Source organism: Zalophus californianus, chromosome 6, assembly GCF_009762305.2.
Source record: "Zalophus californianus isolate mZalCal1 chromosome 6, mZalCal1.pri.v2, whole genome shotgun sequence".
Taxonomy (NCBI): Eukaryota; Metazoa; Chordata; class Mammalia; order Carnivora; family Otariidae; genus Zalophus; species Zalophus californianus.
The window spans coordinates 12,784,713-13,361,428 of record NC_045600.1 but is presented as its reverse complement, the minus strand read 5'-3'; the positions used below and the strand labels follow the sequence as shown (position 1 = coordinate 13,361,428).

Below are 576,716 nucleotides of genomic sequence, written 5' to 3'. Positions count from 1 at the left end.
TGACATTCCCATATTTCAGTGTGTCAAACTAGCCAAAAAACTAAAGCATGACCTCACTACAAACCCAGTAGACTTGAAAGGTGAGATGTGCTTTGATAAATTAAAGAATTACCAAAAGAAAACTTAAGCTAGTAAAACCATATAAAGAATCGGAATAATGAATTTTACTATAATGAGTAAAATGATTCTAAAACGTACAGTTTTTAGCAAGTAAAGTCATGAAGAAGTTTCCAAGTTTTTTATTTGGGTGAAATTGGTTAAATGACAGGGGGAGAAATATTATTTTCAAAATCATGGATTATAGCAATTTAACCAAAATAATTATAAGGAATGGAAGGCAGAAGCTAATGAGTCCTTAATAATTAAACACATTTCATTTCCAGGACATTATTTCCCCTTACTTATACAATGTGTACGGTATTTTAAAATGTATTTCACTAGGTACTATATGAAAAACCTGACAAAAGAATACAAATTCCTTTAGAAATGAATTAGTTTTAAGATGTATTTGGCCATTTAGACTTGTAACTCACCAAATTATTGAATATTCTTTAAATTGATTTCTAATTAGTCCCTTTCCCTCTATTTCCCTGTTTCCAACTCCCCCACTCAGGTTTCCTGCCTTGAGCAAGCACAAGATGAAGAAGAAGAGGAAGAGGAGGAGGAGGAGGAAGATGATGATGATGACTGGGGATTTGTGAAATAAATGTCTTTTTCATCTGCAGAGAGAAGGCAACACCATTCCCTGGCTTGCTGCTGCAGCCTCTCTTTAAACTGAATAGCAGGTTCACCCTTTCTGCTGCATTTCAGAAGGAACGGCAGTAAGAACAGTTCCACAGAGGTTATTCCAGAAGTCTTGTGGCATCTGCAATGTGCCTGAACATTTTTCCTTTTTAAAAAAACATCTTTCTGCAAATTTTGTGAAAGCCAGAAACAAACGTAACCAAGGGAAGCCCTTTCTAGCAGAGTTTGTCAATTACACACTTTGCACATTCTCTGAAAGAGTAAACAAATGATAAATTGCAACTGTTGCCCAGGCCCTGTAAACAAAAGATCAAATTCTGTGGGCTGCCTTGGCAAGAAAACCAACTGCAGTATTTTGTCAAGATTTTTACAAGTTCTGATTTCAAATTAATAACTGAAATTGCCCTTTTCCTTGTTCACAGAAAAGCTGAAAACGGTAAATTTAAAGATAAAATATTTTAAAGAAAGGAACAGAATCAAGATTGTACGTTAAAATATAATCTAGCTCCACTGTAGAGACAACTTGCTGTTTGTTTCAGCTCTAATCTAGAAAATTCTAAGTGCCTATTTGTTCCTTCTTTGTTTTTCTGAATAAAGACCTGATCCCTCTCAGGACCGGGAAAATTAAGAAAAAATAAAAATCAAAGCATGGGTTTTAAGGTCTATGGAAGAGTCACACAGGTACATTAATTTCAGTTAAACCCAGAGCCAGGGTGAATAGTATTTTTCCGTAGGAAACAAAACAGTTAAGGGAGAAATATTATTCAGGCATACAAAAAATATTCAGTGGAAACGTGAAAACATTAAAAGAAGACTGGCTAAGCATATGAGCATGACACAGATTTAGCAACTCAGCATATATAATGTGTCAGAAATTGCTTCAAATTTTTAAGAGAAAAAAACATATGACCAATTTCTCTCGCGAGGAAAACTGCCATGCCCCTTCCAGACCCTCTCCAAGACAGGGGAAGGTGTGCAGTCAATTCCTCTGTCCCCAGCTCCCCGCGGCCGCCCCCTGCCCCAGGACCTCCTGAAACACCCCGAACGGAAGGCGGCCAGCTGGAGACCCCGGGGCGCGGGGCCTGGGGGACCCGGCTGCCCCAGGAGAAGGTGTACAAGATGTGAGGTGAGGGGGGTGTCCCACAGGTGCAGGTGGGGCTGGCGTGAGAGGCGGACAGCTTCTCACGTCCAGGGCCACCCCAGGTCGGGGCTGTGGACGCACTCTGCCCTAGTCCAGGCCCAGATGGGACCGGGGATTCCTCGCCCCACCTGCTCCTGCCTCTGCCCCAGCCCCACGACCTCTCCCCTCTCTCCAAACCGTTCGCGTCCCGGGCCCCCAGCTTGGTTGGGCCCGCGGCGGGCGCGCCGGGGCGGCGGGAGGCGGGGCGCGCCGGGGGCGGGGCCAACCGGCCGAGGCCCGGCCCTCACAGCGCCGCTCCGAGCGAGCCGGCAGCGGCCGTGGCGGAGGGATACGGAGTGCCCTATATATACCGCGGGGCGCAGGCTCGCACTTCGGCAGTGGTGCTGGGAGCCTCGCGGGCGCGGCGCCGTTACTCGCAGTCGGGCGGCGGCAGTGGCACAGCGCTGAGCGCAGATCGCGCCTTAGCAGTAGCAGCGGCAGCAGCAGCGGAGGCGCCCCCGCCGTCACAGCCCCTGCGCTGGTGCAGCCACCCTCGCTCCCTCTGCTCTTCTTCCCTTCGCTCGCACCATGGTAGGTCGGGAGTGGTAAACGGCGGCGTAGCAGCTGCCTGCCCATGTTTTCTTCCCAGATTTTTAGTTCAGCGCCCCCCTTTTTTCGGGGGGTTTCCTCTTTTCCGGGTGTTACGCAGCAGCTGCAGTTAAGAAGGACGCGTTTTGGATTTGCATTTCGCTTTTCTCGGCCAGGGTTTCTTACTTAAATTCCGGTCCCTCTTGGAGCTGGACTTGGCCGTGGGCTGTCCGCGGGCAGGGGCTCCGGCCGCAGCTGCACTGGGGCCTTCACATCCACCCCCTCCCCCAGCCCCGCACCACTGCATCCAGCGCGCCGCACCCGGGCTTCCCGCAGCGTTGCGCCTGGGCCGGGGCCCCGGGGGGCGGGGGAGCCGGGCGGGGCCGGGCACACGATCCCCTCCCAACCCCCCCCCACCCTAGGCACGGTGGCGGCGGGTCGGGCTGACTGCGGAGAATGAATGGGCCCGACCTAGCCGGTGGCGCACATTGCTCGGGCCGGGGCTTGGGGGGCGCAGCCCCCGTCCACCTCCCCCACCCGGCGACCCCGCTGGGCGCCCTGGCTCGGCAGCTCTCCCTCCTTCCTCCCGGGGGGCGCGGCGCGGGCGTGGGCTGGGAAGGAAGGAGCCGGGGAAGGGTGGGGTGGGGGCAGGAAGGCGAGGGGTGGGGGGCGGAGAGGGCGGAAGCGGCGGGCCGGCCGCCCTGCGGCCGGGCGGGGCCCTGCGGTGTGGCCGGGGCTCGTGTCCGCCTGTTTCGCACCCCTGCAGCCCCCCGCCCAGTGCGGCAGTGAAGGCGTGCGTGATCTTCTGTACACCGGGAGGTCCCTTCCCGCGGGAGGCACTCGGCTCACGCTAATTGGGGCGGGGGGGGGGGCGGGGGAGGAGGGAGCTGGCGCGCGGCTCGGTTTCCATTAGAGACGCAAAGTTTCTGCTCCGGGAGGAGGCGGCGGTGCGGCTCGCCGCCTGGGGGAGCAGAAGCGGGTGGGAGGCGCGGGGCGGGCTTGGCCCCCTCTAGCCGCGCGGTCCCGGAGCGGGGGTGGGAGTGGGGGGTGGTCCTGGCCAGGGAAGGGCGGTGCCCCCGCCCTGGGGCTGCCTCGTTCCTCCGCACCCCTCCTGCTCTCGGGGCACGCACGCCTGCCTGGCCCTTCGCCACTTTGCAGTCCGCAGGGAGATGCCCTCCACGTTTCCGCTTTCTCTGCAGCCTCTAGATTGCCAGATGCGCCTGTGCGCCTCGTTGGGTGTGTTTTCTACAGTCCCCTTCCTCCCTGGGCGGGCTGGGCTGACATCACCCACAGCGCTTTCTGGCTTGGCGGGATGGGGAGATGGCTCCCGACAGGTTCAGAGCACCTTTACCCTCTAGGCCAGAGCGATGTGGGGCCGGGTATTTCTTTATGGAGGAAGGCTGATGCTCTCGAAAAGCTCGCTAACCAACAGAGTTTTGCGGTGAGCTGGGACTGTTCTCCCCGGTAAGGTGACAGCTCCTCGTGCGAGGTGTGGTAGGGCTTCCTGTTGTACAAAGACAGATGTTGTCCTGGCGTTACGTAAATCATCGTGTCTCCTTCATTCGATATAAAGAAAACCGCCTTCCGGTGACTGGGGTAGAAAGGAAGGAAGACCCAATTCTAATTTGAAAAAATAAGTTTTCCTCCAAATCAGTATATCAGAACACCACACCTATTGGGAAAGTTTTCATTTTGAGAGCGTAAACATAACGTGGTTAGCTTTCTATTGGGACTGACTTTGTAACTGGGTTCATTAGGTGTACTTCAATAAAATAAAAATACAGGCTAGCTCTCCTTGCATTCTCCAAGTCCCCCGGCTGGATGCACAGGTCACAGGTTCCGTGTTGCAGAGACCAGACATACAAGTGCGAATTACCTTCATGGCCATCACCACCTGAGTAAAGTGTGTTTATTACAAGCAGCTCTTATGTCATACTGAAAATTGGTAGAGTGAATATTCTCTAGCAAAGTTGGTAGTTGCTCTTTTTCCAGAAAAGACGAGGTATAGTCTCATAATTATTATGTACTTTTGTGTGTATTTAAGGTTTGCAGTTTTGTAACAGTTCAGTCGTAGAGTGGTTGCATTTTTTCCTGGTTGCTTTATCAAAGATAATTTGAGGACATCAGCCATTATAAGTGGGAGGCTTTTAATAAATAACTGCCCAATTTAAGTGGAAAGCATTTATTACTTGGAAATGAAGTTGGTGGGGGTAATCCATTGCTGTGTATTTATTTTTTCCACTTAATTGTATCTCATAAAATAGATATGAAAGGCAGTTAATCCAACCCAATGCCATTATGTAATGCCTATTTGGAGGTTTTGGAGCGCCTGCAGCACTGCGCAAGGTGTGCTCAAAGCCTGCCCCTGGCCGGGATCCTGGCTGTGGTGACAGCAGCGTCAGGCTGGGATTCTCGGATGGAAGGGGGGACTGCGGTGTCCCTGGCGCAGTAGGTGGCGCTCTTCTTTCTCCGAGCTTGCCGCTGCATCTGATGTGGTGTGGCCTTTTGCCACTAGAGGTGCCATTTTTCAAATTATGAACTGACCCTTGTTAGACCTGGGAGCACACAGCCAGAGGCCCAGCAAAGAAAACCTGAAGTGAAATGTTGTCACTTCTTTGTCATCCTTTGTTTTTTAAAATCCCATAAAGTGTTCCCTTTATTCTTATTGTTTTTATTTAATGGCTAACAATTTCACATGGTTGGCTTTTTTCTTTTAAAGAGTGATTTTTTTTCGAAAGGTCAGTATCAAAAGTATAATTGGGAAAACTCTGTTGCTCTCAATCAGAGCTTGTGCACTGAGTTATAACCTCTTCTTTCTTTATGTAGGCTGATCAGCTGACCGAAGAACAGATTGCTGGTAAGTTGTGATGACATCAGGGAGGCCCCGTAGTCCAGAACTAGGCACGACTCCGTTCCGGCTGACTTCTCTGACCCTTCCCCCGACTAAAATTTGAGCAGTTTTCTAAGAACTTCCTTAAATAGAAGCAAGAAGCAGAAATATTTAGGTCAGGTGTTAATTCCTTGCCAGTATTTCAGAGGCGGTGTGAAAGGAAGTGGGACTAGCCTCCTTGCTCCGCTCTGCAGTGTTGGCTTCACGGTGGTCACTGCATGAAGTGACCCTGCCTGCCTACCACGAGAGTGCCCGGAGCCTGCTGCTCCCAAATGGCATTGAGAATTCTTAGGCCACAGGCCTTTTTGTAATTCACCACGAAGGCTTGTGTTTGCCGTTTGGAAATACGTGGGGTTGGGTGGAGATGAGGGTTAGGACTACTATAATAATTGGGTAGGGAGTTAGTTTAGATACTAGCTTTTAGTATTACTTGGAGGACTTTTTTTTGAGATGATTTCTCTTTAGGAAACCAGGGATGCCTTTGAAATGCCTTAAGTGCCAGCTAGAGAGAACACGCTGGTTACCTGGGAGTGTACGTTTCTAGTAACCCCTTCCTGTTGTGTGAAAAGCGTTCCTGTGGCTGTAGCAGTTTATCAGGAAGGGGCCTTAAAAGGGATCCCGCGGACCAATCTTCACTTGTCAGATTGGATTGAGGACTAATTTAAGTGTGTTTAAGCTTAGTTTTCTTTAAAAATATGGGAATACTGTGGTTTTATGGAACCGGTAACCAGGAGCAGTGTTTGCTTTATGGACTGTTGAATGAAGGCCGGTCCGATAGGACTATTGTGGTCTTTATTTCAGGAGATAAAGCCTGGGCAGTTTCTGATAATTTGCAGACTTGGCGTAAGAATTCTCAATGCCATTTGGTTTGCTTTGGCAAGCCCCCCAAGGGAAGTGTGTGCTGTGGCCGGTTGGGGTAAAGATCTTCATTCTAAAGGGTAAACTTTTGTTTTCAGAGTTCAAGGAAGCTTTCTCCCTATTTGACAAAGATGGCGATGGAACCATCACAACAAAGGAACTTGGAACTGTCATGAGGTCACTGGGTCAGAACCCAACAGAAGCCGAGTTGCAGGATATGATCAACGAGGTGGATGCTGACGGTGAGGGCTCAGACCTATGAATGAGTGCCAGTGTTGTGTAATTCAAGTTCAGACATGTCACAAGATTGTCTTTCAGGTCCCCAGAGCAAAGCAAATACGCAGCGCTCCTTTTGGTGGTTGCCTGACGGGCCGTTGACAATGAAAATAGAAGATTATGGGCCTGCCTTTGGCTGTGCTCACTGTCTAGAACATTTCCTGGATCAGATTGGCGTATTGTTCTTTTCTACTTGCCGTGACCTACAGCTCAATCTTTTTTATCAACTAGCCCATGAGTCTGCACTGAGTCTTTTGGGGAAGTAAAAATAAATAGCCATAGACCGTTTCAAAAAGCTGACTGTCTCCAGGAGGAGTGGGAAGTGAAGTGGGAGAAGAGCACTCTTAGACATTAATGTAGAATTGACTATAGCGTGAGCTGCAGATGTGTTTATTACAGAGAATTTTGAGGATCATGTAAGGATTGGACATGGAGTGCTTGATGACTGGAGGGAGTAGATTATGAACCTAACAGAAGGGGAAGATGAATAAAGTACAGAGCAAGAAGGAACAAGCAGTACCCCCTGTAACGGGGTCACCAACTGGTCACTGATTCCTCTGGACTCTAGAACAGTGGACAGTAGATCTTTTATTGCCCACTTTTTCTCAGTAAGCAATTCTTGAGTATTCCCCTCTCAAAAAACTGTTTTTTTGGAAACCATTTATATGCAGCTAATACATGACATTGTAGAACATGGTAAATTTTTTAAAAATGAGCTAAGAATAAGCAGTTTGGATCTAGACTACTTTCTAACATTTAAACATATGTATCATAAGGGGATAAAGTAGAATTAAATTTGGTCATGTATATTTAGAAGCAGGGGTTTTGGGTGAGCTCTTTAACAAGTGGTTTCAGCTTATTCAAGCTACTCTGGAGAGAGTGTTCATCCATGTTAATGTTCTGGAAAAGGGGTAGTTCATAATTCCCTCTTGTTTGACTGCTAAGATGATTGGCCATCTGGGAACATGGGGTGGCCACCCCCCATCTTATGTGAGCCCTGAGAAACGGTGCTTAGGGACTGGCAAATGGATTAGGCTCTTAGATTGTATGGAACAAGGAAGGAGTGAGTCGTCCCAGGCCACAAAATCTAGTATTTGTATTGAATAAATGTAATGCCTAAGGGTGTCTTCTCTGCATGACTATGAGATAGCACTTCAAATAATTTACTTCATCTTGCATGAATACCATAATGCTTTAAAATTTTGGAGGCCAAAGGAATTTCTGAATTATTATTTTGATTTAAAGGTACTGGTGAAAATGAATAACTTAACCTGAGGCTTTTTTCTTCTAATTTAATTTTGTTTCCCTTTAATTCAAGTTACATTGTTAATCTGCTGGCTTGTCTTTGGGGGGTGCTCGCCTAACTCTTAGCTCTGGAGGGGGAAGTTATTTGGAATACTGGCTGTAGAACAGACTCTTCTGACCCAGTTTCCTAAGTGGTAATGGTCTGAGCTATGAAAACACTTCTCCGAGCCTTGCCCTTAGTGGGGAAACAAAGACCCTGAGTTGGAAAAAAAATGATTAGGTGATTTATCATCAGAATGTGGCCGGGAAACACCTTCTGGAGAAGACTGTGTGATACTTTATGGTCCGTGGCATAAGAAAGTCCATTTTCTCCCCTCCTGTAATCCTTTTCTTCTGTAAAAACATTTTGTTGTGCTGGTGGGCCAGTTCTGGGCCTTGACCAGCATCATGAGCCAAGGCAGAGGTAGGACCGAGGGCTCACCCCTCACTTGGGCGGGGGGAGACAGTCTTGAGTGCTTCCGTCAGGAATGAAGGGTGCTGTGGGCTTTCTCCTCTTGAACTGCATAACCGCCTTTAGCAGTCAAGAATCTACACGTGCAGTTTCCTTTGCATCATGAAGTGCTCTCCTGGACCTTGATTACTAGTTTGAATTATGTGAATATGTGAAATTGCCCTGCAAAGTATTTGAACAATTGAGACTTAGAAATGGTTTAACCTCATAGAATAACCGATCAGTTTGTCCAAGTGAGTCTTAACCGTTCTCTAAAGTGCTTTGAAGATTATCACTGCTGGGGAGGGAGCATCACTGGAGCATTTATTTTATGTGAGCTTTTGTTTTTTAATTTGAGGAAATGGCACCATCGACTTCCCAGAATTTTTGACCATGATGGCTAGAAAAATGAAAGATACAGACAGTGAAGAAGAAATTCGCGAGGCATTCCGAGTCTTTGACAAGGTAAATCTGCGTCCGTGTTGCAGACCGTCCCTATGGACAGCTTCTTTGCTCCCATTTCTGAAATACTTAGAACACTTAAACCGAATTGCCTGGGCCTCTGTGGTGATCTCACTTTGAAATAAGCCGACTTAACTGCAGCGACCTTAAATTGGGTGAGGGTGAGCATAAGTAGTGGGGAATTCTGAACCAAGCTTCTTGATTGCTGCCTTCACTTTGTTAGCGCTTGTCAATCCCCTGCATTTTCGGTGCTCACTGAGGGCTCGCACTTGGTGGGTTGGGTGGGGACTGGAGCTGGGTGACCTGTCCCTGTGTGCAGAGTTGGCAGTGCCGGGTGAGGGCACGAGTAAGTCCCAGACCTGCGTGCCCGTTCAGAAGCCCTCTCCGCCACCCCTCAGTAGCCCCTGCTTAATGTTCACAGGATGGCAATGGTTACATCAGCGCGGCGGAGCTACGTCATGTCATGACCAACTTAGGAGAAAAACTAACAGATGAGGAAGTAGATGAAATGATCAGAGAAGCAGATATTGATGGAGATGGGCAAGTCAACTATGAAGGTAAAAACACTGCAGAATCTCTTTAGCTTAGTTTTTAATAGTCTTCCCTTACATATCTATAAACAAGTTAACTGCTTCATGAGACACTGATTTTTATTTATTTTCTTTATGCAGAGTAGAGATGTTGTGTTCATTCAAGCTGCTTTTGAAGATAACCAAAAGTTATGATTATTTGTCTTTACAGAATTCGTACAGATGATGACTGCAAAATGAAGGCCTACTTTCAACTCCTTTCTCCCCTTCTAGAAGAATCAAATTGAATCTTTTACTTACCTCTTGCAAAAAAAAAAAAAAAAAGTTCATTTACTCATTCTGTTTCTATATAGCAAAACTGAATGTCAAAAGTACCTTCTGTCCACACACACAAAATCTGCATGTATTGGTTGGTGGTCCTGTCCCCTAAAGATCAAGCTACACATCAGTTTTACGATATAAATACTTGTACTACCTTAATGATAAGGAAGCACCTAGTGGACTCCTTGCAGTTCCATTTGCTCATGATTAATACACTGTTTGGGCTGGCCAGTTTTTCATGCATGCAGCTTGACAATTGAGCACAGTCAGGCATTTGTATTAAAAACAAAAAATGAAAAAAACAAATTTAAAACTTCTTCAAATGGGTTCTAGTTCAATTTGTTAGTATAAATTGTCATAGCTGGTTTACTGAAAACAAAACATTTAAAATTGGTTTACCTCAGGATGCTGTGCAGAAAAATGGGTGAAGGTTAAACTGTCTAGACGCAGCCCCACTTAGCAGGACGGCCCTCTCGTACTACCGGGTGCCCCCACCCATGGTGACCATGACACTCATCCTGGTGGCATGCCGCGTGTGTTGGTTTAGCGTTGTCCCGTGTTGTCCTAGAACGAAATGGGTGTCAGGCTGTCACCATTCACACAATTTTTTTTTTTTTTTTTTAAAAAGAAACCTTTACCAAGGGAGCATCTTGGGACTCTCTGTTTTTAAAACCTCCTGAACCATGACTTGGAGCCAGCAGAGTAGGCTGTGGCTGTGGACTTCAGCACAAGCATCAACATTGCTGATCAAGAAATTACAATTTATGTCCATTCCAAGTTGTAAATGCTAGTCTTTTTTTTTTTTTTATTCCAATAAAAAAAGACCATTAACTTAAAGTGGTGTTACATGCTTTGTAAAGCTGAGACCTCAACGGGGACAAGGCAGTTGGAGGAGAGGGCAGTACCTTTAAAAGCCCAAAGCCCAGCATTGGGCTTGCCCTCCCGCCCTCCCCTCCCTCCTGACGGCCCAGCACCAACCTCTGAGCCTGAGACCTTGCCTAAAACAGGGCAGATAGCAGTTGCTTCATCCTATCTATGGACATGTAGGTCTACTTGTATTTTCACTGGGGGGGGGGGGGGGCGGGGGTAGGGTGGGGGGAGTGAACCCTAGTAACTTAATGATTTATTCAGGCAGTGGCGCTCTTCGTAATGAAGGAAAAAAACCACTTTTTTTCAAGCATGTACTTAGGGGTTCTTCTCAGTCGTGCTGCTGATTACCTGTTTTATGTAACTACTTGAGACCATCTGTGCAAGAGACATGATTTAGTGTGTCTGTCTGTAATTCGATCCTTGCTGTGTGGTAGAAGCAGTAGTCCCTTCTAAGCCAGTCTTTATGCCTAAAAGACTCTACCGGTCACCTTTGATTCATGATTTTTAATTTATGATGCTACTTTTCCTTAGCCTCCTTTTCCTTCCCCCCGCCAAAGTTGAATTGACTTTGCTCTCCTCCTCCCTGCCCCCAAGTAGAACTAATGCTAGCCCCCAGCTTGAAAGTAAACTCCAGCCTGGAGGGGATTTTGTGTCTAATGATAAACCTGTAACCAAAACTGAGATAGATGCTGGTACTGGTCTTCGCAGTGGGATTGGTGTGCTTTAAAAACCCCTTCAAAGGAATATTGCAACCAGTGCAGAACTCTTTGAAATGCAGGCTGGATGTGCATTTGGTTTCTCACCAGGAAGGAGCGTTGGGTTTTTGAGTGTTTCTGTGGGAGGTTTTAATTTGCCAGGGAACCGCGGCAGGCTGCTAGTGAGGCAGCAAGAAGCTCTTGGCAGCCAAATGGGTGCGTTCAGGGCTGATTTATAGAGACCCTTGGCTTCTCCCTCTCCTACTCCCTGTCTTTCTGGCATTTTTGCAGCTTGCTAGATTTCCTGCCAGAGGGATAGGTCAGAGCAGTGGAGAGGAGCCTGCCCATTTACTTCTGCCGTTGGTCCTTAGACTGGGTGGTTGTCAAAGAGACAATGGAGCTGGAGGGGACTTTCACAATTCCCTGAATCTGGAAGGCACACCTGAGAACACCTTGGAGGTTCTTCAGGTGAAAGGGAGGACCGAGGGCTCCTGGATGTTTCTTGCAAGGGAGGCCAAGTGTTGACCCATTCAGGCCTGTGTCTGATGGCTTCTTGGTGGTTTGAAAGAGAGTTGGGGGTAATTTAACTTGTTTTTAAAACTTTGCCTTCTGTCTTAACTCTTCCGTCAAGTCTTTTTCTAGAAGCTGGGTGGGCTCCATTTTAGCGGTCCCACAGTCCTTCTGAAAAGACTGCTTTTGAAACCAGATTCTTAACATGGCTAGCATCCTGTTTGGGAAGCAAGCCTTTCCCCCCGGGGAGTGCTGAGTCCCCAGCTTGGTGCAGAGGGCGGCCCTGTCCACCGGAGCCTTTTCCCTCTGGCTTTTGAGGGGAAGACCAGCCCAGGTGGGGTCTTTGCAGGCTGCATGCGTTTGTGAGAGGAAATAGCTGGGTGTTGGGTCAGTACCCTGAAAGTTGGTTAGCACCTCCCTGTAAACTCCTGCCCCTTACTTCTAACTGCTCTATAAATATATACATATATTTATATATATAAAGTGACTAACTGGCATCCCGCTTGAGCCTGAGACTTGCCATAAGAAACTGCTGAGTCCTTGGCAAACACTTTCATAGTTTTGTTCTCCATCTGTTGGGGGTAGGTGTTGAGCAAGGCAAATTCATCTCGATGTTTCAGATGGGCTTTTGACGCACTGTTGCCAAGGAAGGCTTTTTCTGATTTTTAGACAAACGAATTTTTGCACACTTTAATTGGTGTCTTTCGGCAACTTAAACACACTGAAAATTAGCTACTGTACATATTTTTATATTCTCTTTATAAATGCATGTCTGACTCTACCTGTAACCCGTGTTGTGACGAGTGGCCGTCCAGTAGGCCTTCCCGAGTGCCGCTGTGGCCTGTCAAGAGTGGCAGCATATTATATTAGCCCCTCAGCATACTGGGAACTTCTTCCTAAACAAAGAATGTAAATTTGGTCAAAAGTCTGCTCTTTGGTTCATTCAAGTGATTTTAAACATTTGAATTATTATATATCCGAAGTATACTATCCTTTCAGCAGTGACGAGATTTCCATGAATGTGTCTTAACCTATCCCCTTCAGCTGGAAGTTAGTATTTTCCTTTTTTTTTTGATCCCTCGAAGTTGTCTTGTAGGAGACAAATTCTTTGCTGTCCGTATCCCTTGGAGTAAGAAGGTAGCGGCATGGGTGGAGCGTGTGTTCTTTCTCCAGCTCTTGTAATGTTCCTAAAATACGTCTGTAGCAAAGATGGCGGGAGTTCTGATAACAGAAGGTACCCTTCACCGTGGCAATTTTAAAAGGAGATGTACTTGAACGTTTCTGTAAATCTTGAGATAAAACTGTTTGGAGATTTAACCACCTCTCTGATGGGGGACCAACTCTATGGAAATTGTAAATAAGTTTTATTTATAAACCTGGCACTGTATTCAATAAACATTTCTGCAGCCTTTCATCTCTAACTGCGAACTGTGTAGGTTTTTAGCTTGTATAGCCTCCAGTCCCTTCTGCTTAATGAACAAGGTACTCCTGCCCCCAGATGTAATTCCACCCAGGCTCTAGGACGGTAGGTGAGCAGGAGGGCCCCGAAACACCACGGACACATCCCACGACAGCTCCACTCTAGTTTTCAGTTCAGGGATTAATAGCTGACATTTGAACACTATCTCGTGGCGTATTACCGTATTCGTGCTTGCTTTACGTGGGAAAAGGCACACCAGAAAAAGATTCACCTCCGTGTTAGTCCCAAGTGCCTTTAGGAATGGCATGAAGAAATACACTTTAAAAATTGGACGGGAATTTTGAATTGCATAAGCACTTAGCTCTGCCCATGGCAAGAGCAGGGCAGTGGAGGAAAGGGGATGGGAGGCAACTTTCCAGCCCTGGAGTTGAAACCTACCCCTTAATCAGTCCTGTTCCAGACCCTGATCCTGGGCAAAGTTCTGTAGCAGGAAAGGCCACCTCTGTCTCCAGAAGGATCTTTTCCAGGCTGCCTTGCCTGTTTCCTTCTACACAAAAGCAGCAAAGGGGGCTGAAAAGAAGGGGAAAGATGACAGGGAATGCCGCTGCTTTGGTCAGAAGGCTCGAGCCCCACTTGCAGGGAGCATTGGGCTCCTCCTGTATACAGGAGCTGACCAAGGATGTGGATGCTGCTGTGGGGACAGAACCCTCTGCCCTGACGTTTTTGGCCTGGGTCTTAGCTTGGGTTTTGTCCCTCTGTAGCTCTGGGCAGGCACTTTGCTTCTCTGGGCCTCATTTTCCCCCTTGGTTAAAATAAGAGTATTGGACTAAGTGGCTTTCTGGGATTCTGACCAACCCAGCTTGGCATCACTTGTTTAAATTGAAATTGCAGCCTAGGGCGCCTGGGTGGCAGCCGGTTAAGTGTCTGCCCTCAGCTCAGTCATGATCCCGGGGTCCTGGGTTGGAGACCCGCATCAGCTCCCTGCTCATCGGGGAGTCTGCTTCTCCCTCTGACCCTCCCCCTGCTCGTGTTCTCTCTCTCTCCCTCTCTCTCTCTCTCTCTCTCTCTCTCTCACATGCGTGCTTTCTCAAATAAATGAAAATTAAACCGAAAAAAAAAATTGCGGCCTCAAGGGTGGGAGGCAAAATATGTGGGCGTGCTGTATGCCTTGAGGTGACAAATGGGGTTTTTAGTGTCAGCAGCTCCGTGTTGGGGTGGAGTGGAGGTTAAGCTTGCTGTTAGACTGTGATGTAATATTGGAACGTGGGTCAGAGAAACTGATCATTAAGTGACTTCCATCCTCCTCCCAGGACGGAAATAGGAAGCTCCCACTCTGCCTGCAAGAGAGTCAGTCCAAGTGGCAACGTCATCTGGATTTTCAGCAGCTTTGGTTCAGGAAACACACACACATGCACACAAACACACACACACACACACAATTTCCGATTTAAGCTGAACTTCCCTGGGCACTGGGGGCTGGAGCACCCAGTGACTCAGGATGCCTTAGAAGGAAATAAAACTTGAAAGTTTTTTTATAGCTTGGAGCTTCTCTCCCACTGCCCTCAACCCTCTGCCAGGGAACGGGAGGAGTTAGCTCATGATCCAGAACCCTTCTGGAGAGCAGATGAGGGCAGCGGAGCTGGCCTGCTTTCCCGCCTCGCCCATTGACAATCCCTGAACGTGGGTTTAAAAAAAAGGGTGTTCGCTTTCTTCACAAGAATCGTGTTCTGCCTGTGTGTCAGCAACCTTTGGAGCGAGTATTTACACAGGCAGATAGTACTTGCAATGTCTCATTTTAAAGTTTTATTTTCACTTTTACAAAGATGAAAGGGAGAATCTGGAGGTTCTTCCACTAGTAAGACAATTTCTTAAATTTTGTTACATCATCTATCTTGGCTGCATATAAAGATGGACGGTTCGCTTTTAAAACTAATTTCCTTCCCCTTGTTGGGTCTTAGTATGCCCTTCAAGTTGTGACTTTCTTTTTAATTACTGTGTTTTATAGTAAAAGAATTTTTTTTTTCCCCACAGAGATTGGTACCAGAGGCAAGATTTGAGATAATGGGTTATAAAAAGAAAATAGAAAATAAATGAAAAAGTAATTATAAAATAATTTTTTAGTTAAAAGGACTGGATCAGGGGCGCCTGGGTGGCTCAGTCAGTTAAGCGTCTGACTCTTGATCTCAGCTCAGGTCTTGATCTCAGGGTTGTGAGTTCAAGCCCCACACTGGGCTCCATGCTGGGCGTGGAGCCGATTAAAAAAAAAGAAAAAAGGACTATATCATAACATTGTAGGTCAAACTCTCAGTGCAAATATCCATATCTGGTGATTCTCAAATTTCTGGGAATACCTACCATGACAAGAAGCTTGTTACCTCAACAGGTGCCCAGTCCCACTTTTACAAAAGCATGTTTCTGATTCTAAAAGAAATGTTTATTGTATAAAATCTGTGATATCAAATGACCCCACTACCCTGTAAAACATAGTTAACTCTTAGTATTTCCTTCCAGAATTTTTTCTCACCATATGGATGCAGAGATACAACTCACAAAATTGGGATCTCTAGGTATGGTTTTTAAAAATTAAGCATGATATTATTTATTATATACAATTACATATTCTGTATACTATATACATATATAATATGATCTTTTTGTTCCTTAGCTTTTTTCTTGAGATAAAATTCATGTTCCATAAAATTCACCCTTTTAATAAATGGTTTTTAATACATTCACAACATCGAATTTTAGAGCATTTTCATCACCCCAAAAAGTACTCATTAGCAATCACTTCCCATTCCCCCTTTCCCCTACCCGTGGCAAACATGAATCCACTTTGTGTGTCTCTAGATTTACCTATTCTGGACATTTCATATAAATTGAATCATGTACTCATAATTTTTTTCCCTCTCGTTTTCACTTTTTATACTGGACATTCCTCCATATACTTAAATTCTTGGATATAATTTTTAGGAGCTGGCTATATCAATATGGCATACTTTCGTTAACCAATCCCCTAATAAAGGCCATTTGGCCCATCCCCTTTTGAGCAGTTCTAAGTGTGAGAACATTCTTAATAGGTTGCGTTCTTCCTTTTAGCTTCTACTCATTGGTTCCTTGTCAGCCTGGTGGAGCTAACACCGGACGTCTAATCCTATTTCCACACTGCAGACCTTTGGTCTTTTCCACTTCCACACACCCCTCCTTAAATATTCAGGCTTAATATTTACTTCTTGTTTTTTGTTGTTGTTGTTGTTGTTTTTAAGACTGCTCTGAGAGGAATCAACACAATATAGTGAACTTTGCCTAGATTCTGGATTCAAACAGATTTCTGCATTTAAATCTTGCTTTCCCAAGTGGTACAACTTGACAGGTGACAACTCTGTCCTTCAGTGTCCTCAAGGTGGTTGTAAGAGTGAATGAGACGACAGAAATCCTCTAGCACGGTGGCTAGCCCGTGGAAGGTGCTTACACTCTCTCTCCTATGCGTTGTGAACTCCGTTACCACCAGAGAAAATGAGGTCAGGTTTACAGTTTCCTTCGTTGGATCCAGCTCATGATGGCTTTTGGGAATTGCCACTTCCTCTCTTTGTTAAAATCACACAAACCTTCTGTTTAGGCTTTGACTCCTCTTCCTTTTGGAAGTCCTGATGAGAGTTGCCAGTGTCTAGTCTTCTGGGGAGTTCTGCTCCCCAGAGCTCATGGGCAGGCCGACTGGACCCTCAGTGGGGCTGGGCCTAAAACCTTCTGTCGGTGTTCTCCCTTGGTGTGCCCACATGGGAAGATTTGTGGCTTCTTTGGGCACTCGCAGACTGGGTCTTCTCTGGAGAATGATGGAGGTCCCATTCTTGTTAAAGGTCAGTCTTAATAGAGGCGGTTGACCACAGGCGGGAGAGGTCAGTGGTTAGGCCCTCTCTTTGTTCTCTGGAACATCTCATTACCTTCCATCCCTGGCAGAGGCCTGCCTCTTCATGCTCCTTCTCTTCCGGGACCCCCGTCGTTCTTTCAGAATTCCAATGAGTCCTTGAAAAATGCTCACTGCCCCCAGCTGGGAGCCCTTCTCTCTAGGATGGCTGGACCTGGCCCAAATTTGTCTAACACCATGGAAAGTAAAGCTACCTGGTCACATCCTGCCTCCCCTCTTCTCTGCCAAACTCCACCTCCACCTGGAACATGTCATCCGACTGGGCTCCCAGGATCTGATTCCAACTCCAGGTCAGAGACCCCTCCCCAAGTCCCAGAAGTAGGCAATGACCCAATGGTTGGCTAAATCTTAAGCAAGCTCATCTTTTTTGAAGGGTTCCGGAAGGAAATGCAGGGTCTGGATGCAGCTGTTCAAACAGGGCAAATCCTTTAACTCAGCCTCACATGTAACTGCTGGGCCTTCCCGTTCAGGCTGCTCACCTGTAACCAGGGAGGAATTCAGAACATAGTTTTTTTGTTGTTGTTGTTGTTTGTTTTTTGCTGTTTCTTCCTGGGAGAGCCAGCCGATTAAGGGAAAGTGTAAGAGGGTTGTATTCTAATTATTCATTCTCAGGTTTGATGCCTACAATGTTCAGAGCTCAGTCTCTACCTTTTGAGGAGCTTCTGCAGGCTTTTCGAAGAAATATTAGTAACTACAACTGCCAGACAGCATGCCGATGAATAAATATACCAACTTGAATACAGAAGAACTGATGCAGACATAGCAGAACAACGTGTAAAACAAAAACTGACAACAAGAATAACAACTCCAGCATCATAGAGATTTTAATAGTCTTCTTCCAGTAATTAGGAAATCAAGCAGACAATAGTACATTTGAACTACACAATTCACAAATTTGATCTCACGGATATGTAGAACATTTTATTCAGCAAGTAGAGATTTCAGATTACAAATACTAATTAGTTCTTAATAATATTAATAAATTAATAAACATCATATTTTCTAATGTATAATCAGAAATACAAATATATAAATAACTAATAATACAATGAAATTAATAAAAAGATATTAGAGAATTAAAATTGACTATATATTAGATCATAAAGTAAATCTCAACAAACATTTAAAAATATTTCATACTGACCGTGTTATCTCATAACAATGCAATGGATGAAAAATAATTAAAAAACCACAACTTTAATTTTTTATTTTTAAAGATTTTTATTTATTTATTTGACACAGAGAGAGAGAGGGAGATCACAAGCAGGGGGAGGGGCAGGCAGAAGGAGAAGGAAAAGCAGGCTTCCTGCCGAGCAGGGAGCCCGATGTGGGCCTTCTTCCCAGGACCCAGAGATTGTGACCTGAGCTGAAGGCAGACGCTTAATCGAATGAGGCACCTAGGTGCCCCTAAAAAAAAAAAGCTTTTAAAATACCCATTTGTTTTGAAAATTAAAGTCCATTTCTAATGACGCCTGGGTCTTAAATCATAATGACAATCTAGAAAATGTTTAGGACTGAATGAAAACAAAATTCTACATTTCAAAACTGTAGGATACAGCTTGGAAATGCATAAGCAAAAAGAAGAAAAGCCAAAAATAATAAATAAGGTAAATTTCCAACTTGAGTTAGAAAAAGAATACAATAAACCCAAAGAGAGCACAGGTACAAAATACAAAATGAAACGCAAAACAAAGTTACCAAAAAGAAGATCAACAGAGTGGCTCAGTCGTTAAGCGTCTGCTTCGGCTCAGGTCGTGATCCCGGGGTCCTGGGATCAAGCCCCTCATTGGGCTCCCTGCTCCGCGGGAAGCCTGCTTCGCCCTCTCCCGCTCCCCCTGCTTGTGTTGCCTCTCTGGCTGTGTCTCTCCCTGTCAAATAAATAAATAAAATCTTTAAAAAACAACAACAACAAAAAAAACCAAAGACATACAGTTGGCTCTCCGAAAAGATTATTAGAAAGGTATGGCAGTGCGTAAGAACTTAAAAATATAATTACCCTATGATCTCGCAATCCCACTTATGGGTATATACCCCAAAGAATTGAAAGCAGGGACTCTAACAGATATCTGTACACTCATGTCCATAGCAGTATTCTTGACAACAGCTAACAGGTGGAAGTGACCCCAGTGTCCCTCAGTGGGTGAGTGGGTAAACAAAATGTGTACACACACAATGGAATATTACTCTGTCTTAAAAAGGAAGGAAGTGCTGACCCATGCCAAAACATAAATGAACCTTGAAGACATTGTGCTAAGTGAAAGAAGCCACTCACAAAAGGACAAATACCACATGATTCCACTCTAGGTCCCTAGAGTAATCAAATTCATAGAGAAGGTAGAATTTCTAGGTGGATGACAGAGAGGGGAGGAGGGGGAGTCCTTGTGAAGTGGATAAATCTTCAGTTTTGCAGGATAAAAAAGTTCCTTGGAGACGGATGGGGGTGATGGTTGCAAAGCAACATGAATGTACTTAATGCCACCGAACTGCACACTTAAATTTGGTTAAAATGTTAACTTTATGTTATGCATATTTTACCACAATTTTTTTTTTTTTTAAGTCCAGGAATTAGAGAGAACATTACAGAAAGATAATGTCATCCTGGAAGTTGCTCATATTGCAGATGATGTATTCTCTTCTGTTGCGTTGATTTTTTCCCCCATTACTTCACCATTACTGTAATGTGTAATTATTACAGTGTTATAATCGAAGTTAATTTCTGGCATTTCAAGTAAAAAAAAAGTTACTATAAATCTCAGGCAGGGCTGATGAAAAAAAATGTTAGGAACGAAAAGGGAGACATAGCCACAAATAAACCAGAGATTTTTTTAAAAAGCATACTATAAAACTTTGATGCCAGAAATATGAAAACCTAGGTAAAAGGGACAATTTTGTAGAGAGGAGAACTGACTGAGGAAGAAGTAGAAAATTTAAAACAAACTATAACCATTAAGGAAATCTAATCAGGAGTTAAAAATATATCTACCAGTAGTGAAGGTCCGTCAAATTATTCCATTCCTCCCTCTGGGTGATGAGGTCTTTGTCTCGTCCCCTTGAATCTAAGTGGGCACTGTGACTACCCTGATCAATGGAATACGGTAGAAAGGATGTGCTAGTTTCTGGGTTCATGCCTTAAGAACCTGGGTTTTTCCAATTCTGTCCTGGGAATATTCCGGAAGCCCTGAGATCTTCATGCGGAAGAGGCCACATGTAGGTGCTGGGCCAAGGCTTCCTGCTGCTGCCCCTACCAAGGTGCTCGAGGTGTGAGGCCATCTTGGACCCTCCAGACAGTGTCATTGGCCCCTGAGTAACCTCAGTTGACCTCTGGCCACAATACTTGTCCCTTCACTGTAGGATGACTGGCTCCTTCTCAGCCGGTGGGTCTCAGCTTTGATGTTTCCTCTTCAAGAATCCTTCCCCAACCATCCTCTATAAGACTCTATAAAACCCTGTCTCCGTGAAGCTTCCCACTCCCTCTTCCTCCAGCCCCTGGCAACCACTAATCCGTTCTCATTTATTGATTCAGGATCTTTCAGGTAGTGGTATCACAGAGTATGGGACCTATCCTGTCTGGCTTCTTTCACTCAGGATGTTTTAAAGTTTCATCCACACGATCGTGTGTATCAGTGCCTTGTTCCTTTTCATGGCTGAATAATACTCCACCATATAGACAGACCACCATTTGAGCCAAGCTGGGCTGGGAACTGGGTTCTCTGGCCCCAAACTTCAGATTCCTTCCTCCAAAATAACGAGAAGGGACATCTGGTATCAAACTGCTGCAAGAAGGTGAGGGTCAGGCCCTCTGTGGAACCAACTCACTCACAGAGCTTACAGATACAGCCACGCACAGACACGCAGGGCAACCGCCAAGATACGGGAACAGGGAGGGCCCTCCTCTTCCTCCACCAACTAGAACACTCTCTTTCCTTCGCTGGAGCAGGGCTGGGAGTTAACCCTTCCGTTGGAGGCTCACCTGTGCCGGGGGGGCCGGGGAGGGTCTGAGGCAACAAGAAGGCACCTGAGTGTTTGGTCCAGTGGTTTTTTTTACCAACAGGTAAGGATGTTTTTAAAGTATTTTAGGACCGTGAAGGCCGTGATGGTGCTTCTCAGGTATGTGTGAGATGAACGTCAATGTCTCCTAGCTGTGAACACTGGCTCACCCCCAGGCACACACTCAGGGCACACAGCTTCACACCCATGCCTGCACCCTGCCCAACACCAGGCTTCCTGACCTCCTGCAGTTAGTTTTCCTCAAATGAGGCCAGAGCTGGACGGACTCAGGCAGCGCACTGCCAACGTGCTGGTATTTCCCTCGGCTCTGGCCCGAGAGGCTTCAGGGAAAAACCTGCTCACGTCCTGAACTCTCACCTGCTCTGGGTGGGCCTGCAAGGGTCTGGCCTGGGTGTCCTGGCAAGGGGCCGTGGTTCTACCCCGCTCTTCCCTCCGCCAAACACGTTTGCAGGGAGAAAAACCCACCCCTACACAGGGTTTCTCCAGAGTCCTCCTTGGAGAGAGGCCTGCGGGATGGGCTGAGTCTGGTTTTCCTACCTTTTAGAACGGGGATAACACTGGGATAACTGGTCCAGGCTCTTCACTTACCAGGTGAAGAATAGGTCCCAAATGTTGGAGGAGAACCAACCAAAGTCACACAGGCAGAAGGTGGCGAGACCTGGCCGGAACCCAGGCCTTCTGATGGCCCAGCCGTCACCTCGCACCCCAGCAAGTCACAGATGAGGATTCCCTGCCTGGGAGCCCTGGTTACCTCCTGGACAGGGAGGGCCCCCTCAGGCAAAATGGCCCGACCAGCCTGCTTTCTCCTTGAGCCCTGCGCCATGACCATCCTAAAGACCTGCCTTGGACCAGCTCCCCCCAGGACTCCCCATCCTGTGGCCTGCTCCCCAGCTTCTGTTGGGGAGTGTGTGGCCTTAGCCTGGTTAGAACTCAACTCTCCCCAGGCGCACCTTACGCCCTCCCTGAGCCCACCCAGCGCCCTAGGCTGAGAGCCCGTGGAGGCCAGCCCTGGTCTGCCCATGGTCTTCCCCTCTCGGAGGCCAGTGCAGGAGGAGGCTCCGAGCATGAGCAGGTGAGCTCGGGTGGAAGGAGACAGAAAAGAGGGCCACGGCTGTGCCTGGACCGGAGGGGACCCGGAGGGCCGGCCAGCGGCGGGTGCGGCCAGGCAGAGCAGCGCTCCTTCGGGAGGCCTTGGAATCCGGAGGCCGCCGTCCTCAGCCCGCCCGGAGTGCACGCACCGGGCACCCACCCTGCGCAGGGCACCGGTCACGCTGGCTCAAGGTGCGCCGGCTGGTGGCCTCGGAGGCGGCCAGGCCTCAGGGCGCGGGCGTCCTGATCCTGGCACCTTAGAGAGGTTCATGGACAGCCAGGCAGTCCCGCAGGCGCCCCGAGGGGTTTCCCGGGAGGAGCCAGGGAGCCTCTTAAGGGGGCTGTTCCCAACTTCCCCCCAGACTCATTTCTGCCCCTTCTCTGCCCAGCCCGGTGCCTGGGTGGAGGCTGACCTGTCCCCACTGCGTGAACGGCCCCCTTGCCCGGGGCTTCTGGTTGGGGTCTGCCAGACAAGGGCAGCACAGAGACTGAGGGCGGAGGGGTGTGGGTCCCTGCCGGGCGGTGAGTCAGCCGGGGCTGTGGCCCGGGGGCTGGGAGGCTTGGCAGGGGGACCCGACCTTGTGGACACAGCTGCTTCTGCAGCTCCGGTCGCTTATCCCCCTGGCCCGGGGGCTGGTGCTGTGTCTAGCCCCGGGGTGCTTCAACATCCCTCCCGGGGTTCCTTAACCCTGTCGGCACCTGTGAGCAGTCCCAATCCCCCTATTTGAGGGGGCCCTCTGCCTCCTGCCGGGACCCTGGCTGGGTTCACAACCCTGTGTGTCAGGAGCAACGGTTGAAAAACACTGGTCTAGAAGATGAGGGGAACACAGCAATGCCAGTAACAGGGACTCGAGGGACTCAGGCTGGGACATGGTGAGCAACGAGGAGGTTCACCCCCAGAATAGGCTCCACTGGGCAGCCAGACTTCTGAGCACAGCCACTGCCCAGGCTCTTTTGGGGGCCCTGGGGGCTGAGGCTGGAGAAGGAGCTGAGCCCAGGGACACAGGGAAGGTGACTGTCCTGGCTCCCAGGAGCAAAAGCCCAAGATAGCCCTCCCTCAAGCCCAGGCAGTGGTGGTGGTGGTGGTGCTGGGGGGGTTGGTGTCTAAGCATGCAGACGGGCTCCCCAGGGGCGGGGGGCTAGGAAGGCCCAGGCAGGCCAATGCCCCATTCTCCACCCCCACTCTCATGCCTGCTGCACCCCTCCGGGAATTGACCTGGGCTTCCAGTGCCAGGGTGGACTTCCCGGACCTTGAGGGAGTAGACCCACGCCCTAGGGAGATGTGGGAAGGCGAGCGGGGTCAACATGAGCGCTCGCTCCCGCTCTAGCCATCCTACTAATGGGTGACCAGATCCCAGGGGGCCGCTCCTTGCCCCCTCCCACGCCTGGACTCTGGGACTTTGATCCAAATCTACTTGAGAAGCTGCTGAGAGCTGCCTTGGCTTCTCTAGAAAATTGGAGAGAACAAAGAAGCAAACTTACCAGTTACCATGGAAACCGTCCAAAATTTAAAAGACTAAAAAAAAAAAAAAAACTAGTTTAATATCTCAAAAACCCTTTTGTTATTTTTTTTTCATTTTAAAAAATGCACTCACATACAAATCCCGTTGTACCCCATTAGTCTGATGAGACAGGGGATGGGGACCAAAAAAGGATTCAGGATCTCAGGGGGCCATGTGGCACACGGAGTCCCCAGAATTAGTTTTAGGGGTTTAAATTAAAACGCGAACAAACATTTGAAATGCAAAAGATCTAAATCCTTAGTCTCCACTGCAGATTGAAAAAAAAAAAAAAAGGTAAAAGCTTTTTGCTGGATTAAAAGGGAGAGATGATGTGAAGATGGGGGAGGGGGGCTGGTGGAGCCCACTGGCCTCTGGGGTCCCAGGGAAGGCCAGGAACTGCCTCCTTCCTGGGCTCGGCTGTCATTCCAGTTCCACCCTGTCCCATCCCCCCTCTCTCTGCACGGGGCCTTAGAAGTGAGGACCCAAGTAGTGAAGAGAAGTGAGGCATCCCCAGTACTGCGTGGGGTTGGTGTGGGGGAGTGGGGACTGAGCTAACTGTCTACTTTGGGGAGGCCACTGAGCCCCTGCCTAAATGCTGGGTCCACTCCTGTGAGTACAGGTCTCACCCCACCATGTGTCATGCTGGCCCTAGGGACGCTGCCCTGGTGGGTCCCTTGCTATGTCGTTCCCCATTGCTGGCAGGATGAGTGCGTGGGGCATGCTTGCCGCCCTCGCCTGGGAACAGCTCCCTGAGTGCCCGCAGTAGCCACCAGCCTTGAGTCTTAGGCATGTGGCCTGTTGAGAGAGTGGTGCTGAGCCAAGACAATCCAGGATTAAGCTTTACCTGAAGCCCCTTCCCCCCAGCCCCCCAACATTTCACTTGTATGAATTGATACATTCATTCCCTTCTGTGCTTAAGCTAGTTTGAGTTGGTTTTTCCATCATCTGTTCCTAAAAAAGTTTTAGTTGGTACAGACTCTCAACCCCTCATCCTGTCATTAAGGCTCCTTGACATCTGTTTCTCTCCTCTTCTTCCCCCCCCCCCACCTCACTGCTCTGTACTCCTCCACTCAGCGCACTGATCCAGTGGGCCCTTTCCAAACACATTGCCGACAATCCGCCCTCCAGGCTGCTCATAACACTCTCCCTACCTGGAGAGCCTGCCCTACTTATCTAAGTACTAAGTATGTAGCACTTAGTACAATCTAAGCACTCAGCCCTATCTAAATAGTACTTAGATACATAGGCAGATTAGATTTCTACTAATTGCTAAGTACTACTTGTCGAAGTATCTACTTATCTTCCAAAGCCCTACCCTCTCTTCCAGGAAGCCTTCCTTGGAAGCCTCCTGTGTGTTGCCCTGACTGCCCAAGGTTTCTCCTCTGGTCTCCAGGAAATACACTTGGCTCCCCAGGTGTTCCATGAATTCCAAGTATCAGCCCTTGGCTTAGTTTGGTAGCTTTTCTAGAACCTATTCTTATCCCACAGAACCAATCCAGCAAGGGACTTGTGCCTATGGATGCCTGTCCCCAGGCTGCAGCCCTGCCCTGCTCAGGAAGGAGTATGAAATGATCATTTCATACTCCTTTCCTCATTTGGTCTTCACAATAGCCCTGTGAGGGGGGAGATTTTTCACCCACTTTCAGAACAGGACCTTGAGGTTTACAGCAGTTCAGTGACTTGTCCAGGGTCACACGTCCTTGCACTAGCAGCCCTGGGCCATCAAACCCAGGTCTTTTGATGCCACCCACTGTGTTCCCTTGCTCGTTCCTCTGATGAGAGACAGATCTGAATTTTACTGAGGGGTCCCAGGGGATGTGTGTGCATCTCTCCTTGGCTCTGCTGAGCCGAGGGTGACACGGCCAGTGTCCTTCCATCGTGGATCCAGCAGGCAGCCTCCCATGTAGTTGTGGATTCCAGACGCAGGCCAGCCTCATCCTGACCACGTGAAATCCCAGAGGTGTCGCTGAAGGATTGTGCCTCTCTAGATGAACGGCATAAATTCGTGGAAATGTTTTCAGAAGGGCGTTTTTCCTCTGCTGGTCTCCATTTCCTTGAAAAACACAGACTGGGAGGTAAACAGTCTTTGCGGCTGCAAGTGAGTAGAAACAGATTTCCTTCCACATCCCTAGATCTGACAGTTCTGTGTCCTCTGCCCTTCCTCCCAGCGCTGCCCGCCAGGGAGGCCCGAGAGGACCAAACTCCAAGGACGGAGGGTGTCTCTCCGAGACGAGGTGCAGGGACTCCTGGGATTCCCGCTGCTTCTCTCTCCCCATCAGTCCGTGTTCTTGGCCTCCTGCCCTCTTGATTCTCTCCGCAACCTTTGGACTGGGCCCAGTGCTCTTCCAGAAGCAAAGATGGAACATTTCTGAAAGGAGGGGTGTTGTCAGGTAAAAATGGAGGCTCGATCCTAACTGGAAAAATAATCCGTGGGCTTCAGCTATCCTTTCTTCTTACTTCCAGACCCTGAAATTTGCTCGTAAACAACACATTGTCAGATCCATTTTCAGCTTCTTGAAATTAAGCGCTCTGTTAGGAAGGGTTTGCACGAACATCCCTAACTGCAGAGGGCAAAATGAGAGGAATTCCTGCCTGTTTGTTTATGCTTTACACCTTATACTTGCAAACTGCTTCGAAATACATTTCGTTTTCTGTCTGAGATTTTTTTCCCCCCAAGATCCTGATGGGGGGGAGATGGGAATGCATCCTTCTGGTGATTCGTCCATGCGGACTGGAGAAAAACAGCTGTAGAGGGACCTGCCCTCAGACAGCTGCAAGTTAGAGGTGGACTTGATGGGTCCGTGGCAGGATGACTGATGACGATCCCTCCCTCCCTCCCCTGTGCTTGTCTAACACACCCACACCCTCGCTCTAGCCTCACAGAAGCAGAGGAGTTTTCTCCACCCCACTGGCTGTGAGGCTGACCTTGTGACTTTTTTTGCCCAGTGGCAAGTGGACAAAAATGCCAGGGAGCCAATTCTCAGCTCAGGCCAGAAGACACTGTGTGTGTTTCCACTTGGCCTTCTGCCATCTCGGTGAGGAGTTCCCCTGGTAGCTTCTGCCCCCTTGTCCTGGGCCCCAGACTGAACACATGGGGGGCAGAGTTGCTCCTGTCAACCTGCAGATACCTGAGTGAGAACAAATGATGGCCGTTTCAATTCCTTGAATTCGGGGATAGTTTGTTACACAGCATTTCATGCCCATCGCTGACCGATACAAGTGCTTATTAGAAATTCTATAGATGGTAGGCGCATTTATTCCCTACAAAGTTCCTGAGCATCTATGTTTTTGCTGGTCGCTGTGATATGTTCAGGGCTAGGGATACAGATAATGACAAAAATCAATAGCATAATATGTAATAGTAGCATGTATTAAGCTTTTACTAGGTTCCAGATACTGCACTTCGCTCTTCATGTCTATGCTCTTATTTAATTTTCCCAACATTCCTGTGAAGAAAGAGAGGAAGCAGAGACTGTGAGCCGTAAGGACCCTGCCTCAGACCAGACAGATGGAGAGACCCAGCCCCTGCCCTCAGGAAGTTCACAGTCTGGCAGAGAAGGGTGCCTTAATGGCAAACACACGTGTTTCCCTGTCTGCATGGCTGGACTGATGACTATTACGGTTCACGTGTGGAGTTGGTGGTGAGGCAGCAAAAGGCAAACTGGCCACTTTGGGGAGGAGAGTCTGCCTTGCTCCTCTCTGAGGAAGAGCCTTTGTGCTGGAGGCTGTTAGGAAGTCAGGGGACAGTGAGCTTAAGACCAGCGTGAAGGGGAACATATCAGGAAACCCATGGATGCTTAGGAAAGCCACCCCGCCTTTGGAGTTGTCAATGCTTGAGACTGGGCTCCTGTGGTTCTGGTCCCAGCTCTTCCACAGGCATATTGTGTGACCTTGGCTCTACCCCTGCCCTCTTTTGCCTCAGTCTTCTCGCCTGTAAAATGGGCTGAAGGTTGCAGTTGGGTGCTCTCTATGGTGGCTTCTGTTTCAGAGACTCAGGGAGCCCTGGATCCCTGCTTTGGAAGGGAAGTTCTTTCTTTTTGTTCTTATCATCGGCAAGGGGGTAGGGGAGTGGTATCATCTGCAAGGGGGAGAGGGAGGGAGGAGTAGACACATCCTTTCAGCTGTATGTTAAAAACAGTACAAGCGGTCTCACTGTGATATTTATTTGATTAGAGACCATGATTTCTGTGTCCCTTTTTCTTGGAAACTGAACTGTAGAGTGGGATTTTAGCACCAGCATATGCTGTGTGTGTCTATCTTGCAGGAGTGGTGGTGGTGTTTGCAGGTTCTGTGGGTTTAGTTTTTTTTTTTTTAAAGATTTATTTATTTTAGAGAGAGAGAGAGAGAGAGAGCTAGTGTGTGTGTGTGTGGGGGGGGTGCATGAGGAGAGGGAAAGAGAGAATCCCAAGTAGACTCCCCACTAAGCTGGGAGCCCAACTGTGTGGGGCTCCATCCCATGAGCCTGGGATCATGACCTAAGCCGAAACCAAGAGTTGGATGCTCAATCAACTGAGTCACTCAGGCACCCCTGTGGGTTTAGCTTTTCATAAAAAGAGCTTCCATTTGTTGAGCAACTATTAGGAGTCAGGCACTTGCATCATCACAATCAATCCTCATAATCACCCTGAGAGGTAGGATTTCTCTATCTTCTAAAGGTGACAACTGAGCCCTCTTAGGGGTGGGTCTACCATGGTATTTTCTGTTGCCCAGGAGCACTTCCTCTTAGCTTCTCCTTTTGGGAGAGCAAGATGTTCTTCATGGCTGTGTGATCTTGGGCAAGTTCTGAGTGTTTCTGAGCCTCAGTTACCTTATCTATAAAATGCGCATAAGAAGCCCTTCCTCACAAGTCTGTGGTGAGGATCACATTGAGTAATGTAAACATCTGGGACATAGAAGTTGATGTGGGAAACAAAGAAGAAAAATTATTAAATTTCCTTACTACCTACGGCCCATTGACAAGTCCTTGAAACAGGCAGAGGGACATTCCTCTCGGGACTCAACTGCCTTGATGTTGACACTTTGCCAAGGGCAAAAGGCAATCCTAGCCCGAAACCCCCCCTCCCTGCCCCCCAGGATCCTGTAAGTCTACTTTAACATATAAAAATTCTTTTGGAAACTTCCTTTATCTCTAAAGCCCCCAAAATACATGTTGGCAATCATCCCCCAAGCATATGGCCCACGGATATGCATCTGAAGGGTCTCATGACTCGGGTTTTATTAGACAGTAATAAATGACATTTTCCCAACAATAGCTAGCCCCCTCGAGGTCCTGGAAACCTTGCTTCCAAAATTCCTTAGAAACTTAGGCTCTCCTTAATGCCCTTCCAACTTGAAAGTCTATGATGGGCCACTCGTCATGACCCCGGTGTCGCTCTTTCTGCCCATGGGTCTTGTCCCTGGGCTTTCATAAAATCACCTGTTTGCACCAAAGACGTCTCAAGGTTCGAAGCCACCGGCTTTATACCCTAACGTCTTTTCCTACATCAGAAGTCTGTAATTACAGACTAAAGGTAATTATTTTATTTAATGCATAGCAATTATGTGTTTACTTGAAATACATTAGTAAGTCCTTCTCTCCAGATGAAATAATTCTAACTCCATTTTTCCCTCCCAGAATTTTTTATTCTGTTTTCACAATTACTCACTTTATCCAATTCATTTCAAACCACCGAATCACGGGACATCAAAGCTTGAAATCACCCAATGGCTACCAGTCCAGTTGGTTTCAATCTTTTCTTAATTTTTGAGTCTAACCAGAGAACATTATTCCCTAACTAAGCCTTGTGGGGAAGGCCAGTGAATAAAACACAGAAGAGTGGAGTTGTTCTGAGTGAGGCGAGGATGGTGGGTGGCGAAGGCCCAAGGTCCTGTCAGATGGGGGTCCCTCCTCCCTCAAGAGGGAGCCTCTTGGTGCCTCTGAGACCCCTTGCTTGGTGCTTTTCCACTGCAGTCGTGACTCACCAGTCACCATGAAATCAACATAGCGGTGGCCACTTACACAGGATAGAGCAGGAAACGTCTGAGTGCCCAGCACATGGTCAGGGTGAGTGTCGGCTTATGCCAGTTGTGTCTCGGTTCCATAAACACCTATGTGCACCGCGATGTCAAATGCCATTTCTTGCTGTGATTTGCCACCCAAAAGTTTGGAAAGGCACTGCTATCCAGTCTAGTCTTTTCATTCCCTGTTTGGGGGAAAAAGAGCCCAAAAGAGGGAAGTAACCTGCTTACTCAAGTCAGACAGTAACACAGGGGTCTGGATCCTCTGCCCTGGGTCTTTTTAAGGCGCCGCGCCCTGGGCTAGTTCAGAGTTCCCGAGCGCTCGCTGTGTGCTGGTACCTCGCTCACTGCCTCAGACAGGAAGTCATTGCATCCCCGCCGCGGGCGGGGGGGGGGGGGGGGGACAATAATGCTGTTTCCATCACCAGAAACAGGTGAGGAGCCCGGGGCACACAGAGAGGGTGCACAGGCAGGAGAGAGAGCCTGATTCAGCCCAGGGGTGTGGCCCCTGAGCCTGCTGTCTGGGAGTAAGGAGGGCTCATTGGGAAGCCCAGGCTGGCTGGGGAGGTCAGACCCAGGAGCAGGGAACCCTGCCCTTTACCCCATGGAGGCCCCTGCCACATGCCCTGCAGTGTGTTGGTGGAGCTTGGAGAAAGTGGGATTCCATGGGCACAGCAACTCCCAGCCGGCTTCTGTTGCGCCCAGTGGGCTGGCGTCCTCAGGCTGGAGCTGGGGGTCACCCACGGCTGCACCCCGGCACCGTCAGTCCCGCTCCATAAACCTTCGGAAAGGCAAGAGAGCGAGGGTGACCCTGTTAGAAGGACAATCTCGAACTTCTTTTAAGTTATATTGTACTTAATATATACCTAATATATACTTAGTACCTTTGCCCAAACAAATGACCTATCCTAGACCTCACAAGTGATCGTGCCTGAGACACTGAAGCAGAAGGCAATAGGCCTGACATAAAGCAAATTTTGATTTTTGTTTCTCTTTTTTTTAATATTCATTTACGAGACACACTCCTACAGCTCTACTGCCCTCTGTCCCCATCATCCAAGCGTTCCAGTCCCTCTCTGTGTCTCTTTTGGACTCAGTGTGTGTCTCCCTGGGTGCCCCAGTCTTTCTCTCTGGACTTCTTTCTCTCTGTCTCTCTGTCTCTGGGTCACTGTCTCTTCCTTTTTCTCTCCGATGCCCTCCCTCCTTTTTTACTAACGGGGAAGGGCTGGCTGCTCTGAATTCGCAGCTGTTACCCCTTAGCCAACTGCACCACTGGGACCAGTAGACTGATCATCACCGCGGCGGGGGGGGGGGGGGGGGGGGGGGGGGGGGTTGGCGGCGGAGAAGGGAGAGGCTTTCTTGTGCAAATTTCAGCGCAAGGTCTTCTCCCCTCTCCATAGGGACAGGAGGGGAGCCATTCATAGCTGCTTTCTCCGGGAAGCATTAACAAAGTGCTGTTAACCACGGGTGGCCTTTTGAGCCTTATTCCGCCCTGCTGGGGGGCGGGAGGTGGGGAACCATCCAATTCCAAAGAGAACCAAAACTAAAATATCCACACTGGACAGGGCAGGGTAATGCAGTGACCTTAACACTAAGATATGAAATATTTCCCCCTAGCATTCCCAAGATCTTCCCAGCAGCAAGGTGAGGGAGGCCAATACTGTCCCCACTTTATGGATGGAGAAACTGAGGGCCGGCATGGTAAGTGAAGTGACCACCAAAGGTCACACAGCTGGGTCACAGCGGTCAAGATTCGAATCCCCCAATCGGGGGGGGGCCCAATCTGAGGGGGCCCCAATCTGAGGTCTCTCTCTTTTACGATTTTATTTATTTTATTTGACAGAGAGCAAGCAAGAGGGGAGCAGCACCCCACTCCCCAGAGCTGCATGTGGGAGCACGGTGATCAATGAAAACACCCCAAGGAGGGTCAGAGAGCCCCTCAACAATTGGAGGGACTGGGTACCACCCCTCGCTCCCTCCCCCGCCCCCCATGGAAACTCTCCCTTCGCTGCTAGCTTTGAAGGGTCAGGGTGAGATTTTATTTAAGGAGCTGAAGCTGGTGGGCTTGGCAGGTTATAGTAGGGGGGTGGAGGCACTAGTCCATTGCTCTCCATTCTGGGGATCTACCAGTGGTTCAGGGAAGCAAGTCTGTCTCATCCAGCCTCCCTGGAAGGATGCACAGTGCACAGCTTTGGGGAACACCATTCCCATTGTTCAGTGCACAACCTACACTCCGGTATGTGGCAGCCTAGACTGGGAAGGGACCCTGATTTTGATTGCGCTCTGGGCCCTGTAAATGATGTCGCTGGTACTGCCTCTTCATATCACCCCGTGGAACATGCCTACTATGCATTGTCACACCTACTCTACACATGCACAAACTGAGGCACGGAGAGGTGAAATGACTTGCGCACGCTTAACCGGCCTGTAAGCCGCAGAGCAGAGCTCCTCTCGCATGGACCTCCATTAGGTAGAGTGCATTTCACTGGGGTGGTGACCCTGTTGCTGTGGCCGCACCCCTGCTGGGCCCAGCAGTGGACAGGTGACAAGGCCCCAGACTTGAGTGGCCTTTCCCTCTAGCTCTTAGAGGATAGGGATTTGGAGGATCTCCCCAGTCTCTGGAAAAACTTCCAGTCTTTGACAAAGCAGTGAAAACGGCAGTCCACCCACTCTGTTTCTTTCTTGTTCTGGAAGATGAGTGAGAGGGAAATGGGGGAGAAGCAAAGATGAACAAATGTCATGGAAAGTCAACAGTACCTCCCTCATCAGTCTGAGCAAGGCAAGGAGGACACAGGAAAATGTCAGGAAGGAACAGCCCCCAACCCAGGCGTGGGGGCCTCTGGAGGGCTCTGTCCACAGCTATCTGAGCAACGCTGAGAACGAAAAATGCAGGACAAGCTGGCCCCCACCGCCTAGAACAAAGGGAGCATATCTTAGTCACTGCTAATTTCTGGAATAACCGGCCTTGGGAGCAGGGCGGCTTGTCAAGTTCCCAACTCCTCCAAGCTGGAGGGGAAATAAGGACCACATCTGTCGAGATGATGAGGAGACCTGGGAGCCTCTTGCAAGCTCATAATGTCTGAGCTGGAAGCTTAGATGCACCTGCCGCGGGCTCGGTGCTCTCCCCAGCACGGTTTTTATTCCTTTGGAGTGATTCGTAGAAGGATGCTCAGAAGGATTTATGTGGGCTCGGGAAGGTGTGTATGGGTTCTTAAAAAACTAATAAAGTCCTCTACTACTCCCAAGGCTGAGCGCATCTAGGGGGAGTCATGGGCGGGAGGAAATTGCACATAGTTTTTTCAGCCCGAGAGGGAGGCCGTTGGAAACAGGTTCCCAAGGAGAGGCAATGCTCTGTCAGCGCTGCATTCTGAGGTGGCGGCTGGATTCCCACAAAACACACCAGCAGCTGAAGGCAAGGAGGGAGCTTCCAGTTCCAGCCAAGCAAGGACACGTCTCACGGCTGGAAACCCTTCTAGGGCAGGAGGAGAGAAGCATGAGGAGATGACGTCCTTGCCTTCTCGACCTCAGCTTGGTCCTCTGTAAGACGAGGCGCAGGAGGCCAGACTAGAATTGTCCCTTCTAGCTTGGACATTCTCGATTATGAACCTAGAGAAAAGGGACAGGCAGGACACGCTGAACCAGCCTGTAAGCCGCAGAGCAGAGCTCCGCAGTTATTCACTAATATGTGTACATTACCATTTACGAGGCTCTTTAAGTACATCGCCCATTTCTTTGTCATCATAGCAGACATACAGAAAAGGATATAAATGTAAATGTCACGAATCATTGTAATTGTAGTAATTGTAAAGCAAACACCTATGTAACAGACAGCCCAGCTCAAGACAGAATGAATAATATGATGATGCCAGGATCCCCGAGTGGCCTTTCCCACTCACATCCCCTCCCACATCCTCCAGGCACTCACTGCTTTGCTTTTATGAAGATCATTTCCTTCTTCGTTTTAGTTGGCCACTATGTATGCATCCCTAAATAATAAAGTTGAGTCTTGTCTGGTTTTGAGCTGTCGTCTACAAATGGACTCACACAGTCTATGTCATTTGGTGTCGGCTTCTTTTACTCAAAATCATGATTGTAACATTTGTCTGTTCATCCAGATGAAGAAATGGAGCCCCAGAGAAGTTAAGGGACACACCGGAGGTCACATGACTGGTCATGGCAAAGCGGGACAGGAAGCCACACTGCCTGGCTACTCCGGTACTCAGAGCAGTCAGCGGGGGTTGGTGACTTCCGTTTCCAGCAAAATGGCAGAGTAAGTAACCTGAGGACAAGAGAGATGGCCCATATGGCCGAGCTGAGGGCACAAGCCCCGAGAAGGAGTGTGTGTCCCCTTTGCTTCTGAGGTGGGGTCCTGTGCCTGTGCCTGAATCATTCTCCTGTCAAGAGTATAAACAATGAGGGAGAGGAAATTCTTCTAAAGGAAGAGGGGGTGCTATTAGGCCGGACAGCCAACAAATGACATGTCTTCTCATTCATGCTTTCCTAAATGTAGGTCAGCCATTTTTAATTTCTCCTGCTTCACTTCTTAATATAGTCATAATAAAGTTAGGACAAGGTATCAAAATAAACCCCTGAGTACCCATGGCCCACCCTCATCTCTCATTTCAATAGTGAGCAAACTAAACCGACAGAAACATTGATTTTCTGAATTTCTTCTTCAAGAGAGCCTGCAATTTTCTCCTCGTAGGTTCTTGCTCCTGAGGCTGACACAGACATAACATAAAATCACAGCATTTTCCAGTAGCTCGATGCCCGAAGGACTAACTTTCCCAGCCCTCCGTCTGGGACTTTCATGTTACCCTTGCCTTCTCTCGGCCCCTCATGCCAGAGACTTCTAGAGTCTTGAAAAACACCCTCATTACAGTTTCCAGTGGTGGTGCAGAATGGTTTCCTCGTATTGTCTTCAGCGGGCTCCTGGCAAGTCAGTCATGTCCTAGTGTGTGGAGAGACTCTGGGTTTTTGGGGAAGGGGGATTCCTGGCTGGAGAGGAGAGACAGTGAGGGAGGAAAAAGGAACAGCTGAAGAAATTGGGCTGGTGGAGACCGGGCCATGGGATTGAGGGCAAGGCCCCACAGGACAGCTTAGGAGTCACAACGCAGGGGTCCAGGCACTTGGGGAGGAGGGGGTGGCGAGGACAAGTGCCTGGACAGCCCCTGTCCTGGGCCGGGTCCTCTGGGGTGCTCGTGACTGACTCCTTTGGCCCCTTCCAGGAGGGCACAGCGCTCCCCCGGGATCCCCTCGCCTTGGTCTGGGGAGCAAGCACTGGGCAGGACTTGGGAGCCCTTGAAACGCGCCCGGCACTGCTCCAAGGACGCCCGTGTGTTAACTCACTTGGGACTCACAGGACCTGACACTTATTGGCATTGTTACTTGACGACAATGATTTTTTTTTGACAAATGGGGAAACCGAGACACAGTGAGGTAAAATGACTATGCTTGAAGCCACCCAGTGGTGGAGACAGAATCTGAACCCTGCTGTCTGGCTTAATTTCTTTCTTTCTTCTTCTTTTTTAAAAAGATTTTATTTATTTATTTGAGGGAGACACACAGCGAGAGAGTGAACACAAGCAGGGGGAGTGGGGGAGGGAGAAGCAGGCTTCCCGCCAAGCAGGGAGCCCGATGCGGGGCTCGATCCCAGGACCCTGGGATCATGACCCGAGCCAAAGGCAGACGCTTAACGACTGAGCCACCAGGCACCCCTCTTTCTTTATTTTTTTTTAGGCTAAAAAGATGAAGGGAGGGGATTCCCAGGTCCTTCCCCTATGCTGTCATTGGAATGGATGATGGTCTCCTCTGCTAACTTAATTGCAGACACTCTGGGGTCACACAGGGCAACAGAACAAACCTTACGAAAAACAAGTGGCTTTGTAAAAAGATGAGCCTGTCAGGCTAACCCGATTTCCTTCCTTGAGATCATAAGATTATGAGCGAACGGCGGGGTCCGGGGGCACATCCTGCCCCATGGCTTGTGGAGAGCGGCTGTGAGCCCGGGGTCCCTTGGAGCTCCCCTGCACTTGGTGTCTCTGCACCAGTCACGCGCTGCCTGGGACAGCTGACGTCCAGTGAGCTGGCCCCATCTCTTCCGCTCTCCCACCCCACCTGCTACCTCCAGCTTTTCCTTCACCACTGCTCACTGTCCAGCTTCCTCCCAATAAATGGGTTTTCTCCCTGCTTGTTGGCCAGAATTGGGTTCTGGAATCCAACAGCCCCATGGATACACCATCCCAGAAATGATTTGCTCTTCATGTCATATACGTTTGGTGGGCACCAAACGTGTGCCCAAACAGACTTGGATTCAAATGTGGGCCCTACCACATATCAGCTGTTGTGATCCTGAGGAAGTGACCTCACTTCTCTATCTGATCTTCCCCTCACTCATCTAAAAAATGAGGATATTACCTTGTGGTGCAATTATAAGGATTATGCTCCAGGAAGAGGAGAGAGCAGGTGCAAAGAATTGGAAGTGACTGTTTGCCCTTGACCACAGTGGTGGGTTGCATTAATGGTCTCGATTCTTTTTTTTTTTTTTAAGATTTTTTATTTATTTATTTGACAGAGAAAGACACAGCGAGAGAGGGAACACAAGCAGGGGGAGTGGGAGAGGGAGAAGCAGGCCTCCCGCGGAGCGGGGAGCCCGATGCGGGGCTCGATCCCAGGACCCTGGGATCATGACCTGAGCCGAAGGCAGACGCTTAACGACTGAGCCACCCAGGCGCCCCAAGAATGATTGCTGTCTTAAGTCACAGAATTTTGAAGTGATTTTTTTTTTTATGCAACAGTAGCTAGTCTGATACAGCTACAAAATGGAGTTTTTCTCCATGGGAGGCTGCTAGTCATGCATGAAGACCAAATGAACCCTTTCTCTTATTGTGAGAATTCTTCTGATTCCAGTCACGACAGCAATGACAATGAAAGCCCCTACTTACTGAACCCTTATTGCCAGGCCTTGTGAGAAGAGCCACGCAGGTGTTACGGCATGGAATTGAATTCTTACAGCAACCCTAAGGGGTGCATGTGATTATTCCCGTTTTACAGATGAACGATAGTGAGGCTGAGAGAGCTTAAGAAACCAGATCTAGGTCACACAGCTAATTCGTAGTCGAGTTGGGATTCAACCCCAAGCCAGCCTAACTCCAAAACCTGCCTTCAGAGGGTTTTCTGACTCTTTATGGTGTGACCATATTCATTATAATCTCAAAGAGAAAAAAAATTACCTTGTAAACAGAACAAAAACAACAATGACCTTATTCCGAGTATTGCAGTAACTTTTTTTGTGTACGTACTTAGCTGTACTATAAGTAGTTGGTTCGTAGGAGATGGTTAAAAAGGGGCCGAAGATAAAAGGTTTCATTTTTTCCCCTTTTCCGGTGCATAAAGGTGTTGTTTGCTTGTTTTTTCGTGTTTGTTGTATGTGTGAAACAATGTTGTCCAACAACGAACAGGAATTTTATTTTGCTGGGTTGCTCTAACAACAACAACAACAAATGCTTCTTCCTTGGGAAGAAGTGACTCCATTCTTTAAGCTGCCCTGAGCCTCACACAGCGCTTGCTGGGTCTGTTTTCCCAAGAGAATGTAATAGAAGAAATTCTGTAAACAGGTGTTGGAGCACTGAAGTGAAAGGGGGACACTCGGATAACGTTGCAGTAGACACCGCAGGAGGCTGCCATCACCCCTAGGACCGGGAACAGAGGGAAGAGGTCAGAACCTCGTGGCTGGGAGTGGGGACCCGTTGAATCGGCACTCAGTCTTCTGGGAAGTGGCCCTGCCTGGCCCGTGCTGGTGCTTCTGAGGGGGCAGAGCGTATTTATGACTTGCCAAGGACATCAAGGAACACAGCTGGCTGCTTGGGGGATGGAAGTTCCTTTGTTCCATACATAAAGAGGATGCCCAAGGAGAAGGAACGACACCAGGGAGAAAATGGCGCTTGGGTTGGGCATCAGAAGATGGTCAGGATTTGGGTAATTTAAGAAGAAATCTAAAGGAAGGAGTCACTTAGCCGAAGTCCTGGCGTGAGGACGGGGCAGGGTAGGGACTGAACACAGATCCAAGTGTGTGCACTTCTCACTCCCCAGTACTGTCTTGGGGAACGACCCTCCCTTGGAAGGTGTGTCCAGCCACTGTCACAATGGCTGTGAGCACCTGCAGCCCTGGGTGGGAGCTGGGAGGGGCAGGTGACAGTGGCCTTCTGAGTGGCAGTCAGAAGAGTGTGGTGGTCATAGGCACGGAATCTGTAGCAGGAGGCTTGGGACCTAATCCTCACTCTGCCACTAATTAGCCATGTGACCTCAGGCAAGTCACTTAACCTCTTTTATTTTTAAACTTTTAATTTTGAGAGACTTAGATTTACAAAAGAGTTGCCAAGAGAGTTCCCGTATACCCTTTGCCCAGCTTCCCCTGATTTTGACATCTTACATCACTATGACACATTCATCCCAGGTAAGAAATTAACACTGGCACATTACAGTTTACTAGACCGAGACTTTATCTGCATTTCCAGTTTTTCCACCCATGTTCTTGTTCTGATCTGGGATCTAATGTGGGATACAACGCTGCATTCAGATTTTACCTCTTTCTGCTTCAGTCCCCTCAGTTGCAAAATGGGGATGATGGTGATGACAGCCTGTGTGAGGATCAAGGGATGCACCGCACATGTCCAGTCCTTAGATGGTGCCTGGCATGGGGAGGTGTCATGTACGTGGAGCTCACGATTATTTCCCTTAACCTAGCAACACTTTTCCACGCCCTCCGGATTATATCTTAGAAGACCAGCTGGGGCCTCTACCACTCACTGGGGACTCAGGTTCTTTTGTAACCCCTGGCAGCCTACGTTGGTGACAGCCAACCCCAGATATCATCCATGAGACCCAAGGGTCACTTTCTCTACCCTGCAAACTGGCCAGGGGCAGTGGCTAGGGACTCACTTTGGAATCAGGCAGGCCTGGGTTCAAATCATGACTTGAACGAGACGGGGGGTGGGGTAGTTCCATCCACCCTCCTGTCATCTAAGAAGTCCTCACTGAGGGCCTACTTATCATGCCCGGCTCTGTATGAGACACTTCCAGGCACCATCTCATTGAACCCTCCCAACAGTGCCCTGGATGGTGAATGTTTTCACCCCCATTTTACAGATAAGGGGACTGAGGCTCAGAGCGTTTGAATGACTGGCCAAAGTCATATAGCTAGGAAGTAAGGGAGTCAGGACACAGGCCCAGATCCTTTGCGTGTGCCTGAAACACAAACCTTTAGTTGTTCTTCTTTCTGAGCATCGGCCCTGTTCGTAACAGCTTCATCACCGGGTACCGGGCATGGTTCTGAGCACTTAACATGAACTCAGTTCATGTCAGTCAATACAAGCTTTTTGTTTTAATCCACTCACTCCTTATAATAGGTCTTTGAGGCAGGTACTATTATTATCCTTATTTTACGGATGAGGCACAGAGAGGTTAAGTGACTTGCCCAAGGTCACACAGCTGGAAAGTGACAGAGGCTTTGATTCCAGACTGTCCACCTCCAGCATTTGCACTCTTCAGCCCTGAGCCCCACTGCTGCATACTCATCATTTTTGGCTGTCAGGATTTCACAGGCTCAGGGCTTGAGGGGCCCCCCACATCCTGGGGGTGGTGGCGGACAGGACACGGAGCCGCCTCAGAAATAGCAGAGACAGGAGCAGAAATAGAGAGCAGAATAGGAGGAGAAATAGAAGCAGAAATAGGAACGCAGAGAGAGGGAGAGCAGCAGAGCATCGTCTGGGACAGCCTGAGACCCTCCTCTCCCAGTCACGATGCCACCTGGAAGGCCTGGCTGAGTGCTGGGCGCTGGCGAGGCTCTGGGAGGGGAGCGCGGTGGTGGGTACGTATGGCGGTACTGCCCGAGACCACCCTCGGGGAGCCTCCGGCTGCCTCCCCCAGGGAATGCCCCGATGGCCTGGTTGGGCATGTCTGCAGAAGCATCAGCTGGGGAGAAGAGGGTGCGCAGGGAGGGGGGCAGAGAGGAGACGGAACAATATGGCCAAGGCGGGGGGCAGCTGGGCAGAGCGCAGAGGAAGTTGACATATGTGATTCCGTTAGCCAGGCAGCATGCTCAAACGAGGGCAAACACGTATGCATGGGCACGGAGCCCATGCGAGCCCAGCAGAACAGTACAGAGAGGGCTCAGCCTGCCCAGGAAGTCATTGCATGGGTCTGCATCACGCTAGGAAAAGCAGGGAGTCAGGGTTTGCTGTGACCAGGGTGTGGGGTGGGGGTGGGGCGGAGAGGAGACCCGAAGCTGCCAAGTGTCATGCCTGCTGCGTGCCCTGAGGCCCAATCCACTGTCAGCCACCCTCTCTTCCAGTCACCCTGGGAGGTGGGGAGTATGGAGGCTCTGAGAAATGCACTGATTTGCCCCAGTTCACACGGGTACTAATTGCGAGGTAGGGTGTCTCAGATAGTATCACTGCTCTGAGGAGGGCGGGGTGTTCAAGACTCACAGAGCTTCCACACCAGGCTGGCCTCCCAGCTTGCAACCCCACCTGCTATCATTTTTGGCTTTGAGGTTTGGAGGGGATTCTAATGCAGCTCATGGGCTCTGGAGCTCATACCTAGCAGTGGAGGCAGCCAGAAAGGTCAACCCACAGCCGTGGGGGCAAAGACAGACTTGGGGGCTTTAATATATATATATATATATATATATATATATATATATATATATACGTTGGAAGGGCAAAGAATCCATCACTCCACTTAGTTTCAAGTGGATGAGGAGGGAGACGTTCAGGCAAAGCTTTAAAGAACTAGACCGAGGGGCACCTGGGTGGTTCAGTCAGTTAAGCCTCTGATTCTTGATTTTGGCTCAGGTCATGATCTCAGGGTCATGGGATTGAGCCTTATGTTGGACTCTGCACTGAGCGTGGAGCCTGCTTGAGAGTCTCTCTCCCTCTGCCCCTCCCCTCCACTTGCTCTTGCACACACTCTCTCTCCCTTTAAAAAAATAAAAAAATAATAAAGAATTAGACTGAGAAAGGTCTCAGTGAACAAGAAATAGGCCAACAGGTGGAGGGAAGAGGGGCAGAGTCCATGTTTGCTGCTGACTACGTGGATGGTCCCAGTGAATGGCCTCCCTGTACCCACAGCTTTTGTGCTTTTGTGATGAGACTTTGTAGCTCCTTCCCACCCCCCAACCTGGGATGCCCTTGGTACTTGCTTTGGCAGAGAGAATGCAGCAGGAGTGTGCCAGTCCTGAGCCCAGGCCCTAAGAGGCCTTGCATGCTGCCCCTCACTCTCTTGGACCCTGGCCTCCTCAGTGTGAAGAGCATGGCCCTAGCCTCCTGGAGGATGAGACACCACGTGGAGCCGAGCCAAGTTGCTTGTTGTCCCAGCTGAGGTCCTGGCATGTGAGAGAGCCCAGCCCACAGCTCCTCAGCCAGTTGAACACAGATGCAGACATGCATGAGAGAGCCAAGTTCAGAACTGCCCCCTCTGACCCACACGCTCAGAGGCTAAAGAGATGTATACTCTTAAGCCATGGGGTTTTGTGGTTTGTTACGCAGCATTATTGTGACAACGGAGAACCAATCCAGTGCTCAGTAAAGGCAGAGGGAATGCAAAGACAAAGACTTGGAGGTGGAACATGGTCAGGTGCTTGTGGATGGGGAGCAGCCAGAATTTCTTATTTAAAGGGAGAACTGAAGGTACCCCCAAAGTGCCCTCCAGCCAGCAGCCCTGAAACCTCTAAGGCAGGCTGACTTGGCTGGATGTTGAATGATGGATTAAGTGAGTGTCTGATCACCTGACTGTCTGATCACCAGCCTGATGCTGCCAGGTTCACTGACAAACAGGCCCAGTGGTGGGATGTTTCCTCTGCCCATTTTGTCCTATTTGCCAGTGGTCAGGCTTTTGAAACTCCTACCATCAGCCATAGCTGCTCTCACATTCTCAGTGGATCCTGGTGGAAGGTTTTCTCATAGATGAGGTTTTCCTGATGTTGAGCAAGAACTTCCAGAAACTCCTGGAACCTGCACTTCAGCTCTGCCTCTTGGTGACTTTAGGCACCACACTCATGCCTTCTGTTATGGACTGATGTTTGGGTGCTCCACCAAATTCATATGTTCGAATCCTAACCTTCCATGTGATGGTGTTAGGAGGAGGGCATTTGATGGTGTTGGGAAAACTGGACAGCTACCTGCAAAAGAATGAAACTGGACCATTTTCTTACACCATACACAAAAATAAACTCAAAATGGTTAAAGACCTAAATGTGAGACTTGAAACCATAAAAATCCTAGAAGAGAGCATAGATAGTGATTTCTCTGACATCAGCCATAGCAACATTTTTCTAGATAAGTCTCCTGAGGCAAGGGAAACAAAAGCAAAAATAAACTATTGGGATGACATCAAAATAAAAAGCTCCTGCACAATGAAGGAAACAATCAACAAAACTAAAGGACAATCTCTGGAATGGGAGAAGATATTAGCAAAGGACACATCCGATAAAGGGTTAGTATCCAAAATATGTAAAGAACTGATACAACTCAACACCAAAACCACAAAAAATCGAATTAAAGAATGGGCAGAAGACAGGAACAGATATTTCTCCAAAGAAGACATACAGATGGTCAATAGACAAAAAGATGCTCAACATCACTCATCACCAGGGAAATGCAAATCAAAACTACAATGAGATATCACCTCACATCTGTCAGAATGGCTAACATCAAAAAACACAAGAAACAACAAATGTTGGTGAGGATGTGGAGAAAAAGGAACCCTCGTGCACTGTGGGTGGGAATGCAAACTCATGCAGCCACTGTGGAAAACAGTATGGAGGTTCCTCAAAAAATTAAAAACAGAATTACCATATGATCCGGTAATTTCTCTACAACAACTAGATGAATGGATAAAGAAGATGTGATATATAGATGATGAAATATTACTCAGCCATAAAAAAAGAGTGAAATCTTTCCATTTGCAAGGACAGGGATGGAGCTAGAGAGAATAATACTAAGTGAAATAAGTCAGAAGAAGATAAGTATCATGATTTCACGGACATGTGAAATTTAAGAAACAAAACAAATGAACAAAGGGAAAAAAAAGAGAGAGAGAGAGACACAAACCAAGAATCAGCCTCTTAACTATAGAGAACAAACTGATGGTTACGGGGGGGGGGGCGGGGGGAGCTGCGTGGGGGCATGGGGGAACTAGGTGAGGGGGATGAAGAGCACACTTACCATGATGAGCACTGAGTAATGTATAGAATTGTTGAATCACTATATATTGTACACTTGAAACTAACATAACACCGTATGTTAACTATACTAGAATTAATTAAATTAAATTAAATTAAAAAGGGAGGGCATTTGGGAGGTGTTAGGTCATGAAGGTAGAGTCCTCATGAATGGGATTAGTGTCCTTATAAAAGAGACCCCACAGAGCTCTCTGCAACCCCGAAGAGGGCCCTCACCAGAAGTGGGCCAGACTGGCACTCCGACTTCAGACTTCCAGCCTCCAGAACTGTAAGAAATAGAAGTCTGGTGTTTATAAGCACCCAGTCTGTGGTATTTTCTTACAACAGCTCAGGTGGACAAAACATCTTCTGTGTGTCCATTGCTTGATGGCCATAAGAGGTTGGTCATTCTGCTGTTCTAGGTGTTTGGAGTCGGGGGGAAGGCCTTACCTGTGCCCAGATGACATAGGAAGCTGGAATCAGGATAGGTAATGTTGTGTGTGGGTGGATCTTAGACGTGTCTCCCCCTCTGCTGGAGTTACCAGTGCTGCTGGGGGTGGGGAGACCTGCAGGCGTGGAAGAAGCCCGAGCTGGGAGTCCAGAAGCCAGCCCCAGTCCTAGCACTGCCCCAACCACTGTGACTCTTGGGAAAGACCTTCCCCAGGGACTCCGGGGGATCTTTGTTTGTCAGGTGGAGGGTGGAGAGTCTAGGGAAGCTCTGCAATCCTGGCCTGGTCTCCTGCCTGCACCTTTGGTGCACTACCCCCTGAAGATTTGCATCTGAAAAGGCAAGGAGGCTACCTGTGCGTGCTGGGAGCCCTTTGCACCTGCTCCTGGGTGTGATTCCTCAGGAGTTTGAGGGAGGTCCAGAGGGGTTCGGGGACCGTGCCCACATTCCACAGCCAGTAAGTTGCCAAGGCTGAACCAGAATCTCAGTCTCAGGCCCTGCGAGGATGCTGTGTGCGACAGAGCCGGGACCCTAGAGCCGCTGCACGCCCACTCTGGCCAAAGCACAGGGAGGAAGTAGATGAGGCGAGCTAGTTCACTGGGAGCGGACCAAAGGGAGGCCTACTGCCTCTATACCAAAGAGTGAAACTGGAGAAGGGGGGCATCGGGGGGACCTAGGCCTCTGCTCTGTTGCGGAGCAGGGTGAGGAAATGCTCCCCGTGTCCTGACTCTGGGGGTCCAGCTGGAAATGGGGTTGCAAGGTAGGCTCTCCCTTCCCCATCCAGGCAGATCCCCCTGTCCCCAGGATGGCCACGGCTGCCCCTCCCACCCAGGCTGGAACCCTCCCCTCAGCCTGGGTCACTCTAAGGCTGGTTACCTGTGGGAGCTAAAGAGCACTGGCCTTGGAGTCAGGCAGCTCTGAGTCAGGTCCTGGCTTTCTAACACTTCCACCTCTCTGTGCCTCAGTTTCCCCATCTGTAAAATGGGGATAAGAAGAGCGATGACCTCCCAGGGTTGGGGGAACGACAGGGCCCTTGGGTGTCTGTGTTTGCGGTTTGGATTCATGGGGCAGAGGGTAGGAAGGAGGAGCCCTCAGGGGTCTCCCCACAGGTACCCCTAGTACTGGTGTCTCACTCCCCTCCTCAGAAAAGGGACCCTCCTTCGGTCCCTCTCCCTCAGGGCATTTTTGAAAAAGCACAGTGATTTCCAAGGACAGACCCAAGTCGTGAGCAGTTCCCACTGCAGGTGCCACATTTTGGACTCATCCCATGGTCATGCTTTATTTCTGCTGAACCCAGGCCCCCCGCACTCTGGGCCCAGCGCTCCTCCCTCGGGCACCGGCTGTGTCCGGGCGGCCGGGGCTGGTGCCTACTTCTCCTCCCAGCTCTCCCGGGATTTGCACGCCCGCAGACGCCAAGACGCTCGCGCTGCCCGGGGAGATGATGGGAGTGTGGGGTTTGGAACCCGCAGCCGCGTCCCCCAGGAGCTTTGAGCTCCGCGAAGGCCCCCGGCGGCGCCCGCCAGCGCCCCCCTCTTCCCCGCTCTCTCCCTCCCCCCCACCGACCTGCTCAGGGAAAGATCGGGCTCCGGGCTCAGTCCTCCGCCCCCCAACATCCCCCGCCCCTCCCGGGGCCAGTGACCGCCCCCCCTCTGCGGAAAAACCTGGGGCGGCGAAAGCACCGCCCCCGAGCGGGCTCAGGAGTGGCAGGAAGGGCAGCCAATGATGGTGGAGGCTGAGCATTACATCATCACCGTGGACTCCCATTGGTTGGGAACAGAGCCTCCCGGGCCCTGCATCCCAGCCGCGCCGTTGGGCCTCTGCGTCCCAGGCTCCCGGATCTTTGGTGCCCGGCTGGCAGAGAAGGCCCGCGATGGGGCAGAACTCTGGGCAGACGGAGGCCCAGGTCCTGCCACTGAGCAGGGCAGAGACATCATGTCGGCGGGCGTCACCCTCCTCACGTGCAGGAGGAGAGGGTTCCTATTCTAACGTCTTCCCCCCCGCCACCATTTTACAGAACCCCCCAGGACCAGGTTCTGCCCCAGTTCCTCCACCAACACCCATTCACCCACGTGGACGTCCTCCCTGCAGGGCTGTCAGCTTTGGGGGGACAGGGACCTTGTCTGGCTCGCTCTCCGCATCCCTAGAGCCTGGCAGGACGTGGATGTGTATGAAAATGGTTAGCGTTAGCTGAATGTTCCCTAAAAGGCGGACACTGCTAAGGTTTAAAAGTGATTTTATTCATATTATAAACATTCACTCTTGAGGCTGGGTGAGGATAACCGATGGTCCACGGTCATAGAACTGGTGAGTGAGAAAGTCAGCATTTGCACGCAGGCAGGCTGGCTCCAGAGCCCTTAATCCCGATGCCTGCCTGGATGAATGAGTAGCCACCCCTCACTGCTGTGTTTGGTTTAAGCTCCCCAGCCCGATGGGCAGTCTTTGGCAGGAGCCTTCCCTGGACTGGCTTGCCAGGGCCAGGCTGTTCTGCTGAGCTGTCCTAGCAAGCTTGCCTGGCGATGGGGAAAAGCTGTTGCTGGGATATGAGGAGGTCAGTCCTGAGATGTCAGGATTTCAGCTCTCCTACCACTCCAGGGATGGTGGCGCATAAATCACAGCGAGCTGGCTCATGTCAGGTCAACTGTGGCAGTCGATGTTGGCATGTTGCTGCCTCTCCTCTCCGTCTCCTCTCTCTCCCTCTCTCTCCCCATCTCTCTCCGGGCTCTAGTCCCAACTCTGCACGGATTCTCTAAGTGATCCTGAGAAAACTGTGCCTCCTATCTAGGCCTTGGTGCCCCCCTCACCTGCACCAGGAAAAGGTGGGTGGATACTCTCAGACCCAGAAAACCCTTGGAGTCCGCTCAAGCTCTCTGGCACTCAGGCCTGTGCCCTACTATTTTGAGCCCTGAGGGCTGCTGTCCAAGGGGCACCAGGGATGGTGTGCCAGGTTGCTGCCCGAGCATCAAGGCAGCATAGGACCAAGACCTCTGACCTCAGGGAAGCTTCTATGGAATCCAGCTTGGTGACTTAGAACATGAATGTCTGACTGTTTCCCACTACTCTTTGGTGGTTGCTGCGGAGGGGGATGGAGAGAGGTTCAACTCTGAAGGGTGGTCTTGTGAAAGAGGCATCTGGCCTGCTCACTGCGGGTCCCAGGTGGAAGTTTCCTGTAGGCAGACTTGTACATAAAGAAGAGCTTTGAAGCTGAGCAGAATGAGCGGCATTGTGATGGTGAGCTCTGTCTCCAGAGCCATGCAAGCCATCACTTTCACTCATGCATCCAAACTGATCTTCGCGAGGCACTGTGCAAAGAGCTTTGCCAGGCGTACAGAGGAGAAGGAGGCCCAGCAGGGCAACAGGTACTTTAGCAGATAGTTGCAAAGCTGTCTGTGAGTGTGAGCACAGGGAGAGAGTGTCTGAGTCTGCACGGGAGTCTGAAGGATGCTTTGGGGATGAGAATACAGCCTTTTGCTGAGCCTTAATGAGGACCAGAAGTTTGTCAGGCAGACAGGCTGCAGAGAGAGCCAGTATTCATTCATTCGTTCGTTCGTTCATTCATGCATTCATTCGTTCATTCATACATTCATGTTATATTTTCTGAATAACTATAGAAGGGCATATTGTGGAAGAAATGTATCAGGGGAAGATAGGACTGGACACTTTTAAAATCCAGAGTGGCCTTTACCGTGAGTGGTCAGAATTCATCTCCATGTAGAGTTCCAGGAGGGGCCTGGGCCTCTCCCTTTTTGGCAGGCCTATTGGGTGCTGTCTTTCTTTCCCCGCCCCCCACTGCACAGCCAGCCCATCCAGTGTCTGTGAGTTGCTCTAGAAGGATGTGACTCCAGGGAGGCTCTGGGAGCTGTGTATCCTAGCAACCACTGAGGTTGGCATCAGCAGGGCTAAGCCCAGACTCAAGGTTTGTTCTAATCCCCCAGCTTTCCATTAATGGTGCACCCCCCACAGGGGTGGGGTAGGGAGGAAGAGGGGAGAGATGGTCAGGAAGTGTAGCACCCAGCCCCATTATTGTCTCACAAACAACACAGTTAGTGTGGGAGAAGGGGGAGGACAAGGGGAGTCCCTTAACTGAACCAGTCCCTTAACTGAACTGTCACCAAGGCCAATTTGTCACCATTCAGAACACAAAGAATCCAGGCAGTGATCGTCAGTGACAGCTAACATCATAAAAGGATAGACAGTTGGAAATTAGGTTCCTTCTCATGGAAGACCATAACACCACCTATGAAGTGTTCCTGCCAAAAATCAAACCAGAATCTGAATAAGCCTCTAGAGCTGACTTCCGGTTCCAGAGATATAGTCAGATTTTGTCTGTAGGCAAAACGCTTACAGGTTACATCAATAAAAGATTACAAGGAAAAAGAATAAAAGGGGGAAAAAAACTCCACCAAACAAAACAGAAAGGGAACTTAAAATTAACAGAGAAGCTCCAGAGAAATATCAGCCAATTATCACAGATGGACTTTATTCGAATCTGGAGTCTTACTAACAAACTAAAAAACAGCAATGACAATAAAAACTGAGACATTCATGAGGCATTTGGGGGACATTTAAACACCGACTGGATATTTAATCATGTCAGTGAATGATTTTTAATTTTGAGGGGTGTTAGCATGGTATTGGGACTATAATTAAAAAGAGCCCTAATTGTTGGGGGAATACATACTGAAATATTTATGGATGAAATAATAAGATGTCCGGAGTGTGCTTTTACAGTCGTCCCTGCTGGAGAGAAGGACGTGGAGGGTTAGATACAACAGAACTGATCATTGTAGTGGGGTGATGATGAGGACCTGGGGGGTCATACCACTCTATTAATTCGTGTCATACAAAATTGCTGACATTTGACCGTTTTTGACCTTCAAAATGGCAATTTCATGTGGTGCAAGCTAATCTTTTGGTATATGTTTGATATTTTTCATAATAAAAAAATATGTTTTTAAGAGCAGTAGGAGAGGTCCACACCGGCGTTTCCAGAAGCCTCTGCACTAGGAAAGAGGTATCCTAGGCTGGTACTAAAGTCTATAGCACTGTCATGAGAAGAGCTGAAAACAGCTCTCAGAAGCTTCTGTAACCTGCATGAATTATTTTCTGTTGAACTAATAATAATAGTAATAATAATAATTTACCGGCCACTGACAGCAAATGCTCAGCGACTTTCCTGGGTATGTTTGAGCTGTAGAAGGTGGCTTCATTGATGTTTGCTCAATAAGTAGCAATAAAAAATTAAAGGAATTCGAACAAGCAGTACACTGGGCATCAAATGGACATGCTGGCTTGCTTAGGAAGACACCCTGGGTCATTCTTAGAGCACAGAATAGTCTTGTGGGACATTGGCTGGAAGACCCCACAATGGAGGCAAAGGCAAGCCTGGGACTTTCAGCCCTGCCGCATTCCGTGGTCCCTGCAAATCTCCTGATTTTTGTAGCGTCGAGTCCTGACTGTTTCTTGGACTTGAGGTTTCCTGTACTTGGAGAAAGCTCTGGTTTTCCATTAAGTCCCTGCTCTGGTTCCTGTTTCTATCTTGATGCTGAGTTGATCACTGGATCAACCAAGGTTTTATTTGTTGTTTGTTTTAAACATATTTATTTATTTATTCTTTTTAAGTAGGCTCTATGCCCAACGTAGGGTTCGAACTCACGACCCTATGGAGTCACATGCTCCACCGACTGAGTCAGCCAGATGCCCCCCACGCCCTGCATTTGTTTTTCATGTCTTCTCTTTGCTGACCACTGTGCTGAGTGCTGTAGGTGAGCGACATGGTTTCTTGTCCTAACAAGCTCATGGATCTAATCCTGACTCCACCTCTTAAAAGCTCTGTGGCCTCCAGCAAATATTGAATCTCCATTTGGACCTCAGTTTCCTTTCCTGCAAATTGGGGGTAATGACAGTTTATACCTGCATATAGGGATTTTATGAGGATAAGATAAGATAAGGCAGGTCAAGTACTTAGTGTCTGGCACATTGTAGGGCCCAATGAATGGTAACTGCTTCTACTACCATAAGTATTATTGCATAAAACCCTGAGTGTTTAACAGTGAACATAAACTGTGTAGTTCCAATGACGTGTGATATAAGATATCCTGGGGACTGGTGTCGCAGGGGCATCTTGTACCAACCTTAAAGGGTAAGAGAGTCAGAAAGTACTAACTGCCCCTTAATATTCATTCGGCCCCTTTTTCTTAATAACCAAATTAAGACTACATTTTCCAGCCTTCCTTGCTGCTAGGTTTGTCCGTGTGACTAAGTTCTGGCCAAGAACTTTTATGTAGGACTTTTATGTAGAACTGGCCACAAGTTTTATGTAGAACTTCCAGAAAGCCTGCTTAAATTAATCCGACTCAGATGGGAGGAGGGTCCGTTCATCCCTATTTCTTTTCTCTGTTGGACTGGAATGCTGATGTGAAGGCTGGAACTCCAGCATCCACTTTGAGGTGTGAGTTGACCTTGCAGACAGAAAATGTGCACTGAGGATGATGATGCATGATGGGAGCCTGGGTTTTTTATGACACCGTGGGGCCACTATGATGTCCCTGAACTGCCTATCTCTTTACTTTTCTGTGTGAGAGAAATGAACTTCTATCTTAAGTCCCCCACTTTTTCCCCTGTTATACACAGCTGAACCTAATTCTAGGGGTGCTATTCAAAATATTTAACAACCAGAATGGCATGGGCACTGATCAATCAGAACAAACTCTGGCCACAGTGCTAGAGCAGGTGAAGGGCTGGGAATAGCAGGGAGCTTGTAGCGACAGATATTTACCATATAGTATGGAAGCATTTTATTATTTTAGCCACCGGTCTGGCTATCTCAATACATACCAGCTGAAAACTAGCTGAATACCAGCCCTGCTGCTTCTTCTTTTTTTTTTTTAAGATTTATTTATTTATTTGAGGAGGTGGGAAGGGAGAGACGGAGAAGGGAAGAGAGAATCTCAAGCAGACTCCCCCGCCATGACCCTGAGATCATGACCTGAGCCAAAATCAAGAGTCAGATGCTCAACTGACTGAGCCGCCCAGGTGCCCCCAGCCCTGCTTACTCTTAACTGATACAATGAACAATGTTTGAGAATAGCTAAAAAAACAAGAAGACCTTCAGGCCAGGGGCACAGCTTGAGTACATGTTGAGTGGGAGAGTGAAGCCTGGTGAGTTATGAACACTGAGAATTCTGGTTCAACCTGACTTGATGGGAATGTTTTTTCTTTCTTTCTTTTTGTTAAAATACATACCCATAAAAGTTACCATTTTAACCATTTTTTAAAGTGTACAGTTTAGCAGTATCGAATACGTTTGTAATGTTATGCAATCATTACCACCATCCATCTCCATAACTCCTTCATCTCGTAAAACTGAAACTCGGTCCTCATGAAACGCTAACCCCTCACTCCCCCCCCGCCCCCATCACCTGGCAAATGCCATTCTACCTTCTGTTTCTATGATTTTGACTCTTCCAAGTACTTCATATAAGTGGAACCATAGAGTATTTGTCTTTTTGTGACTGGCTTATTTCACTTAGCATAATGTCCTCAAGTTTCATCCACGTTGTAGCCTGTGTCAGCATTTCCTTTCTCTGTAAGCTTGAATAATATTCCTTTATATGTATATGTCACACTTTGTTTATTTCTTCATCCATCAAAGGACACCTGGGTTTCTTCCATGTTTTAGCTATTGTGAACAATGCTGCTGTGAATATGGGTGTACAGATTATCTATTTGAGTCCCTGCTTTCAGTTTTTTTTTTTTTTTTTGGTATATACCCAGAAGTGGGATTACTGGATCATAGGGTAGTTCTATTTTTAATTTTTTGAGGACCCTTCATACTGTTTTCCACAGTGGCTGCACCAATTTGCATTCCCACCAACAGCGCCCGAGGCTTCCAATTATTCCACATCCTCACCAACACTAGCTGTTGTCTGTTTTTGTAAAGTAACCATCCTAATAGGTGTGTGTGGGGGGATCTCATTGTAGTTTTGATTTGCATTTCCTCGTGACCAGCAGTGCGGAGCATCTTTTCGCGTGCTTACTGGCTATTTGTATATCTTCTTCAAAGAGAGAATGTTCTCTCGATTGTACATGTGTGTGTCGGTTATAAAGAGGGGCTGGAAGATAATGTGAGAGGTCAAACGAATCAGGTTACAGAAGCCTGTGAGAGGTAAATTCATGAGTATTCTTGAATCTGAGCATTTGCGGGTTTTGGGGTGCGCGAGGGACTAGATGGGCACGGGAAGGGAGGAATCTTGGCTCTGCGGTGCCCGTGTGTGTGTGTGTGTGTGTGTGTGTGTGTGTGTGTGTGTGTGTGTGTGTGTGTGTGTGTGTGTGGTGTGTGTTTCGGTGACCATTGCAGTGAAACCAGCCATCCCTATGAGTCAAAGAAACACAAGCCCATCCGGATTCAAGGGGGAGCAGGCAAGGGTGCCGCCTCTCCCAGGAGGAGTGTCAAGGTCACTGTTGCTGAAACGTATGTGAGGTCGCACCTACTGTTGCAGACATCTTTGGAAATGACAACCTGGCACAGGAGGTGTCCTTCCTTTTCAACACCTGTCTTGTTAAGAAGCCCCTTTGCTCTCTTCCCAGTTCCAGCCTGTTCAGAACTATCAGGAGGTTCTCACTGTCTTCTAAATGGGATACACAGGGTGCACCTAAATTACTTCTGGAAACCAACTATATCTTTGGTGGAAAATGTCCAAGAAAAAGCTTCAGCAGTGAACTAATTAGCTAATGTAATTGAAACAAAGGGAACAGTGCAGGCTCTAAATGTGACTCGAAAATGAAGAGAAATGGATTTTTCAGTGGAAGGTGATATAGCTCCCATCACTATCCAAAACTACTGGCTTTATGAGTTACTCATTTACCAGAATTTCCTGAGTGCCTAGAGGTGCCAAGCTAGGCCCAGGCTGAAGATGCAGATGACCCAGCTCCTACCTACAAGATGCTTAAACCTTAGCAGCAGAGAAGACAACAACAACAACAAAAAATGGAGACTTTGATGTGCTCAGCGCTCTGAGGGGGGGGGGAGTGGGGGGGGCATGCAAAACGTGCCCTGGGGACACGGAGGGGTTGGGCTCTAGGATTACCCTTGGGCTGAGTTTTGGAGAAGGGGTGGAAGAGTACCAGGAATTCAGGAGTAAAGCAGACCCTGGAAGCTCCTGATGCTTGGTCTTCATAATCACGGCTGAATGTTGGTCTGTATCATAGGCCCAAAGGTTATAAATAAATAAAATGAATAAATAAATGGTTATAAAGGTAATAAATACATATTTTATTTATATATACATATATGTAAATATATACATACATATGTATATATTTGTATGTATATGTATATATGTATATATGGTTTCTGTCGCTCACCATAGCCTTAAGATAAGCAATAGCAAGTCAGAAATTCATCAGAGACAAATTATACAGCAATATGGGGTCCTTCAGTGAAAGGGCAAGCAGCCCCCAAATCTCTACAAGCTCAGAGGGAATGGCCCAGTCATACTTAGGACAATAATCAATGTCCAAACTTATGATTCTGGGCCATCTAAATTTCAAGTTATCTCTTAGATCTATTGTTTCAATGAGGTACACTGGATGATTACATTTTAAAATTTTGTGTCTTAAAGGAAAATCAATCAACCTTATATAAATTTACAAAGCACTTATACACACAGGCTTTGATCTAATTTTCTTGACAGCCACGTCTGGGGAGTTCATCCCCATTTTTTGGATAATGCTCGGAAAGATCAAGTAGCTTCTCAAGGTCATGCATTAAAATCAGAGATGAAAACTCCAGCCTAGTTCTTCTGACATGTTTTACTTTCTTTGTTGGATAATTAACTTCTGGGGACAACTGCTTCTTCAATGATGCCAGATAAATGACAGATGAATGGATTCGAGTTAAAATCACGGAGGGGAGAGAACCCTGATCTTTTATCATGTAGACCCCCCCAAGGTCACTCTGACTTTTGACACCCACGCTGGCTGGAGGAGGAAGAGAGGTTTCCTTGGCCAGGTCAGCATGTGGTGTACAACGTGTTCCCCACGTTCCATTGGCCAGAACGCAATCACGGGGCCACATCTCAAGCCCAGGGTGTCTGGGAAATATGGTCCCCAACTAGCCAGGTGCTCCCCAGCCCACGGACAAAGAGGAACATGATTGTTTGGTGTTCAGCTGGTCATCTCTGCTGTAAGCCAGCACTTACAGAGCACTTACAATCTACTGGGCAACATTGTAAGAGCTCTATCTGTATTAATACATTTAATCTTTGAAACCTATACCTCTATGTGGTTGTACTATGTTTAGTCCCGTTTTATGGATAAGGAACCTAAGGCACAGAAAGCGGGTAAGTAACTGAGATTCAAACTGAGATCCTTGCTCTGGACCCTGGAGCTTGGCTGTCCCCACCCCATGCATCCCTCATTGACTTCTCCTCCGAGATGTGACCTGCACGTGGCTTCACCACCCCATCCCTCTGTCACCATTCCAGCTCACGACCTCTTCATGTCTCATGTGTGTCCCCATCCCCCAACCTGTCCCCTTCCATCGACTCTCGTCTTTGGTGCCCGTGATCTTAAATGTCAAGTGTGGCCCTGTCTCTGCTCTTTCTTACCGGAGCGTGGGTGGTGTCTTCGGGATAAAGTCCAGACGCTCCTCATCTCTCACCAACCCGTGTGCTCCAAACACTCTAGGCTCCAGTCCCTCTGAGCTTCTCACCATTCCCCACACTCAGCGAGGAGCCCAGTTGTGAATCCCTGCTTTTGCAGTGTTGTTCCTTCTTTCTGGAATGTTCTTCTTTTCTTGCATTTGCTGAGTTCCCAGGCCCTCAAGATGAGGCTCTGGAGCCGCCCACCCCATATTTCCCTTCCGGGCTTCCCCAGATAGGTCCTTCACTCTCTCTTCTGTGCTCCCCGAGTTTGTGCCCAAACCCCAGCGCTTCCCACACTGCCTTGTTGTTGGCTCTTTACTCAACTCTCTCCCTCCCCAGAACAGGAACAACTTAGGGTCAGGACAGTATCTCATCCATGATCTTTCCCATGGGGTCCCGAACAGTGGCTGAGGTCTCACATGGTCACACTGTCACACCAGGAGGAAGGGAGCCTCTTTTCTCTGGCCTGTCCTGCCTCTGCCTAGATTTGACCCTGGTTGGCTTCTCTACTAGAGGAAAGCATTTGTCTAGTCACTGATTCTAAACTCTGGGAACCTCGTGAAAATTACTGATGGCCAAGTGCCACCCCAGTGGTTCTGACACCACTGCTCCGCAGTGGTGCTAATATGCAGTCAGGGTTGAGAACTACTCTGCCTCTCCGGCTCTGATGTGTCCGCGAACCCCCCGGGATCCTGCTGGAGGGCTGGTTGGAATCCAGTAGGTCTGGGATGGGGTTGCAGGGCTTGCATTCCTCACAAGCTCCCAGGTGAGGATCACGATGTGAGTAGAGAGTCCTTGGATGATCTGGCCATCCCTTGCCTGGTGTTCAATGCTGCTGAGATGGAAGGAGGAGGCCTGGAGGCCTGCATGTCAGGAAGGAGTGGAGGGGTGAGGGAAGGGGGTGAGGTCGGGAGGTGGCTCATACCTGAGAGCTGTCAAAGAGGACGCGCGGGCGGGACGGGGTGACCCGTGGCACAGGTGGTGGAAGTGCTTCTGTGCCTGCCATGAGCTGGGGCTCCGTGGTCCTGCTGAGCATAGCAGCTAGTGCTTACCGTCTGCAAGGCGCTTTTCTAGACTTCTCTTCTGGTTCTCCCTTAATCCCCCCTCCCATTTTATGGATGAGGAAACAGAGGCACATTAGGGAACATAGCCAAGGCCTGCAGCTGGGAAATGACAGAGCCCCGGCTCCAGACTGTGTGATTAACCCCTTTTGCCTTATTAGCCCTTCAGTTTCTGGGTCAGTGCATAGTCATTTATTTCAAATACTTGGTGAGCCCCTGTTCTGAGCCAGGCTCAGGGCTGGACCCTGGAAACACAGGGGTGTCACCACCCAGGACAGAGCCCAAAGACAGGTCCTGAAGATACCCCCTGGAAGGCTTAGAGTTAGACTCCACAGAGAACTTAGGCTCTAAAGGCTTAGAATCCACAGAGAACCCCCATCCCTCCTGCAAGAGCCATGCTGATGAGCAGCTTCTAACCCTGGGCCCCAGCCTGAGCGTGGGCCTGGCTGTGTGCACGGTCAGTGGACAGCCCCCCGCAGGGCTGTGGACGGGAGGCAGGCAGAGCAGCCTGGGGCTCCTACTCACAACCTTCTTCCCCTCCCTTCCCAGCTTCTTAGGATTTCTATCCTTTTTAGGCTCCTGCTGCTTTCTCCATCCTTTCATTCTCATTGTCACAGCCCACGGGCCACATAACTGCCTGTCTTTAACAGAATCAATTCCATTCTATTATTTACTAATTGCTTAGTTATTATTTTGATGGATGGAATAGGACACTCAGCCCTCTGGGCTCCTGTAAAACAAATTGACTGCCAGCCCACGCCACGTGGATAATAATAGATCTTCGTGTGGGGAAGCTCAGGCGGGTGCACTGGGAAACCAGTGCCCTGTTTCCCTTGCTCCTGGGGACTGACTGCCTTCCCCTGACTTCAGGTGGCTCTCACAGGGTGGATGACCTCCAAAGCTAAGGGCAGGGCTCTCCCTCAGGGTCCCTGGTTGCGATGGGGGCTGATGCTCTGAACTCCAGGTGAGGGAGAGGGCGAGGGAGACCGGGTCAGGAGGAGAGTTACCCAAACCAGAGGCCCTCCGTGGTCCCAGCTCCTGTTCCACTCACTGTCATGTCTGTTGGCATCACTGCCGCCACCATCAGGCTGGGAGCTGCAGCAGGATCTGAATTGTATTGCTCTCTCTCATCCCAGGAGCCAGTGTGGAGTTGGACAGACTAGATGATGTCATGTGCATCGCACTGAAGGCGAGGGCCCAAGGATTGTAATTCCTGTCCCAGCCTGGCAGCTGCCATTCATGTTCAGTTCTTTCCAACGGCTCCCATGTGTGACACATACTTCCTCTGCTAGGTTATGCTCTGGCATGCTGTTTATTCACGGTCAGTATTTCCACGTGATGAAATCCGGTGGGATTTTGCCACTTAGGTAACAAACCCTTAGGGAGCATTTACTAGGAGCCAACCCTGTTTTTGGTGTTAACTGACTCACTGATTCTTTATACTAGCCCTCTGAAGTAGGCACAGTCATTATCCACACTTTGCAGAAATCTGAAACATGGAGGGGTTAAGTCAACTTGCTAGGAAGTGCCCTTCAGCTAAGCCTCTCCTGGTCTCATTTCCCAAGTTCCCTGATGTTGTACGCCTGCCTTGATCTTCACGAAGTAGCTTTCAAACTTCTTTTTCTTATTATGTAAAATGCAAAGTTCCTCAGGTACTTCCTTTGCCTAAGCCAAATACCAGAATCCAGGAAAAGATATTATATCATTAACTATGAGTGTGCTAACCTCACCGTGTCAACCTTTTATTATAAGAATAATAGCTAACATTTGAAGAATACCTACAACTTTATCCCACAAACTTTCAAGGGTTTTATAAACGCAGAAACCAAACTTCAGATGTGTTAAGAAACTTCTGAAGGTCACACAGCTAATACTTTTTTGTGTGATTAAAAAATTTTTTTATTGTTGAAATTTAGTTGACATACAGTGTTCTATCAATTTCAGATTCAACCATTCTATACATTACTCAGTGCTCACCATGATGAGTGTAGTTACCACTTGCCACCATAACTTCCCCACTTTTTGATCATGCACTCCACCACCAAAAACTTCTGAGCATCCATCCCTCCAATATAATGTATGCTCAAGGGCCTACAAATCACGTTCAAGCACGGCTATTAGGATAGGGCAAGGGCCATCATTTAAAATGATGGAAACAACCCTACTTTTCCAATAAGTCTTCTTGGGAATTTCAGATTGGGGGTGAGGGATAGCTGCTTGTCAGATTTGTTGCTGGTTCCATCTCAATGCAACTGAAAGGAAGGGTTGTCCTTGCAAGAGAGGAGGGTCAGCTTCATCATTTGCTTGTTTTTCTCTTGCACTTATGTGATCAGTACTGTCTTTAGCCTCCCAGAGATCCCTCACAGGAGTCTCTTAAAGCCATCTGTCCACTTCGTGAGAGTTGACCTGATGAAAATTGGACAGTTGCAAGTCCAGGGACCTAGGCAAAGCCGAATTACCATACATTGAAACCCCAGTGGGAGAGGTACTGCCGTGAACCCCTCCACGCCGTGGCCACCTGACTCCAGACAACCTAGAGGTTAGTTCGTAAATTAAACATTCGTAAACCTTCATTTCTTTCCTAACTTTTGCATAAAGATCTGAATAAAAATTCTAATACTGTCTTCCTGCACTCAGATGAATCCGCTTTCCAACTCCCTGGGGTCTACCTCCGCCCCATTATAGTCTATGTTTTTGCTCCTTTAATGTGTAGTAGCATTTCTTCTTTGGCTTTCCAGAGTTCTTAACACATGATTCAGCCATTTTTAAGCAGATTAAATCTTTGGCTGAGCAAATAAATGTTTAAAAATATCCACAGATAATTATTTGATTAAATAAATACATGTTCAGAAACCACAAACAGTTCTCAAAAACACTTTTATGTGAGGTATTAAGTTCAAAATAGGTGATCTCTTTTGGTATTATACATGGCAGAAAATTCTAAGCTTGATTTTAAGAGATCAAATAAACAAATGCTCTGAAGAGCTTATAATTCTTTTAAACAGTTCTCCCTACCTGTCACTTGTTGGGGCAACATTTGTAAAGCAACCGGCATGGGTCTTAGGGGTTCACTGGCTGGAGAGATCATGGGATTAGTGGGCCCAGCTGACCACGTAGCTCCCAAATAAACAGAGATTTAATAGGGGAAGTGCCAGAGTTTTGTCGAGGTTAAAGGTCACACAGTTAATGGTGGAGCTGGATTACAAGCCAGGTCTTTTGATGCTGCAGCATACTGAGCAAGCTCTTTATTCTTTCATATGGGGTAGCTATTACCACAACAATGCTGTGTAACAAAACACTCCCTGGGGCACCTGGGTGGCTCAGTCTGTTGGGCATCTGACGCTTGATCTCAGCTCAGGTCTTGATCTCAGGAGTGTGAGTTCAGGCCCCACGTTGGGCTCTGCCCTGGGCATGGAGCTTACTTAAAAAAAAAATTTAAAAATAAAAAACCAAAACCCCAAAAACAACACTCCCAAACCCAGGGGCTAAAGATGGCCATTCATTATGATCGTGTTCACAGGTGTGCAAGTGCGGTGCACCTCCGCTAGGCGGGACTGGTTTCCAGATGCCAGGCCCCGGCTCCAGGTCCCGGCTACTGTTTGCATTCAAACCTGTTCTACATATTGTTCATCTTCCTTGGCCCCACAGGGGGCATGAGATCTGCTCCACCTGTCTCATTCTGGGGCTCAGCCTGAAGGAGCATGTTCTTCCATGGCGATCGCCAGAGCTCAACAGGGCGAGTCCAGCTGGGTGAATGCATTTGAAGCCTCTGCCCACTACATGGCCACGAATATTCCATTGTCACAGAGTTAACACGGTCCAGCCCAAGTCAAAGGGTGGGGAACTACCCTCCATGCACCACAAGGCTGTAGTCAGGGCAGATTTAGAACTCTATGATAGGAGAGGGAAAAATCGAGACCAGTAACTCACACCGTGCACCTGGTTTAAATTAGAGGCATGCAACATGGGCCCCAGGATCTTGAAAGCATCGTTACTGCCTTGGACTCATACCTGCTCAAGTGTTTTTGGATGATCTGAGGAAGAGGAACGCTTGAAGTGAAACTAAAGAAGGTTTGTCTCCTTACTCCATTTTTGCTGAGATATTTGAATAAGCGGGGTGATTTCCTCTGCCTCCCTGATGCCCTAAAGGGGTATCATTCAGTCGCTGAGTGTAAAAAATGGTGCTGGCTGGTAGTCCTGGGTTTCCCAGTGCAGGGCTGGGGAGCCTGTGTGGCATCTCTGTAGGGGCTCCTTGAGGAGTCCAGAGAAGGCCCTGGTTGGTACCCCAGCACTGTTAACACCCCTCCAATAGGCTGAGCTATGCAGAATGATGGACAGAGCATATGTGAAGTCACAAAAGTGGGATGCAACCCAGTCGCTCTCCAAATACCCACAGCGACAGAGGTAAGTCTAAGCTTCTCTCCATATGGCTCCCTGGAAACACCCCAGTCCCCTTCCCTGCCACCAGAAGCAGCAATGTGCGTTCACAGGGGCCAAATCCCCAGCTGCCTGAATGGACCTGGACTGTGAGGCCGCTGGCCCCGAGGATGGGGCTGGGGCTGGGAAGGATTACAGTTCTGCCCCTACTGGGGGCCTTTGGTTTTCTTTAACTTTTTATTCTGAAACATTCCCAAACATACAGAAAAGCAGAGATAGTAGAATATTAAACTCCCAAACACGCACCACTTAGACTTAACATTCTAACATTTGCTTCATCTATTGGTAACTAATATCACCACAATACTATTATCACGCCAACATTAGTATTTCATTGCTCAACATCTTCTAGTACCCTAATTTCACCCCAGTTTTCTCAAAAAAGCCTTTCTACGGTCGTTTGTTTGAATTAGAATTCTACACTTTGCATTTGGTTGGCATGTCTCTTTAGATTCTTTCAATCTGTAACACTTGCCCCTCCTTTTATTTTTTAAAAAGGAATTAATTAATTAATATGAGAGAGAGACATACGTGTGTGGGAGGAGGGGCAGAGGGGGAAGGAGAGGGAGACAAGCAGACTCTGCACTAAGGTCAGAGCCCGGAGCCTGGAGCACACGGGAGGCTTGCTCTCACATCCCCGAGATCATGACCTGAGCTGAAACCCAGAGTCTTAACCTAATGAGCCAACCAGGCACCCCTTGCCCCTCTTTTTAAAAAGTCATTCCTTTGTCAAAGAAACATGATCATTCGCCCTATAAAAAGTCCAGCATTCTGGCTTCGACTGATTGTATTCTTGTGGTATGTGTTTGGCACGTTCCTCTCTCCTCGATGTTTCTGTACACTGGACTGTCTAGAGGCTTAAGAAGATTCAGACTGAGCGTTTGAGGAAGAATGGCATCGTGAGTGATGCTGTGTACTGGTGGGCACCATGTCAGGAAGATGTTCTGTCCGTTTGTCTCATTTTGAGTGATGTTAAGACTGACCAATTGGTGCAGGTGCTGGAGTCTGGCTTATTCTAGGGTTCTCCATGAATCTTTTCAGTTTTAGCAGCCACTGAGGTGGTATTCTAATTTTTTCATTTCCCTTGCTTTTATTAGCTCTATAAAGAGGAAAGTTCTCACATCAACTATTTGATTATCTTGAAGATGATTTTTACAGGAAAGGCATGATAAGTGTTTGATTCTTTCTCTTCGATGATCAGTTTTCCAAGTTACACAGTCAACGTGATGGATAACCATCGTAATGTAGAGTTAGGTTTATTCTTTAAGTTTGGTGTGTAATTAAAAAAAATTTAGAGATACTTTGACTTTTTCTCATTTTTATTTACTTGATCTCAAGTCAAAACTATAAAACAGGGTATTCAGAAAGGTCCTTCCTAGCTGTGTCTGCCTCCCTTGTTTTTATTAGCTTTGGGGGAGTCCTTCCAGTATTTCTTTTTGAAAAGATAAACAAATACATACATATGTGTATATGTCTATTTCCCCCTGTTCTACACAAAAAGTAGCAAACGATGCGCTCTGTTCTGTATCCTCCCTTAGCAATATGTCTTGGAAATTGCTCATAACATCATTTAGAGATAATCCTCATTCTTTTATAGCTGCATGGTACTCCATTGTATGGATGAACATAATCTTTTCAACATATTCCCTATTGATCAATATTTGGGCTATTTCCAGTTTTCTTTTTGCTCTTACAAATAATACACCAGTGAATGGCCCGGTGCCCTATATCATTTTTTATTTCTTTCAGTGTGCTTTTGGGACAGATTCCTAAAAATGGGATTACTGGACCAAAAGGTAGATGCATATGCAATTTTGCTAGATACTGCCAAATTCTCAATAGAGATTGCGTATTTTTGCCTTTCTATCAGTATTATATGAGAGTGCCTGTCTCCCTAAGGCTTCTCCAACAGAGTATGTTGTTAAATATTAGAGTTTTGCCCATATGATAGGGCAAAGAAGTGGTGTCTTGTTTTAGTTTTAATTTTAGTTTTAGTTTTAATTTGCATTTTTCTGTTTTCATAGGTTCAGTAGCTGTTTGCATTTTTTCCCCCTGGGAACTGTCTATTCACATCTTTCACCCATTTTTCTACTTTGTTGTTGTTAGGGATATTATTAACTCTTTGTGATATAGGACAAAAAATGGTTCCCCAGTTTAGCATTTTCCCATGTTTATGGTTTTTTTATATGAACACATTTAAAAGCTTTTTTTTTAAAATAAAGATTTTATTTATTTGAGAGAGAGCAAGCTGGGAGGGAGAGAGAGAGAGAGAGAGAGCACAAGCAGGGGGAGGGGCAGAGGGAGAAGCTGACTCCCCGCTGAACAAGGAGCCCGACGAGGGCCTTGATCCCAGGACCCTGGATCACGACCTGAGCTGAATGCAGACGCTTAACCGACTGAGCCACCCAGGTGCCCCTAAAAGCTTTTTTTTTTTTTTTTTATAGTAAGTTTACCATTTCCCTCATTGCTTCTGGATTTCTAGTCATAATTAGGAAAATGTTTTTCCAGTCCCAGGCTATAAAGATTACTCATATTGTTTTCATTTTTACAATTAGATTTCTCATTTAAATTCAGTTTCTCCTGGTGTACAGTGTTTGTCTGGATCCAAATTTATCTTTTTCTGTATGGCTATCCAGTTGTTCCACATGACTTATGAAATATCCTTCTTTGCCTCCACTTACTTGAAATCCTGTCTTTATCACAAATTCATTTTCCGTAAGTACTTGGGTCTATTCCTGGATTTTCAATCCATACACCAGAAATAGCTATATCCATATGCACCAATACTACACTGTTATAATTATAGAGGCTTCAAAATATGTTTAATATCTTATAAGGCTAGGACTCCTTATTACTCTTTTTTTTTCTAGTTTTCTTTATTCCTGGCTATGTTTACTAGCTTTCTTCCATGTGAATTTTATAATCAAACTTTAATGCTCCAGGAAAAAAAAAAAAAGATGGTATTTTGGGAGGGGAGAATCGCATTAAATTTATAAATCAACTTATGGAGCATTGACATTTTTACAATGTTGAACTTCTCCACCAAGAACATGGTATACACATCAATTTGCTGAAGTGTACATATTTGCATTTCAGGAACTTTAAAAATTTTCCTCCTATAGATTTTACACATTTCTTGTTAAGTTTATGTCTAAATATTTTATTTCAAGTTTTGCTGTTATACATGGAGTCTGCTCTTCTGTTTCTTTTAACTTATGATTTTTTTATATTTATGAAGATGACTGGTTTATGTGTATTGATTTTTTTAAAGATTTTTATTTATTTGAGAGATAGCATGAGTGGGGGTAGGGGCAGAGGGAGAAGGAGAAGCAGACTCCCTGCTGAGCAGGGACCCCCCCAATGTGGGGCTCGATCCCAGGACTCTGGGATCATGACCTGAACTGAAGATAGATGCTTACCCGACTGAGCCACCCAGGTGCCCCATGCATGTCCGATTTTATTATCTTGCTACTTTACTAAATTCTCATTGTTTATAGCAGTTTCTCCATATTCTTTTTGGCTTTTTCAGATATACATACAGTCATATCAGCAAGCAGATAGATTTTCTTTCTTTTCTGATTATTATGCGTCTACTTGCATTCTCGTATCTAGTTGCATTGGCTAATACCTCCAACACATGTGAAATAGTCACTATGTGCTATTTTAAATATGCTGTTGGTTTTTATTTCTAGTATTTTATTTAGGATTTTTCTGTGTTCATAGGTTGAGATTGATGGGGCCTGTTTTTTTAAACCATTCTGTGGTACAGATGGCGTGTCACCTATGAACTACAAAGAGGCTCATGAACTTCCCTTTGCATCTTCCTCTCTCTTTTCTTCCACACTGGCTGGTTGGTTGTCGCCCTCTTTGCCTCCATTGTCCATTGCTTTTTCAGTCCTTTCCATTCACCCTCATGTTTGCTTTCCATTCTTTCTCCTTCCTGGAGATCAATGAAGTTTGGTGGTTTGGGGGGCAGTGAAAGTGCCTCAGACTCTCACGGAACAACCTGGCATTGGATCACAGTTCAGCCACTCACCAGTTCTCTGACTTTGGGCTGATCATGGAATCTTTTCAAGCCTCAGCTTTCTCCTCTGTAAAATGGGAAAGAAAATAATGCCTTACTTTACAGGATTGCTGATAAGAGTAACACAATTAAAGAGCACAATTAAAAGTGTTGTGATAGTTGTTCAACACACCCGTTCCTTCCTCCTGGGCATAGACTTATGTTTTCCACCCTTCTTTGCAGTTGTGTGTGGCCATGTGCCTGTGCACTAGCCAATGGAATGTGACCAGAATGATGTGTGCCGCATCTGTGTAAGGCCCCTTAAAAAAATCTCCACATGTAATTGTCCATGGTCCTCTTCCTTCTGCTAGTCTGATGCAGATGAACAAAGTGAGGATGGTGGAGCTGCAATGTGGAAGGGGGCTGGGCCCCTGAATCACCACATGGAGGAGGGTCACTTATTAGTCAGAAACACAGTTTTGGACCTAACGTGAACAAATAATAGATTTCCAACACATCTGACCCATTGTCCATTTTGGAGTTTGCTTGTTATGGCACCTAGCATTACCCTAATTAATACCATGCTCAACAGACACAACTTCTTCCTCTCACTCCCCCCTTCTCGTCCCTCATGATCCAGCTCGAAATGTCAGCTCCCTGGTGAGACTTTCTCCAACCTCCTCAGGCAAAATTAATGAGTCACTCTGTCTCCGTGCTCCCAGGGTACTTACAAGCCATGACCCAGTCACAAACTGGGTTGTGAATTCTTTGTTTACACGTCTTCTCGAGGGGCCTGGCCCAGAGCTGGTATTCAGCAAGGGTCAGTGGATTGGGTGAAGAATGAGTACATAGTATGCAGATGCCTCAGATACACTTTCCAAATAAAGACTGAAGGCTGGATAATGTCTGCAAAAGGGTGTGGCAATAACACATTGACCTTCTTATCTAACCTCAAGTCTCAGAGCAAACTGTTGGCCTGGTTCTACCTCTGGGTCACTGCCAAGGACAGCTCTCAGTAAAGGCTCCTGTTTTTGCACTGGTACAAATTACATAGGTTGCATGGGCCCTTCATTTCCTACCACATAAGGTTCAAGTCTCAGCTCTGTCTGGAACTGGCTCTGTGGCCTTGGATGTGTCACACACTCACGTGCACACACACAGATGTGTGCACACACACACACAGTGGCTCAGAGAGCTGTATCTGGGAGTGTGGAGACCACCCCTGACCTGTGGGTGGCCTAGGGCAGCTGAGATGCAGGGAACTGAGGCTGGGGGAGGCAGCTCTACAGCTTCTCTGAGGTCTCAGGTCAGCAGACTCCTGAAATGCCAGAAGCACGGGCCCAGTATTCAGCTCTCCCTGTCCTGGACAGCTTAGCCTGTCAGTCTTGCTGCCCCAAACTCCCCAGGGGAGGGCCACATGAAGACTTTCTGAGACCCTGTGTTTGGAGGAGATTCAGGGGCTGACCACCATTCACAAGTCATAATACTGAAAATACCATAGTCTAATTGAATTCTGATTTTTTCATGATTATTACTTTTATAATGTTTTTACAACATTACATATCAAAATCTTTTAACAATGTTTTATTTTTCCTCATTTATTTTTGGGGCCCCTGTTTGCTGTCATCTTTAGCACCTGCTGGGCCTCCTGTTGTAGGATCCAAGAGGTAAGTGACACTCATCTTGCAGCACCTTGAAAATTGTGTATCCCTGGTATCCATGGGAGTGGAGCCCAATTCCTGTCCATGTGGGTAGGTGCTAATACTTCCCCTCACACGTGACTGGAAAGGAGCCAGGTCTCAGAGCTGTAGCACCTCTCCTTAGTTTCTTTGGTGCCTGGAGGAGGCAGGAAGTCTTGCAAGCTGCTGAGTGTGGGGGTGAGGGCACGACAAAGGGCTCTGGGGATGGGGACAGGCGGGGAATGGAGAGGCTGAGCTGGGAGGAAAGCAAGCAGGGAGTGGCCTGTGGAAAATGCCACGTGTCATCCCTTGGCCTCTGGGTGTGGCAGAAAAATGTGGAATAAGCCCAGGTGCTTCCTGATGCAGGGACCTCAGAGCAGTTCCTTGGGAGAGCAGCCTGATGGGATGGGGGAAGGGGGCTTGGTACTGGGAGCAAGGAGCTCCTGGTTGGCCTTGGAACCTTTCTTCTGATGTCTCAATAGGAGCAGTAAAGCAGAATATTTGGAAAGCACGGACTTTAGAGTCAGATTGCCCAGATCCAAATCTGGGCTCCATCATGCACTAGCTCCATGATCTCGGGGAAATCATCTAACATTTCTGAGACAAGAGTTGATCCAAACTGGAAGGGATCAAAAAGCCAACTAGTCTAGCAGACTTGTTTTACATATGATGCTGCTGAGGTCCTGAGTGGGGAAGGAGCTCTCCAAGAGTCCTAGCTAGTAGGAGGTAGAGTTGGAGCCTGAACCAAGGACTTCTGACTCCCATCCAAGTACTTCATCTAGCATATCACTGTGAACATTGGGCACAAACAACATCCAGCCACCAATCTCCCCATTTAACCATTCATACTCTCGCTCATCCATCATCCATCCACAAACCCACTGGCTCCTTCACTTAACCATTCATATAATGTGCCATCTACCACCCATCTGCCATCCATCTATCCATCCACTCATCACCCATCTCTCCATCCATCACTCTATCCAACTATTCCTTATTCACCCATTTACCCACCATCCTTTCCATCATCCACCTATCCACTCATCTCTCCACCCATCTTTCCATCCAATGATCACAACATTCATCAACCCAAGTTGGTAGGGTGGGTGGAATGACTGTTGGGTATGTAACACCAACAGTGTTTGCCATAGGATGTGAGAAACTGCAATTGTTTCTTTTAAAATTTGTATTGCTAATTCAATTCAAAGTGGTTACTGAATTGCTATTAACGTCACAGCATTGTGTTAGCATTGCTGGCTAGAGGTAAGGGTTCCTAAAACACCCCATTAAATATAAAACATTTTCCTCCTAAAGAAAAATGACAACTAAAAGCAATTCAAGGCCCTGGATTGGATCTTGGACTGGGAAAATAAAATAACTACAAAGGACATTATTGAGACAGTTGATAAAATTCTAATATGAACTGCATAATAGATCATAGTATATTACTAGAATGTTGGATTTCCTGATTTTTATAACTGTACTGTAGTTACCTAAGAGAATGTCTTTTTTCTTAGCAAATTTATACAGAATTATTTAGGGGTAAAGGGGCACAATATCTTCAACTTACTTGTAGAAAAAATATTTTTTATACATGTAAAATGTATATATAAACATTGCAATAGATAATGTAAAATATTCATATATAAGATATATCAAAGATTATGTATCTATTTTATATATATTATATATAAATATATATTATAAATAAATATGCTTATAGGAAGAGAGAGAAAGCAAACAAATGGAGCAGTTGGTGAATTTTGGTGAAAATTGATGAATTTTGGTCAAGTATAGAAGGGAGAACCTTGTATTATTCTTGCAAATTTTCTGTCTGTTTGAAATGATATAAAATAATTAAAAGTCAGTCCCCAAATGCATAGTCCCTTTCTCTTGGAGCTTACTGTTAGATGAGGGAGAGACCATGGAAAACCCAAATACATATGAAGAGGACAAGACCTATTAATCCATGAGTGTTCATGTTCCCTTTTTGTCCCAAGCACTGTACGTAATGAAGAACCAGAGGGGAGAGAATGGAAGAAAAACCATAGCGGTGGGGCCAGGAAGAATCTGTAGAGAAGGCTTGTGAGAGCTGCAGCTCACCAAGGTACAGAGACCTTAGGAGGGCCAAAAGGAGCTACTGAGAAGTCTGCTATGGGTTATGAATTGATTGTCTTCCAAGAATCAAAAAACAAGGATTGAAGTGTCTTTTAAAGTTACTTTTGATTGCCAGACTTTCTTTGAGTACAACTTCATGAAAAGACTGATTCACATGGAGCCCTGCATTTTATCAGGTTGCCGATATATAATTCTTCCCCATCAATTAGTACTACAGCAAAGAGATCCCTGGGGAATGGGTTGGTTAGAGAAGCTCTACCTCCAGCAGTCACTGGAAGATGTTGGGGGTAGAGCTTGTGGTGTAAGTGGCAGTTGACTAGGCAGAAAGGAAGAGGAAGCCTTGGGAATCCGGGTGAGATAGGGGAAGCCCTGCGCTAGACTCATTTACCTACCTATATTTCACTTAATCTGTTCAACGTCCCTGCTAACTACTTGTCTTTTTACAGATAAGGAAATTGAGTCAAAGAGAGACTTGCCCACACCACTGGCAGAACCAGGAACTGCATGATTCCAAAGACCTATGATGCCACACTGCCTCAGGAAGGAGTACCGAGGAGATGGCAGAGACAGATGAGGTGGGGGTGGGCCTGATGGGAAAGGCCTTGAATGCCACGAGTATTAGCCCAGACTTTACCAACATAGATTTTCAGAAAACTACTTAGCAGGGAAGGAGCCTGGTGGATGAGGGATGTTAAGAATTGGGACCAGGGCTTTACAGTCTTATCCAGCCACAAGAACAGTGGTGACAAAGAAGGCCACCTCTTACAGGACCTGGCTGGCAGACCCCTTATGCTGATCGGGTCTCATCAGGGTAGGAACTGCTTCTTTCACCATGACGTCAGATACCTTTAAATTCAGAGAGGAGGATATGTGTGGGCAGACTCCAATTGTGAACTTACCAGCTGCCACTTCCTGTTCTCTCCTACCACAGGATGGGGGGGCAGGCCCCCTCACCTTCTTGCAGAATGGGTGATTATTGGACGCACACCAGCTGCTCATTCATCCAGCTTTCCTTCACACCAGCTGCTCATTCATCCAGCTTCCCTCTGCTTGGTGACATGGATGGCAGCCCTGTCTCCAGACCAAGCCCTTCCTAGATGGGCATAAGGGCTTGGCATGTGACACAAGGGGCCAAGAGAGGGCTGAGGTCTGGAGGAATGACTTAGGGCAGAATGAGGGGAGCAATGAAAGCCAGAAAAAAAATCATTTGGGGTTTCAGCAAAGTAGAAGAATTTTCTTGACTGGGCCAGATCTCTCTTCTGTCAGCTGGAGGAGGACTATAAGGAGGCCCTACAGTATGGCTGAGTCACAAGATGGAAGGAGCCTGGGTCTCTGAAGGACAGTGAGGAGGACAGCTAACCAACTACCCTGAATGCCTGCTCAGGGCTAGTGTGAGCAGAATAACTTCTGTTGTAGGGATCTGTTACATGTTTAGGCCTATTTGTTATAGCAGTTAGTCTACAATACTGTCTACAATACAACCTGTATTGTAGGCTGAATCACCAAGGTGTCATGCAAAGAGCACCCTATTCCTGGCTCTACCACCAATTTCCTCTGTCATCTTGGACCAGCCACTTTTCAAGGCCTTGATTCACCACCTGTGAGAAAAGAGGATCAGTTAGGTGATTTCCAAAGTCTCTGCTATCCTGTAATTCTCTTTTCTAAAAGGTGCGCAGCAGTTCTTGAGAACAAAAACCCAGCCAAATGTTTGACAAAATGCCTCACAATATCCTTACTGATAAGATGGTGTAAAATGGAACCTTGCAGGTTGTAGGTGGAGATAAGTCACAGCAGATAGATTAATGATGCCTAAGAGCATTGGTTAGTAGATCAATAACAACCTGGAAAGGAGGTCTCTAGTGATATTAATAATTTGGATGAATACAGAGAAAGGAAGCTGAACAAATATATGGAAAACACAAAGCTGGATGGCTTATAGATGGATGAGACTCAGGGTTCAAAACAGTTTTTATAAGGCAAGAGCTTGTGACAAAGGCAACAAAGGGAAACGAAGGAAGGTAATGCAAGCCCTGTAGAACTTAAGAGCTGGGGAAGGTTGTCTTGGCAACAGGCTTTAGCAGCAGGCTGTGCCAAAGTGACCTGGGCATTTTTGTTGACCGCAGGTTCTCTTGGAGACAATATTGGGCCACAGCTGCTGAAACTCCACTGCATCTGTGGATGCACCAAGCAGCCACACACTGGGTCTACATGGGGGCAAGGAAGGAGTCAATTCTGAAGATCAGGCCATACCTGGGGTCTCCTGTGCCAATTAGGGGACCACTGATGCTTTAGAATAGAGGTCAGAAAACTCTTTCTGTAAAGAGCCAGGTAGTAAATGTTTTCAGCTCTGTAGCACAAAAGCAGTCATAGCCAATAGTAAATGAATGTGGCTGTGTTCTAATAAAAGTTTATTTACAAACATAGGTGGCAGGCCAGATTTGGCCCCGGGGCCATAGTTTTGCCAGCCCCTACTTTAGAAAAAGGACAGACATAAATGACCAGTATGGTAAGAGTTCTGGAGGTTGAAGCATATATGGATTGGTAAAAGAAGCGGGTGGGATGAAGTGCGGAGAGGTAGACATGCCCTATCAGTGGTCCCAGAGGAAAAAGAAGAATGAAAGGAAGTAACAGAAGGCTGATTTTCATTCATGTCAAGGAAGAACCTATAAAACAACAAAAGGGTAATCCCATATCCTCAGAGGTGTGCAAGCAGAGGCTGAGGGGATGGAGGAATTGAGCTTGCTGCTCTTTAATGTCCAGTTTTGCTCTGGAGGGGAAGATTCTCAGCCTCCCATGATGGCCCTGTCTTCCCATCCTTCCCAGTACTCAGTGCTGAACTGGTACATCCTGCCCACACAGCGAGACATAAATGATACACTAGAGATACAACCACAGTCCCTTTGATCACAAGGCTCCCGGAGTCAGGGAGACATTTGTAGGGCTGGCTTGGTTGGAGACTTGTGGTGAGCCCCGTGGGTGTTGGAGAGGCCTCTGGCTGCAGATATGCTTCCCTACCTGCATGGGTGATAGAAAGCTGGCTCCTCAAATGGGGAGCCTGGCCTGGGACTGAACATTCAGAACTTAGTTTGTCTCTCCCCTGACAAAGTACAGATTGGGAAAGACCTGCTTCAGCTCTGGGGAGTGGTGGAGTGGATTGGGTGAGTTAATTTCTCTGGTCCTTCTGAGCATAAGGATCTTGGGGCAAGGACACAGCCACCAATGACTACAGATGGAAACACAAGCCTCCATATCAGTTTGGGCCAGCCCCTGGAAGGAGGCTCATGAATAAGACGGGGACCTCCAAGTTTCTTGAGGCAACATTCTGGACCCATTCCCTTCAGTTCTGTAAGGTTGTGACTGAGCTTGGAGAGGTCTAACCATTCGATCTCACCATAAACCTGTGCAATGGGGGTACCACCCAGGGGGTTGGGGTTACTAGCAACAGAAACCCCGACTCAAATGACCGTAGTAAAGTAGAGAAGTAACTGACTCACCACCAAGGGCATGAAGCTTCCAAATTAGTGAGGTGGCTGCTCAGGTAAAGGAACCCCCAATTCCAAGCGGCTTACGTCAACAAAGAAATGCATCCATTATCTCAGCAACGATATTCAGTAACATGGGACCCCACCTCCCTGGCCACAGCTGATTGGACCAGAGGGAAGCACAAGACTAAAAGCAATTAATCAGTAGCCTGGTCAGCAGCCAGTGGAATAGTCTGGAGGCGGAGCTCTGCCAAATTAGGGTGCCGGCAATTAGGAGATCCAGGGTGGATCTTGGGAATTTGATCTAGAGAGTTGGTTAGAGTGTGGGCCAGTCCGTGAGAGATGTGAAGACAAAAATCCAACCAAAGGTAGTGGTTAGAGGGAAATGAGCCAGAAGGATGCAGAAGCCAGGGGGAGCGAAGAGCCGGCAAGGTGAGCCTGGAGAGGAGTCGGCCATCTTTAAAGTCACGAATAGGAGATTCTTTTTCCCCAGAGCTGAAGCAGGTCTTTCCCAATCTGTACTTTGTTCTGGTCTTTTTTTTTTTTTTTTTAAAGATTTTATTCATTTATTTGAGAAAAAGAGAGAGAGAGAGCACATGAGCAGGGTGAGGGGCAGAAGGAGAGGGACGAGCAGACTCCCCATTGTGGGGTTTGATCCTAGGACTCTGAGATCACTACCTGAGCAGAAGTCAGATGCCTAACTGACTGAGTCACCCAGATGCCCCTGTTTTGGTGTTTATGAGCTTGGTTGAGTGGTTCATCATGGAGGTCATGCCAAGTGACTAGCTGGTTGAGTTGCTATATTTGCTGCTGCCACAGTATCTTTAGATATGACCTACCATCAGCCTCTCACTATGACGTGGGAGGTTTTGAGGAGAGAAGTGAATCCCCTGGAATTCTACATTATTCTTTTGCAGGGTGATGATGGGGTATAGGCCAGACTTCCTGGGTCAGGTTCTCTCTCTCCAGGGTACCCCAGGAGGAATTAGGGGGTGCTGGAGATGACACCCAGGTCTCTGGCTTCCTGGACCTCCCAAGGCCATCTCTGGGCCTGAGACAGTGAGCCATCAGCCAGGGCCAGGGAGCTCAACCAATAGTGCCAGGGAGGTGTGGTCAACCAGGAAAGTCAGTGTGGGGTGCAAACAGAGGGAAGGGGGAAGTGGGGGAAGGCCCTGGGGGGTCTCTGGAAGATAAACATACGCTCCTGTGTCTCCTGTCTTCCTCCCCCACCCCCGATTCCATTAGCAGCACCTGGTTTCTCAGACCAGGGAGACCATCCAGACACCATAGTGGCTGAGGATGTAGTCACTAGAGTCCAACCAAACTCCCGAATCTGCCATTTACTGTGTGAGCAGGGTAAGTCACCTGACTTCCCTGGGCCTCCACTTACCCATCTGTAAAATGGGGATGATGAGAGAACTACCACACGCTCCATAAATGTTAGCCACTGCTGCTAAGAGCAAGGGCTCAGGAAGAGGAGTGGGGCAAGAGGGATTTAGAGAAAGGAGAAAAAGATGCAGAGAGAAACATTGAAAGAGGAAGGGAACGAAGAAGGCAAAGAGGAAATGTGGGGCCCGTTTGGGTGCAGACCTTGCCCACTTGGGGCCCCCTCAGGGCTCCTTTTCTTGTTCTTCCCTCCCCCATATAATCTCCCTGGAATTCTGAGGAATTCTGCTTCCACCCCCTACCCCCCCCCCCCCCGGTAGTTGCCATGGTGATGGAAACCTGGACCCAGTGGAAAGTTCTCTGCTTGGCAACGAGGCTGCAGCACCCTGCCTTCCGCTTGCCTGCCTGTGCGTGGGCAGCCAGCTACAACTGCTTCCAGATTTGGGGCCAGCGTGGCCTCTCTGTGGAGACCCAGCCCTCCCTCCCGCAGAATCTAGGATGGGGGCCATGGTGTGACTGGCTCCAACAGCCCTCAGAGAATATCTAGCTTATCCCTTTTCTACAGCTGGGACACTGGGGCAGGGGGGTGGTTTGGATGATTTGTCCAAGGTTGTACAAGCCTCCTGACTTGCCCAGGTCCTCTCTCCTGGGCTTAGCTGCCAGTCCAGCAGTCCCGGTGCACCTGAGGACATGACAGATGGGAGTAGCTACGTGACAGTCCAGCCCCAGAGAACAGGCCAGCTGCTGAGAGTCAGAGGGCCACAGGAAAAGAATGGGAGGCTGGGGAGAGCACCACTGCCCCCACTTCCCCCACATATAGTGGTAGGTGGGGTTTATTGGAGTGCCATGTTTGTGTGCCTCTCAACAGCCCTGGTTTTCAACTGAAGTAAGAAGGTCACAAAGCCAGCCTTTAACAACCTCCTCTAGGCTTCCCCAACAGAGTCCCATTGCCCTCTTGGCTCCTCCCTCTGACCTTGCCCTTCCTCCTAGACTGAGCCTTGGTCCCCAGCAGGAGGCAAGCTGCCCCTATCAGGGTTGGTACATCTTGATTTAACAGGGAATCTCCTACCTTTCACCTCCCCAGGTACTTACGTGATTTTTCTTCTGTGGACCCCATGTTGTCAAAACCTTTGTCCCTTGAACAAACAGCCTTTATTGAGTAACTCTGCGTACCATAGCCCATTTCTGATCATCAAAGCCTCCTAGAACGCTGGCTTTGACTGCCCCAGAAGCAGAGACCTGGGGCTTGTGTGGTTGTGTTGTATATATGTGAGACAGTTCCAAGAGGTGGAAACTGACACTAGCTCTGGGCTTATGGTCCCCATCTCTCAGAACTTGGTAGGAGAAGGTTCCCAGTTTGGCAACAATAGAATTTCCCCCAGTTCCCATAAATACACCCCAGCAGGTAGGATGTGGACTGTCTTGGGAGCTCTGGCCACTGACCAGATTGAGACCAGGCTGGGTCATATCATGCCTATCCTCACTTCCCATGAGCCTTGACTGTGTCGACATCTAAGGTTACTGCTGAGAATCCAGCTCATGGAATACAGGGGCCCCACACCCTGTTTCTGGTAATGTGACTTGGAAGCATAACTATGTATTGGAGCAAAGGCCTTTCTCTGTGCAATCTTAGTGGCCCAAGAAGCTATTACCCAAAGAATAGGATAGGCTGGAAAATTCCCTTGGAGATAGACTTAGTCCAATGTCTTCATTACACAGAGGTTTGAGCTACACTCTAGAGCGGGCAGCGATGGCATAAGCAAGGGATGGATACCAGGTTCAGGTTTAGCCTCCATGACTCCTGAACTCTGTGGCTACAGAAGAATTGCGTCATCTCTCTGAGCCTCAGTCTTCCCACCCATAAAATGGGACCCAGATTATCAAACACTGTTAATTCCTCCACCAGGTCATGTGTTCTTTAGGGGAAGGACCATGCCAACCTCTTACTTCTCTCCACCATACTAGCACAGAGAGCCTGGCATAGTAGTCCTGGCTTAATCAAAGGGTAGGAACAAACATGAGAGCATTCCTTCCCCAGACTGTCCCCCACACGTTCATTTCATTCGTTAACTCATTTATTTGCTTAACCAAAATTTATTGTCATTGCTTATGTGTGAGAGAGAGACTAGGAGCTTAAAATTTGTTGATGGGGTTTGGACAGGCGGTCCCCACACACTGAAATATGGGAAATACAGGACATTATGTGAACACAAAGGAGGAGATCACCGTCAGTTTTGCAGAGCCCAAGACTTCCCTGAGGAGGTAAAAACTCAGCCAAGACCTCAAAGATAAGGTTTAATAAAAGCAAAAGAAGCAGAATTAGGTTCCAGGAAAGATAAGTGTAAACTGCATGGGGAGGGGTCCTGTGGGCCCACACAATTCCCCTCTCCCCATATCTGTTTCTCAAACAATCTCATCCAGAGCAGAGACTAGTGACATGGTTCAGGACCACGGAGAGCACCACAGCAACCTTCTAGCCACCATTTTGGTTTTGCTAATCCTAAAGGGGCACAGCTCAGGCTAAAACCTGAGATGAAGAAGGGCAGGGTTTATGGGGGTTTGGGAACCACCAGGCTGGGAGCAGAGGAAGGACAGTCTGGGGGACTCGCTGAGGTTCAGGGTACTGACTTAATTCTCCAGCTGGGTTGAGGCTGCACTCACAGACCGAGGGGAGCCTGGTGAGCAACTCCTAGGTCTGGGAACCCAGGAGCCCATTTGGCCACAAGGGAAACAGTAAGATGATTGAGACAAGTAGTTCTCAACTGTTTAGAATCAGAAATCTCCTTAAGAGTCTGATGAGTAATAAATTTAGAAACATAACATAATAAGTAAATTATATAGCATGTCAGAAGGTGGTAAATGCTGGGGGAAAAAGAAAAACCTTTCTCCCCACCCAAAAAAACCCCTCAAGTGAACCTAAAATTTTGGCACAATTTAGGAGGCTTTTTATTTAATATACCCCAGATCTTTGCAGATGTAGTTAAGAACCAGTCCCTCCCCAGTGTATAACCCACTCTGCATAAGAGTAGGGAAGGGGAGAGAAGGGGGTGGAGAAGGAAGCTGGGCCGAGTCTGCCTAGATCCCCAAGCCCAGTGTGAGAGGGGGCCCCATGGTCTCTGACCAGCTCCTAGGGGAATCCTCAGGCTCCCAACTCCCTGACCAGCTCCTAGAGGCTCCCAGCTCCCAGCTCCTGACTTGCTTGTAGCCTCACCATTCCATTATCATATTTATTAATCGAGCACCTATGTCAGATCCGTCACTGTTCTAGATGTTTAGGATATATTAATGAGCAGAACAAGTAAAGTCAATACCCCCATAAAGCTTATATCCAGTGGATGGAGACAGGTAAGAAAAAAATAAAATAATGAAAATATATAGTATGTTAAAAGTGGTAAATGCTATGGAAAAAGAAAAGGGAAAAAAAATCTGACAGAGTAAGAGGAATTGGGAGTGGCCATGATGGGCTGGGAAGTGGGGAGGCAGTTGCAATTTTAAATATGGAGGTTACAGTGGAGCTCACTGAGAAAGAGACCCTTAAGCAAAGATGTGAAGGGGTTGAGAGACTCAGCCATGCATACGTGAGGTTTGGGGACTGAGAGGGGCCCCAGGCAGAGGGAACAACCGGTGCAGAGGCTGTGCTGGAGAAATAGCAAGGAGTCGGGGAGGAGGTGAAAGGGACAATGGGGGTCCAGATGGCGGAGAAGCTTGCACCAGGGTAAAGCCAGAGCAATGGAGGGACCAGGTAGATTCTGGACTGATTCTGGAGGTAGAACCAACAAGATTTGCGGAAGGATCAAATGTAGGATGGAAGAGAAAGAGAAGAGTGAAAGATGACTGAAGTTTTAGCCTGAGCTGCTGGAAAGATGGAGTTGCCATCAACTGAGATGGGGGGAAAAGTGGGTGGGCAGAGCAGGTTTGGGAGGACAGAACAAGAGCTCGGTTTCAGCTATGTCCTGTTTGAGACGTTCATTGGACATCCCACTGGAAACACTGAGAAGGCATTTGGAAATACGATTTTGGATTTCATAGCCCAGGATGGCTGAAATGGAACGAGCCTATAAGAGGCTGCCTGAGCCCAGGTCCCCATCAGAGCTGGCACATCTCCTTCACACATTTCCTACCACTGATTCCATGTCTCTGCGGTGGGTCATCGCTGTCTGCCCGGGCAGCCCCTGTATGTCTGAATAGTCCTGACAGAGAGAAGTTCTTCCTACACTGAGAAGACTTCCATCCCAGGGTCTCAGGACCACAAGAGAAGCTCAGTTCAAAGACGCTGTGACCTCCAGGTGTAAGAGATATAGAGGACTTGTAAGGGTTCTTGATAGCTTCCCCGTGTCTGACTGCAATCTTTTGTAAGACCAATTTTCTCTAAGACACCTGGGGGGCTTTCTAATATGTGCTCTCTTTCTCTTAAGCTGGCTCTGGTGGTCTCTGCTCCTGCCACCAGAGACCTCTGTGCACCCAAGTCAAGTACTGACAGATGGGCTATGAAGATTCAGTGAAAGAAAAAATGTCAAATGCTTAGCTGGTGCCTGGCGCAAGAAGATGCTAGATGCAATGAAATAGCCACCTGTGACAGAGATAATCACCTGTACACCAGAAGCATCCAGAAAGACAGTGATAATGGAAGGAGAACCTTATGTGAAGTCCTAAGAGGTGGGTAGGAGTTAACCAGATAAAGAGGGGGATGAAGGGCTTCCCTGTCCCCAAGCCATCTCTTCTCCATACTGAGCATGTCCAGCTCCTGCCACACACCACTCCACCATGGCTAGTATGGTTCTGCTCTTTATTGGCAGCACCCAGGACAGAACCTTGAAAGAACATAGCACAGCATAGAAGTATGTGGGGACTAGAGCTAGATATTCAAATCCAGGCCTCATACTGGCTGTGTGACCTTGGACAAGTTACTTGACCTGTCTGTGTTTCTGCTTCCTCATCTGCAGACAAGGGGATAGTAAACAGGGCCTATTTTGTAGACTGGTTGTGAAGATAAAGTGGGATAATGCTGGGGTGCTTGGATGGCTCAGTCGGTTGAGTGACTGACTCTTGATTTCTGCTCAGGTCATGATCTTAGGGTCCTGGGATTAAAACCTGAGTTGGGCTCTGTGCTCAGCAGGGAGTCTGCTTCAGATTCTCTCTCTTTGTTCATGCATGTGCACACATGAGCGTGTTTTTTCTCTCTAAAATAAATAAAATCTTTTTAAAAAGTGGGATATGCCTGGTAAGAGTCTAGACATGGTGAGTCCTCAAGAAATGTATCTATTATCATGGCTGGGGTTTGACACTGCACTGGCCTCAGCTTCTGCTCAGCCCAGCATTTCCTGAACCTGCTTTGGTTCACAAAGCCTGCTCCAGTCTGTGAGTTCAGGTGGCCCTGTTCTACAGAGAAGGGAATGAAGGGAACTCAGAGAGGCCATATGACATTTCTGAAGCCCTACAACTGGTCTGGGGCAAACTCAGCTGAAGGAGAGAGACAGGCAGTTGCCAAGGGACCAAGTGAAGGTGTGTGTGTGTGGAGGGGGGCTCAGGGCTGGGAACAGGAAGCAGAGGAGACAGGCAGGGCTGAGTAGGTGGGGAGGCAGGTTCCAGCAGGAAGAGGGAGAGGAAACACAGCAGCCTCCTGAGGGGCAGTGGAAGCTCTGGCCACGGACACCTGGCTGTCCCATTAGGTCCCTGCAGATCTCTCCTGCCTCACTTCTGTGTCCTGAGCTGCAGCTGAAAAGCCCTTTGCTGAGTCACCCAGCAGCTGGAAGAGTCGTGGAGCTTCCTGAGTCTTCCCGGAGAGCTGGCCAGTTTAATTCTCCTGCTGAGCAGCTCCTCGGAGCCTCAGCTTCTGCTCCGGCCTGGCTTTCAGCTGCTTGTGTACCCTTGGGTAGGTTGCTTTACCTCTTAGACCCCTGACTGTCCAGCAGAGGTTCCCATCACCAGAATGCAGCCCCCAGGAAACCAGGGACTTTTCTGTGTATGCTAGGGCCAACAACGCAGTCAGGTCCATGATGTTCAGAGAAGTTTGTCAAGTAAGTGAATGCATGAATGCTCAGCCTTGGTCTGAGGGCAGTAGTGGAAACCAGATAAGCAAATAGGCAGCAAGGCCCAACTTGGTCCTGTGCTCTAGATCTGAACACACACTGGCAATGGGACCCCTGCTTCAGGATGCTTCCAGGCCTCAGATTCCCCCTAACTGAACCCAGACTCATCACCAGCCCTCCCATCCCTGCTGTTGCTCACACATTCCCAGCTCCAAAGTCTTTGCCCCTGACCACGGAGAAGGTCCCTTCAGTGTCATCACCCTCAACGCTCACCTCCTAAATAATTCTCTGTCCCACCCACTCTCTCCATCTCAGCTCCATCACCTTGCCAGACCATAGCCTCTCTCCCCTCCTGCCTTCCAGAATGACCTCCCAACTGGCCTATCTCCGGGCATGCCCTGACCCACCCCACCCCACCCCATTTCATTCTTCCCACTGCAGCCAGATGGGTCTTTCGCTTCCAGGGCTCCTCATGGTCCTCAGGACAGAGTCTGAATTCCTCAGCAGGGCCTGCATGGCCCTTGGAAACTGGACTCTTGCTTATGTCCAGCCCCCTCCCTCTCCATACTCCCCTCCTCTTCATAACACTCCCCTATGTTTCAGGAACGACCCTGCTGTTGCCATGCTTCTGCACCTTTGCACATTCCATTCCTTTGGCCTCCCTCGTCTGCATGATAAACACCCATCTCTCAAATCCCTCAAAAAGTCTCAGGAAACCCATCCTAACCGGCCCAGAGTTGCATAATTTCCCCTCAGATTTGCACAACTTATTGTGAACACATTTATATCCTATTTCTCATGTTGTACCTCAAGTATTTGGATGGCTCTGATCCCTAAGGAATATTTTCTAGAATAGGCACATGATTTGTTCAGATTGAACATGAATATATATATATGAATATTAAAATATAAACTGTATCTAGCTCAAGGAGGTGTTCATATATATGTAATCAATGAACGTATTGAAAGACAGAAAAATGGATGGACAAATGGAAGGATGGAAGAAAGAATGGTTGGATAGATGGATAGATGGAAGTAAGGAAAAAGGAAAGAGGGATGGGTGGATATATTGAAAGAACAAGGATGAAAGGAAGGATGGACAGCTGGATGGTAGGAAAGAAGGATAAAGACAAGGGATGGGTAGATGGAGGGAGGGAGGGAAAGACTCAAGTTTGGGTGGATGGAAGGAAGGGTGGGGAGGCGGAAGAAAGGAAGGAAGAGAAAAAGCATGAGTGGATAAAAGAGTAGTTGGATGGAATGAATGGATGGAAGTAAGAAAGGGTGAAATGATGGATGATGGGTGGATGGATGGATGGATGGATGGATGGTTGGATGGATGGATGGATGGTTGGATGGATGGATGGAAGGTTGGATGGATGGATGGATGGTTGAATGGATGAAGAGAGGGATAAAAAGACGGAAGAATGTAAGGGAAGATAGGAAGAATGGAAACGTGGTTGGGTGAATGGATCAATGCTTAGCTGTGATTCATGGATGGATGTAACAGTTTTTGTGTCACTTGAGCTGGTCAGCTTTCTCACAAGGCATTCTGGGGCTCCCAGTTGGTCCTGGCATGGTGCAATTACACTGCACATTTTGACCTTAGACAATAAACTAATCATCTACTTGTGGTTGTTAGGAAAAACTAGAATGCTAGAGATCAGTCAGTTCAATATGTTCAAGGGGGAAGTGGGGCTCAGGGGGTTTGAGCAGCCTGCCTAGGTCAGAGCCAGTTCGCAATGCATCTGAGTGGAACTCAGCTCTTCCAGCTCCTTCCAGGGCTCTGCATTCTACTCTTTGATTTGCTCAAGGCTTCTCCCCAGAGGCTCATTCTGAGCAGGCACTGCCTGTCCACTAACCTGGGAGAGATTTTTTTCATGGAACAAATGAGAAAAGGAAATGATCTCAACCCAGGGTTGAGGCTGGGGAGGCCTGAGCGAGGCAGCTGCTTTTCCACACTAAACGTGACCCTGGACACATTCCTGAGGGGCAGGAAGAGGATCTGGTTCAGTGCCAGCTTCCCGGCCTCCTGCCAGGGCCACGAAACAGAGAAGGTTTGGGTAGTAGCATAGAGCAGTCTGAGTGCCCAGAAAACCCTCAGGGAAGGTGAGCTTCGAGGTCAGAGTTACCCTCAATGAACCCAGGGCAGGGCTTGAGGCTGGAGGCATCCATGGTCCCCCTGCTCCTGCCCCTGCCTTGTGGTTAAGGTCCAAAGGCTGACCTTCTACCCGTGGCCTCAGCCTTGGGTCCTCGGTAGCACTCGCCTCTCTCTCTCTCTGAGTTCTTCACCCACAGATTTAATTAGTGAAGCTTCTAGAAGATGCGTGGAGCCCACACCTGTCCTGTATCCCTGCATCCCAGTGTGGGCGGCAGTGACCAAGGGGAGCCGTGCCTGGGAAGTCATTTGCCCCTTTCTCGGGTCTCCTTCCATGCAAAGCCCCACTCTGGGACGCCTGGTGGTCACTTGGGGTTTCTACTATACAGACATGGACCCAGAACCCAGTGCAAGCGGTCAAGGGAGTTCACACCGTTTAGTTACCTGGGGGTGCAGATTATGGAAGGTACCGTCAATGAGAGGTAAAGACTTCACTTTTTTAACCTGTCTAATTTTCTAAGTTCTGCTGCATGTTTGTTTTCTTTAGGGCAGCCGATGGACAAAGCACATATTTTTGAACCAGCAAAGTTTTTAGTGTTTTCTTTTTCTCCCTTTCTTCCTGGGTAAACAATTCAGGGTTTTCTTTTCATGCTTCATGACCATAGTGACTGAAAAAAAAAAAAAAAAAAAACCTCTGCTTTGGAAAATCCAGGGAGAGTCCAAGTTTCCTAGGGAGGCCAGCTTGGCTGGTGGGGTGTGGGCTTTCTTGCTTTCTTTGGTGCAGACGTGGTTGGCCAGTCCCTGCCGGTCAGCTTCAAACACTCAGCCCTTTGTGGGCCTCATGCCCGCTGTGGTTTTTAATGTTGTTATGTTTCAGAGTTAAGAATCTGTGGTTTTTAATTGCACCTCAGGATACCACCCGGCTCTGTTCTCAACAACTGCGCCCCCTACAGGCTGAGCAGAGAGATTCAAGGTAAAGTGTGAGGCTCTGTCATGCTGGAAATGCAGGAAAAAACACACAGAAATCTGTATTTATTCAACCGGAGATGTCCTAGAAACCTTTGCAGAGAACTAAATATGAATTCTAATTTTAAAATATTATGTTTGTGTAAATTAATATTTGAGTTGGACAATATATATAGAAAAGTTCAATAAATCTGTGCTTTGGGATGCTCTTTACTGCTTAAGAGTCCACCCTCCTTATGGGCTTCCTTGCGTCTGCTCTTGACCCTTATGATCTCTTTTCAGCATCACGGCCAGAGCAAAACTTAAGGCACACACATTTAAGACAGGGGTCCGAAGATTTTCTCTATAAAGGGCCAAATAATAAATATTTAAACTTCATGGGTGGTATGGTCTCTGGGACGGCAACTCAACTCTGCGCAAAGCAGCTATAGGCAATAGTAAACAAGTGGCTGTGGCTGTGTTCTGATAAAACTTTATTTACAAAGGCAGACTGAGGGCCTGATTTAGCCCTTGGGCTGTATTTTGCCAATCCCTCTTTAGAAAAAGGACAGACATAAATGACCTGTATGGTGAGGAGGTTGAGGTATATGTGGATTAGTGGAGGAACTGCATGGGGTTCAATGTGGAGAAGACTCGGAATGTTGGACATCCCCCCTTAAAAGATCAAGGGATGGGAGAGGGACCACTCAGTGGTCCCAGAGGCAGGCCATTATGAGGGGAAGCTACTGGAGGTTTATTTTCATTCATGAGAAGATAAACCCCATAAACAACAAAGGGGTGAGTTCCCCATCATTAAAGGCATACAAGCAAAAGCTGGAGCATGGGAGAATTTGGTTGGGTGTTCTTTAATGCCCAATCTTGCTCTTGGAGTCAGAAGTCCTCTGCTTCTGCTCAAAACTCTCCATGGTCTCACCATGGCCTCTGCTTTGCTCAGAGCAGAAGCCAAAGTCCCCACAGAGACGACCGACCGCTCTGCACATCCTGCTTCTGCTGCATCCCCCTCCTCTCCCTCTCTCTCCACTCCTGCCCTGCTGGCCTCCGGGCTGCTTCCTGAGCCCCAGACACACACTCACCCAAGTGCCTCTGCTCTGGCTGATCTGTTTCCCGGAATTCCGTCCCCAGACCTTCCCACAGCCAACATTAATATGGCCAGCTGACATCTATGTCAACCCCAACGCCCCACACTCCCTAATCCTCTACCCTACGTTGCAGTTTCCCTTAGCACTTACCCCTACCTGATATGCCTTTGAGTTTACCTATGTATTTGGCTGACCTGTTTAATTAGTTTACCAATTTGGCTGTGTTCTCCAACGAGAATGTCAGCCCCACGAGGCAGGGACCATTGTCTCTGGGTCACTACTGGTTCATAGTAGGCACTCAATAAAGTTACTGAAGATGGCAGGTTGTACTTTTCAAAGATGGCTGCCACCACTCCTCCCACCCCACTGGCTCTTCTTACAGCGTGATTCTGACACTCACCCCTGTGAGTAGTGAGGGTCTCTGCTCTCTCCCCTTGACTCTTGGTCAGCCTGTGACCATGTCAGAAGTGACGTTACATGACTTCACAGATTGGGTTCGAGAAAGTGACAGAGCTCTGTCCAGTTCTCTTGTGAGGTCTACCCTTGGAACCCAGCCACCATGGTGTGAGGAAGCCCAAGCCACATAGAGGCCACGTGCAGATGCTCCATCCAGCGGCCCCTGCTGAGGTTCCTGCTGGCAGGCAGCCTTGAACGCCAGACACAGGTGGCAGGAAGTCTTCGGAATGGCTCCAGTCCCAGCCTCTGTAACCACACGAGAAGCTCCACGTGAGAACTGGCCAACCCCCAGAACTGTGGGATGCCATCATAAAATGTTGTTTGAAGCCACTAAGTGTTGGGGGTGATTTGTTATCTAAAGAACATTCGGGAACAGCGTGCTGATGTGGTGTTTATAGCTCCCCTGTTCCCCACCTCAGTGCTCTGGGACCTCACGTGACCCTGACCCCTTACTGGAAATCAGCCCGCCTCCAAGGGGGTCCTGCTGTTTCTGCACGTCTTCCTGGACACTGCCTACCTCCTGCGCGCTCTGGAAGCCTGCCCTGGGGCGGGGGCGGGGCCTGCCCTCTTCTCTGGAGTCCGCTGAAACTCCTTTTTCTGGCCTGGCTCTCTGCTGAGGCCTCAGGAGGCGTGGGGACATGGCTCTCCCCGGGGTGTTCCCCCTCCCTAGAGTGGCCAGAAAGATGCCCCTGCATGGAGGTCATTGTTCTTGATGCTGGAGTCCCAGAAACTGTTTACCACTCTGGGCGCCTCTACCACCCGCATTGGGAAACAGAGGCACAAGCTTGTTTTTACCTCCCAGCTGCCTCCACGTGATCCAGGAAAGCTCACCCATCAGCAAGACCACTTTAGGCCCTGCAGCTACAAATGTGAGTCCAAGAAGAGGAGGAAATCCTTCCATCCTCCTTGCCCCCACTTCCGTGACACTCCCTTTCCATGAATGTTCTTTCCAAGATGATTGTCCATTCAGATTTTACCTGACAAATGTGCCAGTGCCCATCCAGGATGTGGTTCAGCATCATGGTCCCAGCCAGTGATCCCCAGAGAGCCTAGCATTGGTATTTTCCTGAAAGTCTGTTCTATCTATGCACACATGGTTCTACTTCTTTTCTTCTTCCAGAGTCCTCTGGCCCAGGTTGGGGCAGGCTACCCTGCACCTGCCCTGTGTCCAAGAGTTGCTGAAGGGGCTGAGAGCCTGGGCAGGACTGGGGCTAAGAGTACAGGCTCCAGAGTCAAGCAGACCCAGGTTTTCATCTGCTTTGTGGCTTTGGCCAAGTCACTTACCCTCTGTGATCTCGGAAAGCAGAAGTGGTCTTTCTGGGGCTACTGTGAGGATCAGTGAGGTAATATGTAAAACGTGCTTCTCATAGTGCTTGGCACATTGTAGGCTTGCAATCAACAGTAGTTGTCATTCTTGTTGTGTGACTTGCTAAGGTCATGCAGCCAGTCAAGCCACAGGCAGCCCTGTGTCCCTGTCTCCACGCTTCCCCTGGCTGACTGTACCCTGCCTCACATCATGCTTGCACACTCCCACTTCCTGGGGCTTCGTCCTCTCCTCACTGCCACCGCCTCTGGAGAGACAGCCCAGGGAGCTACCTCAGGGCCACAAAGCCAGCTCCCCCTGGGGCTTCCTTCCTGGGCTTGCAAATCAGAATAAGCTCTTTTTCTCTGCCTTTGCAGACATCCCCTTTCTTCTTGTTCCCCCCAGACAAGACAGAAAGAAGGTTCCAGGGAAGGAGGACATGTCACCATTTGGCCCTTGACTCAGAGTCAAATGGATCAAGGCTTGGCTGCTGGAAGCAACGTGAACCACCAGAGGGCTTGGGGTATGCAACTCTGCCCCTTACTAGCTGTGTGAGCTTAGGCAAGTCCTTTTACCTACTTGAGCCTCAGTTTTGTTATCTCTGAAATGGGCGTAGTAGTACCAACCCAGGGCATTTGGTGCTTCTGCCTTGCTCTGGGGCCACCTCTTCTCTGGAACCATAATCTCTTTTACCTCCTCCCCAAAATAAGTCTCATGGTGATGATGTGTTCAGGTTTGCTTGCCCTTCACTTTTAAGCACCTTGAGGCCTGGGACCTCTGCTGTGTCCCCTGTTAGTGGCTCCACACCCAGCACAGGACCATATACAAAGAAACCAACCTGTGTCAAAGGAGAGGATGTTGATGGATTTGTGACCTTGCAGCTCCAGCTGGGATTGAGAGCCCAGAAGAAAAAGTCCCCAACTAGTGCCCCAACAAGGCAGAGGTAGGGGCAGGGGCAGGCCAAGGAGGGCTGCTCTTAGCTCACCTGGCCTTTGGAGAATTCTTAGACAGTGGCCCAGGGGCCAGCCCAGCCCAGGCCGCTGCAGGTGGCACTAACTCAGAGGATGACTAACTGCCCCACTTCCCGGAATCCTAGAGCCCCAGAGGTACCTCAGCTAGAGAAATGTCTAGATTCTACAGACCTGAGATGTTTTACTTTCCCCAAGAGTTTCATCTTGTAATCTTTGTTATTCTCATTGTCATCATCCAATAAGCTTACATAATGCTTATGATACACTGTGGCTTTTCTAAGTGCTCAAAGCATGTGAATTAACCTACTGCACCAGCTCTAGAACATGGGTACTCTTCATTAACCTGGGGCCCAGAGAGGTTGGGTAACATGCCCATGTCTGTCATGTAGCTAATGGGCAGAGTGGGGCTCCTTGTTTCCTTCTGAGGGCAGCAGCTGAGAACAAGGCACAAAATGCTTCTAGGCCCATCCCCAGGCACAACTGTAAGTTCTCTCCTATGCCACCTGGGGCCTCGTGAGCTTTGGTTTCTTCATTTGTAAATGGGGACAATAATGGCCAGCTCTGTGGAGGCATGGGTCTGGGTACAGGAAGGAGCCCAATACTCAAAATCTGGCCTTCTCTCCTTCCTGTCCACCCTCTAGCCAAGGCTGGCTCAGAAGTCCTCGCTGATACAGTTCTGCTGGAACAACATTCTGGGGTGGAAGGGGGTAATAGCAGGGCCAGAGAGGAGCCTTTGACTCCAGGGTTGGTTGCACTGGGGGGCAGCCCAAGTGTGCTATCCTTGAGCCAGGGAGTATATGCCTAGACCTTCCCCTGTAAGGCAGAAAGCCTCGGCTGGCCCCTTTAAAGAACACTTGGCCAGGCTCACAGCAACCCCAGGGCCTGGCCCTGAGCTATGGGTTGTTTGCCAGGGTAGGGTGACCCTGGGTCAGAAGGCCTCCCCAGGATGGCCCACCCCCACCGTTGAGGAAATCCACTCTGTTCCCCAGAGGATTCCCTGTGTGAGTGTCCTGCTGGCCAAGGTACACAGGGCCTTTGTTTGTGGAGCCTGGGGTATGGGCAGGAGGGGAGGATGGGGCTTGGGCCAGGAGGAGCACCTGGCCTGGCGGAAGCCCATTGGGCACCTGCCCAGGAGTCATGGGTATCCCTGGAAATAAGTTTCTGGCCCCCAGAGCCCCACTCTTGGCCCTTCTGGGTCCTCTGGTGAGGTGAGGCCTAACAGGAACCTCAGGGCCGGAGAGGCAGAGCTCAGAGTACAATTTGCCCTTCTCCTGGAGGAAGGGAGCCAGGGAGGATGGCACTGGCTGAAGGTCACACAGGAGCCCTGGCTGCTGGCCACCATGGGCTGGACCTGTCATGGGAGGCCTCTCATGCACCGAGGGCTTCAAGGTAGCCCTTTGACATTCTCTGCAAAGGAGGTGACAGCCCTAGGCATGACTGAGATATCCACAGGGCTAAAGGAAGCTCATTTTATAGCCACCAGGGAGGGTTCCCTCACAGGATGCACCTCCTTGGCCCCTAAGCATGTATATGCAGGAAAGAAATCCTTTACTTAGCTGCTAGCCAGCCCTGGGATACTGTCTGGGCCGGGGCTTTAAAAGCTATTATTGATTAATTGCAAGCATTCAAAACAAGACCATGATTTTTTTAACCCTACCTTGATATGTCTTGGTTTGGTAAAGACATTAAGACCCTTAAAAATGACTGTGGTTTCGGTTGTTCTCCACCTCCACGGGCCTGGGCCTGGGCCTGGGGACTTCTGGGTGAGCGGCTGGGCAGCCTCCCCCCGATTCCCCACCCACCCTAGGGATGGCAGGAGGGTGGTGAGGAGTCTACATCTGAGCCAAGGGCTGACGACCACTGTGTGGGGGGCAGGAGGATGCCTCCCAAATCAGCTCGATGCTGAAGACAGACTCTCGGCTGCCAGGCCTGTCTCAAGCAGCCTCTCCTCTGTGACCTTGGGCCAGAGACCCCTACCCTCTCACCCCCACTCCTGCCGGGGCCTCAGGGTCTCCACCTGAGCCTCAAGGGGCTGAGCTGAGTGACCTCTCTGCTATCCTCCAGCCCTGCCTCTGCATGGCAAGGACACCCCAGCTTGGTGCTGGGGAAGCCCCTCCAATGTGGGGAACCACCTCGAACAGTCCAGGGCTTGAGCAGCCTCAGGAAGGAAAGAAAATGTTCTTTAAGTTGTCATAACAGAGCAGGCCTCCAGGCACCTCCTGTTTACCAAGGCTGAGTAAATACAGCCAGGCCCTTAGCAACAGGCACAAAGGGGCCCTTGTGCCTCCTGCTCGCCCTGCCTCGGCTCCCTCCCAGCTGGGAGCACTGAGAGAGGCAGGGTGGCCTGGCTCAGGGCCACCCAGTGGGTGACAGTGGTGGGTGCAAGGCCTGCTTTGGGGGGGCAGGCGGGGTGTGTCAGGGAGCCAGGTCCTCAGGGGTCCCTGTCTTCTGCAGGCAGGAAGTTCTGCCCTATTCCGATATGGCTTGTCAGTCAGAGATGGAGCAGATAAGCCTTACACCAAGGAAGCAGGGAGTTCAATGTCAGTCTTAACTGTGAAAGTCTAGGCGTGTGACGAAGCCGCTTTGAGCCTCAGTTTCCTCGTTTGTGATCAGGGATTACCATACCCTGCCTGCCTCACCTGGCCACCTGGGCACCAAACAAGATGGATATTCATTCTATAAAACCTACCCCGGCAGACAGAGGGAAATGCTTCAGGCCAAGGGGCAGATCAGGAGTCAAGAGTCAATGATAAGTGGGTGGTGCCCCCGTCGAGCCCTAGGAACTCCCAGAGCTCCCTTTGAACGATGAGGAGTCTCATTACTGGAGGTCTGCTCTGTGCCAGGCACTGGGGGGTAGGCGGAGAGGCCCGTACACCCTCTCCCCTTAGACCCTCACTGTCTACACAGGAGATAAGGCAGGTGATGACAAAGGGCTCATTTCTGTAGTATGTGAAGTGTTAACGCAAATCAATAAAAGGATGAATGGCCTGGTTGAAAAATGGGAAAGGATATGAAGAAGTAATTCATAAAAGAATGGCTGATAAACAACTGGGGGAAAAAAAAAACCAACGCTATCAGTAACAAAAATGAAAATAAAAGTCACAGTGAGATTTTCCTTTTTTCCCCCCCATCAAGTGATCAAAAGATTAGAAATGTTTCTCCGAGTATTCGCACAAGTGGGGGAAATGGGTGCCTTCATATATGAACACTCTGCCACTTACTAACTCTGGAATTTCCCCGGGGCCTCGCCTTTCTCATCTATAAAATGGGTGTGACAACACCCTCCTGGCAGGTTTGTGGGGGGAATTAAATAAGTCATAACGTATAAAGTGATCAGGACAGTGCCAGGCAAGAAAAAGTGCTTAATACACGGTAGTTAGTTATTTGTATTATTACTGTTGGTTCAAAGTATAAATTGGTACAACCTTTCTAAAGGCCAATTTGGAAACAACTATCCCCCTTTTAAATGTGCCCACTAATTCCAGCTCTAAGAAAATAATCAGACAAGCGAGCAAAGTACAATACACAAGGGTATTCATCAGAGCACGGTTTGTGAAAACAAAAAATTCGAAGTAACGTAAATGTCAGTGAATAGGGAACAGAATAATTAGATTATAATCCACCTCTCCAATGGAATACTGCCTAGCAATTAGATCAGATTGGGTAGACATGTTTGTATTGACATGGAAAGTTCTACACGTCACCCTGATGGAGGACAAAGCAGGTCATGTGACATCTGATACAAAGAGATCACATTTCTGTGCGAATGTAGACACAGATTTGCAGGGGTGTCCGCACGTGGAAGGATGTGTGTGAAGATACTCACCTGAGTGCTAGGGAAGTGTTCTCTTAAGGTAGCTTGTATTTTCTTCTTTATACCTTTTCGTATTATTGAAACCAAAATACACACAAATAAGTATACAGTTGTTTTTTAAAAGTTTATTAAAGATATTTTGTTGTTGTTCGTTAACATTCAAAGGCAGTTATGTGCTGAATATGGAAACATGGCCTGACATCCTGCATCTGGAAATGGCCCCGTGCGGTGGAGACTTCAATGGGGGTTCTCAGGGGGGACAGGAAAGGTGGGGTCAGTCCTGATGCGGGGAGGGGGGGGGCTCCGTTGAGGGCGGGCACAGAGGACAGGGAAGGGCACCAGGTCAGGGCCAGGGGACACTGCTCATGGTCAGGACTCTGGAGGAGCGCGGGCGGGGAGGGACGAGGAGCGGGAGTTCGAAAGGTAGATGAGGCCAGGTCGTGGGGGCCGGAAGGCCAGAGGCAGGGTGTGGATTTTATTCAGAAGGGACAGGCAGCTGGGGCAAGGCATGGGCCCTGACCTGGCGTCTCTGTCCTCTTGGTGGCTTACATTCGGGTCTCGCCGCTCTGGGCAGGAGAGCTTTGGAACAGAGGGACAGGCTTGAGGAGGTAGGGGGACCCTCACGCAGGAGCAAGTTCTTCCTGCTTGAAGCCTGCCGGGGCTGTGGCCATGACCGAGTCTCTCCCAGTCCAGTGGAGCCTGGGCCACCCCGTGATGCACAATGGGAGTTGGTCCCCATGCACCTGCTGGGACTTGGGGAGCCTGAGAGAAGGGCTGGATCCCTGTCGTCAGCGGGCTTTCCCACCCCGGAGCCTAACAAGGACCATGTGCCACTCCCCAGAGCCATCTGACGGCAGCCCAGTTAGGAACCACAGGGTTTCCACCAGGGCATCATATAACTCTGGGAGCTCCCAGGCTCCAGTCTCCGGGCTCCAGCCACTTTCCTGGTTGGCCAGAGTTGCACTATGGACATTTTGGGGTTCAGATGATTCCATGTGGTGGGACTTATCCTGGGTACAGCAAGATGTTTAGCAGCATCCTTGGCCTCCACCCACGGTTGTCAGACAGAACGACCCAAATGTCTCTCATCTCCCACTGGGTGGCACAACCCCCCCCTCCCCCCCGCCACTGCCAGCTGGGAACCGGGCTTCACTGGGACCTCTGTGGCCGTCAGCCCCTCTCCTGGACTGAACACGCCTCCAGGGCAGGGTGCCTCGTGCATGGAAGGTGCTTCAGTAGTTTGTGATGGCTGAAGGCGAGCTCCAGCATCCCCCCACCCCCCCAGTCCCTGAACCTCCTGGATGCTGGGTGCTTCTCCTGGCAACCAGCCGGGAGAAGCACTCCCTGCCCCTCCCCTGCAGTGGGCCTGCCTGGCCCAGGACACTGAAAGCCTCATTGTGCCTCCTACCTCTCCCAGCTCCGGTCTCAGGTCGCCATGGGGGAAAGAACCAAATCCTTTGAGTGCCACAGACTTTGGTGGCCTTTTCAGACAAGTGCCCCTCATCACACCCGCACGTGGGGAAGCCAGCTGCGGGCATGGCCTGCGGCGGCGGGGGGCTTGTCCTTGGATCACTACATAGGTGTCCTGCCTACGCAGCCTTCCCTGGCGCTGAGTCTCAGAGGGCAGGGCCACCCAGATGTAGCGCCCCATCCTTAACACCCCAAATCACTTACAGGGAGTTAAATTCTCAGAAGGGAAGCTGAAAGGGGGCCATAGACGATGTGTTTCATGAGGGGCAGGGAGGAGACAGCCCGGAGGGGTCCTGCACCGGGCACAGGCACAGCCCTGGTGAGAAGTGAGCCTCGTAAGGGGCTCCTGCAGCAAGCATCTGGGGGCCAGGATCCGTGCCTAGGAGGAGTTGTTTCCATCTCAGACTCGGATCTGGAAGGATTCTGTCACATGCAATGCTTGGGACAAGGGAGCTGTGGGGCCAAACATAAATCAAGAAGCCATTCTTGTTAGGCGGGTGGGCGGCAGGGCATGGAGTGCATCGAAGGAAGGAAGCCCATGACGGCAGCCAGGCTGGCGCTGGGCAGGTAGGGAGCTGAGAGCGCTCACACCTTCAGGGACCCCCCACCCCCAGGTTGTGCATGCGGTGACACGGCCTTGGGTCAGGAAGGGCTCCTTCCCAGGACCCATGGCCTGGACGAGAGCTCACAGGGCACGCAGGGCCTCAGCAGAACTCTGGAATTTGGGGTCCCTTTCCCTCCTCCCAAGGGACTTCAGACGCCTGTGGCTTCTGTGTCTTCTGTCCTCACATTGCCCCCTGGAGGAGGGATGGAGGATGGAGCTCACGGCCAAAGGGGCACGAATGCCAGGCATTTTAACTGGCCCTTCCCCTCTTCTTCTTGGCCATCAGAATCCTGATTTGGTTCAAAACAGCAGAGTGCTGGGGCCTGGGGGATGGATCTTGCCTCACCGATGGTCCTGCGCCCCTTTGCCAGATTCTCTGTTTCCTGGCCTCCCCTGTTGCTCTAGGTGGCCAGGGACCCAGTTCCAGGCAATAATATAAGGGAAAGTCTGTGGGGAGAGAGAGGGTGGGAACTGGGAGAGCTTTTGTTTCTTCAGAAAAGAGATGGATATGAAAGGAGAGTTCCCTTCGGCCACCTTTCCTCCTCTTTCATGCTGGAATGCAGGCATGATGGCCAGAGCTGCAGTAGCTATCCTGCAACTATGTGGCACCAGGTTAACACCGAGGATGATGGGCAGAGAAATGGAAAGAACCTGGGTCCTTGATGACCTCACTAAGCCGATGAACCACCCAGAAGTCCCCTATGCCCAGGGTCCTTGTTAACTAAGCAACTACTGTACTTGTGGTTTAGCTAGATCCTTATAACTGAACATGTTAGGAAGGCAGGGAGGTGTGACTTGCTCAGTGTGAGTGTGTGTAAAGGACCCAGCATGGTGGGCACTCTCACCACCGTGTGTATGTGCTTACACACACGGACATGTGCGGATGGGTGATGGATGTGTCATGCACATGTACACGTGACCTCTGGGGGCAGAGTGTGATTCAAGTCCAGGTCCTATGACTTGGCCCGTGTCCTTGGGGCTCTCCCTTACCCTTTCTGAGGTGCAGCTTCCCTCACTAACCGAGGAGAGTAGGGTGACTGACTACATTGGCAGTTAATAGGTCAAGCGTCAAGATAACCCAGAGGTAGGGCAAGAGTCCTGGCTCCACCTGGCAGATGGGGAAACTGAGGCTCAGAGAGGTTAAGTGATATCCCAGGGTCATGAGCCAAGCTGTGGCGAAGCTGGGACCTGAACCAGATCTTTTGCTCTCTCGTGTGGCCTAACACAGCCCTCTGGCTGCTGGAGGGCTGCACGTGTGCATGGTGTGTACAGGACGTGTGTGTAGGATGTGTACAAGGCATGTAGGTAGGGGTGTGTGTTTGTGCAGGGATGTGTGTGCAGAGGTGTGTGTGCAAGGGTATGTGCAGGGGTGTGTGTACAGGGGCACTTGTGCAGGGTGTGTGTACAGAGGTGTATGCATAGGGTATGTGTTGGGGTATGCATGCAGGAAGGGTGCAGGGGTGTGTGTACAGGCGCACGTGTGCAGGGGTGAGTGCACATGGTATGTGTTGGGGTACGCAAGCAGGAGGGGGTACAGGAGGGTGTGTACAGGGGCACGTGTGCAGGGGTGTGTGTACAAGAGCATGTGTCGAGGGTGTGTGTGCAGGGGCACATGTGCAGGGTATGTGTGCAGAGGTGTGTGCACAGGGTATGTGCTGGGATATGCATGCAGGGAGGGTGCAAGGGTGTGTGTACAGGAGCATGCGTGCAGGGGTGTGGGTGCAGAGGTGTGTGTGCAGGGGCACGTGTCAGTGTGTGTGTACAGAGGTGTATGCACAGGGTATGTGCTGGGGTATGTATGCAGGAAGGGTGCAGGGGTGTGTGTACAGGGGTATGTGTGCAAAGGTGTGAGTACAGGGTGTGTGCAGGGGTGTGTGTGCAGGGTATGTGCAGGGGTGTGTGCACGCAGTCACACAGGACAGTCAAATAGGCGCCCCAGACTCCCAGATTCCTGCAAGGCTGTCCCTATGTGACAGAGAGCTCCCTCCTGTTTCCTCCTCCCTCCTCTCTCCAGCTCCCTCCTGCTCCCTCCAGCTCCCTCCAGCTCCCTCCTGCTGCCTCCTGCTCCCTCCTGCTGCCTCCTGCTCCCTCCAGCTCCCTCCTGCTGCTTCCTGCTGCCTCCTGCTCCCTCCAGCTCCTCCAGCTCCTCCAGCTCCTCCAGCTCCCTCCTGCTCCCTCCAGCTCCCTCCTGCTCCCTCCAGCTCCCTCCTGCTGCCCCCAGCTCCTCCAGCTCCCTCCAGCTCCCTCTAGCTCCCTCCTGCTCCCTCCAGCTCCCTCCTGCTGCCTCCTGCTCCCTCCAGCTCCCTCCTGCTCCCTCCTGCTCCCTCCTGCTCCCTCCTGCTCCCTCCAGCTCCCTCCTGCTCCCTCCTGCTGCCCCCAGCTCCTCCAGCTCCCTCCTGCTCCCTCCAGCTCCCTCCTGCTCCCTCCAGCTCCCTCCAGCTCCCTCCTGCTCCCTCCAGCTCCCTCCTGCTCCCTCCAGCTCCCTCCTGCTCCCTCCAGCTCCCTCCTGCTGCCTCCAGCTCCCTCCTGCTGCCTCCTGCTCCCTCCAGCTCCCTCCTGCTGCCTCCAGCTCCTCCAGCTCCCTCCTGCTCCCTCCAGCTCCCTCCTGCTCCCTCCAGCTCCCTCCTGCTCCCTCCAGCTCCTTCCTGCTCCCTCCAGCTCCCTCCAGCTCCCTCCTGCTGCCTCCTGCTCCCTCCAGCTCCCTCCTGCTGCCTCCAGCTCCTCCAGCTCCTCCAGCTCCCTCCTGCTCCCTCCAGCTCCCTCCTGCTCCCTCCAGCTCCCTCCTGCTCCCTCCAGCTCCCTCCAGCTCCCTCCTGCTCCCTCCAGCTCCTCCAGCTCCCTCCTGCTCCCTGGGAGCCTTGGGGGGGGGGCTCCACAACAGCTGCCTCCTGCTTGCTTCTACAAAATAACTTCATTACTGGCCCGGGCAACAGCTCCCCAGGGATGGGCCACCTCCCTCCTGTTTACCACCTGCGTGCCCCCCCCCCGCCGGCGTGCTGCTCCAGGCTGCCACCAGCCAGCCTTCTCCAGGCCCCAAACCCTTTCCCTCCGTGCATCTTTAGGGCCAGCTTAGGTACAGCTGCTCCTGAGAAGAGCTTCCCTTTCCTTTGCTGCCAAGAGCCTGGCAAACAAGGCGGGTGGTGGCAGGGGCGGGGGGTGGGGAACGGGCTTCACAGCCTTCTCCAGCTGGGCAGCCTGTGGGGCAGCGGTGGGGACCTGTGTGAGAGAGAAGGAAGGCAAAGGAGGTCAGAAGCTATAGGGATGGTTCCAGGTTCCTCACCCCACCCGCATCCACGTCCTTGTCCAAGCAGATCTTTCAGGTTACCCTGAAGACAGAGGTCTACTGGGACCTCAAGCTCCAGTCCAGAGGTTGCCCCGTCATGGCAAACATACTGGAAACCGTCCTGTTCTCACCTTACCCTGAAGGGTGCCTTTCTCTTCCTCCCTACTCCTTGTCCTCACCTCCTCTTCTGCATCTTGCCCCCGTCTGGAGCTCAGGGCCATCCCCCTCCTGCGCCCACCTACCTCCTCCAGCTCCTGAGCCACAGGCTTCACCTCTATGATTTGCTCACGACAAACACACTGTCCTGGTGTCCTCCCCACCGGGGAGTCTTTGATCTGGCTGGAGCCCTGAGCCAAAAAGTCATTAGAAGAAAGCACAGCCAAGGAGATGAAAAAATTGTTCTTCTGACAGGACAAAGCCAAACACTGTCACATGCCAGGGCCACTGGCTTCCTCCCAGGAACGTGGCGAGAACTGCTGGGGGTAGGGGCAGGGCGGGGGCCAGGGAAGGAGGCAGGAGAGGGGTGGCTGTGGCCAGGGCCTTGCAGTGCAGCTGGGGTGCGGAGCCCAGCTGCGTTCCTGCCGCGGCCTTGAGCGGGCACCCAGCCCCTTGGGGAAGGCCACCTTGCAGGGGTGGGCGCCTTGGAGGCCTGGTGCAGAGCCGGCCCGAGTGAGGAGGGCCTCCTGAGGTCTCTGCTGCTTCCCACAGCTCACAGAACTGTTTGAGAGGGGACGGTCACCAGACAAGTGACCAACTGAGGCTTGGGAGGGGTAAGCTGCCTGATATCACGGTTGGGACACCCTTGGCTGTTCCCACATGCCCCCGCGGTCCCCATGCCTGTCCCCAGCCTGGCTTATGGAAGACAATACAGCAGAAAAAATAGCATCCTTCAAGAGCCTCACCTTCTCAAGTCCCCAGCTGGAGAAACCAAGGCCGGGGGCTGGAGCTCTGGTGGAACTGGGGCCAGAGTATAACCTGGCTCTCCTTGCAGTGTGCCTCGCTAAACACAGCTGATGCTTACTGGCCGCTTCCTGCACGTGGGGCTAGTGCTCCGAGCTTTCACTGTATGATCCTATGGTTACATTTTAGGTGCCTTTATCATCCACCCACTTACAGATGGGTGAGCTGGGAGGGCAAGAGACAGACGCAAGTTCACACAGCGGACGCATGGTGGAGTCAGGACTCGAACCCAGGGCAGCTGACTCCAGTGTCCATGGCCATGGCCTCCCATGAGGGCCTCTTGTTTTAAGTGTTCTGCGTGTATTGTCTCTGTCCCTCTGTTTCTTCTATGGGGTCTCGGCCCTAGCGCCCTGTCACTGTGACAGCTCAGCCTGTCGGGGTCTCAGTTCAGTGCCATGCCTGTTGGGTGCCTACAGTGCACCACAGAAGGGGCTCCTGTGCCCTTCCCCCCGGGTTTGGGGGTTCGGGAGGGGCAGAGAATGGCTGGTGACAGCTCTCCTCAGGGGAGGGGCGGGGAAAGGAGGGGGAGGGCGGAAAGGGCTAGGGAGAGAATGGGTGCCTTGGTCAACCCTCCAGACCACCCTGTGGGTCAGAGAGCATTGCCACCCATTTCGTAGATGAAACCAGGGGACATTACTTTGGCCAGAGGCACAGCAGCGAGGTAGAGTCCCTCCCGGACTCATCCCCGTGCCCCATGTTGTCATTCCTTCTGGCTGTGGGGGCAGGGCCCAAATTACACCCTTTTCTCTGTCCCGACAGCCCCTGCGCCTGGTGTTCTCAAGGAGAGCTCCTGGTTCCCCCGCGATCCATCCTCCTGGGGTGAGTTGGGAACAGCCGTGCAGGAGGCCCCATCCTATTGGGGTCCCGAAGCAGGAGCAGAGCGTAGACCACACAAGGCTGAGGACCGGGGAACCCCCGCAGGAGATGACAGGAGAAAGGGCCCTGGGTACCGGGCCTGGCCCCACGCTGGCTGGCAGAGCACCCACGGGCCGGCCAAGGGGCCCAGGCTCCTGCATTCATCACGCTGTCCCTCCTGCCCCTGACCTCTGGGGAGGCCCGGGGCTCTCTGTGGGGAGAGGCAGTGAGCAGTGCTCTGCTTTCCAGAGACCTCGGTGGGAAAAGCGTGGGGGACAGCAGGTCCTGGCTTCCCGTCCTGCCCCAGCCCCTCCGCAGCTGTGTGGCCCTGGATACGGTTCTGAAGTCTCTCCAAAGCTTCGGCCTTTTCACCTGTCAGGGGCCCGTACGAATCTGCTTATGGGGCCATGACAGAGTCCCACAGACCGGGACTTAATCATCAGACATTTCTTGTCTCACAGGTTGGAGGCTGGAAGGCCCAGGTCAAGGTGTCAGCAGGGCTGGGTGCTTCTGAGGCCTGGCCACCTGCCCAGGGTCTGATGCACGTCATCACCATGACCCTCACAGCTCAGGGGCTGCGACCTGATGCCTGCAGAGCCCTGTGCAGACGGAGGGTGCCTGGCCCAGGTGGGCCCTCGGTCGGGAAGTGGCTTTCCAGAGCCTGTCCTGTCCCCTCCCCCACCGGAAAGGGCAGGCACGCGCCGGTGTCGGGGCCCGTCCATGCCCATGGCCCGGCTGCCACAGCCCAGCTCTAGAGGGGGCAGGGCAAGGTAGCGGAGCGCTGTACTTCCCAGGTGGGGAAATCAAGGCACAGAGGAGCCACGTGGGGTATGCATGGCCACACCACAGCAAGGGGCTGGAATGCACCAGGGCGGGAGGCCCAGCCCAGGGGCAGCTGGGGATGAGGAGGTCACCCACTGGCTGCTCTCTCACATGCTCTTGGCAGCCCAGCCTTCGCACGGGGGCAGACACTGAGCACGGGCGGGGCCCCGGGGGCCCCGGTCCTTCCGTCCATGGCCCCTACCCGAGGCCCTGCTCTGCCAGGCCTCCACTTCCTGAGCCGGCCGCCAGGCCAGGCTGGGCTGCTGAAACCCTTCCTAAAAAGGAACTGGGCTGTGATGGCCCAGGCTATTTTTAGACAATTGTGTTGAAAAAGCCCCAAAGTACATGTAGCATCATGCGTTTTTGTTTTTGTTTTTTTTCCTTCAGGGAGTAAAGAGAGAGGGAGTAAGTGGGTCCCTCCTACCACTGGGAGGGACCCCACAGCGTCCCCTCCTCTGAGGGGCGGTGGCCAGGGCCCTGCAGCTGTCCCACCGTGAAGTCCAGGAGCTCAGGACTCTGGGCCAGGGCTGGGGCTCACACTGAACCCCCACCTCACCCTGGGTCCTCAGAGGGTGCGGGGCACATGGGATCACCCCCGCACTACAGGTGAGGAGACTGGAGCCACGCTGTCCTCGCCCCCATACTCAGGCTTCACATTTTTATTTATTTTTTTTATGTATTTATTTATTTATTTTTAATGTTTTTTTTATTTTTTAAAGATTTTATTTATTTATATGAGAGAGAGCGTGAGAGAGAGAGAAAGAGAGAGCGTGCTCAAGCAGGAGGAAGGGTAGAAGGAGAAGCAGACTCCCTGCCGAGCAGGGAGAACGATGTGGGCCTCGATCCCAGAACGCTGGAATCATGACCTGAGCCGAAGGCAGACACTTAACCGACTGAGCCACCCAGGCGCCCCCACATTTTTATTTTTAATTTTAATTTAATTTAATTTAATTTAATTTTAAGTTTATTTATTTACTTATTTAAGTAATCTCTAAACCCAACGTGGGGTTTGAACTCACGACGTGGAGATCAAGAGTCACAAGCTTCAACCGACTGAGCCAGCCAGGCGCACCCCAGGCTTCACTTTCTTAAAAAGCAGCTTTATTGAGGTATAATTGGCACAGAATACACTGCATATATTTAAAGTGTACAATTTGATATGTTTTGACACATGAATACACCCAGGAAGCCATCATTACCGCTGAGGTGGTGAATGCACCCATCATCCTCCGGCTTCCTCCCCCCTCCTTTGTGACCCCTCCCGCCTCACTCCCCACCTGCCCCCAGGCAACCACTGGTCTGCATTCTGTCACCATAGATGAGTTTTCTGTAAATGGAAGCACACAGTACCTTCTCCTTTGGCTTCTTTAGCTCATCATCATTATTTTGAAATCCACCCACGCTGCCCTACATCTCCACAGCTCCTTCCTTTTTCTTGCCACCAGCACCCCGTTGCCACCAGCTGTCCCACTCTGCTTAGCCATTCCTCTGCTGACGGCCATCTGAGCTCTTTCCAGTTTGGGGCTCTTAGGAGTGAAAGCAGCTCTGAGCATTCCTAGACACATCTTCGTATGGACAGATATTTCCCTTCTTTGGGTACACACCTAGGAGAGGAATCCCTGGGTAATTCTCTGTTTCACTTTTTAAGAAACTGCCAGCCTGCTTTCGAAAGTGGCTACACCGTTTTGCAGTCCCGCCAGCAGAATTGAAGGGCTCCAGTTTCTCCACATCTTAGCCAGCACTTGTTGTTGTCTGCCTTTTGATGATAGCTATTCTAGTGGGTGTGAAGTGGTGTCTCCTTGTGGGTTTGATTTGCATTTTCCTCATGACTAATGATGCGGAGCATCTTTTCCTGTGCTTGTTGGCCCAGATCTCACTTAGAAAAACCCACACGTTTAATTTTGGAATAATGTTAGCTGTACTGAAAAGTTGTAAAGATAACACGGATACCCATATACCCATATAATTTCCCCTAATATTAACTTCTTACATTACCTGGTACATGACACCACTACAGAACCAACACTGCTACGTTCCTGTGGGTTGAACTTCAGACTCTAGTCCAACCTCACTAATTGACAACACTAGCGTCCCTTTTCCTGTTCCAGGATCCCACCCTGGAACCATGCCACATCCCATTTGGTTGTCATGTCTCCATGGAAGACTCTGGTTCGTGTCAGTTTCTCAGAGTTTCCTTGTTTGTCTTGCTCTTGACAGTTTTGAGGAGCACTGGTCAGATAGTTTGTAGAAAGTTCTTCCATTTGGGTTTTTCTGATGTTTTCTCGAGAGTAGACTGGGGTTATGGGTGTGGGGGAAGCAGACCCTAGAGGTGAGGTGCCTTCTCATCCCATCCCATCAGAGGTACATGCCATGCACATGACTTACTGCTGGTGACATTGGTCTGGATCACGTGGCTCAGGTGGTGTCCCTATTTTTCCCCTTTCCAAACTCTGCTCTTTGGGTGCATGTCACTGAGTCCAGCCCACCCTCGAGTGTTCAAGCTCCTGAAGCCTCACTTTTCTTTGAGAATCTTCTATGCCTGGTACTTCACACTGACAGCTCACTTAATCTCCAACCCTACTGCTGTCGCTTCGGGAGAGGTCCCAAGAGTCCCTAAACCTGGTGATGTTTCAGGTTTCGTAAGAAGGATCAGGGGTCCTTTAGTGAAGCCCTTTTCTTGCCCTTTTTACAGATAAGGAAACTGAGGCCCAAAAGGAAGTGACTCTTCTGTGTTCACACTGCCATCAGAAGGAAAAGTATCTCAGGGCCCCAGACCAGGGCAGAGATCCGGAAGGACGTCCTGGCCCAGAGTAATGCTCAGTAGGTATTTACTGGTAGATGAAGTGAGTATGTTGAATGCATAATAAGGACATCCATAGGCAATAAGCTTTCTCTGTGGACAACACAGACACCTGCCACCTCCTAGTTGCTTGTACAAACCCAGGGAGCAAGAATGAGCAATGCTGAAGGGCAGACAACCCCACTCTCCCCGCTGGGAGACTTGAATGCCTCCCAGGCTGGCCATACAACTGAAAGGCTAGGGGAAGCCAGGCTTGGGGCTTTAGCTGGCTACAGATGACCCTCCGAGTGGTCAGTAAGGAACCGGAACCCCCAAAGTGAGCAGACACAGTCACATCTCAGAGGTGAGAGAGTCAAGTGGGAGGGCAGTTTATTAATACACATCAAGGGCATTCAAAATATTAATGGTTTTTGCCCTGGTTCCTGCAGGGAGGCAATGGAATCAGATGGATCCTGGATGGAATACAGGTTGTACTCTTCGGCAAGTCACTGGATCACTCTGCCTTGGTTTTCCATCTATTAGATGGGGATAATCACTGCATCTTTTTGTGTTATTTTTAATTACTTTAATATACTTCAGCAAGCTCAGTGCAACATATATATGTTAATTTTGATGTACACCTAGAGATGATTACTTAACACTTAACGAGGTCTAATCAGGAATACACACTCCAGGGCTGGTTGGTTAACACCTGAAAGACTCTTATCAGAAGCCCATAGTCTAAGAGGCAGCTATTACCTGCTTAGCATTATCTTATCTTCCATCAGGTCCAGAGGGTTTGGGGGTGTGCTAATCAGTACAATGGATATGAAAAATGCTCTTTTTTGGGGGGGGGGTGTTAACGTGTGGATTAATCCGTGATTAGTGTGGATTGGCTCTAGCGATAGTGTACGGGCACCTTTAAGTGTCCAGCCCTCCAGGGGTAGCCCAGGACCAAAGACTCGATCTAGTTCTATGTCCAGACGCCTTTGAAGATTTTGTTGCCCGATCTGGCCAGAAGGGAAGCCGACTTCTGAATCTCGCCACCAGAATCCTGTTGTGCCACCCCTTTCCTAGGAGTGCTTCTGGGCGCCTGAGATGCCCCGGGACTGGCACCGCACCCAACCCAGACCATGCACCTGCTCTGGCACCTACTTGCTGTGCTTTGCTTTCACTGGGGCTCAGCTGGTAAGGTGAGCTTGTGGGGCCGGAGCCCAGAGCCCTCACTGCCATGGACGACTGGCCCCCACAAAGAACTGCCAGCGAGTCCAACCGATCAGCTGGGCTTCATGACGGAAGTTTACCTGATTGGGTTGTTAGGGCTTAGAGGAGGTAATCCACAGAGAGTGTGTAGGGTGGTTCCCGTACAAACTAACATTCCCCCCGGAAGGCGGGGCAGAAGGAAAAAATGTGAGTCTGTGAGCGGCTAAGAGCGTGGCTTCTGGAGTCAGGTGATCTGGGTTGGACTCCTACCACAGCGTCACCCAACCTTAGGCAAGCTTCTTCACCTTCTGAAGAAGCTTCCATCCCTCAGCTGCACGAAGATCCACCTCATAGGGTTGTCATGAGTATTGGAGGGGTTAATCCGGGTGCAATGCTTAGATCAATGCCTGGTGCATAGTACCGGCTCAGTAAATGCGAGCTAGCATTAATCATTCCGCCATGTGCGATATGACAGTGCAAGACGGTGGCCGACCACAGGGACGGGTTGATAATTTACAGTGCATCCATGTGATGGGAGATTACGTGGTCTTTAAATTGTCTCCCGAGTTCAATGACAGGGGGATATTAAGTGAAAAGGTCTATAAGTATTGTATTTAGTAAAATTTCCACTTCATTAAAAAATACCCTCATAGGAAAATGCTGGAAGGCAGTAGGCCAAAATGCTGAGAGGACAAACACTAGATGGTGAAATGTAATGACTTTAGTCTTTACATTTCTGAGACTGTCCATGGGGGGGGGGTGCGGGTCAGCAGAATAACGGTCCCCAGAGATGTCCACACCCTAATCTTTGGAGCCTGCGAATAGGTCGCCCTCCCCGGCAGAAGGGACTTTGCAGATGGGACTAAATCAAGGATCTTGGTATGGGGAGATTATTCTGGATTATCCAGGTGGGTCCAAAGAAATTGCAGGTCCTCACCTGTGAAAGGAGACAGGAGTCGGGGCTGGAGAAGGAGATGGGGCAAAGAAGATCAGAGGTCACAGTGGCCCACAACAGTGGCTTTGAAGATGGAAGGAGGCCATGAACCAAGGAACATGGGCCGCCTCTAGAAGTTGGAAGCATTCCTCAGAAGGAACGTGGCCCGGCGGATACCTTGATTTTTGTTCCGTGAGACCTATGTCAGACTCCTGATTTCCAGAACTCTTAAGCTAATAAACGTGTTGTTTTAAGCCACGATGTGTCTGGCAATTTGCTACAGCAGCAGTAGGAAGTGAACTCAGATGGTATGTACATTACAACTTTAAGAGAAAAGAAAAAGGTGGGTTTTTGTTTTGTTTTGTTTTTGTTTTTTAATGTCGCGGGTGAACTAGTTTCATTTCCATGCGGGGCTGTGTGTATCCACCAGTGTAGACAGGGACTGCCCAGGTTCAAAATGTTACTACCATTAGCGAAGTTTGTAAAATATCGTCATAAAGTGAAAAGCCAGAGAATCTAAGATGCTTTGTACCGAAGAGTCCTGTTGTCTTGGAATTCTACCTGGTTTCTTATTTAATTTTATTGTTTTTAAGATCACTGTTGGCTAAATAAAAATATTTATGAAAGGTAACTTATTTACCTTTGAACAATGATATATACATATTTTAAACAACCGAGGTGAATTTAAAGCTGATCGCATATTTTCAGCTTAGAGAACGAATGCTTAATCCTCTTCAGGTGCTCAGCCCGGCAGCTCCTGGCTGCCAACTAGCAGGTGGGCCGCCCTTTTGCATGCCGCACGAGCCCGGCAACTAGCAGAAAGCACAGAACCACAAGCTTCTGGGTCATGGGAAGTCTGCACACAATCCTCTTTGAGGCAGAGAAGCCTGGGCTCCGACATCTCTCCAGGGTGGGCCCCTTCCTGTGGCTCAGTGTCACCAGCTCACAGAGTTGTCCCCTGAGCACCCAGTCTCAGGTAGCCCTCTGCCCATCCCTTAGAACTTGCTCTGGTGGGGCGGGGGAGAGGGGGCACCTAGGTGGCTCAGTTGGTGAAGCATCTGCCTTCGGCTCAAGTCATTCCCAGGGTCCTGGGATCGAGTCCTGAGTCGGGCTCCCTGCTCAGCGGGGAGTCTGTGTCTCCCTCTCCCTCTGCCCCTTCCCCTGCTCATGCTCTCTCTCTCTCTCACTCAAATAAATAAATAAAATCTAAAAAAAAAAAAAAAAAACCAAAAACAACAACAACTTGCTCTGGCAGGTCTAGGTATCTGGTAATTAACTATTTATATCTGTTTGCTGTCAGGCTCCCCCAATTCCCATCTAGATCAGGTCTCTCAAGGCAGGAGATGCTCGATACAGGGTAGCTAACAAAGGAAGGACGGCCTAGTTACTGCTGATATGGGGTTCCATGGGGTTCCATACTGGGGAGCCTCAGGGGCACTTGGGGGGTCTGCCTTCCCAACAGCTGTACCCTCCCAGATGCTGCTGAGGGGCTGTGGGGTTGGGGGTGGTGCTGAGGCTCAATCTGGGATCCTCCTTCCCGACATGATCTCGGGGAGCGGACCCACTGGGGTGGCGGCATGGGAGGGTGAGGCTTGGCTCTGGCCTGAGTAATTATAAACACACTGGGGAGACTGATGGAGCATGTCGGCTCTTGCTTGTTTTCCACACGCCCCGAATCTCTGCAGCAACCTTGTTCTGCCCATTTGAAGATGAGAAAACTGAGCCTCAGGGAGGACTGGTTACCCAGTAACCCTCCCCAGGGGTCCTGAGAGAATAGGCGTCCAGGTCCGGATTCAAACTCAGCAAACAGCACAGGAAGGCAGGGCTGCGTCTCACCTCCCTGCTCAGGCTGGATGAACCAGGGCCTCTGGATGACCCTGTGGGGCCGAGGAGGCAAAGTCAAGGGGAAGCCACCAGCTGGGACCCTGGGGACCCCAGCCCAGGCCCCTCACCTCCTCCTCCCCACAGAGAGGGACTCTGGACGTGCAGTGGGAGTCATGGCGTGCCTTCCAGCTCTGCTGTAAATAGCTGTGTGTGGGAGGGGGAGAAGGCGAGCCGGCCTGTGCCCTTCCTGCCTGCCCAGGGCCACTTGGCATGTCCCGGGGCCGCTCAGCTCTTGCCCCTTGCTAGGCAGGGAAGACAGAAGCATGTCCTTGCAGTGCACCTCTGGGACCATCGAGATTATGTTAACACCCCCCTAGCCCTGTGAGGGGAAGTGTCACCCCACTTTGAGACAGGAGTTCGAGACCTTTTTCCATGGGAGGCGCCGTGAACCGGCGGAGCTGGGATTCCAGCCGGATCTGTGTGACCCACAGCCCAGGGGTCACCAGGAAACCCTATTGTCCTCAGAGGGTCAGGGGCCAACCAGCAGAAGATGGAGGAGTTAGGGAGGGCTGTGGAGGCTGTAGGTGGCCCAGATGGCCAGCTAGAGCTCCTAGTTCCGGGCACACTTGCAGAAGGCACCCCATGACTGCCTGTTATCTGTCCGGAGCCAGCCCCACTCAGGGCCTGAACCCCCTGCTACAGCCTGGCCCCAAAGCCCCAAATGGTGGCCCCATGGGGCAGTGTGCCCTGCCTGGCACCCCACAACCCTGACAGCTGCCTGCTGACTCCCATTTCAGCCCAGAAGTTAGGCCGGACAGGGGAACCTGTCCCCCCTGTACCCTGAAGCCCAGAGGGGGCTCAGGGTCACCTCCAGGCAGGCACAGAGTGGGAATGGGTCTCCCAGGGCATGAGGGGGCCCTTGAGGAGGGGGCCCCAGCCTGGCTCCAAAAGACCTTCCGGAGGAGGCCATGCTTGCCCAAGACATTGGCAGGATGTCCTTTTCCGGGTCCCATCCAGCTGCAGCGGGGGTGGGGGCGGCAGGAAATGAGTGACCACGAGCGTGGGAGGGAGGCTGGTGACAGGGTGGCGGGAGAAGTAGCAGCTCTGAGGGTCAGCCTCCTGGGGCCCAGCCCCCCGGCCGTGTGTGCGCCAGGGACATGAGGACCTGCTGGCCCCCCGTGGCCAGCCCGCTGCCCATCTGCTCCCTGGCAGGACCGGCGCGGGGTCTCGGGGGCCGCAGTCAGTGTGTGGCTCTGAGGAGGCAGGAGGGAACAGGGAGAGGAAGGGAGAGAGGGACAGGGAGGGCAGGGAGGGCCCCGGGAAGGATAAGGGCAGAGGGGCCGGCCACCGCGCGCGAGGCCCGAGAGCGCTAGTCCCAGTTCTCCAGCTCCGCTGCTGCCCCTGAGCCCGACGACAACCACCCTGCTGGCCCTGAGAGGTGGCGGAGACAGAAGTGCACGAAGGACACAGGGGGAGACAAGGAAAGGGGGAGCTGAGTAGGGACCGCCCCCCCCGCCCCCCACAGGGGAGGCTGGGGGTGTGGATGGGAGAATGGACGGCGGGTGCCTTGGAATCCCCTTCTGCCGCCCCCACGTTTCATCCTGCGGCCCAGTCTAGGGGGTGCTGGCCGTGGAGGGTGTGTGTTGCAGGGGGGGGGGTGCCGGGGTGCGTGGGGCTGAGAGGTCCCTGAGGCGCTGCGCCGACGGGGTGCGGGGCACCTGGCAGAGGGCAGGGGCGGGGGGGCGCATCGGAGGATGACCGTGGGACCACAAGGGAGCTCTGCGCGACCATCTGGAGCGGTTCCACGTGGTCACAGACTCGGACACACGCATGCGCTCCCTTAGGCCATGGAGACAGGTAAGGGCACAGACAGGAAGCCTTGGTTCTCACCTGGGGACATCGGAGCTCACCTCCCTCCCAGCCCTGAGGCCGTGCAGAGCGCGGGCCACAGCCCACCACCCAGGCTTCCGAGACCCCCAAGACCTTTCTCTGCTGGCGGGGGCCGGCCTCCTCTCTTCCCTCACTTTCTTCGTCCTTCCCTCCCTGGGGCGCTTGCCCCCCTCAGTCCCCTCTAGTGGCCCACATGTTCCCTCACCCTCACCCCCAGCTTGCTCTCTAGCGCCCTGAGAAGTGGAGGCCACGGGAGGAGGACCGCCCAGGTTCCTTGGCCTCTGGGGTCAGGTGCTCCACCCAAGGAAACACCTGGGCTCCTAGCTGAAGTCGCCCGCTGCCTCTCGGCCGCTCGGGGAGGCCCCCTCAGCCCTTTCTGCCTCTGCCCCCCCAGTCCATCAGCGAGCCCCTCTGCACACTTCAGTGTGGGCCCATCTTAAAAACAGCCCAAGCCCACCGGCTCCTCCACCTTCTCTGTGCCCCTTGGCAGTGACATGCTTGAAAGAGATGTCTACACTCCAAACCTTTTCCCCACTCCTGAACCTACTCCAAACTGGCTCTACCCCACTACTCTGTCCAAACAGCTTATCTTAGTCATCTCAGGCTGCCATAACTCAAGTGCCACAGGCTGGGGGGCCGAAGCCACAGACATTTACTTTCTGACAGCTCTGGAGGCTGGAAGTCTAAGGTCAAGGTTCCAGGCCATCCAGGTGGGGGTGAGAACTCTCCTCCTGGCTTGTCAAGGGCTGCATGCTCACGTGGTGGAGAGAGAGAGCATGTGAGCTCTCTGCTGTCTCTTCTTATGGGGAGTCTAACCCTATCGGATTTAACCCTAATTACTTCCTTAGATTCTATACCCAAACACAGGCACAGTGGGGCTTCCGCTGTAAGTGGGGGGCACGACTCCATCCCTAGCACAGCTCTTGCCAGGATCTTCACCAACCTCCACGGTGGCAAACCGAAGGGTCACGTAGACGTGCCCTACTGGACCTGTGGGCACAGGGCACAGCCAACTACCCTCCTCCTCAGCCTCTGAGACACACCCTCTTGCTTCTCCCTCCCTCACCGCTGCTGCTTCTCTTTCTCTGTTGGTCCCTCTCCATTTTCCCACCCCATTACCCTCGCCCTGGCCTGGCGCTCAGCCCTGGCGTTTCCCCTTTCTGTCCACACTCGCTCCCGAGGTGGCCCCGTCACAGCCCCGCTCACGGAGGCCCCCACATTGACACCCTCATCTTGGAGCCTCGCCTGTCCTCAGCCCCGTCTAGCCAGTTGCTCTACACTCCGAGGCTTCCGGGGCGTCTTACCCTCCACTCGCCTCCAACAAGCGCCCGCAGTCCTCTCCACCGCGCCAGTCCGCTCCGCCGGCGGTCTTCCTGTCTCAGTGGCCGCCATACTCTCTCCTTTCCCTCTTTCCCTCACAGCCCGGGTTCGACATGTGAGCATATCCTTTTGGCTCCGTCCTCGGGACAGTCACGGTCCCACCACCCCTTACCACGTGGCCTGACCGCTGTCGTGCTCACCTAGAGGACCACGGCAGCCCCCTGTGGTCGGCTAGTCACGTCCCTCCTCCCCTACAGAGGTCCACGTCCTCATCTGTCCCCTGTGAATGTGTTACCTTATGGAGCAAAAGGGACTTCAAAGATGAGATTACACGAAGGGCTTGCAGAGGGAAGATCATCCTGGATGGTCCAGGCGGTTCCACTGCCCCTCCCTCCGAGAGGCAGGAAGAAGGACCGAAGGTAGAAGGTGATGTGACAATGTTAGCCGAGGGAGAAAAGGTGGTGTCCTGTGGGGCCGTGAGCCAAAGAATTCGGGCAGCCTCTAGGAGCAGACTCTCTTCTTGAGCCTCCAGGAAGAACACAGCCCTGCCAACACAGAGCTCTGAAACTGTAAAAGAGTAAGTGTGTGTTGTTTTAAGCCACTTAAGTTTGTGGTAACTTTTGAATTTTTTATAGCAGCCACAGGAGGCGAATGTACACCCTCAATGTGGACCACAGGACCCTACGTGTTCTGGCCCCCGTGAAGCTCTCTGGCTCATCTTCTTGTTCTCTCCTCCTTTACCACCCTGGCCCCCTCCTGCCTCTGAGCCTTTGCACTTGCTGTTCCTGCTTCCTGGGGCGCCTTTCCCTCACAGATCCACCTGGCTTGTTCTGGCCAAATGGTACCTTATCAGAGCCTTTTCGTTTTCCTTTCTTTCTTTCTTTTTTAAGATTTGCGAGAGCATGTTATGTGCATGGCAGGGAGGGGTAGAGGGAGAGGGACAGAGAGAATCCCAAGCAGACTCTCTGCTGAGCGTGGGGCCCCATGTGGGGCTCGATCCCCGGACCCTGAGATCATGACCTGAGCCGAAATCAAGCGTTGGACCCTTAACCAACTGAGCCACGCAGGCGTCCCTATGGGAGACTTTCCTAACCACGTCTGTAAAATCGTGACTCCGATGCCCCCTTGTGCCCCTGCATATGTGTATCACTGTGTATATACGGCACACACGCTGCGTTATGTATTTCTCTATTGTCTTCCACAAAAATGTAAGCCCCGTTTATATGTACCGCTGGCCCTCGGTGCCTACAGTAAGTGTCTGGTGTTGTAAGCACTCTTGGATGGATGGATGGATGAATGAATGAATACATTTTACAGATGGGGAGACTAAGACCAGGAAAGGGGAATAAATCAAACACGGCGTCTCCCACAACTCGCTGCCCCAAACCGCCTCTGCTGGGCAGCCTAGGGTACCTTTCAAAGGTTCATCCCTCAGGTCTGGGTCTCAATCCCTTTTCTTACCCACTCAGCTTCTGCTCCCTGGTCTCTTAATGAATGAATGAATGCCTCCATTCATTCATCGGGGCCCTTGGTTGGGAAAGCCCTGCAGGCTAGAGGACCCGGAGCAGGGCTGGAATGGGGAGAGGCTGCCTGGAGGAGGAGGGCCTAGCAGGGCCAGGCTCTGCAGATTCTGGGGAGCACGGAGCCTGGCTCCAGGAGCGAGCTGGGAGAGCCACAGAGCGGGTTGAGGGGGCAGAGGCCTGATCCAATCCTCACCTTACAAAGGACCCTCAGGGCTGCCCTGAGGATTGCAGGGGCCAAGGTAGAGGCAGAGAGGACCCTGTGGTGGTCCGGTCAGAGGCGGTGGGGCTGTTGGCTGCCGGGGCCGTGGGGAGATTGGAGATGTGATCGGGCAGAAATGACAAGACCCGCTGAGAGGTAAAATGTGGGGTGGGGAGCAGGTAGGGTTAAGGAAGAGGATCGAGGGGTTTGGGGAGAGTTCCCGAACGGGTGGGGTGACGGTGCCTCCCAGAAACCTGCTCTACTGTCGCAAACACAACAGGGAAAAGTCTGGGGCTCCAATGCTCCAGCTAGGACTCTGGGATCCGGTCTCTCTCCTCATGTTCTTTTCCTGAGTTGGCCTCATTCTCAGGCAGGCCGCCCTACACAGTGCCTGTAGCCAGCAGCAACCCCACGCTGCATCCTATCAGGACAGCAAACCCAACAGAAAGAGAGTTTTTTTTTCTAATATTTCCATAACACAAGACCCGGGGCAGGGGGTGGGGGTTCCCACTGGCCAAGCTTGAACCACATGCCCAAACCTGAACCACTGAAATTGGGGGCCGGCTGGCAAGGCTGGGCCCATGTGCTCATCTTTGAGCCATGTGGCTGGAGAGCTGGGGAGGGAGTGCGACACTGTGGAGGGGCTGGATGGTGGGCAGGGAGACAGGAGATATGACCAGTGCCCTGCACAGGCCGGTGTGCAGGGGATTTTCTGAGGGAAGGGCCTGGCACGGGACTGGCTTGGGAGAGAAGGGCTGGTATGGTGACTGGAGCGTGATTTGTGGGCCTTCCTGGTCCTGATCTGGGCAGGTCTCTCCCTGCACAGGATGGCAGGGCTGGGCTCTGACCCTCCAGCCAGGGTGAGCTGCTGCCCCACTGGACGCCTGCCCTTTCCTGCCAGTCTCTCATGTTGAAAATTCCATGATTTGTGTGCATCCACAGCCTCAGATGCCTCCTGATAACGTCAGTGCTGAGGCTGGGGTGCCTACCTGCTCTGCCCACGGCCTTTGCTAGCACTGTTACCTCCCCAGACCTCAGCTGCTCCCTTGCCTGCCTGCCCGGTGAGTCAGGAAGGTTGTGCTCAGCGGGGGTGGGGCGCCTCGAGATCGGAACTCAGGCTCCCCCACCGCCATTTCCTGGGGGTCCTGGCAAGGACTGGAGAGGTCTGCTCAGCTTCTCTCTGGTTCTTGTGCTTTACTATCCACTCTTTCGGTGTCAAAGTCTCTGGCTTCACATTTGGCCCCAACACATCTCTGCCGACCCCTCATGGTGGCAGAAGAGCTGCTGAAGTTCCAGCCTCAGCTCTCGGGTTTAAGTCCAGTGGGGGAATGAGAGCCTTTCCTTCCAGCTCCCCCCTTAACTGGGCCACTTCAGGTCGCATGCTCGGTCCCAATCCTCTGTGCCCATGAATGCAGGTATCAACTGCCGGGCCTGAGTGCCCCGCTCCCATCCAGACAACAGGGCAGCCATGGGAAGGGGACAGTCGGGGGCCTCCCAGTGCCAACGGCTGACCTGGTGCACACCGCTTCCCACCCCAGGAACCGAGCCTTAACCCCTCGGCTCTGTGGGCTTTCACCACCGACACAGGCCACGGGTCCATTTAAAAATCATTTTATTATTAACATCATCTTCCCATTTAGCCAAGTGTCTGTCATGTATAAGGAATGTCGGTAAATATTCCATTTGAAGCTTCTTTGTACATATTTCCATCGATAAATAAACTCTGAATTCACATAAAAAAGTTAAACTTAAATAGCTCCTATTTCCTTCTCTTGTAACAGGCATATATTGGTGAAATAGAAACATTCTCCAACTCAGGCTTTGCTCTAAGTGAGGACAGGAATTCACACGGTACAATTATTGACAACGAAACCAAGAAATCGTCAGCTGGTGTCCTGGCTTGGACTAGCACTGAGGTGGGAAACAGGAAATTCACATTTGGTTTCCGGGCCGAGGTTGGGGCAGGAGTGGTAGGGGAAGGAGAGTTTTCTTTACAGCTCTGATAAAAATAATCTGCTCTGCCACTGAATTTTAACTTTGGATATATTCTTCTACATTTGCTGATTAAGTCCATTATCATTTGACTTTAAAACGCAGATGTCGACTAACAAAATATGGCACATAATCCATTTTGAACAATGTTCAGTAGGTTCAAAAACTATCATCGGGCTGGCCAAAACAGTAACAGAAATGCGTGTGGGGAGAGCGATGAACTGGGGCTCGTTCCGTTAGTGCAGTGTGGTCAGTCACACGTCCATCCGTGGCCTCGGTGCGGCGGGGGGGGGGGGGGGGGGGGATGGGGGGGCGGGGCCCCAGGTGGGGCCCTGGGGGCCTGAGCAGCAGTGAGGCTGGCAGGCGCCTGCTCAGAGCACCCGGGGGATGATGGTGAAGGGCACGGCGGGGCTGCTGGCCTCCAGCTCCAGGGCCGTCAGGAAGCACTCGGTGGCTGCTGCGTCGTTGCCCTGGGCTTGCAGGACCTCGCCCAGCCCGTTCCACACCTCATGGGCTGTCGAGTTCACCTGCACCGCATCCCGGAGGATCTTCTCTGCTAGACTGTAGCGGCCCAGCTGATGAAGGATCAGGGCCTGCAGGCATCGGGGAGACGGACACACAGACAGACAGTCAGAGAGACTCTGCAGCTCTCGGCTCTTACCTGTCCTCGAGTTCCCGCAGGATTCTGGGAGGCGGGCATGGATCGCCAGTGGGCTGGGCACACAGAGTACGTTCAAATTCTTCCTGCTCTTGGGGGCGATCATCAAAAGAGTGACCCGTGTTGGGCCGTTTTGGAAAGATAAAAAACTGGCAATTTGACACGGTTCAGGTGAGTACTTAACGCCCAGGAGTGAACCAATCGGGATGGCCAGTCGGTACCGACCCAATGGGCCGCCCTGCGTGTGCTGGCTGGTATCTAACGGCTTTTCTAACCTAGAGAAATGTTATTTGTGGCATTACTGTCGGTCATGATTAGAACTGAATTTTTTTTCATTGGTCGCAGTTCCCCCTACCATAAAGAAGCCCCTGCCTTCACCGCCCCCTGCTCACCACAAGCAGAGCTGTCATTTTCCATAGTTTTATTTGTTTCAAAGATTGATTGATTTTAGAGAGAGTGAGAAAGAGAGAAAGAGTGTGAGCAGGGGGAGGGGCAGAGGGAGAGAGAAGCAGAGTCCCCGATGAGGATGGAGTCTGACGTGGGGCTGGATCTCACGACCCCAAGATCATGACCTGGGCCGAAATCAAGAATCAGACGCTTAACCGATTGAGCCACCCAGGTGCCCCCATTTTACACAGTTTTAATTAGGATGTAGGCGTTGGTCCCCAAATATTTTACCATAACCGTGTTTCCCAGTCGTGCCTCCCTATGACTGATGGGTTCGCACTCTTTCATCCAATGACAGACTCTTGTTTCCTCAATCTCTCCCTCACGGGGCAGAGATTGAGGTTGCACCCACTCTCTTCGCTATTATAAATCACACTGCGCTGAACATCCTTCCAGACAGTACCAATGCACCCTTATCGAACAGCGCATTGAAAAGCAGTGAGGGGGCGAGAGGGTCAGCTAGCTTGTGTCCAGCCCAGAAGAAGAAATCTGCGCAGGTTCCTGTCTGCTGAGATAGAGCAGACAACTACTTAACAAAGTGGAATTGAACATGTCGGTTCTTCGAAAGGATGACTTTCAGAGCTTTGAAGTGACAAAAAACAAAACAAAACCAAACAAACAAAAAAACAAACCAAAAAAACCCCCCAAAACCCAACACTTAAGTTCAATGAATTCAATTTAAAAAACTAAAAACTTTTGTTCAAAGAAAAAAAATCTCGAAAGTTAAAGAACAGTCTAGACAACTGTGATTGCAGATGAAGAGCAGTCCTCTAAAAGGTGTAAACAAAGACATGGAAAATATGTAACCTCAATTGTTAGTAAAGAAATGCAGGTCTCAGTAAGGAACATTCTGTGCTTATGAGCTCAGCGGCAGACTGCGCTGTCACACCGTCATGACGCGGGGGGCAGGGGACCGACCCCTGACACTCTGCTAGCGGCTCCAAGAGGGACACGACCCTGTGCGGATATAATGTGCAGAGTGTTTGGAGAACCCCAGTCAGGCCACTTTGGGGAAATCTGCTCTAAAGGAAGAATCTCCAAATGGTGGTCAAGCTGGTTCCACTGAGCCCCATCCAGGGCTTCTGCGAGGAGCCCCACAAAGGACGCTGCCCCACCTACAAGCACCCAGCACAGGAGCCGTGAGACGACCTGGGCAGAGCTCAAGGTCAGCGGGGCCACAGTCAAGGAGAACCACGAGCCCAGGGCAGTGCATGATCTGTGGAGGGTATGGAGAGATCTCCATACCGTAGCTCTGGCTCCCTGAGTGAGGAGGCAGAGGAGGAGGCCTCGGGCAGACAGAGGCTGTCCTCCCCTGGCCAGGGTGCAGCAGACCTTAGGGTCAGCTCTACTCTCTCTGGGGAGAAAATCGAAAGGAAACAGTATACATTCCCTCTCTTATTAACATCTATGCATGCCTTAAGCATGTTCACGCGGGAGCCCAGGTCCTAAATCGGATCCGTCAGGCAGAAGGGTGGCTCCCTCCCTGAGGCTTCAGGACACGGGCAGTGGCCCGGAGTCAGCCCTTGCCATGAGGACTTCCCCTTGCCTTCTGAGGTTTCCTCTCGTCAGACTACAGACCTTCCTGTTCTCCAGTGTGAACTGCTGGGTTTCAGCGGCCTTGCCCAGGCTGCTCAGGGTCAGCTGTGCAGAGACACCCCCGCCCCCGGGAGAGCCTCCCAGCTCTCTCCCCAGAGCTGCCGTCCCCCACCCACCGGTGAGCGGGCCAGGGAACTGTGTGCCGAGAGCGGGGACAGACGTCCAGCACGGACCTGGCTTCCTGGTGGGATGACGGATAGTGATAATAGAGGACATGTCCACACCTGTCTGCAAGGCCCGCTTCTGCTGCCGTGAAGTAAGATCCCGCAGTGGGGGAGCACCTATCCACGGTGGGGAGATCTCCCCACGCACTGCCCCGTTTGGGCTCCTACAGGCAGCATCCCCGGCCCTAGGTGCCCAGCCAGCTACTACGGAGCTGGGCTAGAACCTGCATATCCTAACTCTTAGGGTCTGCCTGAAATCCATTTGGGGGCAGAGTCTCGGGTGGGGCAGTAATAAGTAGGCACCTTTGTCTCCTGGCGGGGTGCTGTCCCCGCTCTGGCCCTCCTTCAGAGAAACTTGGGACAGCTCGATGCCCACACTTCTCAATCTTGGCAGTCAGGCGGAAAAGAATGGGAGGCCTTCCCTAGGTGGTGTGCAACAGGATGTGAGGGCCAACGAGCTCCTGCCTCCTTTCTTCCAGGGGAGGTTATCAGCTTGAGCTCACTCTAGAACATTTGATTTAACCAACAGAGAAGTAAGAGGAGGGAGAGGGTGTGGGCGGTGGCAGCAAGCAGGGGCCTGAGGTTGACAAAAATGGCCCCATTCTACTCCTTCAAGGTGTGACTTTCTCAGCGCATCACATTACCGAATACACACAACCCTTTTCTGAGGGGCTGTGCGTGCTGGGGAATGGCTGATGAGGGACAGGCGCCCTGGTGAGATGCAAAGAGGCGTCCCTGGTTTCTTGGCTGCAGGCCGAGAATATAATTTAGGTCCCGCTAGGCTCTGCTGCAGAGCCAGCCCCACGCTGTTTTCTTCCTCTACACGGAATGTTTTCGAATGTTTTCTCCCCATCAGGCGCGATGCTAGGCACGTGTACTTGGCTCAGCTCACATTACCACCGCTTTAGATACAAAGAGACAAGGTTCAGCAAGGCCAGGGATCTTGGCCAAGGTCACAGGGCCAATGAATACGGAGCTGCAGGCCAGCCCAGGTCTGCCTGCGGCGAAAACCCCCATGCTCCCCACTATACCTTCCTACCTGCTTCCCTGCTCACTGCTGCCTCTGTCGCTTTAAGAGACAAGCCTGGAGCCCCTCGGGCACTAACCCAGTTACATCTGAGCAAGAGCAAATGGACATCTGCCGGGTGGGTCTTCCCTTTCATTTCTCCAACCATGGATCACTGGCTCTGTCACTCCTCCCCGTGGTTATGACGTGGCTCCTCTCCAGCCTAGCTTTTCTCCCCCTCAGAAGGCTGCTTGGGAGCATCCTATATATTCACTCAAGGACTAGGAGGGCTCCTTGCTTCCCTTTGGTGGCCTACAGGCTGGCTGTAATCTTAAGGCTTGGGATGGATGTAGGTGCCAAAGGACTGGGGGTCTTGTTAGCCAGAAAGCGGGCCAATGAGAGGTGGAGACCCAGCAGGGCCAGGGCCTTGGCCTTGGCCCAGCAAGACCCAGAGGTCACTGCTCTCAGTAGCAATGATCTGCCCCCACCCTGCTGGAGTGGAGACAAGGACCCCAGCCTTTTTGCTGGGAATTTTGTTTAGAAGATGGCAGGCTGCTAAATCTGGCTGTAGCCTATCCTGTGGGCTCCAGCATATACAGCAGGGGGCAAGTTTACTCACCCCCAAATGCCTGCAGAGAACCAGCCAATGGGCTAATCTGACCTATCACCCTCTGTCCTGGGCAGCTGAGAGTCTTCATGTCCTCTAGGGTTCTGGGGTTCTTGTGGGCTTGGAAATTTTCAGCCCATATACCTGGACTTATATTCCTGATGTAGGAACAGGCTACCCTTTCCAGATGACCTTGAAGCTTCCAGAGCAATCTGTTTAGTGGAATTAATTCCTAAAGCTGGAGCTGCTCAGGGAGACATCAGACGCTTGCCAGGGGCTGGCAGCTCAGGCTTGGCAAGGGAGTGAAAAATCAGCCTCTGCCTAGTGCCCCAGCAAGCCAAGAGCAGCTCAGAAATCAGTCACATAATGGGATCAAGGACAAGCTCCGGCAGGACAAGCTCTGGCTGGGCTCTGAGCCGTTGCAGGCAGGTTGGCCAGAGGTGGGCTAGAACCTGGCTGTCAGGACTGACAGCTGCCCGTCCCCCCAAAAACCCCGGTGTGCTGGGAGGGGGCTTCCTTGGCTTTATTGTGCTCTTTTGCACTAGAACCCTGACACCTTTTCCAATTCTATAGGCCCTGCTTCCTCTCTTCTCCAGCCATCAAAGGCCTAACTCCTGAGGCTGGCATTAACTATTCTCACCACTGGCTGGATCCAACTTTCTCCTAGTATAGATCTCTGAAAGCCCATGCATTTCTGCAGGATGCATCCCCCAGGCCCCTTTCACCTCTCCAACATTAGCCGTTCCTGGTCTGGCCCCTCCTGCTGCAGCTCTAGTCCATCTGCTCAAAGCCCTGTTGATCACCATTCCCCCAAGAGCCCAGTCCACACTGCTCCCCGAGCCCCAACCTTCGGCAGTACTACCCAGAGGCATGGGTCCTGCTCCCAGCCCTCAGGCTGGCAGGAGACAGAGATTTCCAGGACAGACATATTTCATTACCAGAATAACCCACCTTCTCCCCCATATCAAAATCCCAAGCCCTGCTGAGTGACTGTCCAGACCCCAGCCATGTGCTGGGGATACGGAGGAGGCCAAGGAGCAAGGCTGCTCTCCAAGCTTGGGGCCCCGGTGCAAATCCTACTGAGACCGAGCGATGGCTGCACGCCGGGTGCTGGGCTGTGTCGAAGACCTAAGACACTTGCAGGCAGCGAGTGGCCCGAGCTGAGACGTGAACTCTCGCGGTTCGTGCCTGCTCCTCACACCAGACCCTCTTTCCTTCTCTGGGAGAGGTTGTGCAAACAGGTCCTCGCCCTTCTCAACCCTGCCGTTCCTGAGCCGTTGCAGGTGAGGAGCCACTGGGGCTGGCCTTCCTGGAGGCAGGGAACCACGCACAGGGATCTCATTTGTCCCCTTCTCTGGACACAAATGAAGACAGCCTCCCAAACTGGTGATTATTACAATCAGGTGTTCTGTACCAACAAGACCCTGGTGCTGTACCAAACCGGAAGTAAGGGAGGAAATTAAACCTGTTATTTCAAACGAGACAAAACGGACTTGGCTAATTTGAGGGCAATTAGTCTCTTCCTCACTCATGTCTTGAGAGAGAGAGAGAGAGAGAGAGAGAGAGAGAGAGAGAGAGAGTGTGTGTGTGTGTGTGTGTGTGTGTGTGTGATAACTGATGCCCGAGGACGGAAGACCTTGCCACATGCTGCAGGCAGGCTTCCTGCCCCAGCCCTGGGTCAGGTGACCGGCAGCGAAGGCTGCAGGACCCAAGCCCCTCTGGGAGACTTCAGACATCCCCGCGGTGCTCTGCGCAAGTGCCAAGTCAGCCCTTTGCTGGGCTCAAGGGCATGGCACGGGCCACTGCTTGTCCCTGGAGGCGTATGGGCACAGAGAGATAATGTCCCTGCAAGGAAGCGTCCTTCCCAATGCCGAGCCGCCGCTAAAAAGCAGCCGTGCAGCTCAGCTCTAGCTGGGGGTCAGACAGCGGTCTCCCCGTGGCTATCGCTTCTCCCCAGGCGGGAGGCCCTGGAAATCCCACACTCGGCAGCAGGGTGGGGACGGAGACTGCTTCGCGCTTGCCCTGCCCCCTGTGGGCACGGCTCTCGGCTTCTGGAGCAGAGATCAGCGGCTGCCCTTGCCGTGTCAGAGCTGTCCTGGGCTTTGCAGAGACCTCCCAAGGCCAGGGTGGGGGAGGTCGTCTGGTGTGAGGGGCGGCACTGGAGTATTTCAGAGTCTGGGTCAGAGGCTCCACCATTGCACCATTGCGGGGCTTGGGGCCGGAGCTTAGGGGAGCCTTGTCAGGAGGCTCCTCCAAAAATACAGATAAACCCGAGAGGACGAACGCATGGATCCACCAGGCTCGATTCATTTCTAACATGTAAAGTATTATAACCAATGCACTATGTGTGTTACCCGTCGCAAAATGCCTCCCTAACTGTCCTGTGGTACGAGGTGCTTTATGTCCATCCCAGCTCGCCCACTCGGCCTTGCTCCGAATGCCTGCAGGGCGGGGACTGGGCAGGCAGTGATCATCTCTGTACTGTCAGGCCTGGTGCCGAGCAAGCAGGCTACATTCAGTGCGGAATGAATAAATGAGGAGACCCCAAATATCTACGAGACGAGAATCGTGTGTAAAGCCACTGCTGACCAAGTCTAGGTCTGTCTAGCCCAGAGCCGGCGCCCCCGCCCACCCCAGCATGCCTCAAAGAGGGTGAAGGATTTTGCCAGTACCCATGAGCCAGGGGCCTCAGGGCAAGGGCTGTGCCCGGAGGAAGCAGACGGGGGCTCATGACCACATCTACAGCCTCTCTGGGGCCATTCAAGTCAAACCAGCACCTCCAAGGCTTTCGGACGAAGATACATAAGCCTCCCCCTGGCGGGACTTCTGTTGTCAGGACCCTGCGATTGTGATGGCAGCTAAAGGAAAGCCCATTTCCCCAGCCTGTCACCCTCCGGGACAATGACAGAGCTGCCGAGCTGGTTGCAGCCTGAGCTGCGGCGGTGCTTGCCACAGCTGGCTCGTTGTGGGGGTTCAGGACCCAGGCGAGGGGTTACAAAGATCTCTGCAGGCTCTGGCAACAGCCAGAGGACCCGCCCAGCACAGGGGAAAGGCCTGGCACTCTCTTCCAGAGTGCGGAGTGTAGGTTAAGAGCGTGGCCTGAGGCTCCCTGGGACAGGGTGTGAACCAGCTCCACCAGTGACTTGGCGACTTCTGGGTCCCAGATGCTTTGTCTGTATACCGGGGACAAGTACCAATTCACAGGAGAGTCGTGAGGCCCAAATGAGAGCAAGTTTTCATAAAGCGCTCGGTAAACCTTTGGTGAATGGTCACCCCGATCGATATGATTACCACCCTTATTGTTACTCTTACCAACCGAGGGGAGGGGAGGTCCTTCCCAGATGCCCACGGTTGCAGGACTCTTCACTGCCAACCGCGTGTCCCTCTGGACAGTTCTCTGTAAGAGCAAGGATCATCTGATTTGTTCTTGCATGTGCGGTCCCCGGGGTGGGACGGGCACAGAGGAGGTTCCTGGTGCATATCTGGTGAAGGGACGGAAGGATGGACGAGTGGATGGCGTGGGACACTGCGTGAGGGTGGGGAGGACGGAGCTGGGCATGACTTCCTGCCAATGCTCCAAACTCCTGGCCTCAGGTCACCCTGTCCACGCTGCCATCGGAGCCCATCCACTCGGAGCCTCCTCTGCCTTCCAGGGAAGGCCAGAATGGGGCTAGATCCCTGAAGGGGCTGGGAGGAGGGAGCCTGGTGTGGTGCCTGGCACGGGGCACAGGTCCCGAGTCTCTGACCCCAAGCTCCGTGCTCTGACTCGGCCCTCAGCCCCACCTGCTTGGAGCTGTCCTGCCCCGGGCTATTTGTGCGGCAGAAGGAGAGCTTCCTGGAAGCCCACGGCCCCCCTCCCCAGAGGAACAGGGACCCCCTGTGACCTCCCGCCCCACCCCAGACGTTGTAGACTGGCAGGGCAAGAGTCTGCATTAGCTGAAGCAGAAGCATCACCGAGGAAACCAGCACGCTAGCCCCCGATTCTCGTCAGGGATTTGCCTTTTCCTTCCTGAGGATGCAATCCATCAGACAGGAGCGGGGTGCTGGTGGCTGTGTTCTCAAACCAGAATCTAACAGTCTGCCTGCCAGGGCCACCCTGAGAAGGCCAGGCGAGACAAGGGCTCTGCAAAGACTTTCTTGGATCAGCCGTGGGAAGGCAAGGTGAGGGGCTGCCCCTGTCTCCTTTCCCCGGGAGTGGCCCTTTCTTCTCTGGTGAGGATCAAAGGCACGGACATTTCTGAGCACCCGGCATTTTGTGGGCGCAGCTGAGGGGCCAGCCGGAGCCCCGCCCTGCTTTGCCAACAATGCCTCGAAAAGGAGCTGAAAACACACTTGGATGGGGAGGGGGTGGGGCTCAGCTTCTCTACCTGGACTCCAGCGGCTCCGGGTGAGGTCTGGTCTACACCCGGCTCTGTTTTATGTTTCCTTTCTGTGTGTTTTGAGTGCTTAGAAATGCACGCTGCCTTGCCAGGGGGCTGAGTGTGTGTGTCCTGGCCAACTATGCTGGCCTTGGAAGGGCCTCCTAACCAGAAGAGGAGCTCCAAGGGGGCCGGATCCTAGGTGTCCTGGCCAATGCCAAGGTCATCAGTGCCCTGCAGCCCTGAGACATGTCTGCCCGCTGAACCTCCGGAGTCAGGTGGGGTTCACACGCTGCAACTCAGCCCCCTTTTGGCTAGGTCAGTCAAGCGTGAGTTGGGGGTGCCCCGGAGAAGGGCCTCCTGGAGGGTCAGATGGTGGGAATTTTGGGGTAAGGACTGGTATGGAGCTGGTCTTTTCATTTTGGCCATTTTACTTCGTTTTGGCCCAGTTTCTGCAAAGGCCAAGGCCAGCCATTCCTGGCAACCTCATGACCGTCCACAGACAGCAGGCTTGCGTGCGGCAGCCACGGCCACCAGCCAGGTTCTCCAGGTCCTGTCCACCCCACCTGGCCCTCATGCAGGGGCAGAACATTCATGAGACCACTTAACCTTCCGAGCAAAGGACCACGGACATCCTGTACCAGGGACTCAGACTGAAGAGCAGGAAGGAAGAGGCTGAGGGACAAAGGGGAGGAGGGAGACGTGGGCTAAGTGGCTCCTGGGGAAGGGCTAGTGACTGGACAGGCCGCACTGAGAAGGAGCTCCTTGTGATGAGGTGAGCCGAAGCCAGGCCCCTGAGGTAGCTGGCCCTGCTCCATCCATGACTGGGCCAGAGATGGACATTACAGGAAAATGTTCTCGTGTCCATGGCTGGCCAGGCCTGGGGGAGGGAGAGGAAGGGGTCTGAGCACTGAACAGACACCCTTGGAGGCTTTCCCTCAGGGTGTGCTGTGAATTGGACCTGAGTATTCCAGAAGTGGGGAGGCAAAGCCCCCAGCCCCTCCCTTCCCTCCACTCAGGGAACGACCAGACATGCCTGAGAGGCTGCCGGCCTCTTCGTTCACTCAGGATATTCGACGGCTGTGGGAGGCTGTGCTCAGAAAAGGGCCCCTTTTCCAGGTCAAATGTTTTATTTGAAGAGATGTGCCTTCTGGAGACCAGGCCTTTCTAGCATTGAACTCAACTCAGAAGGAAACAAAACTCAATTTTCCCCAAACCTCTTATTTTCTAAGCCAGCAGCCAACCATCCATGGAAGCAGAGCTCCTCGGGGTGAGGAGGGGGCTCTGGCCTCTGCTTCATGACGCACGAGCCCCTGCTGCAGTCCCTGACAGGCAGCCTCCCATTGTTGCTTACTCCCTCCAGTGATGGGGAGCTCACCACTACCCCGGGCAGCCCACACTGTTAGTGGGCAGTCGGAACTGTCAGTTAAAAATGTGGAGCCCTAATTAGGCTTTTTGTCTAATTCCCACTCCCTGATGTTCGTTGAGTCCCCTGGGGTCACGTGGGAAAAGCCCCCTCCCCTCCCCTCCCCTTTTTACCTGATAGCCCTTCAGATCTGAAGAAAGCTTCCAGAATCACACACACGCACACGCAGTCCAGGACATTAGAGGAACAGTAAACTCAGGCCTCCCTACTCCCCCCACCTCACCGAATTCTGCCGCTGAGCACAGCCCCCGAAGGAGACCACACGGGTGGGTTCAGAAGGACGAGCCGTTAGGCTCCAAGACGATGTGAGTGTGGCTTTTCCTTTACGTAAAGCATCTGACTGGCAGCATCTTTCAAAGCTTCTTTCCTCCAGAATGCTTTGGAATATTCTGGAGGAGCTGATTCTGCAAATAGCAGCGCGACAGGCTGTCAGGCAGGAAACATGCCAGCAGTGAGGATGGGGGCAGTCTGGCCATAAGCCAAAGGGCCTGCCCAGCCTCGCATGGATTTCACACAGAAATCCCAATTTGGCCCTGAATTTCCTCCAGCCTCATTTCTTTGAAACTGGGTACTTCAGTGTTGGTGCCAAAATATCCACATGCTGTGGTGGCTTTTAGAGAACAGTCTCTGGGGGTCATGGGGACACTGAGGGGAGGGACCACAGTCAGCCAGCCGGCCGGCAGCCTCCAAGCACCAAGCACACCCGGCCTGCCCCTGCTGCAGACAAATGGCCAGAGCGTGGTCAGGGAGCACAGAGAAGAGAACACGAGCATTCCCCAAAGGGCCAGCCTCCTAATTTCCTAAGCAGGAGACAGGGGCCCTGCGTGGGCAAGCACTCTACCCAGATCCCAGCACCCGGGTCCCAGGCTGGAGCTCTGTTCGGTCGACCATAACCACAGGCGCTTCTAGTTCTTTCCTCCCTTCTGAAAACTTCACTGAGCACCTGTGGATATTCTGGCCCCAATGTGCTGAGAGCTGGGAGCTCAGTGGCATCGACTGTCACTCTGGTCATGCGCCCTACCCTCTCTGAGCCAGGCAGGGCTGAGTGCCCATGTGGAGGCCCAGCATCTAGAACAGAATAAGGCCCGCTGCAAGGAGAAGGGAAGACATTCCAGAAGACATGACACACCCTTTTCTTAACTAATGAGAAAACTGAAGCTCAGAGTCGGGGTGACTGGCTCATGGCCACAGAGCTACTCCTGCCTCAAAAAGCTTCATGTGGACAGGCATGTGGGCAGCCACAGCTGGGAAGGGCCTTACCGATGACAGAGACACAAGAAAAGGGTCTTGGGCAGGCCAGCACCTGGCTCAGTCCCCCAGCCAGGTGGAGCCCAAGTTGGGTCTAAGAACCCAGGTTCCAGAGGACCAGCTCAGGGCTCCTTCTCCAGGTCAGGGGACCAGGGTCTCTGGAGGGTGTTGGGCATTGAGGGGACCAAGAGACACATTCTAAGAGGACTTCTCGGGGTTATCTGGCTCTGGACGGGCCTGTCCAGGGAGGAGTCCTCTTTGGGGGAGAAGTCCTGGGGACCTGACTTCCCTGTCCAGCTCTGTCAGCCGGCCTGGGCTCTGCGGGTCTTTCTCCCACATGGTGGCTGCCACGCTCCAGTGGGGCAAGACTGGGGGCTCTCCAGACCCAGGTGAGCACCACAGGACCTAGCGCAAGGGGGGCTGACGGGGCTGCTCACAACTGCATGACAGGAACAATGCCCACCCTACCCAGCACGCTGTGCTGGCAGCCCAGAGGGTCCCCCACCTAGATGTCCCTCCAAGTCTGGACCCTGTCGTGCAGAGCAGGACAGCCTAGCTCCCTCCCATTCGGCTGGCCCTGCTCATCCTACAACCACCCCCATCCATAATGTCTGCCGGCAGCTGAGATCATTTAGGAAACTGGTCACCCTCCAAATCAGAGATGGGGTACCCTGTGCCCTCAGCAGTCTCCCCTGCCCTAACTAGGACCCAGCTATCTAACACTCTGACTCCCTTTCTTTACCTGCCCTTTGGAATGAATGGTGTGGAGGTTCTGTTACTCAGGAAAAGAAAAGGTTGAGCCCCTCTCCGACTTCAGCATTGTAAAGGCTAACAAGGCATCTGCTTCCTCCCCGAAAACATCTCAAAAGCAGCCTTTGAGCTGCTCCCTTTGGGTCCCAAGCACAGCCCCCACCCCCAGCCCTGGGAGGTGAATCACTGATCTGTGTGGTAATGCCTGGGGGTCAGACACTGCTGCAGGCAGGTCCTGCGAGGCCAGGCCAAGGGCAATGGGGATCCCCGTATCTGGTGGGGTGAGCTCTCGTCCCCCTCCATTGCAACCCCCGGGGCAAGGCACGCACAGATCCCACACACACGCACACAGAAACACCGGCATCAACGCCTCTATGACTCGGCACAGCGCACTGACCTGAGGAAATGTCAGACCAGGCAAGTCCCATGCCCTGTCAAAGGACACCAGTGAGAACGTCCGCCTCTGTGCACCTCAGGCTGAGCACCCTGGCGAGGGGTGGAAAGGGGACAGGAGGCGGCCCTGGGGTCCCCAGAAACATACAGAGATGCTGGGCATCCTCCTTACCCTGACGCCTCTGACAGCTCTTGGTAAAATTCCAGATGATTCTCCACCTTCCCCTCCCCCAATTTGCCATTTAAATTGCACGCCCCGGCGTTGCAGTGAGTATTAGCTCAGAGGCTCCGTGTAGACACGAATATTAGCCACCACTTCTTAGGTGAGAGAAAGCCAGAGCTTGGCCCTGGTGCTGCGGGACCTGCACATCCCAGGCAGCATTTTCCGTGGGTGCTAACTCGGCTCCCCTGGCTCGTCCTTTTCCACTGCTAATGGGCAAGAGACTGCTGTTGACTTTCTTCTACATCTCCCTGCCTGACTTACTTATTTATTTTTATCTACCTTCCCCAACAAGTCAGGCAGGGCGGCCGGGAAGTCAGCGCTTCCCCGTGGCCCCACGGCCCGAGTTATCCACTCAGTGGAAAGTTTGGTGCTAATCACTCCCCGGAGGCGGAGGCCCAGGCTTCCACCCTCTGGGGAGGCTGCTGCCGCCCCAGGCGGGTTCGGGAAGATGGCGTTCCACCCCAGGCCTCTGCGGCCCAGCCAGTGAGGTGTGGGCCACCGGGAAGGTCTGAGCCAACTTCAGGCCCAGCCTTCCCCCGGGGTCCGGGGACCGTGGCTTCCACAGGTAAGAAGGGCAGTGCATGCAGATGCTTAGCTCCCCATGAGGTGACGGAGATGGGTGGGCATGGAGGCAGAGACGTGGCCCAGAGCTCTGGTGGGGCACGTGTCTGACAGGCCCCAGCTGGAGGTTCCCTAGCCTCTGGAGAATAGTCACACGTGACCCCCACAGAGCTGAGCTGAGGGCTTGCTGGGAGAGTCCTTGAAACCCCTGCCCCATTCCTGAGGTCCAGGGGAAGCATGTCACACCTTTCACTGGGGTGTCACTGACTTGCTTCTGACCATTTACCACCAAATGTGGCAAAAGCCTGTCTGAGTTATTCCCACGGACAAGTCCTGGTCTTCCCTGGGGCAGGAACACAGGGCTGGGGGGCATCTTGCCGGTCGGTCGGTCGGTCGGTGGAGGGCACACCGCCCCAGGCCAGCTCTGTGGCCCACCCCCAAGCACCCAACTTGGGCAGAAGCTTCTCTCTGCCTCACTTTTCCAGCCTAGAACACAAAGCACTGGAGTAGATGCTCAAGATGACAATTCTAGGGTCTGGTAAAATCTTCCACCAACAAGTATTTTTGGGGATCACCTATTGTACCTCCAGTTTCAGAACTTAAGCGTTAACTAGAGAAACAAGCAGAAAATGTTACAGGGCAGCGTCTCTTTCTGCAGTCTGGGGGAAAGACTGCCCACAGCATGCCAGGAAGGGACAGGGCGGGGGCCTTCCTGGAGGAGGAGAGGCGGACCCAGACCAGGCAGCGGCCCTGGAGCCCGGCTTCCCGCGGCGTTACGTTGGCCGGGCTGAGCACTGCGGGGTCGCTGGGCCGTGCCTTGTGCCTTTCTCTCTGACACTTGAAAGCTAGCCAGTGGCTGGAGACACTTTGGTGTGGACGAGTATCAGAAGACGGGCTCACTGGCGGTACCAGAAGACGACTGGATTTACAGGAAACCCTGAAAACTCAAGAAGCCAACAGTGCACAGGAAAAGGGCTCGGCTCCCAGCTGCTGGACTGTGTGCAAACTCAGGCACCTGGAGGCAGGGCCTCGGGAACTCATCTCTGTCACCCCAGGGACCCGTGTGGTCCTCGGGACCCAGTAGACACTCATCTCCCAGTCGTGAGCCAGTCACCCCCTCCTGTCCAGGCCTGGGTCCACCAGAAGGGCCTGGAAACCTCATCCAGCCACCGTGCCAGCTTGCACCTCTGGGCAAGGTACATCTCTGTCTGGGTGGTGGGGTGACAGGTGTGCTCCTCAGCCAGGCTGGCCAGCAAGGCTTCCAGACCCCAGCCCTGAAGGCCACCTGGGGACACAGGCTCATCGGGCTCCATGGAGCACATGGGCTCCACCAGCAGCCACCAGGACAACACAGAGCCAGGGTGCACCTCAGGTCTGAGCATTCAACAGGCCCTGCTGGGGGCCCCCGGACCGGGGCTCCCCCCCCGCCACCCTGGCCCCAGCAGCACCCTGCCGCCACTGGAGACAAACAGTTCTCTTGACAACGCCCTGAGACACAAACGCTGCTGATTCACCCCGGGGGACGTGGTCATCTTGGCAAGCGCCTTGCCCATCCCTGCCAGGGTCTGGCACCAGCTCTTCTTTCCACGTTTAAACAGAAACAAACAGAAATGATAAGATACTTCTGATGGAGAGAGGACTGGAATCAATACGCCTTGGAAAAAGTTTTTCCACAAATGACAAGAGAACTTAACAACATGGAACCCAGGCAGGCAGGGCACGGAGCTCGCTGGACAGTGCTCGGCTCTGGCCTGACTGCCCCTCCCCGCCCTCCAACCCCCCGGCATTCCTGGTGCAGCACAGCCCAGGAAAGCTCCCATCTGGTGAGAGAAGAAAACAGGCGGTGCGCTCAGAAACGGGGAGTTTTACTCCTGGTTTTTTGCCAAGACTTTCTCCCGGGGCCCCCCAGACTTGTCCCGAGGCCGGAACAGTGACAGTGGCAGACGGGCCGGGGACTCGCGGGGAACCGTTGCCATCAGGGAACCGCATGGCTGCTGCGGAAATGGGACAGGGACTCAGCCTGGCGCTTTCTTTTCCAACACAACTGAGCTCTTATCATTGGCCACTTTGATATGGAAAAGATCAGCATCAAGATCAGAGTCATTTCCTCAAAAATCCCCCATGAGCTCTAACGGGACGAGCACAGTGATGTGCCCAGCCCCCCAAACAGAGGCTGGCAGGGCTGAGCTAACATGCACCGGCCACCTGCTGTTGGGTGGGCCGTGGCTAACAAGGAGCATCGAGCCTCCTCCCAAGCCAGATGCCCATGCACAGAGCTCCGAGACAGATCTGAGAGGGGCTGAAACAATCGTTTGCAGGGAAATGGGAAACCGGCAGCAATAGCAAGTATGGCTCCCGAGGTTCAGCGCACGGGCCTTGCATGCCGCGTGGATTTAGGAAAGGTAATGCTGAATACTGCTCCCTGGGGTCCACGAAGTGGCTTCTCAGAGCTGTGGGTGACCTGCTCGGAGGCTGTGGCTGCCAAGGAGCTGAGGGGATGAGGTCCTGTAACCCACTTGGGCACCCCCAGCTCTCTGGTCGTGATGCTGAGCTGAGGAGTGAGCCCCTCTAACACAATGAGTGAGGGAGAGCGGGACCACGAGGGTGCCTGGTGTCCAGCCTCTACCGCCTCTGGGGGGCCTTTCCACTTCACACATGATTCTCACAGCCACACTGGTTTGGGAAAAGGAAGGCCTAGAAGACTAGCCGCTGCTGGGTAGATGTGATGTGCTGGGCAAGTGCTCAGAACCATGTTCAACCTTTACAACAGCTCTGTTAGGGTGGAATTTTCATTTCTGTATGACAGAATTTCATTTCTAAATAACATGTCCAAGGTCATACAAATTGCCAATGAGTGAACAGTAGAGCTAGAATTCAAATGTAGGTCTTTTTGCTCCAAACCACACCGCCCTTCCTGTCGCCTGTCCGGGCAATTCCGAGTCTCGTTCTTTCTCCCCTGAGCCTCCGCTGGGCTGTTCTGTCTCTGTCTAGAGCGGCAAGGTGAACTCCACTGTATCTGTGCCATGAGCACTCTCCACCCCGGAAGTCCTGAGTCAGGGACACTGTCCCTCTGCCCATATACCCTCTTGCTCCCCCTTTGCCTCCCTATCCCGCATTAAACCATCTAGATCTGAGTCCAGTGGCATTCTGGTAAACTGGCTCTCTGAAAGAAAAGGCCCTGATGTGTAGTGCTTGCCAATTTCCATGGTATAAATACCCCACCATGGCTGGTTTCAAGCTCCCCATGATGTCACTGCCGGCAGAGCTGGGGAAAGAGGAGCAGAGCGGGCTCACCGCCTGCATCTGCTAATGGGCGGGAGCTCCAGGAGGCCAAGGCACAGCAGCGGGGGGACCATGGAAGATGCAAGGGACACCGGTGCCATACAATCCACCCATCCTGTCGGCCAAAGCACACTGCTATCCTGATGGCTGGGGCTGGGGTGGGGGGTCAGCCAAAACACTCTTCAGGGTTAAAGGAGGCAGACAGGGAGAAAAGAGATATGTTTTCTTCTGTGATCAAGCAGCTTGACTGGGGGAAAGCTGAAGGCATCATGGAACCACCCTCAGAACACCTGGGAAAATGGGGCTGGGGGCTTTGTCTTCTCCCATTTAGTCTCCAAAAAAAAAAAAAAAAATTCAACAACACAGCACTTTGAGCCTGCTTTCTCTAAAGCCAATTTTCTTGTCAACTGGGTTGTGTCCCATGTCATACTTGCTGGTGGGTGTGTGGGCATCTGCGCCGTTGTAGGGGGTGGCTGGAGGGGGCTGCTGTCGGCAAGAAGGATGGGACTGTAGCCGGCTTTCTTTAATCATTCCAAAGGCAGAAGCAGATGTGTCACCTCTATGGAAGATGCCAGGCAGCAGGTAAAGAATTTAACAGCTTGTGGGAGTTCTAATTAGATTGCCAATTATAACTCGATTGACCTGCCTGGCTTTGAAAGGCCTGGAAAAATGCATGTTGTCCTCAGGAAGAAGTAGATTCTGCTTCTAGTTTGTTCTGGGAGATCCCTGCGGGGACTGCTTGCTTGCACTTTGGTTCTAGCCCCATGCCTCCGTCTGGACTCCCGCTGCCCTGATGCAGAGGATGAGAGAAAATCTGCGGGGACTCGGATCCCTACAGGGGGAGGGGCCGTTTTCTGCACTAGGCATGCTTTGCTCCTTTATTTATGAAAAAAGACTCAGCATCGTATACCACAGGCTTCCCTGCAGGGGTGGGCCAGCAGTTTCTGCTTCCTTTGGAAGGACATCAGCCAGCACTGCAATTATGGATCTAATCAAGACTGACCTCTTGGGGCGCGTGGGTGGCTCAGTCGGTTAAGGGGCTGCCTGCGGCTCAGGTCATGATCTCAGGGTCCTGAGATCGAGCCCCACATGGGGAGCCTGCTTCTCTCTCTCCTCCCCCCTTGTGATCTCTCTCGCTATCTCTCTCTCTCAAATAAATAAAATCTTAAAAAAAAAAAAAAAGCCTGACCCCTTGGCAAGGGCAGATCCCAGGCTGTGTGTGTGTGTGTGTGTGTGTGTGTGTGTGTGTGTGTGTGTGTCCAAGATTCCTTGCAGAAAAGGCCACTGTTGTTACCAGCCTAGGTCACCACCTTCCCCTGGGGGCTCTGGCACCTGGCAGGGGAATCAGGGCCCCAACAGACATGACAGGGGAGGTTTCACATTCCTCCGAGGAACCAAGGCATGCATTCACTGTTAGACACCATGACAGTCCTTCTGGCTCACACAGGGGCTCTCCTCTGATTCTCCCATCATCAGCCCTCTTCATGGAGGAAGACGCTGAGGTCCAGAGGAGCCCAAGGCCCTCAGCTCCTCCATGTGGGAGCTGTGTCTATAATTCAAATCACTCCCGTCTCCCACACTTATCACAGTGATCTTGCTGACCGGGACCCTTCCTCAGCATGGTGGCTTCATGGACATCCCCTAAACCAACTGCAGGGTGCAGGGCCGGCCACAGCCCCGAGCCGAGAGCAGAGCGGGCCCGTGGGAACAGGAGGGCTTGCGAATCTGGCAGGGTCAGGCCCAAATGCCAGCTATGGTTTGGATGAATCGGGTGGATGGGAAAACTGTAAATGACCAGAATGTGCATTTCCTCATTAGGCAAATTTCTCTCCTGCTCCTCAAATGTTGGTGCTCTTTGGGTTTCGCCCTTGGCCCTCTTTCTTTCTCTCTCTCTGATTCACAGCCCAGCTGGGAATGGGTCTCACGTACTCTCATTGCTTCAGTTGTTCCCTCCAGGCCACCACGGCTTCCTAACCATGGCCCCCGCCCTGGAAATGCCTCCAGACCCAGCCAGCCACACGCCAGGCTTGCATTCCTCTTCCCCAAATCGCCCCTCCTCCTGCGTCTCCTTGTGCCCGGGAGGCCGTCTTAGCCATCCAGGGACCTGAACCAGGTGCCTGAGAACCAGACAAGAAACTTCCCATTCCCTCACCAAACCTTACTGAATCTGCCTTCTCAAAATCTCCTATCCTGGACTGTCAAGATGTTACTAGCTGGGTCTAGTCCTCCGTGTCTCAAGGTCTAGTCCTCCGTGTCTCAGCTTCTGCCTAACTTAGCCTGCAGGGCTTTTAGAATGATCACTCCAAAATGCAAACCCGACCATGTTACTTTGTTTTAACCTGTCTTAATCTTGAAACATTTCAAGCATGTGGAAAATCAGAAAGGCTAATATAATGAACAACCATATACCTATCACCTAAATTTAACAACTGTTAACTTTTTTCACACTTGCTTTGTCTATTTTGGGGGCAAGAATTGGTTTTTTAATTATAGGCATTGTGATACTTCATCCCTAAATACTTCAGCATTTAAGACTTATTAAAAAATAAGGATGTGGAACCACCCTTACCAAAATTAACAGGACCTCCTCACCATCATCTACTACCTGGCCGCAACTGTCCCATACAGATCTCCAAGGGCTGGTTTGTTTATTATGTATTCAAGCTCCATCGGTCCCCAACTTGTGGCAGAGCCACATCTCTACTCAGCTGCTGACGCCTGGCCCTCGGGTCATACCTACGGTGGAGCCGTGTCTGGCCCCCCTCCTCCATGCGACCAGATAGCCTGTGACCTGCACCCTGGCCTACGGGAGCTCTTGTGGCTTTTCCTACACTTTCCTTCTAGACTCGAGGGTCTATCTAGTCCAGCATGTGGCACAGAACCAGGCTTCGCGCATCTTATACGCGCCGTGTCGTCTAATCGTTACGACGGCGACTGTGTGCTGTGCTGAACTCGTGGCGGGGGAGGCGAAGCCAGAGTGGTTCGTGGCACAGAGAAGGTGCCCAAGCACTGGGTCCCGCCCTGCGCACAAGCCTCCAGCTGAGGATGTTCTGAAAGGCTTGAGAAGAGACAAGTCCTGCAAAGGTTTTCAGAGACAGGTGTCCCATAAATACCAAGCAGACGAGGAAAGGGAGGGATGAGTGCTCACACGTCAGTCTGTGAGCCTGGTGGGAGGTGAGAGCGGCCAAGTAACCATGGGGAAGGGGGGTGGCTGCCGGGGCAGAGCGGCTGGAGGCCCAGGAAACCTGGGGGAGGAGCTCTCAAAAGGCTTTCCTGAAGCTCCTGGAGCTTTCTGAACACGGGGGCCCGGATCTAGGAGCTAGGGGTGGGCCCTCAGACGGTGGATCTGTCCTCTCCCCACCACAGGCTGTGGGGCCTCAGGGGGCACGTGAGGGGCAAGGCCGCCTCTGGACCCTGGGCGGTGCTCTCACCCAGTGCCCCTGGTTGGAGCCTCTGCACACCTGCACCCCATTCCTTGGTCAGCGGTGCTCGCTGGTTTCCAAGATCAGGAGGTCTCTGAGGACAAGGCCCAGAGCACACTTCTGTGACCTGTGTGGGGGAGGGGGCCTGCCTTGGCTCCAAGTCACCACCTTTCTAGAGCCCCAGGGATTGAGACTTGGTGAGATTTGGTTTTTTGTTACTGGTACGTTTGTCATTCCTTCCTCCTAAGCAACCCTGCACTCCTCCCTGCTTGGCAACAGGATGGGTGCCAAAGGCTACCCTGGAAACTTCCCTGTGCCCAAGTGGGCTCACAAATCAGTGCTGATGCTGGTGATCCAGGCAGACGGGGCAGGGGCAGCTGTGAGAAGGGGGTGCTACACAGTAGGGGTCACCTCGAGGCCAGGTGAAGAGGCAAGTGGGGAGACCAAGTCTGGACTCCAGTTAGGAGCAAAAGAGAGAGGATGCAAGCGCAGGGGGTGCTTTGTGACCCTCAAGACAAACTGGAGCCCTCCAACCCCCTCCTCCCCCACAGCAACGAGCGGAGTTCTGGGTGCTCATCTCTTCTCCACCCCCACCCCAAAGCGAGAAGGCACGTCTCAGACAGAGAAAGTGGGCATGAGGCCTTTGGGAGTGACGGTGTCAGGATTCCTGGGGGGTCTGCCGCTCCCTGCCCTGGGCTCTTGGCAAGTCCCCTCCCCTCTCTGGCCTCAGCCTCTCCATCTGTACCAGGCGGGTGCTTAGACCGGGGAGTTTTGTTGGGTGTTCTAAATCCCACAATGCCTTTGCTCTCTGTTGAGTGTCAGGTCCAAAGACTTCCCGGCCACTTTAGGCCCTCATCCCTGATACTGATGAAGAAAAGCTGGAAGCAGTACTTGCGAGGAACTTCTAGGGCATCCTCCCCAGGCTGGGGCAGCCAGCCCAGGGGGCCCCGAATGTCACTGCCTCGTGGTGACAGCCACACCCTCCTGTTGACTTCAGGAGCAGGCAGCAGAGGGAGGAGAGCGCCGAGGCAGGGCTAACATCCAGGGAGGCCCGCAATAAGGCAGCGCAATTAGCGACGGCTATCTGGCAACACAGAACAACGCAGATAAGTGAAACCTCGCATCAGATCGTCTGATCCAAGCCAGGGCGCAGTAACTGTGGCAGGGCAGGAACGCGACAGAAGTGAAATGTCAAATCATACCGGAATAATGGGGCAGAATTTCTAACAATAAGTGGTTTGGATAGAGTATGTCAGATCTTAAATAATTTTAGATCATAATTACTAATGAGACACTGAGCTGCACTGCCTGTAATTAGTCATCTAAGACTCCAAAACAGAAAATGGAAATAAACACAGAATTAATTTTTTCCGTAAGCTGCGGCAAAGGAAGGCCCAGTGACATGGCTCGTATTCAGAGCCTGCACCGGGCCTCTGTTGTTTCTGGGTCTGTGATTTCAGCCCTCGATGAAAGCACCGGTGGCCCGATGTCCTATCTCCCTGGCCAGCACGGAGAAAATGCTGCAGTGGGTAGGAGGGATCCAAAAACCAAGCAGAAAATGTCTGCAGAGTGTATCTCTGCACCCGCTAGCAGCGGGAGAGGGTGCGGGAGGGAGTGGCCAGAACGAGGGCCATAAGCCACGCAGGAGTCACGTGGATGCAGAAGCTCCACGTTGCCAGGGGACACTCCTTTCGTTCTCAGGACGACACACATACCCAACAAACAGAAAATGCTCTAAGCTAAAAATACGTATTTTCCAAAAGAATATGAGGACACAGCTTGAGTCATAAAAAAAAAAAAACCTTTCAAGTACCTGGTTCTTCCCCCAAATCATTTCCAATCCCTCCCCCTCCTCCCCATGTGGTTCTCGCCCCCCGACCAGGCTCTGGTGGGCTCACTGTTATTGCCACCAACGTCATCCTGCCCCAAACAGGTGCAGGCACGGCGCAAACCAAACCCAGTTAGAGCAACATGCTCCCCCCTTCCTCCCCAGAGAAGCCCACCCTCAAAGCTGGACGTGAAAGCAAGGGGCGTGTCTTGGTGCTGTGGAAACAAGAGAAGCTACTTGAATCCGGGTTTGGGGGTACAAGTAGAGACTCCCTCAGCCTGGGACCAAGATCAGAAGGTACGCCCCGAACGAGACACCAGGCTCACAGTCTACAGAGGGAACCATATAAGAAGGGCTAAGGATGTGTCCTGGGTCACCATCAAGGGATTAGGGAGTGTCCTTGGGAAGAGGTGACCAGGGGGTGGCTTGCCAGAAACGCCACAATAAGAGAATTCATCTTAACAGAGGGAGTAGGGTTTGGGTGTCTCAAATAAAAGATGGTATTTAATGATATTTGTATGGCACACTGGGGCGAGAGGACCGGGTTGCTCTAGGCAAAGGGTGACAAGCTCCCCACTCTCCTTGGCACTCCCAAGGGCAGAGGCTGTCCCCTTCTTGGCTCATCTGGAGCCATGGGACATTGGTGGGGACCTCTGGCCTAAAGGGAAAGTGAGAGTTGGAGAGTCCGGGGCCCAGGAAGGGGCTCTCTGTGTTGGAGGCAGGGCTACTATCTGGATCTGCACAGCCCCAATCCCTTGGCACCTGCCATGTCACCCTGTCTGCCTCCGTGTCCCAGGCTGGGTGGGGGTGGCCATTGCAGCCTCCCTGGCATCTGTCTCTGGGAACCTGGCATCTGGCTTAGAGGGTGAGCTCCTCTGGTGAGGAGGAGGGGGGGGGAGGGCAGGGGGTCTGCCCAGGAAAGGTACCATTCTTTATAAATTACCATTTCAGTTCCTAGTCTGAAACTAGGTCTCTCATGGGCATGGTTATTGTGGGTCAGCTTCTCAGAGGGGATCCTCTCCGACTGAGCTGAGAGAGACAGAGAGCAGACTGCCAGGGAACACACATGGGCCCGGGAAGACCACTGTGGACTCCAGCACAGCTGCCTACACACTGTTCCATGGCAGTCTCTGGTCTAAGGAAAGTGACCCCCACAATCCCCACATGGGGTACAGGGGCCAGCAAAGAAGAATGTGCTTGGGAGCAACAGGATGGAGCATCTGAACTTGAGTGGGGTGGCCACTGCTCCCAACCAGGGCCCCAGGGCTGCCCCCCTATTCAGCCGCCCAAGCAGCTGCTGCAGGTCAGCCTGGGGACCTGGCTGTGCCAGGCACACCTGACAGGAGCCCCACCTTCCAGCGCATCGCCTCCCTTTTGAGATTTGGCCTGTAATACACTCAGATCCCGTTGCACTGGAAGGTTCCATTAATGAGCTGACTTGGTCTCCATGGCCTCATGTGAAACCATGTGCTGCATCCCCCAGTCCCCCCTCAATGTCATTTCCTATACTCATGGTGGGAAGGGAGTGTGTAAAGGCCAAGCCAACAAACACCCAGGGGCCTCTGCACAAACAAACAGCCTGACTATTTAAAAATAGCATGTTCCAATGATATTTGCTCACAATCCATTCAAGGGAAACCACCCAGTGCTTTGAAGGGACTCGTTTTTTTGTTTTTTTGTTTTTAAGATTTTATTTATTTATTCATGAGAGACAGAGAGAGAGAGAGGCAGAGGCAGAGGGAGAAGCAGGCTCCCCGCGGAGCAGGGAGCCCGATGCGGGACTTGATCCCAGGACCCTGGGATCATGAGCCGAGCCAAAGGCAGATGCTTAACCAACTGAGCCACCCAGGCGTCCCTGAGGGGCCTTGTTTGTAAAAGGGGAATAATGACATCTGTCAAGGAAAACTTGGCTCTTGAACTTGTTGTTCTCCCTCTCACCCTGCCCCACCTCATCTACCCGCCACGCCTGGTCTAGACCCGCCATTGTGCCACCTCAGGCATGGAGCCTCCCCCAAGGAGCAGACGGATCCATGAAGAAGGAACTCTATGTTTGTTCAACAGGTGCTTCAAGGGAAGGAAGTCAAGGCGCTGAGAGCCCCTCTGCAGGGGTGAGTGGGTAGGGGTCAAGAAAGGCTTCTCAGAGGTGTGACACTTGAGCTGGGCTCCATGGCAGGCTCTGCTGCCCAGGCCAGTCTACAGAGCCTGCCCAGCCCCTCCGTCCAGGTCCAGGGCCTGCTCCCCCCCGCCCCCCACCCCCAGCCCCAGCCCAGGGGTGGGCCCAGTTGCCGGCAGCCCTGGTCCGGCCCCCCTGAGTCCAGCCAGAGAGATGCTTCCCGTCTCTGCCTGACAAGTCACACCCCCCTTCCTATTCCTTTCAACTCTAATAAGCTGGGCTACAGGCTCCAGAGAAACAGAAAGTAATACTTAAAGGCAAAAGCACATGGTTTTGGCCAACCACGTACCATGATATATTCTTATTTCGGCTCCTCCACCTGCTGAAATATGGTTCAGAAGGAAAGCCATGCCCATGGGAGGATCTTTTGGAAAGGAGACGCCCCGCCCCCCACTGTCAAGTAGATACAGAGGCTTCTACCATAGGTGCAACCCAAATTACAGAGAATGATAGTAATGTTCACAGCTAGTGTTGATAGAGTGCTTTGCAGCCTGTATTCATTTAAAAAAAATTTTATTTATTTATTTGAGAGAGAGCGCACAGAGGGAGAAGGGGAAGCAGACTCTCCGCTGAGCAGGGAGCCCGACTCGGGACCCTGAGATCATGACCTGAGCCGAAGGCAGATGCTTCACCGACTGGGCCATCCAGGCGCCCCTGTATTAACTCATTTAACCACACACAACCCAACACCATGGGGGGCACTATGGTTCTAGCTGCTTAACGGCTGATGGAATGGAAGGCTGACGGAATGGAAGTACAGATAGATTAAGGAACTTCCGTCAGGCTGTACTGTTTGTACGTGACAAAGCTGGGATTTGAACCCAGGCTCAGGCTGACTCCAGCACCAGGCTCGTAACCCCTGTGCTGAGTTATCACTCAAGCTGTAGACGCTTCAGTGATTTCACAAATGTCCGATCTTAGTGTCGCCCAGCCCAGCCCTGGTTCTGCTCCTAAGTTGCAATGTAGCCTGGGATGGGTCACCAAGAGCAGGTTCTCCAGCGGTGAAAAAGAAATTGTCCACCTTAGAGCCTACTGTGAGAACAAACACATCTGGCAGATGAAGTTTTACAGTTCTTTGTAGAGGTTATATTCATGCCAAATATTAATAGTTCTCTAAAGGGCCTTGAGCTACTTAAGGGGCTCAAATGTAGTGTGCACCATTATAAGAAGGGAGAGAAAGTAGAATAAGGAACAGAGTCCTAATCACCCAACAGAATGCACTACTTTTTCTTTTGCACTCTTAGTTTGAATCCCAGTTATAACGAGTAAAGATATTAGAGAAATTAAGTCTTGTACACTTAAGGGTTCTATCAACCAGCGCACAGATGTGTAGGGAAGGGAAGACATCTAAATATTTCATTAAGTTTTTCTTCAAAGGAAAAAATATTGTTCTTCTTAATTTTAAAAGCATTTTTTTTTTAAATCCAGGAAGTAAATAAAATGCAATTCATAGATAAAAGAGCCTTCTCACTTGGCCATGGCCAAGGTTTCGTTCCTGCCAATCATTCTAAGTGGAGGAAGAAAATGGATACTTTAGATGAAAGGGATCCATTTCCAAAGATCAGCATTTGAAAGGGGCAGGGTGTCTCCATTCTGTTTCATCCATTTCACTGTATTACCCAGAGTAACAGAAGGGATCAAGGACCGCTCTTCAAGACGGGGTTTGTTAGGGGAAAACCGGAGCCATGCCCGTGTGAAACCCTGCCCCATGTGTCTGAGCCCTTGGCCGCCCTCAACCCCAGCGCCCCCTGGCCAGACCGACGGATGGATCAGACAGATACACAGACACAGGCTGCCCATCTCTGGGGTAACACTGCAAGTTCATCACCTTCATGCTGCATCTCTCTTCCAACAGAGGCACACATCTGAAAACACGCTTCCAACTAGTAAAATGCGAGACACAAGCAAGGTCCCCCCAAAGCTCATGAAAGAGACGGACACTTGAAAAGACGCGAGGGAGAAAAACGCCCAGGTTCCATCATTTTGCAGTGCAAGCTGCCGGCGGCAAGCCAGAACTCCCCTCTTTCCCTGAATTCAGACCCTCCCTGCCATCCAGCCAGCTCATCATGCATCATGGGAGGAAGTCTTTTTCCCACAGTCAACAAGCTCGAAGACAGTTTAAAGGGAGCTCGGACGCCCAGCCCCGCTCTGAACTTCCGAAGAGCCTTCTTCCTGATCAATGCCGTTAGCCAGCCTCGTGGTGACGAATACTTCTGGGTCAAACCTTAGAGCTGGTAGAACAACTTAAACGCAGTAACAGTCCACAAGACACATCCCACCGCACGGCACACTGGCTGTCCTCCATCCAAACCCACCATCCACGTGACAAGCCTCTGCCACTTCTTCATCACATGCACTTTTCCAACAGCTCAGCCATTCTGCCAGTCTTGCCCACTAATGTATGCCCTGAAGTCCAATGCCACTTCTAACGGCTTTCACGTCACTCCAGATTTCTGGAGTTTGGGGAAACATAAGACCGTGGAGAAAACCCTCAAAGACAGCCTGTGTATGAGACCACCTGAAGCCATCGTGACTGACCTCAGGGGGGCTTTTCATGTCTTAACGATCCTTCCACAGAAGACAGGCCTCACCCCTACTCCTCGGGTGCAGTGCCGGGCCCACCCCATTGCCCCAACTGCCTCTCTTCTCAGGCATCTTCCCATCTCTTTGGGGAGCCCCACCAATGGTCTCTCACCGAGACTTCGTCTGGCCAAGGGGGTGCAATTTCCCACCTTCCCCAGCCTTCTGGTTACCCTCCTCTGAATGACTGCTGGCTTCTGTCCCTTTCTAGGCCTTGTCTTGGGAACGTCAACATTCGAGAGGCTGGCTCCTTAGTGCTTTTAGCCTTTATCTTCTCCTCTCTGAGCAACAGCTCTGGAATACCAGTGCCTCTGTCGTACCAGACTTGCTCTAGGGGGAGGCTGGCCCCTCAGGGTGACACACCAGCTCTCCTCCTGCCCCCCTGCGGGGGCGGGGTGGGCTCTGGCTCACCCCTGCCGTCTCCCGCTCCCCCTGCGCCCAGTCCCTCTCCAGCTCACAGCCCTCTTCAGCGCTCTGCCCCTTCTCTCTGGGAAGCCCTGGGAGGCCCCCACCACTTGCCTCTGCGCCCCACCTTTTCTCACCCTGTCACATGGTCTGGAGGAAGGCCTGAGTGTGTCTGCCAATACGGTCTAGGATAAATTTATTTCTCCCTCTTCGCTTTAATCAGCGCCTCTCCGCACCGCCTTCTTGGCTCCCTGCCATGCTCGTTCCTCTCCTGAAAGTTCTCCCTTTCTCACTCTCCAATCTCGCGCATTGCCCCCAAGAGCTCAGACTGACGCTATCAGATGTTAAGCAGATGTCCCTGTTTGCAAAGCCTGTCCCTGTCCTCCTGGTAATTCTGTCCTTGGCTGCCCTGAGTCTCTGTGCCTGTCCCTGGCCTGGGCAGCACTGCCCAAGGAGGCCGTTCCTCTGCCCCTCAGCCACCGGCAGCCCCGTTTTCCTCCTCTCTCCTTACTCCAGATCACAGGACGACTGGCGTGGAAAAGGTTGCTCTGGGTTTCATTAATTCGTTTGGGGTACTGGGAATGAAATATGGCATGCAAATGCATGTAAATGTATGCGCTTATGCAAAAATGATATGAAAATATGCCTTTAGATTCTCTGGAAGAAGTCTGATCACTCTCCGAATTCCTCCCCTTGTCAACAACGTTACTTTGTAATTCCTTATCCCTTCAGCTCCCTGGTCTTTTAATGTCTGCCCACACTCAGCTCTCTGTCTCCCTTGTCTGCTGCTAACTTATTATTAATATTAAACACATTATTTCTGCTCTCCCTTCTTTCTATATGTGAATTTAAACACACAAATGAAGGCTAAAACTATTAGAAAAGTGTTCATTTTCACTGGGGTGTAATTTACATTTCTTTTGTCAAGTCTGGCCTTCTGTTAACCTTAATGAATACCAACTGCCTCCAGGTCATTATTGCTTTTTTAGCAATATGAATGTGTCTGTGTTTCTGCTTAAGTGGTACCTCTCCTCCACGCTGGCTCGGGCGATCTGGCGCACGCTCCCACCCACAACCCCTAGAAGTTAACAAGCCGAGCTCCTGACCATATTCAGGTCTCTGCCCCTTGCCATTTGCCACCTGGGTTCCACCTGCAGTGGACATGGCTTCCTTCCTCCAAAACAGCTCCCTCTCACTGTCCCTCCACTTCCCCACTTTCCTCCCTGAGCAGTACGGCTGGTGTGGACACACTTTCCGTTGTCTGGTTTTTTCTACGACCCACAGTCGGCCTGCAATGGGTTCCTTCCCCGGAAACGCCCTGGGTTGGTTCTTGGGAAGTCTCCAGTGCTCATGTTCTTCAAACTCCTTCTAACTCGGATCTTCTGAGGCTTGCCCTGGCCTGGCCCAGCCCCTCGCGTGCACCCTCCTCACCCTGAGGGCAGGGCGACTGTCATGGCTCTTGGCCGTTTCCACCCCGCTCCACCACAGAAGTCTTGAGCCCCTGGCTCTTCCCTGGGCCTTGGTGGTAAAAGGCTTCTGATCTCTCTGCTGACCCCTGTCTCTCAACCTAGGGGCCTGCAAACCAGTCTGGTTTCCGCGAGGGCAGAGGCAGGACCTTTTGTGCCTTGATAAGAGATTTCAGTTCTGTGATTTAATTTGTGTCTGGCCCTAATATTATCCCCATTCATACATCTGAGGACGCTGAGGCACCAAGAGGGTGATTTGCTCGTGGTCCCAAAGCCAGTAAGTGACAGAGCTGGGATTCGAATCTCACACCTTTTCTGGCCTGGAGCCTCATCCTTAGCTTCTAGAGTGTATTGCAAAGGCCACCTTCTTCCCTTCTTAGGCCCCAAGCCATAGAAACACAGCTTTTCTGCACAGCCTGGGGATGGAGGCAGGAAAGAGGGCTGTGATGTGTCAGGGCTAGGGGACCTGAGGGCTCTGGTGGCCTCCCCTCCACAGACACCATGTGGGGGGCAGTCTGGGGAACATAGGCCAGGGCGTGTCATTTACAAGGTCACCAAGAAGGGGCCATCCAAGCTGCCCTTTGGGGGTCATCCCAATCACAGTCCCTGGGCAGTATTAGACTCCAAGGATCTAAACCCTTCGAAATTTGTAGGCCTGCTGGTCTCAATCTGCCTCCAGTCTGGACAGTTTCTGAATATATCAGGATGCACTGAGAAAAGTCTTAAGGGTTTATGATGACTATTTTCTACTGGCAAGAATGCCTCTGAGCCAGACAAGGCTCAGCTGTTGCCCCTGGTCCGGCAGGGAAGGTGAGGCCTCACCTGGGCCCCGCTCACCAGCTCCCCTGGCCGGGGCTAATCCTTTTGAAAGGAAAGCATCTGCCATTGGTTGGGGAGCTCGGGTGTCTCGAAAAGTTCCAAAGGTGAAACAGAAAACTTTCCCAGTACGATTTTCCTATTTGATCTTTTGTCTCATGTGTTACCCTTGGGGATGAACAAGAAATACTTGTCTGAATAATTCATAGGCCCCAGGGTAGAAACACGCTGCTTCTTTTCAATAAAAAGGCTGGGTACACAGCGTTGATTATACCTCTTCTGCGATGATCTAGCAAAAGCACAGAGATCTGAAAAGCTCTTTACAAATCCCTCGTACAATAGAGAGACAGAAAATTAAAAGCCATGTAATATTTTTAATCAAACAGACCAATGTTTGGATAATATGTAAAATTATTTATAAAGCTGTACTAAGCTACAAAATGCTCAATAAAGGGAAGGTGAAAAAATCAAGTAGCTGTAATTATGATAAGGTCTGATTTATTTTTAAAACTGAAAACCAGTAGTTAGTCACTTTTGAAAGTGCTGAGCCCCTATTACTATGAGAAATGGCAAGAGAGTGAAGGCTTTGGGATCCTTCCGAGAACATTTGACTTCTTAGGCACAAAACTGTACCCTCCTGGCGCTGGATGAGACTCACAGCCCCTCGAGCTGCTTGTTTTCATTTTACAGAAAGGAAACTGAGTGCAGACAGCTTAGGGTCTTTTTCCCCAAGGTTCAAGAGCCAGCGACTGACGGCGCAGGGTCTGTTCCCAGACTCCCTGTCCAGTACTCGCTCTTTGAATCCCACACTAACCCCTGATTACAGACACTGGGTTCCCAAGGGCTGCGGACACGAAGGCCACCTCAGCTCACTCTAAGGCTCCCTCTTCCTGTGGTTCATTAAATCAGAGATGCCCTACCCCTGAGTACGAAGCACAAATCCCAAACCTCAGCCTGGCACACAGGGGCAGAGAGGCAGAAGGGCATTTTAGCAGCAACTCAGACCTTGGTAACTTTTGAGTTTCGATTCAGACCCTCGCAAGAAGGTAACAGGAGACTGCCGGCTCAATACATGTGCCTAACACCGTCAGCGCAACGACGAGAAACCTGCAGGTGATCAGGCCAGGTGATCCCCGACGAGAAACCTGCAGGTGATCAGGCCAGGTGATCCCCACTGGACCGAAGCTGAGGCGGAGGGAGAGCTGACTCCAGGCCAGGCAGGGAGGGGAGCAGCACTGGCAGCCCCAGGCTTCTGGCCTGGGCATCTGGGAGGCCGCAGGTGCATTTCTGGGGAGCCACCACCCCCATACGCAGGGGGGAAACTAGATGACTTGCCTCCTCTAAGATGCCCCTACTAGCCGGCAGCCTCAGAGACAAGCTGGAGTCTCCCCGGGTGTGGACACCCCCCCCGAGGTGGCTGCTACAAGCAAGGCCCAGGGGACCAGTGAGTCCCACCACCCCTTGAGCAGAACAGGACCACTGGGTACTGCGCTTAAGGCTGAGCACGGCCAACTCCCACGGGCTCCATCTGCATAAACCACACGGGAATGGTGCTGCCGGCCCCATGCAACTCGACAGCCTGGCAGGCTAAGTGCATGGGCCTTCGAAGAGGAAGAGGGTTTAGGGGTCATGAGCTACCTGCTGGTTCCAAGGGGAGCCCCAATCCAGGAGTGGGGTCCCAGCCTGGCTCTGAGACTCACCAGTCGCTGCATGCTCTTCACGTGCGTGGGGCTGATGGATAAGGCTTCTTCGTACCACCGCCGGGCTTCATCTAGGTTCCCCCGGAGCTCAGCAACCTGGCCGCGCATGTACAGGACGTTGTGGGACATCGGGAAGAGGTTGGCAGCTTCCTGAGTACAGGCTGTGGCTTCTGCAGGCTTCCCGATGCCAATGTAGACTTCAGCTGTGGGGAGAGAGCAGAAGGCAGATGCTTTCCGGGTTCACTGCCCTTCAGAAGCCCTGCGAACTGCTGTGACTCTGGTTGGGGACATTTACAGCTCCCCCATGGGAGTCTGGCAGGGGCCCATCCGGAATACGCAGGGCCCAGAGCCAGCCAATTCCCCGGCCTGAGTGGACCCACCCACTGTGACACAGGGACTCCAGTCGCTCCTGCTGTAGGGCCTCAGAGGGCACACGTGTCACCACCCGCCAGAGGGGAGGTAGGCCTGCCTGGCTCTGTCCCCCTCTGAGGACCCCCACGCTCAGGGCCCACCCTGGTATCCGGGGCACCTGCCTTCGGCCCTGACAACCGTAAAACCGTAAAGAAAGGGCTGGGATGGGCCCAGGGACAACTAAGCCAGAGGCACACAGCCCTTCAAGGGCACCAGCCTGTTCTCCTGATGCCAGAAAGTATACACACGGAGCAGGCCGCGGCTTCCATGTTTACGGGCAGGAGATAAAATAGTTGCTCCATCACATCCTGCCCTCCAACCAGGGAGAGTTACTGCGCCCCGGAGACTATGAACCGTGCAACACCGACACAGCCCTCTGAAAACCAAGCTGTTGCTTTCCAAAAAAGCAGGAAAGCGACCTTTCCTCCACTCGCAGGCCTCCGCTCTCTCCCGTGGAGTCCTGAGGTGCGTGTGCCTCCAGAAGTGGAGGGATGCTCAGGTGTCACCAGCCTGGTGCTTCAGCCTGTGCTCCGAGCGCTGGGCCCGCGTCTTCAAGGACACTGGACCCCTCTCCTCTTTCCTTGGCCGGATCTGTCAAGACTACTGCCCGAGTCCTCCTCAGGTGGCTGCTGTGCTCTGGGCCCATCGACCCCTTCTCCTCTGTCCCGCGCAGCCCCTGGCTCGTCGGTTCCTGCCTGGACCACTGGCCCTCCCCCTCTGGCACCTACACCTCCAAGTTCCACACAGAGTAGTATTTTATGTATAATATAATGCACGCCAAAACAGAAACGGTAGGACAACACAATACAAAAGAAATAGAAAAGTTTTACTATTTTCCTTGGGCAGCACCTCACGAGTTGCCGTCTGGAGGCCGCTTTGCAACTGCCTTGACTAGGCCAGGGCCTCCTCGGGCCCCTCAGCTGCTGCCTGCCACATGGTATGTCCCACCCAGCCGCTGCCAGGTCAGCCTCCTGAGGTAGACGCGTCCTCCCGCCTGCAGAAAAGCGCCCGTTCCTTAAGGCCCCCTGCTTCAGTTCACCCCTCACGCCCTTCAGCCTTCCGTCCAGCGGCCTCCTGGGGAGGCCTGCCCTGACCATCCTACTCAAAGTGCTGTTCCCCACGTCCTCAGCAGGACCCTGTTTTGTTCTCTGCTTTCTTGTCCTCCCTAATTCCGACCAACAGGTTTATCTCGTTTGTCTCCCGTGCTGGCCGCGGGCCCCCTCTAGAAGGCAAGCCGTAGGCCACACAGGCGTAGGGGCCGCGTTTGTGCTGCTCACTGCTGTGTTCCCAGGGATGAGAACCGTGCCTGGCCTAGGCAGAGCTCAGGAACCAGTTGCTGAATGAATGAACGAACGAACGAACGAGAACAGTAACAACAGCAGTAGCTGACATTCATTCAACATGTGCTTCACCCCAGGAAGTGCTTTCATTTCTCCCTTCAGCTGCACAGGATCCGATGGTACCCAGGTGCACAGAACCACTGTACAGACGAGGAAACAGGTACAGGGAGCCTGAAGAGCTTGTCTCAGGGCCAGCTAGAGGCAGGGCCTGGCTGGAGGCCTGGGGATAGTGGCTCCCCTGTCCCCAAATAACAGCCAGCTCCCTCGGCCTGGCATTAGGAGCCCTCGGGGGTGACTGGCTCTCCTGCCTTCAAGAGCCTGTGTCCCTCCTGCTCCCCGACACCCGAGGCTCTGCCCTGGGGAGCCAGGGCTGTTTCCACACAGGCTTTCGGTCTCCTGCCTCTTCTGGTGGTGCCATGACACCCCAGCCTCCCTCCAGGCCTGCTCCGCAGCCGCCGTCCCCGGCAGCCATCTCTGACCAATGCTTCCCCTCAGAGGGGAGCCCAGCCTCGGCGCTCTCTGACGGCCATGGCCCTACATGTGTTTTCCTGAGGGATCTGGGGTCCGCGCCTGGACGGCAAACTTTCTATCTCCCCGCCTCCAGCTTTGAGTCCTGAGGCTGGGGCAAGGGCAGGTGTGTATCCCACGGCTGTGGAGTGTTAATGCTGTTCATTTTTTCACCTCAACCCTCCTGGGTGGCCCCTCTCCCGAAGCACCCTCCCTTTCCTGGTGCTCATGTTCTCCAACGACTGCCTCCTCAGGCTAGGAGAGAGCCCTGGAGAACTCGGGCCCCGTGCCTGCCGGCTGTCTTCCAGCCCGTGGGTTCCCTCCTCGACAGGGGGATCCAGCCTTGCCCAGAGATGACGGGCTGGCCCAGGGACCCATGGAGGGGAGCCCCCCAGAGCCCCCCGGACAGGGAAACAGGCCACTCAAATCCAGCCAAGCCCTGATGGCAGCAATGCTGGCTCGTCGTGCCTCCTGTCCTGCGAGGTCCTGCCCACCAGGTGTTTACTGGGCACCTGTGACACACAGGGACTCTGCAGGAAGAGGGGCGACACGGATCTGTCCTTCGGTTTGGGCCCTGGCAGAAGCCTGCCCCTCCCGGGAGATGAATACCCTCCTGACGCCACGGCGGGGCCGTCTGCTTCCGTCATTCAGCTCCTGGCCCGCTCTGGCCAGCCGGCAGCGCGCCCGCTGAGGTTTTGGGTTACCTGAGCGTGCCAGGGACTCGGGGAGAGCTGTACAGAACGTTCCTCCCACTGTACACTTGGCTCCTGACTTGCTCCCGTTTTGAGGGTGGGCTTATGGATTTCCATGGTCCCCAGGGCCTGCAGCTGATGGGGTGGGTGGGTGACCCCCTGGGCCTCTGCTGTCTAACTCACTATGGAAAAAGGACCAACTTGGGAGTGGGGACCGAATGCTTCTAGAATTTTTATAACAAGATCACGGGGGAGGGGGGGCTTAAGCACTGGCATGGCAATGTGCCCATCAGTCCTGCTCTAGGAGGGTCCTCCGTGGGACCACGCGTCTCAGCGAGCACCAGCCACGAGTCTGATACTACTGCTTCCTTCCTGAGGAATTGATCAGAAAAGACAGACACTCCGCTGAGTCATGATCATGCAAGTGGGAGAAAGAATCCAGGCCTCCAAGGACTTGTTTTCAGTGGCGCAGAAGTTATAGGAGGAGACCTGTATCGCTGGTGAAGCCGTGCTCCTGACACAGGGAGGGGGGCAGACAGGTTTGTGGCCTGGCTTCTCCTCAATATGTCCATTTGAAGCTCAAACACGGCACCATGTGATGTGGTGATTTTCAAACCACCTTCCCCGGTGGAGCCTCTACTTCCAAAGGCATCTTAGGAGTGGCAGCTTGCCTCCCTCTTGGTTTGGTCCCCTGTCCCGGGCCCTGGGGATCCCAGGGCTCTAGGGTACCCAGTTTGTAAGCCAGTGTCCTGAGAACATGGAGGGTTGGGTGCCTGCACCTGGGCCGTGTGTGCGGCCTTGGGCAAGGCAGGGCCTGTTCACCTGTCCGCCGGGGCCCGATGGCCCACAGCTCTCCCAGGACAGTGGTGAGGATCGACCGAGGTGGTGCAAGCCGAGCCCAGAGGTAGGTGAAACTGCCGAGGATGGCACCTAGTGGAGCCCCGCCACCTCCCAGATGGCAGGGATGAGACCGAGGTGCGGGGAGGTAAAACCACTTGGCAGAGCCTGCAGCTCTTTGGGCTGATGGGTGTATTTGGGGGTGCAGGGCCAGCCTCCCATTTTACCATGGCTCCTTTGAGATGAGGCTTAGAACAGTCACTCCCTCTTTACGAGGAAATCACATCTTCCCGGGGCACAGAGTCTTAGGCTCCAGGAATGAAACCTTAGTGGTGGGATTTCTGACATCAGTCGAATCATGTGGGGTGTGGCTGGAGAGGACGAGGGAAGGATTACAGAGGCCTCCCAGCAACCCTGAAATCCCCAGAGGGATCTTCTCGCCGAGGCGACACATCTGTCCCTCTAGAGTGCAACAAGTCCATGGAGATATTTACTCCAAGCTTATGCTGCATGGGAAGCCCTCCTTCTTGGGGCTGCACAGCCCAAACAAGGCTCAACACTTTCCCAGAGGAGGGGCTTACGAATGTCTATCCCTGATCCCACAGGGCTGCAGCTCCCGCCTTTGTGTTCCCATGGGCCTTCCATAAGCTCTGTCATCCTCTGGATCACATCACCTTTGTTAGGGGACCCCCCACCTTTGCTTCTTGTCTCTCTCAGGGGCTCATCTGCTACAGCCAGGCCCCTGGCCCCTCTCCAGCCCGCCGCCAGGTCCCACCTGATTGGTGCATTTGGGAGAGGGGCTGGGGCTGGCTGATGGAGGGTAGGGGGGAGCCCTTCAGAGCCCTCTCTGTCCCAGGCCTTGTCTCTTAGACGCCTGCATTCTTGGCTTGCTCTTGCAGGCACATCACTGGGTATTGCCTCTGCAATGGGGAGGCCAGCAGTCTGGGACGGGCGAATCTACCTTGGCCAAGCCACGTTCTCTGATTCAACCACCCTAGTAACGGAGCCTGTCAGTTTGAGCTCCGCTTTCCAGAACTCAGGAGCTAACGAGTATTGTTCATTCTTCCCGAAAGCCTCCAGAAGATGACCGGCATTGTTTTCTCCCTCTAAACTATGAGCAACTCCCAACCACAGCCATCTCTGCTTTCCTCAGCACAGGCTCTGGCCTTTAGCAGGTGTTTAAGCCCTGGGTCTGTAGATTAGCGAGTGAGGGCCACAAGAGGGCCATTTCCGCAGCGCAAGCCCATGAAGAAAGTCGAGGGCCAGGGAAGCAACAGCAGTTTCCCTGACCCTTCACCGGAGGCTAAATTCAACTTAAAAAAATAAGTGAACAAAGGGCCTTGTGAGCTTCTGAAGAGATGTAACAGCCTATACCAAAGAGAGAGCAAGACGGGGTGAGGCTGGCTCCGGGAACTTAGAGCCCATTGGCCCCCACAAGAACGCAACTGGGCGCTGCAGGGTGGGCTCCGAGAGGTCACTCTTTAAAGAGGTCACAGGAACAGATTCTGTGCTGGTTGCCGGGGCTGCCCGAGGCCATGGACACTTTCTACCTTTCTGAGAGCTCACACTAAGCTCTGTCTTCTTTGGAATCCCTTGGGTTGTCCTTGTCATTCTGTTGCTGTGATAAATGTTGGAAATAAAATGCCCCTCTCCTCTTGCAAACCTTCAATGGTTCCCAACTGCAGGGGAATGTAACCCAAATATTTTTGCTTAGCATTCAAAATTAGGGCCCTGCCACCTTCCCACCCCCCACGTTCAGTTCCTGATCTTCCTCCACACCTGTCAGTACTGTTCCTTTCGCCCCAAATGCCTCCCCTGAATGGCCATCCGCGAAGACCCTCACTCCTCGCTCTAGGCCCCAGCACACCCGCCCCTGCAGGTGTGCCCTCCCTAGACACCCCTGTCGCTCCCACTCCCGTCCTTCCAATGGCCTGCGTGCGCTCTGGGAAGCATTCACCCCAGTCCACCCTGTCCTGCGTGACCTCGTGTGTGGCAGCTTCCCTGCCAGAGGCCGTGCTCCTGGACGGCCCAGCTGTGTCTGCTCTGCCTTTTCCCTGCATCATGCCTTGTGCAGAGGGCCTTCTGAAATCATTTGCTGAGCCATCTCAGGATGCTATCTGAAAGGGCTAAGCTCTGCTGTGGAGGCCTGAGGACTGTTTCTTCCTCAAGGGGAAGAGGTGTTCCTGATCGGGGAACCTAGTACTGGATGCCCCACAGTCCCACCCAGGTCCGGTTTCCTCGTTCACTCATTCTTCTAACACTTGTCAAGCACCCACTCCATGCCAGCTGCAAGGTTGAGAGGCGGCTCCCAACGTGCCTGCCCTGGGCTCAGGACTGTGCACTGTGCAAAGGTGCTGGGCAGAGTGGGGCTGAAATTGAGTCTGGACTCTGCTGGCAGGCTGTGTGCCTGGTGCAGGGCTGCGCTTGCCCAGAGGGATGCAAAGGGGCCTCTCACACAGGTGCCTTCAGCTAGTTAAGCCTGCTCCCCCGGGGGTTGTCCCCAAAGGGGACACCTATTTTGAAGCTCATACAGAGGAGCGGCAGTAAATGCTAGAGGCAGCCTGAGGGCTGTACCCATACGGGAGCTGTCAGATCTTCCATTCCACCTGAGGTCTGGCAGACAGGGATGAAGGAAAAGACTCATGTGCTCCCCAGTCTTACAGGTGAGGCCTGCAGGCAGGCAGGGAGCGAGGCCAGCAGACTCCCTGAATCTTTAAAACCGTTCCCTTTACCCCAAACCCTGTTTTTCTGACTTGTGCTTGGAAAACAAAACCTTAGCAGGTTGGTTCTGGGATAGCCCCTGCCCATGGGGGTGCTGAGGAGTCCCCAGGGTGAGCACAGGGTACCTTCCAGAAGCAGCAGGTCCTCCCAGAGCACACCACCCATGTGCTTTCATGAATTCACTCTCATATAAAAATCAGCATGAGGGCCTGAATGAGCTGCCTTCATCCTTCTAAGTCAGGAAGGCCTAGGGGAGGGGGCTGCATCCTTAACAGCTCTCTCCAGAACTCCTGACTTTTTCTTTGTTTGGGGAAGGTCAGAAGTGACAGAAGGCAGTGGTTTTGTTCACATGTGAGCTTCTCTGGCCCAGGCCCCAAAGGGGGCCCTTCATCACAGGCCCGTTGTCCCTGTGATGAACACAGCCCAGGTCCTTTCCTCAATGAAGGCCTGGCCAAACGCCTCTGTCAGGACCTTGGCTGTGCGACCGACACTTATTTCTGAGTTTCCTGTGCAGAGGGACGCCGTCCCCAGGGGCTGGGTGGGGCGGTAGGGCTAGCTCCCTGTCCTCTAGCGGCATCTGGGAGACACCTGATCCCCTCCAGGCCCTGGCCCAGCTGTTCGCCTGATGCCTCAATCCTTCCCCATAAGCCCTCCACCCCTTTGGCTGACCTTGACTCTTCATTCAAAGGGAAGAGAGAAGCCAGCAGAACAGACCTTGAGCCTCTTCTTGCCGCCGAACTGACAAGCGAATTGTTGTCCTCTGTGCCCATCCATTCTGTCCTGTTTCTGCTGTAACTGAGGCCAATCCCTCTGCCTGTGCCCTGGACCCCAGCACTCTCCTGCTCTCCTCAGGGATTCAGACCTTCACACATCCTCTCTCTCTCTTTGGGACGAGGAGGATCTCAGCATGGATGTGATCGGCCCAGTGGCCATCCACGTGCTTCTGTGTCAGCCAGTGAAGCCCCAGCTGCCCCTCATTTCTCCCCTCTGCTGCACAGGGGTCCTTCCTGTGAGGACTACGCAGCCCCTGCCTTGTCGTCCTCACCTGCTGGCGCCCTGTAGCCACATCGGTACGCTCCATCCCCAGCACGCCCCCACAGCCTCGCTATCACGGCCACCGACAACTCCCAGGCGCCAGGTCCAACAAGTGCTTTTGTCTGCGCCCATTCGACCTCCCAGCAGCACTTCCTACCAGCCACGTCCTCCTTAATAACAGTGATTTTTACGAATTATCAAGTGCTTGCTACCTACTGAGCACTCTGCATGCCTGACCTGGGGTAGCCGTCACAACTGCCCTCATTTTGCACTGGGGAGCAAACCAGAGCTCAAAGGGAGGAGCGAGAACGTGCCCAGCTCACACTGCTGGGCCAAGGTGACACGGGGATTCGCACAAGTCTGACTGTGCCACACACAGGGGAAGGAAACCCCTCTGGTTCCCACAACGCCCCTCTCCTGTTTCCCTCCTGCCTATTTCCCTTTCCCTCACTTTGGCTTTTCCCCATCCTGCCCAAATTTTAGATGTGGGAGGGGCTCGGTCCTGGTCCTTTCCCTTCTCAGGGGACATTCTCCTCCTAGGCCTTCCCATCATACCCCTGGGCATTAAATCCTTAGTCCCCAGTGTCTGTTTCTAGCCCAAATCTGAAATGAGGCTGGACTATCCAGCTGCCTGCTTGCTGTCTTCACTCTCATGTCCGCGGGCACCGGACACTTCCAAGTTCAAACACGACTCTGGCTTCCCTTTCTCCCTGACTTCCAACACATCGGTCCCTCCCCACCTGCTTCCCATTGCAGCAAACGGAGTCACCAGCGGCTCACACTGACTCAGGCCCCAAACACAGGATTCTTCTCCGCGCCCCCAACATCACACCCACCGGGAGTCCTATGGTTCCAGCTCCACAGCGCATCTCAGAGCCCACTTCCCTCCGCCTCCCACACCGAGCTGCCCCCATACTCCGCTCTTTCTGTTCCCACTTTTGCTGCTTCCATTCCATTCTCTACGTTTAGCCAAAGTGGTCTTTTCAAAACCTGCCTGACCCTTTTACTCTCCTGCTGGAAGTTCATCAGTGGCTTTTTAATGCTTTTAGGATTAAGTTAAAGACCTGAGCAGGGGCCCTGCCATTTCTCCAACACTTTCTAGCACAGTCTGCAGGCCTCCCCACCATGGTCCCGACCACCGCCGATCCCTCCTCGGGCCTCCGCCCCCCATGCTCAGACCCCCACTGGCTCCGGGCCGGGGAGGAGGGGGAGGGCCTCTGCCACCAGTTCTCCCAGGGGACCACACTGCCCCTTCACGGCATGTGGCACCATGAGAACAAAGTGCTTCTTCTAATTGTTTTGTTTCACATCTGTAAACTCCATCAAGGCAGGGACCGTGTCATCTCCATGATCCCTGACTCTTGAGCCTTGCTCCCATGGTGGCTCATAAACAACGTGCTCGAAGACACTCTGCTGACTGCCCGAGTGCCCACCCTGGGTTACAGCTGGGGTGCCGGGGCCACACTGGCTGGCTCTGAGTCTGGCTCCTCCACTTATTAGCCGTGTCATATTAGGCAAGAGACTTGACAGCTATGTGTATCAGTTTCTTCATCTGTAAAGTTGGGTGGATAAGGTATTTACACCTCATGGGGCCAAAACAAATTAAGACATCTAAAGTCCTTGGAAAAAAGTCTGACATATGGACGGTGCTCGATAAAAGTGCAGACCATTAATCCAACCCCCCCCAGGGCAGGAGCAGGGGGGTTTTGCTTAATCTAGATCAGCCCTGAATGAGGCAGGCCTGGCCTCCGGGGAACCGAGTGTTCGCTCCTACAGGGTCTTCCTGTGCAGTGACCCACACATCACCTGTCTGGGTGTGGCCTTCATCTCTTCTGGGGGCCTGGCCACAGGATGACCCCTCCACCCTGCTGATGCAGCCTCTGGGAGGCTGGGAGGAGCCTGGGAGGGCGGGGGAGGGGGGAACGGGAGAGGCCGGGCCAGGGCCAGGGAATTCACGAGAGTATCATGGCTTTAAATTTGTAGCGGAAATCAGAAAATCTGATTTTGCACATCTAAGAATAGCCGTTGGTTTCAACTGTGAGAGTGCCAAAGTGAAAGCTATAATTATTAGTACGTAACAAGCAGAAATTAACCACCTACCGCAAAGTCATTTTGAGCTGCCATCCCAATGTGGAAATTAAAAGATGGGCACCAAAAAGCTGCCTGGCTTGGCAAAGGCTCTGGTTCAACCTGGAATATCTGTGAAGTCTGACTCTCCGATGCATCTTAAGGAAGTTGTATGGCTCCTAGGGAGATGAGTTTTGTACTACAATAAACATCAAATGCTCTAAAGCAGCCCCCTGACTCTGACTCCTTCCCCAGTAAGACCCCAGAGGCACTTATTTCTATCTGGCCTGGGTTCCCCTCCTGCAAAATGGAGGAGATAACCCCTTCTGACCTTCTTTATAAGACGGTGTATATACCAATGGCCCCAGAAGTTACTTGGAATTTCAGGAAAGGAGACCGTAAAAATAGGCAAATGTCATGTGAAGCCCAGATGCCATAAAGAAAAGATTGATAAATGCATTTTTTAAAGACTGGAAAAAAAAAGACAAACAAAAACACTAACAAAATAAAAACAGGAGAATATATTTATAGCTCATATCACAGACACAAGGCAAATTTCTTTGGCACATAATAAATGCTTACAAATAAAAAAAGAAAGCTCAGTGTCTAAGAAGATAAATGAGCAGAAGCCATGAACAGACAATTGAAATCCCATTTTTCACTGATCAGACTGGCAGAGATCTAGAAGTCTGTGAATCCGCTGTGTTGACAAGGTTGTAAGAAAATGGGCATTTGCACATTGTTGGCTGGGCTGTAAATTGGTACTATTCTATGGAAGCCAATGTGACAAAATTTATCACAATTAAAGAGAACACACCCTTTGATCCATCAATTCCATTTTTAGGAATTTATCTTATATGCAATATATAGAAGGATACTTACTGATGCATTGTCTGTAATGGCAAAATATTAGAAATAATCTAAATGTCAGTCAATGGAGTACTGGTTAAATTATGGTAAATTCATACAATGGATTTATACTATGCGGCTGGCAAAAACTCTGAGTCAGCGTTAGGTACGCTGACAAGCAATGATCTCCCGGTGTGTGTGCTAGCCCGGTGTGTGTGCTAGCTAGCAGGGGTGCTGGGGGTGACAGTGGCTGAGGCTCAGGGGCAGGATGGAGATTTTTCACTCTGATCCTTTGTACCCTTTCAATTGTGTACCATATGCAGGTATTACTATTTATTCAAAAATAATTTAAATAAAACTGTTACATAGGTCCCAACAAACTAAGGAACAAAACAGACACATCCTACGCCGGTCAGCCACGAGGTGTCCTGGTGAAGAGCCTGAGCCACTGGAGCCAGAAGCATCCAGGATAGGAGGAGGAGGGACAGGGACACAGAGGGAAGGGTGTGCCCAGGGAGGGCGGCCCACCGCTCAGGAATGGGGGGGCCTTGTGTGTCAAACATCATCTGTCTTCCCGGATCTATGCTCCCTGCTGGGCCACTGGCCCACTCCCTCACAGAGCGGCCGGAGGGTCAATGTCCAATTCATGATCTCTTTGCCATTCAAATGGACATACCAGTGGCCCAGGGGCCTGCTCATAAAACAGGCTGGAAGTCAAAGGTGGTCTCAGAGTGACCTCACCCGCAAGCCTCAAATCTGGGGCCACCTCACCATGGGCTCTTGTCATGAGCTCCCACTAGCCTCAGCTCACCAGAGAAAACAACCAAGAGAGAAGAGACCCACAAACGCCACAGAAACACCATGGCCTGGGGTGTTAGGCCTTGATCTTTGGAAGTTTCTTCCAAAGCTTGCAAAATTTACAGAATCTGGCCATACTGCCAGACCTAATGATGGACCCATAAATTGTCCAAAAGTCGGGGGGGGGGGTCACTGTTATTCTGCCTCTTGGAGCAGCAGAGCTCAAACCACAGGTGGTAAAACCTTATAGTCCAGTGGAAGCTGTCTGTTTTCTGAGTTCGTTCTGAATTTACCTCTTCAAAGACCACATGAATATGTGATAGGATTCTAAATCTTGACTTAAACCAAGTCATTGCTTTGAAGGAGTCCATATGGCACAAATCCTGTACAGATTCTAATTTACTCAATTCCTTCGTATAACAGAAGCACCCTGCATATTCTGTCCAGAGTTTATGAGGCAGGTTTGGTGTTCGTTTTCCATAGTTCAATCCCACCAACATATAGAAGGTTAAAAGCCACGCCCATTAACCAACAACAAGAGCTTTATTCTGTGCTACAGGCTATGCCAATGAGAAGTGGATATCACACGATTATGTCCAAATTCAAGGACAGCTCCAAACTGAATCCGAGCTATCCAGGTCTTCAATGTTCTAATCAGCGGCTACAAAATTTCCTCCCGAGAGTCATGGGGGAAACACACAAAGGAACAGAGTCTGGATAACTGAATAAGGGGCAGCAAGCCAGCAGGAGAAACTGTCCTGGAACTCAGTGACCCTCATTCAGATCACTGACTTTTCCAACAAACGGGGGAAGGAGCAATGCCTGTGAGGTCAAGGAAGTTCATTCCTTGAAGGACTGCCTTCAGCCCTGCTGGGTTTTTTTTTTTTTTTTTTTTTAAGACTTTGGCCCTTCAAAATCTCGATTTCAATTCCAACTGGAAAGACCCCTCGGCCCCCGACACTGGCCTTGCAGGGTCAGCGGGTCTCTCCTGGCCCAGATGCTGCAGCCTTCTCAGGCTTCTCTCTGTGTTCTCTGCAGTCACTGCTCGTGAGGGCGACCGAACAGGACAGGCGCCAGGCCCTCGAGTGGGGAATGATCTTGTCTGCGGCGGCACAGGGCATGGAGGGCAGGGCATTCCCGCTGTCCCTGTGCCCCGGCTCATCCAGGACCCAGCAAGAGGCCACATGCCGGCAAGCGTCTGTGCCGGAAGAACAATCAGCACATTCATGAATCATCCCTCTTTTGTGCTTCTGCTTAGAAGAATGTAATTTGCTAATTTATGGCTTCATTAAAGATGCCAACACAGAGGAGGCTGGCTGAGCGGGGCTCGGTGAGACGCCAAAGCCAGGTAAACCTGACCATGTTTTCATACACCAAGGTCTGCCAATCGTTCCAAATGAGGCTGAACATCACACAGTTAAGCTTTGGCAAAAAAAGGAGTAAAGAGATGGACAATGGTGGATAACAAGCACTTTCCCCAGCCCAACCTGGGCTTCTACTGTGCACCCTGAGGGTCCGGCCTGGGAAGGCCCAGGTGGCGTCTTGCAGACCCAGTGCTAAAGCTCGAGGAACAGGAGTTACCAATCGTACATAAACATGAACACGTCAGTAAATCAGCAGCCACCATTTGCCCGAGCCTCTCTGCAGTGGGGCGCTCACTGCCACACAGCCTGGGTGTGGGACGTATTGTGGGCATTTTTAGCCCGGCAGCAGCACTATGTGAAGCTGGGGGCGGGGGGCAGCCCTCTCTGCTCCTTGGGCTGGTTTCCAGTTCGGCGGTGCTCCCTGCTCTGTGGGAAGCAGGAGTGCTGGGGGCGGGGGCAGGGACATCAAAAGCGCTGCCCCTTCCCTGGGTTTGATGGAGACCTCTGAGTCATCGACACACACGTTCCCTCGCCCAGAGACTCTAGAGGTCACTGCCAGGACGCGCCAGGCACTGTGTTTGTCAACCCTAGGAGGTGGGTGCTACTACCCACCCCCACAGATGAGGAAGCCCAGGCTGAGGTGAAGCGATTAGCTCCTGTCTACACAGCTGGTAGAGTAGGGGACTTCCGGACTTCTGAGCCTGGGACACCCTGCCTTGCTGTGCCCTGCAAAGGAAGCCCAGGTGTCTGTTGCTCTCTGCCTCCTGCTGTGGCACAAAGCCTCCATCGCACCCAGCAACCTCCCCAGGCCCCTCAGATGCCCATCAGATCATCTCCACCTGATGGATGCCTGTTCCATACCAGGTTCTGGGGAGCGATGGGGAGACACAGAGAAACTAATGGTTCCTGAAAAGCAGTAGTGACATTTTGGCATGTAACTGCAAAGGCTTTTATTTTTCCAAACCCCTCCTGAAAGGGGCTGTAGGCTAAACAGGCAAGTGCCCATAGGACCCTCCGGTAACCGGCACAGCGGCGGGGGTGGGGGTGGGGCAGTACCTGCATGGAGCCAGATCTGCGCCAGCGTCATCCAGGGGTGTAGTGGGCCCTGCTTGGGGGCGCTGCTCTGCAGAGACGAAGCCACTTCTGACAGTGCCTGCTCCACTCTGGAGGCTGCCACGGACGTGGCGTGGACAGAGCCTGTGGGGGGGGGGGGGTTCGAGAAGACGGCATCAGAAGTAAAAGGACGGATCCACGCGACCAGCCATCCACCCACCCCCTCCCACACACAGACACAAGTTCAAGACGAACACACACTCCTTCCCCCATGATGCTTCCAAGTTGTATGTCCATAAAGAAATACAGACAATCATTACGGCCTTGAACGGGAATTTCCATCCTGCGCTCGAGCTTATGTTTTAGTCAACAACCAGAGCACATGCTATGGGAGGTGCTCCATCTGGGAGCTCAGTCTAGGACAGCGCGAGTGTTGGGGCAGGAGAGGGGTAGAGCTGGACACACGGCCGTGACGCTCATGCTGAAACGTGGCATAAATGAAGGGCTACAAAGGCAAGTGACACAGCACGCCCGGCTGGGCCTAAGTCTAGAAACCATCTGGGGGGCAGAGGGAGGAGTCATCCTCGCCTCCTGGGGATGGAGGAGACCATGCTCAAGACAAACCCAGCAACTTGCCATTCCTCTCCCTGGCCTTCGAGAGCTGGCCAACGCTCCTAGATCTGGAACTCTAGGACATGACCTAAGGATAGGAGGAGCACACGTTGGCCCTACGTACAAGCAGATGTCCACTGTCAAGGCTGCACTAAGGGAGGATGGCACCTGGGCTCAGGAGGGGTACCCGTCTGCCTTGGGGGCAAAGCCTGTTGTCCTAAACGGCTAAGGAGAGGAGCAGACCAAGCACATCCACTAGTCAAAGGAAGCTGGTAAAGGAACTTCTATTCAGAAATCAAATGACTCATTCCCCGCCCCGTTGCCCTTCCACGGGGTCCTGGCGGCTGGAGTGCACTCCCTCCACAGGGGACTGGCTTCTCACCTCTCCCCCCATACTCCCTCTTGGAGGGGTGGCCTCAGAGCTGAGAGCAGGTGTCTCAGTCATTTCCGACTGCAAACTGTTGATATTTATGTCACTGGCTGCATTCTTCATTTTTAATTCATCATAAAGTGTACTATGGAGAGAGACGTTCCGACATCGTGAGTGGTAACTCTCGACTTACTGTAAGGTTTCAAGTAGTGATCATCTATAAAGACAAATGCTGACCACTCCAATGAACCCAGCTGGTTATACTCTGGGTAAGACAAAATTGTGCACATAAAAATAATTTCTGTTGGGGCTTTGAGATGCGCCACAATTTATTCATTTTGAGAGTATTTGCAGCAAGAGGCTGGCCATCCATATTGTGCTTTGACTGTTCCAACATGAAGGAAACATGGGTACCTCTAAATACACTCAGATCCTTCAGCGGGGGTTTGGCGGAGGGGGCTCACGGGAGGCAGACGGAAACCAGACTGGGAATCCGCCTTCTGTGGATAATCCACACAGAGCACCCACGAGGACGAGTGAGGAGAGCGCCTCTGGGGATGGACAGTGAGTCCTGCAGAGGGAACCAGGACACACAGGAGGAGGAACCGGAGGCCGAGTTAAAAGACACCAGTCGATGCCCTTATGATCCAGAACTCACAGAGCTCAGCTAAGGACTGATCCTTGCTTAGACAAAGTGTGTCTGACTACTTAGGAAAAAAAAAAAAAAAAATCAAAACAGCAAAATGATTAGACTGCTGTCGATTATTTTGGTCTTGTTTTGTTTTGGACTTTCTATGGAAAAGAAATATTTTAACTTTGAGAACAAGGATTTGATACAGTTTTCCTGAGACTTTAGTAGCAACTGTCAGCTAAATAAACAAGGTTGCCGTATATTCTGATGTCACCACGCTGGCTCGCCTTCTCATCGCCTGCCTTGAACAGTGGTTCTCAACCTTGGCTTTGGATCAGAATTACTTGGGGACTTAAAAGACCATGATGCCATAGCTAGCCCCAGGTGAACCGAATCACTAACTCTAGGGGTGAGGGCAGGCCTCTTGCTAACTGCCTAGGTAATTCCGCTGTGTGGCTGGGAGACCCATCTACCTGGAGAGACAGAAAGCAGTTTTTACAAACATTTGGTCAAGAAAAGCCTGAAGGAATATTCTACACACCCCAGGCAGGGAGCATGAGCTCCCCAGATTCCCTGCAGGCCAAGACCCTGGGGAACAGAGTTCCAGGAAGATCTTGTTCTTTAGAACACTGATTCTCAATTCTCCTGGTCTCAGGATCCTTTTATAGACTCTGCAGAGTCCCTGAGACCCCTGCCAGAGATTTTGCTTCCATGGGTTATATCTATTGATGTTTTTGCCACATTGGAAATGAAAACTGAGAAATGCTTAAAATACCTAGTCACGAATTCATTTGCAACTAACAATAATAAATACTGAAGAAAAATTCAACCCGTTTTCTCCTAGGTTCTGTGGGTCCTTTGCTACGAGGACCTGTGACTTTTGGCAGAGCTAATTTTGGTTTTTGGATTCATTATTTGGTCTGCAAACAAATTAATGAGAACCATTGTTAAAGTCCCTTCTCTTCGTGATAGCTACACACAACTAAATTAACTAATTATTCACATAATAACATGGCTCCCTGTGAATAAGGTCTGGCAAACGATGACAGTAGTGATTATCAGTTTTAGTGAACATGGCATGGCAGGTTTCAGGCAGTCCAATTAGCACTTTACGTATATATTTCATTTAACCTTTAAACAATTCTGTGAGGCGGCTAACGATGTTACTGCATGCTTTAGACAACAAAACAGATTTAATGAGCTTATGAATTTGTCCAAAGTCATACAGCCAGTGGGTGGCAAAAGTAGGACTAGAACAGTAGTCTAACTCCGAATCCAGCCTCCACATCCAGCTCCCGTACCATCTCCTCCAGAAGGGCTGCCATGAGCCTTCCGTTTCTTCTCTCTGTCACTCCCCTGTAAAAAGGAGGTGGGCCTTGGGTCCTCAGTGCTCCTCCAGCTCCCTGTGGGTACGGCTATCCACTGCACAGACCACAGCGTTTTCTGTTAACGTCACTGTCTCTCCTCTTAGACTGTGGTTCTAGAAGACAGGAGGCAGGCCCCACATCGAGGTGCTTTCAGCGGCTGACCATGCCAGGCCCATGAGAGCTACCAGGTAAACGCTTGCAGAATGAATGAGTACTGTTGACAGACATGTCACTGTCTGAAATCTGGAAGAGAGTGGTCGGTCCCCTCTTTTGGAAGCATGTCGGTGTGCTCTACTCTCCTGGCCTAACAATGGCTCAGAGGCCAGAACCTTCATTGTCTCAAAGGGCTTCTCCGCGTGGCTGTCCTCACCTCCAACTGCCCGGACTGCAAATGACTGTGGCACATAGTAGCTTAAACACTGCTCCTCACTCCGTGACTTTCCCCCGTCTCTAATATAACTATGCCATTTAAATATGGAGGGGAATTGCTGTTTTCCCTCCTAGTCGATCCCTTTTAACACATGCTTCGCAAGGGCAGAGACCCTTCATGTTCTAAACTAGGGACAGATATTAGAGCATTCGGGTATTTGCTAACAATAGCAGGTGACTAACAACAAGGGCCACATTACTGAAGAGTTAACGTCTACTATTACTGGCAATAATACAATAAGTCAAATTCTTCCACAGGATTAGAATTTGGAGGAAAAAATAAACATCATTATGAATCAGAATGGATATATCTGATAAAAAACAAAACAAAACAAAAACAAAAACACCCTGTAAGTGACTGTCTCATAGGACTGAAATGGTAAGTGCCAAAATAGATACTTTACCAAAATAGATTTTGATTTATGGAGGTACACAACTAGAAATGCTAGTTTTAACCAACATTTGTTTTTTAAAGCAACCCTTGTCTTTCTCACCAAAGCAAATATATCCCCACAGTGTACATGGGGGTGGAAGGGATTATTACCCTAAGGGAAATGGACAAATTGAGGCTTAAAAAAGGAACCAGAGGGAGGAATATAAGATATATTTCTAATTTGAAATCCAAGACTCTGGAGGGATAAGCTTCCACATAATCAGGTTCAACAGGTAAGCGGGGGAGAGTGCCCGGCTGCTTGAGCATCTCTTATTTACCACATTAATTCGAGACGTGCTCATCACTGTCGTAATCCTGCAGGCCGAGCAGGGCTGTGCTCTCCCAGGGCCCTCAGCCACAGGGCACAGAGGCTCTGAAAAGCCACTGCAAAGCAACTGAACCAAGAGCTGGTGCAGGCAGCAGAGAGTGCGTCCGGCAATCTGGTCCAGGTTCTGCGACCTAATTGTCCAAATGGTCCAGGGGGCAGCAGATGCCCTGGCGCTGAGCAGATCCGCATCTCCCCAAGTCAACTGCTTTCTCTTCTCTGCTACCCAGATGCCCTAAGGAAAATGTTATCTTGGACACCTGATCCAAAGGCAAAGTGCTACCTGAAGAACTGTTCAGATTCCTACATCCAGGGTTTTCGTCTGGAGGGGTGGGGGAGGACGGGAAGGCAATGCAGAGGACCCAGGGACTGTGGTGGGCAGGCAGCTCCCCACGGCTGAGAGGACCCAGAACCAAGGCCACTGACCTCAGGAAGTCATGAGTCCAAGCTCTGAGCCCCTCCCAAGGTTTTCTGACCCAGGCTGTTGTCATGTGCTGAAGCCTGCTGAGAACCCCCGTGGCAAACGGGCCACCGGGAGCAGCCAGCTCAGATTGCTGGTACAGCCGGAGCCTTCCTGAAAATCCTCTCTCCAAAGCATGCTACCCCTGTGGCCGACCCCACACGGACCTTGGAGGGGGCAATCGCATGTGAACCCCATCTCACCATTCAAAGGGACCTCAGAGGCCACAACCTTGTTAGGCACAAGGCGTGAGACGTGGTCTGGCTACTTTCACAAGCATGGTCACTGGATGCATGGCCTCTATTTAGAGTCTAGCTGTCCTTCGAACTGTTCTGGTGGCACTGGGTAATCGGCTCTCATCTGAAGGCGGTGCACCTCCCTCTCCCCTCACAGCTTCCCAGTGTGTCGTAGCTACACTAGATCTCAGATGAATCTCTGCCCACCTGGTGCCTGGGCAGGTGTCAGCGTCCAGGCACAAGGGCAAGTGTTACATGATGTGCAACGAAAATCCTTCACTGCACATCTCACGTGAGTTTGCTTGGGATTTGGGCTGCTCTTGGCTTCCCAGCCCCAGCGTTAACTCAGATGCCTGGTGTGCACGAATATGGAATGATGGAGCACGTGGCCGTGCCCCAAGTCCCCTCTCTCTGCTGGGCACCCACCTTCTCCCTGGCTAACCCCACAGCAGCAGATACCTGTGCTCCCCACGTTCTTCGGAAAAGAAACAGAGCCGCTCCAGAAGCGGGCCCGCAGAAACCCCCCCCCCCCCCGACTGATGAACCTCTGGACTTCCTGCCCCTCAGTTCTGAAATGATTCCAGATTATCTGTCACTAGACTTTATTTGGCTCTCAGTTCTGAGAAGCTGTGCCCCCCAGACCATTCAAACAGGGAAGGAAGAGACAGCAGGTCCACCTCTTCAGGATCCCGAATACTGAACGGCAATCGGAATGACTAAGCATTCTTTAGAGAGCTCTGCTTACAGTTTTTCATTTTTAACAGGAAAAGAACGTCTGCTTCTCGAGACAGGGCTTGAAAGTACTATCAGTCCGACGCTGCAGACTGCAGGCAGCCCGGTGACCCTCTCTCACCTGCCACCTGCGTTCGAAGAACCAGAACGTCCCTGGGGCTGCAGAAGGCAGCCGCTCGGGAGCCAGCGAGGACGGTCCACTCCCACATCAAGCCCCAAGCTAGGCACATTGTCTCTATACCTTCTTTTTGGTTTTAACCGTTAAACATTTTGCCCCCCCCCCGCGACCCCCTGCGTGTATTAGGGCAATTCCCATCTTTGCTGGAGGCAGTCCTGCCTCTCTGAGGAGGCTGACTTGGGCTGGGGCGGGGGCGCTCCTCCCTGCTCTCTGAAGCACGTCTGCCAGTGTGACAGGGGCGCGGGACCCCAGCGCCTGGCAGGTGCCCGCTGTCCCCGCCCAGTCCCCACGGACAATGAGGCCTCTCCTGCCTGCGGGTTCCTCTAATGAATAACTTTGGTCCCCTTTCTAGGAGCTACTTCCCTTTTTCGCGGAGTGGGAAAGGGATTAAGACAGCCAAGTAAATCAGGACAGCCAAACCCACGGTCTCAAGACGAGATCACAATTTCCAAGTGACTTTAACAGACTATCAAGCACATGGAACCTGACAGGATGTGTCTTCTCCTGAAGGGGGAAAGCTTTAGGGAAGGAGCACCACTAAGGCGGTCGCGGGGGGCGGGGAGACTGGGGTTTAGGGCCACCAGTGGGCATGCGGGGGTGGCCTGGCATGCTACTGACGGGTGTTGGCAGGGCCAGGTGGGCACACGGGAAGCGCGGCGGGAAGCCGTTCACAAGCATGCGGGAAGATGCTAGCTGTCGGAGTGAGCCGAGCCCCGGCTCTGGGCTGGAGACAGTACCTTCTGGAGGGCTACACCAGGCAGATGCTTTCATCTCCATTAGAAACCCTCCCTGTTGCATATTCATGAGGCTGTGTGTTTGGACTCAAGTGCCTGGGGAAGGCTAAGTTTGTCTTTCAATGCAGCTTCTGGGAAAAGCCTCCCCAGGTTGGGTGACGGTCTCATTACTGGACACACACTCCTTAACTTCCATCTGCGTGCTATTTATTATTGACTCGTCAATCTCCTAAAGTTCTCTTCAATCCCGTTTAAAGAAAGACACCACAGAACTAATTGGGGAGAATTAATTTTAATTTCATTAAAATAGCAAGAAAAGGCTCATCCTCGAGTCATTAGGGCTGAATTTTTTTAACTGCCACCCCTCAAGAGCAGTGGGGTATCACTGGAGTAACGTTTTCATATACAAATTCTAAAAACCTGACTTTATTCTGTTAAGCAGGAGCAGAGGGTGAAATGTACACCCCCCTGACTAGTCATTTCCTGATCGTGAGATGCATTTTTAAATGTCAGAAAATGCAAAGTCAATAATGAAATGCTAGCCAAAAGAAGAGGGAAAAAAACGACGACCTTGAATTTGTTCCTCAACCCCGTATTTCATTTGAGAGGTGTGTTTTGTCATGAATCTGCTTATTCTCTTCCCCGGGGTTATACTCGCTCCTAAAGAGAGCAGCAGTTTTCCTATCACTGGAATCAGTGATAGGAGAAACCGAGCCAAGAACCCAAGTCAGCATTCCTGATTTTAGCACCTTCCTGGAGAGGCAAATAAAATGTCAACACGCGTTTTCCTCCAAGATAATGACTGTGAGAGCGCTCAAGAGTGGGGGCACCTGGGGTCCCCAGGTCTAAGGAGTGGAGAGGACACCCTAATAGGGCTCCTCCCACCCGGAGGCCACCTCCCTGTGGGGGCCACAGCTGCCCTCAGGCACTCAGGAGGGGGCACCTGACCCAGGCTCAGAAATCAGGATGAGCTCCTGGCATGCCATAAAGGTGTGCGTGAACAGAATTAGTAGACTGACGTCCTTACAGATAGGGAAGCTAAGGTGCAGGGAGAGTAACTGAGTTGCCTGGGTTCTTCTGCAGAACTGGTCCTTGAACCTAGCTTTCCTGACCGTGGAGAGCTGGGGTGGTTTCCATGGAAGATAACTAAGTCCCTTGTATAAATGCATCAAGCCTCACTGTAACTAATGAGGGCTGCCTGAGGATTTTAATGTAACCTGACTTTCTGAAAAATCAAATCTTTTAAATGTATCTGAGGAGCCGGATTTGAAAGAACCCTGGCAGTGAAACTTTTTTTTTTTCCCTAAAGAACCCTAATGTGATGAAAATACCAAACATATCTCTTCTACTACGGACTTTTATTCATGTAAAAATATTTTATTTGTATGGACACTTTTAAAAGCCAGAAATAAAGTCACATCTAAGCTAAGCTGTATTTCAGAGGGGGGAAGTCATCTCCCTGAGAGGAATATTTGCTGTAAGCAGTAAAGGTTCAGATCATTCCAATGTCCTGGATCACTATATACATTAGCATTTCTCAAAATGCAGTCCCTGGAACATGGATTCCACAGGGTGGGAAAATGATGAAATTAGCTAGAGAACAAGGGGTCAAACTTCAGAGCCTTGACTTTTTTAAGCTGTGGGACTTCTCAGAGGCTTTAATGCGCCAATATGCACTGTCAGTCTTTAAGAGGGAGATGCAATATCGCTCAAGAATATTTGACAGCAGAGAATCAGCAGTCAAGGAAAAATCCTTGGAAAAATAACTCACTCATGCTCCCTTAAAAGAACACCATAGAAAGTATTAGTCCTACGCCCGGGGAACTGCTTAGTCTCCTTTCAGTTTGGGTAGATGCAGGTTATATTTCATGATGTCTGTTTCGCCTTTTTAAAGGAAAATTAATTATTAGAGTTGCTTTTCTACATAGCAATAACGTTTGAACTGGAAAAAAAATTTAAGATTCATCTGGTTCCCTCTACCCCAAATTCACAGATGACCTGCACTGGGGAGGCTGAGTGTCTCACTTCCGATCAGCGCCAGTGGGGCTGTGGCCAATCCACCGCATGCCTGACTTGGACTTCTTTCCTGCACTGCCTCCTTCTGTAGTCCCTCCCAGAGAAGTACTGCCTCCCCAGTGCTTAAACCCAGGCTGCGGTGGTGGTGGTGGTGGTGGTGGTGGGGGAGATGAGGGGGTGGGAAGGGTAGAGTGTGGGGGGGGGGAACGCATTAGCATCTCAGGAGAGATGGGCCCCAGGTGGCAGAGTGAGCAAGCAGGTGGCAGCTTCACATCCACATCATCTCAGCATTCCCCACGATGGACAACTACAACACACGTTCCATGGTGGAGGGAAGCGTGATTCTGGAGACCCTCAGAAAGGTTAATAGATAGATTGGTAAACTACTTACTAACTGAAAAAAGGGAGGGAAAACCATGAAAGTATACTTCTGGAGAGTTGCCTTGGAATAACAAATCAAATCAAAAATTAAAACCAAGAAACAAAACATTTGAAAAATCAAAATTAAGGCTAAAAAAGCAAATAGAGTTCTAATAACCTTCCAACTGTAAGTCTGGCTGTCTCAGATTAGATTTCAGTTCAAGAGTGACACATGTTTTTCCACTAACAATTTTTTTTTTTCTTTTGGAAACCAAAGAAAGGCCAACTGGGCATTCCCCTCTACATTTAAATGCTCACCCAGCACACGAAAGCTGACAAATTCATGTAATGTGTTTTGTTTCCAGGGCAGGAAATTCCAAAGGAGAGGGAAAAATAATCAAACAAGCGGTTTTCAGATCTTTCCACCATTAACCCTAATCATGATTCCGATAGTTTGTAGACTTGGGCTAGTTTTCGCTCCTACGAAGTCAAAGGATTGCAGAGAGAAATTCAGAGAACTTCAGGCCTTGGCTATCTGTCCTCAGGAAAGGAGCCGGGATTCAAATTCATTACACTTTAAATCAAGAAATTTTACATTTATCGGTAATATATGGTATGCTTCTCTAACAAAATGTGGTAGCTATGGGGGAGAAATTCTCGGGCACATCACCTGGGTACTGGTAAGGCACTCCCTAAGGGCAGGAGATGACTCATAGTTTCACAAAGAATAAACAATTGAGCCCTGCTTGGGACACAGCACATTCAGCAGAAAACCCAGTGGGTGCTCATCGCCCCTAACAATTTACTAATGAATCGGGTATCAGGTGTCTCACGGAAGAGTCAGGACTTCAGCCTTCAAAGGTTTAAAGGAACGCAGGGCTCTCTGGGATGTGAGAAGATGAACACTGGCGGGGGTAGAGGCAGGTGGGTTTGTTGTGCAACAGAAGTGGCCAGGCCATGGGAATCTATCCCGCTATTCTAGAACGGGTAAGATCCCATTTGAAGACAGAAAACTGGGCAAAAGGCAACGTGCGCAACAACTTTTCTAGAAAAGCTGAAAGTGGCAATTGCCCGTGGGCATTGTATTAAAGGGAAAATGTCTATTTTAAGAAATGGATTAAAAACCACATAAGCAGTTTATAAACATTATCTTTGTCTTGCATTTCATAAAGCCGGGATTGCCATGAAAGCCAAGTTCAGAACACTTACAATGCAGCTCAGTAAAGCCAGAGTGTTTCTTGGTTTGGATGATTTTAGAGGATAGTCTCATTTCTGCCTGACTCTGTGTGTGTGTGTGTGTGTGTGTGTGTGTGTGTGTGTGTGTGTGTGTGTGTGTGTGTGTGTGTGTGTGTGTGTGTGTGTGTGTGTGTGTGTGTGTGTGTGTGTGTGTGTTTAACACAGCAGGGTAGCCATCAGAAAGATGAGCATATTAGAGAAAGTGGTTCTTTCTGACAGAGGCTCGCCTTAGGAGCTTTTGTTTGGCATTTAACCGAGCATTTAGGACAGAGATGAGCCCTTATAAATTGTGGATACAGAGATTAAATTTTCTGGCGGTGCTGCAGGACGAACATCAAACAAATGAGTGAAAGAAGGCAAGCCTGGCCCCTCCTGGTGAGACCCACATTTAAGTCCCATTTAAGGACTTGATCAACCAGTGTTTCATTTTAATACAGGAATCTGTTTGTTTTTTAAATGGACAGGTCCCCGAGCACCGTAAAACAGGCTTTCAAATTTCCGTATTATTTAAAAGCAAGATTAGATTAAAACACTGTCCAATTTCTCCGAATAGTTTCACAGGTTTTCCCACAAACCCTACATTTTCTTTCCTTGCAAATGGAAAACAATTTAGAGCATTGTTTCTCAAGATGTAGTACCTAACCCGTTGGCGGGGGGGGGGAGATGGGGGGAGGGGAGAGGAGGACCCTCAGTGGGGATTCTGTAAATCCACATGCCTGGGCTCCAGCTCAGGCTTTACTGAATCATAAACTCTAGGGGTGGGGCTCGGGGGATCTGCAGTTTTCAAAGCTGTTTGTGCGATTTTAATGTGCAGTAAAATTTGAGAACCACAAATCTAAAGGGCTTATGACCATTATCTTTATGATATCACCTTGATCACTGCATGCTTATTGAATTAATTTCTAAATAGAAAATCAGAAATATATAGAAATAAATTATGTGCAAAATGTTCTACTTTGCCTTTTTAAAACATGGGATTTTTATGCATGTATATTAACTCCAGGAAAGCATAAGAGTAGCTGAGAACCAGAGGCATTGTCTAGAAAAGCTTCTATTTATCCTGCTCAAAATAGGTCTCCTTCACTTTTCAAAGAAGGGGTTGGAACTTGGGTACCGATGTCTCCTTCTGACCCACCCAGCTTCGGGATTTTCAAATTGGCAAGATTTTTCTCTCAGATAAATTTGATGGAGTTTCCTATCCAGCTTATCAGTTAGGAAGATTATCAGAAAATGAAACATCAAGCAAATGCAGCAGGTCTAACAAGAAAGGAAAAACCATAAACCATGTTTACACAGAGAGGGTTCCTGGCGGGGACCTGGGTCATTGAATGAATGAGCCGCAGGGGGCCACACAAAGATGTCAGGTTTGGGATGAGAATGGAGATGAGGAGACACAAACAGGTGGAGAGGAGATTCGGTTCTTGAAAGAGAAGAGGAGGAGGAATCTGACACTAAAAAAGTGAAAGAGAAAAAGAAAAGGATAAAGGCAAAAAAAAAAAAGCTTCAGAGACACAAAGGAAAAAAATAAACTAGCTTTTAATATACTCACATAAGCTGCAAAGAAAATGAGGTCATGTAATACACAATCATTCCTCTACTGGACAATAGAATACAAGTGCTTTTCGAAGAAAACAAATTTGTTGTTTTTTCCACTGGTTATTTAATTGTTCTGCAACAACACCATGGAATAAAAATAACTCAGATTTACCTGGGCACAGACTCGGCAGCATGATCCGCTGAAAATAATACATCTTTAACCTACAATATCCAGGACATTCTAGAGGAGACCGCTTTTCAGTTGGAAAGGTGTAGACCTTGGCCACTCCTAGATTTGTTTTTTTATGAGAGGCATTTATATAAAGTTTACTTGCAAGTGAAGGTTTTCCTAGGTAGGGATACTGAGGTGTAACCATAGGTCATGGTCCCAGCATTGCGACAATGGAGGGCTAAGCTTTCTAAGCTGGTCTGTGGTCGGGTGCACAGGCTGGGCACTGTGGAAAGGAAGTTGTGACCGCCACCTTCATGCCTCACTACTGGGGACATACTCAGTAACAGGGAGACCACCGCGGCCACAATGAAAAATTGTCCCAGACACAATGGACCAAACTTTCAAGGCGAAAGAATAATTTTGCTTTAGATAGGTGTCTGGTAATATCTACCAATGATTAGAGATAAATCTCCTTACTCCACATCCTGTTTTGAAGGCAAAAGGAAGAAAAAAAAATTTTTTTCATCCTCTATTTAAGGAACTACCAACTTATTCCTAAGAAAAGACAATGATTCATAGCTTCAATGTTAAGACTGTCACTCTATCTGATTCCTCTTTTCCGTGGCTGGGACCTATTAGAGGTGGGGGGAGGGGAGCCAGAGGTGACAATGGAAGGGAAATCATGTTGTTTAGGGGGCTTTTTCAATTTGCCACATCCACTTAATGAAACCAATGCCTACTCTATTAGCCACAGTAGACTTGGCCAGTCCAAAGCTTCTAGACATGGGTTCCCCTTATGTTATTCCACAGATGTTCATGTGGGAGATTTCGGAGGTGGAGATTTAGGATAACCATATCCTAGTTAATTAACCACTTCCCACATCGATAATGCTGAGCCTGTACCTTATAATGGCCCAGATGTATAATAATGGCATTGTGCTTCTATTTTTTAAAAGCTCTTATCTCTTAAAAACAAAGTTCTTATCTCTTTGACGTATATACTGAAATTTTAGTATACAAAATATGATGTCTGGGATATGCCTTAAAATACTGTATAAAAATGAAGTGTGGGACAGAAGTGATGGATGGAAAAGGAATACTAATCGTTGAAAGCTGGTGGTAGGTACATGGGGATTCATTACATTGGTGCCTCTGTTTTGGTATATGTGAAAATTTCCACAATAGGAAATTAAAAAAAAAAAAAAACCAAAAGGAAAGAAATTTTAGTTCTGGAACACAAAAACAAGTGACCCAAGAGGGTCTGGGCCTTCGCAAAGGACTCTATCTGCACCCTGGGTAATTGAGAACGGACAGGGTCATGGCGGTAGAGGTTCACCATGGCCTTGGCCAAGTCCTTGTGGATGCCAGCACTGTGCAGCTTCACTCGTGTTGGATGCCTGGGCCCTTTAAATTAGGGAATTCAGGAAAGGAGAGAAGCACCAGGTGCGGCAGGGACCAATACTATCAGCGAGCTGTCACCTGCCAGGGCTGGGTCCTCTCACACCGTAGCTGACCTCGGTCACTTTGTTTTGATTCGGAACCATTTTTACCTTGGATAAGTTCCTTTTCACTTCTCCTCTAGAGCCCAGTTGCTTTCCTAAATGAGCAGTGCTATTCAAAATTGGCCAGCCTCCTCCCTCGCGTGCACTGAAGACTGTGGCAAAGAGAAGGAGGAAGATGGCCGAGGTCCCTTGGGACAGAGAAGCCCGGAGTGTGAATCTGCGCCACGGAACGCTACGTTGCTGTAAAAAACGTGGACATTCTCTGCAGGTGGATATGGAGGGGTCTTCAGGACATGCCGTGAAGTGAAAAGTGCCAGGTGCTGGACGGTATAACTACACAGCGTTATGCTATTTTTCATGTAGGGGGACATGGGAAATCATATCTATGATTATTTGCATGAAAAAAAACACCGGAAGGGCAAGCATAAAGTTAATAAAAGTGGTTGCCTTTAGGGAAAAACAAGATGGAGGCGCAGGGATGGGAGCAAAACTTCTTTATGGCACCTTCTGAATCAAAACTCAGAATCTGTGGGTCGTTCACAAGCCAGGCCATCCACAAAGGTGAATGAAAGAGAATGTGCTGGCCCTCTACCTGCCCCGGAGCTGAACTGTGGAAAACTGGGCTCTCTTAACCAAGGTGGGGGCACCCTTTCCATTTTTAGGTGAGTCTTCCTCATTTTTGTCTCTCTGATTTCAACTGTCATTTCAGAATGTTCTATCCTCATTTACAACCAGTCGGCATTGATAAGGCCTCCTAACATGGCCTTCCACAGTAAAACGGTCAGTGGCCAGGCCTGGAGGCTGTGCCATTCAACTCTCCTGTTGTTCGAGGGCATCTGTGTCAGCGACCCCACTCCGACCACCTGGGCTCCCAGGGTGAGGGACGGAGCAGACGCACAAACCCCAGTAGGGACAAGGGCGCAGCAACGGCCCGACTGCGCCACACACACACCTCCCCTGGGTACTACCGCAGCTCAGAAGGCCGAACCTGGCCAGGGACACTCTTGAAGTCTCTAGGGAAAATGTCCCATGGGGCAAAGGGAGAACAAATAAGGACCTCGCTTATGTTCTGCCACCATCTGCGTTCAGTGCGATGTGGCATTCAAGTCTTGGGACTTCAGGGGCAATTAAGGTCCAGGCCAGCTGGAAGGAAAGGGGGTCTGAATTTAGTAGGACTGTCCTCACGGGATCCTGAGGAGGGGGCAGAGGGGGGGCAGCCTCGGGCAGCCGCAGCAGCTGTTCTGAATCAGCTGAAATTGCTGCCGGTGCCACAGGGAGCTTCACCCCCTTCTCCCCGTGGTGCCCCAGCCTCGCCCTGCAGTGGCTAGAGCCGACAGCCTCATCCTCCCTTGCCAGCAATGAGGGGGTTCGATAGGGTCTCGAGGAGGACTTGCCATGCTACATTTAAAGTCAGAGGCTCCCCTCCCCAGGACTGCTGGTCCATGGGGGGTGGGGGTGGTGGATCAGGCCACTGCAGGGGGTGGGTTTCTTTGTGGCTTTGTCGGTCTGCATTTTGAGCATTTTGAGCAGCGGCCGCCAGCCCTGCTGAACTGCACTGATCTGCAATTCGCACTGCATCCAATACCCAACACTCTTTTAACCTGGGAGCCCTGGGGCCCTGGGATCAGACTTCTCAAGCTGACTTTAACTTTGGTACAAGGGAGCCTAGCCAAGGAAGGCAGTCTGCAGGCAGCTTGTGAGCATGGGCTTGGGCGAGTGGCACATCTGGCTTCTAGAGGTGGCATCTCTCCCATCCTGCCAGGGGCAAGATTTTTCAGGAGATGGCTGTGCATACCCCAGGGCTGCTCTCTGCCTTTCTCTGGAAGGGCTTGGGCAGGAGCTGGGACCTGTCACAAGGTCAGGAGAAGGACCTGGAGGCTCCTTTCATGAAGCCAGCCCAGAAAAGAGGAGGCATACCCAGAAGGGGATGAAGCCTCGTACACAGGCCCTCTGCGGGGCACCGTGGCGGTGGACGGGGTGGGGGTGAAGAAGCAACAGAACCAGCTTTCAAATGATGCTCTGGAACTACCTTTGAGGCTTGAAGCAGAGGGGAACTTCTTTATATCCTCCAAATCACCACCAAATAGTCGGTAGAACTATTAGAATTACTTGTTTGGAGTTTTGGAAATTACAGAGGCGTATTTACTCCTCTGTACTTGGGCGAATGTGGAAACGCAAATGACAAGGTATACACACTTGCTCAGGGGACAGGAGAATCAGAAGCTCAGAACCCACCTGTGTCCCTAAAGGGCCTTTTTGCTGGGGGCGGGGGGTGGGGTGGGGATGTTCCTATGTTCAACTGATTAAAAATCAAAACCTGCTTTCAGCAAGATCTGAAACTTAGAGAGGGAGAAACAGAAAAGCAGAGGGGAAGCTTCATGGGGATGTGAACAATCTAAATTTAGTTTTTGAATTTGAGGCTCTGAGAGCATGGGGAAAAATAGATCGCAAAGAGCTGTGCCAGGCAGGCACTACCGTGTCCCCCACTGTGAACACACACTTGAAAAGACACTGGAGAAAATGAGCCTCGACTGAGTTTAAGCTCTTATCGCGAGGAGCATTTCCGAGCCCCGTCCCTGGCAGTCTTCGTCCCCCGCCACTCGCCACTCAGGGCCAGGCCCCACGCGCTCTCCGACACCGCTCCGTCCCCTCTGGTCTATTATTCTCACCTGTCTCGGGATCGCTGAAGTCTGGCAAAGTAATTGTGTTAAGCTGTCGTCTGTCAGCAATGGTTCTATCTAAGAGGCTGCTCCCACGTCCAGAATCACTGCAAAACACAGCTGCAGAGGTCAGTCATTGGAAGGGGGACAGGGGGGAGAGACACAGAATCAACCATCGCCGACCCCTGACGTGCAGTAACACCTTTGTGCGTTTGGGACGCTCCTCAGCACCTCTCCGTCGCCTACAAGGCATTCTGCGTCCTGGCTCGGCCTGGGCTGGGATCCCTTTCATGCTCACTGTCACAAACACGCTTAAACCACACCCACAGACCCTTGCTAATTTTAGCCTCTTTGGTATCATTATAAGACACAAAACTGAAAACTTGAAGACAGGTTCTCTGTCCGCCTTAGAATGGGGAACTGATTGGCCTTCCGTGTTGGAAGTCTTGGAGCTCATCAAGCCCATAAACACACCACCCTCGAATTGTCTTACAAATCAACGGTCTACAGCTAAGCCCTCACTGCCCAGGGAAGGCACCTGGGCATTTCTAGAAGACCCTTATGCCTAGGTCCCTCTCCAGACCAAATGCATCAGTATTTCTGGGGTCGTCCACATTTTTCTGAGCTCCCCAGATTGTTCCAATGTGTAGAAAGATTTGAGAACCCCCGGCTCCTACTTTTCAAAGGGCAATCACGGCTGTGGCCTCCCTTGTGTCCCTATGTAATAGTCGTGGGATCACATAGGGAGCTGCTGGTCACTGGCACCCCCCCGACATCCAGCTTGTCCAGTGATGGGCCTTGTCCAAGGCTGGGCCTTGAGAACATACAGCAGGGTTCGGGCACCAGCCTCCAGGCCTGCATGTTACCAGCTTCCTGCACTGAATCCCCCTCCCCAGCACCCTCTACAGAGCAGGCTTGGCACCATGTGTTTGGCAAGTCACATGGGAGACCACCTGGGGCCTAAGTGGAAAGTAACACAGGTAGGGGACCTTAGCTCCTACAGACTCTTGTTTTGTTTTGTTCTAAGAAGCCTGTAAGCAAAAACAATTGCATTCTTCTTTTTTTCCTCTATCATGATATTCCACCCAAGAAGCTCCAAAAAACAGCCCATCCATCTCTTGAGGTTTGAGTTTATAATGCTTTTCTTTGAAGCTATTTTGTTTTGTTGATCTGGGGGCTCCAGGTGTGGTATTTGTTTTGTTAAGAAGCTCAAATTCTATAATAAAGGGACACAATTTCCTTCCTGTATGCAGCTGTTGCTAAAAGTGGTACAAACAAGATTTGGTATGAAACCTAATATGGTTTATAGGCTGTAATTTCCACGTCCAGTGATGTAGTTAGAGAAATCCACAGGAAACAGACGGAAACTTGCTTCAGTACAGACTATTTGTCAGCCTATAGTTATTACATCATTGGATACACGTTTTTTGGAAACTGTTCTATTAATTATTTCCACAACTGTGAAACAGTAACTGTCTCTGAGCAGAAGACAACATAAAAGTAGGTGCAAATGTTCATGAATCACATTACTGACTGCATATTTCTAACATCGGTCCGTTCATGCATGTATTTTTAATATAAATATTAGAAAAATATTACAAAGAGTTATGATCTGAATATTGCAATGGCTCCCCACCTCGGAGCTTTTCAGAAGATGTCATCTCAAAATATAGTGATTTTTTCATCGCCTTGGGGATTCTAGGACACACGGTAAGGTGCTAGGCATTGCAGAGAAAGGATTTGCCTGGGTATTTGATGGGTTTGCCTTGGCCATAAACCTCCACACTTTCCCAGCTCACCAAGTCTCATTGCCCGGGATTAGCTGCGACGTGTGCTGCTGGGTCCTGGAAGCCAGCCAGGGGTCTGGGATCTTACCTTCTATCTGTCCCTAACAAGTAGGTCACTCTGGTCCTACTCTCCCTGTGCCTCAGGGTCTTCCCTGTCAGGTGAAGATAAGGATTATTTTCCTGCATACAGCGGCGGAGGCGGAACTGAGGTCATGTGGACAGAGCATTCAGAAGATTTATAACTTTCAGGTATACTCCGTGAGTCATTCTAAATACATATACCCACAAACATGCACCCGAGGTGAATGTGGCTGGCTGATTTCTGAGGACCACTTTATTCCTAGCCTTCTACTACAATGGCAGGTGTGGGGAAGCTGAGTTAAGGGCCTCCTACTCTGAATGTTAGAAACGGCTGCTAAAACCCACATCTTAACTTGTGAGCCTTCCCCACTGTTGTAATGACACAGGATCAACTTCCCCTCCACCAGCTGAGAAACTATGGGCGGTCACATTCCTTCTTTCTTCCTCAGAGTTCCTTCTGAAAACCGTGCATAAGCAACAGTTCCCTCTTCAAAACGGAGACGCTCGGTTCCACTCTGAATGCTCTGACTGAGGATTGTGCTGGTTGCTTGAAGCAAGTTTTAGTTCTATGTTTATAGGGTGTGGGGTCTTAACCAATCAAGATTTGCCTTTGCAATGACCCCTGGGATATGGAGGAAGAGGCAAATGGAGGCTCTGGCCACCTCTTGAGTCTCCTTACCTCTCTCACTCTGGCCAGTCTCTCTCACGAAAGCCTTCCTCTCTCTCCCGGGGGGACCCCGCTTGAGCCCCTGCCGTGGACCACCCACTCCCGCCTCACCACCAGTGATCTCCCCTCCTGTGCTTGGCCCGGAGGCTGCCAGGGGCCCCCCTCAAGGAGGTCGGCAGGAAGGGAAGAACCATTCCTGGCCAATGGTGCTAGTGGAGGGTTTAGGGGGAGGGCACTGGCAGGAGCCCCAAATCCACGGTATGTAAGCTGTAGATATCCACACAGGTAGACGCCCGCATGCAAGTGACTTCTGTTCCCCGTCAGGACTGAACATTTAGAGTACATTCTAGTGATGGGTATAGCTATACCGGAAACTGGAAGCTTTCCTCGGAAATCCTCCACCTTCCACAGCCCGCAGAGGCTGTTAAACACAAGAGGCAAGCTGGTGGTGGGCTCCGAGTGAGAGCCCGGGGGTCTTTGCGGCGGCCCGGTCTCCTACCGGCTTCTGAACTAGCGCCTGGCACAGTATTTACTAGATGGAAGAGAGGGGCCTGGGATGGGAAGCCAGAGCGGGGCAGCTGGGAAAGGAGGAAACGCCTGTTCTTCTCCAGGCCCCTCACGGCTGGCTAACAAGAGTCAAGGCGAGCTCCCAATATCCCTGACCCTCAATTCTCGTCAGTAAAACGCGTATGAAAGAACATGACACTTGCCTGTTTTATGGGGCTGCTTGGAAGATGGAACGAGAGCACGTTCTGTAAAAAGAAAAGCTTCCCCAAAATGCTGGTGACTATTAATTGGTGCCGGATGGGGTTTCCAGCTTCCAACTGAGGCGAGAGGAAAGAAAACGTCTTTATTATTTTTTTTTTTAATAAAAACTTTAAGTGCGATTTGTAAGCGATTGAAATAGGACTGGGAAAGAAAATATTTTCTTCCAGTGACATGGCTCCCGCGATGGAGATGGTCCACGTGGCAGGGGCAAGGGGGATGGGAAAGAACTGGTTGACAATAAAAAAATAAAAATAAAGGAAAGGAAGTTGGTGGCGACTCGGAGAGGCGGTGTGCATGGTGCAGGGAGCACTGATGTCAGCACAGACCTGGGCCTGAATCAGAGCTCTAGTGCTTATTTAATTGGGAACATTTAGGCAACTTATTCAGCCTTGTTTATTTTCTATAAAATGGAAAGAAGAGTCTCGATCTTGTGAGGCTGATGTAGGGGCTGAAGATAAGGCACCCTAGGGAAGGGTGCTGCCATCATCAGCTGAAACGCTGACTGTCCATTCCAGGAGGCTGCCAGAACCTTCTGGTGAGGCCCTGGTCACAAGTCCCGCTGTTCTGAGCGGCTGAGCCAATGGGCACAAGGACTGAAGGAACTTGCTCCTTCACTGAGAGGAGGAGATGAAACAAGAGACAGCTTTCTCTCCTAAAGGCAAGTAAAACTGCAGACCCAGCAAATAAATCCAGGCTTCTGAAATGACACACACCTTTGCCAAACGTACACTCGAGAGAACGCCACCCACCATTTTGCTCACAGCAGAGATGCATTCTCAGCCTGCAGGTGGAACTCTCTTTGCAAGTTGTCTAAGGCTGGGTTCAGCAACTAGCTCAGTGTGATCCTCCTTCCAGCAAAGATCAAGAGGGAACGAGTCGCAGGGAACACGAAAGCTCGGTCTCTTCTCCACGTGGCCCGTTAGTCTTCCTATCTCCCTCCGTGCATCATCATCTCACCGCGGTAGGGGCCTGGGCCAGCCCCAGGGTGGAGCTGGGAGGGGGTGGGGGACGGTGGGGAGCCCTGGCAGGCAGAGCAGAAGCCCCTCCACGAGTGAGCACGCTCAGAAACAAGGGCGCCCCGACTCAGGGTGTCAGCGTGGACCTTCTCTGGGGAGAAACCAGCCACCTGCCAAGATGCTCTCTGCCCAGTTTTTATTGCACTTCTCTCTCTCTCTTTTTAAGCAGGGATGCTTCTCATGCACTTGTTTATGCGCTTCTACCCTCTTCTAGAACCTTGCGTGACCTGATCATGGACTCGAGGCTGCCGGACCCAGAACTGCCCTTATCTGGAGGACAAGGAAGGATGCCATCCCTTGTCAAGATGCAGCCCTCCCCTCTTTATGCTTCATTCTTCTGCTGGGGTCATGTCTAACCCAACCATACTGGGGAGGATGTCTAAGTTTGCACAATGGTAAGGCCTACAGGAGAAACATTTATTTATATCCCAGAGAAAATAAATAAAGTTAAAAAAAAATCAGGAAGCTCCTTACTAAGGGGCTGCTCAATTACCATCCCTCTCCTCCTCCCTCAAGGCTTTGGGAGTCGCTGGAGGGAGCAGTTTCGCAAACCCCTGATGGGTCCCTCCTCCACCCACCCCCACACCCCCTCCAGACGCTGTGCCTGGAGCCAGGGTTCCTCCCTGCTCTGGCCCTGCAAGATCCTTCAGGAAACGGAGGAAGTATGGACACAGCCCAGGCATTTGGTTAAGTATTTTTAAAAAGCTTTCCAATTCTGCTATTTTTTTCTCCTCACATTCAATATTCTTGGTTGCTAAGTGGGAGGAAATGTGGGGAGGTGGGAGAGGTGTGGAGAACGGAGGGAAAATTGGCAACATGAAGGCTGATGGGTTTATTTTCTCATTTCGAACGGGGGTACGGGCAAAGGAATGCTCCAGGACGGAAGCAACCAGCCTGGGGAGGATCTCCTGTTAGCGGTGCTCGTGGCCAAGACTCTTCCCTAAATCCTGCTGCTTCTGAGAGGCCGGGAGTGGGGGGCTTTTCGGGAACATAACATGGGCCTTTTCTATTTCTGCTCTAGACTTAGAAAAGTAGGATTCTTTAAAAATTAAAATGATCTTTATTTTCAGAACATATCCACAAAAGGGAAGAGGCCAGTTTCAGGATTATCTTTTCACGGAGAGGAAGATGGAGCATAGGGCAGTCACGTGCCACAGGTCGTGGCTGTGACAGGGATTCTTGGCTAATTCTCGTGACCCCAGCTTTGCAAGGGGCTTGGGGCTGGCCAGCGTGAGCCCCCTCCCTTCCAGCTGCACTGCCCACAAGGCCCTCTGGTCACAACTCCGCTGAATGTCAGTTCACAAGGACCTGTCCCCTAACACGGAGGGCCCTGATTTTGACTATTTTAACTACAGAAATAAAATCCCACATGGAATCTCTCCTGCCCTCTGCTGCTTCCCTAACGCCCACCCCACCTTTCCTCTCCCTTGGCCCGGGCCCTGCACATCACGGCCACCAGCCTGCTGCCTCCTGGGGGGCTGTACGGGGCAAGTGTCATCCTTCGTTAGTACACATTTACGACTTGACTTGAATATTTTTTAGGCTCCTGACTTTTAAGAGCCTTGTGTGAGCTGTCCGTACATCTTGCTATGAGCTTGAAAAATGTTCCAACTGTATGAGCAGTTGTGTGAATGCACTTGAATTATTAGGTCCCTTTTCGTTAAATGACTTCCTTCCAACGGCAGGACACACTTAGTAATTTAAACAGACGCCAGGAAAAATTGCCCAAGACTTGAAAATGGGCACAACAGGTTACCGAGTGTCTTTCAGTGGCGAGTTGGGGGTTAACGAGGGGGACTTCCCCAATTATCTGCCTCGGTTGGGTGGGTACCCCTGACTGACTCCGACTGATTAAGGTCATTTTACTGTTCTGCAGGCAAATGAGATACAACTGATTTCCACCCTGTAAAAAGACAACCCCAAACCATATATTTCATTGTCCTGTAGGATACTGTTTTTGCATTTCTCTGCAAATTCATTTCAGTTTATCTATCTTTCAAATTCTTCTCTGAACGAGGCTTAACATTTTACTGGTTTCCCCGTTAGTTAACGAGGTAAATAAAACCTCTGATACATGCTTATTTTATACCTGTTTGTGTCATGATTTTAACTCTTTGAAAAGTATACTTTATCATGCCCATAGAGATTTCTACTCTCCTTAGTGGGACATGGCCTGCTGTCTCTGCAGGTCTTTTAAATACTACTCTAAACACCCCCATCTGGAGTATGTAATTGACTACTCTATCCATAAATTACCAGAAAGATGGTAAGACTTGTCCAAGAACTTAAATGAATGGCTGGTTGAGAGAAATCAGGTGGTAATTAATTGGTCACTGGGCCTCGTGGGTCACGGTGGCAGCAACAGGAAAAGAAACTCCCGATCTGGGGGCTTCATCAGCCACTGGAAGAAAAGCCCCTGACAATGGAGTGTGGATGCCTCCACCACTATTCTCTGCTGCTCACGAGGACCTGGAAGTGCACAAGGCGGCAGGGGTCGTGCCTGCGTGCTAACCGCCCATCAGAGATGGCCCCGGGAGGCGGGGACCCATGCAAAAACCACGCAAAACAGGCCCTGCTGTCCTCTTACCTGGGATTGGTAAGGTTGTAGCAGGATTTCCATATTTGTAACATGTGCTTACAAGTGAGGAGCGCCTCATCCGGGCCCCGGCAGAGTGACTCCAACTTCACTTTGGAAAACAGTAGTCTATGATGGGGAGACAAAGAGAGAAAACAACACAGCTCAAGCCAGAGAGTCCCCACCAGAACCACCCATGGGGCTGGGCTTAGACCCGGAAGCGACGGCACTCATTCTAGAATGGGGTGGGCAAAGGCTTGATCCGAGGGAAGCGGGGGCAGCAAGGGCCAAGGGTTCCAGAACTCCCAGTTTAATATATGGCTTTGTAGATTGAAGGCAAATGCAGGTGCACCCAATGTGACCATTTGTGATTAGGTTAAATGCATCAGAATGGCTAATTTTGTTGAGAGCGCAGGGGTTTTATTAAGAGTCTGCTTTTTAAAACAAAACCAATTTATTTGCAAAACTTCAAAAATTCATTAAAAGCAAATCTTGACTTATTTACAGATTTACACAGGAGACGTGACTCAGTTGATATAAATGATCTACAAATCCCCTTCCACCAAGATCCTCATCATGTGAAGGTGAATAAGTCTTGTAAGCTTCGAAAAGGCACGTAAAGAAGAGGGCATCTGGCTCAGGCTCTCTCCTCAGATCTTCCCAGCCCTGCTACTGAAGGGCTAGGACTTCACCAGCTCACTCCATAGTCACCAACTACCTCTTTCCTATTTTTGTTACCACCAATGGATTCATCCTCTGTCCAGACCTTCTGTGAGCTGAGCTGAGACCCTTCTCTCTTTCCCGGCCTCTTGGTTATCTCACTCCCAAAGTCTCCTTATGCCTTTCTGAAGACATCAGCTTCCCTGGTCCCTGAGCTCATTAGTACTATCCTTGCGAAGCCCCAGCATGAGCCCAGATACCTTCCTGGTGGTCTTCCTGTTCCCCCAAGTTGCCCAGCTCTAAGAAATTGCCTGATGAAGATCTCTAAAAATCATTTTCAGTCCCAGCTCAAGAAACTACAGTGATTTCCCTACTGCTTATAATAATAAGTCAAAATTCCTTATTGAGTCCTCGAAGGCACCCTGCCCACCGGCCACTCCTGTTTCACCACCCCATTGTGTGCCATGCATCCCTCTGGACCCTTTACTGCTATCAATATAATTTATTGGCCAAAGGCTAGGTTTCTTTCCTGAGTCTATGAATATACATGCCGTGTCCTCAGTTTTATTTTTTTTTAAGATTTTATTTATTTATTTGACAGAGAGAGACAGAGAGAGAGAGAACACAAGCAGGGGGAACAGGAGAGGGAGAAGCAGGCTTCCCAGCGAGCACAGAGCCTGACATGGGGCTCGATCCCAGGACCCTGGGATCATGACCTGAGCCGAAGGCAGACACTTAACGACTGAGCCACCCAGGTGCCCCGTGTCCTCAGTTTTAATCTGTATGAATCTACTGCTCTCCTTACTTCTTCCTAAATTCTAAACCCAGCTACAACCCCATCTCCTCAAACAATACCATGCTTATACCTCTGTCTACTCTACTCTCTATCACATTAGCTGGTATTTGCTGTTAATGGTAATAAAGAGAAGAAAGAAATGGGGGAAGCTCCTGTCTATTAAAGACCTTCTCTGTGCCAGGCTCTGTGTTTGGCACTTCACAAACACAACCAAGGTGATCTTTGTAATAACCCTTCTTGGTGTGTGGTATTTATCCCCCTTCCATAAAAGAACATCAACCCCTCACTTCCACAGGGCCTAGGATTGTGCTCTGTGGCCCCACTGGCTCATTGACTAGTTTCTCTACAAACCACAGAAGACTAAGAAATGTATTTCCAGTAACAAGAGAATTCCTCAACCATGCATGATGTAATGGCTTCATTTGAAGGCATTTTGGAGGAAGAAAGTCTCTTTTTTCTCAGTGGGAGAGGGAAAGAGGGTGGTCCCAATGCATCACTGCCCAAGCTCTGCAATGGGTTAGTACCACCCCCTCCCTCCAAATGGAATACAAGACGCCCAAGGGGCTGCTGGGGGCTCTTGGAGGGTTCAGGGTTGCAGCCTCCTCGAGCCTGGGTCTGTGGACAGGGATGTAGCCTCTGATCTACAAGCAGGTGGGATAAAGGGTGAGGCCAAATGTGAGCACAGGGCTCCACATCTGCTCAAGAACATTTCAAGAAGTGGAAGTTCCCTGAGGGGTTTCTCAGGAGCCAGGTGCCAACTCCTGCTGATGTCTTCACCAGTCCAGAAAGTGATGGGAGCCTTTTTCCACCAGAATCTCCCACCAAACTTGGGTCAACTGGGAGATATGTTACAAAGGGTCACCTTTTAGCATTTGGTAGAGACCTATTCAGATGCCAGAGACCCTCCTGGGTCTGGCTGCCAAGCAATTTTGGCCAAGGGAGACCCCACCTAGGACTGTGGTGATGTTCTCCGGGAGGTGCACCGAGCTCTTCTGGCTTAGCCAAGCTTGGAGCATGCCCGCCCCAGGGAGGGGGTGAGGCCGTGGGGAAGGCTGCCCTGCCTGCGGTGGCAGTGTGGTTCCAACTGTCCAATTGTCCTTTAACCACACCCAAACTACAAAATGCCAGAGCTCGTCTCTAAGCCTCAACTTGGGGAACGGTTGCATGCAAGGCTTCTTGGCTGGAAAAAGAACTTCTAATTAACATGAAATAACAGCTTTCAAACACTTGACTCAGGATATGGAGTTGAAAAGGTGTGGGCTGAATTTAAGAGAACCAGACAGGAAGAACAATAGTAGAACTGCTGAGCACAAATGATGGGAAAGGCACCTGGAAGTGAAGCAGGAGGAACAGCATGAGAGAGACAAGCAGAGAGAAGAAGCTAGAAAACACGGCCAGGGGAGCAAAAGCAAAGCCTGGCTGCTGCTGTCGGGTATGTTCCAGATGATGGGCAGAACGTCCCAACACGCCAAACCCTGGTTTTCCCTTGGACACACAAATACAAGCAGGAGAAGAGGCCCCGCCTCCAGCAGACTGCTCCTTCTCACCACGTCCCCAATCCTCGGCTTGGTTACCGGCAGAGAACAATCCCGAAAACAGGACAAGTGATGTTTGTTATCATGTTTGCCGAACCCTGCTCACACATTTCAAGACTGTTCAAAAACATCTGGCTCGGCGTATGCTGCATTAGCACAGAAATGAAGAGAATGCAAACAATGACTGGCATTGGTTTGCTGCAGCGGATGGCCAAAGATTAATTTAGAGATTCAACCTACTGAGGAAACCCTGAGGACAAAATGAGAAGTCATGAAAAAGGGGGTGCCTGGGTGGCTCAGTCGGTGAAGCGTCTACCTTCGGCTCAGGTCCTGATCTCAGGGTCCTGGGATCGAGCCCCACATCGGGCTCCCAGCTCAGTGGGAGGTCAGCTTCTCCCTCTCCCGCTGCCCCTCCCTGCTGCTCCTGCTCTCTCTCAAATAAATAAATAAAATCTTTAAAAAAAAAAAGTCATGAAAAAGCCTGGGACAAACCAACATCGACTATATTCCTGCGTGCGGAACTGCCAACCTGGCAGAGCGGAAGGAAGGGACCACAGGCTGAGATGTCTGCCGGCCACATTAGCCGAGTCCCACTGTGAATTAAGTAAGGTGCTTTTCTTGGTAAGAAGTCACATGCTGGGAAAGTGGTCTATTCCTACCCCCTACATCTAGCTAATTACAACAATTTTGGTTCAGAGACTCACTGAAACTTACAGGAAATTAATGAAGAAGAGAAGCAGCTTGCTGATAGGCCAATCTGACTATGTTTACTGATAGCCCAAATCTAGCATCTCACACAATGCTGTTCCTGACCTGGCTCCTGCCCAAATGCTTAGCCTCTGTCTGCTCACTGCCATCGTGTACATCTCTCATTCTAGCCATGATCGACTTCCTCCATGTCACTCTCCTTCATGACCCCGGGCCTTTGCACGTGCTCTTATTCTTTCTGTCTGGAATGCCTTTTCCATCCATTTCTGCTTTTTTAGCATCTACTCATCTTTCTGGTCAAAGAGCTCCTCCTCCCCCCCACCCCCCACCTCAGTAAAGCCAACCTTAGGTACTAGGAGCTAAAGCTCCCAAATGGAAATGCAATTCCAGAAAATACGAAAATATGAGAGCTCTCAACTGCAGAATAGTAAGCAACAAGCCAGGAAACTTCTGCTTTCCAAGACAAGCAAAATAAGAACAAGAGCTGCTGCCAGATACGTTAAATATTTACCCGCTGATTCTTACACCAACCGTGCAGGTTAGGTTGAGAGTAATTTGCCCAAGTTCACAGTGCCAGTCATGGGTAGATCAGAACTGCAAACCCAGATCCACTGAACAACAAACACAGGAGAGTGACCTAAAATATTCTAACCGCACTCCTGACATTAATGAGGATAGACAGCATTTTCTAATCCATTGTCAAATACTTAAGACCCTATGATGTGCAAAGACCTGTGTTACTGTGTGGGTTAAAAGTGGGTATAAAATAGGGGGGTGGGGCAGGCGACCGGGTGGGCGGCAGAGGCACGGGGGCCTGCTCCCGCCGGCACCATGACCAAGACTGTGGCCTATTTCTACGACCCCGACGTGGGCAACTTCCACTACGCGGCAGGGCACCCTATGAAGCCCCATCGCTTGGCATTGACCCATAGTTTGGTCCTTCACTACGGTCTCTATAAGAAGATGATTGTCATCAAGCCCTACCAGGCCTCCCAGCATGACACATGCCACTTTCATTCTGAGGACATCGACTTCTTGCAGAGAGTCAGCCCCACCAATATGCAAGGCTTCACCAAGGGCCTTAATGCCTTCAACGTGGGCGATGACTGCCCAGTGTTTCCTGGGCTCTTTGAGTTCTGTTCCCGTTACACAGGCGCATCTCTGCAAGGAGCAATCCAGCTGAATAACAAGATCTGTGATATTGCCATTAACTGGGCTGGTGGTCTGTACCATGCCAAGAAGTTTGAGGCCTCTGGTTTCTGCTGTGTCAATGACACTGTGATTGGCATCCTGGAGCTGCTCAAGTACCACCCTCGGGTGCTCTACATTGATACTGACATCCACCGTGGTGATGGAGTTCAGGAAGCCTTCTACCTCACTGACTGGGTGATGACAGTCTCCTTCCACAAATATGGAAACTACTTCCTTCCTGGCACAGGTGATATGTATGAAGTTGGAGCAGAGAGTGGCCGCTACTACTGTCTCAATGTGCCCTTGTGGGATGGCACTGATGACCAGAGTTATAAGCACCTTTTCCAGCCGGTTATCAACCAGGTGGTGGACTTCTAACAAACCCACGGGCATTGTGCTCCAGTGTGGAGCTGACTCCCTGGGCTGTGATCGTTTGGGCTGCTTCAACCTCAGCATTCCAGGACACGGGGAATGTGTCGAATATGTCAAGAGCTTCAATATCCCTCTACTGGTGCTAGGTGGTGGTGGCTATACTGTTCGAAATGTTGCCTGCTGCTCGACATATGAAACATCACTGCTGGTAGAAGAAGCCATTAGTGAGGAGCTTCCCTATAGTGAATACTTTGAGTACTTTGCCCCGGACTTCACGCTCCATCCGGATGTCAGCACCCGCATCGAGAATCAGAACTCACGCCAGTATTTGGACCAGATCCGCCAGACAATCTCTGAAAACCTGAAGATGCTGAACCATGCACCCAGCGTCCAGATTCATGATGTGCCCGCAGACCTCCTGACCTATGACAGAACTGATGAGGCTGGTGCAGAGGAGAGGGGTCCTGAGGAGAACTATAGCAGGCCAGAGGCACCCAACGAGTTCTATGATGGAGACCATGACAATGACAAGGAAAGCGACGTGGAGATTTAAGAGCAGCTGGGCTTGCTCTGTTCCAAGGAATTCCTTTTTACCTCTTGTTTGGGCAGGAGGGAAAAGGTGTGGTGCCCCAAGGCCTAGACGGTCACTTTCCGGGCTTTTATCAATGCCGGAAGAAGGTGTGGAGACCACATCTGGTTTTTGAACCAACTATCCCCTTTCCTCTTCTTCCCAAGGCCTGACAATGGTACTTATTAGGGATTGGATGGGGACAAAGATAACTTCCTTTAGGACATCTTGGGCAGTGGGCCCTAGAGGCTGGTCCCAGCCACTTTGGCCCCCTTACTCCTTCCCTGCTTCCCTCCAACCCAGAGACTTTTAGGGATGAAGGTGTAGACAGGGCTGACTTTGGCTCTGACTTTCTCCTTTCCTGGGTTCTCCTACTGCAGGCCTTGTTTCTAGTGCAGGTGAAGAGTGAGGGATTTTGGGGGGCTCTGGCTCCCTAACACCTTAACCCCCGATGATGGGAAGTATGGTTTTGAGTCCGGGGAGGATGTCAAAATGTCCTGTTCTAACTTTTGGCTTTGTGTCCATTTTATCACTGTTTTTATCCAATAAACCAAGTTGGTATTTTTTGTAAAAAAAAAAAAAGTGGGTATAAAATATAGTCCCTTTCCCTCAAAGAACTTAAGAGTCCAAGCAGAAGAAAAGATCTGGCCATGAACATGAGGCAGGATTCCCGGTTTAGGGACAGATTATGGCCCTGGAACCCGAGTCGGGCCGCAGGAAGATGGGGGTTGCGCTTCTGGGGGATTGTTCCTAGGATACATCATAGGTACTTCTTCAAAAAATGATCCCATTGACCTGTGCCTTTTGTGACTTGCCTCTTTCACCCCAAAGTCCGGTGTGTGTAAAATTCTAGTCATTTGAAGGACTCAGTTAATCAAGGTTTTACTTTCCATTAAACCCAAGAGAAATACTTTACCCTATTTTTGGAAATTCTTATGACTCCCAAGATACCTCTTGAAATAACAGCTGCGTTTGGCTTGGTGTAGAATTTAGAAAGAAGGTACACCCCCTGGGGCATGTAGCATTGTGACTTGTCCTCAGCACCTTAGGGAAAGTCTCAAAGTGGCATTTTATCAAGGCCAGGTTTAATGTCTGATGATCATCCCCAGAAAGACTTTCCTGACTCCCTGGAAACCACCCTAACTGCTAGACCCTCACCTCTAGAGTACCACTCCAGTTGAACTTTATCCTGCCGGACCCCAGAGGCCACTCCTTGAGTTCACCGTAGACACTTACATCTCCCCGCTGAGCTCATGGTGCTGCATCTACCTCCCCGAAGTCCTCTCCTCGGGGCCCCTCCCATGCCCAACTGTGACAACCCCACTGTCTGACATCTTCCCTGACCCCCAGCCTCAGGCAGAAAGCTATTTCCCTCCTCACCTTGTATAAATGTATATAATGTTTTCTATGTATAAAATGTTTTTTATAATCTGTTAAATGTATATGTATAAAATGTATAAAATGTTTTTTATAATCTGTTAAAATGCTGTATTTGTATAGTTGACCACCTATATGTCAATGTACCTGATAATGAATTCAAAATTGTTCATCCTTTTGTCAATCATTTTATTATTTATTTATTTATTTTTGAAAAAAGATTTTATTTATTCATGTGAGACAGAGATACAGAGAGAGAGAGAGAGAGAGCATGAGCAGGCGGAGAGGGAGAGGCAGACTCCCCTCTGAGCTGGGAGCCTGACACGGGGCTCAATCCGGGGACCCTGGGATCATGACCTGAGCCGAAGACAGACGTTTAATCATCTGAGCCACCCAGGCGCCCCTTGTCAATCATTTTAAAAGTGCCTATTATGCCCCTGAGGCTACTAAGGGGAATCAGACATGGTATCTTCCCTCACGGTCTAGTGTTCTCTACACATGATATGTGATGAACGGACATATGGACAAAATTCCGGTAGCAGCACAAAAAGGAGGGCCTCTGCCTGGGGGTCATGGAAGACCACAGAGAAGAAGCAGGACCCTCACGGGGGGGCCGGAGGGGGCACTGGGGAGGGGCCTTTCAGGCAGGCAGATGGATATCTCAAGCATAGGCAGGCAGGTGTGAGCACCCACAATATGCTCTGGAGTGGTGTCTGGAATCTGAGATATAAGACTGGGGCCTGAGATAAAGATAAAAGGGCCCTTCTTTCTTCCTTCTTCTTTTTTTTTTTTTTCAGAGAGGGCAGTGGGAAGAGGCAGAGGGAGAGGGAGAAAGAGAGAATCTTAAGCAGGCTCCACGCCCAGCACAGAGCCCGACATGGAGGTCAATCTCACGACCCTGAGATCATGACCTGAGCCAAAATCAAGAGTCAGACGCTTAGGCCACTGAGCCACCCAGGCACCCCAAGGGTAGATATTTCTAAATTCTGAAATTTAATATGCTTTACAAAGCTTTCTGGTGAAGAACTCTCAATGACAGTAAATGAGAAAAGTTTAGAGAAATACTAAATTAATGATTCCCTCCAACCTTATCTGGCAGTATAAAAAAAATGCACTCATTAAGTGCATCAAGGAGGAAACATGCATATTAATACACAAAACCCACACTAATTAGCCGATCTGTAAATGCTGTATTCAAGGCAGCTGATTCAGAATGAAAATCATGGGAACCTTGAACATTTGGTATTTTGTGCTGGCCTCTGTTTGAACGCTCTTGGGCTCAGCATGCTCTTTGTTTATCTGCTGAATGTAGGCAGGGATGCAAAACAGCTGTGAAGAAAAAGCACGTGGTATCTGCCCAAGTGAGGCAATGGCCATGGGGGCCTTGAATACCATCCCCATCTCTCACTCCCAGGGAGCCTGACTGGGGAGCTGAGGTGGGTCTGGCTGCCAAACACCTGAAAGAAAGTGTGAATCTGTCACCAGGTCAAAGAAACAGGTCGGGCAGAGGGGGCCAGGGGATGCAGGTATATTGAAAGGAAATTTCGAATTGAGAAGATGGTTGAGAATTGAGAAGATGGTTGAGAATCTCGAATTGAGATCAGAATGGTAAGAGAAATCAAGAGAGATGTGCCAAAAGCATGTGGTGACGAGGGGAAGATAGATGGAAATTTGAAGCCAGATGAGTCAGCTGGGAACAAAGTCTGAAAGAATCCAGAAGGAAGCAGCCCGTCGCTGGTCAGGCAGAGGAAATGTTATCAAATAAATCGAACCAACCCCTCAGAGCCAAATGAGGGGTTTCTTCTGGGTTACAGTGTGGCTTTCCAGAAGGAAATCTAACTCAATGTCATTGTCACCAACATTTCTGATGGTCTACTGTGTGCTGGTCTTGGAGCCTCTCCTGGCTGGTCTTCAAAGCAATCCAATCCCAGATGGTGGTGTTCTCGGCAAAAAAGCAGCCTCTGATCCTGGGCTGAGTCACTGTCGCTGAAAATCCATACTGTGCCTGGTGTGTGAGCCGCTGGGGCTGACACAGTTCAGCAGGGCCCCTTTCCCACCAGAGGGGACAATGATGATGCTGGGTTTACAGCTATGCCAGCCCCAGAGCTGCGCCCTCAAACTGTGCTGAGGGTCCTCTGACTATCGCTGGAAGGCAGGGGCAAGAAGGAACCGGTTCACGTGACTGCTCCCACTTGACCTCAAATGCCGCTCGGGGACTCACTAATGGAGAGTGTTCAATAAACGTCACCTGAATGAATGGTCGATCTACTCAACTGTTACGCAGGAAACAGACAATTTCCTTGACCATTAGGCTTACCTCACGGCCGTATTGACACACTGTTCATTGGCTCATTAGAAAAAAATATAGATTTTTCCAATTAATCCAAAGCTGGACAAGGCCTTGAGCAGTCCCTATAATGTTTCACTACCCAAGAGTGTGGTCCAGGGCCGGCAGCCTCAGTGAGCCCCAGGAGCTTGTGAGAAATGCAGACTAGCCACCCACTCTAGATCCAGTATGCCTGAATCTTCATGAAACACGACTCCCGCACGATTTGTGTGCAAATTTAAGTTCAGGAACCCCCACTCTGGTTCATAACTCTCCATCCTAACCTTCAATGGGCTGATTTTTTAAAAGATCTCCAAAGGAAAGAGTTCCCATAGCCGCCCCTCCCCCCCTAGGAAATTCTACCTGTGTTTATTTCATTCCAGTAAGAATTTTGGGAGTATTTTATGCTTAGAATTCAGCGGGAATTCTGATCAACCACTTCCATTAAGCCCACAAACGAAGGGGGCCCCTACCCATTGAACAGAATGCTTCCATTCCTTCTGGAGGGATTCCCAGGATGGCTTTCTGATGGCTCCATTAGAACCCCGTCCAAGTCCTCCCTAAGAGTCTCTCCAGGGAGGGTCGGTGTACCAACCCAGGGGGCACATTCACATTGTCACCCATGTACAGGGCACCCCGAGTCTGCAGAGCACTGAGCAGTCATCCACTGCCATTGGGAGTCCTCTTTGGGATGGAAAACTCAAATGTCTTCCACAACCAGGCAAGTGAATAGGAGCTGGGCTCAAGATGTCAGGGAGTGTTTGGAGTCGTGCCTGCCTACCCAAGAGGTAATCAAATCCAAACATTTTTAAAATGTGCGCTGACCTAACGGGACTCTGCGAGCGAATGTCAATGCACAGGCTGCCAGACAGAAACCCCTAGTTTACAAGGTTTCCAGGAGTCAAGTCTGAATACCTAGTTGTCTTTACAAAACCCCAAGGCACACGCTGACTCCCCCATTGGTTTGCTAACACAAGCACCAAAGCGGGGGGGGGGGGGGGTTAGAAGAACATGGCTCTTCTCTAGGGATCAAGCCCTGTCCAGGAACTGACCCCCGTGGCTTACCAGCAAACTCCTGTCTGGGAGTTTTTAACCACTGAGGAAGTTCTAAAAATCTGATCACTTTTAAGGTCCCGAGGTGCTCAAAAAGAGATGCCGCCTAATGCGTCGGCCTGTGTGGGAGGCCATTCGGCATTTCCCCACACCGGCCTTGCTGTCACCTGAGTGTCGTCCCGGCCCAGGCTCCCAGGTCTGCTGGGTCCTGGGGAGATGAACACCACACTTATTTAACAAACCCAAGTGTCAGGAGCAGGAGTCTCACTCTCCAGAACTTTGCAGCCCTTCAGCCCCGACGGGGCCGTCTGTGAGGATTCAGCTGCACCTCCCGGTATCCTAATCCGGCCTCCTCTTTATGACAGGCAGGAACTCCTGTTAGATCCCCTATCAGTTACATTTCGCTTCGCATTTCAGTCAAAGTGTCAACAATCTGGAATACTCCCCCATCCTTCTAGCGGTATTTTTAGAACAAACAAACAACTGACATATTTAGCTAAAATAAATCACCTCAAGAAACCCCAGTTTGGCTCATTTTTTGCTCCCGGTTTGGCTATTTAAGCTCAAGTCGGGCTAGTGACCGGAACCAGCACCCAAGCTGGAAATGACACGGACAGGGTAAATGAAAAACACCCCCGGAATCACACTGCCGTGTCTTTGTCAAAGACCTCCTCCAGTGTCTGAGTTTGGCATTGTTTTTGAAGGGAGCCCTTTCACCTGGTGCCATCCACAAAGCAACAGAAAGCAGACACGGACGGTCCAGACTACTTCCTGAGCGCTGTCTCCCTGGGGGGTGTGAGGGGCCGAGGACCACCTGCCCTCTGTTCGCTAAGTAAGCTGGTGAGCAAGTGCCTTTGGCAAACGTAGCCAGCCAGTAAGTAAATGTGTGAACAGGAAATATTTGAAAGTAAGTCTTCCCATTAAACTCTCTGGCTTGAAAAAAAACCAATCTATTCTCTCTGAACCACAAAGCTCTTGGTCATTTCCAAAATGGGGCAGGGAGTAAGCCAGAAGCTTGAAACAAAACAATCTATTCTCTCCGAACTACAAAGCCCTTGGTCATTTCCAAAATGGGGCAGGGAGTGAGCCAGAAGCAATGCTACTGACCTGCCGCTCCCCAAAGGTCATCCCCCTGGAGCATTTCCCTGTCTTTATTTCTGACATAGCTCCCCCCATGGCCCCGATTTCCCCATATTCCCAAGTCTGAGGATGGGAGCTCAAGTGAAGAAAGGAGACACTTGGGTCTATTTCAGTGGATGATGGCAGATGCCAAAAGAATGGGAATCCTCCGATCACCTGGGCCTAGAAAGGGAAGAGCCCAGAGCCAGACGTGACAAAGACAGAGGAATCCAGGAGGCTCTGTAGGATCGAAATGGCACCCTCCACTCAAAGTCAGGATGGGAGCCAGAAAGGAGGAAACCGGCCAGGGTGCTGGGAAACTGAACCAGCTCTCTGGGACCAGAGGTGGACAATGCATCTCTCTGGGATTGGATGCCAAAGCGGCCCTCGAATCCTTGAGCCAGGAACCTGCTGCTGTGAATTCTGGCCTGTTTTACATTTCCCACATTCTCTGACTTGACGTCCTGCCTGTTCTCATTGAGTACAGCATGAAGGGTTTGGTTTGGTTTTGCTTGGCTTTGTTTCAGCGGTGTGAAGGAGACCAAAAGCAGGACCCTTGTCCCTGGGGGCTGGAGCTTTCACAGGGGGCCCTGCTCTCCAGGATGCAGGTGGCAGGGGCCACGGTGGCCATCTTTCTTTCCTCTGAGGCACTCGGTACATTCCAGAGTAACTCTTCACGTGTCACTGTGAGTGGTATGAAGGCGGGGACACCGCTCTCCTCATCCTTGGCAGAAAGTGGGCGCTCTGTGACCTTTCACTAGGGGGTGTTCGAAGGACAGTGAATCGGATCATCTGTAGGTGGGGTCATTGATTCCAACCAGCTGTTTCTGGCTCAGGGTTCCCATGGGAATACTCATGGGATAAATGTGCAGATTGTCTTCCTTATCTTCTTTCAGGTGTTTTTGTTTTGTTTTGTTTTTCAACAGATAGTAAATAGTTAAACTTTCATGGCCTTAAGATGCAAAAAGACCATTATGAATGCACGGACATTGAACTGTATTTGGACTATTGGATGTGTTTTGCACAGCTGGCTGGGTAACTCGCAGGTGCTTTCCATGACCCATATGCAGTAAGCAGAAATCATTATTTTATATAGCAAACTTGGCAGATTAAGACCAAAATGGACCATAGAAGAAACACAGGTAGACACATGCTTAGTTAGCTATGAACTAAGGCTCCCAGACTACTCAGCAGGGTCATTACTTTCAACCATTCATTGCACAAACATGTATTAACGTTTGCAGCATGCCAACCACTGGGGTAGGTGCTGGGGAGCCAGAGGTTTCAGGAAACACCTTGCATGAAGCCTGAAGATGATACTCCATATGTTGAATTGTTGAGTGAGATACTTAGAAGAACTTGAGATCTTGTAAAGAAAAGCACCAAAACAAATAAACCTGCATGTCACCAGTGGGGGTAGATGGCCTTGGTGTGGCCGCCCAAGCCTGGCTCTCCCGCTGCTGGGCCTCCTGAGGAGCTCTGTGCCCTGGCTGATGGGAGAGTGGCATGTCCTGCTTTCTCTCCAGCATACTCTGAAATAACCAGGAAAAGGGGAACTCTCTGGAAAGGAAGCAGGATACTCCCATGAAGACTTTAGACTGGCCACATGCATGTGGACTGGGGGAGCAGAGCTTGGGCCAGCACAACTCTCAATCTGAGGACAAGGCCATCCCTAGTCCTGCAGAAGTAAGGGTCTTCTCATAAACCAACTGGGCTTCAAATACATTTCTCTCCCATTTCTTCTTTTCCAGTTCTTCTTCTACCCTTACCTCATAAACCCAATTTTTCAGTTTCTAAGCCATTTCTTGTCGCCTTTTTGGTATTTTGTCTCTCTTAACAAGCATCTACATTCCCTGAAGGCAACACCAGAGACCCAGAATCTCATAGAAAGATTACATAAACGGGCCGACGCAGGGGGAGGCTGCTTCCCTGCTTCAGCCAGCCCCTCCCAGAAGAGCGGTGGCTTCAGGACCCAGAGCCAGAGAATCCCAGAGCAGAAGGACCCCCAGGTATCTCATCTCAACCTCCCAAGAACGCTGGAAACCCTCCCATCACTATACATGTCGAAAGGGAGAGGACGGAAAGCTGATTTTTTTTTAAAAAACCGTAATAAAATACACATAACATAAAATTTCCCATTTTAACGTGAAGAGTTCAGTGGCATTAAGTACTTTCACATTGCTGAGCCACCACCAACACCATCCGTCTCCAGAACGTTCTTCCTCTTGCAAAACTGGAGCTCCAAACCCATTAAATGATAACTCCTCATTCTCCCCTCCCCCCAGCCCCTGGCAACCCCTGGTCTACTTTCTGTCTCTGGGATTTTGGCTGCTTTTGGAGCCCCATATAAGAGTAACCACAAAGCATTTGTCTTTTTGTGACTGGCTTATTTCACGTAGCGTAATGTCCTCAAGGTTCATCCATGTGGTAGCTTGTGTCAGAATCTCCTTCCTGTTTAAGGCTGAATAATAGTCCATTGTACATATATATCACATCTCATGTATCCATTCCCTCATCAGTGGGCACCTGGGGCGCTCCTACCTTCTTAGCTATTATGAACAATGCCGCTGTGAACATGGGTGTGTGAGATCTGTTTGAGTTCCTGCCTTCAATTCTTTTGAGTACTTACCCAGATGTGGAATTGCTGGGTCATATGGTAATTCTATTTTTAATTTTTTGAGGAACTGTCATACTATTTTCCACAGTGGCTGTACCATTTTACATTCCTACCAGCAGAACACAAAGGTTCCAGTTTCTCTACATCCTCACCAACACTTGTGACTTTCTGTCCTGTGTGTGTGTGTGTGTGTGTGTGTGTGTGTGTGTTAATAACAAGCATCCGAAGGGGTATGAAGTGATATCTCACTGGGGTTTTGATTTGCATTTCTTAGTGATACTAAGAAATATTTCCATGTGCTTATTGGCCAGCTGAATATCTACTTTGGAGAAAAGTTCCTTTGCCCATCTTTTGTTTGGGTGTTTTTTTTGTTGTGGAAAGTTGATTTTAAAGAAGCTACTGCACCACTGAATTTGCTCCACTTTGATCCACGGTGTCTTTGAGGCTGCTACCCACCCTCCTTTGCCCAAAGATCCTCCTGTCCAACTTGTATCCGGGGGGTTGGCATCCCTGGGTTGGCAGCCTTGCGCTCATCCCTCCCAGACATCCTTCAGGTATCTACGGATTACTTCTCTCGACTTAATGAGAACAAACTTGCTTTGTGGCCCAACTTTCTATCAAGTGCAAATTTAATGGCCATGTCCGTGCCTCCATTACTCAGCTTCGGCCTAACGAGAGCCCACAGCACCAGGCCTCTCAGTAATCACTATGTCAAAACATTACTCAGTATCATATTTCAACTTAAATTGAGTGTAAGTAAGAAAGAGTGAGAAAGTGGCAATCTTACTTGCCAAGCAATGATTTTTTTTTTAAACCAGATACGTGCGCCACTTGAGTAAAGAATGATCCTGACCATGCTTTCCAGTTTATTGATAAGACTGACAGGGGAGATAGCATAAAAATCCTTTTCATGTGGATTGCTAGCTCTAAGAAAGCATAAACTGTCTTTCTCTTATTCGTGGCAGCATTCCTGATACCTAGCGCTGCATGGCATGTGGAATGTGGTAGGAACTCAGTGCTTCAAAAGCAGTGGTCAAGAGCACAGATGTTGAGGCCAGACCACCTGCATTCAAATCATGACTCCGCCACTGACAAGGTGGGTAATTCTGGACAAACTAGTTTACCTTTCTGTGCCTCAGTTTCCTCATCTGTAAAATGGGGATGATAATATTATCTACCGTGGTTCTCATGATGATTAAATTAGTTTAAAATGTGTTAATTGCGGGGGCGCCTGGGTGGCTCAGTCAGTTAAGCAACTAACTCTTGATCTCAGCTCAGGTCTTGATCTCAGAGTCATGAGTTCAAGCCCCGAACTGGGGCCAGCGTGGAACCCACTTAAAAAAAAATGTGTTAAGTGCTAACAAGAGTTGCCTCTACCAAGGTGGTATATAAATGCTAGTGATTATTACTGCTAAATGAGTGAATGAATAAATGTTATATATGTTCACTTCTTTCCATAGTTCCCGTTGGCGTAAAAAGAAATGTGATCACGTGACAGGATCTGCATGACAGGATCTGCTCTCGCAGGAACGAGAGTAGAAGATCATACACAGAAGTGTTTAGAGGAGATGGTGGTCTCCTGGCCAGGTGTCCAAGGACTTGTTTCAGTACCTCCTCATGTATCAAAAGTTAGGGGTCAGAAAACATATCTAAAAGAGTTGTCGAAAAACCTCAATGATGCCACTTGGATTTGTATCCTTGAGAGGCTCCAAAAATTACCTCCTTGTGCTTCATGTAACATTTGACGATATAAATAAGAAAGATTAAAATTCAAATCAATTAAAAATCTGTAATTAGCAAAGTTGTGCAACCACAGTTTGGCTCAGGGCAAGAGACTAAACCTGGCGGTTGCTGCCCTTCGTGGCCTCTGTAAGGCTTGCTGAATTAGAATAAAACATTCTAGTCACACTACCGTTCTCAGATGCCACTGTACATATGATACTCTCTGATATATTTTCCCAAGACAAAAAGCAACAAATTGTCAGCTCTCATCCCAATATTTTATCTAAAAATGAATCCCCATGGCAGAAACACAAAGTCTATGAGGGGTTGATCAAAGCACTGGCTGACAGACTGCCCCACTGTCCTCAGGAGAGACAACTGTTCCAAATATCACCTGGCACCTACTTCTACCTTCTTGGGCCAATGAGGAAAACACCAAGTAAAATGTAGTCATCAACTTGGAAATTTCTGCAAGGCTGTATTTCAAAAGAAGAAATATCAATGCTCCTCTACCAAGTACAGTAGATAGTGAATCTACCTGAATTTACAAACACTCTTCAATATAAAAATGCATTGTTAGATTTTATTTTGGGGAAAACTTGCAATGTGTTAAAGACATTTAATACATCATCAGCAAGTGATTTCTCACTCCTTTGTTTAGGTATTTAATAGTTAAAGGGTTTTCACAAAAATAATTTTTCAACAGAAAAAGAAGGCAGTTCAGAAGGAACAAAATAAGACACGGCACATAGAGAAATTGCAGACATAAATCCAACCATACCATTACTTACATTAAATGTGAAGGGACTAAACACTTAAGACAAAAGGCAGGAATTATCAGACTAAATAAAAAAATAAGACCTGGGTGGCTCAGTTGGTTAAGCGTTTGACTCTTGATCTCAGCTCAGGTCTTGATCTCAGGGTCGTGAGTTCAAGCCCTGCACTGGGCTCCACGCTGAGCGTAGAGCCTACTTAAAAAAAAAAAAAAAAAAAAGCAAGACCCAACTCTATGCTATCTGTTAAGAGAAGGAGGATGTGAAGAAATAATGGCTGAGAATTTTCTAGAAATGATAAACAGTACAAACAATACCAACCCGTAGTTTACGATAGCCCAGTGACTCTGACCGAGCCGGAGCCACTCTGAGCTGTTTCACGGTAAGAACGTATAGCACCCGCAATGACGTCAATTGGAAGCAGCCAGGGAGAAAAGACAGATGACATTAAAATGATCCAAAATTAAACAAACAGTTGACTTCTCAACAACTACAAGAGGAGTAAGATCATTTGCGCTGTGAGAAATGTGAGCTTAGAATTACATATCCAGTTGGAAAACCTCTTTTGAGAGTAAAGCCAATGTATTTTCAGACACAAACTGAGAAATTGTGCCAGCAACAGACCCTCACTAAAATTTCTAGGATAATCACTAAACAACAACCAAAACAGAACATTCCGTTTCCAAATCAGTAAGAAAAAAAATGTAACAAAAACATAACTAACCTAAAAGAAGGTAGGAAGAGAGAGAATAGCCTATGAAAGAAAGGGCAGGACAAAGAGAAAGCACAGAAGAAGTAGGAGATACTAACACAAATGTACCAGTATTTACAGTAAGTGGAAATGAACTAAATGTTCCAGATAAGACTGTCAGTTTGAGTTAAAAAAAAAAAAATCAGCTGTATATAATGAGCACAAGAGTGAATCTAAAACATAAGAATATAAAAAGTTCAAGGTAGGAGAATGAAGAAAGATACTCCAAGCATACACGCGCAAACACGTGCACACACACACACACTGCATATGTGTACCTGTATTTGGACACACAAATGTAGATGAGTGTTGTGGATGCGTGTGGATAGCATCTAAACTAGATTCTGAGGCAAAATGAATTATGTAACTTATTACATAATGATACAGGGTTGAATCTACCAGGAAGACATAGCAATTCTAAATTTATATGCACCTAAGAGCAGAGCTTTAAACTATATAAAGCAAACATTGCTATGACTATGTGGTGAAATAGGACAATCTACCATCCCAGTGGTAGATCTCCACATATCTCAGCTCAATAATTGACCAATTAAGCAAACAAAAACCATCAGTATGAATAAAGAAGATCTGAATAGCAGAACTAATAGCTTAATCTAACAAGATGTATAAAAATGTACCCCCAGTTGCAGAAAGCATTCTTTTCAAGCACACATGGAGGATTCATAACATGTGACCACATGGTGGGCCATAAAACAAGTCTCAACATTTCAAGTTCATAGAGATGACAGTCTCTCCGAGCACAGTTCAATGAAGTTTGTTAAAAGCCCATTAACAAAAGATAAGTGGAAAAAACCCATATATTTGACAATTAGAAAACACAGTTCTAAAATAACTAAGGAGTCAAAGAAGAAGAATGGAAATTTAAAATGATTTAGAACAAAATGATGATAAAAATTTCAGATGTTGAAACTGTGGTCTACAACTAAAGCAGCACTTGGTGGGGAATTATGTCTTAAATGTTTATGTCAGAAAATAAGAAAGACAAAAAAATTAATGAACTAAGCACCTACTTGAGAGATTAAGAAGGAAAACCAGGTAAAACAGAATGAACTCAAAGAAAATAGAAGAAAGGAAATGTTAGAAATAAGAACAGAAATTCATGAAAGAGAAAGTAAATACATAGTTGAGACCATAAAAAAGCTGGTTCTTTGAAAAGATCAATGTAACAGACAAACTTCTGGCAAAACTGTTCAAGAAAATCAAAAAGAAGGCACATTAAGCAATATTAGGAATGAAAAAGACTTAACTGCAGGTGCTGTATGACAATAAACAGATAATTAAAAAACATAAACAGCTCCATGCCAACAAAATTTAACATTTAGATGAAATGGACAAACACTTAAGATATATACATATATTATATATATTTCAGCTTCTATGTTATACATAGCTTAATAAAAGAAGCAGAAAACCTGAATATCCTATAATCATTTTTGTAAAAGCCTAAGAAGTCTTTCCATAGAAAAAAGACCAGTGCCAGATGGTTTTACAGGCAAATTCTACCGAAACTTATTATTCTAGAAACAAATAATTCCAATCTTACACAAATGATTCTAAAACACACACAAAAGAACTACTCCAACTCATTTTATGAGGCTGGCCCAATCTTGATGCCAAAACCTGACAAGTATACAATGAGAAAGGAAAATTGCAAGCTATTTCACACAGGAACAAATACAAATGTTCCTAAAAAATTAGTAAACTGAATCCACTAAAAAAAGCTAATATGTCATCGTCAAGTTGGGCTTATTCCAGGAATGCAAGGTTAATTTAACATTTAAAAATATCAATCAATATAACATTCACAGGTTAAAGGAGCAAAACCATAAAATTATCTCAACAAATATAGAAAAAGCATTTGATAAAATTCGGTATCAATTCATGATTTAAAAAGATCAACTCTTAGCAAACCAGGAAGAAGGAAATTTCCTTAACTTCTTAAATAGTATCTATAAGCAAACATAATTCTTAATGGTAAAACACTGAAAGAATTTTATTTAGCTATACTGAAGGTCCTAACCTAGTCCAGTAAGGCCAGTTTTAAAAAGTTGAAGGATTAGGGATAAAGAAACTAAATTTTAATTATTTCAGATAAAAGTCTTGTATAGAAAGTCCACAGTAATCTATATATAAATTGTTAGAATTACACAAGTTTAGCTGAGTTGTTGAGTCAAGAATGTACAAAATTCAGCTGCCTTTCTAAACACTAGCAACAAGTAGATAGTAAATTTGATAAAGATAAAAAGACTGTATACATATAGTGTATACAAATGGAAATTTTTTTCAGGTAACTAGGAATAAATCCAGTAAAAAATGGGCAAAATATTTAATAAGAAAAATTGTAAAACTTCATTAAAAAGTATTTTTTAAAGACCTAAATAATTAGATGTAATGGCCATGGATTAGAAGACTCACTGTCACAAATACAGAATTCTCCCCAAGCTGAGCTATTAGATCAAATGTCATTCCGATAGGTTTTTTTTGTTGTTGTTGAACTTGACAAACTTGATTCAAAAATTTATACGCAAGCTCAAAGGCCTGAAATAGCCACAACCCTCTTTAAGAGCAAGATACAGGGAGGGACCTACCTCACATATAATAAAGTTGTAGGAATGCAGAGAGTGGCAATCACACATAGATGGCACACTGACTGAAAGAACCAAGTAGAAAGGTCAGAAATCGTCCCCCTCCGGCCCCCCCCCCCACATATGGGCATCTGATTTATGACAAAAGTAGCACGAGGAGCAACGGGGAAGGGATCTTTCCAGTACACGATGCTGGGACAACCGGGTATCCACGTGGGGGAACGCTACACTGAATCCTTCCCACCAGACAGACATCAAACAATCATTTCCAGATGGACCCTTGTACGTGTGAAAGGTAACACAAAAGAGCTCTTAGACTATAACTTAGGAGACTGTCTTTATGACCCTGGAGAAGGGAAGGGAAGGTTTCTTAAACTAGATGCAGAAAGTACAATCCATGAAGGAAATGGTTGATAAATGCAACTACTTTAAAAATAAGAACTTCTGTTCATCAGAAAACAAGTCACAGGTGAGGAGATGATTTTTGCAACACATATAACCAACAAAGGGCCTTGTAACCAAAATATATAAAGAAATTTTACGAGTTGGCATGAAAAAGTCAACCGAATTGGCAAAGAGGAAAGACTTCTCCCTGTGCTTCACAGAACAGGAAAGCTGAAGGGCCAATATAGAGAGACAAAGGTGTTCAACCTCATCATGCCACTTAAACTCACAACCTAACTCCATTAACCAGCAATCACGTGGCCAAAAATAAGTCTGAAACATGGGGGCGGGGTGCGGGGGCGGGGTGTTGGTGCGTGCAAGCCCACGGGCTCTTGGGCACTGCCGCTGGGCATGCAAAGTGGCACAGCCCCTTTGGAAAACAGTTTGGAATTATGTGGCCAAACGGAAGAGGCACATATATGACCCAACAATCTCACTCCCAGGTAATACGCACAGAAGTACGTGCACCTGTATGCCAGGAGACCCGTACAAGAATATCTACAGCAGCTCTGCTCCTAACAGCTGAAGACTGCAAACAACCTGTATATCCATTTCCAACAGCCTGGAAAAACACACCGTGGTATATTTATATAATAAAATACTATGTATCAGTGTAAAGGAATACATTGCTGCTGCGTGCAATAAGGATGAACCTCCGGAACCTAGTAATGTTAAGCAACAAAAGCAAGCAGTGTAAGGATATATTCAGTACAATTCCATTAAAAATTTTTAAATAATCAAAACTAGAAATTTTTATTAGTTGGGAGTGCAAACATCTATGGTATAGAAACACAGGGGAATGCCCCGCCTAGAATTCACGATGTGGTTAATGTTCGGAGATGTTAGAGAGGTTAAGGGGATAGGAGACACGGGGGCACACGGGAAATTCATAGGCAATATTAATCTTCTTTTTCTTAAACTAAGAAGCGGGTGTATGTGTTAGTCGTATTATTATTTTAAATATATTTAATAAGTATCCTTTGGCTTTTGCTCAATATCTAATAACAACAATTTTAAAGGATTTAAAATATCGCATTTGAGAACACTGGAGAAGTACTAGTCATCCTGATAATATGAATTCCTACCAACTACTGAGTGATTACCATTATAAATGCCTTAGATGCTCTAGCTCAGACAGCTCAATGTCCTTGGAGGGGCAGCCGGTCTCTCAAGTATTATCCTCACTGTCACCAGGAAATGATAAAAGTTCCCTTGAGGGAACCTAACAGGAACCAATGGGTCTATGATTCTCGGCATCAGGCCAGCTAAATCAATTCTCTGTTCAACAGTTGAACTACCCAACAGTTAAACAGGCCTCAGCCCGACTGTGGCAAGGGCCCTCCCCTCCATCTGGCAGGTATGGAGGAAACATTAGCCATGTCCTCAATCTGCGTCTGGCTGATGGGACGCAAGAAACAGGCACTCCCAGGCTTCCGAGAGTCTCTGGTTCTGCGGGAGACAAGCCTGTCACAAACAAACAGATACTACTGCTCAACATTCGGGACAGGTGCCCACATCATCTTGTTTAGGTTGGTGTTGAAATGTTTTACCCCGGGTTTGGAAAGAAACCACGGGATCCACCAACTACATCTGGCCCCAACTTTTAATAAAGTATTCTTGGGAAGAAGTTTCCCATCACATAGGAAGAAATACAAATATTTAAAAAGCAAACAAGTCATCGGCTGCTCTCAGACCTGCTGCCATATGCTTTGCTTTTTTTGAGCTTACAGCTTAACATTAAAATAACAGGCTCGCATTCCTCAAATATCTCTACTGCTGTTCCTTACTTATTCTACTTGAAAAGACTGTCAGCTGCTGTCACTTGGAAGCATTACCATATTAGCCACCACTGTTTACTGCTCACTGCGTGGCGTGGCTATTAGTTTAATAAGCCCTCCTCTACGATGACACCCCGGGCTGTCTACACAGGAGACACATGCTGGAATCTAAGGTCTAATGAAGGTGTTGGGGGTAGGAGGCAGGGGATGCTGCTTTATAAATATTGATGAGAGAAACAGAATTCAATTGCATCAGGTACTTTGCTGATGGGTAAAGGACCGAGTCCTCTGTAAAGTGCTTTGACTGCTTGAAGATTCCATGGGCTAACCAGCTTTGGATGAAGCCCAGAAGTACACTCGGTGTGTAACAGAGCAAGTGTGAGGCTGCGCGAAGTAAAACATGCAGCAAAGCTCTTTAATGCACTTGGCACAAATAGCTGAACCGACAAAAGAAATCTCTAGTCAGAGGTTTCCTGGATGATAATGAGAATCTTCTCGATGGGGAGAACAGAAGTGCCCTTTTCATTTGAAGACAAAGAAATGTTTGTAATGGAAATGGGTGAACCAATTTTCTAAGGAGAGCTGCTGAAACACACTGATTAAAAACAGTGAGGTGATGAGGCAGAGAAATAAAGCCAAAGGCGCTGATTTCCCAAAGTGAAGAGAGCTGTTCTGAACCCCTGCCCACACTCCATCCTTCCCCTCCCCCCCCCGCCCCACACCGCCCCCGCGCCACCTCGGACCCTGCCACTTAGACAATTAGAAGCTGTCAGCCTGCACAGTGTTTACTGTTTCTGGCCACTGTGTCCTGGTTACCAGGCTACTCCACTGCGAATAAAATGGGAACTGAGACGCCCACACGACAATGTCCTTCTCCCAAAGCCTCCCCGACAGGCCTGGATTCAGGGATTTGGAGGAATGTTGGGAAGATAAGCTTTCATGCCTATGGCAGCTTATAAGGGCAATTCTTAGGTACAGAGATGAACTGATTTATTTAAGGAGTTCTAGTTCCTAGAGAACGAACCAAGGCACAAGGAGGTCAGGCACCTTGGTGGAAGTCGCCAACAAAATAGGAAAATGTTTTTCTTCGAATTGACTTTAAGACAACTCATTTAAAAACACCTGTCGTCTCCCTCTGACCAATAATTTCTGTCAAATCACACTTTGATACGCAGGTATATTTTTTTTCTAATGTACATTTAAAAATGTAAAACTATTACAGTAAAAATGTTCATCCACCATCCATCTAAATTCCATCTTTAGTGTGCACCAAGGGTACACATTGGGAAAGACGCGATAAGGTATTTTTAACTTAATAAGGGTGACCCGACAGGCTATGTTTGTTTCCAAATATCATGCAAAAACAAGAATAAGGCAAGTTTGTACTCTTTATCCTCAGGATATCTGTGAAGGACTTAAAGTAGAATGAAGGAAGGGGGAGGAGTAAAAGTGAGTAGCTTTCTGAGTAGGAGCACTTACATAAAATTCTCCGGATATTCACTGAGGGCCATGTCAATGATATTCAGAGCATCGTGGTAATGCTTTTGTGCAGAGAGTAAGAGGGCAAGAAGGTGCAGGGAGTTGGCGTCATCACCTTGAAGTTGAAGAGCTTGGCGGACGTACCCCAGAGCCTCTGGGATCTGGTTTAAAACAAAATCAAAAAGAATTTTAAAACGCGCATGTGCGTGTGTGTGTGTGTGTGTGTGTGTGTGTGTGTGCGCGCGCGCGCACACATGAGAGAAGCTACCACTTCAATAACTAACTGATTCTCTGTAAATATCAAAAGTCATTTCACCCTGTGCCACATTCAGATCCTAATCTTTGTGACAGCCCCAGGATATTAACCACAGACATGCAAACAGATGTCCTCTTCAAGCGATAGTGTGACCCACGGAGTGATGCAAGAGGCTCTGTTTCTCTCTGTAAGACTGCCAATACCAAATCTTTTGTTTCTCCCTAAAACACAATTTCTCTTTTCCACAAAACTGATGCACTCTTGATTGTGCCCAAGATACTTTCACTCTCAATGGAGACACATGCAACTTGCCAGAGGTTCTTAGTGGAATTAAACTGCCTGAGCTGAACTGTTCTCATTGTTTAAGGTACTACCGAACCAAAGTACACAGTAAGTTACAAAACCGTAAACAGAGCTTTCCAAACGATCAGACACCTGTGAGTCTCTCCAAAGTTCCTTCGTCCCGGACACTCCATTAGACATCAAGGAAATATGCAAACAAACAAACAAAACCCCACACCTTTCCAAACTACAACCCAAAATAATGCCATCCAAGAAACAAATTGCAATGCCACATACAAGACAGATGTATCCAAATTCAAACAGGAGCAGAGACAACCTTAACCTTTAAAATGCAAGAGCTGTTCAAGACTTTCTTCAAAATCATCCAGGCACCAGGGTTGATAAAATGCATACATGATGGATCCCGAGACGCCATGCAGGTTTAACAGTGACCAGGGAGAATTAGAACCTGACGCTGGATTTCGAAATAGAGCTCGGAGCATTCTTACACAGCCACCCCAGGGACTCCTTCCTGTCTCCAGCCCCCAAACCCAGTCCCCACGTTGGATCTTTCCTCCGCTCTCCTACCTCTTCTCAGCCGTCAGGAACCTCACTCTGTTAGCAAGAAGCCACGACTTCCCAAACCTATTCGTTTTCCTCTCTGAAATCCTATTTTTGACGGATTTAAGTTCTAACTGCTGGCTACGGAGGCTTTCTGCCACTGAGCCACAGCATCAGGGGGGTCACAGCCGGGAGAGGGTTCGTCCAGCCCAGCCCTTCCTTTATAGGGAGGAAGCCGAGTCCCGGGGGGTGACAGGCTTGAGCATGTCCATCTAGCTTTTGAGTGACTGGGACAAGAGTGGCCGCTAGATCTTCTGATTCCGCTCCTGTCCTCTCCTGCTCAAACGGCACTGGTTCTGAAGGTAAGAGGGCCCCGGCCCCGGCCCAGCAGGGACACAGTCCCACAGAGTGTGGGCCTTATGCTGTGGGCCCACCAAGATGGTGGCAGCACCCATAAGGCCCCATTCACTTATCCTCTCCTCGGGGCAACCACCCACTCTGTGAACGAACGGCACTCAGCCTGCTGCTACAAGGAGGGTGGAAAGGCAGGTATACTCATGGTGTTGATTTGCAGGGGTGACCAGCCCTCCTTAAGGGCTAGCTGACTTGAAGGAATTCCGAGCTAGTTCCTTCATTGAACGAGCATTACCCAATGCCTAACACCTGTCGAGCAGTGTTCCAGCTGCCGGGGTAAAGCGATGAGGATGATGGACAAGAGCCTCTGCCCTCGTGGAACCTAAAGTCTAGGGAGGAAGACAGATCCTGAACAGGAGAGCTGAGCAGGAGGAAGAAGGGCAGGCCGCCGCACGAAGAAGGCTTTGCGAAGAAGGTGAGAGAAGCTCCCGGGGAGGGGGGACCAGTGCAGAGCTGTTGCAGCAGCAGCTCCCCGTTGGTCCAGCTGTGAGCCCCACCATGCCAGGCCACAGGGCCTGTACAGAGGATGCATCTTGGTTTCCTCAGGCCCCGGGTCACCACTGGAAGTCACTCCTCCACGCCATTCCCAGGCCTGCGGGGAGTCAGAGACATACCTACAGCCCGGGCCTGCCCGGGGAATGGCATGTCTCAGGGGCTGATCTTTGCTTCATCCCCAGTCAGCACTCAGGACTGTGCTGGGGTTACCACCAGTGTCTTGCACCTGGTGGTCAGACAGGCATGCGGCCAGAGCCTCCGAGCAGCTGGAAGGGGATGAGAATGGCAAAGGCAGCTTCTGAAAGCTGCCATTGGGAAGATGAAGGCCAGCAGAGCTTGCCTCTCCAGCAAGGAGAACGCTGCTGAGTCCCGTATTTGAAGGAGAGATGGTCCCTATCTCCTACATGTTATAAAGGAAGCGGGTACCTCTCACCCCTGCCTGCTGGCATCTTCCTTATGACAACCAGGGGCTCATTCCCTACCACGTAGCTCAGCACTGGGCCCGCCAGTAAGGGACAAAGGCTCTTTGGGGACTCCTGGGCTCCGGGCATATGCCATGTGCTGCATCCCATGCTACCCTCTGAACCCTCCAGATCTGTGGACTTAATCTCCTAAAGCAGAACCTGGGACACCGGTATCTTCCCAGTAGAGGCTCAAACTGACCAAAACACCGGTGGCCGTGCTGGGAGGAGTCACCATCCCCTCAGAAGAGACCCCGGCTCCAGGTCCGTCTCAGGTGAATGAGAGAAGACAAGCTACTGCCGAAGGAATTGCATGGAGACAGAGCGTGCACCAAGTTTAGGGAACATGAGAGAAACTGACCTGTCTGGAGATGGCAAGCTGCAGAGCCAGGTAGAAAGCTGCTTGGTGATCTGTAGGTGACAGGCTGTGGGCCCTGAAAAAGTATTGGTGGCCATTAGTACACGAGAGAGGCCATTTTACCTTTCCTAGTCAACGAGTATTCACATTTGCAGTTTTACACCAAAGCCACATATTTGACTACGTAATGTCTCATTTAAACTCTTCTCTTTGGTCCACTAACAAGGGTAATGCATGTTCCCTCTTATGACTGTGTGCAGGTATGAAACAGGAGCATGCTCTGTGTTTTCTCTGGCATCTGAAATAGCAGCCCACGATCCTTGGCTCTGAGGAGGAGCCCGAGGTGAAGAATCCACAGGCGCCTCCCCTTGGGCTGAGCAGGAGAGGCCCACGTGTCATCCTGGGACACGGGGAGGTTATGAGTGTCCTTGGCAAGGCGACGGCTGCTTTGGTTAAGTTTTGGCTTGGCCTTAATGCTACTTCATCCAAATTTCTGGATTTCAGAGAAACTATATGAAAATCAAAGACCTGGCTTTGCTTGTAAAATGAGATTTTGGTTTTTGTTGAACCATGGGAAGAAAAGAAGGGTTCTCGTTCAGTCTTTTGAAGCTTTTACTAAGTTCCATGCAGTTTACTAATGTCGTCTGTGTAACTGGGACATGCAGGGCTCTGTGGCCGGATGCTAGGCTTGTTTTTATTAACTGGCCTCAGACAGTGGATGGGGAAAGGCTGTACTGGCCTCCTACTTGATGGCAAACATAGTCATTCTTGCTTTTATGTAGAAGTCAACTGTATTTCACCAAGAGTAACTCAAAATGTGACTATGTGCAAGACATAATTCTGTCTAACAATCGGGGAGGAAGAGAAAAACGAACTTTTGCTTTCTTTAAAAGGCACTTTGGGGCAGACTAATTACAAATGGGGGGGGCAGACGGTAAACAACCCTTCACGCTCTTCTGTCAACACTCGCTGATTAAAGGAGGATCTTCTACCAGCAGAAAACAAATCGAGATAACAAAGGAAGCCAAATCATTATGGATTCAACTGCATCAAACATGCCAACGATGGTTTTCTGTAGTAATAAGGCCTTTTCCTGAAACCATCCATCCTGCTGTGGAGAAAAAGGCTCAAAAGCCTTCCAGGTATTTGGCATCCAGAAAATATGCCAAGTCCAACAATTAGGGCCTTGTTTAGGCAAATGTGGTAGCTCCAGGGTGGGCGTGGGGAAAAGCTGGTGGTGGTAGTGGCGGGGGTGGGGGTGGGTGGGGGGGTGGGTGGGGAGGGTCTGTCCTTTTGTTAATCTCAATAGCAAAGCCCCTAAACTCCCATTCCTGGGGAGACTTCAGTAATGACCTTGCCTCAGGACACAGCCTTAGTTTAAGAGGTGGCAACTGAGTAGTTGCCTGTGTTGCCCTTTTAAATGTCTTATTCCTACCGGAGGTCTGCTCTGTGGCCTCCGGTTTTTATTATTTTACAAGTATTGGTTTTCCATGAATTTGTACATCAAAGAATTTTTTTTTCTTCCGTGTTCATAAAAAGTGAGATTGGAATGTCATGGTTTCTGTCTCTCCCAATACTCAGGGAAAATGAATACAAAATTAATTATGAAGAGACTCTGAATTATTTAGCATTATTTATCTTATCTTCTTTCACAATTGATAAAGCCAGGTTTCTACACCTCAAAAAAAAAAAAATATTCCTCAGAGCTATAATTTTCTCAGCCCAGTTTAGAGTTGTCATAAATGAAGTTAAATCAAATCATGGCTGCCTCTGCCCAACACCAACCAAGAGAGAAGCTGGCAATGGCCTGGAGAGTTCAGGAAGTAGGTGAAGGTAGTCCTGACCAAAGGGCCCACCCTGGCCTCCTCAAATAATGATTAACTGCTAGCCACAGCACTGACTGTGACAGGAACAAACCAGAAGTGATAGAAATCTCAGCATTTCTGGGGTGCGTCAGGACAAACTCTGAAGAATTGCCAACTGGATATCCAACTGTCCTGTTTCTAAGGAGACACAACTTAAACATACACATTTGAAAACTTTCACTTCAATAATTCGGCTAATGAATTAAACTGACCACTTTAGCCTATGAGAGCAACAAAGAGATAAGGAGAATGCCCAAGAAAGCAAGAAAAAGTGCACAGTGATGAGCTCATGTAGACTCCAGAAAACTTGCTTCAGTCAGGCAGAACAGCTTCAGGAGCCATGCTTCCTGTGGCAAAGCCATGCCCCAGAAAACCCGCTCAGCAGAAATCAGCAAGTTGATGCAGGCAAGAGGAAGGACATTAGTGATCTTGAAAACTGCAAGCCTGCTGGACTCTGCACATGGATTTTTTTTTTTTTTTAATGTAGGCTACACACCCAGCACGGAGCCCCACGTGGAACTTGAACTCATGACCCTGGGATCAAGACCTGAGCTGAGATCAAGAGTTGGACGTTTAACCAACTGAGGCACCCAGATGCCCCTCTGCACATGGATTTGAAGCAGCCTCATAAATCCCATTCCCACACAGTGAGTAGCTGGTGAGGCTGCTAAGAGAAACCCAGAGACCCAAAAATGTCACCACAGGGACACTCACAGAGCACTTCTCTTGTCAAAGCACCTCCATATCCATTAAGTCAATTTCTCTTCCATAAGGAAAGGAAGAAATATTAGACTGCTGACTCACTGATGTTGCCCATCTATCCATTCACCTACTCATCTATTCATCCATCTACCCAAGTCACCCATCCATCCATCTGTCCCTCCATCTATCTAACCATCTGTCCACTTATCTGTCATCTGTCACCTCCATCCATCTGCCCATCCATTCATGTATTCATCCATCCACTCATCCATCCATCTGCCCTAGTCACCCATCCATCCATCTACTCATCCACCTATCCATCCACTCATCCACCCATCTATCCATCCACTCATCCATCCATCCACTCATCCACCCATCCATCCACTCATCCATCCATCCATCCATCCACTCATCCACCTAACCATCCATCCACTCATCCATCCATCCATCCATCCACTCATCCACCCATCCATCCACTCATCCATCCATCCATCCATCCATCCACCCACCCATCCATCCACTCATCCATCCATCCATCCATCCATCCACTCATCCACCCACTCATCCATCCATCCATCCATCCACTCATCCACCTATCCATCCATCCATCCATCCATCCACTCATCCATCCATCCATCCATCCATCCATCCATCCATCCACCCATCCATCCACTCATCCACCCATCCATCCACTCATCCATCCATCCATCCATCCACCCATCCACCTATCCATCCATCCATCCATCCATCCATCCACTCATCCACCTATCCATCCACCCACCCATCCACTCATCCATCCATCCATCCACTCATCCACCTATCCATCCATCCATCCATCCACTCATCCACCCATCCATCCATCCATCCATCCACTCATCCACCCATCCATCCATCCATCCATCCATCCATCCATCCATCCATCCACTCATCCATCCATCCATCCACTCATCCACCTATCCATCCATCCATCCATCCACTCATCCACCCATCCATCCACTCATCCATCCATCCATCCACTCATCCATCCATCCATCCACCCATCCATCCACTCATCCATCCATCCATCCACTCATCCACCCATCCATCCACTCATCCACCCATCCATCCATCCACTCATCCATCCATCCATCCATCCATTCATCCATCCATCCATCCATCCACTCACTCATCCATCCATCCATCCATCCACCTATCCATCCACTCATCCATCCATCCACTTACCCATCTATCCACTCATCCACACCTCTTTATCCACTCATCCACCCATCCATCCATCCACCCATCCATCCACCCTAGTCACGCATTCACCCACCCATCCATCCAACCATCCACATTATACAGTACGTACTGTGAAGCCAGGACCTGTTCTAGCCACTCGGGAAGGCTGGAGATGAATAATACAAGTGTCCTTCCTTCAGGAGCTCCTCCCTACCTCACAGAGGGGGAGACCCAAAGTGATCATTACAGTGCAGTGGGAGCATGCCCTGAGAGAGGTATGCCAGGCTGTTACTGGAAAGCATGCATGGGCCTCCCAGACCACCTCCCATTCTGCAAAACTCAGAATGCACTGAGGTCACTCCAGTGCTTCCCTAGACTCTGGTTCCAACATCCTCTAGAGCTGAACCAAGAATATAGAGAAGGCTGGCCAATTTCAACCTGGTCCATAAGACACATACCTTGTAACAATAATAACTACAGTTTATAAAGCATCTACTATTAAACATCCTGTCTAAGAGCATCCAGCAAAAGAGGTAAAGCCAGAAATGAAATCTAGAGGCCTGGACTCCCTATCATATCACCCTGCTATCTTGTTTAGTCAGTTTTTGAGGTCCCTTTAGTCCTGATTCTAGTGGGCATGAGATCAGTGTGTTATTAAGAAAAAAAAATATACAAACCTGATGAAAGCTATTACTCAGGAGCCTCCCCTTAGTTACACACATAGGATGACCAACTTGTCCCAGTTTGCCTAGGATTGTCCTGGTTTTAGCATGGAAAGTCCCACATTCTGGGAAACTGCCCAGTTCCTGGCAAACCGGGATGGTTGGTCACTCTATGCCCACAAAACACACCACGTTAACTTAAACTCAAGCTCAGAAGAGGAGAGGAAAAAAGAGTGAGATTGGATACCCTGTGTCCACTTTGTATGGCAAACGAATGACACCATGTCACCTATTCCTTGTGGAGGAGCCCAGATTTCTGCACATGGGGGGTCAAGTTGCTGAAACATGCTCTTGACTCTTTTCAGGCTTGCTTTTCTCTGGAGGATGTGAGAGCCCCTAGAAGTAGGCACTCAGATCAGTTGTGCATCTTCAGAAAGCTCTGAAGACAGCATTGTTTTTCTTCATGATACTTCTGTACCAAGCAAATGAGTTGGTTCAGTTGCTTGGGCTGAGTGTATGAGTCAGCAAACAGCTGAGGGTCTCAGGATTAAGATGTAGTCATGCAACTGGGATGTCTTCAAAAATTGCCTCTTCGAATCCACTAGAGAGCAAATCTTTCTGAGTTCTGACTGTGGTTATAATTAAGAGTTAATTTTCACGTGCTATAACTATAACCCCATCCATTTCCTTTTTTAAAGTAGGCTCCATGCCCAATGTGGGGCTCCGAGATCAAGAGTCACATGTTCCACAGACTGAGCCAGCCAGGAGCCCCGACCCCATCTTTTTTGAGTTATACTGCGTTCTCTTTAAACAAAAAATTGTCAAACGATAGTAGCCTTAACAGTAGAACTGTGGGGAGAAGATTTACAACACACAGCAAATAAGTACTTCTCAGCCAAGTGGTTTTTAAATAGCCACTTACATTTAAGAAGTAATACAAATCATTCTTATTTACTTCAAATCATTCCCTTATAGATTTAAGTCTACAATGTACTAGAATAGTTCCAGTTAATGAATGTACTCAAAAACAAAATAATTTTATTCCTTTGAAAAATATTATTTATTTCACACAAATACTAATTTAGGTTAGCCTTCCCCAAGATAATCGTGTAGGTTAGCAGGGTTTTATTACTCTTTATTCCCATGAACTAATATTTTTAAAAAAATCTCTCTGAATTGAAACCTAAGTAAAAAAAGGAACAGAAAGGAATTTCAGGCCAATGGAATGGCTGTTATATAACATGAAGTTACGAATTCTGGCAGCTCAAGGCAGACCACCACCATGGCTGTTTTTAGAGAGCTGGTAAGATGTGCTGATTTAAGGAAAGTGAAACAGATGTGATGACCGCTTTCGGAGGCATCCATGTGTGGGTTTGACAAACTAGGACTAGAAGACATAAAACTCCAAATCATTTGAAATGGAAATGCTTCCACACTCCATGCTGAAGAACATTAACAGAAGCTTAGCACAGAGAGAGGAGGTCTGTTGGCTGATGTCAACTGGTACTTTGTGCCATTAGCTGGTCTGGGACTGGCAAAGTGAAGAAGCCATCAGCAAGTCTGCTAGGAAACAAAATGAAACGAGACAAGAGTCCCCCAGTCACTGAAGCCAAGTGATAATGATTTCATGAAAAAAGGGACGTGTGCACAGTGACAAATCTGCAGGCAACCCCAGGTGCCTTTTCGAAGGAAAGGAATTGAATGAAGTTTATTAGGTATTGAGAGGTCCTCATGAAATTTTCAGGTAAGTAACTAAGTTTTAATACAATTCCAAGAAGTCAATGTGACTCAAATGTATTCAAGGTGGCAGGATCAATACCGATTCAAGATTTGACATCATGGGGCTATGCTTTCAGGCAATGACTCGTTGGGGGTGCTTTATTACACCTGCGGTAAGAAACAAAATTAGAGTGACGTGGTATAGCAGGGACAAGGAAAGCTGAGTGGGAGTCAGGAGACTGTGATTCTGTCTTGACTTCAATAGCTTGGCGACTCTGGCAGCTCTTTTACCCTGCTGTGCATCTCGGTCCCTTACCTGCAGAAGACGCACGGCTTGTTCCGTCTGCGTTAACTGGCATGAGGATCAGGCTCAAGAAGGGATAGGAAAGAGCTCTCAAGCACTCTCTAATTATAAGGCATTCTCCTAATTTCATGAAAATCATAATGATGGAGACAATCACAAGGTTTATGGAGCGCGGCGAGGGTGCAGGGTCCCGAGACTTGCTGACCTGCCATTAACCAGTATTTTAGAAACCAGTAACATAGCATTTTGGAAACTGTCCTGAAGTCTGGCTTTTTTCATTTCGTCATATAAAAATCTGCAGCATGACATGTAAAAAAAAAAAAGGCTAGAAAAGAATGATCTCTCTTCTAGAGGATGACAATTGCTTTTAATAAAAGGAATCACCTCCCTAGACATCCAGAGTATCCACCTTCTTAGAGCTGAAATCATTTTATTAGGAATGAACAACACGTACCCAAATGGATAAACAGAGTAAGGGTGCCGATTACATGGCAACAAGTCAGGCAGCAAGTTTTGATACTCTATGTTCAGTGCACAAGATGAAAGACTCCCAGGGGGAAAACACTGTTTACATAATCTTTATAAATATCTCTTCTTTTTATACTTATCATACTTTGGTGTCATTATGCACAGCCGAGTGAAAAGATGAACTCCCACTCACCTCTGAAATGCAAGAAGCGCCTTTCTCTGTAGGACCTCCTGCATCCCTCGCAAAGAAGCTAAGAAAAGGGTTCAATTAGTCAGTGGCATGGAAGATCAGGGAGCTTTTGACAAATACAAAGCTCATCATAAAACCTATACATTCAACTGGATCAAAAGCAACATGTTTCTGGCGCCTGCGTGCCCAGTCTTCTCCAAGCACCGGGCAATGAAGCCCAGGCCAACCCCGGACACGCGCACTCAGTGGGCACCACTGCAGAGCCATGCCGGGGAGGAGAGTATGAGTTGGCCGGGCACCATGATGCCCGAGGCACCGGGGGCTGCTGTCAGAAGACCAGTTGGGAACTCCAGAGAGGAGCACACCTGCTCTCTCAAGCGCAGGCATGTGGCTTCTGGGTGAGGACTGCCTCTACTGGGTGGTACGGGAAGAGATTCCAGTACCAATGGTGTTGACTAGAGACAGCCCTCAGAGTTCCTTCTGGCACTGAGCAGCTAGGATACTGGGCCAAGGGAACTAGCTTGATGCCATAAAAGGCCTGTTCAGGTCACACTGGACAACGGCCAGGACCTTTAATACCTTGATGTAAACACAAGGGAGAGACCAGGCAAACCCTCAACACTGATACTAAAAAATCAGCTGAAAAGTGTGAGGCCATCTTGCTGTGAGCCCACAAGTCCCCTGTAGAGAGTATGTGAGAAATGGTGCCCTTCGGGTCTGTCAGGGGAACTACGAAGGTACTTTTTACTGGGGCAAGAGCAAAAGTCCTGGAAGAACTGCTTGCAGGTGGAACTGGAGAGGCCCTATCGAACATCCCCGTGGGGCCATTCCACTGGGAAAGGGGGAAGGCCGTCCCAGAGACAGATGTGGCTGTAACCACAGCGAACTCAGAACAACAGTGACTAAGCTAGAGGGAACCTCAGGTGACCCAACTGAACCATGAATGCAAGAGGAGGATCAACAAGGTCAAGCAACTGTCCCAAAGCTACAGGGCTCATGAGGGGTAGGACCCGAACTAGGAATCTGTATGGATAAATATATGGCATTACATTCACACTTCACTGAAAGTCTACTATAGTTAAAACAAGGTGCTGGGGGGTGTAGCTTATCATGTGTGCAGGAAAAATTAGCCAAAAAAGCCATTACTGAAAATCCAATTGATAATGCAAAACTTTTCTAAGGTCTCTGCTATTTTACGGCAGAGGAGAGAAGGCTTTGGGGTAATCTGTAAAATAAACTATAGCAAAACTATAAAAAAAGAAAAAGAAAGCGAATACTATAAAAGTCAGTGAGTGTTTTCTCTTCAGGGGGCCTGTGATGGGGAGGAGGCCCATGAAAAGTTCCCCAGGAGGCTGGCAAGGTTCTACCTCCTGAGCAGGGTCGTGATTACACAGATTAATAATTAATAATTCATTAATTATACGCTGGTTTTTGAAAAAATTTTTTTACATTTGTATTATATTTAACAATAAAATGTTAAAGAAATATTAAGAGTTCAGGAAAATAATTTATTAATTTATACTTCCTGCAAATATAATTGAAAACTTCATTAAGGATACAAAACATAATCAAGATTTTTAAAAAATAGCCAGAGTCCCCAAGTTCTACGTACATCCAAAATGCATGCGACCGCATGAGTGTTTGGTAAGCTGCCGCACTGCATGTGTATATATCTGTGAATTAAAATGTACTGACAGAGAAGGGGCATCCTAAGCAATCAAGGGAAGCTTCCTGGAGGAGGCTGGCCCTAAACTCATCCACATTCCTGTGCCTAAGATACAACATCTCCTCTCATAGGGACAGCCCAGCCAAGTGCTGGGGTGGACACAGGTACAGGCTGGGTTAGGGGAACCATCTCTCAAGGCCCTGCTCACCTTCACCTCCCAGCAGGTGCCCTGCGCCTGTCAGCTGGGCACTCTCTGCACCACCAGCACAATGCACCCGGCACCCAGGACCTTCGTCCCTGCTCTCCGATTTCTCCAACCAGTCCAAGCAAAAAGGGCAGCAGCAGCAGGTTCCCACATGATGGCACGCCCGGGTGACCCAAAGTATGTGGCCTCCTGCGACAGTCCTCTGTGGGGACTGTGGGAACCCTGCAGTGCAGACTTAGGCAGCCCAGCCCTGTGGCTCCCAGATCCCAGAGGGTGGGGCCTCTCTCACCGTCAGTGGCCTGCAGACTGTACGTGAGCCCCAGAGCTAAGTAGCCTTTGGCCTTGAACTCTGACGTTTTCTCTCCCGCATCCACGACGGTTTTGGCAAACTTCTCAGCCTCTTCCAACTGAAAAACCAGACAAGTTAAAAACAACAATGACCTGCAGAATTTCTAACATGAGTTCCCATAAGCATCTGCTGCCAAAAACAGATTTCTGATGAGTCACTGTGAAAATCACTCCCAAATCTTCCGACTCCACTGTGGTGATTCTGTTTTCTTTATTTGAGTCTCTCCAACAGTCCTCAGGGTTCCCACCTTGCCTTTTTTCTTTAACGTTTTCCCTACTGCTTTTTTACCTTCTTTTCCAAAGTCATTCTCATTCTTGTTGCGGGGGGGGAGTTCCATCTTTTTCATCTTTATTTTTTACTAATTGGTTGTATAATTAGGCTGTGTTAGGTATTCAGTGAATTTTATATATATATATATATATATATATATATATATATATATATAAAATAAACTCCTTGAAACTTTCTGTGTCTGGGTCCTTCTTTTTTTTTTTTTTATGACAAAAAGAATACATTTAGGTTTGGATTCTCTTTTCTACAAGCTGTTCAGAACTCCCGTTTATTTTACAACGCACAGCACAGGGACCCCGCATCAGCAGATTCCAGTGAGAAAATGTGCACCTGTAAACTACACCCACAATAAGACCTTTGGCACAATTCATTAGAAGCCAAAATAATAAGATTCCTTCCTTCAAAATATGGCCAATGTTGAGGTCCCTGAAGCTGGGTGAGAGTACCCGGGAGTTCATTATACTCTTTACTTTTGTGGAGTTTGGAAATTTTAATAATAAAAATGTAAAAAAGAAAAGATTTGTTAGGCTCATCTTTAAAAAAAACAAAAAAAGAGTCCGGTTTATTTTTGGCTTTAGAGAGACCTATGTGACAGTCATGAACAATGCCATAGCTGGAAGGGGCGCGACAGAGTCATGGCTGGGAACTGGCATTTTCAAAGCTGCAGGGTCTGGCCTGCTCCCCTGCCTGTGGCTGGAGCCTGCCTGCATTGTTCCCTCGCTGGTGGCGCCAAATGGTCGCATCTTGCACGGACCACACGACACCTTCACAGCTGTGAGCTTCAGGTGAGAGCCTGCTCTTTCAAAATGTCTTTTTCCTTCCATATTTCCCCCAGTCAAATTTAGCAGAAGTAGAACACTTTCTCACAAGGCTTACTTTTGTCCTGCTGGGTGAGGATAAATGGAAAAAAACAGGCAGCAAGGACCGTCATGGTGAAGACCCTTAGCAAGGCACCGTGGTCTTTTGAGCAAATTCTTTTTATAATTAATCTTGATAGGAAGTTAAAGAAAAGAAATTAAAACTGGATCGTACGTGGTAATTATCTGTACCACTACCTCGTAGGTTAGTCTGGGGTTTCCTATTTTCCACTCAAATGGTATATTTTTGAGGTATCAGACCTGTTACAAACCAGACTAGTCCCCAATTCAAATCTGTGCGAGAATATCTGAAGAGGAAAGTCTCTATGAAGGAAGAGGAATGAGCACGGTTGGTTTACACATGAGCTGGAGTAGAGGGTGACTCTTTGCTTTACAGAACAACTCAGCTCTGCTAAGAGTGAGTCATTCAGTGACATAAACCTTTTCAGTCCCGTACCGCCTGCATACACAGCAAGACTTACATGAGTATGAATTCCAATTCTATTTTACCAATTCAACTTTTGAAGCACATTCCCATGAAAAAGAAACACCTGGAGTATCCCAGGAACATGATTCTCCTCAGTCCTAGGATGGGTGGGTGAAGCCTGAGGGGGCCTGGGGGCCCGGGCTCTGAAGAGCCTTGTTTTTGTGTAGCTGATGGATTGCTACTCTCTCTTTTCTCTCAGTGCCTTGAGGTGGAAGAGGTTGGCAGTGCTGCCTGTGAGCACAGGGCCCCAGCCCTACTCACCCAGTGAAGAGACCCCATGCACAGCTTCGCGGCGAGGAGCGGGATGGTGGCGTCGTCGGGCTTCAGACGGATACACTCTTTCAGCACCTTCACGGCCCGTGCAGACTTGGCAAAAGGAGATTATTTCTGTGAAACTCAAAAGTTTTTGACGGAACCAAACACTAAGGCCTTCCCTGAGGGGTTCTGGTTAGGAAGCCTGTTAATGAGGTTTTTCAACCTGGAGGCCTGAAGATGGTGACAACCAGAGTGTGGGGCTCTTGAGTGACCAGGGAGTAACCTGTGGTTAGAACAAGCAGAGGTGCTTCCCTGGAATCACCCTCATTTTCTTCCTTACTTGTGTAGCCATTATAAAAATAAGAAAAAAAAAAAAAAAAAAGAAAGACAATGAAGGCTTATTAAATTATTATGAAAAATAAACTATATAATTTTAGAGCACACTATCCTAAATTTCTGCCTCCACTTGGCCCCAAAAATCTCCTATCTCAGACTTACTAAGTCACTAAATGGCCCGAGTTAACAAGAAGAACAATGGCTCCTCCCTTTATCGTGCGTGTACTGCGTGGGGGCTGCTGTCCACGCATCTCACGGGTGTTACCTCATTTACCTAGAACGGTTCTATGAGGGAGGTGCTGTGATGCTGCACTTTGCCCAGGGGGACATGGAGGTACTAAGTGACCTGGCCTGGGTCAAGGCCTCAAACCCAGCAGCTGGACTCCACAGCCCACGCTTTCAACCAGCATCATACGCTGCCTAATGTGATAGGTTGCTAACGACCACTAACGGTGTCCCCCTCCAGGAATACAGTTATGCTCTCAAATATGTGAAAGGGTCTGTGTGAAGAAGCAGGCTTGGTTTAAGCCCGTCTTCATAGGACAAAGTTACAAGGGCCAGTAGAAGGCAAACATGTCAGATTTTTTCTTCTCCATGGTGTGTCCATGCCGGCTCCCAAATCACTAAATTTGATTGCCCTCTTACAAATGACCACAGGACAGCTTCGAATAGCTGGTTTAGACTTCTCCAAGGTCTGATATCACCCCTTGGAATTCCGGGACATGAACACTAACAGCGAGGATGGCGCATCCCAAGGGGCGACTCACTTTTCCCGCGGCCATGAGAGACAGAGCAAACTGGTACCAGAGCTGGAACTCCTCGAAGGCAAACTTCATGGCTCTTTCCAAGCACTGGTCAGAGAGAAGAACAAATGCAGGCATCTGAGAACTGCCGGGGGCACAACTGGATGAGTGTGAGTTTGTGTCTACGCACATTCAGTCCTACAAAACCTAAGCATTCCCTTGAATGCTTAAAACAGAATCCTTCACCAAACCCCTCCTAAGGAGCCCCCCACGGGGGCTGTGCCAGAAGCCAGGACCGTCCACAGTTGACCAGAATACAATCCTTGATCTCAAGTGGTTTCTCATCCAGGACAAAGAAAGAGGCAGGGACACAAACAACTCAAACACAAGGCCCAGACAGACAAGTGCCCCAAGCGTGGGAAAGTAATCACAGGATTCAGAAATGGCATCCTGGAAAAACGCTCCTTGAGCTGGGCCTTGATTAATGAGAAAGAAAAAAAAAATGCAGCTATGACTTGGAAGAGGGGCACATGAACAGAGACGTGGAGGTGACAGGGTACGCTCCGCCTCGACAATGGCGGGTGGACCAATATAAACCTAGCTTTGGACACACGGGCAGGGATGGGTGGAATCAGGCAAGGCAGGTGTGGGCTGGGCCCAAGTCACAGAGTCTGATACGGCAGCTCCGTTTCAAGGATGTTCCATCTCCCTCTTCCATCCAAGCTTTGGTTCTCCTTCCTCTGTGTTCCTCAAGTTCGTCACTGTACACTAGTGTCGCTGTCTTCACGCCTCCTGCCCCAGCCTGGCCATATCCCACTATGAGAAACGATCAAGGGCAGAAATCCTGACTTCTCTGTCACCTCCGTACCTGCCCGGCGGGTAATCTACAGACACACTTCACTCTCTGTCAGTGAGGAGCCTCTGGTTTCTGCACCGAGTGATAATAATCACATCAGAGCTTAGGAAGGTCATTTGGGGGGCCGGGGGAAGGTTGTGCAATCAGAGTGGAGACAGACCAGGAATAAAGTGCATAGAATGGTCCAGGGACTTAAGAACCAAGAAATGTGTCTGAGTAGGAAGCAGCAAAGACAGGCCACCCAAGGAAGGGGGTGGGATGGCTGGTCAGGCGTAGGGACTGAAGGAGGCCTCCAAAGTCTCTGGGGGCAAACCCGTGGCAGAGAAGATCCTTGTGTATGCACATGTGTGCACACGTGTGTGTTTATGAAAGAGAAAGAGAAAATTTTTTGAATAAAAGGAGAATGTGGAAGAAAGGTTTTTTTTTTTTAATGAGCTTGGTAAGGAACATGGTGGGCTTGAGGTGTCATGTGGTGACTTACTAGAGGTAATTAGAGACAAACTGGGGCCTCAAGAGAAGATCTAACAAAAGACATACATTTGAGCTGAAAGAAATTAAAGGCGTAACAACATGGATGGACCTTGAGTATGCGATGCTCAGTGAAATAAGTCAGTCACAACAAGATAAATATCATGATTCCAGTTGTATGAGGTACTTAGAGCAGTCAAAATCATAGAGACAGAAAGTAGGATGGGGGTGCCAGGGGCAGGGGAGGGAGCGTTTCATGGGGACAGAGTTCCAGGTTTACAAGCTGAAAAGCATCCTGGAGATAGAGGGTGCTGATGACTGCACGACACTGAGGCTGTGTTTCACGCCACCCAACTGCACACTTTGAAATGGTTAAGGTGGTAAGATATGTATTTTGCCACAAGAAAGGTAACTGGGGAAAAAGTACATTTGAGAAAACAGCTAACACCATCAGGAGAGGTTGGAGAACATGAGAGGAGTGCTCGCAGGAAGGGCAGCTGGGGCAGGGCCTTGGGAAGCATCTCAGCTTCAGGGCCAGGAAAGGAGACGCGCACGGGGTCTCAGGGTGGAGACAATGAGAGGGTCAGGGCGCTGGAGGTCCAGAGGCCCCGGGCCAGGCAGCGGGCGGCCGAGCTCCGGGAACACGGTTCTGGGGCGCGCTGGAGGGCACCACCCGGGGAACAGAGAAAAGAAGGTGAGCAGTGAAGGACAGGATGTGTGAAGCACACGCCTGCGGGAGGAAGACCGGAGGCTTATCTAGCGCTATCTTTCCAAGGAGGCAACCTGAGCCCAACGAGCAGACAAGGCCCCTGGTATTAAGGCCTTCTCTTCAGAAGGCAGGCTCTAGAAGCTGAAGAGGAGAGCGCCTTCCTGGCTGTCCCACCCAGCCACTGTCTTCTCGGCAAAGGTGGGATGAAGTGGGCGTGGGAGCAGAGAAACGGAATAGGGCTGGGAGTTTTCGGAAAAGCTCTAAACAACTCCACCCTGTGGGGACAGAACGCTGACATCAGGGTCACCTTGCGGACTGGGGTGTCGGGCGCTGGCGTCTGCAGCACGGGGGCTGCCAGTTCTCCCTAGTGATGCTCTGTAGCCAGCCCGGGGCAGAGGGGGAGCGACAATGGAAGTCTCAGGACTAATGGATGGACACACAGGGAGGGGCAGGGGGCTGGGGGATGCAGGAGCCACAGAGAGGGCGACAGACTGCAGGAAATGACAAAGGCGGGGTGAGGAGGTGGGAGAGAATTTTGGGTGATATTTACATAGAAGTTCCCAGCGAACAGAATGCTAGCTGGTTGATTGTGAAAACCTGCCCAAACAGAAATATTTTAAAAAGTGAAGTAGTTAGCATTTAATAAGCACCACATATGTGCCTAGTGATGGTGGGATGGGCATCTGCAGATCCCAAGCAAGAAGAACACTTAGTCCCTCATTTTGATCACACTGGCAACGTGCTTAGCCAAAATCTGTGGACATGTGACTTCATTCTGGACGATGTGATGTCAGCAGAGGCCGCTGGGGGAGCCTCCAGCAGGGGTGTCTAAGAGGAGGGCTGTCCCAGCTGGCACACACTCTGCCCTCAGCCCTGGCAAGAGTATGAGAATGACAGCCATTCTCTAGAATGTCTAAGCAAAAAGAGAGAAAGCGCTGGGTCCCGGAGGCCGTGATGTGCTGTGGCTGTGACTGTAGCCTTTCCCCAGACTTGTTGTCATAGGGGGAGAAATTCACTCCTATTTGGCTAAGTCACTGTGAGCTGGTTTTGTTAATTACATCTGGTTACATCCCTCACTAACACAGACACTAAACGGCAGAGCTGGGATCTGAACCTGACCCCAGAGCCCTCTAAACAGCTCTACTATACTGACAAGAACAGGGAGCCCTTAAGAAGCACCTTGGAAATAAAAGCTAAGGCCTCTTGATGAAAAGATCAAGTAGGCAAGATGCACAGAGGGGAGACCTAATCCAGGTGTGAGGTGGAAGGGGCTGGCAAGGAGTGGGCGACGACGGGTGCTATGGAGAGAGCACCAAGTGACGAAAAGCCAACAGTACTTGGAAACTGAGTCGGGGGATGAGGGACGGTGGGAGAGGAGGGACCAGGAACCATGATCACGTAGGTGGAATTAGGCAAAGGAGCCAGTGTGTGGAAGACGTAGATGACGATCAAAAATGAGGTTTGTCCTAAAAGCTCTATGCAACCAGCTCATTGCAATATAACCACTAAGTACTTAAATATATACACAGAAACATTTAAATGTTTAAATGCTTTTCTTCCCCCTATTGCTAGGAGGAATGATAAATATCAACTGTTTTCCCAATAAACAAAAGGAGCTCAGCCGCTGACAGCCTGTTCTGAATCAGAAAGCTAGATGCTATAAATAAGTGTGCACCCTTATTTTCTTTTGTGCCAAAGGCTAACACACTCATTATACTCACTGATAAACACTTTCTGGAAGCCTAATTGGTATAGAGCTCCAATCCATGTTCTATCAGCCATGGTACCAGGAAACTCCAGAGACTCTTGGGGCTATGAGGGAACTTGAGAAACATCCAGTTGAGGTCCCAAAAGGAAAAGACATTTGTCACTTTGGCTTCCTCTCACCTCAAAACTCTTCTGATTTTTTTGTTTTGGGAGTTGGGGGTATACCCTAGGAGGAAAGCAGCTACTCCACCTGCCAGTAATAAAGCTTGAAGGAAGGAGCGTGTCACGTGACCCAGGCAGAGCCAGTCAGACGCTCCTGCCAGAGCCCCGCCTCTGGAGCAGGGAGGGAAGCGCTGGGATGTTTTTCCCGGTGGCCGGGCCTGGGGGCCACAAGGGCAGCAGGGTCGGTGGAGGCCCTTGAGCCAGGGGTGTCCTCCCAAACCTTGGGACCTTGCCTTCTTAATTTCTGCTCACGCCCATTCTTCAGTCTTCTCTGGATTCTGTTAGCAGTACACAGGGATGAATGCCTTTTCTGCTTGGGTGAACTAGTCGGTTTGACTACCTACAACCACGGCCCTGAAGGTACACCCAGTCACGTGCTTTAGGCTCTTGCAAACGACCCCTGCCTCCTAGCCCCCAAGTAGTTGTACAATTTCTGCCCGAGAAGCTTGCCAAAGAGGGAATTCAGAACCTGAACAGCAGCTAGAAGTCGGGCACCACCACAGACTGAGTGTGTGGATTTGGGCAAGCCGATTAACCTCTCTATATCCAGATTCCTCACTGTAAAGTGGGAAATATAATAGTAATTAATGGAGAGAGTTATCAGGAAGATTAAATTAGTTAATACATATAAGCAATAAGAACAGTACGTCAGATATGGGCTACTAAGTATTAGATAAAGGTTAGCTATTAGCTGTTTTTGAAAATTTAATATTCTTATAATTAAGAAAGAAACTGTAGAATACCTATCACTTTATCTAAATTTAATAAAAATTTTAATATGAAAGTTCAAATTTATAATATATCAGAAATCATTACTTACTTTACAAAGTGCTTCCTCATCTTAGAAAAGGATTCAATATGAGAACCTTGAAAATAGTACTCGATTTTACAGAACCACACTAGAATACATGTTAATTATTTATTTCTTTAACAAGTGGTATGGACTGAATGTCTGTGTCCCACATTCATGTTGCAACCTAATCCCCAGTATGATGGTGTTAAGAGGTGAGGCCTCTGGGAGGTGATAAGGTCGTGAAGGTGGAGCCGTCAGGAATGGGATTAACACCATCATAAAAGAGGAGAGATGCCTTGCCCCCTCCACCATGGGGGGACACAGCGAGAAGCCCACAGTCTGCAGCCTAGAAATGGGCCCTCACCAGATATCCAATCCGTTGGAGCCATGATCTTGAACTTTTGGCCTCCAGAACAGTAAGAAATAAATGCATCTTGTTTATAAGCCCCCCAGTCTGTGGTATTTTGTCAGAGCAGTTTGAATGGACTAAGACAATAAGCCTTTGGATAACACTGACTATGTAGCCCAGGAGCTATTCTTTTTTTCTTTTCTTCTTTTTTTAAGATTTCTTACTTACTCATTTGAGAGAGAGTGAGAGAGAGCACAAGCAGGGAGAAGAGTCAGAGAGAGAGGGAGAAGCCGACTCCCCGTTGAGCAGAGAGCCCGATGTGGGGCTTGATCTCAGGACCCTGGGATCATGACCTGAGCCAAAGGCAGATGCTCAACTGACCTCGCCAGGAGCCATTTCCAATTGCTTTACAAGAACTGCCCCGTTGCTTGTCCTAACAACCCTACAAGGATAAGCAGCTACTTTTATGGTCCTCCATTTACAGACGAGGGCACTGGAGCACAGACTCCAGTCTGGGGTCCCCCGCGTGACTATGTGGGGTGCCAGTGTGTTGGTGGAAGAGGCAGGACCTGAATCCGGGCAGTCTGGTTCCAGAGTCGGGGCTCTGCGCCACGATACTTGGCTGTCTCTGCAACTTTAATTACAGACATGTCACTCATGCTTAACTTACCAGGCCCACTCATGCTGCATAAAGCAAACTATAGCTAAATAAAAGGCCCCTAAAAATGCCACATGTTCCCTGAACTATTTTGGGGATTCAGCAGTATTTTTTACTGCTAATGGGGCCCTTGCTCCCATGGCCTCTTTGGGATCCCCGAGGCTACAAAGCACTCAGGCCTTTCCAGCTTGCAGAATTTTTGAGAAACCTCACAGACCCCATGAAACCCACTGGCACCACAGCCAATATCAAAGGCGCTAAGGTTGCGTCACTCAGGCATTTCCCCTCTGCTGCCATGTCGTTCACGGTTTGGACCTCCTTCCCATAACTAAAACAACCCATAACCCATAGTAAGTCACAGGTGTGTCATAAAGAGAGTCTGGAAAGACAGGCTAACAACTACAAATTCGCGCTTCACCCCCAGTTCTGAGGTGTTTGAGCTCTGGCATCACAGCCGACGGCCCTGTCCTCCTGGGGCTCTTGGCATCTTATAAATAGTGATGACTCGCTGGCTCTGGGAAAGTGCCCAGAGAGCTCCAGGTGCTTCTGAAAGCCCAATGCCAAGCATACCACTCAGATTATATAGCATGTCCTTCCCTGTGTTCCCGTAAACCCCGAGAGTATACAGCCCCTCAGCAGCTCAGGTCAACATACCCCGGTAACAACATACCCCAGTAACTCTCCCAGAGAACACATCTGAGAATAAAAGGCACTTGGGTTGACCCTGGAGGCATTTGCTATCCACAGCTTCGGCTCCTTAGATGGCATGTTTGCTCACCCAGTTCTGACTACCCCTTTCAAACACCCTAATCATCTCTGTATAGGACAAAGGAAAATTTTCCAGCTTTGATGGAGTGGTGGAGATTGCAATCAGAATATATGCTGTAAAATGAAGTAAAATAAAATAAAATAGAAACATTCACATTTCTGTAAGGGCTCCGGTCTGAAAGAAGGACCAATAAAGTGGACTTTTGAGAACATGTGGGTGTAACGTGCACTGGGGGCAGCAGGGAAGAGGCTGCTTCCGGTCCCACGTAGCTGGTGGCCGGGAAGGCGACAGCAGTGGCAGGAGGCCAAGTGAGAGCAGTCACGTGGTGAAGGCACAGGCCCTGGAGTCCAGAGCCCGGGCTTTACCCAAACTCCCTACTCACCAGCCATGGGTTGTCGCCTCTGGCTGCTGAGTAGGGAGTCTGACCTAACATGTCAAATGTTTAGAAGGGTGTCTGCCACAGCAGATGCTGAGGGGCTCGGGCTCTGAGGGGGAATGAAGGGGAAAGAGAAGAGCCCTGGGAAGGACGCCGGGGTGCCGGTGGGTGGCAAAGGAAGGACGGAACGGGAGACAGGGCAGCGAGATTTCAGCCCTTTCTTGCTTGCGGTGTCCAGTGGAGAGGCGGCAGTGTGGCCTGGCCAGAGGGACACGGGACAGATGCCTGGGTCACGCACACCAGGCAGTGGTGACATCCCCGAGCCACTTCCCTTGTGAGAAAAGAAGGGGCTGTGGTGTTATTTCTACCGGGAAAGACAGGTCCATTCACCGTCATCACACTTCTGCCACCTCACTAAATCCCAGATGACGTTCATGTAATGCCACAAATATTTGGTAGAACAATAATTAGACTCTAAATGGCATCCTAATCATTTGAGTGAGGTCGTCAAAATGCCACTTGCAACAATGTTGTTCCCTTTTGGGAGCAAGAGCTCCTCCTTTCTGGTCTCTTATTTTGGCTTTTCAGAGACCAGCCACTTCTGAGGGGGCTCCAGGAATGAGAAGCTCTTTTGGCACAAGAAGGGACTTAGCAATTACCTTCCTAGTCCCCAAATCCCAATTACATGAACTGGGTGCGTGGCCATGGAGCTGGACACTAAGCACAAGCAAGAAAAAGCCAAAGCCTATTTTTGGAATTCAAGAGTGAGAGTCAGCAGCCAACACCCAGGGGGGAGGGAGGGGACAGGAATAAAATAATCAAATACCCCTCAAATTCAGCCTGGAGCTTATATCTAAAATCCATCAGTATTAAAATAGAACAAATAACACAGCAAACTGTCTTCATTATTCATCCCTGTGGGCAGGTTGGCCATGTCCTAAAAGTTCTTGTAACAGAGATCCTTCAGTTCATGGGGAAAATTTTCTTTTCTACATCATATATCCTTAATGAGTTAGTTGATAAATGCAATCCTTTGCAGTTATGTAAAATTGTGTTTTTTTTTTTAACTTTAACATGGTACATAGATAATATTTCATGTCTTTACTTTTAGCAGTGAAAACCTAAGCAATTGGGACATTTTGGACCACTATCTGTAGGAGAGTGCCCGGCCTCGTTCTTACTTTACAGATGGGGAAACTAAGACCCAGAGAGAAGACAGGACCCGCCCAGGGTGACAATGGCAGACCTGAAATCCGAGCTCTGGTGCTCAGTTCTGAGCCTCTGTTTCTAAATTAACTAAAAATAAAAGTACACATGACAGTGGAGTTTGAGAGATCTACTCAACAAGAGTCTGGGTCCAGGAAAAGTTTCTAAAAGTCATGCTTATGGGACTCTCAGCTACAAACAAAAGTCTCCCCGCCACCGCCCCAGGTTTTGAGGAAACAGATGATGCCCGTCAAATCTTAATAAGATTTCTCCTCTGAAATGAGAAATAAAATAGAGCAAACCCCACGTCCGTGCCCCTCTCCATTTATCTTTCTCCTTTAAAACACCAATACTGATCCAAGCGAAGGTTTCTCAAAGCTTTATTGCTTTGGCAAATGCTGAAATTAAAGGACACCACTGCCTCTGGCCATGGTGGGAGGAGTAGAGAGTGGGCTGTTTTTCAAAGGTCACGGACTTTATTACAGAATTTGAATGCTGGACGCCATCCTCTGGCACGCTCTCTGCTCAACGATATGTTGAGCAACTCGATCAAGTTTGCCTAGCGAGGGAAGGGTCTCCAGGGTCCTACTTAAATGCTATTCCATCTGCCGCTGTGCTGATGTAGCTGCTCCTTGTTATTCTTGCAAAATGAATCACTAAATTCAAGAACCGGGTGTTTCATTCGTCTACCACCTCCTCCTCCACTGCCTCTCACCTTGGGTCTTCATCTGTTCTCAGTCCTCCTGCCCCGGCTGGGGGCACTGGGTGTTCGCCCTTCAACTTCGGCTGCTGCTTTGCCCATGCAGGGATGGAGGGAGGGAAGTGAGGAGTCAAGGTAATAGCGACGCAGGGGCGTGTCACACACAAAACAGGTGCTCAGTGAATGCTTGAATGAAGGGAGATCCAAGTGAGGATCCATTCTTCCGGATACCCTTTAAGGGGGCCACCCGAACAAGAGAGCACGTGGGGAGAGGACCCACAAAATGCTGAGAATCTGAGGTTAATGCACGTGGCCTGAGCGCCAAATCTGACCCACAGCTTGTTGTCAGAGTCCAACAGCTAAGAGTCATTTCATAGATGAACATTTGCCAGCAGTTGGATGACCGGAAATACTGACTTTGAGCCCAAACTGAGTGAAATGTTATCCTCCAGAACCATCCCATTCTTCTCATTGGTGGACCCGTATTACAGAAAGTTGTACTCACTACTGTATTTTGAATTTAATCAGTAAAAATTCTGTGAAATTTCTTTCCTCTCTTGTCATACCTACACCATATCCTTGATTTTGCCTCTTGGTTCTCAAAGCCTAAAATATTTAGTGTCTGGCTCTCTTTATAGAAAAGCTTGCCAACCCCCAAACTAAAGGAATGGGATACTTTGTGCTAAAGGGAAGAAGGCAATATAACAGTTGTCTTCAATCTGATGGGTTGCCACTGAGGCAGAACTGGACTTGCCCTGTTGTTCCAAAGAGACAGAATAGGGGGGAGTTTCAGGAGACGAACTTCAGATCCATCCTTTCTAATAACCAGAGAAGAATAGAATGGTATGTACTATAGACCAAGAGCTGTGCTGGCTATTTTATACCTATTGTCTCAGCAAGCTTCATAACTATCTCTGAGGTGGAAGCCCGGAGTGGCTCTTTCCAAAATCACAAGCTAGGGAAGAGTCGTGCCAGGATTTGAACTCAGATATGCTTTGACTCCAAGGCTGGTTTTTTCCACTATTCAACGAAAGACCCTACTAACGGTCAAGCATTATCTGCCAGGGTAATCACAGAGGGACATTTACTTGAAAGAGCAGACTGTCAACACCACTGATAAGAACGGTAACATGCACTGTGCATACACTCTCGCTTCAATCCTTACAATAACGGTAACTGATAAGAACGGTAACATGCACTGTGCATACACTCTCGCTTCAATCCTTACAATAACCCTCAGAGGTAGGTCCTATCATTATCTGTATTTTCCCCATAAGGGGACAGGTTTAGGGAGGTAAAGGAATCTGCCCAAGTTCATACTCAGCATGTAAAGCAGCAGAAATGAGATTCAGACGAAGATCTGATATCTGAACATGAGACATTGTTAGGAGCGCAACATTATCCAAATGATCCACAGAATCAATACAATCTCTATGAAAATTCTAACAGTTTCTGCAAAATTTTGCAGAAATGGAAAAGCCAATCTTCAAATTCATGTGGACTTGCAAGGGGCCCTGAATAGAGCAAAAACAATCTTGAAAAAGAGCAAAGAGGGAGACTCACACTTCTTGATTTCAAAGCTTATAAGAAAGCTACAATAATCAAAACTGTGTGGTACTGGCATAAGGATAAACCTATAGACCAATGGAATAGAACTGAAATCCAAGGAACAAACCCACACATCTACAGTCAACTGATTTTTGACCAGGGTGCCCAGTCCATTCAAAGGAGAAAGAATGGTCTCTCAACAAATGTTGTTAGGACAACTGGATTTCCAAATGCAAACAATGAAGTTGAATCCCTACTTAAAATACAGAAATTAACTCAAAATGGATCAACATACTAAATATAAGAGCAAAAACCATAAAATTCTTACAGGAAAACATAGGAGTATATCTTCATGACCTTGGATTTGGCAATGGATTCTTAGATATGACACCAGATGCATGAGCAACAAAAGAAAAAAAATTGACATAGAGAACTAAAAGCTTTTGTGGATAAAAGGACATTATCAAGAGAATGGAAAGACAGCCTACAAAATGGGGTAAATATTTACAAATCATATCTGTTAAGGGTTTATTACCCACAATAAACGAAGAACTCCCATAACTCAAGAACAGAAAGACAAACAACCCAAATTAAAAATTGGTGACGGTCTTGAATAGGTATTTCTCCAAACAAGACACATAAATGGCCAAAAAGCACATGAAAAGCTATTCAACATCACTAGTCATTAGGGAAATGCAAATCAAACCCACAATGAAATACCATTTCACACCTACTAAGATGGCTATGACAAAACAAAACAAAATAAAACAAAACAGAAGTAAAAAGTATTGGCGAGGATGTGGAGAACTTGGAACTCTTGTGCCTCGCTGTTGGGAATGGAAAATGGTGCAGCTGCTGTGAAAAATAGTTTGGTAGTTCTTTAAAAAGTTAAACACAGAATTACCATATGAGCCAGCAATTCCACTCTTGGATGTATACTTAAAAGAACTGAAAACAGGAACTCCAGTATGTGCACGCCAGTGTTCATCGCAGCATTATTCACGATAGTCAAAAGGTGGAAACACTACATGTGTCCACCAATAGAAGGATGGATAAACAAAATGTGGCATACACATACAAGGGAAAATTATTCAGCCAAAAAAGGAATGAAGTCTGATACATGCTATCAGATGTGTTATCACAACAGAGTGGAGCCTCAAAAACATGGGGCTAGGTGAAATAAGCCAGACGTAAGACACAACTACTGCATGCTTCCATTTAGGTGATGCCAACTCACAGAGACAGAACGGAGATGAGAGGTTACCAGGTTAGGGAGGGAGGAGGGAATAGGGAGCTACTGTTTGATGGGTAAGGAGTTGCTGTTTGGGGTGATGGAAAATTTGGAAATAGTCATGAAGGTTGTACCATATTGTGAATGTAATCAATGCCACTGAATTGTACACCTTTTAAAAAGGTTAAAATGGCATATTAAAATTCACTGAGGGCCATAAAAAGGGAGAAATGATACTTAACTTCCATGATAGTGCAAATGTAGGTGCCAGTGGTCATGTCAATAGCTGAGATGCTTTGGGACAGGCCTGCCATGCAGGGTCCTGGTCCCTGCTGGGTGACTCCCAAAGCTGGACCAGAGTTGGGATCTGTACAGTGCTCTGCCCCACAGTGGGCCCAGCTCTTCCTCTGTTACCTATTTCCCAGCTACATGACCTTTACCCTCTGGGCCCACCTGGGGAAGACCTACTCATTGCATATCCAGGGAAAGTTTATCTCAAAAATCAAAGGAAAGGTAGTGGGGCGAGAAGGTACATTGGCTTTGAAGCACTGGTTTATTCAGCAGGTTTTTACTGAACATCTACCATGAACTAAATATTCTGCCTTCATCTCTCAGAAGGTCAGGTCACACCGACCCCTCCTAGGGAGCTTGGCACCCAGGTCAAAGCTGGGCTTCTACAGCCCGAGTGGGGCTGCACGAAACACCAAACCCTAATAGAAACTGACAAATGGTAGGCCTGTTAAGCAGACTTAGACGTTCAAGTGTTTTTCACAATGCTCCCTGATTAAATAAGTGTTTGGGTTAGGAATGTGTAAATGTCCCTTTGGTACAAGCACTAGCCAGACAGTTCTACCCACAGAACTATAATGTTGTTGAGATTTACCATAAACAAATGAATATGAGTTCAACAGGGAAGATAAAAATATCATTTCTGTCTCTAAAGCTGCCATAGCTATGTAGAGGGGACACATACACCCTTCTAGAGGGACCCCAGAACATTCTGTCAAAATGGAGCCATTAATAGTCAAATTCAAGAAACAAACCTACTTAGCAGTTTGGGTTCATTCTAAAAAACAGAGGAAGCAGTGCTTTGCTGCTTTACTTTTAATAGCATGGGTTGTCATGCCAACTAGTGCTGCTATTTAAATTGAAGGGGGAAGAAAGAAGTGTTCCTTCCTACACAAACCTTTCAGCAGGGCTCACAATTAGTCTTTTAAAAACACGAAAACTCATTGCACTGGAGATATGGTAAACATTGTGCTTATATTTAAACCTGTCGGAATGAGGATGTGATAAACCTCTGGTTTGTATTTCCTTTGTACAATGCTCCTTGCCCAGTATCTGGCTGCGTGGTGCCCTAAAAAGAAGAAAGGCATTCTGTGGGCACGTGCCAAGGCAGCCGATCTTGGGATGGGAGAGGAACCGTCCATTCGGAATAAACACCACTGAAGAAAGAGACAGAGACGACAGTTTTCTCACCAGAGTGGCTCTGCTCCCCCAGGGAAGGCACAGTTCCTAAAAGGCTGGGTCTGCACCATGCTGCAGGACACACCAGAGGTGTCAACGACAGTGGGAGAGAAGATGACAAGATGCGCTAGGCACCGTGGCAGAGGGGCCCCGTCCTTCCCCCCGTCAGTGTAGGAGTGCCGAGGGGCCCAGCTCAGCCGGGGAGGCGAGCCAGCAGAAGGAGAACATGCTGTGTCTGATGTGGTGTGTTGATGTTGTCTGGGGACAAGAGAAGGCAGGAAAGTCTGAGGCAGGGGAAGGACGTAAGGCGTCTTCTCTCCCAACAGCCTGGCCATTGTTAACTTCTGTTTCTAAAAGGATCCAGCTGGTATAAAGGAAGATCTGTGCAGCGTCGCTGAGGCAGGGGGGACCTGCTCACGGACCAGCCGAAGGGGTCCTGTCCCAAGACGTTGGGGGGCTGACAACCTGGCCCCATGCTTTCTGTTCAGCATTCTCTCTTACCTCTCTTCCGTGAGAGCAAGCCATTGGCTCCCGGATCCTCAGGCCTCATGCCCTTGTACCCCCAGGGTCTTGAGGATGAAGGTGTCTCTCTGCTGTGAGACTTTCTGATTCCTATCGGCCCTTGATGCACCAGCAGTTTCTCCTCTCCCAAGGGCACCCCAACCTCTTAAATGTGGCTGCAAGCCCCCCGGTCCGTTCACCTGAAAGGAACACACCTTGCACTCACCAGTCTTCTCTAATCAGTTGTCTTTTCGTGTCTTTCTGTTTCATCTCCAACCAGACTGGAAGTTTCTGGAAGCCAAAAAGACCTTCTTCTTTGTGCTTCCCCTGTGCCCGGCAACTCCTGGGCATATGCTGGTGGGAACAGCGCAGCAGCATCCAGCTGCCATGTAATGAGCTCCACTCCGTATCACGTAGCAAGTGTCGGGCTCTGTCCTGAGTACCTTACCTAGTTTAACGAATAGCCTCACAATGATCTGAGCTAGGTATGGCTACTGTCCCCATTTTACAGAAGGGAAAACCAAGGCATAAGGGGTTAACAACTTGCCAGGATCACACAAGTGTAATCTGTGAGTGGCAGACCCAGATTCCAAAACCAAGCCCCCGAACACAAGGGCCAGGGCTCAGGACACGCTAGGTTGCTGACCTGGGTTTGGGGGCTGTTCTCAGACAGAGATGGGGTGGAGTGCCAATGGAGGGGAGAAAAATGAGTGGGAATATCTACACTAGCACACATATGACACTACCTCATTCCTTGAAACTTGCATAAATGTACGTGCATTTACTCATAAAGAGACACATGCAAAGATGGTCTCAACGATGTCAAGGGGTAGTCTACCTCAGGAGGGCGGGACTCTAAGTGACATTTATTTCCTTTTCCATACTTGTCTGTATTGTTTAATGCTTCAAGGAGTCTGCAAGGTGCTGCATGTTGCAAAAAAGATAACCGATGAGGTCACTTTCATTATGGGAGGAAAAGGAAAACAAAACAAAAGAAAAAGAAAAAAAAGCGGGAGATGGGAAGAAGAGCCATCAAACGTTTCTGCACAGAAGGGTGGCGGCCACTCTTGGTGTCTCAGAAAGATCACTTTGGCCACCATGCAGGAGGCGGAGACAGAGACTGACTATACGACCATGATGAATGACAGCAATGACAATCACTCGCACTCACGGGGCCCCCAGAAGTAGCACAGGAAGTTTAAAATCCAGCTGTCCCCACAGAAGCACTGCTCCCCAGAGTCAAATGCCCACCACCAGATAAATGGGTGAACGAACTGTGCTGGATCTACACAGCAGAATGTCATTCAACCGCAGGAAGGAATGAGTCCTGATACGGGCTACAGCTACAGCACGGGTGACCTGAAAACATTCCGCTGGGAGAGGCCAGACGCCAAAGGTCACTAACTGGATGGTTCCAGTTATAGGAAATACCCCAGATGGGTAAATCCACAGAGTCAGAAAGCAGATTGGTAGTGCACAGGGACTGGGGGAGGGAGGTGGGGGACAACTGCTTCCTCGGGACGGGGTCTCCTTCTAGGATTTGATAGAGCTGATGCCTGCACTGCAGTGAATGTACCGAATGCCACTGAATTATATACTTTAAAATGGTTACGTTTATGTTACGGGAGTTTACCCCAATGAAAAAACAATACAGTTAGCCTTTTAACCTAAAGCCCTGAGAAAATGGAAGGGCAGATGATAAGGAAAAAAAGAAAAGAAGAAGAAGAAAAAGAAGAAGAAAATGCCAGCAAATGAAGGGAGCAGGACCCTCGGCCTGGGACCAGAGGAGAGAGGGTTTGTGCTCAGCCAAGGTTGGACCTTCTGAAACTGAGCACCCAGATGCCAGCCGCTTTCTCCTAGATAGGACCTGTTTTAGTTAAAAGATCTGAGATGACAGGGTCATCAAATGTTTGTTGGGGAAGCTCCAACTGCAAAACTAAGTAGAAACAGCAAGGTTGAAGCCATGTAGTCAAATGCTTTACTATTGGAAACAGACCCTGCCCTCCCCAGCACCAGCCACAGCAGAGGGCAGCTGCCTGCGGCTTGGCTGCCTCCCCCTGGACTAGGGGCCGCTCGTGGGCAGGGTCCATGCCTCGCGCATGGCGGTATCCCGGCCTTCATCACAGCGCCTGGCTCAGAACAGGGGACCGCATATACGTGTATTACACAAATGAATGTCCTCCATTGTGTCTATCTTATCAACTGATTTTATATTTAGTAGATAAAACAAAGATATGGTATAAAATCCATAAGCTTTAAGGAATGTACAGTGGTAAATTTCCCTTTCTCCCACCCTTGTACTCCATCACCTACGAGGCAACCTCTGGCCCTGTCCCCATCGCTTTAAATGTGACCAGTGCAGTGAAATTCTGAATCGCAAAAGCTCCAGCAACCAATCGGACCACCTAGTGACTCGGGCGTCAGGTCATTCCCACAAGATGGAAGCTACATGTGATACCAAGATGAAAGTCACTGGAGTGAAAACAAGGCCCCAGTATTCCGTGCTGGGAGGAGGCACATGCCAGGCTTGCAGAGGAATGCTGCTAAGGTGACAGCCGTCCCCCTACAGTCATTCATGGCATGACGAGAAGTCCATGGGCAGGAGCCATGCAGCCAGCCAACCACGCCAGCCAACTCAGGCTCCTCACACCTGGTTCTGACATCTGAGAAGTTCAAGCTGAGGAAAGGCCATGCTGCTACATGATGGGATGAAAGGAGACATGCCAACCGCAACCAACCTCGGACCCAGAGAGATGGTTTCTTTAGTGGTTTGTCTAGAGGAAAAAAAGTTCACCTGAAAAGGACTCAACTGGGAGCTGGGTGGCACGGTCTCCATGGACGGACCCCACGGTGGACACAGCAGACAGGCACCAAGCTGGCTGGGAGGGGAGGGTCCCAGGAAACGGAAGCACGCAGAGTGGGTAAGAATCTGGGCAGAGTCCCAGGGGGTGAGCCATGTGTGACAGGAACATCCGGGCACACTGCTTTATCTAGCCAGACTGAGAGGGGCTTTTTTTGAAGACTGAGTAACCATTGCCCTGAAGAGTCACCAAACCAAAGACTAAAAAAAGACCCGAGCCACGCAGGCTCATCTGTCCTCCCAGGCTCCTGCCTCGTGTGGCAGGCTAGGGGATGAGCTGGGCGCTCATCTGATTCCAGCCAATGTGTTACTATGTTTCATTCCCTGTCCCCATGCCCGGAGGCTGCTGCAATGGGTATAAATTTAGAAAGAAAAAGATAAATAACATGGAAAAGTCCACTTTAACAAAATGAGTTGTTTTCTTTCCTTCTTTTTACTCCACTAAAGAAAGGATAAACCGATCGTGTTACTTATTCAGCCCACACCCTGGTGGAATTTGGTATTCTGGGCAGTAGCTCGATAATGCATCACCGCAGCCCGAGATTAACTAGGCTCTTCTGAAAACTGTAAAACAGTCAAGCTTCCATCCTCAGTGTTTTTTAGAAGCTGAAGGAACAAAATGACAGGACCTCGCACAAGATCTGTAATCAACTTGGGTCTCTTCTGAACAAGCAAAAGCCTTTAAATGAAGACCGTGCTTATTGACACGGATGCCAATACCAGCTCACCTGACAATACCCCGTGCCCAATGGTGCCATTCCATCAGGAGTTACGCATCGATGTTTTAAACAAAGTAAAACCGGCTGTCTAAGGGAATTAGGATCACAGATGGGAGATTTTGGGTGATGGCAGAAACTACCCTGCAAGAGAAACTGCTTGAGAAATGCTTGCCTTTCCTCACATGCAAACTCACAGCCAGTGGGTTTAGGGGCCACTGGGAGGAAGTCGCCACCAGTGAATTCCATGATCCAATCATCTAGCCCAACTCCCGTTTCACAGAGTGAAGTGACAGGCCAAGGTCACACGGCTGCTAGGGACAGAGGAGTCAGGACCTGGTCTCACAGCTCTTCCCAGTGCTGCTTCTGCTAGTGCCCCACCCCAACCTGGAAGTACCAGACTCAAGGGCTCTACCTCCGACAGCATCTCATACTGGCCTCTTCTTCCAAGGGCAATGGTCAGTAAATCATAGACCACAGATGCACTCTGCAAGCTGATGAGGCGGTCACTCTTGTGCTCGGGTATTCTGCTCAGCACAGCGTCCCGGTTGGCCTGAAAACAACACAGAAGAGAGAAGCAGATGGTGAGCCAGCTCAGGCACACGGCTATCATTTTGTGGAGAGAAGCCATCTAGGCCCTCCTGCCCCTAAGGGCTTTTGCCAAGGGCCTGGAGACAAGGGCAGGAGTAAGGGGCTTGTCACCTTGGGTTGATTATTCAAAACCCCCCCAGCACCGCAGCACACGGTACGGGGCATTATCCAAACACAAAGGCCTGGAGGTATGGGCCTGGAGGATGCTTGGTACCTGTCAGCAGGCATTGGCAGGAGGCTTTCGGAGCTGATGCAAAGCAGGGTGATTTCTCCCGGCCTCAGGCTCCCAGCCAGCCCTGCTGCGCACACAGCCAGGGCTCTGGGGCAGCAGACTCACCCATCGGGTGGGGCCCTGCTGTGCCTCGCTTGTCGGTCCGGCTCCTGCTGTACATTAAAGAGCGGGGGGGGGGGGATCCCCAGTCCCACACTCCCATCATCAAATGGTGCCATTAAGTTCCCTCAGTCCTGCAGAGACGCGTCGTACTTTTCCTCTGCCACTAAAGCAACATTCAGATCCCTATATGGCACCTTCATTGGATGAGACTACAAAGACTAATGCGATCTTGTTTAGGGAAGCACCAAACAGCTGTAGAAGAGAGAGCAAGAAGCAAGCCGATTTTTGTTTTAAAAGATATTACCAGAGGACTCAGGAGAACACCTTGCCTGTTGCGTATCTCCACTGCTTGGCACAGAAACACAGCAGGCACATTCAAGCTTATTAATCTCATCTCTCTAGAAATCAAATGCTCTTTACAACAACGTGTTTTCATTACTTTTGAAATTTAATTTCTCGACAGAGTCTCCAGACACATCACATGTATTAGGGCCACTAACCACTCTAACCATTTTCCTTTCCTCCCTGCTAGGGAGTTCAGAATCAATTAAGTTAGATTTTGCCTGTCTTTTCTCCCCCTGCTAATTAGCAGAAGTTTCTGGATCTATGCATCCCTAGGAGGACAGAAAGGGCCCCCTTGGTTTCTCCTGTGAAAGTGGTAGGTGAGGTACCAGGGTCCCTGGTCCGGGCAGGCTGATGGCTATCCTGCTGCCTGACATGCCCACACACCTCCTCTCTCACTAATAAGACGAAATGCCTTCTCTCTGTGTATGAGTCCAAGGCGCTCACTTTTAGCCACCCATCCATACTTACTCACTTTAAAACTCCTTGCTCTTAAATGTCAAAGACAAATAAGAATATATAAGACAGGCCACTTCCTACCAAGTGAGTCATCTCTTCTGGATACAAGCCTGCTTCTGAAGATTTCATTCTAAGGTTTTCTTGTTAGGAGCAACTTTGAGCCAACAAAAGAAGCTCTAAGGGAAACGGGGCCCTGCTATAAGGAGTCTCATTTTATTTACTTGCTATAAATGTTCCATATTAGGACCAACGCCTGGAAGAGAACAAAACAAAACAAAATACTACTTGAGAGATTTTCAAGTTATGCCAAGTACATTTTTTTTTAATTTTTAGAGAAAGTCTATTGATACCTTTTGATTCAAATCTCAAACAGACCCACAAATAATAAATATCCCAGAACACTGTCTCAGAGGTACTTGTGCAAATGTAGCTCTGATAACCCCTTTTTGTCCTGGGGAAAATTCATTTGATTTGAGGTGAGAAAGCAGTACAATGCCAAACCATATCTTACGGGTGGAGAGACTATGGAGAAGTTGATGTTTCTAAGTTAGAGTCAGAACCAATGAAGAATACAATTTTCCTAGACACCAAAAAAACACAGGAATTCTCATTTGGTTCTGAAATTGAGCACGTGGATTTCTGTCTAAAAACTGAAAAATCAAGAAGTCAAGGAACATGAAAAAAAGCTTCTAAAGGAACTTAATTTAGACTTCTACCTACATAATTATGGAACAATTTACAGGGAGACCATAATCGTTTTGGTTGGAAACCCAGACGCTCATATTTACTGATGATGTCATTGGGTTTCACCATCCTCTGAAGGGAGTTTCCAGAAATTAAACACCACAGAGCCAAATCTGATGGTCTCAAAGGAATCTCAATTTTGAGTATTATTAGTTTCTATCATTTCAATTAAGGAGGAGGAAAGGTGGAGACATCATTCCCAAGACATCTACACTTGGAGCAAGCATTTTGGAGATGTGGCTGTGTTTTCCAAATTCTAAACTGGAACACACACTCTGACAACAGAACACAATATTTTCGATCAGAATTGTCCAAGAAATCTAAAATGTGTGGCCGCCAGTCTTTCAGGACTTTCCCAGCATAACCAACCAAGTCTGCCCAAAGGAAACTCACTGCCAAGTTGCGAGGAGCCCAGCTCAGAATGAGGGAATGTGAGCTAGGGGGCCAACATGAGCCGGCCGCCCCCGCTGAAGAACCGATGACAAAGCATGGTGAGACCAGCTCATTTGAAAAACAGTTACTGAAAGCCACCAGGTGCCAGGCTGCTCACATATATGCCTTCCCTGGTCGTGCCAAGGCAGAGTAGAGAATGTAAATGATACCATTCTGAGTTACCAGCTGACAGTCAAGGAAAGATGAGTCAAGGGGGGCAACCTGTTTCCTTCAGAGGAAGTAAGGCCAATGACATCAAAGAGGCTCCAAATAAAAACATTGGTAACTCAAGCAGGCTTGCTCTTGTAAACATCTCTGGGCCATTTCACAGAACAAGAAAACCCAAAGCTTGAAATTAAGAGAAGAATGCTGGCCTCCCTGACCAATCCCAGCTTCTCCCGATCCCTCCTTTACTCAGCCCATTGGACATTCTTCTTGGGCTCCATTTCTAAATCCTCTTCAGCTGGGTGTATTTTATGCCTCCATTGAAACCACATGCTTGGGGAAGAAGGTAAATACCTCCTCTTGCTTCAGTCATGATTCCTTTTCCTCCTCCTTCAACCTCCTGCCTGCCGGGTGAGGTGGCAGAGATGGGAGGAGGCAGTCTGATCTAGAAAGAGCAACAGACCACTGCAAGCTGCATGAATTTTGCCTGCTCTGGTCCTCAGGTTCCTCATCCACAGAATGAGTGAATGGGTATGAGGACATCGAGGTCCTTCCCAGTTCCAGGAGCCTTGCCATCCTGTTCAGGTGCTCAACACACACCACTTACGTGCCAAGGTACTAACTACTGTGACACAGATTGCCTCCCACAGTTTCAAGCCCAGGCAGTCATGCCTAGCACTATGCAGAGCAGAAAGCCAATAAATGGTGAGGAATGAAATTCTAGACGTAAATTTTGATAGCCTGGCCAGACATTAAGAAAACATTTCAAAGGAATCCGATGGCCTGGCAAAAACTCCCTCACAAGGTTAGAGCCAGGGAACAGGAGCGAGCTCTCACGGCCCGGGACTCCAGAATGTCTGGGGAGCAGGCGGGAGGCCTGTCCAGGAGGACAAGGCCACTTCATCAGGCTCCTGCTACAAAAACCAGAGGTTTGTATCCACCACCAGTGGTTTATCCCAACTCTCCCTATCCCCCCCAGGCAAGTTGAGTGGCTTGGAAAGGTTACCCTCAGGGGGATTCCTTCCCTTCTGAGGGTTCCTCTGGTGGTCCTTTTAGCTACGGTTTACCTTTCCACAGTTGTGTTAGTGTTCCCATAGCCAGTGGGCAAATGAATGAACTCAGATGCCTGTTTACTGCTTGCCTAAGAGAGGCTCCATGCTCCAGGCTGAGATTAACCTATAAGGGACATTTCTAACTAGTCCGAGAATTAAGAAACATCCCTCTTCTTAAACCCCTGTTGTTTTTTTCCCCTCACCCAGGTAGCCCCTCTAGAGAGTATTCTCTTCCCAAGAAAAATAGCCACTGTACTGACTGAGTCACCATTATCAAAAACAGGACCATAGGAACGGGGGGCGGGGGGCAGAGAAATGTGAAAGCACATTCTACTTACCATCGATTCACTAATCAGCAGTAACAACAGGGCTTCTTCAGTATTTTCTTGAGGACAAAAAATGCTGTGTAAAGAAAATCAAATGTTATATATGGCAATTTCAAAATCATACGAAATACATGACGAACAGTACTGAATATTAAAAGCTTCTAGATTTTTATGTAGAACTCGCAAAAAATACTGTATCATCTGATGCTTGAATTAATTTGCTTATTTCTATGGTAATCTATGGAATTTATACATTTTAACTGTGCATAAAAACCACAGTAAAAGTCCAAATAACATATATGCCTATTATAGAGGCAGAAATTGAGATTGCTACAAACTGACATGATCTCAATGATAAAGCTTTCTCCTGAGCCCATTCTGGGGGTATAGACTGTAGACATCTCACTAAGCAGTCCGCTTCTTACCTCTCACTAACTGCCACATCTTATATTGTCCTTTAGATGAAATAAGAGATTGGAAGCAATTTTAGAGTTTGAATCATTTCTAGAATACTGTAAGAATTTGGCAAGCTACCTTAATTAAACACACATGTTCTATTATGGGGTTGCATGCAAGAGCTAGCTCTCTTATTAATCTATTTTATGGAAGTTGGCCAAGCTCTAACATCTGGGATTAAAAGAAAGAGCTTTTACGCTCAATGTTACTCAAGATTAGAGAACAACAATAACAACAACAAAATCCAAACACATGACCCCAATCTCCATCCTTTATAGCCTTTTTTTGGGGGGTGCTTTGAGCAGTTTTAGAGACTTGCAGCATTTTTTTCTCTGTTCTAAAAGCTCTAGAATCCTTTGAGTAGAACTGAGAGTGTTATCACCAATTGAGCCAAACTCGATTCTTTTTCACGGAATAGAAGAAGGGTGCAATAAAAATGAACTTGGTTAAAAAAAAAAAACTCGATGTTTTGGAGATGTTAAAATAAAGACTAAATTTACATCTTCCCAGCGCTAACATCATTTAATTTAAGAGATGGGATGATCCCCCATCCCCAAAATGGCAAAAAAAGAAAAAATGTCTTCTACATCATTATAAATACTTGTTCTCTTTGAAGTGTTGGCAACTTTTATAGGGCATCAAAGGACCATGAAGAGCAAGACAGAAAAAGCACAGGGCCTAGTTCTCTTTCTAGACCTCTGACGTCCCTAGAGGTAAGGAGACCACCTGTGGAATGGTCCCCATTGTCCTCGCAGGGCTAAAATTTGATGAAAAGGCTAGTCTGTAAATGAAGAGCAAGATTCTGAGATTTGCAGAGAACTTCTTTAAACAAGTAGCTTGAGGGAGCGGAAGCTGGGTTTTTCAAAAGACAGAACTCTTCTTTCCCCTTCAATTCAGCAATAGAGCCTATAGGCTTTGCATGAAGAGCACTCCTGAGTGTGTGAGTGTGTGAGTGTGTGAGTGTGTGAGTGTGTGTGTGTGTGTGTGTGTGTGTGTGTGTGTGTCTGCCCAGCAATCATTTCCTGATATTCTGGCTGTGCTTACATACCACTGGGACCTTAACAATCAAGCAGTAACACTGACTATTTTTTTCACGACTAGCCAGTTCTGCATTGTCCAGACTAATTGAAAAGAAGAGAGAGCCCGTGCTAATTGTGACTTAACACCAGCCAATTCAGTCCATGGATAATCCCCAAATTCCATCTGAGCCATCCCGCCTGCTTAAATGTTAAGTTGTGTTATTTTTGCCAGAGCTGCTAACAAGTAGCACATTAACTGATTCTAATTCCACTTTCTCAACCCTTCCTTTTGAGGCAGGCGGGATGGGTACTCAGGAGCGTGGCAAACTCTCAGAGCTGGCAGGAAGAAGTGGGGGGTGAGAGGAGGAGGAAGGGCAGTTTTAAGAGACATGCTGAAAACTATACACCAGAACACCCCTTCCACTACATGTAGATTCTCTAGACCCATTTCTGGCCATTCCTCCCCTGTTCTCCGTCGAAGGAGAGGTGGAGCTCAGGGTAGATGGTTGAAATCACTGGGCTCTTTTTGACAATCTCCTCTGGGGGCCCAAGAGCCTCAGGGCAGATCCTGGGGGTGCCCAGGCCTCAGCCTTGTGGAGTGGAAAAACTGGGGCCCTAAACCCACAGGACGTTGACTGAAGGGCAGGGTGCGGAGTAAGAAGGGACAGAGAGAACACAGAGCTCATGGACAGTGAGGACACGCTGCTGGAGGACAGACTGGTGGCCAGCAGAGGAGGTGCGAGCACAGTCCTGCTGAGCAAAGATCGAAGGGCTACGTTCTAAACCCAGCCACCTTACTAACTCCTGGACTGACCTGCAAGCAAGTCGCTCATTTTCTTACTTTGGATGAATTTACCTATTCATTGTCTGACTCTACACAAAAGGAACAAGGGCAAGAATCTCCATTCATGAACAGTGATCAGGACCTTGCCCAGGCTGCCAGATCCCAGTCCTTCCTAAAAATTTTCTCAGATGGGTGAAAAATGTCACTGTATGTGGTAGAAGCCATCCTACAAAAGAAATTAATCCAATTTTATCCAACTGCAGTTCATCTTTCTGTCATCTCTAGCTATTACACAACCAATGACGAGCTAGATGTCTGGAAGTCAACGGCACCACCCAGGTGTCAATGCAGACTCTATTTGGGTGCAAGGAGTGCTCTGAACACCTCCATCCCACAAGAAAGTTATGTATAAATGACATTAACTCCAAGGCCCAGCAATGGTGCCTTTCTAGGTTTTTCTTTTTTTTTTGTTTTTTTAAGATTTATGTATTTATTTTTAGAAAGAGAGAATGAGCGGGGGGAGGGGCAGAGGGAAAGGAGGGAGAGAATTTCAAACAGACTCCCCACCAAGCAGGGAGTTCAACTCAGAGCGCAATCCCACGACCCATGAGATCACGACCAGAGCTGAAATCAAGAGTCAGACACTCAATCAACTGAGCCACCCAGGCGCCCTTGCCTGTCTAGTTTTAATATGCCTTGCCTGGTTGTGATAGCCCTAGAGAATTCCCAGAGAAATACAGCCTCCGAACCACAGCCCGTGGATAAGAGCTAAAGAGTCAAAGCCCACAACGGCTGCAGCTCTGCCCCATCCCCAAGTCGCACCGTTAAACATGCTGAGGCAGAAAGTACCTCGGTCTCAGGTTTATGTGGAAGGAGAAGCGTTCCAAGAAAGGAGAAGGACTTAAATTAATCATTAAGAGTACCTGTTGACTATGAGGGATCAGCTAGTCCCACCTGAGGATCACCAGGCACACAATTCCACACAGGCCGACTCCCCCTCGTGACAAGAAAGAAGGATCCTTCATTTGGATCAAGTCCACCGACCTATGCTCTGGAGTGGACTGGGTGAGTCGCACAAAGCATATGGCCTGGCCTGAAGGCTTCTGCATTCCTGGGGAGAGGACTGGCCCTCCACCATGACCGGAAGGAGGGCCGAGTTCGCTCGAGGTGAGCACAGGGCAGCACGCAGGGGGCACAGAGGGTTGTTCACAGGGCTTCAGTGCTGCCATCAGGTGTTTTTCCTGACCCTTCAACGCCCTCATCTTCACACTTTCAACAGTGTCCTCATCGTTACGCAAACCCGGTGCACTGGCTCAGGGAGGTTCCAACCTGTATTTAGAAGTCCACGATAGTCACTCTCTCCCGTGGGGCCTACAGAGGAGCTCGGCACGATGTCTGGCTCCCGGCTTTCAGCAAATGTTTTCATCATCCACTTTCTGGCACAAGAGTAGTTTTTAATCTTCTTTCTTACTTTGTGCTAACCATGAAGTCTAATATGCATTTAATGATCTAAGCCATCTCAAATATTTTTTTTACAAGGAGGAATACAATAGCAGAAAGATACACCTGATGTGTGTGCACTAAGGAACATGTGCAAGAACGTCATTGCAGCACATTCTAGAAGGAGGAGTCAGATAAACACGTAAACAAACAAAAAATCAATGTTTTAGGTGTTATGATGAAAAATAAATGAGCTCATGTGATAGAATATGCTCAGAAAGAAGGACAGTTAGATTAGGTGATTGGGGAATATCTTTCTGAGAAGATAACAGCCAAGCTATTTGGGCCAGGGCCTGAATGAGATGGAAGCAGCCCCAAATGAGAAACAACTCTAACATCCATCACGAGTAGAATGGATCAATATATTGGAGTATATATGGAATACTACATAATAATGGAAACAAACTCCGGTTGCATGCAGAAATAGGGATGAATCTCTCAAACGTGATATCAGACAGAAGTTACACAGAAGAGTTTTTAATATATTATTCCATTTATATAAATTTCAAAATGGCCTAAACTAATTATTGGGATAGAATTCAGGATGGTTACCCTTGGGTAGCGGGTAGTAATCAGGAGAGGGTACAAAGAGGGCCTCAAGGTTTCTGGCAACGTCTGTTTCTTGATAAGGGTGTAATTACATGGATGTGTTCACTTGGTAAAAATTCATTCAAAGTTTTATACTTTCGGTTTGTGTACTTCTCTCAATATGTGTTATGAGTCCGTAAAAAGCTTACTTAAAAAAATGAATAAGCAGGGGCGCCTGGGTGACACTGTCAGTTAAGCGTCTGACTCTTGGTTTCCATTCAGGTCATGATCTCAGGGTCTTGCAGTTGAGCCCTGCGTCGGGCTCTGCTCTCAGCAGGGAGTCTCTCTCCCTCTCCTGCCCCTCCCTCACACACTCTCTCTCTCAAACAAATAAATAAATAAATAAATAAATCTTTAATAAATAAATAAGCAAAGGTCAAAAAATTCCTCACAGAAACACCTAGAAGGAAGTAAAGAGGCCCATGACACGTGATCCCTCCCCTCTTTCCTATCTAGGATTGTTAACATTTGATTTCCTTTCAAAATTCAAGATGGGGAGAGAATGAGTATCCTGTTTCCACTTCAGGTCCAGGCCACAGTGACAAGGAGTGGAGTTTTCTGACAGACCTCACTTTTCTGTTATATTCCATTATGACCAGCTATTCTGAATGGTCCTTGTGATCTGCTGGAGCTGGAAGGCTCTGGGCCTTCTAAAGTCTGCTCTGTGCTCGTATTTCTCATAGGAAATTGAGAAGGGGTAAGCGTTTGGGACTACTGGCCAAGATGGGGTTGAATCATTATCTGTGGACTCCCTTTTTCACCTGCCAAAGAGCATAACTAAATTGGTGATAACATCCTTTTTGCCATGGAGTTGACTAATCAGATAGCCCTGGTGATCAGGGAGCCCCAAGACAAGTATAATCCCAACAGGCTTTCTTTCTCTCTTTACTAATAAACCAGAAGTATTATTGTGAATACACAAAACTAGAAAAGTTCAAAACTGATGGTGATAACTGAAGGAATAAGGATCAGTGTGGAAATTAATTAAATAGTGAATAAAGACACAATAAAAAAAATGAACAAGACCAAAGTTGGTTCTTGAAAAAAAATCAACGAAATTTGACAAAGGTTGGCTTAGCATCTGAAAATCAATTAATGTAATACTTTACAGCAACAGAATAATGGACAAAACGTACATGATTATCTCAATAGATGCAGAAAAAACACTTGACAAAATTAAACACCCGTTCAAGTTAAAAGGACTCCACAAACTAGTGTTAGAAAGGAACTTTCTCAACCTGATGAAAGATATTTATGAAAACCCACGGCTAATTTCACACTTAATGGTGAAAGACTGGATGCTTTTCCCCTCCTAACATCAGGTATAAGACACAGATGTCCACCACTCCTTGCCACTTCTATTCAACATTGTACTGGAGGTTCTAGCCAAAGCAATTAGGGAAGAAAATGAAATAAAAGCCATTTAAGTTAGAAAGGAAGAAGTAAGACTACCTCTATTTGCAGATGACATGATCTGGTATGTGGAAAATCCTAAGGAATCTAAAACACTATTTGAACAAATGAACAAGTTCAGCAAGATTGCAGTATACAAAATCAATACAGAAAATCAACTGTATTTCTCTATACCTGCAATGAACGAACCAAAAATGAAATTAAGAAAATAATTCCACTTATGATAGCATCCAAAAGAATAGCATGCACACACACAGTAAGTTTCATGAAATAAGTAAAAAACTTATACCCTGAAAACAACAAATCACTGTTGAAAGAAATTAAAGAAGACCTAAATAAATGAAAAGACATCCCATGTTCATGAATCAGAAGACTCAATATTGTTAAGATGGCAATACTCCTCCAAATTGATCAATGGATTCAATGCAATTCCTACCAAATCCTATCTGCCTTTTCTTTCCTTTCCTTTCCTTTCCTTCTTTCTTTTTTTTTTGCAGAAATGGACAAACTGATACTAAAATTCATATGAAAAAGGCAAGGGATTGGGGGATGGGGGTGACAGTTTAGGGGCACTAGGTTTATCTTCGGGGTAAGAAAAATGTTCTAAAGTTGATTATGGTGACACAAGCACAATTATGTGACTATATTAAAAGTCACTGAACTGTATTTTTTTTAAGTTTTTTTTATTTATTTAAGTGATCTCTACATCCCATGTGGGGCTCGAACTCACAACCCCAAGATCAAGAGGCACATGCTCTTTTGACTGAGCCAGCCAGGTGCCCCCTGAACTGTATACTTTAAATGAGTGAACTGTATAGTATGTGAATCACATCTCAATAAAACAGTTAAAAAAAAAAAAACAACTGATTGTATCTGTGTGCAATGAAATTGTGACTCAGCAACCAGTCCTGGTATGGAAATCTCCCTTTTACTAGTAATTGCATTTTCTAGATGTTCATGTTGCCTCCATAATTCTCCTTGGGCAGCTGGGGAAGTTGATGTCAGGAGAGTGACAAAGTCTGAGTGGTTCACAAAATAAAGGAGAAATGGCCAGCATTATGAGCTTTTCTGCCTTCAATGGGTGAGGCCACGTTGGAATAACACCCAAAGAAACACAGAGCTCTACCCATGTTTCCAGCTTGATTAGGGGAGGGAGCAGGAGCTGAGTTTCTCAATATACCTGGCACCTTATATACCTGTCTATTAAGCAGCATAGAAAGCAGGAAAAAAAAAAAATCTCAGGCCTATTTTTAGTATATAAATTTCACTTTCAAAATGAACCCCAAACCTGCTTCTAAATTGTCCATAATAAGGGGTCACCATTTTTAAAGTGAGAGTTTGAGAATTGCTAGAACAGATGTTCTGTGAATCCAGATAAGGACTAAGGAGTAAGCACAGGCTGTGAATTCAGCAAACTCATGGTTCAACAAGGCCATAAAAAAGGGGGATTAAATTAAAAGGGGGATTAAATGAAAACTAAAATAAACCTAGGGAAAAAGCTAAGAATATGCTTACTTGTCTGAATCCATATAAGAAATGCAGTCTGAAGAAGAGGAGGATGAGGGACAGAAATGCCAGGGTCAACGTAAAGGGATTAAGAGGAGGCTGCCTGCTGGAGAAATGCTGTCCCCTTTGAAAAGGCGACAATCATTTCCAGAAGTGACACACGCAATAAGCATCTAGTCACCCTCCCCTCCCCCTCGCTTTGGGGGCCTCAGAAGCAGCTGCCTGCAGTCTCTCCGCCATTTTTCCAACTTGATCACCAATGAGGAAGGTTTCCATATTGATTCATACGTGCCCCCTTCCCCTCATGGAGAGATTCTGAAGAGCCATCATGCCTCATCCTTGCGGGAACCAGCAAAAATGGGAGAGTGAGACTCTCAGGGGAGGAATCAAGAGTGAGTCAACAATCTCCTGTCTCCTGGCCCCTCATGGTCTCTGCCTATCACCCCCCACCCCCCACTCCCCAACCTGGGGAAGGCCCACGCCAAGGCTGTAAAGGTTCCCTAGCCCACCTTCCTCCAAGGTGGCCAAGTCCCAGATTTAAAACTTAAAAAAGTTAAGAAGTTCTAAAGAGACATCGCCTTCCAGTCACTTAAAAATTATTTAATTCTCCTTCTTCTTGTAGCTAATTCCATTTAAAACAAATCTGCAAATAAAAGGATCAAGGAATTGCTGAAGAAAAGAAAAAAGGCTAATTCTGGCTTACAAACAGCTTTGTCACTGATTGTTGGATAATGCTGGGGTTCTTACAATAAATAGAGAGAATCCCAAAGACCAACAGTGATGGCCAAGAATAGTAGCCAAGCACTGAGAGGAGAGAATTTTCCTACTTAAAATGTGCCCACTGGTGCACAGATATTCACTGAAGTTACTAAAAGTAATGCTGTATCTCCATTAAATTGGCCAATGAGACTTGTCTGTCTGGTTCTCTTTTAGGGGAAGAATCTGCCCCTGAACTTCTACTCATCCTTGAGTTTTTCCGAAGTCTTCCTCCCATCCCCTAACCTACAAATGAGGACAACAATGGCCGTACTTCTCTCCTGAGTAGACGCGGGCTTTCCGAGTGAGGATGTAGGTTTTTGTGTTTGCTCCTTTCCGGAGAGGATCGTCCAGAGGTGACTGGCAGGGTGGGTCCTCCAGAGGGTTCCAGTAGCTCTGTTCACACATACCCCGCAACAAAATCTCCGCCAATTGCCGGGCTATCGTCTGGGAACACAAAGGAGCAAAGACACGGACGTGAGTCTATTCTGTATCATTCATTCACTCATTCGCCCATTCAATGTTTTCCAGGCATCACTTCGTGCTAGGCACTATACCAAGACTCATGATTAAACATTTTTACTTCTCCGATGAACATTCTATCAGTTGATGACAAAAAAAGAAAAGGAAAGAAAATACACTAAAGTATTTGAACCATTTTAAAAAATAAGTCTGTGCCCTTTGAGCCACCCTGCCTCCAACACTCTGAAACGACTGAAACTTTTAGTTCAGCTCTTTCCCAAAAGCTCTTATCATAGGTGAACTGCACATATTTTCATCACCTCCCAAAAGATCCCTGCTAAAACCCAAACTTGGCAAAAAGCTGGTGCTCAGGGCGCCTGGGTGGCTCAGTTGTTAAGCGTCTGCCTTCGGCTCAGGTCATGATCCTGGGGTCCTGGGATGGAGCCCCGCGTCGGGCTCCCAGCTCGGTGGGAGGCCAGCTTCTCCCTCTCCCACTCCCCCTGCTTGTGTTCCCTCTCTCGCTGCGTCTCTCTCTGTCAAATGGATAAATAAAATCTTTAGAAAAAAAAAAAAAGCTGGCGCTCAACCTAGATGACATTATTCCTGAAAATAAATAAATAAATAAATAAATAAGCTCTTCATTCTGATAAGATGGCATCCAGAGTAGATTTCTGGAATGCCTTCCCTCTTTGAAGTGCCAAGGGCCAGTCCCACGGTGGCCCCATCCTGGGACTCAGCACCTGAGCACCCTGTTCTCAGTGCACCCTGGGCCTTCCAGCCCAAAGGTTACTGCTGGCCTGCGCAAAAGAGAAAGCAAGGTGGTGAGGGTGGCTACTGATCAAGAAAGACCTCTTTTCAAAGCTGGATAGGTATCTCTTTTCTCACTGAGAAAACCCAGACATATCTGGATCTTGTCATCCTAAGTTAGACACAGATTACTATGCTTTTCAAACCCTCTGTACTAGAACAGTAGTTGAATGGGAGGGTCTGATGAATGGGAGGAGGGGGCCTATGGCATCTACTAAGAGACATTTTGTTAGCTGATGCATATCCGTTCACTTACCTCATAATCTTCCAGTGATAAAGAAGAAAAGTAAAAACAAACAAACAAACAAAAAACCCCACAAAATGTCCCTAAGAACAGAAGCAAGTGCACTTCAGGGTGGCCCATGCTACCCCACGATCAGCCAAAGATGGCAAAATAAAACTTCAACCATCAGGTTTTTCCACAAGGTTTTCACATTCTTTGGAAACATGCAGGCAAAGAATGCTGATCTTCTCTAAGAGTGAGACTTTTTAAATAAATATGTTCCAGAAGAGAACTTTGCTAGATTTTCATCCACGTGAAATCTCCTAAAACACCACAAGGAAACTTAAATGCAACCAAATCACTGGCTTAGTGGCTTCTGATAACCACTGGGTAAAGGCAAATTTTCTTGATTATTCCCAAGTAAGACCCACTGGCTTTAATGTCTATAAAAATGTGAAATTAAATGCACTCCTATCATTCCCAACTGAGCCATCTGTAAAGATCCTCATAAGAACACAATTTTCAGGACCTAAACAGTTCCTGCACTGTCTTCTTAAACCTTCCATTATAGTTTCATTTCGATCTCCCTGCAGTCATATAAGCTAATGTCTTCTGCTGGAACCATCAACTGGCAAAATAACCTCCACTCACTAGAGCAGAGAAAAAAAAATGTCAAAGGAAAAAAAATGAACAAGGAGCTTCATTTTCTGGATATACCTGCCATGGAGGGATGCTAAAGTTGTAAAAATCTCTGCCCTCCACAGTTTGCTTGTCCACTATGAGACAGCTCATGCTAGATATCACTTTACCTCTGGGTATTAACCTTCCAGAGAGACTTTTAAAATGAGGTTTTGATGTGATTGCATATTTTAAACGTGTCACTCCACCACTGCACTAACCAATTAGGAAGGATGTCTGGCTGTGTGTATTGACAGCTCAAATGAAGTTCAGAACAGGAGATAAATACGAGAAATGACCAGCACAATCACCAATATTGATCAGACATTTTACTTTTTATACTCGGGTTTTATATGCTTGCCATTGAAATGCTTACAAATTGTTGGTAACTATCAAATAAAGTCAGAAGGAAAGGAAGGGAGGAAAGGAGGCAGAAAGAAGTCAAACTTTAATGTATAAACTTGGTCATTAAGTCCGTTTTGTATGTATTTTTTTAATTGTGGTAAAATGTACCTAACCTAAAATTCACCATTTTAACCATTTTAATGTATAACCCAATGGCACTTAGTACATTCACAGTGTTGTGCAACCATCACCTCTATCTGGTTCCAGAATATCATTCCAAGAGGAAGCCCTGTCCCCCTCTAGTGGTCACTTTCCATTCCCTCCTTCCAAAGACCCCGGGAACAACTAATCTGCTTTCTGTCTCTGCAGATTGGCCCATTGGGGACATTTCCTATCAACGGAATCCTATACTATGGGGCCTTTTTGTGTCTGGCTTTTTCACTCAGCATCATGAGTTCAAGGTTGACCCATGAGGTAGCCTGGATCAGTGCTTCATTCCTTTTTGTGGCTGAATAATACTCTCATGGGTGGACATACCACGTTTTGTTTATCTAGACATCAACTGATAGAGAAATTTGGATTGTTTCCATCTTTGGCTAGCATAAATAGTGCTGCTATGAACATTCACGTACAAATGTTTGTTTGAACACCTGCTTTCAGTTCGTCGACGTATTTATCTAAGAGTGCGGTTGCTGTAAATGGACGTGTAAATCCTTCTCAGCTATGGTCTCAGCCCAGACAGAGTTTACAAAGCAACTTTTCCGTCTCATAAGAGCGTCATAAATTTGCAAGGATCAACTAATCTTTAAGGAATCATATAGTTGTGAGCAGCATTAACTGGACAAGCTTTCTGAGGGCTAGTGTAGACCAAGATACCAGTGAATAAGACCCATGAAGTGCTTCCCCACTAGGGAAGGCAAAGAATCTGTCACGGAAACGAGAAAATAAGATTCTTGGGTCCTGCCCCAAACCTACTCAGTTGGCATTTCTGAGGTCAGGAATAGGGATGTGCATTTGTTCAGAGTTCCTCAGATAATTCTGATGCACACCTTTGGTTAAGCACTCAAGGAACTGCAAGCAGTTCAACCAAGGTCACCTGAGACTCATCAACCAAGACCAAAGGTCTACTTACTTGCACCACAAATCCAACAGAGAGAGGAAGTGACCTCCCTCATGTCAACACTAACCAGTTAACAGCTGAAAATGTCCAGGGGCAGCTCCAGTCTACCCAGACTTCTTTGGAAGCCTCCTCACAATACGTCTCAGAAAAAAGAAAATAATAACCAAAGAAACCTCTCTTGCTTCCTGACATGTCTTTATTCAGAATCCCACCTCACAGGATTTTTAGAAGTTAAAAGTACATTGATCTGAATATCAGAAACCTTAGGCAATAATGGAAGATATTCTCTAATTCTGTGAAGAATAATGTTGAAGTAAGCAGCAGGCAGATGCCCACAGAATATTCAATGCACTCACACCTTCTAATGGGAGAAAAACATCAACAATATGACCAAATGCTCCATATTTAAGCAATTTAGGAAGATTGGCTTTTAAATCAGCTTTTAAAACAATTATAAGAACACTTGCCAATATCATCAGTTACTTTAATTGTGCTTCTAAATCTTAAAAGAAGCTATTCATGCTGACCAGGCAAGAAGTTTTATGAAATCTTGGGAGAAGGTCAATTTGAGAGAAAAGACACTTGGCAACAATTTTTATCCATATTTTTTCAGAGTTTTTTTTCCTTAAAGAACTCTACAAATCAAAATGTCTGGTTTGAACTTCTTAAGGCACCCCAAATCACATCAATATATAAATAAATACCAAAGACCAAGTAAGGTCTTGGTTGCAGGTGTGGAGTACAAAGTTGCTCCTCTTGTCTCCCCCCCCCCCCCCCCCCCCGGCTAATTCTAGGAAAACGTATTGCTTCGTCATCTGGCCCACGAGTTGGATATCTGCATCCTAAAACCCTAGAGACACCAAAATGAAGATACAGCCTCACTTCTCAGGACAGGAGTCACGGAGCCTGGCCCAGCTGAAAACTCTCCCACAGCACTGAAAGGGGTCATGACGAAGGGAGGACAACGCCATTGGTAACAAGACAAAGAAGGTGGTATCTTACGTGGGGTTGTTATGTCCGTTGTGACATGCGGTGTTTGCTTCGACTCTGGTGAGCACCAGGCCTTCACCCAGACAGGCCTTGGCTATGGCTCTGTAGAGCAAGCTATGGAGGTATCAGCGATCACCTCCCCAGCCAGGAAAGTTCAAGGGTTAACAAGGAAGAGAGAGAACTTACGCCAACAACACAGCCAAACTGCTGATGAACCAGGTTATCTAACTAGCTTTTCTATTTCTCCTCTAAGTTTTAGCATCAATATAATCAGTCAAACAACGAGGTGCTCTTCAGGATCCAATCTGATTTCCTCTGGCTGGGTTTTGTTGTGAAATCATTAGCGTACAGCCAACCCCTTCACCACACTAGCGTCTGGGAGGGCTTACATTCTGCCTGCCTTACAGGATGCATTTCTTCTGTTTCAAGAGGTAGCACGACCAATAAGTATATAAAAGGATGCTCAACATCATTAGCCAGCAGGGAAATGTAAGTTACAACCACAATGAGACAGCACTTCATACATACTAGGAAGGCGAGGACTAAAAAGACAGACAATAACAAATGTTGTCAAGAATATGAAGAAATTGGAGACCTCGTAACTGCTGGTGGGCCTACAAAATGGTGCAGCTGCTTTGGAAAATCGTCTGGCAATTCCTCCAAATGTTAAACGTACAGCCTGTTCACCTAAAACTTGTCCACATGTCCACCTAAAAACTTGCGTAAGAATGTCCATAGCAGCATTATTCATAATAGCCAACACGTGGCAACAATCCAAATGTCCATCAACTGATGAATAGATACATAAAATGTGTTATATCCATGCAGTGGAATAGTATTTGGTCACAAAAAATGAGCGAAGTGCCGATCCATGCTCCAACATGGGTGAACCTTGAAAATACCATGCTAAGTAAAGCAGGTCGGTCACAAAAAGACTCCCTAGTATATAATTCCATTTACATGAAATGTCCAAGATAGGCAAATCCATGAAAGCAAAACATAAATGAGCGGTCGCCAGAGGCTGGGGGAAAAGGAGAGAATGCGGATTGACTACGGATAGGTATGGGGTTTCCTTTTGGGGATGAGAATGTTCCGAAATTAAATATTAGTGATGGCTGAACAATGTGGTGAGTACACTAAAAACTACTGACTTGAAATGGATGAGCTGTGTGGTGTGGAAATTATATTTCAACAAAGCGTGTATACACACACACATATATGATGGGGGGGGTGGCGAGATAACACCTCAAGTGCCCTTCTGGTCTCAATCCAATTATCCATCACACTCACCATTCGCAGGTTTTGCGTTGTTCTTGTTTCTACGGCTCTGAGGATCTCTCTAAATCTCCCAACTCCTCTCGTCAAGTTCCTGTGTGCACACAGAATTTGACAGGGTTTCCATCTGGCGTGCATTAATATTAAATATTTTATACACATATTTCGATGCATTTTGTCTACATAAAAGCTGTTGGTTAGACTTTAAGCAAACAATTATTCTGCACATGCCTGTCCATCTCTGCTCAACTCTGAAAAATTTGGCCTGGGACTGCTGGTCTTTTGTGCTTCCACAATCAAATTTTTTTCAAGGGGGAAAAAAAATCTGAAAATCAGTTCTGAAGCCAAAAGAAGAGGAGGAGGAGGAGGAGGAGGAAGAATAAGAAGAGGAAGAAGAAGAAGAAGAAAAAAGAAAGAAAAAAAGAAGGAAGGAAGGAAGGGAAGGTAGATAGGTAGGTAGGTAGATAGATAGATGTAAGGTATCTTGCAAGAGTCTACCTTCAACCTTACAATGGCTCCATAGTTTTCCTGCTCTACTGCGTGGTGCTGAAATCTGTTTTCACTTAAAAGGTGGGTGGCAAGAGGGTACGGGAATGCTCACAAGGCACTGAAAGCAGTGTGCTAAAGGCTTCCTGTAACTTGCCATTTTTATGGGCAGGACAAAGATAACAGGTATGAAAACTGAGGGGCTCCACCAAGCAATCGCTCTGCATCTCTGAGAACCTAAATCACTGCCCAAAAAAGCCACCAAGCCAACCCTCCCCCCCCCTACTCTCCACCGACAAGAAGAAGCAAGTGGTCAAAGGCCCCTTCTGTGAGCAAATGCATGAGGACTGGAACCCTGAGCCACCTGACTCGGATGGGAACGCATCTCCTCTCACTGCCCCACACCTCACACTGAGACATTTTTGGTGACACATTTCAGTAAAGGACAGACAATTCTTTTTTTTTTTTTTTTAATTTTTTTTTATAGATTTTATTTATTTATTTGAGAGAGAGAATGAGATAGAGAGAGAGCACGAGAGGGAAGAGGGTCAGAGGGAGAAGCAGACTCTCTGCCGAGCAGGGAGCCCGATGCGGGACTCGATCCCGGGACTCCAGGATCATGACCTGAGCCGAAGGCAGTCGCTTAACCAACTGAGCCACCCAGGCGCCCCAGACAATTCTTTAGTAACATCCTGGTCACTATATGCAGCCCCCATTTGTAGTCCTCCCTGAAAGCTGTGCTGGTCCCGTTCGGCTGGGAACACTTCCCAGTCAGTCCCTTTACATTGAGCGCTACCACCACCTACGACATAACTCGGTGATATTTATAACTTGCTCATTAGAACACATCTCATCTTTCCAAAAAACCACAGAGCGGGTCAGCCAGGGCAGACCTGTCAGCCGCCTCTGCGGGGCTGTGGCAGGAGCTCTAGGTATTTGACTGTCTTCTTGGATGACATTTTAAATCGTGCAAAGGTATTTAATCAAACTGAATGTGGGTTCTGTGTGCTACAAGCCCCCACAAGGGCTATTAATTTGTGTCTTCTACCGACACGACATCCCAGGACTCTCGTTCACAAGAACAGCCTAATAGTTTATTGGCGTTCAATACATCAATACTCCCATATCCCTCTCACCCACACATATCAGATGATTCTCGGTGGCACAAAAAGAGATGCTGGTGCTCAGGACTCCAAGCAGTGCTAAAGGAACTCTAACAGAGACGTGAATGAAAATTAGGTAATGGGCCCTAGGACACGCAATCTACTCTGCTTTCCCCTTCGTTTGTTTTTATGGGATCCATGTTCACAGGCAACAAGGTACATTTGCTTTGGACTGAAGCTCGGCTCTCCCAAGTAGCGGGGGAAAGGGAAGAGCTATAACTAATCAGGGATGGGCGCGGACACAGTGGTCTAATTCTGCTCCGCAATCACAGACTGTGCTCCTGCCATGTGTACAAGGAACAGCAGTCTGAGCTGTATGACATACGGGTGGGCCTGAGGGAACGTAACTGGAGACCCAGGTTCACAGGGCTGTTTTACCAGGGTGGCAATTAGCTCTGAAAAGGCAGCATCAAATCTAAATAGGATAAGCCAGGGTAGGCTACAAGATAGGCACTGGTCATTCGGACTGTCTCTCACGCCCTCCTGGCAGAATGAGATACTTATCCAGTTACAAAAGCACAGAATTTTCTAGCTATTCACAAGCCCATGCACTTTAGTCCGTTATGACATAGAAGTGAAATGCCTTGCTCAGGTTCACAAAGCCAGTGAGAGAGTGAGCTGGAAGCTTTCTACTAGATTCTATCATGTCAGCTCTAAAACTGTACTGTAGCTCTAGAAGAAAGAACAAACAACAAATACAAGAGCTCAGGTCTCGGGCTTGTATCACTTATATGCAAATTACTTCATATATACATAATACATATTTTACACGTTCCAGTGATCACGGCTAACGAGATGCTCCCAGGAAGTGGCTCAAAATTGGAAAGAAAATCCGTCGGCCCAGGTGAAGCAGTGTGGTGTCCAGGGCACTGCCTCGGCGGCCTTAGAAGAGAAAGGATAGCTGGAGAAATTCAACTCCCCTCCGAGGGCCGGCTGGCACTCCCGCGCGGGACCGAGGCCCCCTGCTGGAGGACTGGAGGAAGTGCCCGGGACTCAAGGGGGAGCCCTACAGGAGGAGGCGGGTCCGCCACTGGGGGCTTCGTCCCAAGGTAGGGACAGTGGCCTTGAAGCAAATGCTGTTTTTCTCAACCGCTTCCAGATTATTTCTGGAGAGAGCCTAGGATTCAGAATCAAATTCTTCCTCAAGCTCTGGGAGGTCCTGCTTGTAAACAAAGGATCCACGGTAACCCCCGAAGGCCTGACACCTTGCCAAGCAAACAAACGTGGCGCCCTCAGGAACAACCACAGATCAGTCCGACAGCAGGGAGAAGGGGCTGGAGGGGAAAGATTTTAAATATTAGAAGAGTGAGAAAGTTTCCCAAATGCAAAAACATCTCATTTTCAGCAACTCCTATACTATTCATACATTTTTTTGAGTCACATAATTTTGTTCAACCAATCATTTCCACCATTGCCAGGAGAGCAGAAAAGAAATTTTTTTAAGCTAGATGGATAATCATGATAGAAAGGAACAAAAAGGGGAAATTAACTTATAAGAATTACATTCTAAGTGCTATGAAAGACTCCAATTTGAGGGAAATAAAAGCCACATGATTGCTTTCATGTCTCTAAACTATTAGTTTATTCTTAAAATGTTGAGGTCGGTAAATATCCAGAATGAACTGCTGCTTAAAGACTCCACTCCAAAATGAAGACGAGGGAACCAGGGACTCTCCCTGGTTTTGAGGGTTTCCAAAGACCCTTCACATTAGGTCATTTATTCCATTTCAACATCCCTGACTGAGAGAGCGCAATGATGTCAGAATTCATTATGGCAAACTATTCTCAAAATGAGTGTTCCTGCCAGCCTATGAGCAGCAGGCACTTTGGCAAGCTGTCAGAACGTGGGGTTCACCTCCCGCATCTTGCTTGGCTAAGCTTCCTGAGCCGGGTGCGTGTCCCTCCGTGTGGAACGGTTCCCAATGGCTCAGCTATTATTAGGGAGAAAGGAAGGGCCTGCGTGTCCCCTGAGCACCAGCTGCTTGTCCCCTGCTTTCCCTTGCCAACATCCCAGTCCGTCCCCGACCCTGCAGAGGGGGCTCAGGCCAGTCCCCCCGCCTTGCTCATGTTCAAACCCAGGCTACCTACTGCTCTGTCTTGACAGGAGAGCCCGCCCACTTTTCACAGGGACACACTTGACTCCTGGTGACCTATTTGCACTTTTTCTTCCCTCCTTTTTCCATCGGGTTTCATCATCGTCCTTCCTCCTTCCAGGTCTCATCTGCTGGCTCTTAGGTCAGGGCAAAAGCATGACTTCCTGAGGACACCGAGGGAGGCAGACTCGCTAGCACTTGGCCTCCCTCTTGACACCGTAGTGCCTGCAGCAGCATTTTTGAAGGCCGGTCTCTGGAATTTGTAACTAAAGATCAATTACAGAACAAGTCAACACCATAGATCTCTCAGAGCCTAGAAATCGTGTGGCTTTTCTGGGGTCCCTTCTTAGCAACTAGCACTCCTGAAGCTCTTAAGCAGTAGGTCATTTCAAGTTACTAAGCACTATTGTATGTCAGGTTCCAGGCTCATCCCTGAGGACATGCTGGGGAGCAAGGGACACCATCTCACCTCAGGTTGCTGAGAGGGCTACACACCCCCGCCCCCCCCATAAGAACGTAGGCACCTTATGGACCAAGATCTGTGTTTTGCTCATCTACATACCCCAAGCCCCTCAAACAGGGCCTGGCATACAGCAAGTGCTCAATATATACTTGTTGAGTGTATTTCAGAACCACTGTGAGTCAAATAAACCAAGACCAACAAGGGGATACATTTTCTACCTGTTCCTTGTCCCCTTCTTTCTCACTGCACTGGACTGGGCAGCCCAGCAAAGAACTCTCTTAAACAGAACACATCACACATGTGCTCGGTGGTGTTGCAGCATGGGTCCCGCGGGAGCCGTTGACACCTGCCTGACCAAGTGACACAGCTGGGCATGCCTGGCCTGACAGCTTTGAGAGGGCTGCACAGATCATAAGGCTTTTGAAGACCTTTTTAAAAACCTTCCAGACATTTTGGGCGGCTTTCCTGCCCATGTGCCTTTATACATGCTCCTCCCTGTCTGAGGTGGTCTGGGAACTGTTAGTTACCCTTCCAGACCTGGGTCAAAGGCCACCCTTGGGAACGGTTTCCCAGCTTCCCTAGGAAAACACAGGTACTACTTCCTGGGTGTTCCCAACAAGCTCACACGTATTTTGAGCAACACACTGATTTTCATTTGTATTTATGTCTGTTGGCCCACCAAACTGTGATCACCTTGGAAGCAACGGCCCTCTTTGTCCCTACTGCTACACAGAGCTAACCAGGCACCCGGTGACACCTGGGAAGCTGGGTGCCCTCAAAAGAGAGAAAAGAGTGAGCGCCATCTTATATTCTGAAATCTCTTTCCCTATCTCCTTGCTGAAGAGTTTTCTCAACTACAAACGGGACACCTAAAGCAGACACTTCTTACTTCATGAGATCCACCCCAGTGGCATGCTAGCCACTGTCAACACAGCCCCAGAAAACCAGAAATAAACCACGCTGCTCTAGGTCACTTGTTCTTAGTTCTCGGGCTTGAGAATTGCTTCCTCTTCATTTACATAACCTGAGTAGCACCTATTTGGAAAAAGTCTGAAATCAAAACCAGATATCCAGATCTGGAAAGCGGGAGAAGAAAAAGACATCCTTCACAGTCCAAAAGGGTGCTTCTGGCCGGCTGTCAGGGAGCTGTTTTTCCCAGAATGGCCTCCAGCTTCTCCCTCTGTACGCACTCCTCACCTCGTATCCAGTGACGTGCATTTGTGAAGACAGATGGCCTGCTGGAGTCAGAGGCCAGGGATCAAACCCACAACCTTGGCCTCGTTAGCAAAAGACTCAGTGCGATCAACGGAGCAAGCCAGCTGTCGCCTAGATATGGTGATGGAGGGTGTGACAACCATCCACACTGGGAAGTGAACAAGCAGGCGAAGCTTCCAGAAGTCTCATTTCAAACCTAATGAGAGTTGTACTAGGCTTAACAACATTTTTTTTGACTACCTCAGCAACTGAGGCTTCCCCACGACAAAAGCAGAGCAGATGAGGCGTTTTGGTCAGCACGCCGAGCGTGTGCCATGTACCAGGCAGCGTCCTGGGCAGCAGACGTTCAAGTCCCACAAGGCACACAGAGCTGTGTCGGCATCGGGAAAGGGACATGCAGACAGGTCCTTCCAAAGTGGCGTGCTAGAGGCCCACAGATGCAAGCTGGACTCCAAAAATGAACCACCCTGCCTCCCTCAACAACCTGTTCCTTGACAGCCACCCAGACCCCAGCTCTCTGAGGAAACGGCACAGTATGGGGAGGCTTGCTTCCTCTCAAGTCCTTCCTCTCCAACCTTTGGGAACGGGTCAAAGGATATCAAGCCTCATTCCAACAACATATCCTGAGTGCCTACTGTGCAAAGGGGCCCAGGGGTGCAATCATGAGCCCTCCAACAAGCGTGCATCCTCAGGAGCTGCACTGTAACCACACTCAACTTCACCCCGGAAACTAAACAGTATCCAACACGAAGCTGGGCTCCTCGATCTGATAATACCTACATCAAACAACCCAGAACTTGTCTAACATGGAAGGCCTGGAAATCCATACACTTATCTATGTACTTACACTTGGAGAGACAAAACAGAACATGGACCCTGGAGCCAGATAGGATGGGCTCAAGTCCCAGCTTTACACTCACTAGTTGTTGACCTTGGGCGAGGGCCTGTGCCTCAGCTTCTTCATCTGTAAAATAGTGATAACAAATGCACCCCCCTTATAGATTGGTTCTAAGAATTAAATGAGTTAATGCATGCAGTAAGTGCTTTTAAGTGTTCACCAGTATTACTACTATTATCCTCAAAATTCTGCCATTGCTCTGAACCGTTTTGGAATTCTGGAATCTACCTTCCAGTCCATTTACAGAACATGAAGGTCTGTTTTATTGCTTTGGTGACATTTAATTTTGGAAGAAAAAAAAAGGTATTCCCCAGTTTGATTCATTCATTGACTTTGTTATTTACTGAAAGCCTGCCATGTCCTCAAAGACAAGACAGCAGCCAATGTCACGTGAGGTTAACAGAAGCTCCTTTTCTGGGGCTCTGTGGTTACTCTCCCAGGAAATGATGGTGACATCTTCTATGAGTGTGGGTGCCCACACGGAGGAGTGTAGAGTCTCCACTGAAGGCTAGAGGGGAGGGGCAGGGACAAATGCAAAGCTGAGAAGCTGAGGAACTGAGGGGGTTGAACTGAATCCTTCTTTCTCTATGTCTGTTAATACAGCCAACTTCCAGAGATTGTTCTGGAATCAATTGACAAGGGCCAAGCCAAACTCAAAAATGTTATTGGGTGTTTAGTGGCTCAAACTGGTGATTTGGGTGCTTGAGCTACTAAAGTTTTATGAGTGTGTAACACAAAGCTGACCAGAGAAAAGCTTAGCACTGACATAATTTACTTCCAATGAGGCAAGTGTTTGCTCTGGATCCTGCCCAAGCTGGAAGACATCCACATTTAGCATAAGGAGAACAGGAGTGGCCAGGGCTCCAAATGACCTGCTTCCTAAGAAGGGACACAATTGCACACAACACTGATGAGCACCAGGCCAACTTACTATTCATTTTATAAGTCAATATAAAGGTAGTAGACAGACAATCTAAGAGAGATAGAGATAGTCCGCTAACAATATGACTTCAAATGTTAATCAACACTAAGCATCAAAGTCACATAGATAAAAGGACTTTTGACCTCCTCTTCATCCCGTTGGTTACACGCTGGAGAGGGGTAAAGGGGGGAACGACATCCATCCCGTTGGCTGCACGCTGGAGAGGGGAAAAGGCGGGAACGACATCAAGGGGAGGACAGTCCTTCCAAATGCACCACAAGTACTTGAGCTAAACATGAAGTACAAGGATCAGAGTGCAATGTTCGCTTCCATTTCAATTAGCAGGAAACAGAACTGCATTTCCAAAATAACATCTGGGGACAATATTTCAAAAGCTATGACAAGTGAGAAAAAAATCCAAGGGAGTCAGTAAAAAAAAAAAAAAAAAAAAAAGACCTTTAAATGTATGGGGGTCACTGGTCCAAATGCCTGCAAAAGCCAAGCAGGCAGCAACATGGGGAGGGAGAGACCGTGCGGGGCCAGGGAGCGGCAGCAGCTCGGGGGGCGCGGTGCTCAGGCCCCAGGCCTGCCTAAGGTGTCCTGTCCGAAACCAGGCCAGATGCACTCAGTAGGGGGCTCGGCCATTAAATTGGCAAATAAAAACCCCCAATATTTTTCTTGGGGGAATAAAGTATTGCAGTATGGCTCGGCTTGGGGCAGCGTGGTGTCGTTTGGGATTCTCGTACATTCTCGTGAGTCATGGCAGATAATTTGCTTAGGTCTGGGAGAGGCTAATCAGTTGGGGACAGAAAAGAGAAAAGGGCAAAGGTTGAGAGTGATCATGAGAAGAGGAGGGCCGGAGAATGGAATGTGAGACATCTGGAAACACTGCCAGATGCTAGGCACGCCAGGGAGGAGCAAGACCTTGGGCAATCGGCTTCACCCTGCTGTGCTTGTTTCCTCATCTACGAAACGGGACTATCCCCACTCCCGATGCCTGGAAAGCTCCTGGCCCAGTGCTCAGAATCATGTCAACCCTCCCATTCCCCCACCCCTCCGCTGCCTCCCACCACCTGGCCCTCCCTTCCACATGGAAACATTCATGGGGCAAAAGCCAAAAGCAGCTGCTAGTACGTTTGTGTACCTCTGGTTCAGCAGAAAATACTGCCAAATTAGAACTGGTTTCTATTGTATACCATGTCAAAGCTGTCTTCTCAACCAATAAGTGTTTATTTAGCACCTTCTGGAGTTTTGTATGTGGAGAAACAAAGGCTCAGGAAATTAGGTTAACGTGCCCATGGCCATCATCCAGCCCACGGACAGAAGAGCTGGGATTTGAACTCAGGCTCCATCTGATTCCGGGGCCCGCAAAAGCTGAAAAGGACTCCTGTGGTGCAGGAGCCACAGACAAAGTGGAAACTGTGACTACTTCCCATGACACAAAAAACAGAGGCGGGAGAGATGCCAGAAAGGCTGGGAGCTAGCCAGGGCCAGATCAAGCGTCCACCTGGATGTGCTTGTTTCTAAAGAAGGGATGGGATTCGGGGCCCTCCCACAGGGGTGGACAACAAGGGGACAGCAGAGAATTTTCTGCTGAGCGGTCTGAGCAGACAGAGAACTCTGAAGTAAGACAGTGTCAGACAAAGAGACTCACAGTGATGAAATGATGACAACACTGAAATGGGTCTGTCCATCGTCGTTACGTTAGAAATTCAATTCTTTCATCCTACAGCGCCTCGTGTATCTGGCCCTTCCCAGTCAGAATTCACAACCAATCACCCCAGATGGTGAGCTCAATTGTACCTTTGGACCATATATAGAAAACAAGCTTCGCCAAGCCCAAGAGCGGGACAAGTGTGATCTATGAGGAGCATATTTAGTTTTCTCGGGGGAAGAGGCTATTTCCAAGCCCCTCCAAGCCATCCAGAAGAGCTGGCATTTATCGACAAACCACTGACAAGATCATTAAGACATATTTCACTCCCTCTTCAAGAAAGCCCTGCCTCCAAGACTTCTGGCTCCTTCCGGACAGAGATTGGGTCCTCATGTGCCCCAAGAACAAGACCCAGCCGCATACCTGCTATTCACGGGGCCACTGTGAGGATAACATGAGGTAACAGTAAACACGAGTGAAGGTGGGCCATCACCATCATCGTCTTCTGAAGCAACACTAACTGGTTCCATGCCCCACCCCAACCCATTATTCCAGATGGTCCTCTCACTAAGCTAGCAAGGCACACAGGACTTCATTATCTTCCACCGACAGGGAGGGAAACGGAGTCCCTGAGAGAGAAAGGGAGCGGCCTTTTGATGCCCAGTACGGGGATCCCTCCGCTGGCCTCTGCTGGGCAGTGTTCTACCTCATCTTTCACTGCCCACCCTCCCCCAACTTTTTAAACTTTTTTATTGTATAAAATATAGACACAGAAAGTCATATCAAACAACTCTATTGCCTGGGGAATTCTTAACGAGACAAACACCCTTGTAACTACCGCCCAGGTTAAAAAAAAAACCATTGTCAATCACCTCATCCCAATTAACAGGCTCCCCTCTCCACCCAAAAGTAACTGCTTCCCTGACTTTTAGAATAATCACCTCATTCTACTTCCTTATGGCTTAATCACTCAAGTGTACATGCCTACATGACTTTAGTCTTGCCCACTTTCACCCTTACTCAAGGAGTCTTTAAGAGCTCTTCATCTGTAGATGCCCTTTTCTAGCTCTTTTTTCTTACAATTTATCTGTTAAAGAATCTGAACTGTCTGACCCATAGAGTTTCCCCTTGGATAGAAAACTGCATAATTTCATATGTTCCTCTGTTCTCTGTGTTTCTTTCACTTGGCAGCTGGATTTCAAGGCTTGACCAATCCAGGTTTGGTCCCTTTGCTCAAGATTTTGCCAGTGGTGCGCTCTTCTATCAGGAGCCACATCATTTCTGGCTGTCACTTTTTTGGGGGGGCAGGGAGGGGTGCTAGCAGCCCTTGATGCTCAGTGGTTAGATACATTAATTCACTGGGAGTTACAAAATGGTGACATTCTAATGTAGAATGTCTCACTGTAGTTTTCATTCATTAGCTGGAATAATCTTATAGGAAGGTGGCTTCTTTCATCTAATATTTGGTTCTCCAGTTCTTTTTATTTACTTTGTTAGATACTGATTTAAAACTCATGAATTTAAACATATTTGATGAGGCTATTGCAATTTTTATCCTTCTTGAAATTCAAATTGTCCCATATTTGGCCTGAATTCTTTTACCATGATCCTAGAAATCTTTTAAGTTTCCTTGCTCTCTGGTACGTAAAGATGCTCCAAGTTCATCCTATTCATTTCTTATTCCAGAACTGGAATGAGTTTTCTTTTATTGGTAAATGATAATTCAAGATCACAGCCGTGGCACTAGGGATGTTCACTGCCATTGGGTCGGTCACGGAGATGGGCCTCCCTCTCTCTCCCTCCCTCCCTCCCTTCCTCTCTCCCATGCCCACATGTATATATGTTTATATACACACACATGCACACACATGTACATGTCCAAACACACACAATACCTCACGATTTCCATCGTTTCCAATATTTCCAATTTAATCATTCGAATTCGGGACTGTTTTTTATTTCTTCTATCTTAAATCTATTTTGCCTTTCTCCCACACTAAGAATCCTGGTTCTCAAGGACACAGGGGATAATAGTTAGAACATTCCATAAGTATTCATTTGCTTTATTCCATGTCACACAAAAGCATTTCAGAACTGCAATGCCAATAATACCACCACCATTATGATTACTGAAATGTTAAAAATTTATTTTCTGCATATGCTATCAGCATTCTCCTTCCATTTTTAAATGTATCATTGTACTCTATCTGTAATGAGACACACAAAGAAACAGAAAAGTTTGACCCATGCTCAGAAAAAAGAGCAATCAATATAAATTCACTCCGAATGGGCCCACATATTGCATTTAGCAAAGACTTCAAAGAAGCTATTATGAGTATGATCAAAGATGTAACAGAAACTACATATAAAGATTTTTTCAAGATCAGATGATGATAATTCAAAAAATGGGGACTCTCAATAGAGAAACAGAAGTGATAGGAATTAGCTAAATGGAGATTTTTAGAATTAAAAAGTATAAATACAATAAAAAATCCCCTAAATGGGTTCAACAGCAGCTTTGAGATGGCAGAAAAAACACTGACATTAAAGATACATGAATAAAAATTATCCAGACTAAAGAACAGAGAGAAAAAGGACTGAAGAAATACAGGCACATAATTATAAAACTGCTAAAAGACAAATATATATATATATATACATATATATCAAAAGTAACAACTAAATTAATCACATACAAGGGAATTAACAATAAGATTGACAGCGACTTCTCATCACACATAGTGGAAGATACACTCAAGGTTCTGAAAGAAAAGAAACTATCACCAAGAATTCTATATACAGTAAAACTGTCACTCAGAAATGAAGGTAAATAAAGATGTTCCCAGATAAACAAAAAGGTGAGAGAATTCATAGCTAGCAGACATGCCCAGTACAAAATTTTAAAGGAAGTCCATCAGACTGCAAGGAAATGACAACTGAGGGTAATTTGAATCCACAGGAAAAAATCGGCTAAGAGTACTAGAAATGTAAATATGTGGATAAATATAAAATATTGTATAAATACATTTTAAATCATTTCAAACTTATATAAAAGATAAGATTGCTATAAGGGAATATTTTTCTGCACTGTTGTGTTTATAACATATAGAGACGTTAATAGCACAAAGGGAGGAAATGAAGCTATATTAGAGCCAAGTTGTATATTTTACTAAAATTAAGTCAGTATGAACCTGAAGTACTCTGTGATAATTTAAGATGTACGTGATAATTCATAGAGAGACCACTGCAAATATTTTTTTAAAAAATACAGCTAAAAAATCAACAGAAACAGAAGAACTAAAATGTAATACTAAAAAGCATTTGTTTAACACAAAAGAAGGTGATAGAGAGGAACAAAGAACTTAAAAAGATGCCAGACATATAGAAAACTGAGCAAGATGGCAGACAAAAATCTGATCATATCAATAGTTACATTAAATGTGAATGGATTAAACACTCCAATCAAAAGGCAAACATTTTTATAACAGCAAGATCCAACTAACCATATGCTATCTATAAGAAATATAAAAGAGGGGTACTTTACTCCAAAGACACAAATAGTTTGAAAATAAAAGGACAAAAAAGATATACCTCTGTAAACAGTAACTACAAGATAGCTAGTGTAGCTATATTAGTATCAGGTAAGACAGTCCTTAAGTGATGAAACACTACCAGAGACAAGGAGGCATTTATGAAGAACCTACAGCTAACATCTTATATTATGGTGAAAGACCAAATGCTTTCTTCTTAAGGTCAGGCAGGAATAAGATAAAGATGTCTGCTCTTACCACCTCTCTTCAACTTTGTATTGGAGGTTCTTGCCAGTGCAATAAGGTAATAAATGGAAATAAAAGACATACAGTTTGGAAATGAGAAGTAAAACAGTTTTTATTCACTGATGACATGATCCCATATATAAAAATTCTAAGTAACCTTTTAAAAAATTACAACAACTAATTAATAAGGTTGCCAAGGTTGCAACATTCAAAATCAACAGTTACATCTATATAATAGTAAAGTAATCTGAAAGTGAAATTAAGAAAATAATTCCATTCACAAGAGCATGAAAATGAATAAAATGCTTAGGACAAACTTAACAAAAAAAAAGGAAAACTTGCACAATAAAAACTACAAAACATTTTTGAGAGAAATTAAAGAAAATCTAAATAAATGGAGAGATACTGGATTGGAAGATTCACTATTACTTATACGGCAATTCTCCTTAAATTGATCCAGAGATTCACTGCCAACCTTATCAAAATCCTGGCAGGCTTTTTGTGTAGAAATTGACAAGCTGATTCTAAAATGTATATGGAAATGTCAGGGACTGAGAGTAGCCAAAATAATTTTGAAAGAGAACAAAGTTAGAGAACTTACACTATCTAATTTCAACACTTGCTGTAAAGCTACATATTTAAGACAGTGTGGTATTGGCTTAAGGGTAGACATATAAAATCAGTGAAACGAAATAGAGACGCCAGAAATAAACCTTTCGATTTATGTTCAGTTAACTAATTTTTTACTAATGTGTCAAGGAAATTTAGTGGGGAAAAGAGACTCTTCAACAAATGGTGGCTGGACAACTGGGTATTCGGATACAAAAAAATTCTACTTTGACCCTTACCTCACACCATACACAAATATCAAAAACCAGACTAGAGACCCACATGTAAAAGCTAAAACTATAAAATTTCTGGAATAAAACATAGGAGAAAATCTTTGTGGTCTCAGATTAGGCAAAATTTTCTTAGATGTGACACCCAAAGGATGATCCATAAAAAGAAAAATTGATAAAAAGGACTTCATCCAAAATCAACTTTTCCTCCTTAAGTGACATCATTTAAAAAATGAATACAAGCCACAGACAGGCAGAAAATATTCACAAATTATATATCTGATAAAAGACTTGTATTCAGAATATATAACTCCTACAATTTGATAATAAGACAACCGAATAGAAAACAGGTCAAAAAATTTGAATAGATGTTTCACCACAGAAGATACAAGAAGAGCTAACAGGCAAACAAAAACTGCTGAACCTCATTAATCATTAGAGAAATGCACATTCAAATCACAATGAGATACCATCACAAACCCACGAGACTGGCTTTAATTTAAAAACTGGCAATCCCAAGTGTTGAAGAGAATGGAAAGAAGCTGGAACACTCACATGTTGCTGGCAGGAATGTAAACTAGCACAACCGCTTTGGAAAACAGCTTGTCAATTTTCTTAAAAAGTTAAACATAAACTTATCAAATGACCCAGCAATTCCACTTCTATGAATCTATCCAGGGAAATGAAAACATGTGTCTACAGAAAGATTTGTACAGGAATGTTCATGGCAGCATTATGCATAATAGCTAAAAAGTGCAAACAATCCAAAATTTGTTCATCAATTGGTAAATGAGTCTACAAAAGAGTGCATATCCATACAATGGAATAACTATTTAGCAATAAAAGGGAATGACCTACTGAGACATGCTACAGTGTGGGTGAACATAAAAACCATGCTAAGTGAAAGAGGCAGGACATAAAGGACCACATATTCCATGATTCCATTTATGTGAAATTTTTGGATAAGGCAAATCTATAGCGGTAACAAACAGATCAGTGGTTGCCTGGGGCAGAGCATGGGAGTGGGTTATGGAAATGTTCTAAAACCCAAGCGTGCCAATGCCTGCACTGCTGTGAAAACTAATTGAAAACAAATGAACTGCATGTTTGCAAAGGTGCATTTTTAAAACACCTGAACAAAGCTGCTAAAAAATATAGCAGCTTGCTTTATGATAATTCTTGGCTACCTCCCCCTCCCCATTTACCTCTACCTTTTTGTTCCTTTCTGCTTGTGTCACTTCTTGGTCGATTTCCACTCCATACTTCCCAGTTCCCCCGCACTGTGGGGAGCAGTCCCAGCAAAGGGCCCAGAGGTCCGTTTTCCTGTCTTCGGAGGGCCCAGACTGCTCCAGCCCCTTGGATCTTACTTGGCTCATCCCAGTTGGCCAGACGAGCTGTCCAGTACATACTTGCTGATTATTTCAGGGTCCCTGGTGCTCAGGCCCATGAGATGCCCCACTGCTTCCTTCTGCTTTCTCCCACACAAACGCAAGTGACATTCCAGTCCATGGTATAAGTGCCAGACACCATCAAGCACACTATGATGTAGGTACCATTACTATCCCCAGTTTATGAAAGGGGGAAACTGAAGCACAGACAGGTTAAGTAACTTGCCAAGGTCACAGTGCTAGCAAATGTCTCTGATAACATCCAGAGTCAGTGGTCTGTAACCACTTGACAATGCTGCCTCTAACGAGCGTATGGAGTGTATCTGGCCTGACATATCTGGCATTCCCCTGTGACTAACACCTCTGTCCCCCTCAGTCCTCCCTACGATGGGAAATGGTACCCCTCCTTCAAAGACCAAGTTCAAATGTCAATTCTTCTAAGAAACCAGATGAATTCACACTGGCAGGCAGGTGGCTTCTTCCTCCCCTCCCTTCTTTTCTCCAGCCCATCCCTCTATGATAGTGCTTTTCACCAGGTGTTATAATTATTCGTTGACAGCCTTCTCTTTCCCCATGAGCTCAGAGAACATTTTTTATTCATCTCATATCCCAGAGCTTACCCCAGTGACTGGCACCCAGCAGGCTCTCAATAAACATGCATGGAATTGAGTGGGCAATAGTTCGTTTTTTTTTTTTTAAACTAGCTCAAAATGTACTTGAAAGCAATATAATTGCATCTTTTTAAAAAATCTGTAATTCAGAGTTTTTTTTTTTTTTTTTTTTTTTTACCAAGGCTGGCTAATGAGTTTTTCTGGGGTATTCTTCAGAAGAAACACAGCATCTGATTCTTCCTGTATTTTAGCTGCTTATTCCCAACATGCAGAGATTGGTGCTTCTGATGCTAATTTGCCAGGGAGATTCAAAGGAGAACCAGCTACCATATCCCAAACACCTGCCAGCAGAGAGAGGCTGAAGGAGGAAGAGCTAGGAGACGGAAGGTACCGTACGTCTGTGCCAGGCCTAAAGCATTACCACCAAAGTGACCTACGAAAAAACGAGAAAAATTCAAATCTAAAATAGAGAGGAAGGTGGAAAAACCAAATATCAGTTGAAAGAAAAGTAACTCGCTAATTTTTTAAAAAATCTTGTAATTTAATGCAGGATTCTGCTGTGAGAACATACAATTATACTGTGGTTTTCCTTGTTGGTGTACAGATCTATGGTGGACACTGCCATACAAATATAAAGGCAGGTACTTCTAAGAAAATTTATAGGCCCACTCATTTTCAATAGAAGGTTCTAGTATTTCCTAAGAAAAGTCAGAAATTCTGCAAAGATGTCTCAGTCATTTTCTGGGCTTTAGCTCAATCTCTCTCTGCAACTCTGTAAGAGTTGACTAAAAATACCTCCGGGAAAAAAAAGAATGGAGAAAAAAATAATGATTTAAAAAGAAATAGGTAGGAAGTATCCCTTGAAAAGAGCTGAGGCCCTCACTCCCTCCAACCCTGCTCTTGTGTGAAATATTAATGCATTTGACACCCAAACCAGGGAAGGAAAACAGCAGGTTAAGGAGTTTTCTCCGGCCAAGACCCAGAACAGGGGTGCTGCCTGCTCTTCCCACCCTCTCCCATCCACCCTGCTTCTAGAGCAAACACGTCTGGACCCGCTCTGTGTCACCAAATTACCGGGAAAGCTCCCCACAGTCTGACAGGCTCAGAGAGGGTGAAATTTGGCTTCCTTCTTGACCAGACAGGATGCGAATTCCTCTTTCCCAACACACATGTGTCATTTCAACAGTCTGCCCTTGAGGGGCTGTGTACAAAGGCCACATATACTCTCACATGCTTCTGGGTCCAACTTGGCCCCACGGAGTTTCAAGTCGAAGAGATACTTACTTAAAAAATGTGGGTCTGGGAGGCCCTGGGAGCAAACTTTCTCAACAACTAAACCACTGAAGACAATAATTCTCTTTCCTGCTGCGGGAACTCTGGAACTCCCATCCAGATGTGTATATGCTAGGCTTAAGTGAGGAAGCCTCCAATCACTGAAATTCCACTAAGCTAGGAGCATCTCAGGAATGATTCTGTCAGAGCCTGCTTGAGGACTTTGCTTTAAAAAAAAAAAAGATTTTATTTATTTATTTGAGAGACAGTGAGTGAGAGAGAGAGAGAGAGAGAGAGAGAGAGAGCGCACGCACAAGTTGGGGGGAGGGGCAGAGGCAGAAGGAGAAGCAGACTCCCTGCTGAGCGGGGAACTCGATGCAGGACTTGATCCCAGGACCCCAGGATCATGACCTGAGCTGAAGGCAGACACTTAACCGACTGAGACACCCAGGTGCCCTGGTGACTTTCTTTTTTTTTAAGATTTTATATATTTATTTGACAGAAAGACAGCGAGAGGGAACACAAGCAGCAGGGGTAGGAGGGAGAAGCAGGCCTCCTGCAGAGCAGGGAGCCTGACGAGGAGCTTGACCCCACTGAGATCACCACCCCAGCCGAAGGCAGACGCTTAACGACTGAGCCACCCAGGCGCCCCGCCCTGATGACTTTCTTATAATTAAGCCACAATTATTCTAAGTACCCTCCGATCTCAGAGATAAGGCAGAAAGCAGAGGTCTCTATGATTTACCCAGAAAATATATGATTTCTTATTGAGGTCAAGGAAGGTGTTTGATACCTGAACCCCTCCCCACTCCTTTAACAGAAGGACATCATATGCAGAAAGACCTAGATGAGCAGAGCACATCTCCCTCTTTACCACCGAGAAGCAGGAACGGGGGCAGTAAGTTCCACTTAGCTCTCAATAAATATATGCTACGCTACCTCATTTTAAAGAAAGCATGCAATCATTAGGCATCTGTGAGTCACAGCCATCTCCACCAAGAATGAGAAGTTCATTTACTCATTCGTTCATTCACGTACAATTCTATACCAGACATTGCTCAAGGTACACGTCCCTCCCCAAACAAAACAGAAATTTCTGCCCAAGTGGAACTTATATTCTAGTGATGAGGGACAAATTAGATAAGAAAAAAATAAAATACAATGTGAGCAAAGGGTTAACAAATTCCTTTCCTCCCCTGCTTCACAATTTGACCTGAGGTTAACTTCCTAGTTGTGTTTCCCTGGAAACCTAAAAAAGATAAAATGTCGATTATGTTACGAGGCAACATTGCTTATCATAAAAATGACCCCTGATTGATAACTTGCATTTGGACTGGACGGAACATTCATATCTGATGGGGACATCGTAGCTTGGGCTTCCTCTAATGTGAGGACTTAAAACTGGGCATATCCCTTGGGGAACCCTGAATACTTGGGACAGATCCCACACTTACTAATTGTGAGGCTCATTCTGTAGCAGCTGAGCTGTCACTTGAGGGGGGAGGGGCAAACAGAACAGCTCCTGGGTGGCCATATGGACGGCTGAGAGCATGATTCACATAGAAGAGAAACCCCTGACATGGCCTTGCTGGCAATTTATAATCCTGTTCTAGATCTTTCTATTTAGATGGGTGTCAACTGCGGCCTATGAAAGTCCTGTGAGTCAGAATGCTTAACTGAACTTAAGAAGACCCTGGTAAGCACTGTTTATAGTATATTTAATGCTGGTTAAACGTTAAGGAGAAAAGGCAGAAAAAAAAAGACAGGTGAGTTGGACAAGATGCTTCTGAAGATCCCTTCAGGTCTAAATAATAAGCATCCCTCACATCCCACCTTGACTCTGCTAGTTGGCCCTCATGCACTGATTTGTCTTCAGGCTTCTGCTCAGTCACTCCCTCGGGAAAACCTCCCCTAGCCACCAAATCTAGGTCAATTTCATTTTAAAATGGACTCTCACAGAAATGGGTACCTTTCTTTCTGAACACTATCTTAGCACTATACATCCAAGAATATCATGATCTAATTTCTCTCTGAGAGCAAGCGGCATGTCTGGCTGCTCACCACTTTATCCCCAGCACCTGGAGAATGTCTGGCACAGGGCAGGAGCTGAAGAGATGCTGGAAGAACAAGTGACTATCACAACATACTTGAAACCAAACAGAGGTGGGGAGTACTCCTCATACCACACTGTTTGCTCCTGTGTGCATCTAGTCATGCTACTCCCATCCAGAGCACGACCCCAGAGTGGCTCTACAGATATCACCATTTGCTATCAGGGATGCCCAGGGGATCGATCTCCAATCCCACCAAGAGGTATTGGGAATATTAAAAAAATTAAGTTCATTTTGACTGTTAGACACCGTATTGTACAACCATCTCTTTTTAGGAAAACATGCAAAGTGAAAGGGTAAATTTAAAAGCATTAGCATTGTCTTCTTCCTGTGTCCTAAGGCTTAACCCACTGGTAGTTATTATTTATTTTCCGGCTGAACTAGAAAATCCATAGGGATCATTTGCTATCTTGACCCTAGCTCCTCGCACAGAAAATCTGATGGATGAATAAATAACAGAATGAAATAAACAAAGAATCTCTCCCTTTCCTCCTGCCCCCATTAAAGCAGAAAATCACCACCCGAGACAAATCTCTTGTGAAGAACTAAAAGAAGCTCCTGTACCAGTTCATGTTTCAGAAAATTCCAACTCTAAATGGTGGCTAAAGGAGGCAGTGCACAGCTGATCAAAACCATGTGGGGAGGGGCCTTTATGAGATGTAATTAACTGCTAGTTAGTTCACCTGTTCTACCCCCTTCACCCCCCCCCCCCCCCAATTCTCAGCACTTTGGAAGCCTGAAATGACCCACCCTGTTCTTCTGCTGAAGCCAAGGGCAGACCAACATGGATGCAACCCACCTTGCTGTGCTCATAAAGCTTTCAGACGACACAGGACTCTAACATTCATTGTTAGTATACTGAAAGCAATTACGTGTTCCCTATAATGCATTCCCCATAATTCATCACTGAAAGTGGCCTTGGAGTTTCATAATTAAAATTGACAAAGATTTCTTTGTTTCCATACCAACAGTTTTGATGGCATTAAGGGATTAGGCAGACCTAGTCTACATTTAAACAAAACAGAGAAGATTTGGCTGATGCTTTTTGTTACATGAATAATTACATCTAGACTGGCTTTTAAAAGTCCTTGTTTTCTAAGTATAACATATTCCTTCAAGGTCTGCTGCTCAATGTTCCACTTTCAAAAACAGGGTACTAACTGGGCATGATCTGTATGGGCCAAGTGGTGAGAAAGTGAGACTGGGCGTCAGAAGAAGGAGGTGCAGGTCCCCAGCTCTGCCACCAACCAGTTGTGTGGCCCTGAGTAAATCACGCTGCCTTATTTATTGACTGTTTTCCCAACCAAATTGTAAACTCCACAGGGGCACTGACTGGGTCTCACTTGTCCTCTAAGATCAGTATTTGGCTCTAGTAAGTAACCTAGTAAGGTTCTCGATAAACATTTATTAAACGATACTGCACATGATTTCTCCGGATCTTAGACTTCTCATCTATCAAAGGCAGTGATCGAAACAAATGTGCTCTGACAGATTCTGTACCCCACCATCAGCTCAACTGTTATGGAAATTCTCCTTAACAGTGAGAGGACTCATGAAACGTGCTCAGCACAGTGAGCGAGGTTGACCAGAAGTCTTCCACACTGAGTCTATGCCTCTCTCCCCTCACAACTGCTTCAGCCACACTGGACCCCTTTCAGATTCTGAAACACATCAAGCTCTTTCCTGGGTCAAGAGCTTGCACATGCTGGACCCTCCACTTGGAATCCTCTTTCCTACTCTCAGCAGGGTTACCTCCTGCTCACCGTCATGTCCTGGGCTCTGGGTCGCCTCCTCAGGAGGCCCAGCCTGACCACCCTACCTAAGCAGGTGCCCTCTGTTATCTGCATTCACTGCACCCATTCATTCCCTGGCACATATTCTAATTTGTAATTGTATCCATTGGTTTACTTGCTTATCATCTGTCTCCCTCAGTAGACCTGGACCATGTCTCTTCCATTCGCCAATGTAGCACCAAGCACAATACTGGACACATAGGGGAACTCCATAAATACTTATCCGATGACTGGCCAAACCCACTGTGTGCCAGGTCCTATGCTGAGAGGTTTATATAAAAATCCACAGATCTCTACACAAACCCTCACTCCAGCCAGATTGATCTCCTCATACTCCGCAGAATATATACAATGCTTATTAGAGCTCTAACTGCACACTTCTACCCACTATTTGGGAGGCGGCCCTGGCTCTCCCCAGTCGATTCGCATCGACATCATTCCGAGCGCACTTCTCCAAAGCTTTACCCCCTTTACAGATCGTGCAGCTGTGTCCATATGGCAGCTTCCTTATTTGCTTTTGTGGCAAGCTGAACTCGTCCTGTCAACACACCCAAACTATCCTGAAATTGCTTGTTTGCATCCTTAATTCCCCATTGGACTGTGAGTTATAGCAAGGCAGGGACTTTGCCCCTCCTCTTCACCATTGCCTAAGATAGGGTCTGGTACCTAATAGGTAGGCAAGTCATCCTCCCTATATGACCTTCCTGAATGAAGGATTACATGGGCCTAGAGACTCCAGCTCACTTGGATCACTTAAAGAGATCAGGTGTTCTCCCATGGTTTACTCTTTTATACAAAAGAACTGCGTTACCTACATTTATGTCTTGACCTTTCCTTTTCTCTTACTATCTCCTAGAATGCAGGCCCATTTCCTTCTAATCTCTGAATCTCTCTCAAAGACCATCATGGACAAAACATTGATACGTATTAAATGCTTCCTGGAACCGTGTCTGAATTCTCTCCCTATGCATTGCATTTGACTTATGATATAAAAAGCCACATGCAGTTTAAAGAGTGAACACTTCTTACCACTGCGGGAGGGAAGGCAGCCTGAATGCGAGAATGCACAGGCCAAGGCCAAGCTGCTCTGGTGCCTGGGGAGCCAGCACGGGCCCCCCTCACTTCCTGGCCGGCCCCTTCCCACGACCCCCTCCCCGTGACCTGCTGCCGCTGCTCTCTCTGGGGCGGGAAACACAGGAAGCACCCTCCTCAGCAGCCCCTAGGATACTGCATGCCTCAGGGCTCCTTTTTCGGCCTGCTAATTCTAGGCTACATTAAGCAGGGCTGAACAGGTCAACAAAATGAGGAAGTCTAGGGATTTTTAAAGCCAATGCACAGTGGTGATTAGTGGTCTATTTGATTGACTATAATAACAAAACGCCAAAAAGCCCCTCTACACCCCTTTCTTCCCCGGCGTGGCACCAAGCACCGCAGGGCAACTCAGAGTCTGACCAAACCTCCTCCGCGTCGGGGTTTCCAGGGTAGAACTCCATGATGCACCCCAGCAAAGAGTACGACCCACAGGCACATCTCCCAGGTGTCGCTGGGCATTTGCCTTCTTGTTTTAATGTATCCCCACCCTCCCTGAATTAAAACCAATTCGGAGCCCAGGAAAACACCTGCTGCCATCGATTTTGCTCAGCCAGTGCATCTGACAGGGCTGACAAGAAGCAAAGTTACCTGAAATGTCCTTTGCTACGCTTTGTTGATAAGAGATGGTCAAATATTCCTAAAACAGCATGCAGTCAATAACTGGCATCCCAAACCTGAGCTGCCTGGAAATTCTGGCCACAAGGACTCAAGCGAGGAGTATCATTTCTCTTCTCCTTAGGAGGCTGAGGGGAGGAGGGTGCCTGGCTGGCTCAGTTGGTGGAGCGTGTGATTCTTGATCTCGGGGTTCTGAGTTCAAGCCCCACATTGGGTGTAGAGATTATTTAAAAATAAAATAAAATAAAAAATCTTTAAAAAAAACTCCAACAAGGCTGAGGGGACCCCCAGGCTGAAGCCATCTCTGGGCCACTAGCTGTGCTGCCCAGCGGCCACCCCTCGCTAGTCACCCCACCTCCTCTCGGGAGCGCCGACAAGGCCATCAGTCATTATAGCTGGCCCAGCTGACCGAGCTCACCTAAACCAGCAGCCATAAATAAATGCCCTTCCCTGAAAAATGTGTCAGGTGAGGCTCAGCAACCAAATGAGTGATGTCTGCATTGCAAACCTTCCACTTCCACTGGAGGCTGACCTTCACCTGGTCCCACGTCCACCTGGAAAGTCAGCCGGGCATCCGCATCACTGGCAATGACAGCTTGGCACCTGCCGCTTGCCTGACGCTTTAGGAAGCGCTCCCACACGCATTGTCTTACTTGTGCCTCAGCTCAGCTCTGTGACCTGGGGCGGGGGGGTGCCAGACCCATTTTACAGATAAAGACACCGAGACCCAGTGAGGAGAAGGACTGGTTCCAAATCCAAGTCCTCTGGCTCCGACACCCTTGCTGCCCCTCCTCTGAGCGCCTGCCTCAGCAAGGCCGCTCCAGGAACCCTTGGAGGTCGCGTCCTGGCCCTCTGAGGCTAACGCGCTCTCATTACACCTTCTGCAGAGCTGAGCAAGAGGGTTTTTCTTCATCCTTCGCAGGCTTGCTGCTGCCACCCAGAGGGAGAGGAGAACTAGCCACGAGACAGATGTGGCTGTGTGGGGCTCAGATAGGACCAGGTGTTCTGTCCCAACAGGAGGAAAGAGGCTGCGGGGCGGGGGGGGGGGGGAGGCAGGGAGAGAGGAAAAGGGGAAGAGGAGAGAGGAGGAAACAGAAGACCTGCAGCACACTCTGCAGGAGACATGAGTAAAAGTGGGAGGAGAAAACCCCAATCAGCAGCAGAGGCTGGGAACCCCCCCAGCAACGTCTGGTCCCCGGGTCCCGAGGCTCCTCCCAGGGAGGCAGGATGACGACGGACCACTCGCTGCTGGAGGGTCGGCCCAGCCTCTGCGCACACGGACGGACTTTCCCCTGAGTGGAGCCGTGCTGGAAGGATGCACGGCCGAACCCGGCAGCCAGGTCACCGTGGGCACACGGCGGCAACGCTACCCATAGTACCAGCCTCGAGGGGCGGCAGTGCCCGGGAAAGAGCCGACGCCGTGAGGATCAAGGACGGTGAAGTAAGAGCCTTGGTCTGGGACTCGGATTCTTTCTGAAAGAGACCCAAGTTCACTAGTTTGTTCACGTACTCTTGGGAAAGATGGGAGGATTATAAACGAATAAGGTTAATTACTAAATCTCATTAAGTCCTCAGGGAGGGCAACTACAAAGCTGAATGCATCGAAGTACATTTCTAAAGAAAAAGATGTGCTTTATCAATTCCCATCTCTTATTGCGAAGCTCTTCTACAGCCCATTTTCTTAATCCTTGCAAATCCGTCAAACCCCGTCCGTGATACCCTTCCAGATACATATTTTTAAAGTGCAGAGGGGCACCTGGGTGGCTCAGTCGGTTAAGCATGTGACTCTTGGTTTTGGCTCAGGTCATGATCTCAGGGTTGTGAGATCGAGCCCCATGCTGGGTTCTCTGCTGAGCATGGAGCCTGCTTAAGATTTTCTCCCTCCCTCTCCCTCTGCCCCTCCCTGCCACTCTCTCTCTCTCTCTCTCTCTCCCCCCGCAACCTAAAAAATAAATAAAAATAAAAATAATTTAAAAAATTAAGTACAGAAAAGCAAAAAGGAGCAAACACATCAGAAGATGGGATGTGGGAAGCCACTGGTGCTTAGGGACAGCAGCTACCTCCAGGTGCCCCCACCTACTCCACAGAGATCCTGGCTGTGCACGTCCATTGACAATGACGCAGGCGGGGCTCCTGGGCCCCGAGAGACCCACTGCTCTAAGTCAGGCGGCCTGGCAGCACTGGACAGGCCCAAGCCTCCTGTTGCTCGCTCTCCTTTCATCCACAGCTTATGGTCCCCGAACTGGCCTTCACCTCCATCTACCCCAAAGTGATCTCTCATTACTGCTGCAAAGGACATTGCAGCTGGCGAGGACCCTCTAGAGAAGCTGGCCAACCCTATCACTGGTCTCCGGAGCCCAAAGAGAAGAGCGAGGGGACAAGAAAGGAGGAGAAAAGGCTTCAAAGTTAAGCAGTCTCTTCACTTTGGCCACGTCAATGGGAATCTCCTTGAACTTGGGTGAAATAAAAAGAGAAATGAGCCGGTAAGCAATTCCTGGCATGTAATCCATCTTCTAGGACAAACCTCTCATCATTATTATTTTTTAGTTGGATTCCAGTGGGCAGCCAGCATTTCAGGGCAGGAGGTCAGAGCCCAAGAGGACTAGCTTCTTCCTCTTCAGTGAGTAGGCTTCAGATGAAAATAAATTATCCAGCCCACCTTTACCAATCTTACACAAAACGTTTTCAATAGAAGGTATTGGTTCGGCACCCTTGAGAGCCCCAAGGGAATGCACTCCTGCCTCTGGACTTGCGTATGGGAGTCAACCACATACACTTACAGGTCAGAGGGAGAGAGAGCAAGGTTGGGGGTCCTCTGTGATGATCACCATTTATTGTTAAAAGGGAGAAGAAACAAATCACTCAAAAAAATATTCCATGTTCGCTCCCTTGTCCCTCTATTAATAGCATCATAGGAAAGAGAACTAAAAATTCAGCTTAGAGGACATGCACTGTTGCTCAGATGATCTCAATCAGTGGCAGATGAGATCAAACTCGAAAGCATCTTCCTGGCCACCAAGGCCTCAAGCCAGTCCAAACCTTGGGGTGTTATTGTGGCCTTTCACACGCCATGCTGATCTGAACCAATGGTCTTTGGAGCCAAGCAGGTCTTCTCCACCAACAATTTAATGGGATTTGGAGAAATAAGCATTTGCAGGCAACAAATGAGAAATGTTTGCATGTGGCTCTGAGCCAGCGAACAGAAGACATGCCACTCCCATGAGCTACGCCCCAAGGTTTGAAGCTCTTGAAAATGAAGAGGGAGGAACTCCACCGTTCATTTATCCAAAGGCTGGGACTCGTGTCCCCTCTGTGGTTCTAAGCGCTATTTGGCTATTCCTAGAGGAAGGGGAACAAGCCTACGCGGAGCTACAGAGAAGCCAGATACCTACTGTGGGTCTTCATGCACATCTATCCTGCAGCACAAGGTCAAAACAAGGGACAGCTGAAGAGATTTGGAACAGAATCATCACCTTCCTCATTAAGAGCAACACAAAAAGGAAAACAAACGTCAAATGTACTGGAAAGCTATCCCTCACGTTCACGTCAGTAAACTTTCCTAAATCCTTTGCAAAGGCAGCTCAAGTGGAAAATGTGCCCGTGTGATGTCAGAGCCACACTCACTTTCCTAAATACTGTTGGGGATTTGGCAGACCCAATTCTTGGAACTGAGAAGCCACTCAGGAGATGACCCTGTGTGCTGGGATTTCCACGTCATTGACTCGTCCCCCAACGGAAGGGGCTGGTCTGTGCGGTACCGCTGCCGAGGAGGAGGGGTGGCAGAAAGCTCGCTCCCAGCAGACCCACCCGCTGGCCTGGGGCTTCGAACCTGTGACTCCTCCTCACAAAGGAGCCCTCCTTCCTCCCTTCTCCCACCTTCAGACCTCATGGCAAAGGGAGAGAGCCGGGGGAGAAGAGACAAAAGAGCCTACATTCATGATTTTAAAAAACTCTTCCAATCGTAGTTCATGTTCAAAATTGCTTTCATACGATAGCTGAACCGGAGACAGCATGGTGAGGCTTTCTATTTTCCTTCTTTAGGAACCTGAGTTAAAAAACGAAGAAGGCTTACCCATTTTTGAAATAGAGGACATGGGCTCTCTGAAGTCCTGTTTCTAGGAAAAAACCTAGTTCTTGATCGTGGGGAGCAGGGCCAGGCTTAGGGCTTCTGTTTTGAATATTGGTAAGTATTACCTGGAAGGGGAGAAAATCGGAAAACTAATCAGATCCATATCCAAGCCTAGTCCCTTCAAACCGCATCTCTACACGCGCTGCACGACAACCTGACAAACCAGCTTCCTCGCGCCAATACGGGTGCACAGGGACCGGTGCAGGAGTGAGCACAAAAATTAGGACAGCTGAGGGAATGACGTCTCTGAGCCAGGGCATGCGTGGCTCTCCTGGCACTGAAGGGTGCTGAGGGGTGCCCGGTGCCAGGCGGAGCACTGAGGCGGAGGGGCCCTGCTGGGTGCCAGAATGTTGACAGAGAGTCTGAGTGAGACAGAAACAGGTCCCGGCAACAGGCCGGAAAAGTCATCATCCACCAATGGCAGAGATCACGGACAGGCTGACGGCAGCTCCAGCCCTACATAAGCTCGATGAACTCCAAAGAAAGCTGAGCCGAGAAGCGCTGTGATTGGCATTGGCCCCGAAATTACCCAGGGAGGGTGAACTCTCGAGGCTTCAAAGCCAAGGCCTATGGACTCTCAAGGGGAGCTCGGAGAAAAACAAACAAAGCTCTCTCTCTCCCAAAACTTGATCTTTTGTCAACAGACAATGAGCTTTTAAAGGTCTAAATTTTTAGCCCCACAAGAAAGACTGCCAACTAATCAGGAGCAAGACCTTCAAGTCGAGTGGGTTATAGTGAAGGGTAAACACACACCTACTATTAGAGAAGCTACCCGCTTTAAACTGGCAAGTCAAACAAAGCATTTATCAAACAGAAGCCACTTGCGGCCCATTTAAAAACCCTACAAGTGTTCTCCAAACATGCTGTCCACATCTGTGGAAAGTCAGCAGCCCTTCAAAGACCCAGCCGTAAGCCAAAGCTCAAACGTTCTAGAGGTCTCAGAATTATTCTCCGTATGGAGTGGAAGCAATTCCTGCGTCTCTAACTTTCGCGCTTCGGGAAACAGCAAAGACAAGTGCACAATGAACAGATGTTGTGGGATGAAATCCAGGTGGGCAACCCTTGCATTTGAACTACATCCCAGCATCTTATCAAAACTGCCTGGCTCCTTCCCGACTTAGCACTTGGCTCTGTGAGTGCTAAGAGGTAGGTGTTCCTCCTACCCCTGCGAACTGTCATTTTTGGCTCGACTGCAGGCTCCTCCCCAGTGCATCCTCCAAACGCTGCACATGCAAAGAGCGCGGGCTCTTATAAGTCCCTCTTACAAGAGGGTGAGCTCACCCTTTCCTCTGAGCTTCAGAAATCATCTCTATGTTGCCAACTCCCAAAGTTATCCTCTCTACTGCAGACCTGCCCTCCGAACACTAGACTCATATATTCAACTACTTCCTTGATATCTCTACTTGGAGGCCCAACACTTAAACTTTTAAAATATTAGCCTTCATTGGCTTTCAAGCATAGCTTTTAATTTTTAAAAATGCTGTGATTACTTTAAAGCAAAACCAATTCAGTACAGCACACAAAGAAAATAAAAAATCATCTCAAAATTCCACCACACAGAAACAACCAGTTAACATTTATTGAACAATAACCCAGGTATCCCTATACATACGTATCAAGGAAAGAAAGATAAAAATCATTTTCCAAAAACTGAGATTGTGTTATGTATGCCAGTTTTAAATGTAAACCGTTACATTTAGTTTAACTTTAATTAAATTTAACAGGAGAAACTAAAATGTGACCAAAGTAATTACTCAACTTCAGAAAAAAATGTGGTTTTTTACACATAGTCATTAAAGGTCTGGGCACTTGTCCTAAAGTTAAAAACAGATCTTATATTTATTATATGTATGTATGCATGTGCCCATGGAGAGAGTATATAGATACAGATGTATCTTAACAAATTAAGTCTTTTGCTCCATAAAAGTAGGATGTCTTCCCATTTATTTAGGTTTTCTTTAATTTCTTTCAACGGTGATTTGTAGTTTTCAGGGTTTAAGATTTATACCTCTTTCTATTATTCCCATGTATTTTCATCTTTTTTTTTAACATATATTATTTGTTTCAGAGGTACAGGTCTGTGATTCAACAGTCTTACACAATTCACAGCGCTCACCATAGCACATACCCTCCCCAGTGTCCATCACCCAGCCACCCCATCCCTCCCACCCCCCACCACTCCAGCAACCCTCAGTTTGCTTCCTGAGATTAAGAATTCCTCATATCGGAGAGGTATATTTTCATCTTTTCATGCTATTATAAATGGAATTGTTTTCATAATTTCATTCTCAGATTGTTAGTGTAGAGAAATAAAAGTGCAGTTTTTATATTGACCTTATATTCTATAACCTTGCTGAAATCACTTACTAGTTAAAATAGGGTCTGTATGTGTGAATTCCTTAGGATCTTCTGTATACAAGATCATGTCATCTGCAAACTGAGATAGTCTTACTTCTCCCTTTTCCACCTAGATGGCTTTTATTTCTTTATCTTGCCTAATTGTATTGCTAGAACTTCTACTACAATACTGAATAGAAGTAGTGAGAGCAGACATCCTTGGCTTAATCCTGATCTTAGGGGGGGAAATTCAGTCTTTCACCATTATATATATTTTAGATGTGGGTTTTTCATATGTGCCTTCTATCAGGTTGGAGGTGTGAACTTCTATTCCTATCACAAAACAGTGTTGGGTTTTGTCAAATGCTTTCTCTACAGCTCGTGAAATTACCATTATCATGTGGATTTTGTCTTTTATTCTACCGATATATTACATTAATTGATTTTCACATGTTGAGTCAACTTGCATTCCTGAAATGAATCTTGCTCAGTCATGGTATATAATCCTTTCTATATGTTGTTGGACTCAGTTTGCTGGTATTTTGTTGTGGATATTTGCATCTATATTCATAAGAGATATTAGTCTCATAAAATGAGTTAGGGAATGTTTTCCTCCTCTTTTGTATTCTGGAAGTTTTTATAGTATTGCTATCATTTCTTCCTTTAATGTTTGGTAGAATTCACCAATAAAGTCAACTTGACCTGTAGTTTTCTTTCTGGGAAGGTTTTTAACTACAAATTCAATTTCTTTACTAGACACAAGAATATTTGGGTTATCTCCTTCTTCTTGAGTGAACTTCAGTAGTTTGTGTCTTTCAGGGAATCTTTTTTTTTTTTTTTAAGTGATCACATTTACCGGCATAAAGTTGGTCATAATTTTCCCTTACCACCTTATTTTTTAAGTAATCTCTACACCCAACATGGGGCTCAAACTCACAACCCCAAGATCAAGAGTCACATGCTCCACTGACTGAGCCAGCCAGGTGCCCCTTCCCTTGCAGCCTTTTAACGTTTATGAATCTATCGTACTGCCTCCTCTTCTTGGGTCTTGGTAATTTGTTTCTTCTCTCTTTTATTCTTGTTCAACCTTGTTAATAGTTTACAAATTTTATGGATCTTTTAAAAGAATCCATTTTAGTTTCACTGATTTTCTCTGTTTATCTCTTTTCTATTTCATTGATTTTTGTTCTGATCTTTATTATTCCTCCCTTTTGCTTGCTTTGGCTTTAATTTGTTCTTTTTCTAGTTTCTTGAATTGGAAATTTAGACCACTGATTTGAATTTTTTTTCCTTTCTAATATATATTTAATGTTACAAATTCTTCTATATATTTTGTTTTAGACAATTAGAAGCTCTATTATTAGCTACATACACTTTTAGAATTACAATGTCTTGTTGATTAATCGACCCCTTTGTTACGTAACATCTCCCTTTATCACCTATAAACATTCCTTATTCTAAATTCTACTCTCTGATGTAATAGTCACCCTAGCTTTGTTTTGATTATTGTTTACATGGTATATAATTTTACTTTTTGCCTACCTATATATTAATTTTAAATGGCTTTCTTAGAGATAGCATATATTAGGCCTTGCATTTTTATCCAATCTGAAAATCTCTTCCTTTTAATTGTTCAGACCATTTACATTTAATATAACTATTGGCATGACTGGAATCATCTTGCTTGTTGTTTTTTATTTTCCCATCTGTTCTTTGTTCCTTTTTTCTCTCATTCTGCTCTTTTGGATTGAAGATTCCATTTCATTTCCACTAATGAGTGGTTAATTATGTTTGTCTATCTGTCCATCCACCCATGCCCCGCCCCGCCACCCTCCCCGCCTCTTGGCTGCCAAACGGTATACAGTGTAGCTCTTTGGCTTATCACAGTCTATGTTCAAACAAAATACACCAATTCGTATATAGTATAAACACTTTATAACAGTATGCTTACATTTCTTCCCCCATCTTCTGTGCTACGGTTGTCTTGCATCTTACTCCTATGTTATATATCCCACAATACAATGTTATTGTTGGTTTAGGTGGTCAATTATATTTTTTAAAAATCAAAAATAGAAAAAAGTCTTTTATATGTATGCTCATTGTCACCATTTATGACGATCTTCATTTCACTGTATGTATCTTTATTTTCTTCTGCTTAAACTTCTTTAACATTTCTTGTTATGCAGGTCTGTTGCATTCTTTTAACTTTTGTTTGTCCTATAAAATACAAAGTCTTTGTCTTCTTTCTTCAAAGGTGTTTTGAAATTTTTCATCCAGTACTTTAAAGGCATCTCTTTGATGTCTTCTTCTTTTTTTTTTTTTAAAGATTTTATTTATTTATTTGAGAGAGAGAGAATGAGAGACAGAGAGCACGAGAGGGAAGAGGGTCAGAGGGAGAAGCAGACTCCCTGCTGAGCAAGGAGCCCCATGCGGGACTCGATCCCGGGACTCCAGGATCATGACCTGAGCTGAAGGCAGTCGCTTAACCAACTGAGCCACCCAGGCGCCCTTCTTTTTTTTTTTTTATTAAAGATTTTATTTATTTATTTGACAGAGAGAGATACAGCGAGAGAGGGAACACAAGCAGGGGGAGTGGGAGAAGGAGAAGCAGGCTTCCCATGGAGCTGGGAGCCTGATGCAGGGCTTGATCCCAGGACCCTGGGATCATGACCTGAGCCGAAGGCAGACGCTTAACACTGAGCCACCCAGGCGCCCCTCTCTGATGTCTTCTAACTTGCATAGTTTCTAATGACAAATCTGTTGTAACTATTAGTTTTATTCTTCTGTATTTAAAGTTTCTTTTTCTCTGGCTTCCTTCAAGATTCTGTCTTTGATATTCAATAGTTTAACTGCAATATGTCTAAGTGTATGTTTCTGTTTATCCTGCTTGGGGTCCTCTGAGATTCTTGGATATGTGGTTTGTTGTGTTTCGGTAATTTTGAAAAACTCTCAGCCATTTTTTCTCTTCAAACATTTCTTCTGTTTCAGTTTCTCTCTCTTCTCCTTTTGGGACACCAAATACGTATTTTTTCTGTATTTCTTGGATGTTCTGATTTGGCTTTTCCCCACTTTTTTTTTCTTTTTGTATTTCTATTTGAATCATCTCTATTAACCTATCTTCAACTGAAAGATATTTTTTTACCCGTGCCCAGTATTCTAATAAGCCATCAAAAAATTGATTCAACTTGGGGCACCTGGAGAGCACGTGACTCTTGATCTTGGGGTTGTAAGTTTGAGTCCCATGTTGGGGGGTAGAGATTACTTAAAAATAAAACCCTTTTTAAAAAAGATTTATTTATTTATTTTCGAGACAGAGAGAGAGCACACGCATGTGAGTGGAGGAAGGGGCAGAAGAAGAGAATCTTCAAGCAGACTCCCCGCTGAGCATGCAGCCCAACATGGGGATTAATCCCACGACCCATCAACATGGGGATTAATCCCACGACCCATGAGAACATGACCTGAGCCAAAACCAGGAGTGGGACGCTTAACTGACCGAGCCACCCAGGTGCCCCCAAAATAAAATCTTTAAAAAAAAACCTCTTCATCTCTTATATCATGTTTTATTATTTCTCGCATTTCAATTTTACCTTTTTATAGTTTCTATCTATCTGCTGAAATTCCCGTCTCTTTATGTATGTTGTATACTTTTTCCACAATATCCTCTAACATATTATTCATTGATATTTTTAAGCTCCTGTCTGATAGCTCCAACACCTGGGTCACTTCTGGGTTTGGTTTTGTTTATTGCTCTTCACAAGAGTTTGCTTATTCCTATTTGTATGTGCATTTGTGTACATCTCGTATTTTTAAATTCAACATTGAAGATCGTGTGTAGAGAAACAGACTGAGGTAAATAATATTTATACCTGAAAATGGGCAACAGATGTGGGGGACTGAGTCAATCTAGTCAGTGGTTGAAGTTGGGCTGGGTTTTGTTGTTTCTATAATTACCTCCAATGCACCACAGACTTCAAATTCCTCAAGTAGTAGGCTACCAACTTGTGCTCACTCTGGGACCTGGGATGCCAGAGGGTTTTTCTCAGTGTTTCTGTTCTAACCTATTTTCAGCAGTCCCTGTATGCTTGGGCTACAGAGGGGATTTCTCTCCATGTCATGCCCCTTTCCCAGCAGTAGTCTATCGTTACTTGTTACGTGGTGCTGTGTTTTGTTACATGGCTGGTGGTGGGACAGAGAAATTCTTGGATTTTCCTGGTCCAGCCTCGGTCTGAGGCAGGGTCTATATATACCTAGAGCTCAGGGATGAGGCTTATCCTCAAGGGGCCCTTTCTGGGCATCTCCCTCCTAGCTCCTAGAATGTCTTCTGGGGACAAGAACCACCTAATTTCCACCCCCAGGAAAACTCTGAGCATGATTAAAGCTCCTAAAAGCTCAGGTTCACCCCAAAACATAATTCTCTAGTTATCCCATCTTAATAAATAACATCCACTCAGCTGTCCAAATCAGACACTGGGGAGGGGGTGGGGGGGTGTGAGGTTTGACACCCTGACACTCTAATCTATTACCATGTCCCTAATTATTTCTCAAATATGTCTGTACCTCTATCCATTTCTACAACCATTACCTTCATGGAAGCTACCATCACTTCCTGTGAGATTTCCACAACAGTCTCCTAAATGGAGTCTCCATGTCATCTCTTGCTCTTTTTCTTCTTCCCACTTTCCACAAGCAGTCTGAATAACTTTCCATAACACAATCTGGGTCATGTTACCCTTGTGATCTTTCTCATCCTTCAGGTGTCAACCTGATCTGTCACCTTGTTGGAAGGGCCTTCTCTGGCCACCCAACATCACATAGGTCTGCCTCTATTATTCCCTCTCACAGTAGCCTGTCCTCTTCCTTCATTGCATTTACCAGTGTTTTCTTTTTTTTTTTTTTTTTCCCCTTGATTATTGGCTGTCTCCCTCTGTGGTGCTGAAACGTCCACAAAGTCCGGGCCACATCTATTTAATTTACTAATATGTTCAATGTCTACTGCAATGTTTGGTGCAGGGTTAAGCATTCAGTATACATCATGAATGAATAAAGTACATAATGAATGAATGAATTTGCAAGACCAATCAGAAATGCAGGAAAAAAAGCAATAAGAAAGTAACCTACTATGCACTAGGCACTATGTAGGCACAGAGGCTCTCTCATTTATTCCCCCACAAAAAGCCACTGAGATACACACTACTATCTTCTCTTCACTGAAGGAGGAAGCGAGGCTTTGTTCCACTGGGTGAGTTGCCCAAACTGCACAGCTAAGTGTTAGAGTTGGTGCTGAAACTCAGGTCCACCTGACTCTGCAGTCCAGCTCCTTCCCCTTTGTCCCATCACTCTGCCTTTGCTTGCAGAACAAAGTCCAAAAGACAAGAGGTCAGAGCTGCCAGGATGAGGCTTTAGGTTATACAGTGGAAGAATGGGAAAGACACAAGGGGAGAGGCAGAGAGAATAGCTCAGCTCAGAGTTTACCCTCAAGTCTAAGCATCTTGGATTTCATCCCTTCTTCACGAAGAGCCTCTAACACATGGGCCTGGGCAGGAGCATTGTTTGGCAGTGTCGAAGCCACCACTTGTTCTGAGGATAAACACTTCCCTGCAAGAGGACTGCCAACAAGCATCCTTAACAAGTGTATCCTGCTTTGGCAAAAGCATACACCTAGTGACTAAGGAAGCATGACAGTAAGGGGACAGAGGCCAAAGACTTTAGGTCAAAAGACCCAGGTTCAACGTCAGGTTCTGATACTCCTCACCACTTGTGGACTTAGGACAATTCCTTCAAACTCTCAGACCTTCACTGTCCTCATCTGTGTAATGGGGATAATAATATGTACCTGACATGATTGTTATGAATTGTAAGTGGCAACTTAAAGAGCATATAAGCATTATAATCCTTAATGGAGATATATTAAAGAGTTACCTTCAAGTAGGAACAAAATAAGGACATTTTTCTACCACTTTTATTTTTTAACATTGTTTTAGAAAATCTGGAGAAAGGAAAAAAGAATCTGGAGATAGGGTGTGAGAGAGATAAAATGGAAAATATTAGACAGGAAGGAACAACAACAAAAATCATTCCTCTGCCATATATTCGTATTCTTAGAAAAATGAAAAGAATCAACTCTATTTTTATAGAATTCAGTATTGTGGCTAATATTCCTATGTTGCCACCCTTGTCGGCCTTCAGAATTCAGCTCGGGTGTCCTCTCTTTCAGGAACCATCCCTGAACTACCAGGCTGATCCACCAAGACACTTCTCTGGGCTTGCAGAGTCCTCTGAGTGTTCCCCACCAAAGCACTGCCCACACTGGTTATGGACCTGGGTCCCCGTTAGAGCATATGTTTCCTGAGGACAGGCTCTGTGGCTTATTCATTCCAGTGCTCCTGGTGTCAAACACTGTGCAGACAGCACTCAATAGGGGAGCCTGGGTGGCTCAGTCGTTTAAGGGTCTGCCTTCAGCTCAGGTCATGATCCCAGGGTCCCGGGATCCAGCCCTACATGGGGCTCCCTGCTCAGCAGGGAGTCTGCCTCTCCCTATCTCTGACCCTCACCCTGCTTGTGCTCTCACTCTCTCTCTCTGAATAAAAAAAAAAGCACTCAGCAAATGTTTGTGTAAGTGATTTAAAAAATTAAAAGCATTTGCTATATGTGAAAATATAATTTAAAAAATAATGATCCTATTCACAAAGCAATACAAATAGAAAAATCTGGGAGTAAAATAAACCTACTAAAATCTGTGAAACAAAAGGTCTAAGAAAATGGAAAGAGATATTGTGGTCACAGATGAGTGAAGACTAAATATAATTCTCCAAATTATGTGTCGGGTTCATAAAAATCCAACCAGTCCCAACAGGATTTTTCTAGAACTCAACAAACTTATTCTAAAATTGATCTAGAAGTATCATCAGAAAAGAACAAGGGATATTCTGAAAAATACAAGTAATACGTAGTTAACTAATCCTTTCAGATGTTGAAACCCATCATAAAGAAGTACTTATTGAATAGTGTCATATTGGTACAATATAAGATTAGCAGAACAAAATAGGAAAGCCAGAAATTACTGTTGTATCTAAAATTTTATTGAATGACTTAAAATATATGACAGCAAATGTGAAAAAGAGAGAAGATCATCTTAAAGTGGCAGTGAAATTTGAGAAAAACATTCATTTAGAGTCATATCTAATATCACACAACAAAATGAATCCCAAGAAGATTTGGAAATTAAAAGTTGTTTTTGAAACTATGGAAAAGGATTGAAAAATTTTTAAATCCTAGCGGGAGTCTATTCCAATATTTCAGCTTTAAAACAATGAAATAAATGTAATAAAAAAAATTAGTCTCAACTATATACAGATTTAAAATGTATGAGCAACTTAAAAATGGAAATTTACTGACTGAGAAAATATTCAGAGCAAATATGATTAAAGAGTTAACATAGTTATGATATAGACTTTATTCAAATAATCAGAAAAAGACTTCATCCAAAAACTGGACAGAAAATACAAACAGACAAGAAAGGAATATAACATAAAGTTACCATAGGACCCAGCAATTCCACTACTAGGTATATACCCAAGAAAACTGAAAGCACTGCCCATACAGAATCTTGTATATGAACATTTGTAGACGCGTTATTATAATAGCCAAAAAGTGACGAACTATAGAAATGATCCCTGAAAGTATAGCCAGAAAGTGGAAGGAATCCAAATGATAAATGATGAATGGATAAACCCAATGTAGCATATCCATAAAATGGCATATTATTTGTCAGTACAAAGAAACGAAGCATTGGGACGTGCTGAAGAAGCCAGTCAAAAGACCACACGATGTACGGTTTCATTTGTATGAAATGTCTAGAACGTACACATCTGCACAGCCTGGGGGAGATCAGAGGTAAATGGGGAGTGCTAGTGGATACAGGGTTTCTTTGTGGGGCAACAAAAATGTTCTGGAATTAAATATTGGTGATAGCTGTACAACTCTAAATATATTAAAAAGTACTGAATTGTATACTTTAAATGGGTGAATGCTATGGTATGTGAATTGTATCTCGATAATGCTGTAATTCAAAAAGAAATGAAACATAACCCGTAAGCGAATAGAAGGAAAACATTTCACCCTGACTGACAAAGAAAGGCAAACCAAAACTGCAAGCAAGGAATCACTGTCGCCTAGCAAACCAGCAAAATAACTTTTACACAATAGCAACTCCAGGCAAGAGTGCAAAGCAAACACTATTCTCCTCCAGTGCCAAAGGGCAAAGACAGTAGCATGACTTGTAGAAAGCAAATGGACACAATATGTAGATAATGAGAATGCCCCAAATCTCTCCCCTTGTGGGAATTTGCCCTTGGGAAACAATGAAATCAAGGGCAGAGCTAAGGAAGACGGCAGGCATCGCAGCCTGATTTACAACAGGTCAGACCCAATAATAAGTTAATTCTATCATAGAGGCCATCCACGTGATGAAATATTATATCTCCATGAAAACATTTTCAAGGGTTGACATAATGCTGAGTGAAAAAAAAATAGATACAAAACTCTTTAATGCTATATAACTTATGAGGGCAAAGACTGAGAATATATGACAATTAAAATAAGCTACTGTTCTTTTCTGGTTTCCAGACTTTTCTGAGTTTTAAGTGTGCGTGGCCTCCCACCCCAGTCAGAGGACCCGCCCGGAGTCAGAGCACATTTACCGGCTGGTCGGTGTCCTGACATTTCTTTAAGGAAGCAGTTTATTAAGCTATGAACCGGGTCCCTGCTGCTTTGGCTCGAGTGCAGAAGGAGGGGATGGAAAGGGGACGGGAAGGAAGAATCTTTGTCTTTACTGTCTCCCATTTTGAAGGCCAAAGCATGGCCACATGGACCCCCAGGGTCACACCCTGCCTTCGCCATCAGCAGCCCTGAGCACTTCTCCTGGGACGTCTCGTTTGAACTCAAGATGCACCTTAATCTAATCCAGCTCTGTGGCTGCAAGTCCCCCTACGTCAAGGAGGAAAGAAGGTCAGGGCCCGGTCTTGCTCGCCATCCTCCCTGATGAACAGAGGAATTCCAGGTGGGGTCCGGAGTATTTAGGGACCAGTTGTTTCTCCTCAAAACTTTAGGCCAAAAACTGCCCATCAAAAGTCAATGGGTAGCCCATAATTTAGCATTCACTTCTTTTCTAAAATAGGGTGTGAAGAAGTGAACTGTCGGCAGAAGGTAAAGTTCCAGCCTGGCACGGCATCTGCTCAAGAAAGCCATAACCAGCTGGTTGGCTGCTGCCTGCAAAGGACAGAGACAGGATGATTTCATTTGCCAAAGGCAGGGCTCATATTATGATATTCAAAAGTGAAGTCATCTTTATCCCTACCATGGCACCACAAGAAGCTCCCTGTGGGGCAGGTAACTTTATTTACCATTGGCATGATGCCACCATCTGAAGACAAACAAATCAAGGACGGCCTCTGTCACCTCTAATCCTCTCTGTTCTAATTCAATTTGTTGATTAAATCACTGTGTATGCACAATTTTAGAAGTATCTTTTATTCCCCTTCAGAGAACAAACTAGCAGAGAAAATTAGATGGCTCTATAACCCTAATATAACAAGGACAACACTAAACAAATACTTAATCGCCCTGCTTTCATGTATTCAAATTTTCTTTGGCCCCGCCTCCACCTTTGGACAGGGGTGGCGGGAGGGGGACAAGAACACATGGAAATTTCCTGTAGCAGCTGGAAAACACTGGTGGCTCACTGGTTCTCTAGCCCTGGACAAATCAGGCAGTATCAGCCCCACCATGAAAATGGAGCGCCAAAGCACACAGAAATACACGACTGGACCAAAGTCGAACAGTCAGGGGTAACCAGAAGTCCAGAACCCAGATATGATAGCGAGACTCCAGGGGGGCAAGATGCTGTCCCATTAGCTTCTGCACAAGAGAAGGAAGACCAAGTTCTCCTGAGAAAAATGACTCTGTAAATATTGTTAAAAATTATTTAACATTTTTAATGAAACAGCATGTTTATAATATTCCAGATTTTTCTCTAACTATCTGAAATCTTCTAAGATGAGGAGAGAGTGCACGGCCAGGTGATACAGGTACAGAACATGACAACAAAGCTAACATTTAACTGTTGCTAACCACATACCAGGAAGTACATGAGTTAAGCCACTCTATCCTCACCATAGCCTTAGAGCAGTCATTATTGCTATTTTACAGATGAGGATCCTGAGGTGGCACAGAGAGACTGAGTAACTTGCCCAAAGTCCCACAGCTAAAAGGTGGCAAATCCAGGATCCCAACACCAGCCATCACTTCACCACTGTGCTCTGCTGCCTCTCACGGCTTAAGTTAGCTGCCTTGAGGGGCAGCCAAGGTCGCCCCTTTCTGGAGAGTTATTGCTCTTTAGGTAGCAAACAAATCTATCATCAAACATCTCCACTATTCAGAGAATAGGGCTGCCTCAGAAACATGATTTAGTGGCTTCAGGTCATGAGAAAATATTGACCATGACACTCCAATCTGTCCTCAAAAATTCTTCCCCAATTTTTTCTTGCTAGTGAATGAAGTTAAGAACCAACACTAATAAATAAAATGCCAAAAGGTCCTGGCCAACAGAAGTTTCTTCACCATGGAATGGCTGGGAAATGGAGGGAAACCATTGAGCAATGGCTGGTGCCCAGCAGAACCAACAGAGGAACAGAGTGTGTGGGATTTTCTACTTACAAGGCTTGCCTACCCAGAAAAACAAAGCACTATATACCTAGGCTTATGCCAGTCTGTTACTTCTTTCAGATTCTATTTCCCTAACATTTCTGTTTTTAATTTAGCATAATCCTTAAAAGTCATCTTAAGTTCAAAATTTTAAAAAAAGGCCAAGCAGGTATCTTCTGCATAGCATCCCATCTTGCCTCATGAAGACCTTGAACATCCACCAAGCCCAGCAGTCACTTAGGGAAGGTCATTTTTCCCTTAGGCTTCCCATCAATCAACAAATGGCTTCTTGAGCTCTTACTACAGTCAAAACAGCTATTTGTTTCATTCAGTCTCTCCCAGCACTAATATCCCCGCTTGCTGGACCTGGGGAGGCCTGAAGTGGTTTCCCATAAAGGAAAACTCACGCTGGAAAATCGGAGCCAGAAATGTGAAAATCATCTATGACCCCTACGAGGCACCCAAGGCTGAGGCAGCTTCCCCACGCTACCAAGAGCTATGGCTTGCTTGGCCCAATTCTTATAGAGCACTTTCTGTAGGTGAGGGTGTGGGAAATGACACACTTGTGCACTTGTGTGCGGCGGCCTGGGATGATGACACGAGCGGGCCCTGAACTAGGTGTCGGAAGACTTCTAGTCCTAGCTTTGGTCCTAACTTCTACGTGTCCTCCTTGACTGGGCCTCCATTTCATCTTCAAATCTGACATCCTCTGACCACTGCCTCCCCAAAACCACACCCAAAAATCTCTTTTAAATCCTATGAAAAGGGGGCGCCTGGGTGGCTCAGTTGGTTGAGCAGCTGCCTTCAGCTCAGGTCATGATCCTGGAGTCCCTGGATCGAGTCCCGCATCGGGCTCCCTGCTCGGTGGGGAGTCTGCTTCTCCCTCTGACCCTCCCCCCATCTCATGTGCTTTCTCTCTCTCTCATTCTCTCTCTCTCTCAAATAAATGAATAAAATCTTTAAAAAAAAAATCCTATGGTAAGGGGCACCTGGGTGGCATAGTCGGTTAAGCATCCAACTTCCGATTTCCACTCAGGTCATGACCTCAGAGTTGTGAGACAGAGCTGCACATGGGGCTCTGTGCTTAGCGTGGAGTCTGCTTGAGATTCTCTCTCTCCCTCTCCCTCTGTCCGTCCTGCTCATGTTCTCTCTCTCTCTCCAAAATAAATAAATAAATCTTTAAAAAAAAATTCCTATGATTATACAAGTCTCCTTGATGGTCTGGCCAGAGAACCCAACAGTGAACAGGTGATTATATACGAACACAACAGGAAGTACATCCAGATCTGCCAATACCCAGGTCATTAAAGACACGTGTAACAGACGCACCTCCTCTCCGCCAGGAGAAGGCAGCCCCGAGATGACAGGGCTGCAACAACTGTTGGGAGAGTAAGGTGCAAAGCAAGGGCCCCTACGTGGCAAAAGGGCTGTGGGGTCAACAGGAACAGCTTGGCTGCACTAAGCCGACTTCTCCACTTCCAAGCACTGGGTATCAAGGAGGCACACAGTGAAGACCGTGTGGATTTTAAAAGCAGGCTGCATGATCATTTCTCTAAAGATCATACCAAGAACTCTGAATAACCAAAAAATTCCTTTCTCATAACAGCCTTCTGATAGGACATTTTGGCAAGATGGTCAAGTATCTTCCTGAGTTCCCAGACATCATGACCTGTGATTTAGAACCCATGCTGGTGTTGGCCAGGTCCAAAGCTGGACCCATCATTCTCCCCTACTCCTCTCTGTGGCTCTCACCTGCGCTGCCCGCCCCTTATAGAGCAATTCTGATCCTCGTCACACATACCAACCCACTATGAGAAGACTTGCGGAAAAAAATGACTTCAGTCTATACACTGACAACAGAACAAAGCTAACCATTCTGATCCTTAGGGAAACAGAGAACCCCCCAAACTGATGGGAAACAAGACTTGGGTCATTTTCAAAGTCTCACAGGATTTCTCATCATTTTAAATAATCTCACAGGACATGTGTCTGGGTGTAAAGGGGGGGAAATCTCAGTGTCGGGCCTTGGTGAGAATGCCAGGAAACTCTGCTAGGAGCAGAGATGGTCAGAACCCGTTGTTATTAGTAAAAAAATAAGTGACATTTACCAAGAATCCAATGTTTCTGCATCTGAGCTAAGTCCCTTTATTTACATGATCTTTTATAATCCCCACCAGAACTCCACGGAGTAGAAACTATTCTGCTCTTTTCACAGATGGTAAAATTGAGGCCGAGATGAAGGAACAGTAAAGAGCAGTGATCCTTCTGAAGAGACAAGTTCAGAACAGACGAGCCTCCAACCTCCTCTGCCTGAGGGTGTGAGTTCAGGGCCTCCTGCTCCCTCTGGCTCTGCTTGGGGCCCCCCCGCTTGTCAGCTGCTGGTTTCATTACCCACCACAGGCCACCACTGACTGCTGGGAGTAAGCCATCCCAGATGGTCTCAGGGGATGCACACCCGCTCCACAAAGGTCAGCTGGGAGTCCCCAGCAGACCTTCTGCATAATGACTGAGGTAAAGTCTCCCAAGCCCCAGATGTACATTCTGTTGGCATCTCATCCATGCAAGTACAAATGCAGCTCACCCCATTGTGCGTAGGAGAACATGAATGACTAACCAGCTTCGGGGCACACTGTCATTTCTGCTCTGAGGATGTGAAAATGCTTCCCAAACACTCTTCACAAGGTGCCGCAATCACCACCATCTCCTTTGCACTGAAGAATAGAAGTAAAGCTTTGCACCCAGAGGCAGATGTTGAAGGTTTTCCAGAGGCTGACCACAGTTCTCTACAGTCTGATTTGAAATTTTTAAAAATTATCAACTGGAAGAAACACATGGTACTCACTTACCCTTTCTATCTCTTGGAGGTACAGGAGCGCAATGTCCCCTGCTTTCTCGTAACAGGTGATAACATCCTGTTCCCGGTCCACGTGGAGGTTACTGGTAGAAGAGGAAACAGGCAGCTTCTCTAAACAAAGTCCTAAAAAAATCAAACATACAAAACCTGGCTGAGTTGTTTTTCATGGAGCTTAATTTTTCAATATTGAAGACGGTCCCAGGATATCACAAATTGTCAAAAGAAGCAGATTCTCTTGCCCTTTACCCTCCCCCATTAAGGACATTTGACCTTGATATCCAGGTTGAGAATCTGATCAGGTACTTCACCATGACCCCATTCAGACCTCACGGAGCTTCTTAGTCAACTATGTCCCAAGATCCTCAAAGTAAGCAAAGCTAGGCTCACCGGAATAATACTAGCTGAAGATATCTTCTATCCCAAAATGTCCACTTAACTAATTCAACATAAAAAAAAAAAAAAGTTAAATGCTTTTGGGGTCTCAGTTACTAGGAAAATCTTCTAACTTGGAGGCTTAGAGTTTTGGAATCACAATAGCACTACAGACCACGACTCAGTTGCGGGCTAAGAAAATACCAGAACTGCTTTGTGGGCATTTCTTTGGAGATGGAGGAGATCCTCTTTGCCAAGAGAGAATGCAGGGTTGGGATGTAGGAAAGCACAAAGAGCTGAAAGAACAACAGCGCTGGGAGGGGCGGCTGGTGCCTGGCTGCCACCAACCTCTGGGCCTGCCCTGGGCCACTAGCCCGGAGCAAGCCAGGCCCAGGCCCCAGGTCTCTACCCACAACCTGGGGCGGAGAGAGGGCACACTGCGGGGATGGCGTCTGGAGCCCCACACGAGAGGGCCTCTGCTGTGCCAAGTGCCCTGGGGCACATGTATACACACAAGACACACATTCCACTCCAGGCAAAAGTGTGGGAGAGGGTTTGATATTGACAGAAATGGGGTCTGGAACTGGAAGAAGCCAGAGAAATTCCCCCAGAAAACCCACTCATTGTACAAAGAAGCTGAGATGGGCCACGGTAAAGTAAGTGATTTGCCCCCAAACCTGGCAGCCAGTTAACGACACAACAGGACTCAGAACTCAGGTGTCCAGCCTGCCAAACACCCATCCACTTAGTTGCTGACTTTCAGAGCAAACGCCACTCGGGACAGGGCCCCAGACACACTAAGCATCAGCAAATGACCCAGAGTTTCATGCGTCATCATTTCCAGAATGGCTTCTTCCAAGCTGCTCTCATCAAACAGCGATTATCCCTCCAGGCTGTAAAAAGCCATGAGAAATGGTTCTACAGAACGGGAAGGAAGAGAAACCACTTCTATTCACAAGGAGCCAACAATTGCAGACCGTGTGCCTGGGAGCTCAGAGGTTACTGGTCTGTCACAGAAGGTATGGCTCAAAGATTTTATTATTTTTTTAACAAATTTACCTGTTATGGAGGTAAAATTGGCATATAACAAAGCAAAACATTTTTGCAGTGTTGCATCATGATGCTTTTTTTGTATTTATTTAATCTTATTTTTTATTAACTACAGTCCATAGTTAAACCACATTAGGGTTCATGGTGTTCTGTAGTTTTAACAAATCCATAATGTCATGCATCCACCATTACAGCACCAGACAGAGAAATTCACTGCCCTAAAAATGTCTCATGCCCCACCTATTCATCCCTACCCCGCTCCTCCTGCACCCCTGGCCACCACTCATCTCTTCACTGTCTTTATGGTCTTAACTTGTCCAGAATGCCACACAGTTGCAATCATGCAGTATGCAGCCTTTTTAGACTGGCTTCTTTCACTCCTTTCACTTAGCATTTAAGGTCCCTCCAGTCTTTTTGTGGCCTGATCACTTCTTTCCGTCCCTACATAATATTCCATTTATTCATTAATCCATTGAAAGGCAACTTGGTTGATTCCAAGTTGTGGCAATTATGAAGAAAGCGGCTATAAACATTCACCTGCAGGTTACTGTGTGAGCATAGTCTTCAATTCAAATGTGTAAATACCAGGAGTGAGACTCTGTAAGAAACAGCTAAATAAATATGCTTTGAAACAATATTCTATTTAGCTTTGTAAGAAACTGCCAAACTGTCTTCCAGAGTGGCTGCACCATTTTGCATTCTCACCAGCAATGAATGAGACTTACTGTTGCTCAGCATCCTTGTCAGCATTTGGTGTTATCAGTTTTTTGGATTTTAGTCATTCTTTTTTTTTTAAGATTTTATTTATTTATTTGAGGTACAGCATGAGTGAGAGATAGAGCACGAGGCGGGGAGGGGGAGAGGGGCAGAGGAAGAGGGAGAAGCAGACTCCCTGCGAAGCAGGAAGCCCGATGTGGGGCTTGATCCCAGGAGACCCCGAGATCATGACCTGAGCCAAAGGCAGACACTTAACCAGCTGAGCCACCCAGGCGCCCCAATTTTAGTCATTCTAATAGGTGTATAGTACTGTCTCCTTGTTGTTGTAATTTGTAGTTCTCTAAAGACATATGATGCTGAGCATCTTTTCTGGTGATTATTTTCCATTAGTATATTTTCTTTGGTGAAGCATCTGGTCAGATCTTTGGCCCTTTTTTTCAATTGGGTTGTTTGTTTTCTTACTGCTGATTAAGAGTTCTTTGTATATTTTGGATACAAGTCATTTATCAGATATTTGCAAATATTTCCTTCCAGCCTATGACTTGCCTTTTCATTCTCTGAACAGTGTCTTTCACAGAATGAGAGTTTTTGGTTTTAATACAGTCTACACTATCATTTTTTTCTTTCATGGACAATGATCTTGGTGTGGTATATAAAACCCCACTGCCAAACCCAAGGTCACCTAGATTTTCTTCTGTGTTATCTTCTAGAAGTTTTATAATTTTGCATTTTACACTTAGGGCTACAATCCATTCTGAGTTAACATTTGTGAAAGGTCTAAGGTTTGTGTCTAGATTTTTGTCTTTTGGATACGGATATCCAGTTGTGCCCAGCACCATTTGTTGGAGAAATTATCTTTTCCCCCACTGAATTGCCTTTGCACCTTTGTCAAAAATCAGTTGACTATAGTTGAATGGGTATATTCCTGGCCTCTCTGTTCTGTTCCATTCATTTCTTTGTCTATTCTTTCCCCAATATTATGCTGTCCTGATTACTATACGCCATTTTATTTTTATTTTTTATTTATTTTTAAAGATTTTATTTATTTATTTGACAGAGAGAGACACAGCGAGGGAGGGAACACAAGAGGGGGAGTGGGAGAGGGAGAAGCAGGCTTCCCACGGAGCAGGGAGCCCGATGCAGGGCTCAATCCTAGGACCCTGGGTTCATGACCTGAGCGGAAGGCAGACGCTTAATGACTGAGCCACCCAGGCGCCCCCACCATTTTATTTTAAATAGCTCTATTGAGGGATAATTTATATGCCACACAATTCACTAGTTTAAGTACAATTCAACAACCTCGATTTTATTTTTATTTTGTGACACATGTAGGGTATTTGTACATAGGAAGGCCACAAGTTTTGTGCCCCTTGTCACAATGAACCCAGATTCCTTTTGGGTGTGTTGTAAACAGAGGGGCCATTTCTTCAGGCCCCCTGCTCTGAGCACACCCCTCACAACTTTTAATAAACCCAGAGCTGTGTAACCATCAACACGGTGCAGTTGGAGAACATTTCCATCATTCCCAAATGATCCTTTCTGCCCCCAAAGAAGTCAATCCCTATTCCCACCCCCTGGTTCGCAACCACTAATTTGCTTTCTATTTCCATAGATTTACCTTCTCTGGACATTTCATAAACACAGAATCATAGAATATGTGGCCTTTTGTGTCTAGCTTCTTTCACTTAGCACAATGTTTTCAATGTGCATCCAAATTATAGCAATACTCCATTTCTTTGGATTCCTGTATGGATAGACTGCATTTTATCTCCCCATTTGCCACTAATGGACGTTTGGATTGTTGCCACTTTTTGGCCACTATTAATAATGCTGCCATGAACATGCGTGATTTTTTGTGTGGATATATGTTTTTAATTCTCTTTTAATCGGTATATACTTAGAAGTGGAATTATTGGGTCAGATAATACATTTATTTTTAACTATTTAAGAAATACCAAGCTGTTTTCCAACGTGGCAATACCATCTCACTATTCCCACCAGCAAATTACAGTGCAGGGGCGGGGGGGCGGGGGTTCCAGTTTCTCCACATGCTGCCCAACACTCATTGCTGTCTGTTTTATCATAGCCATCCTAATGGGTGTGAAGTGCTTATCTCATGGTTTTGATGGGCGTTTCCATAATGACTAATGATACTGACCATCCTTTCATGTGCTTATTTGTTATCCATGTATCTTTTTTGGTGAAATGTCTAGTAAAATCTTTTATCCATTTTTATTGGGTTGTTTGTTTTCTTATTACTGAGTTTTGAGAGTTCTTTATGTATTGTGAATACAAGTTTTCTATCAGATATGTGATTTGCTAATATTTTCTTTCAGCTATGAAGTTTTGTCATTCTCTTAACAGGTCTTTTGAAGATTAGAAATCTTGAATTTTGATGAAATCAAATTTATCAATATTTTCTCCTCTAAATTGTGCTTTGGGCTTCGTATCTAAGAAATCTTTGCCCAGCCTGAGGCTACAAAGGTTTTTTTTTTCCTTATATGTTCTTGTAAAACTTTTATAGGGTTAGGTTTTACATCTAGGTCTATGATCCACTTGAAGATAATCTTTGTACATGTTGCAAGGTAGAGACTGACGTTTACTTCTTTACAGATAAATAGCCAAGTATGCTGGTACCACTTATCAAAGATTTGCCTTTGCACTTTTGTGAAAAATCAGATGGGTACAATCTTTCCTGGACAGTCTGTGCTGTGCCAATGAGCCATTTGTCTATATTTATGCCGGTATCACCCTGTCTTGACTCCCATACCTTTATAAATCTTGAAAGTAGTGTTAGTGTTCCAATTGTGTTCTCTTTTATCAGTTTTCTTGGTTAATCTTAGTCTTTTACATTTCCATATAAAATCTGCCTGTCAATATATATATTTTTAAGTTGGCTGGGATTTTGATTGAAATTATGTTGAATTTATAGATCAATTTGGGGAGAACTGGCATCTTAATCATATGAGTTTTCTGACCCATGATCACAACGTGTTTCTTCATTTATGTAAGTCTTTAGCATCTCTTGACAATGATTTGTAGTTTTCACTGTACATGCCTTGCAAACCTTTTCTCAGATTTACCCTTAAGTATTTCATATTTACTGTGCTGTTGTAAATGGTATTGTTTTAATTTTAATTTCCTTTTGTTCATTGCTATAGATTTTGGGGGCACCTGGGTGGCTCAGTAGGTTGTGTCCAACGCTTGATTTCGGCTTAGCTCATGATTTTGGGGGCATGGGATCAAGCCCCATGCTGGGCTCCTCGCTCAGCGGGGAGTCTGCTGGAGATTCTCTTTCCCTCTCCTTCTGCCCCTCCCCCCCCAAAATAAATAAAAAAATCCTTAAAAAAATACAATAGATTACTGAATACTGATCTTGAATTCTGTAACCTTGCTAAATTTACCTATTAGTTCTACCACCGTTTTTGTGGATTCCCTCAGAATTTCTACACAGACAATCATACTGTTTGCAAATACAGGCAGGTTTGCTTCATCCTTTCTAATCCGGATGCCTTTTATTTCTATGTATCACCTTATGCCTTATTATACAAGAACCTCCAGCAGACTGTTGAATGTAGTGGTGAGGGCAGACATCCTTATCTCATTTCTGTTTAGGAAGAAAGCACTCAGTCTTTCACCATTAGGTTTGATGTTAACTCTAAGTGTTTCACAGATGCCCTTTATCAGGTCAAGGAAGAGGTCTTCTACACCCATTTGGCTATGAGTTTATATCAAGAACGCATGCTGGATTTTCTCAAATCCTTTTTCTTTGTCCACTGAGATAATTGTGCAGCTTTTTCTCTTTTAGTTTTTTAATCTGGTGAATTACATTGACTGATTTTCAAATAGTAAAACAAACTTTCTTTCCTGAGATAAACCCCACTGACCATGATGTGTTATTCTTTTTTATATTGTCAGATTTGATTTGTTAAATTTTTGCTTAAAATGTTTTTGATCTATGTGATGAACAAATAGTTCATCAACTATTTGTCTGTAGTTTTCCTGTAACGGTATTGGTATTTGTGTAAATGCTAACTTCATAAAATGACTTGAGAAATATTCCCTCCTCTTCAATTTTCAGGAGGAGTTGGTGGGGAATTGTTATTTTGTTCTTACGTTTTGGGTAGAATTTACCAGGAAAGCCATCTGGACCTAGAGTTTTCTTTGTGGGAAGCTCTTTAACTATAAATTCAATGTCTTTGATATACGGCTGTTCGGATTATCTCTTTCTTCTTAAGTGAGTTTTGATAGTTTATATCTTTCAAGTATTTTATCCATTTCTTCTGAGTTGTCAAGTTTATTGACACAGTGTTTTTTATAATATTCCCTGATCCCTTTAATATCTACAGAATTTCTAATGATGGCACCCGTCTCATCCTGATTTAGGCAACTTGTGTTCTTTTTATCCTGAACAGTCTGGTTAATGGTTTATCAGTTTTATTGAAACTCTCAATAAAGATTTTTTTTATTTCATTGATTTTGGTTTTACCAATTTTTCTCCATTGTTTTCCTGTTTTCTATTTCATTTATTTCTGCTCTAATTTGCATTATTTCCTTTCTTCTGCATACACTGGATTTGATTTACTCTTCCTTTTCTAATTTCTTAAGGTGGATGTTAAAGTATAAATCTAAGACCTTGTTTCTTTCCTAATATAGGCATTTAGTCATAAATTCCTCCCTAAGTACTGCTTTGGCAATATCCTACAAATATTGATATGTCATTTTTATTTTCATTCAGTTCACAATACTAATTTAACTTTTGATTTCTTCTCTAGAAATGTATTATTATTTATGATTTTTTTTCTCTTCTTTCATTCATGACCCCAAATAGCCAAAGGAATTTTGAAAAAGAAAACCAAAGCTGGAGGCATCACAATTCTGGACTTCAAGCTGTATTACAAAGCTGTAATCATCAAGACAGTATGGTACTGGCACAAAAACAGACACATAGATCAACGGAACAGAATATGGAACCCAGAAATGGACCCTCAACTCTATGGTCAACTAAGCTTCAACAAAGCAGGAAAAGAATATCCAATGGAAAAAAGACAGTCTCTTCAACAAATGGTGTTGGGAAAATTGGACAGCCACATGCAGAAGAATGAAACTGGACCACTTTCTTACACCACACACAAAAAAAAACTCAAAATGGATGAAAGACCTAAATGTAAATCCAGGATGAAAGACCTAAAACAGGAATCCATCAAAATCCTAGAGAGAACACAGACAACAATCTCTTTGACCTCAGCCACAGCAACTTCTTGCTAGACACGTCTCCAAAGGCAAAAGAAACAAAAGCAAAAATGAACTATTGGGACTTCATCAAGATAAAAAGCTTTTGCACAGCAAAGGAAACAGTCAATAAAACTAAAAGGCAACCTATGGAATGGGAGAAGATATTTGCAAATGTCTTATCAGATAAAGGGCTAGTACCCAAGATCTATAAAGAACTCATCAAACTCAACACCCAAAAAACAAAAAAATCAAGGGGCACCTGGTTGGCTCAGTCGGTTAAGTGACTGCCTTCAGCTCAGATCATGATCTCAGGGTCCTGGGATTGAGCCCCATGTCAGGCTCCCTGCTAAGTGGGGAGTCTGCTTCTCCTTCACCCACTTGTGCTCCCTCTCTCTCAAATAAATAAATAAAATCTTTTTTAAAAAATCCAGTCAAGAAATGGGCAGAAGACATGAACAGACATTTCTGCAAAGAAGACACAAATGCCCAACAGACACATAAAAAAATGTTCAACATCACTTGGCATCAGGGAAATCCAAATCAAAACCACAATGAGATACCACTTCACACTAGTCAGAATGGCTAAAATTAACAAGTCAGGAAACAAAAGATGTTGGTGAGGATGCGGAGAAAGGGGAACCCTCCTACATCATAGGTGGGAATGCAAACTGGTAAAGCCACTCTGGAAAACAGTATGGAGGTTCCTCAAAAAGTTAAACATAGAGCTACCCTACGACCCAGAAATTGGACTACTGGGTATTTACCCCAAAGATACAGATGTAGTGAAAAGAAGGGGCACATGGCAGCAATGTCCACAATAGCCAAAATACAGAAAGAGTGCAGATGTCCACCGACAGAGGTATGGATAAATATGTATGTATGCATACCACATCTTCTTTATCCACACACATACACACACACACACACACACACAGACACACACACAGGAATATTACTCAGCCATCAAAAAGAATGAAATTTTGGCATTTGCAATGATGTGGATGGAGCTAGACAGTATTATGCTAAGCAAAATAAGTCAGAGAAAGACAATTATCATATGACCTCACTCATGTGTGGAATTTAAGAAACAAAACAGATGAACATAAGGGAAAGGAAGGAGAAATAAAATAAGACCAAAAAAAAAGAGAGGGAGACAAACCGTAAGAGACTCTTAACTATAGGGAACAAACTGAGGGTTGCTGGATGGGGAGGTGGGTAGGGGGATGGGGTAATGGGTGATGAGCATTAAGGAGGGCACCTGATGTAAGGAGCACTGGGTATTGTAGGCAACTGATGAATCACTGAATTCTACCTCTGAAGCTCATAATACAATATATGTTAATTAAATTGAACTGAAATAAAAAAACTAAAAAAAATGTATTATTTAGTTGTCAAATGCTTGGGGATTTTCCCAAGATCTTTCTATCATTGATTCCTAAAATTCCATTATGGTCTGTGCAGATAAAGGCTAAGCAGGCTTGGGATGTTCAAACTCTGCACATTCCAAAGTAAGGACTGGCCCTTGTGCAGCTCTTGGGGAATACCCTCTAAGCCCCTGGAATATCACACCTCATAAAAGTGTCTTTGTATACCTGAGGCCTCAGGCCATACCAGATGGTTATACTTACAATGTGATTTATGGTGAAGGCTGTGGGCCACACTGTATCAGTCTGACCTCTGGAGGTACTAAACACTGAGTAATTAGGTTCCATGGGCGCTCCATTTCTACATGACAGAACTCCAATAAAAACCCAAAACACCAAGGTTGGAGTGGGCTTCCCTGACTGGCAATACTCTGTTAAGTGTTCCCACAACATTCAGGGGAGAATTAAGTGCTGTCCACGTGAATCCACTCAGGGAAGACCACTGATAGCTTGAGCCTGATCTCTCCGGGACTCCACCCTAAGCACCTTTTCCCTTTACACATTGTAATCTGTAGCCTTTTGTTGTAATCAACGGAAACTGAGTAGAACAGCTTTTCTGAATTCTGACCTTTCTAGTGAATCACTGACCTGAGGGCTGACACGGGCCAGAGAACATACTCGAACCCTTCCAATTTATAAAACTTGTTTCTGGCCCAGAATATGGTCAATCTTGGTAAATGTTCCATTACACTCGAAAAGAATGTGTATTCTGTTGTTGGGTGGAGTGTCATATAAATGTCAATTCGGTCAAACTGGTAGACTGTTTTGTTCCAGGATCTTGTACTTGCTCTATTACATATGGAAATGGGTATTGACGTCTCCGAGCAGAACTGTCAGTGGTTGCTTTAGGGCCTAACTCATCACGTTCTAGAAGTCACATCACATACATACAGTCCAACACCTTTACAACTGCATACTTCTGTTTCTCTCTTTCCAGTCTTTATCCTCTCATCATATACACTTGACTTTCACATAGGTTGTAAGTGCCACCCTACAGAGTTATCATCTTCATTGAAATGATCAATGATCTTTTAAAGACATCTTTAAGGAAGAACGCATACAGCCATCAACATAGCTGTGACTTCCAGCGCCCTTCCTTCGTGTGGGTACATATTTCCTTCCAGTATCATTTTCCTTCTACGTAAAGGGACTCCTCTAACATTTCTCATGGTTGCAATCCAGCTAATGATGGTTCCTTTCAGCTGCTGTATGTCTGAAAAAGGCTTTTCTTGGCCCTCATTTTCTAGAGATATTTTCACTAGGTATGGAATTCAAAGCTGACGGTTCACTCCCTGCCCACCCGGCATTCTAAAGGTGTTGCCCCCCTATATTCTCACTTGCATGGTTTCTTTTTTTTTTTTTTAATTTTTTTATTAACATATAATGTATTATTTGTTTCAGGGGTACAGGTCTGTAGATTCATCAGTCTTGCACAATTCACAGCACTCACCATAGCACATACCCTCCCCAATGCCCATCACCCAGCCACCCCATCCTTCCCACCCCCCTCCACTCCATCAACCCTCAGTTTGTTTCCTGAGATTAAGAGTCTCTTATGGTTTGTCTCTCTCTGGTTTCATCTTGTTTCATATTTCCCTCCCTTCCCCTATGATCCTCTGTCTTGTTTCTCAAATTCCTCATATCAGTGAGATCATATGATACTTGTCTTTCTCTGATTGACTTATTTAGCTCAGCATAATACCCTCTAGTTCCACCCACATCATTGCAAATGGCAAGATTTCTTTTTTGATGGCTGCATAATATTCCACTATATCACATCTTCTTTACCATTTATCTGTTGATGGACATCTAGGCTCTTTCCATAGTTTGGCTACTGTGGACACTGCTGCTATAAACATTGGGGTGCATGTGCCTCTTCGGATCACTACGTTTCTATCTTTGGGGTAAATACCCAGTAGTGCAATTGCTGAATCATATGGTAGCTCTATTTTCAACTTTTTGAGGAACCTCCATACTGCTTTCCAGAGTGGTTGCACCAGCTTGCATTCCCACCAACAGTGTAGGAGGGTTCCCCTTTCTCTCCTGACTTGTTAATTTTAGCCATTCTGACTGGTGTGAGGTGGTATCTCACTGAGGTTTTGATTTGGATTTCCCTGATGCCGAGTGATGTTGAGCACTTTCTCATGTGTCTGTTGGCCATTTGGATGTCTTCTCTGGAGAAATGTCTGTTCATGTCTTCTGCCCATTTCTTGATTGGATTAGTTGTTCTTTGGGTGTTGAGTTTGATAAGTTCTTTATAGATTTTGGACACTGGCCCTTTATCTGATATGTCATTACTTGCACGGTTTCTGACAATAAATCTACCACCATTATGTTTGTCCCTCGGCATGTAATGTGTCTTTCTTTCTGGCTGCTGTTTAGATTTTCTCTTTATCACTGGTTGTGAGCAGTTTGGCTTATGAAGTGTTTTGGTTCAGTTTTCTTCATGTTTCTTGTGCTTGGGCTTCATTGAGCTTTCTGGATCTGAGGATTTATAGTTTTCATAAAATTTGAAAAATGTTCAGCCATTATTTCTTCAAAAACTTTGTATCTTCCCCCCTAATGAGATACCCCAATTACATGCATATTAGGCCATTTAAAGTTACCCCACAGCTCACTTATGCTCTCTCCACTTTTTTTTTAAGATTTTCTAAAAAATTTATTTACTTGACAGAGAGAGACACAGCGAGAGAGGGAACACAAGTGGGGGAGTGGGAGAGGGAGAAGCAGGCTTCCCGCAGAGCAGGGAGTCCGATGCGGGGCTCGATCCCAGGACCCTGGGACCATGACCTGAGCCGAAGGCAGACGCTTAACAACTGAGCCAGCCAGGTGCCTTGCTCTCTCCACTTTTTTTAAAAAGAATATTTTTCTCTCTGTTTCATTATGGATGGTTTCTATTACTATGCCTTCAAGTTCACCAATTTCTTCAATGTCTAATCTGTCATTAACTACAGCCAGTGTATTCTGCATCTCAGACATTGAAGTTTTCAATTCTAGAAACTTGACTTATGTCTATTTTTATCTTGCAAGTCTCTACTCAATTTTTAAATGGAAGGAATATGCAGTTCTAATACCTATTTTAATGCCCCTCCAGTCCTAGATGCTCAATATTCAATCCCTTCCCATTTACAGCCAAGTTTGTTTATGCAGTTGCAAAAAAATCACTAAGCAGCCTCTCTCCAGTGTGAACTCTGTTACAAGCTCTTGAAATTTTCTTTGGAGGCGAATACAAGATAAACTGAACGAGTTCAATGGGAGTATTAGTTGAGTTTATTTATATAAAGCACTCAATAAGAGTTTGCTGGTATTATTGTTAAGATATTATTACTATCACAACAAATTGTCTGATACTCAAAAACAAAACAAAACCAAACAAATTCACCATTTGGCAGACCAGCTCTAAGACTACTCAGAAGCATGCACTTGATTGGAGCTTCCTAAATGTGCTTTAAGTGTTCACTTGTGCAAAATTTAAACCACGAGAAAACAACAAAAAGAGATAAATTGTTTCATAATCTGCCCTCTGCTTGTATGAGAAATAACCAAATAATGTGCAGGTTTATCAGGAATTTAATATAGAGAAAAAAGAATTCTCCAGAGTGTGTCAAAGGGCCAGGAAAATAAAATGGGTCTATTCTTTGGCACTGGGTAACACTGCAGTCTGGCCCCTGACTGCTAACGCTCCTGAAGATGACCAAGGCCCACAGGGACCCGCCAAGCTCATTAAATCAAAGAAAAGCCAAATCTAGTTCAACACAGTTTGTCTACCATCTGTATTTGGAGGTCTGAAATATTTGAAATCCAGTCATCCAGGGCTGCAATCCATCACATGAATAGTTGGTAAGAACCCTCAAACTAGTTACACAACTTAATCCTCTGCTATGAGGAGAGACTGGTGTTCTCTCTGGGCCTGTGTTCTAATTAAGGGAGATATGTGGACACCAAGAACAAATGGGTCCCCGGCAAGGAGTCCATTCTTAGGTAGGGGGCCCTTTATGGTGAACATTATTCCTTTCCTTCTCCCAAATGCTATGACATTCTTTCCATCTGTCACCGGGGACATCCCAGAGCAGTAGCAGAGTCTTGATTCACCACAGTGAATTCGTGGCTAAGCAGCTCAGTTCCAGAATATTCAGTTCTCCGTCAGAAGCTACTTACAGGACCTCCTGACTAGACTATAAATTTTCAAGCGTCTGGGATCAGATCAACACTGTCTGAGAAGCGAGGCCCAAGTTCATGGCCCAAACTGGCCCCCCTTAAAATGTCAGATGACACCTTGTCAGTTTGGAAAGCGCTCATCAATAATGTTTTGAGTTACTTTCTTTTTTCCAGAGAAATGCATGACCAAAAAAGTGAAAAACAGACTTGACAAATAGCTGGTCTGACAGCGAAGCCTAATGCACATCTTGATAAGCTCGGAACCTCCAAAATCAAAGCTGCCTGCAAAGAGTGTAAATCAAGCGCTCGTTGCCCAATCATCGCGGCCAACTTCAAAGCATGGATGCAAACCGTGGCGGACCGTGTGCTCCGACTGACAGAATGCTGAGTAGCCACTGGACACAAACCCTACCTCCCTGCCCCAGGAGGGAATTCCCACAGGTAGACTCACTTCTGAAAGGTCCTGCCTAGGAAGGGTTTAACACATTTAAATAAATTCAGGATAAGAAAAGCATGTAGATCGCACTTGACTGCTTTTGAAGCTCTTCCGTGGACATTGGCCTATTTGGTCCTGTTTAAAAGGCACCATCCTCCTTCCAATCTTGTGGAAAAAGAACGTCTCAGAAAAGTGAAGTGACAGGCCGAAGGTCTGTGCAGGGGCCAGAAGGATGTGTTAAGAGGGCCCAGGAGTGGGGGCACACACATCCTGCCCCAGGCAGTATTCTAAGGGAAGAAACAAACACCAAGGGCTCGACATGGCTGGAGGTCTGGCTGAGGAACTGGAAAACTGTCCATCTCACCGCCAAAAACTCCGAAAGGGTAATCACCCCCCAATTCTTTCAGGACTGTTCAAATTTGAGAAGCCTCGGCGAGGAGCCTGATCTGGGTACGTTAAGACTGAAGAGTTTTGGCAATGATAAGGGTTCATGAATCAAGGCCTCCTCTGCACCCAGTGCTCTGCCTGCGGTTTGACAAGCCCCATTTATAATCCCCACCGCCACCCCGCCAGGAAGGTGTTAACAGCACCTTACAGATAAGACTGAACTTTGGGCTCCACAGCTAGTAAATGATAGAGCCATGTTTTGACCCCTGGGCTATCTGACCACAGAACCCTACTCACAATATCCAGTCTCACTGAGCTGCTGACAGCATATTCAGTGTCTGATAAGAGCAAGGACAATAAAAATGAGTTTCAAATTGTAAAGGCACAGAAGTCAAGGTCCGGGGCCCAGAGACAGGGATCTCTCCCACCCAGCACTGCACCACCCTTGCAGGTTTGAGGGTCACTGGCCCTCCTGCTCCTTGTCTGCATCAGGAAGGGCTCAACTACTGGGAGACCAGCTTGAGCTGTAGAACTTTGGGGCACTAAGAGCCAAAACAAATATTTTGACTTTTTTAATCTCATTAAAATGAACAAGGAATTAATTTCTTATAAAGTTAGGCAATGTGATAAAAGTCTATAAAATATAATTACATGAACAACGTACTACAACATTAGGCATTGTTTCCTCATTTATCTTAACCGCATCTCTGGAAGCCAGACCCAGGACAGGTACACTCTACTCTGATGCTTTGCTGTAACATGACCCATAAGGGAGTTTGTAACTGGAAGTACCAGAAAAACTTTATTCATAGTACCCTGTCTCTGATCACCCAGCCTTGTGGTATGGACTTCAAAGACAGTAAGACAATTTCCAGGGATCTCAATTTCCAAGGCTGAAAAGAAACTCAGGAAAAGAGAGTCGAGATCTTTCAAAGCAAAATCCTGGCAAAGGCAGCCCCAGATTGCTGGTCCTGTGCTCTCACCTCTAGAATAGCCAGGTTCCCACAGGTGTCACATGCACTCAACTCAGAGGAAGGACAAGCCACGGTACAGGGTATAGAGAGGAGAAACCAATGGAAACGACCAAATGCTGGTGGGGGGTGGGCATGGGCGTGGGGGTGGCTGGCCCAGACTTCCTATGGAGTCCCTGTCAATCCAGTGCCTCTCTGATTTTTAGTGGTCTCTGGCCTGGGAGACTCGGTTGGCCCCTTCTAGGTGCTTTTGGAAATGGCCGTCTTCTTTTCCAGAGTCAGCATCTTCTTCTTAGAAGATGTGCATGTACACACACACACGCGCGCACACACACACGCGCACGCACATGCCACTCATAAAAGAAGATGCCAGACCCTGAAATCAGACATTCACCTGCTAGAGCAGACATTTCAATGCCCCTTCCATAATTCTGTGAGCAAATGAGATGTTAATTCAACCTAAAATGTTCACTGAGTTTGCAATTTGAACTTATGCTCACTAAGTCACTACTTAGTAACAACATAATAGTAGTAACAACACATAGTGAATACTAGCTACACACCAGACACTTCTGAGAGAGTTTGGCATAACTGACCTGACCTTCACAAGAATGCTCTGAGAGAGGATTCACCATCATCCCATTTTAGAGATGAGGAAACTGGTCTCAGCACCATTAAGTAACGCAGCCAAGATTATGCAACTGGTAAGTGGCAGGGCTATGATTCCAACCAGATACTCTTACTTGAGTTTTTGCTCTTAGCTTTTTCATTACGTTCTCTCATGTCTCTGATTTACCTGTCTCTATAGGTAAAGCAATACTATGTAGAGGCTAAGAACATGGGCTCTGGAGCCAGACTCCCTGGTTTCCAATCCACAGCTGACTTTGTACGTAAAATGTTATGTGCCTGGAACAGTACCCAACATATAGTAAGCCCCTGAAAAATTAAATTCAGAATTAAACGCAGTTAACATTTTAGGACACACCCTCAAGACCACTATTATCTTTAGGTAACAGCAGGCTGGAAGGTCTCCAAGTGGGAGCATGTTATTAATTTGCTGTATTTTTATACATATTTTAATAACAGCTTTATTGAGATATTACCTAAATACCACAAAATTCACCTGTTTAAAAAATCACAAGTCAGTGGTATTAGTATATTCGCATAGCTGTGGAACTAGCCCCATTAGCTAATTCAAGAACATTCTCATCACCCCAAAGAGAAATCCCATACCCATGAGCAGTTACTCCCCATTCCACCCTCCTCCCAGACCCTGGCAGCCACTAATCCACTTTCTGTCTCTATGGACTGGCCTGTTCTGAATATTTCATGTCAATGGAATCCTACCATATGAGACCTTTTGTCTCTGCTTCTTTCACTCAGCGTGTTTTCAAGGTTCATACCTCTTATACCAAGTAAAGAACTTCATTCCTTTTTTTAATTGAGGGGAAATTCACACAACATAAAATTAGCCATTTTTAAATATTTAATGGCATTTATTACAGTCACAATATTGTGTAATCTCTATAGTTCCAAAAACTCTATTCTTTTTATTGCTGAATAATATTCCACGGTATGGGTATAACACATTTATTCATCCATTCATCAACTGATGGCCATTTGGGTTGTTCGCACTTTCCAGAAATTATGAAAAACAGTGCTATTAATATTCATGTACTGGTTTTTGTGTAGACATACGTGTTCTTGTTGTTCTTTTGTTTTGTTTTCTTTTTGCTTTTTTTAATTAAGTTTTTAATTTTAATTCCAGTGTAATTAACAGTGTAATATTAGTTTCAGGTGTACAACACAGTGATTCAACAATTCCATACATTACTCAATGCTCATCTTAAGTGTGGACATATGTTTTTAATTCTCTTGAATATATACCTAGAACAAAACTGATATAGAACATAGGGTATTATTATAATTACATAATTATTATAATTATATAATATTAAAGTATTATATTACTTTCAATCTTTGTTCTAAAAAAATCACATTATTATCTAACTGCCACACTGCTGGGTAAAATATTAAGAAATGAAAATACAAGGGCTTCTGAGTAGACAGACCTGGACTCAAAAATCCTTCCTTTTCCATTTATTAGCTTGGTGGCTTTGAGAAAGCTGTTCAGTGTTTTGGAGCCTCTCTGTTTCCTCATCAAATAAATGAGAATAATAGCACTTGCTCCAATTACTGTGAGGCTTAGCCCAGTGCCTGGCACACAGTGAAGTAAGTACTTGATAAATGGTAACTACTATTACCAACAAGCACCTTTCCCGGGGGCAATGACAAACCTCATTTTTTTGAGAGGTGTCTGAAAAAGAAAAGTACTGAGAAGAAAATAACAATCATCCATATTCCCACCATTCGGAATTAAACGCAGTTAACATTTTAGCACACACCCTCAACCTTAATCATTCATGATACCATGTAAACTCTGGTCTCAGCTCTAGTTTCTTTCCTAAGAAAAGCAGACTGACTCATACTCCTAGCAGATCCCTATAGTGCAAAGTGTAGGCCCTGGGTGCCCCAAATACAGCAAGGAATGATGGCTGCCAGTGAACAGATGTGCCTGTCCTTTCTTCATTTCCAAAATTCTCACAGAGCACCCCCTGTGTGCTGTGCTCTGGTGAGGGCTGGCCTTCACAGAACAGACCCCGGTCTTCTCCCTGGAGAAGCTCACCTCTAGCGCAGTGGAGGAGAAAGACATTTTCAAAACAATGTAAGAAGTGCAGAGACTCAGACAGATCAGGTATCACAGAAAAACTAAGAACAAGCACCTCAGTGGACCTTGGCCTAGGACTCCAGCCCCCAGACTTTCTTTGGTCTCTCTGAGTCTCTGCTTGCTTCCAAAAGGAGAACCAATGAGGAGCCTATTAACACAACCAACATTAAATATGAATATGGGCCAGTGGCAATAAAAGGGCTCTTACTCTTCTTACACCATCTAAATATAAACAGGAAGCTTTGACTAGCAACCTGAGATGAGTGGCTGCACAGCATGTGGCCTCCCACCCGTGGCAGCCTGGTTCCATCTAGCTGGGAGGAGGCCTGACATCACCAGTGGGAAGGCTTATGCTGCACAACCCCCCCCCCCCCCCCCCCCCCCGCCAACCACTATGCCCTGGCCTCAAAGGTCCTCCCACTCTTGCACCCCTGCAGCCACTTTTTCTGTGTTTGGCACACTGGCAAAAGCAGGCACTCAGCAAGGACTCCCCCGGCCCCCCCTCTATCACCTTATTCCCTCCACCCTTCGACTTTCTATGCAACTGCTTTTTTCAAGGTACCCAAAGGGATCTAAAGACTTCAAAAAAAAAAAAAAGAAAGAAAGAAAGAAAGAACAGAAAAGAAAAGGAAAGGAAAGGAAAGGAAAGGAAAGCAGCTTCTCCAGGAAAAAAAACTGGATCCCCTATCTTCTCTGCTAACTCTGATGAAGAAATTCAAGCTCAGAGAGGGTTTCTGATCTGCCCAAGGTCACACAAGGGGTACTGGTACTGGCAGAGTCAGCCCTGAGCCCTGATCCCACGAGCTAACTGCCAGAGCAGGTGAACAGTTGGACCCCGGCCCCCAACGGACGGGAGAATTCTTCCGCCAGGGAAAAGGCACTGTTGGTGGGTACTCGTCCGTGCTGTGCCTCCGGGATACCGACAGGGTCATTAGCAAATATCCAGTTCGTAAAGGTCAGGCCTAGACACTGTCACTTCAAGCTTGGTACATTAATCTACCAAGTAATACTCCAGGAAAATCTTCCTTGGGCTTCTACAGTCCTTACTACCAGGGGTTTTTCGGTGCGTGATCAAAGGGAGCCGTGTTAACTCCGGCGAAACCTCAGCTAGCAGCCCACAGACTGGCACTGCTTTCCCTTGCCGGGTGATGCCTGCACCGCATGTTTCAGGTAGTGAGCGCCGCGGACGCCTGCGGGAGAGCAGTAGAGGCTCCGCGGCGTCTGCACCGGCCGACGAGGGGAGGGGAGGAGGCTGCCCGAGGCGGGCGGCGGCGGGCGGCGGCGGGCGGCGGCCGGGACCCGCGGGGAGCTGGGGAGCTGGGGCTCCGGAGTGGGCTCGGCGCATGCGCGGCCCCGGGCGCCCGGTGAGGACGCGACTCCCGCGCCCCCTGGCGGCGGCGACCTGCTCGGCCTGGACGCCCTGGAACGGCTGCTGGCCCCGGTCCACGTTGGTGTGGCCCGCGACGGAGCCTTGAGCAGGTGGCCTCGCTCGAGGCCTTCTGTGGAATTCCGGTTCTGGAACGTGCCCACAGTGCCAAAGAACTCTACTGCTTAAATAGGAACCCCAAGTGCTGTCTGTGCTGCTCAGGGAGATGGAAGTTCTCCAAGCGCTCCTGGGAGCCGCTCGGGGCAACCCAAGGCACCCCCGGAACCCTAGGGACGACACGGCCTCTGAGTCCGGCTCGGGCGGTCTCTGGAGGTCACCTGGGGGTTCCTACCCACACGATACGCCAGCCCCAGTCTAGGAAGCAAGCCCTTGACAGCAAAGGAGGAAAAAGGGCCGGGGCTGGCACAGGGAACCCAGCCCTCACGCCTCTTAAATGGGGGCCCTACCCGCTTCTAACAGGGTTGTTGTGAGGATTAAGGGTGCTAGGCCCACAGTTGGAGCTCACCAAAGCCGAGGCCCCCTCCCTGTCTTGTGAGGCTGCAGTGTACCCTGTGGGGAGCTGCAGGCCTCTGCCTGGTTGCTGCATCAAGGCGCTGCGGGAGGAGGCCCAGCCCGGGGAGGCCCAGCCCGGGCCCCCCACAGCTTCCCGCTCTTCTGCACCAGTCCCAGCGTGAGGGGAGAGCAAGAGCCAGCTCTGACACCCTCCTTCTCCACTGAACAGTCTGTGCTCTGCTCCCGCCCCCAGAGAGCTCTGAGCTTTCCAAATATGGATGCTTTTTTTCTTTCCCCAAGCATCAGGAACATTTGGGGGAAGAAAATGAACACCAGACATGGTTTGGAAATGATGGAAGCCAAGTGATGGGTGGTGGTGGAGGGAGCACTGTCTGAGGAGTCAGGAGTTTTTAAAATATTAAACAGGAGTATGAATTAAATGGTCTTTTAAAAACCTGGCCAGCTTTGTATGAGTCTAGGCCCCAAGGAGATCCTAGTAGTAAGGACCCAGATCCTAAGAGTGAAAAATACAGCAGCTAGCCCACAATGCAGGGGAGAAAAACGGCATCAGGGATACCCAAAGAGTCACTGGCTTTCAAAGAAAAGGTGCCACGGGAGACAGGCTCTCTAGAGTCCCACAATCTGAAAGATAGTCCACAGATTGGGATGATCTAACCTGAAGTTGAAGGTGGTAGGAGTGAGAGACAAGATTATTTTGTTTCATATCAGGCCCAAACCAAAATCTATTTTTATCTAAAATGGAAAGGATTTCAGAATACACTGGAAACACTGCACTTTTGCTTAAGCAAGTAGTGTGTTACTTGGGTAGAATTTATCTTCCACAACGTACCCCGGAGGTTGCCAGGGAAAAATGTTTAAAGACCCATGCCATCACAAGTAGCCCTGTGTGGCAAGCATTGTCCCTGGTGCAAATGTGGAACCACAAAACAGAAAATTTAGACATGAACAGCCTCAGAGTCCAACCCGGAGTATCTGCCACATATCTGCCAGTTTAATGAATTAATTAAACATACAATCTAGTTTGAGACAGGCAAGTGACAGATATGAAATAATCAAACAAAAACCGAATGCCAAATTGCATGGTACTAACTATAAATAGAGCGGAAGAGGAAGGAGAGACTGAAGTGGACAGGAGAGCTGGAGAGGTTGTCACTGACACGTCACTGAGGGTGGACTCCTCACAGGGAGAAGGAGGAGATCCTGGTTGGAGGGAGAAGACAAGCAGAGGTGGGGAGGGGGCCTGGGAGAGGTGAGGGCAGGTAAGTGGGCACCAGCAGGCAACCTGGAGCAGAGCACGGGTGGGACAGAGCAGGCTATGGGGTCACCCAGGCAAGACCACAGCATAGCCTCCACAGAGTCTGAAAAAACGCTCAGCCGTGCCTAGACCTGCTTGGATTAGCAGGAGCACTCATCAAGAACCTGAGCTTCAGTGATAAGGGAAAGATGACTTTGGGGGGAGGCAGAGGGCTGCACTCTTGGTTACCTGAGCGTGGAATTTTCCATGGAACATTAAACCTTGTCCTGATACTCAGGCCACTGTCTACTTACTGCTTTCACCACATTTTCACTCAACCTACTTAAGAATATAAATCTGCCACAAGGGTACAAATGCTCCTGTGTTTTAGGCCCTGTAAAGCCCAGGGAAAAGCTCTGTGTCATCTGCGTCTGTCCCCCCCCCCCCCCCCCCCCAGTATCCCCGAGCCTTGCTGGGTGCTCTGCCTATAGGAGAGCCCCCCTGGTACATCCTGGGGCTCAGGGTTCACTTCTTGCCTTCCTCAGTCTCTGTGTTCCTCTGAGTGAGCTTCAGCCACTGCTGGGTTGTGACCAAATCTATACACAATCAATTCCTAAATCCTGACCAACAAACCCATTGCCTGGCAACCGGTGTGCTGAGCAAAGGCCCTAGAATTAGACTGATTCCCTGCACAGCACCCCCTTGCGGTCACAACCCGGTATCTTCCCCCACCCTCCAAGGGAAGCTGGCTCCTCCTCCTATAATCCTTAACCTGGTTTAACGTCCTTCCGCGCCCAGGGAGTAAAGCTAAAAATCTCAGTCATCTTGATTCCTCCCTCAACCACCTTCCCACTGCAACTCCCCCAGCACACACACCGTTTCCTTGGCCTGCTGGAAACCGGGCTTTTGCAATATCAGTCAGGATCCAGCTAGAACAAAAGTATCGCTCTAGTTCTTTCAAATAAAGGAGATTTAAGGGGATGAAACCGATGAGACGCCAAACAGGATGGTATGGCATCCCAGAATTCTGAGGCAGCAGGAGGCCACTAACTTTCCTAGGGCTAGAAAGAGCAGAGGGAGGAGATGGGGCTCCAAGAGCCCCGAAGCTGCGGCCAGCGCGTGGGAGACAGAACCCAGCAGAAGCTCCCTCCTGGGAAAAACCTCGGCGGGGGCAGGGCGGGGGGGGGAGAACGGGGTGAGTCTGTCAGACCACCAACAGCTGGGGCAACGAAGAGATGCAAGTGTTGTCAGAGGTGCTGCTGGAGGCATAGAGAAAGAGAGAGAAATACCCTGGCTGCTCTCTCCTCTTGCTCCCCAATTTCCTGCTGGTGCTTCCTGTTGGCCAAACCCAGGCAGAAACCAACTGACTAGGGCATCTTGGAGCCAGCCTGCAGAAGTCAGGCCCCCTGGCACGCAGAACAGGAGGGGAAGGGCCCAAAGCCAGTTCACCTCTCCGACGCCTGTCTCCTTCCCTATAATCTCTCATTCCTTCTAATCGAGTCTCCATTCTGTGCCAGAAAGATCATTCTGATTTAGAAGCTTAAGTCATTCCTTCTGCTTAAAAGCTGGCCGGGGCTGGCAGTTTCCTGGCGGGGAAACCCAGGACTCCTCCACGGGGCTGACTTTGTCAATCAGTTGCAAATATATAGGAAGTGCCGCTTCCCTTGAGGGCAACATGTACTGAGTTTACTGTAGGACATGGGATGAGCTGCTGCTCAAAGTATGACTGTGCAAGAAAACAGAGACCAGTCCTCAAAGTCATCCTCTCTGAAACCAGTAACTAAGTAGATAAGCATCATTCCTTTCCCACCAGGGCTGTTTGCCAGGGCTCCAATGAAAAGATGCCACGTCGAAAAAAGTGGAGAACAAGTAAAGGCTACCAAAATCTATTAAAACAATAGAGTAACAAGAGATTGAATTGAGTAATGAAAAAAAACATCCTAGAAAGAAAAGCCCAGGCTCAGATGGCTTACTGGTGAATTCTACCAAATGTTTAAAGAATTAACACGATGCTTCACAAACTCTCCCGAAGAGTAAAAGAGGAGAAACACCTCAAAACTTACTCTATAACCGCCCCCCCCCCCGGCAGTCTTACCTTGATACTAAAACCAGACAAAGACATCACCAAAAAAGTATACCAATATCCATTCTGGATAGGGAAGTAAAAATCCTCAACAAAATATTAGTGCACCAAACCCAGCAACATATTAAAAAAAGAGTGTATACCATAACCATGTGGGATTTATCCCAGGAATGCAAGGCTGATTTAACATATGAAAATCAATCAATGTAATACACCATATTAGAAGGATAAGGCACAAAAATTATACGATTATCTCATTAGAAAAAAGCATTTCACAAAATCTAACATTCTTTCACGATAAAAACACTCAACAAACTAGACATAAAGGGAAACTTCTTCAATCTGATAAAGGGCATCTACGAAAAACCCACAGCTAACATCATACTCAATGATGAAAGACTGAAAGCTTTCCCCCTATCTTAGAAGATCTCTGCTCTGGTCATTTCTATTAAACACTGTAATGGAGCCTGTAGCCAATGCAACTAGGCAACAGCAACAACAAAAAGGCATCAGATTGGAAAGGAAGAAGTAAAACTATCCTATTTACAGGTGACATGATCTTGTATAGAGAAAGCCCTAAGGAATCCACACACACAAAAATTATCAGAGCTAATAGTGAGTTCAGCAAGGTTATAGGATAAGAGATCAATATACAAAAATCACTTGTATTTTCTATACACCAGCAATGAACAATCTGAAAATGAAATTAAGAAAACTATTCCATTTATGATAGCACCAAAAGAATACAATACTTAGGAATAAATTTAACAAAAGGAATGCAAGACTTGCACACTGAAAATTACAAAACATTTTTGAAAGAAAGAAGACATTCTATGTTCATGGATTGGAAGACTTAACATTGACTAAATGGCAATACTCCCCCAAAATGATCTATAGATTCAACAGAATCCTTATCGAATTCCCAGTAAGTTTTTTTTCCAGTAATTGACCACTTGATCCTAAAATTTACATGGAAATGTAAGGGACCCAGAAGAGCCAAAATAATCTTGAAACAGAACAATGTTGGAAGACTCACACTCCCCCATCTCAAAATTTAATACAAAGCTATAGTAATAAAGACAGGTGTGATTACTGGCATAAGGATAGACGTATAGACAAACAGGTTAGAATTAAGAATCCAGAAACAAACCCTTACATTCATGTTCAATTGATTTCCACAAAGACATCAAGATAATTCAGTGAGGGGGGAAAACAGTCTTTTCAACAAAAGCTGCTGTGATCACTGGATATTCACATACAAAAGAATGAAGTTGGAACCTTACCTCATACCATATAGAAAAATTAATTCAAAGTAGATTATAGATCTAAATGTAAGGGTTAAAACTATAAAACTCTTAGAAGAAAACATAGGAGTAAATCTTTGTGAACTCAATTAGGCAGTGGTTTCTTAGCTACAACACCAAAAGCACAAAAGCAACCAGAAGAAGAAGAAGAAGAACAAGAACAAGAGGAAAAACTGAACTTAATCAAAATTTAAAACATTTTTGTTTCCAAGGCTACCACTGAGTAAATGAAAATACAACCCACAGAATGGCAGCAAATATTTTAAAACTAGATATTCATAAACAACATACCTATAAACCATGTCTCCTATATCCATATCTAACATATATAAAGAACAATTACAACTCAATAATAAAAAAACAACTAACCCAAGTTAAAACTGGGCACAAGATCTGACTCCCCATTTCTCCAAAGAAGATACACAAATGGCCCATAAGCACATGAAATACTGCTCGACATCATTAGTCATTCGGGAGACACAAATCAAACCCACAATGAGATACCACTTCACGCCCACTGAGATGGCTAGCATCAAGGGGACGGATAGTAAAGTGCTGACAAGCCGGGAAGCAACTGGAAGCTTTAGAGCAGGGCAGCCGCTTTGGAAAACAGTTGTGGTTCCTTAAGACGTTAAACACAGAGTAGTCACATGACCCAGCCATTGCACTCCCAAGTGTATGTCCAAGAGAAATGAAAACATACATGCACCCCAAATGTTATACACAGATGTTCACAGCAGCATTACTGATGACAGCCCAGATGTGGAAACAACCCCACGTCCATCAACTGATGCATATGGATTAATAAAATGTGCAAAATGTGAGATATCCATACAAGGGAATATTATCTGGTCAAAAAAAGGAATGAACCATGCATTCGTGCTACAACATGGACAAACCTTGAAAACATATGAAGTGAGAGATGTCAGACACAAGACATCACATATTATGTGATCCTGTTTATATAAAATGCCTAGAAGAGGCAAATCTACAGAGACACAAAGTAGACCAGTGGTTGACTAGGGCTGGGGTGATGTGAATTAGATATTGGGAAGTGACCACTGATGAGTACAGGTTTCTTCTGGGGGTGATGAAAACATTCTAAAATTGATTGTGGTGATCACTGCACAACTCTTAATATACTGAAAACCACTGAACCATATACTTTAAAAGGTTGTATTTTATGGTATCTGAATTATATCTCAATAAATCTGTTTTTTTATAGAGCTATAGACCATATTTGTAATATGAAGAACTAAATTCAGACATTCCATAGGCAACTGTTCAAAAATATCCATAAGGCACACCACAGTGCAGTCATTAAAAACTTTTTTCAAAAATATTTAATGAGGGGCACCTGGGTGGCTCAGTCGTTAGGCATCTGCCTTCAGCTCAGGTCATGATCCCAGGGTCCTGGGATTGAGCCCCGTGTGGGGCTCCCTGCTCGGCGGGAGGCCTGCTTCTCCCTCTCCCACTCACCCTGCTTGTGTTCCCTCTCTCGCTGTCTCTCTGTCAAATAAATAAATAAAATCTTTAAAAAATATATATATTTAATGACATGGAAAAATAATTGTACACACACATACATATAGTGAAAAATAGACTATAAAATAATATATATAGCATAATCCTAATTGTGTACAAAATATTGTATATATATCTTTTTATCTTTAAATATTTTATATCTTATACAAATATCTATCTTTCTATGTTTTATATATTTACATATAACCCCAACAGTGGTTCACTAGCTCAAGTGGTCGTATGGTGACTGATTTTATTTTCTGCTTTATATTTTTCTTTATTTTCCAAATAGTCTATACTCAACACACAACCAAAGACTCAAAGTTCACTTTCAGATCAAAGGGATTCTACTCAGTTTCAGCCAGAAGGAGAGGCAACTGGTCCCACACCCTGTGGGCAGGAAAGCACAAAGGTACAGACGTTCTGCAGAGCAGTCTGGAAATACTTCTCTTTTGACCCAGAAATTCTACTTCTGGAAATCTCTCCTAGGGAAAGCATTAAGGACAAGCACAGAGATCAGCCTGAGAGAGCGTTCGTCACAGCTTTACTTGTAACAGTAAAAAGCTGAAAACAACCTACATGTCCAAAAATAGAGGCTTTTTAGTTAAATATATTACAGCTTATCCATGTAATGAAATGCTGTGCAGCTGCTAAAAGTGTTTATGATCTGTAGTGAAGTGGAAAAAGCAGGTCATAAAGCAGTATATGTGGTATAATCTCATTTTTATAAAAAAAAAAACCCACATGATAATTATAGAGATCTAAAAGTAAGTGCACTAAAATGTTAACAGAAATTGGCTCCGGGCAGACCAGGTGATGGATATTTTTATGTTCTTTTGACCGGTCTATACTTCTGATTTTTATGTAATGCATACGTATGTTGTCTATATCAAGAAGAACAATAAGATAAAATTATAGGGGAAAGGGTAAGCGATCAACCCCAGTGATAGCTAGAAGCCCCACTGGCTGCCCAAGGAAAGGAGCACGCTAGACAGGACCCTGGGCCCAGGCCAGGGGGGGGGGGGGGGCGGTGGAGGACCGTGGGGAGAGCGAGAACATCACAGCCACCGGTTGCTCCCAAACCCAGGTGTACATGAGGACAGACGACACAAATCCCCTACTGTTCACCTCTCAGATTTATATATTTCAAAGCACTTCCCATTTTGTCTTATTCAGCTTTCTCAGTACTCTCATCTGAGTATTATTATCCCCATTTTGCAGGTAGGAAAAGTGAGACTTAGAGACTTAGATCAAATGGCTTAAGAATCACAGAACAGAATCAAGGGCTTGCAGGTTATCTGACACCAGTCCTTCAGCCCCTTGTCAACAGCAGCCCCACTCCAAATGAGAATTTATGCTCCAGCTGAAAGGCAGCTCAATAAAGCAAATAGAGTAGGGATTCTGGAGTCCACAGGCCTTGATGTGAATCCCACCTCACCTCTGAAATTCAGCCTCTCAACTCCTCACAGGGACTACTGCCAGAATGAGGTGCCATCACACAGGTCAATCAGCAAACACCGCACGTGACTCAGGGCAGGGCTTGATAAATGCTAATCCACTGGGCCCCCCACCTCCCAGGGCAGCCGAGCCCTGAGGTGGCTGTCGCTATTAGAAAGACTTCCAGATACAGGCCTAACGTTGGACTTTGTGTAGCTTCCGCTGCCCAGCTCTGGCCCCATTCCCAAGGCCAGAACAGGAAGTCTTTCTTCCCCCAAGGGACCTCCACCCCTGGAGACAACTCTTTTCCAAAAAGTCCCATTCCTTCAGTGCTGACCCACCTGATGTGGTCTGGTTGCCAGGCATCTTCAGTCCAGTCCACAGTGACTCCATCACAGAGCGGTCACCTGGCTCCTCCCCAAGTGTCCCTTCTCCTTCTCCCCTGCAAGGACCACCTCCAAGGAGAGAAGGGCATACAGGGCCCTGGGCCTCTTTGACGAGAGGGCTCCTATTCAGAAGAGCTGTGCTGTGGACATCTATTGTGGACCCTCCCTCTGATTCTGCTGGTGGGACCACCCTCCTTCATCACAGCCTTCACGCCAGACCGGAGCCAGTCCCGGTGCATGATGCTCGCTGCTGGAACTAGATCAAGAGTAGGAATGTGATCCACCAGGGCATTGAGACACAGTGAGGATGTGGCCCAGGTTAAGAAAATCAAGTCTGGGGCTGCTCCAGCCAGCCACCTGGAGTCTGAAATGGGAACCAACACGGAGACAAATGGGGAGAAAGAATCCATCTTTGAGCCCTGAATCCAGCTATCACTGAAGTCAGACAAGGTGGGGTTTTCTTTCACCTGCAGTGAAAAGGGCCCTAACCCACAGAGCTTGGCAGAACTTCAAAATGGGTCTTCAGCTTGGCTTGGGCCCTCAAAAGTCTCCATACACTGCTTCCCCCTGCGCACCCCGGCACCTCCCCAGGGCAGGGGCTCTGGCCCCACCAGCAGAAAGCCTTGCAGGATGGACCTGGATTTGCACTGCCACCTCCATCCTCTCTACAAACACAACACATTCCTGTACTGCCTTTGCCGAGTGGCTGGCTGGGGCTGAACAGAGCAGATGACACAGACACTCGGCCACTGGTCCGCCCCCTCCCTACTCTGGGGTCCCCAGCAACCGTCACATCTCTCTAGTGACACTCTCTCCCACCAAGCACACCAGCAGCCTCACATCCTCTCAGCCGCACCTCCACCACCCCCGGCAGCTGCTGCCTCTGTGTGAGCCGGCTGGAGAGCTCTTAAGCACTGGTCTCCATGTCTGTGCCTGAAGCCAGCCTGTAGCCAGGCCACCACACCCAGGCTCCCCTGGAAGCAGCAAACTAACCTCTCCAAGGATGGAGCCCGCATCCGTGACAGCCTGAGAACCCCCCAATAAACGTTTCCACTTTCCTGGGGGAAACTGGGGCTGCTCCTGGGAGCCAATATTCCAGGATGGAAAAAGAAGCCTTGAAGCAGGAAAGTAAAGCATCCTTGTAGGAAACGCATCCCTCAAGTCACCATGTTGGGGGTCTGGCCTCACCTTGACACACAGTGCTGTCAGAATCAACCCCTAAGGGTAAGGGGCAGATAGATACGCCTTCATTCTCTTTTCTTTTCTATTTCATAAATGGAACCCCTGATTAAAGATAGTTGCTTCCTTTGGGGTCTACAAGCCTGGCAGCCTTTGGGGAAGATGATAGTCCTCAAGTCATAACCACCCACTATCTGAAGGATTTCCAACTCAACTTGTTCCAAGCCTTTTTCCATGGCACCCAGATGCCCAGGACTGGGCAGAGTGTGGTGAACACACACATGAGCGACACCTGATAAAAGCCCCTCATCGATGGACTGCATCCCTTGTGCTGATGTATCTAAAGTTTGCTCTGGTGGGAGGCCCCCAGAAGAGAGCGAGCAATCCCCAGGTGCATCTTCCAAAAACATTTGTCGGTGAATGTGCTAAGTCTCCTGGTCTAACAACTGCTTATGCTAAGCTGAAGTCGGTGGATGTGTGAAGACACTCGGTTTCAAACTGGGGAGAGCAAAGTTGGGATCCAAAGCTTTTGGAAATGGGTTCTCTATTTAAAGACTAGTGCTTATCAGCTTCAGGGAAAAGGCAGCACTTCTGAGAAGCCTCCCTCGCGAGCTCCTTTGCCCCTTCACCCTGCCCACTGCAGAAGCCAGGGGTCTTCATTCCTTCCCTGACTCCGTGTCCTGAGACGGGATGCTCAGAACGCACACAGTGGGCAGTCCAAAGAGAGCCCCAGGGCCAACTTTACAGGAGGCAGGCAAAAAAGGCTGTCACATTTTCCAAGGGGAGATCATTATGTAATTCGAATGCTATCCTACATCATACCTGCACTTCTGGCAAGAGCAAGAGGTCCATGAGCTCTGCAGACTCTAGAGAAGGGGAGGTCTTTAGAGATTGGCCCCCGGCCTCTGGCCAGGAAGGGGAGTCCAACCAAGAGATGGTTTCTCCTCCGCGGCTCTCCCTCCTGTGTATTTAGCATGTTCCTTATGAAGACAGCTGTCAGAGAACCGTGTGAATGGTTCTCGCCTCTTAAAGGACCACTACTTGAATCAACCGAACCATTCCAATGTAAATGGCCTTTTGTGAAAAAACCATTAATGTGGGCCCAATTCCAAAGACCTCTAACCTTCTGGATCAGCCTTGGGCAAGACTGGTGAAGTGCAGAGGGAGTGTGTCTTGGGCCCCATCCTCAAGCAAAACTCTCCACCTGCCCCTGGCCACTGGGTGCTGCCCATCCTCCAACACCATCAACACCTCTTCCTCCCCAAATGGCACTCCGGACCTCAGATCTTTGCTTGATCTGCCTCTAAAGATTTCCCTCTAAACGTACTGTTCCTGGGTCCCACTCCTGGGACCATACCCTCTGCCAGACAAGGCAGATATGCTAAGGCAACTCTTCCCCTCTTCCCCATAACTGGACGTTACCTGGGGCTCCCTAAGAGGTCTAGCCATTTGGGGTCACACCCAAGAACAAAAATAGCTAAACTCTGTTGATCCACCAGGCACTACACTAAGAGCTTTACCCGTACTCCCTCATTCCCTACAATAACCCTATAACGTAGATACTATAATTACCTCTGTTTTATAGATAAAAAAGCCTGAGCCCCAGGAAGACGAAAGGAACTCGCCCAAGGTCTTATAGCTAATAAGTGACAAAGCTAGAGATCAAACCTGGGCAGTCTGGCTCCAAAACCCCAGGTTCTTAACCAGCGCATCAAAGGAGCAATTTCAAACCTGGGAGCAAAGGAGGAAAGAGACAATGGGAGGCTCCATAGAGCTCCCCATCCCCGTGCTGCCTTCTCCACCTGGGAACGGAGGTCATGCAGTTTGACAGGAAGGTTTCCTGCCTCATTCTGGCCCTGCCTCCAGCCTACTGGGCATCATCAGGCAAGTCGCTTGGCCTCCCTGGCAGTCTCCCCCAGTGGAAAGAGAAAATGTCTGTACAAGGGGTGACTGGGAAGGCCCCGCTGGCCCTCTGCCGTCGGTCCTTCTCGGCTTGGTACCGCGCAATCTAGAAAGGAAGCTTAATACCACGCCACTGTTTCCAGGCTCATAATTTCCCTCCTCTTGGGCGCCAGAGCCTCAGGGCCTCCACGTCCCCTTTCATTAGCCTGGGTGCAGGCTACTTCCTTCTCCCTGCCCCTCCTACAGGTGTTAGCTGGGTGAGAGACCAAGCTCTGCTGGACATGTCAAATCAGAGGCTTACGTGAGCCCCCAGTCTTCTTTATCCCAGGTCCCTGGTGGCTAAGGTGCTATAGCAACCTCTCTCCAGCGGGCTGTCAGCAGAACCGACCCGTGCTACTTCTGCTCACCCTAGACGTCTCCCTCGTTGCCCCCTTCCACGAGCTGCACCATGCCACCACAGCAGCTTCAATCACACAGATGAGGACAACACCCTAGTGGATGGGGAGGAACAGGAACCTCGGAGAACACAGCTGCCCCACCAGCTGTGACCAGGCGGACTGTTCCAGGACTCCCTCATCTTGGAACCCAGGCATTTTCAGTCCCTGTGAGACAACAGGGTACATACCAAGGCTGTTTACAGAGGCCATATCGGGGAAGGCAAGCCACTTCCAGCTCCCACTGGCCGATCTGCAGAAAGTCACCCCGTGTCCAGCACATCTAAGTCCCAAAATAGACAGTGGCCATGTGTCCGCTATTCCCCAGCCTTTCCATTTGTGAAAAGAACATCTGTGGCCACTTGGTGTCCTGGAGATTTCATTTGCTACATCAATCTGTATCCCAGAGCAAAGATGTCTACTCGCTTGATTAAACCAGTACTACCAGAAGCTAGAGTTTCTCCATTTCCTCGATTCCCACTCTCTGTCTGCTTAGGTTTACGAGATGGAAGGAAGGAGTTGGGGGGATAGTGGGGGGAGTTGAGATCTATGTCAGAAGTTCCTGATCATGGAAATGAATGGAAATGTACAACCTTTCAAAAAGAGATCCATGTCAGGCTCTGTTATGGTGTGACGTCAGCATACTCTTGGAGGTATTGCCCATAATCGGCAGGGAAGGACTCTAAATCATTGAAATATGCCCAGTATGTCATCTACAAAGAAAACGCATCTCACCATGCTAGGCTAGGAGTGAAGGCACCCAGATCACTTGAATGACATGATGGGCATCTCAGTAAAAATGCAAGCAAGGGAACTTGTACAAATTTCACTCAATAAGTGAGCACCAGTTATGTGCCAAATCCTGTGCCGAGTTCTGAGGATGGCAAACAAACAAAACAAACAGCTCCTCCTTTAGAGGAACTCACAGACCTGCAGGGGCGTCTGATACCAGGACAACTGATTCTAGTATGACTTTCATGTCACCTACTAATCTACTGAGCAAAGACAGCAGCGAATATGGTTGACTCTGAACAGGTGAGTCCCAGAGGCCATCAGAGAAGACAGGAAGTATGAACTGGAGGAACAGAATTTACAGGAAGAAATATGGGCAAGGAGCAGGAATTACAGTGGAGGAACAATGAAGGTGAGGCTGCCAAGAGGTGTCTATGTGCAAATCAAGGGTATCCTCTAGTGATCTGAGTGTTTTCTACATGAGGAAACCTCACCTGGCCCAAGCGTGCTCTGATCCACATGCCAACAGAGCAGAATGGTTAAGAACATGGGCTCCAGACTGAGGCCCCTTCTGCCTCTCACTAGGAGAGCATGGGCTCTGGCTCGAGTCCTGGCTCATCCACTTCCTGGCTTCGGGACCTTGGGCAGCTTATCTAACCCCTGTGCCTCAGTTTTCTCATCTGTAAAATGGAAAGAGTAACAGAGCCCACCTCATAGGGTGGTGATAAAGACTGGCTGAGATACCCAAATAAAGGGCACACAGTGGGCATTCCAGTCACCTTGCCCAGTCTCATCTCCTTTGTCTATAAATTACAGGTTTGGAGGATTTAAGAGACAGTAGAGCCCTAACTGGTACCTGAATGATGTTGGCTGCAGATTCCCAATAAGCCAAGGCTAACATTACCTGGCCAGGGGAAGAGCTCGCAGCCATGGCTGGAAGAGCAGATGTGGGAGTGATACTTTCAGGCTCTGGCGGAAAGCCCTGGTCCAATCAGACCGCTGGAGATTGTGGAAAAGTTCAGGTGACCCATAAAAGGCGAACTCCGAGCCTACAGCAGCACGCGGTGGTCAGGCGAGAGGTGAGCGCTGGGCGCTCAGCTCCAGCCAGGGCTTGCCCAGGGGGCCTGAGGGGACAGCCCTTCCCTTCTTCCCGAAGAAGCGAGAAAGCCAATTTTTTAACTGGATGGTCTCAATTTGGAAATGTCAGCAACTACTTCAAAAGTGCTGGAAACGCTGAGCTGAGGACACCAACCCTGCTTCAGACCCCTGCAGGCTCGTGGTTCACAACGGAGAGAAGAGAACCCCGTATACTAGCATTCATCTAATATTTGTCCACAGTCTCTCCTGAAAACTTCTCAAGGACCTTGAAGAAGAAAGAAGAACCAAAGAGTGCTGCTACCCAGAGTTAGGACCAAGAGCCTCTTGAACTCCTCAGAGAACTGTCCTGTCTTTGGGCATCTCCACAAATTAAAAGGACAATTTTTCAGTTACTGTTAAGTCACTTCTTGCAGTACCCCAACAAACACTCAGCTTTTACGCTACTATTTAGATCATGTTCACTATGTGCTGGGCATTTGATACAGATGATCTCGTGTAATCCTCAAGACAACCCAAGGAGAGCTGGACAGATGGAGAAACCGAGGCGTGCAGAGCCAGTACGTGATGGTGGTGGGAGCCGGACCAGGCGGACAGCTAAGCACTGGTGCTCAGAATCCCCCCTCTGTACTGCCTCTCACCTGGCCAGCGCCGGCTCTCGGGGCCAGCGCCACCTGGGCTGCAGGCCACTTCCTCTGGCACAAGCAACACTTGCCTCTCCTGCACGCGTGTGATGCTATGTGTGCCCACAGGAGCTGGCCAGGGCCAGGTCTCCCAGGAGCCTCCCACCACAGCTGGGGGCGCACTGCTAATCACGTATGACGCAGGCCCAGACCCAGGGACCACGTCTCCCGTCCTCCTTGCCCTCTCCTGTCCTCCTTCAGCCACAATGCTGAGCGGGCAGTGCCCCCTGCAGATGGCTGCCACCACCAGTCTGTCTTAGAGCTGATACGAGGACCTGAGCTCTTGCTGCGAAGCAGACCCCAGAGCCATCCCCCCTCTGCAACTAGCAAAACCCCTGGAGACAACCCACTGGGCCCCGGGTGACTGGTGAAGCGTTGCTCTCCTTGCAGGAGATCGTTTCTGGCCCCAAATCACACACAAACTCCCCCAAGCCCAAGGCATGTGAGGTGACGGAGCAGGCACCACGAAGAAGGGGGCAGCTGCGTGGCACACACCCCAGCACGCCCCGTGGCGCCCCCAGCCTCACAGGACGGTGCCAGCCAAAGTGCCAGAGTGCCCGTCCAAGAGTGACAGCATCCTTCCCCGGCCCGCAGGGAGGTTTCGAAGATTAATTAGATGAACCTGGCAGTATTTGAGGTTCCCCAGGGAACAGGTTGAATACGTCACCCCTGAAACAAAGCTCTTAAGTGTGCCTCAGGCTGGGTCTTTGTTCATCGTTGCGCAGGACAACCGAGTCCGACAGCTGACAGCACACGAGTGACCAGGGCCCCGGCCTCTGTGCTGGCCACAGTCAGTCACAATGCATGGTTTGGACAGTAGGTGGCAGGAGGGAGAGGAGCTGCTTCAGATGCTCCCTCTCTTACGATGGCCTTTCCAATTCAAAGTGTCCCTCCTCCTCCAGGAAGCCTTCCTGGTCCTGTGGGCCTGTGTGACCTCTCTTATCTCTAAAAAGCTGTTAGCCACCTGACTTTTACCATCTGCTGCCTTGTTTGGGGCTGATATTTTAAAATATTATTTGATGAGCATTTAGTATGCACCAGGTACTGTGGTCAGTGCTTTACATACATTATTTGACTGATCCTTAGACTAAATCTATGAAGTGAATGTGGTTATACCCATTTCACAGATGAGGAAGTGGCAGCTTGGAAAAGTCAAACAATGTGTGTGTCCTGCGTCTGTCATTTTCTTCTCCGTGGGACTGCATCCTCTCACATGGGATTGCAAGCTCCTTCTTGGCAACCGGGCTGACGTTTACACTTCCTTCCAGCCCCGGAGCCCCCACGCACACAGCTAAACACTGGATGACTGGCTGTTACAGCCATTTGCAGGGACCAATCAGCCTTAATTAAATTAGCCCAGAGGTGGCAATAATGAATAAAACTGGTCAGCCATGTGGCCAAGTGGCCATATGACAAGAATCCTGACGTGTGCTGTGCATTGTCTTAATTACCAAAAAAAAAAAAAAATTCCTATTTCATTGCATATTAATTATCAGGATCCTTTACTAAAATGTTTGCCCCTCATTTATTTCAGGGGTAACTGAAGAACTGAGGGTCTGAGGGAACAGGGTGTGGCGGGGCCCACACCATGCGGAGGTGCTGACCCAGGGTACAGGCTTGGCCTGTGGGCTCCACGCAGCGTGGCCCCAGGGGACAGCCTCCCGGGAGGGAAGGCGCGGGCTCACCTTTGGTGGCGTAGGCTTCCGCAATCATGCGCAGCCTGTAGGGAGGGACGGCTGTCAGCGGCAGGTCATCGAGGCCCACCCGGGCATAGATGTTGAGAGCCTCCTTATAATCTCCTTCCACATAATTCAACTTGGCCATGATCAGATTGGATTCTTGTAGGAACTCTGACTAGAAGGAAAAGGAGAGAGAAAAACATTTTCCTACGATGCTAGGAGTAATGCTCCCTCGGGGACCCGACACCTGCTGCCACAAAGCCTCGGGGCTCTCCACACAAAGATGCGCACACGAATGTTCACAGCAGTATTGTTTGCCATGGCCCTGTGACTGCCAACAACCTGAATGCCCAATGACTGAGGAACGGATAAGGAAAATGTGGTATGGCCCCACAGTGGAATATTACCCAGCCACAGTGAGGAAGGAAGCAGTGCCCCATGCTTACCACAGGGATGACCCTCAGAAACACCATGGCAGGTGAAAAAGCCAATCACAAGAGGCTACATGTTGCATGCTTCCACTTATATGAAATGGCCCGAGTGGTCAAATCTATAGAGGCAGAAAGTAGATTAGTGTGTTTGCCTAGGGCTGGAGGGTGGGGGATGGCAGGTGACTGCTAATGGGTACGGGTTTATTTTGGGGGCGATGAGAATTTTCTAAAATGGGGTAATGACTGCACGAGTCTGTAAATATACTAAAAACCACTGAACTGTACATTCTAAATGGGTGAGTTATATGGCATATGAACTCCACTTCAAGAAAGTGGCTGTAAAACAAAACGAAACCGAACACTGAGGCTCCCCACAGGTCCCCGTGCTTGGCTGTGTTGCGCCAAGGACGAAGGGATGCTTTATGAACAAAACATACAAGCACCTGTCTCAAAAAAGGACATCCTGGTGCATCCTGCCCGCTGCCCTGGGGGTGTGCTACAAGACAATAACCCAAATAACCCAAAGAGAGAGGTTTTCTAAATTGGTGCAAAACCCAGGACTTGCTTTCTTTCCAGGGGCGAACTTTTCCCACTGAGCCATTCTCAATGGGTAAGGTGACTGAACCCTGGTCCTCCCCACCCCCCACAGAGGCTGCGAGCTCTAGCCCTCGTCCTCTGATGGGCCCTCATTCCTCTCCAGGCAGGAGAGGTTGGCCTCCCCAGTCCATCCCCACTGGCCTCAACCGCTGCCCTTCCCCCTGGCCAGCACTCATCAGCAGGAAGAGAGGAGACAGCCTAGCCTGCTATATAAGGAGACAGATTTATCACCCTCTCGCAGGCCTGCTCCTTGGAACCCAGGCTATGCAAGGCTAGATTTTCCTGCTTACAGGAGCATGCCAGGAAGCTGCACCGTTCTGTTAACCGTGACGGGGTGGCCAATGCCAGGTAACCAGTCAGAGCATGGCAAAGCAGCTGTCCGCCAGGATCGCCAGCTTCCGGGCATTTTTTTTTTTTTTTTCTTTTTTTGAGTATAGTTGACACACAATGTCACACACTTTTCAGGTGTACGACATAGTGACTGGACAACTCCCTAAGCTCTGCTGTGCTCACCATAAGTGCAGCTGCCACCTGTCACCATACCGTGCTGTTACAGATCACTGACTCCATTCCCTATGCTGTGCCTTTTATTCCTGGGACTCATTCAGTCCACAACTGTATCTCCTGCTCCCCTTCATCTATTGCGTCCACCCCCCAACCCCCCCGCCCCTCTGGCAACCATCACCTTGTTCTCTGTATTTATGGGTCTGTTTCTGCTTTTTGTTTGTCTCTTTATTCATTTGTTGTTTTTTTTTTTTTTAGATTCCACATATAAGTGAAATCATAAAGTATTTTTTGAAAGGAAGCAGGGGTTGGGGCGCCTGGGTGGCTCAGATGGTTAAGCGTCTGCCTTCGGCTCAGGTCATGATCCCGGGCTCCTGGGATCAAGCTCCACAACATGCTCCCAGCTCAGTGGAGAGCCTGTTTCTCCCTCTCCCTCTGCCTGCCGCTCCCCTGCTCATGCTCTCTCTCTCTCTCTTTCTCTGTGTCTCAAATGAATAAATAAAATCTTTTAAAAGAAAATTAAAAAAAAAAAGAAAGGAAGCAGGGGCAATGGGCAGCATTAGAGAGATGGTAAAATCAGCAAAGGGAAGGAAGGGAGGGTTTTTTTTAAAGTAAATTAAATTAAATTTTATTATTATTTTTTAAGTAGGTTCCACGCCCAATGTGGGGCTTGAACTCATGACCCTGAGATTAAGAGTGGCATGCTCTATTGACTAAGCCAGCCAGGCGCCCTGAAAGGAACAAAAAAAGGGGGTTTTGAGTGGCCAGAGAGAGAGAAAGAAAATTAGAATGCAAGAAATGAGAATTATCTTTGCAAACAGAAAAATCAAAACAGACTTAAGAGAAGAGGAAAAGAGCTATGAAAAAAAGTCCCACCACAGGGGTTCTCCACCCAGAGAAAAGGCTTCCTGGCAGACAAGGCTGTCTTCCTTCCTCCCTTAGGCCTTCCAGCCCTGGGACCACTGGTTTAAAAAGCAAACAGAAGGGGGAGGGGAGCAGAGGTTGGTGTTTACCAGGCCCAGAGCTTCAATCTGGGGATGGACAGTGGTAGAGGCTGCACGACGGTGCAGATGTACTCAACGCCACAGAACTGTACACTTTAAGATGGTGTGATGGCAAAGTTTGTGTTAGATAATATTTTACCAAAAGAAAAAGATGTTTAATTCAACTTGAAAAAAAAATTTTTTTTTTTTTTAAAGAAAAGTAAACTACAAGGCCAGATGTAAAAGATACAGGAGCCTGAACAAAATTCCAAGTGCAAAGGCACAGTGTGCATGCACTGGGAGAGCCTTGCTGGAGCGAGTCTAGTTGGCGACCCCACACAGAGGCTGCCGCTGCAGGGCTGGGGATACCGGCCCCAGCAGAGCTGTGCTGCCCTGCCCAGGAGAAACACGGTTTTCTTGACTTGACTGAGAAGCAGGTCTCCTGATTCCCAGGCCAGGCTCCTTCTGCCCCACCACATTGCTACCTTGCTCTGGTCCTGCCTGTTTCAGTCCGTGCGTATTTTGTGGGCACCTTGTCTGCACTGGGCTTGAGCAAGTGCCCCACCAGGAGACGTACTGATTTAAGGTCAAGAAGAGAACAAGTTTCACAGTAGCCAGCTATTGGGGCAACACACCCGTGCAAAAGCTGGGCGACTTTGGAACATTCTTTATACGGTAGAGGAAGCTTTAAAATGGCCACAGGAGAAAAATCTCTCTAGATAGAACCAATAACATCGCAGTAAATGACATGTCTCTGGTGCCACATCTGAGCCTCAAGACAACCCCTAGCTAACTATGCTAACGGATGAGAAATGTGAAGCTCAGAGAAAGTACGTAACTTCACCGAATCACACAGCTTATAAAGCTAGAACTGGAACACAAACTCAGGAATTCTAACTTGAAATTCCATGTTCTTACTACTGCACTGGGTGGAGAGCAAAAAAACCATCAGCACCTGGTAAACCAGAAGGTTAATTCTTCACAGTGAAGTTAGGGATCTGGAAGGAGGAAACAAACTAGCCAGATGTCAGGCCTGGAGCATGATCCTCAACCTTTCTCCCCTAGCACACAGCCACACCCTCTGGCCTCTTGAAGGGACGCCTGATGGCCATCCCTGGGAAGCACGGCCCACGTGTCCACTGTCCCTCTACCCTTTCTCACTGATGAGGACCGACGAGTATCATGAACTGACTCTGAAGAGAAGTGTGGCATGGCCCTTTAAAAGAAACAGGGAGAGGGGCGCCTGGGTGGCTCAGATGGTTAGGCAACTGCCTTTGGCTCAGGTCATGATCCTGGAGTCCTGGGATCGAGTCCCACATCAGGCTCCCTGCTCGGCAGGGAGTCTGCCTCTCCCTCCGACCCTCTTCCCTCTCGTGCTCTCTATCTCTCATCCTCTCTCTCTCAAATAAGTAAATAAAATCTAAAAAAAAAAAAAAAGAAACAGGGAAAGAGAGAATATGTGTTTTTAAAGGCCCAAATGCAGCACCAAGTGCTTAGTAAACTGACCTTCCTATATTCAAGTGATGCGCAGGGTGCCTGGGTGGCTCAGTCAGTCAAGCGTCTGACTCTTGATTTTGGCTCAGGTCATGATCTTGGGTCATGGGATCAAGCCCTGCATCAGGCTCTGTGCTCAGCAGGGAGTCTGCTTGTCCCTCTCCCTCTCCTTCTGCTCCTCCCTCCACCCCCGCTCACTCTATCTCTGAAATAAATAAATAAAATCTTAAAAAAAATAAAGTAATTAACTGATGCTCTCAAGCCAGCCTGAGGGGCCTGGAGCTGTGTCCAGTGGAGACAGACATACATAGAGGCCATTTAGAAAGGAGGCTTTCTGCCTGCATTTCCAGAAGCCTGCAGCCACACAACTGACAAACACTAACACTCACTTACACAAATGTTGCCCAAGCCCCCAACTGCTCCAGGGCCAAGGAGGTGACGAGATGACAAGGAGGAAGGACATCTCTGAATGAAAGCTCACAGGCTTGGAATATCTAAGAGCTGGGAGGGTCCAAGCTCACCCCTCCAACAGCCCACCCTATCCAAACTGATAGAAACTAAGCCCCAGAGAGGGAGGTGGCCTCCGTGGGGGTCACGGAACAATTTGGGAATAGGCACAAGCTTCCAAAACGGATACAAAAAGTAAAGCTAAGGAAAACATGGCTTCTCGGGGGGGGGGGGGGGGGTGGTGTACATAAACATGAGAATAAAGTCCAGAGAAGTAGCCCTGGAGGGTTCTGAGATGGGAAGTGAAGAAAAAGGAAAGAGAAATCATCAAGGTTAAAGGCAAAGAGCTACAACTGAACAACAGCAAAAAAAACCCAACCCAAATAAAAAATGGGCAAAGCACCTGAATAGATATTTCTCTGAAGAAGACATACAAATGGCCAATAAGCACATGAAAAGATGCTCAACATTCCTGATCATGAGGGAAACGCAAATCAAAACCGCAGTGAGATATCACCTCAAAACTATTAGGATGGCTACTATCCAAAACCAAAACAATAGCAAAAAACAGAAAATAAAAAATGCTGGCAAGGATGTGGTGAAACTGGAACTCAGTGTGGTGAGAAAGTAAAATGTAAAATGGTGCAGCTGCTACAGAAAATAGTATGGAGGTTCCTTAAAAAATTAAACATAGAATTACCGTATGATTCAGCAATTCCACTTTTGGGTAAATGCCCAAAAGAACTGAAAGCAAGATCTGGAAGAGATATTGTAAACCCACATTCATGGCAGCACTATTCGGGGCACCTGGGTGGCTCAGTCGGTTAAGCATCCACTCGCAATTTCGGCTCAGGTCATGATCTCAGAGTTATGAGTTCAAGCCCCACATCAGGCTCTGCACTGGGCATGGAGCCTGCTTAAGATTCTCCCTCTGCCCTTCCTCTCTCTCTCCCCTTCTCTCTCTCTCCCCACCCTCTTAAAAAAAAAAGTCTGTATTATATTATAGCAGCATTATTCAAAGTACCAAAAGGCAGAAGCAATCTCAGTGCCCACTCACAGGTGGATAAACAAAACACTGTATAAACCTACAATGGAGTATTACTCAGCCTTAAAAAGGAAGGGAATTCTGACACATGCTACAACATGGATGAACCTTGAGGACGTTATGTTAATGAAATAAACCAGTCATAAAAAGACAAATACTCTACAATTCCGCTTATATGAGGGACCTGGAGCAGTCAGAATCATAGAGACAGAGAGTAGATTGGGGGTTGCCGGGGGCAGAGAGGGGGGAACGGAGAGTCGGAGCCTCATGCATAGACAGTTTTGGTTCGGGATGACAAAAAAGTTCTGGAGATGAGATAACGGTGAGGGGTGCACAACAGCACGACGGCAGCTGAGGACGCTGACGGGTCTGGGGCTGGGTGCAGGCAGCTACCTGGAGGAGCGTGACCTCCGAAGAGCAGGAAGAACCAGCCTTCAGGGCGGGGAAGAACTCAGAGCCCCGCAAGTGAGCTAATGGGTGTAGGGGGCAGCAGGCACAGGGGGAGCAAAAACGAGAGGAAAGGAGATTCAAAGGAAGCAAGAAAAGAATATGTGATGAGAGGGAAAGCTGAGTCTAGAGACGGGAAGACAGGGCAGGGAAGGAGCAGAGCAGAAGGGTAGTGCTTAAGGTCTCCTGGGCCATGAGGGTTAGGGCCATTGCTCAGGCAGAGGGACGGTTCCATCCTGGCTGCCTCCCCTACCAAAGTACCAGGCTTGTGCTCGCCAGGAGGAGCCCCACGCAGTTCCGGGCCACGGCAGCCTGGGGACGTTCAGGAGCTGTGTATTTTAGGCAGGAATTGTGCGGTAAATGGCATTCCTGATTAACTCCTCTCTTTCCTAAAGTGGCCAAGGCGTCAGGTTGAGCTCTGGGCCATATACAACAGCTCTCTTCCAAGCACCTAGAGAAGATTTTTCAGAATAGCGTGTCACTGAAGACTCACCAGAGACCCTAGTGAGCTGGAAGCCCCGATAAGGTGGGTCAGCCAGACAGGGGGCTGAGACGCCGATCACACGGTGAGCAGGCCTGCTTCTGAGAAGCCACGCTGTGGCAGCGTGCTCGTGTGCTCTGAACACTGCCCGGTCCATTGCAGGCCATCCTTCCCCATGGCTCACTGCCCTGAGGAGGCAGAACAAGCATCACCCCACTGGCCCCCTCAGCTCAGAGACCCACAGTACCTTTAGGTTCCCGCGGTCCAGGGCGGCGGTCAGATGCTTGCGGACCTCGGTCAGCTGGGGCCTGGGGCCTCGGGGACTGGCCCCCTGCCGCAGGGGGTGTTCCTTCAGGGACTGCTCCAGCTTTGACTCCCCGAGGAGAAGCTCTGCCATGTCATCTACAAAGAACAAAGTGAGAAGCTAAATGGGAGCCGGGAATGGTCTGTGTGCTGGGAAGCTCCGCCCGGGGACCTCAGGACCACCACACCCCTGCTCTGTGCAAGGCCCTTCTGGAACTTCATAGCCTTAGAGGGAGTCCAAGTGGGCACCAGCTTACAGTGAATTCTGTTCATCAATAAGAATGTTCCAGAATGTGTACACAGACGGGGGTAGCTCATTCCTTTGTCACACATTTATTGAATCTAGAAAGACTAGATATGTATTAACATGGAGAGCGCGCAAGCTCAGTAGGAAAACACAGCTGTCTTATGCTATTTTTCGGCATGATCTATACAAAATAATACTATGTATTTTCCAAAACTGATGCAGTGACATCTCCTAGCTCTTTTGTGTTCTGTGGTCTTACACATGGATGTGAGCTGGAGCAATGTCTCGTACAGATTCTTAAAATGAGTTTGTGTCAAAATGACCTGAATGCACGCAGTCTGTTTCTGCCTAAAAGTCGAAGCTATACAGACACTGACAACTAGGAATGTCTAGATGAAGGTTTTACTCCTAAGACTACACTACTTAAGAGTTACAATTCCATTACTGTGCACGTTGGCTTGTTAATTAGAATGAAGAGCTCACTCCAGAAGTAGCTCTTGGGAATCCGCACATCTAGATGTTCTGCACGAACCCAGAACAATTCATACACCAGCGTGAGCATGACCTATTTCTTCTGTGATGCGACAGAACCGAACTGCATTAAAATATAAGCACAGTGTAAAAGGTCTGGAAGGATATACCTCAAATCCACGATTGTACCTCCCACTGGGCTACAGTTGAGGGAGGACCTCAACTGGAGTTAGGGGCCAAAATGGACTCTAGTTTTATCTTTAACAACATTCCAGTCCCAGAAAGGAGAACAGATTGGCTTATTATTTAGGTAATCTAAAATTAAGTCAAGAAACAGTCACGGAGCACCCACTGAGATTCTGAGTGGTAGGTCCACTGAAGGCAGTGAGCTACAAGGAGAGCCTTCCCAGCCTTCCTGGTCAGTGACCCAAATCTGCCAAATCTAAAGTTCTCAGCAATGCCTCTATCTGTGTACCGGGACGCCCAAAATAGTCTCTTAGAAATGAGACCTAGTGTTCTGGGATGGGCCAAGCCACAGTAAACAAGGGCTGAGTTAAGTTACTGAACTCAAGCATTCTCTAAGTTGTCCAAGAAGGAAAAGCAAATAGCCTACAAGATGAGGGAACATCAGGCAGGACCACAGCAGCATCCTACAGCAGAAGACAAGGACACAATGTCTGCAGAGGACACAGGGACACAGAGCGTAACCCAACAGGCCTGGAGCTGGCCGTAACACTGGTCAGGTGCAAGAGCAGCAAGCAGCCTCCTCCAAGAAGCATGAGCCATTCCTGAGAATGAAATGCAGCTAATAAAGAAATCCAGGGCTCAGGGATGAAGGATGTGTGGGCAAAGGCCTGACAGCGAGGATCAGAGCATTGACATAGAGAATACTAAATGCCTATAAGAACTAGTTACAGAACAGAACTGGACTGCTATAAACCAACACAATGCAAAAATGACAATGTAACAAAATTGGTAAGTGCTTCAGAGTACCATCCTTCAAAACAAGGTAATACATGCTTAAAGAAAAAAACACGACACCAATCTTTTTAAAACTTTACTGCACTCTTTCCGGAAACAATGCCACATGGTGAAGCATTTATCTAGAGCTCAACAATTCGCTTAGATTCACTTTCCTTTCCTTCTTCCCATCAGTACTTATTAATACTTTATTTTTAAAATAGCTGCTGCCTGGGGCGCCTGGGTGGCTCAGTCGTAAGTCTGCCTTCAGCTCAGGTCATGATCCCAGGGTCCTGGGACGGAGCCCCGCATCGGGCTCCCTGCTCGACGGGAAGCCTGCTTCACCCTCTCCCACTCCCCCTGCTTGTGTCCCCTCTCTCGCTGTCTCTCTGCCAAATAAATAAAATCTTTAAAAAAATAAAATAAAATAGCTGCTGCCCAACAGATATGGATGCAAGCCACATGCTATTTTAAAAGTTGCAGTAGCTATATTAAAAAAGGAAAAAGAAACAAGTGAAATTAATTTTGATAGTATCTTTTATTTAACTCAATATATCCAAAATATTGTTAGTTGAACAAGCAATCCACATTTTTTAATTATCAACATATTTTATATTCCTGTTCGTACTAAGTTTTCCAAATCCAAGGGCGCCTGGCTGGCTCCCTCAGTAGAGCATGTGACTTGATCTCGGGGTCATGAGTTTGAGCCCCAGGTTAGGCATAGAGCTGACTTAAAAAAAAAAAAGTTTTCCAAATCTAGTGTGTACTTTGCACTTATGACACATCTCAATTCGAACCAGCCACATTTCAAGTGGTCAGCAGCTACCCATGGCTAATGGCTGTGATATCAGATGGGAGTGTGATCACCATTTATAAAAGTATGCCTGTTTATCTTTATTCTGTCTGTTTCCCTAAAAAGATGTCTAGAATGAGTATCACTTAAGTAATAAAAATTTCCAAATGACAGGACTTGGGATAATTTTTTCACTCTCACCTTTGCAGTTTGAATTATTTTTATTGAGCAGAATCATTTTATATTGCTTTTAGGAAAAACTGTGACTCTTCTTTAAAAACTGGAAGTATATATCTTGCGACATTAATGGTGGTTATTTCTGAGTGGTGAGACTATTAGTATACATTGAGTTTCTTTTTTGTAGATTTTAAATTTCCAAAAAATAAAATAACATGAGATTCAGAGTCATAGATATAAATCCCAGTTTGTCACACTGTGTCTGTGGCCCTAGGATTTAGCCTCGGTGTTTTGGGGGGCAATTCTAAGAAAGCCCCTCTGTACATCTGAGCTGAAGATTCCTATCTCCACATATCCCTCATTTCCACCCCCACTCTGATTACCTCCCTGCTTCGGGCTCCTTTGACCTTGCAGCTGGAAATGGCTGCCCGGAGCAGACTCCCCAGGCCAACAAGCAGAAAGGACAGCAGATCAGGCCCTCTGCTGCCTGCCACCCCTTTCTAGCTGTGGGATCGGGGGCGTATCGCTTACCCTCTGGAAGCACCAGCCTGCATTTATGAAAGGGGAATAATACCACGACCATAGCAAGACTGTGGATGAGAGCTAATGAGTTCTCAGTGAGGGAAATACTGTGGCCTGGCCTGCCACACCTCTCAACTAGACCTGACAGGCTGAGTTCGATGTGGACTGGCAAACAGTACAGGGAAAGGCAAACCAGGCTGAGGGAACAGCAGAACATAAGAAAAGTGTGACGATGAAAGCACATTGGACCAAGTGGCCAGAGAAGACGGTGTGGGTGAGTGAGGGGAGAAGAATGCAGACTCAAGTGGGGAGCAGAACATGGGACTAATGGTTCCCTTCTCCCCGCTCAGCCCCATCCCCACGGAAAACAGGACCTGGAAGTTTCCACAGGCAGTTCTCCACACGCAGGCCCTGTGAACCTCCTCCCTCCACGCCTTTGGGATGACTCGGAATACTAGGAACACCATCCACCGTTACTTGATAAGGACCTATTGATCTTTCAAGCACTGTTCATCTCTCCCCACACATGCCCTATCCCAAGCCAGCCCCAGCTGCCCCAGGAACCTCAAGCACCCCAACCTAGGTGTTTACATATCTGTCTGCCTCTTCCAGACTGTAATGAGAGACCTGAAGGAAGAATCTGTGTATTACTTAGTTTTTAGTCTCAGAGCCGAGCACAATGTCTGGCACAGAGTCTGTGCTCAATAAATGGTTTATTAATTTAATGACGGGCCAAGGCACTTGGACTATACCCTCCTGCGTTAGGCCTGGTCCTGGTGGCACAATCTGTCAGCTGTCCCCAAATATTCATTCTCCCCTTCTTCCTTTAGTATTAGAGTCCCTGAGTTTTATCAGTGCACATAGCTGCCAACGTGAAGACTACTTCCCAGGCTCTCCGGGAGTTGGAGGCTGTCACGTGACTAAGTTATGGCCAATGGGATGTGAGCAGAAGTATTGTATGCAGCTTCTCTGCTGGGCCCTTCCAGGGAATGAGCTTACCCTCCAGTTTCTCTTCACTCTACCCCATTAGCTGGAGTGAGTCTTGGCTGGTGGAAAATGGTGCATCCATTCCGGTCCTCAAGATGGAAGCCATCTACTTTGGAGCACAACATTAGGAGCATTGGTCTCCAACACCCAGGAGCTGTCACTGAGCCCTGGACTGTTTATGATCAATTATTACATGAGAGAGAAACATTAACTTCTACCTGGCTCTTGCTTTAGTCACTGTTACTCTGACCTTAGTTACACCGGCCAAACTGTTATCCTAGCTAGATCTCCCCACCACCAAACAGGCTTTAAGTTGAGAACTGCTATCTGAGAACACCTTACCAATCAATACTCATTCCCAGAGTCCCTCATGTCTAGAAGGAATCCCACAGAACCCAACTGAGGTTTTTGATAGAACACCCTCACATCACCTCTCCTGTTTCACTGGCTTTATAGCCTAGGCTTACAAAAATATTTAAACAAAGGACTACATATAAAGAGAACTATAAAACTACCACCTTAGTGCTTTGTAGGATTTACAGCCTTTTAGTTTCTTGATCTCCTGATCCTGGGGGAACACACCAGAGCCTTGCTGCTAAGATATGCAGAGAGCCCAGCTCTATCAGAACAACTGGGTGGGACCTTGGAAAGGTTCGGCTGAGAAGAAGAGGCTTTGCACAGAATGAGGAGACACAGTCCCTCCCCTCATGAAAGTTCTAGTCCCTCAGCACCACTCCGCACACTGCAGCTCTACTTAGTAACTTCTCCCCTACATACATGCGCTCTCAGGCACCAAGAGGTAGTCCTGGGTGGCAGAGGAGGAGACAAAGCCCTCACCAAGAATATTACAGGTACATGTTTACAAAATGGAAAATGTGCGGAAAGGTCTTTCAAGCAGCAGAGTCGGAATATGCAAAGGCATGACACAGCCTAGTTGTTTGGGGAACTCCAAGTAATTTGTTAGAGCTGAACCACGAAGGGCAGAGAGAGGAAGATGGCCAGAGTTAGGAGTTTCCTGCCAGACAGGCAAGGATCAGCTCCTCAGGTCTGGAAGGAGCTGTGCGCTCTGAGCAAAGAGCTTACATTCCAATTTGAAATTAGCATGGTGGTTGCAAAATCGTTTGTGCAACTGTAAACATTTTCAGGTTCCAATGAATCTCCCAAGCAAACCACGTTTTCTTTGCTCTCCTTTGAAAAAGGTGACTTCCCTACCACTCACTCTCCCAACCAGGAGGGCAAGGATCTGAAAAATATCCATGAACTCAGGCCAGAGAAATCATACAGAGACGGCAAGGCTCCGTCCTCATGAGGCAGGAGCTCAGCAGCCTGACGAACACTCCACGGCACTGGGTGCTCCTGTCAAGGACCTGCGGGTTCCCGATTCAGAGCCTGCAAGTGACGAAAGAAACAGAGGTCACCTAGCCAGCTGTTACTGCGCACAGTGTGTCTGCTTACACGCTAGGACAGTGAGGTACAAGGAAAACAAAGGCCCCTCGGGCATACAAGAAAATTAATTCCAGCTGGATTAAAGAATTAAGTATGAAATAAAAGAGGATAAAAAGATAAAAATAGAACTTTCACTTCCAGCCAAGATGGAACAAATTTACCCTCCTGTATAAAATAACCACAAACACAGGACAGACTATATGGAGAAACAATTCTCATGACTCTAGACGTGGGACCACAGAGAAAAGTGATCCCTGAGAAATGCGTATTGTAACGCACTTCTCAACAAACAAGGTGAGCTCTGGGATTTGCCTGGAGAGTTGGCGGCTATCCCACAGGAACAGGGAGCCCTTACATCAGAATTCTGCCACATGAAAGACTTAAATCTGAGTATCTCTTCCCCCACTCCTTTGCCTACTCACACTCACCAGACACAGGGTAGGGCGCAGCCAGGCAAGCCACCCTGCAGGTGGGGAAGCAGGACTGCACGGTGGGGCCAGGCATGTTACTTTCCAGAATGCAAAAGCCTGGCATTACAATGTGGAGGACAGAGCTCTGGCCTCAGGCAGCCCCAGGCTTAATCCCAGCTCTGCTGCTTACTAGCTGTGTGGCACTGGGCAAGTTACTTAACCTCTCTGAACCTTTGTTTCCTCACCTGGCTACTGTGAGGCTAAGACATCATGTACGTAACGCATAGGGTACAAAGCAGGTGCTGAGTAGACGTGTGTTACTGTTCCTGTTAGTGCCATTCGTTTTGGACTTGCTATTTCCCAGAATGGTTACGTTAGATCTAATGAGGTCAGAAGGCTCTGTGAGACACAAGCCCTCTGCTCAAGAGGCCTGCAATCCAGTAGGAAGATAAGAACATTATGCAACATTTATTACTAGACAAGCCATGCCGGGCTCTTACTGAATGCCGTGCGGTGGGCTAAGCCATGTACACAGTCCTGTTAGCCCTCCCAACCGCGCCAGGGCCTGTTAGCATCTCCATCTCACAAATGGGGAACCAGGCACAAGAGGTGGAGCAACATGCCAAAGGTAGCAGAGCCGGTCCGTCCCGGAGCAGGGACTTTGAACCAGGCCATCTCCCTGCCCTGTGGCCCCGGCATGTGGACATCAGCCCCCAGAAAAGGGGCCCAGCTTCCCTCCCAAGCAGCTGTGTGAGCAGGCCGTCCCTAAGTCCCTTTCCTGCTCCACCTGCTAGGACTCTCAGGGGACGGGGGTGAGGAGGAACTCAGGGGTGCCCAGGGCTCGTTCCACCTTTCCCTCAGGCATTTTTCAGGGTGTAAGTGAGGCTGCAGAAACCAGCTCCCCAGGAACTTACGTGGAGCCAAAGCCTGAAGCCGAACAGAGACCACTCCTGGGGACCGTCACTGAGAAGAATATGGGGAATTAACCCCCCAGGGGAGGGGCACTCTGGTGCCATGCTTCATCTCCAAACAGTCCCCCGAGCCCCAAGCTGGCCCAGCTCCATGCCCAGCAGCCTCGACCTCCCTGATCTCCCCCGAGGAAGGGGGGGTGGGGACTGTGGCCTTTGCCCCCTGAGGTGACTGCCCCTTCCTCCCAGCCTTCTCCCTCGAGGGATAAACAGCTGACACCCAGAGACTTGATCAGGTTGGGAAGAAAAAGCTTAGGGTTTCTACTCTATTCCAGGGAGTACCTGATATCAGTACCAAAAAAAAAAACAAAAAACCTCAACAACTGGGATTTGTCAATCGAGAAGCATTTAGGTCTATTCAAACCATTCCTGCCGTGGCTGTGATCCAAGAGGAAAAACAAATCCCTGTTCAGGCAGGAGCCAGTTCTTCAGCTCTCCTCTGTCACCCAGCAGAGACAGCCAGCTTCTCTGTCTCCTGGTCTCAGCACAAGCTCAGTGAATGTCATCCCCTCACTGACCCGGCTTCTCGTAAGTCACGGGTGTCTCTCTCAGCGCTCGTAGTACCTGTCATCCCCCCTCCCCACCAAAAAGTGACAGAAACACAGACACTGTTGGACAGTGTTGGTAGAAGCATCATGAAATGAGTGTCTGCAGAGGGCAACTGAGCAACATCTATAAAATGATTTATGTACCTACATCACCTGACCCAGAAAGCCCAGTTTTAGTAACTTCTCCCCTACATACATGCGCTCTCAGGCACCAAGAGGTACATACAGGGATGTTGGCTACGTACAGCCCTAGTGGCAAGAGCACAGGGCAGAATACACCCGTACGGTCCTCACCCGGGACGTGTTAAATGAATTATGCTACACCCCACATGATGATACATGATGTGTCCATTACACGAGGGAAGCGGATCTCCATACAACCCCGTGGTAGCCTGACTGCACACACTACCCCAGGTCTTCACACCTCCCTGAATCCACATGCTCTGTGGCCGTTCACACTGACCCTGGGCTGGGCCACGTGATCTGCTCTGACTGATAGACCAGTAGTGCATCTGGCGCACACAGAAGCTGGGGAACAGACTTACACATCAGCTTCCCGCTTGCTTCTCTGTGACCACCTTGAGCCCACGGCCGGGCTGGCCTGGATCTAAGAAAGGCCACAGGGAAGAGAGCTGAGTCGTCTCAGCCAGGCCCCGCCATGTGAGCGAGCCAGCCCAGGGCAGCCATGTCACGGAGCTGACCCGCAGCTGGCTACAGATGCAGGAGCGAGCCCGGGCAAGCCCAGGATGGCGACAAATAATAAAATGTGGCTGTTTTAAGACACTGAGTTTGGGATGGTTTGTTACACAGCAATAGGTAACAACGTCAGAGAGAGATACAAAATAGGGTGTGCCGTCTGTTACTATTGTGTGTAAAAAAACAAAACCAACAACGCACTTTCTAATAAATCTACAGATATGCTGAATATTTCTGAAAGGACCTCCCAGGAAAGTCCTAAGAGTGGCTACGTCTGTGGAAAGGGGCAGGAGGGCACGGAGATGATGTAGGAAGGAAGTTACTTTTCTCTCTTGTATTAGTTGATTTTTAGTACCATGTACCTTCATTACCTGCACAGAACATTAAGTAGTTAATTTAAAAGGAAAAGAAGATGGCCCGTATTGGAGTGTGCTCTGACTCTGGAATGCCCAGTCTGGTCACCCACAAGGGGTTCACACGACCTGGCCCATCATCTCAGAGCCAGGTGGAGGAGGTCTGCATCTGCGGTTATGACTGAGAGCTTGTCACCTGCTCTCCCTGGGCCACCAGCCTCCCGTGTGCACACTCTCCAGGCCCCCCGCATCCTTCCGAGGCCGTGGCAATCTGTCTCACCCGAGGGTGCCTGGACATGTTGTATCTCCCTCCCTTCTCCTGCCAAAATCCAGGCATCGTGTGAGATGCATTTCAGGGTCACCTTGGAGAAGCCTTCCTGCTCCCTCGGCCTGAGCTCCCAGGCTCCTCACATTCACACACCAGCCAACATTTACTTAGCACCTGCCAGCATCTGGCATGGACAGCAGTGAAGGAGACAGAGGGGTCTCTGCCCTTGTGCTGCTTATATTCCAGAAGGGGAGACAAACCAGAAAAAGGCCAGCTAGTGGTAAGAGATCAGCGGAGAGTTAAAACGGGGACGTGACAGGGAGTGACCGGGTGGCTACCTGAGACTGGGCGGTCAGATCAGACGAGACAGAGTCTGCCATGCAAAGATCTGCGGGAAGAGAACCCTGCAGCCCGTGGAAGGTCCCTGGGGTGGGAACATGGCTGGCACGTTCGAGAAACAGCAAGAGGGCCGTGTGGCTGGAACGGTGGGGACGGATCTGGGTAGTCAGGGAGGGGGAAAAGGGCAGCCATGAACACGCTCGTAGACTGTGGTCAGCAGTGTGGCTTTCCTCTGAAGCGCACCTGGACGCCTCTGGAGGGGGCGGAGAGTGTGCAAGCAGGGGTGAAGGGATCTGGTTTAGGTCTGCAAAGACCCCTCCGTCCACTGTGTGGAGAACGAACTTGGGGCTGGAGCGGGCGAGGTGACGGCAGGGACAGTCAGAAGGTCACTGCGGGAGTCTGGCGGGGGGTGACAGACGCTGGGACAAGGCAGCAGAGGTGAGAAAGAGTGCAGAAAGGGAGAGACAGGCGGAGGGAGGACATAATTTGGAGGTAAGGTAAACAAGACTTACTAATGGGTTGGACTGGAGGTGTGGCAGACCGAATAATATCCCCCACACCCCAGAGATGACTGTGTCCTGGTTGCTGGAACCTGTGAATATGTCACCTTACATGGCAAAAGGAACTTTGGGGGTGTGATTAAGTTTCGGACCTTGAGACGGGATTATCCTAGATTATGTGGGTGGGCACTCCTGGCTCCTTGGAAGAGGGAAGTAGGCGGGTCAGGGTCAGAGGAGACGTGGTGGCAGAAGCAGGTATAGTCACAGAGGAAACTAAACTGCGGGCTCTAGAGATGGAGGAGGGGCCGAGAGCCAAGGAACGTGGGCAGCCGTGGAGACCGGGAAAGACAAGGGCACGGATTCTTCCCCAGAGCCTGCAGAAGGAAGACAGCCCTGCGGACACCTGAGTTTAGCCGAATGAGACCCACGTCCAACTTCTGACCTCCAGAACTGCCAGAGAACACATCTGCATTATTTTAAGCCAGTAGATGTGTGATCATTAGTTACAGCAGTGATGGTAATGGAGAGGGATTAAAATAAATTCTTTACTTTTAGCTTTGAGACTGCACACTGGATTAGAAAATGGTACCATCTTGCCATTTACTGAGGTGAGCAGAAATAAAACCAAGAGTCCTGTTCTAACTTAAATAATATTTGATACCCAAGTAGAGAAATCAAGTCAATGGATGGAGGTTGGAGTCAAAGCTAAAGGAGAGTGAATGGAAGGACCCAGTTAAAGAAACCAGGGCTGGGGCACCTGGGTGGCTCAGTCGTTAAGCGTCTGCCTTCGGCTCAGGTCATGGTCCCGGGGTCCTGGGATCGAGTCCCGCATCGGGCTCCCTGCTCCGCGGGAAGGCTGCTTCTCCCTCTCCCTCTCCCCCTGCTTGTGTTCCCTCTCTTGCTGTCTCTCTCTGTCAAATAAATAAAAATTTAAAAAAAAGAAACCAGGACCGTGTTTGTTACAGAAACAGATTAGAAGCTTCCAGAAAGAAGGAGTGGCCAAGTGGGTTAAAGGCAGCTGGACTATGGAGGAAGATAAGAACACAAACAACTGTTGGATTTGGTAACAGGGAGGCCACATCAAGGGTGACCTTGACATGGGAGGTCTCGGGGTGTGCAGGGTGGGGGGTACAAGCTCAAAGGAGCAGGCTGAGGAGACAACGGTTCTTTGAAGAGGCTTTGCTGAGACGGAGCAGAGAGGCAGGCAGAAAGTCACAGAGATGGGGGCTTAGGGAAGGTTTTTACAGGAGAGTCTAGGGTGTCTGTGAATCCTCGAGGGAATGACCTGGGAAAGAAGACAGAGAGAATTGATCCAGAAGAGAGGAGAAATGTCAGCAGCTGTGAAGTCCGAGGAGGCGCAAACAGAGGGATTCTGAGCAAAGGTGCACGGGCTGCAGGCCTTGAAAGGAGCTGGAGCCTCCGCACAGTGACAGGAGGGGGAGCAGGCTGACTCTGCGGTGGGAAACGAGGGGCTTTCCTAACTGCTCCTATGTCCTCAGTAAAGTTCATATCAGGTCATGAGCTAGGAGTGATAGGATGGCATTCTGATAAAAGGCCTGAGAAGGGGAAAGAGTGCGTGAAAGCAGGGCTACGAACGTGCGGGAAGCGTGGCAGTGCCTCTGAGGTCACTGGTCATCAAGTGCAGATGACCAGTGAGGCTGAGGGCTTCCTCCCACGACGTGTAGCTGTTCAGCGGCACGTACGAGCCGGCAGAGAGCTGGGCTTCACCTGGGTAGGGCCACTGTCAAGTAGCTGGCTGGAGAAGGCAAGGTCATGCCACCCCACTTCTCAAAGCCCTCCCGTGGCTCCCCTCTCACCCAAAGGGAGAGCCAAAATCCTTGTGCCTTACTCCCTGGGCTCTGACCTCCACCCTGTCCCTCTCACATTCATGCCCCATCTCCAGGACTCAGCACATAGTGGGTGTTCTCTAACTATTTCTGAAACGAGTGGATCAATCCATGGGTCTCCCTTTCGTGGACAGGACCTACTCAAGTACATTAGTCTCTGGCGACTCAGCTATCCGCCCCCCCGAGGCGCCTGGCACGTACGGGGGGTGTGACTGTTGACCAAGACCCAGGCCTTCGCGTGTCTACCTCCGGGCCCCGTTGTCCCCCTCCACTATCTTTGCTCAAATTATGACCCAGTTCCGAGGACCTGCTATTTGGATCTTGACTGAAAGGCAAAGATGCCAAAAGTCAAAGATTAAGGAGCTCAAAGAAATTGGCAGAAAGGATATTCTGGGAAAATCTTGGAAGTTGGGAGTCCAGGCTTCATGCCAAAGCTTCCTCCCCGTGTTCACACACAATGCAGAGGCTGGAAGGACAGGGCAAGAGAGTAAAACGTGGGAACAGAAGACACTACTTCCACTGCGCTGGGAGAACAGACAGGGTGTGTACTCGTTTAACACACACACACACACACACACACACACACACACACACACACACTTCCCCTCGAAAAATCTTGTTTAATAAGAAAGAAGGTAACTCGAAAGTCATCTTGGAGTTGGTCTGGCCTGTCCCCAGGGCTCAGCAGGGCAGGAAATGACTCTAGCAGGGCAGGGGGATATTATCAGGCCAGCCCAGAAGGCTTGGAAATGGCTCTCTCAGGAAGCCAGCTCCACACAGAGAAGTTAAATGCACACACGCACAGAATCAGCAAGCATCTCTTGAAGATTCAAAGCCCTAATCCACGCCCTGCCCTCAAAGACTATGGTCCAGAGGGAGCCAGGGGCCATGGAGTCCTGGCATGGTGGGGTGGAAAGACCATGAGGCACGCTCAGAAGACTGTCAGAAGTAAGTAAGTGAGGTCTGAGTTGGCTGGGCCTCAGGAATTTCTCCAAGTGAGGTAGGATTTCTCCAAGTGAGAGTCTAGGCAGAAGGGAAACGGCACAACTGGTGTGTGGGGTCGGGCAGAGGCAGGAGGGAGGCTACCACAGGTCTTGGGGCAGCTGCAGAGGGCCTGAGGGACCCTCGTTCCCAGGCCGCTAGCCCAAGACTCAGTGGAGAACTGATTCCCTTGGCCTGGTGGGCCAGAGAAAGGAAAAACATTTACTGCAGGTCCCTGCGCTTGGCATGCCCAGCAATAGCACCTCATCAACTCAACACTTCTTACTTGAGAATAAAAAGCTGCTTCTCATTAGACTTCGAAGCTGCAAGGGCCAGAGAAAGCAGTTAGTCAAGGGAGGCAGGCCTCACAGCCAAGGGGCTGAGCCAGCCCAAACTGAGGAGATTGGAGGGAGAGGGAGAGGCAGCAGAGAGACCCAGAACCCCTCCCTGGGAAGGGCCACTCGGGAAGCATCAACCCTTCAGTTGCACAAGAGACACAGGAAGAGAAGGTCGTGCACATCCTGTCAGCCGGAACAGCAATCCAGCAGCCAGAACTCACCCAGAGCCCCAGGCGGGCAGGGCCATCCAGTCACCGGAGAGACAGCACCAGGAGTCTCAGTGTCTCAGGCGGACATTCCCTCCCCTGGACCTCCACCGCCCTCGTCCCCTACCATTCCCAGCCCCAAGCACATACATGCCGGGCCTCCACGTACTAGACTTGAGCATAAGCACGGTCTCAGTGGCCACCGTACTCCAGGTCGTCAGGCAGGGCTGGCGCCCAGTACGTGCTCAGTAGGTGTTTGATGAGCAAACGAATCCAAGTTAACTCCTCAAGGGCAACAGCCAAGCTGTTCTTTGAACAGTTAACTGAGTACCTGCTGTATGTCAGACAGGCTATTGGCGCTAGAGACACAGCTTGGACAAAAGAGCAAAAAAGCCCTGCCCTCGTGGGGCCGACAGCCCAGCAGTCACTTTCATGGGTGTGTCCCCAGTACACCTCACAGCACCCCCACACTGAAGTGCAGACTGAACGGCCGCAGGCCGAGGACTGAGCTGAGGCCCTAGGTCTGCACAGACTAGTTCTGGGACCCGGCTAACGGCGACTGCCATCGGCTTTGGGCCTCGGTCACAATTCAGGACCACGGGAGCCCACCTCAACCCCCACTGCACGGCTGCTATCATTGCTGTTACTGTTACCCCTGCCTGCTTCCTCCCCCCTGTCAAGGGCTGAGCATCTGGACCATCCTCCCCTCCTTCCACACACAGTACTCCTGACCCGGGCAGGCTGCCTGAGATGACCGCTCGTGCCTCAGACCAACAGCATTACCCCTTGGATTCCTCAGAACCACCTTGGAGCTAAAGATGGAAGCTCGGGGAAGCTGAGTAACGCACCTACGGCCAGACAAGCAGTAAGTGTCAGACCCGGGATCTAATCCCACGACTCACAGGACAGAGCCCATTGCTTTCTCTTGCACCAGGTTCCTTTCCTCGTTGCGAAAATACTTCCATCTGCCCAACAGGGTAAACGACCGTCCCGCTTGCCCAGGGCTGAGGGGGTTCCTGGGACACGGGATTTTCAGTGCTTCAAACCAAGAAAGTCTCAGGCCAACCGGGACAAAGCCACAGCTCTGCCCAAGAGCCTCCTCCTGGCGCTCTGCCAGGCCTTACCCACTGCCACCTAAGCACACCCTGCCCTCAGGCCCCAGTAACCCAGCAGCACCCTGGAGACTTGTAAGTAATGCTGTCATTGTTCTGCTCAAGCTACGGGGTGACACTCTGTCCCACCACCTGGACAATCGTGCCTAAAATCTGGTCCTGGAACTTCCTGTGCTACAAACCACCTATGCTAGTTAACAACCCTGCTTCCTGAACCCCAACCCCACTAAGACCTCCTAAAGCAGGACTCGGGCCCAGCCCGGGAATCTGAGCTGCTAACCAGCCCCCAGGTGACTCAGCGGCCCAGAGGCTGTGTGACTGCTCTGAGCTGTAAGCTTCTTGTGGCTGGTGACCCACTCAGTCTTTTTCTTCTGGTACAGGCCCCATACATAGGAGGTACACATTAAATGCTAACGATTATGGTTGAAGGCAACAGCTTCAGACCTGCCTGACCACAAAACTCACCTAAGGCTCTATTTTAAAATGCAGATTTCCAGCCCCCGTCTTGGACCAGGGAAATCACTACCCCACAGGAGTGGTCTGGGAATCCATAATGTCCAGGCTCCTTTAGTTCAGTGCTACTCAGAGCGGGTCCACGGACAAGCAGAATTGGCATCACATGGGAGCTCTGTTAAGCGTGTAGGAGCTCAGGCCCTGCCCCAGACCGAGTGCATCAGAATCCCTAGGAATGGGGCCCCACAAGTCAACTTGGTGATTCCTTGATCCGACGAGCTTGGAAAACCATTTGTTGGTGTAAAGAATAATGGAACTGGAGTTACAAGTGGGTTAGAATCCAGCTCAATGAACATCTCCCAAACTCAGTCTACCTACCCCTGAATAAGAATTATGACCCTCGACCCCACTCCTCATGCGGTTGTTGTGATGATTACCTGGGATCTGTGTAAAAGTTCAGGCCCAGAACACGGCACACAGCAAAAGTTCAAGCAAGCCTTGTTCATTCCCTACTGGCATTGTTTCAACACCCGTGAAGTCCGGAAAACTAAGGTTTCAGAGAATCAAGTGAGGTGCCCAAGGTCACTCGGAGGGCAAATGCATGGAGATTCTGACTCCAGGTCTGGCAGGCCTCTGAAAGGACCAAAAAACATCTGTTCTGCCTCGCTCTGGCACTTCCATCCCTCCACCACCCCTGACGGACATGGGCAGACAAACAGGGGCTGCAGCCACACTGTTAGGTTTTCTGTGGCTTGCGGCTGCCCTTTATATGGTATGTGGCACTCCTCCCACCCATCTGCCAAACTCTGCTCCTTCTTGTCTTGGTAGCTGATGGGGATGCTTTTGAGAGATCTCAGAAAACCTCTTCCCTTTCCTTGGCTGCTCAGATGGGAAACACTGGCTTTCACAGAAAGGCCCGCAACGCTCCGCCACCTGCCAAGCATGAGGTCACCCAGAGGGGCAGGAAACTACCCAAGTGAGGTCGGTGTGAACCAGGGGTGAAGGCCATTCCTGATGGTGCACCCGGTGCAAAGCTGGCGGGGCAGCGGCGGGTGCTCCGAGTAAGCGAGGAGGTGCACCAGAAGGGAATGCCTGCAGCAGGAAGTAACCACCGCACACCCAATTCAGTGCGGCTTCAACAAGAAGGCATTTACTACTCCACATAAATGACAAGGGCCGCCGCAGGCGTGGAGCCACATCCTTCTTGTGTCTCTGCGCGGCCGCCCTCTGAGGGTCAGCCTCACGGCCACGAGATGGCTGCAGCTCCGAGCCTCGGAAGCGCGAGCGACGATTTCTAGGGGGAGACGACCACTCCCGTCACCTCGAAAGCATCTACGTCACTTCTGAGCCAGAGGAAATCTTTTCCAGAAGCCCCGTCCCATAGCTAATGCCCCTGATGTCTCATTGGCCAGAACTAAGTCACATGCTCATGCCTCAACCAATCACAGGCAGGGAGTGGACCCATCAGGGCCCGCCCCCCTCCCGCCACCCCCAGTGAAGCACATGGCACACGGAGGGCCTGACAGTTGGACAAAATTGGGGCTCAGTCAGGAAGGAGGAAAAGGAGCTCGGGTGGAGCATGCTGGATTGACAACCGGGGAGCCTCTGGCCGGCCCCCAAGTCACGTGACACCACCAGCCCCGCAGGTGAACAGCCCTGGTCCGGGCCAGAGTCATTGCTTGCCCTGCGGCCTTCGCTTCCACTTCCGAAGGCGCCGGCCCCTACTTCCTTAGGCCGCTTCCAGTTGCTCAGAGGCCTCCCCTCGTGAAAGTCTGGGGCCGGTTGAACACAGCACAGCACATGCACACTAGGAGCCTAACGTTCCTCTGAGCAGAGCCTCTAGAAGCTGGCCCCCTGGGGGAGGAGACAAGGCACGAGCCACAACAGACCACGTGGGGGAGGAGAAACGGCCCTGACCTGGGAGATGATAAACCCACCGCCAGGGCCCAGCAGCAGGCATCTCCTGAGGCCTTACTCTGTGCAGGCACCAAGCTGAGGGCTGTTAGGTGCGGTTTTTTGTTTCTCGTGTTCACCTTCGGTCCTTACAACTGCCCTACAAGTTTGGCATTGTTACTACACGTTCATAATCCCTTATCCGTAATTTTCCAAATCTAGAACTCCCTAAAAACCAAAAGCTGGTTTTGTTTTTGTTAACTTATTGGGCAACAAAACCTCAACCGAACCAACACGAGGCTATTTTTTAATCTACCCAGCCCTGCGCAAGGACTGTTTGCATGTTTTGGTGCAGAAATAGTGACGTGTTTCATTCTGAAGTGCTGCTCCTGGAGCCACTGAGAGTGTCACATACTGGCCAGGATACGTACCATATTCTGGAAAATTCTGCACTCTGAAACACAGCTGGCACCAAGAGTTTCAGAAGAGGGATTCTGGATGCATATCACCACTTTACACACAGGGCTTCACCAGGTGAAGAAACTGTCTTAGTTAGGAAGCCGCAGAAGCTCACTTGGAACTAAGCGACTGCTCTCACAGGCCAGAGCTCGGACCCACCCTGCCTACTTCTGCTACTAGCCAGCTGGTGGCTTTAAGGAAGACACTTCCGTGAGCCTCTTTTTTTCATCTGTAAAATGGGGAGCTTACGACCGGATCAGTGGCTTTCAAATGTGTTTTTAAAAGCATACTAGGCCTTCCTTCAAGAGAAACCTAGGAAAAAGTATCACTGCTCCAGGGAGTGAGGCCTGCCCACCCAGCCACCAGGCCCCTAAAGCGTGTTCCCAGAGGGATTCCTCAACAACACAGTTTGAAAACTGCTATACAGTGTGATCTCTCAGGACCCATCTGGTTCTCACACTGTATGGTGGTTTTGTCTGAGGCAAACATCCTTTTTTTGTGAAGGAAGGACAGCTGGGAGGAACTTGAACCAGACCTTGACAGATGGGTAGGCTTCTGGCCTGCAGAGAGGACTTGAGAGCAAATGGCATGAGCACAGGTGGAAAGACAATGAGCAAGGTGAGTGAGAGGGTCCGAGAGGCCAAACCAGCCAGTGGGGGCACGGTGGGGGCAGGGATGGGGAAGCCCAGGTAATGGGAGGCCACCCTGGACAGGCTGGCTTACCAAGCAGATCAATGTCAGGAATCCTCAGAACCTGAGATCCCTCCAGGCAGGCGGCCAGAGAAAAGCTGGGCAGTCCTGGCCCCACTGTATGCAGCCACAAGGTCGTGGTCCTTCCGTCCTGACTACAGTGACCATGAGCCCCAGTACTTAGGTCAAGAGCTATCAATATGTTATTGTCAAATAAGTGACTCTTTTGAATCCAAAAATCAGGACATATGGTCTGCCACAAAGGTGTGTCCTTCAGAGGACAACAAGACTGAGTATTTGAAAAGAGGATGGCTGCCCTCGGAAGGCTAGGGTGGAGTGTCATCAAGGTCTCACTGTCCTTCCCCACTGTCTGGGGAGAGTCTGACTCCCAGGAGTCCGCAGCACCCTGGGAACGTCCAAAGAAGCCATTCTAAACAACAGTGCCACTTTCCTACCCCACAGCAGACTCTCCGTTAAACATCAGCCTTGTTTCCAAAGAAGCCCCTAGATGGGCAGGAAAGGCTCCAGAGGCCTGAGACCAGGGAGCTGTCCAGGAACTCAGCCCACTTCCAGAGGGCAATGCCACCAGGCTGGAGGCACCAAGGCCATTGGGAATATCAGCTAGTGGCAAATGCAAGAACTTCACTCCCACTCAAAGGTCTGCATACATTTTGTAACCAAACTCTGCCCCAGAAATATTCTTTGTTTCAGGCTCCATTTCCCTACCTGCCCATCACCAAGAGGTAATTAGCATGTCTCAAAATCATACCCAATCAGAACGGTGATGATCCCTTAAAGGAGAAACCACCCTTTGGGGCCTAATTGTTCTAAGTAAGCTCAGTAACTGAGCTTACCTAACATTAACAGACAGGGAAAGGAAGGAGAAGCAGACACGGCCTCAGAAAGGGAGTGGCTGTCTGTTGGGGCTGGTACAGGCTCCTGTTTCTGCTATTGAAAAATGTGGGAGTCTTGACCAGGCACAAGCTCAGGTGTGTCATTTCTAGGGCTCCCACTCTTCGTCCCAGCCAGGTGTTATCCAGGACGTGGCCTGCCTTGTCCAGGGTTACACTGAGTCAGCTGGAGGGAGTCAATACCAGCATTTTGCATGTAGCAAGGTTTGCATATATCAACCCATTTCTTCCTCACGGCCACCTTAATGGAGGACGATTATTAACCCTACCACGGCAATGAAGAACACAGGCTCTGAGAGGTTAACTGACTGGCTCAGGGTCACCCAGCTACAGGTAGATTGTGGATCGAAGCCCAGGTGCCAGGCCATGCACTTTGTCACACAGCAGTGAACCTCACCATTGGGAGGCTAATGGGTGACACTCTGGGGAGAGAGGGCAGCTGGGCCTGCCCTCCTAGGGCCAAAACTGACTTGTGAGCCAACAGGGAGCTGATGTGCTGTTGTTCTCCATCTCTATCCCCAACCCCCTCAGGGTGCCACCTCAGTTCCAGGCCAGGGCACCTCAGAATTCCCTGTGCCCACAAATCTGCTGGAAGCCTGGTTAAGATGCAGGTGCTGACCCTGGGGTGGGGCCCGAGAGTCTGCATTCCTCACACGCTCCCATGTGATGCCCAAGCTGCTGCTTCGCTGACCACACTTCAGGCAGCGAGAATCTAGACTTGAGTCGAATTTTCTCCCACATCACCCCTCCCTTTTTAACTTGTGTGATCACTGTCTTGCCGGAACTCACAGGGGCCTGACATGTAGCTGTCACACATTTTGGGGGGGTGCGGGGGGGCTGTGTTTGTTTGTTTGGTTGGTTGTTTTTTTTTTGAGATGGGAGTGATTAAAATGGTACTCACAGTGGAGTATGAGGCAGAAAATGGATTTCCGAGGTCTGTGTTCAGCTTGGCATTTGCCCTTTTCTTCCTTATTCACCTCTTGGCCAAACTGTTTAATTTATCTCGAAGGAGTCAGGCTGGAGCAGCATGCTCCAAAAGTGTCCACTGTTTCAAGCCCTTACTGGGAGGGGTTGTCATGCTCCAGTCCCAGGAGAAGCAAATGCTGCTGAGCAGGGAGGTCTCCGCCAGCAGGAGCACTGGGAACGCATGACTCCTCCGCTCAGACCCCTCCCTGGGCTCCCACCTCATTCAGAGAAAAGCCAAAGCCTTAACCATGACCTCCAAGGCCCCAAGTGATCTGGCCCTGCCACCCCTCTGCCCTCATCAGGCCTCTGCCCTTGACGTCCCCTCCACGGCCGCGGGGCCTATCTTAAATGTTGCCTTCCCGGTGAGGCCCTCCCTGGCCACATATTAAACTAGTGACTTTTGTGCCCCCCACCCCCGCCCACTCCCAAAGCACTGCTGCCTCTTCCCTCTTGATTCCCCTCTGATACCACTTACCACCATCTGGCATCCTATAAATTTTACTTAGTGATTTTTATTTATGTCTCCCTGCCCCTTCCCCGCTAGAATGTGGACTTCATAAAGGCAGGGACATTTGTCATTTTTGTCTGTTTTGTTCAGTGGTATATCCCCAGTGCCTACAACAGTGCCTAGCCTGTAGCAAGTACTCGCTGTCTGTGGAATGAATGAATGAAGGGGCTGCATACTAACGGCTCAGACTGATGAGCCCTGGGAGTCATTAGTGATCCTCGTAACCACCCCTGCAAACTCAGTCCTTTCCTCCCCATTCTAAGATGAGGAGACTGAAGCTCTGAGTGGTTAGTTAAGGGATCTGGCCAAGGACATAGAGTTAGGCTCAGGCACTGGTCTGCCCGGTTCCAAAGACGACTGTGTTCTTTTCGGCCTGTGGCTGCCTTCAAACTGTCTTACAATGACAAACATGACATTAACCCGCTTTCCTGATTGTAAGCAGCAAATGCTTTTGCTTAAGGATTCTGCCAAATCTGCCCAGAATTCGAGGTCCAGTTCACCCAAAAGGGTCTAGGGGGAGCTGGTGCCCTCAAGGCCAGGAGGAAATCCTACCGCCAGCACAAGGAAGCCCCCATCAGCCAAAGGAAGCGAAGGACCCTCCTTCAAACATTTCCCTGAACCCCAAAGAAGAGCCACAATAATTCTGGTTTTGTTTCATCTTTTTCTTTGCTTTATCTTGTTATGTTCCTGAGCAATCTCTTTGACCTTTTCAAGTCCGGGTGACCTTTTGCCATCAATGACTGCTACAAACCATGTGGGTTCTAGGGCAGAATCTCTCTCTCATGATTTTCCGAAAACCAAACCTACACCCGGACCCATGGACCACTGGGGCCCACATAACCCACTCTCCCAAAAGCTCCATGATGACTGAGGCTCAGGCCCTAGGAAGGGAGCCGAGTCTTGTGGGGCTGGGAAGGTAGGATGGGCCTATGCCACCAAAAGCCCATCTACCCTCTTATTCCAGAGACCACCCCAGTGTGAGGCAACCCTCCTCCCCTACTCATCACTCTCAATCCCATTACCTCGTCTGTTTTCTTCAAATCACTTCTCACTATGAAGCTATCCCATTTATTTTGATTTCTGTATTTGCCATTGCGTGTCTCCTCAGAAGAGGTTCAGTCTGTGAGGGTTGGAGCTTGGTCAGTGCTGCTCACCTCTGTTCTATTCCTGGCACAGGTGGGCACGCAAATATTGGTTGAATGAATGAGTAAAGAAAGCAGAAAACAAGTGGGTTCTGAAGGAAAGAACCAGGAGGCTCATAAATGAACCCATTTAACTCTAACATCAACCTGCGCTAAAGGTATTTTATGGCTACACAGCCGGGAAGTGACAAAGTAGACCCAGGACTGTCCAATTCTAAGAAGAAATGAGAAAATGCTGCAGGTAAAGAGAGAAGGAGCAAGAGGAGAAGCTGGTGAGCCTTCCGGGAAGGGCAAGGTCAAGCTGCCGTCGGGGCCCAGGAGACTGAACACCATTTTCCTCGAATGCTTACTAGGAGAAGAGGCAATATTTTCCACTGAGTTGAGCCCAGGTAGGTCTATGCTTCCCTCCATGCCCCTAGGACAGTCATGGCACCTGCATCCCCCAGGGAAACTTCTACCCAAAGCAAGGTACCACAGTTGAGTGTGTGCAAAACCAAGTTCTTATTTCAAGGCACTAATACCATAAAAGACACAATCATAAACCACTCTTGAACAAGACACTTGACATCCCTCTCCATTTCTGAGTGGCTTGAGGTTAAAAGGTTGAAAACAGCCCGATGTCCTTTCTTAGAGCAGTGTCTTTCATTCATTCATTCTTTCATTCATTTGTTCAGCCAACATTTGCTCACCCAGCCTCAAGCTGCCAGGGATGAAATAACACAAAACCTCTGCCCTCTCACCAGTCCATTGGTGCCCGCAGTTTTGGCGGGTACTAAAAGACCAGCAAATATTAAGGATACTTGCTTCCAAAACAAATAAGGCCACGTGGAGCTGCGCTCTGAAATGGGATTTTGGATGCAATTTTGATTTGATTGGGTACAAGAACCAATTCAGTCAACGGGGCCATAGATTAACTCCAAGCACCAGACTCCTACGCAGACCCCTTCCTCCTCTGGGCACCAAGCCCCTAGGCCCCCCAACCCCCCTCTTCAACTACATTCCCACCTCTCTCTACCATATGCTCTCTCTGACTCTCCTCACTGTTTCCCCTATATTCCCAAACCCGACCTCTCTAGGTCCACAGCTTTGACACCCTACTCTCTGAACCCCAGGACACACATTCACCTACCTTCCACCACCACCCCCTACACCTACCCCAAGTCTGAGCTTCCCCCTGGAGCCCCTTGAACGTCACGTGTTTACAAACCATATTTCCCAGGGGTCTCTGTTCGACACCCCCCCCCCCCGCCCCGAACAGGATACGCACACCCTGTAATCCCCTGCACACTTCACGGCCGTGCCCGGGGGAGCGCCCTCCCCCATCGCCTCCAACTTCTTAGGACCCGAAGGCCGCCCGGGCCCCTGGGACCCCGCTCCGGCAGCGGGCTCCTTGAGCCCCCGGACGCGCTGACCCCACAGGAGCCCGCCCGCACGCCGGAACTCTGGGACGCAGGGCACGGCCCTGGCCCGCTGGATGCCCCGACCGCGTGACGTCCGGGAACCCGGGGCTCCCAGGCCCCGGCCCCATGCACCTCCCCGGCGCGGACCACGCGAATCCCGGCCGCGCCCCTGCCCGCGCCCCGCCGCGCCTCCGGGGCCCGGCCTGGCCCGCAGGAGTGCGGGGCGCCCCCCCCCCTCCCCGCCCCGCAGCCCAGGCCGGCGCGCCCGGCGCCTACCGTTGGCGATGAGCTTGGCCGACAGCTGCTTGACGAGCTCGGGGATCCGCTCCCACTGGCACTCGGAGCGGCAGCGCTCGATCTCCGTCTCGAGGCGCGAGCCCGCCTTCCTGGTCGCCATCGCGGCCTGGCCGGGCCCACCCCGCCCGCCCGCCCGCCCGCCCGCAGGCCCCGCAGGCCCCGCAGGCCCCGCCGCCGCCGCCGCCGCCGCCCGGGCGCCCCCGCCGCCGCCTCCCGCTGCCGCCGCGGGCGCGGGCTCCGGCTCCCGGCTCCGCGGCGTAACGGGAGCGCCGGCTGGGGAAGGGGCGGGGAGGCGGGCGGCGGCGGCGGCGGCGGGCGGCGGCGGGGCCCCGGGTGCCGCGAGGAGCGGCCCCTGCCGGCCAGGGCCGGAGCGGCAGCCGGGCGGGAGCCGGAGCCGGGGCCGGGGCCGGGCGGCTGGGCGCGGGGGGGGGGGGGGGGGGGGGGGGGGGGGGGGGGAGGGGGACGAGGTGCGGCGGAGGCCAGGGAGGGGAGGGAGGCCCGGGAGAGGGACCTGGAGTGGGACGGGGGCGGGGGCTCGGGAGGTGGAAGGGCTGGGGGCAGTGGCCGTGGTGCAGGCAGGTGAGGAAAGGGAAGGGTGAGGGATGGGGGTCTGGCAGGACGGGGGTCTGGGAGAAACTGCGAGGGGGCAGATGGGAATGAGGCCTAAAAGGGGTAGCGACCCTGGGGAAGGTCACCCGCCAGGCAGGACTAGAGGGCCCGGGGCCTGGTGCGAGGCGGGTGTGAGGGGGAGGCCGGCCTGAGCTTGTCCCGCCCTCTCAGATTTCAAGTAGATCCCTCTGACCCTGGGTTGGCCTGTCTCCCTTAGCAGCGCCCCCTCTGCTCCCGGCAGCCTTAGCCCCCCACCCAGATGAGGTGGGCGGAGAGGCCTCTATCTCAGGCCTGCACAGCACCTGCCCAGGAGCGCCATAAATGTCTGTTGAGTTGCCCTGAGCCCGGCAAGGACAGCTACCAGCTGAGATGCAGCTCCCTTGCCCTCTAAGGAGGACGCAAAGTCACCAGTGGGCTTTCTTTGCCTCGGCTCCGCAGACTGAGAGCTGGGGCAGGTGTCCAAGGTGTGCATTCTTTCAGTTATTTGATACCTATGTAGTGATCACCTGCTATGTGCTAGGTACTGTTTTAGATGCTGGGAATACAGTGTAGAACTAAACAGACAAAATGTCTGCCTTGGTAGAGCTTTCAGTGCAGTCAGGGAAATAAATAAGCAAAATAAGGTAGTAAGTTAGAAAGTAAAGATGGCTACTTGAAGAAACAGAGCAGGGCCAAGTGAGGAGAATAAAGAGTTGGGGGCAAGGGGTGTGGAAGATGTTGCAGTTTTCAATGGGATGTTAGCAATGGCCTCATGGAAGTGACATCTGATGAAGACTCAAAGAGGGTGAGAGAGAGAGCCATGAGGATATCTCTGGGGGAAGAGCATTCTTGGCAGAGGAAACAGCAGTGCAAAGGCCCTGGGGTGAGAGCATAGTTGGTGAGTTGGAGAGAGACCAAAGAGACCAGTGTGGCTGGAGTGGAGTGAGGGAGGCGAGGTGAAGCAGGAGAGTTCAGAGGGAGGAGGAGGCGTTTCAGTCCTTGGCGGGCCTTGTGGGCCATCATGAAGACCTTGGCTTTGACTCTGGTGAAGTGGGAGGTCCGTGCAGGACTTTCTGACCTCTGTTTTAGGACTCGGACCAGCTGCTGTGCTGAGAACACTGCCAGTAGTTCAGGAGAGAGATGGTTGTGGGTACACCGGGGTGATAGCTGGGGGCTGGGCTGAGGATGTTGGATTCCGGACACTGCATTTGAGGAGAGAGCTGACCCTCTGGAACGCCAGGGGTGAGGAAGCACTGTCATCATCCGCATCGCCCCTTCCGGGTGCCTCACGCCAGCTTTCCAAGTGCTTCACACAGGTTTGTCCGTCTCTTATCTCCTCAGCAGCCCCGGAAGAACAGACCTTGTGGACGGCACTTCACCACGAGGAAGCTGAACTGAGACATTGGTTGTGAGGAGGGAAGGTTAGGAGATAACTTCAGCCATGACCAGCATAACCTTCAGGCACCCCCAAGGACCTATGTCGAAGGTGGACCTGAAAGGTCTCAGATGCTGGGGACAGCCCCAGGAAAGGGATGTGTTAAAGTTTTAGCAGGGGGCCCTTTAGCGCCTGTTCCCTTTGGTTGCACCAAGAGGGAAGAGGAAGAAGAAGAGAAGGAATCTCCACAGATCTCCACACCTCCCCCTCAGACCCTCGTGTTCTCCTCTCAGCTCTAGCCTGGAGACCTGTCTCTCCAGACGTTTGCCTGGAATGTTCGCTCCCCTCTGGTCCAGGAGGGACGTTCCTGCGCATTCTTGGAGACCCAGGCCAAGGAGCCCTGCTCCACGGCTGACTGATCCTGTGTCAGCCCACAGCAGTGCTACCTCCCTCTGTGACCGGGCTTTGTAGTGACGAGTGTTCGGACCTGCCTCGGCTGCCATACTGTAATGTGAACCATCGCTGTTCCATCTGTGCGCCCCCAGCTAGTAGTTTCCAAGACAAGCCCTATGTCTTCATGAGCCTGAACCCTAACTCTGCAGGGGCTGCCTGGCCAGTGGCATTTAACCTCTCCATCCCTCACGTGCTTACAGCTCCTCAGGTAGAATACCTACTCCCCCCACATAGAGCTGGTTGAGAATTTAGTGAGAAAATACAAGCAAAGCACTTAACATTGTGCTGGTACACTGTAAGAACCCAAAAACCGTGAGCTGTCATTCTGCATCTCCGTCCCCCTTGTACCCACGAGGTAGGAGCTCAAATGAAAGAGTGAACCAATGAGGCGGGAGGTCTTCAAGGTGTGGAATCAGCCTGCAGGTGTTTTCCTTTAGGACTTCACAGAACAATCAGTATTTGTGATGACGATGTTTGAGGCTTCCACCTTCACCAGGCCACCCTGGGAGTGGCAGACACCCAACAGAGTACTCACGGCCATTAGCTTGAGGCCTGAGGTCACTGGGGTAGAGGGCTCAGGAGCAGATGCCAACAAACATTGTCAGCCTGACCTGCCCAGAGAAAAACCCTGCTGGGCCATCACTGTGCAGAGCCCCAGAGGGGCCCCAGGTCTCTGGACTCCGTGTTACCTCTGTGATGTTTTGGTCCTCACCCACTGCCTGAGCTGCTCTGCCATGGCGACCCTGGGGGCATGCAAGCATTGGCATGTGGAGAAGTTCCCCAGGCTGTTTTCCAGGTAAGTTTACCTGCAGGTGGCGCTCAGGGAAATTCAGGGGTAGGAAGTCATTGGTGCTACGAATAGTAATTAAGCCAACATCTTTTTTCCAGGCACTGGTATTACAGGTTTCACAAGGATGGGAGAAATCACAGCCTGTAGGCCAAACCCAGCCCTGAGGCCTGGCGATGCCCAGAGGAAAGAAGCGAAGTGGAAGATGGCTCAGGAACTATGACTCCTGGCTAATCCCTCCAGCAAATCTGGCTTCCCAGGAGCAGTGGGGACAGGCTCAGGGCTCAGAGCAAAGGTCAGTGCAAATGGAGGTGCCTCTGTGGCCTGTAACCTCCCAGCCCCCTTCCCCCTGAAAGCCTGGGTCCCCTTTACAACTAGAATAGGGGATGAGGTGAGTAGCGGGTCAGGGTGCTTGAGAGAGGTCTGGGCTGGGCTGGGGTGGGGGAAGCTCCAGGAGAAGGCGAGAGGAGGGGCGGGGGCCCTTGCCCTTTACCTCCCTCGGGCAGGAAGGCTTTTCCACAGATATCCATGTGGTCCCCCTCCCTTCCTCATGTCTCTGTCCCAAGTCACCTCCGTCCCAAGGTCACCTCCTCAGGGAGGCCTTCCCCAACCACCTTACCCAAACTCACTCCCTGCCATTCCCTTCACTCCCTATCCTTTGGCTCTGCTGTGGTTTTTGCTTGTTTTCTTCTTGATTTCTAGGTATTAATTCAGTGTTCATTGCCAGTCTCCCCTCACTCAAATGTAAGCTCCATGAAGGCAGAGGGTTTTGTGGGATTTTATTCCCTGCTGCATCCCCAGCACTGAGTATGGCGCCTGGCATGTAGCAGGTGCTCCACAGATACTTGCTGAAGGGATGAACGAGTAGAAGGAAGGTGGTGGGGCTGCACTGGATGGGTGTACCCGAGGCCTGGGCATCCCAGGGGACAGGCCCACAGAAGTGGGAGTCAGCTTGCTGAAGCCGATGGGTCAGGCTGAAGGGGGAGAGGGAGATCCCGAAGGAGCAAAGGACAACGGCTTCAGCGTGCTGACAGAACGATCAGTTCTAAGGTTTGGTCTGTGCCGGGCGGCAGCCCTGTCATCTGGCGGCCTGCACCCCGGGAGGCGTGAGCCATGAGCAGCCATGCCCGGGAGGAGCCTGGAAGGCATGCCAGAGCCTGCAGGCCTGGGGCTTGAGTAATGACCGCTGCTCTGCCTGGGGAGGGTTTGTAATTATGAAATATTTAAGACGTACAAAACGTATAATCAGGAGGCCTCTGTGTAACAAAATAATGAAATGAATACCAGGGCACCGACTGACGATCCCAGAGTTAACCACCATCTTGCTCTTTGTGCTTATTAGCCCCCGGCTTTGTTTCGTAAGCAGCTTCCCGCTGCCCCTTGTGCTGTGAGTACTGTATGTGGCCCCAGCATATGGTGTTGTTTGGTTGCACGCTCTGTAAAGATGGTGTCATGTTCTGTAACTTGCTTTTCCGCTCATTGTGTTCTGGGATGTGTCCTTGTTGTGGCCTTTGTTGAAGGCTGTGGTTCCTCCCTTTTCTCTGGTGTGTCATACTCTGCGGTGTGCTGGTAACACCCGGGCCGGCCTCCGTGTAGCATATACCTCCAGCACCCACACTTTGATGGACAAGGCCGCTGTTGAAAAGCTGCATCATGTCCTGTTGTGATGAGTTCCTGAGGATGACTCAAGATGGCTCTGTGCCCCTCCCCCTTGAAGTGTCCTAAGGGCCCCCTGAGTTTCTTCCCAAAGGCCACCTGCTGCTGCCTGGAGCCATGGTTCCCACTGTAGGGACGAACCAGTGGGAATCTTGCTAGGCAGCCCCACTGCAGACACTGAAGCGGGTGTGCCTGGTTTACCATCTGTCACCATCTGACAGGGCTAGACAGGTCGCCAGAGGTGGGAGGCTGGCTGGCGGCTCAAGGAGGGCCTGGGCCTGGCATGACCTGCGTGTGGAAACCATGTTCCTAGGCTGGCCTTCAGCTTTGCCAAGTCCAGAAACACGTGGGTGCTCCGGGTGCTTGCTCCACCCACTCCCACTAATGAAGCTCACCACAGACCAATGTGTACCCCCCATGGCAACTTTCATTTACCTACCCAGTGTCCTATCCCTGGAGACCTCATTCCCAGTGTCAGGATGCATGCAAAGCTGAAACTGTTTTAAGAGGTTGCTTGGTGAGCATGGATTTGGAACTAGAGAAAGGGAAGTCTTTAAAAGGCCATCCTTCAGGCCCTGGAAAAGCGCTGAGAACTGTCTTGGTCCCATTCTCGAGCCTCCTTCTCCAAGGCTGAGAATATCCACATGTCCCAGATCTGTGTCCCCTGCCCAGGATGAGGCTGGACCAGTTCTGTGAATTTCCACTGCCCGTCTCCATCCATGATGACCTTGCATAGGCTTTGGACACCATAATAACAACCAAGTTGGTTTGGGTTTAAGCCTGTGTGATAGGACTCCCTTATCTTCATGAGAGTTTTTCACACCCAGAGTTCTGGGAACCCTTTCCTGGTACTTTGTATACGACCTGCCCTACCTTCTTCCAGAAAGGCAAAGAGTGGGTTTATGATAAAACACCCACCGGTATGTATGAATGAGCAGCAACGTAAAGATCAAAAACTACATGGATACAGGGGAGAACGTTGTACCTGTCACCTAGTCAAGAGTATAACTAGAATGATTTTTAAGCTTCCCGGCAGACCTTGCACAGAGGAAAATACATGGGCTGGTTTGATTTGAAAAATGGTTGATTCACACATCTGGAGTTTGAAAGGGCAATCAGGAACCCGGTGAGCACAAAGGATCTGGTTGTTACTACAGAGTTGTATTAGCAAACAGTTGTGACATTTTCATTTCAAACACTTTACTAGTAAAAAGAAGCTAATTCTCAGTCTGTGTGAAAGAGCCTCAAAAACACAGAATCTGCTTTTGTTAGGAATTGCGAGTGATCTTTCCCTGGACAACACCGCTACCATGCAAAATGTCCACAGTCTAATTCAACAAGCATTGATTAAGCATGTATTGTGTGCCAGTGTTAGGTTCTGAGGATACAAAATTGTATAAAATGTGATGCCATCCCTCAAGGAACTTACAGTCCAATTGGGCAAAGGGAAAAAGAAATCAAGGACAGCTCTGTAGTTGAGACTCAGAGGAGCACCAGGGACTGGGGAAGCCCTTGGCCCACTGCGAGGCTTCAGGATAGGAAGTCTTCCTGGAGGCGGTAACCCCTGAGCCAAGCCTTGGAAAATGATTTCGGGTCTGGTCTGCTTGCCAAAGTGGCGAATGTGTGACACCGAAGTTGGAGTTGGAAGCCCCGGATCTGATTTTCATCTCTGTAATTAACCTGATTGTGTGACCTTGTGAAAGTCCTATTCCCTCTCTGGACGTCAGCTAATTCCCAGGTTAAACGTGAGAGAGAAGATCACTAGCATTCCACAGTATGATCGGGCTTGAGAAAGTCATCCACTGGGAAGGAGGACAAAGCTCGTCAGAATATACGATTTAAGTAAGTGGGAAGTAAGTGTGATGTGTCAGGTACTTAGGAAAGGATGCAAGCACCTGCCAAACCCCAGTAACATCAGTGAAAAGTCAGCGCAGAGAACCAGTGCTTTGGCAGGTTGAAAGGAACACTCAAGTCTTTCTCAGGAAGCAGAAGTTTTCTTCTGGGGAATCTGAAGAGAAGCCTGCCAAGCTTGCAGACCCGGTTAGGAACCCAAGTGGCCTTCATTCTAGGGGGCGGGGCCCACGCAGAAATCCCCAGCTCTAATGGCAGGGGCGGGCCCGGCGCGGCGGCGGCAGCCAGTGACAGAGCCTCGCGATGAGGTCATGGAGTTCCTCGGCGCTTCATTGGCGGACCCCCGGCGAGGCCTCGGCGCCCACCTCTCGGCTGCGGCGGGTCGGCGGCGCCACCCCGGGAGCCAGGGCTCGGAGGGCGCGTCCCCAAACTTTCTCCCGGTATTTATGGACACTGAGCAGCGAGGGAGCCCCGCCAGGAGTGGGACCCGGTCTCCTCCTGCAGGGAGAAATGAAAATGCCCAGAGAAAAGGGCTCTTTCCCACCCAGAGGCTGGATTCTGAGAAAATCCTCATGTGGAGGGCTTGTTTTGTCTTGTTCCAATCCAAACACACTGATTAATTAACCATTTTAACCATTTAAGTAAGGACACTGAGCAAACTTCCAGTGGCTGGTCACCTTTTATTTCCCCATGGTGACACTTGAGGCTGGGAACAAAGACGTTTCAGGTGTTCTGAAATGTTTTAAAACCATGATTCTCAAACCCTGGTGTCCAGAGGGATCCAGAACACTGGTTGCACACGCCAGGCCCTACCCCTGACTCCAGTCCTTCCCGCTCCAAAATCTGCAGTTTGAAGAAACTGGCAGGGCCAGGGAGCTGGACCCGACTTTGAGGAACAAAAGCATTTAAAGTATCATCAGAACTTGTTAGAAAATGCACATTTTCAGACTGCCACCTAGACCTACTGAATCAGAAACTCTGAGGTTGTGGGGGGGGCGGGGGGGGGGTCCAGACATCTGTGTTCTACCAAACCCTGCAGGTAGCTCTGGTGCTCACTTAGGTGTGAGAACTGATTTAAATCAACTCCTCCTGAACGTTGAGACTGCTTCAGAACAATGTGGATTCCACACTCTCAGAATCGTCGGGCTGGGAGATGACCCCCTAGTCCAGTCCCATCCGGGGGAGGTAATTTTGGAGTGCCTGCCCTGTTCTCACCACGGAACTCCTGGGGCCCAGCTCAGCTGCTGGCATCTGCCGTGGTTTAGGGCTACAGGTAATTGGACAAGTGCTGCCCATGTGACCAGCGCTTTCCTGGAAAATGACAGTCCCTGTGAGTGAGTCCACTAAGGGTGAACTTGGTACCCAGGGGCAGTCCTGTTCTGCTTGTGTGGCCTGGGCAGCAGGGGAAACCAGTCTGCAGAAGGAACAACCGTGAAGCAGACATGTCGGGAGGGGAGGTGGAAAGAGAATCGGTGCCAAAATGCCCCCCAGGCCCCGCACTGCCAGGCCCCTGCCTCCCTCTCACACTTCATGCAGACCACCGGCTCTGGCTGATGGAACTCGGGGCACCCTGGGCACAAGCAGGCATAACCTGTTCCCATCTGAGGTTTTGCATATGTTGTTCTCTCTGCCCGGAACTCTTAACCCCTATCTTTCCCACACTGCCTCATTCCTGACAATCGGGAATGTTCTTAAATGACACCTCCTCCGGGAGTGACACTCTAAAAGGGCCCCTCCTGCAGCCACACTCTATCACATTAGCCTGCTTTCGTGTCTTCATCACATGTGACTTCTTGACTGCCATCACAAGTATTCGTGTGCTTACTAGCTCACCATAAGCTCCTTGAGAGGAGAGATCCTGCGGGTTTGTTCATCACTGGCTCCCAGGGCCTTGAAATGGCTCAGCACCTAGTGTGGTAGCTCAGTAAATGTTAGCTGAAGAAAAGATCACTTTCCCAACCTTCCTGAGGCCCAGCTGCCTCCAGCCCTCAGGCTGCAGGAGATCCCCACCCCTCAGCCTGGTTCCCCCATCACTTGGATTCCTGATGTTCGCCGCCCAAGGACTCCAGAGGGGCTCAACTTTGTTTTGCAGACAAGACAACTGAGGCGCCCAAGTGACTGGCCCAGGTGTACGTGGCCAGTTAGTGGGATGGTGGGAACATTTCAGGCCGCTGCTGGGTCCCCAGGGTACTCCCCTTATGATCTTGGGGCGCTCTCCACAGCAAAGCAGTCAAATCAACCTCAGGCCTTTTTGCCTCCTCTTGTAAGCTTTTAATAAATCAGTTTCATTTTCAAAATACTGCCCAGAATAGTCTGCGGTCTGCAGAAAGAGGCTGTCCTACTGTCTGCTGTAGGAGGTTATTTTCTGACGAACTCTAGCCGGTTGGGCGGTTTGACCGTCTCTGCTGCTACAGGAGCGTGACAGATGTCACACTGGTCCTCACTCCACCCAGATTTCCTTTTTTAGGATGTAAAAAGATATGATCCAAGATTCCACTTCTGGATTTGCACATGTTTGGGTTTATCCAAAGAAAACAAAAACACTAATTTGAGAACATATCTGCCCCCCCCCATGTTCCTTACAGAATTATTTACAGGAGCCAAGAAATGGAATCAACCTAAGTGTCCAAAGACAGATGAGTAGATGAAGAAGATGTGGTGTATGTATACAATGGAAGGCTATTCAGCCATAAAAAAGAATGAAATCTTGCCATATGCTACAACTTAGATGGACCTGGATGGCATTATGCTAAGGGAAGTAAGTCAGACAGGGAAAGACAAATACTGTAGGATTGCCACTTATATGTGGAATCGAAAACAAAACAAAACAAAACAAAAACAAGCTCATCGTCACAGAGAACAGATGGGTGGTTGTCAGAGGCTAGGGGTGGGGGATGAGCAAAATGGGTGAAGGGTCAAAAGGTACAAATTTCCAGTTGTAAAATAAAGGCATATGGGGAAGTGGTATACAGGATGGTGACTATAATTAATACTGTACTGAAATTGGAGTGAAAGGCTCAGAAAGCGGCCAAGAAAATTCCTCGGAAATTTTTCAAGAGAGTAAATCTTAAAGGTTCTCATCATAAGAAAAAAATGCGCAACTATGTGCAGTGGTGGAGGTCGGCTAGACTTATCGTGCTCACTTCACAACGTGTACAAATATACCTGAAACTGTATCATGTTATATGTCAATTATACCTTAATTAAAAAAAAAAACATACGAGGACATCTTTTTAGAGATGGCCTTGTGTTCCAGCCTCCAGTTTACTGCAGTTCAGGGAAGCAAAGCCTTTGGCCCAGAGAAAAGAGTTGTGACTGATGTGTGCAGAACACGCTTCTAGGGAGCTTTCGCAAGTAACGGGACCCTTGCAGTTGGCCTGGGAGCTCAACAAATATGTGTTGAATAGCTGACTCGGCCATGATGGCCTGAGTGGCTGTCGTCAAACTCAAGAGATCACACTGGCTCGGGAAGGCAGGCAGCAGGAAGGGTAGGGTGGGATGCCCTTACTCTGGGTATTTATCCAAAGGTAAATGGTCATCTGTCATGCCTTGTGATCTTTATCTCCTTCCTGTATTTGGGGAATCCCCCACCTGATGAGGCAGAACCCACCGGGGAAGTTGAGAATGCCAGGCACTCACTGCGCCGGGCTCCCTTGTGGCCACAGTGAGGGTGGGTACCCCAGCTCTGATGGGCAGACACCTCTCAGAACCTGGGGGCAGCTTCATCCCGATCTGGTCGACATTGCTGTGGCAGCTGTGGGTGGAGTTGGCCTAGGTGCACCCATGTGTCTATGCCCAGCAGTGGCGGCCATGCTCCTTCCTCTCCAGACCAGTCCTGAGGAGGATTTCGGACCTCTGCAGAGGGCTACCCAGCAGCTTCCATCCTGGTCACCGTCATCCCAGAGATTGTGAGCCATCTGAGATGAATTCCATTAATGCTGAAACCAGCCAGAGCTAGTTTCTGGGGAGAGCAGGACTGAGGGAGGAGGCTTCCAGAAGGAGGGCCAGGTGCAGACGGGGAAGAATAGGGTGCGGGCGCCCAGGTAGAGGAAGTGGTATTGGCGCAGGGAGCTACCACAGCACTGTTGTCCTTGAGACCCGGTCACAGGTTTGTGCAGAGGGAAGTAAGTCACCCCGGGGGGTAGGGGTGTCCTCCGGCTCCTCACTCGGGTTACAGAGGGTCATGGGCTGGTGCGTTGTCCTGCGAGTCAGGCTTCTTTTCCTTTGCCGCTTTCTGAGCCTTTCACTCAAGAACGTTGGCTGGTCTACCTCATCCTCATCACTGGCGGCTTCTCAGGCTTGCCTGGCGAGCCTCAGCGTGCACCCCCGCCTGGAGCCCAGAAAGCCAGTCCTTCACCTAAGGTCCTATTTTAACGTGGGGTGGACTTTCTTTTCACAGGGGAAAGCATAGCTTAAAATACTCCTCCCCACCCCCACCTCCCCGAAATCTCCAGCACAGCTCTTGCATCCCCGCCTTTGATGGGAGCAACTAATCCGAGCAGGTTGGGCCCTTGCAACTCTATGTGCATTAGAATAGGCTCCTGGGTCTAAGCCTGTGGGGTGAGGGCAGGAAGGGTTTGGGGACCCTACTCCTGGGTGACTGAGGGGTCCCTCTAGTGGGGCTTCACCCTACGTGGGGAGGCGCTGATGCACACTGCAGGCCTGGGGATCAGATCCTTTCTGGGGAGCAGGGTTTGAATGAGCAAGGTGCAGCTGGGGCACTTGGACGTGGGCGAGGATAAGGCCTCTAAAATGTGGGAACAGAGTCAGGTGCTGCACAGACCACCTCCCTCTCCTGCTCTCATCTCACTCCTAACTCTGATTTAAACCACGGGGCAGACAGCCCTTCATGAAAGTCCAAGTCCACATGGGCAGACGGAGGAGGCCGCTGCCCACACAGAGGGACTTAAGGAGCACAATCTGGAAAGAGCCGAAGCAGGACACGGGCACTCCTGCAGCACTTACCATCCTGGGCACCCAAACCAGCGTCTGTCACATGCTGCCTCCTACAGGACATGGGCTCTGTTCATCAACTTCTCACAGTGTCCCTGCCTCGGGGAGCTGTGCACTCCGGGTACCACGGGCCATGCCTTAGTCCTCCATGCATCCCCCAGGACACCCAGCTCAACAGGTGCTCCCCCCGTTCACCCATCCATCCAGCGGGGGTGGCTTGGAGAGCCCCCACGGGAAGGAGAAGGGAAATTTCTGTGGATCCCTGCCTCCCTCTGCACCGGGCCCATCTTCCCCAAGAGGAAGGAAGAGTTGGGATTTCCAGTTCCTTTCCTTTGTCACTGTTTCTTACACTTTGTGCTTTTACCGTAACAGGCACACACAGCCCCTGTCCTGTTAGAGGTATGTGGGTGTGCATTCGCTCCTTTGGAGAGACTGTGAGTGTCAGAAAGGCCAGGACTGGGTCTTGGTCACCTCAGCAACCCTGACATCATCTGGCACATGCTATAGTTTTCGAATGAAGGAACATTCATTGAAGGGAATTCTCATGCGAGAGGCCACCTTCCCCCATAACATCTGTGTAGTGTGTGAGAATGTGTCATTAAAACAAAGTTTTAGATGTAAATCAGCATAGAGTCTCAATTTAAAGTGTATAATTTAATAGTTATCAATATATTGACAGAGTTGTGCCACCATCACCAAAATTAATTTTAGAACATTCTATCATCCCCCCAAACAAATCTGGGATGCCTTAGCTGTCATTCTTAGCCCCTCTCTCCCAACTCTTGGCAAACGCTAATTGATTTTCTGTCTTTATGGATTTGCCTATTTTGGCCATTTCATATAAAGGGAATCACACAATATATATATATTTTTAAACTGGCTTCTTTGACTTAGCATAATGTTTTCAAGATTTCTCCACACTGTACATGTATCAGCCTTTCATTCAATTTTATGGTCAAATAATGTTCCGTTGTGTGGATACCACATTTTATTCATCCACTTTTCAGTTGTGGACACTGGTTTGTTCCCATTTTTTGACCATTGTGAGTGATGCTGCTGTGTACATTTGTGGGCAGAGTTTGGTGTAGACACACATTTTCATTTTGCTTATGTATACACCCAGGAGTGGAATTGTTGGGTCATATGTTAACTCTGTATTTAACCTTTTGAGGAATTATCAGTTTTCCAAAATAGCTGCACCATTTTATATTCTCACCGACAATATATAAGGGCTCCCGTTTTCTACACTCTTGCAACACTTGTTATTACCTGTCTTTTTGATTCTAGCTATCCTAGTAGATGTGAAGTGTATCTCATGGTGGTTTTGATTTGCCCTTCCTTAATGAAAAATGTTGTTGACCAACTTTTTGTGTGCTTATTGGCTCTTTGTCTTCTATGAAACATTCAAATCCCTTGCCTGTTTTTAGTTTTTAAAACCTTTAATTGAAGTACAGTTGACATATAACATTATATTAGTTTCAGGTGTATGACAGTGATTCGACAATTATATACATTATAAGATGTTCACCATGATAAGTATAGTTACCCTCTGTCATCACACAAAGTTGTTACAATATTACGGACTATATTTCTTATGCTGGACTTCTCTTCCCTGTGACTTATTTATTTTATAACTGAAGGTTTGCACTTTTTAGTCTCCTTCACCTATTTCTTCTATCTCCCCAACCCCACCCTGTTGGCAACCACTAGTTTGTTTTCCATATTTATGAGTCTGTTTCTCTTTTCTTTTTGTCGTTGTTTGTTTGTTCATTTGTTCTGTTTTTTAGATTCTACATATAAGTGAAATCATATGGTATTTTTCTTTCTCTGATTTATTTCACGTAGCATGACACCCTTTAGGTCCATCCATATTGTCGCAAATGGCAGGGTCTCATTCTTTTTTTTATGGCTGAGTAGTAGTCCATCGTGTATATACACCACATCTTCTAAAAACCATTCATTTATCGATGGACACTTGGGTTACTTCTATACCTTGGCTATTGTAAATAATGCTACAGTAAACATAGAGGTGCATGTATCCTTTCGAATTCGTGTTTTAATTTTCTTTGGGTAAATACCCAGTAGTGGAATTTTTGTATCATATAGTAGTTCTATTTTTAGTTTTTTGAGGAGCCGCCATATTGTCTTCCATAGAGGCTGCACCAGTTTACATTCCCACCAACAGTGCATGAGGTTCCTTTTTCTCCATTTCCTGGCCAACACTTGTTATAGCTTGTCTTTTTGATTTTAGCCATTCTGACACGTGTGAGGTGATAATCTTATTGTGGGTTTGATTGGCATTTCCCTGATGATGAGTGATGTTGAGCATCTTTTCATGTGTCCATTGGCCATCAGCTTTGGAAAATGTCTGTTCAGTTCCTCTGCCCATTTTCAATCCTTTGTCCATTTTAAAATTAGATTAGTTGTCTTTTTATTATTGAGTCATGATAGTTTTTTATATACTCTAAAAAGGTTTTTTTTTTTAAGATTTTACTTATTTATTTGACAGAGAGATAGAGAGAGAGCACAAGTAGGCAGAGTGGCAGACAGAGGGAGAGGGAGAAGCAGGCTCCCCGCCGAGCAGGGAGCCCGATGCAGGGCTTGATCCCAGGACCCTGGGATCATGACCTGAGCCGAAGGCAGACGCCCAACCAACTGAGCCACCCAGGCGCCCAATAGTTTTTTATATATTCTAAATATAAGTCTCATCAGATATATGATTTGCAAATATTTCTCCCATTCTGTGGGTTCTTTTTTCACTCTCTTGTTAGTGTCCTTTGAAGGGCAAGTGTTTTTAATTTTGATGAAATCCAATTTGTCAGTTTTTCCTTTTGTCATCTGTGCTTTTGGTATTGTTTTTAAGACACGGATGCCTAACCTAAGGTCATGAAGATTTACACCTATGTTTTCTTCAAGAATTTTGTAGTTTCAGTTCTTATGATTAGGTCTGTGATCCATTTTTGAATTAATTTCTGTATATGGTGTGAGGTAGGGGGTTCAAATTCATTCTTTTGCATGTGGATGTCCAGTTGTTCCAGCACACTTTATTGAAAAGGCGATTCTTTCCCCCATTGAATGGTATTGGCACTCTTAGAAAAGGTCAGTTGACCATAAATTGACCATAACGGGTTTCTTTCTGAACTCTGATGTTTATTCCATAGAAAATAGGAAAGCTGCCTATTTCACGTGTGGGCCACGAGAAGCAGACCAGCTTGCTCCTGTGATGGTGGGCCCCTTCCTCGAAGAAATCACAGTGGCTAAGTCATTACAACTCTGAAAGGAAGGTGCACTAGTTATTGGGAAAACATAGGCGACCTGCATTTGAGGTGACGAGCAAAGGGAAAGACAGTAGCCCTGTCATCAGTGGACTGATGAAATCAGCACAACTTTGCTGTAATTTGCATTCCTTTCTTTCTCAAGGATGGAAATGAATATTTGACATCTAATGAGCCTTCTTTCATATTTTAAAATTAAACCCCTCCTTTTTGGACGCAATGTCTTGACAGTAAAAGGCAAAATTATTTCTAGTATTCTGCAATACCACAGAGAAAGACCCAGCCCAGGGTGGGTGAAGGGGGGGGCAAAAGGGGCTTCCAGGGTATGGAGGCCTCAGAGACACAAAGCCAGTTTGATATATTTAATCTTTGCCACTTTACCTGAGAGTGCAAAGATGTTTTGAACTGCCAGAAAGTAGGTTAAAAAGATCCACGGGGGCGCCTGGGTGGCTCAGTCGGTTAAGCATCTGCCTTCAGCTCAGGTCATGATCCCGGGGTCCTGGGATCGAGCCCCGCATCGGGCTCCCTGCTTTCCCTGCTTCTCCCTCTGCTTCTCCTCCTCCCCCTCCCCTGCTCACTCACTCTCTCTCTCCGTCTCTCTCTCTCTGTCAAATAAATAAAATCTTTAAATCTTCCATTTCTCTTCTCTTCGATTTGATTGAACTCATTCCCATCAGGAGTTATTAGGCGGCTACGTCGTGATCAGGTGGGTGCCGAAGTCCCTCCAACCCCCACCCTCGTAGGGAAATACAAGTGCAGGAAAATGTCCCTGTCCTGGACTTTGGGATCTGTTGGGGAGACGGATGGATTATTAAAAAGCCTGGACAAAAACCACAAGGCAGAGCAGACGTGGGGTGGGGGTGGGGCTGGGGCTGCTAATGTTGTTTCTCCCCTGAGTCCAGACTCCTGTCTTCTGGTTATGCTCCCATTTGGCTTTTGAGGAATGACCTCAAACTAACACCTATTCGGTCAGAGAAGATGCCGGCCCTCCTCTAGCCAGGGCAGTAGAACCCTCCCTCCTAGGCGGTTCAGGCTTGCCTGGAGGGACATAAGGATGAAGGAAAAAAGACAGACAGACCTGCATACACACACACATGCGCAGTCACACGCTGCCCACCCTTCCACACTGGCTCAGACTCTGCTCAGCACCAGGGCCCAGAGGAAGCAACCCATTGGTGTTTGTTCCTCAGGCCCCAGGGCCAGTGCAGATCCCAGCCCCTGCCAAGCCCAGCTCTTTGCTCCTTTGGTCCAACGAGCTCTCCCATTTCCTATCATCTGTTCTCTTTTTGCCTAAGTTATTCAGAGGTAGTTTTTGTTGCTTTCACACACAGAACCCAAGTGGGACGCTGGGACATTATTTTTACATCCCTCAGGGGTTGGGAAAGATTAGAGAACATGCCCAGGCCTCAGGAAGACTGACAGAACTGTCCAGAGCCCAGATCCAGGTGGAGAATGGCTGACCCTGGGGGCTGTGAGCTCTGAGAATGAAAGCAAGATATACCTTGACTATGGGGAGGAAAGCCTCCTGTGTTGGTCAGAGGAACAGAGATCTTAACATCTCCTCCCTGCTCTTCCCCCTTCCCCCTGCATGCTCAATATAGGGTGTCCCACATAGTAGGGCCTGTGGATGGGTTCAGTTCCATGGGTGACCTGTTCTGCCAGGCCCGTGGCCCCGAGGCCTGAGGGCCCGCCAGAGTGAGCACACACAGGTTCCCAGACTGAACTTCGTATCATCTGCTCAGTCACCCTGGGAATCATCTGGGTTAGAATTTTATTTTACCTTTTTAAAAACTTATTTATTTATTATTTATTTATTTATTTGTTTGTTTATTTATTTATTTATTTAAGAGAGAGCGCTCAAGCAAGAGGGGCAGAGGCAGAGGGAGAGAGAATCTCAGGCAGACTCCACGGTGAGGGTGGAACCCCACGGCGGTGGGGGGGGGGAGCTTGATCCCACGACCCTGAATTCATGACCTGAGCTGAAACCAAGAGTCAGTCACTCAACCGACTGAGCCCCCCAGGGCCCCTGGGTGAAAATTTTAGTCCCTGGGTGATCTCCTCTCACAATCCAACATGCTCGGGCGGACCATCTTCCTTACCAGCTGTTCAGGGAAATGTTCTGGAACTGGTGAGCCACGGCCCGGGGAACGTGTGTGACTCTCCTCCACGGTCTGAAATCCAGAACTGACGACTCCTTGCTGGAGGCGAGAGGCCTACGTTGTCCTTTAAACAATCCTTACGAACTACTCCTGACGTGCGAAAGGGCGTAAGGAATGGGGCAGTGAACACCTGTGCGCTAGCGCTGAACGCAAGAAATAAGACATCAGCCCGGCCTTTGGAGCCTCCCGAGCAAATGCCCGCCCGGAGAGCCGCAAACTCGGGAGCCGAGCTTCGTGAGCGACCTGCTCTTGTGCTTGGGGCCGGCAGCTGTTCAGGGTGGGCCGCAAGGAAGCGGAGCTTCAGCGTCTGATCTGGGAAGGCACCGGGGAGCCGCCCTGGGTCTAGAAGATCGCCAGCACGATTATCCCCGTCGCTAGAGTTTTCCGCCTCCAGAGTGGATGAGTTGAAATTTTGACTCCAGCGCTCCGCGGCCCCTTCTCATCCTGGTAATAACCCCAGTGTGTGTGTGTGTTGGGGGTGGGGGGGGTTGTTGGTCAGACCCCCATGCCCAGACCTTCAGGTGGAGCTGGCTCCCCGCCCCCGCGGAGGCTCCCCCCTCAGGCCGGTGGTGCATCACTGGCCTTGGACCCTCCCTCGGTATTTGTAATCCTTCCTAACTACTGTAACTTGTGAGCAGTCTGGAAGTATCAAGGCACTTCTGATAGGCTTGACAGTACCAAGAAATAAATACTCCAGAGAATGTTCAGCTGCCTGAGATGGAAGGATGACAATAACATCACCCCTGTTTTGCAGGTGAGGAAACTGAGGCCCAGTGAGCGGTTTGCCCTCTCGGGGGGTCGGAACTCAGGCGGTGCCGAGTGGAGGGGGGACCATGCCTGCCAAGGAAGCAGGGTTTTGAGGCAGAGGTCTTCCCCGGCCTCCCACCGCGGGCTGATGCTGCGTTTTGCCGGCCTGGTCCGTCCACTCTTTGGGATAGACCAGCCACTTGTGCTCAGGCCACAGTGTTCCGTGGACAAAGCCAGGGTGGCCTTCATCTGTGTTTCCTGGAGGTTCCACATCGATTCCAGCCACAGCCACCCTAGCACAGGGCACAATGTGGGAAGTCCTGACTGGTGGCTCTGCTTGACATACATTATCATCTCCCAAAAATGAGATTCTTGCCTCGGTCTCGTGGCTTGGCATCCCATGCAGCTGGGCCCTCCGCCGACCGGGCACTTACGGGGTACCTGTGGGCCACCCGTGGTCCCACGCCAACCCTTCACCCCACACCCTTCTGTGGCAGCTTAGTCCGTGGCCTTTAGTGTCACCTGGTGTTACCCTTGGGGATTATTTCTTCTTTGTCTTATAAATAGCTGAGCACGTGCCCAGGCTGGCTGTTAATCCGGGGCACTGGCTGGGGACTGGACAATCACGTCCACCTCAGCTCAGGCCAAGAGCCGCACACACAGCATCCCTGACCCAAGTTACAGAAGCACAGCCCGTGAAGCACCAGCCTGCAGTTCTGAGGCTGTGGCTGGATCCCAGAATTGATCAGAGGGAGACCCACGAAGGACATGGTCCTCACAAAGCCATCCTGCTGACGTCACCCCATCTCACTTCCCTGTGGCCATGAGCCTCAAACCCTGTGGGAGTCCCCCCCCCTCCCAGGGAGAGGGAGGGGAGGGGGATAGGAATCGAGAATGAGGGCTCTGGAAGTAGGAGGCCGGCTCATCATTGCCAAGAAATATTAAAAATGTGCAAACAGAGCCAGGCCACAGAGTCATGAACAATTGACAAGCAGCCTTTCATTTCAGCAAATAAAAAAAAAAAAATCCAAAAAATTGCTCTTCTTTATGCATCCCGTTTAAAAACAAAGCCTTAGGAAAGACACTCTGAGGTTTTCAGCTGGGGGCAGCAGGGGAACAGTGTCCCGGATGTCCCCGAGGCAGCCCGGCCATGGGGACTCCAGGGTCAGCAGAAGGCAACGAAGCTTTACTCTCGGGCCAGATAATGAACTAAGCATCTAAGTTGAAGGTGTTTATTGTACTCCCAGTGTTTTGTTCTAGCTGGCTGAACTCTGGAGGAAAATGTCTTGAGGAAAGCTCTCGGGGTGTTGGTCCCAAGCAGGGCCAGGAGGCAGGTGGGAAGGAGGAGGCAGGTGTTCCTCGAGGGGGCGCTGCGGGATGGCACTCTTGTGTCCTGGAGGTTAAGAGGGGTCTCTTTGGTGTTACAGCTGCGTTGGTGTGAGGTTTAAATGATACCTCCCCCAGGGTAAGTAAAAAATACATCTTCCCCAAATGCTCTGCACTGCTAAAAGGAAACCCTGCCCCCCTGTTAGCCATCAGCCCCTGATGTTACCCCTAACACCCCTTCCCCCCACCCCCCACCTCCCAGGGTCTGTGTGGGGCTGGAGATGGCAGCGTGCTTCCCTCTGAGTGACACCAGGTCTTAGATGCTGAGTGCTCGGTGGGTCTGGGGCTGGGCCGCAGCCTTGGGTCTTCTAGGCTTGCCTCCCCCGGCATGGAACGCCTGCCCCAGGTGCCAGAGCCGCTGGGGCCCGGAGTTCTCAGTGCACGGTACCCACGGTGGAGTCTATCCCGCAAGCAGGGGCCAGGCAGAGGAAGGGAGCCCCCAACTCCCACCTGCACTTGCCCAGGACTTGGTCTGAGCCACAGGTAGCTGGGTCAGGTTGAGAAATGCTGACAGCCTGCCTCTCCTGGGAAGAGAGCCCCCACCTGCATGCTGGGGGACCAGAACCAAATCAAGGTGTCAGCAGGGCTGGCTCTTCTTGGAGGCTCTTGGGAAGAATCCATCTCTTGGCCCTTGCAGAGACCACCCACAGCTTCAGGTGTGCGGGGCCCTTCCTCCACCTTCAAAGCCAGCAGCCTTCTTTGTGTGGGCAAAATCTCCCTCTGCCTCCCTTTTGTAAGAATATAGGTGATTGTACTTAGGGGCCTACACCCCAGATAATCCAGGAATATCGATCTAAAAATCCTTAACGTGGGACACCTGGGTGGCTCAGTGGGGTAAGCGTCTGCCTTTGGCTCAGGTCATGATCCCAGGGTCCTGCATCAGGCTCCTTGCTCAGCGGGGAGCCTGCCTCTCCCTCAGCCTGCCACTGCCCCTATTTGTGCAGGTGTGCTCTCGTGCCCTCTCTCTCTCTCTGACAAATAAAAATCTTAAAAAAAAAAAAAGAAAAATCTGCATTCAGTTAGCTCCACACAGTTTAAGTACGAGTTAATGTGAGTCATTCTTCGAAGAATTACTGATACATATACTGTTGTGTTTCTTTAAGAATCTTATGTAATTCCAATCCCCCCTCCCCCCACAAATCCAAATCAGGTGTCAGGTGTTTGTACATCGACAGGTTTATTCTTTTCTTAAAGCTTAAACAAATACATCTTTACGCACACAAAAGTTGGTTAAAAGTAAGCCCTTACTGCTTTGTTAAAAATAAAACCCATACACAAACCTTCTGGTCAAACCCCCAGAGCAAGAAAACATCACATTTCTACACTACATCCGCATATGGATACGTGTATGTTTTCCAGTCGATACAACTCGTTCAGACATGCCTCAACAAAGGGAAGACTAACTTTAAGACCATGAAGGGAAAAAAATGCATGCCTCTTATAAGTGTTAAAGACAAGTAGCTATGGCATTCTGAAAATTCTCAATAAATAGTTCATAGTATAAAAATTCTTAACTCTGTATTGTTTACCTTTAATCAATGGCAGTACCAATTATCACTGTAAGAAAGCATTCAAAGGACATTAAAATAACTGTGCATATTTACAGCAGCAAAACAAATATTTGTAACCTTTAGCTCTTCTACATAAATCCCAGAAGAGGGAAAGTTCACTATAAATTAATACTCGATGCTTCTAGCCCAGCTAGAATTAATCAATTTTTAAAAATCAACCGTAAGATATTTTAAATATGGGATTCAAGAAAGCAGCTAAGAAAAAGCTGCTACTTACTAAATGCAGGAGGCATCAAGCAAAAAAAGAAGAAGAAAATGTTACTCCCTTTGGGGAGAATTACTGCTAGAGGAATACTAATAAAAATAATAAAAGATGGCATAAAAGGCAGATGTAAAATAAAGTTGATTCTTGATGTGAGAATAATTTTATTTCTTGCATTGTAAGAAGGTCTTATGTTCTTCTAGAGAGACCTAGAAAAAAAGCCATGCATATAAAATTCTAATTACATGCCAGTTGAGGGACTTTGTCAAAGGTTTGCCCCAGAAGGGCTTTTTCAAAGAGGTTATAAACTTGTCCTAATTGCCGTCCAAATCGATGTTTACAACCAACCAACATAAGCCATCATCTACTTCCAAAGCAAACCCTATCTAGAGACTTCACTTAAGAGCACTTTTGGCTTCTTGCTTGAATAAAAAAAGGAATTTCCCATATTGGAAAACCGGGAGTAAGAGCGGGAGAGAAAGAGACAAGGTACGGGAGTCAAGGACCTCATGAAGCTGGGCGAATACGGAAAGACCAGAAAAAGGAAAAGGCAAGCAAATTTCTGCAAATAGGGTAGTTCCCCCCCTGGAAGGCGGATGAGTACTTGGTCCTAGGCAGGAAACCAGAGGGGTGGTGGGGTCGGGATGCAACAGAGGTTCCTCTCCTATTCAGGCAATGAGGGCTTAGCTGTTTCTCAGGCAACTAACAGAGCCAGAAACAAAAAAGTTACAAGGACACCGTGAGAACCAGCGCTTTGAAACTGGAAACAAGTTTTGGCCAGAGACAATGTGCACCCATGTGTCTCAAAAGAGATTTTTAAAGGGGGCATTGAAGAGAGGTCTTTTATTTTAGAAACATATCCGCTCTGGTTGGCGATTCTCCTGCCCCGCAGGCCACCTTGGGCACTACATAGCTGGTGGGACAACACAGCAGGCAGCTGTGGAAAACAGGCTCAATTTATTTGGTGGCTACACACAGATAAGCACAGTTACAGGGGTTAGAGTCTAAGGCTGACTCATCTTAACATGGTAACTGGGACTGAGCAAGATCAAGCACAGCTTCCCTTAGAAAGGTGGGAGAAAGCTGAAGGAACCGGCAGAGAGAGAGAGAGAGAAATGAAAACCAAAAGAAAAGATATGAGTCAAGTGATTTACTTTGTCGATGCAAATTTGGATGAGTTAGCAAAATTGAGGCACCCTCATTTCCCAAAGATGAACAAAGATGGAGTTGAACGTCAAGGCTGGATGATGCCCCCACACCTGACTGCTAAAGAAAAGTCGACAAACTGTCTCACATCCTTCCTACCCAGCGGCTGGTTCCACTGGGATGCTGTGTCTCCAGGAAATGTGCTCCTTAGAAGGAAATACAGCCTTGGGGCATTGGGACACTCTACTCTGGGCCCCATGGCTTCTCCTTCCTCACAGTGCCCCATGCCACTTATCAGGCATTTACCTGAAATGAATGGCTTCTAGTTTTGAAGGACCTTTAAATAAGAGATTAGTAATCAGTCCAGTTGCCGCATAAGACAAGAAAAAAATCATGATTTCAGTCTATTTAAAAAAAAAAACAACTCGGCTGGCTGGCTCGGTCGGTGGAGTGTGCAACTCTAGATCTTGGGGTCGTGAGTTCGAGCCCCACATTAGGTGGAGAGATTACTTAAATAAATGTAAAAAAAAAAATAAACAACCCTTCCCTTCTTGCTACCATTAATGCTAAATGGAAGAAGGTACAAATAAAAAGGGAAGAGAATATTTTCAAATTATTAGAAAAATGGAGAAAACAACCAATCAGTGGGAGAAACCATGAAAAGAACCCCAGAAAATATTACAAATCTGGGCCCTTTGAAAAGATGGTATTCCATTAAAAATTAAAAATGCTTGCATGTTCTAATGTAACACATGACTAGTTCCAAGTTTTAGGAAATTCTTGAACAAAATGTACACAGCAAACAAGCAAGGTAGCAGCCCACTTCCTAACCCAGAGTCCTCAGCAAGAGGCCCCACAAGCACCCACCAGTGATGGCAACAGATGGAACCTTGTGTCTGGTAGGAAATGGCACTGGGTGAGCTCCAAGGCTCCTAAACTCTAAGATTCTAGAGATGCTAAAAATCCTGCTATGACTATGGTTTGATCCACTATGTAGCCCTCTGAAATACACAAAGTTGGCTCAAATAACAAGCCTCCTACAAATGAGCTGAGCACAATAATATACCTAAAACCCACACTCAAAACCATAATATACATTATAAACTTTTCCGAATACTATGTGATGGCTGAAAATATTAAACTTCTATTTAATTTAAAACCTACCTATTCTCAATTTCCATTTCAAAATACCAGTTATTATTCACTATAGAGAACCAGGCAAAGACTGGTTCTTTTAAAATTAAGTGGCTATATAAAAGAAAGTCTTCATTATTACAGAACGGCGACATCTATATTCTGTCCATCTTTGGGATCAAGGCACCTTATAGAATTTTTCCTCTTCTTTACCTGACCTGTCAGTACGCTCATGAGGCAGACAAGGACAGGGACGATTATTCCCATTTCATGGCTGAAGAAATGGAGGCAGAGAGAGGCGGAGTGACTCGCTCAGATTCATTAAGTCTGCAGCCAGCCTGGAAATGTAGGACCAACTACCTCTCCCTACTTCCTTCCCTAAAATCAGCAATAATACTCCTGGGAAGTGTCACACATAGTACATATTACTTCTCAATGACAACCAAGTGTGCAGGGAAGACAGAAGGGATCATGTGAGGGCTTTTTTCTTTTTCTTTTTTTCGGTAACCCTGTTTTCTTTGAGAGGACAAATGTGCTTTTCTTAAGATGCTGAGAAGTACAACTGTTAAAAACAGAACACTGAATTAAAAACTAATGATGTAATGTATGGTGATTAACATAACAATAAAAAAACCAAAACAAAAACAGAGCACTGAGAGGCAAAGCTGAGGCATGGACCACGCCAGACGTGAATGGTGGGCTCCAAGTTCACAGCCCAGCCTCCCGGTGCCCTGGTTCTCGCCACAGGCTCGCTGCACAGGTCACTTGGCCTCTAACTTCAGCACACAATATCCTCCAGCCTCTCAGGGCTCTTCTGAACACAAGAGAGCTGATTTAATAATATGTTGGTCAATACAAAGAAATAAATAATATTTATTCAGGAATAGTCCTAGAATACAGAAATAGAGCATCATGCCTAAGCAATCCGTTGACCAAAAGGTTAAGAGTGGAAATTTCACCTAAAACTGTTCTTCAAGTCTGTGGTTCCTAAGCAAATAATTTATTTCCAATGTCTAAATGCCTCCAAAGGAGCAAATATTTATGTATTAGTCCAAGCACAGGAAACCCACCTGAGTAAAGATCTGATTTGAGAACACTTTCCATGTCAAACGCCAAGTTTAATGGTTCATATCTAATGCTGCAATGGTGTACTGCTCATTTATAGTTTGCCATGTGAGAGGCATACGTGCAACTTTTATTTTCTCTGTATTAAACATATTTATCTTTAAACAAAAATCAGTGCCAGTCAGGCTCTTATCAGGGAGGAACATTACTAAGTTTGCAAAGCAATCACATTGAAAAGAAGCCCAGTGTTAGCAAAAAGTGCTAAATATGCTTGTCATTCTATATGTAAGATGAATTTACTATGGCGAAAAAGAATTTGCCATGATGCTTTGCTTATCTTCCCCATCTCCCAACACAAGCTTTGAAAAACTCCTGTAAATGCCACAACTATATAAGGAACATATATGGTTTCATGATATTTTCTACTGCAGAAACTTCTTAGGGTACCACCGCCCACCGCCCTAAAAAAACCCAAAACCAACCAAATAAAAGAATTTAAAAATCCAAAACCTAGCAGAAAGAATTGACTAATCAAATTAAAATTTCCCATTAAGACAGCAACAATGAAGTCGATAGTAAAAAAAATAAGCATCACATTTACGTCTAGATGAAGTCAACCAAGTAAATGAAATGCATTCCTTACTTAAACTTTAAAAAAATAAGGGGTGCCTGGATGGCTCAGTCGTTAAGCGTCTGCCTTCAGCTCAGGTCATGATCCTGGGGTCCTGGGATCGAGCCCCCAATTGGGCTCCCTGCTCAGCGGGAAGTCTGCTTCTCCCTCTCCCGCTCCCCCTGCTTGTGTTCCCTCTCTCTCTGTGTCTCTCTCTATCAAATAAATAAATAAAATCTTAAAAAAAAAAAACAAATACCAACTTTCGATGGATGTTTTTAAACGCATAAAAGTTAGCACTCTGAAGGCTTTCTATTAAATCAAAATTTAACCATCCTTAAATCTACATTAAAACAATCCTGGAACTCTGGAATGTTATCACCTGTTACAGCTGAATTAATTCCTTAGGGGACAAATCTGGTGTTCCTAGTTTGAACTACTTGTATCCATAGCTTTTAATTTTTTAAAATATTTTATTTATTTATTTATTTGAGAGAGAATGAGAGCATGGGATGGGGGTGGGGCAGATGGGGAGGGAGAGGGACAAGCAGACTCTGCCTTGAGCAGAGTCCCGCATGGGGCTCCATCTCATCCTGAGATCATGACCTGAGCTGAAATCAAGAGTTGATGCTCAGCTGACTGAGCCACCCAGGCACCCCTGTAGCTTTTCTTTTAAAAGAAACTAACACAGCTATCTCACCCCTTTGGTTGGTTGAGCATTCACACCAGAGAGTATTCCAGTATAGGTAAGGATCACAGCAAGACAGATAATTTTAAGTAGTTATGATGCAATTATGAAAATCTGACATTGTAAGTTATACTTTAATAATCCCTGAATATGCTACCATATTTAAAACAAAACCCTCTGTCTGCTAACATCTGAAAAACTTAACACGAAACCAGTGTAGCAATCGACTAAAAGAAAGAGCCTACATAATGAAGACTATACATTAAGTAGAATAGCCACAAATACTTATCTTCTCAAGTTCATGATATACATAGGGCACAAAGAAGTTAGTTTAAGCTCTAATTAGAATTTCTAAACACTCAAGGTTTTCACTGAATGTATCATTAGATACATCAGTAGAACAAGTTTTCTGAATTCTTGGCTAAGTAGGGTTTGATTATTCTGACTTTAGAAAGCTAACACTAGACTCAAAAGCAAAGACACTGAAATTAAAAGGTCAGAATACTTTGACAGCAGACTCTACTCCCATATCTAAAAGATTCATCAGAATTAGGTAGGGCACCTGGCTGGTTTTGTTGGTGGAGTGTGCGACTCTTGATCTTGTGGTTCTAAGTTTGAGCCCCGCACTGGATGTGGAGATTTAAAAATAAAATCTTAAGGGGCACCTGGGTGGCTTAGTCGTTAAGCGTCTGCTTTTGGCTCAGGTCATGATCCCAGGGTCCTGGGGTTGAGCCCTGGGTTGGGCTCCCTGCTCAGCGGGAGGCCTGCTTCTCCCTCTCCCACTCCCCCTGCTTGTGTTCCCTCTCTCACTGTATCTCTCTCAAATAAATAAATAAAATCTTAAAAAAAAAAGTATTGTGTTGTATCATTAGTGTGGTGGTATATATGTTTTAAAACAAGAATGGACTGGAAAGATAAATATTTGTTTATAGTATTATTTTACTGAGTGATTCTGAAATGCCTTTATTTTTTAAAAGAGTTTAAGTAACCTCTACACCCAATGTGGGGCTCAAACTTACAACCCTGAGATCAAAAGTCATATACACTCCACCTACTGAGCCAGCCAGGTGACCCTTTAAGAAAGAATTTTCAATAGCTAGTTACTATTTAAAAATACCTTCAAAACATTTACCATTCAACATATATAAAAAGTACTGATTTTAGTGTGTTACAACATATATTCTCCACATAAAGATTTTAGGTGAAATAATTTGCAGTTTGAAACAACTTTATTTACATTGGCTATAAAAAAGCATCTTGAAAATTTCAAAGTCTAATTACTTTTCTTCAGTACAGTTCATTGTTGCCAGAAACAAAAGCAAAGTTTCGTGTGATGTCTCAATCTGTGAATAAAAAAATTTATAAGCTCCTCCTCATATTGATAACACTTTTATGTTTAATGAGTGTACATAAATTACCGAGGATAAAGATACATTAACCGTATACCGAGGAGTTAAGGGAGACAGCACAGCCTCTGACTACTTAGTAAGATGGAAAAGTCATGAGTGGCATGGCTTTCTGGGGTTTCGATGGTACCATCTTTGAGAAAAAGACAACTGCTCCAAATGATTTCATGAATAAGTAAAAGAATATTTCAGTCAACTGGACACATGAATCAGCTTCTGAGCAAAAGTTAATATTGATAAGAGAAGACACATTTGCGAAAAGTATTCACCAAAGAAAAATGTATGCAAACCAAGAGCCCGGTGGTCCCATGAGGACAGAGAGGCCCAAAGCAACAGATGAACCTTTAGAGCAGAGATAAAAGTAACCACATACTGGATGAGACCAACGTTAAAACACACAGCACTTTGATATCTACACAAATGTTACCCAGCCCTGGGAAAAATACGATCCAGAGGAGATGCCCTCTCTGTTAGGTTGCAATTTTGGTGTTATCTGCAAGACTCATATTCATTTTGTCTCCCAAAAGTTTGTAATTTCTGTTTATAAGAGATGATTTTCCAACCATAATATTAATTATGCTTCAGAGTTGCTGCCAAATAAATAACAAGTGGGGATGGTATTCTTAGAATAGCAAGGTGTTAGAACTGGCTCCATCAAAATAACTCTATCTTTTATAGCTGGTAGTTTGTGTGTGTGTGATTTTTAAAAAAATTATGATAACATTCACATAAGAACATAACATTTTAAGTGTACAATTCAGTGGTTTTTAGTACATTTACAATGTTGTACAACCATTACTCTATTTAATTCCAGAACGTTTTCATCGCCCCAAAGCATCACCTACTCACATCACCTACATGCATTAGCAGTCACTCACCATTTCTCCCTCCTACCATCCTCTGGAAAACTCTAATCTACTTTCTGTCACTACGGATATGCCTATTATGGGCATCTCATATACATGAACTTATACAATAAAGTGGCCTTTTGTGTCTGGCTTTGTTTTAACTGGTAGCTCTTAAACCATTCCAAAAGGGTTGTAATTCCAAGGACACCAAACCACAAGTGCTCAAGATTCTTGATCTGTCCTCATGAGTATACTCTAGCTTCTACAAAACTTCTATATATGATGTTCTAGTTCTTTGACAGCCTTTTAATCACATGAAAATGGATTAAAATTGGAACTACAAATTATCATTCCCCAGAATATGTGAAGTTTCTAAAGTGGGAAAGAGTAACAAAGAACAGAGGAGTAAAATTCTTGATTTGACCACAGTATCTTAACAGTAACATGTGCTTGGGTTGTATTTTTCTCTTGGTACCAGTGACATTCAAGCTATTCTGGAAGACTGGGAAAACCAAGCCATTTTTTTTCAGTATCTCAAAGCACTTAATAAGTAAGTGCTTTGTAGCATATGAAATGTTCTTTAAAAACTGAAGTTAAAATGAGAAACCACAGGTAGGCTGATTAGATCTCATGTTGATGCTCATAGAAAGATTTACTTTCAGGACGAAGTTTGCTCTCCACGAATCAGTTCTTGGGACTTTAACTCAAATTGTAATATGTTTCTGTTCCAAAGTAAGTCTTTCACGTGTTTGTCTTGTCTGTATGATGTGGAAACTCACAGATAGGGAATTAAGCATAACGCCTTAGCTTTCAAAAAGTGGCCTCGTATTGATGTACTGTGTGTGAATTGTGAACTGGGTTAATCTCGGCAGAATTTTTTAAAGGCTAAAAATATTTGTATAAAATAGGAAGGTGTTGTCATTCTAAAGGTCTTGAGCTCAGTCTGTCTCTCATTCACCCACACATAAGAAAAAGCCTTTAAATAATACAAGCATGACACAGAAACCCTTTAGTAGCCAGTTGTTCTATGAAATAAAAGGCTCTACCTCGCCAAGTGGTAGCAATCTTACTTACTGCTGTATTACCTGTGTCTAGCACAATAGCTGGCCTGAGTAGGAGCTTGAAAACTGTGTGTGAAAGAGCAAATGAATAAATGGAGTGCCCTCCTATGTGAACCCATGACAACCAAGTTCTCATTGCCCGAAGCCACTGTGGGGAAATGACTTTGGTGATTAAAAGTGATCACCACCAGATTCCTGCTTTGGGCCACAATAGAATAGCTTGTAATTGGAACTAATTTTCCCCCTGAAAACAACAGGAAGGCTAAATAAAATATGTAGCATCAGAGAGCAAACCCACCCAGGAGCCCTAAGAAGCCCACTGGTGTGAGCTCCACATTCATTCTGACTTCTCAAAAGGCACTGCAAATTCTTGGCACAGGGAAATATATTCCTAGTGGAAAGCAGCAATCCTACTTGGCTGAGGAGACAAAGGTAGGAGTCTGGGCTGCTAAAGCAGCTAGGATTTGAAGGGCAAAATCCCAGAGAGGAGGAAACCTCAGGGAAGTGAGCCAGCAATGCTGTCACTTTATTTCCTTGAGGTGTTTGCCATCCCCAAATCATGTGCACAAGGTGAAGTCTCCAGAAACCCAGTAAGCAGCAGCAGCTGTGAGGCTGAAGACAGCAGAGCTTTTAGTAGCTCTTTGTGCTGAGCTCTTGGAGCAGGAGTAAGGGCAAAAACAGAAACCAGCCCTTACAAAGTCTAAAGTCAATCTTCAAGAGGGTCATGGTAATCTGCCTAAAGCATAACCATCTTAAAAGAAGATAACTCCATGCAGAGTCTCTGTAATCTTTAATACACAATGTATAGTATTCATTCAGACTTATGAGAGATCCCAGAAAACAGGACTAAATGACTGAAAACCAGAAGAAAATATCTATGAATAATAGAGCCAACCAATAGGGAGTAATTCAGACATTGGATTTATCAGACGAGAACTTCAAAATTCCTTTGATTAATATGTACAAGAATAGAGAGGAAAAGTTTGAGAATTTCAGCAGAGACCTGGAATCTTTAAAAGACAGTCAATGAATATTTTAGACATGAAAATACAATATATGAAATTAAGATTAAAATTCATTAGATCTAGTGGAACAGAGGATAAATGAACTGGAAGACAGATCAGTAAAAATTACATAGCTTGAAGCACAGGGAGAAAGAAACAGAAAAACACAGAAACACTGTAAGATACATATGGAACATGATGAAAGGTTTGGAAGAATCCTAGAAAAGAGGAGAGAGACAATAGGTTGGAAAAATTATTTGAAAAATGACTGGTTAAGAATTGCCAAAATTAAGGAAGAACATCAATCAAAAGATTAAACAAGTTTACTGTCCTTAGGGAAGATAAAGAATCCACACATAGGTATATCACAGTCAAACTGCTAAAAATCAAAGGCAAAGATAGAATCTTCAAAGTGACCAGAGAAAAAAGATACATTACCTTCAAAAGAGTAATATATTACCTTCAAAGGAGTAACAGTAAGACTGATGGCTGACTTTTCTACATAACTTATGGAATGGAATGACATCTTGAAAGTGCTAAACCCAGAATTTCATACTCAGCAAAAATATCCTTCAAAAATAAAGGCAACATTGAATTGTACACTTTAAGTGGGTGAACAATATGTTACATGAATTTTATCTCAATAAAGGTGTTACAAAAGGAAATAAAGGCAAAAGAAAGTTTCCAAAATTCAAAAGCTAGGGAAATCATTGACAGCAGATCTGGCACTAAAATAAATACTAAAGAGAGTTCTCCAGGGGCATCTGGGTGGCCCAGTCAGTTAAGCATCTGCCTTTGGCTCAGATCATGATCTCAAGGTCCTGGGTGGGATCGAGTCCGTGTCAGGTTCCCTACTCAGCGGGAAGTCCACTTCTCCCTCTATCCCTCCCCCTTGCTTGTGCTCTCTCTCTCTCAAATAAATAAATAAAATCTTAAAAAAGAAAGAGAGAGAGAGAGAATTCTCTAGGCAGAAGAAAAACAATCCCAAACAGAAGTAAAAAAAGGCAGGATGAAATTAAAAAAAAAATCAGAAAGAGTAAATATGTCGGTAAACAAAATTGAATATACTGATTCTTTAAAATAGATAATGGTAATAATAATAAATAAAATAATGAGTTGTAATGTTTAAAACATACATAGAAGATAGAGGTAAAACACATGGCAACAACACAGAAGGAAGGAGGGGTAAACAGATTTACACTGTGAAACAATTCTTATATTGTTGGGAAGTGGGAATGTACCAACTTCAGGTAGACTGTGGTAAGTCAAAGATGCATGCTGTAACCTCTAAATTTACTGCTCAATGAATTAAAAAAAAATCTCCAATATACTTACATGGTAGGAAAAAAAAATGGGTAACAGAGAGTACTTGGTTCATTAAAAAAAAAAAAAGGCAGAAAAGGAGAAATAGAGGAACAAAGGGGAAATGGGAGGAATGGAAAACTAACTGTGGGACCAGGATTCAACCATCACATTAACTATAAATGGACTAAATATTCCAAATAAAAGACAACTCGAAAATCTTAGGCAAAATACTAGCACATTGAATCCGCTGATATATAAAAATAATACATCATGACCAAATGGTGTGTGTTCCAAGAATGCAACATTTGAAAATCAATTAGTGTAATTAATCACTACATGAGAACAAAAGTGAAAAACCACACGATCATCTCAATAGAGGTAAAAAAAACATTTAATTAAAACTCTCAGAAAACTAGGAGTAAAAAAACCCCTTAATTGGCAAGTGGTGTCTCTTTAAAAATTTGCAGCAAACATCATATTGAATGGTAAAATACTGAATTCTTATTTTGAGTTCAGGAACAAGTCAAAGAGGTCTGCTGTCACCAATTCTATTCAGCATTCTGCTAGAAGTCCTAGTCAACTCAGTAAGGGAAAAAAAAAAGAAAAACTGGAAAGGGAGAAATGAAACTATCATGATTTATAGAAGACGTGAATGTATACATGAAGAAATACAAAAGGATCTATAGAATTAGCATAATTAAAGTGAATTTAGTAAGGTTGCTAGATGCAAAGGCAGTACAAAAAAACAAATATAGGGGCGCCTGGGTGGTGCAGTTGGTTAAGCGTCCAACTCTTGACTTCAGCTTAGGTCATGATCTCATGGTTGTGAGATCGAGCCCCGCGTCCAGCTCCACACTCAGCACAGAGTCTGCTTGAGATTCTCTCTCTGCCTTTGCCCCCTCCCAGCTCATGCACTCTCTCTCTCAAAATAAGTAAATAAAATCTAAAAAAAAAAAACCCCAACCAATTATATTTCTACATACTAACAGAAAATAGATAATAAAATATAAACTTTAATAATCTAAAAATAAATCCAACCTCTCCATGTAAATCTTAAAACCTTGCTGAGACAAATTAAAGACCTAATAAATAGAGAGATGTACCATGTCTATGGATTGCAAAACTCAAAATTGAGAAGATAAAATTCTCGTGAAATTGATCTATATATACAATGCCATACCAATTAAACCCTAATAGATAACCTCCCCAAGGAAACTCACTGTTTCTAAAATATATATGGAAATGCAAAGGGTTAAGAGTAGCCAAGACTATCTGGAAGAAAATCAAAGTTAGAGATCTTACATTACCAGATGGGAAGACTATAAAAGTTATAACTGCAATGCACTGAGATTTTCAAGACACTGTGGTAAGTCAAGTGAACACTCATGGAATAAGTGAACTTTGACTACTACACCTCATACCATATACAAATATCAGTGCTAGACAGATCACAGATATAATGTGAATGGTAAAACAATAAAGCTTTTAGAAGAATAATAACCTTGGGTAAAGACTGACAAAACAGGTCACAAAGATCATTAAGCATAAAAAACCGATATACGGAACTTCATAAAAATTAGAACTTTCCGGTTATTGAAGGACATCAATTGGAAAGCAAAAAAGCAAACCAAAGAGAAGAGATTTATAACAATATATCAGACAAAACCTCACATCAATAAAATACAAAGAACCTTCAAATCAATAGGAAAAAGACAGACAACCTAATAAATATAAAGAAGTGACCTGAATAGGCACTCAACAAGTGAGAATACCCAAATGGCTAATAAAGATATAAAAGGGTGTTCTACTCATCATTACTTCTCAGAGAAATGCACATTAAAACCACAATAGAATATGCACTTGTCAGAATGCCCAACACCACAATGAAATATCCACTTGACAGAATGGCTAAAACTAAAAAGGCTGCTGGTACCAAGGACCGATGAGGATGTAGAGCAACCGGAACTCTCACACATCGTTGGGTGGGAGTGTAAATCGGTACAACTGCTGTTGAAGACTATTTGGCAATATCCTTTAAGCTAAATGTACATCCATCCTATGATTCAGTGAGCTTCCTTCTTGAGTATAAACCCAAGATAAATGAATGCACGTATCCACCAAAAGGTATGCACAGGAATGCTCATGACAGCTTCAGACATCAAAGCTAAAAGTTATCAACAACTCAAATGTTCAACAGTAGAATGGATTAAATATATTGGGATATACTCACCTGATAGAAGAATACACAATAATGAGAAAGAGCACACTATTGTTATTGCTGCGTGCAACGACGTAGATGAATTTCACAGACATCATGATCATCAAATAAAACCAGACACAAAAGACTAGACTATAATTCCATTTACAGGAAGATCAAGAACAGGCAAACAATTCTGTGGAGACAGAAGTGAGAACAGTGGTTAAGTCTGAGTAAGGACTGGGAGCCTCACCTTGATCTAGGGGATGGTTTTAAGGGTGCCTACATACATAAGCATTCATTGAGCTGTCTGCTTAAGATCTGTGCACTTTATATGCCATACTGCATTACAACTTTTAAAGAATATGATTACAACCATATGTAGTCTTAGTGCTCCGTTTGAACTGCTCTCTTTGGCCACAGAATGGCAATGGTCCGGACAGAAGGCAGTAGGATAAGTTGGGGAGGGAGTAGGGAAACGGTGAGGAGAAAGCAATCACATGGGCCTCTGAGAAAAAAAATAACCACCTTACAAAGCCTGTATAGACATCTTAAATAAGCTCACCTATCCACCCGGCAGACAAAATTATTAAAGACATTTATATAAATGGCTATTGAAATAGCATTTTTATAAAGTAGCCCTCTTCATGTTCCTGTCAATTATTTGTATCTCAGAGATGTAGGGCTGTTCACTTTCTCACACAGTGTCCTTATTTCCTTATTCCTACATACTTTTCATCCCCAGTGCTCCCCTCTCTGCCCCAATCAAGTACTTCTCCGATCTCAATTACAATCTATAAACAGTAGTCAATACCTGGATATGTTAAGAAGCAATGAGGGACGTATCAGTGTGGGGAAACATTACTGCGTGCAGTCGTACAACTGGAAAGCCAGAAGACAAAGCGAGAAACAGTACAATTACTGCAGGCAGGGAAGACACCCCAGATGGCGATGGGCGGCCTGCATTCAGCTGAACCACGGTGGGACTATACTTCGCCTCTTCATCGTTCACCCAGAAGAAAAACAAAGTCTTTCATCTTTTTATCTTCCACTTACTTTCTAGGAAGACAAATTCTTGTCCTTCTGTAAACTGAGGAAGAATATACATAGTTACATAGATTATTGCAGCTTAGATTATTTTCAGCAATTCCACACCCAAGGATACATATCGTTTAGACGGAAGTACACCCGCTATACATTAAAATGCCAGTCTTTCAAAAATTCTTCTAAGTATGTATAAATGTGGTTTCCTCTTCTTCTAAAGTTCTTAGGATGTTTTTCAGAACTTGAGCGCTAAAGCATTAACTTTATGTGTAATGTAGCACCTCTGTATTTCCTTTCTTATTCATCAAAAGAATGAGAATGATTGTACATTTAATCTCTCCTTCTACTGGCATTTATAACTTTAGCAAATAGGCTCGCACTAGAGTACCTAAAATAAACTGTTATAAATGATCGAATGTCTGCATAGCCAGCAAGTCTTTCATGAGGATAATTGTCACACATCGTTTCAACACAATAGTGCACATTTTCCATGACCAGCCTCTCAGAAAGTTAAAAATAAAACTGCAGTTAAGAATGTCAAGTTTGTTAACCTAACTGGATTTTAAACAAAGAAAACAAGAGAAGCAATGGTTTTCCCAACTACCTACAAGCGGAAATAGCAGAAAAATAAATCTGTAGTATACTGTTCATACTTAGCTTAAATTTCCGTTTCCAAGTCATGGCATTTTTTTTTTGTTGTTCTATTTTCTTCTTCTTAGTATAGGGCTTTTTTTTTCCTCTTAATTTAGAGAGAGAGTGTGTGCTAGCATGAGGGGAGGGCAGGGTGGAGGGAGAGAATATCAAGCAGACTCCCCGCTCAGCGCAGAGCCCAACACGGGGCTCGATCTCATGAAGCTGAGATCATGACCTGAGCCGAAACCAAGAGTTGGAAGTTCAACCAACTGTGCCACCCAGGTGCCCCTCTTAGTATAGGGCTTTAAAACATCAATGAAAAGATAAAAATTCCTCCATATGGGAAGGAACAAGGATGAAACTGGAATCTGTTTTAGTGGAGACAACTTTTATAAAACCATACAAATTAAGATTGTAAAGCAATGGAAATGACACAGAGCTGAGTATTATCCCAGTTGCCTGTGGTCCAGAGAAGTTGCTGTGGTAAATACCAGCTTGACCTATCTGAAGCATTCAACTCTTGATAACCGAAGCAGCACTCCAACTAGAAAAATATCACAAAATGTCCTTCCACCCATCCCCGCGGAAATACGCCAGGAAAATGAAGCCTGATGAGTAACTACCAAGAATCCTGTCTTTTCATCCAAGTCTTCTAGATGCAAAATAACAAGCTTTTTACCATGTGGCTGGAAGTCCTCGTGGATAGGAAATGGCTGGCAGTCAACAGGACCTATCTGGATGAGTGCAAACAAGTCGAGACAGATGGAATTGGGAGATACTTCAGTTTCGTACTCCTTTTCTGTCTACTAGTAGGAAAATGTAAAATATTGGTTCCTGCTTCATTCACGAATTCATGAACCAGAAGGTGGACAATGCCCTTGGGGAACCGTCATTTACTGAGTTAACCTAACAGAGAGCTGGGTGGCCAAGTAACAGGGCTCAGAAGCGAGATCTTGAAAGCTCAGAAGAAAGAAATGTTGAAGATAAGAAGTGAAACGGGGCTAACCCCATGTTCTTAGGATGGAAAATACCGCCCCCTTGAAAAGACACATTGTCCTCATACACACATGATTTAAATAACTGCTCTCAAGAAAAATATTCTCCCAAAAGAATGTCACAACTTTGGAAGTAAGTCACTTAAACAGCCAGCGAATAAAACCTCTAAGTTGCTGTAGCAGCTATTTCCTTTGGGTAGATGAGACTTAAAATATTTATTTATGCATACTTCTTCTGTTATCTTTTGATTACTTTCCCTTTCTTGGAGTGTTGGAATGACTTGCACTTAAATTCAGAATTTCGGGAGAGCCTGCTACATTTTTTCTAGTGCCAGACAATGGTATCGAGTGCAGATGGGCATTCATGTAGGGGACAGAAGTGATGACAGGCCAGAAGTCGGGTGTCATGGTGAAGGACATCTGAGGGACCAAAGTCATATAATTGTATGGTATTTCATTATGTTACGATAATTCATCTATAAGACAATTATTTTGATACAGTGTAAGTGGCACATCAGAATTAACTTATTTATTTAGATCTCAAAGAATATTACAAGTGTGATAAAACGAATATCAAAATCCTGTTCTTATTATTGGCCACCACGTGCAAACTCAAAGTAATCAGGTGGCCTAAGGCACAAACGGGGCCAGTAGTTTACAGACTCTCACCATTCTGAGGTACCCTGATCTTCATAAATATGGTAATAACAGCATTTGAAATGGCGGCATGGGGAACGAGTAGACAAGCAACTGTATACTTTAAAAAAAAAGTAAAGTGAGATACAAAAGAAATTCCCTTATAAAAAAGTAGTTACTGTTATCCTCCAGGCTTCCTTAAAGTTACTTACCTTGTATTTTACATGTAGCCTTTACATAGTTATTTAAGAAATCGGTAGCAATAGAAAAACATTAAAAAGCATTTTTTCCTGGGCAAATGAATCTGCAACTCCAACACAAAGATGCATGTTGAAATTAACTCCAGGTGGCTTGATTTTCGGTCCCAGGGGGTTCACGGACTCATCGTTTTATAGAAGTTGGGAAGAATGCATGAACTTCAAAATAGCTAATGTAACTCAGTCAGCCACAGCATCTGGCCTAAGAAGTGGAAGAAACTGGTCTTTTAAAATGTTTTTCCTCTATTACCTGCTTGACTCTCAACCAGCCATATGTAGTCATAAAATATATGCATCAGGATTTGTGATGGTGTGAAAACAACATGCAAATAAAATCAATCACGGAAAAAGGGGAAAGGTGATTTGGCCTTATCTCCAAAATTAATATTATACAAATTTATGTATATATTTGGTTTTTATAGATCTACTTCTTTTTTACTCCTAATACTAAAAAGGAGTCCTTTCACTGAACATTTTCATATGAAGTGTTTTTTTTTTCATATGAAGTGTTTTTGAGTTTACTCCTGCTCTGACTCAGTGAAAGCTTTGTGAATTTCAAAGTGCAAGTCACCAGCCACGAACAGCTTGTACACAGTCTAAGTGCTGCAGACTCAGCATCAGAGCTGTCTCTCTGGAATTGGTAAGCAGGGTGAGGATGAAGATATTTGACAAGGGGGCACCACTCCGAGTGTTTTTTGAGGTTGTTCCAAAAGCCCATTCTGGGTTATTCAGGGAGCCTCATTGTGATGGATTAGCCTTCTCTGTCCTTCCTCCTGTTACTCTGCCTGCCTTTTCACCCATTCCATTTTCTGTCAGGTCCTGCAGAAGAAGAGGCACTGAGAACAGAGGAAAAGGAAACCCCTCAATTTCACTCTCCGGGAGTCAATGACGCCCAACAATCCTTAGGGTATGCTAACTATTTTTCTGGATCATTTTCCATTAGCAACAAAGTCCCTTTAGTTTATATTTTACAATTAGTATTTCCTACCAGGATGGGCAGTTTAACAAATGACCTGAAGAGCTAACTTAGACATTTCCAAATCTATTCAACTGTAGATATAAATGGACATTTTCTTGGTTATTAAATCGCTGCGCCTGGATGGAATCACATTCTGTGAATTTGCTATAGGTTGGTAATAATTCATGTAAAGATTTCCCATCATGACCAGGAAAGATTGCAAGCTAGAGGTACAAAACTTTCACTGACTCATGAGAATCATGGAGTCATTTGGGCCACTGAAAACTATAGAAAGTTATTTCCAATAACCACTGTGAACAAAAATGTGAACAGAATAATACAATATTTTGAAAATATTTTAATATTTGCCATTTTTTTGCCTGTGCTATTAATATATACACTGATTTAGTAATAAATATACTACTATTACATAGAGCGCAATATTTTTAGTATTCATAACTGGTTGAAATTAATGCTGCTATTATCTCAAGAAAGGAATAAATAAATATCATGCCCCAAGTCCAAACCAATGCTCAAGAGGTTATCATTAACAAAAATTATAAAATAAACAGGTCGGGCATTATCTTTTTAAACATGATTCTTGTAAACACAGCAAAGATCACTTTTCTCAGTCCTGACATTTTGTGTGATGGCTTTAAAAGAAAATACAACATACAAATCCTATCACTTCTTTTTTTGCATAGGGAATGAATTAATCGTATTTGAAAATGCAGCAATCTTCCAGTGAAATGTCTTCATCACATGGCACTTGTTTTCTGCAGGAATTCAGAACTTTGGAGCAATGCATAAGTTTATAAAATATGCTTTCTGGATTTAAAATTTAACAGAAAAATTTCAAGACAAGTCATAGTCATGATTCTGAAATATTATGTACATAATATCTGCCTACAGGAGGGTGTGCCTCGCTGCAGCACAACACAGTGTACAAATGTGAAGCACAGTGTTTCATAGAATTTCCCTTTAGATTTTCTTCGTATTGGTGCCTAAGTGGCTTATGATTATGCCCATTCCACTTGCGCATACAAGGTAGAAAGGGGGGTGTGAGGACAAATTTAAAGTGGATGATGGAAAAACTGGCAAAAATGCAGTACATATGCTTTAAACAGTGCACTTTACAAAATAGTTTGCTTTATTCGTATTCTCTCATAAAGTGCAATATTACTTAAAACAGAGACCTGTACCTTAATATTTTGCAATAACCATTAAAACAAATCGCCAGGAAAGAGCAGTGCAAAATTAAAAACATATGTAGCTTAGCATGCAGATGCTAAGATCCATCCATCTCAGATGGATCCCAAATACAGAGCATGGGACCTTAAGTGCCTGTACTTTTTTTTTTTTTTTTACTTCTTAGAAAAAGATTAATAATAACAGGTTACGATCATATGTAACCATAAAATAAAGACAATAAGTTAAAATCCTCTCTCAAGAAATAAGTGTACACCACACATACAATTCACTACGGCATCATTCTGAAAACCCTCAGACCTTTTCCTCTGATAAATCACTGTTCGAGGGGGTGCAAATCTCTTAAAAACCCGCGCTGTCCACAAGGCAAAGCAAAAGGTATCATCATCACAGTACGAGTGACTCCTGCCGGCAGACATCTGAAAAACCTGCCACTCATTCTGCAAACAGCTCAAACCTAACCAGGCCCTAATTAGATTTATAGACAGACACCTTTGCTCTTTCCAGAACAGTCCCGTTGGCATCGTGCTAGGTCGCTGGATGGTATAACAGGTGCTCTATTCACAGTAACATTCTCTGTCCAGTGCTTTTGGACAAGGATAACCAACTGGGTTTTCCTGAAATAATTCCCTAAGAGGCAGCTTCCAAACAGGCCAACAGGACACGGTTTGAAAAGCGTAAGACATCACCTCAGGCACATGCTGAGGGCACTCAAGGTGCAATGGGTCGTCATCGGTGACACTCCTACCGTCCCCGCGCCACTCAGTCCGAGAACTGGAAGAGCGTGTCTGGGTTGCTGGGGTCCGCGGGGTTGCTGGGCTGCAGGGGCTTAGTGGGCGTGGTTTTCCCGTGGGAGTGAGAGGAGGACGAGTGAGAACTTTCGCTCGAGCTACTGCGCGTCTCTGTGCTGGTGCTGGTCTTCTTCATTTTCCTTCTCTTCGCCAAAGGGGCCTTGTCGACATTCTGAAGGCAAAACCCCTCTCTCTTGTATTTGTTAAAGGCCTGGGGGAGAAAGAAAGGGAGCCCCTGTAAAGGTCAAGGGATCGAAGTTCAGTTGGAAGCCAGGACTTCTAGCAGAAGACAACGTTCGGTTGGCAACCACAGCTGCAAGTTGCTCTGGGAACAAGGTCCTGAAGACCATCATTTGCAAACCTCCTGGCAGGGTATGGAAGCTCATGGCAAGAGTCTCAAGGGCTCTGTTTAAATCAACCCAGCCAGGCTGTTCAGGAGTTAGGATTCTCATTAATCTTTCGAAGAAGTTAGTGCCACCTCTCAATAAAAAACACCAGCCTCTCAACCCCTGTTACTTTTACTAGTTCTGTGTCTGAGATTTAAAACTCTGCCCACAAAGCCCCCCTACAGAGCAGACTGGATCCGTTATGGGCCCTCCTCCCCACTTCCAGGTCGGGGTGATTGGGGTGTATCTCGGATACTTCATCTGCACAGAGAGGCTCAGCTCCACCCGCCTCAGGCTGGCTTTCTCCTCACAGCTGCCTGTCCCCACTTCTCTTAGCCTCAAGTTTGGGTGTCACTGGGGTTACTCTTGATAGCTTTGCATCAGATGTCACTGGGAAGACGGGGATCATCTGTACAAACTCTTGCAGCTAATCCCTTTACACCTCAACATATCCGAGTTCATCAATCTTTAGTCCATTTCTGCAGCTGAAAAAGAAACGCTATCCCTTTCCCTCTCTCAAGATAATCCCTTCAGAGGTAATTTACTTCTGCCTTAACTCATCTATTCCTTATACAATTATCTTCAAGCATTTGCCTCTGCTTGGCACAAATGCACATACTCTTTTTCCCTATCTCTCACAGTCTCTAAGATATGTAACGCATAAATGGATGCTGAGGGAGTGAACAGACTTGGCACATGTGCCTTAGTTCCTCATGTTTATGTACAGCTTTTAAAGAAAATGAGTTAGGCTATTTGAGAGATAAAAGTTCCAACATAATGCATATTGTTTTCATTATCTACTGAAAATTTTCAACTCTTCAAATATCAAACTACTGCCTCGCTCACAAACTCATCCGAAATGGCAAGTTAAGTATTTTGTGGGTTAGCAGTGACTCGGGTCCCCCACATACTTTCTGTTAATAAATGTGTTTACATCATGGAGGGATTTATAAAGACATACCTAGAATGAAAATAACACATTCTTTTAAATGTACTACTAAGAGTGCGTCTCGGAAGTTATGGAGTAAACGCGTCTGATTCCTTTTCAAACCCGCCTGCCATGTGCAGAGCGCAGGGCCTTACGTGGAAGGTTGCTTTCACACAGGTTTGCACGGCAGCTCCCGAAGATCCTAGAATGTCTGGAGTCATCAGAGGATTTGAGGACAGCTGACTGCCATCTTGAAGCCATTCGTTGTATCTCAAGCCTGACATTTTAAGCCTTTTATTGGGATCGACTGTGAGGAGTCCTAGGGGAATAATTAAGACATTTTTATTTTATGATTTGTTTCAAACATAAATCTCAATTAGGTTCACATGACACAGTGGTTTCGCTAAGGCGTCAACCTTCTACAAAGGTCATTACATTTTCATATACATTTCAATTCCCTAGTAAATCCTGAATGTTAATGACAAGGCCCACAGTAGCCTACGTCTACTGCAGGCTAACTGGCTTCTCAAATCAGGAGGAAATTGGCACCCAACACAAAGACTCCCACCGGTGACTGGAAAGCTCCACAGGAACAGGGAATACCTAGATGTACTTCATTCATGTTACAAACACCTCGTACAAGCCAGCGAGTGCAGTAAGGCACTAGAGATACGGAGGTGGAGACCCAAAGAGGAGCTATGGGGAGATACACAGACAAAAACTAACTCTGACAGCATCAGGAGACAAGTGCAATAGCAACATCCCCACACACAGTGTGTCGACGACCCAAGGGGACGGCTCTGACCACAGTGTAGTCACCCTGGAGGACTTCCAGAAGATGAGTCCTGGAGGATGAAGACAAGTGGGCTGGATGAAGAGGGGTGCCCCAGGATTAGAAAGAGCAAGCGTGGCATCATGCGGGAATCTGAGAGCTGGCACATTTGAAGAATTCAAAGGCAGTGTGAGGGAAGCAGGAGGCCCGGGCAGGCAGGGCCAGGTCCTGAAAGGCTCTGATTTCAAACGCTCCCATACGGGAGTCTGACCTGAAGCTAACGGGGGCCTCTCTGCAGGACTTTGAGCAGAACAGGGGCATGATCACATCTCGATACGAGGAAGGTCGCTCTGCTGATTGATACCGGACAGGTAAAGGCAGAGGCAGTGAGACGAACTGAAAGGGGCTGTGGGCTCTCAGGACAGAAAGGAGAGCGGGAACTGAGGGCGGCCACGTGAATGGGGACGAGGGGGTGGTGAGGCCGGACGCTGAACTGCAGGACTGGGTGGCTGGCTGTGGAAGGCGAGGAAGGTGGGGGGGCGGAAGGTGACGCCCATTCTGGCTGCCTGGCAGTGCAAGAGGGGGATGGGAGGGGGCATATTTTGGGGGAAAAGATAGTAAAATAATGTCAGTGCACTCGGGAGGTGTTAGATTGAGATGCTGTGGACCCTGCAGATGTGGGTAAGGTTCCTAAGGGATAGTGGAGAAAAAAATAAGGCTCAGTAGAGCAACCTGGAAACTTTCTAGAACACATGTGAATTTCTTGAGTCATTAACAGATATATGTGAATGGGCAGGATTCCACTTCAATCGCCACACATCCTACACGATGTAAAGTTTCATTAGAGTCTTACCTTGGATCAAATCTTTAGCTTCTTGGGATACATTCTTCCAGGCTTCTCCTTCAAAGGAGAAATCTCCCTTTTTAATTTTCTTCATGATTTCCACCGCACTGGTACATGTCAAACTTTTGTCATGAGATTGGAATGGAACTTGCCCTGACAACATTGTATACTATCAAGGAAAAAAAAAAAAAGGAACAAAAGAGAATGTCTGCCAAAGTCATTGTCAAAGCCATGCTAGTCATTTCATTACTAACTTCATCAGCATAATTTACCAAATACTACGAGTAGCATTATTGGGTTTAAAAGATTACGTAGACTTCTTTCACTGAAGCAACAAACACATTTCAAAGCCTCGTAAATAAACTGAGACAACTTATTAGATCAACATTAAAAGAGCAAGAAGAAGAACAAACCAAGGATACTCCAACTACTTCAGAAAAGAGAGTACTAATATTAACAGAAAGCTGAGAGATAGCAGAACCTTTCAATAACTTTTTTTTTTCCTCTACTCAGTTCCATACATCCTTTCCTCAGGACATTAACTGTAGTTAAGGGCTTCAAACATTTTTAATTTAGGCCTTCCTATTTTGGTTGTAATTACCACTTTAATTTTATTTTTCTCATCGTGGCGTTAAATAGAATGAATTCTCTACAACCACCTGTTTTCACTGTGGCCATGTGTTTGAAGATTTATGTTTAAGGTTTTTGCCCTTTAAAAAGTCAACAGAAAAACTGAAAAGCTAAGTAAGGTTTGTCTTTGCAGCAGAGACTGAATATGGACTTATAAAACTTCTTGGAGGGTTTTCTCTCTGCTCGCTGAGAGACTTACGGGCCCGCGGAGGCGACAGGCGGCCATGAACGGTGGGGTGAAGCGACAGTGTCCGAGCGCAGACCCCCAGAAGCGCCGCACCGCGGGGAGACGGGGGTGCTGTCAGTAGGAGCCCGCCCGCCCTGGCAGTTATTGACGAAGGGACCCAAAGAGGAAGGTCTCCGGTTCAAGCCCAGCCCTCAGGAGGAGGTGGGCACCCAGGGAGAAGTCCCAGTGACCTGGACGGACTCCGCCATTTCTCTCTTGTGGCCACGTGTCTGACAAGCAGGCTCCCCCTCATGACGGCGAGATGGTGGCGCCGCCCTTACGCACTGGCCTCAGAAAAGATGGACGCTCCCAGACCGGGTAATAAAAAAGACATTAAGAGGGGGAAAGCAGGAGATACAATTAGGTGGGCAGTCCACAAACCCTGGGTGAGGAGGACTGAACACGAAGGAATGAAGGGCCAGAAAGAGAGGAGAAGAATCCTGGCTCCTCTGAGGAGACCAGAGACCAGGAGGCTCCAGGCGGACCCGGACTTTCTGTAGGAGAACACTGTGCCTGAGAGGATAAAAGCTCCGCTCGCCAGGATGGAGAGTCTGAAAATCGAAGATGCCAAGGAGAAGAGACCTCAGGTACTGACTCGGAGCAAGCTGACGCGAAGCTGTTTGTTCTAAGGAGGGAAATGCGAAGACGCCCGAAGACCAATGACAGCACTATTTAAGAAAACCAAAACCGTCCCTCAGTCTTCTCTCCTTCACCCTTCCCGCACAGTGACGCTCACCAGCCTACACCTCTTCCCCGGCGTCTCCCTCCTCAGACTTCCCGACGCGGACCCCGCACCGTGCTGGCACCTTGCAGGCTCCCCTCGCCCGCCCGCCCGCCTCAGCCTCTGAGGTCCCCGGGGTTCCCGCCCCGCGTTCCGCACCCACAGTTCCTCGGCCCCCCTGACGTTACTCCAGCTGCTCAGTCTCCTTAGAAAGCCATTTTTCTTTTGAGCTGGCAAGACATCCCCCCGCCCCCTAATCCCCACCCCCCACGGTGTAACTTTCCACGATGTGTGACCAGGGCCTCCGCCATCTGCCATGTTACTCCAGAGACAAGACACATGGCGGGAGGGGAACATGAGCTTTTCAGTCAGACAGACCTGGCTTCCTGCTTTTTTATGTACCAGCTTCTACTTTCTAGCTGTTTAGTTACTAGTTGGGCAATTTGTTAAGCTCTCTTAGACTCTTTCTTCATCTTTATAATAAATGTAACAGGACTGAGCAACCCACTGCATTTGGTAAGCGCATTAGCCAGCTCAGTGGGACACCCAACCTCACTCCGTTTTCCCTTCCTCCTCTTTCTCTGGTTGGGAGGCAGCAGGGACCCCATTCCTGATGCAAAGTGGGGGAATCAGAACAGCAAGCCATGCAACTTTAAAGTCCCTTCCTAAAGGTCCACTTTCTAGATCGCTGCTGGCACCAACTATCTTAGCCTGGGTTCCCCACAGAGCAGAGTCTAAAGCGAAAGCTAACACACAACCACATCAAGGAGTGCGGTCCCTGCGGAGGAGGAATTCAGGAGAACAGGGAACAGTGTCCACACCAAAGGAACTGCAGGCCCTGGCTAAAATAGGCCAGTCGGGATCAGCTGCCACGCTGAATGTGGTACAAGTCAATATGGTGCTGGCACTGATAAGCACCTACTTCTTGATTTCTATCAATAGGAAAGAGCAAAGCAGTAAGTCCTTATATGGCAAGGACAGCCTTCACTGTCTTGTCTGAGAGCTGTCTGAACTCTCCCGCTCTGTTATAATACAGTCTGTTAGGCCCGCGATCATCCTGACATCCTCAAGAACCCCATGCTGGCCCTCTGTATTGATGTCTTCATGAAGGGAGACCTGGTGAGCAGGAACTAGCATATCCTAAATGCCTTCTAAGCACATGAACGCCAGAGGATGGGAGACAGACTGGACAAACATTCAGGGAACTGTCACATTGGTAAAGGTTTTAGAGCTCCCATGGTTAGGGGCATAGAGACTTGCCCCTGAAAGACAAATTGCTGTACCTTGTACCACTGAGAAAGAGGCACAGGACTTAGTGGACTTCTTGGGATTTTGGTGACAGCGTATGTCGCTCTTCTGGAGGATAGTGCTCCAATCCATTTATCAAGTGACTGCGGGGGCTATCAGTTTTAAGCGGGGCCCGGAATAAAGAGGATTCTGCAGCAGGTCCCAGCTGTAACACAACCACCCTTCTACCGAGGCCAGAGGGTCTGGCTGACTCGACTGTGGTAGAGGTATCTGTGAAAGGTAAGAATGCTGTGCAGAGTCTCTGGCAAGTGCATGAGGAGAGTCGCAGAGCAGACGTGAAGGATTCTGGGGTGCGGTTCTTGCCTTCTGTGGCAAGAGAACTACTCTCTGAAAAGAGAGTAGAAAGAGAACTACTCTCTGAAAAACAGCTCCTGGATGCTCCTGGTTCCTAGTAGACCTTGTGTACCCACAGAAGGGATATCAAGAGCAGTGCATCGTGTGCTAGGATGAGCAGTTGTGCTGACTCATAAAGTCGCAGCAGCAACCCCACGTACTACAGACACGGCACACTTAGAACCAGCCCTAGGAGGTCCAGAAGGCAGGAGTAAGTTACATCCATGGGCGTATGTTACCGATCTCTGCTGCATCAACTCTTCCTTAACTCAAGGCAATGGCCTCACTGAGGAGGGGTTCCTGATGACCAACTGATGGAGCAAGAAAGGAAATTGAGCTGGCTTGATAGATGGCCTATTAGAACATGAAAAACTCAGCGACGGCACCTGCTCAGGACAATACCCTGTGGGGTTGGAGCTCTGTCCTTGAGGACTGTATTGAACCATCAGCTGATGCTGGGTTCCGCCATACCTAGATCCTTTTCTTAGAGAAAGAGAAAGAGAGCGGGCAGGGGGAGAGAGACCGCAACTGGGGGAGCAGAGGGAGAGGGAGAGAATCGTAAGCAGGCTCCATGCCCAGAGTGGAGCCCCATGCAGGGCTCAATCTCACAACCCTAAGATCATGACCAGAGCCAAAATCAAGAGTCGGTTGCTTAACTGACTGAGCCACCCAGGCACTGCCCGCATATCTAGATTTTATGGGAACATGGCCCACTTAAAAAATTCATGTTTCTGTCCCTGCAAACTTGGGAGTTTGCTTCTTTAGAGGTCTTGGTTCATGAACTCGAGTGATCAGCTGCACTATGCAACAACAGGTAGCAACCCACGTGTGCATCCTCTACAATCCCTCTTTCTCTGCTTTCTTCCTTCTCCTGGGATTATGCTCCTTGGGAACATGAGGAAACATACTTTAGCTTCAGGTTCTGCTTTCCACGTAGCCCAGATTAGAATACCTTTCTATTGCTGATGAACATTTGATTTGTTTCCAGTTTGGGGCATTTTTGAAATGATATATATATATATATATTTTTTTTCTTATACACATCTTTTGGAACATAAAAATACAATTTCTCTTGGGTTTATTCCTGAGGATGAACTGCTGGGTCATTTGGTCTGTATATGTTCAATAGATACTGCCAAACAGTTTTCCAAAATACATTCCATTTCTTAATCCTACCCTACTTCCTAAAGGATATGAATGTAGCTAAATATAAAAAAGTAACCTTTATAAAGACAGTTTTCTTGCTTTCTGATGTGTAATAATGCAACAGGCTATTGGGCAGAAAAACTAATTCTCCATCTTTAGAAGTATTTAAAGGAGACCGGGGATCAGGGACCTTGTAGAAAAGATCCCTGCTCTAGAAGAGGTAGAAATAAACTTTAGGATCCTCTTAACTCCAAGATCTTACAATTTTAGTTGATTATCCAGGAATCAACTTGTGTTAAAAATAATTTTGTACCTGCAAATTGTTTGCAAATGGCGTGGCAAACAAGTATTTACATACATAAGGATATATCTATACATGTGCGTGACCACACATATATATCATACATATATGTACCTATATACGCACACATGGAGAGTGTGCACACAAGACAGAATTTGAGAGAAAGATAAAGGAAATGTGGCAAAATGTTAGATGTTCTACAGTATTATTCTCTCAAATTTTTGTAGGTCTGAAATTTCCAAAATAAAATTTTGAGAAAAAAGTAAAACAATAAAGTCTCCTAAATAAAACACTTGGAAGAATTATGTTTTAAGTGGAATTACATATACCCATTGGGTGGCATATAATCCTATCCTACATAAATACTTTGTGTTAGGGACTGAATGCTTGCTTGTCTCCAAAATTCATATGTTGGGGCACTTGGGTGGCTTAGTTGGTTAAGCGTCCAACTCTTGATTTCAGCTCAGGTCATGATCTCAGGGTCATGAGATCAAGCCCTGCTTCAGGTTCCCTCAGTGAGGAGTCTGCTTGAGATTCTCTCTCTTTCTTCCTCTGCCCCTCTGCCTGCTCACAAGTGCACATGCACAGTCTCTCTCTAACAAATAAGTAAATCTTAAAAAAAAATTCATATGTTGAAGACCCAACTCCCAATGTGACTATATTTAGAGACAAGGGCCTTTATGGAGGTTAATTAAAGTTACGTGCAGTCATAAGGGCGGGGTCCTGACCCAATGGAATTACTGTCCTTATAAAAAGAAACAGCAGAGAGCTTGCTCACTCATGCTCTCTCTCCAAGCACACTCACTGAGGAAAGGCCATGTGAGGAAACAGAGAGCAGGTGGCTGTTTACAACCCAAGGGGAAAATCCTCACCAGATATTAACACTGTTGGCATCTTGGTATTGGACTTTCCAGCCTCTAGTCTGTGAGAAAATAAGTTTCTGTTGTTTAAGCCACCTAATCGGTGGCATTTTGTTATGGCATGACCAAGCTAAGACACTGGGTAAGCTCTATTTTAATTAAAGTCCTGTATGTTTCTGACAGGGACTGCATATCTACGAGGCAGACTGGGTTGTAGAAAAGCCATATGAGACTACATGATGCAGCTTCCTGGAGTATTTGTTTTACTCAACGGGGGTAATGTTAATTATTTTCATATTATAAGATTTTATTTATTTGAGAGAGAGAGAATGAGAGAGAGAGAGAGCACATGAGAGGGGGGAGGGTCAGAGGGAGAAGCAGACTCCATGCTGAGCAGGGAGCCCGAGGCGGGACTCGATCCCGGGACTCCAGGATCATGACCTGAGCCGAAAGCAGTTGCTCAACCAACTGAGCGACCCAGGCACCCCTTATTTTCATATTATAATAGCCACATTCATGTTTATTAGATACAACACACAAAAGCTCATTGATTTCCATTTCTTTTTTTTTTTTTTTTTAAGATTTTGTTTTTAAGTAATCTCTACACCCAATGTGGGGCTCAAACTCACAACCCTGAGATCAAGAGTTGCATGCTCCACCAACTCAGCCAGCCAGGGGTCCCAAAAGGCCATAGATTTCTAAGGCAAATCAGAGACTCCAAATAAACTTTGTGCTTGCTATGGAATAACTGAGGCTTTGTATCTAGATCTTCTGGAGGTATGCATTCATTCATGTGGAAAAGTTTGCAAAGCACTCTGGTTTTTTTGTGACCGTTTAATGCATGTGCTAACTTTGTTCTTCGTCTGTATTTCACTGTGTATCTCTAAAAGGCAAAGATTTTTTAAAAACCACAACCACAACACCATGATCATACCTAAAAGAAATCAGCAGTAATTCCTTTATATCATTCAGTATCCAATCAATATTCAGATTTTTGCAACTGTGTCACATACATTGTATATATCTATTATAATTACATCTGTATGACTTAGAGTTTGAATTTAATAAATAGAATTGAAATTAGAATTTGCTTGAATGAGAATTCAATTAAGTGTAAATATTGTTTCAGAAGCATCTTTTAGTTTATAGGTTCTCGGGCTATCTTTTTTGTCAGGAAAAACGGGGTTATTTCTCCTGTGGAACTTCCCACAGTCTGGACATTGTGGTTGCACTTCTGTGCTATCACTTAAGCTGTTCTCTGTCCCCTGCTTGTCTTAACAACTTGACAAGCAGCTCAAGAGAGAAGCGTGGCTTCCATATCCACGCCATTACACAAAGTTATTTCCACAGATACGGCATTCGGAAGCTTGAAAATACCTGTCCGCGTGTCTAAGACTGTCTTTTAAAACCTTAAAGAGGGTGATGATTATAACTGACCTACATTTAAAGTAAAGGCTCTTTTACAAGGGGTAATTTTATATTACTACTAAAATTGGAAAGCTCCTTTTGATTTAGACTAATTTTTTAGGAGAATGCTAATGAAAATGTGATAGGTTTAAGTCCTTAACACGAAACTCTCTCAAATCTATAGAAGTTAGTTGTTTATTTTTATTTAAAAGATCTTATTCATAAATATTTAATTTTAGTTTGAAAATTATAAATGATGACTTAAAATTGCTGAAATGAAAACCATACAAAACTTAAAAATAAAAGAAGAACCATCCTGCAGAGACAACTGGCTAGCCACTGGGAGAAAACAAGCTGACACCAAAATAAATCCCAGATGGAGTGCAGATTTAAGTATAAAAATAAAATATAATTCTGGAGGAAAATTTGGGAGAATGTTTTTATCATCTTGGATTGGGGTAGGGGTGGAGGGATAATCTGACATCAAAGCCACATATCATAAAGGAAAGACTGACATCTTACTACATAGAAATAAAAAAAATCTCCATTAAACCGCCCTAAAACCCAAAAGAAAGGCCCATATTACTATGAACAAAGTTTTCAAATAACCAAATCAGAAAAAATATCTGATTTTTTGTCAATGGCAGAGGATTAAAATTCTTCACAGAGCTTTAAAATAAGAAAAATTTCCCCACAGGAAAATGGGCAAAGCTCATAAACAGCAATTCATAAAAAAGAAAATACAAATGTCCAAATACATGAAAAGATGCTCAAAACTGAATATCCATCAAAGAAATGTATGCAAATTATTACAACAGTAGGAAATAATTTAAGATTGAAATCGATAGTATCTGATGTATTCACATACAGCTGATGAGAACATGATCTGTTAAACCTCTAGAAGGAAATCCAGGCATGTATGTCAAAATAAAGATGTGCAAGCCCTTCTCGTAGGAGTCTACTCCAAGGAAATAATGAGACAAATGCAGCCATATATGTAAAAAAAAAAAATTTCATTTGCGTAGTTTGTAATTAGTGAAACACTAGAAAACACTAACTGCTCATTAGTAAAGAAATGGTTAAATGAACTCTGGAGGCCCAAACCACATGTGTGATATGATCTCATTTGTTAAAAAACCCACGTAGCTGACAGAAAACACACATAACATGGTGGTGGAAGGCGGGGCGAGGGTTTGGGAGCAGGGAAGCTCGAGCACATCATCTCCACACAATGAGATTATGAGTGATTTCACTTGTTCCTTAAATCTTTCTGGATTTGTCTGAAATTTTCTCTCAAAGATTATGCATTACAAATTACATGCAGAAAAAGTCAAGCTATTTTGAGAAGAAACATGCCAAGATTTTTCTAACTTAATGTTCTGTTTCTGATCACTACAGCCAAGGACATTTTGTGAAAAGCATGCTTACCATGATTACTATAAGTTACTATAAATATTTCTCTCTTTATCTATTAATTTGTTAATTTATCCTAAATCCTCTTCTTTAATTACATTTTCATCTGAAAATCTAACAATGTATTTTTTAATGTTTTCCTATTAATAAGTCACTTTGCTATTTTCACATTATATCCAATATGCTTATCTTTTGAAAATTGCTTCTTTTAAAAAAAAACTATGAACTCCCATGCACATAAAATGCAGTGCCTTCAATATTTCAAAGTAAACCAAAATAAAAACATATCTTTTGAAAATATACTATTGCTTCTTTAAAAAAAAAAGCTATATAAACTCTTATGCACATAAAACACAGTGCCTTCAATATTTCAAAATAAACCAAAAGAAAAGCTCCTACATTGTCTCCAATGTAAATTTTAAAAAAGGGAAATAATTATTCTGACTGGTGTGAGGTGGTATCTCATTGAGGTTTTGATTTGGATTTCCCCGATGCCGAGCACTCTTTCATGTGTCTGTTGGCCATATGGATGTCAAAAAAAAAAAAAAAAGGGAAATAGTCTTGGGTCAGAGCTTTCATTGGTTGTACAGAAAAGAAACCAATCTGCCAATTTTCCCCACAACTTGAAGAAAAACAGCAGAGAGAGACACGTAAGAGGCCGTCCAGAAACTGCCTAGGTTTAATGGCCCTAGGGAAATGAACTCACCAAAATGACGCCCAGGCTCCAGAGGTCACAGGACTCATCGTAGCCGTTATGATTCAAGAGCTCGGGGGCCGCATAGTGCAGGGTGAAGCAGGGCGTCTTGAGAGGCTGGTTATCAGGCGGCTTTAAGCGTGCAAACCCAAAATCGATTACTTTAATTTCCAAATTGTCATTTTCATCAGTGAACAATAAATTCTGCAAGATACAAACACTTCAATTAGTCTCTCGTGATAATGTCCTGGGACTTGGGGATGCCATTTATGTATCTAGCTATACGATGATACTGGATTCAAATGCAGAGAGAGATCTGATGGGGAGGATCTGGGAGCTGGATGTCAGCATACTGTTGTTCTCTGCCTTACACTTTTTTGTATTATTTCAATTGTATAATGTCTTGTGAAACACTTTCGACTGTACCACGCCTCTTCCCACGTCAGAGTCTTTGTCTACATTTTTCTCTCTCATGGTATTTGCCCTCTACCTCCTCCATCAATCTCCTTTCTGACATGGCTCACGTGCACCTACTCCTCGTTTGGAGATACCACCCTCATGTGCCACCAAACTGAAGTTAGGACTTTTTCTATTTTCTGCTAGTATATTTTCTTTTTCTTTCTGGTACTTAGCATCTTGGTATTAGAAATTCAAAGTCTTCTTCCCCCATTAGGCCATAATTCCCTAATGGCAGGGACTATGTGTCCCCCTTATTTATGACTCTATTCCTAAAACCTGGTGCACTCATATAGTAGGTGCTTTGGTAAATATCTGTCCATTGAATAGTCATAAATAAAATAGCTGTCTCTAGTATATCCTATTAAAAAGACATGGTGGGGGGGCGCCTGGGTGGCTCAGTCGTTAAGCGTCTGCCTTCGGCTCAGGTCATGATCCCAGGGTCCTGGGATCGAGCCCTGCATCGGGCTCCCTGCTCGGCGGGAGGCCTGCTTCTCCCTCTCCCTCTCCCCCTACTTGTGTTGCCTCTCTCGCTCTCTCCCTGTCAAATAAATAAATAAAATCTTAAAAAAAAAAAAAAGACATGGTGGGGCGACTGGCTGGCTCGGTTGGAAGAGCATGTGACTCTTAATCTTGGGATTGTGAGTTTAAGCCCCACGTTGGGTGTAGAGATTACTTGAATAAATAGAAAAAAACCTCAAAAAATACAAACAAGAAAGAAAGAAAGAAGACATGGTAAAGACATACATTTCAGAAATATTTTCTCCAAAACAATTAATACTTAAACATTTTTTGATGCTTAATGGATAATATCCCTCAGTTATTCAGAAAACACTGTTCTCTTGAATCCCTCGTCTGCCAAGCCTTCTCAGTCACTGAGGCTTTACTGTATTGTTTTTGTGTTTATCACACATTTAATAAATGCTAACTGTGTGATGCACAGTCATCACTTTTATTAGTCTATCAAGCTAGTACCCACAATAAATGACTCCGATTATATTGTCTTCAGATATCCTGACAAAACCTGTTATGTGTCTTTATGTTTATTAAATTATTCCTCAGATCTGGAACGTCATTTGCTTTGTTACTATTATTCCAGCTAAAATAAAAGACATCACAGAAGGCTTCATTCATACCAAGAAGAAAAATCTTCTACACCTTCCATTCAAAAGTTAAAAATGAATAAAGTGGGAGGAAAGAAAAGCAAAAATATTAAAAAGTTTTCTTAAATGCTCTATCATACAATGCTTGATCCTGAATTTGTGATGGAATTAAAATGTGGATGTGATTGAATGTAGGGTTCACCACTACTAAATCAGAGCTGGGGTTCACGCGCTTGCACTTGGGAGAAGTCTCTCAGCAAATGACTGCCGAGCCCCTCTGTGGCGCAAGCACTGGGCTATGTGCAGAGGCGTGAAAGCACCCCTGGCCCCCGGCTTCACTGAGCCTGCTGAGCCTTTGGAAAGGACTTCAGTTTATTCTATATTAAGGCTGGCAGAGGACTCCCTTAGCCACCGTTCTTGAAATGAAGGAGACTCCACTCTCCGAGTAGAGTTGGGTGTGCATGGGGAGGAGTGGCAGGAAGCAAGGGTCTTTCAGCTTCATCCCACCTGAAACTAATTTGATGTAGTTTTTCCTAATCTTTCAAGATTAGGGGGTCCGGTTTGAAAAGTACAAAGCAGCCCACCAGGAATGTTAGCGAGCTTCTAAATTTGTCTGCTGCTGACCTAGAATTTAGGATTTTGCTTAAGCAGAAAGCCAGGGCCACGTAAATACCAACCAAAAGATATATAATCAGATCTTAAAATATGACATCAATGGGAAAGGAATTAAACTTTTAGTCTGGAAATAATATACTCTGCCATTTAAAAGTCCAAGTGAAAGTTATTTTATTATGAAGATGTTAGTACAAAGGCACATTTTCCTCTCTCCAAAGTTTATTTTGATTTAGGGCTATAACTGTAGTAGAATGTCCTAAATAATCTGACAATTCTTCATTTCAAATGATTATTTGAAAGAAAAGGTTTGTAACAAATAAGAAGAATTAAGCAACATAAGTATCTTTTTTATCAGTAAAATAGGAAGGCAAATTTAAATTCTGTTGGAGAGGACAGTTGCCTCATTTGAGACTCATGGGATGACAGATGGCCAGTTATCAAAGAATAAAACATGTGAAAATGAATTCTATACAGTCATGGAACAGATCTTTTCAATTAAAAAAATTACATGCTTGTTCCTTGTCTATCAAGAAAACATTTAAGTGGTGTGCTTTCACATTTAAAAATAGATCGCTAATCTCTGATGTACAGAGCACCATATTTTCAGTGGGTGTTCTGTAGGAGAGTGAGAACGCGGATGAAGGAAGCAGAGGGGGAGCGACCATAGTGGCAAGTTCATAAAACACAACTCACTTTTGACTAATTACTAGTAATATGAATAACAGTAACAGGAAGTCCAAAGACAGAAGTTTATATGCTTTAGAATCAATTATATTTGGATGCACAGAATTCCATTTTTAGGGGCACCTGGGTGGCTCAGTCAGTTAAGCGTCTGCCTTCGGCTCAGGTCATGATCTTAGGGTCCTGGGATCGAGCCCCGCATCGGGCTCCCTGCTCAGCGGGGACTCTGCTTCTCCCTCTCCCTCTGCCCCTCTGCCTTCTTGTGCTCTCTCTCTCTCTCAAATAAATAAAATCTTAAAAAAAAAAAGAATTCCATTTTTAAAACATCCTCTTCCTACCGATGATCCAAGATATTTAAACAGGCAAAAAATGGTGCTGTTAGAGACATATTCTTTTGTGGTTTAACACAAAAAATAAACTCCAAGTAAATTATTATTTAAAAAAATTTTGACAATGCATTATAATCACATGGTAATTAAAAATGAAGTTCTATTTTAAAGAGGAAATATGTGTAATTTTGCATATGATAAAGGATAAGTCATTATTATGCTTTTATAAATTATTGGGTTTTGTTTTTTAATTTTCATTAATATTTTGGTGATTTCCTGAAGAGGGAATTTTCATATTTTTGATACTAAAAAGGGATATTCTGGAGCTAGAATCTTTTCTATAATCCTTTTGAAAGAAGAAATATATAAAAAGGGGCTGCTTCTGCATTGCTACACAATTCTATAAATATAATACATGAGCAAAGAGAAGCACATATAGGGATGGTACAACTAATTAAACCAAGACAATTCTTTATGTTTAAATATTTAGAACAGAATTATATACATTCCTATTCATAAGCTAATCAATTTGATAACAAAAATGGAAAATAAGCTTTCACAATACATCATTAAAAAAAACCCCTCTAAAATGACACACATATAGAAAGGATATTATTTTCTGCTACAAAAATTTCCATTGCTATTTTTAGCCCACAACTGTTGCATAAAGTATTTCTTCCATAAAAGGCTCTCACATTTACAAATATAACCTCAAGATGATCTGCTGGCAAAAAAAAAAAAGACAAAAAAAGACAAATTTATTTTAGACTAAAATAGAAGAGAAAGAGAATCCAAGAAACGGGATCTCTGCAAGTATCTATTTAGCAGAAAGCCCTAAACAACGAAACAAGAAGAGCCCACCCGGCCGTGGGGGGTGTTTGGTACTAAGGAGGCTAGACTGAGTGACGGGAGGGAGCGCGTCACGTGATACCTCGGGCTTCAGATCCCTGTGCACCACGCCCACATCATGCATGTGGCTCACGGCCGAAACGAGCTTCCGCATGATGTAGCTGGCTTCAGTCTCACTGAAGTGTTTCTTTTTCTTAATGCGTTCAAACAGCTCTCCCCCGTTCAGAAGTTCCATCACCAGAAACGTGTGAAGCTAGAAAGGAAGAGAAAGAAGAACGCGGAGGGCTTTCATGAAGAGAAGTGTATTTACAGATGAAACATTCCTGGACTATTAACTATCGCCAATAAATTTAGATAATCCCTTGTTAAAATAATCAACAGCAAGCCTTAATGGTGGAGAGGAAAGAATTGAAGGATAATGTGGCTTTTTTAGAATTCTATTTTGGTCATGGAAAATTTCAAGTGCTGCAGTGAAATCTTTATATATCCCTTCCTTGACTAATTCTTTCATTTGAATTCCATTCCAACCCTCTCTTATCAAGTTTACAGATCTTTCTTTTTAAAGTGTGACCTAGTGCTGATAATGTGAAATCATCTGCTTTAAATACTAGAGAAGATTAACGACAGAGTATGGGCAACTGCCCACAGGAGGCCTGACCCACCCACCGAATGGCAAATATATCTTTTAAAAAAGGCACTCTGAACCTCCTGTGAGAGCTCAACGGATTAGTTTCAGGGTTCCTTATTAATATCTGTGGCAAATACCCATAGCTCAGCGTGGTGTTTTACTGTTTGTGTGTGTGTGTGTGTTTTTTTTTAAATAATTGCTTTGGATACCAATGGCATTATCTTAATTGAATAGTTTAAAAATTATCTATTTACTATGCCTTGCATACATGTCCATAAAGAAAGTAACATAGGAGCAATCAAAAAGCAAAGGAGTTGTATCAGCTCTCACAAACGTGTAGTTTAAAAAGATAGCCAATCAAGAGATTCAGGTGCTATGTATTACAGAACCAGCATCACTGAACAAATAAGCTTCCTTCTGAATTAGCAAAATCCAGAAAAAAAAAAGCTTCATAAAAAAGGTAATTATCCTGTACATATTGGGCAAATTTTAAAAGGTGAACCTTTTTAATAAGAGAATTGCTTCCAGGCTACCAGAGATCAAGCTAATTTGAGTTTCTACATACAACAGATACTGTCAAAGTTGAAGGTCGGCTACAAGCATATGCCAGTGAGCTTTTAAAAAAAATGGAGGGCAATACCTGTAAGTGGTTTAAAAGATAGGTTTTAGAGTCAAACCTGGATCGGGATGGCACTTCTGCTACTTACTTATGACCCTGGGGATGCTAGTTAACATCTATGAGCTTTAGGACCCTCACCGATAAAACAGATAACGGTGAGAAAATGTATGTGAGACCGTTGGATAATGGCCCTCTGAAGACCTCCGTATCCAAATCCTCAGAACGTGTGGACATTACCTGATATGGTAAAGGGACTTTGCAGATGTAATTAAGGATCTTGAGATGGGAAGAGTGTCTAAATTATCCACCAGAGCCAACAGTATGGGATGGGACTATGGAAACAAGAGACTGGAGTGATATAAAGAAGGTTCACGAGCCAAGGAACGTGAGCAGTCTCCAGAAGCTAAAAAAAGGCAAGCAAATGGACTGTCCCTTAGAGTCTCCAGAAGGAACCAGCCCTGCTGACACCCGGACTTTATACCAGGGAGACTGATTTTGAACTTCTCATCTCCAGACTGTACGATTATAAATTGGTACTGCTTAGGTTTGTGGTAATTTGTTACAGCAGCAAGAGGAAATGAATACAGATCCCAGTACACTGAGTCGGAGGCTGAAGAGCCACCCGCATCGATTTCACCCATTAGTTGAAGAGAAGATTATGTGCACCTGGGGATGATCAGGGCAACTGTGTCATCTATACAGAAAAAATCACCCAAGATATCAATAGCAGAATGATAATATATCTTTATATATTTGTACTAGTATATATAGGATTATATCATGACACAACTTATAATATTTTTTTTTTTTTTGAGAGAGAGCTCGGGGAGAGGGGCAGAGGGAGAAGAGAGAGAATCTTAAGCACACTCCATGCCCAGCGTGGAGCCTGATGCGGGGCTTGATCTCACAACCCTGAGATCATGACCTGAGCCAAAGCCGAGAGTCGGATGCTTAACTGACTGAGCCATTCAGGCGCCCTTCAGTAACTCTTTAATATAAAAATAACAAATAATAAATTGATCCTGTGGCATAAGTACAAAATTAGGGATGCAGTTCCTGAGATCTGACATCGCCTGAACGTAAGAGACTGAATGTCTCTGCGGGGACGTAGCTGGGCACAAGCCCAAAACCAGAGGGCGGTGTCAAAGGTCATCCTCCAATCCCTTGATGACCATGTGAATCATCTTCAACAGGAGAATGTCCAGGCTCTTTTTAAGCACCTCCAGTGGATGGGGGACTCATTACTTCTAGTGGAGTTGGGTAGCCCGACGATGTGGCGACAAGTAGAGGAGCACGGAGAGTAGCTCCCCAAAGCCCTCACTTCAAAGATATTCCTTTTCTGACTATGAGAACCACAGAGCAAGTAGATGACAATGTCATTTTTGGGTGTTCACTCCATGTTTCTGCCTCCCCTAAGGCAGCAGAGCTCTGAAGTTGGACTGCTTGGGTCTAGAGCCCAGCATTACCACTTACGAACTGTGAGACCCTGTTATTTAACTTCTGTGAGTTTCCATTTTCTCATCCCAAGGTGTTACTATAAGGACTGAATAACACATGTGGAATCTGGGACGGTACCTGGCCCATGTGAGGTATGCAATAATAAAGGGCAAGGTTATTGTGGTTAAGACATAGTATCACTGCCATGGTACCCTGGGAACTTTCAGTATGGTAGAGAACTGGGCCATGGCCTACCCAGGACATGGTGTTACAGCAGCACCATGGAGACAGCCCAGGACGGGAGCCCAGGTTTTCCCGACGAGACACTCACGGCCTTGCGGTGTGACCACAGACAAGTCTCGTGACCCTTCTCAGTCTGTTTCTTCTTTGTTAAACTTAGGGTAAGCCGCATCCAGGACTGGGTTTGGCTCTTGTGCTTAGCATGTTGTCTTAAGTAGGAGCGTGTCATCTCACCCAGTCCCAGGGGGAACGGTAACTGTGCTGGAGCAGTTTTTGTCATGGAAGGTGGCAGTGGAGGGGAGGGGAAGAGGCATGGACCTGACACAGTGGTGATCCTCCCACGTGCAGAGGTACGCACTTCTGCACTCGGTTCCTGTTGGAAAGCAGGACCAGGAGAGGAGGGGGCAGCGTGACCTGGCCCCTGGAGTAAGATGAGAGGAGCAGCTTTGCCCTTCTGCGTCGCCTCTCTTCTTTAGCTTGCACTAATCAGGCTTACAACTCTCGAAGTTCTATTCCTAAGTTCTATTCCGGAAGTGAAAAGAAGGTTGAAGGCTGGTAACTAATGGACTACTGAGAACTATCCAGTGATTAAGCTACGGTGGGCAGCAGCTGAGTGGGTGACAAGCAGAGTGCAGCTTGTGACAGCGCCGCCGGCCCCTGCCCCTCTCTCCTCCGTCCATGTCCCATGTGCCCACTGCTGAGGGAGAAGAGCGGACGTGAAAGGATGCATCGGTTTGGGGGAGGGGTAGGAAGTTTCTCTGCCTTCTCTAGGGGCTGGGTATTCTCCCACAACCCTGACTCTGACCCCGCAGCACCAACAAGACTGGTAAAAAGTAGAACCCTCTATGTGAATCAGAATGCACAGAAAAATTGTGTCAAATACCTGATCGTGAAAAACTTCATGCAGCTTCACAATATTGGGGTGTCCTTCACAGAGCTTCAGAGCCGTGATTTCTTTCTGAGTATTGGCTTCCATCCTGCAAGATGAGAGCAGTTAGACTCCACATACATACACCTCTTCACCATTGGCTGCCATCCTGCAAGATGAGAGCAGTTAGACTTCACATACATACACCTCTTCACCAAGTTCTTATGTCCGGATTGTCCCAACCCGAATTTTGTGTTTATTGACAGTGCATTCAGAATGTAACTGTCCAAGTACCAAAGTGAGGTCTCTATGATAGTGGTGAGTCATCTTACCCACCAGAACAAGTAATGCGTTATTCCCAAGACAATGATTATTTCTGAATCAGAAGAGAGCCAGTCCTATGAAGAAACGGATGCCTGACTTGCCTGACATTTTGGTAACAGGAATACATAATCATGGAGGTAATAATGAGTTACCGAAATGACGAGCTGGCTCGCAAAGCTACCAGCAAATTGCTAAGTCATTTCAGAAAAAAAAAGAAAAAAAAGTATTTCAGATCTGTAACTATTAGGAACAGCAACAGCTGCTAAGCACATCTGATTGCCGCTGCAACAGAAAATGTTCTCGCAGGAACCTCGAAAGCCTGTCACCCTATGATTTATGTCGCAGATGGATTACTTTTAACAGCAAACATCTAGTAGAGTCAGAAGGATAATGGATCAGGCTAATGAGCTGAATGGCTAAACCCATGGGTGAAAAAGCCTTACAAGAAACCATTGATTTTAAAATAAAAATCCTAATTTACAGAATTCATTGACCGGATGAATCCACACAAAAGAATGCCAGACACGGTCCTACCTTTTGCTGATTATTTTGACTGCAAAGGCTTGGCTACTTTTTTTGTGTATGCACTTTCGACAAATTGAAAAACTTCCCTCTCCCAGCGGCTTGTCCTTCAGATCCAGGTCATAGTGCTGATAGAATGGGGAGTCCTGGTAAGAAACCAACATCATTTAACTTAAGAAAATACTAGGAATGCAGAGGGATAAATAACATTATAGAGTAAAAAAACATTATTTATGTTAATAAATATGCATGGGATACATTTAGAATCTTCTAAGATTCATCTTACTTTTAGCTCATTTCTACTTTCATCTATATAACTTTTTAAGACATATTAATTGGCTATCGTTGTAAAAAGGAGTTCATTGAAATTGATGTGACTAATTCTCTAGGGCAAATATTGCTATTTCCACTTATTCATTTCCTAAAACCGCATCTTAGTCAAATGGTAAGTCTCTTATGTTCACCGGCCCTGACAATGTTAATTAGTGTTGGTATTTAAATGATAACTATGTCATTTAATTAACCACGTCTATACCTTCATCATTGCGCTCCTGGCAACATTTGTCACTCCAGGACGTTCAACTCCCATGTGAAACTGAAGAGGATCTATTACAGCTGCATTACGTTTGAACAGAATAGAAGGAGCAACAAAGGAATAGCCCTAAAAAAAGAGTAAAGAATGAGGATTTGCAATTTCCCACGTTAGCACAGACCAGACTGTAATAATTTTTTTTCTAAAATCAAGAAAAAAGACTGAAAAACATTCAAATATGTGTTAAGATGAATCTCATTTTATTTGTAATCTAAAATGCAAGGTTATTTCAAATCAATAGAAAGATGATTTTCAGAAGGAGAGAATGCCATCTTCTGGTAGAATTAAACCAATTCAAAAGTAAAGACAGAAAAACCTTCTTTCCTATTCCACCCCCAATATCTGACTCACAGCTGTAATTCTTTTATTTATTTACTTTTTAAATTTAATTTAATTTTATTATGTTAGTCACCATATAATACATCATTAGTTTTTTGATGTAGTGATCCACGACTCATTGTTTGCGTATAACGCCCAGTGCTCCGTGCAGTACGTGCCCTCCTTAATCCCCATCACCGGGCTAACCCATCCCCCCACCCCCCTCCCCTCTAGAACCCTCAGTTTGTTTCTCAGTGTCCACAGTCTCTCATGGTTCGTCTCTCCCTCCGACTCCCCCCCCTTCATTTTTCCCCTCCTTCTCCTAATGTCCTCCACGCTATCCCTTATGTTTCACAAATAAGTGAAACCATATGATAATTATCTTTCTCTGCTTGACTTATTTCACTGAGCATAATCCCCTCCAGTCCCATCAGAAAGGATGAATACCCAACTTTTACATCAACATGGATGGGACTGGAGGAGATCACAGCTGTAATTCTTCTGCATTGCTGATAAAAGTTCGCTTACAAACACAACTAACTTCTCAAAAGGGTAGAGTTTAAGGTATTAAACAAAGTGGTCCAAAGGCTCTTGTTTATTTTTATTCCAAAGGCTATAGTTTGTTTCTAATTTAGCAATTATTTGGCTCATTATCCTTCCTCAGACTAAAAATTTTAAATTGAGTTTTGGGAAAGAAATAAAATCAAATGTCAGAACGATGTGCTGAACCAAAAGCGGTACAGTGATAGATGATTAATCTGTTCAAGCTGGAAAATTCATTAGTTCGAAGAACAGTTTTTATATTATCTACTCTGTGCTCAGTCATGTGCTAGATGTTAGTGTCATTAAGGTCCAGAAACACAGCCCAGGTGACCAGATTAAGCCATACTAATGGGATACTTAATGAGGGTCAAGAAGGGAAGCTCTGACGCCATTCAAAAGTTAGAGTATTGCAAGTCTGAGGAAGATCTTTTTCTAAGTATAAAATCTTTTCTAAATCTTCAGGAGTTAGAAAGCAGTTTAGATTACTCACTGAAGATAAAGAATCAGATAACAGTTTTTATGAACTGAAGAAAATTTTATATGGATAGAGGTAAAATAAAGTAGTATTGTATTTTTCTATAAGAGAGCCTGAACAGAAATAAAATTTCAAGTAAGAAATCAGCACCGCTTTATATAAAAAAAAAAAACCACAGAAGTAATATCTACTATTTAACAGACCATAAGCTTCAGTTACTAATGTGCAGTATCTCTATATTTGATAATTTTGAAGAGATTAGAGAATCTTATTTTTAAGATGCCAAAAACACTTTTCATATGGGAAAATTGATCTTTTTTTCCAGGGCACACGTGGCCTCTGTACGTGAACACGCTCCTGGAGATTACCTGAAACAGCCTCTCGGAGCTCTGGGGCAGTGCTGCGGGGGAGTAGGTGGGGTCCATCTCCGTGAACTCTTCTGCAAAGTTACTCACATCTAATTCGTCTCGGATGACTGGCTTAAATGGCGCGGGCACTTTTTTGGCAGCTAAATCATCCCAATTTATTTTCTAAAACAGAGAAAGAAAATTGGTACAAAGTAGAAACCAACAAAGTTGAAGTATTTTCTGAGAATTGTCTAAGAATAACAAAGACAGACTGGGGTTTTAATTGGTTGATAGGGAAAGAGCACATATCTCAAACCAATAATTAAAAATATTTTTTTTCTTTTCCCCCCAAGCACGAGCACATTTTCTGACTGCAGTTGATGGTTCCAGCCAACGCTATGTCCTAAAGATGAGATGGCCTTCTGTCGCTGTGGGGTCTTGTGGTGTCCTCTGGGGGGCACCAGGTTATCCCTAGTCCACCGTTAGGCATAACAGAAAAATTACTTTTGTCCTGACCCTCTTGAGAAAGGTGTGAGGCCAGAACAAAACAAACTGAACTGTCATAAAGGGCCTTTCAATGCTCTATGGATATGAATATTAACTCTAAAGGAATATCCCTATTTTCTAGAGGCAGTGTTAAAGCGGCTCTCGGCCTATACTTGGTTTCCCTCCTGGTCATCTGGACAGATTAGACAATAAACACACTATAAATCATGCACTTGGTTATGTCTCTAAGTATAAATGATACTATCATACTGATGTGATCATCTTTTTTGCATTTAACTGTATTCTAGCTTTTTAAATACTGCTTCTTTCCCCCCATGCCAGTCGCTTACTGCCTGATAAAGTGCTGTTTTATCTTATTCAAATTCAACTCTGTGCTCTATTTTCTTTGTGCTCCTTCTGTCACTTAAAACCTCAGATACTACTTACTGAATTGAATCCTACAGCTATCCTATTAACATATTTCCTCAAATCTAAGATGTCATCACTTATAGTGAGATAAACCATTATTTTATGTACCATTAAGAAAGAAAAGGCATCATCAACTAGAATGGTTACAATGTCCGTTGTAAGATGCATTCTGATTTCAGAGATGGTTGATGACACTGGCTAAGTTTAATCAACTAACAAATGTTTTTATTATGCCCTCTTGTGGAGGGAATGTAGAAAAAAATCATTAGATTACAGATCATCACATTTTTCAGTTAGAATGGGCTTTAGAGATCATTTAGCTCATCTCCTTTACTTGATCCAGATGGAAATTGAAGGCTGGAAGTAAGAACGAACCTTTTTCACTTAAACATTAGCTAGTGGAAAGGTCAGTCTCTTGATTTTCTAGTTGGTAGTGTTCTGTCCTCTGTGTGGCTCTAATGTTTTCCATTACAAGCATATGATTTGTGCTTGGCTATTTATACACACATTAAAAGAAACTTCTAGAGTAAAGGGGTAATTTAAAGGAATATGTTGTTATCAGGAGAACGTTTGGTATGTAGAAAATTGAACGCTATTATGCTCCTCTCCACCTTCTCTCCATTTAGCTCTTTACCAGTTGGAGTCTGGTCTTTCCTAAAGTGTCCTTGTTATTTAAAAAGCAAGGCAATTAAATAACCTAAAATTACTATTCCAAACTATAGAAAAGAAAAATTTCTCTAATATGAAGGACATACTGTAATATTCACAAATATAGGGAACCACACAGAAAAAGATCCTAGGGAAATATGACTGAGGCATTTTGCTTGAGTACTTTCTTAAATCTTACCTTATTGCTAAATTTTGAGCCAGATTTCTCAAAAACATATTTGAAATAGTTTGTTCAAATATTAATCTTTGTAAGCCATGCTAATTTATGAAATGCACACACTGAGAAGTTAATTTTATTCCAAATGTATTTCTGTTACTGAACTTCCAAAAGAATATAGTAATAGATTTTTAAATGGGTTACAACTGAGAGACTGATGTTATTTTTTTGAGTATAGAAATAGAGAGGTAATTCTTATTCTCAGCCATTATTTGTTTCTCTATATTTAAAAAACAATAGATGACATAAAGTTTACTCTACAGCAGAGCTTTTTCTTTGTTTTGTTATGCTATTTTCATTTGTTTTGGTGATAATACTGTAAAAACTCAGTTTGCAGAATAAAAATAAAACTTGGATGGTCCCTTTAGACCATGAATACTTAGAGGTCATGTTTGTTGAGGCGATGAAATTATTTAAAAGTCCTAAGTTCATAGGGTAGGTACCTGGGTGGCTCAGTCGGTTAAGCATCCGACTCTTGATTTAACTCGGGTCATGATCTCAGGGTCCTGAGATGGAGCCCCTAGCTGGGTTCTGCGCTGAGCACTGAGCTTGGAGCCTGCTTGGGATTCTCTCTCCCTCTCCCTCTGCCCCTCCTACACCCCATCCCCTGCTTGTGCATCATGTGTTCCCTCTCTCTCTTAAAAAAAAAAGTCGTAAGTGCAGGGTTTTAAAAACTGAGGTTATGGTGTTCCAGGTTGACCGCTTAGATTGAAATAACTAGCCAAGTTGGCCAACTTAACTTTTTTCCCCCCAGTTATCTAAAATTTTGGAGGTTTTTCTTTTTGTTTTTGTTTTTTTGTTAATAAATTGAGCAAACTAAGTTGAGCAGATGTATTGGTGCTCTGCAGAATGGCCTCATTAGGCTTTTTCAGGATAAGCAAAAAAAAAAAAAAAAAAGAACAATTAATTCTATGTTGCAGATACACAACTGAGAAATAGGTAGATTTTTAATTGTCTGAGATAGCTCCTGAGGAAAGAAGGAAAAAATGAAATCATTGTCTAAAAGGTGGAACACACTGGCAGGAATGGCTCATGAACTGAGAGAAAAGTAAAAAATAAAAGCCTCTTTGGTCCAGATGCCTAAATTTCAAAATCGTAAATAGAAACCAATACTCAAAACTGGAACCAATAAGCTTAAGAAAGACTGAATACCATTATGGTCCTCCCCACTCTCACTTCACTTAGGGAGAAAAAGACCATTTAGGTGTCTCCAAGTAGAATTCTGATCTTTGGATTTTCCCCGTCATTTAAAAAAAAAGGTGCAATGTATGTGAAAATAGGGAGCAAAGATCCCCAAAAGGGACCCCCGTTCACTCACTTCACCAAGAATGCCAAGCACCCTGCAAATAGTAGGGCATATGAAACCATCTGTTCAATATATTTCACCTGAAAAAAGAGATGTTCTTTGATTTCATCCGCATCACGTGGACCACATCCCAATCTTTTCTTGGGATCTTTCATCAAAAGACGCTGAATTAGGTCTTTAGCTAAAGCACTCATTTCTTGAGGATATGGAGGCTCACTTTTTAATATTCTCCTGTAGGCAGATAAAACTTGCTATTAAAACAACCAGAGGATGAAGTTATAGTGACAGTATTCTTAGCAAAACAAGTATCGTGCAACACACTTTGAAACTGAGCTATACGTGAAAAACGGAGCGAAAGTATTTAAAACGAGATACCATGAAATCAAATTTCTGAAACTTAAAAAAGCAGAAACAAAAAGTGTTGGATCATTTTTCAGTATAAGGCACTCCTAGTGGGAAGCCACCATCCCAAATATTTAACTGGAAAAAAACATATGAAGACTTGGGACTTCCCATCTATGGACTTGATTCTGATGAAAGATTTCCCAACGGAAACAACTCCTAATAAACTCAGGGAAGTCAATCCAGCCCTCAGATTCGAAAGGACAAAAGCAACTCCAACCATACCTGCCTCTCTTCTCCTTCCCTGTGTGCCAGTGAACAGCAGGGCCCAGCAGGAAGGGGGAGCGGAGGCAGGCCAAGCCAGAGAGTCAGAGCCACTTGGACATGGCTCCACTCCTAATATCTGAAATGAGCACCAGACCTGGGGCTTTTCATGGGATGGAAGCACCTGCTTCATTATCTGCTACTATAAAACAGGCAGGTGAGCCCTATAAGGAACTCAAAGATAACATCTACTATTTATTATGGAAGGTAAACAAGATAATCAAGGTTCTTGATGAAATATTTGAATTTATTCTAAGGTCATGGAAGAAACCAATCCAACCAAATGTACCTTTTGCCCCTGTTAAAAGGAAGATCAATAATGAGAAGGGATAATGAAGGGGACAAATTGAAATTAAGAAGCTTAACACGGTATACATGGAGATGAATAGTTATTCCTTTGTTTGGATTTGCAAAATGATTGCCTGGTGTGTATTAAAATATTAATAACCGTTATGGAACAAAATCAGGTAACACGTTTGTAAAAGCACAGCCTGGTAAGAACATGGACTCTGGGGCCAGCCAGAATTCAAACTGGCTCTGGGGAGTACTGGTGGTATGACTCTGAGATAGCTGATTAACCTCCTTAATACCACGGTTTCCTTAATCTCACGTGGGTATGGTGGCGCTTACACGGGTGAAAACATGATGAACAGGGCTTAGCACTGCCCTTGCGACGTAGCAAATGCTTCACCTATGTGCGCTACCGTTAGACTCCCTCCTGCTGGAGCCGCCACAGAGAAAACCTTAGCCAGTCGCCACCAAGAATCAGGGAAATGATCAGTGGTTTTGGACTGAAAATTCCAGCAGTGTTGTTCATTTCAAATCTAATCCGACTTCTTGCACTCCATCCTGGGGACGCGAGGAAACGCTGGCAGAACAAGGGAAAAAAATAAGCAGTACTCTTTTTTTCTTTTTGATTCTTTAGTACACGCCCATGGCTCACTGCTCGGCAGGGTTTTCGGCGTTAGAGACGATCCTCTCCTCAGATCAGGCACAGGCATATCCGGCAGAGACACTGGCCACCCTGTTTCTCAGGGAATAGTAAGTACAGACTTTTCCATTTTCTCCACCCTGAATGTACTTTTTGCAGGCAGGACCTTCTTGTGTAAAAGCATCAGGCAACAGACACGCCGTTGCTGACATCCGCTTCTGCTGACTCGGGCTATGGAAATAAGCACTTCAGCCGCCACCGTCTGAGGGTACCGATCCTGCATGTCTGTTACTTCTTACACCCGAGTCGTTGGCCTTTACTGGAAGTCTACTCCGCACCAGGGAAAGCAACAGTCGGTCAGGTCAGCCGTGGCGGGTTCATCCACAAAAGGAGAGATGTAGAGAGAACAGGGTGGCCCCACCGAGATGCCAAACTGTAAAGAGGGGCAGAAAGAGACCCTGTGCACAACTTGGGGTGGCGGTCTGGGCACACAAACAGCGTCAGCGAGCTACGGAGGTGTGTGGCAGGTGCCAGGTGCCGGGCACTAGAGTTTTAGATGGGGACGAGGCAGGGATGGGAAGACACGGAGTGGAAATGTGAAGGGATTTCTGAGAACGCGGCTGACGAGGGAACGAGAAGAATCGCCGGTGATGGCCCCGGAACTTCCCTTTGCGGAGAGAAGCTAACACGGCCAGAAGCAGTGGTGGGAGGTCCAGCAGGCAATGGCGAGCATCCACCCAGCTCGCAGGAGAGAACAGGGGCCCCGCAGAAGGAGACACCACAGCAGGAACACTTCTTAGGCTTCTTGTTGTCTTGGTACACAGAGTGGCACAGGGTTTGCTTAGTGCGTGGAGAGGTTCTGAAGCCTAATCCTGCAGAGAACTGTAGGGCCAGGAAGAGGGCCAGAAATGGAGTGGGTGGGGTGGTGAGGAGAAAGCCCCCAGCAGGCTTCAATCTTTTCTCCACCGGAAGATGATCTGGGATTTACCTTCCTCTTATACTGTTTCCTTGAAACGTACTGCGCCAAGATAAATGTGAAATGACAGCTGTGCCTGGTTATTGCGAAGTTACCCCTGAGGGGTGTGAGCAGACAGGACTATTTAAAACTCAGAGAACTCAAGTTTCTGGGTGTTATCTCTTACCCCAAGGGTGTCCCTGGGCGGGGGTGGGGGGTGGGGCGCTTGGAAGCTGTGCACGGGGGAGTTTTAAGATATAGTTCCTGTGCGGAGCTTCCCATGCTGGTGTGGTTTACACCCACCCACTTGGTCTCACCACTAATGGCTGAGTGTGTCTTCTGTGGGCTGGGAAGCCAGGAGGAGGTGATGGGAAGGACCGCTGATGAAGAGGTGTTTGATGTTGTCGTGCTCATGCTCTGTTTCCTGACCTGTATCTTCAAAAGCTAAGTAAAACTGGCGCCAGATTCCAGCCCACTGTGACCTGTGAGCGTGAATGCCAATCCGAAGCCTAGACTAATACAGTTGCACAGAATGTGCACTGCAGAAATGGGGGATGTGGGTGAAGGATGCTGGTTCTAGCTGGTGCTAGTCGTGACCATCCCAGAACACCCTGCAAGAAGAGGAGGGAGACATAGCTCAGGTGCGCTTCCCCTTTACCTTCAAATGTGCTTGATTTCTGAACTGGTAGTAGCCCAGAGCTCTTTCTTTTTAGCTTCAAAGGGAATCTGGGAAACTCCAGAAGAACTGCCATGGAGCAGGGCCCAAATAAACCTTAGAGCTCTCTGTAAAATCACAACAGGCTCTGCGTTGATATATCATGGTAAACACTTCTTGTGTTTGTTATCATTTAATCCATACAATAATCCTACCAAGGGCAGCGAGTATTATCCCTGTTTTAAAGATGAGGCAAGATTCCTTTCAAATAAATCAAGAAATATACATACCAATTAAAATTTTAAGCAGGTGTTTTAGAACATAGATGATTTTAGTATTTTTTCCAAGAATAAGCAAATAACAGAGCTAAGAAGATTTTGAAAAATAAAATAATTGGGAAGGATTCTACATGTTAACTACACGTTATGGTATTACATACAACTACACAGATGGTATTACAAGACAAAACTGTAAAACTGAGGTGCTAGCAAAATAAATCAACAGCCAAATCAAATGAACAGAGGAGACAACTTGAAAAATATCCAGGCACATACACAAAACTTACATTGTTTTTGAAAAGGGACCAGCCAACATCGGAAATGCCACATTGTTTGACAAATGTGTTGGGGAAACCAGCTATTTGGGAAATACTGAAACAAAGCAAGACCTATGCCTTATACCACAACCCGAAATAAACTCCAAATGGATTGAGGAATTACATGAAAAAAGAAAAATTAAATAAAATTAAATCTATAATATAAAAATGAATATACAATCTCATTCTATTCATGAATGTTATGTTTCTGAAGACCCTCTGTGGTCAAAGAAATTCACAACTGATGAGCTTAAGAATATATGGATTAAAGGGTGTGAACACCAAGACTAGAATTAAAACTATGACGGGGAACAAGATGGATGGATGGTAGGCACAGAACAAGCAAGGATGGTCAAATAGTCACGGGAGAATCATGGCGGAAGCAGGTAGGCGCGTATCCACTCTAAGAGAAATAACATTTTCATAATAAAATGTGGAAACAGTGAGCCTATGAAACATCGCACGTGTTTCATACGTTTACTAAAACATAATAAGGAACTGTCTCAACAATGGTATCGGGACGATGGGCAATGCTCACTTTCCCTCCACTAGGGTCTCTGCTCAACTGTCACCTTATCAGAGCATCTTTCTCTAACCATCCTGACAAAATACCCAGCCTCTTCATCCCTCTCCTTTCTTTTTGCTTCATGGAATCTAAAGACTATTATATATTTGTCAATTAATTCTCTCTCCCAACTAAAATGTAAACTCTTGAGGGAATAGGGACTCCTTTTTTTTAAAAAAAGCAATTTTCAGGGCGCCTGGGTGGCTCAGTCGGTTGGGCGTCTGCCTTCGGCTCGGGTCACAATCCTGGGGCCCTGGGATCGAGTCCCGCATCGGGCTCCCTGCTCAGCGGGGAACCTGCTTCTCCCCCTGCCTGCTGCTCCCCCGCTTGTGCTCGTGTGCTCTCTCTGACAAATAAATAAAATCGTAAAAATTGAAAAAAAAGCAATTTTGTTCCTTGCTTTTCTCCTGGGGCCTAGAGAACTGCTTAGCACTCAGCAAGCCCTCAACAAATATTTCCTGAATGAATAAATGTCTGATTGTTTTCCATTCATGATACCTTGCTCACTCAGGATCTTTCTTCCTCAGTTTCAACAGAGGCCTGCAGATAACATTTTTGCATTTTCACAGATGGCATGCCTTCTCTTGGGTTGTTTATTTCTACTTGCCCTCCATTTCAAAGTTCACAATCTTCCCTATTTCATAACTTAATATTGTTGATTCTCACTTCCTGGTTCCCGTGCGGTCCCAGAATTACAGGATTACTCATATGCCTGCCTGAGTTAGGAGGAGTTTCCAGCCAACTTCACTTACTCTAAATAGTTAAGAATACTGTGGTATATCTATTCAATGGTTATGTTACATAGCCATTGCAAAATTATGTTTACAGAGAGCCTGTAATTGGAGAATGTGTAAAACTTTAAGCAAAAACTGGAAAATAGGAAACTGTATTTCTAGTATGAGCACAATATATCAAAATATCAGCAGTGTTTGTCTCTGGGGGTTATGATGCACATTTTACACTAGAGTGAACATTACTTTTAGAATAGGAGCAATAAAATGAACTTCATTTACAAGATCACAAACCCACAGAGAACAGCACGCAAGCGTGGCAACAAGGCCAGGAAGTCTTGAAGCTCCCATGAGTAGGCCCCTGTGGGTATTTCCCACCATCGGAAAGGCCCTCTTTTCTACTCAGCCTCCACAAAGCTGGTGGGTCCTCCCGGCCCGGCCCGTGCGGTCTCTCCAGCCTGCATGGCTGCTTCCTTCACACTCCCAGTCCCCACGGGTCCGTGCTACCTCTGTACTTCCACAGCATGCATCTTAACACTCCACTAGTTTTCAAAACTCCCTGGTATTATGAATTGTCGTCTGTTTATTCCCAATCTTCCCAGACAGTATGTAAGTTTTCCTAGGACGAGAAGTCTGCCTGTATCTCTCTCTTCTGCCTTCCGAGGTAAAAGTTACTCATCGGTCCCCCTCTTGTCTGCAGGCCAGCACTTCCCGTCCCTTACCTGCAATAAGCACCCGCCCCACTAGGATAGAAAACAGCAGGACAGAGTCAAGCGTGCGCCCTGGGAGAGCAAGAAGCAACTACCCAGGAGTCACTCTGTACTTGACCCCAGGCCCAGCTCCCGTAGCTCTGAGTCCTGAGGCAAGATAAGCTGTTTCTTCGTTTGTAAAGCAAGCATACGGCACTACCTGTCCTCCAGGGCTGTAAGGATTCCAGGACACAAGGTGTGTGACTTCTCGGCACAGACGGCGGCTGGGGCACAGCTGTGCCCGGGTGAGCCTCGCCCTCAGTGCGGCTCGTCCCCAGGAGTGTGCCTGCTCTGAGACAGTGGATGCCCAGAGGGGACACCTCCCTTTGGCTGTCACTGCATTTCTCCTTGATCCACCTACCCCGTTATTTCCCTAGACCTTGCCAGTAAGGATCATCAAATGAGATTCTTTACCTACTCCTGCAAAATCTGTAACTCTGCTCAAACTCTCAGCCAGTAACTCCTGGGAGCCCCCAGGGCATGTCTAATGTGAGCAATACTCTCCTTCACTCTCACATCTCAGCATCTCTTTTCCTTCTTTTGCCTCACAAATTACCTGAGGGGCGCTCACTCCTGTCATGGCTTCTGGAGCACAAGAGAGAACATTTCTGTTCCTTGGGTGGTTCGGGGAAGTAAAGATGTGTGCATGAGCTTGTAAAGATTTTGGTAAAAGAGCTTTCTTTTCTTTTCAACATACAGCATCTTCTCCCTAAAAGTGATGGATATGACTATGACCGTGCCTTGCCCCCCAGCCCGATGGCTAAGGCCTCTGGGAACCGAGCTGCTCTGGCTGGCCTCCTCCCCTTTGCACTCGAGTATGCCCAGTGCATCTACCAGACCGGTTTGTCAGACATGCCTGAACGTGTCTAAATCGCAGGGTGGGTGCAGTCTAGGCTAAAGCTGGGACCCCACTACACTGACTGTGGTTTTTGTTGGCAGATCTCATCCCTGTCCCTCTTCCCTTCCACTCTTTTCTGTGACCCAGACAATGCTCAGGAAGCTTTTACTTCACCCACTCCACTATTCTGTTAGAGCACCTTTCCTTGGGACGCCTGGGTGGCTCAGTTGGTTGCGCGTCTGCCTTCGGTTCAGGTCATGATCCCAGGGTCCTGGGATCCAGCCCCGCATCGGGCTCCCTGCTCAGCGGAGAGCCTGCTTCTCCCTCTCCCTCTGCCTGCCGCTCCCCACTGCTTGTGCTCTCACTCTCTGACAAATAAATAAATAAAATCTTAAAAAAAAAAAAATAAAGCACCTTTCCTTAATGGGCAAGATGAAAGGGATGGGAGAGGGTGGAGAACCACACCTCGGGGGTTCCCTGGGACCAAGAGACTGCATGTGACAATAAACTAAGGCAGTATGGAGTCAAGAGAGGAGTGAAATGCAAAGAATTTCAAAGAGATTGCTAAACGGAAAAGAGCCAGAGTCAGAGCAAAGAGCTAGAGTACAGAGCCAAGATTATCTTCCAAAAGGATGAGGTCCTTCTGGGTAGGCCAGAGAGAACCACGAGCCCATAAAGAACAGTACGATTACTCCAAATGGAACTAAATGACTGAGTCATGAATGCAGAAGGCCACCTCCACAGCCTCTCCCGGTACGGACGAGGCTGACCCTTTCGACTTCAGGTTGACGGGACCAGTGGAGAACTGGCTGAGGTTGTAATCAGAGGGGGCAGTGAAGGGCCTAAACAGGGCCTCACAGGAACAACAGAAGGCCAGGTCTCAGGGGGAGCACTGACAGACTGAGAAGCACCCCCAAATGCTAACCATTCTGATAGCGCCTCTGATGGGCTCTCCCCGTGGCTGGAAGGACTATTCTTACATCTTATTCAGGGCTCTAAACCCTCGACCCCCCTCGAGAGTGCTTCAGAGGGCAAATTAATAATACAGTATGATTCAGCTCCATCCCCACATGTTATGCAAGGGAAGCAGGAGTAAACTGAGCTAAAGGATGCTGAGAGGAAGTAAGATAGAAAGCTGAGAAATATGAGTACCAAGGGCAGGGTCATTTCCACCCCGCTCCTCTCCTTGCTACACCCCTCTCATCACTGGACTCTACCTTGCAGCTGCTGCAATTGTGTCATGTGGAAGAATGTGTAGATGAAATCTATTGTGAGGAACATTAATGGATTTGGGGGTAACTAGGGGAAAAAACCTCCCAACACAGATGCTGCTAATGGGTACACAAATACCTAAAATGAGGAAGAAAAGAAAAAATGAATAGCACACTGGGAATCAAGAAGGCTTTATAAAATATGCTGATTAAGGATTTTATCATAAAAATGTAAGAAAGATATGAAAGCCGGGGGGTGGGGTGGGAAACGAGCTCTTAAAACAGGGTAAGAAATAATGATGTTTCTTATAGTTATTCTATGCATAACTCTAAAAGCAAGACATCTATAAGCAGACAATTTTAAAAAATACAAATGAGTTAATTCAAGGTGTTAATGACTAATCGACATGGATAGAATAAAAGAATCCAAGAGAATTACTAATTTAATTTTGCTTTAGAAGACTATACTATGACACATAAAATCAAGGCACTATAGTAATTACCTAAAGAGAGACACTCCTTGGGAGGACAATTAATCAATTAAGAAGTCAGTTACCTAACCCGGAGGTCAGCAAACTTTCTGTAAGGACCCATGGGAGGCACACCTCTAAGATTGTCTCCAACGATCACGGTCTCCCTGTAGTCACAGTAACCCCCTCATGTTAGTTCTTCCCTTCAGGTATGCGCAGGACCTACTGACTTCTTTTTCTTTTATTTTTAAGACTTATTTATTAACTATTTTAGAGAGAAAGAGGGCATGAACAGGAGGAGCAGAGAGAGAATCTCAAGCAGACTCCACGCTGAGTACGGAGCCCGATGCCGGGCTCCACCTTACAACCTTGAGACCACGACCTGAACCAAAACCAAGAGGTGGATGCTTAACCGACTGAGCCACCCAGGCGCCCCTGACCTAGTGACTTTCTTATAAACAATACTGTGTGTAAAGGTGACAGGATGCCACTTTCACGATTAGGTTACAAAACAGCCCCCCCGCCCCCTTCCTGGAGACCCTCTCCATTCCCTTCCTGCCCGCACGTTTTGAGGAAGCAAGCGGCCAAGTCAGAGAGGCCCACTTGGTGAGGCACTGAAGGGTGGTCTTTGGCTGACAGCCAGCCAAGAACGGGGGCCCTCGGTCCAATGGCCCAGAGGAACCGAATCCTGCCAACAAACACACGTGCTTGGAAGCAGATCTTTTCCCAGGTGAGCCTTGAGAGAACTACAGCCCGGCCAGCACTCCGCCTGCAGCCTGTGAGTGACCCGGAAGTAGAGGGTTTAGTTAAGCTGTGCCCAGATTCCTCAGCCACGGAAACTCTGAGACAGTCAATGAATGTTGTTTTAAGCCACTGAGTTTTGAGGCAGTTTGTTACTTAGCAATGGATAAGGAATAAGCAATATAAGGCCAGACAATAAATACTGTAGGCTTTGTAAGCTATGCAGGCTCTGGGGCAACTCTTCACCTTTGCTGCAGTGGTCCCCAAAGCAGCCGGAGACGATCCTCCAATAAAGGAGCATGGCTGTGTTCTAGTACAATTTTACTGATGGACAGTGAAACTCAAATTCCATATAATATTCACGTGTCAGAAAATACTGTTCATCTTTTGACTTTTTCAACCACTCAAGAATGTAACATGGAATGTAAAAACCATTCAGAGCTCACAGGCCACACAGAAACAGGCAGAAGGAAGGGAGCTCACCTGCGGGTTGTAGTTTTGCTAACCCCTGACCAAAACTGTACAGCAAATATTATTATTATTTTGATAACACCGAGACCTGAACTTATATAACATTATGCTTATAACAGTACAATGAGACACATTAACAAAGCATATTTTACTGACGGATTGTGAAATGCCAAATGAACACCTCATGGCAAATATTTTCGACATTTCAAAGTCAGAGAAAATGAGGCACAATGCTGTCAGAGAGGACGGAAGAACTGCACACAGACCCTCTGTATCCTGATTCTCAGGTGAGGACACAGGATTCAAAGCCCCAGGCCAGTGAAGGACGAGGGGCGGCCAGAAGAACCAACAAGAGATACTAGAGGTGGGATGGACACCTTCGCATGCAGCAGTAACCCAGAGCCTGAAAGAAGGGGTTCTACACAGAAAGCAAATAAAAGCTAGCGGGAGACACACAAGTAAGAAAAGCACATGCTATGTACATGAAATAAAAATAAGACAGACTCAGAAAAGCTAACAAAAGCTTTATCGTTAATAAAACTATCTTCAGATCCCTAAAGCAATGTCTGGAGGAAACATGGATATGTCCACTGGAGGATGGGACCAGCATCGACATGCAGAGGTTAGAGGAAGTGGATTTCAGCTTATGTTAAGGAGGCAGGATTTTATATAAGGAAGTTGTTCAATAATGGAAGGGGCTTCCCTGAAAGTACCTTGCATGCCTGGGCCATCCGCTCGTTGATGGCACTCACACAGAAGGGAGGGGACCACGGGGACCCTGTTGAAGGGATTCTTACGGCAGGGAGAAAGTTTTCCTCTCCTTCTAAATTCTTACTGTATTCTAAGATTTGATATACCAGAGAAACATTCTTATTCTGGTTTTAGGCTACCTAACAGTTACAGGCAGGTAGATAACTTGGATATGCTGTTATTTTGAAGCAGCTCAAGTAAAAGCTAGTCTAGAAAGGGGACGCCTGGGTGGCTCAGTCAGTTGGGAAGCTGCCTTCGGCTCAGGTCATGATCCCAGCGTCCTGGGATCGAGCCCCACATCGGGCTCCCTGCTCGGCAGGGAGCCTGCTTCCCCCTCTGCCTTGCCTGCCACTCCCACTGCTTGTGTTCTCTCTCTCTCTCTCTGACAAATAAATAAGTAAAATCTTTAAAAAAAAAAAAAAAGCTCTAGAAAGTATGCAGCATTCAGGGAAGATCACAAACATGAAGAATTCAGTGATGAGAAAAACACCCTTGGCTAATTAAGACAGGGGACAAGATAATGATGCATTTATCAGAATGGTACATTTCTTTTTCCCTTTTTAAATTTATGTGTTTTTTTTTTTAATGGCAGGAGAGTTGACACAATGTTACATTAGTTTGGGGTGTGCGGCATAGTGAATTCAGCAAGTCTGTATGCTATGCTCTGCTCCTCCCAAGTGTGGCTACCCTGTGTCACCACGCAGGATCACAGCACCACTGACCATATTCTCTGCGCTGTACCTTTCATCCCCATGACTTATTCATTCTGTCACCAGAAGCCTGGATCTCCCAATTCCCTTCACCTGTTTTGCCCATTCTATACGCCCCCACAACCACCAGTTTGTTTTATGTATTTATGGGTCTGTTTCTGCTTTGTTTGTTTGTTTAGCTTTTTAGATTCCACATATAAGTGAAATTATATGGTATTTGTCTTTCTCTGTTTGACTTATTTCACATAGGATAATACCCTCTAGGTCCATCCATGTTGTCGCAAATGGTAAAAATCTCATCCTCTTTTATGGCTGAGTAATAATATCCCATTGTATATATTTTGAATGGTGCATATTTTTAAAAGAACAGACTATGAAAGACTTTACACCAGGAAAGACAACCAGAATGATTACCCTGAAAGGAAAAGGTAGTGTAGGATAATTTAATTATTACACTGTTACAAATTTCAGTAACAACCAAAAACCATGTAATCATAGGTTAACACTAAGCTTTAAAGAAAATTAACAACATGACAAAATGGATAATTAATTGGTTAAAGGGCAAGAATCCTATTTAAGTTCTTGAAAAGTATGTTCTAGTTTCAAGATTTTAGACACCCTGATTCAGGCTCTTTCTCTTTCTAAAACCAGAATGCCAAATGATTGATCTAAAGGCAATAAAATAAAAGCACTTTAAATTTGAACATCACTTGGTTTAGAATACTCCTGCCATCATAATCAGCAATATATTACCTCCCTGTAGGCAGTCCTATGAAGGAAAGAAAAACTGTAAGCAGACTGCTTGTGGACGTGGACTCAGAGAGTGGGGAATCAGTCAGAGGAGGCTCTATTTAATGCTGTCAGATTAAGGCTGCCCTTTGCACCTGTCACCATGACAGATATGACCTTGCAAAGGGACCCAAATGCTCAAGACCATGACCAAGTTTTCCTATAATTCTGAGGCATCTCCAAACTGTTAAGAGGCCCATTTAAAATAAGCAAAGTCATATTAAAAAATTTTAAGTTAATGACTTTAACAAGAAATATTACTGATCACTTTGGAATTAAGTAAACTGGAATAGTGAGAAATTATTTCCTTCCTAATCTGTCCTATAATAGGTATGTTTAGAAAAATTTAACAGTTTTATTAAAGTAAAACTGATGCACAGTAAACTTCCCACACACAAAGTGTATGCTTTGTTAAGTTCTGACGTACGTGTACACCTGTGAAATCACTGCCACAACCAAACAGAGGAACATACCCAACCACCCTCCAAAGGTTCCTGGTGTCCCTTTGTCGTCTCCTCTGCCCTCCCCCAGTCAACGGCCCCTCAATCGATTCCCACACTTGAGCCAGTTTACATACCCCAGAAGCTCTTGAATGAAGGGGAAGGTGGGTCGCCTTCAGGAAGGACCCTGAAAATTTATACTGTGAATCTTTCTCCCGGCCTTCCCCGAAGGGGACTATAGCTTTTTATCAGAGGAACTGTTTATTGGCGAAAAGGAAATAACCAGACTTTCTGGGGACTACCAGACTCTGGCTCTGAACTGACACTAATTCCAGGAGACCCCAAACATCACTGTGGCCCACCAGAGTAGGGGCTTATGGAGGTCAGGTGACAAGTAGAGTTTCAGCTCCAACTCGTGGTGGCTTCAGTGGGTCCCTGATGCCATCCTGTGGTTATTTCCCCAGTTCCAGAATGCATAATCAGAAGAGACAGATTTAGCTGCTGGCACCATCCCCACATTGGTTCCCTGACCTGCGGAGGCAAGGCAATTATAGCGGAAAAGGCAAAATAGAAGCCACCAGAACTGCCTCTACCTAGGGAAATCGTAAAACTGAAAGTAATAGAGCATTCGTGGGGGATTGCAGAGATTAGTGCCACCATCAGAGCCTTGAAAGATGTAGGAGTGGTGATCCCCAGCCACCCCCTTGCCTGTTGGGCCTGTGCAGGAGACGGATGGATCTTGGAGAGGACACCGGAGTATCATCAACTTAACCAGGTGGTGGACTTCAACTGCAGTGCTGTACCAGATGTGGTTTCGGGGCTTGAGCAAATTCACACACACACCCCGGTACACAGCTATTCATCCGGCATATGCCTTTTTCTCCATCACTGGCCGTAAGGCCCACCAGACGGAGTTGCTTTCAGCTAGCAAGGCTAACAATGTACCCTTACTGTCCTAGCTCAGGGGTACATCAGTTCTCCAGCCCTATGTCCTAATTTAGTTGTTTTTGAGGCTCCTGATCACCTTTCTCTTCTGTATCACACATGATCTGTTATACTGATGACCTTATGCTGATTGGACCTGGTGAGCAAGAAGTAGAAACTACTCTAGACTTCTAGGGGGTCCAGTAGTATGGGGCATGTCAAGATACTATTTCCAAGGTGAAGGATAAGTTGTTGCATCTGACCCCTCCTACAATTAAAAAAGAGGGACGATGCCTAGCGGGCCTCTTCGGATCGTGGAGGTAACACAGTCCTCATTTGGGAGGAGGGCTCCAGCCTGTTTTCCAAGTGCCCTGAGAAGCTGCTGCTGAGTGGGGCCCAGAACAAGAGAAAGCTCTGCAGCAGGTCCCGGCTACTGTTCAAGCTGCTCTGCCCCTCGGGCCGTATGTTCCAGCAGATTCAATAGTGCCTGAGGTGCCAGTGGGAGAAAGGGAAGCTTTTAGAACCTCTGGCAGGCCCCTATAGGTGAACTGCAGTACCAACTCACAGGATTTTGGAGCAAAACCCTGTCATCTTCTGCAGATAACTACTTCCCTTTTGAGAAACAGCTCTTGGTCTGCTACTGGGCCTAAACAGAGACTGAACACTTAACCATGGGCCCCCAAGTTCCATGAGACCTGAGATGCCCATCATATATGGGGTGTTATCTGATCCATCAGCAGCACTCCCTCATCAAGTGGAGGTAGTAGACACGAGATGGAGCCTGAGCAGGTCCCGAAGGCACAAGTTACACGAACCAGCGACCCAGATGCCCAACCTCCCTGCTCCCGCTACAACGCCTCCTCTCTCCCAGTCTGCATCTATGGCTTCATGGGTGGTTCCCTATGATAGCTGACAAAGGAAGAGAAGACTCAGGCCTTGTTTACAGAGAGTTCTGTATGATATGCAGGCATCATCCGAAAGTGGACAGCTGCAGCGCTATAGCTCCTTTCTGGCACATCCCTGAAGGACACCGTGAAGGGAAATCTTCCCAGCAGGCAGGACTTGGAGCAGTGACCTGGATGTTCATTTTGCTTGGAAGGAGAAATGGCCAGACGTGCAATTTTACACTGACTAATGGGCAGTGGCCAATGGTTTGGCTGGATGGTCAGGGACTTGGAAGAAGTAAGATTAGAATATTGCTCAACATCACTCAGCATCAGGAAAATACAAATCGAAACTTCAATGAGGTACCACCTCACACCGGTCAGAATGGCTAAAATTAACAAGTCAGGAAACGACAGATATTGGTGAGGATGCGGAGAAATGGGAACCCTCCTACGCCGTTGGTGGGAATGCAAGCTGGTGCAGCCACTCTGGAAAACAGTATGGAGCTTCCTCAGAAAGTTGAAAATAGAGCTACCCTATGACCCAGGAATTGCACTACTGGGTATTTACCCCAAAGATACAAATGTCGGGATCTGAAGGGGCACCTGCACCGCAATGTTTCTAGCAGCAATGTCCACAATAGCCAAACTATGGAAAGAGCCTAGATGTCCAACAACAGATGAATGGATAAAGAAGATGTGGGGTATATATACAATGGAATATTATGCAGACATCAAAAAAAATGAAATCTTGCCATTTGCAACGATGTGGATGGAACTAGAGGGTATTATGCTAAGTGAAATAAGTCAACCAGAGAAAGCCAAGTATATGATCTCACTGATACGAGGAATTTGAGAAACAAGACCGAGGCTCATAGGGGAAGGGAGGGAAAAATGAAACAAGACGAAACCAGAGAGGGAGACAAACCGTAAGAGACTCTTAATCTCAGGAAACAAACTGAGGGTTGCTGGAGTGGAGGGGGGTGGGAGGGTTGGGGTGGCTGGGTGATGGACACTGGGGAGGGTATATGCTATGGTGAGCGCTGTGGACTGTGTAAGACTGATGAATCACAGACCTGTACCCCTGAAACAAATAATACATTACGTTATTTAAAAAAAAAAAAAAGGAAAGAAAGGAAAAAAAAAGAATATTGGTGACAAGGAAGTCTGGTTGACAAAGATATATGAGTAAGAGGTACATGGTAAACCTCTCTGAATGGGGGAAAAAATGTGGAGATATTTGTGTCCCATGTGAATGCTCACCAAAGGGTGACATCAGCAAGGAGGATTTTAATAATCAAGTGAATAGGATGATCTCTTCCGTAGATACCAGTCAGTCTCTTTCTCCAGTCAACCCTATCATCACACAGTGGGCCATGAACATAGTGGCTGTGGTGGTAAGGAAGGAGGTTATGTGCGGGCCCAGAAGCATGGACTTCTCCTCACCAAGGCTGACCTGGCTATGACTCCTGCTGAGCGCCCAATCTGCCCGCAGCAGAGACCAACACTGAGTGCCCAATATGGCACCAATGCCCAGGGTGGTCAGCCGGTTACATGGTGGTAGGTTGATTACCTGGGACTGCTTCCATTACGGAAGGGGCAATGTTTCATCCTACCTGGAACAGATGCTTACTCTAGATACGGATTTACTTTTCCCTGCATGCAGTGCTTCTGCCAAAACAACCATCTGTGGACTTCCAAAATGCTTTAAGCACTGTCATGGTATTCTACAAAGCATGGCTTCTAATCAAGGAACTCACTTCATAGCAAAAGAAGTGTACAGTGGGCTCACACTCATGGAATTCACTGGGCTTACCAAGTTCTCTACCATCTTGAAGGAGCTGGTGTGATAGGACAGTGGAATGGCCTTTTGAAGACACAGATACAGTGTGATCTAGGTGACAATATGTTTCAGGGCTCTAGCAAGGTTCTCCAGAAGGCTGCAAATGCTCTGAATCCACATCCAATATATGGTGCAGTTTCTCCCCTACCAGGATTCATGGACCCAGAAATCATGGGGTGGAACTGGGAATGGCGCCACTCACTAGTACTCCCAAGTGACTCACTAGCAAAATGTTTGCTTCCTGTTCCCCTGACTTTATGCTTTGCTAGCCTAGAGGTCTTAGTTCTAGGAAAAGGAATGCTTCCACCAAGAGGCACACATGAATGATTCCATTGAGTTGGAAATTAAGACAGCCACCCAACTACTTTGGGCTCCTTGTGCCTCTAAATCAACAGCAAAGGGAGTTCTCGTGCTGGCTGGTGTGATCAATCCTCACTACTAAGGGGAAATTGGACTACTACTCCACAATGAAAGTAAGGAAGAGTGGCTGAAATACAGGAGATCCCTCAGGGTATCTATTAGTATTACCATGCCCTGTGATTAAGGTCAATTGAAAACTCTAACAACCCAATCTAGGCAGAAGTACTAAAGGCCCAGATTCTTCAGGAATGACTGTCTGGGTCATTCCACAAGGTACTTGCTGAAGACGAGGGAAATACAGAGTTGGTAGTGGAAGAAGGTAGTCATAAATACCACCTATGACCCCAAAACCAGTTACAAAAATTGCTGTATTTCCTCCTCTTGTTATGCGTGTATCTGTGTGGGAATACGTGTGCATAAATCATTTTAATACATATGTTACAATATGTCTTTGTTGTCTTTCCTCTTATTCCTTTATCATGTAAGACAAGATGCACTGACTTTATATCATGACATTTAAGTACTGTTAATTTTTATCACAGTATCTAAGTTACGGGATTTCAAGAAAAGCGAACATCATTTAAGGATTTTATGTAAGGGGTTAGTGGGTTTTCCATTGTATGTAGGATAGCTGTATCACGTTTGGTGGAATTATGACCTCGTTATTGTCTTTATTTCGAGATTAAGTTCAGCTTAAGGAGATGTGCATGGCTGCCAAACCAACAGGGGTGGACCTGTGATGGTTAATCCAAAGTGTTACTTGACTGGGCTATGGGTTGCCCAAATTTGACATTGCCATGGGTGTATCTGTGAGGGTATTCTCAATGAAATTAGCATCTGAATTGGTGGGCTCAGTAAAGTAGAATCCTCTCCCCAGTGTGGGTGGACAGCAACCAATCCCTTGAGGGCCTGAGGAAAAAAAAAAAAAGCAGAGGAAGAGAGGATTCAGGCCCTTGCTGCCTGCCTGCTTAACACAGGATGCTGGTCTTCTGCCACTGGACTGGGATTTACACCCACAGGGCTCCTCTTATTCTCAGGACTGGGTCTCCAGTTTGCAGACGTTAGATTCTGGGACTTCTCAGCCTCCATAATCATGTGAGCTGATTCCTTATAATACATCCCCTAAATATATATATATATATATATATATATATAAATATATATATATATATATATATATATATGAACCGTAATGGTTTTGTTCCTCCAGAGAACCCTGCTATAATCTGACTCTTCATTGGTAGCCACTCCAGTGAGCACACAGTAGCATCTCCCCGTGGTTTAGTCTGCGTTTCCCTAAAGACTAATGATATTGGTCATCTTTTCGCCTGCTTATTTGCCGCTCATAGATCTTCTCTGGTGAACTGTTAAAATCTTTTGCCCATTTTTCAAAATGGAGGGCTTTTATTCGCCTTGAGTTTTGAGAGTCCCTTATGTATTCTGGATACCAGTCATCTATCAGAGGAAGGATGTGTCATTTCCTCCCACTTCGTGGCTTGTCTTTCCAGTCTCTGTGTTTCCTTCAAAGAGCACACGTATTTAATTTTGATGAAGTCCAATTTATCAGTGTTTTCTTTTATGGATTGCACTTTTTGTGTCCAATCTAGGAAATCTTTGCCTAACCCAAGGTCACAAAGATTTTCCTTTATGTTTTCTTCCAGAAATGTTGTAGTTTTAGATTTTACATTTAGGTCTATGATCTATTTTTAATTTTTCTATAAAGTGCAAAGTATTTATTGAAGTTCATTTCCCCCCCATATGATAGCCAATGGTTCTAGCATTTGCTGAAAAGACTATCTTTTCTCCACCAAACTGACTTTGCACCTTTGTAAACAAAACGAAACAAAACAAAAAACAGAAACAATGGTCTATATCTGTGTGGTTTTGTTTCCGGACTTGCTAATCTAGTTCATTGATGATTTGTATATCTCAGTACGAACACCACAGTGTTCTAATCAGTGTAGCTTATAAGGCCTGAAATCAACTTTGGCCTACTTTTTCAAAGGTGATTTGGCTCTTCTATGTCCTCTACATGCCTCTATGAATTTTAGGTTGTCAACTTCTACAGAAAAACAAAAGAAAACAAAACAAAAAAACCCCCAAAACAGCCTGCTGGGACTGTGATTGTGATGAATCTATAGATCAGTTTAGAGAGAAATCACATCTGAACTATACTGAGTAGCTCCCTCACACACGAGTGCTTATCAGTACTTCACTGAATACCCAAGAGGTACCTTCTGCAAGTCTCTGGACGTCTCTCTGACTCTGCCCTGCAAACTCTAGCTGCCTGGTCCTCCTGGACTCAGTTCCATCTCCTCCACTCTGCCTGGGCCTCCCCTCCCTGTGCTGCAGCCTGGATACTCTCTCAAGGCAGTAAGCTGGGCAATCAGAGGGCTCACCTCATTTATTTTCTCTGTGTTCACTGTCCTTCACTGCTAGATGTTCAGTGTCTTCGATAGTGCTGTTTCATATATTTTGCCCATTTTAAAAACTGTTCCAGGCAGGAAAGTAAATCGGGTCCCTGTTATTCCATCTTGGTGGAAGTCTCAATTTTTAATTATTTAATGTCAAATCTGTTCTCAAAGTTACAGAATTCAAGTAAAAACAGGACAAAAACATAACTAGTAATCAGTATAATGTTTTATCACTGTTCATTTATTTGTTCATTAATCCATTTCATTCCAAAAATATTTACTGAATTCTGCACAGGAAGCACTGTGCCGGCACATGAGCATACAATCCTGAAGGTCAAAGCCAGACATGCACCTTGCTCTCACAGAGCTTACAATCTAGTGGGACAGACAGACGTGAATCATGTAACTATGAACACATACGAAACACTGCAATTGTGACAGCAGCTATGAAGAAAAGAATAGAATAAGCTACTCTGGTAACCTACAGGAGGGTGATTTTATGGTATTTGTTTCTATTGAGCCTATATATCCGTGAGTGGAAAACATCACTACTTTTTCTTTATTTGCAAAGAAATTACATTCGGTATACAGTAGGGAAAAAATGTCGAACAAATACACTTCTCAATATATGATGTGCTAGGTTAAGATAATATATGAAGTGCTTTGGATTGCATAAAAAATTTGACACTATCTTTTTGAGACTTAAGATCTAAGTGGGCACATAAAATATAAAGAAATATAAATGTTATATATCTACATTCTATATGAATATAAATGGAAATTTACCACTTGAACATTATTTTGTCTACCCTCATTTAAAAGATTATCTTTTCTATCAGCCTTAATTTCAGAAATTTGATAAGTTTCTTTGAGAAAACAATACATTTATTTTATTTTGTTAAATCTTACCTAGATATCTCAGCTTGGGAATTCTTCTCCCCATCAACAGTGAAAGGAGATGCTCCAGTTAGTAATTCATACATTAGAACACCTAAACTCCACCAGTCAACTGCCTATAAAACAATAATATCATTTTATAGAATATGAATATATATTTTATAAGAAAGGAAAATGAACAGAATAAAACTATATGTTTGAAAAATATTTTAACAAAAAGATTTTGTATATAGCTTTCTGTGTAAGAAATATTAAATGAAGCACTTGCAAGAAAGACATTTAGAGAACAAATGTCCGGGTATTCTCAGAATAGAATTTAAACACAGTGAAGTCAATCAAGGGGCTAAAAGTGTTTTCATTATTTCCTAAATCATTAAGTAATGGTTTTATTTTGGTTAATTTAAAAATTTTTTTTTAAATTTTATTTTATTATAATTTTTTAAAGATTTTATTTATTTGAGAGTGAGAGAGAGACAGAGAAAGAGACAGAGAGAGCACAAGATGGGGAAGGGTCAGAGGGAGAAGCAGACTCCCCACTGAGTGGGGAGCCCGATGTGGGACTCGATCCTGGGACTCCGGGATCATGACCTGAGCCAAAGGCGGTTGCTTAACCGACTGAGCCACCCAGGCACCCCAAATATTAAAAACTCTAAGTAAAATCTTTAGACTTATGATGGGGAAAAAGAAAAGGAACATCCAGTATTTTTATTAACTATTTAGCGCCAATAAATATTATGAAATTCCTCGAACTCAAAGAACAAAAATAAAAAAATCCCATCTAATGGTATCATATTTCATAACCACCTAAATTTTCAATTCTTCTTATAGGACCAATCACATACATCTTCATTAATGTGAGTCTTCAATTGTGGGAAACATGAAGATACTTAAATAATATAAAATAAGATGAGACCTAAATTGGAAAGCAACTTATAAATGCAGTTACCTGAACTGAGAGCCGAGTTTAAAGAACGCTGACATTAGTTCTTTTATAATTAGGCAAATCAAGATTTCAATATTTGTTGAATACACAAGCTTACACCAAGAGATATTAACTGGGTGCTAAAATTTTTAACCCTGCTTCCAAATTTCAGGGCAAAGATTTCAGAGAGATGATGCAAAATTTATGAACCTAGAGCTATTTTAAAGAAAATACGTAACGATGACATATAAAACATGATCTGGCCGACTGCAATCATAAAAGGAACAGTGTGGAGCCAGGTACACTAATAAGCATTTTGCATATATTGTCACATTTAATTACCTCAAAGTCATCAAGGTGTTCCACGAACAGGAAAGAGTATTTATTGACTAGCTATATTCCAGACTCAGGTATACAGGAATTCTAGTAGGTTCTATAAGGTTTCCATCCTTAAAAATCGGTTACATTAGGTCTTAGAAGGTAATTTTCAAATTTTAACAGTTATAAATTCCTATTAAACTGTTGGGGACAACAGTTTCAAAGAATACCATGCAGTAAATGAAACCAGCAATTCAATTATTTTATTTATACAAGCCGTTTTACTGCCACCGGAGTCAGGACCCTCAGAATGTTTTGCTATTGGATTTAAAAGCAGCTGTTGAGATGATACAGATCAACAATCAGACTCCTAATCATATGGCCTGAAACCAATACCACACCAACTTGAAGAACAGGCTTTAAGTATATGATTAGTATTAGTAAGGACTCCAAAGTTTCTCCACACTTAAGATACTTGGACTGAATACGTGGGATTTTGAAAAGGGATGTGGGAGAAGGGAAGATGAGGAATAAAAAATAGTCAAAATTCCTTATTTGGAGAAAATTACTAATACAGCAAAAGCATTAAGATGGCACCAAAGAAATCTTACCCTTTAATACAGGGAGAAAAAATATGTGACCTAGATTTTACAACAAAACTGCTTAAGATGCTTCCTCTACAATCTTCACTTTGCACAAACAAAGGGAAGTGAGGTTTTTAGAGGGTGTAAGGAAAACAAACTTGGACTATCTTGAATGCAGGATTTTTTTTCTTTCTCCAAGGACTGTTACAAAGCTTATTTCTGTTCAAGAGATAATCAACAAAGTCTATCTTTTTCCTCTAAAACTCTAGATATCATAATTTGTTCATGTATCCAAAGCAAAGGGGAGAAAACAATGAAGGTAAGACAATACCAGAAACAGGGCTCTGATGAAGAGACTGGACCCAAGTTATTAACTAGGGTTCTTATTATACATTTCATGGAGAGACATAAGGGAGTGTAGAACATACCTTGTCATGTCCTGAATCTCCACCTCTGACAATATCCGGTGCCATGTATTCAATAGTCCCACAAAAGGAATATGCTCTTTCAGCCTTAAACAGTCAAACAAACAAAAAGGCATTTGATTTCAAACCAGACAAATGATAAAAAAAAGTCAGTATTACGTGTTAGTGTTGAGATACACCACAGTAGAAAAGTAGTGGTAGAATCTATTTGACAGACTCCCCCCTTCTCACCAGGTCAGATCATCACTACATAGTGAGTCCTGGGTGCATGTCCTATCCAAAGACTTCCTTTGCCTGAATCCCTCCCATCCATCCACCCATCCATCCATCCATCCATCCATCCATCCATCCATCCACCCATCCATCCACACCCATCCATCCATCCATCCATCCACCCATCCATCCACACCCATCCATCCATCCATCCATCCACCCATCCATCCACACCCATCCATCCATCCATCCATCCATCCATCCATCCACACCCATCCATTCATCCATCCATCCACCCACCCATCCATCCATCCATCCATCCACCCACCCATCCATCCATCCATCCACCCATCCATCCATCCACCCATCCATCCACACCCATCCATCCATCCATCCATCCACACCCACCCATCCATCCATCCATCCATCCATCCACACCCACCCATCCATCCATCCATCCACCCATCCATCCACCCACCCACCCATCCATCCATCCACCCACCCATCCATCCATCCATCCATCCACACCCATCCATCCACCCATCCATCCACACCCATCCATCCATCCATCCACTCTTCTTTTTTGCAGTATGTATGTATATTTCAATTATTGGTTTCTTGTACCATTCTTTTTGCAAACTTCAAATAGTCCTAGTAGGGTAACAAAACTGTCTAATACTTCAGTACTTTATTTCCAGATAGGCAATATTGGGAAAACACTGGGAACCCTTAAGGTAAAAAAGAGACCAAATTCTAAGAAGGAGAATAGGGAGCCCAAAGATGAAAAATGGTGAAAAATATTTCTTCCCACCTTATTTTGTTTAGGTTTGACACTGCCAATCATATGTTTCGAATGATGCGTAAAATTGTTTTTATTTTATAAAAAGACTCTCTCTTGAAGACAGTTGTTTCTCTTTTGTAGAGCTTTAAAAAGGTCTAGATTTAGGGCGCCTGGGTGGCTGAGTCGTTAAGCATCTGCCTTCGGCTCAGGTCAGGATCCCAGGGTCCTGGGATCGAGTCCCACATCGGGCTCCCTGCTCGGCAGGAAGTCTGCTTCTCCTTCTCCCACACCCCCTGCTTGTGTTCCTGCTCTTGCTGTCTCTCTCTCTCTCTGTGAAATAAATAAAAAAAATCTAAAAAAAAAAAGGTCTAGATTTAATGAGCAATTGTGTCTTAAGACATTCCAATGAAAGAAAGGAGAGTAAATATCTAAATTATTATACAGATATATTAAATAGGGGAAAAAAATTCCTCTTTAACAAGATACATTCTTATGGCTGTATCTGAAACTTTTTAAGGCACTTTGGTGCCATTAAAATATTTTACAAAATTACTTTAAAGGAAACTTCAATTTACACTTTACTCTTCTTCCACTAGCAAGGTTTTAAGAAAAATAAGCATTCCTCTTATTTACCAATTTTAAAAGTAAAGAACACTACTCTAGCAATGTTATAGAATGAATCAGTAGAAGTCCTTTACTTTATTAGGGGAAGTTAAGCACAGAGACAATAAATATAATGAATTTATTTAAACACTTTGGTAACAAGTGTATTAAAACTACTTAATCATAATATACATATATTATATGTCATATAATTAATATGGTTTAAGATTCATTTCTTTTTTTTTTATAAAAGTGCTACATTTGCTGAAAGATTACATCCCCAGAAACTAAAAGAAATAATTTACTTATGCTTATATCTGCAGAAAATTTTTTTTGTTACCTGGCAGAATAATGTTATTGACTAGCTAATACAAACCATATATCAAATATTATCTCTCTGCTTCATCATTTCAGTACCAAATGCTAATCTTGTATTAAACTACTAGAAAAATTAAAGCTAAATAAAATTGATTCCATTTAGTTTCTGCATAAAAAGTTAACGAATAATTTTTAACTTTGTTAGACATGCTTAGGAAAAATGTGTTAGGAAGCATTCATCTGTTTACTGAAGTATTAAAAAAGAAATAGTACAAAATTACTTTTTAAAAAAACCCCAAACTTCATAAAACCAGTGTTTTTAGTTAATATACTATTTATTATGCAATAGCCTTTTGGGATAAGCCAAAATCACTGTGTAGCTGGCATAAAGAAACATGAAAATCAGAGTGTTTTTTATTGTTTATTATAACTGACTGTTAAGTCAGAGTGTTTATTATTTAATCTCATCTTAAAAGATACCTTTAAAACATTATATCCTAAATCAAGTTTAGATATACTGAAAGAAAAAATAAAAATAATTCTCCAAACTGGCTTAGGAATAAAAAGATAATGAGTTTTGGGGTGCCTGGGTGGCTCAGCTGGTTAAGCGTCTGCCTTTGGCTCAGGTCATGATCCCGGGGTCCTGGGATCAAGCCCTGCATTAGGCTCCTTGCTCAGCGGGAAACCTGTTTCTCCCCCTCCCACTCCCCCTGCTTGTGTTCCTGCTCTCGATCTCTGTCAAATAAATAAATAAAATCTTTTAAAAAAAAGATAATGAGTTTTGACTGATTGCTTCTCTAGATTTTATTTATTTAGAAAAACAGTCTTTTTACCAAATATAAACGTTCACTTCCATTTACAGGCAGCTCCATGTCAAACCATTTTTAAATTAGACACATTTCCTTCTAAGTATGAGACAATGATTAAACTAAAAGCTGAGGATCAAGAAAATATGTACTCTCTTCTTCAAAACACTAGATATTCATAAGTTTAGTGTAAAGAGGGTATGAAACACATAGATCTTAGTAAGTGCCAGAAAGGTTTGACAGTCACCACCACTTCCCATGTCTTCCTTTCTCTGACAATGAGAACTATGGAGGCTCAGTTCTTGATTGTCTCAACAGAGGGGAAGCTCAGAACCACATTAAGTGCCCAAAGAGGTATCGTCTACCTTCTCTGTGTGATTTTTGAGCTCCTTTTTCATTCACTTTAGGTTATCTGTTTTGTGTTTGTTTTATGTATTTTTGGGGGGTGGCGGTGGTGGAAGGGAGTAGGTAGTATCTACATTAATATAATAATTATCTATTTGATTGAAATTCCAGGAGACAGAAAAATTAAAGCCTAAGTGTTGGGAAATTCCAGTTACTGAGAAATAATAGTGAACAAAGCATTTCTTAAGTTTCTCTGTTATTTTAAAACATTACCATTTAGCCTCCTGCAATTCTGTATCTGCTTCCTCTTCCTCAGTGGAAGTGTTGCTCCCTCTGGGTTTTACTTATGGTGTATCAGCCTTGACTTCCTAAGAATTTATCTTTTATTTGTAAACATATCCCTAATTTACTTTTCAATTTGTGTTTATCTGCCTAAGAAGATGCATGTTATCGGGAGTGCATACTGAATGCCTTTCAAATAATTCTACCAAGAAGATAAACTGATGAGGTATGACAGGGAAAGGTCAGTAGTGGGGGCAGGAAATATTTTTAGGTAATATTTTATGAACTATGATATAAAAAGGCTAGGATAACATAGTTGAATTCTATTGTTTCTTATTTGTTCAAAGTATTTTTATGGTAATATTCTTCTCAAGGAGAAAAGGCAATCAACCTATGCAGCATTTAAGTCCACACTATTTTATAAGCAACTTACTGATTAAAGCTAGCACAGAGTTAAAAGACTGTGAATGAGAATTTACTTGAATGTAAAAATGGTCAAAGCAGTATGTGTGTACCATCCTGGCAGATAATACAGAGTATTCTTATGCTTAAGTGATCAGCTGATCAAGGAGGTTTCACTGTTCCTTAGAGAGAAAGATCAGATAGCACTGGACAAAAAACTGGTTTCCTTCTAAGGGAGAATCCAAGCTCTTAGGCATTTCTCAATAAATACTAGATTAAATCATCCCTAGCTTTCATTTGCTAATGTTTTATTCTGATCTTATTTGTTTATGATAAATTTGTAAGTTAAACATAAATTTACCAATGAAAAGTTTTTTCTCCCTCTTGTGTTTTTTCTCATCCTAATTTTGACAAATCTCCTCACAAGTATCTAGAAATATTTGATTTTTTAAAAGAAGTAAATATTGTACTGCTAATCATCTATGACTGTGTTCACAAGAAAGAAGGGGAATCCCTAGATGCCGGCCATGAAGAGGGTGCAGAAAACCAGTGAGGAAGGCATATGACCTACGCTGTAGCTGCACAAAGGGAGGGCCTTAGCTTAGAAAACAAACACATAAATATTGACCTTGTGAAATCAAATCCCGAGGCTTATGCCTCTTGTAGATTTAGGCCCTGAATTTGCTCTGTCCTCCATGGTATGGGGAAGTGAAAAAATCTGGTCAACGTGGTGCTACTCTGGAACACATGACAGAATCAGAGAAATTTCCACAACCTAGCTGGATCAGGGTTCACATACAGAAAGCCCTTGACTCTCAAAATTTCTAAATATGTTAACTGGACTCCTCAAACCAAACAGAGGGATTACTTGAAATACTAGAACAACAATCTATAAAAGATTAGTATGTTGTAAAAGATGAAAGACATAAAGGAAGGACAATATCCACAAAACAACATAGCAGTACAGAAAAGATTAGAAAGATATGAAAAAGCAAATAGAACTATATAAATGAAAATAATATAGTAATAAAAAACAGGCTGATTAAACAGAGTAGACACAACTAAAGAGAGAATCCGCAAACTAGAAGATGTATTTGAGAAAATACTGCAAAAGTCCCAAGCAAACTAAATAAAAATATACCCATGAGTGGCAAATTCCTATTTCTTAACATGAGTGATGGTTATAAGTGCTTGCCTTATAATAACCCCTAATCTGTACATTTATTGTTTTTGCATATGTTTTATTTTAAAATAAAAAGATAAACCAGTCCATAACTAGATATATCTATGATAGCTAAATTAACAATGAATATGCAATCCAAAATAAAAGCATTTTAAGAGAAAGAGAGTTTACTATTCATTAAGCGTTGTTAAAAAGACATCTCAAGGAGGCACTTCAGAAATAAACTGAACTCACAAGAAAAGAGTTAAGTTGTAAGAAGCAATAGTGAACAGAGAAAACCAGTAAATGTGAGAAAATCCTAAACAAGTATTGAATTTATAAAATGAAAATTACAGAATAATGATTAATTTGGGGAATATAACACAACATGGGACCAAATAATAAGTAACAGTAACACAGAAAATGAGATGGATAATTGAAGTTAAAACATTCCATGTTCTTGCAGTGGTCATGACAATTACAGACATAATTGTTAAGTCAGTATATAAGTTAAAAATTTCAAGGTAATAACCACTAAAAGAATAGAAATAGAGTATATATAACTTCTAGACCATTACGGAGAAATGAAATAAAGAAATCCTAATAATCTAAATAGGAAAGGAGGGGGAAAAGCAAAGAGAAATTGTGATAAAGAGAAACACATAGCAAGATAAGAGAAATAAGTAAAAATATGTCAGTAATCATAATATACAGATTTAACTCACCAGTTAAAAGATAGAAACTCTCTGGATCAAAAACAAAATCCAGCTATATGTTATTTACAAAAGGCACACCTAAAACATAATGACAAAGAAATATTGAAAGTAAAGAGATGGAAAAAGATATATCAGACCAGCACTAACCAATAGAAAGCTGGAGTATTTTTACTAATAGCAGGAAAATAAACTTTAAGGCAAAAAGGATTATTAAAATTTGGTAGAGTTATCACATAATAATAAAAGGAACATTTCACTAGGGAAATAATACTATTCCAAACCTGAATACCCTCAACATTTTCTGAAAAGCCTTAAACTATATAAAGCAAAAATGGAGAGCTCTTCAAGAAGAAATGGACAAATCCACAACTGTAATGGGCATTTCAACATATCTCTTTTATAACTGACCAATCAAGCAGGAAAATAATTAGTGAAGCTATAGAAGATTTGCATGATGTTATGAGAATACAAAAAACTTTTATAACAGAACACACATTCTTTTCAGGCATACATGTCATATTAACAGAAATTAACCATGTACTAGGTTACAAGGCAAATCTCAAATTCCACAGAAATAAGATCATATATAGTTTGTTCTCCAAACAGAAAGCAATAAAATTAGAACTCATTTACAAAGAGATAACCAAAAAATCCTATATATTTGAAAACCTAAAAACCCATTTCTAAATAATTCATGGCCCAAAGAAAAAACACTATGAATATTAGACTATTAGAATAACAGTAAACATGCCATAGATCAGAACTTGTGAGATAAAGCTAAAGCTGTTCTTAAAATTCAGTTTCATTAAAAATGAAAAGATTAAGTGTTAGTGAGCTGGAGGTCCAACTCAAAAGTTTAGAAAAAGCATATGAAAGAAAAACTCAAAAAGTAAAAGAAACAAAGTAATAAAGGAACATCAGCAAAGAAATAGAAAAAAATGAGAAGTTTGACAAAAGCTGTTTCTTGGAAAAGAGTAAGAGGCAAATTTTTAGCACACTGACAAAGAAAAAAAGAGAGGAAAGTTACAGATCAATAATATTAGTAATTTAAAAGGAAATATTACTACACTCACAATATTCAAAAATAAGTGAATTCTATGAACAACATGATGACAAACAACTTAAAAAGAAAAAAATATAACATTTTCTATAAAAATATAACTTACCAAAATTGACTCATGAAGAAACTGAAAACCTAAATATTATTATAAATATTTTTAAAGAATTAAGTAAGTATTTGAAAAGCTACTCACACTCACCTAAGAGGGAAAAAAAATATGCACTCTGATAGTTATAGAGGTGCATTAAGAAGAAATATTCAGAGGAACAGGATTTCTATCTACATACATGATTCTAAATTCATTTCATGATGTTAGTATAAGTTCAAAACCAAAATCAGACAAATGTAATATTAGAAAAGAAAATTACAGGTCAACTTGACAATAAAGTCCTAAATAAAATATCAGCAAACAAAATCCAGCAAAGTATAAAACAACAACAACACAGAAAGTAAAGTTTGTTCCAAGAATTGAAAGATGGTTTAACATTCAACAGCAAATTCTATTAATATAACTCACAACACTAGGTGACCAAAGAGAAAAACCATAAGAATTTATATCGGTAAACAACTAGAAACTAAGAATATAATTCATCTATCAAAAATCTAGAGTAAATATCATACCTAATTGTAAAACCCAAGACATGCAGCCTTAAAGTAAAAAGCAAGAGTACACACAAATAAATGTAGACAGAATAAAGCCAAACCAAATCATCCACCCACAAACACATACAAAGTAAAAATAATGAGAATCACAAAGATATAAAGCCATCATTAGTAACAAGGTGGTTCTGATTTTTTCTCTTAATATAGTCGTTTACATAAAAAAATCCAAGTGAATCTGTAGTGGAATATGAATTCAGCAACATTGCTATCTACAAGATAGCAACATTCTTATGTGCTGCCCCAAAACCATAAATATTCTAATTTTTGTAGACAGGAATAAAAATTATAAAGTTAATGGAAATGAATCTAATAATATAAGTATAAAGCATTACTTATTGAAGGAAATAAAAGATAACTAAATAAATGGGAAAGCATGAATATTCATTTATGCTAATTAGTTGGTAGGAAGATTCAGTATCCAAAGACCACAGTTATTTCCAGATTAATTTATAAATTCAATTCCATTAATTCACATGGAGGAATGAAAGATAAGAATAGAGAACACAGTGAAGAGTCAGACGAAAGGAGGAGAGAATGATAGGATAAAAGTGAAGAGAAGAAAGATCTCACCTCTCCGGATTCAAGACTTACTACACATTCAGAGCCTTTAAGATTTTTTATTTTGATTTAGAGAGAGGCACCCAGACAAATGGAATTGAATGAAGAGAAATAGGAATAGAAATAGAAATAGGCTCCAAGGCATGTACAAGAATTTGGCATGTACAAGTTACCTTTCAAATCAGTAGGGAAAAGATAGTTATAACTGACTATTCAATGATAGTTTAGTCAACTGGGTTAATATATAAAAAGAGATAAAATAAGATCCCCACTTCGTTTTATATACAAAAATTAATTCCGCGGCACCTGGGTGGCTCAGTCGTTAAATGTCTGCCTTCAGCTCAGGTCATGATCCCAGGGTCCTGGGATCAAGCCCCCCATCAGGCTCCCTGCTCCACAGGAAGCCTACTTCTCCCTCTCCCACTCCCCCTGCTTGTGTTCCCTCTCTCGCTGTGTCTCTCTCTGTCAAAAAAATAAAATCTTTTAAAAAAATTAATTCCTAGTAAATTAAAAATTAATTATTGTGCTAATTTTTAAAAGAAAAGCAAATATCTTACTGCATTGAGATAAAAAGAGATTTTGTTTTAAAAAATTCAAGGAAATCAACAACCCAATTTTACACCTCAAGGAACTGGAAAAAGAACAAACTAAACCAAAAGTTAGCAGCAGGAAAGAAGTAAGTAGACCAGAAATAAATGAAACCTAGAATAGAAAAAAATTTAACAATAAGAGTTGGTTTTTTGAAAATATCAACAAGACTGACAAAATCTTAGCTAGATTTAAAAAGAGAGAGAGAGAAGATTCAAATAAAATCAGAAATGGAAGAGAAGGCATTATAAGAAGCTACTATGAACAATTATACACCAACAAATTGGATAATCTAGAATGGATAAACTCCTAGAAACATACAATTTATCAAGACTGAATCATGAAGAAATAGGAAATATGAACAGACACATAATCAGTAAGGAGACTGAATCAACAATCAAAATCTTCCTCCCAGAAAAGCTCAGGACCAAATGGCTTACAGGAAAATCCTAAAAAACATTTAAAGAAGTAGTAAGACCAATTCTCCTCAATTTTCCAAAAAACTGAAGAGAACACTTCCAAACTCATTGGATAAGGCCAGCATTACTCTGATACCAAAGTCAGCAAGAGATACTGCAAGAAACCTACAGCCTTATATTTCTGATAAAGACTGATACAAAAATCCCAATTAAATACTAGCAAATCAAATTCAACAGCACATTAAAAGGTTTATGTGACATGACTGAGTGAGGCTTATTCCTGGAATGCAGCGATGGTTCAAGACTTGAAAGTCAATCATCAGTGTAAAACACCACATTAACAGAATGAAGAACAAAAACGACATGATCACTTCAATTGATGCAGAAAAAGCATTTGACAAACTTCAACGCCCTTTCATGATAAAAACACTCAACAACAAAGAAGGAATAGAAAGAAACTACCTCCATACAGTAAAGGCCATATATGAAAAGCCTACAGTAAACGTGACACTCAATGGTGAAAAACTGAAAGCTTTTCCTCTAAAATCAGGAACAAGGTAAGGCTGCTCTTACCATTTCTATTCAATATAGCACTAGAAGTCCTAGCCAGAGCAGTTAGGCCAAAAAAAAAAAAAAAAGATATCCAAATCTGAAAGGAAGAAATAAAATTATCTCTGCCTGTAGATTATATAATCTTATATGTAGAAAACCCTAAAAATTCCACACAAAAAACTGTTATAATAAGCACATACAGCAAAGTTACAGGATACAAGATCAACATACAAAAATCAGTCACATTTCTTTACACTAACAATGAACAATCCAAAAAAAATTAAGGGGAAAAGATCCCATTTAAAGTAGGATCAAGAATAATAAAATGCTTAGGAATTAATTTAACCAATAAGACAAAACACCTGACAATGAACATGATAAAATATTGTGAAAGGAATTAAAGAAGATAGAAATAAAAGAAAAGATATCACCTGCTTGTGGATTAGAAGACATAATATTTGAAAATGTCCATACTACCCAGAGTAATCTAGAGTCAATGTAATTCCTTTCAAAATCCCAATGGCATTTTTTTTTTAAATAAAAAAATATATTAAAATTGATACGAGGGTGCCTGGGTGGCTCAGTTGGTTAAGCGACTGCCTTCAGCTCAGGTCATGATCCTGGAGTCCCGGGATCGAGTCCCATGTTGGGCTCCCTGCTTGGCAGGGAGTCTGCTTCTCCCTCTGACCCTCTTCCCTCTCGTGCTCTCTACCTCTCATTCTCTCTCTCAAATAAATAAATAAATAAATCTTAAAAAAAGAAAATTGATACGAAATCTCTAGGGACCCCGAATAGCCAAACAATCTTGAGAAAGAAGAACAAAGTTGGCAGTGTCACACTTCCTGATTTCAAAATATATTACAAAGCTACACTAAACAATACATCTTTGTAGTGGAATTAAGACAGGCATACAGAGCAATGGAAAAAAATAGAGAGCCCAGAAATAAACCTTACAGTGCATTCAGTGAAATGATCTTCAACAAGGGTGTCAAGACCGTGTGATGAGCAAAGGATGGTCTCTTCAACAGGTGATGCTGAGAAAAATGGACAGCTGCACACAAAAGAATGAAGTTGGACCCTTACTTTAAACCAATACAAAAGTTAACTCAAAATGGACTAAAGACCTAAATGTAAGACCTAAAACTATAAAGCTTCTAGAAGAAAAAGCAGGGGGAAAGTTTCATGACACTGGATTTGGCAATTATTTCTTGGATATGATACCAAAAGCACAAGCAACAAAAGCTGACAAATGGGACAATATCAAAATTAAAAACTTCCTTGCATCAACGGAAACAGTGGAAAGACAACCTACAGAATAGGAGAGAAAATTAACAAATCACATACCTGATAAGTGGTTAATATCCAGAATATATTAAGAACTACAACTCAACAAGAAAAAAGCAAATAACTTGATCAAAAACTAGGCAAAGAATTTCAACAGACATTCTTCCAAAGATGATAAGCAAGAGACCAACAAGCACATGAAAAGATGCGCAACATCACTAATCATGAGAGAAATGCAAATAAAAGCTATATAGAGGTATCACCTCACACTCATTACGAGGGCTGCTATCAAAAAGGCAGAAATATTAAGTATAGGCGAGGATGTGGAGACACTGGAAATCTTGCACATTGTTGGTGGGAATGTAAAATGGTGCAGCCTCTATGGGACACATTAAGGATGTTCCTCAAAAAAATTTAAAAATAAAATTATCATGGGGGAAAATAAATAATATAATCATATGATCCAGCAATTCTACTTCTGGATATATACCCAAAAGACCTTGAAAGCATTATCTCAAAGAGATATTTGTATACCTATGTTCAATGGCAGGATTATTCACAAGAGCCAAGAAGTAGAAGCAACCCAAATGTCCATCAGTGGATGAATGGATAAACAAAGTATGATATATACATATAATATTATTTAGCCTTAAAAAAGAAGGCAATCCCATCACGTGCTACAACATTAATAAACCTTGAGGACATTATGTTAACTGAAGTAAGCCAGTCAAAAAGATAAATACTGTATGATTCTACTTATGTTAGGTATCTAAAGTAATCAAACTCACAAAACAGAAAATAGAATGGTGGTTGCCAGGAGCTAGGAGGAGGGAAAACTGGGGAGGAGTTGTTCAATGGGTATAGAGTTGAGTTTTGCAAGATAAAACATTTCTAGAGACCTGTTGCACAACAGTGTGAATATAGTTAATACTATTAATGTACACTTAAAAATAGTTTCGATGATAATTTTTATGTGTATTTTACCACAATTAAAATTTTAAAAATAATCTAATGTAAACATGAAAAGATTAGTAAATTTGATTTTATTAAAATGTCAAATCTGATGATGGCAAAAATACTACTGAAGACAAGTGAAAGACTTGGAAAAGAAATAAAGTACATAATTACAAATTATGGGTACCTAGAATATTTAAAGAACTGCAGAAAACCAGTACTATCAGAAAACACTTGCAACACTAAGAAAACACAGAGACCTAAATGTATCTCAGTAGGAGAATGGAGAAGTAAACTAGATAATTCATTTAAAAGAATATTATACAGAAACTAAATTAATGAAACAGATTCATATTTATCAACTTGGATAAATTTCAAAAATAAGTCAAATAAAATACTTTGCAATATGATATGCCATTTATGTACATTTTGGGAACATAAGCTAACAGTGTATATAGTTTATGGATATATACATATGAAGTAGGGGTACTAAAACAAGATTAAATTCAACCCACCATCTACTCTTTGCCTGCGCTTGTTAAGCTAAATGTGATTGGAGCAAAACACAGAATCAGGCTGACCAGTTTCATTTTAAATCCATGACCATGAGCCTCAAGTGGGCCTTCAATGCTGTCCAGCAAACACACTCATTTCCTAATTCATTCACTCTCCCACAGATGTGGCTACTTATTTTATATCTTCTCCTCTCTCCTCAAACTCCAATGTCTCCTTTTCCTTCCTCACTTTCAGCGAGAACATAGAAGCAGTCAGAAAAGACATTCCATAAGCTCCCATTACCACTTCTTGACAGCCACGTGCGTCTGGGCCCAGTAACTCACCCTTCTCTCTCCCTAAGGATGAACTGACCAGGCCACTGGCTGAGGGCAGCTTCCCCACTTATGCACTGAGTTTATCCCTCCCAAGGTCAGTGTTCCAGCAATCCTCTCCCTTCTATCATTATTCTACTGACCTCCACTTCCTTTTCAGGAATGTGTCAACCAGCATATGATGTCTGCCATTTCTCCCACCTTAAAATAAAAAGACCTCTCTTGACCCCACTCCATCCTCTGCTGTCCTCCCCACACAATGTCACTCTTCCTTTTTACAGAAAACCCCAAGAGCCTTAGGTTGTGGAGGACAATATGTCTATTCCCATTCTCTCTCTCCTGAGATTTAGATTGAGCCAATGCTCAATCTCCAGTCCTCACCTTATTTGTCCTAACAACAGTATTTGACATAGTTGATCGCGTTCATCCTAGAAACATTTCTTCACTTGGCTCCCAAGACAACACACTTGCCTATTTTCTTCCAGTTTCCCAGTCCCTTTTTTCCAGTCTCCTTTGCTGGCGCCTCCTCCTCTCTTTTTTATTTATTTATGTATGTATGTATGTATGTATGTATGTATTTATTTATTTATTTATTTTTTACAGTGCAAGCTGTGGCCAGTTTTATTAAAGAAAAATTATGCATGATTTACTTTTCACCAGTCTGTTCTGGCATGCTTCGAATGATATCAGAATCACCTGGATCAATGATAGCCAGTGTGCATACTCTGTAGTATTTCCCACATGCTGTGCCCAATTCAATATTATTGCCACTGTAGTGATGGACACCAGTTTTGGCCAACATGGCATAGTATTCTATTTCAGATTTCCTCAAGGCTGGGCAGTTGTTGGCGAGGATGACCAGTTTCGCTTTGCCATGTCTGATCATTTTCAGAGTCTGCCTGTACCCCAGCACGTACTTTCCACTTTTCATAACAAGCTGGAGCCTGGAGTTGATCGACTCCAGCGACTTTTTTGTCTTCTTTGCGGCCACCATCTTCCTGCCTTAGATGCGGGACGGCCCCAACCTAAAACCAGCCGCCAAAATCGCCTCCTCCTCTTTTTACTCTAGTGTCAGAGTAGCCTGGGGTTCAGAGCTTTGTCCCTTTTTCTTTCCTATCTGTACTTACTCTATTGATATTCTCTTCCAATTTTTAAAAATATTTTATTTATTTATTTGAGAGAGAGAGAGCAGGGAGGGAGATTGACAGGGAGAAGTAGACTCCCCACTGAGCAGGGAGCTCAATGCAGGGGCTCAATCCCAGGACCCCAGGATCATGACCTGAGCTGAAGGTAGACGCTTGACTGACTGAGCCACCCAGGCGCCCCCTCCTCCGTTTTCATGATTTTAAATATTACTTATATACTGGCAAATTCTATATTTATATCTCTACATGAGACTTCTCCCCCAAACTCCAGACTCAAATCTCCTACTGCCCACTAGCCATCTCTGTAAGTCTAATAGTCATCTCAAATTCAAGCTGCTCAAATGCACTCTTCTATCTACCCAGAATCTTTCCATCAGAAGCCCACCCCATGTTGGTTGATAGCAACTTCATCTTTTCGGCCACTCTGGCCAACAACCTTAGGGATCCCCTGATTCCTCTTGCTCTCTCACATTCCACGTCCAACCCATCAAGAAATTTCATTCCTAATGTCAAAATATATCTAAAATCTGACTACTTACTACAACTTACTCTGCCACTCCACGGTCTAAAGCATTGCCATCTCTCGCTAGGATTAGTGCAACAGTTTCCTATCTGGTCTCCATGTCTCCAGACTTGTCCCACCAAAAGAATTCCATGCTTGGCAAACAGAATTACTTTTCTAAAATAAGTCGGACTATCTCACTCCTCTACTCAAAACTTCCCAATGGCCCCCATTTCACTAAAAGAAGTCACAGCCCTTACAAGAGTCTTCAGTGCCCTGCATGATCTGTGCCACGTCTGCGCGCTTACTCCCTGCTACTTGGAGACTCACCAGCTCTGTACGTGTACACCGCATTCCCCATTGCCCCACAAACAGCCCAGGCATATTCCCGCCTTGGATCTTTCACACCAGCTGATCTCTCTGCCTAAACATCTCTTTCCTAAGATACTGATATGGCTCACACTCTCACTTCCTTCATGTCTCTATTCAACTGTCACCTTCTCAGCAAGACCATTCCTGAACCTGATTTAAAAGTGCAACTGTTTTGGGTGTCTGGGTGGCTCAGTCTGTTAAGCGTCTGACTCTTGATTTCAGCTCAGGTCATGATCTCAAGGTTGTGAGGCTGAGCCCCGTGTTGGGCCCTGCACTCAACACAGAGTCTGCTTGAGATTCTCTCCCTCTGCCCCTCCCACCCCCTCTTTAAAAAAAAAAATGCAACAATTTCTCACCCTAAAACTCCCTATCCCTTTTTCCTAGTGTATTTGTCTTCTTGTAACTTCCCAATATCTAACATATTTCATATATATTTTACTTATTTACTTGTTATTGGCTGCCTCCCTGTCTAGAGGAAAGACTATTTTGTTCATCGCTAGATTCCAATACCAGATAGAACAGTGCCTGGATCACAGAAGACATTCAATTGATATTTGCTGAATGAGTGGGAAAAAAATGCAAAATGTTTATAATTGTATATGTGAACAGTGGGTGCACAGATTCTGTTATATCATTTTTAATAGTTTTATTAATTTAAATATTTCATAACATAAAAAATTAAAAAGAGATTTGGAAGATATAAACATTTATTAATCACACTTATGCAATATCAGTTAATATTCCAGAATATTTTCTGCTAAGTTCCCCTTGAGGGTTTGAAAGTCCCTGACACTCTGCATCGGTTTTAAGTAATTTTCCCCCTTTTCTTAGAAAATAGATAAAAATGATTTTCAGATTAATACACTCTATATTAATATAGAATAATGTGACTGCTAAATATAATTTTAAAGTAAATAAAAATTACATATATTTAACCTGATTTGAACAAATGGAATATATATTATAGAAGTTTCTGTGAAAAGAATCTCCACTCAAAAGTTGTCCCTGCCTGCTCTGTGATGTCATTTACATTAAACCTACCCTCTGAACTTGTGCACTGAACTTGCCTTAAAATTAGAAAGAGTATTACAATAAATCTTACCGGAGCCAATAATTTCTACTGTAAGAAAAATTATAAAGGAATCTGTGAGGCAGACATCTGAGGGCAAAGCCCTGTCTGTCTCCCTCCCCTCCTCCTGACCAAATGTAAGGGATCCACTCCGATATCTGGCAGAAGAACTTTACAAACAAATGGCTGAAACTAATGTGTTAGCATCTGTATATTGTAATACTGTTTAAGCAGAAGAAAGATTGGGGCAATGGAAAAATGCTCTGAATGGTTTCTAGATCTCGTTTTTTTTTTTTTTTTAAGATTTTATTTATTTGACAGAGAGAGACAAGGCAAGAGAGGGAACACAAGCAGGGGGAGTGGGAAAGGGAGAAGCAGGCTTCCCGCTGAGCGGGGAGCCAATGTGGGGCTCCATCCCAGGACCCTGGGATCATGACCTGAGCCGAAGGCAGAAGCTTAATGACTGAGCCACCCAGGCGCCCCTAGATCTCCTATTTTCCCAACACTTCCTCTCAACATTTACCCTAAAATAACTAAAATTATCCCAGAGTCACTGATTTTGGTGAACGACTGATAGGACTTATTCACAGAGACCTAATACAGTTTTTGAAAAGATTGTATTTATTTATTAGTCAGAGAGAGAGAGCACGTGAGCACACACAAGCAGGGGGAGCAGCAGCCTCCCTGCTGAGCAGGGAGCCCGATGTGGGACTCGATCCCAGGACCCTGGGATCATGACCTGGGCCGAAGGCAGCCGCTTAACCAACTGAGCCACCCAGGCGCCCAACCTGACAACATTCTTTAGGAGGATATGCACATGAAAAGAATCGTCAACATATATCACTGTGAATCAACTGAGGAAGGGGACAAGAAGTAACTAAAAAGCTTCCTGGAAGAGTAGGGTTATCTGATTCCTAAAGCACACATGCTCTTCATGGATCCTGAAGCTCACCTAGGCATCCTGAGACATATATGTCACAGCAGCAGAATACTGCAAATGACTTTATTAACTAGGCATTTACTAAAGGCGTAATTTAAAACTTTCCTACAAATCAGAAAGGGAGAGTAATTTACGATTCTCATTTGTACATTTGTTTTGTTCACGGTAATCTAAAATTTGAACAGTATGTCTCACACACAGAAACTAATATTTACTTACTGCTTCACACTGTAGAATATACTTTCATGAGCATCAACTCTTTGTGTGATATGATGATCCTATGAATTAGATATGACAGCTATTATTTTACAGATGAAGAAACTAAGCCTGAGAAGGGCTAATGACCAGGGTTTGCTTACCCAATGTCACACAGCTACAGAGGGGAGACCTGAAAAAGATCCTCTTCCTTCAATACATGTTCTATCCACTATACACAAAGGCCACTTATATGTTCAAAAATTAATGAACAACATTCTCTTAACCAAGCAAAGGTGCACTTTTCTATTTTCTGGAAAGAGAAAAGAGTCACTAATCCATAGGCCTTTCCTTTAAAGTAGAGCTACCATGGCAGTATGTTATAATTAGTTTAGCTCCTTCTATTTTAAATGTTGGGACATTATTTTTCTGCTAGTTTTATTTAGCTACCTGTAGATTCACATTAGTAATCTGTTGTGATATTTTTAAATGTTCAGTGTGAAATTATGAAAACACAGAATGCACATGCCATATGTAAGTATAGGGTAACTAATAGGACATTAATGTATCATTTTCACATTATTTGTTTATAAACAGGTAAAAACAGACACCCTTTAAAAATAAATGTCTTTAAAGTCTTCAGTGTTAGAATCATATACCCAAAACCAGCAGACTGTCTGACTCACAGCAGAAACTCAACAAATGTTTGAATTGCACACTCAAGAGATCCTATGAAGGACATAGACTAGCCTGCAGATATTTAGAAATGTCTTCTTTTATTCTCAGAATCTCAAGGGATTTATCAAATTCTATGATTGAGAAAAGAACATATGAAAAGTATCAAATTTGGAAAGTGTTCATTACATATAAAAGATTTTTAAAGGTTCCTAAAATAAACAAATTTTAACCTGCATACAATCCAGTTTAGCAAACTATAATCTAGAAATAATTAATTATATGCATATTTGACAAATACCTCTAGAATATAGGCTCATTAGGACAAGGAATTTGTTATGTTCACCACTATATTTCTAGGGTGTAAGTACAATACCTGATATATAGTACTCAATATTTGCTCAATTATTCAATTAACAAATACACAGAGAGATGAATATTACACCACGAGCAGAAACTTAAACTGTTATTTTAAAAGTATATGTATTTTATACTAAGTAAATTCCTAAAAATTAATAGAAATAAATTTCCCAGACCTAATGAGGGCAGAATTTGTAACACACAAAACAGCAATATATTGAAAGAGAAGCATATTTGGGCCGGGGAAGATTAGTTCAGTTTTGGCAATGTTGAGCTCAAGGAGTCTATGAGAGCATCACATGGAAATACATTACAAGCATGTTTGGATCTGGAGCTCAGAAAAGAGGTCAGGGTTGCCATATATTTTTAGGAATCACCAGCATAAAGGTAGAGAGGAGAGCACAAAGAGAGAAGAGTACTTAGTATTGAACTGTGAGGAACCCCTGGGTAGTAGAGGAAGAGCCTGCAAAAGACAGTGACAGAGAGAGGGAAAGCCAGGGGAGCATGGTATCACAGGAGCCAAAGAGAGAGGCAATATCCAGTTCAACATTACTAAGTAGTCAAGTAAGAAAGGACTAAAAAGTATCTAAAACTGAGGTCAATAGTGATCTTGAAGAAGGCTTACAGACAGTCAGTAAGTGTGCAAGCCAAACTGGAGCCGATTAACGAGTGACATGTGGATAAGTAAAGAGAGTGTGTAGACAAATACTGACAGAGAACAAGAGCACAAGAGCTGGAAAGGAATATGGAATTCTGAGATAGATTCTGTTTATCTACCTATTAGTCCATCCATCCGTCCATCCATCCAACCATCCATCCATCCATCCATCCATCTCTCCATCTTTAAAATTTTAAAACGGGAGAGACTAGGCATGCTTAAATGGTGATAAAAGGGTCCAAGAGGAAGAGGTAGAAGAGGAGAGAGGTCAGTTGGAGCTGGAGTTATAGAATCTTTCTGTATACACTGGAAACCAAGGAAACTCCTTAAACTAGAGTTTAAACTGAAAACCAACAAGGTAGAATAGGGATGGACAAAAAAAGAAACTCATTCCAAGAAAGACGGTATTTCGATATAAAGGAGTCAGGGTGACATGTGAAACCAAAAAGGAATGCTAGCTAATCAAAACAGAAATTGTTTGGTGGGAATATTTTTAAAGTGGAAAGAGTTGAGGCAGGGAAACTTGCTGAACAGGTGCTGGGTGGCATCAGGGGAGCAAAGAACCACTAGATCCTGTTGTAGGGCTCTCAGAAAGGGGTACTTCCTATCCCAGCTCTGAGAGTTAAACCTGAAGCCTAGTGTGACAGTATGTCCTCTACGGGAAGAGGAAGAATGAGCTGGTGGTCTGAGGAGAAGAGATGAAAGTGGAAAGCTTAATGACACAGACCTTAACACATAACTGTATTAAATGCAGCTAGGTTGTATTCAGTGAATAATAAGAAAATCTATAAATTATTTCTCCACTTCAGATTGAGTCCCAATATTTCATTTTTTAAAAAGATTTTATTTATGTATTTATTTGAGGGAGAGCAGGGGGAGAGGCAGAAGGAGAGAATCTCAAGCAGGCTCTGTGTTGAGCGCAGGGCCCAACATGGGGCTCGATCTCATGACCCTGAGATCATGACCTGAGCCAAACCAAGAGCTGGACGCTTAACTGACTGAGCCACCCAGGTACCCCCCCCACCCAATATTTCATTTTTGCACCTAAACAACTGAGTGTTCAAAACTCATGGTATCTGACAAGAACTCCCTTTGTTCCCTTGCCAAGGAGCTGCTGGCATGATTAACAGAACACACAAGTCTCTCTGGTGAGCAGGGACCTGGCTGATTTAGTCACATGGCATTTCTGATTAATTTGTATTTCTGTATTAAAACTCAGCAACTCTGATCCATGTTTGATTTTTGTTTATTTTTGCTGTTTCCCAGGGCCAAAGTCTGCCAAACGATCAGCCACACGTACCCATAAATACAGGAGTCACTAAGTGATTCTTTTCATTGGTGTCTTACCAGAACCTAGCCTAATGTCTAGAATGAAAAAGGCCCTCAACAAACACTGATGGAGTGAATGAGCAAATACATGGACGGTTCCATGGAGAGAGGAGAAGGCGATCACCAAATCTCTCTATGCCGGCGTGCTTCACATGCCAAGGATCCTTTGGCCATCTGTTGAAGCCCACAGACCCCTTCTCAAAACAATGTTTCTGAGTGCACAGTATGACAGAGGAAACCATAATCACATTGGAATACAGACACAAGAAACTATTTGCATTGAAATATAGTGAAATCAAAATAGAAAAAGAATGGTGACTTCATCACAAATATGGATCTGCAGCATGTGCTGGGCTTGTCAAGTCACAGACATCTCTGTAGAAAGATCTGGCTGGGCTAGTTCCCTGGCAACACCACCACCCGACAGCATCTGCAGAGTTTCTGTTCTTAGTTTCTCAGGGAGGAATCCTCTAAACTCCTGTCCAGGAAGCCATGTTCTCAGAATGAAGAGGCAGGAAGAGGCCATGGGAGCTCCATGACTCACTGTGTCATTTTTCACTTCAACCACTAGTTCCCTTGTTCTGTCCTCACCTTCAGTCCATCATCCCTGAATCCAGTCTTTCTAGTTAACCCTTTCAGTCCTCCCTGAAGATAAGGAAAGCACGGTTGCCTGGGTGAATCGGGTAGACAGCAGATCGGAGGGGGCTCCCTGTTTCTTATACAGACTTGCAACCAATCACCTGTGCTCCTACTTTGAGGGACACCTGGTGCCCCCAATTCCTGACCCTGTCTGGGAGCCAGAAGTGCAAATTAGCTTGTTTTGGGGTTTCTCACATTACTAACTTAGGATTCAACTGGGACCGGGAATGCTACCTCAGTTACAACTAGAGTTCCTGCTGTCCATCTTCCAAAATTTGGTTGCTACTTTCTTCCTTCTCTTTTGAGTACATGCCTATATTACTCCCTTACTTTTGTGTAGGGGGTTTAATGAGGAAGCAACGGTAAACATATTTAACCTGTCACATTTTACTGAAGTTGCCATGAAAAGTTTTACAAAGGAGAAAAAGTTTTAAAAATCAGACTCTGAAGTAAATTCCTCAAAAATTCATCTATTTTATAACTATGAATTTTCCATCAGAGATAATTAATATAATTATAACCACAACTTCATGAAGGCAGAAACCATTTCCACCTTCTTCATCATTGCATTATCTAGTACCAAGCATAGTAGAGATGGTCACTAAATATTTATTGAATAAGTGAACTGAACGAATACGGATACGATAAAAAACTGGGATCTTTAGTTCTATAATTTCAGCACTTATGGAATTCACCTAGGACTGCTTTGGCAATATTACAAAAAGCAAACAATCAGAAACAGACACACCTGATGTGGAACTCAAGAATGAGGTGTTTTACAACCACGAAGTCCTTCACTACAAAAATTTCACTGTAATTCTGTATTCTATACCAATAATTTCTTAGATAAAAATGAGTTGGCATTCAAATTTACCTCATTATCTTGCATAACCAGTAGTATAAAAATATAATTTTTACTACAACTGCTACGTTAGTATTTAAATTAGAACAGTAGATGTACATTTTAAAATGTCATTAAATGCATCTGTAATAGTAAACAAGTACTAATCAATACTGAAAAAGCAAAGTCCTCCATATTTAAAATCTGCACATTATCTATTACATTTTAGTTTGAGCAAAAACAGCAAGGTTATTAAAGAAGTTGGTCTAGTAGATCCTTGTCATTTTTGTCAAGTGAATTGAAAGGGACATCAGGACATGTCCTACTTTGTAAATACAATGTAAACTCTATGTCCTTCGTTTTGTAATTCTCTATTGGTTACCAACTAAGGCATAATTCTCAAGGGCCCAAAGGCTTATTTACATTTTTCAGTTATATTTTATAGGGAAAGTTAAATGCATAGTTTAGTTTTAAACTGGGGAGTTCTGATATAAACATCAAAGGTTTAGTGCAATTCTAACAAGATGGTAATTTTAAGCTAAAAATCTTTATAGTCATTCACGTCAAGATGTTCCCCTAGGCAAACCTGCACAAAAATCCATAATCCATATGGTACTCTCCTGATAAATGCTTATTCTATAACTCATTTTTTATCATTGTTTACATTCTGTTGTTACTAACTTCAAATTAAAATGTAATACTCACTTCTTCAGCCACAAACTCCTTACTCAGACCAAAATCTGTCAGCACCACATGGCCATTAGAATCAAGTAGAATGTTCTCAAGCTTAATGTCACGGTATATAATTCCCAACTGTAAAAACAAACAAACACGCATTTTCAAATAACAATTTCCAAAAAATGAATTAGGAAAGTCTTTATCTACCTTAAAAACAAACCAAAAAAGGAATGCCAAATGCCAAAAAACAAACAAAAAAGGATTCTCCTGTTCAGGATGCTATAATGGCTCTTAGTCACTGGCTAGGGCCAGTGTGAATTCATCCATCTCAGGGTTCATCTGCTGGGCTCCCTGGACCTCTTCTCTGTGTAATGAAGATCCATTCCCACTGGACCAGCTTCTGTGGGGTCTCTCCGTTGACTACTGTCAACTGTCAACTCCGTTCTTCCTGTTCTGTCTTCTGGATGTATTTAATCCTCACTACAGATGATCTTCTTCTGATACTCTTAGCCAATTCATGTCTATCACTTCCTAGTGGATTCAGAGACCTTCCTGACTAACCAGATCCCACACTGGTCAAGTCTTTGTTTTTATTCTTTCACTCACCTAAGAGTACACTGTACCTACCTAAAAATAACTGGTATTTTCTAGGCATCTCCCGCTTGTCTCGATATAACCATACACTAACTCTGTTTTTCACTTTTCATGCATTTGTCTAGTAGTATCTTGTATAGTGTCAAATAGATAATTAATAAAGACTTGTTGAGTAATAGGCTCCTAAACAAAGAGGCTGAAGATCATAGGTTAATTTTAGTTGATCATTAGTTCTAAATAAGTGAAATAAGTCAATTAGATATTTATATATCCTTCCATTTTGTTTTGCGTGTAAGTTTTATAGTAAAGCACTCCAGCTATTTCTTCAGCTAAATAAATCTATACAAGTCACACAAGAAGTTCTTGATAGATGTACACTGCACATTTCATGTTATGTCAGCCTGAATGAAATGTTTTTAAACTTAGAAACACTGCTTTCCACAACACTAAGTATATGAAAAAGCAGATTTGTAATAACTTCCTCAAACTGAAACAACAAATTACGCAAGGAAAAATGCAAAGCAATTTTCCTTCCAGAACTTCAGTGTTCTACAGGAAAGAAAGGATGATACCTGCAATTTACTGAACAGACATTTGACTTGAAGCCTCACAAGCATCTAACAACCAGTATGACTTTTTTTTTTTTTTAAAGAAACTCTTTGGAAGCAATTTTAGAAATAAATCATTTACTATCTGCTTTACCTCATCACTTCCAAGTAAACTTCCATTTTTGTCTCTTCCCCGGAAACTCCATGTTAGCAGCTGTATCAAGGCTAATGTTATTGGCTTAGTATCTCTTATGTTGTATCTCTTTGTATTTATTTTAGGGTAGTAAGATTAAGAGAAACTTAGCTGAGGTCTGATTTGCTGTATTACTTTCACTCCATATCAATTACACGTATATCCAGTATTCATCATGTTCTCTACTTCTGTGGTTCTGATTACCCTGTTTTAATAATAACCGATGTTTGTGGATTTTCCTTTAATAAAGAGAATTAGTGGAATTAAAGATTTCACACAAAAAATGAGTTCAGCTTATCCATCAGAATTTTGTATTTGTTTTGTTTTTACGCTGGTATTTATGGTGATTTCCACCACCACTTTTATATTATAAAAACTTACATCTAGTACCCCTAAGCATAAAACTCAAAGATATTTTCAGCCCGTTCCTGGGCCCAATTTGGTTCATGTATGAAGATGTCCTAACGACTTTATATCCCACAGAGATACTCAGGCAAAAGCTGGCCACCACATAACAACTCTACCCAAAGGAATGGGGTGTCTGGCCCCTCACCGCAGGAAGGCGTCAGCTCCCTTCCTGCTCCTCTGTTCTTTCTCTCCAAGCATTGCAGTCTTGCCTCCCATGCCCACCGGGGCCTTTTCCCTTTCCCCCTTGTTCTTATGCGTTGGTCATCCACTCCTCTTAGGATTCCTACTCTGACTCTCAGCCCCTGCCTGCCCAGTCTGGGCTCTGCTCCAGCTAGATGTCCCCTGTTCCTGGTCCCTGCCTTCCGTGCTTGCATCTTCTCGCCATCTCTTCTCACAGACCCGCCCATCCATTGCCTCCATCTTGTAATCCCAGTCTCCCAGTTTAAAAGTGTCCTCCCTCTTCCTTGCCTTTTCCCTCCATCTCTCTCCACCCTTGTCTATGCCCCATAATCACCACTTTAATCTCTGTTCATCTCTAATCCAGTGCAGGTCTGAATTCATGCTGATGAACAGTGGCTCGTATGTACTTGTCTCATCCTAATGTAGGTACTCAAGTCACGCTGGTCTCGTGGTCTCACATACTTTGATGAAAATCGCTCAAGTGCTTTCTGTTTCTAAGGAAACACATACACGCCTAGTCTACACAGTGACTGCTTCTATAATAATGTTTCCTCGTTAAGTTCAAAAAACTTTGTTCAAAATTTCCTGGATCAAGATTAACAGTATATGAAACAATATATGTTTTTTTAAATTTCAAACTGATTTTAATAGAGTTCAAAGAGCATCACAGACATGAATTCCACTTAAAGTTTTTAGCAACTGAGTTCATGCTATAGGGAGGCCGTGAAGGAGGAGGGAGGGAGAGGGAGCATGGGCGGGCCTCAGGGACACAGGCAAAGGCAAACCAGAGTGGGAGAGTGGGGTAGCCGAATACCATGGCAGGCACTTCTTTCAAATAACTCATATTCTCCAACCTGATCAGGAAATACACCCTGCAGACACACGGGCAGAGTCTGCAATGGAGTAAGTCACAATTAAGGAAACATATATTATGACTTTTGTTTTCATCTTAAAGCTTATCTTAAGAATGAAAAGCTTTTATTCTAATGATACTTTGTAAGGAGCATTAGGATTTTTCATGAATAAAACCAAAGAACTGCTCGGGTTCTACCTTTTTAATCTGTATCACAGGAACTACAAAAAAAAAAGTAGATTTTTAAAAAGGGAACTACAGAATTGAGAAAATTGGTAATAGTGTGTAAGTGTGCTTTTAGAATCTCCACGAAGACAGTGACGCTTTAAAACATTCGCTCTTTTAGCTCCAGCATTACCTCAATTAACAGATTTTTAAAAAAAAGAACTCCCAAAGATTGAGCATCTTACCTTGTGGAGATGTTCGAGGGCAAGCACGATCTCTCCAACATAGATCCGCACCTCGTGCTCTGTGAAACGCTCTCTTTGAGAAAGATGAGTAAAAAGTTCTCCACCATTTATATAATCTAAAAATGAAATATATTTTTTTCTTTCTTTGACTTGTATTCATAAACTTAAGGTAATTTTCCCTCTTAATCATTTTGGATTAACCAGAGGCACTGATTTTAATATACTATTTTTGCACAATTCTTTGTGTATAGTATACAGTTTCCTCTGGAACATATTACTAAATTCACATAGTAATACAGTGGCCTAAGATAATGACTATCCTACGCTGCAATCAAATGGATTTGCATAGATTATTGCCATTAAAACTATTACATGACATCTGCATATATTTAAATACGTTTTCCCAAATGCAGTGTATTAGAAATCTCTGCTGTCATTGTATAATACTTATCCTGCTATGAAGTACCAAAACACCAGCCACTGCAATAACTAAGATAAAAAATGAAAAGAACAAACCAAAACACAAACAAAAATCCCAGCCTTTCCTTTGTAATAGCTGCCAGTCGCTATTTCTAAGCAGGTTCCCCATTTTCTAGAATTTTCTATGCAACCTTTCAAAAATGTATATTAGGTAGCAGGTACCATTATCGATCCACGCAGCCCAAAAGGAAAAGTGGCATAATGTGGCTGAGTCAAACACCTGATACTGAAATATTCCCATTTCCCTCTCAATTTGCCCTATTTATCTCCAGAGGAATAATGAAATAAGAGACAGAACAGGCTACAGTGAGGAGTACCTGGGTAGCTCAGTTGGTTGGGCATCGACTGGACTCTTGGTTTCGGCTCAGGTCATGATTTTGGGGTTGTGGGATCGAGCCCCACGTCAGGTTCCATGCTCAGTGGGGAATCTGCTTGAGATTTTCTCTCTCCCTCTCCCTCTGCTCCTCCCCCCACTCATGCACACACACACTCTCTCTCAAATAAATAAATCTTTAAAAAAAAAAACAGGCTACAGTGATAAATACACAAGGGAGCTCAATAATAATAAAAGCAATAACGTAATTGTGTTCATAATTAGCTCCAATAAGATATTTGTTGATAAACTGATGGTACTTTCATTAGAAACTAACCACTGAGACCTTAACACACAGTGTAGACCCTGAAAACAGTCACAGATGTAGTTTAAAGCTTTCCTCCTAAAAACTTGAAAAGCATGTATCCCGAGTATATTCGTTTGTCAAGTTCAGCATAGTTTGAAAAGAGAACAAAGCAAAATCTTCATAAACTTGCAAATTTGTTTCATCTTGTCTGTTTAACTTTAAATTCCAAAAAGCAGATGCAACAGAATGAAAGAACTCTAATAGCTGGTTGCTTTGCAATGTATTTTACGAAACGTATGCCAGTAAAAAGCATTGCCCCCTCTACAGCTTCTGTAGTTTGCTAAGAGGTTTTAATTATATCTTAACACAAAGCTAATTATTAAAAAGGTGTAAAGAACACAGCATTCCTGCCAACTAACAATGAATTTTTTCTACCTTTAAGTAGTTATTTGCTTAAATCTAATGCTGATGTTTATGCATAAATGGTTTCCACAGTTAGTCATGACACAGAAATAGACACCCACAGGTCAGCTGACCAACTGACAAACTCCTACCCATCCTTGTATGTCCTATGCAATTTTCTCATCTTCAATAACCACTCCAGCAGAGTTGATCACTTCCTTTTTTGTTAGCCACTGTACTTATTAAAGACTTCTACCACTGCAATTATCTTGCTGTATTGAAAATGTTTATTTGCACAGTTGCTTTCTCTGTTACACTCTGAGCTTTTTAAAGTCCAAATAAATATATTCACCTCCACAAACAAAGTACCCACATACAGTAAGCACTCAACAGATATATTATTAAACACAAATTCTTTACAGTGGAATAAATATTAATAGACTCTGAAGAAAACCATCCTGACACTCAAAGGCAAGTGTGTCATAAAAAGAATCCCATGTACTCTTCTCTTAGTCCACAGGACCTGGCCTTTGTAACTCACAGACCTGGATTAGACAATGGTTTCACTGTGTCCTGCCTTGAGCAAATGAAGTCTCTCTCAGCTGCAGTTTTTTGTCCATACAATGGGAATAGTAACTACTGTGGATTGTTGTTGCCTGGAACATAGACAGTGGTTTATTTTTCATTTATTGGGAAAACAAAAAAGTAACTAAAAAAAAAAAAAAAAACAAACCCTAAAACAGCATCAAGTAACCTACTTCCTACTTTTGGAATAGACCAAGAGCCAAAGGTGATGACCTGACTTTCATAAAAAAAAACACGTTTTATTTGTAGGTATGTGGTTGCATACTTCACAAGGTCAATAGCCAACTCTATCCAGCAGTCAGGTATTCACAGCTGTAAAGCAGACACAGAAGCTGCCAAGTGGTATACCTGGCGTGTCCCTATGGGGCAGGTACTCTAGATCAGTGGCTGGGATATGACATCAGTGGGAATTTCTATAAGGTAAGCATTTGGTACTCTCAGTCACTATAATTTTAGTTGTTCTGTTCAGTGTGTAGTGGTGTCTCATTATGGTTTTAACTTGCATTTTCCTGAGTAATAATGATATTTAGTATCTTTCCATGGCTTATTAGACATTTTAATATCTTCTTTAGTGAAGGGTCTAAGTTTTTTTTTTGCCTCTTTTGATTTTCTTTCTTATATAAAATATAATTTACATATCATGAAATTCACCCATCTGAAGCATAAAAATCAATGGTTTCTAGTATATTCAGAGTTATGCAACTATCACCACATTGAATTTTAAAACATTTTCACCACTCCATCCTCCCAGAAATCCTAATTTATTTGTTTTTTCTTCAGCTGCTTGTGCTTTTGATATCATATTTAAGAAACCATTGCCAAAACCAAGGTCACAAAGATTTACCCATCTTCCTCTAAGAAAGTTATAGTTTTAGCTCTTACTTTTCATCTTTGATCCATTTTGAATTAATTCTGTATATGATGTGAGGTATGGTCCAATTGCATACAAGTCCATATGAAATTGGCTATCTAGTTGTCCCAGTACCATGAATTAAAAAGACTATTCCTTCCTCATTGGCACCTTCGTTGAAAAATCAATTGACTGTAAATGGACTGTGAGGGTTTATTTCTGGACACTCACAGTTCCATCCTATTATTTATATGTCCATCTTTATTCCAGTGCCACACTTTGATTACTGTAGCTTTGTAGTTTATTTTAAAATTGGCAAGTGCTGAGTCTTACCAAACTTAATTCTTCCTTTTCAAAATTGTTATATAGCTATTCTAAGGTTCCTTGACCTCCCTATGAATTTTAGGATCACTTTGTCGATTTCTACAAAGAAATAAGCTAGAATTTTGAGAGAGGGTTGTGTTGAATCTGTGGATGTTTGGGGAGTATTGCCATCTTAATAATATTATGTCTTTCAACCCATAAACATGGGATCTTTTTATTTTAGGTCTCTCAATTCCCTCAACATTTTGTAGTTTTCAGAGTATCAGGTTTATACTTCTTTAATGCTAAATTTATTCCTAAGTGTTTATTGTAATGTAAATGGATTGTTTTTTAAAATTCATTTTCAGATTTTTCAGTGCAGGTGTACAGAATTTGTATGTTGGTCATACAAATGGCCTCAGTTGCCTCCTGCAACTGTGCTGAACTTGTTCATCTGTTCGAATAGCTTTTTAGTGGATTCCTTGGGATTTCCTATTTACAAGATCACGTCAAATGCAGTTACATCCTGCAACTGTGCTGAACTCGTTCATTTGTTTGAATAGCCTTTTAGTGGATTCCTTAGGATTTTCTATAATGTCATCTGTAAACACAGGTTTTATTCTTCTTTTCTAGTGTGAAGGTCTTTTATGTTCTTTTCTTGCCTACAATGTTGAATAAAGGGGTGAAAGTGGATATTCTTGCCTCAGTTTCTGATTTTAGGGGGAAAAAAAGGCTCTTGATTTTTAGGCTTCTGATTTTCAGGAAGTTCACCATTCCTACTTTTTTGAGTGTTTTTATCATGAAGGAATGTTTAATTTTGTCAAATGCTTCTTCTGTGTCCACCAAGATGATAATATGGTTTCTGTCCCTTATTCGTGACTGATAAGGTATATTAATTGATTTTCACTTGCCCTTGGATTCCTGGGATAAATCCCATTTGGCCACAGTATATGATCTTTTTAATTTGTTGCTAGATTCAGTTTGAGAGTATTTTGTTGAGGATTTTTGTGTTTTTATTCATAAGAGAGATAGTGGTCTATAGTTTTCTTGTTTTATCATATTTTTGTCTGGTTTTGGTATTGGGATAATACTGGCCTCATAAAATTAGTTGGGAAGTGTTTCTTCCTCTTCTATATTTTGGACATTTATGAAGACTGGTATTAATTCCTCTTTAAATGTTTGGTAGTGGGATGCCTGGGTGGCTCAGTTGTTTAAGCATCTGCCTTCAGCTCAGGTCATGATCCCAGCATCCTGGGATCGAGCCCTGCATGGGGCTCCCTGCTCAGTGGGGCGTCTGCTTCTCCCTCTACCCTTCCCCCATGCTCATGATCTCTCTCTCAAAAAAAAAAAAAAAAAAAGCTTAAAAAAATGTTTGGTAGCATCATTACGGAAGCCATCCGGGTCTGGGCTTTTCATTGTGGTTAGTTTATTACTACTATTCCTCCCCCTCCTCCTCCTTCAATCTCCTTCTTGTTAAAGACCTATTCAGATGTTGTATTTCCTCCAGTCGATTCTAATAGTTTGTGCCTTTCTAGGAATTTATTTCATCTAACTTAACCTAACTTCTGGCATATTTGTTCATGGTTTTCTCTTATGACCTTTTTAAATTCTGTTGTCAGTATTAATGCCCCTTCTTCTGTTCCTAATTTTACTAATTTGAGTCTTCTTCCATTTTCCTTGGTCAGTCTAACTAAAGGTTTGTCGATTTTGTTTATCTTTTCAATGAATTATCTTTTGGTTTCATTCATTTTATTGTTGGCACATTTTCTATTTGATTAATTTCTGGTCTAATCTTTATTATTTTCCTTGTATCTGCTTGCTTTGGGGTTAGTTTGCTCTTCTTTTTCCACTGCCTTAAGGTGGAAGATTAAGTTACTGGTTTGAGTCCTTTTCAAAATTTTTTCTTCTTAAAAAGAAATACATTTTTTTTTTAAATTTAGACAATTCAGCTATACATTTCCCACTAAACACTGCTTTAGCTGTATCTCATAGGATTTGATATGTAGTGTATTCATTTTCTCTCATCTCAAAGTATTTTCTGACTTCTCTTTGACACATTGGTTATGTAAGAGTATGTTGTTAAATTTCACAGTTGTGGTTATCCCAAATTTCTTTGTTACTGATTTCGAATTTCATTACATCGTGGTCAGAGAACATACTTTGATACTTTGTATGATTTTAATCTTTTTTAACTTATTGAGGTTTTTTTTGTTTTGTTTTGTTTTTTTGAACAGCCTAGGTCTATCCTAAAGAATGTTTCTTGTACTTGAGAAACATATGTACTCAGCTGTGTTGTTTGGAGAGAGTTCTACAGATGTCTGTTATATCTAGGTGGTTTATCTTCTATTTCCTTGCTGCTCTTTTGCCTAATCTTATACATTATTGAAGTGGAGTATTATTGTTGACTTGTCTATTTCTCCCTTCACTTCTGTCAGTTTTCCTTCATGTATTTTGGGTCTATGTTGTTAAGCACACATTTGTTTATAATTATTATGTCTTTCTGATGAATTGGTCCTTTTATCATTATGAGGTGTCCCCTTTTAATCTCTGGTAACATTTTTTGTTTTTAAGTCTATTTGTCTGATATTAGCAAGCCACTCCTGCTTTCTTGTGGTTGCTGTTTGTGTGATTTATCTTTTTCTTTCTTCTTTAATCTATTTGGTCTTTGAATCTACACTGTATCTCCTATAAACAGCATAACGCTGAATCCTTTTCCCCCATCTGACAATCTCTACCTTTTGATTATATGGTCTAGTCTATTTACATTTAATGTTATTATTGGTATAGCTGGATTTCTGCCTGCTGTTTTACTTTTTTGTTTTCTATATATTTTATATAGTTTTTTTTTCTCTATTCCTCCTTTACTACTTTCTGTTTCACTAAGTGAATATTTTCTAGTGTGATATTTTAATTCCTTCAGTGAATTTCACTTCTTCTTTTTAGTTATTGGTGGTTGCTCTATGGCTTACTATATGCACATTAACATCAAAAACAGCTTCAGATTTATATCAATTTGTGATATATATATTACATATATATATATAATACATATATATTACTCCTATACAGCTCATTCTGTCTTTCTCCTTTTTATGCTATTACTGTTATACACATACAATAATATGTGTTATACAATTGTTATACAACTACGTTACAAAGCCACCAATATATATTATTATTTTATACATTTTATGTCTTTCAAAGAAGCTGAGAGGAGAACTAGTATATATTTACAATTAGCATATTAGCCTTCTTATTTATATTTTTGGTTCTCTTCCTTTTTTTTCTTGTGGACTCAAGTTATCTGATTCCAACTCCCTACCCCTACCAGAGGCTTGTTTTATTATTATTTTTCTTTATTTATTAAATAACTTGGGTATTCTTGTATGGTCTGTTTTATCTGTAAGAAATCTCTGATGCTGCTCCTTAGAGGGCACAACCTTCGGCATTCACACAGTGGTTTGGCAGGGCTCTTTTTTACTCTCTTTTCCTGACCTGGTAAGCTGTCTGCCTCTGTTGGTATTACACCCAGTTGTTAGGCTTCACTAATTGCCAGCTGATTGAGCTATTATTTTCAATAATGCCCTGGGGCATAAAGTACTCCACAGTCTGAGTTAATAAATTCAGGCTCCTTTGTAGGGTTAGTTTTTGAGGCCAGTGTTTGAGATTTGTTCTGACCCCAAGAGTGTTCTTCATAATTGACTATTTCTCTTATATTCTCTGGTACTCCAACAGTTTACTTCGTTGCTCTAATGGAGCTACCGAGCCTCCTCTTAATTGCTTACCACCAAAATCTCCATTTATCTCCCTCAAAAACATCCTTAGGCTTGAACTTCCCACATACTTTGTTTCAAATAAAGTCAGTTCTTTTGGTAAGAACTTCAGAGCTCTGTGCTTATGAACTACACCTCTCTCTCTAGGGAAATCTCTGATCCACTGCTCTGGAGCTGGGGGTGAAGACGGTGGCCCACTTCTCTCAGAGTGACACCCCTGCTTTATTATTAACAAGGTGCTGCATGAAGGCACTAGTCTCTGGTCTTCTCAGCTTGCCTCTACCAGCACAGAATCTTCACCCTGTAAATGAGGTGGGGCAAGGGCATCAGAACTCTGTATTCTCAACCTTCCAAGCCTGGAAGGCTTCTGCCCTATGAGTGGGGGCTCGGTGGAGGAAGGGAGCTCCCAACCTCTCAGCCACATTTCCAGGAATTTAGCCTCTGTAACACAGAGCTGGGTGAATAAAAAATGCCAGTGTCCTGCAACCTCCTAATGAGATACTATATCCCTTAACTGGGAGCTGAGGGGAGAGAAGGCCCCAACTTCTTGGCCACACCCACCCAAATGGAGCTTTTGTCATACAGCATGGAGGAATGCAGAGGTCAAGGCCCAAGAGCCACCCACTTTTTCTGTTTTTACTGACATTTAGATTTTCTTGAATAAATGTTTCTTCAATTGCTGAATGCCCACCCACAGGCCAACCTCCAGAGATTTAAAAATTTTTTTTATTTTAAATAACTTTTACTAGTTATGTTTGTTTCCCTGGAAAGCAGGTCCATGTAACTCCTCACATTACCATTCTAGGAGCAAGCTCTCATTTTCTTTTTTTAAATTATTGTTTAAAGGCATTCTTGTGTATTCTGGATATAAGTTCTTTGTCAAGTATATGTATGGCAAATATTACCTCTGAGTGAGTGGCTTGCCTTTAATTTTCTTAAGGGTCTCTTGAGGGGCGCCTGGGCGGCTCAGTCCTTAAGCATCTGCCTTCAGCTCAGGTCGTGATCCCAGAGTCCTGGGATCGAGCCCCGCATCGGGCTCCCTGCTCCGTGGGAAGCCTGCTTCTCCCTCTCCCACTCCCCCTGCTTGTGTTCCCTCTCTCGCTGTGTCTCTCTCTGTCAAATAAATAAAATATTTAAAAAAAAGTGTCTCTTGAGCAGAAATGTTTAATTTTTATTAATTCGGCTTTCTCCTCCTCTTCCTCTGGCTCCTTCTCCTACTTCTCATCATGCTCCCATCCTCCTCCTCCTTTTGGTTAGTGTTTTGAGATGTCTTTGCCTACCCTAGTTATAAAGATATTCTCCTATGATTTCTTGTAAATGCTTTATGTGCTTAACTTTTGTTTAGGGTCTGTTTCAAACTAATATTTGTGCATAGAGCAAAGTAAGGATTGAGATTTACTTTTTTTTCCATACAAATATCCAGCTGTTCTAGCACAACCATTACTTCTTTCCCCACTGAACTGCTTTGTCACATTTGTCAAAAACCAAAAAGCTATATTAAGTGTAGGTGTATTTCTGGAGTCCCTGTTCTATTCCACTGATCCATATATTTCATGCCATACTACCTTGATTATTGTGACTTTATAGTCAGTTTTAAATCAGATCATTTAAGCCTTACACATTCTTTCTTCTTTAAGACTAGATGGGCTATTCTAGTTCCTTTGTTTTTGCGTGAAAATTTGAGTCAGTTTGTCAATCTCTACCAAAAAAAAAGCCTGCTTGGATTTTGATTTGGACAGTTTTGCATCTATAGTTCAATTTAGGGAGAACTGGCAATGTTAACAATAATGAGTGTTCCTACCCATGAATATGGTGTAGCCCCCTCTGTTAACTAGATTTTCTTTGATTTCTCTTAGCAATGTATAATTTACAGAGTAAATTTATTCCCAAGCATTTTAAGAAAAGTATACTGTAAAGGATATTCTAAAATTTCATTTTCCAGTGGTTTGATGCTAGTATACAGAAATACAATTGCTTTTTGTCATTTTATTTTGAAATAATTACAAATTTAAGGAAATACTTTAGATATAGTATATAAAACTTTTTCATAAACCATCTAAGTAATTTGTCAACTTGATATCCCATCACTCATATGCATACTTGCATTTGTATTTCATGCCACAACCTAATCATTTTAAAAAGTCAGGACATTAACCCGAATATACTGTTACCATCTAATCCTCAATCCTAATTTCATGTTTCCTTAGTTGTTCCCAAAATATTATAGCGAAAGGTTCCAGTTCAGAATCAAATGTTAACTTTAGTCATCTATTTTCTTTAATTTGGAATAGTTCCTCAGTCTTCCCTTGACTTTCATAACCTTGACACTTTTGCAGATTACAAGCTTCATATTTTGTACACTGTCCCACAATTTGAGTTTGTCTGATGTACCTGCATAATCATATTCAGGTGTGCATCACTGGGAGGAAATCATGGAAGTGACACTGTTCTTGCTGCATCATCTCAGGTGGGGCATGATTTCAATTCATCCTAATATTAATGATTTTCACTTTGATCATCTGATTAAGGCAGTACCTCCTTAGCTTCTCTACCATGAAGTTATCTATTTCACCTTTGTAATTAGCAAGTAATTTTGGAGAGGTACTTTGAAACCATGTAACCATTCCAACCTACATCATTTAATTAATTTATTTATATCTGAAGGGACTCATGGGTTTATCTTATTCAATGGGTTAAAATTCACTACCATCATTTAGTTCTGATTCTGGGAGTGTGAGTCTTACTCTTACGGTATAGCTCTTCTAGAATTTTGATGAGTCTTCTGAGTTTCCCAAGTCCCTGTACCTTGGGAGGAATTTAACCCTTAACTGTCTCCCCTGAGGTTGGAGCTGCTGGAATCTTTATTCAGCTTTCAGACTTCCAGCTCTTGTCTGCTCTCGTCTGGGCCACTGAGGTTCTCGGCCCATGCAATCAATGCTGAGAAGTCGGTCCACACACGCAGATTTCCGAACCACCTCACCCGTGTTTCCCTTCTTGGCAGGTGCCTCTCCTCCACAATTTGCAGCCACTCTGTTAGCCCTAAACTCCAACTTCTGACTCTTCGGCCTTGTAAGACTGCCTCTTCTGGACTACACTTTGACCTCTTATTTTACACATCCTTGGAAAGAAATATTTTTGGTATTCAAGAACACAGGTCTTGAGTGTCAGAAAATCCAAAATTCCTAGCTATACTGGTAATTCATCGAGTATGTGACTTTGAGCAAGCTGCTTAATCTCTGAATCTAAAACCATATTTATAAACAGTGAACAATATATTTTCCTACAGTTTGTTCATTTCATTCAACAGACTCTGAGGCCTTATTATGTATCCATCACTTTTCTAATACTGCACACATATACTGAACTAAACAGATAATAATCTCCATCCTAATGAAGGCTGCATTCCAGTGGGAAGAGAGAAACATAAGTAAATTAGATACTGTGAATATTTTGGAAGATGCTGGTTACTATGGAAAAAGTAGCACGGATAAAGGTAGAAAGGAAATGCCAGGACAGAGATGAGGACTGCATTTTAATCCGAGTGGTCAGTGTATGCCTCACCAAGGTGACTTTTGAGCAAAGAATTTAAGAAAGTGGAGACATGAACTAAACAGATATTTGGGGAAAGACTGTTCCTGGCAGAATAACAAGTGCAAAGACTCTCAGGTAGGAGAGGGCCTGGTGTATCTAAGGATCAGGAAAGAAGCTAACAGGGCTAGACCACAGTGAATGAGGAAAAAGTAGGAGAAGGGTCATGGTCACAGAAGTAACTGAGTTAGGGGGGTGAGGTAGCTCGTGCAAGGTCTTGCAGACCATTACTGGGGCTGCCCTGTATGCTGTGCACTGCACAACGTATTGTGGTCTAAGTGAACTGTGGCCTCTGGAGCTGAGCTAGCCACCGGAAGGATCTCATCTTTTCCTCTGAATGAAATAGGAAGCTTTTAAAGGATTCTCCATGGAACAGTGGCATGATAAGACTTGCAATTTCCTAGGATCAATGGCTCTGGCTGCTGTTCTGAGAAGAGCAAGGGTGGAAATGAGGAGACCACCTGTGAAAGAGGAAGGTGAGTGAGGATGGTGGCTAGGAGGAAGGTGACAGCAGTGTGGGGGTACGGATCTGGACCCTCCCGAGCACCTGAAGAGATGGAATTGGTGTTACCTGGAGATGGGGAAGGCTGCTGAAGGATAGGTTTGGAGAGGATGATCCAGAGTTCGTTTCTGGACATGAGGAATGCACCGTGTCTGACAAACAGTAAAAGCTCAATAAAGGGTAGTTACCATTATCATGATCATTACCCTCCATTTTATCTCCTGAGACTGTTAAGAGGTACAAAAGAGACCTTCTGGAACCCTCTGAGGGAGAGGAATTCTTATGATGGATTTAGAGCATGAAGAGGAGGTTCCATGAACCATCCTGAAAGCGCTTCACGTACATCCCTTGAAATTATCCGCAATTGTTTTCAAGCATATATAAGAATCTGTGCATTCTCCTGAGAAGAGAGGGTCCACAGCTTTTATCAGATTCTCCAGGGAGTCGTAAGCCGAAAAAAAAAAAAAAAAAGAAAAGAAAAGGAAAGGGAAAAAAAAACCCAAAAAACAAAGTTTAAGGAACATCACCCCTAAAAACAGCATTAAAATTGGAAAGGAGAAGCTCCTATCAAGTCTGTTTACGAACAAAGCAGTGAGTGCTGGCTGCCGGCACATGGGCAACAGCCGAGAGTAGCGGCCTACAGCCTGCCAGCACCATCAACCTTATCGTTACAGCAGGCACACCCAGTTCTGGCTTCCCCACGGCACCGAGCTCACGTCCTGCTGATTTCTCCCTTGGCTGTCATCACTGTCCTGGGGCTTATTTGCGTTTAGACTTGGACTGGTGAGGTTCAGAGCTTTAAAAAGTGAAATGGAGCAAGGGGTTTTCATTTTCAACAAGATCTCTGACTCCTGAGGATGTGCTGGGACTGCATTTCCGGTGTCTTAACACCTGTGTGTTTATCAAGAGGTCTAGCAAGGGTGCCTGGGTGGCTCAGTTGGTTAAGCGTCTGCCTTCGGCTCAGGTCATGATCCCAGGGTCCTGGGATCGAGCCCCTCATTGGGCTCCCTGCTTGGGGGAAGCCCACTTCTCCCTCTCCCACTCCCCCTGCTTGTATTGCCTCTCTCGCTGTCTCTCTCTGTCAAATAAATAAAATCTTTCCAAAAAAAAAGAGCTCTAGCAACTCTATTAGGATAAGGCTGGGGCTGGCATGCCCTAAGGAAAAACAACTTAGCCAGGCAGTGAGACAACAATAAAACAAAATTTAGGTAAGACCATAGGGCTATTGCTAAATAGGAATTTAGCAATAGCCCTATGGTCTTATTTTATAATAAATTATAAAATTTGTACCCTTTTGAATGAGAACACCAGACTCAGGAAAGCAGGCACATTCTGGGACAGTTAGTAATGGCATAGACGTGGTCGGTGACATTGTGAAAACCCAGATCTTAGAGACATCTGAAAGGAAGAGTCTTCTCAGCTTTATAATTCAAGGAACCCCATCCCTTTCCTATTGAGCAATAAGTTACATTTCTTCACCTAAAAGACTTACTAAAAACCTCACACTGAATAAAGCTCCTGTGTGGGGACTGTCTATTACTAGAATTATTTCAGGTCCACCCCGCCTGGTGGGCTCTTGGTCCATTCCAACTCGTCTACCCTGAGTAATAACTTTTCTGTACAAATTATGGATTCATTAGATTTCTAGAAATTAGATTTCTTAAGGTTCTGCCAATTTCTTTGCAAGCATGAAGTCTGGGTTTTTGCTTTTGTTTTTTTTTAAGCCAATGCTGACTGTTTTTATTCTCTTTATGACAGGGAAACTGTCAGAAACAGCATGAGAATGTTCTGTTTTTTACTGATATTCCTGAGTCTTTTTTGCCTCTCTGGACATATGACAAAAAGGGACCACGTGGCGCTGACTCAGTGAACATTCCTGGCTCCTGTTGTTTGTATGGATGCAGCATCTCAATAACCCGTAAGTCAGGAAGCAGGAAAGGGCTACTGACAGGTAGGAATTCAGTGACATAAAACAGGGTTTTGGCTGCTCTCCTTTAAAATTTGTATCTTAGCACAGCCTGCTACTTTTGAGACCAGACAAAGAAGTAATAACAACCAGAGATGCTGGATACCTTCTAAGTGCCTGTTCCACTTAGATATGGCAATGAATGTGACCCTCATAAACAGTGCTCTTAGGTACTATTCTAACAGTATAATCCCCAGAGAAAACATGTACTCTCTAGAGAATAGTGAAGCTAAACAAATAATCCAGAGTTGCATATCCTGTGAGTGGGAAAAGAGGGATTATGAACATGGGCAGTCTGACTCCAAAGAGTGATTTTTTTATGCCATATTAGAACTGCCCTTTACCCCTTCCAAATATGGTTTTACTATCACTTACTAGGAGCAGCCTCATCATGCAGTTGGTCTTGCCAATTACTGTCCAAAAAACTGCGTTATGATCAACTGTTCTGTCCTTCAAATATGTAAATGGCTTAGAGCCAATAATTCTATATATTTGGTCATATAATTTTGCTAGCTTACAGTTTTCACAATTAAGTTTCAGAGGGCTCATCTGAATGCCACAATACTCAAAAGCAGACATTCTAGGGTGGCTATACTGAGGTTTTTTTTTTTTTTTTTAAGATTTTATTTATTTGAGAGAGAGAGAGAGAGAATGAGCAGGGGAAGAGGCAGAGGGAGAAGCAGACTCCCTGCTGAGCAAGGAGGCTGACTTAGGGCTTGATTCCCAGGACCCCGATATCATAATCTGAATTGAAGGCAGATGCTTAACCCACTGAAGCACCCAGGCACCCCTGAGATGTTTTTTGTTTTTTTTTTTAATAGGCACAGTAAACAATGAGTTTCAACCTTTTTTGAGAATGTGCCAAGCTAAAATTATCACTGACACATTTACGGCACATAATTTAAGAGAGTTAATTTATTGTCTTGTAGGAATGGACTATGGGCTGTTTTCTTTTAAAAAAGGGGGGGGGGTACTTGGCCTTGCCTGCAGGAATACCCCCAACCTTGTGGAAGGTGCCTTAATTTTTCCTAAGAGGTCATCACCTTAGTCCACCTGCCTGTTAAAGCAGAGGAATCTGAATTTGGCAACACAGAAGAGCTACTCTCTAGGTTCTTGCCAGAGATTAGAACCTCAAATTGTCTGCAGTCCAAATCTCATCAAATACTCAGTTGTGTGTCTGCAGTCCCAATCTCATCAAATACATCAAATACTCATCAAATACTCAGTTGTGAGAAATAATACATACAAAGTCCATATATGTAATCTATACATCTTTCTGGATATACTATAATGGCTTTGGACAAAGAGCAGAAGAGAGCTACACACTTGAATAACACCATTTTGGAGTTATACTCTGATCTTGTTCCACAGGCTTACATTATATAGAACAGTGACATGAAATTTGGCATCATCTTTAGTCAAGGAAGACTGGTGAGAACTGTCATTACGTCTGGGCCCTATTTAAAAAGTTTTCCTAGGTCATAATGCCTTACCTGTGGGTTTTATCTATTTATTTTGAAACTTATCTTGATATAATTTCAAACTTACAAAAAATATTTGCAAGAACAGTACAAGGAATCCCCACATAACCATTATGCAAATTCACCAATTGTTTACATTTGCTTCATTTGCTTTAGTATTCTCTCTCTCTAGTTTTTATATATGTTCATACTCTTCCTGAGAATACGCTGGAGACATCATGCTCCTACCCCTAAATCCTTCAGTGTGCATCTCCTAAGGGGGGTTGGGGGGGAAGACCCTTTCATAGAACCATAGTACAATTATCAAGATCAGAAACTTTATGATGAAAACACCATTATCTAGGGGTGCCTGGCTGGCTCAGTAGGTAAAACATGTGACTCTTTATCTCAGGGTTGTGAGTTTGAGCCCCATGTTAGGTGTGGAGATTACTTAAAAATAAAATCTTTTTTTTTTTTTAAGATTTTATTTATTTAATTGACAGAGAGAGAGAGAGACAGAGAGACAGAGAGAGAGGGAACACAAACAGGGGGAGTGGGAGAGGGAGAAGCAGGCTTCCCGCCGAGCAGGGAGCCCGATGCGGGGCTCGATCCCAGGACCCTGGGATCATGACCTGCGCCGAAGGCAGTCGCTTAACCAACTGAGCCACCCAGGTGCCCCTTAAAAATAAAATCTTAAGGGGTGCCTGGGTGGCTCAGTCGTTAAGCGTCTGCCTTCGGCGCAGGTCATGATCCCAGGGTCCTGGCATCGAGCCCCGCATCGGGCTCCCTGCTCCGCGGGAAGCCTGCTTCTCCCTCTCCCACTCCCCCTGTTTGTGTTCCCTCTTTTGCTGTGTCTCTGTCAAATAAATAAATAAAATCTTTTTAAATAAATAAATAAATAAATAAAATCTTAAAAAAAAAACCCCACTATTATCTTAACGCACACTCTATTCAAATTTTGTCATTTGTCCCACTAATGTTCTCTCTAGCTACTTTTGTTTCCAGTCCAGGATCTAGTTTATGATCACACAATGCACTGGAGATATAGGTCTTTAGTCTGGACCTTTAGTCTTTCTTACTTGATCTTGACATCTATGAAGAGGACAGTTCAGTTACCTTGTGAACTCAAACCCTCAATTTCATTTTTTTCCTGATGTTTTCTCATAATTACATGCAGGTTATGCGTTCTTGGAAGGAGTATCAATAAAATGATGTTACCTGTCTTAGAAAATATCAGGAAGCATGTGGTGCTAGTTCTCCCAATACTGGTGTTAATTTTGAGCATATCATTTTGATCATATCATTAGTGTGGTATTTGCCAGGTTTCTCCATAGTAAAGATACTGTTGCCTTTTGTAATTAACTGGTAAATCGTGGGGAGATGAATTGAGACTCTGTAGAAATACTGTATTCCTCATCCAACTAGTGCCTAGCCATCTAGACTCCAATGATGATTTTCTAATTCCACCATACCTTCTCTATGTTGGTTGGTCTATGTTTGTCTGGGCAGGTATAGATTAGTAGGACAGATTCACAGAAACAGATTGCTAAGTTGTAACATACTTACTATTAAATTTTCATAATTGCTGACAATATTTTATAAGTATTTTCCTCAAAAAGGCTTATAGCCACTTACATTCCCCACAGTGAATGAATGCCTTAAAAAGCCAAGGTCTCACCAACTCTTGATACCATTATGCTTAAATTTTTACCAATCTGATAGGCATTTCCAAGATACAGAAATTTTTCAATGCAAAATAAAGAAGAGGGGAAGAAAACGTTGAGTGTGCAGCAGAGGGACTTGATATATTTCACGGTCCACACAATGGAATACCTTAAATGATACCTGTATTGACTGCTGGTTCCTTGAGTAAACTAAAAGAAGCTTCTTATATGAAAATGATTATGTGTCAAGGAGTCAATATAAAAAATATATAACGAACTTATACAACTCAACACCAAAAACCAGTCAGATTAAAAAACTGGGCAGAGAACCTGAACAGATGTTTTTCCAAAGAAAACATCCAGAGGGGGCCAACAGACACATGAAAAGGTATTCAACATCACTAATCTTCAAAGAAATACAAATCAAAACCATAATGAGATATCACCTTACACCTGTCAGAATGGCTAGAATCAAAAAGACAAAAGATAATCAGTGGTGGTGAGGATGTGGAAAAAGAGGAACGCTCGTGCACTGTGGGTGGAAATGCAAACTGGTGCAGCTACTGTGGAAAACAGTGTGGAGGTTTCTCAAAAAATAACAAATAAATGTATCATATGATCCAATATTTCTACTCCTGGGTATTTACCCAAAGAACATGAAAACATGCCTAATTTATTGCAGCATTATTTATAAGAGCCAAGATATGGAAGCAGCCTAAGTGTCCACTGATAGACAAATGGATAAGGAAGATGTAGTATATTTACATAACGGAATATTACTCAGCCATTAAAAGGAATGATCTCTTCCTATTTGCGACAACATGGATGGACCTAGAGGGTATTATAGTAAGTGAAATTAAGTCAAACTGAGAAAGACAAATACCACCAGATTTCACTCATATGTGGAATCTAAAAAACAAAACAAATGAATAAACAAACAAAAAGCAGAATCAGATTAATAAATACAGAGAACTGATGGTTGCCAGAGGGAAGGGAGTGGGGAGATGGGCAAAATGGATCAATAAGGTTCCTGTTATGAAATGAATAAGTCATGGGGACAAAAAGCATAATAGCATAGAGAATATAGTCAATGGTATAGTAATAGCATTGCATGGTGACAGACGGGAGCCAGTAGCTACACTCGCGGTGAGGTAGCATAATGCACAGAAAAGTTGAATCACTATGTTGTACACCTGAAACTATGTTAACCATATGCAAATTTTTAAAAATTATTTTAGCAGAGATTTGTAAAAAAAAAATCACAATAAAGCCAACATAAGATAAAAATGATTCTATCTTAATTCTTTTGTATTTGCCAAATGGATCTTTTTATGTTTAATGGCTCATATTCTATACCTGTAAAATGTGACTATAAACTCCACATAATATTGTCATAAGGATTCAATGAGCTATCAAGTGTTAAACCTGGCCAGAGATACAGTAAGGACTTATGGCATGGTGACTATTAACCACTGTTAGTATTTACAGAGATCAATTACAAAAATAATGCCAAGTTTAACTGTAACGATTTAAAACATAAAATTCAAATTTATGGTGTCTGGACATCTACTTTCTCAATGTAAGCATAATTTCAAGGCTTGTAAATGTTTAACATATATTACCATAAAGTACTAGTAGGGTATAATTAGTTTTAGTATTAAACTAAAGAGAAATGTTCTTATAGAATTGATATTTTAGTGCAATCAAGTTTTAAAGTTGCAGAGAGATCTGATTTTTATTCAAGTGCAATTAACTTGCTTTTAAAGATTTTCATGTGATCGTAGTTGGAGTGCCAGATGAGCACTCTGATGCTGTGTCTCTAAGAAGCATAAAAATAACTCAGAAATCACACAAATAATGTGAAAATTCAAAACCACAAAATCTCTCCCATTTTAAAACACACTACCATTCTCCCTAAATCTTGCATGTCCCATCTTCTCTTTCTTCTTCCTTTCATGGAAAAACTTCTTTAAGAGTGTCTATGTGGATATCTGACTCTCCTTACTTACCCTCTTTTGGCTTCCTCTTGCTGCTTTAACAAATTACTACAGACCTGATGGCTCTAAATAATACAAATTTATTACTCAGCTGCCCTCTGCAAACCAAGAGAAGGATTTCAAGGACAGCAAAGTGAGAGAACCATCCCTGTGAGCCGAGCCCAAACGTAGTTCCCCCAAAACCGGTGTGTGAAAGCCACTTAATTTGGCCTAGTCTGTTATGCAGAAAAGGCTAATAGAGACATTAGTAAGTTATAGATCATGCTTGTAACCAAGGGACTTGTTCAAGTTCACACAAGTCCATCCGACTCCAAGATCTAAAAGCCCTGCAGGATCTGACCTCACAACCACGCTGCGCAGTACTCTTTCCACTGGATTCACACTGGCCTTCTGGTAGCCCTCTTAAGGCTCCTTCCAGTCTCGGGGTCTCATGCATGCTAGATGGAGCCCTGCGCCTGCAACGTTCTTCCCTATCCCCTCCTGTTGCTCATCTACCTTCTATTCTTCCTCTTAAATTACACTGAAAATGTCACTTCTCTGGGAAGGTTTTCCCTGACAACCCTGACTAGACCTAGGTATTTTCATTACATGCCCTCATTAATGCCCTCTGCATTTCCTTCCAACTACTCACTTCAACTAATTACTTGTGTGCTAAATTATTTAATGTCTGTACCCCTTTTAGATTACAAGGCCCTGAGGACAAGAATCTTGTCTAGGTGGTTTGCTACCATTTCCAAGCACTGGGCCCACAGGAAGCGGGCAAATATTTGCGGCATGAATGAAGAGTTTTAGAATTGACAGTATCTTGATGCAGTTCACCTCTTGTACCAAAGGGGTCAATATCCCAAAGAATCCTCCTGGCAATCTACACAGTGAACTTGAAGAACGGGAAGGCGCATATCATCTCTCCTATGAGCCATTATGTATTCTACTTTAGAGTCCTCAGAGGGCACCTATGCTTCTAAAGTGGCTCAATATTAGGCCCATGGACTGTGGGGGGGGAAAGGCTTCACCCAAAAGTTCGGGTGAAGTTTGTCTAGAGAAGTAACAAGTTACAGTGCTAAAGACTTCTACCAATGTGCAGCAATTCTAGTACTGTAATGCATGGATATGTCCTTGTAGGAAATGATTAAAAATAGCAATGCCAGATTCTTTACATAGCTTCTTTTAAAAAAATATTTTTCTCAGGGTGCCTGGGTGGCTCAGTTGGCTACGGTTTCAGCCCAGGTCATAATTCCAGGGTTGTGAGATCGAGCCCCATGTCAGGCTCTATGTTGGCCGTGGAGTCTGCTTGGGATTCTCTCTCTCCCTCTCCCTCCCCTCCCCATGCTCTCTCTCTCTCTCACACACACACACACACACACTCTCTCTCTCTCTCTCTCTCTCTCTCTCTCAAAACTGATAAAATAAAAATCTTTTTCTCTATTTTACTAGAATGATGTGCCTTTAATTTAGGTCAATTTTTTTCATATAAGGGATGTAATTTATGTATTTCAATGACAATTTACACAGATACTTAATAAGAGCAAGTAGATTTCATTTTGTTATTGTAAGCCTACCCCATCCTCAATCACATTTCCTTCTTGGATTTAGAATAACACACTGTGTGTGTGTGTGTGTGTGTGTGTCTGTCTGTCTTCTCTGTGTGTATAGGAAGGTGGGTAGAGATTGGAAGAGAGAGAAGTAGCCTTTAAATTAGTAAATTTATTTTTTAAAACAATGAATTAATCTTAAGAACTTGAACTGAAGATCCCCACAAAATTTCTAGGATTTCAGTAATCCCCTAAGACAGAAAATTATTCATATAGTTCAGAGAGTATCTTATGGGGGCTCTCATTAACAATACTGTATTGTATATTTGAAAGTTACTGAGAGAGTAGATCTCAAAATTTCTCATCACAAAAAAAATAATTTATAACTATGTGAGGTGATGGATGTTAACTAAACTCACTATGGTAATCATTTTGTAACATACGAATATTTCAAATCATTACATTGTGCATCTTGAACTAATATAATGTTATATGCCAATTGTATCTCAATAAGACTGGGAAAACATATCTTAAGGAATTAACATGAAAGTAAACAGCATCTGCTCTCAATCACAATTATTACTTTCTTTTTTTTTTTTTTAAAGATTTTATTTATTTATTTGAGAGAGAGAGAATGAGATAGAGAGACAGCATGAGAGGGGAGAGGGTCAGAGGGAGAAGCAGACTCCCTGCCGAGCAGGGAGCCCGATGCGGGACCCGATCCCGGGACTCCAGGATCATGACCTGAGCCGAAGGCAGTCGCTTAACCAACTGAGCCACCCAGGCGCCCCACAATTATTACTTTCTATATACATATTTTTTATTTCCATTTCAAAACAAAAAATAGGTATTCAAAGTCACTTTTAAGTATTTGCAATAACTTTTTCTGTTCACACCATGCACATCACTGTTGTGAAGTCATGCTATAAGAGAATTAAGAACATGGAACAAATTCACTTCATTGAGAAGGAACATACATTGTTAGTTGGTGGAGGACAGTTTCAGTAACTCAAGATCTCTGCACGTCTGACTTGACTTACTGCTGAACCCAGAAAACTCTCCACTGTTCTTCGTTTACATACTTCTATTAACAGGTGGAGAAACTGAAATCCACTCAAGATACTGAGTTTGATGAGTCTTCAAATGCTACTGAAGATTACAGAAATGACCTACACAGCACTACTTTCCACTGAGGATGCAAAAAGATAACCATGAAAAGAGCTGGGCTAACTCCTTAAGGCTATGTTTTGTTGATGCAATCTCATGGAAATCAGCTGGCAGGGGGGCGGAGCTGAATGAACAGACAAAAAGAAGGGTGAAATCCTACATCTCCTTTCAAAGAAAGATCCTCTAGTTCTGCTTTCATTCTCCAAAGACCTACTTATTTCCAGGAATACTCTGACCTCTGTCATCTAACCTTTTTTTTTAAAGATTTATTTTTTTATTTTTAGAGAGAGGGAGAACGAGTGGGAGGGGCAGAGGGACAGGGAGAGAGAATCTTAAGCAGACTCCATGCCCAGGGTAGAACCCAATGTGGGGCTCCATCCCAAGACCCTGAGATCATGACCTGACCTGAAATCAAGAGTTGGATGCTTAACTGATTGAGCCACCCAGGCATCCCTCTAACCTTTTTAAGCTCAAATTCTCTTATTTAGCATTTCTCTCTCACGTTTCTTCTTATGGCGGCAAATTCCAAAGAGCTAACTGCTTCTAGTCCCATAGTCTGCCCTCCCCTCCTACTCCTACCACACACTATTACTTGGCCTTCTTTTATTTTTTTTTTTCCTACAAATTTTTCTCTTCCTTCAGACTGGCCTCAAATACATTAACTCCTACACATTCTGGTTCTCATTTCCATCTACTCTTCCTCCTCCAGACCACCCAAATCTCTCGACTGTGCCTTGTCTTGTCTTGTGTCTCAAGTACAGTCTTAACATGATGTACCACACACACCTGAAAATAATTTCTTTTTAACGTCATGCCAAAGTCATCTTACTTTTTCTTTCTTTTGATTTTAGCTCAACATTCTAATAGCACCTCCTTGCGAATGTGTTCCAGCTTATCAAAATCATGATAAAGTTCTAAGACATTTCTGTCAGTGCTGTATGAATCAGTCATATTCACTTCAAAGCAAGAAACCCCTTCAGTTACTGTCTGTTTTGCTACATATCACTGACTGCAATGTATCATGATCCACTCCAACTCTTACCATCTCAGCAACATGCTCATGTTGTAAATTTTAAGAGACATTAATACTCAAAAGCAAAACTTTAATGTTTTAAATACCTTTAATTCATATTCAAAGGATGACTCACAGTGACAGAACTGTCTACAAGGCTGGGGTGGCATTCGTTGTTAACAATGCTCCTTGGCATCACCTTTGTAAAACCTTTCATGACTTGCTTCTTCACTGTCTTATTTAATGTCTTAATTCTACTGATAAATCTGGTAGTTTACAGTCATAAATCAGCTGGTGTTTTGACAAAATTACCACTAACAGATCAGAGAACACCAAAAGAAAAATTGTTTTTATAGATCATTTTCCACATAGAAGTCCCTCCTGCTGTTAGTTAAAATGAATACAAATTTTAAGAGACAGAGACAGAGAGAGAGAGAGAGAGAAAACAGATGGAAATATTTGTATATTTCTTGTTGTAACTATACAGAGAGAGGTACAGAAAAAGTTATTAAAAGGAAGTATGATCTGCATGTTATAAGATTTGGAAAGGCTAAAAAAATATAAAGAAGAAAATCCAGTAAATCTATATGATGCCATTAGATATAAACTGCAACAGAGCCTAAGAAGATATTAATGATGTAGAATTTAAAAAAAAAAAAAACAACAACCAGAAATGTGACTTATAACAGACGGTTTTATAGGATCATTCAGCAAATTACAGCCGGGAGGACAAGTCTAGCCACCCGTGCCTGAGCCCTGAGATAAAAGACCGGAGAAACAACAGAAATGAATGGAAGGCAATGGTAACTAAAGAAAGGGTGTTGTAGGAAACAGTTGTACATACTCAGTTCTGAGAGGAATACTATAATCCATAACCAACAGATGTCAAAGGTAAGTATCTGTCAAGATAATACTGACATTATAAGAATCTTATCATTTGGAGAAGCTTGTGCCAATCAGGCAAATGTTATCCCAAGGAAATGAAACTGGTCAAGAAATCCCCAGTGAGCCACGAATCCTAGGAGGAGTGTGGTGGCAACCTAGATGTGCTCCCCAAATGTCCTAAAGAACAGCAAGAATGATTAGAAACCTCCATAACCTGTTCCTTCAGCAAAACTGAGAGATAAGACCAAGCAGCATGCTGTGGGCCGGCTGAGAAAGAACAGGGCGGGACACAAGCGCTGCGGGAGGGTGAGAACATGCAGTGAGACAGCAGCGTATAAAATTAATGTACAAAGACTGTCAGTTCTCAGCTAGAAGATATGGTGGAAGAGAAGACCCCGTGTACAACAGTAACACATGACAGAATATGTAAGAATAACTTAAGAAATTTGGGTAGGAGGAAAATGACAAAATACTCCTCAAGGTCTCAGAAGTAGATTTCAACAAATGAGATTTACCATGTTCTTAAAACAGGAATAACCAGTATTATAAAAGTATCAATTCTCCCTAAATTTTTTTAAAGATTTATTTATTTATTTGAGAGAGAGAGAGCATGAGTGGGAGGGGCAGAGGGAGAGAGATTCTCAAGTAGACTCTGTGCTGAGGGTAGAGCCCAATGCAGGGCTCGATCTCACGACGCAGAGATCATGACCTGAGCCGAAACCAAGAGTCCAATGCTTAACCAACTGAGCCACCCAGGTGCCCTGGTATTATTTTAAATTTTAAAAAATTTAGGAAGGGGCATCTAGTGGTGCACTCGGTTAAGCACTGGACTCTTGGTTTTGGCTCAGGTTGTGATCTCAGGGTCGTGAGACTGAGCCCCACGTTGGACTCTGTGCTGGGCGTGGAGCCTGCTTAAGATTCTCTCTCTCCCTTTCCCTCTGCCCACCTCACCTTGCACACAGTCTCTCTCTCTCTCTCTCTCTCTCAAAAAAATCAAATCAAATCAAAACAATCCCAATGAAAACCACCCTAACAAGCTCCCCCTGCTCCAGAACTAGACAATTTGATTTTAAAGTTCTTGTTAAAAGATAAACAAACATGATGGGCCTCCAAAAGATTCTGAAAAATAAGAGCAATAAAAGATAAAGGGGACTAGCCTTGCCAGGTATTAAAGCACACTGTAGAACTCTGATAAACTAAAATAGCATGATTATGGCAGATGATTCAACAAACCAAACACAACAAAGAATCAAGAAACAGACCCTAATATATATATGAGAATTTAAAATATGGGAAAGGCAGAGCCTCAAGTCAGTGTAAACTTGGACTTTTTACTAAATGGTGCTGGGAAAACTAGGAGCCATTTGAAAAAGATGAGGTTGGATACTATTTTATGTTCCCATGTATCAAAATACTCTATGCAAAAAATAAAACTATACAAGCACTGGAAAAAGACATTGGTGAATTCCTTTATAACCTCAAAGTTGAGAAGATCTTTTATGGCTTATGACTGAAAATCCATAAGCCATAAAAATAGTTTTAAAATAAATTGTACTACACGTAAATTTAAATGTTTTACATGGTAAAAACATCATAAAGTCAAGAGACAAATGGAAAGCAGGGAAATTTTTACAACGCATGTTGCAAATGGTTATTCTAAGAGCTCCTCAAAAATTAAGGAAAAAATGGCCAAAGGGTGCAAATAAATAATTCTCAGGGAAAAAAAATGACCTTTTAAACATAAGCAAAGATGTTCACTCTCACTAAGAAGAATGCACATTAGTTCTACACGGAGCTGCCGCTCCTCATCTATGAGACAGGTAAATACCTGCAAGTGTGACGATACGCCGTGGAGAAACGGCACTCTAATACAATGCCGGCGGGAGCGTAAAATGCTACAACTCCTATGGAAGGATAAATGCAAAATACAGATCTAGTAATCTCCTTCCGGAAATCAAGCACAGTTTTTTCCTATGCAAGTGGAAAATGACATGTGCAAGTTATACCCAAAGCAACAAAGTAAAAGATTAGGAACAGCCCTTTCTAGTAGAGAACTGGTCACGCACATTATGGAACAGAACTGCATATGAAGCGATAAAAAAGAACAAGATGATCTTTATGAACTTGTGCAGCATGAGCTCTAGGATACACTGCTAAGTGGAAAAAAAAAACGGTCAGAACAATAAGCAGAGCAAGCTACCTCTGGTTATGACTGACAGGAGTTGGTATCAGGGACCCTGAAATACAGCCCCATTTGAGTTAGCTTTTTAACTTCTTACTTTCAATACTGACAGGTAAGGGAATGACTCTTGCCTTTCCATTAGAAACTGTATCTCAGGGTAACCAAGGAATGACAAAAAAAGGCCGTACTTGACAAAAGAATGCCAGCCAATAAATACAGAATAAATGATAGATTTAGAAAATCGCCATTTTGCGACTCATAATTAAATAGTTGGTTTAAGGGGCGCCTGGGTGGCTCAAGTCATGATCCCAAGGTCCTGGGATCAAGCCCCGCATCAGGCTCCCTGCTCAGGAGGAAGCCTGCTTCTCCCTCTCCCACTCCCCCTGCTTGTGTTCCCTCTCTCGCTGCTTCTCTCTCTCTGTCAAATAAATAAACAAAATCTTAAAAAAAAAAATGGTTTAAGTAATTATCGAGTGTTAATTGTTAAAAACATAAAATGTCAAAATATCACACAAGTTATTTGCACTTCTAAGGAAAAAACAGCCCTGTTATATAAAGGGAGCAGACTGTCAGCTCTGTAATTCAGTCTCAGCATTACTAACAACCAGATAATAGGTTTCTCCTGACGTGACACAATATGAAACATTCAATATCACCTATGATTTATTCCAGCTAAAACATTTAATATCAATCTATCAAGATGAGATCTAACTTCCCAACTACTGGAATTCAGTAGAGAGAGGGATAAGCTAACAAATACTACAAGATATTTTCTTAGACCAATACAAAAAAGGGAATGCTCCAGATTAAGAAATGTCAAGGACATAACAACCAAGTGAGTGTTCCTGGACTGGATCATGGTTTGGACAAATCAGCTGTAAAGGATACTATATGACAATTAGTGAAAAGTGAACATGGACCTGTGTGGTAGACGGCCACAAATTACTTGTAGTTTCCTCATCAGGAAGTGAAGTCTTTGGAAGGATGTGGAGAAAAGGGAACCCTCGTGTGCTGTTGGTGGGAATGCAAACTGGTGCAGCCACTGTAGAAGACAGTATGGAGGTTCCTCAAAAAATTGAAAATAGAGGGCGCCTGAATGGCTCAGTCATTAAGCGTCTGCCTGCGGCTGAGGTCATGATCCCAGGGTCCTGGGATCAAGCCCCACATCAGGCTCCCTGCTTGGCAGGAAGCCTGCTCTCCCTCTCCCACTCCCCCTGCTTGTGTTCCCTCTCTCGCTTTCAAATAAATAAATAAAATCTTTAAAAAAAAAATGAAAATAGAGGGGTGTGTGGTGGGCTCATTCAGTTCAGCATGAAGCTCTTGATCTTGGGGTTGTGAGTTTGGGCCCCACGTTGAGTGCAGAGCTAACTTAAAAATAAAATCTTTAAAACAAATCAAAAATAGAAGTACCACATGATCCAACAACGCTACTTCTGGGTATTGACCTGAAGAAAACGGAAACACTGACTCAAGAAGATACATGCACCCCCATGTTCACTGCAGCATTATTTACAACAGCCAAGATATAGAAACAACCTAAGTATCCATCAACAATGAATGGATAAAGAAAATGTGGTATGTATGTACACAATGGAGTATTATTCAGTCATAAAAAAGAATGAAATCCTGTCATTTGTGACAACATGGATGGACCCTGAGGGCATTACACTAAGTGAAATAAATGAGACAAAGACGAATATCATATGATCTTACTTATATGTGGAATCTCTAAAAAGAAACAAACAAACAAACCAAGCTAATAAGTATAGAGAACAGTTAGGTGGTTGGCCAGAGACAGAGGTGGGGGGAGGGAGGCAACATGGGTGACGGGAGTCAAAAGGTACAAACTTTCAGTTGTAAGATAAGTAAGTCAGAAAAAAAAATAAGTATGTCATGAAGATGTAATGTACAGCATGGCAACTATAATTAATAACACTGTATTGCATATGTGAAACTAAGAGGTTAAATCTTCAAAGTTCTCATCACAACAACAAAATTCTGCAACTATGTGTGATGAGGGACATTAATTAGATTTACTTAGGTAATCATTTTGCAATATATACAAATATCAAATTCATTACATTATATGGCTAAGACTAATATAATGCTGTATGTCTATTATACCTTAGTTAAAAAAACAAAAAAACAAAGAACAGTGAAGTCTATTTCTCTACCACTGAATCTGGGCTGGTCTTGTGTTGGAGGCGAGGCTGTATGAGTTCCAGAGCCTAGCCTTGGGAGGCCTTGCACCCTCTACCTTGGCCCTCTTGGCAGCCTTTCATGAGCTTTCCTGAGGCTGCCATGCTATGAAGAAGCTGCACTGGAGGACGAGAGGTGGCCCAGACAAGAGCCAACACCAACTTTCAGACATGAGAACAAAACCATCCTGGCACTTCAAGCCCAGCCAACTCTCCAGCTAGCTGAGCACCGCATGAACGAGCCTGGGCCAAACCAGCAGAGATCCGCCCAGCCAACGCACAAAATTATGAGAAAATAAATCATTGTTTTAAGCAACTAAACTGTAGAGTGGTTTATTATGAGCAATAAATAACTGGTACCACTGGGTATTAAATGAAATGAAAGTTTATTAACCAGGAAAGGCAGACATCATTAACTGAAAGAAAAAAACACTGGTTACAAACTGTATGTACAAGACAACCTCATCTGATAAAACGTACATGCAGGCAGACACACGGGCAAAAAGATCTAGAAGGATACATACTAAGTAATAACCAGTTGCTACATAATGAGGTAAACTCTGGGTAGTGAAAATGTTATTTTTGCTTTCCCATATTTTCTATATGCATATATGTGCTTTTGTAGTAATAAATAGTTTTAAAAAAATATGGTTTTTGAAAAGATCTATAATGTTTACTTATTCTTCAGACAAAAAGGTCAGCTGGGTCCCTGAAGAGCTCCACATGAAAATTCTTGCTATTAACCTCTAATAGTACACAAAACTGGATAAAGTCGGTTAATCAATAAACTTCAGGGATAGTTACAGGCTGAATTGTGCCCCCACCCCACCCCCAAATTAATATATTGAAGCCCTAACCTCTAGTACCTCAGAATGTGACTGTATATGAAGACTGGATCTTTAAAGGTAATTAAGTTACTTTTATAAAATGAGGTCATCAGGGTGGGCCCTAATCCAGTCTGACTGGTATCCTTCTTAGAGGATGACTGAACACAAAAAGCCCCACCAGGGGTGTGATGCACAGACGGAGGGCCATGTGAAGAGGCAGCAAGAGGGAGGCCACGTGCCAGCCAGAGAGAGAGGCCTGGAGCATGTACTTCCTTACGGCCCTCAGAGGAAACCAACACTGCCGGCCCCTCGATCGGGGCCTTCCAGCCACCAGAACCGTGAGGAAATAAATGTTGTTTCAGCCCCCAGTGTGTGGTATTTTGTTATGGCAAAATAAGGGCTATGGGTACAGCACAGTATTTGGAAAACTGACCTACTGCGTATTCTAAGCACTGCAAATAGAACCATAAAGACGGTTTATAATAAAGTCTTGCTCTAAGATTCTGAAAAGTTTTGTCTTTAAAGTCGAATAACAACTATAAACACGCACAAAGAGAAATTATGTTAAATATATCCATGCAGAGAGAAAGTAGAGGGCATGCTTTTCAAATGTACTGCCTCACTCATGAGGGAGCCGAGGTGCTATTCTAGTCTACATTCTACTCTTGAGCTGGTGTGAGAAACAAATTTTCCTGTTTTGTTCTGCATTTGTTTATTTATGGGCCACCAACAAAGAGCAAAATTAATGGAGAACCAACAGCGAAAAAGCAACCCTACTAAACACTATTGTTTTTTAATCAAATACAAAATATTCCATTCCTCTACTTTTAAATTAAAAACATGGTTTACAAAAACTACACTATTTACAATAAGCAGTAAAAAGAAACAAAAAAAGATTGAGTACAGTTATGATAAGAGAACTGGAAGAAGAGGGAGGAGGGCAGAGAGGAGCTGCGTTGGAAGGGGTGGTCTAGGAGGATGCGTTCTTGTTACTTCTGGCTTATATCAGTTGTATGATCTTAGGCACATGATTTAACTTTTATGAGCTGGTTCACTGTAAAGGGAGAAGCTTAAACAAGGTAATTATTCCTCACAGTCTTTATGGACTTCCTAAAGCTTCCCTGGAAATTCTTGTAGGGCAGGGATAGAAATAAACTGGTAGGGCTTGGTGCCCTTGAGCTTAGATTCAGGTAGTGGTACTCATTTCTCTTTGTTTATGTTTTCACTTGGGGTAAGAGTTCTGCTGCTGGAAGAGTTGAAACCATTGTATTAAAATGCTTTGTCCCCTGACAACTAGGTAAAAATACTCCAGGAATACATATTTAAGAATGAGTAAATAACATAGCTGAGCAGATACACATAGGAGGCAGAAAGAAGAGCCAAATGATACTGACTTGTAGGACATCAGGCAGACAATGACATTAATGGGGACTGTGACAGGGCAGGGGAGGGTGTGGCCTCTCTATGTAAGAGATTTAGGATTGTTAGTTGATGCTAAGCATTGCAAACTGAGCCTGAAGTGTAACTTCATGACTCAAAAAGTGAATGCAATTTTAGGCATCATTAACACAAGTATAATTTCCAAAATGCACTCAACAAATTACCCAATATATTTAAGAACCTGTTTGTACTACCAGTAATCAAAGAATATAGGCAGCACTGTTTGGCAGGTTTGAAGTGAGTCAGACCTAAGTTCCAACCTTCATTCTCAAGTTTACACAAACCATGTAACTTCAGGAAATACAGCTTCTAGAACCTTCAACATCACTAATGGGGGACTCTACCAGCACTGTTGTAAGGGTTAGTGATCACCATGGATAATACTTAGCATAGTGCTGGCATACCATAGGCACTCAAGAAATAGCTAATGCTTACAGAGCACTATGTGAAATTCTAGCTCATCTAATCCTCAGAACGGTTAGATAACTAGAAGATCGTTAATATGTAAATGCAAATTATCACAAGAATGGGACTAAAATTGTAACAAATGAAATAGTCAATGATGACAGAGTGCAATATTAGCAGTACCACCATTTACTATTAGTAGGAACAGAAAATGGTGCAACTCTTCTGCAAAGCAATTGGACAACACGTAACAGAGGATATTTTCAAAGTTCATATATGATGGTCCAACTCTATTTGGGAAAGGAAAGGATTCAGAAAGTGCCTATGGGTAGAAATGGGAGTGATCTGTTGACTGACTGGCATCTCCTTTATGTGTACGTTTATCACCAGAAAAGCAAAGCATCTCCAAGAATAGAAGACGTTCTTTTTTATTTTTCCCAGTTACTGATTTCCATAAATATCCCTTTGTCCACCCAAACCTGGACATTCCTGAGAACTCCTAAAGCAGAAACTGTGGCCCACTTCCCCATTCAGCTCCTCACATTTAAGTGGAAGTACACTGCCCAGGGAAGCAGACACTCCTAATGACCCAAGTATTTCTTAAGATTAATAAAGGAATGTGGAATAGAAGAATATAAATTCCTTCAGGTTGGGAGGTCCCAAACCCAGAGCAATTCAGGATGTTCCAGGAATTGCCACCACAAAGAGAAGAATGAAGGTCAAAACACTTCATTTCTTCTAAGTCTGCAGTATGCTGTCCTTTGAGTTCATTGCAACTCAAGACCCAAGAGAAAGCGTTCTCGTTAGAAGTCTACCAACGATGGACACTTACCTAAAATGAGATGAAGTTTGGTTTCTGTCTGGAAAGCGTAGTGCAAGGTCACCAAGAACGGTGACTGCCTGATGTGCTCCAGGACTTGCCGCTCCGTCCTTGTGTGCTCTGTGGTTTTGGCCTTTTGCACTATTGTGGCCTTTTTCAAGACTTTCATGGCGTACAGCTTGCCAGCGTCGTGACCGCTGATTTTACGAACCAGAAATACTTTTCCATAAGCTGAAAATGAGAAGAAAAAATAAAAACAATTAAAATACCACACACAACGGTAATTCATTGGAAGTTGCAAGTTACAATGCACAACAAACAAACATTCTTTGTTTGTTGTTCATTGCTGTTTCAAATAGTTCTCTCAGAGGGGCACCTGGGGTGGCTCAGTCAGTTAAGCATCTGCGTTCAGCTCAGGTCATGATCCCAGGGTCCTGGGATGGGGCTCCGTGTCGGGCTCCCTGCTCAGCAGGGAATTTGCTTCTCCCTCTCCCTTGCACCCTCCCCTGCTCGTGCACTCTCTCTCTCTCTCTCAAATAAATAAAGTCTTTAAAAATTAGTTCTTTCATAGATTTCTTCAATTGTATGCCAAATATATTTCTAGGTCTAAACCTTGGTATTTACATATCCAACCACTGCTGACAAAGTTATATTTTACTGGTATTTTCTCAATATTTTTAGCTGTAGGAAACTAGCTGTTATTATGGTCAATTAACCACAGTCCAATTCTGGAACATCTGGGACATTTCAGACATCAGATAAGATCTCCAGGTGTTGCTGCTGATGTAAACAAATGAAAATAATTCTTAATAAGAATCTCACACATTTAAATCAAGCACCTCAAGTATCCCTCTATACTTACTGAAAAATCTAAAGGAACAGAAGCTGACAGTTACAAACAAAAGAGATCTTCAGATTTTAAAAAACATTAAAATGCCCTAAAATGTCAGCAATCTTGACAGAAGCCCCTTTACATCTCCAGGCAGTAAGTCATGGCTCAGTGGGTCAGCCTCACCAAGTTTTCCCTAAGGGCTCAGCTGGGCCCATCCTGTGTGTGGCGCCACTCCCCCAAGTGGGGGCACCGGAAGGAGCACGGTGTACCCTGGGCAGAGCAGGTAGAGCAGGTATCTGTATCTATTTCCCCAGAGAAAGGGGGAGAGGGCTGGAAGGGGTACAAAGAGGGGTGGAAGAAAGGCAGAAACACTACTGTGACAGGGAAGGGGTAGGTCCCCAATTCATCTCTACAGCATGTAAATTCTCTTCCCTCTTAAATACCTCCTGGGATGGGCAACCCAGTCCCACTTTTGAAGTTCAAGACTTTAGTCAGACCATTCTGGAGCCAGTCTGAGTTCTGATCCAGACCAGTGCTTCCCTGCCCTCTGCCCTCACCTTCACAGTACTGAGCACATAATTCTGTTCAGATCCACTCACTAGTGTGAGAGAGCTTTAAGCTTTAAGCTTGTACCCTCTGTGTTATTCAGGTCAGTCCTTCGGGAAGTAAACTAGTACCCAAACAGATGATATACACAGACAAACGGATCAGTGAAAGGCTGCGATACTCCTGAGGAGGAGGAAAGCCAACACTTCCTAAGGAACTTGTCTATGCCAGCTCTGTGCTAAACATATTCCACATATTGGTTCACTTAATCCTCAGAACAGCCAATGAAGGTGGTACTTTCAGTAATTCCATTTCACAGATGAGGAAATGGGTTCAAGGAACGTAAGGAACCAGCCAAAAGACTTGGGTAAGAAGTGGCAGAACTGATTCAAGCTACAGGGAACCACATTTTCTACCGAAAATGAATTTTAAAAAACGATTCTTCACAAATACTAGAAATTGGATGCTCTGGGTTTTAGTAAAATCACTACCATAGATATACTGAACACATTCTGGAATACAGAGAAAGTTCACAAAAGGTTTGTGTCTTATCTCATTACAAATAAAATAAGTATAGACTGAGATTTTAGTGAGGTAAAAGTGAACCAAAAAAAGAAAATGATAACTTTCAGAACCTAACAAATTAACCTGAAGTATAAAAATGAAAAAAGCTAATCTATTCAGAAGCACTGAAAGGAAGCTGGAAAATATTCTAATGAAATGTGCTATATCGTCCACAGAGTCAGCCATGATATAAACTTGGGAGAAAATGAAGTCCCCTACAAGTATGGGGCTTTTGTGTTCCCTACACACGCATGGCACCTGCCCTGAATTCCTGTTCTCTGAGATTCCCATCTCCAGAATGTTCCTTAGAAATTATGTTACCCATATAACCTCTCCAACAAAGAAAATCTTCCATCATCGCTGGAAGATGGCTGTTCGGATTATTTGTAGCTAGTCTTTCAGCGTAAGTGTTGACCAATGCAGGGTGTTAGCACAGGACTCTGAGTACTTGTCAGGCGCTTTAGAGGTACATTAGCTCATTCCATTCTTATAGAATCCCTGTAAGTAGATGAGGAGGACTACCTCCATTTCACAGATGGAGAAACTGAAGCATAGAACATACCTGCCCACTTAGCCCTGTGCCCACACTCTGAGCTATGCTCCATCTGCCTCCCTTCAGTGATTGACTTCACAGGCAAATAAAGAAGGAGTCAGACATTAAGCAGAAGTGATAATAGAGGTTAGGTGTTTTATTGGTGAAATGGACACAGTGCTATTAATTTCTAAGAGGAGAAAGTCTTGCAAAGTGGCCCATTTTATTGATGGAGAGGGGAGATGGAAATATTAGAAAATGTTCCCTACATTGAGTGGAAACAGGCCTTTTTTTATAATATTTATCTGTTGGTCCTCCTACACCCTCTGGACTTACAAAAAAGAATATTACCTTTCTTCTACAATTTTTTTTACCATTTAAAAACACTATCATGCCATCTCACCTACGCAAAATGTCCCTATTCCTTAAACCGATCTTAAAGTAAATGATTTTGAGACTTCTCACCACTAGGAGGTTCCACTGATGTGCTCTGTGAGTTATAAACATTTTTTCTTTGATTTCTTTCCTGTTACTTTAAAAATATGTTGTATTACGCTCTCCACGTAAATATGAGATAGCACAGGATGATAATGGATGTGTCAAGTAATATAAAATCATCCTATTGCTACATTATAAACTATCTGTCAAATAATAAACAGTCATCTTCTTTGCCATGTGATGATATCCAGAAGCCTGCCAATAACATAAGCTAAAGTCTACATATATATCCTGCCAATACAATTACTTTCTCATCTATCAAAAAATGTCAGGGGAAAAAGTGTGATAAAGCTTACAAATCTTGTTTTTACTTTTATAATTGCCATGATTAACTAAAGCTATATTAAGTGCTTTTATCACACAGTAAGTGCCAAAGATGCTTTTGTCAACAAAATTTGAAAAGTGCCTTACAACATTCCAAATAACAAATATTTCAGACAAACAGGATCTTACGAGTAGGCTGCCTAACTAAAACACAGTTGCCTCCAAACGGTCTTGTTTTTGAAGCACGCATAAGGCTGCTTATCACACGGCAACAGGGAAGAAAACACAGTCATCATTGGAGAGACTTTACACAAGCCACCGTCCCGGGGTAAGCTGGTTTGCAGCTTAGTACAGAGGGAGAAAGTCAAGTAGTCCTTCTGCTGAACAGCACCCCCAACTCCAGAACCATCCACATGTTTTCCAGTACTTTAAGAGGGGCCACTAAAACTGGAACTGATGGCAGGATTAGATCCTTCCCATTTGTAACGCTGCCTGCCTTCCAGTGCAGCCAACCAACTCCTGGCTTTTCCTTCGTTACGTGTGTGCTGACATCATTGAAGAATTCCAATTTTGAAAGCATCTTTTGCAAACTGGAAAGGTTACCAACGGTGAAAACTCTTTTGGCCATAAAAAATAAATAGTACTTCCTGCTCAGATAGAGCCCCTAAAATGGATGTTTGGCAACACATCTGGCTTTTCTACTTAAGAGACTGAGCTTCCTGCTTTAGTGTCACTCTAATGTCCACATCAACACGCAATGGCTTCAAAATGCTTTATCAGCAATCCTCACAGAAGTCTTGTGTACTGCTGTGAATCTTACTGATTTCAGCAGCACGAGGGCCTTTTCAAGATACCCTGCCAAGTAATACGAGCAAAAGAGGGCATGGAGTTCACTGGTTTTCCAGAGGACCAGTCTTACAGCGCTTGATGGAGGGTAGAAGTTCTCCTTACTTTGAGACTGAGGGAAAGTCAATTCTAAGAATCCATGACAAGAAGGATTCATTCCTGACTTAGCTTGACAGACACCTGTGATCACATGAATGTAATAAATCCTTCAATTCTAGGCCCTACAGACATCATTTTGGGTTCTGCTGAAGACCTGCGTGGTTGTCTAGCCAAGCAGCCATTTTTGGAGTGGATGCGTAAGTAAACTTCTCCAAAGCTGGAAAAAGAGTTCTACGGCTCAGAAGAAAACTACAGATATCTTATGAAGGTTACTTTTGTTCAAATTGAAATGTGGCTTTAGAATTCTATCCTAGCTGACACAGACAGCACAATGTTGGCAAACCTTGTTGACAATGATCTCAACAGCTTGAGGATAAAGCAAATAATGTAAAAGGAACTAAAACCAAGAACCACGGGAAAATGTCTAGCTCCGTGGAGTAGGTCTTGGTTTGCTTTTCCAATGTAGGAATCTTATTCCACTTGCCACAATTACCATTATTAATCAGGTTTTTAGCACTTGTTGTCATAATAAAGAAAAGTTAAAACTGACTGACAGTTTTAAAACAAGACGACATTCATGCTGCCATATCAAAGCCACTGCACAATTTCAACTACTTTTTCAAGCTAAACAAAGCAGCCTTCTTGCTGAAATGTATTTTGACCATAATTAAACTGATCTTTTCACTTTATTTGTAAAATGTGAATTCATTAAAAAGTTTTAGGAAGTAGCATTTACTCCTTGCATTAAAATGATAATGAGCTCACAATTTGGTAAAAAAATATTTTTATAGTCTAAAACAGCAATCACTTTACAATGCCCTAAGATCAAATTCATGTAAAATTACGTGTTTACATGCATTATTCTGGAGGAAGAGGTTAAGGACCATTGTTCTAGCAGGTCCCTGGTTTATTTAGTTTGCATTACAGTGCTCATCTGGGACATGCTGTTCTCACTGGGATCCAAATGGCTCAATCACTGGGAGATCATTGTTTCCTGTCACTCAAACTTTTCCTAATGCTATCTAAAACTGTGTACATTGTACACACTGCTTATCAGCCACATTACACTTTGGGTTCATACCGAACTTGTAGCCGAAACTACCGTACTTGAACCACAGCCTTTTAAAAAATATATGGTAGAAATTCTTAATGACTTCCGTTTAGACAACTGAGACCTCCCCTTCCCTCTGTCCAACACACTGCCGCACACTGAATGCCTGGGGCGGGCTGGTTCACCCGTGCGCTTCTGTCTCCCCACAGCTCAGCCGTCTGCTTCCTACCACTCACAGATACTCGTGGCCTCACCCATTGACTCCTGTTGTAGATGTTACTGTTATTATGTAATTTAACCATATATTACATAAACCACTAAAATGTAAATGTGAAAGAAAAGAGAAAAATGAGGTTGAGTACTTTGGAAGAACTACATAAAAGCAAGAGAGTTAAAAAAAAAAAGAGTTGCTGAAAAGCTAGGTGTGGGTGGAACACTATAAAAGGCTTGGGGGAAAATTGTGGAAATGTAGAAGGATTTTGTACTCAGAGTACTTCAAATGCGTCTGGTTCTCACTCCACTTTAAAGAATCCGAAACTTAATTTTAGATGTTGCACTACAAGTGTAGTTTATACAAAATAAACTATTGTTTAAGAAATTATTCTCAAAGAAAATGTCCTGTGCCTACAAATAAAGACTGGTAAGTGAATGTTTATCTTTTTTAAGTGAAAATAATATGTTCAGAGTATTTATATATATATATATATATATCCTTTTAAAGTGATTTTCCACTTTAATCAACTTTTTTTGATTAACCACAAGTACCAATCATGTCATATGAGAGAGGATCATGTTCATCACTGCTGGAACCCATCCCTCTCTCCTCCTTCCAGATTAATGGAATCTTGTTGAAGGGTGACCTGGCCATCAACCACATTAACTATGCCTCCCAGCTTACTTCCATCCTCAACCTGGTAAACACAGCTTTTGCGACGTCATCTGAACTGGTGAGAAAAATATAACCCTTCTGGCTCAAATCAGTTGATTTCCAACTGCCCTTACAATTGGGAGAATCCTTATTACTATCTAGCTTCTACCTTCCTCTCTCCGCCTTCTTAGCACCTCATTTAGCGGACTCCTTCAGACAGCTAACCTTTTCTGACTTCCTAGACTAGCACAACTCCTCTGATTTTATGTTCTCGTGACACCACACATTCTTTGTCACAGAGATGATCAGAAACATGTCTGTTTCATACATAAAATCATACACTGTCTGATTTTACTCACTATCATTAGCAAGTAACTTGAGCTGCCACATCATGGAAACTCAAATAATACTGAGCGCATGAAAAACAAATGAACAAACAAGTTAGTGCACAGGATTAGACCAAAGAATGAGCTCTATGGTATAGAGCCAAATACCTTCTTCTCAGGTTAGTAATTTTGATCTGAAGTTGAAGCTGAGTCTTTAATGAAAGAAACCAGTAATGCAGATCTGCAGCACAGAGCCATACCCAGCCAGCTCCTTCCCTCTGGGGAAGGAACAATGAGCTTTCATGAAGCAATCCCCCCCCCCTTTTTTAAGATTTTATTTATTTATTCATAAGAGACAGAGAGAGAGAGAGAGAGGCAGAGGGAGAAGCAGGCTCCCCGCTGAGCAGGGAGCCCGATGCAGGACTCGATCCCAGGACCCAGGGATCATGACCTGAGCCGAAGGCAGACGCTTAACCATCTGAGCCACCCAGGCACCCTGAAGCAATCCCTTTTAATTTGGGTATTAAATATGATTCCTGGCAACATTCCCCGGTGAAAGTGAACTCAGGAAACTTAGATGCTACCGTTCTAGAGCAGGAAAATGTCCAAACAAAATGACATCCATATATGGCCACTGTTTTGTAATCTGCCACAACCACTTAAGAATGAATTACAATGCCTGGCCATATCCCTTTCTCATATATAATTTAACCTGGGGAAAGGTTTCTGTCTTTCCACATGTGATACGTCCTGGGCACTGACCATCAGGCCACATGCCTTCCCTCCTTCTTCCCCTGTGGAACCTCATTCACCCCAAAACAGCAATGTCAGAAATGGAACCAAGCAAGAAATACACTCGTGGAATTCTGAATTTCACTTGTCCTGCTCTTGGAAACTGGTATCCTTGTCAATAGGAGAGTTGAATGTACACAATGAGTAACGCTAGAGTGGTACATATGAAGCCCCGTAAAACTGCCATCATCAATCTCAGAGAATTAGCTTCATTTCAGTGTTTAGTGCGGCACCATCATCCACAAAAAACACACACTCTCAGTGCAACAGTGAAACTGACTAACCACAATTTGGTACTTCTAAAGATTCATCTGAAACATCTGATTAATTAGACCTTAGAATCAAAAAGAAACATTACTGGGGTGCCTGGGTGTCTCATTCAGTTAAACATCCAAATCTTGGTTTCAGCTCAGGTCATGATCTCAGGGTCGTGAGACTGAGCCCTACGTCAGGCTCAGGTGCTGGGAGTGGAGCCTGCTTAAGATTCTCTCCCTCCCTCTGCCCCTTCCCCCTCTAAAAATAAAAGAAATAAAAAGAAACATTGTCCATCCCAGTAATTCTCCAAAATCTACCCTATGTGGACAGAGCAATAGAAAGCACCTCACTTGGACCATAGTAGCAGCTCAGTTCTACTCAGATACACATCAGTAAAATACAGTTTAATCCTATGTGTATCACTTTCTAAAGAGACCACCTAAAATACAATTATGTGTTTTCAATAATACCGCCACCTCTTTTGTCAAAGATGCTATTCTCATGATATGATTTAATGTTCACGATATAAGAACCATTCAATAACTTCAGCGCTTGTCACAAGTCTGCCTGAACAGGTTTTTTCCAAACAGTGGGCTGTGACCCACTAGGGGATGACAGTATCAATTTAATGGGTTCAAAGAGCATTCTAAAAAACTAAAAGAGAACCAAATATACTACAAGTATTTCATGGAACCTGTGTTTTCTCTTTATATATGCATGTGCATGTGTACGTATATATGAATGTAAACAAATCTGACCACATAGGAGGGGAAAAGAGGGTAGTGCAGAGCAATGGTCAGTACACAGACTGCCTGAGTTTGAGCCCTAGACACGTTATTTAGTAACTATATGACCTTGGGTAAAACAGTTAAGATAACAGTGTCTTCGGTGCCCGGGTGACTCGGCCAGTTGGATATCTGACCCTTGGTTTCCGCTCAGGTCATGACTGTGAGATTGAGCCTCATGGCAGGCTCTGTGCTCAGCGGGGAGTCAGCTTGAGATTCTCTCTCCCTCTCTCTCCCCTCCTCCCCCCGCTTGTGCTCTTTCTCTTTCTCTCTAAAATAATAATTATAAAAAAAAGATAACAGTGTCTCAATTTCCTCACTAGGGATAGTAATAGTTCCTACGTTATAAGGTGTGGGGATTAAATAAATTAATACAAGCATCCTGGTAGATAACAAACACTATGTAAGTGTCAGTGGAAAAAAGTGTGTGTGTGTGTTTATATGTCTATATGCATAACATAAATACACATACTGAGTTGCAATACAAAATATGCCTATTTCGTCCTATGGGTAATAATCGGAAGAGCTTGAAAGCCACTGTTCTAGATGAATTTATATGCCTTGCCTTTAAAAGGAAAATTATGGGGCACCTGGGTGGCTCAGTTGGTTAAGCATCTGCCTTCAGCTCAGGTCATGATCTCAGGGTCCTGGGATTGAGTCCCATGTCAGGCTCCCGGCTCAGTGGGGAGTCTGCTTCTCCCTCTCCTCTGCCCCTCCCCCGTTCCTGTTCTCTCTCTCGCAAATAAACAAAATCTTTAAAAAAGAAAAAAGAGAAAAAAGAAAGAAAAAGAAAATCATGCAAGTCACAGAGTTTTCCCTTCATCCCTGCCTCTTAGTTACCTCAGAGGTAAATATAAGACTCAGTTACAATGCCTGTCTCACCCCAGATGTCTATGACATCTACTCCACTTCCCTTTTATCTGGCTTTCACTCGGTTGTCGTCGCCGTCTTTTTTTTTAGGTTCTCTCTTTTTTATCTATCTTTGAAAATGCCCTTAAATCTCTTTTTGAAAGTAGGTAAATTTCAAAACACATTAAAAATAAAATGCACTTGATTTTCATATTTATCAAACAAGCATTGTTTCCTAAATTCTCTTATACAACATATCTTAATTGTACACTCAATTCCAAATATTAAAAAAATACATACCTAGAAAACTAAGTATTTCAATATAATTTTAAAAGAAAAAAAGGAGAATTTGAGCCATTTAACACAACTATTTTTTTAAATTGGCGACTGTTTTCATTTGTAAAATAAAAAACACCCAAAATTTCTAAAATTAACGAAGGTAGACAGACTAAAATAGATTACTCTTCTAAGCATGTAAGGAAAAGCTATGAATCCAAAACATGATTAAATAAATAGATGCTAAAAAGTAAGCAAGAGAGACATAGTGAAATCATATGAAATCATAAGCAGTAATTTTTATAAAAAACACCAGGTAGGCCATTTGTTCGGGGCATAAACATTTATATCTTCTAGAAGATACATAATAAAGAGGATCTAGATGAGACAAAAAAAGCGTCAGCATTCTAGATTTAATCCAATTATAGTTTTTAAATTAACCAAGGCCCTTTCACCCATTTGCTTAACTCCTTCAATGGTCAGAAACAGTAGTACAGCTGAATCAGGAACACAAATCAGTACATTTCCTCATGAATGGTGATAGCGTCGAAAAAAGACTTAGTATGTACAAAGGTTGAAAGTAAAAATAGTCACAGGATTAACTTTCTGGGGGTATCATTTATGCATATTCCATTAGTTTGAGTAATTAAAGACTAATTGTATAATAATCTTCTAGATCAGCACTTTGTATTCAGAGAAAGCACTAAGACACTACATGCATTAAACCAGCTCATAATTGCATATATGTAAGTGGCTATGGCCAACTCCTGACTATCTCCATATGGATGACCCATTTAAACCACAGACCATTTCTGACCCCTTGTGCCAAATGACTTGAAAACCAAAGATTCTGGTCCAACAGCAAAGAAGAAAAAGTTACAAAGGAAACCATGTCCAACTGTGAGGTCTAGACTTGGAAATGATTACCCATGGATGTGATTACCAGAGAATCTCACTAAAAGAAAAATACACAAAAACAAGTAAATAAGAACAACTAAGAAGCACATTCATAAATTATTCTCTTTATACCTCAACAAACAAGCCATTTCCCTAGCTACACAGTTATGTCTTAATGACCGGTGTTAATGACCATCTGTAGTAGACGTGAATTGTGCTCTGCCAGATCACACTTTTATAGGCCAGGGTACCCATACCCCAGCCGCTAGTAGCCCACAGTTGCCTCCTTCTGCCTCTGGAGAAAGGCCTAAGGTAGACAGAAGTCACAATCTCACCTGGGAGGGTACATTCCACCATTCCCTACCCCGCCCCCACCCAAGCAGCCCACAGTCAGTGACCACCATAGGCAGTCTTGCCTCACCACTTTGGCGCCAAAACTTCCCATGGGTTCAGGCTGAATCTAGACCCCAGCTTAGACCACATGCTGCTTAGATTCTTCCCCTGCTCCTTCTGCTTTCCTCACTCTCTCCTGAGAGCATTCCTCTCAGGCAATAAATCACATGCACCTAAATCCCTGTCCTGGGCTCTGCTTCTAGCAAACATGACCTAGGACAGCATCAGTAATAAATCAAATTGTATTTACACTAGGGAGACAATGTCAACCAACATCTTCATATGGAATCATTTTATGATTATGGCATAAAACACTACAAACATTTAACCTCTAAAATTTTCATAAACACCGTAGGTTTACACTGAAGCATAAGGCATAGTGGGTATATACAGATACAGATATAAACTTTTTTGAATAACAATTTTGACAATTTAATGAATACGTGCCTTGAAAATACGTATTTTAATAGGGATACTTTCCGAACACTTAAGAGAATAAAATGACAAATGATGACTATGTCATCATACTTCATAAAACAGTCTTCTGTATGATTTCAACCAAAGTTTTTCCCCTCTATCATTTCACCAGAAAGTTGCCTAGTGCGATTTCTAGCACCCTCTAGTGGCGAATTACCCAAGAGAAATAGAAGTGACTCCTTTAATAAATAAAATGTGTTTCTGAAAACCCTGCAGTAAAAATTAAAAATAAAAATAGAAAAGGCTGTCCCATCAGGAATGATTTTCACTGAGCTTGGGACAATGAGTAAAGAACTACCAGAGTCACCATTTCAAGGATGGCACTTAAGACTGAGGTAAGCAAACAAAAGGTAAGTCTCTCTATTGGATAAATAAGTGTTTTCAGGGAACAGCTTGCAAGATCTGCTATTGATTAGATGTCAGGAAAAAAAAACCCCACAAGGCAAAGAAAAAGTGACCTTCTTATAAGGGCACCAGGGACTGAGGTAGGCACAAATGGTTGTTGCTCATCAGACGTTCCTGGTGGCAAGGCATTGTGAATTCCTATACTCTGCCAGTACTCATTCCAAGGTTTCATAAGCCCAGGAATAATTCTATATTAAATGAAGACCAGATCCTTATTATTCAACTTGCAAGTTTGTATGTAATATATCTTTTTTTTTTAATGTTCACTACTCTATCCCCAGCACCCAAAACAGTACTTGCCTCTTGATAAATACATGTGAATGAATGAATCCCAAAAGCAATGGGAATGAACTGAAAGTTTTATTTTTTTTTTTAAGATTTTATTTATTTGACAGAGAGAGATGGAACACAAGCTGGGGGAGTGGGAGAGGGAGAAGCAGGCTTCCCACTGAGCAGGGAGCCCGAGGTGGGGCTCAATCCCAGGACCCTGGGATCATGACCTGAGCCAAAGGCAGATGCTTAACGACTGAGCCACCCAAGCGCCCCTGAACTGAAAGTTTTAAACAGAGAAGTGACAGGTCTAATTTTGTACTTAAGATGGACCACTCCAGCTGCAGTGTGGAGAGTAGACGAGGAAGAATCAGCTGAAAACTGGGAGATCTGTGGTGGTTGTATTTCCTCTTGCTGGACATATTTTAGGCTTTACAGTAAAATATTTGTTAAGAAATAACATTCACTTACATACCAAGCTAATCTAACACCTTGGTAATGCATTATATTAGCTCATTTAGAAGCTGGGCTTCTTTCCCTTTCAGTTACATAAATAGCAGATGTTTATACAGCATTTACTATATGTTAGGCAATCTAAATATTTTATTACTCATTTTCTGTATATTATAGCATAAGACTGTCAACCTAAAGTACAAAAAGGGTGTTCAGAGGGGCAGCTGGGTGGTTCAATCAGTTAAGCAACCAACTCTTGATTTCGGCTTAGGTTGTGATCTCAGGGTCGTGAAATCTAACTCTGCATCAGGCTCCACGTGAGGCATGGAGCCTGCTTAAGATTCTCCCTCTCCCTCTGCCCCTCCCCTCAACCCCACCCACTCATGCACACATGTGGTTCTCTCTCAAAAAATAAAAAATAACTTCAGTTGAAATTACTCCCAGATATGCTAACAGAGTGAGTGACTATATGGAAAAACTAATTATCCCTATAAAGAAGTCCTAAATAATTTTGTTTTTCTAATTTAGGGTACAGCTTTACAGTAGAGTTTCCTATTCAATAAATAACCACAACTGATGGTTATCTAGCAATTGGCAATTCATAGCCATTCTTTTATTAATCCTATAACAACATTGTGAGATAGGTATTAATGACTTATGTCAATAGGGACTTAGGCTCTCAGAGTTCAAGGGATTTTCAAGATTCAAACCTGAATCTTGTAATGGCATCCTGGATACCCAAGTACTTCACAATTATGAATGCACCAAAACTGGAAGATGAAATCAACTCAGCTGCACCCTTTATGGTTGGTTATATGGCAAAAATTAGTTATTTATTTTTTTGGCATAATGACAAAAGATCTCCAAAGTACAGGATCATGTATAATGAACAAAGAAAATTCCAAAAGCTAAGACCATCATGTTCCACTAAGCATCAGAAATACTACGGCACACAATGGGTACACTTAAAGACTTTCCTCACCTATACTTGGACACATGTCCTAGAGAAAGCAAATGGTTAAAAGTAAAGCAGCAGAAAAGGAGAGAAATAAAGAGTATCAGTATTCTCACAAACAATCCAAAATTTCATCAGGAAACAAGACACAGTTGATTCTTGAACATGGGTTTGAACTACAAGGGTCCACTTATAAATGAATTTTTTTAAATACAGTACAATATTGTAAATGTATTTTCTCTCATATGATTTTCTTAACATTTCCTCTAGCTCACTTTATTGTTAAATACACAGTACATAATACATATAACACACAAAATATGTGCTAATTGATCATTTACATTACCAGTAAGGCTTCCAGTCAACAGGAGGGTATTAGTAGTTAAGTTTCTGGGGGTTCAAAAGTTATACCTGGGTTTTCAACTATGTGCACCCATCCCCCACATTTTTCAAGGGGCAAGTGTAATTCTAAAAGATGAACCAAAGCTATTTCCTGGACTTGGAAGTATCAATCTCAAAAATAATGCTAGAGATAAGAGCATGAAATATATACTCGTTAAACTATTATTATGCTTCATACTGTTATAAGCTATGGAGACGGGGCAGGGCAACAGAGATGGACAAATATATAGGGATGATCCCAAGAGCTTACAATCTAAAAGAAAAATAGCAGATATGAAGGAAAATTCAAAGAACCACTCAGTGCTGTGTTCTCTGCAAAGGACTTTCAGTGCCCCAATTCAGAGAATGAATCAATCTGAGCAGGATTTAGACAGGCAGAAGAGAAGAGCACTAGGATAATGGGAACAAGATAAGACAGAGCATCAGAATATGGGAAAAAGGATGCATAATTGTAGGGAGTAAAAGAAAATTAACCAGACTAGAAAGTAGATGGAATATCAGGGTAACTGGACAAAAAGAGACAAGAGAAAACAAAGCTAAGCCTGAAAGCAAGGATTTGGATTTGAATTAATTAACTGGAAAAAAAAGGCACTATAAATTCTAAATAGGAGAATAGCACAATAATGTTGAATTTTAATGAGGACGCATACCATTTATAACAGAATATATGTAAAACGCATAAAATGGAAGAGAGAACTTGCAGAAAGGCAGAACAGTTAGGAAAACCCTAACAACAAACCATGTACAAGGTAATATGAGTGACGGCATTAGGAACAGAAAAGGTCAATCCAAGGGTCGTTTTGAAGGAAAAATTATAGGATTTTGTGAGAAACAAAAAATAAAAAGAGAAAAAAATAAATTACTTCCAAGTTTCTATCTTAGGAAACTGATCAACAGATCAGTGACATACCAACAGAAACAAGACAACTGAAAAGAGAAATAAACCAAAGTCTGTGTAAAAGAGAAATTTTTATTTTATTTATTTTTAAAGATTTTATTTATTTATTTATTTGCGAGAGAGAGAGAGAGAGAGCATGCCCACGAGTGGGAGGAGGAACAGAGGGAGAGGGAAAAAGCAGACTCTGCACTGAGCACAGAGCCCGATGTGGGGCGTGATCCCATGACCCTGAGACCATGATGAGCTGGAATCAAGAGTCCAATGCTCAACCAACTGAGCCACCAAGGCGCCCCAAAAGAGATTTTTAAATGAATATTACATGCATTTAAGTATGAGATCAAAAAGCAAATCTTTGATATTGTAATATTCCACAAAGTCTTCAAGATATTGGATGAATAGCATTTTATATAGTTCAAAATACATAAAAATTAATTCATCAGAAGAATTTTCAGTTTCACTTCCAAAGAAAACCTGGCATGACACATAAAGACATCTGATGAGGCTTTTCTATTATTCTAAGTAGTGCTGGAAAAAATTATCTTAAAAAGGTAATGAAACTGAAAGATTAGTGGTGAAATTTTTGAATAAAAATTGAGATTTTATTATATTCATAAGAAAAGTTTCCACCTACTCCATTTAGTCATCAAAAATGTGATTTTAAATACAGAAATACCTACAATGACATCTTAGTTATTCCATGTTCTCATAAGAGCAAGCACACTGTCAGCTGACAAAAGGAAAAGCAGTATCCACAGCTAACAATAGACCAATAATATGACAGTGAAAAAGCATGAAATGAAAATGCCAAGGTAAAACATTACTAACAATCTCTTTCCTCACCTTTGCAAAACTGTCTTAAGGACCTGTGATCACACCACTCAAAAAGCTGAGGCAGGTAACAGGACAAAATATTAATTGTGTTGAAAGAAAGTATACACCAGGTTTGATTTTATAAATTTGATATTAAAAATCTTACATGTTTGAAACTGGCCTCTAATTTTTCTCCCTCATATTCGCTTAGTGGTTTTTGGAATCAAAGTTATACTAGCCTCATGCAATGAACTGGAAAGAAGAATCCCACTTTTTCTATTCTCTGAAAGAGTTTGTGGAAGGTTAGAATTATCTATGTCTTGAATGTTTGGCAGAACTCATTCTTAAAACTCTTATCAAGAGCTGTCCTATTTTACTTACCAATTTCTTTAACAGTTATAGGACACTAAGGTTTTCTATTCTTTTTTCAATTGGTTTGGAAATTTACACATTTCAAGATTTGTGAGCATGTTAAAGTTTGAGGAATAGTACCTCAGAACACTAATTCCTATCACCTCCCAAACTGTATGCTATTTTTGTCCAATAATTCAGTTTCCTTTTTTTAACCCCACGATTTCAACATTACAACTATGGTTTTTTAGATTTTCTTTACCCACCAAACCTTTTTGCATTTCAGAAACTCTCCTGAGGTTACTTTCCTTGTCCCTACATGGAGATCTGTTAGAAATTCTTCCAGTGAGGATGTGTTGGTGGAAAACACACTCAGCTTCTGTGTGTCTGAAAAATAGTTTTGTTGGGTATAAAATTCTAAATTAACAGGTATTTTCTCTGGGAATTCTGCAGGTATTCTTCTTGTCTTCCAAGGCTTTCATGGTTGCTGCTAAAAAGGCATCTGTTTGCCTGATCACTGCTCTTCCTTCATAAATAAGTCTTTTCACTCCAGCTGCTTTTAGGGTATCTCTCCTACTCTGGTGCTCATCCCCTTCTCTATGATGTATCATGTAAAAGTTTCCATTTATTTGTCTGCTTGGAAATTGTTCTGTTTCTTCAATCTGTGAATTCATATTTTCAATCAATCTTAGTAAATTCTCAGCTACTACCCCTCCTCTATTAGCTCCTTCTGGGATTCTGATTAGACAAATTTGTATCTTCCCTCTGTCCTCTATGTCTTCATCTCTCTTTTATAAATGCCATCTCATTTTTCTCCATTTTGTATTCTGCCTATTTTCCTCAAATCCATCTCTCAATTTGCTAATTCTCTTTAGCTAGATCTCATCTGCTAGTAAACCATCTACTGAGTTTATAATTTGCATTATTTTTCACTTTTAGAAGTACTATTGGTTCTCTTTCAAATCTGTCCAGTCATTTTGTAGTATGTCTTTTTTCCTGAATATTACCATCAAAGTTCTGTTTAATTTTAAAAACCATATAAACATATGTATCATATTTCATACCTGATAATTCCAACAGTCTGGTGACTTGCTTCTCGGATGCTTGTGATCATTCGCAATTAAGATCATGTCTATAAAACTTTCTTCAGTACTTCTTTATGGTCTAGGTAACAGTTCATTCTTTCAAAGAGGACTTACATTTGCTTTTCCTAGGCACCTGGGAATACTACCAACTTGGTACTACTGTAAACTAAATTCTTACCTATTTTTTGTTCTTTGGGATCATACAAATGTGTACAAATTCAAGCTGCAAACCTGCACAATGCCTGGCTTTTGTTGTGAATGCTCAGGGAAGGCTTCTGTTTATTTTTTTTATTCTCTTCACCCAGAGCCAATGCTGAGGCAGGAAAACTTCCTCTGCGGCTCCCTTTGCAGGCTGGATTTTCTCACTTAGTCTTTTGCTAAGCAGTAGCCTTCTCTACCTCTTGGGAGCCTTAGATGGTATCTCTCATACCAAGCATAAAAATGGGAAATCCAAAGAACTAGCTCACAATTTACTGGTAGATTTCCCCAGAATAACCTCTGCCTTCAGGGAGCTTATATAGTCTCTAGATTCCTGCTCCCACTTTCTTTTTGGATTCCAAGGATTTTCCTTATTCTTACCAGCTGACCTAGACCATAGAGTAGACTTTCTTTAAAGGCATTTTATCCAGCACTTTAGGAGTTTAAAAATGAGGGGGATTTTTCAGGATATGCAAGCTGTCATCTTATCAGAAAGAGAACATACACTGCCTTTCTGTTTCTACTTATGTATTTGGAATATACTGCCAAATATAAAATTGACAGATCAAGGAACAGAATTAGTTTCATGGCTTTTGTTACATGTTATAAAATTCAGTGATGAAAATTAATTAATACCACATTTTAACAGGGGCTTGAGAAGATTTGTAGATTCCATGTCTATTTTGCTTCAGAAAAGTTATCTAATAATATTAAATGAAAGTTTTTTGGTTTTGATGATATCTGGAATAAAACATGATCTTAGTCTGATCTGTATAACTTATCTTCTAAAAGAACAGCTACAATGTTGGTAAGGATATAGAGATATTGAAACCCTCACACACTGCTGGTGGGAATGTAAAGTGGTGTGGCGACCTTAGAAAAAGTCTAGTAGTGGGGCGCCTGGGTGGCTCAGTCGTTAAACATCTGCCTTCAGCTCAGGTCATGATCCCAGGGTCCTGGGATCGAGCCCCATATCAGGCTCCCTGCTCTGCGGGAAGCCTGCTTCTCCCTTTCCCACTCCCCCTGCTTGTGTTTTCTCTCTCTCGCTGTGTATCTCTCTGTCAAATAAATAAATAAAATCTTTAAAAAAAAAAAAGAAAAAGTCTAGTAGTTCCTCAAGAAGTTAAACATAGAATTATCATTTGAAATGGCAATTCACTAATATATACCCAAGAGAAATTAAAACTTATGTTCACCCAAAAACTCATACATGAACACTCAGAGCAGCATTGTTCATAATAGCTAAAAGGGAGAAACAACCCAGCAACTCATAAATGGATAAACAAAATGTGGTATGTCCATACAGTGGGATATTATTAAGCCATAAAAAGAAAAGAAGCAGTGATCCATGCTACAACATGGATGAATCTAGAAAACCTTATGCTAAGTGAGAGAAGCCAGACACAAAAGACCACCAATTACATGATTCAATTACATGAAATATCCAGAATAGGCCAATCAAAAGATAGAGAGAGTAGGTTAGTGGTTGTTTAGAGCTGGGAGGATGGTGATCTTGGGAGGTAGTAAAGGGTTCACAGTTTCTTCCTGAGGTAAGGAAAATGTTCTAAAATTGGTTGTGGTGATGGTTGCGTAACTCTGTAAATATACTAAAACCACTGATTTGTACACTTTAAATGGATGAACAATAAGGCATGTGATTACACTGCAATAGGGCTATCAGAATAAAAACCATGCAGATAAAACAAATTCTGTGGCTATAACATAAATTGACCTGAAAACCCTTTGACAAAATGGCACAAGCACTATTTCCAAGGAAATCCAGTCACCATACAATTGTGACCCCTTTTCTCCTTTGAGTTGATACTGCCTTTGAAAGAGGAAGCAAACGTAAGGATAAAAGACATGATTTTGGTATTCTGAAAGCATGATTTCTTAGTGATATGGTAGGATGAGGCTAGTTTGCTTTAAAAATACATCTTTACAAATGATCTGAAGGAGAGAATGCACAGTAAAATCTCCCAAGCTGACAATTATACGATACTCTTCCTGACAATAAGACACTTAGTTGATGAAAATAAATCATAGGGTTTATTCGCTGGCAGCTGTAGAAGCTGGCTCTACACAATATGCTAAACTACTCAGGAAAATTATGAAGAGCTTGTATGGCAAGGCCCGAGGCATAAAGGCTCAACACCAAATGACCTAAAGACAAATTACATATACATGAGTATGGGAGGGCAGTGCCTGGGACTGATTTTGGAAGCCCAGGAGAAAGGATTTTTCTCCTGCTAGAAGGCTTGGCCCTTCGGAAAGTATGGGCGGATACGCTCATATGAACAGCGGCAATCCCTCCTGTCAGGGGCTGGGAATCCAGGAAGGTAAAGGGGCCCCTGAGAGCGTGAAGCTAAACTCTACTGGGGAAGAAGAATGGTCTATCCTTTGAGGTTCTCGCCCCACTTCCAGGAAAGAGACAATAGACCTGCTGAGGATAGGGAAAAAAAAAAAAGAATTAAAATCCTCCTTTTCACTTCTACCTGGAGGATGGAAAATAAGAGTCTCAAGTTCTCACTGCGGTGTAACTGCAGAACAACACATTCCAGAGGGAGAGCAGAGGAGAGGAGGTGCACTCCTGGCAAGACGAGCTACATAACTGGTGGGCCTGTTGCCAAATCAAAGCGTGGGGTGCCTTGTTCACGAATCATTTAGAATCTCAGAACAGTGACAGCAGAGCATTACACCTAACATGGGGCTCTTCTGAGTGTGGGGATGGCTGCAACTGCACGGGCCATACACCCAGGAGGCCCTGACTCTTGAGCAGCAAGAACAGCAGTAGCAAAAACTCAGGAGGCACAGAAGAAAACCAAGATCATCTAAAATCCTAACACCTGAGACTGATACCATTTTGGTGTATATTCCAGAGAATTTCATATATACACATAGACTGTTGGCCCTGGAACAACATAGGTTTGAACTGCACGGGTCCACATATACATGGAATTTTTTGGGTAAATACAGTACAGGACTGCAAATATATTTTCTACTTCTTATTATTTCTTAATGACATTTTCTTTTCTCTAGCTTTCTTTATTGTACAACTACAGTATAGAATACATACAACATACAAAATATGTAATTGACTGTTTATGTTATTGGGAAGGCTCCCAGTCAACAGGACGCTATTAGTAGTTAAGTTCTGGGGGAATCAAAAGTTACCCACAGACTTCCAAGGGTGCAGGGGATTGGTGCCCATAACCCCCTGTATTGTTCAAGGGTCAAGTGTACATGGAGACATTGATTCATACCATTTTTTATTTCACAGAAATGGTATAGTGTACATTCTCTTCTGTAGCCTTTTTTTTAAAGCTTATTACAGTATGGAGAACTTTCAAAAATGTTAAATACAGATCATTTCAATCCAATTGTATAGATTATAGAACATAAAGATCCATGTTCCATTTAACCAAACTCATATTGTTAAGGTTTCTGAAGGGTCTTGGGTTTTTCATTATCAAACATGATGACCACTGGATATGAATAAAGTGGAATGAGGACTGAATGAGTTAAATCAGTATAAAGTATTTCACAGAGTACTTGGCAAGTCACAAGCTCTCTATAAATGTTAGTGATTTTAGTATTGTGTCCTATGTAAAGACTGAACTAATTTTACATTCCCAACAGCAGGGTAAAAGAAATTGGTTTTCCTAAATCTTTGCCAATTCTTCCAAATTTTCCCTTTTGTATTTCTTCTATGAATCATTCGTTCGTGTTGACAGTTCTCCTATTGGATTTCTTATGCTTTTTAAATTTTTAACCGATTTCCGTATTAAGGCTATGAGTCCTTTGTCAGAAGAATAACAAACACTTTTTTTTGGCTTAGAAAAAAATTTTTAAGACTTACCTCCAGTTCCTAGGACCTTGAGGAGCTCAAAATTTTCAATCCCCACCTTCTCTGCATGTCCTGTTAAATTAGCTAAAAAAAGAAAGAGAAAAAAGAAATAATTAAGGGGATCAGTAACAGGAGGGGGCCCATGGAGGCTTCTGAAATACCAGCAATGTTTTATTACTTGACCTGGGTGGTTAAGCCAGGGTTCACTTTATAATTATTTGTTAAACCATACAGCTATGTTTTGTGCAATTTTCTGTATATTATATATTATAGGCAAACTTTTTTAGAATTTAGTAGCTATATCATTTGTACCTGAAGTTAACATAAAAATAAAGTGTTAATAGACTCACTACTGATCAAGATAATCTGAAAATAAACACAAATTCCAATATATAGCTAGATATGCAGTACAAAGAAAACGGGACAGATTTAGACAACATAATCATTAGTTAACAAATATTTATTGAGTGTCCACTAAATATCATCCCCAGCATCTAAGGTGGGTTCTACTCCCATTTCTTTCTTCCTTTTTTTTTTTTTTTAAGATTTTATTTATTTATTTCACAGAGAGATAGAGAGCACAAGTAGGCAGAGAGGCAGGCAGAGGCAGGCAGAGGGAGGAGAAGCAGGCTCCCCGCCAAGCAGGGAGCCCAATGCGGAACTCAATCCCAGGACCCTGGGATCATGACCTGAGCCAAAGGCAGCGACTTAACTGACTGAGCCACCCAGGCGCCCCCCCCCTTTTTTTTTAAAGATTTATTTTATTTGTTTATCTTAGAGAGAGAGAGAGCACGAGCAGAAGGAGAGGCAGAGGGAGAGGATCTCAAGCCCATGCTGAGCGCAGAGCCCAATGTGGGGCTCAATCTCACAACCCTGAGATTATGACCTGAGCCAAAATCAAGAGTCAGACGCTCAACCGACTGAGCCACCCAGGCGCCCCTCTACTCCCATTTCTGCCACTAAGCACCTGCACATGATTTAGCCTGCATTAGTCATTTAACTACAGTGTCTCAGTTCCCTCATCTCTGAAATGAAAGCACTAGTCTCAATAAATTCTAAGATCTCTGCCAGCTCTAAAATTTGTTTTAAAAAGTATAAACTCTTTAAAAACATATTCTATCCTAAATAAACAAAATTAGGATATCGTATGAAGGAGTATTTTCCCAAGTATATTCCTTTGATTCTGGTCCTATACTACACGATGTTAACAGATGTTATATTTGGGAGGAAAACATGCTTTCAAGCCAAAAAAACTTGAAATGGTTGGCTTAAACAAAGTTAATCGGGTTTCTTTACTGCTGAACTTCACAGATGAAAATCTGTATGTGAATCTTCAAAACTGAGATACGTTTTTGTCAAATTTATTGGATCCCAAAAGTATTTTTTATGGTAATACCTATAATATAATGTGAACCAGCATTCTGTAGATGTGGTTAAGGCAGGCTTGGCCCAAATCCTAGTTTTACCACTTAAAAGCCACGTGACCTTACACAAATTACTTAACTTTTCTTTGTCTCAGGTACCCTCTAGTGTAAAATGAGGATAATAAAAATACCTACCCTCAAAGCATACTGATGTCTACAATTTGCTTTGAAATGCATTAAAAAAATAAGATGGATTAATGGATGAATATAGGTATGGATAGATATGTGATAAGCAAATAGATAAAATGTTTATTACAGAATCTAGATAGTGAGTGTAAGAGTGTTCAACATGTCATTCTTCCAAATTCTCCGTATATTTGAAAATGTCCATAATAAAATGGCATAAAATAAAATAATACCTACTTCATAGGGTTGTGATGAGGATTCAGTGAGTTAAATTCATACAGAGCTTGCTATATGCCATAGCATTATTGTAAGCATTTGTAAGTAAACAATGCTCTGGGCCTACAACTTCAAGAAAATCAGACCCAACTAGGAACTTCTAGAATTAAAAATTTCAGGGGGATAAGTGATTTCAGTGTCCTTCCAAAGTTTAACCAAATGCATAATTAAAATTTTTTAAATTGTGGTCAAAACCACATAACATAAAATTTCCCACCTTAGCCATTTTTTTTCTTTTAAAGATTTTATTCATTTATTTGACAGAGAGAGAGATAGCGAGAGAGGGAACACAAGCAGGGGGAGCGGGAGAGGGAGAAGCAGCCTTCCCGCTGAGTAGAGAGCCTGATGTGGGGCTCAATCCCAGGACCCCAGGACCATGACCCAAGCCGAAGGCAGATGCCTAACAACTGAGACACCCCCCTGCCCCCCGCCAAGCCATGTTTAAGTGTATAATATAGTGGTGCTAATTAGATGTACTATGTTTACAACAGATCTCTGGAACTTTTTACATTTTGCAAACAAACTCTATACCCATTGAACTTAATCTATTAACAATTTAATGTAACTGTTGAGATGGTTGGATTTGGGTCAACCATTTTATTTTATTATTTGTTTCCAACTTGTTTTTTTCTCTTTTCTTTTTTAAAGTTGTATTTATTTAATTAATCTCTACACTCAATGAGGGACTTGAACACATGACCCTAAGATTGAGTCGCATGCTCTTCCAACCAAGCCAGCCAGGTGCCCCTTGTCTTTTCTATTGTTTGTTCTCACGTTTCTACTTTCCTGACTTAAAACAACAACAAAAGATAGCATTTAAATGCTTTTTAGAATTTCATTTCAATTTTCACACTGGCATTTTAGCTCTACTTCTTTGCATTATTAGTGTAGTTGTTGCCCTAAGGATTACAGTATACATCTTTAATTACTCACAGTCCTCTTATAATTAATACTGTACCATTTCCCTAAAAATATAGAAACTTTGCAATCATTCTTCATGGAATATAGATACATATTAAATGGAGTTAATATCTTCTATATATGCTATATATGCACAACTTATATGATTTATAAAGAAAATAAGAGGAAAGACAGAGGCTTTCCCTTTTCTGTAGATATTTATCATTTTTGATGATCTTTTTTTTTATCTTTTCCAAAGATCCACAATTTCATCAGGTATAAGTTTTCCTCAGCCTTGAAGAACTTCCTTTGACATTTCTTGTAGTGCATTCTCTTGAGTTTTGTTTTATATGAACAAGACTTTGCCTTCATTTAAATTTTTCCATTGAGGTATATTCCATAAGACTCACCCTTTTAAAGGGTACACGTCCGTGGCTTTTAGTCTACTCACGGTTGTGTCACTGCCACCACTAATTCTGGAATCCTCTTCATTTCTGAAGGATATTTTCCTTTGATAAAGAATACTGGGAGGACAGGCTTTTTTCTTTTCTTCCGGCACTTTAAATATGTTCTTCCACTCTCTTTTGGCTTCCGTGGTTTCCGAGGTGAAGTCAGTCATTAAATGGATCATTGCTCCTCTATTAGAAATGTTATCATTTTTCTCTTATTGTTTTCAACATTTGCTCTTTATCTTTGGCTTTCCAAAGTTTTGCCATGATGTGTCTTGATGTGGACTTCTTTGGGTTCAATCAGCCTGGTATATATTCACTGAGTATCTTGAATCTGTGGGTTTCTGTTTTTCATCAAATTTGGGGAATTTCTGCTTTAACGTTTCAAAAAATTTTTTCTATCCCATTCTCTCTGTCCTCTGAGATTCCATTTCTGTGCATGTTGGATTGTTTAATTCAACCTAAAAGGTCTCTGAGACTGTTCATTTTTTGCTCCAATCTGTTTTCTCTCTGTTCTTCAAATTAATTTCTATCACTCTATCTTCAAGTTCGTGTACTTTTCCTTCTGCACCTCTATTCAACTGTTAAATCCATCTACTGAATTTTTATGTCAAATATTGTATCTTTTAATTCTAGAACTTCCATTTGGTTCTTTCCCATTGTTTCTATTTATCTGATAGGATTTCTTGTTTTGTTATTCACTGAGAGCATGACATTTTATTTCACTGAGGATATTATAACAGCTGCTTTAAAAATCTTGTCTGCTACTGCCAATATCTCATTCATCTCAGGGTAGGACTCAGCTGATTTTCTTCCTCTTCAGATATGTTCCATTTTCTTGATTCTCCATATATGGGAAAATTATGGCTTGTAGAAATGTTAATTTGTGAAGACTATGAAATTGTTATTTTTTTCTCCAGTGAGAGTTCTTTGTTTTGCTTAGCTGGCAAATATCTTGGGTTGGCCTAAACTGTAAACTCTTTTTCTTTGGAGGCAGCTCCAGTCCAGTTCAGATTTTTTGTCTCCAGCTGAGCTGTTCCGAGTCCATTGTACTCATGCATGGCTCAGAGGCAAGAGATGTGTGCTCACAAAGGACTCCCCCTCCTCTGGCTCTTCTTCTGGGATTTCTCTACTATCTTCAGTGATCAGGGCTCTCTGGTTTCAGTTTTCTAGTCCCCCTGGCCAGAGAGACTATTGTTTTTCCACCAGAGTCTCCAGAGTACAGACTGTACTTAGCCTGAAGCTATAATCAGCGAAAAGGCAAATTTACTTCTTATAGCTTCCTTCCTTCTCTCCTCCAACTATGTACACCCGAGTAGAGCCTATCTGCTTCTGTTCACTTGCTTTTTATATTAAATCCAGGTTTTACAGTTGTTTTCTGCTAAGGAATTCTCCAGGAGGAGGTCTTTTCTGAAATTACAAGAAACAAAAGTCTTCCTTCATATAGTCAACAGGATGAAGGGAAGCAGAATACGCCACCCCCAAATATGCTTTGGCATGTTGATTCTTTTGAATTAAGTTACTTAAGAAACAGCCTGAGAAATGAGGACACTGACCTCCTCTGCCCCCCCTCCCCCAAAAGCAAGGAAATAAGTCTCTCATTTGAAAGGTACCCTCCCTGTACCAGGAGGGTAGAAGGCATCCTTATTACCAGAAATAGGGGATTTGGGGCCCAGAGAGCTATATAAACAAACTCTGTTACTTCCTCATTAATTTACTATCTCAAACCCAAACGCTTCAGTCTTACCAATTTTTCACAAAGCCACCTGCTTTGGTGACTTCTTTGAGCCTCCTATCTGTATAGGCTCCTGTACATACAAAATTAAATGTTTTTTCTCTGTTAATTTGTGTTCTGTCAATTTAATTATTAGGCCAGCCAAAGAACCTAGAAGAAAAGAAGGGAAAGGTTCTCTTCCCCTGCAATTATAAAGTTTCTACTTTACTGCCCTAGCAAGTTAACTTCAAAGAGTAAAATAAAATTAAAAAGGTGATTTGATGTAAGACACCTCAGGGGTCTTGAACTTAATATCCATATAACGCTTTTACATTACATCTGTTAGGCAAAGTAAGTAATCAGACATATGGAAGCAGATCAATAGGAAGCTCTATCAATACTTAGGCATGGGGAGAATTTACTAGTTATAAAGATCTTTTTCATTGTGTTAACAACAAAACACATACAAACAAATGGTAAATAGGATACTATATAGAATCCTAAGCACTGACAAGCACATAGTCGAGCATGTGAGTCTAGGTATTTAAATGGTTCTCATTTCTATGCTATTACTTGTTATTATAAGTAGAAGCCTTTGAACATGAAAGTCCAAAAATAAACTACATTTTCTCTTAATTAAATTGTTAACCTCAGATGAAGAGCTCAAACTTCCCAGCAACACCACCAACATTTACTAGAACAAGATTTAAAATATTTACATATTGTATTTCACACTGGAGGTGAAGTAAACATCAGCCAATTACAGAAATCTGCATTTCTGAGTCATTACATGCCTTAGTGAAGTCCAAAATGTACGCTGATCAGATGGTGAGAAAGGTACTCCACGCCTGGGGCCAGACTGTACCAGAAATAAGCCTTTACAACTGACAGACAGGACTGTCCATTGTTTTCCTTCATATGTAAAAATAAATGGCACTTTATTGTGGTTGCAGGAGCTCCTTTTCCTGTGTCAGGTGAGCCTCTGCCCACCCCCTGTCTAGTTCTCCCTGTAGGTAAGAGAAGTTACTAACCTAATTATTCAAGAGCCCAAAATCCTGACTGGGCACAGTTAGCTGTAGGTGGGGTCCCTGTGTTAAAATAAGTCTTCACCCAGGGTCTGTGTTACTGCCTCAAACTCTTGGCCTGACCTGAGCCATGGGGGCCCAATGGCCATTCTCTTGCACTTTCCTTTTACTATACAGCAGTCCCTCCACAGGTTCACCTCCTACAGGTTCAGTTACCCATGGCTTCAGTTACCTGCAGATCACCACTGGCCAGGGGGGCAGAGGATCCTCCTTGTGATGCATCCTCAGAAGGTCAGACTATGTTACAGTGCCTGCATCATTCACCTTACCTCAGCTCATCACGAAAGCATTTTATTATCTCACACATCATCACAAGAAGGGTAAGTTCAGTACCCTAAGATAGTCTGAGAGAGAGACAATATTCACACAACTTTTAATCCAGTGTATTGTTTAACTGTCCTGATTAGTGTTGTTGATCTCTTACTGTGCTTAATTTATAAATTAAATTTTATTATAGGTGTGTTATGTATGTACGTATAGGAAAATGCATAGTATATAGGAGGTTTGGTACTATGTGTGGTTTCAGGCATCTGCTGAGGGTCTTGGAACGTTTCTCCCGTGGATAAGGCGGGGGGACAATTGTATTCAGCAGTCAACAAAGCAGATTCAGAGGTTCACTTACTAGTTTGTTCTCCCCTCCAACCTTTTAACTCACACACCTCAATATGCTGGTCCCAAAATGGTGATTAGATGAGGCTGGGAGGGAAGTAGGAGTCCTGACTTAGGCCTTAAGCCTGAACTACTTGCACCAAGGCACTTTTAAGGAGAGTTCTACACTAATGTGCTAGAAGTTTGCACAGCCTTTATTAATGTGGCACTCTGAGTCCCACGGGCTACTGCTTCTTGCAGACAGTCCCCTCAGGACTCCAGGGCAAAGAGTATATTGGCTGGGCAGAGTTTGGGCATTTCTGAATTTCTGGCTATAATGACTTGGCACCAAAACCTTACCCTCAGCTCCTAATTTCCAACTAAAAGGATTAACTCCTTCCCACAGAAAGAATGCCTTATGAAAACGCTTCACAAATATATAAAATACCAAAGAATATCAACAAACTTAAGACTAGAGCTATTTAGTTGGTACATAATAGTACTGCCATGCCAGTTGTTGATATCTGGCAACTCTTGTGATGCCTACACCTCTTGAGTTGTTAAATAGTAAGCCTGGATTAAAACGAAGAGAGTATTTCTAAACTTTTCAAGGTCTACGTTAGGCCTATCTCTACAATTAATCAGCTTAGACAGTCTCCTCTCATCAAAAGCATTTGTAGTTTTTTACATTAATGCATTGCTCAGTTTATTCATTTAGAAAAGATAGTTGTGAACAGTTGTAATGCTTTCATAAAGCAGTTGTCACCAATTTTTTTCTTTTTAATATATTAGAAACTACCCCATTGAAAATCCTTTACTTCTTCATTGGTGTTATTATCCTATAATGCATTCTTCCTGGTTAGGAAATCACTTTTAAAGCTGAATTTCACAAATTCTTTTACAAGAAGTCAATGGATCTTTTAAAAATGTTTGCCAAAACTCAAATGAATTTCAATGTTTAACAGATTCTCTTTAGAAAAGTCTGAATTATTAATAGCTCTTAAAGGAAAAATCTTGTCTTACACAATGAATATAAAGTACTTGGTTTTTTTACACAACTGGATTCATTTGGCTCCTCAAATAATAATATGGTTATGTGCTATGTAGAAAAATATGGCCGATATAATTTTTTAAATAAGAAATTTAGAAAAATCAGGTTATTGTCTTTTCTCCCAAATTTAAATAGCTTTGTTGCTGGTTCTACTATTATTATAAAATAATTCTGGTTTGTGGCTTAAAAAAAATAGACAATATAAACAGGCTTAAAGTAGACCTTGAAAATCTCCCGTATCCCCACCAAAGATTACTATTATTATTTCCTTGGCATATTCTTTCAGGATTTGAGCCATAAACCTATGAATGATACCCGGCTTCTTAACCCAACTTTCTAGGCAATTCTACTATCAAATATAATTTGTAATGCATATTATCTATGACCATTTCTTTTAAGTTGATATGTATAAGTCAGAACTTCCCAATTTTATGGAGGAAAACAATCAGGAAAAACACATTTTTCATGCTGTTGCCATAGTTTCTGCTAAGCTGCACAAATGTAATTGCTCAGAGCATGTGCCAAAATCATTTGATTAGATCCAATAATTCACTTGTATTAAAGCTAAGAAAAGGATTAATTTAAAGCACTTTTACAATTAAAGTAGAATAAAGAAGAGGAATAATGCATCTGAAGCCATTTCAAGTAAGTTGTTAGCATATGAGGGAGGTACTCATATGCCAGATTTTATTCAACGGATTAATCATTTATTAAACTTGCAACAAGCTACAAGAAATGTAATTTATTAGAAAGGATTATGGAGTCTATGGGCAATAAGGGGAATATCATTATCACGTGAAACTACTTAAAAATGCTCATTGAGAATACAAGTTCTCATTTACTCATTTAACAAATACTCACTGGGTACCTAGGGACACCTGAGCCAGCTGTCAGGTCTTAAAGGATTTGAAAATGTGAGAAAAGCTAGGGCCTTCTGGGCTGGAAGAGTATCTGGAGCAAAAGCATAAGTTGGAAGGGCGCCTGGGTGGCTCAGTCGGTTAAATGTTTCAGCTCGGGTCATGATCTCAGGGTCCTGGGATCGAGCCCCTCATCGGGCTCCCTGCTCAGCGGGAAGCCCGCGTCTCCCTCTCCCACTCCCCCTGCCTGTGTTCCTGCTCTCGCTCTCGCTCTCTCTGTCAAGTAAATAAAATCTTAAAAAAAAAAAAAAGCATAAGTTGGAATAAGTACTTTCCTAGTACAGAATAAGAGGATGGTCCTAATTAGCTATGATGGGCTTATGTGGGGAAAAACAGTAAAAGTACTACATCAAACAGGGACACAAAACTAGCTGATTCAAAACCTAGAATGCCAGACTAATTAGTCTGAGTTGACTCAATAAGCAGCAATGGCTCTTGACAAGATGAAAGTAAGGTTTTAGAAAACTACTTTGGCAATAGCATGCCATGTGGATAGCAGCAAAGAAAGACTAAAGCTAAAAGGGGGAGAGGTTATTGCGATCAGCTAGATGTGTGCTAACAAGAATCCGGTCTGAGTAGAAACTAGAATAAAGAGAGAATGAGCCTAAGAATCACTGCAATATCCAGTTCAAAAAACACTTGCTGAATACCTAAGCTGGGTGCTGAGACCACAAAAGCAAACAGGACAGGGTCCCCACTTTCAAAGATAAATAAATTGAACTGTGTTTCTTCCCCCCCCACCCGGCATTGGCCCCATATCTAAAGTATAAGAAATGAGGTCCCTTGGGTGGCTCAGTCAGCGTCCAGTTCTTGATTTCAGCTCGGCTCGTGATCTCAGGGTCCTGGGATAAGCCACCCGCGGAGCACGGAGTCTACTTCTCACCCTCTCCCTCTCCTCCCGCTTGCGTGTGCGTGCTCTCTCGCTCAAAGAAATAAGTCTTTTTTAAAAAGTACAAGAAATGAAAGTCTAGTAAATGGTAGTGTTACTGATGAATTCTGTTGAAAGGGGAAGTTGAAAGGGAAGGTCGAAAGGGGAAGTTTTTGGGGTTACAACACTGATTTTGGAGTGATGGCAGGGCATCCCAAAAAGGCTGCCGTGTAGACAGTTCTAGACAAGGAACTGAAGTTTGGCAGAGACAGCATGCTGACGGGGTTTTACAACACGCTACCTGCCAAACACAGCACCTTGGCATACTGAATATTTTAAACTGAAGGAATCTGAAAATCAACAGCAGGTTCAGGGAAGGAGTTTCTGACCACCCCCTGAAGCAAGTCATAAAACTTCCCCGCGAGAGGCACCCTCGCTAGACCCAGACAAAGGAGCATCCCTATTTCTGGAGACAGGGGACACAGGCAGGAATCCGAACAAACAGGCCTTGCTAAGTTTCTCCCAGGTTACTACGCTTACCTCATACATTTGCCCTCTCATACCCCTGTTCTATGACCTTCCATGCCATCAAACCTAACATGAAAATGCTAAGTTTATGTCTCCTGGGTCTTCATTTCCTTAGGAAGGTTCCCACGTCACATAAAACTTGTTACATAAATGTGTATACTTTTCTCTTGTTAATCTGTCTTTTGTTACAGGGGTCCCAGGGAACTTAGAAGGGTAGAGAAAAAAAGTTATTGGGAGAAGAGCAAATGCGTTAAGAAGAAAGCCTTCGGGAGACTACAGAGAAAGAAGGGCAAGTCTTAATGAAGACCAGGAGTGAGGATGCAGGAAGAAAAGAGCCAGAGAAAAGGCGAAAAAATGAACAGTGTATAGAATCCAAAGAAAGAATGCCCCCCCAAAACCCGATTACCAATGAAGTCAAACATGGTACAATGGGAAATACATATCTGGTCTTTGTCCAGGTTCCCAGCACACAACTCCTTGAAGCTTAGGACACTCCAGAATGGTAAGAGTGTCTTTTGTATGCTGAGATGACTGGGGGGGTAAGGGGGCCCAGATAGCTTCAGGATGGGGGCTGGCTGCTAGAAAGACCTACGACTTTCAGCCCTCCCCTCCCCTCTGCCTCCTCCCGGGGAAGGGGGAGGGGCTAGGGAGTAAGTTAATCACCAATGGCCAATGATTTAACCAGTCATGGCTAGATCAAGAAATCTCCAGAAAAACCCCTGAACAATGGTTCTAAGAGGCTCAGGCTGGTGCACACACACAGGGGCTGGGATGGCAGCGCTCCCTGAGAGGGCATGGAAGTTCCACATTCCCCTCCCGCACCCCTACTACCAATACCTTGCTCTAAGAATCTCTTCCATTTGGCTGTTCCCGAGTCAGGTTTTATCCTGAAGTCTAGGCTGGAAGGTCAGAGTTATGGATGGAGACAGATAAACAAAACATCCTTAAAAACAATGGGTACAGATAATGCTATTTAAGGCTATGAAAGGAAGGAATAGAGTGAAAATGGGGAAAAAAAATCACAGGAAATATTTTTCTAACTTAACAGTCAGATGAGAGAGAAGGTCAGAAGTGAAGTAATGGGGTCCAGGACAGAAAGGGTTAGAGAGAAGGATTAAAAGACAGAGTAAAGAATAAGGATATGTAGAGGATGGAAAAAAAGATTATATATAGCCTTTCAACTGGACACAAATGGTCTCCAAAGGGAAGCAGTGCATAGAAGTAAGAGTAAAATGCCTCAGAAACCCGCTTGGCTAAAATGTACAGGGGGATGAAATGAGATCTACAAAAAGTCACCGCAGGAGATAAAAAGCAGTGTAAGCAGCATATAACTTGAACTATGCTAATCAAAAGAACTAAAATATTTAAAGAATGGATAACAAAAGATAGACTGGAAAAAATGAAAACTAAAAAACAGAATGCCAAGTTGGGTAATGTGTTTCTAGCACTTTCCGAGGGACAATCTGATTACCAGCTTCAAACATCAGGCCCCCTAGGAAGCAACACCCCTATCCTGGAGATGGCCTTCCTGTGCTCCTAAGCCTTTCACTCATAGAGCACATGGCCAACTCCCTTTTTTCTAAGTCCATACTCACCAGCAACCCAATTTTAATTCAAGACCCTCACCCCAAAAGAAAAAATGCACTAGTCAAGCAAATGCAAGTGTTTCGTGTAGTTGCTGATATGTCCCACTCTAAAGTGGTAAGATGTCATTTGGGTTGATATATCAGTCTTTTGAGATTGTAATCATAACTATATGCATGAAATCAGAGCACGAAGAGGAAACGCAATTAACAGAATGATCCAGCATTGAACCCTGTTTGTCACTACCAAGGAATACCTCATTAAGAGCAGTATCTACAAGATTCTGCAGCAGTGTACTGTGACCTTGTCAATGGTTTTGTGACTGTTTTCATCTCGGAAGAAAAGGAGAACAATTACAGAAAGCAGCATTGTGAGATTCAGCTGTGAGTGCAGTAGGAAGTAGGGAAAGAGCTTGCTGCAGCTGAAACCGATGAAATAATTAAATCACAATTTATTATAAATCTGTGATCTACAGAACATCAGCTTAGAAAGCTTAAACACCACACTTGTCTACAAAAACACTTGGTGTCCAACTTTCAGGCACTTTCCAGGTCTGTCTTCCTCTCTGAGACACTATCTCATCAATTAAAAAATAAAAGGGGCGGGGAACAAAGCCTAACAAGTTAATAAAAAAGTTCCCGTTTTTGGTAAAGAAAGGAGTTTCACTCCTGGCTCAAATTCCCTATTCTTCAGTGATTAGTTTCACCTTCAATATTAAAGAAATCAACATGAACCTCTAATTTCCAAGTACTGGTGTGAATGAGACCACAGCACAATACTGTAGCCTTTTTCCTCTTTTTAAAACTTTTCTTCTATCATGACCTATATCAGAGAAAGTCTCAGAGGCAGGGGCGATTATAACCCCACCATTCTAATACGAGCTACTCTCCTTTTGTACATTCATCTCCAGTCTTTTCTCGTGTATGTATCCTAGTTACTAACTGGGGCTTGCCAGCTATAGACGAAAGGGACTCAAATTGGCAGAGCCATGGCCTGTGCCAGTCCAGAGCCTCGCCCTGCCCCCAGGCTTCTAACAATTCCCAGGAGAGCTGATGTCCTCAGCTCCCTCTGAGCTCCTCAGGCACCACCTCTGTTTCGCACCACACCAATCCAGACACAACAGTGGGTCCTTCTCTGAGTTCTAGAAAAGACAGTAATAAAACCCGAACACGGGCAGAACACATTCTTGAATAGAAGAGACTTCAGTGAAGATTTCCGGAGAAAGGCAGAGGGCTGGCACACATGGCAACGAAAAGGGGAACTGGAAGGAGGAACGGTCCAAATTTCTCACCATCTTCCAGCCTTGAGGGAGGGCGGGGGGTCTTTATCTCACCAATTCCTCACTTTCCTCCTTTTCTCTCTCCCTCCTTCCCTCTTAGGAGCAAAACCAACAAATCGGTTCCCTCGTGTCCTGTCAAGCGGCTTCCTCCACTCCTGACCTCTCAGCCCTCGCCAACATCCATACTCACATCCCTAAGTGGGCTTGATATCAAGGCACTGCCCCCAGCGCAGCTCCCTCTATACAAAGAATTCTGGGGCCCACTGCTGGGATAAGATATTTTTCTTCTCCCTACCTCTGTCGTAGGTTTTATGCAGCCATCATACTCTACATGTAACTACACAGTCTACTAACTGAACAAATATGCTACATGCTTACTTGAATCCAACTTTGTGCCAATCAGTGGTGACACTGGAGCAGACATACCCCCTGATGCCAAGCCGCGCGGGGTCCGGAGGAGGCACGCAGGCGAGTGAAGAAACCCATGGCACAAGAACTACCAGAGAGCTATGAGGCAGACAGTACCAGGAGGGCATCTCACCACATCTGAAGGTTTGGGGAAGTCAGGCACGGATGGAAAAAGAAAAAAAAAAAAAAGCCTGCTTGTCAGAAGAAAACACACAAAAGCACCAAGATGACCGAGAACATGGCATATCTGGGAATGTGCAATTAGCACACAGGCAAATGCAAGAGAAGGAAAGGGCCAGAAGACACGGCAAGACTCCCAATTCACAAAGACTCTGGCTGGAAAAGGTATGCCTTTTACTCTAAAGGCAAGAGGAGCCAAGGGAAGATTTTACCCAGAGGATTAAGATAACCATTTCTGTACCTGAGAGAAACCAGCAGCAGGACAGAAAATGAGTTAGAAAGGAATTCACACGAAGACAGCAAAGCCAACGCACAGGTTGGTAACAATGGTTGAGGCCAGAAACGATAAAGGCTACACTAAGGCACTGAAATCAGGGAAAGAAAAGAAAAACTGAATTCCTTAATATTTATTAATACTACTAGGCACAGGGTGAAAACACTGGAAATCACTAAAATCATGAAATTCTGAATAGCTGTAGTACAATCTCTTCAGTTCAAAATGATAATCCTTGGGGCGCCTGGGTGGCTCAGTCGGTTAAGCGGCTGCCTTCGGCTCAGGTCATGATCCCGGGGTCCTGGGATCGAGCCCCGCATCGGGCATCTGCTTCTCCTTCTCCCTCTGTCCCTGCTCGTGTTCTCTCTCTCGCTCACTCTCTCAAATAAATAAAATCTTTTAAAAAATGATAATCCTGGGTGGCTCAGTTGGCTAAGCGACTGCCTTCGGCTCAGGTCATGATCCTGGAGTCCTGGGATCGAGTCCCGCATCGGGCTCCCTGCTAAGCAGGGAGCCTGCTTCTCCCTCTGACCCTCTTCCCTCTTGTGCTCCCTATCTCTCATTCTCTCTCTCTCAAATAAATAAATAAAATCTTTAAAAAAATGATAATCCTTAAATGACCATGAAATCATAAAGTACTTGCAGCAAAAGATCAATTTTCAAAATGTTGTACATGAACTGTATCCATTTGTTAAAACTCAGAACTGTATGCAAAGAAGAGTGAATGCTACTGTACGTAAATTATACTTCGATACAAAAATATGAGAGCTATAAAGAACCATGAAAGTATTTTTTTGTTTTTTGGGTTTTTTCCCATGACAGTATTTTTTAAACATGAATGTTATAAAGAAGAGATTTTCAGATTCAACAAGAATTTTCTTGATGTTTACTTGGTTATTGTTTTGCACCCATACCTGTTTCTCAAAGATAATGCTTGCTTTTTAGAAAAGCCACATATTTTCTAACAGCAATACAAAGCTTCTAAGACTTATTTTTCAAAATGCACACATTTTTGGTACATCTTACACTACATTATCCAAGCAACTTGTTCTTCAATTTTATAAAAAGATTACTTATTAATGCATTATTCCTAAATGTTACAAGTTTTTCTGTCCTTGCTATAACTGCATGTGATTCGATAACATATTATTTAATATGCAGATGTGTGTGGGGGTGTATACAGACTTGGTGCACATAAACTTTGTGAACTAAATGTATGTAAAATGTCTGTGGGATTTCCAAAAGAAGATGACCAGTGGACAGTAAAGAATTTTATGATAGTAGATTATTTGAAAACTCACAATTATTATAAAACATACAGCTTTACAAGAACCATCAACTTGAAAACTTCATTTCCTGGCCAGGTCCTACGACTGAGATTAATACACACAAAAATGTGAAGAAAAAGACAATTTAGGGAACAATATGGCACATCAAAAGGATTGCATCAGAGTTTTTAGGAGATTTATTTTCAGAGGCAAGCTTCCTCAGTATTAGTTTATCACTTAGTGTTAATTTATCCATCACTAGCTGACAGTTTAAAGACAACCACACTTTGAACCTGAATCTGGATAAACAAAGAACAGAGCCACACTACTGACATTCTGCATGGCTTGCCTTATTCTGAAGGTCTACCTTCATTTGCAGTAGGAGTCATGCTGCAGTATTTTGGCAAGCAAAACATTAGACAACTTACACATGATAAAAACTGAAACCATTACAGCAAAGTAAACACTCCAGATTCCCAAGTGCCACAGAAATTATTTTGGTATTTGTTGACATATTTTAAATTGTACCTTCCATGCAAGATGTAAAGCAGTTTTCAAACAGTCCAAAGTAATATTCCCAAGAGTCAGATTTCAATTTGATGTAAGAAAATACAGCAGCACTTTGTCCCTCCAAAGCCATAACCTCATTTTTCCACTGCAATTCTATTGTCGCCTCTAAGCCCGATTCTATTGTGAGAAAGAACTTTATCAACACCCTTTCCTTTTTCTAGTTTCCAGACTACCATCCTCTGACCCCCAAGTTCGCAATTCAGAAGGAAAGGTCAAGGAGTGCTCTGGAAGGACTTTGGGGCACTAGAGCTCTACAGGACCATGCCCCCCTGTTGTCCCCTCCTTTTCTTATTTCAGACAGGGAGTGTGTAACCCATTTCCCTGAAACCATGTCAAGCAATAAACACCTCCGATTTTATCACAAGGGTATGAGCACAATGGTGTTGCCATGTAACAAGTCACAGAACTTTTGTGCCTCTTAAACACTATGATAGGGCTCCCTGGTCACTTAAATTTTTTTTCTTATTTTAAAATGATTTCAAAATCTAAAGTTGCTAATGGACAACTCTCATATTCAAAATTACCAATCTTTAACATTCTGCCACACTTCTCTTATTCGTACGCTCACGCATAACCACACACTCTCACAACATGACTTATTTTTTCTGATCTACTCAGAGTAGTTTGCACATACCATGCATCTTTGTCCCTTAATATTTCGGTATTTCTAAAAATGCTTTTAAGTAACCTCAGTTTGGTTAGCAAATTCAAAGATTTAATATTGATAAAATACTTTAATCTATGCTCCCTACCCTGATTTGTCAACCGTCTGATCTTCGTTGTGATTGTTAATTTTACGTGTCAGCTTGGCTGGACTATATGGTGCCCAGATATGCGGTCAAACATTATTCTGGGTGTTCCTATGAGAGTGTTCTTTGTATAAGACTAGTATTTCATTAGTAGACTTTGAGTAAAGCCGATTGTCTTCCATAAAGTCAGGTGTGTACACAAGTCTCCATCATCAAATGGAAGTGGTACACATGAGATTGGGGCTGAGTAGGCCCCGAAAGCAAACAATCTGAGCAAGTGGCCCAAATGCCTGTGGTCTTCACTCCTGCCACTCTACCTCTGCTCTCCCAGCCTGCACCTATGGCCTCATGAGGAGGTCCCTAAGATCAGGAGACAGAAAAGACAAGACCCAGGCCTGGGTACAGATGGTTCTACACAACATGCAGCCAACACCTGGAAGTGGATGGTTACAACACCATAGCTCCTTTCTGGGATATTCCTCAAGGACTGTGAAGGCACAGAAATGAAGACTGCATGAAGAAGTGTTTCTTCCGTATTTTGTTATTAGTGTATGCGTGCGTGCATGCACTTGTATAAAACAAGTATCTTTGTTCTCTCCCCTCTCTTATTCCCTTATCATGTAACATATGATGTATTGACTTTACATCATAGTATTTAATTTACAGGATGGATATCAAGGAGAAAAGTAAACATCACTCAAGAACTGTGAATCCTCTTCTGCAAAATGGTTAATGTGTTTTCTGTTGTACACAGGATAGCTGTATCATGTTAGCTGCAAGTTTCACCTTGTTATTCTCTTTACTTGGAGGTTAAGTATGATTTAAGGAGATGGCATATGGATATTTGGTCAAATAGTCAAGCGTTATTCTGGGTGTTTCTGTGATGGTGTTTTTGAATAACAATTAAATCTAGGGACTTTAAGTAAAGCAGATAGTCTTCCGCAATGTGGGTGGGCCTCGTATGATCAGCTGAAAGGCTAAATAGAACAAAGAGACCAGTCTGTCCTGAGGAAGAGAATTCTCCAGCACACTGCCTTCAGAACAGAATTGGATCATCACCTCTCCTGTCTCCAGCCTGCTGGCCCACCCTTGCAGATTTTGGATTTGCTAGCCTCCAGAATCACATGAGCCCATTCTTTATAATAAATCTCTTTATACACACTCTCTCTCTTTCTCGGTTCTCTTTTTCTGGAGAACCTCAACGAACACATCCTTTAATAGCACTTTCTCCTTGAGTATAAAATCCAGTATGCAATCACATATTGCATTTATTTTGTCATGTCCCTTTAATCTTGTTTAATCTGGAAGACTTCCTCAAGCTTGGTCTTTTACAACTGATGTTTTTGAAACATAGAGATCATTATTGTTGTTTATTTAAGCAGAATTCTGTTTGACCGAAGTCTGCTCATGACTCAGGTTGTGCATACCAGCTCGAGTACTACTTAAATGATGTGTACTTCTCAGGGTATCACAACCAGAAGCATACAATGTTTGTCTGTCCCATATTGGTGACATTAGTTTTACTGATTTATTTTTTATTTACTTATTTTATTTCTTATTTTAAATAGGCTACACACCCAACATGGGGCTCAAGATCAAGAGTCACATGCTCTACCGGCTAAGCCAGCCAGGCACCCTGGTGATGTTAGTTTTGATCATCCAGTCAAGGTGGTCCAGTTTCTCGATTACATAGGTACTGATTTTCCCCCTGCAATAAGCAATCTGTGGAGAGACACTACAGGGCCACTAAGATATCCTGTTCCTCATCAAACTCCCACACCTAGACTTAGCATCCATTGATGATTCTTGCCTAAACCAATCTTTACTATATGGTTACGAAATAATAAAATCTTTAACAAATAATAACAATAACCATAATAATTTTAATAATAATTTTTGTAATAATAATTTTCCACCTCTTCCACCCCTTCTGTGTTTATCAGTTAGCACCGTACTTTAAGAAGAGTCCTCCCTTCTTCCTACCTATCATCAGAATATTCATGGATGACCATTTTTTCAGTGGCTTAAAATTCATTCCTGTCCTTAATATTTTCCTGCAGAAATTGACCCAGATTTGGTCTGTGGAAGCATCTTCAAGCTGGCTTCTGTGTCCTGACATGATCCCTTCATTTATTTTCTTCCTTCCTTCCTTTTTAGCATTTCTTTGCTTCCTCTTACAAGTAGCCTTGATTCCTTTTTTTTTTTTTTAAGATTTTATTTATTTATTCATGACAGACAGAGAGAGAGAGAGAGGCAGAGGGAGAAGCAGGCTCCCAAGGAGCAGGGAGCCCGATGTGGGACTCGATCCCAGGACCCTGGGATCATGACCTGAGCTGAAGGCAGACGCTTAACCATCTGAGCCACCCAGGCGCCCGCCTTGATTCCTTTTAAGGGTAAATGGTATTAGGAGCCAAGATCTGGGTGCCAGATGTGCTCACTGATACTGGGAGATCTTGCCTTCTAGGCCTTTTCATGAACAGAGCTAGGATATGTATATTTATGCCATTTTATATATATTTACGTCTTCTGTACATAAATACTCATGCTGTGTATGGACTTATGTTGTACACGGACTTATACTGTATACACATGTAGTATGTGTGTTTCAAAATACTGTAAGAGATGCCTCACTGAGTTGGTGTAAACTATTTGCCTATAATTTTCTAGTGTATAAAATTACCTGTATATGAAATCATTTGACCTTAAACTTATTTACCGGTTTAAGTCATATGAAATGAACCAAAAAGCATATGGCCAACTCACCCAGAAAAATAAGATCATGATGAGTACAAGAGTAATGATCTAACTCTGAATGATGAAACCCAAATATTATAACGTCAAACCAATGGAATGTGAAGTACACCAATAATGTCCATGTTTCTAAGATAGTCTGCCAGGCCATCGCTAAGCCACTTCCCATCAAATAACCGGTGCTCACCTCCCTGTATACTTCCAAGAAATATCCGAATGTCAGCAACTAGAGGATACATGGTGGGGAAGCTGAAGCAGAAAAAGAGGCTGAGCAATCTGAAGAGTCAGGTCCTAACACCCCTTTCCAACCATCTTTTTAGCTTGGAAATAAATGCATAAATTTGAGAATGTTTACATGATTTGCATGGTTTCTTAGTTCTGCTTCTGGATGTTTCATTGTGAAAAACTAGATTTTTGCTGTGACCTCAAGTAAAACTGAAATCAAATCTAAAATTGGGAACAAACATGTACACATACTTATGTTCTAAGTGTTCTTATGCAATACAAATTACAAATAGTTATATACACAATGTAATTTAAGGTTTACATGCTGTTCTTTTATGTACGGCCCCATCTTGTTTTAGTCCCAGCTCTAGAAAAAAATATTACCAGCTCATCAACAGTCCTTTTCCCCAGTCTGTTTGGATAGAACTCACTGTCTGGCAGACTCCTCAGGAAGACCACTTGTGTAGGATATTCTTTGAGTTCTTGCATACTCAAAACTTTTTCTATAGCCTCAATCCTGAAGGCAACTGTCTGAGTATAATCCTTGGTTTGCATTTCCTTTCCTTAAGTTGTTTTTTTTTTTTTTTTTTTAAAGTCACTCCAGGGTTGCCCTGCTGTGTACGTTGCTTTTGAGAAGTCTGGTGTCAGATAATTATTCTACCATTGTGTAATTTATTTGATCTTTTGGCCCGAAGCTCTGAGAATTTGTTTAATCTTTAAAGTCTAATAGTATTACTAGGATATGTCTCACAGCTTTTCTCCAATGCCCCTTATTCATTTTCATCGGAATCTATTCTTCCTTTGGGTCTTTGTTATTTAGTCTTCATTCCGATATGACTGTTTTTTCTTTTTCTTTTTTTTTTCCCCCTCATCTGATCAACTCTCATTGCTGAATTTTTGGAGGGTTTTGTTTTGTCCATTTCTTGTTTAGTTTTTGAATATCTGATTTAAGGTGTTCTTCAACATCACCTAGTGCTTTTCTAAGGATATTTATTTGGTTGGGAGTATTGTATTCCTATGTTTGTTTTGCATAACAGCTGGATTTAGGGGAGACTGCATCAGCTGGAATGTTCGATTTGCATTTTCTATTTTCTTTTTATAATAGCTTTGTATTTTCTTTTTTCTTCTATTTTTAGGTCTTTGGTCTACAGGGTTCCTAGTGGTATAAAAGGAGCCTATCAGTTTAGTGGGGTTCACTTTGTTTAATGGGTGACAGGAAAGCATTAGTAGGTAAGTTACCTTGTTTCTGCAAGGTCTGTAATTTTCTCCTTTTCTCTCTTTCCCTTCACTGGCCACATCCCCCAGATGCTCACACCTTCCTCAGTTATTCTCCAGAAGCAGTTCTTCTTTCACATTGCCACTTCTGCTCCTCCTCCTTTTTGCCCCTTCCTTGCTCAAAGCTGTGAGCTACCAAGTCCCAGGGCTGGAATCAGTATTTTCCAACATACTGTTGACATTCTCTTTCTGAGGGTGATCTTTGCCTGTGTTTTGCCTCAGTTTTCTGTGCTTCTCTCTTCTTTTTCGAAGACTCTGTTAAGACTTCCCTCTCCCACTCTATGCCCCACAGGACTTCTGTAGCAAGAGCTCTGCCAGAATTTGGTATGGTTTTTCTTTCCCTACTTAGATGTAATCTGAAGAGTATGGTATTCCCTGTCTTCCAGCAAAGCAGATGATATGGGTCAGAAGTAGTTTTATCTTCTATTTAATATCATGAGTTTTTTTGGGGGGGGCGATGTATATGGAGATTTGGAATCAGGCAACTGTCATTATCCTCCAAATCTAAAAGATCTATCCTTGCTCATGGTTAAAGTGTCATTTCTGAAGTCCTCTCTTCTCCTACCCCCCAAAAATCTTCAAGGCAACTAGGAAGTTTCCAGCTTGGTCTGGGAGTCTCTTAGAAGTGTTCCAAAAGTTAAAAACCCTCCAACCCATCCCCACCTGACCCTCAATTGAAAGCTAAATGTCAGTATCCTTTTTCTGTTAAAAAAAAAAAAAAAGGTGGATCCTTTGCAGCATTATAGTCTTAAAAAATTCCAAATGCCTTCATACGAGATTTTCCCTGCAGGAGGTTTTATCACTGAGAATCATCTAAATTATATTACGGTAACATATTGCCCCAAAATTTCAATGGCTCAAAACAAGTTTACTTCTCATTCATTCTTCATGTGCACTGTGGTTTACCTAGGGGTTCTGTTCCGTGTCTTCTTTACTCCAGTACCTAGGATCACAGAGAAGCCACCATCTAGAGTACTGTCAGTTGCTAAAGCAGTGGGAATAAAAAGCTTTGGAGGGTGTCATACTGGCAAATTTTTTTCAAATTTTTATTTAAATTCTAGTTAACATATAGTGTAATATTGGTTTCAGGAGGAGAATTTAGTGATTTATCACTTACATACAATACCCAGCACCCACCCCAACAAGAGCCCTCCTTAATCCCCATAACCCATTTAACCCATCCTCTACCCACCTCCCCTCCAGCAACCCTGTGTGTTCTCTATAGTTAGAGTCTCTTATGGTTTGTTTCCCTCTCTCTCTTTTGTTTTGTCCCCTTTCCTTATGTTCATCTGTTTTGTTTCTTAAATTCCACATATGAGTGAAATCATATGGTATTTGTCTTTCTCTGAATGACTTATTTCACTTAGCATAATACCCTCTAGCTCCATCCACATTGTTGTAAATGGCAAGATTTCATTCTTTTTGATGGCTGAGTAGTATTCCATTGTGTGTGTGTGTGTGTGTGTGTGTGTGTGTGTGTGTGTGTGTGTACATCTTCTTTATCCATTCATCAGTCAATGGACACCTGGGCTCTCTCCCTACACTGGCTATTGTTAATAATGCTGTTATATAAACACTGGGGTGCATATACCCCTTTGAATCTGTATTTTTGTATCCTTTGGGTAAATATCTCATAGTGCAATTGCTGGCTCCTAGGGTGGTTCTATTTTTTTATTTAAATTCAATAGCCAACATATAGTATGTCATTAATTTAAGATGTAGAGTTCTGTTATTCATCAGCTGCATATAACACCCAGTGCTCATCACATCACACGCATTCAAATTGGCAAAGAAGAAGTCAAACTCGCACTCCTTGCAGGTGACATGACACTTTATGTGGAAAACCCAAAAGACTCCACTCCAAAATTGCTAGAACTCATACAGGAATTCAGCAACATGGCAGGCTATAAAATCAATGCACAGAATTCAGTTCCATTTCTATACACTAACAATGAGACAGGAGAAAGAGAAATTAAGGAATCAATCCTATTTACAATTGCACCAAAAACCATAAGATACCAAGGAATAAACGTAATAACCAAAGAGGTAAAGGATCTATCCTCTAAAAAAACTACAGAACACTTACAAAAGAAATTGAGGAAGACACAAAGAAGTGGAAAAATATTCCATGCTCATTGATTGATTGGAAGAACAAATATTGTTAAAATGTCTGTACTACCCAGAGCAATCTACACATTCAATGCAATCCCTATTAAAATACCATCAATATTTTCCACAGAACTGGAACAAATAATCCTAAAATTTGTATGGAACCAGAAAAGACCCCAAATAGCCAAAGAAAGGTTGAAAAAGGAAACCAAAGCTGGTGGCATCACAATTCTGGATTTCAAGCTCTATTACAAAGCTGTAATCATCAAGACAGTATGGTACTGACATAAAAACAAACACACAGATCAATGGAATAGAACAGAGAACCCAGAAATGGACCCTCAACTCTGGCCAACTAATCACTGACAAAGCAGGAAAGAATATCCAATGGAAAAAAGACAGTCTCTTCAACAAATGGTGTTGGGCAAACTGGACAACCACATGTAGAAGAATGGAACTGGAGCATTTTCTTACACCAAACACAACGATAAGCTCAAAATGGATGAAAGACCTAAATGTGAGACAGGAATCCATCAAAATCCTAGAGCAGAATACAGGCAGCAACCTCTTTGACCTTGGCCACAGCAACTTCTTGATAGACACGTCTCCAAAGGCAAGAGAAGCAAGGGCAAAAATGAACTACTGGGACTTGATCAAGATAAAAAGCTTTAGCACAGGAAAGGAAACAGTCAACAAAACTAAAAGGCAACCTACAGAATGGGAGAAGATATTTGCAAAAGACATATCAGACAAAGGGCTAGTATCCAAGATCTATAAAGAACTTATCAAACTCAACACCCAAGAAACAAATACCCCACTCAATAAATGGACAGAAGACATGAACAGACATTTCTCCAAAGACATACAAAAGGCTAATAGACACATGAAAAAATGCTCCACATCACTTGGCATCAGGGAAATACAAATCAAAACCACAATGAGATACCGCCTCACACCAGTCAGAATGGCTAAAATTAACAAGTCAGGAAATAACAAATGTTGGCAAGGATGTAGAGAAAGGGGAACCCTCTTATATTGTTAGTGAGAATGTAAGCTGGTGCAGCCACTCTGGAAAACAGTATGAAGCTTCCTCAAGAAGTTAAAAATAGAGCCTCCCTACGACCCAGCAATTGCACTACCATGTATTTACCCCAAAGATACAAACGTAGTGATCCAAAGGGGCACCTGCACCCCAATGTTTATAGCAGCAATGTCCACAATAGCTAAACTGTGGGAAGAGCCCAGATGTCCATAGACAGATGAATGGATAAAGAAGATGTGGTGTGTACACACACACACACACACACACACACACACACAGGAATATTACTAAACCATCAAAAAGGATGAAATTTTACTATTTACATCGACATGGATGGAACTGGAGGGTATTATGCTGAGCAAAGTAAGTCAGAGAAAGAGAATTATCATATGGTTTCACTCATATGAGGAATGTAAGAAACAGCACAGAGGATCACAGGGGAATGGAGGGAAAACTGAAAGGGCATGTGATGTGATGGGTAGTTCTATTTTTAACTTTTTGAGAAACCTCCATCCTGTTTTCCAGAGTGGCTGCACCAGTTTGCATTCCCACCAACAGTATAAGAGAGTTCCCCTTTCTCCACATCCTTGCCAACATCTGTTGTTTCATGTGTTGTTAAATTTTAGCCATTCTGACAGGTGTCAGAGTGGCAATTAAAGGCACAAGGCCTGAAGTCTTAGGTGTGACCTCTGATCAATTTCATTCTTCTGAACTAGTCACATGACTCCACTCAGCTACAAATAGACCTGTCTTGTGCCAGTAGGAGAACCAGAAATCCCTACAATAGAAATGCATCTTAAACCTAAAAGATGCCTAAACAATTCTGTTAACAGCAATAAGAAAATGTACTTCTTAGCATGTGAAAACTAGACTGACTCTTAATACTAAAACCAAAGAAATCATGATCTAATGAAATTCAAATGACATGCAGTAAATCCAAATAAGCCTGTCAAATACATGTAATGTTTTAGTTGGCCAAATGATGGCAACTAAAATGCTTTAATCAGAATTTCCGTTAAACAAATTTAGCTATTACCAAAGTTAAAGCCTATTACCAACATTAAATTATGGAAGATAACTGAACCATAAGACCCTTCTGGAGAGAATTACATAATTTTTAATAAAAGGAACCACTAATATATGCAGACATAGGCTTACATTTATATGCCCAGAGATGTTTACCTACATACAGATTTAGATGTTATTAATTACCTGTTTAACTTAAATATATCAGCATAGCTGAAAGGGTAGTAAACATAGAGGAAAGTATTTAATTTTGGATTTATAGTAGTTCTTAATTTGGGCTATATATCAGGAAGATAAACAGGCAAGTTCTAAAGTATCTATAATATCTCGACAATAGTAAGTTGATAAGCATAAACATTTTTTATAAGTCAAGGACATCCATGGTAAAGGAAGATTAACCACAGAAAAAGATTTTTTCTTTCTTTGCTATGTACCTGCAAAAGGGAACTTTAAAGGACTATTACAATAATTAAAAACTGAATACCCATAGACTCCTTGTGGGAAGTAACATAAAAAATTCAATTTTGCTTTCCTATTATTTGCTTTATTATTGCCTTCTATTTCAATAGCTACTAAAATGAAGATGAAAACCATACTGGCTTTTAAAAATTAGGGCTTTCCACAGGCACCTGGATGGCTCAGTCAGTTAAGCACCCAACTCTTGATTTTGGCTCAGATCATGATCTCACGGTCATGGAATTGGGCTTCGTGTGGGGCTCCATACTCAGCGGGGAGTCTGCTTGGAATCTCTCTCTCCCTCTCCCTCTACCGCACCCCCCTCCCCACACTCTCTCTCTCTAAAATAAATAAATCTTTTAAAAAAATTAAAATATAAAATAAAAAGGGCTTTCCACTTTGCTCAGCTGCCCTTATTTATGATATTGAAATTGTCTGCCAAAAAAACAGAGAAAAGATATTAAGATTTCATATTAACAAAAAGGGTAGTAACTGGGCAACAGTTAAGCAAAAGCATACCTATAAAAATTTCATCCTAATTAAAAAATTAAAACCCCGGGTACACTTTGAAACATTTGTTCTACAAATATTTAACCACTTCTAATTACACATAGCATTCTAAAACAGTAGGGGCTTAGAGCCTCACTGTGTAGATCAGAATCCACACTCCATTTACTGGCGATGCATTCTCAGACAAGCTGCTTAACCTCTATCTGTATCTCTGTATCCTCCATTGTAAAATGAGAATACTAATTGTACCAGCCTTGTAAAAATTTGCTGTGGGATGGAAAGAACTAAAATATTCAAAATTCTTAGTAAACTCAGCGCCTGGCCAGAGCAGATACGGTACAGATTAAATAAGCTAATGCATGCACACACTGGCGCCACATATATATAGTAAGTGCACGACACAGGTTAACTGTGGCTATAAGTCACTGAAATAAAATCATTTACTGACTTCTAATTTCAAGACGGGAAAGACCTTTCGATATCCTAGTCTTTCCAAAAAATTGCTCCCAAACAAGGTAAACAAGAAACAGAAACACACTCCACAATTAATAATACCCAAAGAATTCTATAATCCTGAGCTACAAGGCATTGAGGATAGAAAACATTTGAAAGAACCGTGGGGCTCCTGGGTGGCTCAGTCAGTTAAGTGTCTGACTTCGGCTTAGGTCCTGATTTCAGGGTCCTGGGATCAAGCCCCGCATCAGGCTCCCTGCTCAGCAGGGAGTCGGCTTCTCTCCCTCTGCCATTCTCCCTGCTCATGCTCTCTTTCTCTCTCTCAAATAAATAAATAAAATCTTAAAAAAAAAAAAAAAGAACGGTAAATGACTCAGGAGAGGGGAAAAAGGTCAAGTGAAAATGCCTGAGCAAGCTAAATTACCTCTAGGGGACCCCAACAAAGCTTGGGATATGGAGGCAGAGGTAACCATTGACTGACTGGGAGGAGGGAAATGAAACATGAAAACAGGGAAAATGGCTGAAAGCCTTTCAAGGAGTTTTACTCCACAGGTCCCCACACTCACATGACACAGGATTAATAATCTGGAGATGGAAAGAACCAGATTTGTGGTTATCAGATATAGCAAGGGACAAGGATGAGGCAGGAGACCAAAAACAAAAAATTAAATAGAAGCCCACATATCCCCTGCTCACTCCGAAAGCAGAGGACCAGGCTAGTGCTCCCCAAATAATAGTCTGAAGGATCCTTCTTGGGAGAAATGGACAATCTTGAGTAAAAGCCATATTGATACTGACATGTGGCATTCCCAATACAAAAGCTCTACTGTATAAGCCTCCAACTAGCAATGGAAGTATCCCTCACACAAAGTTTCTAACCAGTGTTTTAGTGTCTCACTCAGGTTACCAGTCAAGGATCACAAAGTAATTGAGGAAAATACCTAACATACAAGACATCAAAATAAACAAGAAAAAAGGGAAACAGAAGAAAGAGTGGTAACGCAAGGTACAAGAAAAATAAAGCTTTATAGAAAGTATAATTCATATCCTTAAAGAAATATATTTTAACCATAAAACACAAATGGGGTACAATTTAAAAGGAATAAACCGATGGGGCGCCTGGCTGGCTCAGTCTGTTGAGCATGCAACTCTTGATCATGGGGTTTTAAGTTCAAGCCCCACGCTGGGTGTAGAGATTACTTAAAAATAAAAAAAAGGAGGGGCCCTTGGGTGGCTCAGTCAGTTAGGCAGCCGACTCTTGATCTCAGCTCAAGTCTTGATCTTGGGAATTGTGAGTTCAAGCCCCACACTGGTCTCCATGCTAGGCATGGAGCCTGCTCAAAAAAAAAAAAAAAAAAAAAAAAGAATAAAGTAAAAAGTAAGTGTTTAGAAATTTTTAATATCTGAAAAAAATGTCTTGAAGATCTGGATGATAAAGTGAAAGAAAGAGGCCAAAAGTAAAGTAAAAAATGGAAGGAGATGAACAACAGGGGAGAAAAATAAGAATGTTACAAAATAATCTAACAGAATTCTAGAAAGCGTGAATAAAAGAACCAAGAGGAAGAAATTATCAAATCTATAATTAAAAAAACACTCTGAGAACTACAAGAGTTTCATGGGGTACACTCAGTGCTTAACATAATGAATAAAAAAATATAGTATCCAAATGTAAACGTGAAATTTATATTTCTGTGTATATGTGAAATTCCAAAATTCCAAACCAAGGATGTAGAGAAGATCCTAAAACCTTCCTGAGATTTAAAAAAAAAAAAATCATATACAAAGCACTGGATATCAGAATGCATCAAACTTCTCATCAGCATCCTTAGAAACTAGAAGATAATGAGACATGCCTCAAAATCCTGAGTGACAATTCAATCTAGAATTCTGTACCAAGCCAACCTATCACACATATGAGAACATCATAAAGACATTTTCAGATTTGAGAAATATTTAAGGGAAAAAAGCCACAGGATCCAGAAAACAGGAATAAGTGCATCATTCCCAAGATGATAATGAAGTAAAGTCCCATGATGACAATTATGAAGTTGTAGAGAGGGCAACAAATCCTGATGAAAAAAAGACAGAAGGTTCCAGAAGGAATGTCATCAAGAAAAAAGTAGAGCTCATGGATTATCACATCTACAGAAAATCATATTGAAAAGTATTTTACAGAGCTGTTAAAAACATGTGGTAACACTCAGAGTCTCGGAGAAAATTAAATAAATGAAAAGACTGAGGTAATTTAACTCTAGGAAAAAAATGTTTATGTAATGAAGGAAACAAAAACATGAAACATTTAGCTCAGCAATGAATATTTATTTAGCTATCTACTAAGGGTTGAATATGGATTCAACCAAAATTGTAATGTAATTCCATTATTGTAGATGGGCAAAGAAATAAAGGTCTACGTTTGAGGACTCAAGAGCTTTTAAATGTCACTTATAATTGGTAGGCAATATTAGAAGAGACTACAAACTGAGAATGGAAGGTCAGGAGGGTCAGGGACTGATTTTGCTTTGGTGTAAGCCTTGTAGTGCTATCTAAGTATCGACATGGATTATTTTGTTGCGTACTCTTTATGGCAGACACTACAGGTTGGTCCACCTAAAAACACTGGTCTCCACCACCTCCTTCTTGTCTAGAGAGGTCAGGAAGCTAAATACTCAATTTCACAGCCTCCCTTGCAGAAGGATGGCCATATGACACCATGTGGCCCAAAACAAAACATACAGAAAAGTCTGTTGAACATAAAAATTCAACAAGCATTGTTAAGCAGAGTTGGAGGGTCCCAGCCAAACACATAAAATCAGAAAGATTTCTTTACTGATCCAGCTACACTGGGAAACCCAAAAGAAAAAAAGTGACTTTGGGAAGTTGTAACTTAGAATTTTAAAGATAACTTTTACGTTGGTTTACAACAATACATGCCAGTCTCAAAAGCTTATCATCACTACTGATAAGGTAGCAATGTTCACACTAATTTGGAGGTTCAGCAAATTCAACACCCAGAGTTCAAATACAAGCCCCCAACTGAGAAAGACAGGCCTCCAAGATTTGCGGAAAGCACATTCACTTCACAAAAGACAACATTAATCCTTAGAGCTTCCCCCAGATAATTTTATCTAAAATCAGACAGCAGAGAAGCAGCAATGAAATGCAGGGCAAGCAAGAGAATGGAAACAAGAAACAAAGGAAGAAAAAAGGAAATACTATAAAAAGTAAACAAAATACTTCTAAAACGCACAGCAGTCTAGGACCACCTGAATATGGGAACACCAACAGTCTCACACATCTTCAGCACTGCTATCAAAACACAGCATATTAAATGTTTTTCACAGTCATTTAAAAAAAAGAAAAGGTTAAATTATATCCAGAAAACTCTGTTAAGAAAGGGATATCAGTTTCATTTGTAGGATTTAGTGATTCATCACTTACATATAATACCCAGTACTCATCAGAACTAATACTACACTGTATGTTAACTAACTGGAATTTAGGGGACCCTGGGTGGCTCAGTCAGTTAAGCATCTGCCTTTGGCTCCGGTCATGATCCCAGGACTCTGGGACAGAGCCCCACGTTGGGCTCCTTGCTCAGCGGGGAGCCTGCTTCTCCCTCTGTCTGCTGCTCCTCCTGCTTGTGTTCTCTCCCTCTCTCTCTCTCTGACAAATAAATAAATAAAATCTTAAAAACAAAAAAAACCTAACTGGAATTTAAATAAAAACTTGGAAGAAATAAAAAAGAAAGGGATACAAGGCATGTAACCACAAGGCATGCAGCATAAAGAACCACTTTTACACAATGACAAACAATCCAACAGAAAACCCAGTTTTTAAGGGGGCAAGTAACAAGAACCAACAATTTCACAAAAGAGGAAAACCAAACGGTCAATAAACCTATTAAACCTATCAATTTCAGGGAATTGCTAATTCAAAAAGAGAGATTACCTTACTTCCATTAAATCGATAAAAATTAAAAACCTGATAATATCAAGAGTTGGCAAATAAAGTAAAATTAATTCCTGTCATACTGGTAGAGATATGAACTGATAGCATCAATTTCAAAGGCAATTTAGCAATACTGAATAAAGTTGAAGGTGTGCATACCTACAACTCGGTGATCCCATTCAAAGGTATATACCATAGATGAACTCTTGCACATATGTATGTGAAGACATATACAACAGTCAATATTACTTCATGACAGCAAAAAATTAAAAACCTAAATGTCCATCAACAGGACAAAAGATAAAGAAATTATTATATAATCATACAGGTGAATACCATACAGCAGTGAAAATAAATTTTAAAAAGTTATAAAATGTCCATACAAACAACTCTCACTTACAATGTTAGCAAGAAAGGATGTGGATAATATAGGTAATAAGGACACACCTATGGGTAATAAAGATGCGTATATAACATAATGTCATTTATGTAAAGAGAAGGACATGTAAAACATCATTAGGTACTGTAATTTATGGACATATACCTATGCTATAGAAGTATAAAAGCAGTTCTGGGATGACAAAAACTAAATTCAGGATAGTGGTTACTTCGGAAAAACAAGACAAAGAGAAGAATGGGATCAAGGAGGGGTTCAGAGGCTTCAACTGAATTAGCAATGCTTTGTTTCCTGAAAAACAGGTATTAGCTTAACATCACAAAATATTAAGATTAGATAATGCTAGTTGGTAGGTTTATGGGTGTTCATTCATTACAGCTATCAGAAAAGATACATGCTTTTAAAAGTGACCTCTTAAACAAAACAAAACAAAAAACTAAAGTAATGAGAATTGACAAATTTCTAAAGATACAAAAACAGCTTTTCTTCCTTGGCTTGCCACCCTCACTCCTCACCACCACAGACCTTGCACCACCTCCAACTTGAAAATAAATAAATGAATATATCAAGGTATGTGCTTCTGAGGCAGGGTGAAAAATCAGTCATGGGAAAAAAAAATGCTAGGTAGAGCTGTTTCTGGAGTCCAAAATTATCTGTATTCACACCCAGTTTTGCCACTTGCAACCTGTGTAAACTCAAGCAGAGAAAGCCCTTAACCTTAGTCTCATCTTCTGTACCACAAAGACAGTAACAGCACTTACCGCACAGGGCACTTGAGGAATTAATGAGAATGCATAGGTAGAGCACCTGCCTGAATTATACTACTAAAAACGCAATCACAACTGATTATGGTACAGTAAATCTCATGCACTGCCTCAAAAAAGTGGTTTGTTCCAATCTTCTGAATGGCTCACCAGTGACAATGATAAAAATAGTAGGGTCAAATGTCTTCTTGTCATGTCCACCTAAAATTAAAGTGTTTCCAAAGAAATTACTCCATAATTCTAGCTTCATGTGGCTTACTTAGTATTTCTTTTGAGTAGAGCAAAAATAGTCAAAACACAGAATGGTAGAGTTCTAAATTTTGCTTACAAATAGTAAAACTAAGAAAATGATCTTTCAATAAAAAAAAAATATTGAAAAGAATGCCTATTACTTACGGCACACAAATATCAGGCAACTGTCCCTTCTGTTCCCTTTTCTCTTTTTCCTTATTAATTTCAGAATATGGAAAACTAACAAATCTATTTTCTGAACAAATTCATTTACAGAGACAAATTTCCCTTCTGATCTGTACATTAGTAAATCAATGCAGTACAATGTTGACTAATGCCTGCTATTTATAACAATATCCTTCTGCAGGGAATTCTGGATGAAGTCAGCCTTTTTCATCCCATGAACTACAATAAAGTTTTATATATCTTACTTATCTTCCAAAATTTTGTCTAATTTTTGTGTCTAATAATCATGGCCTACAATACCAAATGGAATATTGTAAGTAACACATGGAGTACATGGGTCCCCTTAGTCTGAGAAGAAATTGCTCTCTTTTAAAAAAAAATGTTTATAAAAAGTTGGGTAGAAAATTCTATCAACAGAATATTTAATAATTATTATGTAAAGGGCCTGAATTTTCACATATCCAGTTTCCTTAAATTCTTTATTGTGAAATTCTTCATTTTAAAACCAGTTACAGAAAAAGCACAGGCTAGAGATTGGCAAGATGCTAAAAAGTAGCAGTAACTGACCACAGGATGGGATTCTGGCATATCTACACCCAAAGTCAATCAGACAAATTGAGCGTTGGGTATTTAAGAACCCAAGTTTGTCTTTTTTGTAAGTATGGAATTTTAGCCATGTAGCACATAAAATATGTCTTACATAGAAAGTGGCAGAAAGACACTTATACATTAAAAAAATCCATTAAAAACATTAATTTTGCAGAACCTTTTCACAAATAATGTTTAAGAAAAAAAAAAGAACAAACCATGAATCATTTTAGATTCTAGAGTTTTAACTAGTCAACAATCTTAGAGGTAAGAAAAGATATATATGAAAGTCATTGCAATTTTTTTGAATTCATCAATTAATATTAGAAACTCTATGGGAGAAAGTGGTACATTTGTTATCTTAAACTTTAGTGGTATTATAATACAAAGTTGATCACTATTCAGATTTTCTACTTAAAATGGTACAATTCAAAAATTTTAAATGGTACATTCAAATTTTAAAACTGAAGATCAATATGATTTTTAAATATTCACATTATTCACAGCTGATAGAGGTGGCACTCATCAACTGATTGCTTCTCTTCTGCTTTAAGTAAATTCATCTATTTAGTGGGTAAGTACTATGGTAACACAACAAAGAAATGTGGTTTGCTGGTTTAGAGACATTCACAATTTGATGGGGGGAGGGGAAACATATAATTACAATGCAATATAAAAAATGTAATTATTAGAAGTAAAAGTAGTTAGGAACACAAAGAAGTAACAAATATCTGAGCATGGAAACTGGAAAACTATAGGGAAGACTTCAAAAGAAGAGAAGAATGTAAAGTCTGTGCTCAGGGTTTCAAAGTACAGAGAAACTTTGGGTAAGGGAAATGATAAAGGCTGTCTGATTTCAAATCTTCCTGTTCACCCTCCAAAAAAAAAAACACCTACCATAAAACCAACAAAGAGAGGAAATAAAACCACATTATGAACCATGCCTTCAGCAAGATTAAGGAATACCACAACCTGGGGTGCCTGGGTGGCTCAGTCAGTTAAGCATCTGCCTTCAGCTCAGGTCCTGATGGGTCCTGGAACCGAGCCCCATTGGCTCCCTGATCAGCCGGGAGCCTGCTTCTCCCTCTCCCTCTGCCACCCCCCCCCCACCCGCTCCTGTGCTCACATGCACTCTCTCTCTCTCTCTCCCTCTATCTCAAATAAATAAATAAAATCTTTAAAAAAGGGGGGGGAATACAACAACCTTCAAATGACCTGTAAGAGAAAAACAGACCAAATTCCAACCGAGCTCCTACCACCCCCACAGCCAAGTCTGGAGGTTTGGAGACAGGGAGGGACACCTAAGAGACACTGAAAAGAACAAAGAAGCACCAAGGACTTAGACAAAGCAAGAAAAAAATCATGCTCCCAAAGCATCCAAAATAAAAGCCAAAAGACTATACACGTACACCAGGACTTTAAAGCACTAGCTAGGAAAGAAGGGCTCGGACAGAAATGGCAGGAGAGACTTGGAGAAGCACAGCTTTGGAGGGCAAACCAGGTAGAAGGAGATGTACCCTTGGGAATAGAGAAGTGAAGAGAAAGAAGAGAAAAGGAAAAGAATTAAGGATGCCACAGAAATGAAAGAGAAACAAGACATGCCCCCACCCCCCCAACACCATCCATAAAAGAAAGTGCACAGAGAAGGGTGTTACAGAACTCTTCAAGTAGGGAATGAACAGACAGATACACAAAAAAAGCAGGTCACAGACAGAGAAAAACCACTATGACAATCAGAAAATGCTAATAAAAACATTTCAGCTGATAAATCCCTCCCCCTCCTTTTCAAAAGCCACAAAGCTGAAGAAAATGGTAGCACAACATTCCAAACTCAATTTAAAATCTTCAAACAAGCATTTGTGATATGAAAAAAAATCCTGAAACAGAAATACAAAAACTAAGAACAGAAATGAGCAAACAAACAACAACCGAAAAAAGAAATGCAACAAGAGTTAAACTTAGAAAAGAAACAGAAAAAGTACACTTCTTCCAAATAGACTGTGAGGGGTGCATCTCCCCACAATAAAACATAGGGAAAGGAAAGAAATGTACTGGCAAAGGAATGAGCATGTTTACATTACAACTTGCAGACTGGTGAACTATGAACAACCCCTATGGATAGGCAGGTAGGGCCAGATCACAAAGGACTTCGAAGGACAAGCTAAGGTCTATTGATTTCATCTTCAAAGGTGGGGAGGCAGTATAATCAAGGAAGAAGAGCACGTGTTTTTGGCTTCAGATGAACTCAATCTCTACCAGTTACTAAGGCTGTGCCGAGCAATTATTCCTACCACTCTAAGCCTCTTATTTTTAATTTGTGGTTGGTTGGATGGACGGATGGATGGATGGATGATGGATGGATGATGGATGGATAGGTAAGCAGACAGACACACGCGTGCGCGCGCGCGCACACACACACACACACACACACATATACACACACAAATAGCAATTGTACTTGTCTGAACCTGGGTTTCTCCCAAAAGCAGAGCATCACAAAAGGACTTGTAGAGAGACAATTTAATTGGCAGGAGAGGTAAAGGACCACAGAGGGTGAAGCCAGAAAGGAGCATGAGCCAATATGAGGACACCCTATTGAGATGCCCACTGCTGTGGGCAACTGGAACTCAATCTTGCCAGACTCTCAGAAAATGTTTAGAAAGCTGTTAGAATTGTCCGTGCAAAGACAAGGAGAGCATTTCTCCATTGGCGTCTGCTCCCTCTAGTTAAGGGCTGCCCTAGGAGGAGCATTCACTCGCAGGCACTTCCAGGCTGAACAAGCCTCTGAGCCCTTCTACCTCTTATCTCCTGCTAGGTGGCTCTGGAGAAGCCCTGGAGCAGAAAGGAAAAGATGGGCAGTAAGCATACTTGAGATAAGCCACTGTCAGGGCACAGTGAGTCAAAGCCTGCATGAAAGAGTTGGAAGATGATGTGAGGTGGTGCTTCAGACCCAACGGATAGAGTATAGCTCAAATTCCCTCCCATCTGGGTCACTGAATACATGTGTATCAAATCATCCCATTGTACACCTTAAACTTATACGTTATATGTCAATTAAATCTCAAATAAAGCTGGAAAAAAATTAATTGGTCCCAGAGTCTTTCAAGGAGGAGCTAGCATTGCTCCTACGTAATGGTGACAGGGAGGAGCTTATCTTGAACTCAAGGAATTCATAAGGGTGTTTGTTGTTGCTCTGTGCCTGATAAATAACGCTGAAGATGTCTTTGGAGCAACCACAGTCCAAGGGCAAGTCAAATGAAGGCTCAGATCCCTCGGAGATGAAGGTCTTAATCAAGTTAACATCCTGGTTTGTTGTCCATCTTTTGTGGTCCCATGATCTATTAGCCATTGCCACAGATGTCTGTGGGTCAGAGCACCCTGAATGCCACTCCGGCCCATTATGATAATTACATCCACCTTGCTCCTGATAAGTGCCGCCATCCAGCCTCTGTTATTCCAGAATCCTATCATGTCTACGGACACTAGGGAACCTAGTCCCATGGAAGCATCTCCTATCAAGCCCAGCCTATTTCCCCTCACCAGGGCATTCCGTATTACCTTGTTGAGTTAAGTGTTTTCTTTGGACCTGCCTAAGGAACATGATCAGATAGCACGTTCTCTAGTCTCATAAAATAAATCCTTTCTAATATTCCTTCTTCTCGAAGACTTCTGACCTTGATACTCTGCCAAAGCCATTCTTGCATATTTATCTCATTTACTGTAGGTCATATTCATGCCCAAGATTCAAGAAAATATCCCCGCAGTATATTAGGACCAGGTTACTAGGATATTAAATCCTGAGTTATGAACAGTGCTCCCATGTTAATAAAATCTCCCCCATCCAGCCTCATTATTCTACCACTACCACCTGGCCCCATACCTTCAAGATCCAGTCCCCAACATACTCCTCTGTTCCTATTGGTACATATTAGCTAGGTCCTGGGATTATTTGTCTGAGTATTTCCTCCCAGAACAAGGATATCCCTGATTATATTATGCTAGGATTGCATCTAGTTGTCCTAGAGGCAGGAGGTGTAGAAGGCAGAGCAGATTCCAAAGAAGATAAGCATCATTTGGGGAGGCATGAACCTCAGCCAGATCTTTGCATCGTCTCCAAACAAGGGAAGGCTGTTCTGTTCTAACAAGGCATGAGTTCTGCCTGTCCGGAGGATCAGGGAAATTCAGGGGTCCAAAACTGTCAGGCTCATCCACCCAGATGTTCCCATCACATATCTCAGGGTCCTATTCTTCCCATATGAGGGTGCTGACTTTGGCCCTAAACACTTGTCGAGGGGACAAAGAAGAAGACCTACCATGAACGATATAGAATAAGGGACTTATATAAGGGTTTGACCTCACACAGGTATGGGAGTTAAACTGTCTCTGCATCTGGGGCTGAGTCTGAAGAGAGCAGGGCGGGCAAGTGGAAAGGAAAGGTGGACATGATATGGGAAGGAGCCAGGATAGACCACAATCTCAAAGACAAGCTGGAACCCACGAAGACAAAGAAGAACCTGTCTGTCTCTCACTACCTTCATGCCTCCATCTGCGATGAGACAGGTAACCTGGGGGAAAGCCGCACACCCAGACCAAGGATTCTAAGAAGTTGGTGCAGGTGATCCCAAAGGAGCTAAAAGAACTGCAGGCCTGGTGAAACCTGCACGCCAACAATATGACACAGCAGATCGGCAAGGATGTGGGGCAGATGCAACAGTGCCTCACACCAGCCTTCCCATGTAAAAGAAATACGGCTACTGCCTTACTTCTGCCTTCAAATCTTGTGCAAAATAGCTCTTGCGGCCAGTGTTAACCCAGAACCCGGAGGGGAGTTCTGGGAAACGTCATTCTCAGTTCAGCTCAGCTGACACAGTACAAACCCACCAAAGAAGATATACGGCTCTACCACCCTTAAGATCAAATCCCAGGCCTGCTTCTTTAGCGTCATCGGTCCGAGTGTTGCAGGCAATCTCTTTTCAAATGCTGCCACAGAGGATCTTTTCACAGCGTACCCTGCACTGATTGATAGTCGGCAGGCCTACGTCTGTCATTCTCTTGTTTTCAAAGTTTCCAAAGGTAAAAGAGGTCAGTCAACTTCAGAGTCCTTTCATAATCACCACTGTCCCCATACCCCATCAGCCAACACTTCACCTTCCATTCAATGCCAGCCAGTTCCAATGCCTTGCAGGTAAGAGTCTCGGTAACTGTTCTGTCACACATGCCGGGAGTTACCACCAATGATATATGTCCCTGCTGCAATCTCACCCGTGAGTGACCCACCCCAATCCCCCATATCTGAGGTATGCTTCCTAGAGCCACTTTAGGTACTGTCTTCGCTGGGGCTCACGTGCACGTGTGATTGATCTGGAAGGTAATCCCAGTGAGTAGTGAGGAAGAAAGAACTCAGGAGAGTGAAAGAGGGAAGATGGAAAAGCCCATACAAGGATGCATTATCAACTCAATCTAATCTGGACCTTTGGAGGAATGTATGGAATGCCCCTCAGAATTTTCCACCCTCAGGTCACTAGAGAGAAGCATTTATTATCAGCTTCCATCCCCCAATGCTGAAGGTTGCCCCAGTGGGACGTTCACTCTGTACACCTCTGGGATATGCACTTCTGCTTGCTGAGCCAGCTCCCCCTAGGATCCTAAACCTTAGAGCAGGAGTGCAAGTCCTGGGTGAGAAAGTGAAAAATGTGCAGCATGTGTACCTGAAATCAGACACCGTCAAACTGAAGTGAGTTAGTGAGCTGAAGCCCACACAGAATCGTTGGCGCCAGCAGGACTCCAGAGCGAGGCAGACAGGATAGGAGCTTGTGCACTAACAGCTGTCAGAGACAACGCTAACCACACAGGTGTGTTGTGAGAAGTCAGTGAGATGGGCAAAATGCTTGGCAGATCTCCTAACACATAAAGCTCAAAAAATGATAGCTATTACCATTAGGTTAGACACTGATATAAGACTGTGACAGTGGCAATGATAGCTATTACCATTAGGTTAGACACTGATTATTAGACTGTGATAGTGGCAATGGGCGAGCAAGAAACAGATAAAGGACGTATTTCAGAGTTAAAAAACGGACAGAATGCGGAGAGCAAATGGGTAGGCAGGGAAAATGTGAGGTAGAGGAGGAAGTCCAGGATGTTTCTAGCTAGGGTCCTGGCAGGATGGAGAATGAGCGTGCCACTAAATATAATACGAAAAGCTGGAGGAAGAAGCATTACTCAACTTGACAGTGTAAGGGACCTGTGGGCTACCCACATGTTTTATGCTCAGCAGGCAGTCGGAAGTAACCGATCAGAAACTCAATGAAGAAAGCTAAGCTGAAAACAGACTTGGATAGTAGTTCAAGCCATGATCATGTTGGAGTTCCCGGGAAGAGCATGTACATTTACAAGAGGGCTGACAGTGGATTATGAACATTTACGAGACACGCAGAGAGATGGAGGCCAGGGAGATGGGGAACGGAGATGGGGCAGCTAGCGAAAGAGAAGAACCAGGAGGAAGGGCACGGGGTCCCTGGGTAAAGGGAAGACAGTACCAACACTTGAGTACCAACTGCTCTGAAAGAGGTTAAGTCAACCAGAGACGTTTCCACTGGATCAGGAAAATAGGAAGACCTCAGGGACTTTAGAGGGAACCGTGATGCCAGGCAGACTGAGATGGAAGCCTGATGTTAACAGCACATCAAAGACTGAATGGGAGATAAAGAAGTAGAAACAGCTGTATAAACTGCTCTCTCAAAAACGGGTGGAAAAGAGAATGACAGCAAAAACTAGAGGGCCACCAAAGATTTTTTTTTTTAACAAGACGATTCAAATGTGTTCGTGGGAAGGAGAGTCTGAGGATGAGGGGAAGGGGGGGAATGGAGTAAGCTCTCTGAGGAAGTGGAAGATTGCAAAAAGAGGTGTGAGAGCACAATCTGACTCAATCCTCTTTATTTAATATGCTTGGATTTATTTTTAATACACTAACTAGGAAATATGTATTTAGCATCTAATTTGCTGAGACCAACCTAATAAAGTTATAAAATAACTTTTCTTATGAAATCTTGTCTTTTCTTACTCAACATTACAAAAACATAAGCTTCTTGGATTAATTTTAGTTTCAGTCAAAAGGTGACAATTGTATGCAGTGAGAAACAAATCTTCCTCTGCTATTTTAGTTCTTTTTTCTTTTTCTCAGGGGGAAATAAATGATTTCTAAAACCATTTATCAGATAAGCTCTAACCTAAGGGGGTGTCCAGCACCACACTGACAGCATACACATAGCTGCGAATTCTCGAATCTTTAACCCCTGTCTGCAGGGTCCAATTAGCCCAACTGCAGGGAATGTATTTGGGCTGGAAAATACGCTAAATAGCTAGCACATCAGGTTCCTTTTAACTGCCAGGTGGTAAGCTATTCTGAAGCTGTTTAGATTTGTGGTTGGGCCTCAAACCATGTCTCTGGACAGCATTCTGCTGGAGGCAGAACAAAGTTATATTTAATATCTGTGTACTTTAAAACAATGCTGCCCACTTTTCTCTTATTGCTGGGGTCACTTACCTTGAAGACTCACTGTACTTTTGGGGTATAAAACAGCAGTGTTTACTTATCCAACTGATTTTGGAATGACATGATTGGGCCAATGTGAAAACTGAGTCAATAGGAAAACAAATGCTTGTAAAGCAGTAACAAACAGCCTTTTTTTCCAATACGTGTACCAAATAAATTTAACTTAGAAGAACTGAACTAAATATAAAACACTTCAAAAAGAAGAAAAAGAACATTATGCTTACTAAGAATTTTGGCATGATCCAGAGAACATGTTCAGAGAACTGACCTCTGTGAAAGCACAGAAGCATTTCAATGGCTCTGCCTGAAAACTCCTTTCTGTAAGCTGTTCTACAACATTCCGTAAACTCTCATCTTATAGCGTGTACGTTGTGTTAACTTTTTGCGTGTTTTTCTTTATCTAAGAATTTTTAAAAGACCAGAATAACAATTTTTTAAAACAATGAAGTGATTTTTCTCTTCTTGAATGAAGAATTGCCCTTGCTTCACAATTCACAGAGGAGAAAAATACACAGGCTCAAAACTCCCGTATCTCCCTGCCACCAATCCACAAATGCACCTGTATCCTCTCCCTCTTCCCTTTTATTATACCAGAAATAATGGTCTTCTCTTATCAGAGGCCAATCTCTGCCCTCACTTCATGTCCCCCTTCCTCTCAGGGACCTTGCTGCCGTCACCTATCCACCCTCGCTGGTGTAGTTTCAATCTCTCTCTGTGGTGGATTCAGACTAGTGGTACCTAGAATGTTCTAGCACCACTCATCTTAAAACAACAAAAAATACCCACCTCGAACCCTCCCCCCCCCCCCCACTTCTCTCCGGCGAAGTCTCTCTCTTTAATCTCCTCCAGAACCAAGTCTCTCAAAGTTGTTTTCACTTGCACCCATTCCTCATCCTGTTCCATTCCTGGTTTACCCCACCAACTCACCACCACAGTTGCTCCAGGTAAGGTGGGAAGCTGACCAGTCGGATCTGACACACGCCCGGAAGCACCATGTCTCCCGGGCTTCCACAAGCCACAGCACTCCTAGTTTCTCTCCTGGCTTTCCTTCTCGGTGTTCCCCCTCAGTGCCCCTTCGCGGCAACTCCTTTTCTACCCATCCTCGAAATGTTAGAGTTTCTCAGGGCTCAGTTCTGAGTTTTCTTCCTCTCTGCATTCTACAATCTCTCCTAAGATGATCTCACTTCCACTTGGGCTTTCCATGTCAGCTAAATGCCAGTGAAGCTAGGATCATTCCCTGCAGCACAGACATCTTTTCCAAGCTTCAGACCCATACCCCACTAATGAAGTAACACACGGTGGTTTAGATGGGCCTTGGGCCAGATTGCCTGTATTTCAAAACTAGTTCTTGTACTTACTTCCTGGGTAACCCTGAACAAGTCATGGAACCTCTTGAAGACTCGGTTTCCCCATCTGTAAAACTGGAATAATAATAATACTCACTTCATAAGGTGGTTGTTGGATTCAGTGAGTTGGTGATAGCACCTACTAGGTGGCACACGGCAAGCTTCCATTATCCCTGATTACTATCGCCATATATGTTCATCAGAATATAGCAAAGGCATCTCAAACTTGCTTTGATCCACATAAAACTGGGTCCTATCTTTTCTGCCCACCCCATACACATCATCCCTGGTTCACCATCTGTGAGTTCTAAGGCAGAATTCTAAGATGAGCCCCCCATGACCCTTTTCATATCTCCTCCCCTTGAGTGAATGAATATGATATCACTCTTGTAATCAAGGCATTGTTATAGATATAACTAAGGTCCCAAATCATTGACCTAATGCTAAGAAGATTATGTAGGTAGGCCTGACCTAATGACACAGCCTAGAGAAGAGGATCTAGAAGTCAGAGTCCAAGCATGGAAGCACTTGAATTTCCACTGTCTAAAGGTGGAAGGGCCAAAGGAGAAAGAATGCAGATGGCTTCTACAAGCTGACAGAGGCCCCCGGCTGCCAGCCAGCAAGGAAACCGGGACCTCAGGCCAACAACTACAGGAACTAAAATCTGCCAACTACAAGAATGAGCTTGGAAGTGGATTTTTACCCAGAGCCTCCAGATAAGAAGAGTGTGGCTACCACCTTGATTTCAGCCATGCTGGGAGGACTTTTAACCCACCAACCTGTGAGCTAATAAATGGGTGCTATTACAACCCCTAAATTTGTGGTAATTTGTTATGCAGCAATAGAAAATTAATGTACCAGTTGAACAAAAAGCACCTTCAAACATATATTTGTTTCAGCCAGAAAACGCCCATCAATACCACACCAAGTTCTGCTGATTCTATCTCCTAAATACATCTCAAACATATTCACAATTCTTAATCTGTTCCCTACCCCAAATTGTATGTCCCATCTGAACTTCTGCAACAGCTCTTAACTGGTTTCCCTTCTCACAATTCTCCTGCCCATTCCCCTCACAGCAGTGGGAGCCATTTCTTAGAGTGCAAAACTCGTCTTGGAAAAATCCTTCATGACCTCACACTGCACTCGGGATAATACCTGAACACCTTATCATAACCTTCAAATGCCTCACAAAGTGGCCCTGGCTACCTTTTCAGCCTCATTTCCTGTGACTCACCTGCTTGGATATGATGCACGAGCCACAGAGGCCTGTCTTCCACTAACCCCGGTGTGCCAAGCCATTTCCCATACTAGGACCATCTGTGTCACTTCCCCCACTCAGCACCCAGTGATAGCCAGGGCCTCGGCTTGAATGCTACTATTTCACAGAAGCCTTTCCTCACCCCTAACATGATGCCAGGCCACCCAATTAGACTGTCTCACAGAGCCCTGTATCTCTTCACAGAGTTTTTCACAATTGCAAACACACAGTTGGTTGTATGATTATGTATTTAAGGTCTTTCTCTTAGATATAGCTCAGTGAGGGTGGGAGCCATACCTAATTTGTTCCTTGCAAAAACCCAGCATCTGGTACGGTGCCAGACACACAGCAGGAATTCAACAATCTTTAATGGATGAATAAAACTGTGCCTATTTTGCCCAACTTATACATGGCAAAATTAGGTCAAGATTATGAGGTTATTTGTGTGTGGACCATTAGATTTATCTTAATCTAGCCATAATTATGATGCTTCCTTACAAAACAAATGATGTAAATATAAAGGACAAACGGGGCAAGTTCATGGGAAAGTCTCAGGGCAAATCTGCTAGGATTCCGCGTTCACGCCCTCTTAAGGAAACAACATATTTAGATATGAGGTGCAACATTACCCTTACTGCATATTTTAAATAGTTTTTCCTTTAGGAAAAACATAATTTCACTCCAGCATTGATATGGTTAGAGGACAGAGTGCTTCAGTTGACTGAATTTTCTAGCTAACGAAGGGATATTCCACCAATGTAAATAACCACCTGGGACAAAGACAGCCCTGTGTATGCTCTCCACCCTTCTGCCAATAGAATTCATTTTTAAAAGGACGCCTCTATCTTACTGATTTCTCATTACTTCTCTCACTTTATCATTTTTTTAAAAAATCAAAAGTGCTATTAGTTAATCAAAGACCTCACTTATTTTCTTTTAGGAGAAATAAAAAAATAGCAAGAACACCATATGACAAAGATTTTATTTAAGAAGCAAAACACTGAATAGAAAGTCAAATATCTTCCCATATTGTCCATATTATTTATACTTTGTGTATATAATGCATTTAATTCCTCCCATGGTCCAGAAAAGGTTCAAGACAAATTATTTGGATTAACGAAGAAAGGAAAAGAAGAAAGATTAGAGACATAAAATGATATTAGAAAGAGGCTCAAGATGCATGCCAGACCACAATTTTATGTGATACAGGCTTGAGCTGTGAGGCTTTCTAGCCCCAATTTGATAAAAGAGGGACCCACTTCACAGCATTCCTATGGAAAACAGAACAGCTGGTCAAAAGCAGCTCAGCTATGGTTGGTACTAAGATCAGAAAGGAATGTCTTCTTGGAGATTCCTTAGAGAGGACACCATTCTACTTCTACTAAGAACACTTGTTACCAGTTTCTACTAAAATAGTTTCTTAAATAACTGACTGCTCCACATTGTTATCATACCCAGTTACCCAGGCCTGGGGCAAAATGATCTCTTGCCTCATCCAATCTTAAGCACAATTTATTAGTTTCCTATTATTGCTGTAAAAAAAAAAAATCAACATAAACTTCATGGTTTATTAACAACACACACTTGTCTTCTTGCAGGTCTGGCGATCAGAATTCTAAAACTGGATCTTATAGAGCTAAAATCAAGGTGATACTGAGCCGCACTCTTTGGGGACACTAGAGAAATATCTAATTGGCAGCTTCCAGAGGCTGCCCACACTCCTGGGCTCGTGGCCCCCTTCCAGCAATGGCATCAATCCAGGCTCTGTTTCCACTGCCACATCCCCTTCTCTCCCTCTGCTGTCATCTCACATTCCCCTCTCTTGAGTCTGACCCTCCTGTCTCCCTCTTATAAGGACCCTGTGATTACATGGGGCCCACTTGGATCATCTAGGATAATCTCATCTCAAGAGACTTAACTCAATCACATCTGCAAGGTCTCTTTGCCACGCGAGGAAACATATTCACAGGTTTCAGGTTAGGACACAGACATCTTGAGGGGTGTGGGTATCTTTATTCAGCCTACCACATAAGACTCCATCATTTATCCATTTGCAGCTACCTAAATTGTAAGGATGGTGTCAGAAAATAGCAATGCAAGGCCAAACCTATATGGTAACAGTAAAGCAACCAATAGGGAACTTAATAAAAAAAGTTGTAATTCAAGAGTTAATCACAGAATCCTTTTAAGTAGCAAGTTCACCTTCTGTATTCCAAATAATATGATACAACAAAAATATTATTTACACAATTTTTTTGTCAGGAACACAATGGTTATAAAAAGAAGCACACCTACACAAAAACTTGAGTGTGAAGTAAAGTAACTGCAATACCAAGTACTGTACTAAAAATTGGGAACTTTACCTCCCTTCTCTCTCTGCGGTCACAGGGGAGAATGCCTACTGAATATTAAAAAAAAAAAAAAAAAAAAAAAAAGGTGAGACAGCCAGCTCACTCAGTACTTTAGGAAGGTATAAAGTCCAGGCAGCTTACTTGATTTTTGGAGGAACAGCTATAACTGAGCCCAAAGGGACACTGCTAGGGACAAACCTAATGAGGGAAAGATTCTATTTTAGACCCTATTCATCTTCCCTGACAAACCAGAGGAATGTAGGAGTGCTCACACCTTTGAGGTGCATAAAGAGATCTGTAAATCATTATGGGAGCTCAAAGGAAATAACTGTGACAACCCCTCCCTCTCACTGCATTCTGGGACTGACATCTCTCAACAGTGTATTTAATTGCGAAGTTTCAGTCAACACATGATGTTATTATGTTAGATTTTTCCCTAGAGGAGTTTTCACCAAGCATCAGCTTCTTTTTCACAGGAAGAATTCAATCCTGCCCACCAAACCACTTGTGTCTCCAGGAAGCTGAGGTTTCAAGGTTCTTTCTTGCCATGGAGTAGAGATTAATGTTGGGTCCGAGAGGACAGGAGACTTGCCACCTGAGAAGGTTTTCTCCCCAGTAGACTGCAAATACAAAATACACTTGAATCCCTCTTGACTTAAGGACTGAGGACTGAGATTTATCCCAGGGATGCAAGACTGGCTTAACATCTCCAAATTAATTAATGTAATACACCACATCAATAAAACAAAAAACAACCACCACATGATCATCTAAAACTGGATCTTACAGAGCTAAAATCAAGGTGATACTGAGCTGCACTCTTTGGGGACACTAGAGAAATATCTACTATCTAAACATGATCATCTGCATCAATGCAAAATAAGCATTTGACAAAACCCAATGCCTTTTCATGATAAAAACACCCAAACAGACTAGGAAAAGAAGAGAAATTCCTCAACTTGATACAGGGCATCTATGAAAAACCCACAGCTAACTTCATATTCAATGGTAAAAGACTAAATCCTCCCCCCTAAGATCAGGAACAAGGCAAGGATGAGTGATCTCACCAGTTCTACTGAACATTGTACTAAAGGTTCCAGCCAGGGCAATCAAGCAAAAAAATTAAATAGAAGACATGCACATTGAAAAGGAAGAAAATCTTATTCTATTTGCAGATCTTATAAGTAGAAAACTTACAAGTTTCTTATAAGTAGAAAATCCTAAGACATCCACTAAAAACTATTGGAACTAATAAGCTAATTCAGTAAGGTTGCAGGATACAAGATAACAAACAGAAATAAATTATATCTCTATATATTTACAATGAACAATCCAGAAATTAAAGTAAAAAAAAAAATCCTTTTACAGCAAAATATTTAGGAATAAAGTTGACAAAAGAAATACAAACTTATACTTTGAACACTATAAAATGTTGGGTGCCTGAGTGGCTCAGTCTCTTAAGCATCTGCCTTTGGCTCAGGTCATGATCCCAGGTCCTGGATAGTCTGCTTCTCCCTCTGTGCCTCCCCCTGCTTATATACATTCTCTCTCTCAAATAAATAAATAAAATCTTTAAAAAAAGAAAAGAAAAGAAAACTACAAAATGTTGTTAAAAGAAATGATCTAAATAAATGAAAAAACATTTCATGTTCCTGGATCAGAAGACTTAATATGCTAAAATGGCAATACTCCCAAAACTGACCTACAGGTTCAATGTGATCCCTACCAGAATGCCAGTTGGCCTCTTTGCAGAAACTGACAAGCTAATCCTAAAATTCCTATGGTAATTCAAGAGACCCAGAATAGCCACAACCATTTGGAAAAAAGAAAAATAAGATTGGAGGACTCATGCTTCCAAACTTCAAAACTTACTAAAAGGTTGCAGGGGTCAACACAGTGTGGTGCTGGCATAAGGATAGACAGTCTAGAAATAAATCCATATATCTACGGTCATTTGATTTTTGACAAGGGTGCCAAGACAATAAAATGGGGAAAGAATAGTCTTTCAACAAATGGATCAAAAACCTAAATGTAACAGCTCAGACCATAAAACTCTTGGAAGAAAACAGGCATAAGCCTTCTTAAGGTTGGGTTAGTCAATGATTTCTTAGATACAACACCAAAAGCACAAGAAACAAAAGAAAAGAGATAAATTGGACTTCATCAAAACTAGAGACTTTTGTGCCTATAAGGCACAAAAGCAAAAAAACTCACTTTACGGGAGAAAATATTTGCAAGTCACATATCTGGTAAGAGACTTATATGTAGAATACATAAAGATTCACATTTCAATAATAAAAAGACAAATTAACCAATTAAAAATTGGCAAAGGATCTGAACAGACATTTCTCCAAACATACACAAATGGCTAATAAGCACACAAAAAAACGCTTAACGTCATTAGTCATTAGGGGAACACAAATCAAAACCACAGTGAGATACCATCTCATACTCACTAGCATGGCTACAAGCAAAAAGATAATAACGAATGTTAACAAGGATGTAGAGAAACTGGAGCTCTTGTACACTGGGACTGGGACCATAAAGGTACAGCCACTTTGGAAAAGTTACAAAGTTAAACACAGACTTAAGGTGTGATGCAGTAATTTTACTCTTGGAATGTACTCAAGAGAAACAAAAACATAGATCCACACAAGAAACTTATACATTAATGTACAAAGCAGCATTATTCACAATAGCCAAAAGGTGAAAATAACCCAAATGTCAGTCAACTAATGAAGAGATAAACAAAATATGGCATATCCATACAATGGAATAGTACCTGTCAATTTAAAAAAAATGAAGTGAAGATACATGCTGTAACATGGATGAATCTTGAAAACACTATGTTCAGGCTACATATTGTAAAATTCTATTATATGAAATGTCCCTAGGCAAATGCACAGAGAGACAGAAAGTAGAACTAGCAGTTGCCTAGTGCTGGGGATGGGTGGTGAAAATGTGGAGTGGCTGATATAAATGGGCAAGACGTTTCTTTTTAGGGTGATGGAAACATTCTAAAATTAGATTGTGGTGATGGTTGTATAACTCTAAAAATACACTAAAAATTCACTAAATTGTACAATTAAAACAAGTGGATTTTATGTAAATTATATCTCAAAAATTCTGCTTAATAAACATTGCTGCACTGCACCTGGGTGGCTCAGTTAAGTGACTGCCTTCAGCTCAGGTCATGATCCTGGAGAAGCAGGGAGTCTGCTTCTCCCTCTGACCCTCTCCCCTCTCATGCTCTCTCCCAAATAACAAAATATACAAAATAACAAATAACAAATAAACAAAATCTTCTTTAAAAATTAAAATAAAAAAGCAAACATTGCTGCATCCACCTTTCTCTTTCTCTCCAATCACTTGTTCTGGGGGAGGCCGCTGTCATGTCATGAGGACATTCAAGCAGCCGTATAGAGAGGTCCCCATGGAAGGAAATGAAGCATCCTGCCAACAACACGAGAGTGAGCTGTCCTAGAAGGGGAATCTCCAGCCCCAGACAAGTAAATCTTCAGGTGACTGCAATTCTGGCCAACGTATTGACTACAATCTCCTGAGAGATCCTGAGTCAGAACCATCAAGCTAAGCATCTCCTGAATTCCTGACCCACAGAAATCATGTTGCTTTAAGCCACTAAGTTTTGGGGTAATTTGTTACACAGCAGTATATAATTAATACCCCTTCCCTGACCCTCTCTTCAGTGTTAGGCTCTCTCTCCTGATGAAGGATGTCTAAGGAAATGTCTTCCCAGCAGCCCTTCCTCTCCTAAGTTTGGTTTCACCTCCATCAGCATGTTCACTGTAGTAGCTGTCATGTTAGTAAATCATGATCCCATTCCCTGGCCTTAATTGATGATCTGAAAGTAGGCATCTGACCAAAGCCAGGTCAGTAAGGTCCTGCCCTGAAATTTCTATACCTGAAGCTGTGGAAAAGGCAGTATCTCTGCCTAAAGCTTGTATGATGTAAAACCTGGGGTCTGCCAGCAGCCATGTTCTTTCCCATGTGGGAAAAGGTAGATGGCAGTGGAGAGGGATGAAGCCCATCACGTGGAAATAAGAAAAGATTCAAGATGGAGGGAGTACAGAACATATGTCTCTGGTTCCAAGGATTCCTGATGCAACCCTGCCCTTACTATGGAAGAATGTATCTGTCTTGTGACCCCACCATCTACAACAGCACTCAGTACTTAAGAGGTAATGAAATATTTATGAAATAAATGAATGGGTAAGATAATCCAATATCCTTCCTATAATACCCCCCTCTTTCTCTTTCTCTTTGCTGTTGTTCAATAGAGAGATTTGAGTATTTCAAAACTAAAAGTCCTAACCTCTTTTTTGCTACCTTTATACTCTGTATCTCTCTATTATTATACTTATGGCAATATATCCTAATTACTGGCTCACATGGCCTCCTGCCCTACTATCAGAGGGCAAGATATTTGCTTAGTCATTTTTGGTATCATCAGCACCATTTAGTCTAGAAAACAGAAAGTGTCAAGAAATATATGTTTAACTGATGTAATCAATCCTTTACTCTTCATTCTTCAGTTTTTATAATTACTGTCCCCAATTTATCAACCTCCTAACATTTACAAGATACTGGGAGACAGGATAAACCACTGCTTGTGGCTTGGTCGTGCATTTTCATTAATTCAATGAATTCATTCAACAAATATCTGAGTACCTACCATATGCCAGGGGCTGAAAATGGAAAAAGGACATGGTGTCTGCCCTCAAGAACCCTACAGTCTAGCACAGACAAGTACATTGACTATTACAGTGTGTTAGATGTTACTGAAGATATACACACAGGCTGCTAAGCAGTAGCAGGGATCATGGGGAGTTCTACTTCAGAAGGCAAGACAGACACAGAAAAAGATGACAGCCAGCAATGTGACATGGGCTAAGCACCAAATGAGTGATTTGTTTTCTAAGTTACATGGGGTTAGTCTGCACACTTTAAGAAAAGGTACCACCATGGAGTGATTTTCAGACTTTGCATGCAACCAACATCTCCTGAGTGCCTTACATGTGCCGAGCAAACTGCTTTGCACTCTTTGAGCAGGCTCGCATTCGACTCTCACATTTTGTAGTCGAGAGATATGAGTCTGAAAGAGTGAAGTGACTTGCCCAAGTCTACACAGCAAGTAAGTGGCAGAGCTAGGATTTAGAATTAAGTCTTCCAATTCCATGTCCGAGGATACCATGCTATGCAATCTACACAACTGGAACACTTTCCATGTGGCTTTCATTGGCTTTTCAATCATCCTAGAGCATACAATACAGTGTTGGGCTCATATGGGCAATCACCAACTGCTGACTTGATACGGCTATAAAGTTTGTCCACATTTTGAGAAGCAAAGAACTGTATCAGATCAAATTACTTTGGTGCCTATTATAACATCATGTGCTGACAAGAGTGCAGTTGGCTAAAGATGAGCAAATCTTTCAAGCTATATTTTAACAGTACTTTTGACCACTATATCCGGTCAGTTGTTCCAATGTTCAGTAATAAATCAAAATGACTGTTCATTTCCTTTGACAGTTAACAGTACTAATGAATTCAGTATAATCTCACCATCTATCAGAAAAATTTCTAAAACGCAAACTTGAAGGTGATGATTCACATGGTTAGCCGGGAAGGAGAAGTAAAGCAGTACTCATTGCTTTCTACAAAACTAGCATTGTTTGCAAAACCCAGAAACTGAGCAATTGGTTGACTACTAATAACAAGTAGGCTGCTCTCTGGTCATTTAGCAAAAAGCTCCTTGTTGCACCATGGCCAGGGGCTGAGGAGCATATGACTTCAAGTAGCTTTTGTGTGATACAGCATAATTCTACCTATATAAATCAGTGAAGTGTTACATAAGATTTTTAAAAAAGAAATTCAGTATCTCCACAGCAGAGAGCACCTGACACTGAGCCTGGCACAAATCAGATATTAATACTGAATAAGTGTTTACTGAAAAAAAAAATGACTTAATGGCCTTCTGAAAACGTAAGTTGTCTACTAAATGAAAAGAGAAAAAAAACCAACCAAACCCACACAGATTATGTTAGGAACTCAAAAGATTATGGGGTAACTAGTTCAAGATACGTAAGAAATTCACAACCACCAAAAAAAAAAAAACACGTTGAAATGAGTAAACACGCATTTGACAACCCTCTTAAATTAACTCACCACACGGGCACTCGGTGGAATGCTAACCAGCCATCTCATTAGAAATAAAAACGAAAAGAACAGGTGACAGATCTAACTTTACAATCTGTTCAAAATGGTAACAAGGTGTACTTGGCATACACCTGAAATCTGCTGCATAAGCTCTGTTTCTACATAATAAAAGAGTATCTCTATATGCCAAACAAGCTGAATCATAAACCTTAATAAATGCTCACACGAACACTGAATAGTAATAATGAACTCTTTAAATGTATTAAAATGTATTGTCCAGAAATGAAAAAATATCTCTAATACCAGACCGGGCTCCACAAATCTAAACCCAAACTGTACTGATTAGTCCAAATAAACATTTTCCAAAATGAACAACTCGGACCCACACAACGAATAAAGTAATCTAACAAGTATAAAGCTTGGAGCAACTCTAGTGATCTCAAACGTTAGAACATTAGAACGTGAGCGCTTAAGCGGACTGGTTTAGCCGCTTTTACTTAGAGCTTTACATTTACAGAGCCTTCTTCTCAAAAGACCTCTGAAAGAATTCAAGGCCAAGTATAGTGTTTCATGATAATTGCAAATAAAAGCGCTCAGACCCTGAGCCCGCGATCCCTCTCTGCCTCACTACAGACCGGACTCATGAAAAGCCCTGGGGACAGCCACCCCTTGAGCTCGTACAGGACGCTGGCACCTCAGGGGATGGTTCCACAAACCCCCACCGGGACCACCTCTAGGGAAGCAGAGGAGTGGAGGAGAAGCGAGTCAGGCTCCAAAACAAAGCGTCGTTCACCCCACACAGAGGCAGGCGCACCTTTCGCCCCGGACAGGATGCAGTGACCGATCAGTCACCTGTGCGGGAAGGGGGCGCGAAGACATCCTCAGAGACTAGTGCCAACAGGCAGCTGTCCGCCGCTTCGCGGGCCCCAACGCCCTGCACCCGCAGCGCATTCCCGGGCTCGGGAAAACTTTCGGCCCGCGCCCCCCGGGTGCGCCCCCACCGCCAGGTACCCCCCGGCTTCAGCCCCGCCCGCGAGGCCCCGCCCCGGGCCCGCCCCCCGCGCCCACTTCCCGGCCCCGCGCCCCCAGCCCGCGCAGGCACCCGCGTGCCCTCGGGGCGCGCCCCCGCGCCGGGCCCGGCCGCCAGAGGGCGAGGTCGCTCACCCGTCCGCAGCTCGTGCTTGACAGTGAGGAGCTGCTCTCCCCCGGTGCCGCCGTCCCCGCTGGTCCCCGCGGCGCCGCCGCCGCTGCCGCCCTCCTCCATCTTCTCCCTTTTCCGATCCCGCGGGGTCCTACGCGGGGATCCAGGAGACAGCGGACGCCCGGCCCCTCAGAGGTCCCGCTGCAGACCCAGGAGCCGGGGTGCGGCAGCTCCAGAACTCGGACGCAGCGACGAGTCTCTTTCCCGCTCTGGCCGCACCGCTCGCTCCTCCGCCTCCTCCCCCTTCGGCGGGCACCGCTAGTACCGCGCAACCAAACCGCCCCCTGTTCCGCCGCCTCCTCCTTCGGGCCGCTCCGCCCACAGTCAGCAAGGTAGAGGAGCCATTCTAGCCGCTATCGCTTATTGGGCACAGGGCGCGCGCATCTGTCAACGCCGGCTCTCATTGGGCAGTCCTCTCTGACGCTTCAGGGGCCGCCCCGCCCCGCTCCTCGAATTGTTGTTGCTTGGCGGGGAGGCAGGAGAGGGAGAAACGCTACCGCTCCGATTGGTGA

The 576,716-nt window shown here is 45.5% G+C and overlaps 4 protein-coding genes, 2 long non-coding RNA genes, 1 other non-coding gene and 1 pseudogene across 13 annotated transcripts; 3 read left to right on the top strand and 5 right to left on the bottom strand.

The window, feature by feature from the left end:
• The first annotated feature begins 2,221 nt into the window (after positions 1-2,221).
• Positions 2,222-13,013, top strand: CALM1 (calmodulin 1). The gene is made up of 6 exons (XM_027569245.2): positions 2,222-2,455; positions 5,279-5,309; positions 6,299-6,442; positions 8,570-8,676; positions 9,095-9,230; positions 9,415-13,013. Exons 1-6 carry the CDS (start codon positions 2,453-2,455, stop codon positions 9,441-9,443), a joined length of 450 nt encoding a protein of 149 aa, XP_027425046.1. The 5' UTR covers positions 2,222-2,452; the 3' UTR covers positions 9,444-13,013.
• Positions 13,014-62,872: 49,859 nt separating this feature from the next.
• LOC113910253 lies at positions 62,873-70,677 on the bottom strand. Its single transcript, XR_003515984.1, has 3 exons — positions 70,643-70,677; positions 68,631-68,746; positions 62,873-63,439 (listed from the first exon to the last, which is right to left on the bottom strand). It is a non-coding gene; the product is annotated as an uncharacterized LOC113910253 (long non-coding RNA).
• Positions 70,678-109,990: 39,313 nt separating this feature from the next.
• Positions 109,991-359,794, bottom strand: TTC7B (tetratricopeptide repeat domain 7B). 5 transcript variants are annotated; one of them, XM_035727914.1, is made up of 22 exons: positions 359,640-359,794; positions 336,717-336,871; positions 330,047-330,215; positions 294,983-295,113; positions 279,039-279,160; positions 252,591-252,669; positions 246,950-247,122; positions 238,666-238,729; positions 234,624-234,761; positions 217,097-217,180; positions 216,000-216,104; positions 214,044-214,161; positions 211,887-211,944; positions 204,759-204,831; positions 201,929-202,089; positions 178,066-178,182; positions 171,169-171,266; positions 166,582-166,740; positions 164,085-164,135; positions 155,174-155,314; positions 141,497-141,699; positions 109,991-110,980 (listed from the first exon to the last, which is right to left on the bottom strand). In XM_035727914.1, exons 1-22 carry the CDS (start codon positions 359,758-359,760, stop codon positions 110,759-110,761), a joined length of 2,742 nt encoding a protein of 913 aa, XP_035583807.1. In that variant the 5' UTR covers positions 359,761-359,794; the 3' UTR covers positions 109,991-110,758. The 5 variants fall into 5 exon arrangements, with proteins under 5 accessions (XP_035583807.1, XP_035583808.1, XP_035583810.1 ...); XM_035727915.1 differs by lacking the exon at positions 166,582-166,740; XM_035727917.1 differs by lacking the exons at positions 164,085-164,135; positions 166,582-166,740.
• On the top strand, positions 182,356-184,117 carry LOC113909101 (annotated as a pseudogene). The gene has a single exon (XR_003515690.1). The product of XR_003515690.1 is annotated as a histone deacetylase 3-like (transcript).
• LOC113910804 lies at positions 298,454-298,583 on the bottom strand. The gene has a single exon (XR_003516289.1). It is a non-coding gene; the product is annotated as a small nucleolar RNA SNORA11 (small nucleolar RNA).
• A 406-nt stretch (positions 359,795-360,200) lies between the features above and the next one.
• Positions 360,201-378,426, top strand: LOC113910557. The gene is made up of 4 exons (XR_003516090.2): positions 360,201-362,872; positions 362,965-363,158; positions 376,701-377,204; positions 377,512-378,426. It is a non-coding gene; the product is annotated as an uncharacterized LOC113910557 (long non-coding RNA).
• A 19,579-nt stretch (positions 378,427-398,005) lies between these two features.
• RPS6KA5 (ribosomal protein S6 kinase A5) lies at positions 398,006-576,495 on the bottom strand. 2 transcript variants are annotated; one of them, XM_027571516.2, is made up of 17 exons: positions 576,168-576,488; positions 524,127-524,198; positions 503,303-503,521; positions 472,633-472,748; positions 469,474-469,581; positions 447,514-447,597; positions 445,274-445,377; positions 425,753-425,903; positions 422,587-422,748; positions 420,826-420,951; positions 420,303-420,436; positions 419,460-419,553; positions 415,735-415,905; positions 411,632-411,823; positions 402,590-402,749; positions 401,120-401,283; positions 398,006-399,861 (listed from the first exon to the last, which is right to left on the bottom strand). In XM_027571516.2, exons 1-17 carry the CDS (start codon positions 576,265-576,267, stop codon positions 399,622-399,624), a joined length of 2,397 nt encoding a protein of 798 aa, XP_027427317.1. In that variant the 5' UTR covers positions 576,268-576,488; the 3' UTR covers positions 398,006-399,621. The 2 variants fall into 2 exon arrangements, with proteins under 2 accessions (XP_027427317.1, XP_027427318.1); XM_027571517.2 differs by lacking the exon at positions 415,735-415,905 and having other exon boundaries at positions 576,168-576,495.
• LOC118357091 (60S ribosomal protein L30-like) lies at positions 460,652-461,086 on the bottom strand. Its single transcript, XM_035728167.1, has one exon. The coding sequence runs from the start codon at positions 461,035-461,037 to the stop codon at positions 460,690-460,692; it is 348 nt and encodes a 115-aa protein (XP_035584060.1). The 5' UTR covers positions 461,038-461,086; the 3' UTR covers positions 460,652-460,689.
• Positions 576,496-576,716: the final 221 nt, after the last annotated feature.

What these genes read in the sequence shown, in the direction of transcription:
- CALM1 (XM_027569245.2), top strand. An exon ending in CATTCCGAGTCTTTGACAAG is followed by an intron (nt 8,677 to 9,094) that starts GTAAATCTGCGT and finishes TAATGTTCACAG; the next exon opens with GATGGCAATGGTTACATCAG. An exon ending in TGGGCAAGTCAACTATGAAG is followed by an intron (nt 9,231 to 9,414) that starts GTAAAAACACTG and finishes TTGTCTTTACAG; the next exon opens with AATTCGTACAGATGATGACT.
- TTC7B (XM_035727914.1), bottom strand. Translation starts at nt 359,760, where the DNA reads ATGGCGACCAGGAAGGCGGGCTCGCGCCTCGAGACGGAGATCGAGCGC. An exon ending in AGTATGAGATGCTGTCGGAG is followed by an intron (nt 217,181 to 234,623) that starts GTAGAGCCCTTG and finishes CTCTCTGACCAG; the next exon opens with TGCTTGGAAAGAGCCATGAA. An exon ending in GCGCTTCTTGCATTTCAGAG is followed by an intron (nt 204,832 to 211,886) that starts GTGAGTGGGAGT and finishes ATACTTTTTCAG; the next exon opens with GGCCCACAGCCTGTCACCTA.
- LOC118357091 (XM_035728167.1), bottom strand. Translation starts at nt 461,037, where the DNA reads ATGGTGGCCGCAAAGAAGACAAAAAAGTCGCTGGAGTCGATCAACTCC.
- RPS6KA5 (XM_027571516.2), bottom strand. Translation starts at nt 576,267, where the DNA reads ATGGAGGAGGGCGGCAGCGGCGGCGGCGCCGCGGGGACCAGCGGGGAC. An exon ending in CCCTCGAACATCTCCACAAG is followed by an intron (nt 469,582 to 472,632) that starts GTAAGATGCTCA and finishes TTGTTTTTACAG; the next exon opens with TTGGGAATTATATACCGTGA. An exon ending in GTGTGAAAGCAACCTTCCAC is followed by an intron (nt 399,862 to 401,119) that starts GTAAGGCCCTGC and finishes TTTCTCCCCCAG; the next exon opens with GCCTTTAACAAATACAAGAG.